The 576,716-nt window shown below is 44.0% G+C and overlaps 3 protein-coding genes and 3 long non-coding RNA genes across 10 annotated transcripts; 3 read left to right on the top strand and 3 right to left on the bottom strand.

Annotated features, from left to right (window-relative positions):
* Positions 1 to 72,057: 72,057 nt before the first annotated feature.
* ACSL4 (acyl-CoA synthetase long chain family member 4) lies at positions 72,058 to 160,652 on the top strand. 5 transcript variants are annotated; one of them, XM_077285147.1, is made up of 16 exons: positions 72,058 to 72,389; positions 119,657 to 119,691; positions 122,677 to 122,916; positions 125,147 to 125,324; positions 128,603 to 128,712; positions 128,790 to 128,925; positions 129,725 to 129,875; positions 130,423 to 130,546; positions 135,534 to 135,605; positions 136,869 to 137,008; positions 137,800 to 137,972; positions 138,391 to 138,465; positions 155,307 to 155,498; positions 155,591 to 155,705; positions 157,990 to 158,147; positions 160,219 to 160,652. In XM_077285147.1, the coding sequence occupies exons 3-16, from the start codon at positions 122,689 to 122,691 to the stop codon at positions 160,374 to 160,376; spliced, it is 2,010 nt and encodes a 669-aa protein (XP_077141262.1). In that variant the 5' UTR covers positions 72,058 to 72,389; positions 119,657 to 119,691; positions 122,677 to 122,688; the 3' UTR covers positions 160,377 to 160,652. The 5 variants fall into 5 exon arrangements, with proteins under 5 accessions (XP_077141262.1, XP_077141260.1, XP_077141263.1 ...); XM_077285145.1 differs by having other exon boundaries at positions 72,142 to 72,389; positions 122,392 to 122,916; XM_077285148.1 differs by having other exon boundaries at positions 72,254 to 72,389; positions 122,634 to 122,916.
* Positions 160,653 to 205,341: 44,689 nt separating this feature from the next.
* LOC143805626 (uncharacterized) lies at positions 205,342 to 212,160 on the top strand. The gene is made up of 2 exons (XR_013221292.1): positions 205,342 to 205,868; positions 211,099 to 212,160. It is a non-coding gene; the product is annotated as an uncharacterized LOC143805626 (long non-coding RNA).
* Positions 212,161 to 260,786: 48,626 nt separating this feature from the next.
* Positions 260,787 to 274,247, bottom strand: NXT2 (nuclear transport factor 2 like export factor 2). Its single transcript, XM_077285144.1, has 4 exons — positions 274,087 to 274,247; positions 271,793 to 271,879; positions 267,342 to 267,486; positions 260,787 to 261,284 (listed from the first exon to the last, which is right to left on the bottom strand). Exons 1-4 carry the CDS (start codon positions 274,096 to 274,098, stop codon positions 261,103 to 261,105), a joined length of 426 nt encoding a protein of 141 aa, XP_077141259.1. The 5' UTR covers positions 274,099 to 274,247; the 3' UTR covers positions 260,787 to 261,102.
* A 4,478-nt stretch (positions 274,248 to 278,725) lies between these two features.
* GUCY2F (guanylate cyclase 2F, retinal) lies at positions 278,726 to 461,475 on the top strand. Its single transcript, XM_077285143.1, has 19 exons — positions 278,726 to 278,904; positions 293,157 to 293,997; positions 304,664 to 304,965; positions 305,841 to 306,195; positions 332,836 to 332,920; positions 333,229 to 333,325; positions 335,934 to 336,077; positions 337,423 to 337,503; positions 337,588 to 337,764; positions 345,716 to 345,872; positions 350,534 to 350,683; positions 365,359 to 365,507; positions 366,974 to 367,137; positions 369,016 to 369,208; positions 373,983 to 374,157; positions 382,584 to 382,682; positions 382,939 to 383,033; positions 438,068 to 438,153; positions 460,896 to 461,475. Exons 2-19 carry the CDS (start codon positions 293,256 to 293,258, stop codon positions 461,005 to 461,007), a joined length of 3,363 nt encoding a protein of 1,120 aa, XP_077141258.1. The 5' UTR covers positions 278,726 to 278,904; positions 293,157 to 293,255; the 3' UTR covers positions 461,008 to 461,475.
* On the bottom strand, positions 383,076 to 388,389 carry LOC143805624 (uncharacterized). Its single transcript, XR_013221291.1, has 3 exons — positions 387,169 to 388,389; positions 385,948 to 386,037; positions 383,076 to 384,637 (listed from the first exon to the last, which is right to left on the bottom strand). It is a non-coding gene; the product is annotated as an uncharacterized LOC143805624 (long non-coding RNA).
* Positions 432,941 to 576,430, bottom strand: LOC143805623 (uncharacterized). The gene is made up of 4 exons (XR_013221290.1): positions 576,252 to 576,430; positions 576,120 to 576,169; positions 460,821 to 460,987; positions 432,941 to 433,689 (listed from the first exon to the last, which is right to left on the bottom strand). It is a non-coding gene; the product is annotated as an uncharacterized LOC143805623 (long non-coding RNA).
* Positions 576,431 to 576,716: the final 286 nt, after the last annotated feature.

Genomic DNA, 576,716 nt, shown 5'->3' with positions numbered 1-576,716 from the left:
CCGATCTATAGTGTAACACATTCTCTTGCTTTATTTCTTTATTTTATTACTATGCAGCTGTATTATATACCTGTAACATGGATCATTTCCAATGATGCTGCCTTTATCAATCCCACTAGTTATGTGACTAAACACATGACTGTCAGAAAGTCGGTAATATCAAGTTAGTTGCATAGTTTTACTAGTCCACAAGATTGATGATAAATGTTCCATTTGCTGAGACACTCATTGACCTAGAGAATGTGGAGCTCAAAGCCCTTTGTGCGAGAATGTGCAACCACCACTCCTATAGACAGTGGACACACACTATGGATTCATCCACACAGAGGATTTTGAGATGCTTATTCTTCTGATCGGCAAGATTCCTACTAGTCAGACCCCTAATGGTTAAAGATTTATCACTTATCCTGTGCATAGGTAATATAAGTTGTGTAATATATGCCTCTACTCTCATCATTTCCTGCCAGATCCACATCACCGTTTCCATGTGGCCACATTATCTGCCACTGACTATAATTTAAAATAAAGCAGACATAACAGGAGATATAGCAGCATGGCACTGTGCTAGTTGTGTGTCAGCTTTGCGCTAGTATTTCATGGGGGTTTCCAGTGAATTTATTTTTTTCCCTAAAATACGGTATTTCTTCAAGCTTTCACACTGTTCTGCACACTTTTATTCCTGAATAGTTAGAGTTTGTGTTAAATCTGACTTTACTTTTACCTATTATGTTGTCACTTATTACTCATGTCTGTGGGAGTGTGTGGAAAGACACTACAGGATAGAAACTGAGAGCAAGGATGAGGTCTCATCGCCACACGATTACAGATGGAAAAAAAAATTACCGATGGCCAAAGATTTCTGTGGTTCAGGACACAACATCAACAATACGAAAGTTGTCATATTAACCCCTTAGTGACAGAGCCAATTTGGTACTTAATGACCGAGCCAATTTTTACAATTCTGACCACTGTCATTTTATGAGGTTATAACTCTGGAACGCTTTAACAGATCCCGCTGATTCTGAGATTGTTTTTTCGTGACATATTATACTTCATGTTAGTGGTAACATTTCTTCAACATTACTTGCGATTATTTATGAAAAAAAAGGAAATATGGTGAAATTGTTTAAAATTTTGCAATTTTCAAACTTTGTATTTTTATGCCCTTAACCCCTTTACCCCCAAGGGTGGTTTGCACGTTAATGACCGGGCCAATTTTTACAATTGTGACCACTGTCCCTTTATGAGGTTATAACTCTGGAACGCTTCAACGGATCCTGGTGATTCTGACAATGTTTTCTCGTGACATATTGTACTTCATGATAGTAGTAAAATTTCTTTGATATTACCTGCGTTTATTTGTGAAAAAAATGGAAATTTGGAGAAAATGTTGAAAATTTCGCAATTTTCCAAATTTGAATTTTTATACAATTAAATCACAGAGATATGTCACACAAAATACTTAATAAGTAACATTTCCCACATGTGTACTTTACATTAGCATTACATTTTTTTTGTTAGGGAGTTATAAGGGTTAAAAATTGACCAGCAATTTCTTATTTTTACAACACCATTTTTTTTTAGGAACCCCATCTCATTTGAAGTCATTTTGAGGGGTCTATATGATAGAAAATACTCAAGTGTGACACCATTCTAAAAACTGCACCCCTCAAGGTGCACAAAACCACATTCAATAAGTTTATTAACCCTTCAGGTGTTTCACAGGAATTTTTGGAATGTTTAAATAAAAATTAACATTTAACTTTTTTACACAAAAAATTTACTTCAGCTCCAATTTGTTTTATTTTACCAAGGGTAACAGGAGAAAATGGACCACAAAAGTTGTTGTACAATTTGTCCTGAGTACGACGATACCCCATATGTGGGGGTAAACCACTGTTTGGGCGCATGGCAGAGCTCGGAAGCGAAGGAGCGCCATTTGACTTTTCAATGCAAAATTGACTGGAATTGAGATGGGACGCCATGTTGCGTTTGGAGGGCCCCTGATGTGCCTAAACATTGAAACCCCCCACAAGTGGCACCATTTTGGAAAGTAGACCCCCTAAGGAACTTATCTAGATGTGTGGTGAGCACTTTGACCCATTAAATGATTCACAGAAGTTTATAATGCAGAGCCGTAAAAAAAACAAACATTTTTTTTCACAAAAATGATCTTTTTGCCCCCAATTTTTTTATTTTCCCAAGGGTATGAGAAGAAATTGGACTGCAAAAGTTGTTGAACAATTTGTCCAGAGTACGCTGATACCCCATATGTGGGGGTAAACCACTGTTTGGGCGCAAGGGAGAGCTCGGAAGGGAAGGAGCGCCGTTAGACTTTTCAATGCAAAATTGACTGGAAATGAGATGGGACGCCATGTAGCGTTTGGAGAGCCCCTGATGTGCCTAAACATTGAAACCCCTACAAGTGACACCATTTTGGAAAGTAGACCCCCTAAGGAACTTATCTAGATGTGTGGTGAGCACTTTGACCCACCAAGTGCTTCACAGAAGTTTATAACGCAGAGCCATAAAAATAAAAAATCATATTTTTTCACAAAAATGATTTTTTTCGCCCCCAATTTTTTATTTTCCCAAGGGTAAGAGATGAAATTGGACCCCAAAAGTTGTTGTCCAATTTGTCCTGAATACGCTGATACCTCATATGTGGGGGTAAACCACTGTTTGGGCGCATGGCAGAGCTAGGAAGGGAAGGAGCGCCATTTGACTTTTCAATGCAAAATTGACTGGAATTGAGATGGGACGCCATGTTGCGTTTGGAGAGCCACTGAGGTGCCTAAACATTGAAACCCCCCACAAATGACACCATTTTGGAAAGTAGACCCCTTAAGGAACTTATCTAGATGTGTGGTGAGCACTTTGACCCACCAAATGCTTCACAGAAGTTTATAATGCAGAGCCATAAAAATAAAAAATCATATTTTTTCACAAGAATGGTTTTCGCCCCCAATTTTTTATTTTCGCAAGGGTAAGAGATGAAATTTGACCCCAAAAGTTGTTGTCCAATTTGTCCTGAATACGCTGATACCTCATTTGTGGGGGTAAACCACTGTTTGGGCGCATGGCAGAGCTAGGAAGGGAAGGAGCGCCATTTGACTTTTCAATCCAAAATTGACTGGAATTGAGATGGGACGCCATGTTGCATTTGGAGAGCCACTGTGGTGCCTGTAATAATTATATGGGATAACTCAGGAGACTCTTTGCGTGGAACAAGACAACTACAGGACACAGTCTTATAAGTGGTAAAGTCTGTATTATCACACGGTGATTCAAACAGGTGCAGAGAGAAATTCAAGTCCACAACACTTGGTGTAAATATTAAACGCAGCTTAGCAGTCTATAGGAAACTTCAGAGAAAAATGCAATCAAGCAGAAAGTCTATGAAGCACAGTTATTCTTGAGGATGCTTGACACGAATAAATCCTTGTCTTAGTCCAAACACAGATAGATAAGCTTATAAGGCAGTTCAAATCATATCTTAGCTCAACCAGGGAGGCCTGGTTAATAGTCTCAGGTTTTTGCAGAGCAGAAACAGCTTACATGTCCAGCAAATGCAGATGGAAGTAAACACGAGCAGCAGATGAAGGAGGATTACTGGAAACTGGTGTATGCAGCAGATGAAGGAGGATTACTGGAAACTGGTGTATGCAGCAGGAAATCAGAGCAGAGTAGCAGGATCACCACACAGGTTCACAGGAGCAGGTATATAGCCAGGGAGTAATCAGAGGTCAGGAGCTGGATGCAAGGCAGAATACTCTAGCACAGACTGAAGGCTGGGGTGGAGTTTTATAGCAGGAAGACACAGTGCACATGAGACCAAAGACGCCATCTTGGAAAAGGGCAGTAATGCACAAAAGGTAAAAAATGTTCAGAGTCCTGACAGTGCCTAAACATTGAAACCCCCCACAAGTGACACCATTTTGGAAAGTAGACCCCTTAAGGAACTTATCTAGATGTGTGGTGAGCACTTTGACCCACCAAGTGCTTCACAGAAGTTTCTAATGCAGAGCCGTAAAAATAAAAAATCATATTTTTTCACAAAAATAATGTTTTTGCCCCCAATTCTTTATTTTCCCAAGGGTAAGATAAGAAATTGGACCCCAAAAGTTGTTGTGCAATTTATCCTGAGTACGCTGATACCCCATATGTGGGGGTAAACCACTGTTTGGGCGCATGGCAGAGCTCGGAAGGGAAGGAGTGCCGTTTGACTTTTCAATGCAAAATTGACAGGAATTGAGATGGGACGCCATGTTGCGTTTGGAGAGCCACTGATGTGCCTAAACACTGAAAGCCCCTACAAGTGACCCCATATTGGAAACTAGACCCCGCAAGGAACTTATCTAGATGTGTTGTGAGAACTTTGACCCAACAAGTGTTTCACTACAGTTTATAACGCAGAGCCGTGAAAATATAAAATATATTTTTTTCCACGAAAATGATATTTTAGCCCCCAAATGTTTATTTTCCCAAGGGTAAGGAACTTATCCAGATGTGTGGTGAGCACTTTGACCCACCAAGTGCTTCACAGAAAATTCTAATGCAGAGCCGTAAAAATAAAAAATCATATTTTTTCACAAAAATGATGTTTTCGCCCCCAATTCTTTATTTTCCCAAGGGTAAGATAAGAAATTGGACCGCAAGAGTTGTTGTCGAATTTGTCCTGAGTACGCTGATACCCCTTATGTGGGGGGGAACCACTGTTTGGGCGTACAGGAGAGCTCGGAAGGGAAGGAGCGCCATTTGGAATGCAGACTTAGATGGAATGGTCTGCAGGCGTCACATTGCGTTTGCAGAACCCCTAATATACCTAAACCGTAGAAACACCCCACAAGTGACCCCATATTGGAAACTAGACACCCCAAGGAACTTATCTAGATGTGTTGTGAGAACTTTGAAACCCCAAGTGTTTTACTACAGTTTATAACGCAGAGCCGTGAAAATAAAAAATCCTTTTTTTTCCACATAAAATATTTTTTAGCCCCCAGTTTTGTATTTTTCCAAGGGTAACAGTGTAAATTGAACCCCAAAAGTTGTTGCCCAATTTGTCCTGAGTACACTTATACCCAATATGTGGGGGGGAACCACCGTTTGGGCGCATGGCAGAGCTCGGAAGGGAAGGAGCGCCATTTGGAATGCAGACTTAGATGGGTTGGTCTGCAGGCGTCACGTTGCATTTGCAGAGCCCCTGATTTAACTAAACAGTAGAAACCCCCCACAAGTGACCCCATATTGGAAAATAGACCCCCCAAAGAGCTTATCTAGATGTGTGGTGAGCACTATGAACCCCCAACTGCTTCACAGAAGTTTATAATGTAGAGCCATGAAAATAAAAAAAATCATATTTTTTCCACAAACAGGAGAAATTGGACCCCAAAATTTATTGTGCAATTTATGCTGAGTAGGCTGATACCCCATATGTGGGGGTAAACCACTGTTTGGGCGCACGGCAGAGCTCAGAAGGGAGGGAGCACCATTTGACTTTTTGAGTGCAAAATTGGCTGTGGCGTTTAGAGACCCCCTGATGTACCTAAACAGTGGAAACCCCCCAATTCTAACTCCAACCCTAACCCGAACACACCCCTAACCCTAATCCCAACCCGATCTATAATCCTAATCACAACCCTAAGAATAATCACAACCCTAACCCCAAAACAACCCTAATCCCAACCCTAACCATAACCCTAATCAAAACCCTAAATTCAACACACCCCTAATCCTAATCTCAACCCTAACCTCAAACATTACCCTAATCCTAATACACCCCTAACCCTAATCCCAACCCTAACCTTAACCATAATCCCAAACCTAAACCTAATCCCAAACGTAACCCTAATCCAAACCCTAACCCTAATCCCAACTCTAACCCTAACTTTAGCCGCAACCCTAGCCCTAACTTTAGCCCCAACCCTAGCCCTAACTTTAGCCCCAACCCTAACCCTAGCCCTAACTTTAGCCCCAACCCTAACCGTAGCCCTAACCCTAGCCCTAACCCTAAATTTAGCCCCAACCCTAACCCTAGCCCTAACTTTAGCCCCAACCCTAACCCTAGGCCTAACTTTAGCCCCAACACTAACCCTAGCCCTACGGCTACTTTCACACTTGCGTCGTGTGGCATCCGTCGCAAACCCTCATTTTGGACAAAAAATGGATCCTGCAAATGTGCCCGCAGGAAACGTTTTTTACCCATAGCCTTGTATTGCCGACGGATCGCGACTGATGGCCACACGTCGCGTCCGTCGTGCACTGGATCCGATGTGTTTTGGCGGACCGTCGTCACAAAAAAACGTTCAATGTAACTTTTTTTGTACTTCGCGTCTGTGACGTTCAGAAAGGATGAGAAGAGAGTGGACCCTCTGGGTCACGGTACTGACGCACCCACGAACGAGCGAACCCGGGAGTGCCAACCCCTATACAGGGATAGTTGGGAGCAGTCCCGAGGGGGTCAAATACCGCAACAGCTGGCACCTAGAGGGGCGGCTCAGGAAGAGACTGGAGAGGGAGGATGGGAGAGATTGAGGGAACAAACAAGCAGGACAGTATGGCAGAGGGAAACGGGAACACAGAACGGACTACAGGAGACAGGGCTAGGAGACGGTAGGAGAAGGAGGATAACACAGGGAAGTAGCTTGATAGCTTGTCTGGAGCGGACAAGAGTCAGAACCAGACAAGGCCTAAACTGCACACGAAAAGCACACAATAATCAGGTGCCTCCAATATGGAGGAGACGCCAGATATAACCAAGACAGTTACCTGATTGGAGGACCCAGGAGCAGGAAGGGCGCGAGAAGGGTTAAGAAGAGGGAGGAGTGCGCGCCCGCGACCTAAGGTGCATGTGCGGAGCAGACACAGGATGGAGGGAGGAAGAAGCACGAGCACCACACCGGAACCCCCGAGCAGCAGGAAGACGAACCGGGGGACCAGCGCGATGCCCAGAGCGGTGGGCAGAGATGCAGCGGGAGGACTCGACGGAGGAAGCAGCCGCAGCGACAGTGGAGGCCGGTATGACAGCGTCTGCCATTTCCGACCGTGCATGCGCGGCCGTAACTCTGTCCCCTCCTCCCCAGGACATAGACTGCACAGTGGATGCGTTGAAAAACTGCATCCGCTGCCCACGTTGTGCACAATTTTCACAACGTGCATCGGTACGTCAGGCGCAAGTGTGAAAGAAGCCTAACCCTAGCCCTAACCCTAACCCAAAATTTAGCCCCAACCCTAACCCTAAATTTAGCCCCAACCCTAACCCTAAATTTAGCCCCAACCCTAACCTTAAATTTAGCCCCAAACCTAACCCTAACCCTAAATTTAGCCCCAACCCTAACCTTAACCCTAAATTTAGCCCCAAACCTAACCCTAAATTTAGCCCCAACTCCTCTAGCTGCGCATGCGCCTGACATTTTCTTACCGGAGGAACACCGGTAAGTATAACAGGGTCCCAAAATCCCCCTATTTCTCTGTCCTCTGATGTGCGATCACATCAGAGGACAGATAATGACACACCGCTTTTTTTTTTTGCGGTCGCTGGTTAACAGTTAATAACCGGCGATCGCAAAACAGGGGTCAGTAAAAACCGACCCCGATCATGTTCTTTGGGGTCTCGGCTACCCCCGGCAGCCAAGACCCCAAAGATCTCCCGGGTGCCAGCCAGCGGGCGCACTGCGCATGCGCCAGCCATTTTTTGGCCGGAACAAGATGGTGGCGCCCATCGGGAGCCACGAGGAGCACCGGGGGAGACAGGTGAGAATCGGGGGGCGATCGGGGACTCCATTTCTCTGTCCTCTGATGTGCGATCACATCGGAGGACAGAGAAATTAAATGGGAAATCACGTTTTTTGGGGGTTTTTTGCGACCGCCGGTAAACGGTTAATTACCGGCGATCGCAACCCGGGGGTCGGTAAAAAAACCCTCAATCATGTTCTCTGGGGTTTCGGCTACCCCCGGTAACCAAGACCCCAGAGAAAGTCCGACTCTGGGGGGTGCTATTCACTTTTTCTTTTTTTTGTGGTTTAAGTACCCTTAACTGCAGCAGTTAAAACTCTTATCGGCGGTCGTTAAGGGGTTAAAAGGCAATTTTAAATCACAAAAACATCAAAAAGTCTGGGAATACAAACTTATTACAATCTCTGATTTCCTCTACACAGGGCTAAATCTGTCAGGAGGATTTATGACTCACTACAACATCTGAGGAATCTGCTCCAGAGACAGTGAGGACATCAGGCCTCTGATCTTAGGCTAGTTTCACATTTGCGGACAAGGGCTTTGCGGAGGGCTGTGTAGTTCCTCCGTTAAGCCCCACTGATTGCCGCGCCTCTTCCTTTAGCCCTACCTACGTCGGCTTGCGTCCTGCGTACCCTATCTTTAACATTGGGTACGCAGGCCATGCGGATGTATGCAGATGCCTCCGCATGCGTTGTTTTGTCGCAGTGTCGACCTGTGTCGAACGCAATATGTTGCATTTTGTTGTGGTCGGCGCAGCATCAAAATGACGCAAAGTCCTCGTCCGCAAATGTGAAACTAGCCTTATTTGGATATTGGAGCTATAAAACTTTCACACCACTAGCCTAATACAATTAATGATTCATTCTCTGAGCTCAGTTGGTTTGTCTATTTTAATGCCCATTTAATATGCCATGTCTGTTGTTTTGTTTTTTTTCTCCATTGTTTTTTTACCTATTTTTTTTTCCTTTATGCATACATTTGTGTTTCTTCCGAAAGTTTGTTACAGCATGAGGAAGGAACCTAAGAAATCTTGAAAACTTGCTTTGTAGCATCATTTATTTTAATTTTTGTTAGCTGTTAAAAGGTATCATAACAAGAAGATTATCTTGTTTTTGTCATTGAGAGCATTTGAAAGACACTACGAAATGGCACAATTCATTAAGTAATTAGCTACCGATATTGTTACTTGTCTCTCAATGAAGACAGAAAACGTATTTGGTTTGTTTCTGTAGAACCTGATATTGTCTGTAAGCTGAGTTGATGCTGAGATACACAGGTTGCCCTGTATTTGGATCTGCTCTGATATCAGTTACATACGCTGTATAAAGCAGATACATCTTCTTACTGTATCTTCATTCATTTTAGTTGGGCATGGAAAATAGAATATTCTGTTTAAAAGAACTATATCAATGACAACCCTATGGAGAACTAATTTGGAGTTCATGGTTCAAACCCAGAATCTAGGGGATGCTTGCCTGGTGACATTTTCACATGGTCCTTTACATTTTTCGTTATGTGCACAATACCCAAATCAGTCATCTAATCATCCAAATCCGTTCTAAATATGAACATTGGGGAAAATAAGTATTTGATAACTTTCCGATTTTGCAAGATTTCCCACCTACAAAGAATGGAGAGGTCTGTAATTTTTATGGTAGGTACACTTCAACTGTGAGAGACAGAATCTTAAAAAAAAAATCCAGAAAAGGACATTGCATAATTTTTCCATAATTAATGTGAAATAAGTATTTGATATAATAGAAAAACAGAACTTAATATTTGGTACAGAAACCTTTGTTTGCAATTACAGAGGTCAGACGTTTCCTGTAGTTCTTGACCAAGTTTGCACTGTAGCAGGGATTTTGTCCCACTCCTCCATACAGATCTTCTCCAGATCTTTCAGGTTTCGGGGTGGTCGCAGGGCAACAATGAGTTTCAGCTCCCACCAAAGATTTTCTATTGGGTTCAGGTCTGGAGACTCTCTAGGCCACTTCGGGACCTTGAGATGCTTCTTACAGAGCCACTCCTTAGTTGTACTGGCTGGGTGTTTCAGGTCATTGTCATGCTGGAAGTCTCAGTCATGACCTATCTTCTCCTGCTCTTACTGAGGGAAGGAGGTTGTTGGCCAAAATCTTGCGATACATGACCCCATCCATCCTCTCTTCAGTACAGTGCAGTTGTCCTATCCCTCTTTGCAGTAAAGCACCCCCAAAGTATGATGTTTCCCCCATCAGGATTCACGATTTAAACAGGGTTCTTGTGGTTGTACTCAACCTTCTTCCTCCAAACACAGACAATGGAGTTAATACCAAGAAGATCTATTTTGGTCTTACCTGACCACATGACCTTCTCCCATGCCTTCTCTGGATCATCCAGATGGTCATTAATGAACTTCAAATGAGACTGGACATGTGCTGGAGTGGGCAGAAGAATCTTGTGTGCCCTTCAGGATTTTAATCCAAGACGCTGCAGTGTGTTACTAATGGTAATGTTTGAGACTATGGTCCTAGCTCTCTTCAGGTCATTAACCATGTCTTCCTGTGTTCTGGGCAACTTGGCAATTTTTTTTTACATATCATATTCTGTATTAAAATGAGGACAGAAGCAGTTTGCTGAAGGGGAATGATGACACAGGGTCTGGTGGAACAGGTGATGAAAATACCTTAAGGAAATAAATAATGTATTGACTAAAGGTTTAGGAAAGGTTTACTGGGGTACGATAGTTTACAGAAACAAAAGATTCTCAGGAATGATGTGAATATGTAAACATGGATACATTTGCACATGTATTTAGTAAAAAAGAATAATGACTAGCAGCGGAAAAACAGCTTTTAGTGACAAATCAACATGACCATACTTATGAGACTACATGGATGCTGGCAATTCTTAAAAGGGCTTTCACGGACAGCTTTAATGCTAGTCACTCAGCTAAGCAGATCCTATGGAACGCTTTAGTATGTACCTTTTCAACCTTTTACAAGGATCTGTTAGTGCTCATTCACAGCTATCTCTCCTACCTCTACCATAGACATTCATGTATTGATCTGTTTTCTAAGGGGAGAGTGGTCAAACAAGTGGGTTGAGCATTAAAACTCAGACTGCCCAAACATTAGATGAGGTCCTGTAGAGATGAGAGGCGCCGATTCAGCCAATCACATCAACGTAGGCAGGTTCGTCCAACTTTAGTCAAATGTCTATGCATGTGTGGCATCCCAGGAGTCTGGTTGCCACAACATCATTGCCTTCCTCATGGAGGGGGGGTGATGTCATCCCAGGGAGTAAGGAGGGATCCCTTTAGCAGGTAACACAAACATACAACACCTTCCTGACTCCAGGTCAGAAGAGGGACCTCTAAACTCGGTTTCAGGGGAACTTTCCTATAAGTTCTGGTCTGGAGGCGGGGTTAGTCAGTGAAGTGTGAGATACTAAAGGGAGAGGAAGGATGTGAGGGAAGAGACTGGGAGCAGAGCTGTACCTGAGCTCTTCCCAGGTCTAAGCGCAAAAGAAAATGGACACTGGAGTCCGTGGTTGCATGGGTACTAAAGGCCCAGCAATTAGAACCGGAGGGCAGGAGATTGCAGGTCTCCTGGCCAATCTGTCACCTGGAGGCACCACAGTAAGTCAGGAGCCTGGGGGCTGCCAGTGAGAAGAGAGTGCCCATAAAAGGCTCATGCTGTCAACCATATGGGTTAGGAGTAACAGACACTGAGAGGAACTGGTGTAGCTTCAGGCAGCAAGGGACAGTGAATACAGCGCAGAAGGGAAGGCCTCCGAACACACCTGGCTAGGTGGATCCCAAGTTACTCCCAGGCCGGCCGGACCCCATCCACACCAGTAACCTGTGCCCCGGACTGCACCTGCAATTCACCAGAAAAAAGGTAAAGAAAACTGCAATCTTTGTGTCCTCCAATTATTTCCTGTACCCTCAGTCCTGCAACCCACCATCTATCATCCCTGTTGTGAATTCCGTTCTCGGGCTCCCTCCTGTGGTCATGAGTGGTATTGTGTGAGTTCTGTTCTTGGGCTCCCTCTGGTGGCCTTTAGTGCTTACTGCGGGTCTGTAGCTGGAATCCAGCTGCCTCATTTCTGCTAGTCTGGCCTCTATTTAACTCCACCTGGACCTTCACTTTTTGCCTGCTGTCGTTGTATTCAGTACTGGTTCTGTTCTCTCTGGACTTTCCTTGTTACCTGTCTCCTCCAGAGAAGCTAAGTCTTGCTAGTTTATGTTTGCTCATTATTTCCTTGAAAATGTTTCTCTGTATATGATGAGTTCTGTCCAGCTTGCTTATATGTAATATTTTCGCTTGCTGGAAGTTCTGGGGTGCAGAGTTGCGCCCCTCACATCGTGAGTCGGTGTGGGGGTTCTTGTAATTTCTGCGTGGATTATTCTTGATAGCATTTTATACTGACCGCACAGATCCCTTGCTGTCTTCTTACTATTTAGTGTTAGCGGGCCTCATTTGCTAAAAACCTGTTTTCATTTCTACGTTTGTGTTTTCCCCTTAACTCACCGTTATTATTTGTGGGGGGCTGTCTAAAAATTTTGGGGTATTTCTCTGAGGCAAGTGAGTCTTGCTTTCTCTCTAGGGGTAGCTAGTTTCTCAGGCTGTGACGAGGCGTCTAGGATTTTAGGTAACGCTCCACGGCTGCCTATAGTGTGTAATGATAGAATCAGGGTTGCGGTCAGTATAGCTCCCACATCCCCAGAGCTTGTCCTAAGGATTTCTGTTACTTAGCAGGTCAGTTTGCGATCCTTGCCACCAGGATCATAACAGTACAGCAGGCCCAAAAAGAGTTAATGCATTGCAAAAGAGGGATAAGAGAGATCCTGAGTTCATTTTTTTTTTCCTCTGCAGTGTGGCTAGCCTCTCTCCTCCCCTTAATCTCTGGGTGGTTCAGAATTCAGCTGCAGACATGGACATTCAGAGTCTGTCCTCTAGTCTGGATCATCTCACTGCAAGGGTACAAGGTATCCAGGATTATGTAGTTCACAGTCCTATGTCAGAGCCTAAAATACCAATTCCTGAGTTATTCTCTGGAGATAGATCTAGGTTTTTGAATTTCAAAAATAATTGTAAATTATTCCTTTCTCTGAGACCTCGTTCCTCTGGTGACCCTGTTCAGCAGGTTAAAATTATTATTTCTTTGTTACGTGGTGACCCTCAAGATTGGGCATTCTCTCTGCCGCCAGGAGATCCTGCATTACTAAATGTGGATGCGTTTTTTCTGGCGCTTGGATTGCTTTATGAGGAACCTAATCTAATAGACCAGGCAGAAAAGGTTTTGCTGGCTCTCTCTCAGGGTCTGGATGAAGCAGAGGTTTACTGTCAGAAGTTTAGGAAATGGTCTGTGCTCACTCAGTGGAATGAGTGTGCCCTGGCAGCAATTTTCAGAAAAGGTCTTTCTGAAGCCGTTAAGGATGTTATGGTGGGGTTTCCCACGCCTGCGGGTCTGAATGAGTCTATGTCGTTGGCCATTCAGATTGATCGGCGTTTGCGGGAGCGCAAACCTGTGCACCATCTGGCGGTATTTTCTGAGCAGAAGCCTGAGTCTATGCAATGTGACAGGATTCTGACCAGAATTGAACGGCAGAATCACAGACGTCAGAATGGGTTGTGCTTTTACTGTGGTGATTCAACTCATGTTATCTCTGATTGTTCTAAGCGCACAAATAGGTTCGCTAGATCTGTCACCATTGGTACTGTACAGCCCAAATTCATTTTGTCTGTTACTTTGATTTGCTCCCTGTCATCCTACTCAGTTATGGCTTTTGTGGATTCAGGTGCTGCCCTGAACTTGATGGATTTGTCATTTGCCAGGCGCTGTGGTTTTATCTTGGAACCTTTGCAATTTCCTATTCCACTAAAGGGAATTGATGCTACGCCATTGGCCAAGAATAAGCCTCAGTACTGGACTCAGGTGACTATGTGCATGACTCCTGCACATCAGGAGGTGATTCGTTTTCTTGTGTTACATAATTTGCATGACGTTGTCGTGTTGGGTCTGCCATGGCTGCAGGCTCATAATCCAGTCCTGGATTGGAAAGCAATGTCTGTGTCAAGTTGGGGTTGCCAGGGGATTCATGGCGATGCTCCTTTGGTGTCAATTGCTGCTTCTACTCCTTCTGAAGTCCCTGAATTTCTGTCGGACTACCAGGATGTATTTGATGAGCCCAAATCCAGTGCCCTACCTCCTCATAGGGAGGATCGTGGTATATCTCGATTTTTCCAAAGCGTTTGATACCGTGCAGCACAAGAGGTTGGTACACAAAATGAGAATGCTTGGTCTGGGGGAAAATGTGTGTAAATGGGTTAGTAACTGGCTTAGTGATAGAAAGCAGAGGGTGGTTATAAATGGTATAGTCTCTAACTGGGTCGCTGTGACCAGTGGGGTACCGCAGGGGTCGGTATTGGGACCTGTTCTCTTCAACATATTCATTAATGATCTGGTAGAAGGTTTACACAGTAAAATATTGATATTTGCAGATGATACAAAACTATGTAAAGCAGTTAATACAAGAGAAGATAGTATTCTGCTACAGATGGATCTGGATAAGTTGGAAACTTGGGCCGAGAGGTGGCAGATGAGGTTTAACAATGATAAATGTAAGGTTATACACATGGGAAGAAGGAATCAATATCACCATTACACACTGAACGGGAAACCACTGGGTAAATCTGACAGGGAGAAGGACTTGGGGATCCTAGTTAATGATAAGCTTACCTGGAGCAGCCAGTGCCAGGCAGCAGCTGCCAAGGCAAACAGGATCATGGGGTGCATTAAAAGAGGTCTGGATACACATGATGAGAGCATTATACTGCCTCTGTACAAATCCCTAGTTAGACCGCACATGGAGTACTGTGTCCAGTTTTGGGCACCGGTGCTCAGGAAGGATATAATGGAACTAGAGAGAGTACAAAGGAGGGCAACAAAGTTAATAAAGGGGATGGGAGAACTACAATACCCAGATAGATTAGCGAAATTAGGATTATTTAGTCTAGAAAAAAGACGACTGAGGGGCGATCTAATAACCATGTATAAGTATATAAGGGGACAATACAAATATCTCGCTGAGGATCTGTTTATACCAAGGAAGGTGACGGGCACAAGGGGGCATTCTTTGCGTCTGGAGGAGAGAAGGTTTTTCCACCAACATAGAAGAGGATTCTTTACTGTTAGGGCAGTGAGAATCTGGAATTGCTTGCCTGAGGAGGTGGTGATGGCGAACTCAGTCGAGGGGTTCAAGAGAGGCCTGGATGTCTTCCTGGAGCAGAACAATATTGTATCATACAATTATTAGGTTCTGTAGAAGGATGTAGATCTGGGGATTTATTATGATGGAATATAGGAATATAGGCTGAACTGGATGGACAAATGTCTTTTTTCGGCCTTACTAAATATGTTACTATGTTACTATGTGATTGTGCTATAAATTTGATTCCTGGTAGTAAGTTCCCTAAGGGACGACTTTTCAATTTATCTGTACCAGAACATACCGCTATGCGGAGTTATATAAAGGAGTCTCTGGAGAAGGGGCATATTCGCCCGTCCTCGTTCCCTTTGGGTGCAGGGTTCTTTTTTGTGGCCAAGAAGGATGGTTCTCTGAGACCTTGTATAGATTATCGCCTTCTAAATAACATCACGGTCAAATTTCAGTATCCTTTGCCATTGCTGTCTGATCTGTTTGCTCGGATTAAGGGGGCTAGTTGGTTCACAAAGATAGATCTTCGAGGAGCGTATAATCTTGTGCGTATAAAACAGGGCGATGAATGGAAAACGGCATTTAATACGCCCGAAGGCCATTTTGAGTACTTGGTGATGCCTTTTGGGCTCTCTAATGCACCTTCCGTGTTTCAGTCCTTTATGCACGACATCTTCCGAGAGTATCTGGATAGATTTATGATTGTGTACCTGGATGATATTTTGGTATTTTCTGACGATTGGGAATCCCATGTGAAGCAGGTCAGGATGGTATTTCAGGTCCAGCGTTCCAATGCCTTATTTGTGAAGGGCTCTAAATGTCTCTTCGGAGTCCAGAAGGTTTCCTTTTTGGGCTTTATTTTTTCTCCTTCCACTATTGAGATGGATCCAGTTAAGGTCCAGGCTACTTATGACTGGACTCAACCTACATCAGTGAAGAGTCTTCAGAAGTTCTTGGGCTTTGCTAATTTTTACCGTCGCTGCATCACTAATTTCTCTAGTGTGGTTAAGCCTTTGACGGATTTGACCAAGAAGGGTTCTGATGTGAACAATTGGTCTCCTGCGGCCGTGGAGGCCTTTCAGGAGCTGAAACGTCGGTTTTCTTCGGCTCCTGTCTTGCGTCAGCCGGATGTCTCTCTCCCTTTCCAGTTCGAGGTTGATGCCTCTGAGATAGTAGCAGGGGCTGTCTTGTCGCAGAAAAACTCTGATGGCTCTATGATGAGGCCATGTGCTTTCTTTTCAAGAAAGTTTTCGCCTGCCGAGCGGAATTATGATGTTGGTAATCGGGAGTTGTTGGCAATGAAGTGGGCATTTGAGGAGTGGCGACATTGGCTTGAGGGAGCCAAACATCGTGTGGTGGTCTTGACGGATCACAAGAATTTGACTTATCTCGAGTCTGCCAAGCGGTTGAATCCTAGACAGGCTCGATGGTCGCTGTTTTTCTCCCGTTTCAATTTCGTGGTTTCATACCTTCCGGGTTCAAAGAACGTGAAGGCTGATGCCCTTTCTAGGAGTTTTGTGCCTGACTCTCCGGGAGTTTCTGAACCGGCTGGTATCCTCAGAGAGGGGGTGATTCTGTCGGCCATCTCCCCTGATTTGCGGCGGGTGCTGCAGGAATTTCAGGCCAATAAACCTGACCGTTGTCCACCGGAGAGACTGTTTGTCCCGGATAGATGGACCAGTAGAGTTATTTCCGAGGTTCATTCTTCGGTGTTGGCGGGTCACCCTGGAATTTTTGGTACCAGGGATTTGGTGGCTAGGTCCTTTGGGTGGACGTCCTTGTCGCGGGATGTGCGTTCCTTTGTGCAGTCCTGTGGGATTTGTGCTCGGGCCAAGCCTTGCTGTTCTCGTGCCAGTGGTTTGCTTTTGCCTTTGCCTGTCCCAAAGAGGCCTTGGACGCATATTTCCATGGATTTTATTTCGGATCTTCCAGTCTCTCAGAGGATGTCTGTCATCTGGGTGGTTTGTGATCGTTTTTCTAAAATGCTCCATTTGGTGCCCTTGCCTAAGCTGCCTTCCTCCTCCGATTTGGTGCCGCTGTTTTTTCAGAATGTGGTTCGTTTGCATGGGATTCCGGAGAACATTGTGTCTGACAGAGGATCCCAGTTTGTGTCCAGATTTTGGCGGTCCTTTTGTGCTAAGATGGGCATTGATTTGTCGTTTTCGTTGGCCTTCCATCCTCAGACGAATGGCCAAACTGAACGAACTAATCAGACCTTGGAAACTTATCTGAGATGTTTTGTTTCGGCTGATCAGGATAATTAGGTGTCCTTTTTGCCATTGGCTGAGTTCGCCCTCAATAATCGGGCTAGTTCTGCTACTTTGGTTTCACCTTTTTTTTGCAATTCTGGTTTTCATCCTCGTTTTTCCTCAGGTCAGGTTGAGCCTTCGGACTGTCCTGGGGTGGATTCTGTGGTGGATAGGTTGCAACAGATTTGGAACCACGTAGTGGACAATTTGACGTTGTCACAAGAGAAGGCTCAGCGCTTTGCTAACTGCCGTCGCTGTGTGGGTCCCCGACTTCGTGTGGGGGATTTGGTATGGCTGTCTTCTCGTTTCGTTCCTATGAAGGTTTCCTCTCCTAAGTTCAAGCCTCGTTTCATCGGTCCTTATAAGATTTTAGAAATCCTTAACCCTGTGTCATTTCGTTTGGACCTCCCAGCATCGTTTGCCATTCATAATGTGTTCCATAGGTCATTATTGCGGAGGTATGTGGTGCCTGTGGTTCCTTCTGTTGATCCTCCTGCTCCGGTGTTGGTTGAGGGAGAATTGGAGTATGTGGTGGAGAAGATCTTGGATTCTCGTATTTCGAGACGGAAGCTTCAGTACTTGGTTAAGTGGAAGGGCTATGGTCAGGAGGATAATTCCTGGGTTGTCGCCTCTGATGTCCATGCGGCTGATTTGGTTCGTGCCTTTCATCTGGCTCGTCCGGATCGGCCTGGGGGCTCTGGTGAGGGTTCGGTGACCCCTCCTCGAGGGGGGGTACTGTTGTGAATTCCGTTCTCGGGCTCCCTCCTGTGGTCATGAGTGGTATTGTGTGAGTTCTGTTCTTGGGCTCCCTCTGGTGGCCTTTAGTGCTTACTGCGGGTCTGTAGCTGGAATCCAGCTGCCTCGTTTCTGCTAGTCTGGCCTCTATTTAACTCCACCTGGACCTTCACTTTTTGCCTGCTGTCGTTGTATTCAGTACTGGTTCTGTTCTCTCTGGACTTTCCTTGTTACCTGTCTCCTCCAGAGAAGCTAAGTCTTGCTAGTTTATGTTTGCTCATTATTTCCTTGAAAATGTTTCTCTGTATATGATGAGTTCTGTCCAGCTTGCTTATATGTAATATTTTCGCTTGCTGGAAGTTCTGGGGTGCAGAGTTGCGCCCCTCACATCGTGAGTCGGTGTGGGGGTTCTTGTAATTTCTGCGTGGATTATTCTTGATAGCATTTTATACTGACCGCACAGATCCCTTGCTGTCTTCTTACTATTTAGTGTTAGCGGGCCTCATTTGCTAAAAACCTGTTTTCATTTCTACGTTTGTGTTTTCCCCTTAACTCACCGTTATTATTTGTGGGGGGCTGTCTAAAAACTTTGGGGTATTTCTCTGAGGCAAGTGAGTCTTGCTTTCTCTCTAGGGGTAGCTAGTTTCTCAGGCTGTGACGAGGCGTCTAGGATTTTAGGTAACGCTCCACGGCTGCCTATAGTGTGTATTGATAGAATCAGGGTTGCGGTCAGTATAGCTCCCACATCCCCAGAGCTTGTCCTAAGGATTTCTGTTACTTAGCAGGTCAGTTTGCGATCCTTGCCACCAGGATCATAACACATCCCTTACCAACTGTACTGTGTGTGTCTGTGTGTGTGTGCTCCACCTGTTGGGATCAGAACCATCCTCGCTGCGTTACCATCTGCCCCAGCGGTCCCTTTAAGCAGCGTCGGCCATCCTGGCCAAACACCACAGGTGGCGTCACGAATTATCCCCCATAGACTTTATTTTCCACTTCCCTCCATCATTTTTGTTGCATGCCTAGGGACACGGACCAGGTCACCGCTTCCGTGACCACCCCTTTAAATACCGCCGGACCCAGCCCAGTACCCCATGGCCATAGCGGGCATCGCACATGCCTCAAATCTGATGATCAAACAAAAGAATATTAGTTCATTTGTGCAACTTATGCAGATGCACAGGGTCCCAAGAGGTAAGGGGGCCACTACCATGTCAAAAGCAGGTGGAATTGTGCATCATGATGAGATATTGGACTGCAAATGACCCATCCAGGGTGTCAGCCTGTGGGTATAAGCAATGTAGCACCAGAGTCAGAATAAAACTCCTACTATATAACTGATGACAACAGGTGGACACTGGGAAGTTCAAATATGCCCCCTGCACCCTCCCTAGCCACCTAACAAGCATTGCAAAAAGATATCTTTGCTAAAAATTGTTTAAGGATCCCTTAGCAGGCTGTCATATATTTGTATGACACAGTCTCTGATGTATGATTGCTACGAGACCTGTGTAGGTGGAAATTAGATAAATGCATATTGTGCGTAATATATTTCATTTAACATTGATTTACGGCTAAATCCTGCTAAATTTAGTATGCAACCTATGATTTAATGTTAAGAGACTACACATTTTCTTCACAGTGAAAGTCAGACTTTTCAATTAATAGAACTTTTCCTGTGAAAACCTAATGGAATAACATTTTTGTTTACAGACTCTGAACGTGCAGTAAAATAAAATAATTCCCACAACCGCATACAAGACTTCTCCCCTGCTTCCCCCCTACTCTGGAACTCTCTACCCCAACACATCAGACTTTCACCTACCACGGAAACCTTCAAAAGGAACCTAAAGACCCAGCTCTTCCGACAAGGCTACAACCTGCAGTGATCCTTAGTCTGTGGAACCGCCACACAACCAGCTCTACCCTCTCCTAGTGTATCCTCACCCATCCCCTGTAGACTGTGAGCTCTCGGGGGCAGGGTCCTCTCTCCTTCTGTACTTGTGTGTGTCTTGTATTGCTCCTGCTTATTATACTTGTCTATATTTGCCCCATGGAATAAATGGCACTATAAAAATGAATAATAATAATAATAATAATTACACAAAATAGTAATGATAACAGCATTTTATTGCGCTTATATGGTGGACACATTAATTGGAGTCAATGCAGCATTTTATCAATGCTGTTCATCGTGCAAGTATATTTATTTATTTCGCTCACTCATATAGCACCATTTATTTCCACAGTGTTTTAACAACATCAACATCACTGTACCTACCGGGGCTCACAATCTACATTCCCTATCAGAATGTCTTTGGAACGTGAGAGGAAACAGGAGTACCCGAAGGAATCCCATGCAAATATGGAAAGAATATATAAATTCCTTGGTGTCTTTTGAACCCAAGACTGCAAAGCAACAGTGATAACCACTGAGTCACCATTCTGCTCTTGAAGGGGGTTTCCCCATGAAAAAAGTTTGTTTTAATCAATAGATCTTTGAACCATGGGCGGACATACCGCCTGTTCAACTGGTGCAGCTGCACCGGGGCCCGGAGGCTCTGGGGAGCCCCTGCAGGGCGGCTAATAACAAAAGTAATCTGGCCAGCTTATCCCACCCCGAGGCTCTGGGGGGCCCTGGCCAGATTGCCCTCATGTGCAGTGGGCAGGGAGCAATCCCTGCAGCTCTGCTGCCTGCAAGAGAAAATGGCAGTGGAGCGGAGCTGCAGGGATCCGTTCTGCTTCCTGCCTGCGCTCCCTGTCTCAGACAGCAGTGTGGCTGAATGACATCATCATTCAGCACCGCGGCTGTGCGACACGGGAAGCTGTCAGCGATGGTGCGACTTCAGGATACTGTCCGCAGAGGTGAGGTGTGTGTGTATGCAGAGAGGCAAATGGTGCTGTGTGTGTTTGTGTGTGTAGGTGGAGGAGAGGGCAATGATGGGGGTGATGGGGCAGAAGGCAATGATTGGGTGGATGGAGAGGGCAATGATGGGGGTGATGGGGCAGAAGGCAATGAGTGGGTTGATGGAGAGGGCAATGATAGGGGTGGTGGGGGAGAAAGCAATGGTGGGGTGGTGGAAAGGACAATAATGGGGGTGGTGGGGGAGGGGGAAAGGATGGAGGTTGTGAATAGGCAATAATGCTGGTGTTGGGGGAGGAGGAAATGATGGAGATGGTGAAATGGGCAATGATGGGGGTGGTGGGGGAAAAGACAATGATGGTGGTTGTGGAAAGGACAATGATGGGGATGGTGGGGAGGAGGAAATAATGGAGGTTGTAGAATGAGTAATGATGGCGTGGTGGGGGAGAAGACAATGATGATGATGACAGTGGAAAGGACAATGATGGGGTGGTGGGGGAGGAGGAAATGACGGAGGTGGTGGAATGGTGTTGTGAAATTGGATTCTGGGCTCCCCCGGTGGCCACTTGTGGAATTGTACTTGTGTGCATCATCCCCTCTGTTCACCTGCTCCTATCAGGATGTGGGAGTCGCTATATAACCTTGCTCCTCTGTCAGTTTCATGCCGGTCAACAATGTAATCAGAAGCCTTTCTGTGCATGTTCCTGCTACTAGACAACTCCCAGCTAAGTTGGACTTTTGTCCTTGTGTGTTTTTGCATTTTGTTCCTGTTCACAGCTGCTGTTTCGTTACTGTGTCTGGAAAGCTCTTGTGAGCGGAAATTGCCACTCTGGTGTTATGAGTTAATGCTAGAGTCTTAAAGTAATTTCTGGATGGTGTTTTGATAGGGTTTTCTGCTGACCATGAAAGTGCCCTTTCTGTCTTCTTGCTATCTAGTAAGCGGACCTCGATTTTTGCTAAACCTATTTTCATACTACGTTTGTCATTTCATCTAAAATCACCGCCAATATATGTGGGGGCCTCTGTCTGCCTTTTGGGAAAATTTCTCTAGAGGTGAGCCAGGACTGTCTTTTCCTCTGCTAGGATTAGGTAGTTCTCCGGCTGGCGCTGGGCATCTAGGGATAAAAAAACGTAGGCATGCTACCCGGCCACTTCTAGTTGTGCGGCAGGTTTAGTTCATGGTCAGTATAGTTTCCATCTTCCAAGAGCTAGTTCTCATATATGCTGGGCTATGTTCTCTCGCCATTGAGAATCATGACAGTTTGACCGGCCCAAAAAAAAGGGTTAAATTACTGGCTGAGAAAGGAGAGAAAAAAGAAGTCTGCTACAATTTTTTTTTTTTTTTTTTTTTTTCCTCTAGTTCTGAGTGTGCTCTTAATTGAATCACTTGCTAGTCTGCCTATACTGCAGCCTTCCTCTCTTTCTCTCCTTCTTATCCTTGAATGGCTCTGTGTTCACCTGTTTCAAATGGATCTTCAGAGTGTAGCTACAGGTTTGAATAATCTCGCCACAAAGGTACAAAATTTGCAAGATTTTGTTGTTCATGCACCTATGTCTGAGCCTAGAATTCCTTTGCCTGAATTCTTCTCGGGGAATAGATCTCACTTTCAAAATTTTAAAAATAATTGCAAATTGTTTTTGTCCCTGAAGTCTCGCTCTGCCGGAGACCCTGCACAGCAGGTCAGGATTGTAATTTCCTTGCTCCGGGGCGACCCTCAAGACTGGGCTTTTGCATTGGCACCAGGGGATCCTGCGTTGCTCAATGTGGATGCGTTTTTTCTGGCCTTGGGGTTGCTTTATGAGGAACCTCATTTAGAGCTTCAGGCGGAAAAAGCCTTGATGTCCTTGTCTCAGGGGCAAGATGAAGCTGAAATATACTGCCAAAAATTCCGCAAATGGTCTGTGCTTACTCAGTGGAATGAGTGCGCCCTGGCGGCGATTTTCAGAGAAGGTCTCTCTGATGCCATTAAGGATGTTATGGTGGGGTTCCCTGTGCCTGCGAGTCTGAATGAGTCCATGACGATGGCTATTCAGATCGATAGGCGTCTGCGGGAGCGCAAACCTGTGCACCATTTGGCGGTGTCTACTGAGAAAACGCCAGAAAATATGCAATGTGATAGAATTCTGTCCAGAAGCGAGCGGCAGAATTTTAGACGAAAAAATGGGTTGTGCTTCTATTGTGGTGATTCAACTCATGTTATATCAGCATGCTTTAAGCGTACTAAGAAGCCTGACAAGTCTGTTTCAATTAGCACTTTACAGTCTAAGTTTATTCTATCTGTGACCCTGATTTGTTCTTTGTCATCTATTACCGCGGACGCCTATGTCGACTCTGGCGCTGCTTTGAGTCTTATGGATTGGTCCTTTGCCAAACGCTATGGGTATGATTTGGAGCCATTGGAGGCTCCGATACCTCTGAAAGGGATTGACTCCACCCCATTGGCTAGTAATAAACCACAATACTGGACACAAGTGACTATGCGTGTTAATCCGGATCACCAGGAGGTTATTCGCTTTCTGGTGCTGTATAATCTACATGATGTTTTGGTGCTGGGATTGCCATGGCTGCAATCTCATAACCCAGTCCTCGACTGGAGAGCTATGTCTGTGTTAAGCTGGGGATGTAAAGGAACTCATGGGGACGTACCTTTGGTTTCCATTTCATCATCTATTCCCTCTGAGATTCCTGAATTCTTGTCTGACTTTCGTGACGTTTTTGAAGAACCCAAGGTTGGTTCACTACCTCCGCACCGGGAGTGCGATTGTGCCATAGACTTGATCCCGGGTAGTAAATACCCTAAGGGTCGTTTATTTAATCTGTCTGTGCCTGAACACGCGGCTATGCGAGAATATATAAAGGAGTCCTTGGAAAAGGGACATATTCGTCCTTCGTCATCTCCCTTAGGAGCCGGTTTTTTCTTTGTGTCTAAGAAAGACGGCTCTTTGAGGCCGTGTATTGATTATCGACTTTTGAATAAAATCACGGTTAAATATCAATATCCGTTACCACTGCTTACTGATTTGTTTGCTCGTATAAAGGGGGCCAAGTGGTTCTCTAAGATTGATCTCCGTGGGGCGTATAATTTGGTGCGAATCAAGCAGGGGGATGAGTGGAAAACCGCATTTAATACGCCCGAGGGCCATTTTGAGTATTTGGTGATGCCTTTTGGTCTTTCAAATGCCCCTTCAGTCTTCCAGTCCTTTATGCATGACATTTTCCGTGATTATTTGGACAAATTTATGATTGTGTATCTGGATGATATTCTGATTTTTTCGGATGACTGGGACTCTCATGTCCAGCAGGTCAGGAGGGTTTTTCAGGTTTTGCGGTCTAATTCCTTGTGTGTGAAGGGTTCTAAGTGTGTTTTTGGGGTTCAAAAGATTTCCTTCTTGGGATACATTTTTTCCCCCTCTTCCATCGAGATGGATCCTGTCAAGGTTCAGGCTATTGGTGATTGGACGCAACCCTCTTCTCTTAAGAGTCTTCAGAAATTTTTGGGCTTTGCTAACTTTTATCGTCGATTTATTGCTGGTTTTTCTGATGTTGTAAAACCATTGACTGATTTGACTAAGAAGGGTGCTGATGTTGCTGATTGGTCCCCTGATGCTGTGGAGGCCTTTCGGGAGCTCAAGCGCCGCTTTTCTTCCGCCCCAGTGTTGCGTCAGCCTGATGTTGCTCTTCCTTTTCAGGTTGAGGTCGACGCTTCTGAAATCGGAGATGGGGCGGTGTTGTCGCAGAGAAGTTCCGACTGCTCCGTGATGAGACCTTGTGCTTTTTTTTCCCGTAAATTTTCGCCCGCCGAGCGGAATTATGATATTGGGAATCGGGAGCTTTTGGCCATGAAGTGGGCTTTTGAGGAGTGGCGTCACTGGCTTGAGGGGGCCAGACATCAGGTGGTGGTATTGACTGACCACAAAAATTTAATTTACCTTGAGTCTGCCAGGCGCCTGAATCCTAGACAGGCGCGCTGGTCGTTGTTTTTCTCTCGGTTTAATTTTGTGGTGTCTTACCTACCGGGTTCTAAGAATGTTAAGGCGGATGCCCTTTCTAGGAGTTTTGAGCCTGACTCCCCTGGTAATTCTGAGCCCACAGGTATCCTTAAAGATGGAGTGATATTGTCTGCCGTTTCTCCAGACCTGCGGCGGGCCTTGCAGGAGTTTCAGGCGGATAGACCTGATCGTTGCCCACCTGGTAGACTGTTTGTTCCTGATGATTGGACCAGTAGAGTCATCTCTGAGGTTCATTCTTCTGCGTTGGCAGGTCATCCTGGAATCTTTGGTACCAGGGATTTGGTGGCAAGGTCCTTCTGGTGGCCTTCCCTGTCACGAGATGTGCGAGGCTTTGTGCAGTCTTGTGACGTTTGTGCTCGGGCCAAGCCTTGTTGTTCTCCGGCTAGTGGATTGTTGTTGCCCTTGCCTATCCCGAAGAGGCCTTGGACGCACATCTCGATGGATTTTATTTCGGATCTGCCTGTTTCTCATAAGATGTCTGTCATCTGGGTGGTGTGTGACCGTTTCTCTAAGATGGTCCATCTGGTTCCCTTGCCTAAGTTGCCTTCTTCTTCCGAGTTGGTTCCTCTGTTTTTTCAAAATGTTGTTCGTTTGCATGGTATTCCGGAGAATATCGTTTCTGACAGAGGGACCCAATTCGTGTCTAGATTTTGGCGGGCATTCTGTGCTAGGATGGGCATAGATTTGTCTTTTTCGTCTGCTTTCCATCCTCAGACTAATGGCCAGACCGAGCGGACTAATCAGACCTTGGAGACATATTTGAGGTGTTTTGTGTCTGCGGATCAGGATGATTGGGTTGCTTTTTTGCCTTTGGCGGAGTTCGCCCTCAATAATCGGGCCAGCTCTGCCACCTTGGTGTCCCCGTTTTTCTGTAATTCGGGGTTTCATCCTCGATTTTCCTCCGGTCAAGTGGAATCTTCGGATTGTCCTGGAGTGGATGCTGTGGTGGAGAGGTTGCATCAGATTTGGGGGCAGGTGGTGGACAATTTGAAGTTGTCCCAGGAGAAGACTCAGCTTTTTGCCAACCGCCGTCGTCGTGTTGGTCCTCGGCTTTGTGTTGGGGACTTGGTGTGGTTGTCTTCTCGTTTTGTCCCTATGAGGGTTTCTTCTCCTAAGTTTAAGCCTCGGTTCATCGGCCCGTACAAGATATTGGAGATTCTTAACCCTGTGTCCTTCCGTTTGGACCTCCCTGCATCCTTTTCGATTCATAATGTTTTTCATCGGTCATTGTTGCGCAGGTATGAGGTACCGGCTGTGCCTTCCGTTGAGCCTCCTGCTCCGGTGTTGGTTGAGGGTGAGTTGGAGTACGTTGTGGAAAAGATCTTGGACTCTCGTGTTTCCAGACGGAAACTCCAGTATCTGGTCAAATGGAAGGGATACGGTCAGGAGGATAATTCTTGGGTCACTGCCTCTGATGTTCATGCCTCCGATCTTGTCCGTGCCTTTCATAGGGCTCATCCTGATCGCCCTGGTGGTTCTGGTGAGGGTTCGGTGCTCCCTCCTTGAGGGGGGGGTACTGTTGTGAAATTGGATTCTGGGCTCCCCCGGTGGCCACTTGTGGAATTGTACTTGTGTGCATCATCCCCTCTGTTCACCTGCTCCTATCAGGATGTGGGAGTCGCTATATAACCTTGCTCCTCTGTCAGTTTCATGCCGGTCAACAATGTAATCAGAAGCCTTTCTGTGCATGTTCCTGCTACTAGACAACTCCCAGCTAAGTTGGACTTTTGTCCTTGTGTGTTTTTGCATTTTGTTCCTGTTCACAGCTGCTGTTTCGTTACTGTGTCTGGAAAGCTCTTGTGATCGGAAATTGCCACTCTGGTGTTATGAGTTAATGCTAGAGTCTTAAAGTAATTTCTGGATGGTGTTTTGATAGGGTTTTCTGCTGACCATGAAAGTGCCCTTTCTGTCTTCTTGCTATCTAGTAAGCGGACCTCGATTTTTGCTAAACCTATTTTCATACTACGTTTGTCATTTCATCTAAAATCACCGCCAATATATGTGGGGGCCTCTGTCTGCCTTTTGGGAAAATTTCTCTAGAGGTGAGCCAGGACTGTCTTTTCCTCTGCTAGGATTAGGTAGTTCTCCGGCTGGCGCTGGGCATCTAGGGATAAAAAAACGTAGGCATGCTACCCGGCCACTTCTAGTTGTGCGGCAGGTTTAGTTCATGGTCAGTATAGTTTCCATCTTCCAAGAGCTAGTTCTCATATATGCTGGGCTATGTTCTCTCGCCATTGAGAATCATGACAGAATGGGTAATGATGGGGTGGTGGGGGAGAAGGCAATGATGGTGGCAGTGGAAAGGACAATGATGGAGTGGTGGGGAGGAGGCAATAATGGAGGTGGTGGAATGGGCAATAATGGGGTGGTGGGGAGAAAGCAATGATGGAGGTGGTGAAAAGGGCAATCATGGGGTGGAGGAGAGGGCAATAATGGGATGCGGGGGAGGAGGATAGTGATGAGTGTGGGGGATTGGGATGGGAGGAAGGGGGATTTATAATTAATTTAGGAACAGGGGAGGTGGAGGAAGACGTTATTATTGATTATTATGTCTAACACAGTCCCTTAGTATAAAGTGTAGTCACTTATTATGTATAGAACCAGAAACACATGGGCCACTTGCACATTGAACAAGTCTGTAGGAACCTGTTCACACCACCAGAATACTTAAAGACACAAAAGAGCACAGTGAGGTCAAAAATACTCTGTTGTAAAAAAAAAAAAAAAATCACAGTAATCAGCAAGTGCTAGTCAAAAGATGTAAAGAAAACAGGGTATTTAGTTGATACGTTTTTTTGCAAAAAAATGTATACTAAGCTGCTCCACCAAATCGTCAAGGTATACCCTTATAGAGCAGTCCTAACTAATGTATAGAATCCCTATCTGATGTATTAAAAACCTGATCATCTGTATAATACCTGTATAAGCAGGGTTCAGAGAAGGACTATCCATGTGGACATGCAGGATGGAGCAGTTAAATGCAAATGACCCACAGAGGAGTGGTGGACTCCCCAGTCTTGTAGAAACAAGAGAAGAATTATAGAACCAGAAACACATGGGCCACTTGCACATTGAACAAGTCTGTAGGAACCTGTTCACACCACCAGAATACTTAAAGACACAAAAGAGCACAGTGAGGTCAAAAATACTCTGTTGTAAAAAAAAAAAAAATCACAGTAATCAGCAAGTGCTAGTCAAAAGATGTAAAGAAAACAGGGTATTTAGTTGATACGTTTTTTTGCAAAAAAAATGTATACTAAGCTGCTCCACCAAATCGTCAAGGTATACCCTTATAGAGCAGTCCTAACTAATGTATAGAATCCCTATCTGATGTATTAAAAACCTGATCATCTGTATAATACCTGTATAAGCAGGGTTCAGAGAAGGACTATCCATGTGGACATGCAGGATGGAGCAGTTAAATGCAAATGACCCACAGAGGAGTGGTGGACTCCCCAGTCTTGTAGAAACAAGAGAAGAATTATAGAACCAGAAACACATGGGCCACTTGCACATTGAACAAGTCTGTAGGAACCTGTTCACACCACCAGAATACTTAAAGACACAAAAGAGCACAGTGAGGTCAAAAATACTCTGTTGTTAAAAAAAAAAAAAAAAAAAATCACAGTAATCAGCAAGTGCTAGTCAAAAGATGTAAAGAAAACAGGGTATTTAGTTGATACGTTTTTTTGCAAAAAAATGTATACTAAGCTGCTCCACCAAATCGTCAAGGTATACCCTTATAGAGCAGTCCTAACTAATGTATAGAATCCCTATCTGATGTATTAAAAACCTGATCATCTGTATAATACCTGTATAAGCAGGGTTCAGAGGACTATCCATGTGGACATGCAGGATGGAGCAGTTAAATGCAAATGACCCACAGAGGAGTGGTGGACTCCCCAGTCTTGTAGAAACAAGAGAAGAATTATAGAACCAGAAACACATGGGCCACTTGCACATTGAACAAGTCTGTAGGAACCTGTTCACACCACCAGAATACTTAAAGACACAAAAGAGCACAGTGAGGTCAAAAATACTCTGTTGTAAAAAAAAAAATCACAGTAATCAGCAAGTGCTAGTCAAAAGATGTAAAGAAAACAGGGTATTTAGTTGATACGTTTTTTTGCAAAAAAATGTATACTAAGCTGCTCCACCAAATCGTCAAGGTATACCCTTATAGAGCAGTCCTAACTAATGTATAGAATCCCTATCTGATGTATTAAAAACCTGATCATCTGTATAATACCTGTATAAGCAGGGTTCAGAGAAGGACTATCCATGTGGACATGCAGGATGGAGCAGTTAAATGCAAATGACCCACAGAGGAGTGGTGGACTCCCCAGTCTTGTAGAAACAAGAGAAGAATTATAGAACCAGAAACACATGGGCCACTTGCACATTGAACAAGTCTGTAGGAACCTGTTCACACCACCAGAATACTTAAAGACACAAAAGAGCACAGTGAGGTCAAAAATACTCTGTTGTAAAAAAAAAAAAAAAAAAAATCACAGTAATCAGCAAGTGCTAGTCAAAAGATGTAAAGAAAACAGGGTATTTAGTTGATACGTTTTTTTGCAAAAAAATGTATACTAAGCTGCTCCACCAAATCGTCAAGGTATACCCTTATAGAGCAGTCCTAACTAATGTATAGAATCCCTATCTGATGTATTAAAAACCTGATCATCTGTATAATACCTGTATAAGCAGGGTTCAGAGAAGGACTATCCATGTGGACATGCAGGATGGAGCAGTTAAATGCAAATGACCCACAGAGGAGTGGTGGACTCCCCAGTCTTGTAGAAACAAGAGAAGAATTATAGAACCAGAAACACATGGGCCACTTGCACATTGAACAAGTCTGTAGGAACCTGTTCACACCACCAGAATACTTAAAGACACAAAAGAGCACAGTGAGGTCAAAAATACTCTGTTGTAAAAAAAAAAAAAAAAAAAAAAATCACAGTAATCAGCAAGTGCTAGTCAAAAGATGTAAAGAAAACAGGGTATTTAGTTGATACGTTTTTTTGCAAAAAAATGTATACTAAGCTGCTCCACCAAATCGTCAAGGTATACCCTTATAGAGCAGTCCAAACTAATGTATAGAATCCCTATCTGATGTATTAAAAACCTGATCATCTGTATAATACCTGTATAAGCAGGGTTCAGAGAAGGACTATCCATGTGGACATGCAGGATGGAGCAGTTAAATGCAAATGACCCACAGAGGAGTGGTGGACTCCCCAGTCTTGTAGAAACAAGAGAAGAATTATAGAACCAGAAACACATGGGCCACTTGCACATTGAACAAGTCTGTAGGAACCTGTTCACACCACCAGAATACTTAAAGACACAAAAGAGCACAGTGAGGTCAAAAATACTCTGTTGTAAAAAAAAAAATCACAGTAATCAGCAAGTGCTAGTCAAAAGATGTAAAGAAAACAGGGTATTTAGTTGATACGTTTTTTTGCAAAAAAATGTATACTAAGCTGCTCCACCAAATCGTCAAGGTATACCCTTATAGACTACAAGACTGGGGAGTCCACCACTCCTCTGTGGGTCATTTGCATTTAACTGCTCCATCCTGCATGTCCACATGGATAGTCCTTCTCTGAACCCTGCTTATACAGGTATTATACAGATGATCAGGTTTTTAATACATCAGATAGGGATTCTATACATTAGTTTGGACTGCTCTATAAGGGTATACCTTGACGATTTGGTGGAGCAGCTTAGTATACATTTTTTTGCAAAAAAACGTATCAACTAAATACCCTGTTTTCTTTACATCTTTTGACTAGCACTTGCTGATTACTGTGATTTTTTTTTTTTTTTTTTTTTTTTTTTTACAACAGAGTATTTTTGACCTCACTGTGCTCTTTTGTGTCTTTAAGTATTCTGGTGGTGTGAACAGGTTCCTACAGACTTGTTCAATGTGCAAGTGGCCCATGTGTTTCTGGTTCTATAATTCTTCTCTTGTTTCTACAAGACTGGGGAGTCCACCACTCCTCTGTGGGTCATTTGCATTTAACTGCTCCATCCTGCATGTCCACATGGATAGTCCTTCTCTGAACCCTGCTTATACAGGTATTATACAGATGATCAGGTTTTTAATACATCAGATAGGGATTCTATACATTAGTTAGGACTGCTCTATAAGGGTATACCTTGACGATTTGGTGGAGCAGCTTAGTATACATTTTTTTGCAAAAAAACGTATCAACTAAATACCCTGTTTTCTTTACATCTTTTGACTAGCACTTGCTGATTACTGTGATTTTTTTTTTTTTTACAACAGAGTATTTTTGACCTCACTGTGCTCTTTTGTGTCTTTAAGTATTCTGGTGGTGTGAACAGGTTCCTACAGACTTGTTCAATGTGCAAGTGGCCCATGTGTTTCTGGTTCTATAATTCTTCTCTTGTTTCTACAAGACTGGGGAGTCCACCACTCCTCTGTGGGTCATTTGCATTTAACTGCTCCATCCTGCATGTCCACATGGATAGTCCTTCTCTGAACCCTGCTTATACAGGTATTATACAGATGATCAGGTTTTTAATACATCAGATAGGGATTCTATACATTAGTTAGGACTGCTCTATAAGGGTATACCTTGACGATTTGGTGGAGCAGCTTAGTATACATTTTTTTGCAAAAAAACGTATCAACTAAATACCCTGTTTTCTTTACATCTTTTGACTAGCACTTGCTGATTACTGTGATTTTTTTTTTTTTTTTTTTACAACAGAGTATTTTTGACCTCACTGTGCTCTTTTGTGTCTTTAAGTATTCTGGTGGTGTGAACAGGTTCCTACAGACTTGTTCAATGTGCAAGTGGCCCATGTGTTTCTGGTTCTATAATTCTTCTCTTGTTTCTACAAGACTGGGGAGTCCACCACTCCTCTGTGGGTCATTTGCATTTAACTGCTCCATCCTGCATGTCCACATGGATAGTCCTTCTCTGAACCCTGCTTATACAGGTATTATACAGATGATCAGATTTTTAATACATCAGATAGGGATTCTATACATTAGTTAGGACTGCTCTATAAGGGTATACCTTGACGATTTGGTGGAGTGTCATGAATCCCCAATGGCTAGGGATAGCACAGGACAAGCAAAGTACAAAGAGATAACGGACGAGCTCTAGGGTGATGGAACCTGGGCTGACCGCTGCCCTACGCCTGACAAACGCAACTAGAGATAGCCAGGGAGCGTGCCTACGTTGGTTCTAGACGCCACGCACCAGCCTAAGAGCTAACTAGTACTGCAGAGAAAATAAAGACCTCACTTGCCTCCAGAGGAATGAACCCCAAAAGATATAGTTGCCCCCTCACATGTATTGACGGTGAAATGAGAGGAAGGCACACACATAGAGATGATATATATAGTTTTAGCAAATTGAGGCCCGCTGTAAACTAGAAAGCAGAACGATACAAAAGGGGACTGAGCGGTCAGCAAAAAACCCTAATCAAAAAAACCATCCTGAGATTACAAGAACCCATGTGCCAACTCATGGCACATGGGGAGAACCTCAGTCCACTAGAGCTACCAGCTAGCATAGAGACATAATAAGCAAGCTGGACAAAAAACCAAACAACTGAAAATCAGCACTTAGCTTATCCTGAAAGATCTGGGAGCAGGTAGGCAGGAACCAAACAGAGCACATCTGAATACATTGATAGCCGGCAAGGGAATGACAGAAAGGCCAGGTAAAATAGGAAACACCCAGCCTCTGATGGACAGGTGGAAACCAAAGGCCGCAACCCACCAAAGTCACCCAGTACCAGCAGTAACCACCAGAGGGAGCCCACAAACAGAATCCACAACAGTACCCCCCCCTTGAGGAGGGGTCACCGAACCCTCACGAGAACCCCCAGGGCGATCAGGGTGAGCTCTATGGAAGGCGCGGACCAAATCAGTCGCATGAACATCGGAGGCGACCACCCAGGAATTATCCTCCTGACCATAACCCTTCCACTTAACCAAATACTGGAGTTTGCGTCTGGAAACACGAGAATCCAAGATCTTCTCAACAACATACTCCAACTCTCCCTCCACCAGCACCGGAGCAGGAGGCTCAACCGAAGGAACAACGGGCACCTCATACCTCCGCAACAATGACCGATGGAACACATTATGAATAGCAAACGATGCTGGGAGATCCAAACGAAAAGATACAGGGTTAAGAATCTCCGAGATCCTATAAGGACCGATGAACCGAGGCTTGAACTTAGGAGAAGAGACCTTCATAGGGACAAAACGAGAAGACAACCACACCAAATCCCCAACAAGAAGTCGGGGACCCACGCGGCGACGGCGATTAGCAAACTGCTGAGTCTTCTCCTGAGATAACTTCAAATTGTCCACCACCTGATTCCAAATCTGATGTAGCCTGTCCACCACCACGTCCACTCCAGGACAATCCGAAGACTCCACCTGACCAGAGGAAAAACGAGGATGAAACCCCGAATTACAAAAAAAAGGAGAGACCAACGTGGCAGAACTAGCCCAATTATTAAGAGCAAATTCGGCCAGTGGCAAAAAAGCAACCCAGTCATCTTGATCAGCAGAAACAAAACACCTCAAATAAGTTTCCAAGGTCTGATTAGTTCGCTCCGTCTGGCCATTCGTCTGAGGATGGAATGCAGACGAGAAAGACAAATCAATGCCCATCTTGGCACAAAACGTCCGCCAAAATCTAGACACAAACTGGGATCCCCTGTCAGAAACGATATTCTCCGGAATCCCATGCAAACGGACCACGTTCTGAAAAAACAAAGGGACCAACTCAGAGGAGGAGGGCAACTTAGGCAAAGGCACCAAATGAACCATCTTAGAAAAGCGGTCACACACAACCCAGATAACGGACATTTTCTGTGAAACCGGAAGATCAGAAATAAAATCCATGGAAATGTGCGTCCAAGGCCTCTTCGGGATGGGCAAGGATAACAACAACCCACTGGCCCGAGAACAGCAAGGCTTAGCTCGAGCACACACTTCACAAGACTGCACAAAGGTACGCACATCCCTAGACAAGGAAGGCCACCAAAAAGACCTGGCCACCAAGTCTCTAGTACCAAATATTCCAGGATGACCAGCCAACACAGAAGAATGGACCTCGGAGATGACTCTACTGGTCCAATCATCCGGAACAAACAGTCTTTCTGGTGGACAACGATCCGGTTTATCCACCTGAAACTCCTGCAATGCACGTCGCAAGTCTGGGGATACGGCGGACAATATTACCCCATCCCTAAGGATACCAGTAGGCCCAGAGTCTCCAGGAGAGTCAGGCACAAAACTCCTGGAAAGAGCATCTGCCTTCACATTCTTTGAACCTGGCAGGTATGAAACCACGAAATTGAAACGAGAAAAAAACAACGACCAACGAGCCTGTCTAGGATTCAAACGCCTGGCAGACTCAAGGTAAATGAGATTCTTGTGATCATTCAAGACCACCACACGATGTTTAGCACCCTCAAGCCAATGACGCCACTCCTCAAATGCCCACTTCATGGCCAAAAGCTCCCGATTATCCACATCATAATTGCGCTCGGCGGGCGAGAATTTTCTAGAGAAGAATGCACATGGCTTCATCACCGAGCCATTAGAACTTCTCTGTGACAAAACCGCCCCCGCTCCAATCTCGGAAGCATCAACCTCAACCTGAAAAGGAAGTGAAACATCTGGTTGACACAACACAGGAGCAGAAGAAAACCGGCGCTTAAGTTCCTGAAAGGCCTCCACGGCCGCAGGAGACCAATCAGCAACATCAGCACCCTTTTTAGTCAAATCAGTCAAAGGTTTGACAATACTGGAAAAATTAGCAATGAACCGACGATAAAAATTAGCAAACCCCAAGAACTTCTGAAGGCTCTTAACAGATGTAGGTTGTGTCCAGTCACAAATAGCCTGAACCTTGACGGGATCCATCTCAATAGTAGAAGGAGAAAAAATGTACCCCAAAAAAGAAATCTTCTGGACTCCGAAGAGACACTTTGAGCCCTTCACAAACAGAGAATTGGCCCGCAGAACCTGAAACACCTTCCTGACCTGTAGAACATGAGACTCCCAGTCATCAGAAAACACCAAAATATCATCCAAATACACAATCATAAACTTATCCAGATATTCACGGAAAATATTGTGCATAAAGGACTGAAAGACTGACGGAGCATTGGAGAGTCCAAAAGGCATTACCAAATACTCAAAATGGCCCTCAGGCGTATTAAATGCGGTTTTCCACTCATCACCCTGTCTTATCCGCACCAGATTATACGCACCGCGAAGATCTATCTTAGTGAACCACCTAGCCCCCTTAATGCGAGCAAACAAATCAGTGAATAATGGCAATGGATACTGATATTTGACTGTAATCTTATTCAGAAGGCGATAATCTATACAAGGCCTCAGGGAACCATCTTTTTTTGCCACGAAAAAAAAACCTGCTCTCAGAGGGGACGAAGATGGACGAATATGTCCCTTTTCCAAGGACTCCTTAATATAATTCCGCATAGCAGTATGCTCTGGCAGTGACAGATTAAATAAACGACCCTTAGGGAACTTACTGCCAGGAATCAATTCTATAGCACAGTCACACTCTCTATGAGGAGGGAGCGAATTGAGCTTAGGCTCCTCAAAAACATCCCTATAGTCAGACAAAAACGCAGGGATCTCAGAAGGAGTAGATGAAGCGATTGAAATCGGAGGTGCATCATCATGAACCCCCTGACATCCCCAGCTTAACACAGACATTGTTTTCCAGTCCAGGACAGGATTATGAGTTTGTAACCATGGCAGACCAAGCACTAGTACATCATGTAAATTATACAGTACAAGGAAGCGAATCACCTCCTGATGAACGGGAGTCATGCGCATGGTCACCTGTGTCCAATACTGCGGTTTATTCATAGCCAATGGTGTAGAGTCAATTCCCTTCAGAGGAATAGGAACTTCCAGAGGCTCCAGACTAAAACTGCAGCGTTTAGCAAATGACCAATCCATAAGACTCAGGGCAGCGCCCGAATCCACATAGGCATCGACGGAAATGGAAGATAGTGAAAAAATCAGAGTCACAGACAAAATGAACTTAGGCTGCAGAGTACCAATGGCAAAAGATTTATCAACCCTTTTTGTGCGTTTAGAGCATGCTGATATAACATGAGCTGAATCCCCACAATAAAAACACAATCCATTTTTCCGCCTATAATTTTGCCGTTCACTTCTGGACTGAATTCTATCACATTGCATAGTCTCAGGTGCCTGTTCAGAAGACACCGCCAACTGGTGCACGGGTTTGCGCTCCCGTAAACGCCGATCAATCTGAATGGCCATAGCCATAGACTCATTCAGACCTGTAGGCGTAGGGAACCCCACCATAATATCCTTAACCCCTTCCTGACATCTGACGTACTATCCCGTCGAGGTGGGGTGGGCCCGTATGACCGCCGACGGGATAGTACGTCATGCGCGATCGGCCGCGCTCTCGGGGGGAGCGCGGCCGATCGCGGCCGGGTGTCAGCTGCCTATCGTAGCTGACATCCGGCACTATGTGCCAGGAGCGGTCACGGACCGCCCCCGGCACATTAACCCCCGGCACACTGCGATCAAACATGATCGCAGTGTACCGGCGGTATAGGGAAGCATCGCGCAGGGAGGGGGCTCCCTGCGGGCTTCCCTGAGACCCCCGGAGCAACGCGATGTGATCGCGTTGCTGCGAGGGTCTCCTACCTCCTTCCTGGCTGCAGGTCCCGGATCCAAGATGGCCGCGGCATCCGGGTCCTGCAGGGAAGGAGGTGGCTTACCGAGTGTCTGCTCAGTGCAGACACTTGGTAAGCCTGCAGCCCTGCACAGCAGATCGCAGATCTGGCAGAGTGCTGTGCACACTGCCAGATCAATGATCTGTGATGTCCCCCCCTGGGACAAAGTAAAAAAGTAAAAAAAAAATTTTTCCACATGTGTAAAAAAAAAAAAAAAAAAATCCTAAATAAATAATAAAAAAAATATATATATTATTCCCATAAATACATTTCTTTATCTAAATAAAAAAAACAAAACAATAAAAGTACACATATTTAGTATCGCCGCGTCCGTAACGACCCAACCTATAAAACAGCCCCACTAGTTAACCCCTTCAGTAAACACCGTAAGAAAAAAAAAAAAAACGAGGCAAAAAACAACGCTTTATTACCATACTGCCGAACAAAAAGTGGAATAACACGCGATCAAAAAGACTGATATAAATATCCATGGTACCGCTGAAAACGTCATCTTGTCCCGCAAAAAACAAGCTGCCAAACAGCATCATCAGCAAAAAAATAAAAAAGTTATAGTCCTGAGAATAAAGCGATACCAAAATAATTATTTTTTCTATAAAATAGTTTTTATCGTATAAAAGCGCCAAAACATAAAAAAATGATATAAATGAGATATCGCTGTAATCGTACTGACCCGAAGAATAAAACTGCTTTATCAATTTTACCAAACGCGGAACGGTATAAACGCCTCTCCCAAAAGAAATTCATGAATAGCTGGTTTTTAGTCATTCTGCCTCACAAAAATCGGAATAAAAAGCGATCAAAAATGGTCACGTGTCCGAAAATGTTACCAATAAAAACGTCAACTCGTCCCGCAAAAAACAAGACCTCACATGACTCTGTGGAGCAAAATGTGGAAAAATTATAGGTCTCAAAATGTGGAGACGCAAAAACTTTTTTGCTATAAAAAGCGTCGCTGGTTTCACACTTGCGTTTTTGTCTGCAGCGTTTTTTGCACACAAAAACGCATGCGTTTTTTCCCTATATTTAACATTGAAAACGCATGCGGTTTTTTTGTACGCGTTTGGTCGCGTTTTCAAACGCATGCGGTTTTTTTCTGCATGCGTTCATTTTCAGAAATACAACCTGTAGTATTTTCTTGCGTTTTTAAGCACATGCGTTTGTTTGCGTTAAAAACGCATGCATTTTTATCGAAAAAAAACAGAAAACACACTGAAAAGCCACCCACCACCAAGGTGATAAAGGGATCCAAACCCTAACCCTAACTCTACCCCTAACCTCACCCCTAACCGTTTAATGAACATTTTCTGACAGTCATAGTGCCACGTATTTCAGTGCCACGTATTTCAGTGCCATGTATTTCAGTGCCACGTATCACGTATTTCAGTGCCACGTGTTTCAGTGCCACGTATTTCAGTGCCACGTATCACGTATTTCAGTGCCACGTATCACGTATTTCAGTGCCACATATTTTAGTACCACGTATTTCAGTTGCACGTATTTCAGTGCCACGTATTTCAGTGCCACGTATTTCAGTGCCACGTATTTCAGTGCCACGTATCACGTATTTCAGTGCCATGTGTTTCAGTGCCACGTATTTAAGTGCCACGTATCACATATTTCAGTGCCACGTATTTAAGTGCCACGTATTTCAGTGCCACGTATTTCAGTACCACGTATTTCAGTGCCACGTATTTCAGTGCCACGTATTTCAGTGCCACGTATCACGTATTTCAGTGCCACGTGTTTCAGTGCCACGTATTTAAGTGCCACGTATCACGTATTTCAGTGCCACGTATTTCAGTGCCACGTATTTCAGTGCCACGTATTTCAGTGCCATGTATTTCAGTCACGTTTAGGGTTAGGGGTAGGGGTAGGGTTAGGGTTAGGGCTAGGGTTGGAGGTAAAGTTAGGGTTGGGGCTAAAGTTAGGGTTGGGGCTAAAGTTAGGGTTAGGGTTTGGATTACATTTACGTTTGGATTAGGGTTGGGATTAGAATTATGGGTGTGTCAGGGCTAGGGGCGTGGTTAGGGTTACCGTTGGGATTAGGGTTAGGGGTGTGTTTGGGTTAGGGTCTCAGGTAGAATTGGGGAGTTTCCACTGTCCAGGCACATCAGGGGCTCTCCAAGCGCGACATGGCGTCCAATCTCAATTCCAGCCAATTCTGCGTTGAAAAAGTAAAACAGTGCTCCTTCCCTTCCGAGCTCTCCCGTGCGCCCAAAAAGGGGTTTACCCCAACATGTGTGTTATCAGCGTACTCGGGACAAATTGAACAACAACTTCTGGGGTCCAAGTTCTCTTGTTATCCTTAGGAAAATAAAAATTTGGGGGGCTAAAAATCATTTTTGTGGGAAAAAAAAGATGTTTTATTTTCACGGCTCTGCGTTATAAACTGTAGTGAAACACTTGGGGGTTCAAAGTTCTCACAACACATCTAGATAAGTTCCTTGGGAGGTCTAGTTTCCAATATGGGGTCACTTGTGGGGGGTTTGTACTGTTTGGGTACATCAGGGGCTCTGCAAATGCAACGTGACGCCTGCAGACCAATCCATTTAAGGCTGCATTCCAAATGGCGCTCCTTTCCTTCCGAGCTCTGTCATGCACCCAAACAGTGGTTCCCCCCCACATATGGGGTATCAGCGTACTCAGGACAAATTGGAAAACAAATTTTGGGGTCCAATTTATTCTGTTACCCTTGTAAAAATACAAAGCTGGGGGCTAAAAAATCATTTTTGAGAGAAAAAAAAAATTATTTTCACGGCTCTGCGTTATAATCTGTAGTGAAACACTTGGGGGTTCAAAGCTCTCAAAACACATCTAGATAAGTTCCTTAGGGGGTCTACTTTCCAAAATGGTGTCACTTGTAGGGAGTTTCAATGTTTAGGCACATCAGGGGCTCTCCAAACGCAACATGGCGTCCCATCTCAATTCCAGTCAATTTTGCATTGAAAAGTCAAATGGCGCTCCTTCCCTTCCAAGCTCTGCCATGCGCCCAAACAATGGTTTACACCCACATATGGGGTATCATCGTACTCAGGACAAATTGCACAACATTTTTTGGGGTCCAATTTCTTCTCTTACCCTTGGGAAAATAAAAAATTGGGGGCAAAAAGATCATTTTTGTGAAAAAATATGATTTTTTATTTTTACGGCTCTGCATTATAAACTTCTGTGAAGCACTTGGTGGGTCAAAGTGCTCACCACACATCTAGATAAGTTCCTTAGGGGGTCTACTTTCCAAAATGGTGTCACTTGTAGGGAGTTTCAATGTTTAGGCACATCAGGGGCTCTCCAAACGCAACATGGCGTCCCATTTCAATTCCAGTCAATTTTGCATTGAAAAGTCAAATGGCGCTCCTTCCCTTCCAAGCTCTGCCATGCGCCCAAACAATGGTTTACACCCACATATGGGGTATCATCGTACTCAGGACAAATTGCACAACATTTTTTGGGGTCCAATTTCTTCTCTTACCCTTGGGAAAATAAAAAATTGGGGGCAAAAAGATCATTTTTGTGAAAAAATATGATTTTTTATTTTTACGGCTCTGCATTATAAACTTCTGTGAAGCACTTGGTGGGTCAAAGTGCTCACCACACATCTAGATAAGTTCCTTAGGGGGTCTACTTTCCAAAATGGTGTCACTTGTAGGGAGTTTCAATGTTTAGGCACATCAGGGGCTCTCCAAACGCAACATGGCGTCCCATTTCAATTCCAGTCAATTTTGCATTGAAAAGTCAAATGGCGCTCCTTCCCTTCCAAGCTCTGCCATGCGCCCAAACAATGGTTTACACCCACATATGGGGTATCATCGTACTCAGGACAAATTGCACAACATTTTTTGGGGTCCAATTTCTTCTCTTACCCTTGGGAAAATAAAAAATTGGGGGCAAAAATATCAATTTTGTGAAAAAATATGATTTTTTATTTTTACGGCTCTGCATTATAAACTTCTGTGAAGCACTTGGTGGGTCAAAGTGCTCACCACACATCTAGATAAGTTCCTTAGGGGGTCTACTTTCCAAAATGGTGTCACTTGTAGGGAGTTTCAATGTTTAGGCACATCAGGGGCTCTCCAAACGCAACATGGCGTCCCATTTCAATTCCAGTCAATTTTGCATTGAAAAGTCAAATGGCGCTCCTTCCCTTCCAAGCTCTGCCATGCGCCCAAACAATGGTTTACACCCACATATGGGGTATCATCGTACTCAGGACAAATTGCACAACATTTTTTGGGGTCCAATTTCTTCTCTTACCCTTGGGAAAATAAAAAATTGGGGGCAAAAAGATCATTTTTGTGAAAAAATATGATTTTTTATTTTTACGGCTCTGCATTATAAACTTCTGTGAAGCACTTGGTGGGTCAAAGTGCTCACCACACATCAAGATAAGTTCCTTAGGGGGTCTACTTTCCAAAATGGTGTCACTTGTAGGGGGTTTCAGTGTTTAGGCACATCAGGGGCTCTCCAAACGCAGCATGGCGTCCCATCTCAATTCCAGTCAATTTTGCATTGAAAAGTCAAATGGCGCTCCTTTCCTTCCGAGCTCTGCCATACGCCCAAACAGTGGTTTACCCCCACATATGGGGTATCAGCGTACTCAGGACAAATTGTACAACAACCTTTGGGGTCCATTTTCTCCTGTTACCCTTGGTAAAATAAAACAAATTGGAGCTGAAATAAATTTTGTGTGAAAAAAAGTTAAATGTTCATTTTTATTTAAACATTCCAAAAATTCCTGTGAAACACCTGAAGGGTTAATAAACTTCTTGAATGTGGTTTTGAGCACCTTGAGGGGTGCAGTTTTTAGAATGGTGTCACGCTTGAGTATTTTCTATCATATAAACCCCTCAAAATGACTTCAAATGAGATGTGGTCCCTAAAACAAAATGGTGTTGTAAAAATGAGAAATTGCTGGTCAACTTTTAACCCTTATAACTCCGTCACAAAAAAAAATTTTGGTTCCAAAATTGTACTGATGTAAAGTAGACATGTGGGAAATGTTACTTATTAAGTATTTTGCGTGACATATGTCTGTGATTTAAGGGCATAAAAATTCAAAGTTGGAAAATTGCAAAATTTTCAAAATTTTCGCCAAATTTCCATTTTTTTCACAAATAAACGCAAGTTATATCGAATAAATTTTACCACTAACATGAAGTACAATATGTCACGAGAAAACAATGTCAGAATCGCCAAGATCCGTCAAAGCGTTCCAGAGTTATAGCCTCATAAAGGGACAGTGGTCAGAATTGTAAAAATTGGCCCGGTCATTAACGTGCAAACCACCCTTGGGGGTGAAGGGGTTAATGGCCTCAGAAAGACCATTTCTGAAGTTTGCAGCCAGGGCGCACTCATTCCACTGAGTAAGCACCGACCATTTCCGAAATTTTTGACAATATATTTCCGCTTCATCATGCCCCTGAGAGAGGGCTAATAAAGCCTTTTCAGCCTGAATCTCTAGGTTAGGTTCCTCATAGAGCAATCCCAATGCCAGAAAAAACGCATCCACACTGAGCAACGCAGGATCCCCTGGTGCCAATGCAAATGCCCAATTCTGAGGGTCGCCCCGCAGGAAAGATATTACAATCTTGACCTGTTGAGCAGGGTCTCCAGAGGAGCGAGATTTTAAAGAAAGAAACAATTTACAATTGTTCCTGAAATTCAGGAAGGTAGATCTATCTCCAGAAAAGAACTCTGGAATAGGAATTCTAGGCTCAGACATGGGAGTGTGAACAACAAAATCCTGTATGTTTTGAACTTTTGCCGCGAGATTACTCAGGCTGGAAGCCAAACTCTGGACATCCATGTTAAACAGCAAAGATCAGAGCCATTCAAGGGTTAAGAGGAGGTAAGAAGCAGCTAGACAGCAATTAAGGGCTAGGCAGCAAAACTCTGAAGGGAAAAAAAAAAAAAAATTTCCCTTAAACACTTCTATTTCTCCTGCTTCAGCCCAAACAATTAACACTTTGTGGGCCGGCTATACTGTCATGAATCCCCAATGGCTAGGGATAGCACAGGACAAGCAAAGTACAAAGAGATAACGGACGAGCTCTAGGGTGATGGAACCTGGGCTGACCGCTGCCCTACGCCTGACAAACGCAACTAGAGATAGCCAGGGAGCGTGCCTACGTTGGTTCTAGACGCCACGCACCAGCCTAAGAGCTAACTAGTACTGCAGAGAAAATAAAGACCTCACTTGCCTCCAGAGGAATGAACCCCAAAAGATATAGTTGCCCCCTCACATGTATTGACGGTGAAATGAGAGGAAGGCACACACATAGAGATGATATATATAGTTTTAGCAAATTGAGGCCCGCTGTAAACTAGAAAGCAGAACGATACAAAAGGGGACTGAGCGGTCAGCAAAAAACCCTAATCAAAAAAACCATCCTGAGATTACAAGAACCCATGTGCCAACTCATGGCACATGGGGAGAACCTCAGTCCACTAGAGCTACCAGCTAGCATAGAGACATAATAAGCAAGCTGGACAAAAAACCAAACAACTGAAAATCAGCACTTAGCTTATCCTGAAAGATCTAGGAGCAGGTAGGCAGGAACCAAACAGAGCACATCTGAATACATTGATAGCCGGCAAGGGAATGACAGAAAGGCCAGGTAAAATAGGAAACACCCAGCCTCTGATGGACAGGTGGAAACCAAAGGCCGCAACCCACCAAAGTCACCCAGTACCAGCAGTAACCACCAGAGGGAGCCCACAAACAGAATCCACAACAGTGGAGCAGCTTAGTATACATTTTTTTGCAAAAAAACGTATCAACTAAATACCCTGTTTTCTTTACATCTTTTGACTAGCACTTGCTGATTACTGTGATTTTTTTTTTTTTTTACAACAGAGTATTTTTGACCTCACTGTGCTCTTTTGTGTCTTTAAGTATTCTGGTGGTGTGAACAGGTTCCTACAGACTTGTTCAATGTGCAAGTGGCCCATGTGTTTCTGGTTCTATAATTCTTCTCTTGTTTCTACAAGACTGGGGAGTCCACCACTCCTCTGTGGGTCATTTGCATTTAACTGCTCCATCCTGCATGTCCACATGGATAGTCCTTCTCTGAACCCTGCTTATACAGGTATTATACAGATGATCAGGTTTTTAATACATCAGATAGGGATTCTATACATTAGTTAGGACTGCTCTATAAGGGTATACCTTGACGATTTGGTGGAGCAGCTTAGTATACATTTTTTTGCAAAAAAACGTATCAACTAAATACCCTGTTTTCTTTACATCTTTTGACTAGCACTTGCTGATTACTGTGATTTTTTTTTTTTTACAACAGAGTATTTTTGACCTCACTGTGCTCTTTTGTGTCTTTAAGTATTCTGGTGGTGTGAACAGGTTCCTACAGACTTGTTCAATGTGCAAGTGGCCCATGTGTTTCTGGTTCTATAATTCTTCTCTTGTTTCTACAAGACTGGGGAGTCCACCACTCCTCTGTGGGTCATTTGCATTTAACTGCTCCATCCTGCATGTCCACATGGATAGTCCTTCTCTGAACCCTGCTTATACAGGTATTATACAGATGATCAGGTTTTTAATACATCAGATAGGGATTCTATACATTAGTTAGGACTGCTCTATAAGGGTATACCTTGACGATTTGGTGGAGCAGCTTAGTATACATTTTTTTGCAAAAAAACGTATCAACTAAATACCCTGTTTTCTTTACATCTTTTGACTAGCACTTGCTGATTACTGTGATTTTTTTTTTTTTTACAACAGAGTATTTTTGACCTCACTGTGCTCTTTTGTGCCTTTACTTATTATGTATAGCCCAGTCCCATAGTATATAGTGTACTCACTTATGTACAGCACAGTCCCTTAGTGTATAGTGTACTCACTTATTATGTATAACACCATCTTTAGCAAGTAATGGTAAACTGACTGAACAGAGAACTAGTCTGAACTGCTGCATAACCAAAAACAACTTACATAGCAAATAGATAAATGGCTGCACTCAATTGTACTAAAGCAAATTAATATGTGATACATGAAATGTGAATTGCATAACGGCTTGTGAAATCTATGAAAAAACACATGAGATGCTTAGGACAAAATTTGGCCAAACATTTTCTAACATCATCCTTAGTTACAGTTTACTCTTTTGTTATGTATAACACCGTCCCTTATTATTTAACATCCTCTCAAGTTATATAAGATGTCCTCCCTTATATTATAGCTTCCTCTGCTGTCATTTGCAGTGCTGTCTCTTACATAGTGTATTCTTCTTATTTTTGTTATTCACAGTGCCCTCTTTTATTACATAGTCCTCTCTCTTGTTAGATATAAAATGACTACTGATGGAGGAGCTGGTGACCAGACTACCAGTCCATCAGCTCCTGCTTTAGAAAAGAAGCTTTCCCATGTTCCATCAGCCATCATTGCATTATACAGCTAATAAGACAGGACGGTATGTAATAAAAAACAGGGCTCTATAAAATCCAATATGTAAGGGACAGGGCTGTACATAACAAGAGAGGGCACTGTATAATAAGGGACGGCAATATACATAATAAAGGAGACTATGAATTAACACATGTGGAATTATATACTTAACAAAAAAGTGTGAAACAACTGAAAATATGTCTTATATTCTAGGTTCTTCAAAGTAGCCACCTTTTGCTTTGATGACTGCTTTGCACACTCTTGGCATTCTCTTGATGAGCTTCAAGAGGTAGTCACCGGAAATGGTCTTTCAACCATCTTGAAGGAGTTCCCAGAGATGCTTAGCACTTATTGTCCCTTTTGCCTTTACTCTGCGGTCCAGCTCACCTCAAATCATCATGCAGTGCGCAGGCGCAGGGAAAGGTCAGAGAGGCCCAGCGGCTGCGCACTGCAGTACTTTGCTCTGCCCTCAACAGGGCAGACAAAGTATGCCTGCACCGGAGCCGCAGCTTGAATACAAGAAGAGGACGTCATCGTAAGAAGATGGGAGGCCCCGACCGCGAAGCCCAACGGACCAGAACCGAACCAGGACCGCCCCTGGGTGAGTATAATCTAACCTATTTTTCTCATCTTTCAGGATATATCGGGGGCTTATCTACAGCAATACAGAATGCTGTAGATAAGCCCCTGATGCTGGTGGGCTTAGCTCACCTTCGATTTTCGGGGTGGCAGGTTCCCTTTAATAACCTCACTGATAGCATATGTGGAGACACGGGGGTCCGCTAGGCAAAACCGCATGGACCAGGAGTCATCCAACCAAACGCCCGCTCTTTCTTTACTGTCAGCGTAATACTGCTCAGACAACCCAGGGTCAGGGTAAAACAGTGTGGCAATACTTCATTGAACCACAAAAATAGGCAAACAGAACAGTACCAACACAATACCCCAAATGGTGCACATTACAGAGTCTCACCCTTCCGTTGACTCACCGGGATAAGAGCAGCTCTGACTTCAGAGCTTCCAGGGCTGACGACCCCACCTGTCTGACGGACAGAGTGGAGGTAGCAGCAATTTTAGAAAGCTGACAGTCCATTGAGGTACAAAATCAAGTGATGGTCACAATCTGGCTTCTCCCAACATCTCTATTAAGCCAGGTGACCGGTTGATCCGATTCCTGGCTTTCCCAAACGTATCCATGGGGCTCAGGTGACCGGTGAGTCCAAATCCTGACTACCCCAAATATATCCATAGTTTAGTGATGGTCAATGGAGCAGATATGTATTCTTTCAGCTACGGCCATGGTCCCCTAAGCTGACATCCTGTACAATGTCAAATGTGTGTCCCTCGTGATGGAGCAATGATGTCTTGGCTGCTGTCTTGTAAAGAATCTCAGGTTCTTTGGATCTCTGGATGTCTGGATGTATATCTTGTTTCAGAGGCACATTCCTCTTTTTATAGTTCACAAATGTTGTCCTTCAAGCCAGCATCCAGAGGTCAAGAGGAAGATGTGATGAGGTTAACTCGCATTGTTTGACTATTTAATCAATTTGCATAGTTTTTATTCCTCTGTTTCTCAAGTCAACAAGCTGGCTGGCCTGGACAATGTTTAATCAACATATCAGCAAACATTATTGTTCAATTTCCCTGCGTCTATGTCATCCAGGAAAACAGCAAAATATATTACAACAACTGTCAACTTAAAAGTCAATATTACAGGCTTAGACAAACAAACATCTGTGTTTTCTTGACCAACCAAAGAACAAATGTATAAATTCAAAAGTCAACATATAGATAACAGTCTATTTCTCCTGGCTTACAGAAAATAGAGTCTGGTTAATTAAGATAAAATGCTGTGTCGTCACAGTATCCAAGGCTTGTACGTTAAGGAACATGTGGCACTCATACTCAATACTGAATAAATCCAGATGTTTTAAAAAAAATGTAATCAATTTTTTCAGCATTCACATATCAGAAACATGTCGATTGATCCAGTGATTTTCATATTTCCATGATTTTTCCTTCTTGCTGTTGCAATTTCAGTGCTAAGGAGTTTAAAAACTTCCAGTGGGACTTGTAAAATTGCATATAGTTTAATATGCATGAATAATTCTAAAACCACACATGCTGCTTTTCATGCTATTTTGATGAGTGTATCCAATATGTTGTATTACCATATTGATGATATATTAATGGTTGTCCATCTCATGGTCAGCCCCTTTGTTTCCAATAATCTAAATTTACATATATTTCACATAACTTCCATATCTCATTGTTTTCGGTTCAGTTCAGCTTTATACAAATGTGAAAATACTTTTTTCCACATTACGCACATCACTAGGGTTTTACCTATCCAACTATTCAAATAGGACATTGGAATTGTATACTCTACTTTCTATATGGCTCCTAGTTACTGGCTTATCTCATACCGACAAAGGCTAAATCATAAAGAAATGTTAGGAATCCTCATCCTTTCATCTGCCTGTTGGAATAGGTTTGCATAATACAAAACAACTTATATCCACTGGAAGAACTGACAAAGCCTAAAGTAAGTGAAGTACACGTGTGTGCAGCTAACATTTGGCAATAAGATGAAAACGTAATTCATGTATAGGTCTTCTTACAGCAGAATTGTGTTTAAGAAGGAATATGTTCTGTGTCCTAATAAAAAAATCTAATGAAATAAAATCATTTCCTGTTTGTTGCTATAAAATATCTGTAACAACCCTGCCGGCATCACTGCATGGCCTTCCATTCCCCACCTGCCTGTTACATCAACTCACTCACCCAGTGCCATGCTGTGAGATCTGTCTGCTGCCGGCTCCATGCCATGTGCTCCATGGCCGCTTACTCTGTGTACACTTCCTGGCTGTGTGCATAGGGGGGGCGGCGCCAGCTACTCCGGATTCTTATTGAGACTGTGTGCACCTCCCTAAGGTGTCCCTGGCCAATAGCCTAGAGGCCTCTGATACTTAAGGCATCCTCACCCATTGGAGGATGCCTGAGCAAACTATTTCCCTCAGTTAGCATTTGCTACTGAGCTGCCAGGTCGTGTCTGTCGCTGAGGGCTGCAATTTGCAGGCCTTCATCTGTGATCTGTTTGTGTATCCGTGTCTGTTCCTGTCTGAACTCTGGTCTATGTCCGTTCCTGCTCCTTCTTTGTCATTTGTCATTTCCAACTCTGCTGTGTGTATCTCCGCCTTATCTTTCTGCTTTGTTCACCAGTCTGTGGCTCTGCATCTCTCTGCTCTATTCACCACTACACTGTGGTTCTGTGCTTCTCTGCTTTGCTCACCACTACCTGTGGTTTCCTTCCTTCTGTCTCTTGGCATTGCTTTCTGCGGTTCTGGTTCTTGGCATTGCTTCCTGCAGTTCTGGCTCTTGGCTCCGCCTCCAGCGTCTCCACTCTTGGCTCCGCCTCCAGCATCTCCGCTCTTGGCTCCGCCTCCCCCGTCTCTGCTCTTGGGTTCGCCTCCAGCGTATCCGCACCTGGCTCCGCCTCCAGCATCTCCACTATTGGCTCCGCCTCCAGCGTCTCCGCTCTTGGCTCCACATCCAGCATCTCCGCTCTTGGCTCCGCCTCCAGCATCTCTGTAAAGGTAGACAGACAGTATATGTACAGGAGTCTAAAGGTACCTTCACACTAAGCGACGCTGCAGCGATACAGACAACGATGCCGATCGCTGCAGCGTCGCTGTTTAGTCGCTGTGTGGTCGCTGGAGAGCTGTCACACAGACAGCTCTCCAGCGACCAACGATGCCGAAGTCCCCTGGTAACCAGGGTAAACATCGGGTTACTAAGCGTAGGGCCGCGCTTAGTAACCCGATGTTTACCCTGGTTACCATTGTGAATGTAAAAAAAAAAAAACACATACTCACATTCCGGTGCCCGGCGTCCGCTTCCCTGCACTCCTCCTGCATCCTGTGTCAGCGCCGAACATCTCCGGCATCTCCCACAGAGCAGAGCGGTGACGTCACCGCTCTGCTTTACGGCCGGCACTTACACAGGATGCAGGAGGAGTGCAGGGAAGCGGACGCCGGGCACCGGAATGTGAGTATGTGTGTTTTTTTTTTTACATTCACAATGGTAACCAGGGTAAACATCGGGTTACTAAGCGCGGCCCTGCGCTTAGTAACCCGATGTTTACCCTGGTTACCAGTGAAGACATCGCTGGATCGGTGTCACACACACCGATCCAGCGATGTCTACGGGAGATCCAGCGACGAAATAAAGTTCTGGACTTTCAGCAACGACCAGCGATCTCACAGCGGGATCCAGATCGCTGCAGCGTGTCAAACACAACGATATCGCTAGCCAGGACGCTGCAACGTCACGGATCGCTAGCGATATCGTTTAGTGTGAAGGTACCTTTATTTGTATTTCAGGGTGTAGGGGTCCCAGACACGTGTAGTCATAGAGGATATGCTGTGTACATAGTCATGGTAATGGAGTCCCCATACTGCTGAAGAAATAGTGGTGTGCTGGGATATCAGGTATAAGTCCCTGTCTGTCTACCTTTACACTATGTAATATTGATATCTTATCATAATGACAGGTTATGCTTTAAAGGGATCGTTTGCTCACCCTCTACTACTGCCACTCTTATGTATGTGTATCAAAGGATCAGAGGTAAACAATGTGCATTTTACCTGTCATTACTTACTTGATTTACCTGTCCTACCTTATTGCTAAATATTTGCTTTCGCTGCTCCCGATCGCAAGTCCTTCATCACCCCAGGTTGCCTTTTTTACTTTTGTTCTTTTGTTTTTTTGTTGTAAATAATTTTGTCTTCCTTCTCTGGTGTTTGTTAATTCTTCGGTTATTGTTACTGTTGCTTTTAATTTTTAATTTTTCTTGTGGTTCAGTTAAAAATGTCTATAATGTTGCTATATGGCAAACAGTTATTTATACTGTCTTTTTGCTTTCCTAGTAACCCCATGAATAAGACCCGGGAGGGTCGAAACGTTGGGTTCTATCTACAAATATCGATGTGGCAACTTTTTTGTTCTTCTGAATAAACTTGGCATATACCCTTTTGCATCATACCAGTATTGAGTGTGCGGTAATTTTCTCCTTATGATTGACTAGACCACACGGTCTGTTTTACCAGCTCCTCCTTGTCCCTGACCTGAGTGCACACCATTATCCCTACATTCATACAGTTTTAAACAGCTATTTATTAATCTATGTAGTCTCACACAGACTATGTGTTTCAGGTACTAATTCATTTCCTCAAATAAAAGAGGCCATTTCTGAACAATAATAGTATGGCATGGAAATTACCCATCACCCACACCATACTATTATGGCGCTGTTCTGGGAGGGAAAGCAAATCTTAACCTTGAGTTGACGACTTCTTATATGCTGAAAAATCTTCGACGCTTTTTGGTTGACCTTGGAATTAATTACTTTCTGGACTTTAGGATTGCTCATCTTTTCATATCTATCACGGTGTTGCAATACTGCAGAGCTAAAAGGAAATTTAACCCCTTCACCCCCAAGGGTGGTTTGCACGTTAATGACCAGGCCAATTTTTACAATTCTGACCACTGTCCCTTTATGAGGTTATAACTCTGGAACTCTTCAACGGATCTTGGCGATTCTGACACGGTTTTCTCGTGAGATATTGTACTTCATGTTAGTGGTAAAATTTATTCGATATAACTTGCGTTTATTTGTGAAAAAAATGGAAATTTGGCGAAAATTTTGAAAAGTTCGCAATTTTCCAACTTTGAATTTTTATGCCCTTAAATCACAGAGATATGTCACGCAAAATACTTAATAAGTAACATTCCCCACATGTCTACTTTACATCAGCACAATTTTGGAACCAAAATTTTTTTTTGTTAGGGAGTTATAAGGTTTAAAAGTTGACCAGAAATTTCTCATTTTTACAACACCATTTTTTTTTAGGGACCACATCTCATTTGAAGTCATTTTGAGGGGTCTATATGATAGAAAATAACCAAGTGTGACACCATTCTAAAAACTGCACCCCTCAAGGTGCTCAAAACCACATTCAAGAAGTTTATTAACCCTTCAGGTGTTTCACAGGAATTTTTGGAATGTTTAAATAAAAATGAACATTTAACTTTTTTTCACACAAAATTTATTTCAGCTCCAATTTGTTTTATTTTACCAAGGGTAACAGGAGAAAATGGACCCCAAAGGTTGTTGTACAATTTGTCCTGAGTACGCTGATACTCAATATGTGGGGGTAAACCACTGTTTGGGTGCATGGCAGAGCTCGGAAGGAAAGGAGCGCCATACTTTTCAATGCAAAATTGACTGGAATTGAGATGGGACGCCATGTTGCGTTTGGAGAGCCACTGATGTGCCTAAACATTGAAACCCCCCACAAGTGACACCATTTTGGAAAGTAGACCCCCTAAGGAACTTATCTAGATGTGTGGTGAGCACTTTGACCCACCAAGTGCTTCACAGAAGTTTATAACGCAGAGCCGTAAAAATAAAAAATCATATTTTTTCACAAAAATGATCTTTTCGCCCCCAATTTTTTATTTTCACAAGGGTAACAGGATAAATTGGACCCTAAAAGTTGTTGTACAATTTGTCCTGAGTACGCTGATACCCCACATGTGGATGTAAACCATTGTTTGGGCGCATGGCAGAGCTCGGAAGGGAAGGAGCGCCATTTGACTTTTCAATGCAAAATTGACTGGAATTGAGATGGGACGCCATGTTGGGTTTGGAAAGCCCCTCATGTGCCTAAACATTGAAACCCCCCACAAGTGACACCATTTTGGAAAGTAGACCCCTTAAGGAACTTATCTAGATGTTTGGTGAGCACTTTGACCCAACAAGTGCTTCACAGAAGTTTATAATGCAGAGCCGTAAAAATAAAAAATCATATTTTTTCACAAAAGTGATCTTTTTGCCCCCAATTTTTTATTTTCCCAAGGGTAAGAGAAGAAATTAGAGCACAAAAGTTGTTGTGCAATTTGTCCTGAGTACGACGATACCCCATATGTGGGGGTAAACCACTGTTTGGGCGCATAGCAGAGCTCGGAAGGGAAGGAGCGCCATTTTACTTTTCAATGCAAAATTGACTGGAATTGAGATGGGATGCCATGTTGGGTTTGGAGAGCCCCTCATGTGCCTAAACATTGAAACCCCCCACAAGTGACACCATTTTGGAAAGCAGACCCCTTAAGGAACTTATCTAGATGTGTGGTGAGCACTTTGACCCAACAAGTGCTTCACAGAAGTTTATAATGCAGAGCCGTAAAAATAAAAAATTATATTTTTTCACAAAAGTGATATTTTTGCCCCCAATTTTTTATTTTTCCAAGGGTAAGAGAAGAAATTAGACCGCAAAAGTTGTTGTGCAATTTGTCCTGAGTACGACGATACCCCATATGTGAGGGTGAACCACTGTTTGGGTGCATGGCAGAGCTCGGAAGGGAAGGAGCACCATTTGGAATGCAGACTTAGGCTACGTTCACATTTGCGTTGTGCGCCGCAGCGTCAGCGCCGCAGCGCACAACGCAAACAAAAACGCGGCAAAACGCATGCTAAAACGCTGCGTTTTGCGCCGCATGCGTCCTTTTTGGCCGAAAGTTGGACGCAAAAAAAATGCAACTTGAAGCGTTTCTTGTGTCCAACGCTTGCGGCCATGCGGCGCAAAACGCAGCACAATGCATGTCCATGCGCCCCCATGTTAAATATAGGGGCGCATGACGCATGCGGCGCCGCTGCGGCGCCCGACGCTGCGGCGCTGACCGCAAATGTGAACGTAGCCTTAGATGGATTGGTCTGCAGGTGTCACGTTGCATTTGCAGAGCCCCTGATGTACCCAAACAGTACAAACCCCCCACAAGTGACCCCATATTGGAAACTAGACCTCCCAAGGAACTTATCTAGATGTGTTGTGAGAACTTTGAACCCCCAAGTGTTTCACTACAGTTTATAACGCAGAGCCGTGAAAATAAATTCTTTTTTTTTTTCACAAAAATGATTTTTTAGCCCCCAGTTTTGTATTTTCACAAGGGTAACAGGACAAATTGGACACCAAAAGTTGTTGTCCAATTTGTCCTGAGTACGCTGATACCCCATATGTGAGGGGGAACCACTGTTTGGGCGCATGGCAGAGCTCGGAAGGGAAGGAGCGCCATTTGGAATGCAGACTTAGATGGATTGGTCTGCAGGCATCACGTTGCATTTGCAGAGCCCCTGATGTACCCAAACAGTACAAACCCCCCACAAGTGACCCCATATTGGAAACTAGACCTCCCAAGGAACTTATCTAGATGTGTTGTGAGAACTTTGAACCCCCAAGTGTTTCACTACAGTTTATAACGCAGAGCCGTGAAAATAAATTCTTTTTTTTTTTCACAAAAATGATTTTTTAGCCCCCAGTTTTGTATTTTCACAAGGGTAACAGGACAAATTGGACACCAAAAGTTGTTGTCCAATTTGTCCTGAGTACGCTGATACCCCATATGTGAGGGGGAACCACTGTTTGGGCGCATGGCAGAGCTCGGAAGGGAAGGAGCGCCATTTGGAATGCAGACTTAGATGGATTGGTCTGCAGGCATCACGTTGCATTTGCAGAGCCCCTGATGTACCCAAACAGTACAAACCCCCCACAAGTGACCCCATATTGGAAATTAGATCTCCCAAGGAACTTATCTAGATGTGTTGTGAGAACTTTGAACCCCCAAGTGTTTCACTACAGTTTACAACGCAGAGCCGTGAAAATAAAAAATCCTTTTATTTCCCACAAAAATGATTTTTAGCCCCCCAAATTTTTATTTTCCCAAGGATAACAAGAGAACTTCGACCCCGAGTTGTTGTCCAATTTGTCCCGAGTACTCTGATACCCCATATGTTGGGGTAAACCCCTGTTTGGGCGCACGGGAGAGCTCGGAAGGGAAGGAGCACTGTTTTACTTTTTCAACGCAGAATTGGCTGGAATTGAGATCGGACGCCATGTCGCGTTTGGAGAGCCCCTGATGTGCCTAAACAGTGGAAACCCCCCAATTCTACCTGAAACCCTAATCCAAACACACCCCTAACCCTAATCCCAATGGTAACCCTAACCACACCCCTAACCCTGACACACCCCTAACTCTAATCCCAACCCTAATCCCAACCGTAAATGTAATACAAACCCTAACCCTAACTTTAGCCCCAACCCTAACCCTAACTTTAGCCACAACCCTAACCCTAACTTTAGCCCCAACCCTAGCCCCAACCCTAGCCCTAACCCTAGCCCTAACCCTAGCCCTAACCCTAGCCCTAACCCTAGCTCTAACCCTAGCCCTAACCCTAGCCCTAACCCTAACCCTAGCCCTAACCCTAGCCCTAGCCCTAACCCTAACCCTAACCCTAGCCCTAATGTTAAAATGGAAATAAATACATTTTTTAAATTTTTTTATTTTTCGCTAACTAAGGGGGTGATGAAGGGGGGTTTGATTTACTTTTATAGCGGGTTTTTTAGCGGATTTTTATGATTGGCAGCCGTCACACACTGAAAGACGCTTTTTATTGCAAAAAATATTTTTTGCGTTAACACATTTTGAGACCTATAATTTTTCCATATTTTGGTCCACAGAGTCATGTGAGGTCTTGTTTTTTGCGGGACGAGTTAACGTTTTTATTGGTAACATTTTCGGACACGTGACAGTTTTTGATCACTTTTTATTTCGATTTTTGTGAGGCAGAATGACCAAAAACCAGCTATTCATGAATTTCTTTTGGGGGAGGCGTTTATACCGTTCCACGTTTGGTAAAATTGATAAAGCAGTTTTATTCTTCGGGTCAGTACGATTACAGCGATATCTCATTTATATTTTTTTATGTTTTGGCGCTTTTATACGATATAAACTATTTTATAGAAAAAATAATTATTTTGGCATCACTTTATTCTGAGGACTATAACTTTTTTATTTTTTTGCTTATGATGCTGTATGGCAGCTCTTTTTTTGTGGGACAAGATGACGTTTTCAGCGGTACCATGGTTATTTATATCCGTCTTTTTGATCGCGTGTTATTCCACTTTTTGTTCGGCGGTATGATAATAAAGCGTTGTTTTTTGGCTCGTTTTTTTTTTTTTTCTTACGGTGTTCACTGAAGGGGTTAACTAGTGGGACAGTTTTATAGGTTGGGTCATTACGGACGCGGCGATACTAAATATGTGTACTTTTATTGTTTTTTTTTTGTTTTTTTAGATAAAGAAATGTATTTATGGGAATAATATATATATATTTTTTCTTTATTTAGGAATTTTTTTAAAAAATTTTTTACACTTGTGGAAATTTTTTTTTTTAACTTTTTTACTTTGTCCCAGGGGGGACATCACAGATCACCCATCTGACAGTTTGCACAGCACTCTGTCAGATGGGCGATCTTACTTTCATCGGAGCAGGCTGCTTCGGACCCTGACCCGGAAGTACTCCCTGCAGGACCCGGGTGCAGCCCCGCGGCCATTTTGGATCCGGGGCCTGCAGGGAGAAGACGCTCGGTACAAGGTGAGTACATCACCTTGTACCGATCATCTCAGGGAAGCCCGCAGGGAGCCCCCTCCCTGCGCGATGCTTCCCTGTACCACCGGTACACCGCGATCATGTTTGATCGCGGTGTGCCGGGGGTTAATGTGCCGGGGGCGGTCCGTGACCGCTCCTGGCACATAGTGCCGGATGTCAGCTGCGATAGGCAGCTGACACCCGGCCGCGATCGGCCACGCTCCCCCGTGAGCGCGGCCGATCGCATTTGACGTACTATCCCGTCGGTGGTCATACGGGCCCACCCCACCTCGACGGGATAGTACGTCAGATGTCAGAAAGGGGTTAAAAATTCAATAAAAATGCACCGCTATATCAATAACTTATCTTACTACAGAAATAACATTACCAAGTGATCTATTTTAGAATTTTAAAGTGTTTGGAGAGATAGCTTAAGGCTTTTTTATTCTTTAAAATTTTCCCAATCCAAAATTAGCCAGTATTTTTTAGCTTTTTATGCCTTTTTTTTGTACATTTCTTGCTCCCTGCATATTGCGTTGTGAATGAGGCCTAAGTGAAGACATAGAAAATAATTTCACAAGGCTTGTATTCATGAGTGACAAAATTTACACTAGATTGCTGTTAAGAATTTGTAAGCTGGTTCATTTCCCCATCTATTTCATTATTCAATGCAACTCAGGTATCAGATAAAAGAGAAAAGGGTGATATATTACTACCAACACAGTGTAGTGTCTTATATTATTTGCATATAAGAAAACACAATGCAAATATAACATTTGCTTTTTTTTGCTTTGTTCTAACAATACCCATAAATGAAGTCATAATGCTAAATATTTAGCACTTTATTTCCTCTTACCCACTTAGGCTAAGTTCAAATTTGCATATGTGTCCGCAGCGTATCGTGTGCATGTGCAGACGCATGCAAAAACGCATGTGTACGCAGCGTTTTTTATCCGCATGCTCTTACGCATGCAAACTGCGATTGCATGCGTTTGTATGCGTTTTTGCATGCGTTTGTGTTGTTTATGCGCATGTGTATGTTATTTCCCAATGGGCGTGGCTTATGGGCTTTATATATATAGAGACACTGCACAGCTGAAATCCGCTTCTTTGGATGCTGCTACAAGATGGATAGCGTGGAGAGCTTCAATCTGGATCTGGATTTATCTTTGAAATTGGCTTTAGCTTTCGCTGTGGCTTGTGAGGAAGAAAGGAGAAGAGAAAGATGGAGAAGACGTCGTCGTCGCTTTTGGCAACACCCCATTGTTGAACTCCGACAGAGCCGTGGAGCCTACCACGCATTGTACACAGAGCTCGTGCAAACCCGGCTAAGTTTTTTTGACTACACCAGGATGTCGGAACAGAGCTTCGATGACTTGCTGCAACGTGTCCAAGGATCCATCGGCAGGCAGGACACCCAACTACGTAGAGCAATTCCTGCTGAGGAATGTCTGTTGGTGACCCTGTGGTACGTAATTTTGAACAACAAACACCTGTCGTTACTATTATTGTTAGAAAAGCCATGTACTGATTTAGTTGTTCCTTTGTTCCGCAGATTCCTGGCTACCGGAGAGACCTTAAGATCTCTACATTTTCAGTTTAGGATTGGACTGTCCACCCTTTCTGTGATTGTTGGAGACACCTGCCGTGCATTGTGTGACGTTCTGCATGCAGAATTCCTCCCCCAGCCCACAGCTGAACTGTGGCTGCAAAATAACCCAAAAAAGAGGGAAGTACAAGACCAAAAGTAAAACTAAACAAAGTTTATTCATAATTAGTAAAATCAATAATCATTAATATAAGTAGGGGAATTGAACAAGGCAGAGTGAACTCCAAACAATCCACAAAAAGTAATAACAACACCCACATTGAAGATCATAGGGACCAGTAGGTATCCAATGAGTACATATGTCCAGTGGTGTGGGTGTATGTAGATACAAAAGCAGGCTGGGGGATTGAAATGATTCAACTTCTGAAAGTGACAGTATACAAACTAAAGTGCAAGTGCATAATGAGTAAACATGTCCAAATATCAAAGTCTAAAAGTAAATGCCCCATAAATACTGAGCATGACCAGTGTCATATTGCAAGTGCCAAGTGCTAAATGAACGGCAACATCATGTAGTTTTTACCTGCAGTGTTAGGATTGTAGGGAGAGAGACTTTGTCTTTGCCTCTTTTTTTCCTGGTGCTGCGTTGGTGTACTAGAAGTGTGGGCTGCTACACTCGGCTTGATGGTGGAACAGGACGGCTGGGCTGCTGCACTAGACTGCATGGTGGTGGATGTGGATGGCTGGGCTGCTGCACTCGGCTGCATGGTGAAGATGGGCATTCTTGGAAATGTAATATCAAGCAGTGGTGGTGGTAGAGTCCCTTGGCGAGTCGGTGATGGCGGATTCTGCCACAGCTGCTGTCCTGGAGCTTGTTGACCTGTAGGGAAAGAACTTTGTGCCTGCTGCTATCGAGACCGCTGCATGGCCTCAGTATAAGCATCCTAACAGGCCTTCATCACAAACAGCTGGAGATCAGGACTAAGGTTTTCCGTCACGTCCCATTCTATAGTGGAAAAATAATGTTGTGCCGGTCTATTAAGGTCGCCTTCCAGGCGGTCAAGGCATTTGTAGACTTCCTAGAACAGTGTTTTCACATGAGTGAACCCACTCTCCATTCTATCCACAACTGCCTTCATCCCAGCCTGGAAGACCGAGCTTAAGTGAATAAACTCTGCCGCTGGCGAGCAGACCCAAGAAAAGTAGTGGCAGAGGGCTGGGAGAGGGGAAAACCAGAAGGACTGGCTTCCTGTTCCCCAGCCTGTGAAGCCTGCCTGGCTGCTGCATCGCTGGTGGATGATTGGGATGGTGCCGGTTCATTGACTGGTCGATGAGGGGCCACTACAACAGAGGATGTTCCAGGTTCTACAGTGCTGCTCCAGGTTTTGTGTGGAAATGAAATAAAAAAAGATTATTACAAAAAAGAAAAAAAAAATATTGAAAGACAACACAAAAGATACGTTCGCTGAGCAACTGCTGGTTTCAGAAAAGAAAGCTGGTTATGATACTTGTATTTTATGAATTTTCGAGCTTCACCACTTCAAACCCGAATCTCCTCTCTCATGTCCTTATTGAAGCGATCCTTCATCGAACGCCAACAAACTTTTACTCTCTTCTTTGTGAAGGGGGAAGAAAATAAAATTGTTAAAAGACAGCAAAATTTACAGAAAAACAGATGCGGCCAAAATTGCAATACTTACCAAAATCCTTTCTGACTTTTACTGTTGCATGGTCCCAATCATCCAGCAGTGATCTGGCCACTTCTTCCTAGAGTCATCAGATCAAGACTGAGTTGGGATGATTCTGATCACGAGGGTCTCACAACGCTGCTCGCTCTTGCACAAGTTGAATAAGGACATCATTATCGATATCACGTTGTCCTTCCTCACTTTGTGGAACCTATAACTGAATTACAAAAAAAGAATTTGTAAGTAAAGCTGAAAACAAATTCAATTACAACTCTGATAAACGCTACTTACACCCCATCTTTCTTCCTCAGCAACTTGAGGCCGATGACCCTGGGAAGAATCATTTGCAGTAGACTGCTCCTGCTCTTCTGCAGTGTCAGGTACCTGTAAAGAAAATACATGATTTAACACGTCTAGTATTGACAGTCAATACATACCAATCAGTAAATCAAATGTGATTACATAATCTGTGTCATTGCCACTTTCGAACCTTCAGTGGAGGACATGTTGTAAGAGCAGGCAGCAGTCAAGTGAAACACTAGAGATAAAAAAATACAAATGTAACTTGGTAAAAGCCAAACACAATGTAGCACAAAAAAAAAAAAAATGGACACCACTACTTACATTTCACGCAGTAGTCTAAGCACATAGCAGGCAGGCACCACACAACAGGAACCGCAGCACAGCACCAGGACAGACTGAAGAACAGCACCAGGATAGAAGCACCGGGACCAAGACAGCAGCACAGGGACCAAGACAGCAGCACCTAATCTACAAGGAATAGAAAAAAATCTGTACAAAGTACAGAGTGCAAAGACAGAAAAACATTTTCAAAGCTTCTATACTTAGGCCGGTTTCACACGTCAGTGGCTCCGGTACGTGAGGTGACAGTTTCCTCACATACCGGAGACACTGACACACGTAGACCCATAAAAATCAATGCACCTGTTCAGATGTCATTGATTTTTTGCGAACCGTGTCTCCGTGTGCCAAACACGGAGACATGTCAGTGTTCGTGGGAGCGCACGTATTACACGGACCCAATAGAGTCAATGGGTCCGTGTAAAACACGGACCACACATGGACCTTCTCCGTCTGGGGTCCGTGTGCGTGCAGGAGACAGCGCTACAGTAAGCGCTGTCCCCCCCACATGGTGCTGAAGCCGCGATTCATATGTTCCCTGCAGCAGCGTTTGCTGCAGAGAAAATATGAATAATAGTGTTTAAAATAAAGATCTATGTGTCCGCCGCCCCCCCACCCCCTGTGCGCCCCCCCCGCTGTCCTGAAAATACTCACCCGCTCCCACGTTGGCTGTCACTCCTTCCTCTCTGCCCCGCGCCTCCTACTGTATGCGGTCACGTGGGGCCGCTCATTTACAATCATGAATAGTCGGCTCCGCCCCTATGGGAGGTGGAGCCACATATTCATGACTGTAAATGATCGGACCCATGTGACCGCATACACTAGAAGCCGCGGCCAGACCAGGAAGCAGCGAGGGAGGCGGGTAAGTATTTTCAGAACAGCGGGGGGTGCGCACAGGGGGTGGGAGGGCGGCGGACACATAGATCTTTATTTTAAACACTGTTATTCATATTTCTTCTGCAGCAAACGCTGCTGCAGGGAACATATGAATCGCGGCTTCAGCACGATGCAGGGTACCACACGCGTGGGTACCACACGCTCCGTGTGGTACCCACTCGCCATACGGGCGGCACACGTGTGCCGCACGTATGGCCTACGTGAGTTCCCAGGCACACGGACACGGATAACTCCGGTACCGATTTATTCCGGTACCGGAATTATCTGGACGTGTGGGACAGCCCTTACATAGACGGCAGCACTGGGAGCAAGACAGCAGCACTGGGATCAAGACAGCAGTACTAGGACCAAGACAGCAGCACTGGGACCAAGACAGCAGCACCAGGACCAGGACAGCAGCACCTAATCTACAAGGAATGGAAAAAAAAATCTGTACAAAGTACAGAGTGCAAAGACAGAAAGACATTTTCAAGGGTTCTATACTTACATAGACGGCAGTACTAGGACCAAAACAGGAGCATCGGGACCAAAACAGGAGCATCAGGACCAAAACAGCAGCAGCAGGATGGCAGCAACAAACAGTCTAGAAGCAACAGAAAAAAACAAGTACAGAGTACAAAATGCAGTGAGAGACAGACAGACATTTTCAAAGCTTCTATACTTACATCCAGAGTATTTTGCCTTCATCTAATGTCCTGTGCCCGCATCCAGAGTATTTTGCCTTCATCCAATGTCCTGTGCCCGCATCCAGAGTCTTCTGCCTTCATCCAATGTCCTGTGCCCGCATCCAGAGTCTTCTGCCTTCATCCAATGTCCTGTGGCCGCATCAAGAGTCTTGAGAGTAATGGACTACCTGTCTCCACTCCCCCTTTTATACATCAGTGTTTTTTCAGGTGGTAAGATAGTTTCCTGGACATGATTAGTGTGAAGTACGCATTGTGTTTCGAACTCATGCAAAAACATGTCCCGGCGTACACAATATTAAAGATATATACGCATGCGGATTGATGCGGATCGTACGCTGCGCACACAGACACAAATGTGAACCCAGCCTTAGTGTAATTGATGTGTATGTTTTACCCTACCTATACAAAAACTAATAATCTGCTAATTACCACAATACTGAATGATTAGGAGTTACAACCTTTTTTTTAGCAATTGGTTAGGGCCTTATCCAGGATCCAAATGGGGCTGAAAAGCAGTCCTGGGACACAAACTCCCCCAGCCCACATGCAAAATTACATGCCCTATAATGCAGAAAACTAGTGGTACCCAAAACTCAGCAAATTGTCATCTCTTTTATCACCTTCTTTTCTAAAATATGTAAACTACAGAAAAATAACAGTGGATGATCTAAATACTTAATATCACAGTCAAAGACAATCTCATGCAGTTACAAAGACAACAAACCCTGGTATACACCCACTTGGTCTATGGAAGTATTAAGCTTTCTGATACGATGAATAGAAATACAGTAAGTGTAAAAAAAAAAAATAATACAAAATCAAAAAGCCCAGCTACTTCAGAGCACCTATCATAATTTTCCACTTGACAGCCCCATTAGGACTCAAGCAGCAAAGGTCATCCATCAACTACTTCTCGACCAGAGCAGGGATTATCAATTAACATGTAATCTGGCCTCTTGGCTGGGCACTCACCAGCTCACTCAGACCCAATGGTTGAAAATTGCAGACTTCTTGTGGGAGCTAGCTCAGTTCCAGCTAACTGATAGTTGAATGGCGACTGCAGGGAAAGTAGCCAAAGCAAGCAAAATGTTCTGATGCTAGCACCGGCCAACCTCCACCTACTGTACACCACCATGGCGTCCAGTATGTAACACTGCATCTAAGTCTATGCCTGTTTTAAAAAAAACTGAATTGACCAGCGGCCATGAATATATGGGGCCAGCGATGCACTATTTAATAGAGCAGTGCGGCCTACCAAGAATCTGGTTGTTCGGGCAGATGGCCACGCCAGGCCTCGTCTCAAAATTCAGACTCTCAAAGATTATTATTATTATTATTATTTATTGTTATAGCGCCATTTATTCCATGGCGCTTTACAAGTGAGGAGGGGTATACATAATAAAAACAAGTACAATAATCTTGAACAATACAAGTCATAACTGGTACAGGAGGAGTGAGGACCCTGCCCGCGAGGGCTCACAATCTACAAGGGATGGGTGAGAATACAGTAGGTGAGGATAGAGCTGATCGTGCAGCGGTTGGTTGATCGGTGGTTACTGCAGGTTGTAGGCTTGTCGGAAGAGGTGGGTCTTCAGATTCTTTTTGAAGGTTTCGATGGTGGGCGAGAGTCTGATGTGTTGTGGTAGAGGGTTCCAGAGTAGGGGTGATACGCGAGAGAAATCTTGTATACGATTGTGGGAAGAGGAGATAAGAGGGGAATAGAGAAGGAGATCTTGTGAGGATCGGAGGTTGCGTGTAGGAAAGTACCGGGAGATGAGGTCACAGATGTAAGGAGGAGATCATGCTTAATGACGTTTTCACAAGGCTATAATATAAAAGCATTTCAGCAACCATTTTATGGCAGCAACACCTGTCGAATTTTTACTGAAGAGAACTTGGAACCTAAAGTGATCTAAGTCCAGTTCACCAGAACTGTTGGACAACTGGGTACAGTCATATTACATTTTTTTGAAAACTGTGGCTTTAGCTGAGCAAAATGGCAGATGTTTGCTATAATAAGAACAGAAAACAAAGCTGCATTAAGGGTATGTGCACACGATGCAGATTTAGTGCAGAATTGGTGCAGAACTGCAGCAGATTTTTCTGCTACAGAAACGCTGCAGAACTGCACTGTGATTTACAGTACAATGTAAATCAATGTGAAAAAAAAAAGCTGTGCACATGGTGCAGAAAAATCTGCGCAGAAATGCTGCAGATTTCAAAGAAGTGCATGCCACTTCTTTTGTGCGTTTCTGCAGCGTTTCTGCATCCCTCCATTAATAGAAATCTGCAGTGGTAAAATCTGCACAAAAAGTACACAAAAAACGCATAAAAAACGCACAAAAAACGCACTAAAACGCATAAAAAAACGCATAAAAAACGCACCTGCGGATTCTGCCAGGAGATGCAGATTTAGTGCAGAAAATTCTGCACCACATTTCCTACGTGTGCACATAGCCTTAGTCTGCACGACTATCATAAACGAGCGTTTCCAGGTTTCATGATTGTTGTGCAATGTAAATAGGCTGAGTGAGAAAAACGCTCATTCGATAGGTGGAATGATCTTTTGGTTTGACCAAAAGATCATCATTCTCAGCAGCGCATCCCAGTTTGAGCTGCCGAGAACAATGGCAGCCTGTGCGCACTGAACGTGCCATTGCAGTTCATTCAGAGCGCAATTTAAGTGTGCTCGACTTCTATAGACAGGCTTTTAAAGACTGCCATTTGGTAAATATTTACAGAAACTACACAAAATTGACTAATGTAAATGCACCTATGCAAATAAAAATGTTTTGAGCAATAATAATCAATATCTTGCTATTCACTTGCAACAATGTTATGTCTAAAGAAAATAACAAATATTTTAAAGGGTCCTAGACACCTTTTTTTCTAAAAAATAAAGGATCAAAGCATCTCAAAGACGGCCCACATTGTAAGCACCATGTGAGATCTGGTAAGTAGTAATGATTTGCAGGGGGATGGGATGGCCAGAGAATAGCTGTCCCTTCCAAGTTACAGATGGTATTAAGCCAACTCATGTGTTTTTTTCTTTTTGTGACCAGAACAAAGGAGTAAAGGACAAAAAAGAATGACATATGGGATGACTAAGGCTCATAGTGTCACAGCACAGAATAGTCTCTAATGTTGAAGCTGTTTATTGTATTTGCTTTCATCAAGAAATTGCAGACTAAACACAACCTACATTAAATGCGTATGAACAGGCAGAACAATGTAATGATCGGACACAATAATCACACATTTTATTCTTTATTTATCTGGCCAGTGACAGGGAAAAAAATAATTACCAATATAATTGTCACTACTGATAAAAGAAATTGTCTAAGACCAATATTTTATTACGCTGTTCACCACCAACATCTTCCATTCCAGCAACTAGGGACCAGGGAATAGTCTACAAGACTGGGCTGTCACTTCTGCTCAGGTACTTATGCATTTATTTAGGTACTTTCAGTTTTCCTGAGCTCTTTGCTCTATAACCTCTGCTAAATATCCACATTAGAGGGGCTTGTGCACAGAGCCATATTACAGCTCCATTTCATACAAAGCCATAATAGGGCTTCCATTAAGGTACATGAGCAATGCAATTCTCTGTTCCTTAGCTTATGGAGGGAGCTCAGAGGGGAGCTCTCTGAGGTAGCTTATAGAGGGGGCTGAGTGGGGGCTCTCTGCTGTAGCTTATAGAGGGGGCTGAGTGGGGGGGCTCTCTGATGTAGCTTAGAGGAAACTGTGCAGGGTGCTCTCTGCTGTAGCTTATACATGGGGCTTTCTGCTGTAGTTTATAAATAGGGGCTGAGTGGGGGCTCTATGCTGTAGCTTACACTCCCTTACAGAAGTTATGTCGCTTATCCATGTTATGTAAATAAAAGCTTATAACCTGACGTTAAATTCATCCATTGGTATATGACTCTAATTACACCACAACTTCATTCACCAATCTTATGCAACATATATTTGTATTTTAAGTTAATTATTTGCTTGAATCTCACATTACTTTCTGTGGGCGACAAAACTTTTGTCTTGCCAAAATCTGACCATTCTGTGTCCATTAACTGATCAATATTTCTGCATTGATGCCAATTTATTTTCTTAACCTAAACCACATTTCGGAGGGTTTCAGCTTTCAAAAGAATAATTTACACAATCAATGGATGAATTTAACGTCAGGTTATAAGCTTTTATTTACATAACATGGATAAGCGACATAACTCCTGTCAGGGAGTGTATAGAGGGGGTTGAGTTGGGGTCTCTATGTTGTAGCTTATCAAAGGAGCTGAGTGGTGGCCCTCTGCTGTTGCTTATAGAGGGGGCTGAGTGGGGGCTTTATGCTGTAGGTTATAGAGGGGGCTGAGTGGGGGTCTCTATGCTGTAGCTTATCAAGGGAGCTGAGTGGAGGGCTCCCTGAGGTAGCTTATAGAGGGGGCTGAGCAGAGGGACTCTCTGCTGTAGCTTATAGAGGGAGCTAAGTGGGGGGCTCTCTACTGTAGCATATAGAGGGAGCAGAGTGGTGGGCTCTCTGCTGTAGCTTATAGAGGGAGCTGAGTGGGGGACTCTCTGCTGTAGCTTATAGAGGGGGTGATCATGGGGTTTTCTACTATATTTTATAGAGGGAGCTGAGTGGTGGCCCTCTGCTGTAGCTTATAGAGGGGGCTGAGTGGAGGGCTCCCTGAGGTAGCTTATAGAGGGGGCTGAACAGAGGGGCTCTCTGCTGTAGATTATAGAGGGAGCTGAATGGGGGACTCTCTGCTGCAGCTTATAGAGGGGGTGATCATGGGGCTTTCTACTACATTTTATAGCGGGAGGTGAGTGGGCATACCTCCCAACCGTCCCGATTTCAGCGGGACAGTCCCGCTTTGGCACCGGGGTCCCGCTGTCCCGCTTCGGGCATTTAAAATCCCGATTTTGCGGCCGCCGGTGAAGCCCCGCCCACTTCCGGGACGTAGAGAGAGCCCGTGGCTGTTTTTTTGTTTTTTTTTTATAAAAGCTGCCTCCTGACCGCCCGCGAGCCCCCCCCGCCCCCGCCCCCGCCCCCGCCCCCTGTGCGGCGCTGCCACGCTGAAGGAGAGAGCCTGCAGCAATCAAGAAGAAAGGTCAGCGATTCACTACCTCTGGCTGTGTGTGCACGGAGCTCCGGCTTCTGCTCTTAGCTGCTATCCCGGCAGAGAAGGAGAGACGGGGGAGGTGCCGGGATAGTGCAGAGCTGTGAGCAGGAGACTGAAGACTTCAGCAGAGAGCTGCACATGGACATCAGCCGCCCCTGCATCACAGAGGAGATTGTGTGTGTGTGATGGCTGCGTGTGTGTGTGTGTGTGATGGCTGGGTGTGTGTGTGTGATGGCTGTGTGTGTGTGATGGCTGTGTGTGTGTGATGGCTGTGTGTGTGTGATGGCTGTGTGTGTGTGTGATGGCTGTGTGTGTGGTGGCTGTGTGTGTGATGGCTGCGTGTGTGATGGCTGCGTGTGTGATGGCTGCGTGTGTGATGGCTGCGTGTGTGATGGCTGCGTGTGTGATGGCTGCGTGTGTGATGGCTGCGTGTGTGTGTGTGTGATGGCTGCGTGTGTGTGGGTGTGATGGCTGCGTGTGTGATGGCTGCGTGTGTGTGTGATGGCTGCGTGTGTGTGTGTGATGGCTGCGTGTGTGTGTGTGTGTGATGGCTGCGTGTGTGTGGGTGTGATGGCTGCGTGTGTGGGTGTGATGGCTGCGTGTGTGGGTGTGATGGCTGCGTGTGTGGGTGTGATGGCTGCGTGTGTGGGTGTGATGGCTGCGTGTGTGTGTGATGGCTGCGTGTGTGTGTGTGTGTGATGGCTGCGTGTGTGTGTGTGTGTGATGGCTGCGTGTGTGTGATGGCTGTGTGTGTGTGTGTGATGTCTGCGTGTGTGTGTGTGATGTCTGCATGTGTGTGTGTGATGTCTGCGTGTGTGTGTGTGATGTCTGCATGTGTGTGTGTGATGTCTGCATGTGTGTGTGTGATGTCTGCATGTGTGTGTGTGATGGCTGCGTGTGTGTGATGGCTGCGTGTGTGTGATGGCTGCGTGTGTGTGTGTGTGATGGCTGCGTGTGTGATGGCTGCGTGTGTGATGGCTGCGTGTGTGTGTGATGGCTGCGTGTGTGTGTGTGATGGCTGCGTGTGTGTGTGTGTGATGGCTGCGTGTGTGTGTGTGTGATGGCTGCGTGTGTGGGTGTGATGGCTGCGTGTGTGGGTGTGATGGCTGCGTGTGTGGGTGTGATGGCTGCGTGTGTGTGTGATGGCTGCGTGTGTGTGTGTGTGTGTGATGGCTGCGTGTGTGTGTGATGGCTGCGTGTGTGTGATGGCTGTGTGTGTGTGTGATGTCTGCGTGTGTGTGTGTGATGTCTGCGTGTGTGTGTGTGATGTCTGCGTGTGTGTGTGATGGCTGCGTGTGTGTGATGGCTGCGTGTGTGTGTGTCATGGCTGCGTGTGTGTGTGATGGCTGCGTGTGTGTGTGATGGCTGCGTGTGTGTGATGGCTGCGTGTGTGTGTGATGGCTGCGTGTGTGTGTGATGGCTGCGTGTGTGTGTGTGTGATGGCTGCGTGTGTGTGTGTGTGATGGCTGCGTGTGTGTGTGTGATGGCTGCGTGTGTGTGTGATGGCTGCGTGTGTGTGTGATGCATTTGTGTCAAAGCTGCATGTGTTTGTGAGCTGCGTGCGTGTGTGAGCTGCGTGCCTGTATGTCATTATACAGTATGGAGCATTATGTCCGGTCATTATACAGTATGGAGAATCATGTGCGGTCATTAGACAGTATGGAGCATTATGTGCAGTCATTAGACAGTATGGAGCATCATGTGTGGCCATTATACAGTATGGAGCATCATGTGTGGCCATTATACAGTATGGAGCATCATGTGCGGTCATTATACAGTATGGAGCATCATGTGCGGCCATTATACAGTATGGAGCATCATGTGCGGCCATTATACAGTATGGAGCATCATGTGCGGTCATTATACAGTATGGAGCATCATGTGCGGTCATTATACAGTATGGAGCATCATGTGCGGTCATTATACAGTATGGAGCATCATGTGCGGTCATTATACAGTATGGAGCATCATGTGCGGCCATTATACAGTATGGAGCATCATGTGCGGTCATTATACAGTATGGAGCATCATGTGCGGCCATTATACAGTATGGAGCATCATGTGCGGCCATTATACAGTATGGAGCATCATGTGCGGCCATTATACAGTATGGAGCATCATGTGCGGTCATTATACAGTATGGAGCATCATGTGCGGTCATTAGACAGTATGGAGCATCATGTGCGGCCATTATACAGTATGGAGCATCATGTGCGGCCATTATACAGTATGGAGCATCATGTGTGGCCATTATACAGTATGGAGCATCATGTGTGGCCATTATACAGTATGGAGCATCATGTGCGGTCATTATACAGTATGGAGCATCATGTGCGGACATTAGACAGTATGGAGCATCATGTGCGGCCATTATACAGTATGGAGCATCATGTGCGGCCATTATACAGTATGGAGCATCATGTGTGGCCATTATACAGTATGGAGCATCATGTGCGGTCATTATACAGTATGGAGCATCATGTGCGGTCATTAGACAGTATGGAGCATCATGTGCGGCCATTATACAGTATGGAGCGTCATGTGCGGCCATTATACAGTATGGGGCATCATGTGTGGTCATTATACAGTATGGAGCATCATGTGCGGCCATTATACAGTATGGAGCATCATGTGCGGTCATTATACAGTATGGAGAACTGTGTGTGGCCATTATACAGTATGGAGCATCATGTGTGGTCATTATACAGTATGGGGCATCATGTGTGGTCATTATACAGTATGGAGCACTGTGTGGCCATATTTTTTTGTCTATAATTATTGTATATGAAACAGTGTGATCAGCAGTGCTAAATGGGTGTGGTTGGGATGTGGATATGGGTGTGACTAATTATGAATGGGTGTGGTCAGAGGCGTGGCCTAAAATTTGCCGCGGCGCGCAAAGCGCGCCGCAAACTTTGTCCCTCTTTCCCATCTTCAAAAGTTGGGAGGTATGTGAGTGGGGGCTCTCTGCTGTAGCTTATAGAGGGGGTGATCATGGGGCTTTCTACTATATTTTATAGAGGGAGCTGAGTGGTGGCCCTCTGCTGTAGCTTATAGAGGGGGCTGAGTGAGGGCTCTATGCTGTAGGTTATAGAGGGGGCTGATTGGGGATCTTTATGCTGTAGCTTATCGAGGGAGCTGAGTGGAGGACTCTATGCTGTAGCTTATCAAGGGAGCTAAGTGGGGGGCTCCCTGAGGTAGCTTATAAAGGGGGCTAAGCTGGGAGGCTCTCTGCTGTAGCTTACAGAGGGGGCTGAGCGGGGGGCTCTCTGCTGTAGCTTATAGAGGGAGCTGAGGGGGGGACTCTCTGCTGTAGCTTATAGAGGGGGTGATCATGGGGCTTTCTACAATATTTTATAGAGGGAGCTAAGTGGTGGCCCTCTGCTGTAGCTTATAGAGGGGGCTGAGTGAGGGCTGTATGCTGTAGGTTATAGAGGGGGCTGAGTGGGGATCTTTATGCTGTAGCTTATCGAGGGAGCTGAGTGGAGGGCTCCCTGAGGTAGCTTATAGAGGGGGCTGAACCAGAGGAGCTCTCTGCTGTAGATTATAGAGGGAGCTGAGTGGGGGGCTCTCTACTGTAGCTTATAGAGGGAGCAGAGCGGGGGGCTATCTGCTGTAGCTTATAGAGGGAGCAGAGTGGTGGGCTCTCTGCTGTAGCTTATAGAGGGAGCTGAGTGGGGGACTCTCTGCTGTAGCTTATAGAGGGAGTGATCATGGGGCTTTCTACTATATTTTATAGAGGGAGCTGAATGGGGGCTCTCTGCTGTAGCTTATAGACGGAGCTGAGCGGGGGGGCTATCTGCTGTAGCTTATAGAGGGAACAGAGTGGTGGGCTCTCTGCTGTAGCTTATAGAGGGAGCTGAGTGGGGTACTCTCTGCTGTAGCTTATAGAGGGGGTGATCATGGGGCTTTCTACTATATTTTATAGAGGGAGCTGAGTGATGGCCCTCTGCTGTAGCTTATAGAGGGGGCTGAGCGGGAGGCTCTCTGCTGTTGCTTATAGAGGGGGCTGAGTGGGGGCTGTATGCTGTAGGTTATAGAGGGGGCTGAGTGGGGGTCTCTATGCTGTAGCTTATCGAGGGAGCTGAGTGGGGGGCTCCCTGAGGTAGCTTATAGAGGGGGCTAAGCTGGGGGGCTCTCTGCTGTAGCTTACAGAGGGGGCTGAGCGGGGGCCTCTCTGCTGTAGCTTATAGAGGGAACACAAAAAGACCTTTAGGACAGTATAAATGTGAGTACCGGTGACCGTGGGCCTATATATCCCGGCCACCACAGGCATTAGCCCTGGAACCACTCCACATATGTTTTTTGACAAAAAGAAGAAAAATCGGAGTGAAAAAAATCCACCAAAGTATAATAAAATCCAAAAAAGAGTTTATTAATATAAACAATTACATGTATGGCACCGTAAAATTATATATAACACCATAAAAACAAAGGACATCAGTTATTTTGAAGCAAAACTCAGATGTAGCACCACATGCAGACCGACCGGACACCCAGGCAAGAAAACTAAAAATAACAATAAAGTGCTCGTGCAATAATTGAAATTCTTAAAGGTGATTACCAAAGATGGCCAAGAGAGTTAGCACCAAGTCCAAAAGTGACTATTAGTGCCATAATTACTAACAGTAACCTCCCATGGTGCACATCATAATATGAAACAAAGTGATTATTTCTTACCCATGGTTTGTCTGGTCGGTCGCACGTGTACCCCTACGCGCGTTTCGCTTGGGCTTCGTCAGGGGGGGCTGTCAGCCCCCCCTGACGAAGCCCAAGCGAAACGCGCGTAGGGGTACACGTGCGACCGACCAGACAAACCATGGGTAAGAAATAATCACTTTGTTTCATATTATGATGTGCACCATGGGAGGTTACTGTTAGTAATTATGGCACTAATAGTCACTTTTGGACTTGGTGCTAACTCTCTTGGCCATCTTTGGTAATCACCTTTAAGAATTTCAATTATTGCACGAGCACTTTATTGTTATTTTTAGTTTTCTTGCCTGGGTGTCCGGTCGGTCTGCATGTGGTGCTACATCTGAGTTTTGCTTCAAAATAACTGATGTCCTTTGTTTTTATGGTGTTATATATAATTTTACGGTGCCATACATGTAATTGTTTATATTAATAAACTCTTTTTTGGATTTTATTATACTTTGGTGGATTTTTTTCACTCCGATTTTTCTTCTTTTTGTCAAAAAGCTTATAGAGGGAGCTGAGTGGGGGACTCTCTGCTGTAGCATATAGAGGGAGCTGAGTGGGGGACTCTCTGCTGTAGCTTATAGAGAGGGTGATCATGGGGCTTCCTACTATATTTTATAGAGGCTGAGCGGGGGTCTATATGCTGTAGCTTACAGAGGGAGCTGAGAGGGGAGCTCTCTGCTGTAGCTTATGGGGGTGATCATGGGGCTTTCTACTACATTTTATAGAGGGGACTGAGTGGGGAGAGGGAGCTCTGACACAGCTTAAAAAGGTGGCTGAGGTGGGGACTGTTTGTCCTGTTCATAAAGGGGGATGGGCAGGAGGATGTCTTCTCTAGCTAATAGATGGGGCTCTGTACCATGTTTTATAGAGGGGGCTGAGTGTGTGAGTGTGTGTGTGTGTGTGTGTGGGGGGGGGGGTCTCAGCTCCAGATTGTTGGGGGGCTCTGCTCTAGATTGTAGAATGTATCTGCCCTAAACTGTAGGGCGGCTGCCTCCGTGCCATCCATATCCCGGATACATAGGGACCTTCCATTACATGGAATACAACCACACTCGGTGATCAGACCCAGCCACATCTATGTGCTCGCTGTGTATAGCTCAGTAAGGGCAGCCTGTTCCCATGTGGTACCATTCTCTTTCCTTCTCAGTGAGTTGTATGAATCATCCACAGCCTCAGGACTCATTCATTTTCCATCCCATTACCAGCAGTGTGACCAGTTCGTTTTATTATGATGCAGCCGTTCTATATTCAGCATAATTAACCAGAACAGGAAATGGCTTTTATTTTAGGGAGTGATGGAGCCGTACACACGAGCCCAGCCCCTCATACCCCCTCTCTGTGTGCGCAACACGTCAGGTGACACTGCGACTGCGCCGACTGGGTTCCCCCTCAGTTGATGAAAGATGGAAAAGGAAAAGGGCGGGTGATCGATGGGAGGCGCTGATTGGCTGCCCCCTATCGAATCAGATGACGTGACCGGCGGGTTTCCGGAGAGTGAGGTTATTGTCGGTCATTTACCTGAGGAGGAGGCGGCGGCTGCAGAGATACTGAGGCTGCAGAGATTCTGAGTGGCCGCCTGGAAGAACAAGTGTGCTGCTGCTCCCAGGGCCGTTATCAGCTCCATCACCGGCAGCTCTGCAACGGTGAGTGATGTGCCTGCTCCATCCAGACGTACCCGGCATGTGGGCTCTCCGGGCTTCAGGCGGATACATAGTGCTGCATGGTGTCAGGAACCAGGCGGAGTAATGGAGGGGGTAGGCTGTGGGCTCACTAACAGGAAAGTGCAGGTGGGCAGTTATGGGCAGGGGCGGTGTGACAGTGATGGAACCATGCAGACTCCACATGGGGCAGTCCCTACCTCCCCCATTCACGAGACTGTGTCCCTCTTCCTGTCCCTCTCCTTCCCCCTTTACGAGGCTGTCCCTCTCCTCGCCCCCCCCCCTTTACGAGGCTGTCCCTCTCCTTCCCCCCCCCCCCTTACGAGGCTGTCCCTCTCCTTCCCCCCCCCTTACGAGGCTGTCCCTCTCTCCCCCCCCCTTACGAGGCTGTCCCTCTCTCCCCCCCCCTTACGAGGCTGTCCCTCTCCCCCCCCCCTTACGAGGCTGTCCCTCTCTCTCCCCCCCCCTTACGAGGCTGTCCCTCTCTCCCCCCCCCCTTACGAGGCTGTCCCTCTCCCCCCCCCCTTACGAGGCTGTCCCTCCCCCCCCTTACGAGGCTGTCCCTCCCCCCCCCTTACGAGGCTGTCCCTCCCCCCCCCCTTTGCGAGGCTGTCCCTCTCTTTCCCCCCTCCTTTACGAGGCTGTCCCTCTCCTTCCCCCCCCCCCTTTATGAGGCTGTCCCTCTCCTTCCCCCCCCCTTTACGAGGCTGTCCCTCTCCTCCCCCCCTTACGAGGCTGTCCCTCTCCTCCCCCCCCTTTACGAGGCTGTCCCTCTCCTCCCCCCCCTTTACGAGGCTGTCCCTCTCCTCCCCCCCTTTACGAGGCTGTCCCTCTCCTCCCCCCCCCTTTACGAGGCTGTCCCTCTCCTCCCCCCCCCTTTACGAGGCTGTCCCTCTCCTCCCCCCCCTTTACGAGGCTGTCCCTCTCCTCCCCCCCCTTTACGAGGCTGTCCCTCTCCTCCCCCCCCTTTACGAGGCTGTCCCTCTCCCCCCCCCCCTTTACGAGGCTGTCCCTCTCCTCCCCCCCCTTTACGAGGCTGTCCCTCTCCTCCCCCCCCCCCTTTACGAGGCTGTCCCTCTCCTCCCCCCCCCTTTACGAGGCTGTCCCTCTCCTCCCCCCCCTTTACGAGGCTGTCCCTCTCCTCCCCCCCCTTTACGAGGCTGTCCCTCTCCTCCCCCCCCTTTACGAGGCTGTCCCTCTCCTTCCCCCCCCCCCCCTTTGAGGCTGTCCCTCTCCTTCCCCCCCCCCCTTTGAGGCTGTCCCTCTCCTTCCCCCCCCCCCTTTGAGGCTGTCCCTCTCCTTCCCCCCCCCCCCCCCTTTGAGGCTGTCCCTCTCCTTCCCCCCCCCCCCCTTTGAGGCTGTCCCTCTCCCCCCCCCCTTTACGAGGCTGTCCCTCTCCCCCCCCCCCTTTACGAGGCTGTCCCTCTCCCCCCCCCTTTGCGAGGCTGTCCCTCTCCTCCCCCCCCACCTTTACGAGGCTGTCCCCCTCCTCCTCCCCCCCCCCTTTACGAGGCTGTCCTTCTCCTTCCTCCCCCCCCTTTATGAGGCTGTACTTAATGACTTGTGACCATGTAATCAACGGAGCTATGTAAGGGGCCTCTTTGTGCTATTTCCACCCAGAACTTTCCCACTTTCCCCTGTAATGAACAGTTGGGCTTCTACATAATTTTACGACTCACAATTCAATGTTTTAATTATTAGGAAAATGCTTTTAACTAACAAACACAAAGCTTTAATTTTAGGTAATGATGTCTGTGTATTCAGCCGTGAGTTCTCATACTGGAGCAGAGCTGGCTTATTTCGGAGTCATCAGGCATGCTGTCTAATGGCGGACTGTAGTCCTTGTAGACTACAAGCGGCTGTGAACAGCAGATCAATAGGGCAACAATAGGAATACTGTCTGACGTCCCCGAACTCCTGACCGAGTCTTGTTGGTGCATTCCCATGGACAAGGAAGGAAAGTCGCCATGCACATAGTCAGCCAGCAGTAGCTTAATCGTTTATTAGCGCAATATTTAATTATCGCTCACTGGCATAGAATACTGAAAACAGTGTACATGGGAAGCTTTCAGTCAGTGTTGTGGGTGGAGTTATACACAGCTCAGCATTCTGAGTACTGCTACATCTACAGCAGGGAAATCGGGGATTCTATCAAAACGGCACATCACTGGAATTGGGGACTCGGACTCTGCCCCTACATCATGCTCCTATCAGGTTTACATAGCAAAAACCTCCTGCCAGATTACCTTTAAAATTGTGAATATTTTTGTCCATGTTTATCTTGACAAATACTACCCATAAAAGCAATATAAATACAACCAGGCATTTATTGTTATATTTTTTTTAAAATGTAATCATTTATGCATATATACAGCACCATCATTTTGCTCAGCGTTTTCAGATTAACCTTTCCTGCCCGCAGCAACCAATCATAGTTTAGATTTCATTTTACACATCACACTGGTGAAATGAAAGCTGTGCTGTGATTGGTTGATGTTAAGAGAGCAGACATGGGGGGGAGGGGGGAATATATCAGAGACACATAAAGAACTCTTCAGTGGAGGATTATACGCCTACACACGGGTGGTGAGGACTGTAAAGAACTACATTTGATACAACTATTAAATATTATGATATAGTAAGTACTCCTGCCCCTCCTGCAGATGTCTCTATTCTGAATGTGCGATGGTGCCAAACGATGACCAGTATGCCGCACGTAGCAGCAGTGGGACAGTCGGAAGGCAAGTGACTCATTCTGTTCTTGGTGACTAACTCCTGACTACAAATGAATGAGCTGTAAGCGGAGCCCCTACACCATCATCACTATTTCATGCAGTGCAGGTTGCCATTGAGATCCCAGATGGCGCTTTTATCAGGTACCTTCCTCCCGGATGGGTGCCTGTAGGATACATCCTCTGGAAGGAGCTAATGATGAGATTCTGATGTGCAAGAGCAGTGAGAACTGATCACTCGTTCTGGCACTGGTTTTCCTGGAAGTTCCTATTGGTGCGGCTGAAATGTGTATTATCTGGAATCTCCCGTTACTGATCTGATCTCACTAATTTGTGGTCTGACATGGAGGATCTCTACCCCTAGGCAGGATGTGAGCTTTGCAGGCTGTGCTTATGTGAATACGCAACATCACTGGTCATGGCTGATGAATTGGCTATTGTGTAGTCTACATTTTACATTTTCCCTTTGTGTAGCTCCTAGTGGTTTCGGTGGAAAGGTGACCATGCTTGCATCTATCTTGGAAACCTGATGTGAGATGACTCCCTCGGTCATTAAAGGGGTTAGCACTTTACAAGCATGAAAGATGTGCAGATCCAGTCTCTTGTAGCATATCTTAGGGGAAAAAGTTTTTTTTGCATTCTCATTATGAGATGTGTTTTTGGCAATCAATGCACTTGCCCCCATTAGACCTGAGCAATGTTATGTTGGGTCCTAAGTGTCACTGCAGTCCTGTCCCTATAGCATTGGTGTGTTCTTGACCCCAGATTTTACGACTTTAGTAAATGGTGCAGACGAAACAATTTTTGCCTGCCAAATGTGTAATTCTTGTGGGGGACGCCATGTTTCCTAGCATAGTGCATGCCTACTAAAGAATAGGCTGCCGTTGCTCGCTGGCCCTATTTTAAACAGGAAGGTGGAAAACTGTAGCAAATGGCTTGTATGAGTGTAACCACGATTTCTTCTAAACCAATGTCACCTAAACTGTGTGCTGATCAGGAAGTGTTGCCTAAAACTGCAATAAAGTGACATTCCTATGTATGTGTCCACGTGTCTATTACACAGTGATGTAAAATCACAGCTTAGCATTTACAATATAAACTTTGGTTATACTGGGTAACAAGGATTTTGCACAGTTGGTAGAGGGCAGCTGGTGGGTATAGAAAATCCTGAACGTGTCACCTGATATGCCTGGAAGTCACATTTCAGCAGCTGCTGTGGGGGCTGCACTATTCTGCATGTCCGTCCTCCCAGCACGGTCCAGTCCTTCAGCAGAAGGATGTGACGGACGCAGATCACATATGTTGTTAGCATGCGTGGTGGGCTGGCCCGTGGCCCCTGCAAGACCGACTGGGCTGAGTGTTTTCAGCTCTTACTATTGCTATACATTCAGGCATTTATCTCCAGGCAAGCGCGCAATAAAGTGTTTACAATATTAATATATGCTGCTATCGCCATTTAAAGCATTCCACAAATCCCATTTTTACATAACTTTGTGCATAAAGTGGTGCAAGAAATTTTGTCTTTGGCCTGTAGGGTGCAGGAATACTTCACTTTACAAATGTTTTATTTTTTGGCCATATGTCACACATTGCAGATCTGCTATCTACATACAACCTGAAATCATGTTATTCATTACCCCAGTCCTGTATGCTTGCTATAAAAGTATATGGTTTGTCCACCTTAAATACATATGGAGAAATTGACTTTATAGCGGTTTCCTAGCAAACATTTATCAACTAGGATCTTTGATCAAGCAGCTCAAGGAAATTATTTCCCTTTGACAACCATGTATAATGGAGCTATACAGTCCCAATGAGTTTTTTTTTTTCTTTTTCTCCAGTGATGGCAGATGGTCATGTTAATGAAAACAGTAAGTGCAGGTACATATCCACAGCATCTACTATATAATTGTCTAAGGGTCCTGTCGGTCCTGTCGATCCTGTCGGTCCTTCTCAGATATTCATTGGTCGCGGCCTCTGTCTGTCATGGAATCCAAGTCGCTGACTGGTCTCGCCAGCTGCCTGTCATGGCTGCCGTGACCAATCAGCGACGGCCACAGTCCGATTAGTCCCTCCCCTACTCCCCTGCAGTCAGTGCCCGGCTCCCGCTCCATACTCACCCCGCAGTCACGGCTCACAGAGGGTTAATGCCAGCGGTAACGGACCGCGTTATGCCGCGGGTAACTCACTCCGTTACCGCCGCTATTAACCCTGTGTGACCAAGTTTTTACTATTGATGCTGCCTATGCAGCCTCAATAGTAAAAACATCTAATGTTAAAAATAATTTAAAAAAAAAATTATTATATACTCTCCTTCCGCCACCTTTCCCGCTCCTCGCGACGCTCCGGTGACCGGTCCATGCAAGCGGCAGGTTCCGGTGCTAAGGATGGTATGCGACAAGGACCTGCCATGACATCACGGTCATGTGACCGCAACGTCATCACACCCTGGGACCGGAAGCTGCCGCCTGCACCGCACACAGGCGACAGAACTACAAGGGGCCCTCGGAAGGTGAGTATATGTTTATTTTTTAACCTGTGACATACTTTGCTGGCCAATATACTATGTGGCTGGGCAATATACTCCGTGGCTCTGTGCTGTATACTCCGTGGCTCTGTGCTGTATACTCCGTGGCTCTGTGCTGTATACTCCGTGGCTCTGTGCTGTATACTCCGTGGCTCTGTGCTGTATACTCCGTGGCTCTGTGCTGTATACTCCGTGGCTCTGTGCTGTATACTCCGTGGCTCTGTGCTGTATACTCCGTGGCTCTGTGCTGTATACTCCGTGGCTCTGTGCTGTATACTCCGTGGCTCTGTGCTGTATACTCCGTGGCTCTGTGCTGTATACTCCGTGGCTCTGTGCTGTATACTCCGTGGCTCTGTGCTGTATACTCCGTGGCTCTGTGCTGTATACTCCGTGGCTCTGTGCTGTATACTCCGTGGCTCTGTGCTGTATACTCCGTGGCTCTGTGCTGTATACTCCGTGGCTCTGTGCTGTATACTCCGTGGCTCTGTGCTGTATACTCCGTGGCTCTGTGCTGTATACTCCGTGGCTCTGTGCTGTATACTCCGTGGACATGCATGTTCTAGAATACCCGATGCGTTAGAATCGGGCCACCATCTAGTATGCCATAAAGGTCTGTCTGCCAGATAGGAGTCCCACCTCTGTGGAGTATGAGGGTTCCTCAACCCACCAGGCTGCAGAAGAATGGAGATGTGGCTGCTTATGTCACTCTTATGGGACTAATGGAAACAGTTGAGACAGTGTGTGGCATAATTAGTTTTCTATTACTTCTAGAGAAAGGACCACATTAGATATGTGAAAATGATAATGTCCCCCTAATGATCCCTTTATCCAGCCAGCTTTAGAGCAGCGCTAGCAAGCTCGCTCTTTATCTAGGCAAGCGGCTACCTCTGAAATGGCTGGTAATCTTGGCAATCGGCTATAAACTTTAGCCCATGAGGCTATACGGTTACTCCTCCTAGAAGGCTCTATGATGGATAATTATTTATTCCGGTTTCCCTTCAGCGCCCAGAGAATATTTGCAGAATATATTTCCAGCCGGACATTCATAACCCTTACAGTATTTTGGCTCCCGGCCGTCGCCGTTCCTGGGAATGCTAATCAGATTTTGCAATTGCATAATTTTCCGTTAAAACCTATTTTTCTGTCTACTTTTCCATTAGACCCTTGCGAATACTTCCTGTAACTGCGTGTGTTTTGTACAGAGGAGCCTTCCTCCTAGTGGTAGGCACAATCAAATGGCTTATAAAATTGAGCAATACACATTAATGTAGATCATCCCTACTTTATACAGCCAGGAGGTATGGTAAGTGGTTAGTAGTGGTGGTTGTTTGTGGAGGAGCGCCTGCTGGTGTGCTCGTGTGCCTGTGGTGTACAAAACTCTGAAGCTTTTCCAGCTCGCCATGCTTAGGAGTGTATAATCACTGTGACACTAAAACACATCTGTTACTTGTTACGTTCAAGAAGGAAACCGGGAGTATTGACTACAAGTTTGCATAATGCCAAACTTGGCCTTACCTTGTTCTTATTAATTTATGCAATGTTCACACGTTGCTTTTTTATTTCTGCATCCAAAACTTGATTTATTTTTTTAGGCGAAACCAAATCTGGAAATGATCGGCGGCCTTTTTCCTGAAGGGGCTTCACCGTCGTTTTTGCTGTGAAGTATAGCGAGCAGGCATCTTCGGAAATCCACCTGAAGAATGAATGTTATTTTAATCGCTTCATGGTTTCTGAATCCTGAAGTGGTTAATAAGTGACATAACACAACATTGTGCACATGTTCTGTGCATTATAATCATTTTATGGGAAACGTTTGCTATGGATTTTGTCATGTGACATGACAGTCACGGGACCCCTGGCGCCAAGTACGGCTGTATTGTACATGGTGGAATATAATAATAATCTTTATTTTTATATAGCACTAACATATTCCGCAGCGCTTTACAGGTTGCACACATTATCGTCGCTGTCCCCGATGGGGCTCACAATCTAAATTCCCTATCAGTATGTCTCTGGAATGTGGGAGGAAACCGGAGAGCCCGGAGGAAACCCACGCATCTCGGAGAGAACATACAAACTCCTTGCAGATGTTGTCCTTAGTGGGGCTTGAACCCAGGACTCCAGCGCTGCAAGGCTGCAGTGCTAACCACTGAGCCACCGTGCTGCCCATATAGTGATTAAGAAGGCATCGTCAGAGTAGTGGATAACCCATATAAGGCAGAATGTGAGTGAGCATATTGTGATGGCAGGGATTGTAACATACTGCTTTTCTCCTGACCGATGTTCTAAGCTGATACAGCCCTATCGAAGATCTGCTTTTATTTGGTCATAAATCTGCCTAAAACATTGTTCAGTATAGGAGACATGGGGGTTACACACACCAGTCAGAACGAGCTTGCTGACCAATTTTACCTATTGCCAAAAATGCCCCCCTCTACACCCCAACGCAGGGGTGCACGACCTGGTTCTTGGATGGCTGAGGGGCACAGGAGGCCTGCAATGCCGTTCTGCTTGGCCCCTAGCCATCTGACTCCTTTGTATCTCTCAAACTGCGGGTATACCTGCGCTCCTCTGGGCTCCTGTTTACCGGTGTGCTAAATAAGAGGACCCTCTTTGTCTACAATAGTGGCAATTCCAGAAATGGAGCTGTAGATCATGGCCATGTGCACACGTTCAGTATTTTTCGCGTTTTTTTCGCGTTTTTTTGCTATAAAAACGCGAAAAAAAACGCTAACATATGCCTCCCATTATTTTCAGTGTATTCCGCATTTTTTGTGCAAATGTAGCCTAGGGTATGTGCACACGTCCGGATTTCTTGCAGAAATTTCCTGAAGAAAACCGGAAATTTTCTGCAAGAAATCCGCATTTTTTTTTTTTTTTCGTTTTTTTTCGTGTTTTTTTAGCATTCTGCAAGCGTAATTAGCTTGCAGAATGCTAAAGTTTTCCAAGCGATCTGTAGCATCGCTTGGAAAACTGACTGACAGGTTGGTCACACTTGTCAAACATAGCGTTTGACAAGTGTGACCAACTTTTTACTATAGATGCTGCTTTTGCAGCATCTATAGTAAAAGATAGAATGTTTAAAAATAATAAAAAAAATAAAATGCTTATACTCACCCGCAGACAGCTGATCTCCTCACCGGCGTCCGTTCCGTATAGATGGTGTGTGCGCGCAGGACCTTCCATGACGTTGCGGTCACGTGAGCGGTCACATGACCGCTCACGACCAATCACAAGACAGTGACGTCATCACAGGTCCTTCACCGCACACCAGCTACAGGAACCGAAGCGGCAGCATGCACCTGAGAGGCGGGAAGACATCGAAGGTGAGTATAGGACTATTTTTTATTTTAATTCTTATTTTTTGACCAGTTATATGGTGCCCAGTCCGTGGAGGAGAGTCTCCTCTCCTCCACCCTGGGTACCAACCGCACATAATCTGCTTACTTCCCGCATGGTGTGCACAGCCCCGTGCGGGAAGTAAGCAGATCAATGGACTCCTAGGTGTGCGGAATCCCCTGCAATTCCGCATTTTAATGAACATGTTGCTTTTTTTTCCGCGATGCGATTTTTTTCGCGGAAAATAATACAATGGATCAGAATATGCTTTTAAACTGTGCTTGGCCCTTGGAGTGGTACAATTGCAAAATTTGGCATCTTTGATGTAAAGTGTAACTATAATTTTATGTGAGTTTTCAGAATAATCTTTGTGTGTAAATGAGTTACTATTTCTGTTACTTGACTTGTGTTCTTCTGTTACCCCTTTTCGCAATAAAAGCCTCACCAGTTTTGTGCTTTTTTTTTTTTTTTTTTCTCCATCCAATTTCTCTCCCTTCTCTCTCCATAGACTTTTATAGGCATTGCAGGCAGGTTTGTTTGACAGATTTAGTGTATGCACATGTCATATTCTAGTGGATTCCACCTGTAATCCACCTGAAAAAAGCTACCAATAACATGAACATAATGCACCGCAATGTCAAAAAGATGCTGCTGTGCTCTTGTTGTCTTGTGTCATGTCTGATAACCACTTCAGGGATTGGAACCTTCAAAAGTATAGAGGTAAAGATGCCAGAAGTGGCTTCACCTGGGAAAACTCAGCAGGTGCATCGTGTCAGTCTAATTCAGACACTGCTAGCACATCCTAGCGTTCTGCCATCAGTGTCCTAATGGAGGAACCGCTAGTCTCCAGAGTAGACTGATCTTTTTGCTGATACTATAATGTGCTTCGCCGTTGGTACTTTCCCCTTCCCTGTAGTATTCATTTGTCAGCTGCACATAACCATTGTACTAAACTTTTATCCGTTCTGTCTGGCCATTCTGTGAGTTGCTATAAGGGTATTAGCCGGGTGCAGCTGCTCCAGTGGTTGACTCTGTGTCCTGAGGCATCACGCCATGGGTTACTACCAGACATTTCAGGGCAGACAAATGATTGCTCTACTTCTTCTTTTTGTCACCCTGACCCCAGCATAGTGCACTCTTGCCAGACAGATTGGTAAGTTAGGAAAGGGGCTAGGTTAGTAGCCATGTAAATCTGATGTCTGCCTAGTGCTTTGGGTCCGCATTCCTGAACAGATGCTGTTTGCCAAATTGCATCAGTATTTGCAGTTGATAAGCGCAATCCACTGAGAAAATGATTTGCTTTGTAAACATCTGATATACTTTAGGCAGCTGTCAATAGGCTGCAGACAGACACCTTTCAGTGCTGGCATATCTCCTATGGTGGGAATGAAGGATTGATGGCTGGATTTCATCTGATGTTTGGGTTTTTCCCTTTTCGGCTTTTTAAAAGCCATCACTTATGACGGTTAGAATCTGAAAATGACTAAAGGTACCTTCACACGAAGCGACGCTGCAGCGATAGCGACAACGATGCCGATCGCTGCAGCGTCGCTGTTTGATCGCTGGAGAGCTGTCATACAGACCGCTCTCCAGCGACCAACGATGCCGAGGCCCCTGGGTAACCAGGGTAAACATCGGGTTGCTAAGCGCAGGGCCGCGCTTAGTAACCCGATATTTACCCTGGTTACCAGCGTAAAAGTAAAAAAAACAAACAGTACATGCTCACCTGCGCGTCCCCCAGCCTCTGCTTCCTGACACTGACTGAGCTCCGGCCTTAACAGCACAGCGGTGACGTCACCGCTCTGCTTTCACTTTCACTTTAGGGCCGGCGCTCAGTCAGTGTCAGGAAGCAGAGGCTGGGGGACGCGCAGGTGAGTATGTACTGTTTGTTTTTTTTTACTTTTACGCTGGTAACCAGGGTAAACATCGGGTTACTAAGCGCGGCCCTGCGCTTGGTAACCCGATGTTTACCCTGGTTACCAGTGTAAAACATCGCTGGTATCGTTGCTTTTGCTTTCAAACACAACGATACACAGCGATCGGACGACCAAATAAAGTTCTGGACTTTATTCATTGACCAGCGACATCACAGCAGGATCCTGATCGCTGCTGCGTGTCAAACGAAACGATATCGCTAGCGAGGACGCTGCAACGTCACGGATCGCTAGCGATGTCGTTTCGTGTGAAGGTACCTTTAGTTGTAATGAAAATGGTCAGCTTTTTTTCCCCAGTGCTGTCATTACAAGTGCAGCGCTGCAGACTGTGCTGGCCTTGCTGGCAGAAAGCAATGGAAAGATACCAAGATGAATTAACAAATCATCTCTTAAGACCTAGAGGTTTTCATGTAAAACTTAAATAATCACCCCCCCCCCTCCAAAAACAAACCAATACTCTTCTTCCTGGGATGTAGGTCCTATCTGATGGATTACCAAAAAGCTGCAGTCGATGCTGCAGATTGGCTGCACAGTTCTCTGCCAGGAGACGCATGTGTGTCAAAGGGGCGTTACCACTGTGAGACATGTAGGTCAGGAGAGCAGACTCAGTCATTACATGTCTCTCACTGGTAACATCACCTATCATTTACAATAATCTATGAAAGCAGATTCTTAGGGAAATCTGTGTCCGGCCCATAGATCTTAACTACTCATTTACATAGTCCGGAGTAAAAAAAATCGACATTTATTCGGACTCCCATGACAGCACTACGAGAGAGGGGATCCGCCCTTCAGGAACAGGAAACCTACAGATACAAAAGGGCGGCACCTCTCCCATGCATCAGTTGGTTTCCTGTTCCTGGAGGGACAGATGCCTACAGACATCCTAAAGGACTCAGGCTGGCTGGCTGAATCAGGTAGCGGGGGGTCTCCTACCTCAGCCGGTGCGGGAGTCCCTGGAGACGCCACGGTGGTCCTGGCAGGACTGCACGTCAGTGGCGTGTTGCAGCAGGGAGCAGAGTCCGGAGGATTCCTGATCTCCTTTTTGCGCCGGTAAGTATAGCCGCTCCTTCGGTCCATGCGGGGTGGTGAGGTACCGGTGGCAGGAGGTGTACGCCGTCCGGGGCGCTGCTGCATGTTTTTTCCAGCGTCCTGCACCGCTCTGTGTGTGGAGCGTTTCCGGGTGCGGTGACGTCAGGGGCGGAGTCAGCAGACGCTTCTGGGTCGCCAGGTGACTGCGCATGCGCAGTCTATCCAAGATGGCGGCGCCCATCGATCCTGGACGCCGGATTCCTCACAAACCCCGCTGACCTCCCAGCTGTAGCCTGAAACAGCAGGGACCAATGAGAGTGACGCCAGGCAGCCTGCTGACCAGAATTCAGGGGGATTTAAGAAGGTGTTGGATTTAGAGCCCTGCTTTTGGCCACATCTTCATCATTGAGAGTGATGGTGAGCAGCAGCCTCAGCTGCTGGATGACGTGCGACAGAAGCCCATGGAGAAGGAGCATGTCAGAAGTGACCAGTCCAGCTGTAAGAGCTCATCCAAGCAGGGATCGAGAGCATCGACTGGGAAAGAACCCCCCTCGTGTTCCGGGGAAGAAAAGTTCAAAGACGAAACATAAGGAGTGCGCCCTATGTGGAATCCCTTTACCAGATTCTTATCCCAAAAAATTATGTGCCCCCTGTATACAGCAGACGGTGAGGTCTACAGGATTGGAAGGGGTTAAGTGACATCAGGTCAGATAGAAGGTATCACCCTTATTGTCCTCCTCTAGGTAGCGGAAGAATCTGTGAGTACGGCTAATTTTAAAGGAGATGATCCTTATGGAAGTAAGGGAATCCCTGCGGTCTCTATCCCAGGCGGGAAGTTCAAAACATAAAGCTCCCTTGATCTCTGATTCTTCAGAGGAAGAAAGAGAAGAAGGTTCCTATTGCTCTATTCCCTCTTCCTCGTCATCAGAAGAGGACTCAGGCCGATTTTGTCTACCTCTGGACCGGGTTGATAAATTAGTTAAATCGGTCAGGGGTACGATGGGCCTGGAAGAGCCTAAAACGCAACTTTCCAGACAGGAAATGATGTTCAGCGGATTAGACCATAAAAGACGTAGATCTTTTCCAGTGATTGATAAAATTCAGGATTTGATTCTACGGGAGTGGAAGAAAAAGGAGAAGAAAGGTTCCTTGCCACCAGCATTAAAGCGCAGGTATCCCTTTGAGGATGCAACCGTTGATACCTGGGACAAGGCCCCTAAGTTAGATGCTGCGGTGGCAAAGGCATCAAAGAAAGCTCATTGCCATTTGAGGACATGGGAACCCTTAAAGATCCTCTTGATAGGAAGGCAGACACCTTCCTTAAAGGTACCTAGGAAATGGCGGCCGGATCTTTAAGACCGGCAGTGGCCGCAACATGTACAGCCAGATCGTTAATAGTCTGGCTGGATCAGTTGGAGTCACAACTTAAGGAAGGCGCGTCCAGGAATGCGCTCCCGGTAATTCAAGATGCTGCGGCCTTCCTGTCGGACGCTTCAGTCGATTCGGTCAGAATGGCGGCCAGAGCAGCAGGACTTTCCAACGCAGCTCGTAGAGCCTTATGGTTGAAGTGTTGGTCTGGAGACATTCAATCAAGATCCAAGCTTTGCGCTATCCCATGCAAGGGGGAATATCTCTTCGGGCCAACACTGGATGAGTTGCTTGAGAAAGCAGGGGATGACAACAAAAAGTTCCCTAATTTGTCAACATCATCTTACCGTCGCCCTTTCAACAGAAGGAGATTTGGTCGTGGAAGAAAACGAGTGTCCTCACCCTCTAGAGATAATTTTAGATGGGAGGATAGGCGCAGGAGAGGTACGGGCTACATGTTTCGCCGTTCCTCAAAAGAACGTAAAAAACCAGACAAATGACTAGCAATCCCTGTGGGAGGGAGATTGGCAGCCTTCTCTTCCGCATGGTCTGACATCACAAATGGTGACTGGGTCCGAGGCATTATATCAGAGGGTCTGAGACTGGAGTTTAATCACTGGCCTCGTGATAAGTTTAAACTAACCCCCTTACGTTTGTCCACCGTTGAACAGACAGCTTTGGAAGCAGAGGTCATGAATTTATGCCTTAAAAAAAAGTGCTGATTGAAATCCCAGAGTCAGAAAGAGGAAGAGGGTTCTACTCTCCTCTATTTCTGATTCAAAAACTGGATAAATCATTTAGAACTATCATTAATCTTAAGTCCCTTAACCCCTTCCCGACCTGTGACACAGCGTATGCGTCATGAAAGTCGGTGCCAATCCGACCTGTGACGCATATGCTGTGTCACAGAATGATCGCGTCCCTGCAGATCGGGTGAAGGGGTTAACTCCCATTTTACCCGATCTGCAGGGACAGGGGGAGTGGTACTTCAGCCCAGGGGGGGTGGCTTCACCCCCCCCCCCCCCCGTGGCTACGATCGCTCTGATTGGCTGTTGAAAGTGAAACTGCCAATCAGAGCGATTTGTAATATTTCACCTATGAAAATGGTGAAATATTACAATCCAGCCATGGCCGATGCTGCAATAGCATCTGCCATGGCTGGAGACCCCGATCTGCCCCCACCCCACCCCACCGATCACCTCCCCAGTCATCCTTTTTTCCCCCGATCTCCGTTCCGCTCCCCTCCTCCCTCCTGTCGGCTCCCCCGGTCATCCTGTCCGCTCCCCAGGTCCTCCGATCCCCCCCCCCCCCCCCCCCCGTGTTCCAATCCCACCCCCCCATACATACCTAGCTCCGATGTCCCTCCCGGTGTCCGGCCGTCTTCTTCATGGGTGCCGCCATCTTGGAAAATGGGCGCATGCGCAGTGCGCCCGCCGAATCTGCCAGCCGGCAGATTCGTTCCTGCACATTTTGATCGCTGTGATAAGTTCTATCACAGCGATCAAAATAAAAAAATAGTAAATAAATCCCCCCCCCCCCTTTATCACCCCCATAATAAAATATAGAAAATATAATTATTTTTATTGTTTTTCCATTAGGGTTAGGGGTAGGGTTAGGGTTAGGGGTAGGGTTGCACTTAGGGTTGCACTTAGGGCTAGGGTTGCACTTAGGGCTAGGGTTGCACTTAGGGCTAGGGTTGCACTTAGGGCTAGGGTTGCACTTAGGGCTAGGGTTGCACTTAGGGTTGCACTTAGGGCTAGGGTTGCACTTAGGGTTGCACTTAGAGTTGCACTTAGGGTTGCACTTAGGGTTGCACTTAGGGTTGCACTTAGGGCTAGGGTTGCACTTAAGGTTGCACTTAGGGTTGCACTTAGGGCTAGGGTTGCACTTAGGGCTGCACTTAGGGTTGCACTTAGGGCTAGGGTTGCACTTAGGGCTAGGGTTGCACTTAGGGCTAGGGTTGCACTTAGGGCTAGGGTTGCACTTAGGGCTAGGGTTAGGGTTGGAATTAGGGTTAGAATTAGGCTATGTGCACACGGTGCGGATTTGGCTGCGGATCCGCAGCGGATTGGTCGCTGCGGATTCGTATCAGTTTTCCATCACGTTTACAGTACCACGTAAACCTATGGAAAACCAAATCCGCTGTGCCCATGGTGCGGAAAATACAGCGCGGAAACGCTGCGTTGTATTTTCTGCAGCATGTCAATTCTTTGTGCAATTCCGCAGCGGTTTACACCTGCTCCATAATAGGAATCCGCAGGTGAAATCCACACAAAAAACACTGGAAATCCGCGGTAAATCAGCAGGTAAAGCGCAGTGCGTTTTACCTGCAGATTTTTCAAAAACTGCGGAAAAATCCACACAAATCCGCAACGTGAGCACATAGCCTTAGGGTTGGAATTAGGGGTAAGACTAGGGTTAGGGGTGTGTTGGGGTTAGGGTTGTGGTTAGGGTTGGGATTAGAGTTAAGGGTGTGTTGGGGTTAGTGTTGGAGTTAGAATTGAGGGGTTTCCACTTTTTAGGCACATCAGGGGGTCTCCAAACGCGACACGGCGCCACCATTGATTCCAGCCAATCTTGCGTTGAAAAAGTAAAATGGTGCTCTCTCCCTTCCCAGCCCCGACGTGTGCCCAAACAGTGGTTTACCCCAACATATGGGGTACCAGCGTACTCAGGAGAAACTGATCAACAACTTTTGGGGTCCAATTTCTCCTGTAACCCTTGGGAAAATAAAAAATTGCGGGCTAAAAAATTATTTTTGAGGAAAGAAAAATGATTTTTTATTCACGGCTCTGCGTTATAAACTTCTGTGAAGCACTTGGGGGTTCAAAGTGCTCACCACACATCTAGATAAGTTCCCTTGGGGGTTTAGTTTCCAAAATGGGGTCACTTGTGGGGGGTTTCTACTGTTTAGGCACATCAGGGGCTCTGCAAACGCAACGTGACGCCCGCAGAGCATTCCATCAAAGTCTGCATTTCAAAACGTCACTACTTCCCTTCCGAACCCCGACGTGTGCCCAAACAGTGGTTTACCCCCACATATGGGGTATCAGCGTACTCAGGAGAAACTGGACAACAACTTTTGGGGTCAAATTTCTCCTGTTACCCTTGGGAAAATAAAAAAATCAGGACTAAAAAAATTTTTTTTGAGGAAAGAAAACGTAATTATTATTTTCACGGCTCTGCGTTATAAACTTCTGTGAAGCACTTGTTGGTTTAAAGTGCTCACTATGCATCTAGATAAGTTCCTTGGGGGGTCTAGTTTCCAAAATGGGGTCACTTGTGGGGGAGCTCCAATGTTTAGGCACACAGGGGCTCTCCAAACGCGACATGGTGTCCGCTAACGATTGGAGCTAATTTTCCATTCAAAAAGTCAAATGGAGCGCCTTGCCATGCGCCCAAACAGTGGTTTACCCCCACATATGAGGTATCGGCGTACTCAGGAGAAATTGCCCAACAAATTTTAGGATCCATTTTATCCTGTCGCCCATGTGAAAATTAAAAAATTGAGGCTAAAAGAATTTTTTTGTGAAAAAAAAGTACTTTTTCATTTTTACGGATCAATTTGTGAAGCACCTGGGGGTTTAAAGTACTCACTATGCATCTAGATAAGTTCCTTGGGGCGTCTAGTTTCCAAAATGGGGTCACTTGTGGGGGAGCTCCAATGTTTAGGCACACGGGGGCTCTCCAAACGCGACATGGTGTCCGCTAACGATTGGAGCCAATTTTTCATTCAAAAAGTCAAATGGCGCTCCTTCCCTTCCGAGTTCTGCCGTGCGCCCAAACAGTGGTTTACCCCCACATATATGAGGTATCAGCGTACTCAGAACAAATTGGACAACAACTTTCGTGGTCCAGTTTCTCCTTTTACCCTTGGGAAAATAAAAAAATTGTTGCTAAAAGATCATTTTTGTGACTAAAAAGTTAAATGTTCATTTTTTCCTTCCATGTTGCTTCTGCTGCTGTGAAACACCTGAAGGGTTAATAAACTTCTTGAATGTGGTTTTGAGCACCTTGAGGGGTGCAGTTTTTAGAATGGTGTCACTTTTGGGTATTTTCAGCCATATAGAACCCTCAAAATGACTTCAAATGTGAGGTGGTCCCTAAAAAAAAATGGTTTTGTAAATTTTGTTGTAAAAATGAGAAATCACTGGTCAAATTTTAACCCTTATAACTTCCTAGCAAAAAAAATGTTGTTTCCAAAATTGTGCTGATGTAAAGTAGACATGTGGGAAATGTTATTTATTAACTATTTTGTGTCACATAACTCTCTGGTTTAACAGAATAAAAATTCAAAATGTGAAAATTGCAAAATTTTCAAAATTTTCGCCAAATTTCCATTTTTTTCACAAATAAACTCAGAAATTATCGACCTAAATTTACCACTAACATGAAGCCCAATATGTCACGAAAAAACAGTCTCAGAATCGCTAGGATCCGTTGAAGCGTTCCCGAGTTATTACATCATAAAGGGACACTGGTCAGAATTGCAAAAAACGGCAAGGTCATTAAGGCCAAAATAGGCTGGGTCATGAAGGGGTTAATGAGTACCTGGTTAATAAAACCTTTAAAATGGAGTCAATCAGTTCAACAATAAAGATGTTGTTCAAACACTGCTTCATGGTGGTAGTTGTAGACTTAAAGGATGCATACTATCATATACCTATCCATGAGAACTTCCAGAGATTCCTAAGAGTAGCGGTGTCTATGGGAGGAATTGTTCGCCATTTTCAATTTAGAGCTCTTCCCTTCGGCCTTTCAGCAGCACCTAGGGTGTTTACTAAAGTAGTCGCTGAGGTCATGGCGCACTTACGAGAATTCAATATCCTCATTATTCCTTATCTGGATGATTTCCTTATAGTGGGAAATTCAGCAGACCATTGCCTTTCACAAGTGAAGACAGCTACGTCCAAACTAGATCATCTGGGCTGGATTATAAATTATGAAAAATCCCGATTACAGCCCCTAAAAGTTCAGAGATTCCTAGGGCTATTATTAAATTCAGAGACCCAACAATGCTGTCTTCCACCTGATAAATTACTCCATATTCAACAACAGGTGTTAAAGGTGATTAATAAACCGTCCAGGACCCTTAGACAGGCTGTCACTGTTAGGATCCCTAATTTCGTGTATTCCCGCCGTCCGTTGGGCCCAATTCCATACCAGACCTTTACAGGTTGAGGTACTGGATAATGATAGAGCCTTACAAGGGTCCTTGCAGGGTCAGGTGACATTAAGTCCAGCAGTTCTTACATCCCTTAGATGGTGGCTGAAAGAAGACAAACTGTCAACAGGTGTTCCCTGGGTAACAGACGCCAGCCCTACGGGGTGGGGGGCACACATGGGTGACATTGTAGTTCAGGGTCTATGGGACCCCCAAACATCAGCCTCTTCTAATCAGAGAGAGTTAATGGCAATTGAATTTTCAGTTAAGGAACTCCTCGTATATCTACAGGGTCACCATGTCAAGATCCACTCCGACAACCAGGTGGCGGTAGCCTACATAAATCACCAGGGTGGAACACACTCCGAATCTCTGATGGAAGTAGCGGACCGCCTGCTCCAGACAGCAGAGAGCCATTTACTATCTTTAACTGCACTGCATATAAGAGGGAAAGAAAATATAAAAGCAGACTTTCTAAGCCGCAACACTTTAAAACAAGGGGAATGGTCTCTGAACAGAGACATCTTCGATCAGATTGTCCGCAAGTGGGGTCATCCAGAGGTGGACTTATTTGCCACCAGGGACAACAAAAAATCAAGGAAGTTCTGTTCCCTAAATCCCAGGGAGAATCCGTTGGCTGTGGATGCCTTCCTGATCAGATGGGATTTCTGATTGGCTTATGCGTTTCCCCCCCCCGCTGTGCCTATTGCCTCTTGTGGTCAGAAAGATAAGAGAGGATCGGGCAAGAGTCATACTGATCGCCCCATTCTGGCCCAGAAGGGTTTGGTTTGCCTGGCTCAGAACCATGTCGGTGGAAGACCCCCTGGGTACTTCCGGACATTCCGGATTTACTCCATCAAGGTCCGATCAGCCATCCACAAGTGAAGGGGCTCCATTTGACGGCATGAAGTTTGAGAGGTCGTTGTTAAAAAAAAAAAGAGGTTTTTCCCAAAATTTAATTGATACCCTTATGAAGAGTAGAAAACAAATAACAACAAGAATCTACTCTAGAACCTGGAGGAAGTTCCTGGCCTCTTCAGATTTTAATATTGAAGAAGGAATACCAATTAACCAGATTTTAGAATTCCTGCAGAAGGGGTTAGAGCTACAAGTCTCAGCCCTAGGGGCCCTGTTTTCTTGTAACATTACTAATAACTATTGGGTATCAAGGTTTATTAAAGCATCGAGTAGAGCTAGACCTATACACAAGAACAGGTCGGTGCCTTGGGATCTCAACCTAGTCCTTTCAGCCTTGACTAGGGAACCGTTTGAGCCCTTACATTTAACCTCAGTTAAATTATTGTCCCTCAAAACAGCATTTTTAGTTGCAATAACATCTGCTCGTAGGGTAGGGGACATACAGGCGCTCTCTAGACTCTCCCCTTATACAGAGTTTCTACAGGACAGCGTAGTCCTCAAACCGGACCCAGCCTATTTGCCAAAAGTGGCCTCACATTTTCACAGATCACAGGAGATAGTGTTACCGTCATTTCTCCCTAATCCTTCTAATACGAAGGAAGAACTACTCCATACACTAGATGTTAGGAGATGCCTGTTACAGTATATCGCAGTCACTGACGCTTGGAAGAGAGATAATGCGTTATTTTTATCCTTCCAAGGTCCTAGAAAAGGGCTTAGAGTATCGAAATACACACTAGCGAATTGGATTAGGGAGGCTATCTCTCTGGCTTATACTGCAGGTGGAGGTCCGGCTCCGCAGAATCTGAGGGCGCATTCCACCCGGGCCATGGCTACATCCTGGGCGGAAAGATCTGGAGTATCAATCGACCAGATATGTAAGGCAGCTACGTGGTCGTCCCCTTCCACCTTTTTCAAGCGCTATCGGTTGGACTTTGGGTTCTCCTCTGATCTCACCTTCGGGTTAAGGGTGCTACAAGCTATAGTCCCTCCCTAAGGTAGTTTTACATCTCTGTAATTCTCTCGTAGTGCTGTCATGGGAGCCTGAATAAAGCATTAAGCTATTTACTGGTAGCGGCATTTTTCGGAGGCCCATGACAGCACCCTTAGTTCCCTCCCTATTCACGTGGGGGTTGCACTTCCTATAATGTATATAATGAGATATATAGATCTCACGTGTGGTATCTAGTTATAATGCAATGGATTAATTTTGTATATAGACTGTATATAATTAATATTTGTGTGCTACTAACCGCGGTAGTCCTCTCAGGCTCTAATATACAACTGATGCATAGGGAGAGGTACCGCCCTTTTGTATCTGTAGGTTTCCTGTTCCTGAAGGGCGGATCCCCTCTCTCGTAGTGCTGTCATGGGCCTCCGAAAAATGCCGCTACCCGTAAGTAGCTTAATGCTTTTTCTTAATAAGACATCAGCTGGTAGATATCAAGGTACCACTTTATTAATCTTCCTATGTCGTACATGCCCATATAGATGGCTTACGAGGCTTGATCCTACTGACAGATTCCCTTTAGCAAGTAGTGGACATCTCTGGGCTCACTCACACCAGCATATTACTGGGACGAGTGCATCCTGATAAGAAAAGGGATTGTACTCAGACCAATGTTATTCAATGAGGCAGTACAGATCTGCGTATATTTTCTCAGCTGTATTAAAGTGAGGAAAAAAAAAAAAAAAAACCTGCATGCTGCGTTTTCACTCCAGAATCAGATGGGTATGAGAAAAATCGATGCCATAGGAACCATTAGTATGGCATCTGATTTTTACGGATACATTGCAATTCTGTGATCCTGTAAATGATTTAAAAAAAAAAAAAAAGACAGTGCACGGATAGCAAGTGAGGAAAAAAATAGTCCCACTTTTCTGGATGAAAATCGGCCTGATTATTTACTTTATTTATTTATTTTAATACACTCATGATCCCAGCCTGGGAATAACAATTGGAACATGGGGCACTTGGTAGAAGTCACATCACGCTTTGTGCTCAGGCCGTTGTGTGACTACCTAGTAGCTGATGTGGCTGCAATCCGTAAATCTCAGATGGATCTAGTTGCAATCCAAATACCCATCTTGCAAACAATCTTCAAGTACTAAAGGTTATAATTCCTGCGTTTCAAAGAAGCGTTTGGTAAGAGCAGCTGGCGTACTACACATTCCTTGTGATGTAATTTTTTTTTTTTTTTTTTCACAGAACTTTTTATATAATTAAAGCATAAAAAGATGGATGCTTAATATAACAAGTGTAATGAAGTGAATCCAGGAGGGCAGCGATATATTCTCATCTGATCAGTTTATAAACATTCCTATTACAGCTCGCAGTACATTTGATAGTGAGCGTGGTGTGAGCTCTGGCCATCTTCCCAGAGAAAAAGCAGCTGTCATTGGAATTCTCTTTTAATGTGCAGCCCATGTCTAAAATAGATACCCAGCAAACAATGCATCAGGAGGTGGAGGGGCCGCCAGCGTCCTAGGGCTGTAAAATTACATAAGGACCCTGAGGGTTACTTTAGATTGACAGTCCGTAAAGTTTTTCAAACAATTGCATTATTTTTCGTTAGGTACGCTAAAGGCATACTTATTAATATGCAGACTAAGCCCAGCTTAACGTTACTTTTGTACCTTTTTTTTTTTTTTTTGCAATCTTTCATCTTTATCTGCACCTCTGTACATCCAGCTTCACATGGCTGAATGAGGAGTCCTATTCTTACACAGCTAAAACTACATTTCCCAGTAAATTCTGTTATATTGATCCTAATGTGTACTTTATAAGATCAAATTGGTATTTTGGATAATATCCCCTTTAATCTGTGGCAGTCAGAAGCATAAATTACTTTGGGCCAGTAGTTTTAGTTGGCAGCGTCCTATCTGTGTACACTTTTAACTGGTTTCTAATCATTGTAGAGCAGATTGCACTTATTGTCACACATTGAAATTTCCATCGCTACGACGTTACGATTCGTGACGTTCTAGCGATATCGTTACGATATCGCTGTGTCTGACACGCTACTGCGATCAGACACCCTGCTGAGAATCGTACGTCGTAGCAGATCGTTTGGAACTTTCTTTCGTCGCTTGATCACCCGCTGACATCGCTGGATCGTTGTGTGTGACAGCGATCCAGCGATGTCTTCGCTTGTAACCAGGGTAAACATCGGGTAACTAAGCGCAGGGCCGCGCTTAGTAACCCGATGTTTACCCTGGTTACAAGCGTAAACGTAAAAAAACAAACCGTACATGCTCACCCGTCGGTGTCCTTCAGGTCCCTTGCCGTCTGCTTCCTGCTCTGAGTGCCGGCCGGAAAGTGACAGCAGATCACAGCGGTGCTGCGATCTGCTCTCACTGTACGGCTGCACTCAGAGCAGGAAGCAGACGGCAAGGGACCTGAAGGACACCGACGGGTGAGTATGTACAGTTTGTTTTTTTTTACATTTACGCTGGTAACCAGGGTAAACATCGGGTTACTAAGCGCGGCCCTGCGCTTAGTTACCCGATGTTTACCCTGGTTACCTGGGGACTTCGGCATCGCTCCAGCGCCGTGATTGCAACGTGTGACCGCAGTCTACGACGCTGGAGCGATGATTATACGACGCTGCGACGTCACGAATCGTGCCGTCGCAGCGATGAAAATTTCAATGTGTGACGGTACCCTTAGTGACACTGGATTTTCGCTCCGTTTCCATTTTCTAGTCGATGTTCATATTTTATAGACTCTCGGACCTCTAAAGTGACATTGTATTGAATGACTTTTTGCAAGAGTCATCTACACAAGTATAACTTGATAATTTTTCGGTAATGCATGTTAAGGGCTTGTCCAGGATTACGATATTGATGATCTAATTAATCAATATCAGATTGTTGGGGTCCAACACCACCATCAATCCACTATTAATCCACAGCCGTCAAAAGTTCAGTATGCAAAATCTGAACATTACAGCTTCATACATTGTGTATTTCAGACCTGGTAACAGCTCAGGGGTGGAAGAATCTCTGATATTGATGACTGATCCTTAGTGCAAAAGTCCGAGACAGCCCATTTTGTGCTTTTACAGAATTACTTGTCATCAAGGGTGCCCCTTTATTAGCCAAAATGGAGAGTGAATTCTGTTCAAAAGAGCCTGTTGCATCCATGTATTATATTGTCATATTTTTTTTTTCAGTGGCCTAATTTGGATTTTTAGCTAAGAGAAGCCATTTGCAAAGCTATAGGCGGACTGCCAGGCAATCATTTAATGAAGCACTATCATGAAAGTTTATTATTTGCTAAACCAGTGTGTTGTAGAGAAAAAATTTAAATCCATAAAGGCCTCTCCAGAGATGGGACATATCACCCTCACATGGAACATTTGGGATTAATTATTACTGGTAAAGTGAGAGAGCGAGATGCCCCTGCAACCTCCATTTTAAGTGGGGCCTCCTACAGTGACCAGTTAATTACAAACGGAGATCTGCTTCGAGAACCAGACACCTAGCCTAGAAATCGTATAGCTCAGAGGCGAAGAAGTACCCTTCCGAGGCAAAAGCTTCCTTTGTTCAAAGCACGGATGGCAGACTTTCCTCCTGAGCCAGTGATCAGTGATGAATATTGGGTTTTGCATCATTTCAATATTTGTGAGATATATTTTCAGCGTTGTAGCAAAGCTGCGAATATAACGCATTCACTTGCCTCACCGTAATTAAGGCTGTTCTAACCCCTCCACCTTAATATAGGTCCGATGGAGGATGCTATCCATGCCATGTTTCATTTCTATAGAAAGGTAAAATTGCAGTAGGAAACATCACCACAATATCTACTACCTGAGACATTCAAGGGTGAAGATATCCGTAAAGTTGGGGATCTCATAAACTTCTAAAAGAACTAGCACATTCCACAACCAGCCCCTCTTCCCTGTTTCTGGGTGAAATCGCTATCTAATAAAAATGAGCGTTTGGGTTTCTGTCATTGTTAATTTTCTGGGTGCATTAGTAAAAAAAAAAAAAAAAAAAACGGTTCTGGCATTACACAGTATGATTAATAGGCGTCCACTGATCTTTTTTTTGCCTTGTGATTTTCTGTGAAATTCATATAAGGATTGTTTGTATGTGATTAAAAAGAAAATGTGATGGCCTCAATGTGCAGAGTAAAAAATAAGCCACCACTATTAATGTAAGGGTATGTGCACACGATGCAGAAAATGCTGCGGTTCCGCAGCTGCGAGTCCGCAGCAGTTTCCCATGAGTTTACATTACAATGTAAACCTATGGGAAACAAAAAACGCTGTGCACATGCTGCGGAAAAAATCGCGCTGAAACGCAGCAGTTTACATTCCGCAGCATGTCACTTCTTTCTGCGGATTCCGCAGCAGTTTTACAGTTGCTCTAATAGAAAACCGCAGTTGTAAAACCGCAGTGAAATCCGCAGTAAATCCGCGATAAATCTGCAGCGAAAACGCAGCATTTTTACCCTGCGGGTTTATCAAATCCGCTGCGGAAAAATCCACAGTGGACCATTCTACGTGTGCACATAGCCTAATAGTTTGTATGTTCTATTGGTCTTATATCAACGTACCTTTTATAATCTGCCATAACATTTATTTAGATTTTGATATTAAGAATACATTTAGACAAGGGGGCAGACATGGCTTCCCTCTTTGTTCTTCCTCCTCCTTTTAGGAGTTTCCTTTCCCCATGGGATATCTGGCGCCTCCTGCTGGATGATGGGAGACTCCCTGGCATTGTGCAGTGCTGACATACTATGTATGCTAGTGCTGCGGGGAAGATCACATGCATCCTGTCTGCCAGCTCCACAAAGGTTACTGCAGGTCATTGAGCATGGAAGCGGATGACTGATTATGCCCGAGATATCTCACTTGTATAAAAGAGAAAGTCCAAGATTTTTGGAAAACATCTGAACGCTGCTCTACAGCCAGTGTCACCGCCATCACAACTAATATTTGTCTGTGTGCCCTGTGCTCTTAAGCCCCCGTCACACTAAGCGAGGTCGCTAGCGAGATCGCTGCTGAGTCACAAGTTTTGTGACGCAACAGCGACCTCAGTAGCGATCTCGCTATGTGTGACACGTAGCAGCGACCCGGCCCCTGCTGCGAGATCGCTGGTCGTGTCGGAATGGCCTGGACCTTTTTTTGATCGTTGAGGTCCCGCTGACATCGCTGAATCGGTGTGTGTGACACGGATTCAGCGATGTTTTCACTGGTAACCAGGGTAAACATCGGGTTACTAAGCGCAGGGCCGCGCTTAGTAACCCGATGTTTACCCTGGTTACCATCGTAAATGTAAAAAAAACAAAACACTACATACTCACATTCCGGTGTCCGTCAGGTCCCTTGCCGTCTGCTTCCCGCACTGACTGCCGGCCGTAAAGTGAAACCACAGCACAGCGGTGACGTCACCGCTCTGCTGTTAGGGCCGGCGCTCAGTCAGTGCAGGAAGCGGACGCCGGGGGACGCAAAGGTGAGTATGTAATGTTTGGTTTTTTTACATTTTACACTGGTAACCAGGGTAAACATCGGGTTACTAAGCGCGGCCCTGCGCTTAGCAACCCGATGTTTACCCGGGGACCTCGGCATCGTTGGTCGCTGGAAAGCTGTCTGTGTGACAGCTCCCCAGCGACCACACAGCGACTAAACAGCGACGCTGCAGCGATCGGCATCGTTGTCTGTATCGCTGCAGCGTCGCTAAGTGTGACGGGGCCTTTACTAGAATTAGCATGACTTTCTGAATCTGTGCACTTAAAGGGATTATCAAACACTATGTTTTACCAACAGTAGATAGTGGTAATAATGCAATCTTCAGGCTGTATATAGCAACACCAATCTATTCAGACTCCAGACAAGATGCCCTGTGCCCCTATATAGGTTTTCATAGACTGGTGCCACACTGCTCTATAGACTCCTTCTAGCTGTAACCTGGAAACTTGCAGAACCTGTTTCCTCAAGTGGCACAAGAAAAGCGGCTCAACCGGTCGTCACCAAGTCCTCCCCACAGCAGAAGCTGACAGCCATCTCCACCCTGACTGCCTCGAGCAACTGTTCTGCCACCCATGCCAGCAACATCTGTCCGGAGGCCTAACCCAGAAAGAAAGGGTGGGTTTCCATTTTTAAGTTATCCTGCTTGGCCAACATATAATATGCATACAGAATAGAGTTGAGCAAAAAGGACCCTGATACAGCAGCCTCATCGGTACTTTTTGAGTTCTGGATCAGCGCACTCAAACATCCAACTCCCTTTGACCTCCCCGGCACTGCTTTCTATTAGTAGGGCCCCACATCGTCATTGTGTTACAACATGACGTGCATGGCCTACTATAATCAGAAGGGCCTGGGATGCCAGGTGAGAAGTTTGCAATGCTGTGTTCTTGTGGCTGCGAAATATCAACATGGCGGCTGAACCTTTTTGCTCAACACTAGTGCAGATACCTGGTCAGAACAAAACTTGGCACATAAAAGGTGTACCAGAACCAAATGCCAAACCCAATACCGACATACTGTACCAGAACTTTGAGAGGGAGATAGCAGGTACAGGGAGGTGCCATATGATGAAAGGGACAGTGAGTCTCCACCCTTTTAATTTTGAACAAAAAAAGGCAAAAGTGGCAACAGATATTCAAATTGAGTGCCCCTCATGCCACCTATACTTCATAGGCACTATGATTTTAAAGGGTACAAGTGTGCCCCCCACCCCAAACAATACAATATACCAAGCCTATATAAAGTGCATTATGGAAAGTAAAATTAATTGTATAATATTTGTGGAAGACCAAAATAAAGCCCAAAAAGCAAGAGCTGCAAACAATACCTGGCTCCTGCAGATTGCATTTCACATGCGTATCACTGCTGACAAATGCAGCTTTGTCAGGGGTGCACTCGGCAGCTGTAGCTCAGGCTGGCGGCATAAGTGGCTGTCCTGCCATTGTCTGACTTGGATCAATGTTGCGAAGTAGCTTTTATTAATAGGATGAAACTATGTAATCACCCTGTACTGCACTGTAGTATTGATATTGCAATAACTATCTTCGCAGAGCTGTAATGCCATCCTTGCCTCTAGAGTATCAGGCAGACAGTGTCTTTTTTTTTTTTTATTATTATTATTATTATTATTATTATTTTCTATCACAATTTGTCTATTTAGTTTTACAAATTTCATAGCAGTTAGCATATTAATCCAAAATTCGTGTCAATGAGGCCAATACGAAAGGTTACTCTAGTTTGTGGTGTGTTGATCTGGTGAGCTATGACCCATTACCTCCTTTTCATCCCACTGCCCTGACTAGTAAACTGATTGTGAAACGACCAGCTATGACAAATACACGGTGCTCTCCTCCACAGCGAAGAAAATGCTGCCTCAAGAGTCTGGCAATCCTTGGGGGGAGGTAGTGGGGTCCAGCACTCAGTCTTATCTCTACCTATTTTTGTAAAACGTAACTTAATTGGGCTACTATCCTTCGGTTTCATTGGCGAGGGGCACAGTATGACTTTGTAGGGGTAAGTGGCATAAAGTGATTGGGCATTACACATCTGAGTGTGGTAGTTACTGCATCTATTAGACCACGGTGCAGCCCACAAATGTTCTTAACGTGCTTTTATAATGGTATAAGTGATGCAGCTATTTCACAGATCGTGGACAAAATCATATCCGTTCTTTTACTTTCCAGTGGTTTTGTGCTTTCACACTTCCTGTTCATATTGAAGCAAAAACTTTTCATAATCAAGGACTTCTCTAATTATATTACTTGGCTCTGTTGACTCAATGATTAAAGTAATAACCGTGGACACCAAAGGATAGCTGGCACTCATTAGGAATAGGTGCTCTATGAAAAGGGTTTCTTGAGCAAAAGGTCTGGTTTACTGGAAAGGGGATGCAATACTGCACCAAAACAAAGTGCCAAAGAGCATTTACTACAAGCTATGAGCACTAAATAATTACAACCACATTGGCCTGACTCGGGTACTGCAAACCTCCTTAACCCCTTAACGACCTTTGACGCATACGCTGCGTCATGAAAGTCGGTGCCAAAACGACCTATGACGCAGCGTATGCGTCATGGAATGATCGCGCTCCTGCAGATCGGGTGAAAGGGTTAACTCCATTTTCACCCGATCTGCAGAGACAGGGGGAGTGGTACTTCAGCCCAGGGGGGGTGGCTTCACCCCCCCGTGGCTACGATCGCTCTGATTGGCAGTTTCACTTTCAACAGCCAATCAGCGATTTGTAATATTTCACCTAAAAAACAGGTGAAATATTACAATCCAGCCATGGCCGATGCTGCAATATCATCGGCCATGGCTGGAAAACCTGAAGTGACCACCCCCCACCCCACCGATCGCCCCCCCAGTGCTCCGGTGCGTGGTCCGGTCCCCTCCGTCCTGTGCTCCGCTGCCCCGTGCTCCTGCCCGCTCCCCCGTCCTGCTGTCCGCTCCCCCCGTCCTCCGATCACCCCCCCTGTGCTCAGATCCACCCCCCCCCACCACCCCTTCATACTTACCGATCCTCCCGGTGTCCGGCCGTCTCCTCGCTGGGCGCCGCCATCTTCCAAAATGGCGGGCGCATGCTCAGTACGCCCGCCGGCCGGCAGATTCCTTACAGGTACATTTTGATCGCTGTGGTAGGTTCTACCACAGCGATCAAAATAAAAAAAATAATAAATAAACCCCCCCTTTATCACCCCCATAGATGGGGACAATAATAAAATAAAGAAAATATATATATTTTTTTTTTCCACTAGGGTTAGGGTTAGAACTAGGGTTAGGGTTAGAACTAGGGTTAGGGTTACGGGTAGGGTTAGGGTTATGGCATGTGCGGATTTGGCAGCGGATCGGCCGCGGATCCGCAGCGGATCGGCCGCGGATCCGCAGCGGATTGGCCGCTGCGAATTCGTAGCAGTTTTCCATCAGGTTTACAGTACCGTGTACACCTATGGAAAACCAAATCCGCTGTGCCCATAATGCGGAAAATTCCGTGCAGAAACGCTGCGTTGTATTTTCCACAGCATGTCAATTCTTTGTGCGGATTCCGCAGCGTTTTACACCTGTTCCTCAATAGGAATCCGCAGGTGAAATCCGCACAAAAAAACACTGGAAATCTGCTGTAAATCCGCAGGTAAAACGCAGTGCCTTTTACTTGCAGATTTTTCAAAAGTCGTGCGGAAAAATCTCACACGAATCCGCTACGTGGGCACATACCCTTAGGGTTAGGGTTGGAATTAGGGTTACGGGTGTGTTGGGGTTAGGGTTGTGGTTAGGGGTGTGTTGGGGTTAGGGTTGGGATTAGGGTTATGGCTACAGTTGGGATTAGGGTTAGGGGTGTGTTGGGGTTAGGGTTGGGATTAGGGTTAGGGGTGTGTTGGGGTTAGTGTTGGAGTTAGAATTGAGGGGTTTCCACTGTTTAGGCACATCAGGGGTCTCCAAACGCAACATGGCGCCACCATTGATTCCAGCCAATCTTGCATTCAAAAAGTCAAATGGTGCTCCCTCCCTTCCAAGCCCCGACGTGTGCCCAAACAGTGGTTTACCCCCACATTTGGGGTACCAGCGTACTCAGGAGAAACTGGACAACAACTTTTGGGGTCCAATTTCTCCTGTTACCCTTGCAAAAATAAAAAATTCTGGGCTAAAAAAATATTTTTGAGGAAAGGAAACACATTTATTATTTTCACGGCTCTGCGTTATAAACTTCTGTGAAGCACTTGGGGGTTCAAAGTGCTCACCACACATCTAGATAAGTTCCTTGGGGGGTCTAGTTTCCAAAATGGAGTCACTTGTGGGGAGTTCCTACTGTTTAGGCACATCAGGGGCTCTGCAAATGCAACGTGACGCCCGCAGAGCATTCCATCAAAGTCTGCATTCCAAAACGTCACTACTTCCCTTCCGAGCCCCGGCATGTGCCCAAACAGTGGTTTACCCCCACATATGGGGTATCAGCGTACTCAGGAGAAACTGGACAACAACTTTTGGGGTCCAATTTCTCCTGTTACCCTTGCAAAAATAAAAAATTCTGGGCTAAAAAAATATTTTTGAGGAAAGGAAACACATTTATTATTTTCACGGCTCTGCGTTATAAACTTCTGCGAAGCACTTGGGGGTTCAAAGTGCTCATCAGTCACCACACATCTAGATTAGTTCCTTGGGAGGTCTAGTTTCCAAAATGGGGTCACTTGTTAGGGAGCTCCAATGTTTAGGCACACAGGGGCTCTCCAAACGTGACATGGTGTCCGCTAATGATTGGAGCTAATTTTCCATTCAAAAAGCCAAATGGCGTGCCTTCCCTTCCGAGCCCTGCCGTGTGCCCAAACAGTGGTTTACCCCCACATATGGGGTATCATCGTACTCAGGACAAACTGGACAACAACATTTGGGGTCCAATTTCTCCTATTACCCTTGGAAAATTAAAAAATCCTGGGCTAAAAATCATTTTTGAGGAAAGAAAAATTATTTTTTATTTTCACGGCTCTGCGTTATAAACTTCTGTGAAGCATCTGGGGGTTATAAGTGCTCACTATGCATCTAGATAAGTTCCTTGGGGGGGTCTAGTTTCCAAAATGGGGTCACGTGTAGGGGAGCTCCAATGTTTAGGCACACAGGGGCTCTCCAAACGCGACATGGTGTTCGCTAACGATTGGAGCTAATTTTCCATTCAAAAAGTCAAATGGCACGCCTCCCCTTCCGAGCCTTGCCGTGCACCCAAACAGTGGTTTACCCCCACATATGAGGTATCAACATACTCAGCAAAAATTGCCCAGCAAATTTTAGGATCCATTTTATCCTGTTGCCCATGTGAAAATGAAAAAATTGAGGCTAAAAGAAATTTTGTGTGAAAAAAAAGTACTTTTTAATTTTTACGGATCAATTTGTGAAGCACCTGAGAGTTTAAAGTGCTCACTATGCTTCTAGATAAGTTCCTTGGGGGGTCTACTTTCCAAAATGGGGTCACTTGTGGGAGCGCTCCAATGTTTAGGCACACGGGGGCTCTCCAAACGTGACATGGTCTCTGCTAGCGATGGAGATCATTTTTCATTCAAAAAGTCAAATGGCGCTCCTTCCCTTCCGAGCCTTACCATGTGCCCAAACAGTGGTTTACCCCCACATGTGAGGTATCGACGTACTCAGGAGAAATTGTCCAACAAATTTTAGGATCCATTTTATCCTGTTGCCCATGTGAAAATGAAAAAATTGAGGCTAAAATAATTTTTTTGTGAAAAAAAAGTACTGTTTCATTTTTACGGATCAATTTGTGAAGCACCTGGGGGTTTAAAGTGCTCACTATGCTTCTAGATAAGTTCCTTGGGGGGTCTAGTTTCCAAAATGGGGTCACTTGTGGGGGAGCTCCAATGTTTAGGCACACGGGGGCTCTCCAAACGCGACATGGTGTCCGCTAAAGATTGGAGCCAATTTTTCATTCAAAAAGTCAAATGGCGCTCCTTTCCTTCCAAGCCCTGCCGTATGCCCAAACAGTGGTTTACCCCCACATATGAGGTATCAGCGTACTCAGGACAAATTGGACAACATCGTTCGTGGTCCAGTTTTTCCTTTTACCCTTGGGAAAATAAAAAAATTGTTGCTAAAATATCATTTTTGTGACTAAAAAGTTAAATGTTCATTTTTTCCTTCCATGTTGCTTCTGCTGCTGTGAAACACCTGAAGGGTTAATAAACTTCTTGAATGTGGTTTTGAGCACCTTGAGGGGTGCAGTTTTTAGAATGGTGTCACTTTGGGGTATTTTCAGCCATATAGAACCCTCAAACTGACTTCAAATGTGAGGTGGTCCCTAAAAAAAATGGTTTTGTAAATTTTGTTGTAAAAATGAGAAATCACTGGTCAAATTTTAACCCTTATAACTTCCTAGCAAAAAAAAAATTTGTTTCCAAAATTGTGCTGATGTAAAGTAGACATGTGAGAAATGTTATTTATTAACTGTTTTGTGTCACATACCTCTCTGGTTTAACAGAATAAAAATTAAAAATGTGAAAATTGCGAAATTTTCAAAATTTTCGCCAAATTTCCGTTTTTTTCACAAATAAACTCAGAAATTATCGACCTAAATTTACCACTATCATGAAGCCCAATATGTCACGAAAAAACAATCTCAGAATCGCTAGGAGCCGTTGAAGCGTTCCTGAGTTATTACCTCATAAAGGGACACTGGTCAGAATTGCAAAAAACGGCAAGGTCATTAAGGCCAAAATAGGCTGGGTCATGAAGGGGTTAAGAGATGGTTTGAGGGTTGAGACAATTAGCCAAACGTTATTGCTTAACTTGGCGAATGCTGATGGCTCAATGAAAGTGGCTAGAGGAAATTCTCATCTGATAATGTTGGGGGTATTTTTTATTTTTTTCCTCAAGACTTTCTAGCTCTAAAGTGACTGACTCCATCCTAATCTCCTTAGCTTTGAATGAGCATGGATGTAGTGCTGCAGCCACTTCTAATGCAAATATGTAGACGACGGTATTGGTAGTTATGAAGGAGTACATTCAAGTGTTTTCTACTCTGAAGAAATAGTCTTCTTTTTATATTTCTAAATAAAACTTATTAAAGCCTGTGAGCTCAGATGTTCACATTGCACAAAGTTATAGATCAGTGAAAGTTCCCAATGTATACTTTGATCAGAGGCCGGGATGCCATACAGTAATGAGATCCATTTAACAAATATGTTACTTTTTTGGTTACTGTAAATCTTGAAGGCCAAAAAGACATTCTTTCTGTCTAAAAACCCCGGTCAAGGCATTTATGCTGTAGGTCAGAGCTTTGCCAACGCACATGCTAAGTTATGAAATAACAGAGTTTGAAAAAGTATTCACCTTTCAAGAATGTAGCAGGCTTGAGTTTCTATTTTTCCATTCCTTAAATGCTTAGGTGCCCTGGCCAATAAATATTTAGATTTTTTTTAATATTCTCTATTTGTATTTATTTACTTTAATACCCTTACTATGAAACTGCCTACCCAAGTGCAATCAGAGTGCGTAACTAATGTTAAGAAGTTAAACAGAAGAATAAGGCAAAGGATAAAAAAACAAAACCTGACTTAAAGTATGTGCGCACTTTGCGGAATGGTGTGCGGATTTTTGCACACTGATTTTGGTAAATCCGCACTGCAGAATTACCACGGATTTACTGTGGTTTTTGTGCGGATTCCACCTGCGGTTTTACAAAGAATTGACATGCTGCGGAATAAACAATACAGCGTTTCCGCGTGTTTTTTTTCTGCAGCATGTGCACTGCGGATTTTGTTTTCCATAGGTTTACATGGTACTGTAAACTCATGGAAAACTGCTGCGAAACCGCAGCAAAATCCGCAGCGTGTACACATACCCTTAGGGTACCGTCACACAGTACCATTTACATCGCTACGACGGCACGATTCGTGACGTCGCAGCGTCGTATGATTATCGCTCCAGCGTCGTAGACTGCAGTCACACGTTGCAATCACGGCGCTGGAGCGATGCTGAAGTCCCCGGGTAACCAGGGTAAACATCGGGTTACTAAGCGCAGGGCCGCGCTTAGTAACCCGATGTTTACCCTGGTTACCAGCGTAAACGTAAAAAAAAAAAAAAAAAACGTACATACTCACCATCTGATGTCCGTCAGGTCCCTAGCCGTCTGCTTCCTGCTCTGACTGAGATCCGGCCGTACAGTGAGGGCAGAGCGCAGCGGCGACGTCACCGCTGTGATCTGCTCTCACTTTCCGGCCGGCAGACAGTAAGAGCGGAAAGCAGACGGCAAGGGACCTGACGGGCATCAGATGGTGAGTATGTACGTTTTTTTTTTTTTTACTTTTACGCTGGTAACCACGGTAAACATCGGGTTACTAAGCGCGGCCCTGCGCTTAGTAACCAGATGTTTACCCTGGTTACCAGCGAACGCATCGCTGGATCGCTGTCACACACATTGATCCAGCGATGACAGCGGGAGATCCAGCGACGAAAGAAAGTTTCAAACGATGTGCTACGACGTACGATTCTCAGCTGGGTGCCTGATCGCAGTAGCGTGTCAGACACTGCGAGATCGTAACGATATCGCTACAACGTCACGAATCGTGCCGTCGTAGCGATAAAAATGCCACTGTGTGACGGTACCCTTAAACTACTAATGAGATTGGTGACACTCCAGTTCCCAAACATTGTGGACTTTGTGAGCCACATTCTTTTCTAAGTAATAGTCAATATCACTTTAGGTGACAGACCTTTAATTGCTAAGCGGTTACCTTGGGTTCCTTTGTGGACTATTCTATGCCTTGCTCTTGGAGTGATCTCTATTGGTCGATCACCCATACACAATCTGACTGTAAATTGATGGAATTCCACCAATTTGGAGCCGGTTTTGTCACTTTGCCGCTTGATGACCATCAATCCTTTTTTTTTTTTTTTTTGTTTGAGGTTTTTCTAAATCTCCTTTTGTTCGTGTCATGATATACTTCCACAGATGTGTGGTGAAGATCAGATTTTGATTGCTCCTTGTTCTTTAAATATAACAAGTTGCCTGCTCACTTGATTGTCATCCCATTCACTCTAATTTTGCTTTCCAATTTTCTGTTCAAATTACGTGATCCTTTTAAGATTATCACTCAGACTTGTGATATGAACATGTTCCTCACTAAAAAGACAAAAATCTAATATTTTTGACTTATTCGTTTGCCTTGATTTTTTTTATTTGTATTTAAGTCTTGTAAAATTCTGACTCTACTTTCGGTCATATTTACATAGAAATATGGAAAATTTTTACATGTTCATGAACTTTCTAGTATCACTGTATATAAAATAAAAGGGGCATTTATCATCTGAACTGGCACTGTTTGTGGCTCAGGATATAGTATTTTATTTAAGCATTCTGGCAGTCACATTGAAGCCACTGGATATAGTCATGCCTCATTTTGCCGTGCATCAGCGTATGGATAGTGGTTTATGGAAAAGTGAATTACTTTTGGTTTACTTTCAGAATTGGAGGCATATGCCACCCTAAGCAGGCATTTTTTCCTCTATATAAAAAAAAAAAAAAGCCATTCATGCCCTCCATAATTAATCTTCAATGTAATTTTAAGGATCATTGTGGCAAAAGGTATTATAAATCTACTGCCTTAACCTGCGTGGCGTTTATCTGTGGTTATGAAAAACTTTCTTGAGTTGGTTGTGGCAGACTCCTCTACCAGCTATGCATGTAAAGACCACCCAAGAGTATTGCCAGCATACACAAGCATCATACTGCCATGATTCAGTAAATGGTTGATTATCTTTAGGACATCTTGTCCATTCCAGCATAGAGAGTCTGTGATTAAACTGTACAGAACAAGTTGTAATGTTTGGATTCTAGTTGGCATCGGGAGTTCTTTTTTTCCTTTTCTTTTCTTTTTTTTTTTTTTGCGGCATGCCTTGGCACAGACATTCGTTATGCTGACACATACCGGCCTGATGATAGCCATAAGGATGCTCTTTAGGCTTCTCCTGGGTGAACACAGCATTATGGATGCTTTGTGGTAAAACATGGGTATAGCTATATTGGATGTGTTGCTAATAGAGCTTCGAGGGATGGCTGGGAAATAGTGGAGGTGAAAGGATGCTGCTAAATGTCACTGTTTCCTTTCCCCTGTGCTGCTCACTCCTGCTCCGCTGCTTGCTGTTACTTGTCCTTGTCTCACAAGTTCATCTCCTCTCTTGTTCCTGCACTGTGTCCCTCCTCTTTCTCTCCAATCCTTCTTCCTGCTTCTTCCCTTTCTTCTGCATAGCCATACTTCTTCAGGTGACTAGCGTCTCCACAAGAGACATGCTGTGGTCATGATAGACACGCTGCACGTTTTTTTTTTTAATAAAATTAGCCGGATTGTGCCTGAAACAAAAAAACATGATGTGTGAAAGTATCCTTAATGGCATTAAATAGAACCCATATGGACCCTACCCTATAAGTGGGTGGGCTGCAGTGAATACATTTTGATTGTTGGTGATATCTGCTGTGAAGCGGCCTGCATGCATACACTACTGTAGAGGGGTTCACAGTACTGTAGACTGTGTGCCTAGGTTTCTCAAGACCCTAGACCTGGAGTCCCCAACCTGTGGCTCATAGCGGACTGCCTGCTTGGTGTTTCATCACCAGGTCTAGCAGGTGGTGGTCTCCAGGTGGGTGACTTTTCTGAGTAGCCATTCAGTTGGGGAGGGTAATGGTAGGATGATAATGCCAGTAAGCGGGGTGCATGGAGCTAGATGCTGGGCAAGTTGGGATCCCTTGGATGTAAGTATACAGGCACAAGGTCTGTGTGTGATCTCTGAACTACATTTTGCTCTTAGGGTAAGAAAGTTTGGGACCCACTGAGGGGGTTACAGCCCATGATTGTGCCTCTCTATTGTTAGCAGTTCCTCATATTCAGCACTAGATATAAAAACCTGTGTATTGGCCCCTGACAACAGCCCCCGCCCCCCCCGAAGAAATTTAGAGCGAAACGCGCGTTGGGGTCTTCCCTGTCCACATCTGCCTCAGGTTGGTTCTTATTCTCCTATTATTGGTTACTCCCTATAGGTGGTGTACCCTTTGTCATCCAGCATGGGACTTCCTCACACCTAATCATAGGTGTCATACATTGAGGGTATACACTGTGTTTGGCTAGTGCATTCTAAATGTTGTTCTAATAATGGAACGTCTTATGGCACTTGCCAATGGTACTTATATGTATATTGACATTAAGGCTACTTTCACACTAGCGTTAACTGCATTCCGTCACAATGCGTCGTTTTGCCGAAAAAACGCATCCTGCAAAAGTGTTTGCAGGATGCGTTTTTTCGCCATTGATTAACATGAAGCGACGCATTGTGAAGGATTGCCACACGTCGGATGCGTCGTGCGATGAATGCGTCGTGCAGTGGCGGACTGTCGGGAGCAAAAAACGCTACATGTAACGTTTTTTGCTCACGACGGTCCGCTTTTTCCGACCGCGCATGCGCGGCCGGAACTCCGCCCCCACTTCCCCGCACCTCACAATGGGGCAGCGGATGCGCTGGAAAAATGCATCCGCTGCCCCCGTTGTGCGGTGGGGACAACGCTAGCGTCGGGGACCTCGGCCCGGCGACGGGCCGAGCCCGACGCTAGTGTGAAAGTAGCCTAAGTTAAAAATTGCACAATGCACCCTGCACATTATTATATTTATCTTTGCCTATACACTCTGATATAATTTGATTACCCTGTGGAGTTTCAGCTATTCGTATTCACACACATGTATCTCACTTATATTACAGTGGTGGATATATGCATGCAATAATCCCTCTGACTATGGTATTTTTGATGTGCTCTCATTGCATACAGCTGTGTATATTACACATATATATTTCAATTAGTACGGGCTGTTTTGTGTATCTATCTTATTCAGTCCTTCCTTGGCATGTATGTGGTACTTGTGTGTCGTCCTCCATTTTAATTGCTGTGTCATTATATTTATCTAAATGACTTTGTTGTTTTTAAACGGAAATTACCTGTTCAGAATAAAGATTGTAATTTTTTATTTTTTTTAAATTCAGCTGTAGTGTCATTCTCTCTTGGTTATTCTATTCTGAAAGGAAGCGGTGATGGATATCTTGTCTTGTGAAGAGGTAACAGTGCTCTGTAGACAGTCCTGCTATTGGGAGAATAGCCTGAGCGTCTCAGAACACTTGTACATATTTTGTAACCGGTCATCCTTGTTCTCTTCTGCCGCTGACGTCACTGTGATGGAGTAAAGCCCTGTTTATCAGTGAGTCACTTCCTTCACTTCTTTCCCGTTATTGGCCTTTCACTTAGTAGGGGTAGTGTTTCTTTAAAGATTTTCCCTGAAGTCATTCACTTGTGGGCGGCCCTCCATTCCTTATAAGTATCTTCATTGCAGAGTCTGCTCACTTTCAGGCTCCGACATCACATACCAGGCAGTGTAAGTAGACGTTCTCTACGGTCCTTATGTATAGCTCTATGGGATTCATGTTTGCTTCTCTTTGGTTATGGCATTACTTTTCCATGGAGCAGAGTGGGGATGTGTTCTGGATGGTCAGGGATACAATGAGAAGGACTTTACTGTGTAACCTTGTTTTGTAACTTTTTGGCAACAAAGTTTTGGCTGTGATGGATCATCCTGAGATTGAGCCCTATATATCTGCTGCCCCTCCTGTAAGTGGTCACCAGTGGCCCATATTGTCTCCCTTGTGAGCTGGTCAGTGGGGAGTCCTCAGCGCGCACATCTGGCGAACACCGGCAGCCCGTGTCTCTGCGGCGGCCCATGTGTCTCTTCAGATTCTGTCCTGCTCGTCTCCTCATAGAAGTAGGAGGGGGAACACCTACTGTAATTGCTATAGTAAGAGGTGGCGTATGGCTTTCCTGTCTAATGATCCACAAGCTCCATGCCTGCTTGGGCTTGCTGATGGTTGTAGTACAACAGATTACAACATACAGGTTCAGTTATAAGAATCCGGTTTGGACATAGTAAAGTCATTTTTAGAACCGGTCTGTCTTAGTGTAATTTTGGTGATGTCTGAAAATCCTAAATTATTTGGAAAGTATTAAAACAACCTGTCACCAAGTTAAGTGTGCAGGTTTTGCCATTCTTTTCATTCCTGCTGCTCCCCTGAGGTTTTTTTTTTTTCCTCCAAATCTACCATATGTTTCCAGAGATGAGGACCTTTTTATTTAGTGATATAATTTGCCGTGGCGTGTTCAAGAGGACAAGGCTTTAGACTGCTTTGCATTATTACCCTAGGAGCATCACCCCGTCCATAAAAATTAGGGACTTTTTTTAATTGGTATGATCTCTGGAACCTGTATAATAAATATATACAAAAAAAACACACACCCTGAATACTAATGAGGGAGCAAGAGAGCAATGGGAATAAAATCACCACAACTGCCCACTTTTAATAAGAATAATAAGAATAATAACCTTTATTTTTATATAGCGCTAACATATTCCGCAGCGCTTTACAGTTTGCGCACATTATCATCGCTGTCCCCGTTGGGGCTCACAATCTAAATTGCCTATCAGTATGTCTTTGGAATGTGGGAGGAAACCGGAGAACCCGGAGGAAACCCACACAAACACTGGGAGAACATGCAAGCTCCTTTGACTTGGTGACGGATCATCTTTAAGAGTGGGATCAATGTGGTGATACACCATAGTCTGTGTTTAGGGTGTAACAATCTTGCATACACATGAAGAAAAGAAAAATAAAAGAAAAAATAAATATATATATATATATATATATATAATATACATACTCGGTTTGCTTCTGTTCTGCATTGCACCATCACAGATTGTCCAGCGCGGATGTTTTTTTTTTGTGGTAAAATGCTGTACACAATGACAATAACTGGTCAGGCCGTAATGTTATAGCCAACAGACCAGAACAATAGGCTTAATAAGCGCAGGTGTGAACAAGTTTTACTTCCATAAAAGCACAAACATAATGTGCAATGTTATCCGATTAGTCGGCCAGAGACGCCTTGGGTATGGACAGAATGGCATGTTTCTGCATCCAGTATCTGTTCTGAGGGCTGGAGACATTGGGCATGTGCCTGCTGGCAATCACAGTATGTACCGTATTTGCAGCACTGCTGTAAAGCGAGTACAGGACTGCTCGTCTCCTGCCATGTGTGCTAGGTCACGGTGGCATGATTATTTTATTAGTACATATCGTAGCCTTACCCTTTTGAATAGGGATCAGATAAAATGTTCATTGTGTGCTAAAAATACCTTTTGTAAATGTATGATGCTGACTGGAAGAGCCAGCATTGTTATTACAGCTCCACTCATGCATCATGGCGTGAATGATTGTGTTAGAACAGGAAGCAATTCCCACAACTTATATTTTTTTTTCTCCACTGACCTATAGACATAGACTTAGGGCCCCTTCACACTGTGCAATCAAAGTCTGAACGAGCGTTCGATTTGTGACGTTTATCCGTCCTCGTTCCGAGGTTGCAAAGTGTGACATGGCGTTACGATTTGCGACGCAGCCCAGCATCGTACGATGTGAAAGAAAGAGCAGAACTTTCTTTCGTCGTAAATGTCTCGCTGTGGCGGTCGAAATCGTAGTATGTGACGGCGGTCATACGAGCTCGTAATGCGACTACGTGGGTTGGGCTTCCGCATACCTGTCTCCTGATTGGGCGTGACGTTTTAGCACGCCCATGCTGGTAATACGTCACGCTCTGAGTCGTAGGACTATGGCGGTGTGAAGGGTAGCGTACGATTGCGACGCGTGACGTTCACATCGCAACTACGTCAGAAAAAGCGTTAACATCGTAGAGTGTGACCGCTGGCTACGAGCTCGTACTGCGATGTCGAATATGACGCAAATGCGTCGTAATCGTAGCAGAATCGACCAGTGTGAAGGGGCCCTTACATTGCTGATCTTGATCCAATTAAGATCAAACATGTCTCTGCAATTTTAAGTGGACTACTCCGTGAAAAATCTGATTTGTGAGCAACCCCATAGACTGTCATAGATATGAGTGCGGTCTGTGAAAAAACTGATCATACTAGTGTGTGAATGAGCTCTTTAAGGTACCTTCACACTAAACGATATCGCTAGCGATCCGTGACGTTGCAGCGTCCTGGATAGCGATATCGTTTAGTTTGACACGCAGCAGCGATCAGGATCCTGCTGTGATATCGCTGGTCGTTGAACAAAGTTCAGAACTTTATTTGGTCATCAGACCGGCGTGTATCGTCGTGTTTGACACCAAAAGCAACGATACCAGCGATGTTTTACACTGGTAACCAGGGTAAACATCGGGTTACTAAGCGCAGGGCCGCGCTTAGTAACCCGATGTTTACCCTGGTTACCAGCGTAAAATGTAAAAAAAACAAACAGTACATGCTCACCTTCGCGTCCCCCGGCGTCCGCTTCCCACACTGACTGAGCGCCGTAAAGTGAAAGTGAAAGTACAGCACAGCGGTGACGTCACCGCTCTGCTGTTAGGGCCGGCGCTCAGTCAGTGCAGGAAGCGGACGCCGGGGGACGTGAATGTAAGTATGTACTGTTTGTTTTTTTTACATTTTACGCTGGTAACCAGGGTAAACATCAGGTTACTAAGCGCGGCCCTGCGCTTAGTAACCCGATGTTTACCCTGGTTACCCAGGGACCTCGGCATCGTTGGTCGCTGGAGAGCGGTCTGTGTGACAGCTCTCCAGCGATCAAACAGCGACGCTGCAGCGATCGGCATCGTTGTCGCTATCGCTGCAGCGTCGCTTAATGTGAAGGTACCTTTAGACAACAAACTTGAGTCATTTAACCTCCTTTTTAAAGGGGGTTTTCCCACAAACAATCTTAATTTTAATCAACCTTTTAATCAATAGATCTTTGAATAACAATTTCCACAATTGGATGTTTTTTTGTTTGTTTCTTTTTAAATAATGTTCTTGTGCTGAGAATCTTATAAATGTCCCCTACTGTGTGCTGTGTGTAATGGCTGTGTCTGACCGTACAGGGATATGGTCTGAACATCCCTCCTCTGTCCAAGAGCTGTGGTAGCAAAACAGTATACAGACAGGACAGCAGGGGATCGCAGACGATTCTTTGTGGGGCAAAGCTTTTCCCTGCCTGTTTTTAAGCAATATTTTGTCTCACAGAATCTTTTGTGATCCCCTGCTGTCCTGTCTGTATAATCTTTTGCTTCCTCCCCTGCTGGGATCAGACCATGTTCCTGCATGGTCAGACGCAACCATTACACAGTCAGGGGCACATTTATTAGATTCTCAGCACAAGAATTATTATTTTACTTTTTTAATTTGCGACCTTTACCATGTGAATGTAAATGTTGATATACTTTCTTAGGCCTTTTACGGTAACTGAGATGCTAAAGATGTATATTTTTCCCAGCCTGTGTCTGGAGGTCACATGAGGGTTAACGTAACAGGCACGGGGGCTTTTAGATTGCCCCTAGCTGTCACTGAAACCCATTGACTTCCCGCAATGATGGGGAGTTGGAGGATCACGGACGGACAATATCCGATTTACATAGGACGATGTGCTACCGAAAACTATGATTGTTAAACTTTCCTAAATATTGTCTTGACGCTCACCTGATCGAGTGTTTTGATCATTTGTTGGGTACTTGCTGGCTGGTAGTGTCATTTGTATAGCTCAGTGCACTGGTAGAAAAAAAATCTTTGAGAACACCTGACAGTGCGCTCGTCTCTCCACCTCTCCTCTGTATTAGGCTGCCGTCACACTGTCAGTATTTTACATCAGTATTTGTAAGCCAAAACCAGGAGTGGGTGATAAATGCAGAAGTGGTGCATACAGTCATGGCCAAAAGTATTGACACCCCTGCAATTCTGTCAGATAATACTCAGTTTCTTCCTGAAAATGATTGCAAACACAAATTCTTTGGTATTATCTTCATTTAATTTGTCTTAAATGAAAAAACACACAAAGAATTGTCCTAAAGCCAAATTGGATATAATTCCACACCAAACATAAAATAGGGGGTGGACAAAAGTATTGGCACTGTTCGAAAAATCATGTGATGCTTCTCTATATTTGTGTAATTAACAGCACCTGTAACTTACCTGTGGCACCTAACAGGTGTTGGCAATAACTAAATCACACTTGCAGCCAGTTGACATGGATTAAAGTTGACTCAACCTCTGTCCTGTGCCCTTGTGTGTACCACATTGAGCATGGAGAAAAGAAAGAAGACCAAAGAACTGTCTGAGGACTTGAGAAACCAAATTGTGAGGAAGCATGAGCAATCTCAAGGCTACAAGTCCATCTCCAAAGACCTGAATGTTCCTGTGTCTACCGTGCGCAGTGTCATCAAGAAGTTTAAAGCCCATGGCACTGTGGCTAACCTCCCCTAGCTGTGGACGGAAAAGAAAAATTGACAAGTGATTTCAACGCAAGATTGTGCGGATGTTGGATAAAGAACCTCGACTAACATCCAAACAAGTTCAAGCTGCCCTGCAGTCCGAGGGTACAACAGTGTCAACCCGTACTATCCGTCGGTGTCTGAATGAAAAGGGACTGTATGGTAGGAGACCCAGGAAGACCCCACTTCTTACCCCGAGACATAAAAAAGTCAGGCTGGAGTTTGCCAAAACTTACCTGAAAAAGCCTAAAACGTTTTGGAAGAATGTTCTCTGGTCAGATGAGACAAAAGTAGAGCTTTTTGGGCAAAGGCATCAACATAGAGTTTGCAGGAGAAAAAAAGAGGCATTCAAAGAAAAGAACACGGTCCCTACAGTCAAACATGGCGAAGGTTCCCTGATGTTTTGGGGTTGCTTTGCTGCCTCTGGCACTGGACTGCTTGACCGTGTGCATGGCATTGTGAAGTCTGAAGACTACCAACAATTTTTGCAGCATAATGTAGGGCCCAGTGTGAGAAAGCTGGGTCTCCCTCAGAGGTCATGGGTCTTCCAGCAGGACAATGACCCAAAACACACTTCAAAAAGCACTAGAAAATGGTTTGAGAGAAAGCACTGGAGACTTCTAAGGTGGCCAGCAATGAGTCCAGACCTGAATCCCATAGAACACCTGTGGAGGGATCTAAAAATGTCAGTTTGGAGAAGGCACCCTTCAAATATCAGGGACCTGGAGCAGTTTGCCAAAGAAGAATGGTCTAAAATTCCAGCAGAGCATTGTAAGAAACTCATTGATGGTTACCGGAAGTGGTCGGTCGCAGCTATTTTGGCTAAAGGTTGTGCAACCAAGTATTAGGCTGAGGGTGCCAATACTTTTGTCTGGCCCATTTTTGGAGTTTTGTGTGAAATGATCAATGTTTTGCTTCATTCTCTTTTGTGTTTTTTCATTTAAGACAAATTAAATGATGATAATACCGAAGAATTTGTGTTTGCAATCATTTTCAGGAACAAACTGTGTATTATCTGACAGAATTGCAGGGGTGTCAATACTTTTGTCCATGACTGTATGTTTCTATTATACTTTTTCTCTAATTGTTCCACTCCTGGTTTTGGCTTACAAATACTGATGTAAAATACTGACCAAATACTGCTAGTGTGATGGCAGCCTTAGCGATAGCAGGAGGAAGGAGGAGGTGTTTTAGGGCGGGATCACACATACGCGAGATACGGCCGAGTCTCGCAGGTGAAAACCCAGCTCTGGCGCCGGCACTCCGAAGCGGAGCGTGCAGCTCCATGTATTGCTGTGCGGCTGCACGCTCCGCTCCGGAGTACCGGCGCCAGAGCTGGGTTTTCACCTGCGAGACTCGGCCGTATCTCGTGTATGTGTGATCCCGGCCTTATACAGATCTGCAGCACGGAGAGCCAACTACATTCTTGGGAAGGACTGAGAAAACTGGCTGTAGGTAAAGGAATTGTGTGCAGGATAGAAGTTGTGCTGATGTATAAGCTAACGAACCCAAAACTTGGATCTAGTTGCAAATTTCATATCAAGGGACCTAAAAATGAAGGGATGAAGAGTGCGTGCTGAAACTTAAAGCAAATTTATCAACTAAACGTAACCAGTAACCTATATAAATATAATCCTTTTTTTTTTTTTCCATGTCAAATATTTCCATGGATTCTAAAGAGCCCTCACAATTGATCTTGAGGAGCGCACTGTTCCTCTGCCTAACAACTTTCTGCCTGGGGGTGAATGATTGTCTGTTTGGACTGGCGGCATTGTCATACTGCTGACCCAAAATGTGCATTCCCTTGTTGCTAGCTCTATAGCAAATAACTTGCAACCGCACGCTCCCAGACTAGCCCCCTGATAGACTGCAGGATGGCCAATAAGCCAGGCAGTAGGCGGTACACGGTACAGTTTAAATCCCTTTGAAAATGAGAATGGAGAGGATTTTTGAGCAGTAAATTGCAAAGTTGCTTGTTTTATAAACTCTTTGCAGTTTCACTCAGAGAAAACCCTAACGGGGTTTTCACTTTCAGAAAAGGGGACCCCAATTGCTGAGAGATACTAAACTGTACGAGCCGCTGAGCTTGGTGATGGCAGCAAATACTCATTTTTCCGGCAGATAAATGTTCCAAGTTATTCATTCTACAAAAATACTTGACTGACTTTGAGGTGGTACGTGGCACAGGGATGCTATGGTTTTTGGTGCTTCTAAAGGTCCATCCCCCAGACTTGCACACAGCGTCTTTTATTCCAAGTGTTCCTTTAAACTCCACATTCTCAGCTCCATCCTTGTAAGAATGAAATTTCTCCTCTAAACAGTTTGGTCTGGCTGATTTGGCTTTGGTCCATATGTCCCAAGGTTAATTGTTTAAAAATTGTCTACTCAGTCGTGTGCCGAATGTCTGCGCTCAGGAGATACTTGACCTCTTGCCTCAGTTTTCATGGCCGCCGTTTGCCTCAAATTGAACCCAGCCTTGATTCTTATCAGATGCCATTGATCTGTCTCTGCTTGTCCTTCATCTTGTGCTCACCAAATGTTCCTGTCCCCATTATGTGATTATGTGGATAGATTTATTTTGGTACTTTAAAGCACCACTCCAGCGTCTTATTATTTTATAGCAGTGCTGGAGTGGCACCACTAAAGTGACTTCCCTGCCCCTAGTATTATACTCACCAGCCGCCATCTTAACCTGGTCTTGGCACTGCATCGGTCGATCTCCAGTAGATTGTGACCTGCTGGATCGCTCCAGTGTTTGCTAGATGATCCAGAAGTTGCATCTCTGTGCAAGTCTGAGAGCAGAACGAGGCCCTCATAGACTTACACTGAGAGCTTGTGACGCTTACGTCTGACTGCCGGACAGTCAGGAGCTGCGGTCACACAATGGCACCTTTGGATTGGAGCTATACTGGGAATAGTAGAAGCCTGCGGGTGGGGAGTATAATATTAGGTGCAAGGAGCTTGTGTCCCTCCAGCACTGAAATTCTTTAAAAAAAATAAATAAGTAAATGCTTGAGTGGTGCTCAAGTACCAGATCTTCAGAGTAGTCTGTATGTATGGTGACCTGATTGTGTAGGAGCAGAGGCGGACATGTACCATTGGTGAAACCGGTGCAGCCACCCAGGGGCTCTGAAACGTAAGGGGCCCATTTCCACCTTCAGAACAGGTGGCCTGATGCATTACGATGACCTATTGGACATATAGTGCTCTTTCACAGGGGCCTCTTCTGTCTGTGTCCACCAGTGTGTAGGAATAGTGTCATTCAGGTTGAGTAGAGGAGTACAAAGCCTTTTACTGTTTCCTCTCTGGGAAATGTCTGTTGTCTTATCTGATGGAAGATGATCTAGGGTCATTCCGTGGTAACTTGCGTTACATTCACAACCCAAAAACTGGCTACAGATTGTTCTCTGAAGGCAGGCACAAAATGGAGTGAATGTACATTGTACATTAAACTATTCTCAATAGATTTCAACAGTTTGATTTTTTTCAACAATAAAAATTCAATACAAAATAGTGTTATTGGTAATTTGCGTTGCAAAAAAGGAAAGGCAATTGTCCTTCATGAGTCTGCCAAATTTTCTGTTCTGGTAAACAGGGGAGAAGCACTATTTTTATTGTGTTTAAACACCATAGTCCCAGAAACTTTAAAAAATGTATTTTAACCTCTCAAGTTAAAAGCAACAGTTTTTATTACAAGAAATATAGATAACTTGCGTTACCGCACAGTATAGTAACTTACTTTACTAAGCTGATGGTAACTTACGTTACAGTATGTTACCATCCATTGTATTAAATTTATTGTAAAGTAAGTTACCATCATCTTTGTAAGGTAAGATACTATAGTGTGTTATAACATAAGCTACCATGGAATGACCCTCTATCTGTTACCATTAGAACATTTTCTGCTATAGTCGTCCTCTGAACAAACATTTTAGGGTTCAAGTATAAAGTGTTTAATGCAGGTTTGTTTTTATGATGGCGGCATCTGTCACCTGATTACCGATGGCAGCTCGTACAGCAGGTTAGCCCTCTGTATGTGTGCACTGGTACCTGCATAAACCATTCCTATGTGGTAATACTGTGCTTCATTTGTGGCTTCACCCTCACATCTTGAGAACTATTGTAACATACCTGCGCTATTGTATTGACTCTCTGGTTATTAGGGCAGTAAGCGGAGATTGCACATCATGTGAGATGCTACTGACCTGTCCATGCCCCATAGCGAAGGGTTACTGTCACCTGATAGTAGTTCACCTTTCGATATGCGGTGTTTGTAGAGCCTTGTCAGGACTGTTTGACCTGGTAGTGTAAATATTGCTATGTCAACCATTTTATATTCCTCCTAGTTAATATTGAACCAAATATTTGCAATGTGTCTATAAATGTCTGAAACTTGATTTTTTTCTTTTTTTTTCTTGAAGATTGCAGAAAATACCTATCCAGATCAGACCCCTCTGTAAGTACGCCTCGCTCCTTTTTGTTTGCATGTTTTGGCCATTGTTCTATGTTATTATAGAAGACGCCAGGTTACTTAGCTGTGGTATACTCATGTCGTTATGGGGATGGTTCCTTTCTTGAGTAAATCCCTTTAAAATGTCAAGCAAGTGAAATCTACCATGCTTTGTAGTTCTGAGTGACGCATCAGGATTTTCCTGTTTTTGCCATTAAGGGTTCCCATAAAATGGGAGCGTGTATTTGTGCTCCTTTCATGTATCCATAAAACACGCCTGCTGGGTAAACTGTTCACAGTGGCAGCTGCTGTTCAGATAGATGCATGTGCCGGGCATTGCCGGTGGGGTAGGATCAGTGAGTTCCCTGCCCGCCTCTTCCGCTCCTGATATCCTGCCAGGCACCTGCTCGCTCCTCTCCTTAAAAGCGAACGCTATAAAATCTATTTTGGAGGCTAAATAGAAAGTGTCTGGACTTTTATGCTGTTGGGGTAGTTAATGCTTTCCTCTGGGTGAAAGCAGTGGTTAGTAAAGTCTACTTTCAGCTCTTCAATATAAGAGTAGAAATAAAGCTCCACACTTGCCATATCTTTACAAGTATAGTAAGGCAGGTTACCATTTATTACTTGTCCCACTTTGTAGCACTTTATAGTTGTGTATAGATGGTGAATCCAATAAACCTGGTTTAGAAGGCAATTATGGCACTTGTGGGGAAGAACTTCGGGGTTTCTGTATTAATTGGGCACTACACATAGAATTAAAACCTAATGGCGAAATGTGATCACTATAGACAATTGGCTTATTTATAAGGGGGTTTGTATAAAGGAACCATAACTGCAGATAAAGAACGCAATCCAGGACATTCTGTGCCAAACACTGTTTACGATATTATCGCTTGCCGTGATTTTTGCAGAATGATTTTTTTTTTTTTGTGGTCTGACGTGACCCCCGTGAACACATAAGTATGCCTCACAATAATATAATGTATACAATGCATTTATTTTGACTGTGCCTAATAGATCAGATTTTGATCTACCACCTCCTCTGATAATGACCTGCTTTTAGGCTTGTTAGATGACATACGCTACAGCTTTGTTGCACATTGGGGCTGTGTGCTTGTGTGTTTCTTACTTAATTTTTGTGTTCTAAATTCTGGTTAAATTGGAACCACTTTCCTATATGCCTCTGTCCTCTATCTGGTGTGATCTCCCTGTTGGCACATAAGGAAAAGGCTGGGTATAGCCCCACTGTCTGTGGCATAAAGCTTCTACTAATCCACTGTCTGTCCATGGGGCTCCTCTCACACTGGGGGGTTTGTTCTTTCTTGTGCGCACAGTACACTTCACACCGTTGTGCTGGAAAACATTGTGTTTTGTTCATTTTCAGTGTGGGTAGTAATGTCTTATCTATTTCTGTACTGGATAACAAACATAACCAGGACTGTGTTCTCTGCCTCATTTACTAAATGCTCAGTCTAATTCTTAATATCTAGTATAAAAAAAATGTCAGCAGTCTTACACCAGTTTAAAAACTTAGAAGACCTGGAGAAACCCAATAAATTTTACATAATTTCTGGCAAAAAGTCAGAAATATGCTCTAGTCCAGGGATATGATGAACAGCAGCCAGTAGAAATACTTGGTGTCACTTTAAGAGCTGAGCTGCAGTACATAAGAGCAGTCACTACATAGTGCGCCGGGGCTCTGTTCCGCGCCGGGGCTCTGTAAAATGTACTTTTTGAGGCTGCAGGAGCTGGAAACAACCGCTTTTTTGGGTGCCCAGGTATCAAGCTGATATCTATTATCTATTCTAAGGAAATGTTGTCAATAATGTAGTCCTGGACATCCCCTTTAAGTAATTTTTTTTAAATTTATTTATTTAATTTATTTTTAGAAGATATTTACGGTAAACCATTTTAGAAGCTCTAGACATGGCTTTTAGTGTTTGGTCCCCCTTATAAAGTAATACTGGGTCTGACAACTGGTTCCTAGTTTCTTTTGTTTTGCTTTTTCAGCTTGGTCCAATCTCGCAGACAGTAAATCTATGTTGTGATACTTGGTGCCACGCTATTCACGTGCACATCTATCGAAAGAGGCAGAACTTGTTTATATGACGTGGGGTGGAAATACATCTGCCGTCCTGTTTAGGATTAGCGCACATGCCAGAACACCCATTAACTCCTTCTTTCCCTGGTGGGAGAACACATACGGCTCGGTAATCGTGTCGCTCGTACGCTGTGCATAAAAGCGGCTGGTATAGATAATATCCTTAGAATCTTTAAGGAGAAAAAGCATAAGAAGCTCGAGCATAAAGTTCTGAAAGCCGTGAGATGTGAAAAAGCTGTTGAATTTACCACGGGATGACTACATTCCTGTGCGCACAGTCATGGCACCAGAGGGGTTAAGCACTTTTTCCCAATTTCGACACATGTTTTGCAAAAAGAATAAATATTTAGCTTCCTGAATACTAACCTTTTTTGCTCAGATGTATCTCATCGTACATTTCTGCTTGCGTCCTTTTTGCCCTCTCCACATGAGACTGAGCAACATGTTGGAGGCTTTAGACCAGGCGATGCCCTCTCCCTGACTGACAGCCTGGTTATGTTGGCATCCTTCACGGTTAATGTTTAATGGGCAGAGAGGTTTCACTTACAGTGTGACTAACGTATCCTCTCTCTCTCTTCTTTTCTGCTTTCTGGCTGGCTGCACAGATCTCACAAGTCTTGGCTTCCAAAGACTAACAAACAGTAGTATTGCTGCAGAGTGATAAGTAATGCTTGTGATCTAGCGCTGCCTTGGGTAAACAATCACCGCCGCTGCTTTATAAATTTGCCTTAAGAACCCAAAGAATATTGGAGGCGAGCTGAGATATTAATATCGACGACATGAAGCTTAAAGCAGAAGTGTGCACTCTTGTATTGCTGCCTGTCTACCTTTTAATGTTTGTGTACAGCACTCTTACGTTTTTACCGTGGTATTTTCTCACCAATGCTAAGAAGAGAAAGGCTATGGCTAAAAGGATAAAAGCAAAGCCTGTGTCGGAGAAAATCGGAAGCCCCTACCGGGCCCTTACCCACTTTGATTCCCTGGCCACCATAGACATTCCAGGAGCTGACACTTTGGACAAACTGTTTCAACACGCAGTGGCAAAATTTGCCCAGAAAGATTGTCTCGGTACAAGGGAGATCCTGAGCGAGGAAAATGAGAAGCAACCAAACGGCAAAGTTTTTAAGAAGGTAAGAGTTCCTAATGCGTCTGCCTTTAATGGGTTTAGTGCTGTTCCTGGCTGCAGTGAACAAAGATGGGTCCAATTCATGATAAACCAGCAGATTTTGGGATTAAACGTTGGCTCACTTTAGACTAATTAGCTAATCGGGTCACTAGTAATCTCTAAACTCTCTAGTCATTACTAGACTCCACATGATACATGAGTTGCAGCGGATTTTCAGTGCAGATTTGTCATGAAAAATCTGCACAAGTATGTAAATGCGGATTCTTACTCCATATTCATTCATGGGTGAACGTACTGCATGAGCATCCAGTTCAGCTACATAGAGGCCCTTGGATGAGGAGAGCACGAGTCTGAAGCTGAGTATTTGTCTCACATCAATCGCAGTCCGCATCCTGCGTAAGGACACTACTGTGTTACTAATCATTTTGTATAGACCCTCCCATCTAAATTTATCTGACCACGTTGGACGCCCCCCTTTCGTTTCAAATAATCTCTGGAGGCAGGTTCTCTGGGAGATCTATGTCCGGCCCATAGATCTTAATAGCTTATTTACATATCAAGAAAAAATTGGATTTCTCTGGAATAATAAATCAGATTGCAAATATTAAGGTATCACTTTATTCAGCTTCCTATGCCCTACATGTCAATTTAGATGCCTTAGAAGGGGTGATCCTAGTGACCATTTCCCTTTTACAGGCAGAAACATTAACAGTGAGCAACAAGTGTTCAACATGCCATATGTACCCCATTAAAAAAAAAACATCATTTCGGCACACAGAAAACAAGCCGTTGCACAGCTCCATCAATAAAGTAAAGCCATGGAACTCTGAGACTGACACCTGCCAAATTTATTTTCAAACATCAGATTTTTTTTTTTTTTTTTTTCACAACTAAAATAAAATATATGTATAATTTTAATGTTACTCTAATCATATTGACCTGAAGAATTGTTTTGCCAGGTCACATTTGAATGCCGTCAAACCAAAATTAAAAAAAGTCATGGTTGCATTTTTATTCAACATTATTTTTTAAAAAGTCATGTTTTTCAGTACATTTAATGGTGTGATTCAGAATGGTTTGGGACATTTATACATCTGTAAGGTTTATGAAAATAGATATGGGCTATATCGGAGGACAAGTGTGCAGCATTTGTGTTCTTAGTCCTGCAGATTTTGTCATTTTCTTTGTAACCTCTTCTGCTCCACTCACACTTGTGTTGTAAAGTTTTTGTCAGTGGTTTTGGTAATTTTAATAGCAAAAAAGGTGAAAAAGGTGCAGGGAACCTCAAATTCCATTCTGTTAACTGGAATCCTAGCGGTCATGGCATCCCAAATGTGAAGAGAGATGGAGCACCAAATAGATGGAGCACCAAAATTCTACATGTTTTGTTAGAGAACCACACTGCTTTTCTAAATCTCCTGTGATGCAGATCTTACAAAGAACAAAAGAAAAAGCAAAGGTCATATAACATGGGGATCACCAGACAGCAGGAATTTGTGCAAAAAGCACAGCTTTATTGAGGTATAACACAGGAAAACAACATTAAAAACATCTACAAACATTTAGAAAACTAGTGCCCAAAATGGGGTACATGCCTGAGAGCAAATACAAGGGGAAATGAAAGATACATTGATCAGTAGGTGTGCAAAAGGTCCTCAGAATCCTATATGGACAGCATACTGAGTGTTTTCATTGTTTGAATACCATCTATGACTGCTATCCTTAAGGCCCTATTATAGGCCTATTTTTAGACCATCTAGAGCTGCTATTTTGCATGTATTTATATTTATCACAGTATTCCTATATAGGTTTTTTTCTTTTTATGTGTGTGTTTTCACACTATGTATGTTGACAAATATGCTGTCCATATAGGATTAACAAATATGCTGTCCATATAGGATTCTGAGGACCTTTTGCACACCTACTGGTGTATCTTTCATTTCCCCTTGTATTTGCTCTCAGGCATGTACCCCATTTTGGGCACTAGTTTTCTAAATGTTTGTAGATGTTTTTAATGTTGTTTTCCTGTGTTATACCTCAATAAAGCTGTGCTTTTTGCACAAATTCCTGCTGTCTGGTGATCCCCATGTTATATGACCTTTGCTTTTTCTTTTGTTCTTTGTATTTCCATATTCTTAGGTCAGGGTTGGATCCCATTGCTAAATATTCCGTGGTGCCCCCATACCTTTATATTTCAGTGATGCAGATCTTGTAATTACCTTCTGTTCTATCAGTTAATCTTAGGAGAATACAAGTGGTTAAATTATGAAGAAGTTAACACCAGAGTGAACCATCTTGGAAGTGGTCTGGCTGCGCTGGACCTGAAACCGAGGAGCACGGTTGCCATTTTCTGCGAGACCAGGGCGGAGTGGATGATCACTGCACAAGCATGCTTCAAGTACAACTTTCCTTGTAAGTAATCAGCACTAATTAAGTTTACAGATGAGATATCACATTAGTGATGGCTGGGACTGATTCTGAGCCCTTCACTTTTATAGCAGCTATTTTATCGCACCTGGTTTAGTAATAGTCTGGCCAAGTGCGCACAGCCTATTCTGTACACAGCGGAAAGTCAATGGATAGTGGCTGTGGACGATATAGGGCGCATTTACATTGTCTGATTTATAGGAGCACTCGTTTCTTGTATATCTGGCCATGTAAACAGGTTGTCGATCACGTGCTGGATGCGCAAAAATGCTTGTTCATCGGGTGAATTGAGTTTTAAATTTGCTTGAAGAAATCACCATTCTCCGCAGCGATACATTGTCCTGTTTACACAGGATCAGTGCTGCCAAGAACGATTAGTAATAAAGGAATAGTGAGCAATTTGGTTTACTTGCATTTTTTTTTTTTTTTCATTACGTTTAGTTTTGTTTGTTTTAAAAAAAAAAAAAAAAAAAAAAATGCGTTTTTATTGCTATTTTTTTTTTGTTTGTTTAAAATCTTTTGGAAACTTCCTGTTCTCTGAGCTTTGATACGCTGATAGTCCTGTTAGGAGTTCATAAGAGCCACTAGTTAAAAATGCGTATGCAGTTTTTTTTTGCTGTTTATATACGTATTTTCCATTTAAGTCTATGGTGCCCCCTCCTCACCCATTCACTAGGTTATGTCCTTCAGGATTTCTGGTACAAGTCCACAGAGTAACCTGATCTAGTATGGCTTGTGTGGTGCCAAACGGAGTGCTGCTTGTGTCTCCTATATCCGAGAGGATCTGGCAGTCCCTACTCGCCTTGTTGTCAGCAGATTTAGATGACATTATATCACCTGCTGTAACGTGGATGGTCAGCCCTGTTACTTCAGACATGTCTGATTTAAAGGGAACTTGTCACTTTGCACATGCAGTCCGATCTGTGCACAATGTAGAGAGGAAGCTGAGCACAATGATGTATAGGATTGTTAGAAAAGAATAGAATTGTATTTTAATCATCAAAATCCTTGCTGTGCATGCATGAGTCCAGTGGGCAGTCCTACTAGTGACTGACAGCTATCTGCAGGCCCTCATAGAGGGAGGACTGTCAGTCACTAGTAGGACCGCCCACCGGACTCCTATGCATAGAAACCCCTAGGATTTCGGTGAATAAAAGGCGAGATATACTGAAACTTTTCCCATAGAATATGAATCAATCTGCTCAGCTCCTCCTGCTCTACAACATCCTGCCCAGACCAGGGGACATTTTTCACATGACAGGTTCCCTTTTTCAGGCTTGCAATCACATTAGTTCAGTCATCAAAAACCTGTTGATGAGGTGAGCTCTGAACATCTGCTGTGTATGGGGGCCTCCGAACCATCCCCCCATATCACTGGAAAGAGTTCTCCTGGTATTCAAGGCATCACTATGTGGCAGCAGCTTCCTCCCTTCTTTCAAGTGAAACATCTTATTTTTCAGCCTGACATTTTGTTGCTCTTATTTTCCTGGAAACTGAGAATTGATGCATTTAACATTGTATGTCCTGGTCCGTGTTACCAAGTGTGGGCTTAATACATTCCCAGGAGATCTTAGGAAAAAATGTTCTAATAGTTATATTATGGTGAATGAAGAATTTGCTAAAACGGATGTGTCTGGAGCGGTGACAGATCTTCTAGAACCGCAGCTCGATAAAGCTTAGAGAGGAGTCTAAAAATACAGCAATGAAAGGTCATGTAATCCCCGCGATCCAGATCCTAACATCACCATACTGCCGTGTGATTACAGGTCTGATACGCGGCCCCACGTGCTCACGACGAGGTTACATTACTTGGTAAAGCTGCTTTCTGAGAGATAACGTGCCAAGCCTTGGGGCTTTGTCGCCTGTGGCTGACATAACTTCTCAATTTTCTCCTGCAAAATCCATACATTCTTTGCTTCTTACTCATAATTCTGCAATGTAGATGACACTGTCCATTTTCAATTCCTGTTTTAGTGTTTCCTACTACAATATTTTGATCTGATATGCTCTTCATGGGGTGTCCCTCTGCTTAGAACCTAGTATCTTGCTAAAATGCAATCTGATTGGTATGATGTGACCTCTGGGATTTGCTGCTGATCCTGGGAGTGAGGCCAAGGTCCATTTAAGTGCCCAATAGCGGTAATACCAACCCTTGGTACTGGTGACTAGCGCTCCACACAGTGGATGACTGCGGGCAGCATATTGCATGATAAGCCCACGTAGATGTAGAAATAATGGCATTCAATCTGTACCCATATCCTGTGATATGTACATTGGTTGAACCCAGCAATTTCGTCAGGGCTGGTCGACCATTTATTGGGGGTCTCCCTCAACTGCAGAAAACCAAGGGGAATGGTGACCAGACATGTTGGTTTAAACTGTCTGATCCTTTTGATCTCTAGAAGATTAGCTGCCGCCGGAGGTGTATAGCAGTGGCTTACTCTACTTCTCCTATGGCGTACATGGGCATACTAGGCTAGTCTTAATAATTTTGATAAAAATGTCATACAGCCTCGATACATGACTACGTAAAGAAGTCATCAAGTGCTTTGTGACCTATGACTTTTTACTGACCCGTAGTAAGGTAGACTCTACAGGGATATAAAGCTGTTGGTATTACCAAGGTTTTTGTAAACTACCTCAGTGTTTCCCTAAAAGGGAGAAAATTAAAGGCAATGCATAAAATTCATAGTTTAGTTTAAACACCTTTCATATGCTCTGCTGGGGTGTCCTGTAGAGAATCCTCATCTCTTGGCTAGGGGAGTGCAGAAACAAATGTGCACCATGCAGAGCTCTTCTGCCCATTAAACTTGACAATGTGTCAGTCTCCAAAGCCTATGAGCACAGGGCCCTGCTGGGGCTCTCTGGAGAAAACCCCTCTAGATGCCTCCATCAGCTCCTTGCTGTAGGACCCGCTCCTGACACCTGAAGAGAACAGCTGACTGTCAGGGGAAGTTGTGGTTACTCGTCACTTCTCCTGCAGCGGCGTCTGTAGTATAATGAAGTATTTTAAGAAGGCCGTTCAGATAAATATGTCCATGTAATATAGGGAATGACTGAAGGGCACCAGGACAGGAGACGCTTATTCATGGAGGAGTGCTAAGTAGGGGACCTTCCTTGTTAATGTCCATGTCCTAATGGGAAATATTTCCAGAAATTGTCTGAGACGCCCCTGTAACCTATGTGTATGCTTTGCTCCACAGTGTGCAGTGGCGTTGCAGATTGATGTAGAATAAGGTGTTAATTTCTCGCTCTTTGTGCAGTGGTCACTTTGTACGCTACACTTGGAGAAGACGCTGTTGCCTTTGGGCTGAACGAGTCTGGAGCTACTCACCTCATCACCAGCTCTGAGCTCCTAGAAACCAAGCTGAAGGTTTGTTACTGAGCCACTAAGTGTCTGGTATTAACAAGTCCTAAACTGGTATTTATATTGTATTTCTTTGCATTCAGTGTGTGTTGTCACAAGTCAGCAACATCAAGCACATTATCTATGTTGGGAAGAGCATCAGCAAGTCCGAATATCCCACAAATATAGACATACATAACATAGAAGAGGTGGAGGAGCTGGGAGCCAAGCAGGAGAACTGTAAGTGTGGCTACATTGCCGGCTATTGAGAAACTCCCAACCCTGTGATCCTTAGTAGTGGCTTGTACGCGGGTACAGAATTTATCGTCCGGCCTGTGTAGTGGCTTTCTGCAGATCACTACTCTCCTGCTCATTGTAAATGATGGAGGATTAGTTTGGACCTACTGATGAGAGCCGGAATGCAGCATCCATCAAGCTGCAGTCACAAAGCCATCAACATTGCAGGCGCTCGGGGCCAATGCCAGACTCAATCCGATGTGGATTGAGTGAAAGACTTTACTCAGGAATCAAGAGTACACCTTTTGTGTTACTTACTGAGAGCACCTACTGTGCTTGCATCAGTACTTTTTTTTTTTTTTTTTATATATATATACATATACAGATAACTGGAGACCCAAATTAAGAGATTGTATTACCGCATTGTGTAATAACACAAGAGTTTTCAGCCCTTGTGCAGGATGCAATTCTTTCCCAACCCAATCATTCCCTTTAATATTGGGTGTGGTGGGATTGGGTAACCTCACACCTCCTTAGTGTTCAGCAGTAAGGTAGCTGCTGCAATTAGGGCCTGGCATGTGTACCCGCCGTGTAACCTGGGTGCAGGAGATTTGTTGGTGTAAGAAGGAGTGTTCTGGGACACACTGGTAATCCGCATGTTACTTTCCTCTCGTGTCTCCTTACTGTTCCTAGAAGTGATGGGGAAAACAAATCACGGCGTCCATTATAGAGTTGTGCATGTCTTATACAGCAGCTAAGTTCTAGATGTCTGAACAGTGTCTTTGTCCCTTTTACGTTCTAGTGAGCAACCCATCCAGCCGACCGTTACCCAAAGACCTGGCGGTGGTGATGTATACCAGCGGTTCAACTGGCAGACCAAAAGGTGTGATGATGGTACACAGCAATTTAATAGCTGGCATGTCTGGACAGTGTGAACGGATACCAGGACTTGGGTACGTTTTCATACTTTGATGCGTAATATGTGGTTAAATATTTCATTAGAAGTTATTTAAGTCTGTCCCATTGAGGGTCTGTTAATTTGAATGGGTATTCTAGGTTGAATATTCAGAAAAAGTAGTGTTTTATGTAGTGGCCTGATACATAATTGACTATCGGGGTCGCATTCCACAGGGTCTGTAATATGATGCAACAAGTTTTGGTGCTTTTGTTTTCTTGGCATCTAATTCGGTTCAGGATGTCTTGCTGTATTTAATATGTGAATACAATAAACCTACTTATACTAAACGATAAACCTTTAATACAAAAGGGCCAGTGCCGTTCCTCCTGGTATGAATATATTGGAGTGAGTGTTACCATTCCACTTGTACATCTCCAGAGCCTGACAGAGTGTGTAGCGATGCTGCCCTTTGATGGGGCATATGCTGACACCCAGCTGTCTACGTATACATTCCTGGTAGACATTAAAAAGTTAGCACAATGCTGTTTTTTGTTGGTATGCTTTTAATATTCCAGAGACATGTAGTATTTTATGTTTTGCAGACCCAAAGATACCTATATAGGCTACTTGCCATTAGCACATGTGCTAGAGATGACGGCAGAGATATCGTGCGTTACCTATGGATGTAGAATAGGTTACTCCTCTCCATTAACACTATCTGACCAGGTAAGGGTATATAAAAAAGAGTGGCTGCAAAGTTTCTCTATCTGTACGTTCAGCTGGATTCTTGCCTTCTTAGTGCTGCATTTCATAATTAGTTTATATGTTATCGTAGGGATGACGTAGTATTAAATGCACAGACTTTCTTGGCTGTAAGAATCCTCACATGCTTGGTTTGATCAAGTGGTGTAAAATTTTATTATGCGGGAAAAAAATAAGCCCCTGAAAGTGTACATAGTAGAAAAAAAAACAAAAAACAAAAGCCTTAGTGCTCATGCAGATGAGCGTATTTTTGGTTTGTGTGACGTGATATAACATCGGATCACACTTGGACCTATGTTAGTCTATGGGGCTGTGCACATTTCAGATTTGTGGTTTTTTGTTTTTCCCGTCAGTCACACCACCACAATGGAGAAGATGGAGACTTTTTTTTTTTCCTCCATCTTCTCGTCACCTGAGAGAATCTGAGCACACTCTGATCAAACACTGATCAGAGTGTGATTAGCATGATCGGACCGATTCTCTTGAATGAGAGACTCTACAGACTTTGCTCCGGCCCTCAGTGTTATCTGGAGGTCCGTACCTAGCGGTGACACCTGGCTGGGTATCTGCAGGGAGTTTGAGGTGGTCAGAGAAATCTGCCTGCTCATGTTCTGTTGTATATTAATGCAGAATGTCAGTATATGTTATAGGAACAGCCCCTATAATGTGAGGAGCCTGAAGTCTGTCACCATTAAAGGGTTAATAGGAACCCAATGTATCACAGCGATTCTTCTCTCTCCTGCCCTTGGACAGGATGGCAGCAGCTATTACATGAATTTATTTATTTATTTTTTTCTCTTTTTATGCCATCAATTGTTTTTGTTTCTCGTGATCCTAATATCCTTTCACGCTTGCTTTAGTGTGTTGCGTAGGATAACGTTGACAAGTTTCCTGAACTAAACATTTAATGTGCGTAGGATTAGGCTACTTTCACACACAGCATATTTGCTGCGTATTTTTACGCGCGCGTATTTTGCTGCTGCTTTACCTGCGTTTTTTTACGCAGGCAAAAAACGCAGCTGCTTTCACACACAGCGTTTTTTGCTGCGTTTTTTGCAGCTGCGTTTTTTTCAGCATTGTGTACTGAAAATAAAGTTTGTTTGAAAAAAAAAAAAAAGGGGAAAAAAAAAAGAGTCATTGAGGTCATTTCCTGTCTTTATGACTCAGAATACAATACACACTGGAGTTAACATCATGTCGATTCTGCCAGCTGCAATGGCCTTGAGCCAAAGACGCCTCAGCAAGCGGAACAGACATCAGCTGGGGTTTACTAACCCCACTGTCACTAACCCCAGGTTACTAGGGCAGGCGTCAGTCAGACGCCCCCCCTCGTAACCCTGTACGGTAAGGGTATGTTCACACGATCCTGATTTCAATCCTTTTTTTTCAGGACAAAAACCGCAGCTCTTGGCAGAAAACGCAGGTGCGTTTTTGGTGCGTTTTTGATGCGGTTTTTAGTGCGGTTTTTTATGCAGTTTTCTCTGCAGATTGTCTGTGTTTGACACAAATAAAGCTTTAACTGCAGTGGGGGAAAAAAAAAGAAATGATGTCATTTCCTTGTCCAACCCTTTTCTTCTTCCATCCTCCATTTTGGGACTAAACACCAAAATGAGTGGACGTGTTTTGAATGACAGCGCTCCGCAGAGTGCTGAGCGTAGGCCAGATCACAGCCCGCGGATCCAGCTCTATCCAGCTATTTAAGTCTACGTTCACATTTGCGGTCTGCGCCGCAGCGTCGGGCGCCGCATGCGTCATGCGCCCCTATATTTAACATGGGGGCGCATGGACATGCGTCGCACTTGCGTTTTGCGCCGGCCGCATGCGTCACTGCAGCGCACGCATCCGGGCGCAGAGGACGCAGCAAGTTGCATTTTTGCTGCGTCCAAAATCAATCAAAAAAAGGACGCATGCGGCGCACAACGCAAATGTGAACATAGCCTAAGTGCCACGTATTTAAGTGCCACGTATTTCAGTGCCACGTATTTCAGTGCCACGTGCCACGTATTTCAGTGCCACGTGCCACGTATTTCAGTGCCACGTATTTCAGTGCCACGTGCCACGTATTTAAGTGCCACGTGCCACGTATTTAAGTGCCACGTATCACGTATTTCAGTGCCACGTATTTCAGTGCCACGTATCAAAGTGCCACGTGCCACGTATCAAAGTGCCACGTGCCACGTATCAAAGTGCCACGTATCAAAGTGCCACGTATCTAAGTGCCACGTGCCACGTATCAAAGTGCCACGTATCAAAGTGCCACGTATTTAAGTGACACGTGCCACGTATCAAAGTGCCACGTGCCACATATTTCAGTGCCACGTGCCACGTATCAAAGTGCCACGTATCAAAGTGACTGAGCGCCGGCCCTAAAGTGAAAGTGAAAGCAGAGCGGTGACGTCACCGCTGTGCTGTTAAGGCCGGAGCTCAGTCAGTGTCAGGAAGCAGAGGCTGGGGGACGCGCAGGTGAGCATGTACTGTTTGTTTTTTTTACTTTTACGCTGGTAACCAGGGTAAACATCGGGTTACTAAGCGCGGCCCTGCGCTTAGCAACCCGATGTTTACCCTGGTTACCCGGGGGCCTCGGCATCCTTGGTCGCTGGAGAGCGGTCTGTGTGACAGCTCTCCAGCGATCAAACAGCGACGCTGCAGCGATCGGCATCGTTGTCGCTATCGCTGCAGCGTCGCTACACACACACACACACACACACACTCACACTCACACTCCATGCTGCTTCACTGGGGGGCGGGGGCTTCCCTCTTCCTGTCCGACGTCACGTCCGGTCCTGGGTGTCAACCCCTCCGTACAAAGACGCCGACACCCAGGACAAAGGCGCTGTGTGTGCACGTTAATATGGGGCCCTAGGGGGATACGCAGACACGCCGCTGCGTAAAGAATTGACATGTCAATTCTTTTTACGCCGGCGTGTTTGCAGACAAAAGCGCCGCGTTTTTTTGCGGTGTGTCTGAACGGCAAAGTGAATTTCTCATTCACTTTGCCGGCAGACGAAAATGACATTGCGCATTTTTGAAAAGCGCCCGCAAAATAGCGCTCAAAAATGCGCTATGTCTGAAAGTAGCCTAACGTTGACAAGTTTCCTGAACTAAACATTTAATGTTCTGCCTGTAGTGAAGCGGATTATTGTTCTCATACATTGACCTAGAGTTGGCCATCCGTCCCCGCTTCGAGGCACAATGCCAGATTTACCCAGTGTAAAACCTTTACTCATTGACTAGCATGTTGAATAAAAGGCTTTGTGTCTTGCGCGTAATGCGGCTACACTACAATTAGCTGTGAGAGTTAAGCATGAAGAATACGACCGGCTTTGCCAGCCGAGGAGGACGTAAATAATTGAAAACGATAATCTTGCTCCGGGGTGCTTATCCGAGTGACATGCAGAACATGGCCGGAGATTCCTGAGGGGCTCGCCGATACTACTGTGAAATGTGGGCGCTACTGCTAGCGAGCGGCTTGTTTATTGTATGTTTTTGTTAAGCAGATTTCTGAGCCTAAAAAAAGTAATCTTATGTGATAACAATAAGAAACAAACCTATATTCACCCTTTATATCCCCAGTGGTAACTTTGCTCCAGCAATTGTCATACTGACACTTGACTTATGAAGCCAATCACTGACCGCACCTATGGTGTCAAAGACCATCTAAGTAATAAGCAGTTAATAGCATGGGATTAAAAAGTTTGTCCATTTTGGACAATGTGTGTTTTCCAGAAGATTCTCCAATAATGAGCTGATCACCAAGTAGTCGGCTTTTGGAAGCTGCTGTAATCTGCAGGGTAATGCATTAGTGTGATCAACTTTCCTAACCCACCAGTACAGGGGAAGTCAGGCATTACACCCTTAAAGGGAACTGGTCATTTGATTCATGCTGCGCAAACAACGGGCAGCAGGAGTCTGATCCTGACTACATGAATTCACCCAATTACCGTATATATTTTGCTCCATGTTTCAGGGAAAATATATACTTTAAAATGGCCCCTGACCGGCTCTTCCCAACGCCGCTGTCAAAGCAGTGCTGGGAGAAACCGTCCGTGGACCGTAGCTGGAAGCCTATAACCAGAGCAATGTGGTTGTTTTTGGAGCAAAAATTAGGTATGTATTATACAAAAAGAGAAAGTGGGGGTAAAAAAAGACAAAATTCTACATTAATAAATATAAATCCTTTTGAAGCTGCATCAAAACCAGCACGTGTATGGGCATCCCAGACTGAGAATAAATGTGCCTTGTAGCGGGAGGAGGAGCTGGTCTGATGGCCCGCAATGTGTCCGCTAACCTCTGCCACCAAAGTGTTTAAGCCTCATATCTCAGCCTATAAAAAGTATATGGCAGCAACAAGGCATCCAACTGGCGTCCGCACACGAGAAATGTCATCTAACCGTACAGCTGTACATTAGCACTTGCTAATGGACCACTAGAAAATGTTAGCGGGTGTATAATAGGGTGAATCCCGTGCTGAATTGCACTGGTGACGGCACCAGCCACATCCTCCTTATTCCCCCTGAATTGGCTGAGACTTGTTCAGGAATTCTTACAGAATCAAAATTCCAGAAATGTTATTACTGCGAATAGCTGACAAATATCTCATCCTACGTCTACAGATGACCGAGAAATGAGATGGTAATATGATATGTAAACGCCATGCTGAAGGAGCTGTGCGGCTTTACTTTCTATCATCTATACAGTGAAATCTTGTTTGCTGAAAATTGTGGTCAGTGTCTGGCTCTAACGTCAAAGCCGTCCCATTTGGCCAATCCAGATGTGGTTAGGGATCTGCTCTCTCTATTTGCAGATGTATGCCAGTGTAGCTTTAAAAGTCAGGAGTGTATTGGGGAGCTCCCGAAATACCCTGGTGTGGATCACAAATTAGATGAATGGCTTTGCACTGTGTAAATATTTTTATAAACTACTGCTCATGTCTTGTTTTTTGTCTTTACAGTCTAGTAAAATTAAGAAGGGAAGTAAAGGTGACTGCAGTGTGCTGAGACCCACGCTGATGGCGGCTGTGCCTGTAAGTATTGCTTTGTATGTGCAAGTTGTAGAGTCTGGCGTACGAAGCTGAATTCTGTACAGATTTCAATTGTCTTCACGTCCAGAGCTGCATTCACAATTCTGCCAGTTGTCATTTAAGTTTAAGAAATGCATGAAGCTCTGAAGTCCTGGACTGTGCGTTCCTCATGCTGCTATAGAAGATGATTTCTACCTCTGCAGCATCGGAAGCGCAGTGGCTCTGAAACTTGCTGGAATATGGAACGGATAGTGCACACCAGCGATCTCCGCCAGCTTCAGAGCATTGCTTACAAGCTCAATAAGAGTTTGTATGCACTACACTTGTTTGACCACTACTCCTGGCTGCAGCAGTGGTCAGTAACCTAGGCAACCAGTTGCAAACAAACAAAAAAGTAATTATCAAGAGAAGTTTGTGACGTTCAAACAAAAAAAAAATAATAATAGAGAGTAAGTTCTTGTTAAAATTAATATTACTATTACGGTATATAAATTTTAAAGGGTTAACCCCTATCCAAAGAATTAAAGCATAAATACGGTGTCCAATCAATAGAACCCCAGTGATCCTAACTCAACCGCTCTGCCCAGTCTTGAATTAGTTGGCGGTGCACATGCTCCGTTCATTTTCTATGGGACTATTTTCAGCAGTCCCATAGACTGTGAATGGAGCAGCTGTCCATCGTGCACCTCCAAATTACAGTAATCACCACTGAGCAGAGCTCTGTTCTCAGGATCCACTGTTTTATCCCCATAGATAAGCAAGTTGTCCACTTTTGATAGGCAAAAACTTCTTAGGTGTTTTTAGAATGTAAGAAATTCTCTGTTTAAACATCTTCAGCGATAAAAAAACATCATGGGAATCCCTCATAGAGCTGACGCGTTTCGGACCCAGTTAAAACAGTCCTCCCTCAAAGATGTTTGAAGATGTTTAAATAAAATAATTTTTTACTGAAAAAGGATTCCTGTGCCGGAGGTCTTCTGTTTCTATTTGCACACGTGGTAGTCAGCCACTGATCTCCAGGCATGGATGGCCTCTGGTATATTTTGGTGAGCAAAGTTTTCTTTTCCCTTTTCCCCTTTATGTTTTTGGAATGACCAGCTTGATATTTTTTTTGCCATATTTCTGCCACAGAGCTTGGAAAATACATTGTTAAATATCTTAGGCAACATTCAAGTGTGAGTCTGTCTTCTAGACACTGATTTCACACTAGAATCCCCCAGCAATGCCTTCCTCTAGGAATAAGAACTAGTCTAATCTATCTTACAGGAAATCATGGATCGCATCTACAAAAATGTCATGAGCAAAGTGCAAGAAATGAACGTTATCCAGAGAACCCTGTTCAAGCTGGGCTATGACTACAAGCTGGAGCAAATAAAGAAGGGATACGATGCTCCCCTATGTAATGTGTAAGTAATGCCAGAGGCGAAGGATGCAGTAATAAGTCTATGTTCACATGCAGCATTTTTTATACATGAGTGAAAAAAAAAAACTCTTAAACACTTTTTTCAGCATTTTTGATAATACAGCTAACTATTACTCTTGTACTGTACACTAAGCACACATGTAATCCATGCCTAAAAAAAAAAATGCAGCGTTTTTAGTTATTTCATGACTTTTTTTTCTTTTACCAAGAGAAGGTTTTAACATGCAGAAAAAAAGCGCTGCATGTGAACATAGTGTAATGCTGTTGCTGTTACATTGTAACAATATTGTCAGCTCTCTTATGGCTACATAACATGTGGCGGAGTACCATCTGCAGACCTGGTTTACTACCCTGATAGGAGCTATTGATTGGTGATGAGCGAATGTGCTGGGATAGGGTGTTATTGGCGCATGCTCAGGAGCTAATGGGGTCTTTGTCATGCTAAGAAAATACGTTTGAGTTACCGTGGCTGTTTGACAGGCGCAATATGTACGGATTACCTAACAGACAATCCCTACATGTGTTGCGGCTGTCAAATACACGCCGAAGACAGCAGCCGAGCATGCTCAGATAACACCTTATCCCAGCACATTCACTCATCACTACTATTTCTGTTTCTCAGTACTCCTTTGCACAAGCGTTTTCTCCAGCCATTAATTTTAGATGTGGCTATTAGTCATAGTCTAATTGTACAGTAATACTGCATGTGCCTGGAGATTTGCGTACTGTCTTGTAAGTCCCCATTCATTGCCTGTTCTCTTTTCTCCCTTACAGAGTGCTCTTCAAAAAAGTGAAGGCTTTATTAGGAGGCAACGTCCGTATGATGCTGTGCGGCGGGGCGCCTCTATCTCCACAGACCCAGAGGTTTATGAATATTTGTTTCTGCTGTCCAGTTGGTCAAGGTTATGGCCTAACAGAGACCTGTGGGGCTGGTACCATTACTGAAGGTAGGCATTCGTACTGGGCTTACAGTAAATGACTGGTGTGAGGAGTAACCACTTCCTAGATGTAAAAATATAACACCCTAGTGTGTCACTTCCTGTGGTTAGAAATACATTGCCGGCGGTGGAGAATATAAAGTGTGCATGATTCTGCCACATCATGAGCGGATTTATAGAGCCGTTGCCATGGTTTAGGGTGTATGTTTTTACACTAATTAGTCATATTCCCTGGTTAGCATGACAATGTTTATGGAGCTGTAATCTCATCACTTAGTATATATATCTTGCATGTCTGATTAATACATGAATGCATTGCTGGCTTTGAGCCGTAGTCTGCTCTGTTGCTTGCTTGTATTGGTGTATATGGTGCTGCTTGCTTATCTGAGTCCGTAATACACCTTACACTGTTTTTGTTTTTTCTTAGTGTCAGACTACAGCACCGGTAGAGTGGGCGCTCCTCTTACCTGCTGCGAAATTAAACTCCGTGACTGGTTGGAAGGTAAGTAAATAAGTCTGAACATGGCTGCCACAAGCGGGTGAGATACAGAGCACTTGTTATTGATGGAACCGTAAGGTGTGTTACAGCGTTAATACTACTCATACACTGAACAGTCTGCTGTGAGCGCCCTTTCATGGCATGTCCTCCTTTACCACTGTCCATTTAGGGACTTTGGCTCTCTGTCTTGTCAGAGCTTCACCGTATAAATTCCTTACCAGTAAGCAAAACACGGATCCATTACAAATGAAAGAAAAACGCATGGCTAATCAGCAGATCTGTTTTCTGTTGACTTCAATGTCACAAAAAAAACTGCTGGTTCCATTTTTTTTTTTTTTTAATTTAAAAACAGACTGAAAAGTTGTCTGAACAACTTTTTTGCCAACCGATTGTTGCTAGATCCGTTCTAACTGATCACTCCTGGACATGTGAACATAGCCTAAGGGTCTGTTCACACTGCGTCTGTGGCCCACAATGGGCGTGCGCTAGCAATGTGCTGTCATTGAGTGACGGACCCTGGGACGCGGGCTGCAGCATTTCCGGGTCCGTCACTGCTAGCGAGCTGACATACCGGCACATGCGTTCACAGCAGCCCGTTAACGCATGTGTTGAACGGGCTGCTGTTAACGCAATGTGCACCTAGCCTAAGAGTGCCGCCTCTAGAAGTCTCTGGCGACGGCTTAACTTAGGTTCAACAAAAAAGATTGGGAAACCGAAATCTGACATGCTGAATCCTTAACTCGACCATTTTTTCAATGTCCCCTTGATGTAATGGACTGTCGGCTAAACATGTTTGATTTCTCTGATCGCCCATGACGGCACCACGGAGAGAGGGGATCCGCCCACCAAGGACAGGAAACCTACGGATAAAAAGGCGGTACCACTCTCCCGCATCAGTTGGTTTCCTGTCCTTGATGGGAGACCTATGGACTTACCAGATCGACGTGGGAATTCCGGGGCCATCTAGTCCGGTTCAGGCAGCTGGGGTCCCTCTGCCTCGGCTAAGGTGGTGACCCGAAGCGCCACCGCGAAGGGCTAGTGGGCCTCTAGGGTGTGCGGGGGAGGTGACAAGGAGTTCGCGGTCACCTCCCCAGGTAAGATGCAGCAGGCAACATCCAGGGGGGTCCCTCTGTGGTTGCGGGAGGTGCGGCGCGGCCCTCCCCAAAAAACATGCGTCAGTCTGCACACTGCACCGCCATTAGGCGTGCAGAGCCGCGCGGTAGGGACTGCATAGGACCGGGGGCGCCGGTCAGCAGCGCCATATCTGCACTCCCGGCGCCATCTTGCAATTTCGGCGCATGCCCGGGATTAGGCTGGTCTCGCGAGGCGCCGACGACACTTCTGCGCAGGCGCCGCCGAAGCCCGACTGCGCAGGCGCCGGCGTTCGGCGCTCCTCGCCATCACCTGGCCGCTACTGCGCAGGCGCGAAAAAAAAAAAAAAAAGCGGCGCGAAGGCTTTAAATAAGGAAAGTTACTTCCTCCCAGCGGCTCTGCAATAATCGGCAGGAGCCTCAAAAGAAGTGTCAAAGCAGTGACCGCGGACCAGCAGCAATATGAGCGCCCCGGCATCTCCCTTGCCAGAATCACCTCCACCTATAGCATCGCCACAGCAGCAGCAGCAGCAAAAAAGGCGACAGCAGCGCCAGGACACCAGCAAAGAACGCCAGAGGTCCCAACACAGTAAGGGGTCCAGTACGGCGTCGGGGAAAAAGCCAGAGGCGGAGAATCCCCAACCGGGGAGGAAGAGCGTAGGCAAAACAAAGCATAAAATTTGTGCCATCTGTAAAGAAGATCTTCCACCTGCCTGGGAGAAGACGCTGTGTAACGCTTGCATACAGCAGACAGTATCTGAAAGTCTGCCAGGGTTTGCAACCGACTTAAAAAACCTGATTAAGGAGCAAGTGGAAGACACCCTTAGATCCCTAAAAAAGGGGAAAAAACGGAGAAAGACCAGGGATAGGTCTCCGTCTCCGGTCTCAAAATCTGACGGCGACAGTGCGGGTTCAGTATCCTCCGACTCCTCCTCCTCCTCCTCCTCATCTGCATCATCCAATTCTTCCTCGGGGGGGCACAACTGTTTCCCACTAGAGGACACCGATGGCCTCATAAAGGCGGTGAGAAGTACTATGGGGTTAGTAGACTCCCACCCCAAAAAATCGGTACAGGACATCATGTTCGGGGGCCTAGAACAAAAAAAGAGGAGAGTTTTTCCACTTAATGATGCAATTGCGGCTTTAATCAAAAAAGAATGGAAAAAGCCCATGAAAAAGTCTCTCTTAACTCCCAAAAGGACATACCCTTTTGAGGATGAATCCTGCTCCTTTTGGGAAAAAGCCCCCAAATTAGATGTGGCTATAGCCAAAGCATCAAAAAAATTCGCGCTCCCGTTTGAAGACATGGGGGTACTAAAAGACCCTATGGACAAGAAGGCGGACGCCTTCCTCAAAGGCTCTTGGGAGGCAGCAGGGGGGGGCTTAAAACCTGCAGTAGCAGCGGCGTGTACATCTCGCTCCCTAATGATTTGGCTAAACCAACTAGAGGGTCAATTAAAAGGGAAGACTTCCCGAGACTCAATACTGAATACTTTACCAGTAATGAGGGGAGCCGCGGCTTTCCTGGCTGACGCCTCGGCCGACTCAATCAGACTAGCCGCTAGGTCAGCAGCACTGGCTAATGCGGCCAGGCGCGCCCTCTGGCTTAAGAACTGGCCAGGCGACCTCCAAACTAAGACAAGACTGTGTACCATCCCCTGTGAAGGAGAATTCTTGTTTGGTTCCACTTTAGATGACATTTTAGAAAAAGCTGGGGACAAGAAAAAGTCCTTTCCTCCCTTGGGCCTCCCCTCTTACCGGAAGCCCTTTCGGAGCAAGAGGTTTTTCCGAAAGAACCCGGGGAGAGGCCAGGGGAAATGGGAGGATAAGAGGAACAAAAACAAGGGGTTTATCTTTAATAAAAACCCCAATGATAACAAGAAACCTCCGCAATGAAGGTTCGCCCCAGGTGGGAGGGAGGCTGTCTCGCTTTCTCCCAGCCTGGAAAAAGATTACCTTCAGTCAATGGATACTGAACATTATAGAATCAGGACTGAGGTTAACATTCAAGAGATACCCTCGTCCCTCTTTTACGATGACATCTACAAGGTCTTCGGCAGAAGAGCAGCTGGCACTAGAAAGAGAAGTCATCGGGTTAGTAGAAAAGAGAGTTCTCCTGGAGGTCCCCCCTCAAGAAAGAGGACAAGGATACTATTCCCCTCTATTTCTGAGAAGAAAACCAGACGGGTCTTTCAGAACCATCATAAATCTGAAAAGTCTAAACAACTACTTAGAGGTTCAGGCATTCAAAATGGAAACGATAAAGTCATCTATCAAAATGCTGTTTCCTCAATGCTTCATGGTGGTTCTAGACCTAAAGGACGCATATTATCACGTCCCAATACACAAGGATCACCAAAGATTCCTCAGGATGGCGGTTCACATCAGAGGAGTCCTAAGCCACTTCCAGTTCTCAGCTCTGCCTTTTGGTCTAGCCATAGCCCCGAGGATTTTCACAAAACTGATTGCGGAGGTAATGGCCCACCTCAGAGAAGAAAATACCTTAATCGTACCATATCTGGACGATTTTCTGGTAATAGGCTCCTCCCCGCAGCACTGCGAGCATCAACTGGCAATTGTGATTCATTCCCTAAAAGAACTAGACTGGCTAATAAACATAGAAAAATCCAGACTAATACCTTCTCAAGTTCAGGAGTACCTAGGTCTCACCCTAGACTCCATAAAAATGGAATGTCGGCTACCGGAGAACAAAATACAAAAACTAAAAAGTTTGGTATCGAGGGTTCAATCTCTCCCCTCCATAACACTCCGTCAGGGTATGTCCCTCCTAGGCTCCATGACCTCTTGCATCCCCGCAGTCCAGTGGGCCCAATTACATTCGAGAGACCTCCAATGGCAGATATTGTCAGAACAAACCCGTCTAGGAGAGCATTTAGACGGGCGGTTAATTCTATCTCCTCGTACCAGCCACTCTCTGACATGGTGGAAATCGCAGGAAAATCTTTCCCAGGGGGTCCCGTGGGTAATTCAGATCTCAAAAGTCCTAACTACGGACGCAAGCCCCTCAGGGTGGGGAGCTCATCTAGATGATCTGGTAGCCCAGGGCACCTGGTCTCCGTCCCTAGCAGACAAATCCTCCAATATGAAGGAACTTCTGGCAGTCAATTTTGCCCTTCAGAAATTCTTGAAAGTCCTTCACTCTCATCATGTAAGAGTGATGTCGGACAACCGGGTGGTAGTATCTTACCTCAATCACCAGGGGGGCACCCGTTCCAAAAGTCTAATGGAAGTGACCAACTCAATCCTGCAAATAGCCGAGAGCAACCTCCTATCCATAACAAGTCTACACATAAAAGGGGAAGACAACTACAAAGCCTAAAACAGGGAGAATGGGAACTAAATCAGGCAATATTTACCCAGATCACAGAGAAATGGGGGGTTCCCAAAATAGATCTCTTTGCGAGTCACCTAAACAAAAAAGTAACCTCCTTTTGCTCCCTATCTCCCCTGGGGAACCCAGTAGTTGTGGACGCTTTCCTGATGTCTTGGAGCCATCATCTGCTCTATGCCTTTCCTCCTCTCATTCTGATTCCAGCAGTGCTGAGGAAGATTCGGGAGGACGGGGCGCTGGTTATCTTAATTGCCCCGTTCTGGCCGAAGAGACCTTGGTTCTCATGGATGAGGAAGATGTCAATGTCCGACCCCTGGGTATTACCAGACCTTCAGGATCTATTGTCGCAGGGCCCAGTCTGTCATCCAAGGGTCAAGAACTTGCACTTGACAGCTTGGCTCTTGAAAGGAAGCTGCTAAAAGACAGGGGGTTCTCCCCAGGGCTAATCTCAACCTTATTACAAAGTAGGAAGCCAGTTACAACGAAACAATATGGCAAGATATGGAAAAAGTTTCTGTCTTCATCAGGTGAAAAAATAGGGAAAGAAATTCCCCTTAATTCCATATTAGAATTCCTACAAAATGGGTTGGAGATGGGGCTGGCCACTAGTACCCTGAAAGTTCACGTGGCAGCATTGGGGGCCCTATTCAATTTTGATTTAGCTTCAAATAGGTGGGTCGCTAGATTCGTAAAAGCAGCAGGAAGATCAAGGCCTCTTCCGATAAAAATCGTTCCTCAATGGGACTTAAACTTAGTCCTTAAAGCCCTGACCAGTCCACCATTCGAACCATTACACGAAGTTTCAATAAAAAACCTATCTCTCAAAACCGCTCTGTTAGTCGCCCTCACTTCTGCCCGTAGGGTCAGCGACTTACAGGCTCTTTCGGCTAACCCTCCTTACACACAATTTCTAGAGGATGGGGTCATTTTAAAAACAGACCCAGCATATCTCCCGAAAGTGGCATCAAAGTTCCACAGGTCTCAAGAGATTTCTCTCCCTTCCTTCTGTCCCAACCCTGTAAACAAGAAGGAACAAACATTACATACACTAGATGTACGAAGATGTCTCTTACGCTACCTAGAAGTCACTAAGGAGAGTAGGGAGGATGCTTCTGTTTGTGTGTTTCCAGGGTCCCCGGAAGGGGAAAAAAGCATCGAAAGCCACCATAGCAAGATGGATTACGGATGCCATCAGTCTTTCATACTCAGCAAGTGGGATGTCCGTTCCCGGGGAGGTTAAGGCTCACTCAACAAGGGCAGTGGCATCTTCCTGGGCGGAGAAGGCCGGAGTTCCTATAGACCAGATATGTAGAGCTGCTACCTGGTCCTCACCATCTACATTCTATAGGCACTATAGATTGGACCTAAACTCCTCTTCGGACCTTACCTTCGGTAAAAGGGTTCTGGAAGCGGTGGTCCCTCCCTGAATGTACTATCTATGCAATTCTCTCCGTGGTGCCGTCATGGGCGATCAGAGAAAAATATAGTTCTTACCGATAACGGTATTTCTCTGAGCCCATGACGGCACCCGTACATTCCCTCCCTTCACTTATGGGTGCTCACATTAAATAGTGCCATAATTTATTCATAATTTATTCATAGTTTATTCATAGTTTTAAAGTCACGCGGTATCTCGTTATGCTAAACAGTTAAAGCTAACAAATGTTTTAGTAGTCTCCCATCATTTTCTATGTAAAACAACTGATGCGGGAGAGTGGTACCGCCTTTTTATCCGTAGGTTTCCTGTCCTTGGTGGGCGGATCCCCTCTCTCCGTGGTGCCGTCATGGGCTCAGAGAAATACCGTTATCGGTAAGAACTATATTTTTTGCGAGGTTCAGTAATTGATATCTGTGTGTAGGCTCCTTCAGATGTGTCTGATGAAGGATGAGACTTTGTGCTCTCTTAAGTCTGACCTTGCAGTACTACTGTTTGTATCATTGTCTTTATGGTATATAATTACAGAAAACCTGTTTTAAAGTTGGATGCACATACCAGAAATTAAATAATATCAGTGGTGTCCTCTAAAGCATTAGGCCCACATTGATCAATAGGAAAAGGTGATCAATATCTGATTGGAGGACGTTCGACACCAGGCACCCCACTATTCAGCTGTTATCTGCTCTGAGCAGTCGGATGTATGACACAGAAAATCGACTGTCACACTGCTTAGAGGTTGGTGGGGTCTGATAGTGCTGACATATCCTAGAGAGGCCATCAATATCCTAGCAATGGGCTCATACTTTTTAATAATGTTTTTACAATGCTACTTTTGGAGCGAATTAATCTAGAAAACAGAGAAATATATGGTGTACATATGGACTGTGGATTTTCCCCTACACTCTTGACCGCACCGTACAGAGAGTATCCGCCCCCAGGAACAGGAATTCTACAGATTAAAAAGGCGGAACCTCTCCATGCCTCAGTGTGGTTTCCTGCTCCTGTGGGAGGAGACCTACAGCCATGTGGGGTGAAGTTAGAAGATACCTGCAGAAATTTGTTCAGGAGTTGCAGGAGGCGTCCCAGGATATGCAGCGATGGTCCCCTTGTCCATTTGGCATTTGCTGTCCTCACTTGTATTTGCAGGAATGGGGAAGGGATGCAACTCTGCTGCCGGCGAGTCACTTCTGCGTTTGGAAGTGATGTAGCACACTGGTGCATGTGTGGTCAAGGGAGAACGGCGCTTACAGAGCAGAGGAGTTCACTGGGGGCACATGCACACTGACGACTTCCTGGGAATGACTGGATGTGACTTGACACGCTGAGGACTATGTGCTCTGCAGATACCGGCCACTTCTGAGTTCGGAAAAGTGAGACCAGCATATAGCTGCTTGGACTTAGAGGGATGATCCTATCTCCAATTGGAATAGCGCTGAAACTCCAGCCTTTTCCCTTTTGTACCCTCGGATATAAAAGGGATGCAGTGACTCCTTCCGGTGGGTAGTGGATTCATAACCACTGAAGTGGCAGTATTGACGATCCAGGAATGCCCCACAGTGATGCCATAAACTATCCAAAACCTCTTTGCACGTTTCTTGGCAAGGCATAGGTTGGGGTCAGTACTAATATTGTATTATATATACTGATTATTATATACCCTAGAATAATTACAAGAGTAAAAACAGTGAATGTGCCTTATGTAAAGTAAGGCTGTCCAACTATACGAAGAGGCTCTGTCGCTTATGCATTAAGAAAACAGTAGCCAAATAGTCTCTATCCTTGTTCCAGGATATTAAATTATTGATCAAGGGAGAAGTTGAAAATACCATTAAGAAATGGATGCGTCAGATTAACGCTCCCTCTTCAAGTAAACACCCCGTCCCTGTTGAAACAAGTTCTGAGGATGAATTAGGAGATTCCAATGAATTAACTGCTGATTATTATTCAGTCGTCCTCTGATGAATATGGGCATCCAAGCGGGAAGAATAAAGATACAGGAAAATTTCTTAGTCATCAGACCTACCATGGGAGTAGAATTTCCTAAAGAACCCTTGTCTTTGCTTCTTTAATGCACTTAATATTGAGTCTTGGATTGACATCTGGTATTCCCGGTACCAAAGAAGTTACTTGCCTTCATTAGAAAAGAGTGGGGAAAAAACGGTTTACAAAGTCTATCTCGAGCATACCGTACTTAAGAGGAAGTGCCCATCTGAGGAAGATTTGGGAGAAATCTCCAAAAATTTGTGATTGTAGCTAAGATCTCAAACGTGGCGCTCCCTTTTGATGACCTAGGTTCCTTTTTAAAGAACCTTTTTAGATAAAAATTCTGAGCCTTTTCTTAGGGAGCATGGGAAGCATCAACTGGTTATTTTAAGGCTAGGTTCACATTGCGTTAGGGCAATCCGTTTAGCGCATAGCGCTAGCGGATTGCTCTAACGCAATATATCTATAGGGATCGCGTTTGCCGATCCCGCTAGCGCAGATCCCCGATCTGCGCTGACGAGGAACGGGCCTCGGGCACACCTCGGATGCTGCAAGCAGCGTCCGAGGTCTGTCAGAAAATAACGGCACATCACTAGCGCGTGCCGAAAATGGCATGCGCTAGCGATGCGTTGGCAACCCGTTAGCACATTGCTGTCAATGGGTGCGCTAACGCACCCGTTACATGGCGTTAATTGCGACAATTTCGCCATGTAACGGAGTCCGCTAGCGGACACCCATTAACGCAATGTGAACCTAGCCTTAGCCCAGTATTTTAGCTACTTATACAGGTAAATCCCTAATTAAGTAGTTGCAGGAATTAGATTCCCAGATAAGAAATAGATTTTCAAGAGATCATCTTTTGGAAGCCCTACCTACGATTTCAGAAGGCTACAGATTTCTTGACAGACGCATCTGCAGATGGTATTAAGTTGGCTGCCTGCTCCTCTGCCCATCCTAACTCTGCCCATAAAGTTCTTTGGCTTAAAAACGGGTCAACGGATTTTCAGTCTAAGATGAAACTTCGTGCTATACCCATTCAAGGGTATATCTCTTATCTCTTCAGCTCTGCCTTAGATGACATTTTTGAGCAGATAGGAAAAAGAATTTCCCTACTTCTTTCCAAGATCAAAAAAAAAAAATCGGGGCTATAGGGGAGACCAGAGAATTAAGAGCGGGAGAGGGTTTTTGTTCATTAAACTGAACTAGAATAAAGGATGACCTATGAAACTGACGCCAGGGTTCGGGTGGGAGGAAGGCTAAAGCTAAGTACTAGAATCAGAAATCAGAACCGGGTTTTACATCAATCTGTTCCTGGTAATCATACCAGATGGTTCCCTACAGAACGATCATCAATCTAAGAACTTTAACCCCTTTACTACCTATGACGTAAAGGTATGTCATACCTGTATGTCGTGTATCCTCCTTTCATGTAGGCTCCTGCTCTGAGCCTGCATCTTTTACGGCATATGATCGGGGCACATGACAGCTGATTAAATCACCTAACAGCCGAGAGTGGAATCATGATGGCAGCAACATGATCGCGCAGGAAGTGCGTCACAAACTCCGCCCATCGGTGCCCTTGTCACACGATTGCGGGACGCCGATAAATTTGCACACCAATCAGAGGTCTGCAGAAGACCCCTGTTCTTGTCATTGCTGATCTGCTATGTGCAGCGCAAGTGATCAGAATATCGCAGCTTCAAGTCTACTATGGAGACTATTGAAGCAAGTAAAGAAAAAGTTCTTACAAATATATTAAAATTAAAAATGTAAGTCCCCACTCAAAATAAAACAATAAAAATACAAAATACACATTTGGTATTGCTGCGTTCAGAAATGTCTGATCTATCAAAATATAAAAATAATAAAGCTGATCAGTAAACTGCATAATGAGAGAAAAAAATCAAAACTCCAGAATTATCTTTTTTTTTTTTTTTTTTTTTTTTTTTTTTTTTTTTTTTGGTCACCGCAACATTGTGAGTGGCCTGCCCGGGCCATGGGGTGCTCAGCACCGGGTGTGGTACTTAAAGGGACGTGTCACGGTGGCGACCCGGTCCATGGCCCTGGGTGCCCATGTTAAAGGGAAGGTCTTTAAAGGGGTTTTTGTAAAAAAAAAAAAAAAGTTTGACGCCACCTGTGGTATTCGGTCAGAGGTGACCAACGCTGCTTAAAAGGGTCCTCTGGGGTGATGTTATGGCAGCCAGATGGTATAACTTTCCACAGGCAAAGTAGGTCCCCAGGGCTCCCGGTGAATAGATGGAAGATGGTGAGTGGTGCAGTAAAGAACGAAGGACGCAGTTGTGCAGTCTTTTAACCTGGTTTACTGATGGTAGCAGGTAGCCACAGTCCAGGGCACCAGATCACAGGTACAGGCAGGGTCCGCCGGCTTGGAAGCGAGTTTAGAGTTCAGCTTTATCAGGTGGAGTTAAAAGCCTTCCTTCTAGCGCTGTGTTATAGTCCCTTACTGCCTATAGATTTGTAGCAAGGTCCTCTGTTATCTCTGTCCTTTGTTGATCTGGGACACAAATCCATATGACAGGTGATTTGAGCCTTTTCACAGGGTCTCTATCATGACCCGGCTCTGTGTCACTGTGTTTCCTGGGTGTTAGGGCGAACAGGTGATATATAATCCAGCTGTGCTGCTGGTTTCTGCTATGTCTTAGTCCCACAAGCCTCGGTCTTCCGGCTACCGGTGTCTGCGCTCAATCAGGGATGTAGCCCAGTCCCAGCTATTCTCCCCTGTTGTCACACTCCTATGCTTTGCTCTCCGGCATGTTAGCTAAAGCTGCTCTTCCTTCTGTATCTCGCTATCTAGGAGCTACAGCACCTCAGGCTGTATGGCCCCTCACCCGTCCTTCTTCCTCAGACTGCTCCAGTCTGCTGTCCAGCACCAACTGTCTAAATCTTCCCAACTGCCTTGCAACTAACTCCTCCCGACCAAAGAGAGCAGCTCCCCTGATTTTGGGTGTAGAGCTCTCCCTTCTGGCCTGAAGTCAGAATGCTGTTGTATGTGCTAATTACCTGTTAAAAGCAATCCTCCATCGCTTCCAAGCGTGACATCACTCTCCCCATGAGGAAAGCAAAGCGACTGTGACAACCAGGACCCTGGGGCAATCACAATTGCCATAACAGTCAATCAAAAGATCGTATCTACGCCAAAATTATCTATAAGTTGTTTTTTTTTTTGTTTTTTTTTTCCACACCACTTAAAGAACCTATACATGTTTGGTATATACAAATTCGTAATGACCAATGAGAACCATAATGGCAGGTCAATTCAGTTTTGGCATTTAGTAAATGATTTAAAAAAAAATAAAAATAAATAAAATTGTGGAATTGTACTTTTTTTTTTTTTTTTTATTAACCTCCTCAGTTTTACCGCACTTCAATTTTTCCCCCCCATTTTCCAGTACACTAGATGGTAAAATCAATGGTGGTTTTCAAAATCAAAAGTACAACTTGTCCTGCAAAAAGCAAGCCCTCGCATGGCTATATTGACTGAAAAATAAAAAAAAATATGCCTCTGGGAATAAAGGAACAAAAACTGAAAATCCCAAAGTCGTGAAGGGGTTAAATTCCCATTTTAAAAACTACAAAATTCAAAATGGAAACCCTGAAATCCAATATAAGGCTATGATACCTGTGGTGTTTTGTGGCGGTGATAGACCTGAAGGACTCGTATTGTCACGTCCCAACACATCCAGACCATCAAAAATTCCTCAAAGTAGCCGTGAAGGTCGGAGACTATTTACTTCATCTACAATACCAGTGGAGATTGAAAGAAAAACTGTATGAAGGCAGTCAACCATGACCTTTCTATCTTGTCAGTGCTGGGTTAAATAGTGAACAAAAACAAGTCAAAGTTGAGATCTCTACAGGTTGAGACTTTATTCTAGGGATCTGTCTGGATTCAACCAGTCGGCAGTGTTTTTCTACTGCAGGAAAAGATCTTAATGATCAGACACAAAATCCTGGAAGTGAATCGGGAGATTTCAATAAGGGAGCAATATCCCTATTAGACCGGAGTCACATTAGTGTATCACATCCGATGCGCTAATGACCTGCTCTACTGCGAGTGTCAGTGATCTTTGCTCCGATCCTCTCGCAGCACAGCAGAAGAGACTGAGAAATTAATTTCTCCATTGCCGGCGTCCTTGGGCATTGCACTGCACTAGGGTGATATCCAAGTGCAGCGCGATGTTAGACTTATATGGGTGCGTGCAATCCAAATTTGGCATGCAATCGCAGTATGCTGCGTTTTTTTCCTGTCCAATCATGATCTGATCTGAGCAGGGAAAAAAACGCCATGGAGAACAGAAGCATAAGGATTAAATTGGTATGAATACAATTGGATTTTTAATCTCATTTAATCACAAGTGGGGGAGTGAGCCCTTATTAACGACCACAATTCCAGCAGTACAGCGGGCCCAAATTCATACAAGACACCTTCAAGAAGATACTGGCAATACAGGCAGAGATGGCGGATCTAGACCAGAAAATCCACTTATCTGTGGAATTTCGAGACTCCCTGATGTGGTAGTTGAACAAAAAATTATCCAGAGAGGAGTTCTGTGTGCATCGAGAATCAGTGGTAATTTCCACTGACGATGCAAGTCGAGAATGGTGGGGAACCCACCTAGACTGTCACACTTTTTTTTCAGGGTCTATTGGCCATCACAATACAAGAAAATTCATCACATCTAAAGGAATTAACAGTAGCAAAAAAAGCTTTACAGGTTTCGGCAAAGTGGATTTCGGGGAGAAATGTGGTGGTCATGTCCAACAGGACGATGGTTGGCTACATAAGTAGTCATGGGGGGGGGGGGGGGGGGGGGGAAGGGGCAGGATCACCATATCAGGTCCACTTATGGGCAAAATGATGAATTTTTTTCTTCTCGCTTTACTCGCTACCTAAAAGGGAGAACATTTCATAGCAGACTAATCAGTCATGTACTTGGCCAGGGGGAACGGTCTTTGAATCGGAAGCTATTCATCTTGATCTGTGCTTTTTCTGGCTCCCAGAAATACTTATTCACTACATGGGAGAATCGACAAGTGGATTTTTCTCTCCCCACCTCCCCCCCCAGAATCCAAGGGAATCCTCAAATGGGATGGATTTCTTCTTGCCTACACATTTCCTCACTTTACTCTAATTCTAATGGTGTGGAGAATGATACAGGACTGATTGCCTGCTTCTGGCCCAAAAGGGCTTGAGTCGCGTGGCTGAGGATTATGTCTGCCTCAGATATTGCCCAGTCTTTGCCCTCAAGGGCCAGTACTCTACTCCCAATTTTCATCTCATGACTTGGAACTTGAGAGGAGATTATCAGCCAGGGGGTTCTCATGGTAGACAGTTTCCCTCTACTTTTAAGTAGGAAAAAAGTTCCATCCTTAAAATATGCCAAATTATGGGATAAATTCTTAGAATCTTCTGGCCAGAGTCTAGCAATGCAACAGCAGGTTTCCCTTACAGTGGTATTGGTGTCTTCAAAATGGTTGAGTGGCCTGTCTACAAGTACATTGAAGATTCAGTTTACTGCTTTAGGAGCTCTGTTTGATCAAAGAATCGCTGACCACCCATAGGTACGTAGATTTATTAAAGCTTCCTCTGCGTCCAGACCAGTGAGGACCCCTGGAGTAGCTCCCTGAGGCTTAAATCTAGTTTTTAATGCCTTTATGCAGGAGCCCTTTTAGACAATTTCATCTGTCGCTATTCGAGTACTTGTCCTGAAAACAGTCCTTTTGGTGGCCCTAACCTCAGTTAGGCAGGTGGGTGAGTTACAGGCCATTTCGGTTAATCCATCCTTCACAACTTTCCTGGAATACAGGGTGATCAAAAAACATGATCCAGCTTTTCTCCCAAAAGTAGTGTACTGTCTTCATAGGTCCCAGGAAATAGTTCTACCGTCCTTCTGTGAGAATACTACATTTCAGGGCAAGTTAGTTTTTTTCTTTGGAGGTCAGGAGGTGTCTGCTTAAATACCTTGAGGCCATGAGCTCCTGGGGGAAGTCCTCTTTTGGAAGAAAGGTGCTTTCTGCGGCGGTCTCCCCCTAAGGATTTCTGCTATTTTAGTCTCTCCATACAGTGTTGCCAGGGTGTAGGAAAAATAATTACCGGTAGTTGAATTTTCCAGAGCCATGACAGCACCTTGCTTATGCCCTCCCTTATTTTTCCTGTTGATGTCTTCATTCCAAATAATTTTTTTTTTTTTTTTTTTCGGTGTCCCCAACTACCTCTTACGCTTTGTAAACAGGTTGAGGCATATGGAGAAGTTCCTCCTATTTATTCTGTAGGTTTCCTGTTCCTGGGGGGCAGATAGTCTCTCTCATATGGTGCTGTCATGGTTCAGGAAGATCCAATTACCGGGAAGTAATTGTAATCTTTCTGGCATCCGCCATTAAAGGAAAGCTTATAAAACAATATGGGTTTTCACCGGTCTGATCCTATCTGTACCCCAGATATGTAACGCATCATCTCACCCCATATGTGCTTGGTTATCAGAGACTTGACGCTGATGTCTGATAGCAGCTTAACACATTTCTGAATCTAAACTACGCCTCCCATGATCCTTTGTAGCAGTGAGCAGTTGCTGAGCCGGTTTTAAGGGACAATGCGGCTTGTAGGGATTAGGACACTTGTGTATGTAAACTAGGTGAATGGCAGGATTAGCGTGTCTCACATCTGTTTTACCCGAGTGCATTTGTGGCATGGGGCTGGCTGTGTGGGTGCAGGTTAAGTCAGTGTCAGGTTCTTGCCTGTGACGGCTGGCTGTGCTGGGTAATGCAGCTCACACTGGTTCCAGCATTGGGTAATGCTCCGCTCATGCAAGGTAATGTGTACAAAATACATCCATTGTGTGCAAGCTCTATTCTTTCTCCATCAGATTACTGATACTGCTCCCTGGGCAAGGTGGATCTAATGGCTTCATTCAGCTCACACAGTGGAAGTGTTTATAGCCATACTCAGAATGGGGCTTTTGTATGACGACCTGATTTCAGGCTGGCTTTAGCCCTTAGTGTTTCTGAAATGACAGGAGTGGAGGAATGCATCTGCATTTTGGTGTTCTTCCTCATACAATGCTAATGAGGAAATGCCCCTGCTCACTCCCTGGTTTACCTGAGATGTGAAAGTTTATTAGAAGCTCCTAGGAGAGTAGACAAACCGGTATTTCTTCGATGTGACAGCCTTTTGCAGTCTCTGCAGTTTTTACATCCGCTTATGTGTAATTAAAGGGTACTTGTAATTTTCCAGAATAAGCAGTCTTGTATGAAGATAAGGAGTTATACGATTTGACTTATTTTATGACTTGGTCTCTGCTTTTTTTTTTCACCATTTTTTTTTCCGTCTGCAGACTCAATTTTTCATTTTCTGTTTGAGTTAGCAGATAGCTTTCAAACCCTATGATATCTACTATATGTTGCACATACAGACATGAGCAATCGCTGCTCTCCTGTGTCTATGCTGCATGTGTTTATAAGCAGCAGCATGGAGGACATAATACTGCTGTACTAAGCATGGTAGCTGTGAATCCAACACTTACTAGAAAGCACCTGCAAAGCTTGTGCCTTTTTTTTTTCTTTCACTCTCCTTCTCCCTATCCATAGACTTCAGTAGATGGCATAGTCTTCTTCAGAACGCTGGCCAGTCTTTAATGCTTTCAACAAGACAGATTCTATCTGTTTTTCATAGTGGTGAATTCAGGAGGCAGAAAGGAGGCAAAAAAGTGATTAATAGAGAAAAAAAGCAGATTTCCTGTATACAAAGCTTCTAATATTTGCCTGTACTTTTTCCTTTATGCAACATTTGGTGAAACAGTGACCATATAATGACCTTTGTGTGTATGCTTTAGAGAGATAATCATTATCAGGAGGCTGTAAAAATGTTTGTATAATTGGAGGCACTCACTAATAACATGATGAAATCGGGAGGAAGTATTTTAGCATTTCCTCTTATGTCTGTAGGAGTGGTATATGACTACATGGAAATCAGACCTCTAAGTAAATTCTGACAAGTGTCTTTGGGAGCAAAGATTTCAGGGCCCCAAGCACCATGTCCTAATACAGCAAGTGAGACCCTGCTGATCATACTGCTGCAAAGGATCGGCACTGTTCTACAGACACCTGATCAGATCTACCGTCAGTGCTTCGTGTTAGTTTGGCAATGATACATGGTTGTCCTGGTCGCTGAAGATGTCTTAATAGAATATATCCTTTTAGTTACGAGATGAAACCTACTTTTGGCCTATGACTGGTTCACATAATCAGGTTTTAGCTCCATGTTACATTCTTCATGTCTATATCCTAAAAGAATGAAATCCTATTCTTTTTACACTTCTTGAATGTATTCACATTTTTGGCAATAAGACAATAAATGTGGAAGGTAATATAAATGTTAGCTCATCCATACCAGACATTGAGTTGATATCTTAAATGGGGCTTTTTTTAGTCATGACAATTTAACTGCAGATATAGGATGAAAACTTTGCCTCCTTTACTGGAACTGCGGCTACTGGGAGAAAATGAATTTTATATTCTCCCTGCAGCTGCTCTCTTCATATAATCATTGCAAGTTATACAGTGAGTGCAGCTGTATTAATAATTTCCCTGCACTTTGACAACCTATGCGACCACCACTGAGCGCACATGCTGTATTGCTGGCTGTCAGTCAATGTTTTGGGGAGTAATTACAGCAGTGCTCCCAGTGTATGGAGTGGTGACTGTAACCGTTTCCTGCACTGCGCAATAACTGGAAGCAAGCAGCTACTGGGAGACTAGAAGTTCATTTTCTCCCTGCAGCTGCTCTTCTAATAGGGCAGCCTGGCAGCATAGTAGTGCTATTTACCTGCAGACTAACGTATATATGCAGGTAAATGGAATTGATGTGCATGATGGGTTCCCTTTTATAGTTTAGCCTTTAGCCATTTTATAAAAGATTTAAAAGTTTAAGGTTAACAATAGTCTTGATTTATTCTTTTTTCAGGAGGCTATACAAATGAGGACCAGCCTCACCCAAGGGGAGAGATTGTAATCGGAGGACAAAACGTTTCAATGGGTTACTTCAAAAATGATGAAAAAAGTTTAGAAGATTTCTATGTAGACGATAATGGGCAGAGGTGGTTCTGCACTGGGGACATTGGGGAGTTCCACCCCGACGGATGCTTGCAAATAATTGGTAAGTCACACTTCTAGCGCCATTACAAACCTGGGACAGATTTATTCTTTGTCCAAAACTAAAGCCATCCTTTGGTGTTTTCTCTTTTACAGATAGGAAGAAGGATTTGGTAAAATTGCAGGCTGGAGAGTATGTGTCATTGGGAAAAGTGGAAGCTGCTTTAAAAAACTGTCCTCTCATTGACAACATCTGTGCCTATGCCAACAGGTACTGGTCACAAAAGCCCCGAGCTTAGCAGTTGCAAAATGATTGCTGTATTTATGATCATGCAGGGTAATGAAGGAGCGATAAATCGAAGTATAGTTTTGCAGAAATTTGTTTTATGACCAGTTATTGCAATCATGATAAAACTGCAGCAAAAACTGCGCTTTACAGCATGAGGTTTTGCCACCGTGCAAGTGTCAAACCATTACAGCCCATCACAGGCATTGTGACTGCACCTTTATGGTTAATGCAAAGCTGTCTGCATTGTGGGCCACATTGTTTTATGCCGGGGTTACTGCAAACTAGTGATTGGAACGTGCTTAAATAAGGTGTTATCTGAGCATGCTCATTATTCGAGAACTCCGAAGTTACTCGGGAAGCACATATGTTCGAGTCCCTGCGACTGAAGGTCTCACGGCTTTTAACGCTATGTATGCTGCAGAATGGTGTGTGGATTTATCGTGGTTTTTCCACTGATTCCACCTGCGGTTTTACATCTGCGGATTCCTATTGTGGAGCAGGTGTAAACCGCTGCGGAATCCGCACAAAGAATTGACATGCTGCAGAAAATAAACTGCGTTTCCGCTCATTTTTTTTTTTTTTTCTGCAGCATGTGCACTGTGGATTTTGTTTTCCATAGGTTTACATGGTACTGTACACCTCATGGAAAACTGCTGCGGATCCGCAGCAAAATCCGCAGCGTGTTCACATACCCCTAGACAGCCGCAACACATGCAGGGATTGGCTAACAAACAGGCAATCTCTGCATGTGTTGCTGCTGTCTATCAGCCGCGAGACATGCAGACGTGGGGACTCGAACAGATTTTTCGAGCACACCAAAGACACTCTATTAGCACACCATCATGCTCAGATAACACCTTTTCCCAGCATGTTCGCTCATCACTTTTGCAAATCCAAACCATTAGTTTAGAGGGTTATCAAAAATATTTAAATTCTCAAACAGCAGAAAATGTAATGAAGAAAAATTTGAAATAACATTTTAAATTCTTGCATCGCTCTGGTCTCCTTCGATCTGCATACTTGTCTGGCAGTGATAATGTCATCCATGCACATGACATCTACAACTGCGGTCATGTGCACATGGATGCAATGTCATCACTACAACGAAGTGGACATAGCCTGGCAGAGACCACCCGGCTGTGACAATGAACGGACATCAGAATAGAGATTTGTTGGTTTTTTAAATTATTTTTTTAGCATTTTATTTTTATTTTTTGTATTTATTGTAGTTAAGGAACTTAGAAACTTCAGACAATTCATTAAACTCCACACTTTATGGAGCGGATTGTTTGCATAGCGCTAGTGTTTGTAAAGAAGGTTCCAACATGTCATATTGCAACATCATCTTCAGCATCGCGGTGTTTTTATAGTAGAGGTTGAAAAAAGACAAAGTCCATCTAGTTCAACCCATACCTTGCATACAGAGGAAGACAAAAATCCCATGAGGCAAATGCTAATTGCCCCATATTGAAGGGGGAAAACTATTCTAAAAACTCCCTGGATCAACGTCTGCTTGAGGAGTCTTGTATTTTATAACCAGAAATATTTTCAGAAAGACCACCTTCCTTTCATAGATTTGTACACTAATCATTGTAGATTTTTTATTTTTTTTGTTCACAAATAAGCCCAAGTCTTTTCAGTGAGTTTTTAGTACACTAGTGTGTATTTTATTTTCTTTGCATGTGCATGACCTTAAATTTGTTAATCTTCAGTTTCCATTTCTCTGCCCAAGCCTCTAGCTTCCTTCAATCCCTTTGTAATACTAAATTACCTTCCCCTGTGTACATTACTTTGCTTAGTTTAGTATCCTATGCAAATATTGAAAGTATACTCTGTATGCCCTCTGCTAGATCGTTAATAAATATTAGAAGGCCCAATACTGACCCTCTGTGGTTCCCTGCAGTTTTCCTTTTCCACATGGTCTGCTGTTATAATTGAAGCCAGGATTGCATGCTATGAATGTCAAAATCCATCTTCCTTTTCCACCACATATTTTTGTGCCACACTTTTTTCATTTTTTTTTTGTTTACTTAAAAGGAAAGTGATGATAAAAGCATTTCAAATTAAATTCAATAATTTCTTCACTATGGCCAATTGCAGTGAATATTCATGATCATTTGTGTATATCCCATTAGGTAGCAGATATTACAATCCAGCTTTATGAAGTACATTCATGGTTTTGGGTTTTTCTCCCATCAAATTCTCCGTGTTCTCATGGTTCATCTGTGCCCTTGGAGACAGTCTCTAATCTTCCTTCTTTTTTCAGTCTCCAGTCTTACGTGATCAGCTTTGTCGTTCCTAATCAGAAGAAGCTGACCAGTTTAGCACTACAGCATGGGATTGAAGGAGCATGGGAGGAAATCTGTAACAATCCCACAATGGAGGCAGAGGTATTAAAGGAGATTAAGGAGGTAGCATCCTCAAGTAAGTGATATCTTGTTTTTTCTGTCTTGTAATATCTTTAGCTGGTTATGTTCTGCCCTAGGCATTGCACCATTCTGTAACTATACCGTTTCACAGCCATGATAACATGATATTTGGCCCCCACTACTGTACCTATCACTGTAAGCCCCTTACTAACCGCTGCAGCCAGAGATGGTTACCAGTAGGATTACAATCGGAGCCTAACTAAACGTGCTGCATATAATAGAGCCATTCGTTTCACATCCACTTGCTCTGTCTGTATGGTGAGCTTGGGGCGTTAGGATGGCTTGGTTGAGAATAAAATATTTTGAAAGGCCCTAAATATGTACAATTTGCCAAGTAGTCCAGCTCAATTAATTTTTTATTTTGTCCTCTTCCCCCCCCCCCCCCCCATACCATCTACTTGTCAAGACATGCCCCAGAAAAGTGCTGTACACATTAACTCCAATAATTCATCAAACAATTAATCAGAATTTACACCACAAAGTAGAGTATAATACGACAGAAATGGTCCTCCTGTTGTGCACATCTGCTGATAGATGCAGCGCATTCATTAAGAGTGCCTTCACATTGCATGGTATGTCCTCATCGGGGCATACGTTCAAAATGCTCTGCAAAACGGGGTCCGGACACATGTGCTGATGGAGCCATAGGCTGTGATGGTGACTGTAGAATGAACGTGCCCTCTGCATGCACTTTTTTGGGGAGTGTACACCTACAGGAGGCAGACCCCTAGACGTAGGGGACTTCATCTGAGTGTCTGCCTTCTGGAGGTGTACGCTCCCAAAAAAGTGCACGTTCTCTCTTCTGTCACCATTAGTCTATAGCACCGTGAGGGCATTTGTCCTGACCCCGTTTTACAGGGCATATAGGATGTATGCCCTGACTGGGACACAGCACAATGTGAAAGCACCCGAAAAGGCTCACAGCATCTTACTCCAGCACAGCCTTTCAATACCGACATGCTAAACACTAAGCTTGATGGGTTTAAGTCCTAATGGTCCATACATTGTGCAGAAGACTTATACATTTGAATATCTCTAGGCCTGTATGCATTGCCATATTTTTGGTTTATTTTTTATTTTTTCTCCATTGTATAGGAAGTCTTGTAGCTTTCCTCTGCAAAGGGACATACAACTTTTTTCTTTACAATGGGTTAATAGCTTACAAATGTTTGTCTATAAAGTGGCATATGTCCATTTATATCTGGGAAATATCTGTGATGTATTCCTCAGAAGTAGTCAAATAACAAGATGGGAACGCATTAACAGGCTCTGCTGCCATCTAGTGGTAAAGCTTCAAGTAGTCGTTTAAAGGAATTTTCAAGTACAGCAGTGGAATGTGTAAGATTCCGTCTTACACCAGTTTAGTGTGTATGTATACACACACACACTTACGTGTGTATGTGTGTGTGTATATCTCTATATATATATATCTCTATATATATCTCTCTATATATATCTCTATATATATCTCTATATATATCTCTATATATATCTCTATCTCTATATATATATATATATATATATATATATATATATATATATATATATATATATCTATAACACCGGGCAAAAAAGTGCCTTATTTTTATGGACTGTCGTGTAATTTCTAGACATTTGGCAACCCTGCCCCCCCACCTCCTGAATTCCTGTTTGGCGGGCACTCCTACATAAGTGACAGCACTGCTGGTCTGAACAGTGCGCCCTCCTGTTGCTATATGATGAGATTTTCCCACTTTCTGCCACATTGGACGTGGATTACAGCTGGGGATGTGGCCTGGATTAGGAGCCAACCGCACACATGCAAAATACAGATAAACGCAAGATAATAGAAACATCCAGTAAATTGCAAAATGGCTTATTTTTACGCTGACTATCAGTTAGTAGGTGGGAATAACCATTTAATGAGGCCCCTTCCTATCATTGCAATATGGAAAGCTTCCTTTGAACGGTCAGCCTTATTCCTCTTGACATGACGTAACGTCTTCCATTATAAAGTTTATTGCCTTTTAAGCTGAAGCAGATTAGTTTCTCATATCGGTCCTGTTCTTTTTGTCTTGTTTGCGCAGTGAAATTGGAACGATTTGAAATTCCCATTAAAGTACGGCTCAGCCCGGACCCCTGGACTCCGGAAACGGGTCTCGTTACAGATGCCTTCAAGCTGAAAAGAAAAGAACTAAAGAACCACTATTTAAACGACATTGAGCGTATGTACGGAGGGAAGTAGGACCATAGTTACATTTGGACTTATCCTTTGGATTGCTGTATTTTTAATTTTATTTTTTTTTTTTGTCCTTGACCGACTAAAGACGCCTTTCTACAGACTGGACAATGGTTGTATCTTTGGAATATATTATGGCTATGCATGTTTGTGCAGTTACAATTGAAGAAAATGTCATTTATATATATTTTTTTTTCCTTTAGTTGCACACAAATATAAAAAAAAAAACAAAAAAAAAACACTGACTCACATGAATCTAGAAAGGATATTTATTAGAACAAAGGGTGTACATACATATACAGCACCACCTTTACATTGCGAGTTTATAACTTATATACAAGGCATCCTCCTTTTTGTATTTCTAGAAAGAATTACTGTATCTAGTGTAGGTAGTTAGTGTAGTCTTTAATATATGTTCCTCTTCTGTTTAGACATTAAGTGGAAACCCTGAAAATAAGGTATAATACATAAGTAATGACAAAATAGACTCACTGCTCCAAACACACCACATGATATCTCGTGTTAGCAAGACGCCTTTAGGCTATGTGCACACATCCTGGATTTTTTGCGGGTTTTTTTTCCGTCTGTTTTCTGCTGCAAAAAAACACTTTGAAAACGCTTACAGTAAGCATCCCATCAATTTTAATGCATTCTGCAATTTTTGTGCCCATGTTGCTTTTTTTTTTTTTCCTCGAAAAAAACGCAGCATGTTAGTGTTAATTTTGCTGATTTGCAGCTATATTAATGCATTGGGAACCTCCGGAAAAATCCTCAAAAAATACACACCAAAAAATAGCAAAAAAACACGAGCGAATTTCCTGCGAAAGTAGTCCGGATTTGCTCAGGAAAATTCTGCAAACTTTCCTGAACATGTGCACATAGCCTTAATGGAGGGAGGAAAAATCCTTTATTCACTGTAATCCAGACCATTAAAATAGAAGTTGCCCCTTCTGCTGTATTCGAAGAACGGGTCGGAACAAGACTGACAACGATATTGTAATCTAGGTGGTTTGTCTAAACGATTTGCCAGAAAAATGTCCCGTGGTTACCATTTAGCACTCCGCTTCTACCTCACTGCAGACGACTATGTATTACGCCACGTTCACATGTTCAGTATTTTATATCGGTATTTGTAAGCCAAAACCAGGAGTGGGTGATACAGAAGTGGTGACGTGTTTCTATTATACTTTTCCTCTGATTTTAGCTTGCAAATACTGATGTAAAATACTGACCGAATACTGAACGTGTGTATGTGTGAATGTAGCCTTAAAGTTGCAGTGAGTAATGGCACCAGTCTGTGGACTTTTCTGATTCAGTCCCAAATGTGCAAAACCAGCAATTAATCAGTCTGAACATATATACGGTATTTTGGCTGTAACTTGCATAGTCTTGTGCTTGTATAACAGATTGACTTGTTTTGTGCAAAAAAAAAACAAAACGCTTGTTACAAAACACCTTTGGACGAGCAGTTTATATCGGAGATTCCAGGTACCTTAATCTCTAACATTTTGGCATAGTTGCAATCAAAAACAAATATAAAATTGCAATATAGTGTACAATTGAAAAGAAAAAGCATTTTTTTTTTCTTAGCGCTCTCCTAAAGACACACGCTGCAATCTTTAATGAGCAAATAACCAGTTAATTGTTAGACCCAAAGCACAATGAACTTGTAGGAGATATATATATATATATATATATATATATATATATATATATATATATATATATATATATATATATATATATATATATATATATATATATATATATATTCTATAATATACACACACTTCCATGTGCAGTTTATTGTAGACCTCTACATATCAGGGCTGCCCTGTTACTTTATATCATGTACTTCAATCCATCTGACCAGGGAAGATTACTAGAATAAAACCAAAATATCCCAGAGATAGGAGTGTAAAGTGACTGACTGCTTACGGGTGTTGCGCAAAAAAATAAAATTTGAATCACTAGAATGTTGCTTTTCTTTTCTGTATATAGACTGGAAACGCGACGTGTATTGTGCATAGAGATAATCCACGGTTATTAGGGGCTGCTGCACTGCTGGCTGTAGGCCAACAATTCTCCCTAGGATTACTCTCTGGATTTTATTTTTACACTGTTTCCTATGTACAACTTTGGTTACCATCTGTATTTTGTGGTTTACATACAAAATATATATTGTAAGCAGGGCTGGGCTAGCTGAGAACTGCAATCCCCAGCATACTCTGTCAGTGACTGGGAAGGTCACAGCTAGACTTGTTCTGCAAAAACACAAAGTGACAACTCTTGATTCAATGTACCTTGCACTTTTTCTTACAATGAATTGTCAGTGGTAGTGAATTGCTTTGTACAGTTGTCAGCTAGCCGCAGAACACGGACCTTTTTTTAAGATCTTAAACTATTTATTAGGAAGTCTATTTTAAAGCTTATTTAATCTGCTGTGTATATGACGACCACAAGTTAGTCTTGTATTGTCACTGTATGAAAATATGGGGTTGTAAAAACTTTTTTTGTATACATAAATTTTTGGGAAATTTGCATATGTTTGCTGTCTTCTATAGCCAGTATCTTAGCTGGAATATTTTTGGCTGGATTTCATTTTAAAGGCATGGGCAACTTTGTGACAATTTTTGGGGTGTTGAAGACGTATTTGTAAAATCCCAGAACCCGATTCACAGATGAATAGCCTTGGAAGTGGTTGATCTTGTTATAAAATCTACCAGCAGTCCTACAGTAGATACTATGAAGTCTGGTGACCATTTATACAGGGATTGTGAACAAAATCAATTAGTCTGTTATAAAGTGTAAAAAATCTACAGACATACCTTTTTTCTTTACTAGCGAATATTTAGTTGTGCCACTAAAACTAGTCTTAAAATTGACCACCAAGCTGCCTTTTCCATTCTGTGGTCACGGATGATGGATTGGTCACAAGGATCACGGGGAGCCAAAGCAATCGGTCTCTGAGATTTCTCATGGTTTTAGCTGAATCAACATGAGAAGACAGTGACGTGGCATGTAGGACGGGCGGCACTTGGAGAAAATGACCACTTCCATGGGACGTAGGGAACTTGCGCTTTGCCTGAAAAACAGCCATACAATATTCTGATGATGAGGAAACTGTATTTGATCACTGCCACAAAAGGGACCACTTTAATCTGTAGGCTTGTATGGTTGTGTACTTTTTTTGGAACATATCAATATAGTTGTCTTTTACTATGTGTTAATTTATTGCTGTCACTTTCCAGCTTCAGATGGTTTTTGTAGAACAGCAGTGAGCCGGTCATTAATGCATATATATAAGGTTTGGATATATTTGTTGGTTGCGTGTTCTTTTTTGACAGATCTATATATATGTACTTTTTTTGTTTTTGTATGAACTAATTTATAAGAGAAATGAGTGTCTTCATTGTATAGCCTGTATTCTATTCTGTCTCAGGATTATTACCTCCATTGAGGACAGGCAAGATCATAAGGTTTTAAAGCAAAGATGAATAAAGTGTTACCTTTTGGTTACAAAGTGTAAATGTGTGTTGTCTTTGAATTATCTTGTGCTGATTGTTACTGTGAAGATGCCCATAAGCTTTTGACAGCTCTGAGCAGATCTAAAGCGATCTCTCCTGACTCGCCCATACATGTGAGTTCTCGGCTTATATGAACATTCATGTGTTTTCAAAGGATTAGCAATTAATCAGTATCTGTCAGAGGGGCACTTTTTTTTTTCTTTTTTTTTTTTTTTTCTAAAAGGCAATTTTCAAAACTTCAGGAACCCCCTCCCCACCAGCCAAACCCCCACCCAAAAACAAACAAACTTTGTGCTGGTTTTTGGAGCAGATATGTTTTAAAGGCTCAAAAGACCCTTCACATGTACATAACACAGAGACTGGATCACCAACTGTTCATATGTTCCTAGCCACATTAAGCTGGGAGAGATGGTCACTGGTCTCATAATAAGGGGCTTTTAAGTTGCTTTTGCTTTGAAGGTTGTAATTCCTTGTGTGTCACCTTTTAAAAAGTAATAATTTCTCTTGACTGACACTTTAACAAGTAACCTCCTCTGAGGATACCCCCTGCTGATGCAGTTGAGTGACATTTGCTTGAGCCGCAAGCCACGTATATCCTGGTATTCCTGTAATACCGTCACAACAAGTAATCTGGAAACTTTCAACTAGAACTAACTGAAAGGATAACGATGCATTCAAGATGTTCATTTCCTGAAATCGAAGCGTGCACTACACTAGAAAGCAGCTGGACGCGCACACTGGTTACTTTGTAATCATTTTTTTACAGCATTCAGTAATGCTGTGGATAAACCCCCAATGTAACCTGAAAGATAAGAAAAACAAGTTAAGGCCCCGTCTCACATAGCGAGATCGCTAGCGAGATCGCTGCTGAGTCACAAGTTTTGTGACGCAACAGCGACCTCAGTAGCGATCTCGCTATGTGTGACACGTACCAGCGACCAGGCCCCTGCTGCGAGATCGCTGGTCGTGTCGGAATGGCCTGGACCTTTTTTTGGTTGTTGAGGTCCTGCTGACATCGCTGAATCGGTGTGTGTGACACCGATCCAGCGATGTCTTCACTGGTAACCAGGGTAAACATCGGGTTACTAAGCGCAGGGCCGCACTTAGTAACCCGATGTTTACCCTGGTTACCAGCGTAAAAGTAAAAAAAAAAAAAACAGTACATACTTACATTCCGGTGTCTGTCCCCCGGCGTTCTGCTTCTCTGCACTGTGTAAGCACAGCGGCCGGAAAGCAGAGCGGTGACGTTTTCGGGCTACAAGTGGTATTGTGGGATCCACTGTATCTATAGCATGGCCTACAATGATAACGTCCTCATTGTGCTGCAGACATTGCTCTAACTATTATAAAAAGGAACAGCTATATAATAGTGTTTGGTTACACTTAAATCTGTGTATGATTCTTTAAAATGTGTATAAGACAAATTTTTATTTACGTCTTTATATTTCACTTCTGAAGTCAGGCACACTGTTATGTTAGTAAGTGGGCACTTCAGAATTTGCATCCACTCAGGCAGAGCCGGTTTTAGACAGTTGTCCATAAATGCTAACCTATTGCAGAACAATCTAACATTTAGGATGCAGTTACATGTGCGGAGTTCAGACAGTTAAAGGGGTTGTCGACTACTCGAACAACCCCTTCGCATACCCCATGCTTGGCCCTGATTAAAAGAAGAAAACTTAATTTAACTCCCATGCTTTCGCCATACCAGTGGTGTCGGCACTTTCATCCCTGGGGTTCTTGTGCGGTTATCACTTGTCACGTTTTCGCTTCTCAGCATGTGACTTGGGGTTGTACCTGCAAGGGTTAATCTCTCTCCTCTTAGGCTACTTTCACACTAGCGTCGTACGACGCACGACGAATTGCGTCGTTGCGACGTACTGACGCAAGCAGTGAAAGCGCCGCACAACGGGGGCAGCGGATGCTGTTTTTCAACGCATCCGCTGCCCCATTGTGATGTGCGGGGAGGCGGGGGCAGAGTTCTGGCCGCGCATGCGCGGTCGGAAAAGACGGTCTCAACACACCAAAAAAGTTACATGCAATGTTTTTTGGTGGCGACGGACCGACGCAACCGTCGCACGACGGTTGCGACGTGTGGCACTGCGTCGCTAATGCAAGACTATGGAGAAAAAAACGCATCCTGCAAGCACTTTTGCAGGATGCGTTTTTTCTACAAAACGACGCATAGCGACGTGCAGTGCACGACGCTAGTGTGAAAGTAGCCTTAGTCCAGCATTCAACCTCTGCCCTATGCTGCAATGGGAGCATAATTCACACCCCGTCAGTCCACACACCCCGTTCATACACGTTGCCGCCACTCACCGAACACACAGGCGATGAGTCCCTGAAATATCACTACTACTATGTGCCAATCACCAGGAGCACACACTCTAAGGGTACCGTCACACAGTGCAATTTTGATCGCTACAACGGCACGATTCGTGACGTTCCAGCGATGCATTTACGATATCGCTGTGTATGACACGCTACTGCGATCCGGATCCCCGCTGAGAATCGTACGTCGTAGCAGATCGTTTGAAACTTTCTTTCGTCGTCTAGTGTCCCGCTGTGGCGGCATGATTGCATTGTGTGACACAGGTTGTATACGATGTGCGCACAGTAACCAATGGCTTCTACATCGCAAATACGTCATGAAATTATCGCTCCAGCGCTGTGTATTGCAACGTGTGACCGCAGTATACGACGCTGGAGCGATACTTATACGACGCTGCAACGTCACGAATCGTGCCGTCGTAGCGATGAAAATGGCACTGTGTGACGGTACCCTTAGGCTATGGATTATTTAGAGCATACAAGGTTCAGACTTATTAAAGTTTTAAGCGTTAATATAAAAGGTACAGTACTTACAATAAAAAGGATATAGAAATGGAAATAAAGTGACATACAAATATGCAAAAACAGTGATAAAATAAAGGGAAAAAACTTACAGAAATATCTAACTTTGCCGTTTGGTACTCTGTCCCTGAGGGAGGGAGAAATATGGAATGGCTCACATCAGCTTTTCAGGCTGCCCCAACATGTGAACATCTTTCTTTGGGTGTAGGCCTAATTTATAGTTAGCTTGGAGGTCAGGCTTCTAGACCAGCCTCTCAGGTTAATATTCCAATCTTTGGTTTGTGACTGGATCCTGGCTATTTACCAATCAAAACATTATTTTCTTTTGAACACTTTGTGTAATCTTTCTTGGCGTAAATATACAGTGTCTCTGCAATTGGCTTGTCTGTTCAAAGGAGTCAGAAGGTGTGAAGTTTCTCGGCAAGGCCCCCTGGGGTGACTGGAGCCAGGATACTGCTTTTTTTCAGGATAACATATACTGTGACCCCTGTGAGACCTGCTGCCCAGAACAGATGTTAATTCTGCTGGTCATACACCCATACATATATATTTCACTAAATCACCCACGACCCCGTCTCAATCGGTGCTGAAAACATTTACCGCACATCCTGCATTATACTACTGTACCCAATATATTATATATTTTTGGAGTCTGAGTCAGTCCATTTTATATAGACTTTGACTTCACAGCCCTGGTGATGACAACCGCGCAAGAGCACCGGTAACGCGAGTGCCGACACCCCTGGAACGGCGATCGCACAGGAGGTGAGTATAGGTATTTAGATCTAGAAAAGGGGTGTTGTCCTTGTAGTGGACAACCCCTTTAAATGAGTGTGTTCAACAATATTGATATCGTATGGTGCTTGTTTACACAGGTTGACGAAGAATGACAGGCATAGAACGATCATTAGTAGATGAATCTGTCACCATACAGTATCATGTTTTCAGCAGCTCATCTGCCATTTACACCGGGTGATGTGTTGCTGAGTACAATGATTTTTGTTCCGCCATAAACTGTCCACTCACATGATAAATTAGCATTTTCCTCATTTCTTGGGTATTGCTGACCTGTTTAGTCTGTGCAGACGGGATTTATAAATGGATGCTACAACCACGGCATGTTACACACTTATGTAAATGCATGCTCTCTGACTTGCTCATTCATGTATACGGAGCATAGACCTATACAGCTCTGGCAAAAATTAAGAGACCACTGCAAAATGTTCGGTTTGTCTGATTTTTCTCTTTATAGGTATATTTTTGAGTATAGAATAAAAGAACAATTTACATTTTAAACTACTAACAACATGTCTCCGAAGTTCCAAGCAATACATTTTGTTTATTTTGTGAAAATGAGAAATGGTCAAAATAACAAAAAAAAATGCATTGCTTGCAGACCTCAAATAATGCTAAGAAAACAAGTTCATAATCATTTAGAAACAACAATACTAATGTTTTAACTCAGGAAGAGTTCAGAAATCATTATTTTGCGGACTAACCATGATTTTTAATCACAGCTTTCATGCATCTTGGCATGCTTTCCACCAGTCTTTCACACTGCTTTTGGGTGGCCTTATGCCACTACTGGTACAAAAATTTAAGCAGTTCTTTATTTGGCTTGTGACTATCCATATTCCTCTTGATTACATTCCATAGGTTTTCAGTGGGGTTCAGGTCTGGAGATTGGGCTGGCCATGACAGGGATTTGATGTGGTCCTTCATCCACAGCTTGATTGACCTAGCTGTGTGGCATGGCGCATTGTCCTGTGGAAAAAACAGTCCTCAGAGTTGGGGAACATTTGCCTGAGCAGAAGGAATCGACTGTTTTTCCAGGATAACCTTGTATGTGGCTTGATTCATACGTCCTTCGCAAAGAACAACCTGCCCAATTCCAGCCTTGCTGAAGCATCCCCAGATTATCACCGATCCTCCACCAAATTTCACAGTGGGTTTAAGACACTGTGGCTTGTACACCTCTCCAGGGCTGTCTAACCATTAGACGACTAGTTGTTGGGCAAAGGTGAAAATTAGACTCATCAGAGAAGATTACCTTACTGCAGTCCTCTATGGGCAAATCCTTATGGTCTTTGGCAAACTTCAGCCTGGCTCTCCTTTTGCTTCTCATTGAAGCAATGTGAAAAACAGTTGATTCCTTCTGCTCAGGCAATGTTACCCAACTCTGAGGACCGGTTTTTCCAGCAGGACTATGATGTGCTGTGCCACACAGCTAGGTCAATCAAGGTGTGGATGAAGGACCACCACATCAAATTCCTGTCATGGCCAGCCCAATCTCTAGACCTGAACCCCATCGAAAACCTCTGGAATGTAATCAAGAGGAAGATGGATAGTCACAAGCCATCAAACAAAGAAGAACTGCTTTGTACCAGGAGTGGCATAAGGTCACCCAAAAGCAGTGTGAAAGACTAGTGGAAAGCATGCCACGACTCATGAAAGCTGTGATTAAGAATCATGGTTATTCCACAAAATATTGATTTCTGAACTCTTCCGGAGTTAAAACATTACTATTGTTTCTAAATGATTGAGCTTGTTTTTTTTTTTGTTTTTTTTGCCAGTGACGGAGACGTTGGCAGTAGTAGATAGAATAAAAGAACAATTTACATTTTACTCAAAAATATACCTATAAAGAGAAAAATCAGACAAACTGAAAATTTTGCAGTGGTCTCTTTAATTTTTGCCAGAGATGGATGGATGTTTGTCTGTCGAGTAGCTTCGTACAGACACTTCCGACTCACACAGAGTACAGGACCTGTGTTGACATCACAATCATGTGACCATAAGATCACCAAACAAAGGTCCTGAAGCTGTCTCCACAAAGGGATCAAAATTGGACCTGTATTGTAAAATAATTTTATAGCCTGGAGCATCACTTCACATTAATTAACCTGCTGTGTGCAGAAAGACTTATTCATGTTGCAGTTATGGAAATGCTGACAGTCTTTACTTTTATCATAAGGCTCAGAAACACAATTATGTAACGAATGTGTACTGTATGGATCAATAATCCAGACTCCCTAGCATGCTCTAGGTCCATGCTGCCTTCTCCTATGTGCCTCCAGTTTTATGATTGTGAATTTTTGATTCATGTATTGTCTTTTCAACATAATCACCCAGTTTAAAAGGTCCTTTTCCCAGAGAGCAATATCTGGCAGTTCTCTTAACTGTCTGAAGCGGGATATTTTAACATGTTTATATAGTCCCCAAAAGAAAAAAAATGATTGAAGGTGCTGGTTGATTTAACACCTTAACTGCCGCAGTTAACAGGCGTATCAGTGGTCATTACTTATTACTCAGCGCCACTTTTTAACAGTGCTGAGAAATAAGGTTACAGCGTCACCCAGTATTAGAAAATCTCCAGGATCTTGGCTACCAGAGGTAGCGGAGACCCTTGAAAACATGATCAGGGTCGGTTTTTACGGTCCCGTCACGTGATCGCCGTTATTTACCAAATAACAGCAATCACAAAAAAGTCAGATTTATAATCCATTCTCTCTCCTCTTATATGATCTAACAGATCAGAGAAGAGAGAAATGGTGGTCCCCTGAGCCCCCCCTGCTACCTCCACCATCCTCCGACTCCGTCCCCCGGCCCTCCGCTTCATCTTCCTGGGAAAAAAATGGGCGCAGTGCCGCCACTGAGATCTGCTGGCCGATACCCGGCAACAATAGGAAATTTTACTTATTGGTTACTTTTGATCACTATCCTATCACAATGATATAAAAAAACCATAGTAAATCAAATCCCCCTTTGTCACCACCTTAGTTAGATAAAAAATTATAAAACAAAATTTTTATTTTTTTCCCATTCTTTGTAGTTAAGGTTGTGGTTTAGGGTTAAGATGAAGGTAAAGGCTGGAGTTAGAATTGAGTGTTTTTCATAAGGGTTAAAAAAAAAAAAAAAAAAAGACTACTAGTGTTATTATTATTATAATACATTTTTATAGCGCCATTTATTCCATGGCGCTATACATGTGAATACGGAGCGATGTAGACAAATACATTAAACATGAGCAAAAAACAAGACACACAGGTACATAAGGAGGGAGGACCCTGCCTGCGAGGGCTTGCAGTCTGCAGGGGATGGGTGAGGATACACTAGGAGAGGGTAGAGCTGGTTGTGCAGCGGTTCAGTAGGTTGAGGATCACTGCAGGCTGTAGGCTTGTCGGAAGAGGTGAGTCTTCAGGTTCTTTTTGAAGGTTTCTATGGTAGGCGAGAGTCTGATGTGTTGGGGTAGAGCGTTCCAGAGTATGGGGAAAGCACGGGAGAAGTCTTGGATGCGGTTGTGGAAAGAAGAGATGAGAGGGGAGTAGAGAAGGAGGTCTTGAGAGGATCGGAGGTTGCGTGTAGGTAGGTACTGGGAGACCATGTCACAGATGTATGGAGGAGATAGGTAGTGGATGGCTTTGTATGTCATTGTGAGGGTTTTGAACTGGAGTCTCTGGGCGACAGAAAGCCAGTGAAGAGCTGGGCATAGGGGAGAGGCTGGGGAATAGTGGGGAGACCGGTAGATTAGTCGGGCAGCAGACTGTAGGATTGATTGGGGTGGTGCCAGAATGCTAGAGGGGAGTCCAGAGAGTAGGAGGTTGCAGTAGTCAAGGTGGGAAATAAGGGCATGCACTAGTGTTTTTGCGGTGTCTGGGTCAAGGAATGCGTGGATCCGGGAAATATTTTTGAGTTTGAGGCGGCAGGAGGAGGCAAGGGCTTGGATATGTGGCTTGAAAGAGAGGGCAGAGTCGAGGATCACCTCGAGGCACCAGGCGTGTGGGACTGGGAAAAGTGAGCAGCTATTGACATTGATAGATAGGTCTAGCGGAGGGGTAGAGTGAGATGGGGGAAAGATGATGAATTCTGTTTCGTCCATGTTCAGTTTTAGAAAATGAGCAGAAAAGAAGGCTGAAATAGCAGACAGACATTGTGGGATTTTGGTAAGTAAGGAGGTCAGGTCCGGATAGGTAGGTCTGCGTGTCATCGGCGTAGAGATGGTACTGCATACCGTGGGATTCTATGAGCTGTCCAAGGCTGAAGGTGTAGATGGAGAAGAGTAGGGGTCCTAGAACAGAGCCTTGAAGAACACCAACTGACAAGGGGCGAAGTGAGGAGGTGGTACGGGGGAGGGAGACGCTGAATGTTCGATCTGTTAGATATGAGATCCAGGATAGGGCGAAGTCTGTGATGCCGAGAGATGAGAGGATATGTAGCAGAAGAGAGTGGTCCACAGTGTCGAAGGCAGAAGACAGGTCCAGGAGGAGGACAGAGTAGTGTCACTTGCTCTTGGCGGTTAGGTCATTGGTCACTTTAGTTAGGGCAGTTTCAGTTGAATGATGGGGTTGGAAGCCAGATTGTAATCGATCAAAGAGGGAGCAGGAGGAGAGGTGGGAGGACAGTTCAAGATGGACGTGTTGCTCCAGTAATTTGGAGGCATAAGGGAGAAGGGATATTGGGCGATATCTAGACCCAGGATGGGTGTGATCTTGGCATGCTTGAAGGATGAGGGGAAGACACCTGTTGTGAGTGAGAGGTTGAAGAGGTGCGTTAGGGTTGGGATGAAGACCGTGGAAAGGTTAGGGATGAGGTGGGATGGGAGCGGGTCGAGTGTGCAGGTGTTGAGGTGTGATCTTGACAGGAGGGTGGAGAGCTGATCTTCTGTCATGGTGGAGAAGCTGGTTTTGGAGGAGCAGGGTTGAGCAGCTAAGAGAGGCATTGGGTGCTGTTGGCCAAAGCTTTCTCTGATCGTATTGATCTTCTGTTTAAAGAAAGAGAGGGGAGGGAGGGGGTGCAGGGGGACGGAGTAGAGAATTGAAAGTGTTGAAAAGCTGTTTAGGGTTGTGAGACAGGGAGGATATGAGAGATGAGAAGTAAGTTTGTTTTGCGGCAGTGAGCATGGCTGGGACTGCTTGTATGCAGTGAAGTGGTCGGTGGAGTGGAATCGCTTCCATCTCCGCTCAGCGATCCTGGAAGCCCGTCTCAGTTCTTTGGTCAGGCTTGTCAGCCGGGGCTGCCTGTTGATTGTATGAGTTTTGCAATGCGTGAGCGGGGTGGCCAAGTGTAGTGTTGCTGTTATTGTGGTGTTATAAAAAGTGGCAGCAGCATCTGTCTCATGGAAGGAAGTTATGTCTGTAAAGGGAGAAGGGACTCAGATAGTGATTGTAAATTGAGATTTCTGCAAGGGTGAGTGAGTTTGTGGAGTGGGGGTTGCACACTAGGAGAGGAGAGAGAAGAGAATGTCAGTAGGTTGTGGTCAGACAGGGGGAGGGGTGTGTTAATGAGATTAGTAAGGGAGCAGAGGAGGGTGAAGATGAGGTCCAGCGTGTGGCCATCTTTGTGAGTTGTCTCAGAGGACCATTGAGTGAGACCAAAGCAGACAGTCAGTGCTAAAAGTTTAGAGGCAGCTGAGGTGGAAGTGTCAATGGGGGATATTGATAGTGTTGAGCCCAAGTGCTCGCTACTCAAGTTCGCATCGTGTGCTCGCCTATGCATGAAGTATCTCGTATCCCCAACACTAATGGTGACATATGACCTAATGTTATCAAATTCTGTGTAGTACCTGTGGGTTCAAAATGCTCACTATACCCCTGGAAAAAAATCCTTGAGTGTGGTTTCCAAAATGGGGTCACTTGTGGGGGGGGGTTTCTACTGTTTAGGCACATCGGGGGCTCTCCAAACACGACATGGCGTCTGCTTTTGATTTCAACCAATTTTACATTCAAAAAGTCAAATGGCGCTCCTTCCCTTCCGAGTCCTGCCATGTGCCCAAATAGTGGATTTCCCCCACTTATGAGGTACCCGTCTACTCAGGAGAAAATGGACCCCAAAATTTGTTGTCCAATTTCTATTACCCTTGTGAAAATAAAAAAAAAAGTTTGGGTCTAAAAAGTTATGTTAATCTTTTCCTTTCACATTGCTTCAGTTCTCAGAGTTAATACACTTCTTGAATGTGGTTTTGAGCACCTGGGAGGGGAGAGGGATGCAGTTTTTAGAATGGTGTCACACTTGAGTATTTTCTGTCACTAAGTTACTTCAAATGTGACGACGTACCTAAAAAAAAAAAAAAAAAAAAAAAAAATAGTTTTGTGAATTTTTGTTGGGAAAATTAGAAATTGCTGATCTACTTTTGACCCTTATAGCTTCCTAACAAAAAAAAAATTCCAAAATTTTCTAAATGTTTGCCAAAATTAAATTTAAAAAAAAAACAAAAAAACGCAAGTCATATCGAAGAAAATTTACCACTAACATGAAGTACAATATTACACAAAAAAGGCAATCTCAGAATCAGTGGGATCCATTGAAGCTTGCCAGAGTTATTACATCATAAAGGGACACTGGTCAGAATTGTAAAATTTGGCCTGGTCAATAAAGTCAAAATTGGTCCCTAATGGGTTAAAGTTTTGGGATTGGACACAGACAGAAGAGGCTCTTATGCAAGAACAGTATATGGGCCCTTTGCAGTCCAATAGCACATCAAAATGCACAATTCCGCCTGCGCTGGAGGTAGAAGTGGCCCCTGTACCTCTTGGGCCCCTGTGCGGTTGGACAGGTTGCACCAATGGTATGTCAACCCCTGAGTTTAACACTGAAATACTGTAAAAGGTATTTTTCTTGCCTGGTGTCAGGTACAACTGCCATGTGCTGACAGTTGAGATGGTGACAGCAGCTGGTGTAATAGCTCATTTACACCCTGGTGGGTTGTGAAGTCAAGAAAACCACTACAAAATAAAGGCCAGTGCAGACTGGGTGCCTAGGGCTGAAGATTTAAGGGAGTCTACCACGGTAACATTTTGGTTACAAGTAAATGGCACAGTCAGAGATGGGTCTTCCTTCTGTTACAAGCATTGTTCAGCTGCAGTATAAAGAATGGATAAGAATATACTATATTGTTTATTACATCACGGATGGTCTCTCATAACATACAGTAGAAAAGCACGTACTTCACTACACATGTGCCTGTAGACTCATGGGGTAACTGGCAAACATAAAGGTTACTCTTGATATTAGATTCCTCACCTTAGTAAAGTGCACAATATAATAAATATATTAGGAAACTGCAAGTTCTGCAACAGAGTTTTAATTCCTATATATTTTAGTTTTCTTATTAGAGAGGACCTCCTCTAGGGCAATGTTTATGTTCCTAAGCCAATTACTATAATTGACTTCCATCCTTTGGCTAAAGGTACCTTCACATTAAACGACGCTGCAGCAATATCGACAACGATGCCGATCGCTGCAGCGTCGCTGTGTGGTCGCTGGAGAGCTGTCACACAGACAGCTCTCCAGCGACCAACTATGCCGAAGTCCCCGGGTAACCAGGGTAAACATCGGGTTACTAAGTGCAGGGCCGCGCTTAGTAACCCGATGTTTACCCTTGTTACCAGTGTACATGTAAAAAAAAAAAAAAAACACTACATACATTCCGGTGTCTGTCACACGTCCCCCGGCGTCTGCTTCCTGCACTGACTGTGAGTGCCAGCCGTAAGGCACAGCACAGCGGTGACGTCACCGCTGTGCTCTGCTTTTACTTTACGGCCGGCACTCAGTCAGTGCGGGAAGCGGACGGCAGGGGACGTGTGACAGACACCGGAATGTGAGTATGTACTGTTTGTTTGTTTTTTTTACATTTACAATGGTAACCAGGGTAAACATCGGGTTACTAAGCGCGGCCCTGCGCTTAGTAACCCGATATTTACCCTGGTTACCATTGTAAAACATTGCTGGCATCGTTGCTTTTGCTGTCAAACACGACGATACACGCTGATCTGACGACCAAATAAAGTTCTGAACTTTCAGCAACGACCAGCGATATCACAGCAGGATCCAGATCGCTGCTGCGTGTCAAACACAACGATGTACCTTCACACTAAACGACTTTGCAACGATAATGATAGCGATCCGTGACGTTGCAGCGTCCTGGATAGCGATATCGTTGTGTTTGACACGCAGCAGCGATCTGGATCCTGCTGTGATATCGCTGGTCGTTGCTGAAAGTTCAGAACTTTATTTGGTCGTCAGATCGGTGTGTATCGTTGTGTTTGACAGCAAAAGCAACGATGCCAGCAATGTTTTACAATGGTAACCAGGGTAAATATCGGGTTACTAAGCGCAGGGCCGCGCTTAGTAACCCGATATTTACCCTGGTTACCATTGTAAAAGTAAAAAAAACAAACAGTACATACTCACCCTCTGATGTCTGTCACCCGTCCCCCGCCGTCCGCTTCCCGCACTGACTGTGAGTGCCGGCCGTAAAGTAAAAGCAGAGCACAGCGGTGACGTCACCGCTGTGCTGTGCCTTACGGCCGGCACTCAGTCAGTGCAGGAAGCAGACGCCGGGGGACGTTACGGACACCGGAATGTAAGTATGTACTGTTTTTTTTTTTTTTTACATTTACACTGGTAACCAGGGTAAACATCGGGTTACTAAGCGCAGCCCTGCGCTTAGTAACCCGATGTTTACCCTGGTTACCAGGGGACTTCGCATAGTTGGTCGCTGGAGAGCTGTCTGTGTGACAGCTCTCCAGCGACCACACAGCGACGCTGCAGCGATCGGCATCGTTGTCGATATCGCTGCAGCGTCGCTTAGTGTGAAGGTACCTTTAGGCTACTTTCACACATCCGTCAGCACAGGGCCATTGTGATGAGCGGGGAGAAGGTGGCGGAGTTCCGGCCGCGCATGCGCGGTCGGAAATGGCGGATCCGACGGACAAAAAAAGTTACATTGAACTTTTTTTGTCACGACGGACCGCTAAAACACGACGCATCCGTCGCACGACGGATGCCACCTGTGGCCATCCGTCGCAATCTGTCGTCCATTAAAGTTTATGGCAAAAAACGGATCCTGCGGGCACATTTGCAGGATCCGTTTTTTTTGCCATAACGACGGATTGCGACGGAGGCAAAAAGACGGAAGTGTGAATGTAGCCTAATAGCAGTGGTGAAAAAAATACACTGGCCAGATAGGAGCAGATTTACTAAATGTGCGGTATTTCATGGTTAGTCTCCAATTCACCAAATGTAGCATAGCGGCTCATGCAGGATGTGAATCTGGTGCATTATTACACACTGTTGTCTAACTTTAGAGATTGTCAAGGACTTGTGCATTGCTGGCAGCTGGTGCTCCCACTGATTAGTTGTTTGCAGCTCCCATTGTGGCCACATGTACACAATGTACAGAGCAGGGACAGCGATACCGCATGTGCAGCGGGATCAACTGCATAGGGGCCCATGGGGGAGGGTGGCATCCATTTCTCCCAGTATAGACCTCCTCTTACTCAGTACATTTGGGGGGCCTCCCATCATCTGCAAGGAGTTTGTATGTTCTCCCCGTGTTTGCGTGGGTTTCCTCCGGGTTCTCCGGTTTCCTCCCACATTCCAAAGACATACTGATAGGGAATTTAGATTGTGAGCCCCATCGGGGACAGTGATGATAATATGTGCAAACTGTGAAGCGCTGCGGAATGTTAGCGCTATATGAAAATAAAGATTATTATTATTATCTGTGCTCAGTGGATGTATTTATATATGCTTATTTGTTTTCTATGTTAAGTTTGTCCCATCCCATGACCTCTAGCATGGCAGGCAGAGAAACTAGCAGTGAGCCACAGGCTACATTTCTAAGAGTAGGAACCTTTCCTCTGCCTAAAGATCTCTCACTATAAGGCCGGCGTCACACTAGCGAGTTTTACGGACATATGAGAGGTGCAGAAAATACAGATTGCATACGGTACAATGATTCTCTATGGCCCAGCTCCTATCTGCCGTATTTCACTGATCCGTATTACACTGTCTTGTACGGCCGTAGAAAATCGCAGCATGCTGCGTTTGTCACTGTATTGCGCAAAAAAATTGCCAATGACAGTCTATGGGGGCGAGAAAAATACGGATTACACACGGACCATGCGTGTGACTTGCGAGAAATACGCACCAGTGTTATAGAGAAAAGCCGGCAATTCAGTGCAGTGTACAGTAAAATCACACTGACAGAATAGAATAGGTAGAATAAATGTCTACACACAGAATAGGTATATGTCAGTGAGACACACATATATATATATATATATATATATATATATATATATATATATATATATATATATATATATATATATATATATATAATTATAATTTCATACAGCGCTAGATATCCTAAAAGCTGGTAATTCAATTGCCGGCTTTTGCTATCTTCTTCCCAAACATGATATGAGACATGGTTTACATACAGTAAACCATCTCCTATCCCTTTTTTTTTTTTGCATATTCCACACTACTAATGTTAGTAGTGTGTATGTGCAAAATTTGGGCTCTCTAGCTATTAAATTAAAGGGTTAAATCGCAGAAAAAATTGGCATGGGCTCCCACGCAATTTTCTCCGCCAGAGTGGTAAAGCCAGTGACTGAGGGCAGATATTAATAGCCTAGAGAGGGTCCATGGTTATTGGCCCCCCCTGGCTAAAAACATCTGCCCCCAGCCACCCCAGAAAAGGCACATCTGGAAGATGCGCCTATTCTGGCACTTAGCCTCTCTCTTCCCACTCCCGTGTATCGGTGGGATATTGTGAAGGGACAAATTAAGAAAGATTCTCCATTTTGTGCTTTTCGACTCCATTTTGCTGTTCTAAGATAAATTTTGTTCTCTTCTCTTCCCACTCCTGTGTAGTGGTGGGATATGGGGTAATGAAGGGTTAATGTCACCTTGCTATTGTAAGGTGACATTAAGCCAGATTAATAATTAAGCCAGATTAATAATGGAGAGGTGTCAATTATGACACCTCTCCATTATTAATCCAATAGTACGAAATGGTTAATAAAACACACCTTATTACAAAGTACTTTAATGAAATAAAGACACAGGGTGTTTTAATATTTTATTAGACTCTTAATCCACCTGAAGACCCTCGTTCAGTAAAAAAGGAAAAATAAAAACATGGTCATACAGCTCATGGCTGTAAACCCCCGGGGAATGAATGGAAAGCAGGGGAATGTCCTGTAGTTACCTTGGGTCGCGGTGATGCGCCCTCTGCTGGATGTCCTCATATGAACTCGAGCCTTGGGAATTTTTCGTTTTAAGTTTTTTTTGGTCGCCGCGACATTGCATTAAAATGCAATAACGGGCGATCAAAAGAACGTATCTGCACCAAAACAGTATCAATAAAAACGCCAGCTCGGCACGCAAAAAATAAGCCCTCACCCGACCCCAGATCACGAAAATTGGAGACACTACGGGTATCGGAAAATGGCACAATTTGTTTTTTTGTTTTGCTTTTTAGCAAACTTTGGAATTTTTTTTACCACTTAGATAAAAGAGAACCTAGACATGTTTGGTGTCTATGAACTCATAATTACCTAGAGAATCATAATGGCAGGTCAGTTTTAGCATTTAGTGAACCTAGCAAAAAAGCCAAACAAAAAACAAGTGTGAGATTGCACTTTTTTTGCAATTTCATCGCACTTGGAATTTTTTTTCACATTTTCTGTTACATGGCATGGTAAAACCAATGGAATCGTCCAAAAGTACAACTCGTCCCGCAAAAAATAAGCTCTCACATGGCCATATTGAAGGAAAAATAAAAAAGTTATGGCTCTGGGAAGGAGGGGAGCGAAAAACGAAAACGAAAAAAGCTCTGGGGGTGAAGGGGTTAAAGATGATTTCAGGGAATTGGGCTGCAAGCTTAAAGCAAGGACCTCCAAGGTGGTATTTTCCAAAATACTGCCTGTACCACGTGCCATGCCAGAGAGGCAACGGGAGATTAGGGAGGTTAATAAGTGGCTCAAGAATTCATGTAGGAAGGAGGGGTTTGGGTTCCTGGAGAACTGGGCCGACTTCTCAGTTGGCTACAGGTTCTACGCTAGGGACGGGCTGCACCTCAATGGGGAAGGTGCAGCTGAGTTGGGTGAGAAAATGGATAGAAGGTTGGAGGAGTGTTTAAACTAGGGATTGGGGGGAGGGTATTCATTATATAGGAGGGGAATATAGTGCAGATAGTGACCTGGGCACAAATAAAGAAGTTTGGGGTGGCGGTGGCATGGGGGGTGGGGTTAGAACAGTTAATAATTTAAGAAAGAATAGAGGCACAGAGAGATACATAAAATGTATTTATTGAGCAAAGTCTGAGATCCAGAATAGAGCGGCACCAGGTAAGAAATCTTCACAGGTTATGCGATAGGAAAGCATATAAAACACGAAACTGGACCAGTAGCAGTAAATGCATATAGGGAGGTGCTCAGTGCTTGTGAACGAGGGTAGAATTTTCAAAATGTAGCAAAAATGTAACAGATGCGGCACTCACCCAAGAAATGCTGAGATCAATGTCCTTTATTCGCTGTGTGCAGCTTTAGACATACATGGAGAGGCGGCAGGTAAATGTGAGGGGTGCGGGGAGACAGGAGCGGACGACGGCCGTTTCGCGCAAATGCGCTTCCACGGGTCCAGGTGCAAAATTACGTATGTCATTTCCTTTTAAAGGGGGTAGACAGTATTGTGAAAAGAAACGTGTACAAAAATACAATATTTACGAATAACTATACACATTACATTTTGCAAAAGAAATGAGTACGAGATAATCTTATTTATACAAATTTTACAGAAAAATGGCCATATCAAGTTTGTCATTAAGTCCTATTGGACCTTGCGCATTAGTCTTTAGTATCCACCTCGCTTCGTGTTGGAGAAGTATTTTATTTCTATTACCATCCTGGGGTGGGGGTTTAATTGCCTCCAACCCCGCAAGTCGTAACACGTCAGGGTTTGCGTTGTTTTTCTTGTACATGTTTAATGAAGCGTAATCCTTTCCCTGAGGAAATTGATCTATAGTGCTCCCTGAATCTTGTTGCTAAAGGGCGGATTGTTTTACCGATATAGTGAAATAGACATGGACCAAAAATTACATAAACAACATATTTAGTTTTACACAAAATAAAATCATGGACTGTATGTGTTATTGGACCTAGGCGTATGGGGTTGTTTGTTAGATGGAAATGACACCAATTACAGTTACCACATTTATGGTTTCCCCGAGGTTGGAATTTTTCTAACCAATTGCGATTTTCTGGTGAAAGCCGGTTATGGACTAGAAGATCCCCCAGATTTTTTGTGCGTTTACATGCAAATTGGGGTTGAGTTAAAGCAATTTTTGATAGGTCCCTGTCACTCTGTAAAACGTGCCAACTTTTCCTAATGGCAGCGTATATTTCGTTGTCCATTTGGCTATGCGTGAACGCAAAAGTAAATCGCTGTTGTTTATGTTTTGATTCTGGTCGTCTTTCTTTTTTGCGGTTGTTAAGAAGGTCTCTTTGTGAGAGTTGAGATACCCTAGATTCTGCTTCTGCTAACACATCTGGAGGATAGTTTCTATTTAGAAAGCTGGTTTTAAGTTCCGAAATTTGTTCTTTAAAAATTTGCTCGTTATTATTTATTTTTCTAAAACGCACCATCTGACTATAAGGGATGCTTTTTCTCGTGCGATAGGGATGTGCGCTGTTGAAATGCAATAAATTATTTGTTGCCGTGGGTTTTTTATGCACTTTTGTGACGAGCCTACCATCAGATATATCTATTTTTACATCCAGAAACTCTAGTTGGTTCTCACCAAAACATGATGTAAATTGCATATTATCCTCGTTTATGTCATTCAAATGGAGAACAAAATTATCAAAATCACTTTTTGAGCCATCCCAGATAATAAAAATATCATCCGCAAATCTTAAATATAATTTCATATGTTTCAGAAATGGATTTGTGGTCGACGTGATGTACTTTTCTTCGAAAGCGGCTAGAAACAAATTGGCGAAAACACACGCGACGGGCGTGTACCCATCGCGGTACCCGTGCATTGTAAAAACCATTTGTCAATAAATTTGAAAGCATTATGTGACAATACGAATTCTAGGCTTTCCAATATAAATGAAACTAAATCCAGATCTTTTTCTGTGTTCAGGAGAATTTTTCGTATCGCGTCTATGCCTTTTGTCTGTGGAATTCGTGTATATAGATTGACAATGTCTATGGAGGCCAGCGCAAAATTCGATTGCCAATCGATGGTTTTCAAAGCCAATAGAAAATCGCCAGAATCTTTGACGAACGAAGGAATCTTTTGTAAAAGAGGTTTTAATAGCCAGTCCAAAAATTGGGATAGTGGTTCCGTTATGGAGTCATTCCCCGAAATTATGGGGCGTCCTGGGGGTTGTGTGGCATTTTTATGAATCTTAGGAATACTATACCAATGTGGTGTTATAGGGAATTCGGGTAGGAGTTTTTCTGCTCTGCTTTTCGATAGAGTACCTTTTACTACATATTTATTTAGTAAAGATCGCAATTTTTCTTTAAATTTTACAGTGGGATTGTTATCTAAAGGTGTATATGTTGCTCTATCATTAAGCTGTGAGAGGGCTTCGGTAATGTAATAATTTTTATCTAATAAGACAAGATTACCCCCCTTATCTGCCCTTCTTCTAATAACATCTTTCCACTGTTGCATCTCTCGAAGAGCCCTCTCCTCATTATACGTTTTTTTGCTAGGTTTTCGGTATAAAATTGCCTCCACATCTTTCAATACTAAATCGTGAAATAAATCTATCGAGTTCCCAGGGGAGATTTGTGGCATAAAATTAGAGCGGATTCCTCCTTTAAACAGTTCCACTGACAATTTAGCAGGATTATTTATACTAGATGGATTTACACAAGTGCTATCTTCACTTAAATTTGCTAAAAGCCATGTGTCCTCTATATCACTAATATCAGATGGTGGAAATGCCATAAAACCAAGATTTCCTATCGACACCGGGCTTTCTGTTGTTGGGATATGTGTCCCTGTATTTATATTTTTGCTATTAGCAAAATGTTTGTGTAAGTGAATTTTTCTCACGCTCTTGTAAAGATCTATTTTAAAGTCAGTTAGATTGAACTCCTCTGGTAGACAGAAGTTCAATCCAAATGACAAAACCTTTTTTTTGATCTGCCGATAATACTTTATTTGATAAATTTATAATCTGAAGTTGGCCATCAACTGTTTTCACTTCCTCCACTAAACTTGCTTGCGTTTCTTTTGTGCTCTTGTGCTTTCGACCCCCTCGTCGGATTTTCTTCCTAAAGGGATTTGCATAGTTTGAGAGGTGGTTGCGGTATTAATATCTTCCACCTGTTCTTCTAATCCACTAGAGTCTGAATCAGTGATCCAGCCATCTTTCTGCGGTTTTCTCTTATTGAAGCTCTTAGATGGCCGATTTTTTTGAAAAAATCTCCTGTTGTTCTTATTCCAGGTGAAGATTTGTTCCTATTCAAAGTCATTTTTGTCTCTTAGAAATTTCTTTTTTCTTTTGTTTTGTGTCCAACTGAATTACGATTTGCGCGAAACGGCCGTCGTCCGCTCCTGTCTCCCCGCACCCCTCACATTCACCTGCCACCTCTCCATGTATGTCAAAAGCTGCACACAGCGAATAAAGGACATTGATCTCAGCATTTCTTGGGTGAGTGCCGCATCTGTTACATTTTTGCTATATTATAAAATGTATTTATACTAATGCCAGAAGCCTTGCCAACATAATGGACAAATTAGAATTAATTTTGTTGGAGCATAATTATGACATGGTGGGGATATCTGAGACATGGCTGGATGAGAGCCATGACTGGGCTGTTAACCCCTTCATGACCCAGCCTATTTTGGCCTTAATGACCTTGCCGTTTTTTGCAATTCTGACCAGTGTCCCTTTATGAGGTAATAACTCAGGAACGCTTCAACGGATCCTAGCGATTCTGAGATTGTTTTTTCGTGACATTTTGGGCTTCATGTTAGTGGTAAATTTAGGTCGATAATTTCTGAGTTTATTTGTGAAAAAAATGGAAATTTAGCGAAAATTTTGAAAATTTTGCAATTTTCACATTTTTAATTTTTATTCTGTTACACCAGAGTTATGTGACACAAAATAGTTAATAAATAACATTTCCCACATGTCTACTTTACATCAGCACATTTTTGGAAACATTTTTTTTTTGCTAGGAAGTTATAAGGGTTAAAATTTGACCAGTGATTTTTCATTTTTACAACAAAATTTACAAAACCATTTTTTTTAGGGACCACCTCACATTTGAAGTCAGTTTGAGGGTTCTATATGGCTGAAAATACCCAAAAGTGACACCATTCTAAAAACTGCACCCCTCAAGGTGCTCAAAACCACATTCAAGAAGTTTATTAACCCTTCAGGTGTTTCACAGCAGCAGAAGCAACATGGAAGGAATAAATTAACATTTAACTTTTTAGTCACAAAAATGATCTTTTCGCAACAATTTTTTTATTTTCCCAAGGGTAAAAGGAAAAACTGGACCACGAACGTTGTTGTCCAATTTGTCCTGAGTACACCGATACCTCACATGTGGGGGTAAACCTCTGTTTGGGCGCACGGCAGGGCTCGGAAGGGAAGGAGCGCCATTTGACTTTTTGAATGAAAAATTGGCTCCAATCTTTAGCGGACACCATGTCGCGTTTGGAGAGCCCCCGTGTGCCTAAACATTGGAGCACCCCCACAAGTGACCCCATTTTGGAAACTAGACCCCCCAAGGAACTTATCTAGATGCATAGTGAGCACTTTAAACCCCAGGTGCTTCACAAATTAATCCGTAAAAATGAAAAAGTACTTTTTTTTCACACAAAATTTATTTTAGCCTCAATTTTTTCATTTTCACATGGGCAACAGGATAAAATGGATCCTAAAATTTGTTGGGCAATTTCTTCTGAGTTTGCCGATACCTCATATGTTGGGGTAAACCACTGTTTGGGTGCACGGCAAGGCTCGGAAGGGAAGGCGCGCCATTTGACTTTTTGAATGGAAAATTAGCTCCAATCGTTAGCGGACACCATGTCGCGTTTGGAGAGCCCCTGTGTGCCTAAACATTGGAGCTCCCCTACAAGTGACCCCATTTTGGAAACTAGACCCCCCAAGGAACTTATCTGGATGCATAGTGAGCACTTAAAACCCCCAGGTGCGTCACAGAAGTTTATAACGCAGAGCCATGAAAATAAAAAATTATTTTTCTTTCCTCAAAAATGATCTTTTCGCAACAATTTTTTTATTTTCCCAAGGGTAATAGGAGAAATTGGACCCCAAGTGTTGTTGTCCAGTTTGTCCTGAGTACGCTGATACCCCATATGTGGGGGTAAACCACTGTTTGGGCGCACGGCAGGGCTCGGAAGGGAAGGCACGCCATTTGGCTTTTTGAATGGAAAATTAGCTTCAATCATTAGCGGACACCATGTCGCGTTTGGAGAGCCCCTGTGTGCCTAAACATTGGAGCTCCCGCACAAGTGACCCCATTTTGGAAACTAGACCTCCCAAGGAACTAATCTAGATTCATAGTGAGCACTTTGAACCCCCAAATGCTTCACAAAAGTTTATAACGCAGAGCCATGAAAATAAAAAATAATTTTTCTTTTCTCAAAAATGATTTTTTAGCCCACAATTTTTTTATTTTCCCAAGGGTAACAGGAGAAATTGGACCCCAAAAGTTGTTGTCCAGTTTCTCCTGAGTACGCTGATACCCCACATGTGGGGGTAAACCACTGTTTTGGCACACGTCGGGGTTTGGAAGGGAAGTAGTGACGTTTTGAAATGCAGACTTTGATGGAATGCTCTGCGGGCGTCACGTTGCGTTTGCAGAGCCCCTGGTGTGCCTAAACAGTAGGAACTCCCCACAAGTGACCCCACTTTGGAAACTAGACCCCCAAGGAACTTATCTAGATGTGTGGTGAGCACTTTGAACCCCCAAGTGCTTCACAGAAGTTTATAACGCAGAGCCGTGAAAATAATAAATGTGTTTTCTTTCCTCAAAAATATTTTTTTAGCCCAGAATTTTTTAATTTTCCCAAGGGTAACAGGATAAATTTGACCACAAAAGTTGTTGTCCAGTTTCTCCTGAGTACGCTGATACCCCATATGTGGGGGTAAATCACTGCTTGGGCACATGCCGGGGCTCGGAAGGGAAGTAGTGACGATTTAGAATGCAGACTTTGATGGAATGGTCTGCGGGCATCATGTTACGTTTGCAGAGCCCCTGATGTGCCTAAACAGTAGAAACCCCCCACAAGTGACCCCATTTTGGAAACTAGACCCCCCAAGGAACTTATCTAGATGTTTGGTGAGCACGTTCAACCCCCAAGTGCTTTACAGAAGTTTACAACGCAGAGCCGTGAAAATAAAAAATAATTGTTCTTTCCTCAAAAATTATGTTTTAGCAAGTAATTTTTTATTTTTGCAAGGGTAATAGGAGAAATTGGACCCCAACAGTTGTTGCCCAGTTTGTCCTGAGTACGCTGGTACCCCATATGTGGGGGTAAACCACTGTTTGGGCGCACGTCGGGGCTTGGAAGGGAGGGAGCACCATTTGACTTTTTGAAAGCAAGATTGGCTGGAATCAATGGTGGTGCCATGTTGCGTTTGGAGACCCCTGATGTGCCCAAACAGTGGAAACCCCTCAATTCTAACTTCAACACTAACCCCAACACACCCCTAACCCTAATCCCCTGTAGCCCTAACCCTAATCACAACCCTAACCCCAACACACCCGTAACCCTAATCCCAACCCTAACCCTAATCTCAACCCTAACCCTAATCCCAACCCTAACCACAACTGTAACCCCAACACACTCCTAACCCTATCCGTAACCCTAACCGCAAGCCTAATCTTAACCCTATTTCCAACCCTAGCCCTAATTCCAACCCTAACTCTAATTCCAACCCTAACCCTAAGGCTATGTGCCCACGTTGCGGATTCGTGAGATTTTTCCGCACGATTTTTGAAAAATCTGCAGGTAAAAGGCACTGCGTTTTACCTGCAGATTTACAGCGGATTTCCAGTGTTTTTTTGTGCGAATTTCACCTGCGGATTCCTATTGAGGAACCGGTGTAAAACGCTGCAGAAACCGCACAAAGAATTGACATGCTGCGGAAAATACAACGCAGCGTTTCCGCACTGAATTTTCCGCACCATGGGCACAGCGGATTTGGTTTTGCATAGGTGTACATGGTACTGTAAACCTGATGGAAAACTGCTACGAATTCGCAGCAGCCAATCCGCTGCGGATCCGCAGCCAATCCGCTGCGGATCCGCGGCCAATCCGCTGCGGATCCGCGGCCAATCCGCTGCGGATCCGCGGCCAATCCGCTGCGGATCCGCAGCCAAATCCGCACTGTGTGCACATGCCCTAACCCTAACCCTACCCCTAACCCTAACCCTACCCCTAACCCTATTTCTAACCCTAGTTCTAACCCTAACCCTAGTGGAAAAAGAAAAAAAATATATTTTCTTTTTTTTTATTATTGTCCCTACCTATGGGGGTGATAAAGGAGGGGGGTCATTTACTATTTTTTTTATTTTGATCACTGTGAGGTTTTATCACAGTGATCAAAATGTACATGGAACGAATCTGCCGGCTGGCAGATTCGGCGGGCGCACTGCGCATGCGCCTGCCATCTTGGAAGATGGCGGCGCCCAGCGAGGAGACGTACGGCCACAGGGAGGATCGGTAAGTATGAAGGGGTGGTGGGGGGGTGGATCGGAGCACGGGGGGGGGGGTGATCGGAGCACGGGGGGGTGGATCCGAGCAAGGAGGGAGCGGACAGGAGGACGGGGGAGCGGGCAGGCGGACGGAGGGGACCGGACCACATAACGGAGGACTGGGGGGGCAATCGGTGGCGGTGGGGGGGGGCAGATCAGGTTTTCCAGCCATGGCCGATGATATTGCAGCATCGGCCATGGCTGGATTGTAATATTTCACCGTTTTTTTGGGTGAAATATTACAAATCGCTCTGATTGGCAGTTTCACTTTCAACAGCCAATCAGAGCGATCGTAGCCACGAGGGGGTGAAGCCACCCCCCCTGGGCTGAAGCACCACTCCCCCTGTCCCTGCAGATCGGGTGAAATTGGAGTTAACCCTTTCACCCGATCTGCAGGGACGCGATCATTCCATGACGCATACGCTGCGTCACAGGTCGGATTGGCACCGACTTTCATGACGCAGCGTATGCGTCAAAGGTCGGGAAGGGGTTAAAGGGAACCTGTCACCCCCCCCCCAGGCGTTTGTAACTAAAAGAGCCACCTTGTGCAGCAGTAATGCTGCATTCTGACAAGGTGGCTCTTTTAGTTCGGGTCCCTAGCACTGCTGAAAGAATCGCTTTTGAAATTTGCCCCTCATACCATGAAATCGCCATGGGGGTAGGTCTTTCCCCCCTAATCCAGACGCCTCACAGCCATCAATCATGGCCTCTGCGCGCCGGGCGCCGCCTCCTCTTCCTTCATTAGCGTCCCCAGCGCCTGCGCTGTAAGTTCGAAGGGCAGCGCAACTGCGCATGCCCGAAAAAAAAATAACTGCGCCGGGGACGCTAATGAAGGAAGAGGAGGCGGCGCCCAGCGCGCAGAGGCCACCTTGTCAGAGTGCAGCATTACTGCTGCACAAGGTGGTTCTTTTAGTTACAAACGCCGGGGGGGGGGGGGTGACAGGTTCCCTTTAACTTACAGGCTATAGTCTGTTCAGAAATGACCGAACAGATAAGCGAGGGGGAGGTGTGTGTCTATATGTAAAATCATCCATAAAATCCATCCTGCGTGATAATATAGGTGAATCTAATGAAAATGTAGAGTCCCTGTGGGTGGAGATAAGGGGAGGAGGAAAAAATAATAAATTACTGATAGGGGTTTGTTATAAATCTCCAAAAATAATGGAAGCAATGGAGAATATCCTCGTAAAGCAAATAGATGAAGCTGCGACTCAAGGAGAAGTCATTATTATGGGGGACTTCAACTACCCTGAAATAGATTGGGGAACAGAAACCTGCAGTTGCAGCAAAGGTAATCGGTTTTTGACAACTTTGAGAGACAATTACCTTTCACAACTGGTTCAGGACCCAACAAGAAGGGGGGCACTGCTAGACCTAATATTAACAAACAGGACAGACCGAATAGCAAATATAAGGGTTGGGGGTCACTTGGGGAATAGTGATCAAAAGTAATAAGTTTTCATGTATCCTTTAATAAGATGTGTAGTAGAGGAGTTACAAGGACACTAAACTTCAGGAGGGCAAATTTCCAACGGATGACAGATGATCTTGCTGCAATGAACTATATCCTGAGACATAAAAGTACACAAAGAAAATGGGAGATGTTTATTAGCATCCTGAATAGGACCTGTGCACAGTATATACCATATGGGAATAGACATACTAGAAATAGGAGGAAACCAATATGGCTAAATAGAGCTGTAAGGGGTGCAATAAGTGACAAAAAGAAAGCATTTAGAGAATTAAAGGAAGTAGGTAGTGATGAGGCATTAAATAAATACAGAAAATTAAATAAATTCTGTAAAAAGCAAATCAAGGCAGCTAAGATTGAGACAGAGAGACTCATTGCCGGAGAGAGTAAAAATAATCCCAAAATATTCTTTAACTACATAAATAGTAAGAAACTAAAAAATGAAAGTGTTGGCCCCCTTAAAAATAGTCTGGGTGAAGCGGTGGATGAGGATGAGGAAAAAGCCAATATGCTAAATTACTTTTTTTCATCCGTATTTACACAAGAAAATCCCATGGCAGACAATGTAATCAGTGATAACAAAAATTCCCCATTAAATGTCACCTGCTTAACCCAGCAGGAAGTACGGCGGCGTCTAAAAATCACTAAAATTGACAAATCTCCGGGCCCGGATGGGATACACCCCCGAGTACTGCAGGAATTAAGTACAGTCATTGGTAAACCATTATTTTTAATCTTTAAAGACTCCATAATAACAGGGTTTGTATCACAGGACTGGCGTATAGCAAATGTGGTGCCAATATTCAAAAAGGGGACAAAAACTGAACTTGGAAATTATAGGCCAGTAAGCTTAACCTCTACTGTGGGTAAAATCCTGGAGGGCATTCTAAGGGATGCTATACTGGAGTATCTGAAGAGGAATAACCTCTTGACCCAATATCAGCATGGGTTTACTAGGGACCGTTCCTGTCAGACTAATCTGATCAGTTTCCATGAAGAGATAAGTTCCGGACTGGACCAAGGGAACCCAGTGGACGTAGTGTATATGGACTTTTCAAAAGCTTTTGATACGGTGCCACACAAAAGGTTGTTACATAAAATGAGAACAATGGGGATAGGGGAAAATATGTGTAAGTGGCTTAACCCCTTCACCCCCTAGGGTGGTTTGCACGTTATGGACCGGGCCAATTTTTACAATTCTGACCACTGTCCCTTTATGAGGTTATAACTCTGGAACGCTTCAACGGATCTTGGCGATTCTGACATTGTTTTCTCGTGACATATTGTACTTCATGATAGTGGTAAAATTTCTTCGATATAACTTGCGTTTATTTGTGAAAAAAATGAATATTTGGTGAAAATTTAGAAAATTTCGCAATTTTCCAACTTTTAATTTTTATGCCCTTAAATCACAGACATATGTCACGCAAAATGCTTAATAAGTAACATTTCCCACATGTCTACTTTACATCAGCACAATTTTGAAACCAAAATTTTTTTTTGTGACGGAGTTATAAGGGTTAAAAGTTGACCAGCAATTTCTCATTTTTACAACACCATTTTTTTTTAGGGACCACATCTCATTTGAAGTCATTTTGAGGGGTCTATATGATAGAAAATACCCAAGTGTGACACCATTCTAAAAACTTCACCCCTCAAGGTACTCAAAACCACTTTCAAGAAGTTTATTAACCCTTCAGGTGTTTCACAGGAATTTTTGGAATGTTTAAATAAAAATGAACATTTAACTTTTTTTCACACAAAATTTATTTCAGCTCCAATTTGTTTTATTTTACCAAGGGTAACAGGAGAAAATAGACCCCAAAATTTGTTGTACAATTTGTCCTGAGTACGCTGATACCCCATATGTGGGGGTAAACCACTGTTTGGGCGCATGGCAGAGCTCGGAAGGAAAGGAGCGCCATTTGACTTTTCAATGCAAAATTGACTGGAATTGAGATGGGACGCCATGTTGCATTTGGAGAGCCCCTGATGTGCCTAAACATTGAAACCCCCCACAATTGACACCATTTTGGAAAGTAGACCCCCTAAGGATCTTATCTAGATGTGTGGTGAGCACTTTGACCCAACAAGTGCTTCACAGAAGTTTATAATGCAGAGCCGTAAAAATAAAAAATCATATTTTTTCACAAAAATGATCTTTTCGCCCCCAATTTTGTATTTTCCCAAGGGTAAGAGAAGAAATTGGACCCCAAAAATTGTTGTGCAATTTGTCCTGAGTACGCTGATACCCCATATGTGGGTGTAAACCATTGTTTGGGCGCAGGGCAGAGCTCGGAAGGGAAGGAGCGCCATTTGACTTTTCAATGCAAAATTGACTGGAATTGAGATGGGACGCCATGTTGCGTTTGGAGAGCCCCTGATGTGCCTAAACATTGAAACCCCCCACAAGTGACACCATTTTGGAAAGTAGACCCCTTAAGGAACTTATCTAGATGTGTGTTGAGCACTTTGACCCAACAAGTGCTTCATAGAAGTTTATAATGCAGAGCCATAAAAATAAAAAATCATATTTTTTCACAAAAATGATCTTTTCGCCCCATTTTTTTATTTCCCCAAGGGTAAGAGAAGAAATTAGACCACAAAAGTTGTTGTGCAATTTGTCCTGAGTACGACGATATCCCATATGTGGGGGTAAACCACTGTTTGGGCGCATAGCAGAGCTCGGAAGGGAAGGAGCGCTATTTTACTTTTCAATGCAAAATTGACTGGAATTAAGATGGGATGCCATGTTGCGTTTGGAGAGCCCCTGATGTGCCTAAACATTAAAAACCCCCACAAATGACACCATTTTGGAAAGTAGACCCCCTAAGGAACTTATCTAGATGTGTTTTGAGAGCTTTGAACCCCCAAGTGTTTCATTACAGTTTATAACGCAGAGCCGTGAAAATAAAAATTCTTTTTTTTTTTCACAAAAATGATTTTTTTAGCCCCCAGTTTTGTATTTTCACAAGGGTATCAGGATAAATTGGACACCAAAAGTTGTTGTCCAATTTGTCCTGAGTACGCTGATACCCCATATGTGGGGGGGAACCACTGTTTGGGCGCATGACAGAGCTCGGAAGGGAAGGAGCGCCATTTGGAATGCAGACTTAAATGGATTGGTCTGCAGGCGTCACGTTGCATTTGCAGAGCCCCTGATGTACCCAAACAGTACAAACCCCCCACAAGTGACCCCATATCGGAAACTAGACCCCCCAAGGAACTTATCTAGATGTGTTGTGAGAACTTTGAACCCCCAAGTGTTTCACTACAGTTTACAACGCAGAGCCGTGAAAATAAAAAATATTTTTTTTCCCACAAAACTTATTTTTTGGCCCCCAGTTTTTTATTTTCCCAAGGGTAAGAGAAGAAATTGGACCCCAAAAGTTGTTGTACAATTTGTCCTGAGTATGCTGATACCCCATATGTGGGGGTAAACCCCTGTTTGGGCACACGGGAGAGCTCTGAAGGGAAGGAGCACTGTTTTCCTTTTTCAACGCAGAATTGGCTGGAATTCAGATCGGATGCCATGTCCCGTTTGCAGAGCCCCTGATGTGCCTGAACAGTGGAAACCCCCCAATTATAACTGAAACCCTAATCCAAACACACCCCTTACCCTAATCCCAACAGTAACCCTAAGCAATCCTCTAACCCAGACACACCCAACCCTATTCCCAACCGTAAATGTAATCCAAACCCTAACCCTATCTTTAGCCCCAACCCTAACTGTAGCCCCAACCCTAGCCCCAACCCTAGCAATAACCCTAGCCCTATCACTAGCCCTAACACTAGCCGTAACCCTAACCCTAGCCCTAACCCTAGCCCCAACCCTAGCCCCAACCCTAGCCCCAACCCTAGCCCCAACCCTAGCCCCAACCCTAGCCCTAACCCGAACCCTAGCCCTAACCCTAGCCCCAACCCTAGCCCTAACCCTAGCCCTAACCCTTGCCCTAACCCTAACCCTAACTCTAGTCCTAACTCTAGCCCTAACCCTAACCCTAATGGGAAAATGGAAATAAATACATTTTTTAATTTTTTTTATTTTTCCCTAACTAAGGGGGTGATGAAGGGGGGTTTGATTTACTTTTATAGCGGGTTTTTTAGCGGATTTTTATGATTCGCAGCCGTCATGCACTGAAAGACGCTTTTCATTGCAAAAAATATTTTTTGCGTTACCACATTTTGAGAGCTGTAATTTTTCCATATTTGAGTCCACAGAGTCATGTGAGATCTTGTCTTTTGCGGGACGAGTTGACATTTTTATTGGTAACATTTTCGGACACGTGACATTTTTTGATCGCTTTTTATTCCGATTTTTGTGAGGCAGAGTGATCAAAAACCAGCTATTCATGAATTTCTTTTGGGGGAGGCGTTTATACCGTTCCGCGTTTGGTAAAATTGATAAAGCAGTTTTATTCTTCGGGTCAGTACGATTACAACGATATCTCACTTATATCTTTTTTTTATGTTTTGGCGCTTTTATACGATAAAAACTATTTTATAGAAAAAATAATTATTTTGGTATCGCTTTATTCTCAGGCCTATAACTTTTTTATTTTTTTGCTGATGATGATGTATTGTGGCTCGTTTCTTGCGGGACAAGATGACGTTTTCAGCGGTACCATGGTTATTTATATACGTATTTTTGATCGCGTGTTATTCCACTTTTTGTTCGGCGGTATGATAATAAAGCGTTGTTTTTTGCCTCGTTTTTTTTTTTTTTTTTCTTACGGTGTTTACTGAAGGGGTTAACTAGTGGGGCAGTTTTACAGGTTGGGTCGTTACGGACGCGGCGATACTAAATATGTGTACTTTTATTGTTTTTTTTATTTTATTTAGCTAAAGAAATGTATTTATGGGAATAATATTTTCTTTTTTTTTTCTTTATTTAGGATATATTTATTTATTTTTTTTACACACGTAAAATTTTTTTACTTTTTTACTTTGTGCCAGGGGGGGACATTACAGATCATTGATCTGACAGTGTGCACAGCACTCTGTCAGATCGACGATCTGCTGTGCAGGGCTGCAGGCTTACCAGCGCCTGCTCTGAGCAGGCACTCGGTAAGCCACCTCCCTCCCTGCAGGACCCGGATGCCGCGGCCATCTTGGATCCGGGACCTGCGGCGAGGAGGGAGGTAGGAGACCCTCGGAGCAACGCGATCACATCGCGTTGCTCCGGGGGTCTCAGGGAAGCCCGCAGGGAGCCCCCTCCCTGCGCGATGCTTCCCTATACCGCCGGCACACCGCGATCATGTTTGATCGCGGTGTACCGGGGGTTAATGTGCCGGGGGCGGTCCGTGATCGCTCTTGGCACATAGTGCCGGATGTCAGCTGCGATATGCAGCTGACACCCGGCCGCGATCGGCCGCGCTCCCCCCGTGAGTGCGGCCGATCGCGTATGACGTACTATCCCGTCGGTGGTCATACGGGCCCACCCCACCTCGACGGGATAGTACGTCAGATGTCAGAAAGGGGTTAATAAGTAACATTTGCCACATGTCTACTTTACATCAGCACAATTTTGGAACCAAAATTTTTTTTTGTTAGGGAGTTATAAGGGTTAAAAGTTGACCAGCAATTTCTCATTTTTACAACACCATTTTTTTTTAGGGACCACATCTCATTTGAAGTCATTTTGAGGGGTCTATATGATAGAAAATACCCAAGTGTGACACCATTCTAAAAACTGCACCCCTCAAGGTGCTCAAAACCACATTCAAGAAGTTTATTAACTTTTTTTCACACAAAATTGACTTCAGCTCCAATTTGTTTTATTTTACCAAGGGTAACAGGAGAAAATGGACCCCAAAAGTTGTTGTACAATTTGTCCTGAGTACACTGATACCCCATATGTGGGGGTAAACCACTGTTTGGGCGCATGGGAGAGCTCGGAAGGGAAGGAGTGCCGTTTGACTTTTCAATGCAAAATTGACAGGAATTGAGGTGGGACGCCATGTTGCGTTTGGAGAGCCACTGATGTGCCTAAACATTGAAACCCCCCACAAGTGACACCATTTTGGAAAGTAGACCCCCTAAGGAACTTATCTAGAGGTGTAGTGAACACTTTGACCCACCAAGTGCTTCACAGAAGTTTATAATGCAGAGCCGTAAAAATAAAACGAACATTTTTTCCCACAAAAATTATTTTTTAGCCCTCAGTTTTGTATTTTCCCGAGGGTAACAGGAGAAATTGGACCCCAAAAGTTGTTGTCCAATTTGTCTTGAGTACGCTGATACCCCATATGTGGGGGGGAACCACTGTTTGGGCGCATGGGAGGGCTCGGAAGGGATGGAGCGCCATTTTGAATGCAGACTTAGATGGAATGGTCTGCAGGTGTCACATTGCATTTGCAGAGCCGCTAATGTACCTAAACAGTAAAAAAAACCACAAGTGACACCATTTTGGAAAGTAGACCCCCTAAGCAACTCATCTAGATGTATTGTGAGAGTTTTGAACCCTCAAGTGTTTCACTACAGTTTATAACGCATAGCCGTGAAAATAAAAAAAATAAAAAATTTCCCCAAAAAATTATTTTTTAGCCCAGGGTAACAGGAGAAATTGGACCCCAAAAGTTGTTGTCCAATTTGTCTTGAGTATGCTGATACCCAATATGTGGGGGGGAACCACCGTTTGGGCGCATGGGAGGGCTCGGAAGGGAAGGAGAGCCATTTGGAATGCAGACTAAGGGCTTGTTCACACTGTCCTTTTTTTGCTGCGGATTTTTCAGCTGCGGATTTGTAAAACCCGCAGTGCAAGACGGCGGTGGTTTTCCCTGCGGTTTTTTGTGCGGTTTCTACTGCGGATTCCACTGCGGGTTTCCAACTGCACTTTCCTATTGGTGCAGGTGGAAAACCGCTGCGGATTCCGCAGAAAGAATTGACATGCTACTTCTTTTTTTCCGCAGAAAATCAGCGCGGATTTTCAAGCGGAAAAACGCAAAGTGGGCACAGCGGTTTTTGTTTTCCATAGGGTAACATTGTACTGTACCCTGCATGGAAAACTGCTGCGGATCCGCAGCTGCAAATCCGCTGCGGATCCGCAGCAAAAATCGCAAAGTGTGAACATAGCCTTAGATGGAATGGTCTGCAGGCGTCACATTGCGTTTGCAGAGGCCCTAATGAACCTAAACAGTAGAAACCCCCCACAAGTGACACCATTTTGGAAAGTAGACCCCCTAAGGAACTCATCTAGATGTGTTGTGAGAGCTTTGAACCCCCAATTGTTTCACTACAGTTTATAACGCAGAGCCGTGCAAATAAAAAAAAAAATTTTTTCCACAAAAATTATTTTTTAGCCCCAATGTGTTCCGAGTACGCTGATACCCCATATGTGGGGGTAAACCACTGTTTGGGCGCACGGGAGAGCTCGGAAGGGAAGGAGCACTGTTTTACTTTTTCAACGCAGAATTGGCTGGAATTGAGATCGGACGCCATGTCGCGTTTGGAGAGCCCCTGATGTGCCTAAACAGTGGAAACCCCCCAATTATAACTGAAACCCTAATCCAAACACACCCCTAACCCTAATCCCAGCCTTATTCCCAACCGTAAATGTAATCCAAACCCTAACCCTAACTTTAGCCCCAACCCTAACCCTAACTTTAGCCCCAACCCTAACTGTAGCCTTAACCCTAACCCTAGCCCCAACCGTAACCCTAGCCCCAACCGTAACCCTAGCCCTAGCCCCAACCCTAACCCTAGCCCCAACCCTAACCCTAGCCCCAACCCTAACCCTAGCCCCAACCCTAGCCCTAACCCCAACCCTAACCCTAGCCCTAACCCTAGCCCTAGCGGTAAAATGGAAATAAATACATTTTTATTTTTTTTTTATTTTTCCCTAACTAAGGGGGTGATGAAGGGGGGTTTGATTTACTTTTATAGCGGGTTTTTTAGCGGATTTTTTATGATTGGCAGCCGTCACACACTGAAAGAAGCTTTTTATTGCAAAAAATATTTTTTGCGTTACCACATTTTGAGAGCTATAATTTTTCCATATTTGAGTCCACAGAGTCACGGGAGGTCTTGTATTTTGCGGAACGAGTTGACGTTTTTATTGGTAACATGCTCGGGCACGGGAGATTTTTTGATCGCTTTTTATTCCGATTTTTGTGAGGCAGAATGACCAAAAACCAGCTATTCATGAATTTCTTTTGGGGGAGGCGTTTATACCGTTCCGCGTTTGGTAAAATTGATAAAGCAGTTTTATTCTTCGGGTCAGTATGATTACAGCGATACCTCATTTCTATCATTTTTTTTATGTTTTGGCGCTTTTATACGATAAAAACTATTTTATAGAAAAAATAATTATTTTGGCATCGCTTTATTCTGAGGACTATAACTTTTTTATTTTTTCGCTGATGATGCTATTTGGCGGCTCGTTTTTTGCGGGACAAGATGACGTTTTCAGCGGTACCATGGTTATTTATATCCGTCTTTTTGATCGCGTGTTATTCCACTTTTTGTTTGGCGGTATGAGAATAAAGCGTTGTTTTTTGCCTCGTTTTTTTTTTTATTTTTACGGTGTTCACTGAAGGGGTTAACTAGTGATATAGTTTTATAGGTGGGGTCGTTACGGACGCGGCGATACTAAATATGTGTACTTTTATTGTTTGATTTTTTTTATTTAGATATAGAAATGCATTTATGGGAATAATATATATTTTTTTTCTTTATTTAGGATTTTTTTTTTTTACACATGTGGGAATTTTTTTTTTTTACTTTTTTACTTTGTCCCGGGGGGGACATCACAGATTGTTGATCTGACAGTGTGCACAGCACTCTGTCAGATCACCGATCTCACTTACAGCCGTGCAGGCTTACCAGCACCTGCACGGCACCCGGAAGTAATCCCTGCAGGACCCGGATGCAGCCCCGCGGCCATTTTGGATCCGGGGCCTGCAGGGATAGGAGGTAAGAGACCCTCGCAGCAACGCGATCACATCGTGTTGCTCCGGGGGTCTCAGGGAAGCACGCAGGCAGCCCCCTCCCTGCGCGATGCTTCCCTGTACCTCCGGCACACCACGATCATGTTTGATCACAGTGTGCCGGGGGTTAATGTCCGTGACCACTCCTGGCACATAGTGCCGGTTGTCAGCTGCGATAGGCAGCTGACACCTGGCCGCGATCGGCCGCGCTCCCCCCGTGAGCGCGGCCGATCCTGCTGGACGTACTATTCCATCCTTGGGAATTAGGGCCCACCCCACATGGACGGAATAGTACGTCCAATGGCAGAAAGGGGTTAAAGGTACCGTCACACTCAACGAGAACGACAACGATCCGTGACATTGCAGCGTCCTGGATAGCGATCTCGTTGTGTTTGACACGCAGCAGCGGTCTGGATCCTGCTGTGATATCGTTGGTCGGAGCTAGAAGGCCAGCACCTTATTTCGTCGCTGATCACCCGCTGTCATCGCTGGATCGGTGTGTGTGACACCGATCCAGCGATGTGTTCACTTGTAACCAGGGTAAACATCGGGTTACTAAGCGCAGGGCCGCGCTTAGTAACCCGATATTTACCCTGGTTATCATTGTAAAAGTAAAAAAAAAACACTACATACTCCCCTTCTGATGTCTGTCACGTCCCCCGGCGTCCACGCGCTGCTGCAGGGAGCTTTCCCTGCACTGACTGTGTGAGAGCCGGCCGGCGGTAAAGCAGAGCACAGCGGTGACGTCACCGCTGTTACTGCCGGCGCCGCTGACACATTCAGTGCAGGGAAAGCTCCCTGCTTTTACTTTTACAATGGTAACCAGGGTAAATATCGGGTTACTAAGTGCGGCCCTGCACTTAGTAACCCGATGTTTACCCTGGTTACCCGGGTGCTGCAGGGGACTTCGGCATCGTTGAAGACAGTTTCAACGATGCCGAAGTCTTTCCCCTGATCGTTGGTCGCTGGAGAGAGCTGTCTGTGTGACAGCTCCCCAGCGACCACAGAACGACTTACCAACGATCCCGATCGCTGGTCGTGATCGTTGGTAAGTCGCTTAGTGTAACGGTACCTTAAGAGCTCAGGGATAGGAAACAAAGGTTGGTTTTTAAAGGAGCACACTCAGACTGGGTCGCGGTTAACAGTGGGGTACCACAGGGGTCAGTATTGGGCCCTCTTTTTTTTAACATATTTATTAATGACCTTGTAGGGGGGCATACAGAGCAGAATTTCAATATTTGCAGCTTATACTAAATTCTGCAGGGTAATCAATACAGAGGAGGACAATTTTATATTACAGGATGATGTATGTAAACTAGAAGCTTGGCTGATAAATGGCAAATGAGCTTTAATGGGGATAAATGTAAGGTCATGCGCTTGGGCAGAAGAAATAAGATGTATAACTATGTGCTTAATTGTAAAACACTGGGTAAAACCTTCAATGAAAAAGACCTGGGTGTATGGGTGGATACAAACTCACATTTAGTGGCCAGTGTCAGGCAGCTGCTGCAAAGGCAAATAAAATGGGATGCATTAAAAGAGGCATAGATGCTCATGACGAGAACAAAATTTTACCTCTATACAAGTCACTAGTTCGATCACACTTAGAATACTGTGTACAGTTCCAGTCTCCGGTGTATAAGAAAGACATAGCTGAACTAGAGCGGGTGCAGAGAAGAGCGACCAAGGTTATTAGAGGACTGGGGGGTCTGCAATACCAAGACAGGTTATTACACTTTGGGTTATTTAGTTTGGAAAAAGGAAGGCTAAGGGGTGATCTTATTTTAATGTATAAATATATGAGGGGACAGTACAAAGACCTTTCTGATGATCTTTTTAATCATAAACCTGAGATAGGAACAAGGGGGCATCCTCTACGTCTGGAGGAAAGAAGGTTTAAGCATAATAACAGACGCGGATTCTTTACTGTAAGAGCAGTGAGACTATGGAACTCCCTGCCGTATGATGTTGCAATGAGTGATTCATTACTAAAATTTAAGAGGGGACTGGATACCTTTCTTGAAAAGTATAATGTTACAGGTTATATACAGGTCCTTCTCAAAAAATTAGCATATAGTGTTAAATTTCATTATTTACCATAATGTAATGATTACAATTAAACTTTCATATATTATAGATTCATTATCCACCAACTGAAATTTGTCAGGTCTTTTATTGTTTTAATACTGATGATTTTGGCATACAACTCCTGATAACCCAAAAAACCTGTCTCAATAAATTAGCATATCAAGAAAAGGTTCTCTAAACGACCTATTACCCTAATCTTCTGAATCAACTAATTAACTCTAAACACATGCAAAAGATACCTGAGGCTTTTAAAAACTCCCTGCCTGGTTCATTACTCAAAACCCCCATCATGGGTAAGACTAGCGACCTGACAGATGTCAAGAAGGCCATCATTGACACCCTCAAGCAAGAGGGTAAGACCCAGAAAGAAATTTCTCAACAAATAGGCTGTTCCCAGAGTGCTGTATCAAGGCACCTCAATGGTAAGTCTGTTGGAAGGAAACAATGTGGCAGAAAACGCTGTACAACGAGAAGAGGTGACCGGACCCTGAGGAAGATTGTGGAGAAGGACCGATTCCAGACCTTGGGGAACCTGAGGAAGCAGTGGACTGAGTCTGGTGTGGAAACATCCAGAGCCACCGTGCACAGGCGTGTGCAGGAAATGGGCTACAGGTGCCGCATTCCCCAGGTAAAGCCACTTTTTTTCTACAGAGAAGCAGCACTGGACTGTTGCTAAGTGGTCCCAAGTACTTTTTTCTGATGAAAGCAAATTTTGCATGTCATTCGGAAATCAAGGTGCCAGAGTCTGGAGGAAGACTGGGGAGAAGGAAATGCCAAAATGCCTGAAGTCCAGTGTCAAGTACCCACAGTCAGTGATGGTGTGGGGTGCCATGTCAGCTGCTGGTGTTGGTCCACTGTGTTTCATCAAGGGCAGGGTCAATGCAGCTAGCTATCAGGAGATTTTGGAGCACTTCATGCTTCCATCGGCTGAAATGCTTTATGGAGATGAAGATTTCATTTTTCAGCACGACCTGGCACCTGCTCACAGTGCCAAAACCACTGGTAAATGGTTTACTGACCATGGTATTACTGTGCTCAATTGGCCTGCCAACTCTCCTGACCTGAACCCCATAGAGAATCTGTGGGATATTGTGAAGAGAAAGTTGAGAGACGCAAGACCCAACACTCTGGATGAGCTTAAGGCCGCTATTGAAGCATCCTGGGCCTCCATAACATCTCAGCAGTGTCACAGGCTGATTGCCTCCATGCCACGCCGCATTGAAGCAGTCATTTCTGCCAAAGGATTCCCGACCAAGTATTGAGTGCATAACTGAACATTATTATTTGATGGTTTTTTTGTTTGTTATTAAAAAACACTTTTATTTGATTGGCCGGGTGAAATATGCTAATTTATTGAGACAGGTTTTTTGGGTTACCAGGAGTTGTATGCCAAAATCATCAGTATTAAAACAATAAAAGACCTGACAAATTTCAGTTGGTGGATAATGAATCTATAATATATGAAAGTTTAATTGTAATCATTACATTATGGTAAATAATGAAATTTAACACTATATGCTAATTTTTTGAGAAGGACCTGTATACTAGATTCCTTGATAGGGCGTTGATCCAGGGAACTAGTCTGATTGCCGTATGTGGAGTCGGGATGGAATTTTTTTCCCCAAAGTGGAGCTTACTCTTTGCCACATGGGTTTTTTTTTTGCCTTCCTCTGGATCAACATGTTAGGGCATGTTAGGTTAGGCTATGGGTTGAACTAGATAGAAAAAAGGAAAAAATTCAGCTCACCCTTATGATGGTATTCTCACAGCCTATGAGAATTTTGATCTGAGCACGGAAACGTCTCTGCTTGACGCCAGGTACTTGTGCATGAAAATGAAGGTATCCAGCTCAGGAAATAAAATCAAAAGTCTTTATTTGGACAAATTTAAAAAGTAAGCTGCTTGACAAACCAGTGCATACAGGGGGAAGGAATGTCTTGAATAACTGGACGCGTTTCGAACACGTGTAGTGTTCTTAGTCCTCAGTTTTACCAGAACTAGATGGACTTAGTCTTCCTTGAACCTTAATAACTATGTTACCAGGACCACTATCTGTCCAGGAATATGGCACCAGAACCACTATCAGTACAGGAATACGGCACCAGAACCACCATCAATTTTGTTGCAAACTGTATTTGTTGCAGAAAGGATGTAAAAACCATCAGCCGGATCCCTTTATCTATAATAGAGTCTTTTGTTTCCATTAGGTTATCCGCCAAATGCTGGACATCTAAAAACAAAACTGCCCCCATTATAGTTGAGCTATATTAGTTTCCATGACCGTCCTTGGATCTGACACTTAAAATATAGGACGTCAGGGATGTCGCTGTTTTTCCCTTGAATTGTGTAACTGGTCCACAAATAATGACTCTACCTTTTTTGAAAACGCACTCTCTGTTGAGCCTCACCCCTAAAACCACCGCATTTTTTACTTTTGCTGATATTTTTGTGAGATCGAGGTAACAATTGTGGTGGAAGTGGTCGTCTGAGCAGGAGGAGGGTTGCGTTAGGGGACTTGTTACCTTAGACTCTGACCTATTTGTTTACTTGGGTGCCAAAATACCTTGCCCTGGCCCTGCTTGACAGGAAACCGATCTATCTAGGTTCAGCCATGTCTAGTGGTGCTCTATGCTGGGAACTACATCTGTATCCCCCCAAAAAACAGATTCTGATGGAAATCCCCTCAGAGCCATCTATATATATGAGGCATCGTGATTACTCGTTAATCCCGCCCCCTGCACAGTAGCTCCACCCCCCACCACATCACCCCACACAATCCCGCCCCCCACCCCATTACCACACACAATCCCGCCCCACCACCACATCACCACACACAATCCCGCCCCACCACCACATCACCACACATAATCCCACCCCTGCACTACATTACCACACATAATTCCGCCCCCCCACCACATTACCACACATAATCCCGCCCCCCACCACATTACCACACACAATCCCGCCCACCACATCACCACACATAATCCTGCCCCCCACCACACATAATCCCGCCCCCCACCACATCACCACACACAATCCCGCCCCACCACATTACCACACACACAATCCCAACCCCCACCACATTACCACACATAATCCCGCCCCCCCACCACATCACCCCACACAAACCCGCCCCCCACCCCATTACCACACACAATCCCGCCCCCCACCCCATTACCACACACAATCCCGCCCCCCACCCCATTACCACACACAATCCCGCCCCACCACCACATCACCACACATAATCCCACCCCCGCACTACATTACCACACATAATCCCGCCCCCCACCACATTACCACACATAATCCCGCCCCCCACCACATTACCACACACAATCCCGCCCACCACATCACCACACATAATCCCGCCCCCCACCACATCACCACACATAATCCCGCCCCCCACCACATCACCACACACAATCCCGCCCCACATTACCACACACACAATCCCAACCCCCACATTACCACACATAATCCCGCCCCCCCACACATTACCACACACAATCCCGCCCCCCCACATTACCACACACAATCCCGCCCCCCCACCACATTACCACACACAATCCCGCCCCCCCACCACACATAATCCCGCCCCCCACATCACCACACATAATCCCGCCCCCCCAACACATCACCAAACATAATCCCGCCCCCCATCCCATTACCACACATAATCCCGCCCCCCACCACATTACCACACAATCCCGCCCCCCCACCACATCACCACACATAATCCCGCCCCCCACATCACCACACATAATCCCGCCCCCCACATCACCACACATAATCCCACCCCCCCAACACATCACCACACATAATCCCGCCCCCCACACATCACCACACATAATCCCGCCCCCCCCACATCACCACACATAATCTTACCCCCCACCACATTACCACAGAATACCGCCCCCCCACCACATTACCACACATAATCCAGCCCCCCACCCCATTACCACGCATAATCCCGCCCCCACCACATCACCACACATAATCCCTCCCCCCACCACATTACCACACATAATCCCGCCCCCCACCGCATTACCACACATAATCCTGCCCCCACCGCATTACCACACATAATCCCGCCCCCACCGCATCACCACACAAATTCACCACACATAATCGCGCCCCCACCACATCACCACACCACCACACATAATCCCGCTCCCCCACCACACATAATCCCGCTCCCCCACCACACATAATCCCATCCCCCACCACATTACCACAGATAATCCCGCCTCCCCACCACATTACCACAAATAATCCCGCCCCCACCACATTACCACATATAATCCCGCCACGCCTCATCACCACACATAATTCCGCCCCCTCACCACATTACCACAGATATTCCCGCCCCACATTACCACACATAATCCCACCCCCATCACATTACCACACATAATCCCACCCCCCCACATTACCACACGAGGCTCCGTCCCCACACATTACCACACGAGGCTCCGTCCCCCCACATTACCACACGAGGCTCCGTCCCCCCACATTACGTATTAGTATTATTCAGATTTTTAATGATTATTATTGTTACTAGATGGTGGCCCGATTCTAACGTATCGGGTATTCTAGAATATGCATGCCCACGTAGTATATTGGCCAGCCACGTAGTATATTGGCCAGCCACGTAGTATATTGCCCAGCCACGTAGTATATTGCCCAGCCACGTAGTATATTGCCCAGCCACGTAGTATATTGCCCAGCCACGTAGTATATTGCCCAGTCACGTAGTATACAGCACAGAGCCACGTAGTATACTGCTCAGTCACGTAGTATATTGGCCAGTCACGTAGTATGCACCATATCCCTGTTAAAAAAAAAAAAAAAAAAAAAAGAATTAAAATAAAAAATAGTTACATACTCACCTTCTGGAGCCTCCGGATCGAAGCGTCCGGTTACCGATGCTCCTAGCGCGCTCTGGTCTGAAGATTGCATTGTGGTCTCGCGAGATGATGACGTAGCGGTCTCGTGAGACCGCACGTCATCATCTCGCGAGACCGCACTGCATGCAGCGGTCACCGGGGCGTCGCGAGGAGCATCGGTAACCGGCTGCTTCGATCCGGGGGGCCATCGGAGGGTGAGTATGTAACTATTTTTACGGAGTACGGAGCGGGTGCTGTGACCGGAGGGGAGTACGGAGCGGGCGCTGTGACCGGAGGGGAGTACGGAGCGGGCACTGACTGCGGGGAGGAAGGAGCGGCCATTTTCTTCTGGACTGTGCCCGTCGCTGATTGATCAAGGCTGTTTTGCCATGACCAATCAGCGACTTGGATTTCCATGACTGACAGAGGCCGCGACCAATGAATATCCGTGACAGACAGAAAGACGGAAGGGACCCTTAGACAATTATATAGATTACCTTAATTTTAAGTTAATTTACCACCTGCATAAGCGCTATTGAATGTTGTCATTACTTTAGCTTAATCACCAGCAGCGTTAGATAGCAATGAGCGTGCCGAGCGTTAGCTGGCTGGAAACAGATAGTTTATTATATGGCCAGCGCGGTCGCTTTGGGCTCCATCCCGGCCATGTCCATGTTTTTATTTTAGATGTGCATAAAAGTGTAGGCTACCAAGTATTTGTGTGTGGCTTAAAAAGATGGACACTGCCGTGATGGAGCCCAGATGTACCTGTGAACCAAGCCTTAAAAGCTCTGCTAGGTTTTTTTGTTTGTTGTTACAAGTAAGGTGTTTTGTTTTTCTCCTGTCAGAAGCATGGAGATTTCATAGGCAGCCTCGTGGTCAAAGACTCCCGCCAAAATAGATGAGGGGGTAGATGACTGTAGGACCCGTATGTGCTACGTCTGTACTGGGAGGTCAGTACATGAGTAGCACAGGCTGCAGCCCGCCTCCATCACTGAGGAGGACACGTGACCCACACAAGCCCCTGCACGGCCGCCCCAGTGTGAGAGCGGGGTCTGCAGGCAGCGCTGCTGGAGGGGACTTGTCACTAGAAGGGACGTGTGTGCGGCACCGGACATGTGTGCACTTGTGCATCCCACCTACTTACAGGAGCATGTGCAGCGTGGGGCAGAGCAGTGACTGGACCACAGGTAGGGGCCGTATATCTCTGTGCCTATAACAAATGCTGAGTCTCGGGGTAACCTGAGGTGTCTTCTGGGTAGAGCTGCTGATGGCAGCAGCCTGTAGTGTGACAGTGTGGTCAGAGTGCGGGCTGCTGCTGTGTCCCTGCAGTCCGCCTAGTGCTGCACGACACAGGACAGGATGTGGAGGAGCAAAAAAAAAGTACATGGTAACTTTCCCAGATCGCTCACATTGATGCGGAAGGTTTTTTGTTCTACCAAGTGTGAATGGGAGAGACTTGTGGAGACTACAAGCCGACATGGCGACCACCGGCCACTATGGAGGAAGGTTGGCACTTACCATGGCGAGCTGCCCTTTATGCTGAGCCCAGCGCACAGAAGTGCTAGCCTGGACCGGCTGGTTGTGGCCATGGGGACAGCAGGGTGAAATGCGCTGGAGCTTCTGCTCATAACTTCAGCAGTAAATCTGCAAACAATTACCCTGAAAATCTGCCAGATGAGTCCGCACCACATGTGCACAGCTTGTTGCTAGCTGCTACAGATTTTCTTGCAGATTTCACAAAAAAAACAAAACCAAAATAAACTCCACACCTCAAAACCATTTGTATCCGAGTGTGATCTGCTGTCTTTGCATTATATTGGAGCTAATATGCTGAATGCCCAGTGAATCGGGACCAGTGCAGGAGAACTCATGATGGTCATACAGATGCCCAGAGGACAATGGCCACAGAATCTGGCTGAGGTTCCATCAGATCTCATCCATTCGCCTGCCATCATAGTACAGTCTGCAGAAATATCCACAGCATCTCATTCAGACACTCTATTTTTCATGCTCTGTTATGTTTCCAGATCAATCACACACCTATTTTACCTATGGATTGCTCACATGTCTGTAATTTATTTGGGGATAGTGCAAAAAAAAGAAGAAGAAATTTTTGATTGTGCAGTGGACGTCTACAAGCCCATGAAAACATTTGACATCACACCGATGGCTTCCTAATTCTGTCCGTTCTTCACAAATCCATGTTGTGGTCCAAGGAAAAAACTGACAGCACTTGGTCCAATGTTATCTAATGACGCTGTTCAGATAACTGTCCTATTACATGGATCCAGTGTCCACCTGAAGAAAATGTCTGCATGCACTAGACTTCTATCGTTTGGCTGAGGCTCGCCTACCCAGGTCTGTGAATCTGATCCCATACAGATATAGCATCTGAGTCTTACAGATATACATTGCCATTATTAACATAGGAGACCTATTTTGCTCTTGTAAATTTTATTCACTTGCTGATTTGAGTTGGTTGGAATCCTTTTGCAGCAGTGGTGTGTGGCCAGGAGCATGGGAGTGAGGTTCTCCTCCTCCCTGCTGACGTCAGTGGCTCTTCTATTGATTAGCTGGAATGGTGCTACGTCACTTGTGCGTCACGCCACAACGATGACACCATGCCAGACCTGTTAATCATAAGAAGAGCCGCGGACGATGACAGATAAGAGACAGTACTCGCTCTCCTTCTCCTGGACCAGATTTTATGAAGTAGATTTTTAATCTGTTTTATCTTTTGGCCTTATTGGTGAAACGAACTGGAAGAACATATTCTCAACTATTTTTTTTTTTTAGATGTTTTACTGCTGATATTTACCCCCCTCCAGACCAAGGGCTCAGGGATTGAGGCACTGGATTATAATAGACTGTGAACGGTGCTACAATTCATAGGGGCGCTGGTGTGGACACATGCCCCCCATTGAGCCCTCAGCGGGGCAGGTTTTGGCTGCCGTACTTATCTGTACATCTCGCATCCTGCACTCGGCCATGCGGATAGTTTTATTGCATCCTGGAGCTCCGGATTCATCTGGTTCTTATAATAGTTCTCTGCACGTTACTATACCCCACTGTACTGGGGACACGTCTCTATAACACAGGCAGTGGCTGTGTGTTCATCTAGTGTGTAATCCACCAGCAGGGTAAGTATTGTATACAGGATTTCTGGTGTTTATCCATGACCGTGTTAGTATTCCTTTATTTATTACATTGGAACCTGTAATTTTTGCTAGTATGTATTTTTGTAGTACTGCACAGTATATATTCTGCTTTGAGCCTGTTTGGGGGTGGGGAGGAGGGTGGGGGTAGGAGTTGTTCCTTTACGTCTGGGTAGCTGTACGGACATGCTATGTGTCTGCATTGTGCGTGTTTATTGGACTAAGTGTAGGAAAATTCTACAGATCTGCTCTTACAAGAAAGACGTCTCTATAACCTAAATGTGAGTAGAATCCATGAACATTTTTTCACACTACTGAAAAGATACATTTGCCTGCTGTATTGCTGATGTAGACTATGGAACAGCACCAAAAAGTACGGTATTTCTTTGACCTATTTTCTGTGAATAGCCAATCCACATTTATTTTAGTCTTCCCTCAAGACTTCCACGGCTCACACTACTTTATAAGTGCATGTCAGCTGATATAGACCGTTCATATACACCTATTCCCTTTGACGAGGGTGGGTGGGGGGGGGGGTTGTTTACCCCTTTAAAACCATTAGGTGATGAAAATAAGATTTTCCTGCCATCAGAACCCAAGTGATTTCTCAAGGTATTAACATTTTTTTTATCAAGGGAGCAATGAATTTGGCGTGATGATGTAATTATCCAAAGATGAAAGCTATAATTATGTACAACATCTTGCTGTTGCGCCCAGTAATTAATAGGGTGGTTCAGGATATACCGGTACTTTTTTTTTTTTTTTTTTTTTTTTTTTTATGTAAAGGGAGGAAATTCTTTACAATAAGAAAACAAACATTACTCATCTGTTTAAACCCCCCCTTGCTCTGGTGGTCACAGACAGTCTCTAACTTTACCTGCAGCTGATTACTTTGTCTGCCCAAGTTTCTATTGGGACGCAAGGCTGCTAAGGCCAGTGATTGGCTGCAGTGGTCAAGATAGTAAGCGATGAGCTGCATACACAGGTGTTTCTCACTAAATTAGAATACCATCAAAAAGTTAGTTTATTTTAATTCTTCAATGCAAAAAAAGTGAAACTCGTATATAGAGTCATTACAAACAGAGTGATCTATTTCAAGTGTTTATTTCTGTTAATGTTGATGATTATGGCTTACAGCCAGTGAAAACCCAAAAGTCATTATCTCAGTAAATTAGAATAATTAACAAAATCACCTGCAAAGACTTCCTAAGCATTTAAAAAGGTCCCTTAGTCTGTTTCTGTAGGCTCCACAATCATGGGGAAGACTGCTGACTTGACAATGTCCAGAAGGCAGGAATTGACACACTCCACATGGAGGGTAGGCCACAAAAGGTAATTTATTAAAGAAGCTGGCTGTTCAGAGCACTCAAGTATCCAAGCATATTAATGGAAAGTTAAGTGGATGGAAAAAGTGTGGTAGAAAAAGGTGCACAAGCAACCAGGATAACCACAGCCTTGAAAGGATTGTTTAGGGTTTTGCTTATACTGCAGTGGAGAAAACTGAATCCATGGTCTCTACCTTTTATAGATTGTGATTGAATGAAAAGGAACCTCCGTCCTCCTGATACTTTCGGATTTCATTTTTGCACTCCCACCTATTACATATTAATTTTGTGATGTATTTGTCTAATGGGGTTGGTTCAATCTGACAATGTGGCCCCTTTTTTCTATAGTGAATTATAAATTAAAGGGAATCTGTCTAGGTTTTTGCCATCTAATCTGAGAGCAGCATAATGTAGGGCCTGAGACCCTGATTCCAGTCTTGTTACTTACTGGGCTGCTTACTGTAGTTTTGATAAAATTGTTTTTTTTCAGCAGGAGATTATCACTATAGGACTAGTAAACATACTGCCATGTAATTCTCCATATTCATGAGCTCTGTATAACTCCACATCCACAACGGATTTGCAGCTTTGTATGTACACTGTGCATAGGCAAGAAAGCATCCACTCAGTGGTGTGGGTGAGGTTATACAGACCTCAGCATTTGAGCACTGATAGATCTTCAGCAGAGAAAACAATTTAACCTAAATGACAGAAGCTGAGTAAGTGATATATCTCTGGAATCATGGTCTCTGCCCCTACATTATGGTGCTCACAGGTGGAGTAGCAAAAATCTGCTGACAGACTCTTTTTAAATGAATGGTTTCTAAAATTTTAAATGGTCATTTACAAAGCAACATTCCTACACTAGAGCTTGTTGACCAAAACCAAAATCTGCAGTGCACATGCTGCGGAAAATTCCGCTCAGAAACGCAGCGGTTTATTTTCCGCAGCATGTCAATTCTTTGTACGGATTCCACAGCATTTTACACCTATTCCATAATAGGAATCCGCAGGTGTAAAAACGTAGGCAAAAACTGCACAAAATCCGCAGTAAATCTGCAATGGAATCCGTAACGTGTGCACATACCCTAACACTCTGAAGCTTAGGGTACTGTCACACAGTGCCATTTTGATCGCTACGACGGCACGATCCGTGACGTCGCAGCGATCGTATGATTATCGCTCCAGCGTCGTAGACTGCGGTCACACGTTGCAATCACGGCGCTGGAGCGATGCCGAAGTCCCCAGGTAACCAGGGTAAACATCGGGTTACTAAGCGCAGGGCCGCGCTTAGTAACCCGATGTTTACCCTGGTTACCAGCGTAAACGTAAAAAAAACAAACCGTACATACTCACATTCCGGTGTCTGTCCCCCGGCGTTCTGCTTCTCTGCACTGTGTAAGCAGCAGAGCCGGAAAGCACAGCGGTGACGTCAGACGTCACCGCTGTGCTCGCTTTCTGGCTGGCCGGCGCTCACAGTGCAGAGAAGCTGAGACGCCGGAGGACAGACACCGGAATGTGAGTATGTACGGTTTGTTTTTTTTTACTTTTACGCTGGTAACCAGGGTAAACATCGGGTTACTAAGCGCGGCCCTGCGCTTAGTTACCCGATGTTTACCCTGGTTACAAGCGAACACATCGCTGGATCGCTGTCACACACAACGATCCAGCGATGTCAGCGGGAGATCAAGCGACGAAAGAAAGTTCCATACGATCTGCTACGACGTACGATTCTCAGCAGGATCCCTGATCGCTGCTGCGTGTCAGACACTGCGATATCGTATGGATATCGCTGGAACGTCACGGATCGTACCGTCGTAGCGATCAAAGTGTGACTGTGTGACAGTACCCTTACAGTATGGCGATAGAAACACATTACTTACACCAGTGCTGTAGTCTATTTTATGCAATGACAGATCTGTATCTTTTGTCCACAGGTGTCATTGTGTGAAGAGAAGGAAAGCATCATCTCCTCCCATGTAACGGATTACCAGCACTCTGAAGCTTTTGTGGATTTTCTGAATTTAACATTTGCTTTACAAAAACTTCGACCATGAATCTTAACTGTACGGATCCATCACGGCTCAAGAAGCTCCTGACCCAAATGATGCAGGAGCTGGAGCGGATCAATGGCACCAGCACTCGAGCAAGTAACGACAGCGATGTCGCCTTCTTGTATATCCTACTCATAATGATATTTTATGGCTTCTTGGCTGGGGGACTTATTTTTGCTTACACCAGATCAAGAAAGCAAGAATCTAAAAACGACCCATACCATCTATATATAGAGCGAGAATGGGGACGAAATGCCAAGAACGTAGCTCCCACGGATGAGATCCACCACAGGGACAGTATAGAAAGTGAACATTTGCTGTAAAAGATGTGTATTTGGAGAATAAGACACATTTAACTATTTGGGAGCCACACATCTGCTCATAATAAACCTTTGTCAGTATCCATTGCTGTATTACGTCCTTCAGGATGTAACATTTCCTCGCTCTCGTATGTTACACCCGGGCGACGCCATTAGTTCCTGTGACTAATACGTGGTCATTATTTACCATCTCTTTCTGTTATCTAGTGCCAGAGTCTGGCATGGTCTTTGGAGGAATTTGACACCAGATTGGTGGTCTTATGTTACTTCAGTCAATGGCGGTCTTACATGACCAGTAGTACCTTCATCAGTAATGTAGGAAGCAAGCAGATCTGTTCGTAGTGATCTGTTTCTATAAAGATTGATCTGCTTTCCTTGGAAATTAAGTATTTCCTATTCCTCAATGACTTTCTTGATGCTTGTGGTATTTCACACGACAGCTGAATGCTGAAGGTTTAGTTTTACAGTAAAGCAAACACTATCTTCTGCTCCTGGAGCTGCCGATTTCCTTTCAACAGACGGGCCTATCATTTTGTTTTTCAGTTCAGCTTAAAATGTAAAAGCTGAGTTCTAGATGATGTCATGAAGATGGGTGTACCTTAGTTTACCCTAAAAAAAAATAAAATAGATAAATATAATGGTGCAATTCTTGTCAGAGTCTGTTGGGAACTGTTCACAAAGCATCTGAATCAGTTGTGAACACCACCTTTTGCATTTGGCCTACGTAAAGGAAAAGTTTTTGAGAGCTTCAATCAGCAAATTGGAGATGCTGGTAAAAGTTGGACTTGTCTAATCTGATTTTGATCTGGAGGAAAAGCCATCAATATCAAAGTTCTAAAAGCCCCTTTAATTCCACTACACCTAAAGACTCAATTGTAGCATCAGTTAACCCTGGTTTCTCACCCCCCCTTCCCTTTCATAATTCAGGGATATTTACATTGGCCAGTAACTGGGGAAACAAGTGGTCATGAGAACGCTGACTTCCCAGTTATCTGCCTGTCTGAACAAGACAGCCATGCAATGAAGGAGCAGATGCTCGTTCCTTGTATTCAATTATTTTTAGAGAATATATGTGCACAGTCCCGAGAACTGATATTGAAACACGCCAATATAAAAAATAGTGAGCACCGACCATCTGAAAAACTATATAATGAACTCTATTTGATATGATGCATAGACTACACAAATATAAACCACAAGAAGTCATGTATAGGTAACGTGATCTGCTGCCATCTTCATGTCTTGGGCCAGGGATAGTGCCACATCCAATGTTGACTATGGGCAACATGGAGCCTTGAAATAAAGATCACTGGGGTGGTAACAATTTTACCAGTATAAAGGGAAAAATGTATAGCATGGTAAATTTGACCAGAAAGTGGGGAACCTTTTTTTAACTATAAAGTTGTTGTTTTTTTTCCGCTCCCAAGACCCCCTACTGAGCGATGGTTTCTAACAAATATAAAAACACTACAGTGTAACAACTGATCATATCTCAGCTTCCTGGACACTCAGGAATGTGATATGGAAAGAATAGAAAAAAAAATGTTTACATGGTTAGCATTAGTTTTCTTGCGAGTTTTTAGTTCTGTGTCGTCTTGGTTTCCGTAATTGTATAATTAGAAATAGGGGCATCTATGATAAGAGCCGCGATCAGGCTAGGATGCAGTGCGCACAAGCAACATCCAGATAACCGTAAACTGCTCATATTGTCCATTGGACTGGATCCTCTTATGTGATATGTAATGTTCATATTATCCATTACATCTTATTTTTCTGAACTTGCAACCTTTTTACTATGTAAATAAACTTTTAAAAAAATGTGGTTTGTTTTCCTTTACAGGATGTTAAACATATTTATAGTGTTGGAAATTAGCAAAATGTGAATATTCTTCAGTTTAATCCACTGTTTCTCTTTTTAATTGTATGTAATGAAAATCCCCAAAACACCCAAGTTTTAATTTTATCCTATATTTGAACATTGAAGAGGTTTTCCAGTGTTTAGTTAACCCTCTTTCATTTGTCCTAACTCTTCCTAATTCAGGAAAAAAAAGAAGGGAGTGGATATTTTCCAGGTGCTGCGATGGAGGAGACCAGCTTATTCACAAAATGAGACATTTAATGGCATTACGCATTTCAGGGACGGTCCGTCGTCGTCATCAGGCGCATACCTCACTCTTCTTAAGTAACACTTTTCTAATACACTTTTATTATCTGCCTGCTCCTGTAAGCTCATCTCTCTGTGTGTCATACTCTGTTTTGATTCTGGCTCTGCTACTTCCGTTCTGCGGACTGGAATCAGACAAACAGATCAGGGCACGTCTCTGGTGATGGAGGGGCTGTGTCTTGATGTGTGACAGCAGTCTGAGCACGCATACTCATATCAGACTTCACTCTCCTCTCTGCCTGAATGCTGCTTTGAAGTGCTGTCCGTTAAGCTGACAAGCCCTGCAACGTGCTGCTTATTATTACAAAGTGTATCACAAGGCTTGTCAGCTGAAGGCACAGCACTTCGAAGCATCAGTCAGTCGGCACCACTTATGACCAAGCTCACATCAAGCTTCACTCTCTTCTGCCTGAATGTTGCTTTGAAATGCTGTCCCTTCAGCTGACAAGCCCTGTGATTTAGTCTCTTAGGCCGGCGTCACACTGGCGTATTGCATCCGATGCGAGATCATCGGATGCGATATGCTAATGACACTCGGCTCCTGCTCACAGCAGAGCAGGAGCCGAGTGTCATGCGTCTGTGCTCCGATTCTCTCGCACAGGGAGGATCGGAGCACAGCTGCGGAGGAGGCAGAGAAATGAATTTCTCCATCTCCTCCATTGCTGGGGTCCGCTTATAACGCACATCACTTGGATGATATCCAAGTGATGTGCGCTGTCTCACTCGCACCCATAGGCTTATATGGGTGCGAGTGAGCCGAGAGTTTTCCTCGGTCCGAGACAATCGCAGCATGCTGCGATTGTCTCGGACCGAGGAAAACGGCCGACAAAAAGTCGGCTGGTAGGAGCTGCCCCATAGCTGAACATTGGTCCGAGTGCAATACGATTCTTTATCGCATTGTACTCGGCCTTTTTAAAACGCCAGTGTGACGCCGGCCTAATGATCACATCGCAGGGCTTGTCGCTGAACGGATGGACAGCACTTCAAAGCAGCATTCAGGCAGAGAGGAGAGTGAAGTCTGATCTGAGCATGCCTGCTCAGACTGCTTTCACACATAATAATAATAATAATTTTATTTATATAGCGCCAACATATTCCGCAGCGCTTTACAACTTATAGAGGGGACTTGCACAGACAATAGACATTACAGCATAACAGAAATCACAGTTCAAAACAGATACCAGGAGGAATGAGGGCCCTGCTCGCAAGCTTACAAAGTATGAGGAAAAAGGGGAGACACGAGAGGTGGATGGTAACAATTGCTTTAGTTATTTGTACCAGCCATAGTGTAAGGCTCGGGTGTTCATGTAAAGCTGCATGAACCAGTTGACAGCCTAAGTATGTAGCAGTACAGACACAGAGGGCTATTAACTGCATAAAGTGTATGAGAACATGATGCGAGGAACCTGGTTATGTTTTTTATTTTTTTTTATTTTTTTTTTTATTAGGCCACACAGGGATAGTTAGGTTAATGCGTTGAGGCAGTAGGCCAGTCTTAACAAATGCGTTTTTAGGGCACGCTTAAAACTGTGGGGATTGGGGATTAATCGTATTAACCTAGGTAGTGCATTCCAAAGAATCGGCGCAGCACTTGTAAAGTCTTGGAGACGGGAATGGGAGGTTCTGATTATTGAGGATGCTAACCTGACCTAACACATCAAGACATAGCACATCCCCGACCAGGGACGTGCCCTGCTCTGTTCGTCTTGATTCCTGTCCCTAGATTGTAAGTGGCAGAGTCCAAAACAGAAGGATATATGACCCACAGACCTGAGCTTGCAAAAGCAAGACTTGTAAGAAAAGTGTTAGGAAGCATTAGGACAAATAAAGGGGGGGGGAATTAGTTGCAGAAAGTACGTAATAGGTTGCTTCTCCCTCTTTGATGCAGGCTGCGGAGCTGAGCCCGCATCTTTTCAGGCACATGACAGCTGATCTGATCAACTCACATGTGCCCATAACAGTGATCACAATCAACCCGTGACTGTTAACATATTAAATGCCACTGTCAGTCTCTGATATTGACATTTAACATGCTCGTGCCGGAAGCACGTCACAAACCCCGCCCATCGATGCCCTTATCCCATGATTGCAGGGTGTGACTTAGGTGCCATTACAACGGGGAGTGTGCAGAAAACCCCCCTGCTTGTCATTGCCAAACTGCTATGAGCGCCGCCCTGTGTCCAGCTTTCATAGCAATCAGCCCTGCTGTGTATAAGGGTATGTTTCTATGTGGAGTAATACATCAGGATTTGCTGCGGATTGGATGCTGTGTATATCCGCAGAGTCCAGATGTTGCAGCATAGTGGAGGGGAGTTTATGAAATCCTGTCTCCACTATGTGCGCACGGCCGCATCCAGCAGCCCTGTGTTTACGCACATGCAGCGCGTCTTTCTAGACCGCAGCATGTCTATTTATCTTGCAGAGATGCTCAGTTTCCGCAAGATAAATGCCACAGTCCTATGTATAGAATGCCGTGATTCTGCATGTGTTCAATGAGCACAGGCGGAATCACCGCACGTACAAAGGGGGGCGAATCTTTGGGCGGAGCGGGGTATCCACTGCGTCCAAAGTGCTACGTTTCCTGACCGTGGAAACACCCTTACACAAGCGAGATCAGATCACAGCTTTAAGTTTCCTAGGGAGACTATTGAAGCCAGGGCTGTGGAGTAGGTAAGCCAAACCTCCGACTCAGACTCCTCAATTTCCCCGACTCTGACCCCACAGCACTGCCTCACTACTGAGCATGTACATAAAGTGCAGCACAGATTCATCTCTACTAAAAGCAGAGATCCTTAGATCAGGAACAGAACAGACATCTATAGGACATTTTTATAACTTTCCCAAATTATGAAAAAATTTACAGCACATCCTGCATCGTACTACTGTACCCAATTTATTATATATTTTAGGAGCCGGAGTAGGTCCATTTTATACTGACACTGACTCCACGATTCTGACTCCACAGCTTTGATTGAAGCAAGTGGGAAAAAAATTGTAATAAAAATAAAACAAAATGAAAAATACACTTACGGTATTTGGTATAGCTGCGTTCAGAATCGCCCGATCTATCAAGAATTAATTTGATCAGTAAATGACGTAATGAGAAAAAAAATCAAAAAGCTAGAATTTCGTTGTTTTTGGTAGCCGCAACATTGCAATAACAGGCGATCAAAATATTGTATCTACACCAAAACGCTAATCAATATAAACGTCAGCTCGGTGCCCAAAACACAAGCCCTCACCCAGCCCCAGATCCTGGAAAATGGAGATGCTACAGATGTTGAAAAATGGCTGTTTTTTTTTTTTGTTTTTTTTTTTTTTTACAAACTTTGGATTTCTTTTCACCACGGAATAAAAAATAATCTATACATTTATGTATGGTATCTGCAAACGCTTAATGACCTGAAGAATCATTATAGCAGGTCAGTTTTAGCCTTTAGTGAACATGGTAAGAAAAATGTAAAAATATTGTGGAATTGAGCTTTTTTTATGCAATTTCACTACTCATGGAATTTTTCCCTGTACACTATATGGTAAAACCAATGGTGTTCTTCAAAAGAACAATTCGTTGTGCAAAAAACAAGTCCTCACAAGGCCGTATTGATGGAAAAATAAGAATTCTATGGCTCTGGGAAAAAGGCAAGCAAAAATTCAAAAACTGAAGGGGTTAGAATGATTAAGTGAAGCAAATGTAGGAGATTATTGTGAATTTAGCTTCTCTCATTGAGTCTGCCAATCGTACAATCTCCTGTGGAGTTGATGAAAACTATTGTGTTTATATTGAATTCTCCTGTTGTGTCTCTGCAGGAAAAACAAAGCATATAGGACATACAGAAACTGCAGCCAGCCATGGAGCCCCATTGATTACACAAGCATTACGTGCCCCCTTATGACTCGCACCTGGACATTGATTTTCACTAGGACTTCACAATAAAGGGTTATCCCACTCTTCTTTTAGAAGAGATAATTATATTATCACAGAGAAACTAAAACTAAAACCTTTTTTCAAAGCTGATCTCAATCACAGCTATTTGAGAGAGATCTTTTTGGTTTGTTGAACGTTTTTTTTTTCTATTCACAGTGTAAAATAATTGATATCCAGGGACACTAATGTGCAGACGTATGTCAGGTATTGTCATCTGCTCACTGCGGTATCATACAGAACAAACCAGATACTCTGTTAGCGAACATAATACCAAAACCAGGCAACATACTCGATACTGAGAGGAATAGGGTAACACTAAGTAGTGCCCAACAACCCCTCACCATAGAAAACCAACTCCATAAAAGCGATATGAAAATGGGAGAAACTCAGGAGTATAAGGATAAGAAATACTTTATTGTTACATATACATAATAGTTACTTAGTACCAAAAGACAAACATGATAAAAACGATGGCGATGGGGGGGGTGCAGGCCGTTGCCCATGTGTTGTGCTGGCTAAGATATATAGATGACGTCCTTTTCTTGTGGGCGGGGACGGCGCGGCAGCTCGAGGATTTTATGAGGCAGCTTGATGTTAATGATTTTAACATTAGGCTGACATACAGCTTTGATTTGCAGCGTATCGACTTTCTGGACGTCACGTTGGAAATAGACAATACTCGTCGCATCCAGACTGATGTGTTCAGAAAGTCGACATCTGTTAATGCGTTGTTGCATGCAGATTCTGCACATAATTCTTCCACCATTGGGGCTGTCCCGGTCGGACAGTTCCTTAGAATGAGGCGGATCTGTTCCACAGAGGATAGCTTTTTTGCACGGGCGGCTGACTTGGAGGGACGTTTTAGGGATCGAGGATATAGCCAAAGAAGTATCAGGAGGGGCTTTGAGAGGGCCAGGCGCACACCTCGTAGAGACCTCCTATATGCTGATGGCAGCAAAAATGGAAGAAAGATGAAAAATGACAAAGTTAGATTTATAACAACTTATAACCACGAATGGTTTAATATGAGAGAGATTTTAAAAAAACATTGGCCAGTCTTAAAGACCGAACCCGCTCTCGCACAGGTGTTGGGTGACTTCCCATTGATGACCGCAAAAAGATCCCCAAACCTAAGCAATTTGCTCACCCGTAGCCACTATACGGCACCTAACATCAATCCTTTCAGTACCAGGGGCCCGACCTTGGGCTGTTTTCAGTGTGGACATTGCCTCGCGTGTGAAAACATCATACGGGCCACAACATTTAAATCCTCTGATGGGAGTAGAGAGTTTTCCATTAGACAGCGTATCACGTGTGGTACATCTAACGTGGTATATTATGCCGTGTGTGGATGCTCTCTGATCTACATCGGATTAACTTCTAGGGAATTGCGGATACGTGTCCGTGAACACGTCAGAGATATACAGGCGGCTAGAACTGTAGTGGATGCCTCTGACCTGAAGACTATCCCTCGCCATTTCAAACTGTTTCACAATTGTGATGCGAGGACTCTTCAGGTCAGAGGCATCGAGAGCATCCACCTCGGACTTAGAGGTGGCAATTATAAAAAGGTCCTGGCCCAGCGCGAGGCTGGTTGGATCGTTCGAGTGGACACAATGACGCCCAAAGGACTAAATGAGTCCCTAAGCTTCTCCTCCTTTCTGTGAAGTCCCTAGTTTATAGCATCCTGCGGTATTATACTGAGGGGCCCCGTGACACATATCCAGTATGTATTATGTATTATGGTACACTCTATTATGCCTCTCCCTAACATTTTGCGCCCTCTTCACCATCTTTCCCCTTGGGTGGGTATCCATGTGGGACCCTAGTGGGTTTTTATGTGTTTTTAATCCAATCACTTATGTGTGTTTTTTTGTCTGATTACAAATTCTAGTTTTAACCCATTGACGCCTGAGCGTTCCTTGCATCATCTTGTATTCACATCACCGCTGGCCGCAGCTGAATTTCTTCTATCATACTGCAGCTCTTACTACCATATAATGAAATGGATCAGCAACTTCTACTGCTTTTACAACGAAATGGACTTGATTCTCCAGCCCCTTATGATGCTGTTTTTTGTTGCTATGTATAGTTTTCTTTCTTGGTAGGCACGTACTTTCAATTATTGCAGGTTTTTTCTATTTATGCCATTATTACCAAAGACTGTTTATGGTTTTCATCTTATGATAATGGCACTCCTGCTCTTTTGGAGATTCTAACGAGTGTGCAGTTTTTAAAAGCTTTCTATTATGTATTCACTTACCGATCATACGCTGGAGTGCGCGTGCGCCGCTTTCCCCCCCCGCCCCCTGCCGTGGTGGCGTCTGCTGTGCCTCGCGCGTGCGCTCTGGATCTCCTGTCCTGGGCGCGCCTGTGATGCCTGACGCCTTCTGCGGCATGGGGCGCGGTGTGCGGTGTGCGCACGCGCCGACTCACCCAGCATCACTGGTCGTTCTTTCACATGTGACTCATCACATGATTCTCTGTTGGCCTCATTTAAAGATGGCGCGAACGCTCAGGGGTATCTCCCCTTGATAAAGCAACTAGATATCGCGGGCGAAACGCGCGTCGGGGACCGTACCTAGGGATCCACCCTGGTGTGCATCATCTTGGGATTCAGCAGCGGTAAGAGTAACCTTGTTCATCATTATTTTTGTGCCAGGCCGGCCAACGTATGTATGTGCCATTACAGCAGAGGTCTCTTACTTACACTGTTTGCATGCTGACCCCATAGATGTGGCACACCTGATGATCCTTATCCACTCTTATCACCATCCTGGTTTTTATTATGTTTGTCTTTTGGTACTAAGTAACTATTATGTATATGTAACAATAAAGTATTTCTTATCCTTATACTCCTGAGTTTCTCCCATTTTCATATCTGTTAGCGAACAGTATTTCGGCCAGTTCCACCTGGCTGCCCTTTTTCTTTTACAGCCTGTCCTATTCGTGGATTTTATGTCCTCACCCCCACCCCACACCTATTTATATTTATTACTCTACTTTTCAACTATTTTTGCGTGCCCCAGTGCATCTAAATAAAAAATAGGAAACAACTTTTGCAAAAGGATGTTTTTATATTTTACTTTCCTGTGTCTGTCACGTTATCCAGACTTTGGAAAGCTTAATGTTTGCATCCATACTCATCTCATCTACATTCGTACTCCATCCTCTACTACCGATGCCGAATTCGGAAAAACATATGTAAAATCGTCTGTTATGTTCAACCGTATTGTCCTTTAATATTCTTGCTTCTTACATCCATATGATATCTGTTTTATACACCAACAATTAAAATGAAAAACTGTATTTTTCTCCATTTTTTTAACGCACCCATTGAGTGTAATAATATTTTTAACACAGGGATCAAGTGATCTACACTGTTGACTTACGCTGATCAGTGTGGTGTCTGTATGTTATCTGTTTTGTATATGGAGACCACACGGATATATTAAATAATCATCTGAACAAGCCCTTAATACAATTTGTTAGATGACATAAATTAGAATTATCTGGAGAGAAAGGAAAAAAATTGATATGGAGGTGGGTTTTTCAGTTTAACTTTTTTATTCATAATTTGTGATTTTTATATATAAAAAAAAAAAAGCCAAGAAAATTAAATGAACAAAAAGGTATTGTGAATGGGATGGGGTCTTAAAGCAGTGAAGAGAAACTCCTGCAATAAAAGTTTTCAACTAAGCTGAGAATTACAACCACATGTGTGTTTCATACAGAATTTCCCTCCCCCCAACAGCACTGTCCGGCACCCTGCCTCATGGGCTCTGCTTTTGTTGGTGCATTTCCTCCCCCCCTCAGTTTTCTCTAAATTACATTATATGAGCTTTGTCAGTTATAAGGCATTTTAAAACGTTTTATATTCATATTGCTAAAGAGTAGTCAAATCACATTCAGTGCTATTTTGGGCTGCATCATTACATTAGTCCCTGCACGCCAGGCGATTTTCTATTTTTATTTTTTCATTTTTTTTCACCTCTTCTTCCAAGAACTATACAAGTTCAGACAGGTGCAATTAAAACAGGTAATAAGTGCAAAGTAGGGAGGCTTCTTAACGAAAAACTAACAGGTTTGCAAGAGCCAGAATTCTTGCTGGTTGGTAGGTGATCAAATAATTATTTCATACAATAAAATGCAATTTAATTATGTAAAACTCGTACAATGTGATTTCTGTTTCTCACAGTTGAAGTGTACCTATGATAAAAATTACAGACCTCTATTCGTTATAGGCAGGAAAACTTGCAAAATCGGCAGTGTATCAAATACTTATTTTCCCCACTGTAAGTGTACACTGAAGGCCATCACAGGATATTTGATACCATAGTAATCTGCATGTGTGGATTATTCATTATAGACCTTATTGGTTGAAACTGTAAGCAGAGACTATATCTGCATCAGTGCAATGTCATACATTTACTATTAAGGCCTCTTTCACACTTCTGTTTTTTACAATCAGTCACAATCCATCTAAATGTTGAAAAGACAGATCCTGTGCAGATTGTAAAAAACATGCACTGGATCCGTTTTTTTTACGGATCCAAGCGATCTGTAGCATTGCTTGGAAAACTGATTGACAGGTTGGTCACACTTATCAAACAGTGTTTGACAAGTGTGACCAACTTTTTACTATTGATGCTGCCTATGCAGCATCAATAGTAAAAAGATATAATGTTAAAAATAATAAAAAATCTTGATATTCTCACCTTCTGGCTTCTCCCGCAGCCTTCCCGATGCTCCCGTTCCTAGTAATGCCTTGCGAAATGACCCGATGACGTAGCGGTCTCGCGTAGGTAGCATCAATAGTAAAAAGAGAGAGAGAGCGAAAGAGAATTTCCCTGACTGGAAATTCTTCCACGCATTCTCAGTTTCAAAAGACTGAACCCGTCGGTGGATTCCTTCTTTTGACAGTCAGTGACGGATCCTGCGTCCATAGGCTTCCGTCGCTGAGCGATTTTCCGACGTGCACAAAAAAAGTTCCTCTGCATTGTCTCCACCCGACGGACAGCGATTTTACGACGGATCCAGTGCACGACGGATGAAATGGAAGGCAATCCATCGCTAATACAAAAAAAAAAACATTTTGGATCTGTTTTTTTCACAAAACGACGCATTGTGACGGAAAAAGAAAGATGGACGTGTGAAAGAGGCCTAATGGCCCAGAAAGTGTGTGTGGCTTCTATAGTTCCAGAAACCCAGAGTGACATAACTTGTATATGTTACATTGTATAGGGTACAGAGTGTTATTATTAAGGCAAAATAAAAAGTGAAGACTTAGGCCGGCTATAGTAAGACTCCAATTAGGCGATGTTCACATGTCCTGTAATCATCTGTTAGAACGGCAGCAATCCGGTGATTAAAGTTGTGCAAACACAACTTTTTTGTCCGCCTAAAAAAAAACTGATTTCAACTACATCCATTTTTTTTTTTTTTAAATTGAAGCACGTGCCCAATTTTTTTTCTACCACTAAAATAATTTAAAAACTGGACATGTTTGGTATCTACGTAATTGTACTGATGAACAGAATCATACTGCAAGGTCATTTTTACCACAAAACGTACACTGTATAAACAATTCCCAAAAAACAATGTCAGAAGTGCATTTTTTTTCTCCACAATTTTTCCTCACTTGGAATGTTTTTCCTGGTTTCCAGTACACTATGTGATAAAATGAATGGTGTCATTCAAAAGTACAACTCATCCCGCAAAGAGAAAGCCCTCATGTCTACATAGACAGAAAAATAATAAAGTTATGGCTCTGGGAATAAAGGAAAGGAAAAAAAAATGAAAAGGAAAAAACTGAAATTGGCCATATGGTGAAGAGGTTTAGAATATAAAAAGCATCTGATGATGTCCATGTCCTATAATTCTTGAACACTACTTATAAACGAGTTTATTTTACTTATATAGCGCAATCATATTCCGCACGCTTTACAGAAGTTATCACTGTCCACATTGGGGATCGCAATCTACATTCCCTATCAGTAACTTTTTGGACTGTAGGTGGAAACTCGCAAAGATACGGGGAGAACATACCCAAGTGCTGCAAAGAGTCACCATGCTGCCCACAAGTTGAGTAGCTGTGTAAGGCTACGTTCACATTTGCGGCCAGCGCCGCAGCGTCGGGCGCCGCAGCGGCGCCGCATGCGTCATGCGCCCCTATATTTAACATGGGGGCGCATGGACATGCGGCGCACTTGCGTTTTGCGCCGCATGCGTCGCTGCGGCGCCCGCGTCGGGTCGCAGAGGACGCAGCAAGTTGCATTTTTGCTGCGTCCAAATTCAATGAAAAAAACGACGCATGCGGCGCAAAACGCAGCGTTGTGCATGCGTTTTGCTGCGTTTTTGTTTGCGTTGTGCGCTGCGGCGCCGACGCTGCGGCGCACAACGCAAATGTGAACGTAGCCTAAATTCCTTTTTTCCTTTCCTAATTTTTAGGGTGCAGACAGATGTCCATATAACTTGTGCGAGGATCGCATCATAAATCTCATACTGGACGTCTGGTCTCCTAACCTAAACATGACAGCTGCATAGAAATACATCACGCGTCATGCTCAGGAGAGGTGTCGGGCTAGTCCGTGCAGTGCTATGTGATCATCGCACGAGTTATACGGCCGTCTGTCTGTGCCTTTAGAGTCTGACTGTTGTATTTCACATGTGTTCATATTCTGGAGCAGGAGTGGACACAAACAGAAGACCCCTGGGCAAGAAGAGTTTTTTTGGCCCTTTGCAGTCCAATAATCGATCATAATGCACCATTCGTGACAGAAGCAGCTTGCTGTCTTGGAGGAAGAAGTGGACCTCCTTAGCTTTTGGGTCTCTGTGCGGCTGAACAGGTTGGACCAATGCTGTGTCTGTGCCTTTTCTCCAGCATTCAAAGCTGAAATCTTCCAGTGTTCCTTGATTTCTCAATGCCTTCTTTTTTTTTCCAGTGGGGCAAGACTACACATTCTTGATACTCAGGATCCTTTTAGTACATTTCTTCAAGCCAACCTTTTTTATAAATCGGCCTATAAATAAACGGACTGCTGTAAATGTAATAAAAAGTGCATTCCTCGAACCCAAACATCCACATAGAGTTGAAAATACATAAAAAAGAAAAGAGATACATTGACAACTATTGTTTGTATCAATACAAGTGTGAAAAATATTTGCCGAGCAGTTTCCTCCACACGTGACCTTGATTCTCAGCAAACATCCTGCAGTAATTTATTACCATTATACAATGTTGAAAACAAAGGAGCACTGTAATATTATCAGTGTGAACAAACCCAGTTACTATACACTGGTCAGCTACGACATGAAAACAGCTGAGCGGTGAAGTAAATGCGTTTTATTATCTCATTACAATGGCACCGGCCTGGGGGTCGGATATGCTAGACAAGTGAACATTCTGTTCTTCAAGTTGATGTTTTGAAAGCAAGAAAAATGAGCAGATGTAAGAAGTGGCCAAATCGTGATGGCTAAATCAAATTTCCGAAAAAAGCAAGGTTTTCTTAGATGTTTCTGTTATGCTGTAAGGGTTAGCACCTACTGAAAGTGGATTAAATTGGTAACAAGGCCATTGTCATTAGCTCCCAAAACTAGGAGCAAGATTAGGAAATCATGTTTTTCTTTATATTATATGAATTGGGAGAAGAGACCACTACTTTTGGAAGCAGGTAAGACCCCGGAGCCAATGTGATGTTCCCCGTAATTTTTGTTCCTGGTATTTATTTGAATGTTATATTTACGGACATACCTAAATTCCTCAATTTTAATATGTTGCCCAGGGACACACTGTCTATAGAGCATAATTATTGGTCCTGTTGAAGGAGTTTCAGACATTTCCTGTAGGCATTGGGGGAATATAGACAGAAGAGAGCACATGTGCAAGAAGGATGTGGACCCCAGCAACCTATTTGTCATGAGCAATTTTATAATCTACCCACAGAAAAAATATATCCATCACTCCAACTCGGAAACACAACAACTCCCAAACAACTACCGTAATCACAATAGGACGATTCATCAGTTCAGTAAAGTTCATCATTAATGTCGGGGATCTGAGGGCAATGTGAATAGTAAATGTTCGTGCCTGGTGCTCATTTCCACCTATTGAAGAAAAAGTATTTATACGCCACGAGATAATAAATAAAATACACCTTTTACAAACTTGCTATCATGGCCATGAGTCATTATACTTTCAAGCCAGAAGCCTGATATACAAAGACAAATACCGGTAAGATAATATTACGTTCAGTCCATTGTTACTGCTGTGACATGTATTTAACACATGCGATTTTTCATGCTAGCAGTGAAGTCATCAGATTTCAGTCTTAAGGCTAGGTTCACATTGCATTAATGGCAATGCGCTGACGGCATCCGTTACATAGCGGCACTAACGCTATGTAACGGATGCGTTAGAGCACCCATTAACTGCCATGTAGCGCATCGCTAACGCATGTCATAATCGGCATTGCTTTAGCGATGTGCCATCATTCTGTGACGGTCGTTCGGACGCGGTCTGCAGCGTTTTCGGGTCTGTCACCGCTAGCACAGATGGAGGATCTCCGCTAGCGCGATCGCATAACACGATCTTTAAAAGGCACTTGCGTTGAACGGACTGCACTAACGCAATATGAACCTGGCCAATTTGCCACTCAAAACAAAAATGTTCCACTTTTGACCAATCAGATTGGGAAGCACTTTAAAGGGGTTACCTACTACTTTATTTATGGCCTAAGACTGAGACAAAATGAACATAAGCCCTGCTATAAGTAAAAGCAAAACTGCATTTGAATAACATAAGGAACTTCGTAAACACTGTCTTTGATTTTTTTTTTAAAAAAGCAAAAGCCCTTGCAAAGCGGCAAGGTGAACCCAAATTGTGATGGTAACCTCTAGTATTAGAACCTTACCATGCCGTCATAGTGACACTAGTGTGAATTAGGGCAGAGAAGCACCGGGTCCCGAATATGGACACACAGAAAATGGAAAACTATATAAATGCAATGTCTAGCATATAAATAAATAGGGTATGTCTTAAACACCCATTATTAATCAAAATGGGGCGGTATACAACAGATGCATACATTATTATAGAACATCTGCTAGATACTCTTTATAAAGTCATGACCGAATCATGTTAACCCTCTAAAAAAAGAAAACTGAGAAGTGATGCTCCCATAGTGCAGTATGTTTATGATGTTTAGGGATATAAACACCGTCTATAGGATCCCTGTTCACCTAAAATGGACAACTCTACTTTTGGCAAGTAGAAAATCAAGTATTGAGGCAGCACTTCAACAAACTGGAGAGGCACCTGGACTCTCCAAGATCTAAATCTAACAAAAGGCAAAAGGTGAAGAAAATGGTGCAAGGGGTTCTTCTGTAGTATGTAAATTTTTATGGGACTGTAAATAAAAATTGACGTGCTATAGAAGAACCCTATGACGCTATTGTCTTCATCTTCATTTTTTCCTTGTACCATATTTTGGGATACAGAATCTTATTAAGTTCAATGTTCATTGTTGCCATATCACAAGAACGTCTTTTAAATCGTGACTAATACATTACACTTTTGAGAATGCAGTATTGGAATAAAATTAAGATTTAGGACTTCTAAAAAATGTTTATAAATTAGATTTTCTATAAATTAAAATAATGGCTGTTAAATGGAAGCTATCGGGTCATGTAGCCAGAACCATGGGGAGCATGATTCACAGCCTGGCTGAATGATTGCAGCCAGATTCCATATATAATTCTCTGGAATGCTCTGGCTGGAGACGAGTAAATCGGTCACAGTGATCGAACCCCGAGCAGTTACTCATATTGTAACGGATTTATACCACCAATATCTCTACTGAAACAACCCCTTTAAGAGGATTTTGTAGCTGCCTTGGTATAGAGTGCATCTATTGTCATACTGTCTAACAACATACATGCCAGACTTTTATTAGGAGCCTGTCTCTTCTATACACTATGCAGAATTCCTTAGCTGATTATGCAGTTTAATTTTGCTGACATTTTTCCTGGTTTATTGCTTGAAACCTCCAGTCCCTTGTTTACTTTCGGGTTGTTTCATATTGCAGTTCACATTCTGATGAATGGGGATAAGCTCCAACACCAGACTCGTGGGTAAAAGTGGCACAATTTCTGGTATTGAAAATCAGTATGTGTTTTTCTTATCTTAGAAAACTCTTAATTGCAATAATAATGATACATTGAGCCGAATGTTGTGTTCAGACTAAACCTCATTGATCAGTTTCACTTATCTCGGATTTAGGAGAGAGCTGACAAACAAGTCATATTGGTTAAGACACTGGCTGATCCTTCAGAATCTAACATTCACAACCCATTGTTCATGACAATTGTGTAATCTGGGTGCCTCGAGCAACTGAACGTTGTGTCCAAAAACATTGCAATGTGCATGAAATTGTTTGAGAGCAAAATAATTCTCGTTCATCTTTCAAAAATTGTGTAATATATAATTAGAGATTGGACCAGCAAAAAGGAGGAGAGGAAATCCAGGTCCTAAATGGGTACAGCTCTGAGATTGGTAGATCATGTTCCGATGCAATTGTTCAGAAACAGTTTCAATATTGAAATGAGAACATACCGGTATACGTGTCACATCGTTCATCATTATTATTGCAAATGTTACTATTTATATAAAAGTGTGAAGTTATCAAACATTTTATCCCAAATTCCTTTACATTTTCTTTGTACAGTATCAGTATAAATGTTTGTACAATACTTTATGAATTTATATATTCAAAATAATTATATATTCAAAACATTGAACTCATAACTACACTTCAGCTTGTCTGTCTGTGTGACCACAGTGCAGGATGTTCAATGTTACGATGTAGTAGTGATCGCTGTTCAACCATTTCATTCCCGATACTCGTCCTGCACAAACACTTGTTTGACATTGTTTGCTTGTCGTGAGTTAAAATTGCATTTCTCTCTGGTCTATATGTGGTCAAATAGAATATTTCTTTATATGATATGGCAAATATGATATTACTAACTAGAGATTAGGTCAATTCCTGGACAATTGAGTTCAAGTCAAATTTCTTGAAAATGCAAATTCAAACATTTTGAGAATCGATTACCAGTTCACAAAAAAAAACTTGCCTCTCACCGTTTCCTACACTGCTGAAGCATCAGAGAGTGGGCTAACATAATTTTGCATTGCTGTGTGAACTTCCCTATAATACACTGCAGCTATGACATGTTATGTATTATCATAACTTGTTCAATGGTGGCCAGTACCGGGGCCATCACAGATCAGTGGTTCCCAGTGGAACACAGTTTGTATGGCAGAGTAATTTTCCATATCCAGAGTTATTGGGTAAGTCTCTCTCCTGTAGTGTAAGCTCTTATGGTCAGCAGTGTCCTCTCTCCTGTAGTGTAAGCTCTTATGGTCAGCAGGGTCCTCTCTTGTAGAGTGTGTCTTATGGGCAGTCGGGTCTTCTCTCCTGTAGAGTGTAAGCTCTTATGGGCAGTCGGGTCCTCTCTCCTGTAGAGTGTGAGCTCTTATGGTCAGCAGGGTCCTCTCTCCTGTAGAGTGTAAGCTCTTATGGTCACCGGGGTCTTCTCTACTGTAGAGTGTAAGCTCTTATGGTCAGCGGGGTCCTCTCTCCTGTAGAGTGTAAGCTCTTATGGTCACCGGGGTCTTCTCTCCTGTAGAGTGTAAGCTTTTATGGTCAGCTTTATGGTCAGCGGGGTCTTCTCTCCTGTAGAGTGTAAGCTCTTATGGTCAGCGGGGTCTTCTCTCCTGTAGAGTGTAAGCTCTTATGGTCAGCGGGGTCTTCTCTCCTGTAGAGTGTAAGCAATTATGGTCAGTCTTGTCCTCTCTCCTGTAGAGTGTAAGCTCTTATGGTCAGTGGTCTTCTTTCTTTCCCGCCTGCACAATGTAAGCTCTTATGGTCAGCGGGGTCTCTCTCCTCTCACCCATGTGTATTTTAAGAGCAATTTCAAGCTTTTCAGTATTGAAATTCACATGAAACTATGCTCCGCAAATCAAATTTTTTTGGAAAATTTGGCAAAGTAAACGACCTTGAACTTCAAAAATTGACACGTTTGTACCACTAACGTCTCTGAGCACTAGCTAGCTCATTATAATTTTCTGTATAATTGAAAAACTACAGATTTAATTCATTACATTGAGAGCTGTACACCTTCATAGCTTTCAGACATGTTGCTGCTTTTCACTAAGAAGCAATAGTGCATGAAAAATTACCAACGTTTCATTTTTTCCAGTATTTTACAAAGTACCCACAGTGTTTTCTTTAGAGACGATCTTTCTGGCAGAGTAATGAGCCTGCATTTTCCTTTTGTGGTTTCTTCTATTTGTGGATATTTAATGACATTTTGACTAAACCTATTCTTGTGTTTCAGAAGAATGCAGAAGCACATCAGCACAGGAAATGGGCAAACCTACATCCATGGTAACGTCCCGAAAGAAGGAAGCCTGGAGATATGTATGAACATGTCAAAGAGCAATCTCCTTTTTTTTATTTTTGGTAACACATGCCATAGCCTTCTGCATACAAGCAGTCTGCTCATCTATTACCATATGTTTGGAATACATCTATACTGGCTAAAATATTATGGAATAATATAATATAATGGAATTACGGAATACCACAAACTTAAATGTTGCATTGACATCAACTAATATTTGCATAAACATCACTTAAAGGGGTTGTCTGGCCTTGGCATACTAGTCTGCAGTCACTGTCAGAATCCTCCGGTGCCTATATCAAGCAGTCATGTGACCACAAGTATGTGATTTGCATAGTTTCAGCCACATTCCGATTAGAGGTGTCCGACCTCGCTCAATTCACTTGTATTGAGTGAGGCCACGCACGTCTAGTGATCGCATGTAAACGAACCACATACTTGCAGTCACGCGCCTGCTTTTAGTGTCGGAGAATCCTGACAGTGCGCAGTGTTCGTGCTGTGAGAATTCACTAGTGTGCAGTCACATACAGTGTCTGCAGACGTGTACCCCAAGGCCAGACAACCCACTTTAAAAGTGTGGTCTGGAACACAAATTAATTTTCATTGATGCTGGTTTACAATAATCGTGCAGTGTAAATGGACCTTAATGTGCTGGACATGTGACCTCACACTTTACATAGGCAGGCGACTCCATGATTACGTCTCCAGTTCTGATGATATGCAGTCAGTAGCGTGTTATCCCATTTTCAATTCTGTATTAGTCATATTTTGTAACTACATGGTTGCTGCTGGGAATTGTAATAACCCCTGGCTGTACTTAAGAGTCCATCTATAAAGAAGAAAAGAAAGCATAGAAGTCAGACCAGGTGTTAGAAACTTTTTTTTATGTAACAGCCATGAATGCTGGAGGCTAAAAAGCAATAGAGAGCAGCTGTATTCAGCAGCATGTAAAGAATAATGGAAGTATAAAGCTGTACGTCAACACTGTAAATCCTGTTACATAAAGCTGTGGAATAATGCTGAAACTCACAGCAGAAAAGTAACTGGTATCTGCAGCAGAGAAAACCATGTATTGTTCATAATTAATAACATATATTCACTATGGGGGCAGACTCAGATATACCGTAGCTGAAAAAGTGACGGAGGTCATCCACCTTCTAACTACACCAGGTAATATATATACTATTATAATCACTTTTATATACACTTTTTTTTATGGACCTACATGTGCGGGTACACTCATACGTCACGCTTTTCACATGAAAAAACGCATTTTACTGTACCAGAGGAATGAATTATATTTCCAAAGTTTCATGCACGCACTGCTTATTTTTCTTTATCTTTCATGAAGCAGATTTCTATCTGTGGCATGTCAATTCTTTTAGCATTTTTGCAGCCTTTTGCATCAATTCTAATGTATGGAAAAAACGTCTGCTCTGCTCTCAGCTCATTGTCCCCAGCCAGCTTTGTGGTTCAAGCAACGACTCCTAAGGCTATGTGCACACGATGCGGATTTACTGCGGATCCGCAGCGTTTTTTTCAGAGCAGAAACGCTGCAGATCCGCAAAGTGATTTACAGTACACTGTACATCAATAGGAGAAAAAAAAATGCTGTGCTAATGGTGTGGAAAATTCCGCATGGAAAACGCTGTGGATCAAAGAAGTAGCATGTCACTTCTTTTGACATGCTACTTCTTCAGATGCATCAGCACTAAATAGTCTAAATTGGTGAAGTGAGAGAAATATAGGCATAAATTAAATCTATGGGATCAAATCATTAAAAATTGTCATGTGCATATATGTACTGTATGTGCATATGTATTCACCCCTTTTGCTATGAAGCCCCTAAAAATTTATGATGCAAATAATTACCTTCATACGTCACATGCTTAGTGAAAGGAAGTCCACCTGTGTACAATCCATGTGTCACATAGTCTGTCAGTATATACACATTTTTCTGAAAGGCCACAGAGGCTGCAACACCATTAATCAAGAGGCACCACTGACCAAACAACCCCATGAAGACCAAGGAGATCTCCAAGAAAGCCAGGGATAAAGTTGTTAAGAAATACAAGTCAGGGTTGGGTTACAAAAAAAAATAAAAAAATCCCAATCTGTGATGATCCCCCGAAGCACCATCAAATCCATTATAATCAAATGGAAAGAAAATTGTACCACAACAAACATGCAAAGAGAGGGCTGCCCACCAAAACTCTCAGCCCGGGCAAGGAGGGCATTAATCAGAGGCAGCACAGAGACCAAAAGGTAACCCTAAAGGAGATGCAGAGTTCTCAAGCAGAGACTAGAGTATCTGCCTATACGACCACAATAAGCCATACACTCGATAGAGGTGGCCTTTATGGTAGAGTGGGCAGAAAAAAAGCATTTACTTACACACAAAAATTGTAAGGCTTGTTTTGAGTTAGTCAAAAGACATGCAGGAGCCTCCCCAAATGAATGGAGGAAGGTACTGTGGTCAGAGGAGGCCAAAATTGAACACAATCCCTACAGTGAAACATGGTGGTAACTTCATGCTGTGGGGATGTTTTTCATCAGCAGCGACAAGGAAAATGGTCTGAGTTGAGAAGATGGATGGTACAAAACACAGGGATATTCTTGAGCATAACCTGTTTCAGTCTGTCAGCGGTTTGAGACTGGGATGGAGGTTCACCTTCCAACATGGTAATGACCCAAAGCATACTGCTAAAGCAACACTCGAGTGGCTTAAGGGGAAACATTTAAATATTTTTGAGTGGCCTAGTCAAAGCCCGGAGCTTAATCTATTTGAGAATCTGAGGTCAGACTTGAAGATTGCTATTCACCAGAGGAAACCATCTAACTTGAATGAGCTGGAGCAGTTTTTCCTTGAGGTATGTGCAATAGCAAATGAGTGATATATAAAAATTAACTTTAAAGGGAAACTGTCAGCAGGATTGTGCACAGTAATCTACACACAGTGTCAGGTCGGCGCCGTTATACTGATTAAAATGTTACCTTGGTTGATGAAATCCGTCTTGTGGTTGTTCTTTAATCTTTATTTTCAGTTTTGTGTTAATGAGATTCTCGTGCCCTAAGGCGGGGCTGGGGTATGTGACGCTCTGATTATATACTCGTAATGCAGACTGCTGACAGGTCACTGATCCCTCACTGACCTGCCCCCTAGTTTGTCAACAGTCTGCATTACGAATGGATAATCAGTGCACCACATACACCAGCCCCACCTTAGGGCACGAGAATCTCTAACACAAAACTGAAAATAAAGATTAAAGAACAACCACAAAACGGATTTCATCAACCAAGGTATCATTTTATCCAGTAACGGCGCCGACCTGACACTGTGTGTAGGTTACTGTGCACAATCCTGCTGACAGATTCCCTTTAATGTTTTCTTTAAAATATTCTTGAGATAAACATGGAATGGAGCCCTTTTGGGCTTAAATTGCTAAACACTGCAGAAACAAACCATACAACCACTTAGACAGAGTTTTTGAGGTTAGTGGCGTTGCTTCCCTTAACGGGTATCATTACAGGCCACCTCTTTAACTATACACTCCTGTCAGTGGTGTGTTGATGGTATAGGGCTCAGCTGTAAAGGCAATCTATGCCTTGCTGTACCAACAACACTATGACAATTATGTCTTCCCTTGTCAGATGGTGAGTTATGAATACATATTAAAATCGGAACACTCTCACCATGTCTGCGACTTCTAGGGGTTGTATAATCCAGTCCGACAGCTACCCCTGGTGTGGGTCCAATGCTCAGCCTGTCCGGTCCAGGATAAGACATCAGTGCGCTGCCCTTGCAAGTGGTTGTATGGTTTGTTTCTCCACTGTTTTTAAAACTTTAAGCCCAAAAGGGCTCCATTATTTGTTGGTCTCAAGAATATTTGAAATAAATACATTAAAAGTTAATTTTTATATTTCACTCGTTTGCTATCGCACAATTTATAAATCAGTGTTTTTTTTTTTGCTATATACTCTTACTACTGCTTGCCTTGAGGTATGAGCAAAAATCCCAGTGGCAAGATGTGGAACGCTCATAGAGACTGCTATCTAAAGCGACTGACAACCATAATTGCCGCAAAAGGAGGCTCTACAAAGTACTGACTTTAGGGGGTAAATAGTTATGCACACTGAAGTTTTCAGTTAGTTTCCCCTATTTGTTACTTGCTTCACAATAAAAATTAAACCAAATGTTCACAGTTGTAGGCATGTTCTTTACATGTACTGATGCAAAGCCTAAAAAACAGTGAAATTCCAGGTTGTGAGGTAGCAAAACATGGGCAATGCCAAGGTGGTGAATACCTTCGCAAGCCACTGAGCTTTTTTCATATCTTTTTGATGTTTATTATACTCACTTATAGAGTGCCATTAATTCTACACCGCTTTACAGATATTGTCATATCTGTATTCTATTCTTCTGCTGCAAATACTGGTGTGTTAGTGCCAGCAAAGTAAATGAGATTCCTGACGTCTCATACACACGTTGCTTATTTTTCTTTGCAGATTTGCAGCAGATTACAATCTGCAGCATGGCAATTCTTTCTTTCACCCATTCTAATAAGTGGGGAAAAATCTGCAACAAAAACATTTTTTGCATTTTTCCTGCCAATACATGCACATACTCAGTAATTTCAGGAGAACGTGCAGCAGAATGTCTGTGTCTCCACGTAGCTCCTCCCTCTTCCATAGCACCAACTGTCATCTATCAACTCAGTAATCTGAAAATCTGTCTTCAAAGAACACATATTTTACCTGTTAATTAAAGGGAACCTGTCACCAGGTTTGGCCAATATAAGATACGGCCCCCGCCTTTCAGAGGTTATCTACAGCCTTCTATAATGCTGTATATAAGCCCCCAATCTGACCTGAAAGATAAGAAAAATAAGCTGTATTATACTCACCCGGGGGGCGGTTCAGTCCGATGGGTGTCACAGGTCCGGCGCCTCCCATCTTCTTGCGAAGGCTGCCCTCCTGTTGATTCATCGCTCCCCGGCATCGTGCTCCTGCCCAGGCGTACTTATCTGCCCTGAGGGCAGAGCAAAGTACTGCAGTGCGCAGGTGCCTGGAAAGGTCAGAAAGGCCCAGCACCTGCGCATGATGCCGGGGAGCCTGTGAAGCAAGCAGGAGCGCGGAATCGCAAGCAGATTGGAGGCGCCGGACTCTTGACACCCATCGGACCAGACCACCCCGCCTTTCCCCCGATTAGTATAATAAAACGTATTTTTCTTATCTTTCAGGCGGGGGCTTATCTACAACATTATAGAATGCTGTAGATAAGCCCTGAAAGGCGGTGGCTGCATCTTATATCGACCAAACCAGCTGACAGGTTCCATTTAAGTGTGAACGAAATACCGGAGGAGAAAGAAGCAGATTTCTTTGATAAGATGAATTACAAAGTTTCTTATTTTCGTGCCTAATTTTGATTTCATAAATCAGTACTAAAACAATGGCCTTCTTGAAAATGTTTTTGTATGTCAGAATCGTATCAGTGTATATTTTCGGCAGCTGTTGTGCAACACTTACACAATTCAAAGAGACGCACATATAGTGTTGCTGATTCATCATTGGTCCACCCTTCGAGGAAATGATCTCAGTGGGAAACATTTATCCACCATAAAAATAACAGACTGGATTCTGGAGTAATTACATAACTGAATAATTATTCTCTTTATTGCAGATGCTAATGGAATGGCACAAATTAGTCAAAAGTATAGAGAAGTATCAACAAAAATAAATGTACACACATTTGCTGAAATTTTTTGTGGAGATATAAGATATGAACTAGTTTAGTTATCCTTAAGCTTGTAATATACCATCTTCAGTGATTTAAAGGGAATTTGTCAGCAGAATTTCACCCCCCCAAAAAAAAACAAACAAACAATTTATATGTACATGTAGCTCTTTCAAAGAAAAGTCAAGCAATACCTTTACATGACGGTCTATTGCTCCGTTACTGAGAATTCAGCGATTGAGCAGATAAGCAAATAAGGCTAAAGAGCCATGATACTGTAGATCTGAAGCCTCTGTCACTCAAGCTCTATTCCCCACCTAGCTCCACCGCCGCCTCCTCTTGCTTGACTGGCAATTGCTTTGTCAAAAGTCACAAAATCTAGAGGCTGTTGTTCACTCAAGCAGGAGGAGGAGCCATTGTGGGAGGGATAGAACTGGAGTGACGGAGGCTACAGATCTACCATAGCTCTTCAGCTTGATTTGCATGTAAATTTAAACACTGATTTCTCAGTAACAGAGGAACGGACTGGTCGTGTAAAGTTATTGCTGGACTAGTATTTGAAAGAGCTACATGCGCATACAAATAGTCTTGGGGGGGGTGAAATTCTGCTAACAAATTGCCTTTGATCGCTTAAGCTGACCATACACTTAAAATGAATGCCATCCAAATCTGGTTTTCGTGTTCTGACCAACGATCTACTAGAGGTGTCTATCAGCAATTCACTCCACTCACCCCATTCACAATATAGGAATGCTCAGCTGAACTGAGCGTGCATGTATGTTGATTAGTAAAAATGATTGGAGTCAACAAAACAAACACTATGGCAAACTTTAGAGCAGATGTAGGTTCAAGTTGATAAAACCTCTACAGGTACAATGCCCTATGTGCAGCCAAGGTCTTAAACTTTGAGAACATTGTGTACTGATTTCAGTGAACAAACATGGAGCACGACTTTCTAATTCTCAGAAATGAAATTTAGACAAAACAGCAGAATTCCAAGCATTCAAGTCAACTCATACGTCATTGTGTAATACACCGTACCAGATCCACTCCCGAAACACGGGAAATAAATCTAAACATTTAGAACAAAGTTTTCTGTACAATGGAAGATAGTCTTTAAACGTGGGCAACTCATTTTTGTCTTAGCCCCCCTACTGGGGGTATTACATAGAAGGTCTGTGCCCACCAGAATGCGATGTCAGGACACTACTTGATGTTGAACAGATAAGGCAATTGGAAAGCAGATGTCTTGATCAGACATTCATTAGTCTATTACCCAATACAGGTGCGGTTTATGCAACCTGCATTCTGTGAATGGCCAGAGCCTTGGGGCTGTCCCTAGTCACATCTACACAGACAAACTACTATCTTCTTTCCGAGAGACCCACTTCCTTTTATTAGGATTTTCAAGATCTTTAAACTTACTCATAAGTATGGGTTATCAATATTAGATCGGTGGGGCAGATCCAGCAATCAGTTTTGGCTCTCATAGACTTGCACTGAGCGCTTTGTCATGTAACCTCTAAGGTCTGGCCATTCAGAAGCTGCACAAGATGGGATCGGAGCGGCACTAGAAAAAGCGTGAAGACGGTGGTGAGTAAGGAGGGACCTTAGGTTTAAAAACGCTGAAAACAAAATGCTGGAGTGGAGTTTATGATCACATTATCTAAATGTTAGGGATGAGACAGTAATTTCTCATAATTGAGAAAAATGTAATGTATGCAAAGAAAAAGCTAAAATGTAATGCAAAACTACCAAAGGAGCAAACCCTCGTAGCATATGCTGTGCTTTGAAACATTTTTTCATAATCACCTCTCTCTTTGCAGTGGAAACGGAAGTCTGCCCCAGAGAGTGCAGAATATTCTCAGTATTTGGGAACTTGCACATGGTGGGACACAGGCTGAGTGGTTAGCATTGTTCCTTTTGAGCGCTTTGGTCTTTGGCTCAAATCCGACCAAGGACAACATCTGCAAGGAATTTGTATGTTTCGGTGGGTTTCCTCTGGATACTCCATTTCCCTCCCACACTCCAAAGATATACGGATAATTGATTTAGACTGTGAGCCCCAATGGGGACGGGTATGATGATGTGCTGTGGAATTAATGGTGCTATATAAGTGAGTAAAATAAATAAATGACTCTTACAAACCCTGACATAATTGCAGCATGTTCCTTTAGAGTCTAAGAACATTTCAGCGTGTCGAGAATATCTCCATAAATGGAGCTTGGACAATAGTGCACAGAAGAATGTAAGAAAAATACTTTTTATCCATAGTGACCAAATAGAATCGCAAAGACTGATTTGGACAACAGCTCCTGTTTGAGATGGGTGATAACTTTGATATATTTGTCACGCGCACGAGTGCACCACTGCATACATACAGCTGTATGAAGACCGACTGTACATCCCTTTACAGTTCTCCGTATAGGAATTGTAAGGCTCACTTAATTTACCTTTATGGACTGTACGTCTGACTCAACTTTAACCCCATAGGCGAATGCATACACGTCACTATTAAATGTACAGTCAATAATAAAACACGTCACTTCGTAGTTCACACTTAGGGTGCACAGAGAAAGGATACCAATCCTAGCAATAGTTTGAAGAAAAATCTGGCACTCACATTCAGCCACAAAAAATATATTTTTTACTCTTCGCCACGACAGCACCCCACTGGAGAGAGGGATCCGCCCCGCAGGAACAGGAAACCTATTGAGAAATAAAAGGGGGCGGTCCGCCTCTCCTCCTCAGTTTAGGTTTCCTGTTCCTGCGGGAACGACAGGACTTCTTCATGGGAAACATACCTGCGCGGTGTCCGTGAGAACGGCAGGGGCTGCGGCTCAGAAGCAGCGTCGGGGGAGTTCCGTTAGACGGCTCCCTCCTCGTCTGAAGGAGCACGCAGACGGCCGGGTCCGGGGAGGGCCGCCCGGCATCATCTGCGACGGCGGTGCGGTGAAGGTAGGAGGACGACTGCACTCCTAAGTGCGGTCCGACGTGAATCCCGGGCCGCACATGCGCCGACCGCCGCAGTACAGGCTACCCCGGAAGTGAATGATGGACTTCCGGGGCGCCTAGGCCGGATCTAAGGCGGGGGAGCCGGCGCCGATCTGCGCATGTGCAAAAAAAAAAAAAAAGAAGAAGTTTGGGCGCACTATTTAAATCGCTCACTAACAGCAAACCAGTGATGCAGAGATGTCATCCCCAGGTGCCATGGACCCCACAGCTGGAGATCCAGTACCCACCGCCAAAGATCACGCCAGAGGATCCTCGGAAACCGCTCGTAAAAGTGACGGTTCCAGAACAGGATCTCGGCCTTCTGATCCGGTATTATTTGCTTCACTGGGTGAGTTGTGAACTCTGCCTATTAAGCTGACGCTGTCTCCCTATTTCTCTCTTTTTCTCTCTACTTATTACGCTTAGGGCAAAAAACGACAAAAAACGAAGCACAAGGAATGTGCCTTGTGTAGCCAGCCCCTTCCTGACTCATACCCCAAAAAACTTTGCAAGGACTGTTTTAAGGAAACAACACAGGGAGCAGCAGTGTCCATTACGGATTTACGGGCCATTATTAGAGAGGAACTTAAAAATATGACCCAGGACAATCCGCATAGTACTAAGTCCAAAACACCGACAATTGGGTCAGACTCCGACAGTGACCAACCTGTACTGTCAGACGCCTCCCTGTCATCATGTTCAGCATCATCATCCTCATCAGAGATCGAGGGACGCTCATGTTTTCCCTTAGACAGTGTGGACAACTTGGTAAAATCAATTCGAAATACCATGGGGTGTGAGGAAACTAAGGGTGCGCAAACCGCGCAGGACATAATGTTCGCGGGTTTGGCAGACAGAAAGAGGAGATGTTTTCCAGTCATACCAGCAGTGAAAACATTAATTAAAAGAGAGTGGGAGAAGCAGGATCAGAGAAGCTTTCTACCCTCAGCATCAAAACGAAAATATCCGTTTAGTGACGAGGAGCTTCTTACATGGACCAAAGTCCCTAAGGTCGACGCAGCTGTAGCCTCTACCTCTAAGCAATCCACTTTACCTGTGGAGGATGCGGGACTACTGGTCGATCCTTTGGATCGTAAGGCCGAGTCATCCCTTAAACGGTCTTGGGAAGCGGCTACAGGAATATTCAAGCCTGCAGTGGCCAGCACTTGCGCTGCCCGGTCAATGATCATCTGGATTGATCAATTAGACCAGCAAATTGAAAATAAAAGCTCGAGAGAAAAACTACGAGCAGACATCCCTTTAATACGAGGAGCAGCGGCCTTTATGGCAGATGCCTCCGCCGACTCACTCCGTTTAGCAGAAAGATCTGCGGGCCTTGTGAATAACGCAAGAAGAGCTCTATGGATGAAAAGTTGGAAAGGTGACGCGCAATCTAAATCCAAAATATGCGCGATCCCATGTGAGGGTGAGTACCTCTTTGGTAAAACCTTAGACGAGATACTCAAAAAGGCAAAGGACAGGAAGAAAGCTTTTCCTGAATCCTCTATTCCCTTTTACAGGAGAGCCTTTAAGAGGAGGCCGTTTGGCAAAAGGAGGCAAACGGATAGGTCTACAACATGGACAACTAAGGGTACCGTCACACAGTGCAATTTTGATCGCTACGACGGCACGATCCGTGACGTCGCAGCGATCTTATGATTATCGCTCCAGCGTCGTAGACTGCGGTCACACGTTGCAATCACGGCGCTGGAGCGATGCCGAAGTCCCCGGGTAACCAGGGTAAACATCGGGTAACTAAGCGCAGGGCTGCGCTTAGTAACCCGATGTTTACCGTGGTTACCAGCGTAAAAGTAAAAAAAAACAAACCGTACATGCTCACCATCTGATGTCCGTCCGGTCCCTTGCCGTCCGCTTCCTGCTCTGACAGATCCGGCCGTACAGTGAGAGCAGAGTGCAGCGGTGACGTCACCGCTGTGATCTGCTCTCACTTTCCGGCCGGCAGACAGTCAGAGCGGGAAGCGGACGGCAAGGGACCGGACGGACATCAGATGGTGAGCATGTACGGTTTGTTTTTTTTTACGTTTACGCTGGTAACCACGGTAAACATCGGGTTACTAAGCGCGGCCCTGCGCTTAGTTACCCGATGTTTACCCTGGTTACCAGCGAACGCATCGCTGGATCGCTGTCACACACAACGATCCAGCGATGTCAGCGGGTGATCAAGCGACGAAAGAAAGTTCCAAACGATCTGCTACGACGTACGATTCTCAGCAGGATCCCTGATCGCTGCTGCGTGTCAGACACTGCGATATCGTAATGATATCGCTAGAACGTCACGAATCGTACCGTCGTAGCGATCAAAATTGCACTGTGTGACGGTACCCTAAGGACGACAAGCAGAGAGGTACAATGTTTAGAAGACCCAACCCCCCAAAAGACAACAAATACTGAGGATATACCAGTTGGGGGCAGACTGAAGTTTTTCACCACTCAATGGGAGAAAATAACATCTAGCTCGTGGGTTTTAAATATCATCCGAGATGGAATTAAACTAAAATTCTCTCGTGTTCCCCACGAGTCTTATATTATAACATCTCTCAGCTCGCCTATACAGTAACAGGCTCTAGAGCTTGAAATTCAAACCCTAATATCAAAACAGGTCCTAGTCCAAGTGCCGGTGGGACAGGAGGGTAGGGGATTCTACTCTCCCCTATTCCTAATTTCTAAGCCCGACGGTTCTTTCAGGACAATCATAAACCTTAAAAAACTCAATTCATTCATTGAAAACTATACATTTAAAATGGAATCCATTAGGTCCACCATAAAGCTCCTCTTCCCAAACTGTATGATGGGGGGCATTGATCTAAAGGATGCTTACTATCATCTCCCCATTCATGACAGATACCAAAAATTCCTCAGAGTGGCGGTAAAAATAAACAACGAGGTTCGTCACTTCCAGTATGCGGCCTTACCCTTCGGCCTCTCAACAGCGCCGAGGATCTTCACCAAGATAATGCTAGAGGTGATGGCATACCTACGCCAGAAGGAGACTTTGATTGTGCCCTATCTGGATGACTTTTTGGTAATAGGAAATTCAGTTACTCAATGTACTGATCGTTTAGCTCACGCAATTTCCTCTCTACAGGACCTGGGCTGGATAATCAATACTGACAAATCCAGACTCACTCCGCTTTCCCGTCAGGCGTTCTTGGGGTTCCAGTTAGACTCCATATCTCAAAAGTGTCTTCTGCCGCAGGTAAAGATTCTACTGATCAGACACAAAGTCCTAGCCGCAATAAATAATCCACGTATATCCCTAAGACAAGCTATGTCGTTATTAGGGTCTCTTATCTCTTGTATACCAGCAGTGAGATGGGCTCAACACCATACTCGAACACTACAACATCAAATTTTACAAGAGGATAGACGGTTATTTGGGCACCTAAATGCAAAAATAACCTTATCTCAGGGGGTTTTAACTTCCTTAGAGTGGTGGCTAGACTCAAACCATTTGATGAGTGGGGTTCCATGGGTAATAACGCCATCTCATACCATAACCACTGACGCCAGTCCTCATGGATGGGGCGCTCATATGGGGAATGATTATTGCCAGGGGTCATGGAGCATGGAGGAAAGCTGCAGCTCCTCTAACTTTAAAGAACTGAATGCTGTAAAATACGCCTTATACCATTTCCTCCCACAGCTTCGGGGGAAAGACGTCAGAGTCCTGTCCGACAACACCACCACGGTGGCGTATCTAAACCGGCAAGGAGGTACGCGATCAGAGACTCTGATGTCTTCTGCTACAGAAATCTTAAATCTAGCAGAAAGTCACCTAACATCCCTTACTGCGCTGCACATAAGAGGAGCAAACAATCAGCAGGTGGACTTTTTAAGCCGACACACCCTGAGACAAGGAGAGTGGTGCCTAAACCAGCAAATATTTCTGGACATAATATCTCTTTGGGGCCGTCCTCAGATAGATCTCTTCGCCACAAGAAAAAACAGAAAAGTCCGGAGATTTGCTTCCCTATCTCCAGCGGATTGTCCGGACATTCTGGACGCTCTCCAAGCCCCTTGGCAGTTCAGTCTGGCGTACGCGTTTCCTCCGATCATATTGCTACCTCAAGTTATACGCAAAATCAGAGAAGGGGCGAGAATTGTACTGATAGCTCCATTCTGGCCCAAGAGACCATGGTTCTCATGGCTACAGACCATGTCGGTCTCAGATCCTTGGGTCCTCCCCTCAACGCCCAACCTTCTCTTCCAGGGTCCGTTTTTCCACCCTCAGGTGGACAATCTCCACCTGACGGCCTGGAACTTGAGAGGCAGATGCTAAGATCGAGAGGATTCTCGGGGGGTTTAATTGATACGCTTCTCCATAGTAGAAAACCCTCCACCACAAAAATCTATACGAGAATATGGAAAAAAAAATTTCAATTCCATACATCTACCAACACATCAGAGATTCCGATACATTCTATCCTGGAATTTCTTCAAAAAGGGAGAGAACTAGGTCTAACTGTAAACACCTTAAAGGTTCATGTTTCAGCACTAGGAGCCCTCTATGGCCATAACATCGCGGGGGATAGATGGGTATCCAGATTTATTACGGCCTGCGAAAGAATAAATCCAGTTAATATACCTAGAATTCCACCCTGGGATTTAAATTTGGTTTTACAAGCTCTAACAGACTCCCCATTCGAGCCAATAGACTCAATACCTATTAAATGTCTATCACTAAAATCGGCCCTCTTGGTAGCACTGACTTCAGCTAGGAGAATCAGTGACATCCAAGCACTCTCTATAGATCCACCTTTTTTGTTAACCTTTCAGGATAAGTTAATTCTTAAACCAGACCCTTCCTACCTTCCCAAAGTAGCAAAAAAATTCCATATGTCACAAGAAATAATCTTGCCCACTTTCTTCAGTAATCCATCTACTCCTGAAGAACAGAGATATCACACTCTAGACGTTAAAAGAGTAGTGTTAAAATACATTGAAAAGACCAGCTGCTGGCGACAGAGTAGGGCTCTGTTTATTTCCTTCCAGGGTCACAAGAAGGGTCATGGAGTAACAAAAAGCACCTTATCCCGGTGGATCAGAGAGTCTATCAGACTGGCTTATTCCGCGAGGAAAGAAAACCCTCCGGAAGGCATAACAGCACACTCTACCAGAGCGATGGCATCCTCCTGGGCAGAGAGGGGAGACGTCCCGATTGAAACTATATGTAAGGCGGCAACTTGGTCAAATCCTTCTACATTCTATAACCACTATAGGCTAGACCTATCATCAACTTCTGACCTAGACTTTGGCAGGACTGTCCTCAGCACGGTGGTCCCCTCCCTAGGTGATGGTCTCTGAAAGATCTCCAGTGGGGTGCTGTCGTGGCGAAGAGTAAAAAGCCGGATTACTCACCAGTAATGCTCTTTTAGTGAGTCCACGACAGCACCCTCTTACATCCCTCCCTAGATTAATATAATACATATTATTTGAGTAAAATCCTTTTAATCATAAGCAAATAAGTTTAAAGAATAAAATAAATGATATTTGCCTAAGGGTACTGTCACACAGTGCAATTTTGATCGCTACGACGGCACGATCCGTGACGTCGCAGCGTCGTATGATTATCACTCCAGCGTCGTAGACTGCGGTCACACTTTGCACAGGAGCGATGCCGAAGTCCCCGGGTAACCAGGGTAAACATCGGGTTACTAAGCGCAGGGCCGCGCTTAGTAACCCGATGTTTACCCTGGTTACCAGCGTAAACGTAAAAAAAACAAACAGTACATACTTACATTCCGGTGTCTGTCCCCCGGCGTTCTGCTTCTCTCCACTGTGTAAGCACCATAGCCGGAAAGCAGAGCCGTGACGTCACCGCGTCACCGCTGTGCTTGCTTTCCGGCCGGCAGGCACTCACAGTGCAGAGAAGCTGAGACGCCGGAGGACAGACACCGGAATGTAAGTATGTACTGTTTGTTTTTTTTACGTTTACGCTGGTAACCAGGGTAAACATCGGGTTACTAAGCGCGGCCCTGCGCTTAGTTACCCGATGTTTACCCTGGTTACAAGCGAACACATCGCTGGATCGGTGTCACACACAACGATCCAGCAATGTCAGCGGGAGATCCAGCGACGAAAGAAAGTTCCAAACGATCTGCTACGACGTACGATTCTCAGCAGGGTCCCTGATCGCTGCTGCGTGTCAGACACTGCGATATCGTAACGATATCGCTAGAACGTCACGAATCGTACCGTCGTAGCGATGAAAATGGCACTGTGTGACAGTACCCTAACACTGGCGGTCCTCCGGGTACTCTGAAATCAAAACTGAGGAGGAGAGGCAGACCGCCCCCTTTTATTTCTCAATAGGTTTCCTGTTCCTGCGGGGCGGATCCCTCTCTCCAGTGGGGTGCTGTTGTGGACTCACTAAAAGAGCATTACCGGTGAGTAATCCGGCTTATTTGAATATAATAGTCCAAAAGGTTATATTCATGTAACGTTTGTCTTCTCTTAAGGTACCTTCACACGAAGCGACGCTGCAGCGATAGCGACAACTATGCCGATCGCTGCAGCGTCGCTGTTTGATCGCTGGAGAGCTGTCACACAGACCGCTCTCCAGCGACCAACGATGCCGAGGTCCCCGGGTAACCAGGGTAAACATCGGGTTGCTAAGCGCAGGGCCGCGCTTAGTAACCCGATGTTTACCCTGGTTACCAGCGTAAAAGTAAAAAAAACAAACAGTACATGCTCACCTGCGCGTCCCCCAGCGTCTGCTTCCTGACACTGACGTCACCGCTGTGCTTTCACTTTCACTTTAGGGCCGGCGCTCAGTAAGTGTCAGGAAGCAGACGCTGGGGGACGCGCAGGTGAGTATGTACTGTTTGGTTTTTTTTACTTTTACGCTGGTAACCAGGGTAAACATCGGGTTACTAAGCGCGGCCCTGCGCTCGGTAACCCGATGTTTACCCTGGTTACCAGTGTAAAACATCGCTGGTATCGTTGCTTTTGCTTTCAAACACAACGATACACAGCGATCGGACGACCAAATAAAGATCTGGACTTTATTCAGCGACCAGCGACATCACAGCAGGATCCTGATCGCTGCTGCGTGTCAAACTAAACGATATCGCTAGCGAGGACGCTGCAACGTCACGGATCGCTAGCGATGTCGTTTCGTGTGAAGGTACCTTTAGACCTTCTTCAGATTAGAGTACAATTAACAAAATAAAGAATAGCACATAATCAGTTGTAATACATCACTGATATACAAAAATTAAACAACAAACAGACAATAAACAAATACAGTGAAATATAATGAGCTGGTCACGACCCATGGATAAACAGAGTTACAAGTCAAACTCCATGACCTTGAATGGTAATCAAGGGTATGGAATACCTATTTCTTCATATTAATAATATGAGAATCATCAAAACAATTCTTGAACTTCAGTTATAGACTGATACAATAATACGTATATATAATCCATATATGTCAGTTTTGAAATCATTTAAGTTAGTGATGTAATGAAGTCTGGAGAGGTATGGAAATATCATGGCTCAAATCTAATCCACCTATAATAGTGGTATCCACAAGAAAAAATGGCAAATAACAATGCTTACCAATATATAAACCTTTATATAAACCTTTAGTGGAACCCCGGATGGTATGGTATTTACATATTTGCTATCGCTTCACAGCACTTTTGAAAGGGCATTTATTGAAAGGGTATTTACCACGAGAGAGGGGATCCGCCCATTAGGAATAGGAAACCTACAGATACAAAAGGGCGGCACCTCTCCCACGTTTCAGTTGGTTTCCTGTTCCTAAAGAGACAGGATCCTACAGAAATATTCAAAGATCCCAGGCCGGCCGGCCAACTCAGGTAGCGGGGGGGGTCTCCTACCTCGGCCGCTGTAGAGATCCTGGAGACGTCACGGTGGTCCTGGCAGGGCTGCACGGCGGTGACGTTCACAGCAGGGAGCAGTCACTGGCGGTGTTCTGTCTCCAGGCCAGCGCGAGGTAAGTATTTCCCCCTGGTTGTTGCGCCTCCCGGGGTGTATGGCTGGTGCTGCGGGCTGTGTGTTGTGCGGCGACATTGTGGTGGCGCCGTCCGGTACACCGTTGGCTAGCCGGGCATCCCACGCTGCTCTCAGCACCGACAGGTAGCGCTGCGGGCAGGGGTGACGTCTGGGGGCGGAGCTGGTGTCTGCTTCTGGGTCTCGGGGTTCCGCGCATGCGCGGTGTCTCCAAAATGGCGGTGCCCACCGGGATTTGCATGCCGCTCACTCACAGGCCCTCCAGCCGATCTCCTGAACCTGGGGGGGCAGACAGCCATTCAGGGGGAGCGCTTGGCGAGTCTGCTCACCGGAGGGGTATTTAAACGAGCTCCAGATCTGGTCCCTTGCTTCTGGCCTCAATTCCGTGAGGTATGGAGAGTGATCGTGAGCAGCAGCCTCAGCTGCTGGAAGAGGCATCTCAGAAGCCTAAAGGGAAGGAGCATGACAGGAGGAGTGATGAGTCTGGTCGCAAAAGCTCCTCCAGACAAGGATCAGGAGCATCAGCCAGGAAGAATCCCCCTCATATTCCGGTATCTTTCTTTTTGGGCAACCACTGGTAAGTGATCTACGAAAATGTTCACTCAGTGACGTGATTCCCCTCATATTCTTTATTTTAGGGGAAGAAATGCATCGGTAAGGCTAAACATAAAGAATGTGCCATCTGCGGAGTTCCCTTATCCGATTCGTGCCTTAAAAAACTGTGTGCCCCCTGTATCCAGCAGAGGGTGAGGTCTCAAGGAAGGGGAAAGGGTGGAGGGCATTAGATCTTCATAGACTAGATTGCCTTACTTGCCCCCTCAGGTAGCGGAGGAATCCTTTAGTGTGGCAGCAAGCCTGAAAGAGATGGTCAGGGCGGAAGTTAAACAGTCCAATAAGTCCCTGTCTCAAGCAGGAAGCTCTAAATTCAAAGCTCCTCTGGTCTCTGATTCTTCGGCGGATGAGGATAGAGATGAAGGTTCCTGCGATTCGGCTTCATCATGCTCCTCTTCAGATGAAGACACTGCCCACTTTTGTCTACCCCTTGAAAGGATAGATAAATTAGTTAAAGCGGTCAGAGGGACTATGGGCATAACAGAACCCAAACCTCAGCTATCCAGAGAAGAGCTGTTTAGTGGATTGGAGCAAAAAAAGCGTAGAGCTTTTCCGCTAAACGAAAAGATTCAGGAGCTTATTAATAGAGAATGGAAGAAACCTGAGAAAAAAGGTTCCTTGCCACCAGCACAGAAACGCAGATATCCCTTTGATGACCCGGCAGTCAGCAGTTGGGATAAGGCCCCTAAATTAGATGCGGCAGTAGCCAAAGTGGCAAAGCGAGCTTCTCTTCCCTTTGAGGATATGGGAACCCTTAGGGACCCCCTTGACAGGAAGGCCGACACCTTTCTTAAAGGTACCTGGGAAATGGCAGCTGGTTCCTTAAGACCTGCGGTAGCATCAACTTGTACAGCCAGGTCAATGATGGTTTGGCTGGACCAACTAGAATCCCAGTTAAAGGAGGGGGCCTCTAAAGACTCTATTTTAACTGCTCTACCGGTGATTCAGGAGGCTGTTGCCTTATCAGACGCTTCTATTGACTCAGTTAAGATGGCGTCTAGAGCGGCAGGACTCTCTAATGCGGCTAGAAGAGCCTTGTGGTTAAAATGCTGGCCGGGAGATATACAGATGAGGTCAAAACTCTGCGCCATTCCTTGCAAGGGAGAATATTTGTTTGGTCCGGCCTTGGATGAGCTCCTAGAAAAGGCCGGAGATGACAAAAAGAAGTTCCCTAATTTATCCATGTCCTACCGTCATCCCTTCAAAAAGAAGAGATTTGGCCGGGGAAGGAAGCATGCATTTTCACCCGTTAGAGATCGGTCTAGATGGGAAGATAAGCGTAGAAGAGGTACAGGATTTATGTTCCGTCATTCCTCGAGGGAGAGAAAGAAGCCAAACCAATGACTAGCAATTCCGGTGGGGGGGGGGGGGGAGATTGTTACACTTCTTTTCAGCGTGGTCAAAGATCACAAATAGTGTTTGGGTGCAGAACACTATATCTCAGAGACTCAAACTTGAGTTTAGTCGTACCCCAAGGGATAATTTTAAATTGACTCCCTTACGCTCTTCTCCCCTTGAACAGTCGGCTTTAGAAGAAGAGATGACAGCTCTTTGTTCAAAAAATGTCTTAATAGAAGTTCCAGAATCTGAAAGAGGAAAGGGATTTTACTCTCCCCTGTTCCTTATTAAGAAGCCTGACAAAACATATAGGACCATCATAAACCTTAGATACCTTAATAATTTTCTGGTCAAACATACCTTTAAAATGGAGTCTATCAATTCAACAATAAAGATGCAGATTTAAAACTGCTTCATGGTAGTAGTGGATTTAAAAGATGCATATTATCATGTACCCATCCCTGCAGATTTCCAACAATTCCTAAGGGTAGCGGTTTTAAGGGGGGGCGTAGTTCGCCATTTTCAGTATAGTGCACTTCCCTTCAGTCTATCTTCTGCCCCTAGGGTATTTACAAAGATAATCGCTGAGGTTATGGCACATTTACGGGAATTCAATATTCTTATTGTCCCCTACCTAGATGATTTGCTCATAGCGGGGAATTCAATGGATCATTGCTTGACACAACTGGAAGTAGCTAGAAGTTGGAACACCTAGGTTGGATAATAAATTAAGAAAAATCTCGGTTACAGCCCCTAAAAGTTCAAAAGTTTTTAGGGTTGTTGTTAGATTCAGCTACACATCAGCGTCACCTTCCTATTGAGATGTCAGATCAAATTCAGTGACAGGTATTAAAAGCAATTAATACACCCTCCATGACTCTTCGACAAGCTATGTCCTTGTTAGGGTCCCTCACATTATGTATTCCAGCTGTCACACTAGATCCCTACAGAAAGATGTCTTGATAGATGACAACGCCTTGGGAGGGGCCTCACGTGAAAGGATAACTTTGAGGTCGTTAACCCTTAGGTGGTGGTTAAAGATAATTTATCGGCAGGCGTTCCCTGGGTAACACATAACTCAGGTGATAACCACAGATGCTAGCCTCTCAGGGTGGGGGGCCCACGAGTGACATTGTGGTTCAGGGACAAAGGGACCCCCAGCACAACATCTTCATCCAATCAGAGGGAGTTAATGGTGATCGAGTTAGCAGTTAAAAAACTCAAAATAAATAAGGACACCGCGCTAACTAGATATGAACACAATAAAATAAAAGAAGGTGGTGAACATAGGACTGGAATAATAAATAGGAGTTGGCAAACGATGGGCGCAACCTGATTGGGAATAGTCGTGATCAATAGCAGAAATATCAACAGTGGCACAATGAGGGTGTCACACAGAGTAATTAAATGCTCATATATAAGCGTACACAAGACCAGCACAATGCCTCCTATTGCCGCAATCTGTCAATAAGACAGAAGTCTCAGAGTGAATATGAATGTGTGGCGGATATATGAATGAATAAAATTAACAGACCGCACACTTACTGGTAATGATGTAGTTGCGGCGGAGGTGCTGGCGCTGTGTTAAGCTGGATCGAAGCAGGATCACCAGCAGTCCGGACATCCAGGAGTAGGCGGACCAAGAGACAGCGTGGGGCGGCAGAGACACCTGTTGGTATGGGGAGCGTCCTCCCTAGTCGGTGCCCGACTGCCACGCGCCTGGAACGCCGCTGGCCAGCGCACGTGGGCCGGAAGAGAACCGCTACAGAGCGGTAAAAAAGGGGGCGGCCTAATCTGGGTGACGTCACCTAGATAGTGAAGGAAGGAGCAGAGGACGGGTGACCTATTATTTCAGGTGTCAACTGTCTGACATCAAATTTATCGCGTTACGTTGACACACACCTTCAGAAGTGTATGTCTATCATCACGGCCTACCTTAAAGATACCAGCCATGTACTCCAATTATTGGAAATGATACGCTGGGAGAGTGGTTTCATCTTAGGGTCACTCGACATTAAATCACTCTATACAGTGATTAGTCACTCAAAAGGATGCGAAGCGGCAGAATATTACCTGAATAAACTGGATACGTATAAGGACACCCAGATTAGATTTATCATTGAGAGTATTTTGTTTATTTTGGAACACAACTATTTTATTTATGACGGCCAGTTCTACCTTCAAACATGGGGAACGGCCATGGGTACCCGCTTCGCTCCCAGTTACGCGAATCTATATGTAGCGAGATGGGAGGAGCTACACATTAAACTCACCAATAGCCCCAACGTTGGGTTGGTAATGTGGAAACGTTTCATAGATGACGTGCTGTTCATCTGGAATGGCCCCCAACATGATTTGGATGCATTTATTGCTACACTTAATGTTAATGACTTCGGGCTGGAATTTACGGCTACCACCAGTAAAACAGAAATCAATTTCTTAGATCTGAGTATTTTTATTGAAGGTAACCAGGTGCTAACCAAATGCCATCGTAAAGCGGTAGACTCTAATGGTTTTATTGACATCAGCAGCTGCCACCTCCCTATCTGGTTGACCAATATTCCTAAAGGTCAATTTACTCGACTAAGACGGAACTGTACTAGAATACAGGACTATGAAACTGAGGCTGAGTACCTGGCGGGGAAATTACTGGAAAAAGGTTACCCTAAGGATCTAATTGAGGCAGCCAACAAAGAGGTACATGAAACACCTAGAGACCCTCTTATACATAAAACTGGGAACACACCTACTCTTGGGGGCATCACAGAACAAATCTATCAGCTACCCCTTATTACGCAGTACCATCACGGGTATAGACAATTTACTAAGATCATACGTAAACATTGGCCAACCCTCCAATTAGATAAAGTCATAGGTGAACTATTACCCCAACACCCTAGGTTCCTTTTCAGGAAATCACAAACAATCGGAAATATTATAGCTCAGACTACTAGAAAAGGTGCCACTAAAAGAACAAACATAAAAAATCCGGGCTTTACACCTTGTGGCACCTGTTCCTGCTGCGTACGCACAAATTTTAGGAAAATTAAACAACTCAAAGTCTACAACTCAGAAGGCACTCGGGAATTTCCAATTAAGGATAGCCTATCATGCTGGTCATCAGGGGTGATCTATTTAATTAAATGCCCCTGCGATAAAATTTACGTGGGCCGTACTAAACATAGACTTATGGACCGGCTCAAGGAACACTTTAACAACATAGAAAAGGGCTTTGTAGGCCATCCCCTGTCGAGACATTTCAAAGAACATCATGGGCGGTCAACAAGAGGATTGACTTTTTGCGGCATTCAGGGGGTGCATAGGAATTGGAGAGGAGGCGACTATATCAAATTAATGTCACGCACTGAGTCCAGGTGGATTTTTATGCTTGATAGTTTAGCCCCTAGAGGCTTGAATCATGAGGTTGAGCTATATGCTTTTAGTTAAGTGTCTGGCTTTTAATATTCCCTAGTAGTCCCCAGCCCCCCCCTCTTTATTATTTTGTATTTTTTTATTTATTCATTATATTTCGCCCTCCCCTCTTTGGTGCCCTTCCTCCGCCTCAGTTCATGCTTAGTGGGTCCCCCCCCCCTAGGTCTATATGGGCCGCATCTTTTATGCATCTTTTTATATAATACTTGTTTGCATATATTTGCTTTTATTGTTTTCGCATATTTTTAATCAAGTCCCCGTTTTCTATACGTTTTTAACTTAACTTAATAAAGATCCTTTTAGTTTAGGGCATATTTTGCCCACTTTCTGCACAGTGCACTATTATATATATATATATATTTTTCCCATCAACATTCATGTATTATGCAAGCAGCATTGTAGTTTTCCAAATGGAGGTGCGTTTTGTGCGCTTTTTTCTGCACCAGCGGCTATATAAGGAGCAAGAGACTGCCGGGACCTTTAGCCCTGACGAAGAAGGTCCGGAGACCTTTGAAACGCGTAGGCATTTTTGGTCCTGTGCGGCACCCGTCCTCTGCTCCTTCCTTCACTATCTAGGTGACGTCACACAGATTAGGCCACCCCCTTTTTTACCGCTCTGTAGCGGTTCTCTTCTGGCCCACGTGCGCTGGCCAGCGGCGTTCCAGGCGCGCGGCAGTCGGGCACCGACTAGGGAGGACGCTCCCCATACCAACAGGTGTCTCTGCCGCCCCATGCTGTCTCTTGGTCCGCCTACTCCTGGATGTCCGGACTGCTGGTGATCCTGCTTCGATCCAGCTTAACACAGCGCCAGCACCTCCACCGCAACTACATCATTACCAGTAAGTGTGCGGTCTGTTAATTTTATTCATTCATATATCCGCCACACATTCATATCCCCTCTGAGACTTCTGTCTTATTGACAGATTGCGGCAATAGGAGGCATTGTGCTGGTCTTGTGTACGCTTATATATGAGCATTTAATTACTCTGTGTGACACCCTCATTGTGCCACTGTTGATATTTCTGCTATTTACCACGACTATTCCCAATCAGGTTGCGCCCATCGTTTGCCAACTCCTATTTATTATTCCAGTCCTATGTTCACCTTCTTTTATTTTATTATGTTCATATCTAGTTAGCGCGGTGTCCTTATTTATTTTGAATTCTCTTTTTACCCATTGACAGATTGAGCACAGTAGCTGTCTAGGCACCTGCAGCTCTCTAGTGTATCTCTCTGGGAGCGCCGGTGTGTTTTTTTTTCCTTTTCAGTTAAAAAACTCCTCATATATCTGCAGGGACACCACGTCAGGATCCTCTCGGACAACCAGGTGGCGGTGGCTTATGTATATCATCAAGGTGGAACACGTTCCGAGGCTCTCATGCAGGTGGCAGATCGCCTGTTCCAAAGAGCAGAGACAAATTTTCAATCTTTGACTGCTCTTCACATCAAAGGGAAAGAAAATGTAAAAGCAGACTTTCTCAGCCGCAATACGCTAAGGCTGTGTGCACACGTAGCATATTTTTCGCGTTTTTTTCGCGGTTTTTCGCTATAAAACCGCGAAAAAAACGCTACCATTAAGCATCCTATGTAATAGAATGCATTCCGCATTTTTTGTGCACATGCTGCATTTTTTTCCTGAGCGGAATCGCATTCCAGAAAAAAACGCAGCATGTTCATTAAAATTGCGGAATCGCGGCAATTCTGCACACATAGGAGTGCATTGATCTGCTTACTTCCTGCACGGGGTTGTGCCCACCATGCGGGAAGTAAGCAGATCAAGTGCGGTTGGTACCCAGGGTGGAGGAGAGGAGACTCTCCTCCACGGACTGGGCACCGTATAATTGGTAAAAAAAAAATAAAAGAATTAAAATAAAAAATAGCGATATACTCACCTTCGATGTCCCCCGCAGTCTTCCCGCCTCTCCGCTGCACGCTGCCGCCTCGGTTCCTATAGCTGTTGGGCGGTGAAGGACCTGCGATGACGTCACGGTCTTGTGATTGGTCGCGAGACCGCATGTGACCGGTCACGTGACCAATCACAAGACCGTGACGTCATCGCAGGTCCTTCACCGCCCAGCAGCTATAGGAACGGACGCCGCTGAGGTCTGCAGGTGAGTATAACCATGTTTTTTTATTTTTTTTATTATTTTTAACATTCTATCTTTTACTATAGATGCGGCATAGGCTGCATCTATAGTAAAAAGTTGGTCACACTTGTCAAACACTATGTTTGACAAGTGTGACCAACCTGTCAGTCAGTTTTCCAAGCGATGCTACAGATCGCTTAGCAAACTCTAGCATTCTGCAAGCTAATTATGCTTGCAAAACGCTAGTTTTCTGCGGGTATATGCATGCTAATTCTGCATGCGATATACCCGCGGCAGGAGGCGCAGAATTGCCGCGGAAATTTCCACGGCAATTCTGCAACATGTGAACTTAGCCTAAAACAAGGAGAATGGTCTCTAAATGGCGACATTTTCAATCAAATTGTCCGCAGATGGGGTCAACCGGTGGTGGACCTCTTTGCCACCAGAGATAACAAAAAAGTAAAAAGATTTTGTCTCCGAATCCCAGAGAGAATCCTCTGGCTGTGGATGCATTCCTGATAAAATGGGATTTTCCTTTGACTTACGCTTTCCCACCATTGAACCCGTTACCTCTAGTGGTGAGGAAAATCAGGGAAGATCAAGCGAAAGTCATTCTAATTGCCCCATTCTGGCTCAGGAGAACCTGGTTCGCGTGGCTCAGGACAATGTCGGTAGACGATCCCTGGGTACTCCCAGATATTCCAAACTTGCTTTTCCAGGGACCGATCTGCCATCCACAAGTGATGGGACTCCATTTAACGGTTTGGAGTTTGAGTGGTCATTGTTAAAGGACAGAGGCTTCTCCCCAAATTTGGTAGATACTCTTCTAAAGAGTAGGAAACAGATAATAACAAAAATCTATTCTAGAACCTGGAGAAAGTTCCTGGCCTTTTCAGATTTCAACATCAAAGAAGGAGTGCCGATACGCCAGATCTTAGAATTTCTGCAGAAGGGGTTAGAATTAAATCTTTCCACAAGTACACTGAGAGTACAGGTCTCAGCCCTGGGTGCCCTGTTCTCTTGTAATATTGCCAATAACTATTGGGTGTCGAGTTCATTAAGGCAGTCGGTAGAGCTAGAACTTTGCATAAAAACAAGACGATACCATGGGAACTAAATCTAGTCCTTTCATCTTTGACGAGTGACCCCTTTGAACCCTTACAAAAAGCCTCAATCGAGATGTTGTCCCTTAAAACAGCTTTCCTGGTAGCTATAACATCGGCTCTCAGAATAGGAGACATCCAGGCACTTTCCAGACTTCCCCCCCCCCCCCCCCCTTATACAGAATTCTTACAGGATCGAGTGGTCCTCAAGCCGGACCCAGCTTACTTGCCAAAAGTAGCGTCCCATTTCCACAGGTCGCAGGAGATAGTTCTGCCATCTTTTATCCCTAATCCTTCTAACCTTAGAGAAAAAGAACTCCATACATTAGATTATAGAAGATGCCTTTTACATTATATCTCCGTCACTAATGCTTGGAAGAAGGATAATGCGCTATTTTTATCCTTCCAAGGTCCTAGGAAAGGGTTTAGACTTTAGAGTTTCAAAATACAATCTAGCCAAATGGATTAGGGAGGACTGTACCGACCAATAATCGGCTGCATGTGCTTAATAACTCAAGACTGTCCCTTCATCAGTCCTCCTGGGCTCAGATTAAACTTGGTTACAGATAGTGATGAGCGAGTATGCTCGTTACTCGAGTTTCTCAGAGCATGCTCGGGTGGTCTCCGAATATTTGTTAGTGCTCAGAGATTTAGTTGTTTATGTCCACGCAGCTGCATGATTTGCAGCTGCTAGACAGCTTGAATACATGTGGGAATTGCCTGTTTGCAATTCATGCAGCTGCTTCAACAAACTAAATCTCCGAGCACAACAAAATACTCGGAGACCACCCGAGCATGCTCAAAGAAACTCGAATAATGAGCATACTCGCTCATCACTAGTTACAGACCATCTTACCATACTACAAGGAAACCTGTAGGACAGAGACCCTGGACTGCTGGAAGATCAAACCAATAATAGTTAGTACATGGATAATGGACAGAGCATTGGGATGCATGTACATTACTCATCGAGAAGATCACGTCTATTCCAAATCCTTAGATGTCTAGGCCTCAAGAAAGGGCTGGAAACTATTGAAACTAAGGAAATACGCAGTCTGGCAGGTAATATCCTCTCACATTACCAATGTCAAGCTTCTCATTAGAACCGCTGATAGGGAAGCGTGGATCATCACTCCTGTTTTACTGATGTTATACACAGGGAGTCTGGACTCCGGAATTGATGAAAGTAAGTGGGGAAAGGGGTGGGGGTTGCTGGTAAAAATCCTTTGACAAGAGATTATTTGAAACTGCCTCTATACAAGTCATTAGTGCAGACATTATATATGTGTAATTTATTTATTCATTTTTACGGCCAGGACAGGCTATCCAACCTGAGCTAAGCCAATCTTCTCAGTGATATTTATACACCCAGACTGCCATGGTGCCAGGAACCCTACTCTATAGCTAGGGGAAAGTTGGTTTCTTCTCATCACAGACGGTGATTATCCACTGTGAGGCAGTGGGACTATGGATTCTCAACTGTAAGAGTCCTGGATACAGATTCTTTATCTTAGGATCCCTGACTGCTGTAAGAGCAGCTAGTATGGGATCCTCTGCCACATGATGCAGTGCTGCTGATTCGCGACAAGGTACAAAGAGGGCCATGATGCTATCCCTGGTAAACATAATACAACAGACTTATGGATGAGAATCTCTCTACCGGATGTTGATCAAGGAAACTAGTCCAATTGCCATGTGGGTCGGGAAGGATTCTTTCTTTCCACCTCGTGGGATTTCCTTCTCCCAGAACAGTAGTACATCTTTTTATAGGATGAACCCAAAAGACATATGTCTCCCTTCAAAGCTAACTATGAAAGAGACTTGCCTTTAGCACTCAAGGGCAATAGCTCACTTGAGAGTTATGTTCCAAACAGAAGACATACTAAATTACTAGGCCAATCCGAGTACAGCTGTTCCCTTGGCCAAACCCGGTTGCAAAGAATGAAGCAACCGAAATTGGATCTGATTCCAGAAATACGAGGACTCTATAACCGGAGTTGAGGCCAGAGACAAAATGTGAAGTGGTAGGCCGACGATTCACGGTGCGGCCATGCTGCTGGAGCAACGAAGCATAAGGCAGGTCTAAGCCAGAGTCAAAAAGGCACAAAGCCACAACGCCAGAGGTACTATGAAGCACAGAGATACCACAATGCACTATGAAGCACAGAGGCACCCAAGCACTATGATGCACAGAGGCACTATGATGCAAAATGATGCACAGGGAGGCACTATGATGGAAAATGATGCACAGAGGCACTATGAAGCAATATGATGTACAGAGGCACCATGAGGCACAGCTAGACTATGGCCAAACAAGGTGCCAAACAAGAGACCAGGCACAGTTACATCCAAGAGAGCAATCTATCAGAATTCAGGATAAACCTCCACTCTAAATAGTACATCTCAATTGTCAGACAGGCCCCATCCAAAAGAGCTAATTAATGAGCCACAAGAACAGTGGAGCACTTGTTTATTAAACAAAAAATGGAAAACAGGCTTCACAAAAGTTACTCTGAAGCCCAATCATAAGGCCCTGTGCAGACATGACATGCAACTACCTGAAGTCAAATCATAAGATGTAGCCTAGATATATGGCTTTACTGTAGCCTAGAGGTCCAAGGCCTAGCTGCATATATGTGAAATAAAAGCTCAGCACATGAGGCTCTAGGCCCAGCTTCGGCACAAAGGCATGCGACTAGCATCAGCCCGGAGGCCTAGGCCATCAACACAACATTCCACCGAGCACTTACCTATGCTGGCTCCACACCCGCTAGAAAAACAAGGGGAGCTGGTAATGCCAAGAGCCCACCATGGAGGAAAGCGGCGTCATATCAGGAATGCTGCATTACTGCCGCTGATGCACAGGCTGGCTGTTGGCTGAGGGACCTCTCTGAGAGGTGTCGGCCATGAACCACTCGACAGGGGGAAGGAAAGGCAGAGACCCCCCAATCCCCGAGTCCGTACTGGTACAGCAACTGATGGCTGAGGGACCAACATTCAGAGAGGTGTTGGCCACGGACTGCTTGACAGGGGGAAGGGAAGGCCGAGATCCACGAGTCTTTACAACATCCACAGGCCATCTTCACTCTAGGAGCAACCTCTCATACAACCATCCCCTGTAGGGACAGGAAAAACACTGGAGGGGCCTTTTAACCTCTCTGTGGTCCTGTCCCGCTATAGGTCAAGGAAGGACAACCTCCATGGTGCTGTCCGGAGGGACCTAATGGAAAACTATTGACGGAGAATTACTGTATGTAAAAGCTCAGGTTAAAATCGCATTGCATACGGATTGCATTTGCATGTCATTCGGACGCTAAGTGATAAAAATCGCATTGTACTTGCATGAAAATTGCATGACATTCGTCCGACTTCTCAGGAACAACATCGGACCGATATTTTTTTATTATTATTTTTTTAACGGTGATTGGTATGAGCCATTAGCGTATAGAATCGGATGTGATACTCTAATGACACTCAGCTCAAACTCTGCTGCGAGCATGAGCCAAGTGTTAGTGCTCTGATCCTGTTGCATGAAAAAAAAAATAAAAAAATAGCAGCACATGTGCGGAGGAGACGGAAAAAGTAATCTCTCCATCTCCTCCATTGCCAGCATCCACGGTAATTGCACTGCACTGGGATGACACCCGAGTTCAGTCTGATGTTTCACACGCACCCGTAGACTTGTACGGGTGCGTGCGATCCAATTCTCAGATGTAATTGCAGCATGCTGGGATTGTGTTTCATGCTGAATCCGCAAGAGAAAATAATTGCAGATGAGCTGCCTCATAGAGTAACACTGGTCCGAGTGCTATTGCAAAGTTTTATCGCACAGCATTCGGTCGTGTTTGGCCGGAGTCACACAAGCATGTAAGTCACTAACACACTGATCACACAGGGCCTCAAAGAGATTTGTCTGCATGTGCTGCCTTCTTACACTTTATTACGTTATGTTAGCATGTTAAACATTTGCTGCAGACATTTCTCTATCAAAAACATGTGTCGGCAGCAAAAACGCTGCATAAAGAACTGTGGATGCATTTTTTTAATGAGATTTCCCCATTCATTGGAATGGCTGAAAAAGGCTGTAAAAATGGTGGAAAAAGTGGGCATATGCTAGAGAACTGAAATGGATTAAAATTTGCAAGGAAACAATAAGCAGCGCAGAAATCTCATTCACTTTTCTAAGACAGTAAAATACTGTGCTTTCAGCAAAAACGCAACATGTAAACATATCCATACTGTCCAAAGTCCTGCTTAACCTCTCCAAACATTACCAAAAAGTAAATTCTTCATTCACATCAATCATGGCATTTATTTTTACTGTCAATTTATAGGGCTAAACTATGCAGAAAAAAAATACTAATGCCCAACTAAAAAGCATCTGCCAGAAATTGACTTTTTTAATTTTTTTTAATCAGTGTAGATAATGTCAGCCTGTGTCAAGAGTCCCAAAACGGAGACAGGGCTTGAAAGCAGTTTCCTACACGATCACAAGAAAGGGTAACTGGAAAGCCCAGATCACATGTAGCGGGCAGGGCTGTGGAGTTGGTAAGCCAAACCTCCGACTCCTCAATTTCCCTGACTCCCGACTGACTCCACAGCACTGATCACTACTGAGCATGTACATAAAGTGCAGCACAGATTAATCTCACCTTTGACTCCACAGCACTGGTCACTACTGAGCATGTACATAAAGTGCAGCACAGATTCATCTCACCTATGATTCCACAGCACTGGTTACTACTGAGCATGTACATAAAGTGCAGCACAGATTCATCTCACCTATGACTCCACAGCGCTGCCTCACTACTGAGCGTGTACATATAGTGCAGCACAGATTCATCTCACCTATGACCCCACAGCACTGGTCACTACTGAGCATGTACATAAAGTGCAGCACTGATTCATCTTACCTAAAAGCAGAGATCCTCAGATCAGGAACAGAACAGACATTTAGAGGACATTTCATAACTTTCCCAATTATTATGAATGATTTAAAGCACATCCTGCATTGTACTACTGAACTCAATTTATTATATATTTTAGGAGTCCGTCCATTTTATACTGACTCCAACTCCACCAAAATGGACACGGACTCCACAGCCCTGGTAGCAGGCATCTAAAAACTGCATTATCATGTGCTAGTAAATTGAATGTTAATGATTGGTTTGCAGGTATACAGCGATTACCCCAGAAAAGAGAAATAATTTGCATATTGGCGTGGTTTTTAGCCACTTAACACCTCCGGGACCAAGTGTCAGGTCACTCAAACTAGTGGATGAGGTGCTTTTACCAAGAATGGATTTCTATATACTTGATTTTCCTGTTTTTCGTAGGATAGGACACAATTTGAAACAAATTGATAAACTATATTAATAAAGACAAGAAAGCCAAAGTTCTACAAAAAAAGTCTTGTCTAGTATCTTAATAGCTGTGTTTCTGAACATGTAACCATTACATCAGTAAGAAATATACGCTGTGTTACAAAATGTCATGTTTCGGTCATAGATAAGGGAAACATGAAATATTCACACCATATACAAACAGCAATGAGGAAAAAAAACGACAATTGTCAAATTGTTGTCGTATAAAAAAAAATAAAAAAAATTGCAAAGAAGCTACAGTCTTCAAGTTTTTAAGTCAGCTCTACCGAATTCAGAAATCCCCCCTCATATTAGTCTCTTCTTTCACCATGTATCCAGGCCAGGTAGTCTAGGAGTTCGCCCAATCCTGGAAACGGAAGCAGTCGCTTGCGATCTTCCACACGCTGTTTGATGGTGTGGTGTGCAGCGTCAAGAGGAAAATTTGGTTAAAGTAGTGATGTTTATTTCCTTCAAATTTGACAGATCCATGTGCAACCACCAGCACCGTCTTCTGTCCTTGAGTAGCCATGTCTTTAAAAGAAAGAAAAAAGAAATATGTACATTTACTACAGTTTTTACAAAAAAAACAACTATCTCAGGCTGGATCTGCTTGGCTGTGACTTAAATGGTCACAGCCAATTAGTGGACTAAATATCAAAATTGTAGTAACGGATTCACAGGGAATGGTGTTCTCCCCGTATGGTGTTCCCCAACTCCGGTCCTCAAGAGCCACCAAAAGGTCAGGTTTTCAGGATTTCCTTAGTATTACAAAGGTGATAATTGCATCACCTGGACAGGCAACAATTCAATCACCTGTGCAATACTAATAAAATCCTGAAAACATGACCTGTTGGTGCCTCTTGAGGACCGAAGTTGGGGAACACTGCCTTAAGAAAAAGTCCTAGACTGTGAAGATGCTTCCCTTCTGTCCTCGCTTGTGCCTGTTTTCAAGTGTAATCTGCCTCTAGGAACAAAGATGCCAAAAACAGACTGCACAGCCCCAAAGTGAGGGCAGGATGTTGTGCAAGAGGATTTCCCTTTCATTTAACAGCTTATTCATCGTTCCACTACTGTCCCTCTATGGCCATAACCTGGACTTTTCAGAGAAGGGATCCAGCTCAACTAATATTAAATGTTCAACTTTATTTGGAAAATTATACAAATATCTTTACACTCAAGAACTGTCCATCACTGAAAACACCAACACGTTTCTGATGCACACGGCACTTTTTTACTCACACACTATCAGTAAAGACGCCGTGTGCACCAGGAAGGCGTTGGGTGTTCACACTGATGGACTTTTTTTTAAGGATGTATCAATGTTTTTATACCCTACCAAAGAAATCAGTTAAAGCGAACCTAACGCATGAAGAAAAATAAAAAAAATTAAGCTGCAGATATGGGGTTAATCTGCAGGTTAATAATGTTTTGAACCTGCATGTCGCCTGCACTTAAAGCCTCTTTGCTGGGAGAAAATTAACTTTATTCCTCCAGGTAGTGTTCCGGTTTCAGATACGGCATGGGTTCAGTCACCACTCTCTGTATGGAGAGCGGCGGCTGTAACCGTGCCCTCTCTAATGCACTGACTGACAGCCAGCCCTAATGCTGACAGCATCCCCCCCCGCACTGACAGCAGCATTAGGGCTGGCTGTCAAACACTGCAAGGTGGGGGGGCAGTGTTACAGTCGCCAACTGTACACAAAGTAGTTGATGAAGCTGCACCAGCGCCACCCCGTGTCTGGAATCCTAAAGGGATGGATAAAGTTAATTTCCTCCTGGCAGAGGGGGTTAAGCTGAATCAAACTTTTATTAACATGTAGATTAACCCCATATCTGCAGGTTTTTCACGTGACAGGTTCACTTTAAAGTTGGATCTTACTCTAAAAATGCCATCCCAGGCAGTGATGCTGCTTTGAAAATAAAAAGACTTATGATGAGCTGGCTTTTTTTATGTAGACATAACCTGTGCTACCTACATTCTAATTATTTCTTTTTAACTGGCTATAATATCACGGTCCTTCCCGCTGTCAGCAAGCTCTGCTGCCTGATTATTAGGAACCTTCCAATGCTGTACATTTCCCCGTCCAGTTTTCTGATGCACGCAGTTGTAATAGAAGAACAGGAAATTCGAGCATCCACAAAAAAGGATGTGTAAAACTTAAATGTATTCCAAGTGCTTTAGTAAAAAAATGTGAGAAATTCCATAGTTCAGAAATAAATTTCCTACACGTTTCAAACTCCTGTTGGTCCTTAGTGATAGCACTAGAACAGTGTAATGTAAGGGCTTACACACGGTAGCTAATACAGGAGGGGACATGGAACAGCAGCCCCGATCTACATGAGTAAAATCAAATACGTTTCACAGCTAATAGGAGCCTGAACCAATCCCCTCCTCTTGGTGAATGATTACCTCTTTCTAAACCGCTAAGTGTGATGTGTCTCCTGCACAACATTCTAACAAATGGCTGCGTATTTCAGAAAGGGAAAGCTGGATTTTATTGGGATGAGCCACATTTCCGTACTGAGAGATTGTAATGCTCAGTTTATGGGTAGTGTAGCTAATATTCTGTAGCCGATAAAGGTGGCATTCATTTATACATAACATGAGTAGTATTACAGCCAGTACATTTTATTGTACAAGTTGTGTTAGTGATGAACGTAGTGGTTGTCACTTCCTGCATGAGCTATTTGAAAGGGTATTCTGAAGTTATCTATTGAGAGTCTCGAACAGTCTCCTTAATTTCTGGGAGGGCGGGCTCTCCTCCTGGAGTGACCGTTCTGGTGAGTAGCAGAGTTGTAGTATTAATAGAACTATAAAGCTCAGCACAAGTTTTACTGTAACACATTCAGCTGTCGATAGTGGCCGAGTTCCATGGAACCAGCTGTGCACTATGAAAGATAAAAGCTCTCATTGCAGGAGAATGACAGCAGATAGAAAAAATGAACTCAATTGCAAACCTGCTTATTTTCATGCTGTCTAATTAAACAATTTAATAACTTGAGAATACTCCTTTAAGCTCTTAAAATTACACTGTTGTTATAAGCCTTGTAAAGGTTTAAAACGTGTAGGCCATGTGCTTCTGAACTAAGGAATTTTTATACCTTTTTTTTTTTTTTTTTTACATAAACAGACAGGGTTGTAAAGGATGTGGATCAAGCAGAGGACACAACCCAAACTATTTGTGTGGTATTGTGCTGGCACACCGCTTAAGCAAAGTAACCGGATACTGAAAGAGGGGGTATGGCTGGTAACTATCCAGTAGGTAAGAGGCATGAAAGGGGTTGCCAAGTAGTGGACAACTCCTACATAATCAATACAAGATCCCAATCAACATAAAAACAGTAGATACTTGCCTCCCACAGCAGTGCCATTCCAGCATTGTTGGTGCCGCTGTTTACGAAGAGTGTTGTGTCACGTGTCAGCTGCAGGTCATCAATATCCTGTCAATGCGGACGTCCGCTCTGACGAACTAGTAAAGGCTGCAGCCGACGAGCAGCAACTCATTGGCTGCAGCTGGTACGTGACACAAGAAGTCCCATCACTAGGAACATTGGATGCAGGAGGTATCTACTGTATTTACTTTAACCCCTTTACTGCCCCAAGCTTGTTTTCATCTTCATGACTAGGCCAAATTCTACAATTCTGACCAGAGTCACTTCATGAGGTAATAACTCTGGAACACTTCAACGTATCCACTGATTCGGAGACTGTTTTTTCATGGCATATTGTACTTCATGATAGTGGTAAAATTTGTTCAATGTGACTATTTGTGAATAAATTGGAAATTTGGTGAAAATGTTGCAATTTGCAAACTTAGTTTTTATGACCTTACAACAGAGTTGTCACACAAAATTGTTCAGAAATACCATTTGTCTACTTTACATCAGCACAATTTTTGAAACATAATTTTGTTAGGAAGTTATAATGGTTAAAAAGTTGACCAGCCAGTTCTCGTTTTTCCAACAAAATATTTTTTTTTAGGGACCACATCACATTTGAGGTGACTCAGGCATCTATATAACAGAAAATACCCCAAAGTGACACCATTCTAAAAACTGCACCCCTCAAGGTGCTCAAAACCACATTCAAGGACTTTATTAACCCTTCAGGTGCTTCACAGGAACTTAAGCTAGGTGACAAGGGTAACAGGAAAAAAAACATTTATTGTGCAATTTCTCCTGAATATGCCATATGTGACTTTTATGCACATCTAAAAGGGCAGACACCACTGCTGGATCATAGGCCAGACGGCATCCACAGTGCCTCCATCTGCCTCATTATAGGGAATCTTCCACTGAGGGTTCCAATTGAATCACATATTTCAGAGATCTACATGGAAACCCCGATGTAAGCGCTCAGCGTAGAGCGCAGGATAAATGTGACCTGAGCCTTACTGCGATCTATGGGAGGCAGAATGAACAAATCAACAGCATGTGAAGAACTGAATCTATTTAATTATTTGCTACGCCGTTTCTCGTGCGGTATAAGTGATTAGACGACTTTATTCTTCGGGTCAGTGCGATTTCAGATTTATATAGGTTTTTATGTTTGGATGCTGTCACACACTAAAAGATGCTTTTTAGTGCAAAAAGTTTTTGCATCATATTTTGAGAGCTATAATTTTTCCATATTTCTGCCAACAGAGTCATGTGAGGGCTTTTTTTTCGGGACGAGTTGACGTTTTTATTGGTACCCTTTTCAGGCAAATTACATTTTTAATCGCTTTGTATTCCGATTTTTGTTAGGCATAATGATCAAAAGTCAGCAATTCCGAAATTGTGTTTTTTTGGGGTTTTCTTATGCAATTCCGAATGTGGTAAAATTGGTAAAGCAGCTTTATTCTTCGAGTCAGTAGGATTACAGCGTCACCACATTCATATATTTTTTTAATGTTTTGGCGCATTTACACAATAAAAACTATTTTATAGAAAAAATTATTATTGCATTGCTTTTTCCTGAGAGCTATAGCCGTTTGATTTTTCCACTGATGGAGCTGTATAATGGCTTGTTTTTTTTTTTTGCGGGACAAGGTGACATTTTCAGCTATATCATTTTTATTTACATTAGTCTTTTTTATAGCGTTTTATTCCGCTTTTTGTTCGATGGTATGATGAAAAAGCATCTTTTTTTGCCCCTTTTTTTTTCCACGGTGTTCACTGAAGGGGTTAACTAGTGTGATAGTTTTATGGGGCAGATCATTATGGACGAGGTGATACCAAACGTGTACTTTTTTTAAAATTAATTTTTATATAGAAATACAAATTTTGTGATTTAAAAAAAAAAAAAAAAAGTTAATTTTTTTTTTTTTTAAACCTTTTCACCATCTTGTGCCTGATCGCTGTTATAAACCATTGCCACGCAGAAGCATTACCATGGTTTGTAACTCAGTTCTGCACTGATACAAGCATCTTAGAACTTGCTCTGCACATGGTCCAAGAGGCTTGCCATAGTCCGGTGACCCGGATGTCGCCATGATGACCTCAGGTCACATATGAACGATCGGGCCTCCGCGATGATGTCGCGGATCGGAAGGGAGAGGGAGTTCCCTCCCTCTCCCTGCCTTCTAAATGCTACATACAGACCGGGCATCAGCCACTAACTGTATGGGCTGTGGGGTTCTGCTCCATATGTTACTTACAGCAAGTCATTGCTAGAACAGATAACTGATTGATGAGGGTGCCAACCTAACTCAATGTATAGCTTATTAACTGGATACAGACAAGCCCTTTAAACAATTCTTTGTGCAAGCTACTTTAATGATCACCATTAATTTTACATTTATTGATGCTGCAATACCAAATATGTTCACTTTTAAAAAAATGTTAAACTGGGCGATTCAGATTTTTATAAAACTTTTTTTTTTTTAAATTCTCAGAGACATGAACCTACGATCGTCTTATAATTTAAACTACCGTGTATATGGCATATACCATAGTATTGCAGTAAATATAGTATAAATCACCATCTCCTATGAGATGTCACAGAAGTACCAAAATGGCATTAACTGGGGCCTCCAGCAAGTCCCTAGCTGCCATGAGAACCCATTAACAAGCTGCGATCTTTGTTACGCAGGTGGGTTGGATGAGGCAGCAAATCCCAATATCATACATCTTAAATTCCTGCTTTCAGGGACTGAAAAGAAAATACACTGATTGCGGCATTGCTCCGATCGCTGCTATTCCAGGAGGCTGAGCTCTTCAGCGTGCTCCATTCACCCAATGTGTCACTTACATGTACACCGCACCTTGGGAAACGGGTTAATATGGGCTCAAATTTGCAATTCTGTAAAAAATTAGATTACATGTAGGGTAGGGGTAAGTTTGTATTGAATGTGGTTTTAATTTGAGGGGCTGCAAAAATCCTGCCACTTGTAAATAGACTAGGAATCTATTCGGTCACTGCGCCATTCCTGACTCCAGGCTTGTGGCGATCACTATTGTACCACTTTCATCACTTCATTTTCATGAATCAACTGTTACAGATCGTGTGCGCCCTCTAGTGGGCAAACTACTCCACTGCACAATGGCACTTTGAATTCTGTCCTAGTATTGCGCAGTCTAATTATATTAAAGTTGAAGCCTTCTCACCGTGGACTGGCTGACAATCAAACATAGTCACTGAAAATTCGCTCGACGGTAACATATCGAAAAACTCAATAAGGGCATTCTGTCCAGAAATTGGATTGCCATTCCAAACCAAAGTTGCGGTGTCCATATACAGTTTTGTAAGTTGCTACAAGAAAAAAAAAAATTATTAAAACTTCATTCAATGTATCCCATATAATTTCTGAACATATACATAGAAAAGATGTAAAAACACCTTCTGCACAAGTTATTTTCAATAATTTGAGAATAGATAGATATAGAGAGAGATATAGATAGATAGATAGATAGATAGATAGATAGATAGATATAGATATATACAGATATATACATACGTACATATACATACATGCACACATATACATACATATACCATATTTTTCGGATTATAAGATGCTCTTTTTTTCCCCAAAATTTTTGGGGAAAATGGGGGTGCGTCTTATAATGCGGATATACCTTTCCGACACCATTGCTGCAGGCTGGGATGAGGGGGTGTCCGGCGGTGCTGTGGGGTGCCTGGCGGTGCTGTAGGTGTCTCCAGCGCTGCTGCAGCTGACTCCGATGCTGCGGGGGGCTATGCCGACATTTTGTGAAAAGCCAGAGCCCCCCGCAGTTCCATGGTTTCCTGTGCGGTGGACCGCCGGACACCCGAAGCGGCGCCACGCACATCGGAACACCCCCTCGTCTCAACCTGCGGCCTGCAGCATCACCCCACTCCTGCCTCCTCCAGCAGAGACCCCGCTTCACCGCAGCCATCTCCCCCGGTAAGCAATAAGATGCATGGATTATAAGAAGCACCACTATTTTATAAAAGAAAAAAGAAAAAAGTTTTTCCTATTTTTCTCCTCAAAATTTGAGGGGGCGTCTTATAATCCGAAAAATACAGTATTTGGCTAAATATCATGCAAATGGGATTCATTCAAATACTACACGATTTGCTTCTGCAGCTTCTATGCGTCACTGTACATAGCTGGCTGCACAATAAGTTACCAGAGAGTCCATCACTGAGATCGTTCTGACTGCAGAGGGTATAAGAGGTTTAATAGAGCTTTATCTTTCTACTTTTTCTATTCTGATTTAAATTATGACCATAATAAGCTTAGCTAAACTTTCATGTGGTCATAAATAAAGTTACAGGAAATCAGAAGGTAGATAACAATGACAAAGTCTGCCATCAGAAGACAGCTCACTAAATGACTCACTGTTGACTCATTCTGCAGTCTGCTAAGTACAGTGCAACCAACAACACCGATGCATTAATAACAGGACAGCCACAAAGACACATGGAAAAGCCACTCAAGCATTTCAGACCTCATCTTGGGTCATTAGTCACAACTATGACCAAAACCCTTAATTTGGTTGGAAACACTTTGGCATTTGCATGTGGATACAATAAAGTTCTGGTTTTATTAAGATTGCCCTGTTGGATTTTTCTGGCCCCAAACCAAAAGTTACGTGATATAATTTTGGCTCATGTGCTGTCTGTTCGCACAGAACACTGATGTTGCAGAGTTGTTGGGTGGGAGGCGTCAGGGACAGGGTTAGCTCCAAACTTACGGCATGTGGCTCACTCACCTACATGTCCACAATGCAGTGGGCAGAAAGACGCAGTCGCAACAGTACTAGACTAATGCGGCTATGGAACTGTAACCTACAGGCAGAGATGGTTTATCACCGTCTGTGCCTTCTCCATAGCAAGTGCTGTGCACACAGTATTAGGAAGAGCTGTGCAGCCAGGAAGCTGCAGTTCACCGGAACTTGGGCTAATTTACCTGCCCCAGTTATAAGGGAACGAGGAAAATAAAAATATTTCAATATTTAAATGCCCCCACAGATCTTTTATAACTTCGTGTGGGAACAATGAGTAAAATATCTACTATATAATTGTCTAAGGGTCACTTCCGTCTTTCTGTCTGTCTGTCCTTCTGTCTGTCACGGATATTCATTGGTCGCGGCCTCTGTCTGTCATGGAATCCAAGTCGCTGATTGGTCGTGGCAAAACAGCCACGACCAATCAGTGACGGGCACAGTCCGGCGGAAAAATGGCCGCTCCTTCCTCCCCGCAGTCAGTGCCCCCTCCGTACTCCCCTCCAGTCTGCCCTCACACAGGGTTAATGGCAGCGGTAACGGACCGTGTTATGCCGCGGTGTAATGCACTCCATTACCGCTGCTATTAACCTTGTGTGACCAACTTTTTACTATTGATGCTGCCTATGCAGCATGAATAGTAAAATGATCTAATGTTAAAAATAATAAAAAATCGTTATATACTCACCGTCCGTCGGCCCCCAGATCGACAACAGGCCTTTCCTGCTCGCGACGCTCCGGTAACCGGTCCATGCTGCGATCTCGCGAGATGATGACATAGCGGTCTCGCGAGACCGCTACGTCATCATCTCGCGACACCGCAATGCACTCTTTGAGACCGGAGCGCACAAGCAGCGTCGGTAACCGCTTCGCTTGGATCCGGGGGCTCGGAAGGCGAGTATATAACAATTTTTTATTTTATTTCTTTCTTTTTTTTTAACAGGGATATGATGCCCACATTGCTATATACTACGTGGGCTGTGCAATATACTACGTGGGCTGTGCAATATACTACGTGGCTGGGCAATATACTACGTGACTATACAACGTGGGCTGCGCAATGTACTGCGTGGGCAGCGCAATGTACTGCGTGGGCAGCGCAATGTACTGCGTGGGCAGCGCAATATGCTACGTGGGCTGTGCTATACACTACTATACATATTCTAGAATACCCGATGCGTTAGAATCGGGCCACCATCTAGTAATTTATATATTTATATTACATTTAACAGGTAAAAAAAAGGCCACTATCAATCCAAATCCATGTGTCCACTATATAAAAATATTTGTTACAAAATGGGGAATTTTTAATGTATTTTAGGAATTCTTTGTGATCATAACTTTTTTAACGGGAAAAACTGACCCTTATTTTTCCACCAATATCTATAAAAATAAGAGAAAATGACATGCAGATGAAGCCCTATGTATCACAAAAAAAAAAGACAAAAACTATTTAAATACCCACTGGTGGGTCTCCCGGGTCTATCCTCGTGGTAACTATGCCTATATACTGTTGTTCACACTTGTGCTTAAGTATATACTTCTAAATATGTTCTTTTGTTATTCATAGCAGCCCATTTTGTATGTTTTTTTGAGCCTAATATGTGCAGCAATATCTAATGTATTTAATGCACAGTAGCATTTATTGCATCATTTGCACATTAGCACTTTCATTGCATTTGATTACATGTTTCATACGTAGCTTTTTGAGCCCAATATGTGCAGCAATATTCAATGTACTAATGCACATTAAACATTATTCAGTAGCATTTATTGCACTATTTGCACATTAGCACTTTATTACATTTGATTACATGCTCCATACGTAGCTCCATTATATGATTGATATATATATATATATATATATATATATATATATATATATATATATATATATATATATATATATATATATATATATATAAATAATTCTAGGCTGTATATTACTTTTGAATCCTTGGGTATATACGTGTACTGAGGCTATGCCCGTGTGTGTCCCACCATTGTTTCTGCACTGGTGGCCCTTATCATGATTTTATGTCTGTGTATGTTTGTCTTCAATAAACATTTGTATACTTTTCTATAATTTTTTGGTCTCCGAGTGAAGGTTTTTCTCTTTTGGTTTTGTTATAGTACATCCTTCATGACCCCGTAAGGGATATTATTTGGTGTTTTAGTTATTCAATGATTACATTGATAGTCGATCCAGTGCAGTTACTCGTTTGCAACAATGAAGTCCGATCTACCCATGTGACTGACGTAGTCGATCTCTGGCCTCAACACTGTACAAGACCACTGAGGTCAGTGATTGACTGCAGCTGTCACGTGGGCCGACAGTAAGCAACTGTCAGACATCTCTGGAGACGACTTATCTCCAGGAAGAACAGAGGGATCCTTTTTATATCCTCGATATGGGCAGAAGGAGCCCCTAATCCATATCGGATGACTGGTCCGTCCGTATGTGTATGGCGGTGCTCAGCAGTCCTTATTATAATGTGCATGACCGCCTTAAGGCCATGGTCACACTATCAGTCTTTGGTCAGGATTTCACATCAGTATTTATAAGCCAAAACCAGGAGTGGGGGATAAATACAGAAGTGGTGACGTGTTTCTATGATACTTTTCCTGGGATTGTCCCCTCCTGGTTTTGGCTTACAAATACTGATGGAAAATACTGGATGTGTCCGAAGTTAAAGTATCGAGCACCATTTTGGAACTAGTTTTGAGGTCCTGTACACAATCTGTGACTAATTCCGTCTCTTTACAGAATCTGACAGCTCTAATTTGCTGCCATCTGCCACGATCAGTTCTGTTTCACTAGAAAAGCAGAAGATAAACATCCAGCTTACCCTTCTCCTCTTGTCAATGGTTTCATAATACAGACTTACAAACTCCTCCGCAGCCCTACATGCAAGGTCCACATCAGTCCGGAAGTCCTGAAGAACAATGGTAGAAATATATATTATTATGCCATGTACAGCTAGGACGAAGTACTAGACAGACGTGCAATGCAATCCAACAGGGCCGCGCAAGCAGCTGTCAGATCGTATGTCCCAGACTCCTCAATCTGTGCAGTAACCAGTCATAGAAATATCTGCAAATGTTAAAAGCAAAGCAGTTTAATATTCACCTATATGATAGTTCATTCCATATTGAGGATCATACCAAATCCACAAAAGCTGAAAGCTTGGACACGGGTGCACACAACATAACTGTCACATCCAGCAGACTAACAGATCAGATAACATTGGTGGACTCCCCATAGAAGGGCAAACAGAGCTTATTACCTTTTTTTGCCTTCTGAAGCTGAGCCAGAGTTCATCTATACAAATTATTAAGCACCATCAGTGCTCCACTCACTAAGTGATCCCCTATGTGTATGGAGGAGTTGGTGCGTCGTAGGAAGCCCAGTGAGCTTTGCAGCCAGGACGCTGAATTCTCCCTGTGACTTGGGCTAACATACCAGCCCCAGTTACAGGAAAAATCAGAAATAAAAAGGCTGTATTACCCTAAAATTCCCCACAAAGGTCTTTTTTGAAGACCTTACGGAGTATGGTGGGAGGGCAGTGTGTGAAGTAAATGAAAAAAATTAAATAAAAAAAATTCAAGAAAATAAAATTAAAACATAACTTAAAATAAACAAATAAGAGCCACTGCCCGTCTGAACCACCGTTCAGTATATAAAAATATTATACAATCTAAAATATTTTATAGTGGTCCTTAGAAGTAATACAAAAATCTAAACAAAAGGTGACACGTAGACATGTGTTTCCTATAAATGTGTATTTCTTTATATCCCCCCTCCAAGACGAGAAGGAAAAAAAAAGGATATAAAAACAAGATGAAAATTAGGCCCCATGTGTCACAAAAAAAAAAAAAAAAGTCAAAAATTAAACTGGATCAGTATACAACGTGGCTAAAACCAACATGACCTCTGCTGCACCCCACCTGAGCTCCGACACTATGCTACGAAGAACCTGCAGCTTCTGTATTTGTGATGATCTCGTTTTCATACAAAAAAAACCCTAACTCCACAAACACATCGTTTACACCGCGCAGTGAAGGTTGTAAAACTAAAAGTGAAACAAACCCAAATATTAAATAAAAAACCCTTCATATTGGCTACATTGGTATGCTATGATAGAAAATAATCAGATATTAGCTGATCGGTGGGGGCGCGAGGTGTGGAATCTCCACCGATCTTATATTCATGGTCATCAGTAGAAAAGTACTGGACGGCCTTTTGTTTAGATTGTATATGCCGTGAATGGAAACTGTCAGCGCAGCTTTGTCTGATCAGTGATGTGTGCGGGTTACACGGGGCTCAGCATTCAGAGCACTGCTAGGTCTGCAGCAGAGAAAACAGGGATTTTAGCAAAACTGCAGCTATCAGCTCCGTAAGTGACACCTGGCAGGAATCAGGGTCTCTGTCTGCACATCAGATTACATAGCAAATACCTGATGACAGCAGACAGATTTGCAGGACTCAGGTCCACATCTGGGGCAGCGAATCCTGGCCACGAATCTCTTACCTTCCGGCGTCCCCAGCGTGGCATGTGACTTCTGGAGCAACGTGACACAGATGATGCTGCGCCAGCCCCGGTAATCAGAGTCCCAGAGGGGACGCCACAAGGTAAGAGATTGGCAGGCCTGGCGGCCAGGTATCACTGCCCGGAGTCTTGATTCTCTATGTGACAGATTTACACTAAGACCGGCCATGTAATTGGACATTGTGATATCATCCACACACGTGGGGGTCTGACACAGGAGACCCCGCTGATCAGCAGGATAATGAGCCTGTGGCACCGAGGTCCAGGCTTGGAAGACATGCTGCCATCCCCGTCACACAACTCCTGTGCATACAGCACCTATGCAGGCCTATGTGTTTCCATGGTTACAGGCACTCCTGGGGTCTCCTACATGCTCCCTATTTGTAGCCATTCACTGGAATCCACGGTAGAGATCACACTGCTGTGCTGTGGGGGGAGGGGACGCACAAGGGAACTAGCACGAGCTGGCTGATATCAGAAAACAATGGAACAGACGGCATTTATCTGGCTAGTACACCACCTTCTGCGGTGCAACGGGCAGAAGCTGGGCTGTGCGCCCGCCATACACACGGCGCGGGCACAGCTGTACTCACGTTAGAGGCCATGGCCGCAGTCCCCGCGCACTGCCGGTACAGAGCAGATCTCTGCCGCTACAACCTCCGACCACACTGGTTCCGGTACACTACACGGGATACTCAGTCCCCCGGAAGCGGAGACTACTGAGCCACTGTGCTTCCGCTGACGTGAGAATCTCACAGTGTCCTCTAGGAGGCGCTCACGAGCTATGAATGCACAGTGATTGTCTATCAGTAACAGTCGGAGTCGGCACATTGGGCCCTGCACCTGCGCGGTAGCGTCTGTGAGGGGCTCTTCGGGAATACTTGTATGCTCCTATGTTTGTTGTTTTGGTCTTATTTTTTTTTACTTAATCTTTATTTGTTTTTGTTTTTCTAGTAGGGAATTGAGTCGTTACTGGCAGGATGTAGTATTACTGCACAGCCTGACAGAGGCGCTCTTCTGCCCATATCAGGGCTCGCATGAGTAGTGTTAGATATACTCCACTAATAATGCGACTCTGCCTTCAAGAATAGTGACAACGTGCTGCCAAATATTGTCACTTCCACCATTAGCCCCTTCATGACCAGGCAGGTAGCATTTTTCCTCACTGAGTTGCAAGAGCAATCAAGTTGTTTTTTACATTATCAAAGTTCTTAGAGTATTTATCTTACAATATAATGTAAAATGGTAGAAAATTCCCCGACACTGGATCATCATCCGATCCCTCCACGTGTAGTGTGGGGTCTGTCGCTCTCTACCTGTCCTCCATGTGTAGTGCGGGATCTGTCGCTCTCTACCTGTCCTCCATGTGTAGTGTGGGGTCTGTCGCTCTCTACCTGTCCTCCATGTGTAGTGTGGGGTCTGTCGCTCTCTACCTGTCCCCCATGTGTAGTGTGGGGTCTGTCACTCTCTACCTTCCTTCCATGTGTAGTGTGGGGTCTGTCACTCTCTACCTCCCTTCCATGTGTAGTGCGGGGTCTGTCACTCTCTACCTGTCCTCCACGTGTAGTGTGGGGTCTGTCGCTCTCTACCTGTCCTCCATGTGTAGTGTGGGGTCTGTCGCTCTCTACCTGTCCTCCACGTGTAGTGTGGGGTCTGTCGCTCTCTACCTGTCCTCCATGTGTAGTGTGGGGTCTGTCACTCTCTACCTGTCCTCCACATGTAGTGTTGGGCCTGTCACTCTCTACCTTCCTTCCATGTGTAGTGTGGGGTCTGTCACTCTCTACCTGCCCTCCATGTGTAGTGTGGGGTCTGTCGCTCTCTACCTGTCCTCCATGTGTAGTGTGGGGTCTGTCGCTCTCTACCTGTCCTCCATGTGTAGTGTGGGGTCTGTCGCTCTCTACCTGTCCTCCATGTGTAGTGTGGGGTCTGTCACTCTCTACCTTCCTTCCATGTGTAGTGTGGGGTCTGTCACTCTCTACCTCCCTTCCATGTGTAGTGCGGGGTCTGTCACTCTCTACCTGTCCTCCACGTGTAGTGTGGGGTCTGTCGTTCTCTACCTGTCCTCCATGTGTAGTGTGGGGTCTGTCGCTCTCTACCTGTCCTCCACGTGTAGTGTGGGGTCTGTCGCTCTCTACCTGTCCTCCATGTGTAGTGTGGGGTCTGTCACTCTCTACCTGTCCTCCACATGTAGTGTTGGGTCTGTCACTCTCTACCTGTCCTCCATGTGTAGTGCGGGGATCTGTCACTCTCTACCTGTCCTCCATGTGTAGTGCGGGGATCTGTCACTCTCTACCTGTCCTCCATGTGTAGTGTGGTGTCTGTCACTCTCTACCTGTCCTCCACGTGTAGTGTGGGGTCTGTCACTCTCTACCTTCCTTCCATGTGTAGTGTGGGGTCTGTCACTCTCTACCTGTCCTCCATGTGTAGTGCGGGGATCTGTCACTCTCTACCTGTCCTCCATGTGTAGTGTGGGGTCTGTCACTCTCTACCTTCCTTCCATGTGTGGTGTGGGGTCTGTCACTCTCTACCTGTCCTCCATGTGTAGTGTGGGGTCTGTCACTCTCTACCTGTCCTCCATGTGTAGTGCGGGGATCTGTCACTCTCTACCTGTCCTCCATGTGTAGTGTGGGGTCTGTCACTCTCTACCTGTCCTCCCTGTGTAGTGTGGGGTCTGGCACTCATGTAGTGTGGTGTCTGTCACTCTCTACCTGTCCTCCATGTGTAGTGTGGGGTCTGTCACTCTCTACCTGTCCTCCCTGTGTAGTGTGGGGTCTGGCACTCATGTAGTGTGGTGTCTGTCACTCTCTACCTGTCCTCCCTGTGTAGTGTGGGGTCTGTCACTCTCTACCTGTCCTCCATGTGTAGTGTGGGATCTGTCACTCTCTACCTGTCCTCCATGTGTAGTGTGGGGTCTGTCACTCTCTACCTTCCTTCCATGTGTAGTGTGGGGTCTGTCACTCTCTACCTGTCCTCCATGTGTAGTGTGGGGTCTGTCACTCTCTACCTGTCCTCCATGTGTAGTGCGGGGATCTGTCACTCTCTACCTGTCCTCCATGTGTAGTGTGGGGTCTGTCACTCTCTACCTGTCCTCCCTGTGTAGTGTGGGGTCTGGCACTCATGTAGTGTGGTGTCTGTCACTCTCTACCTGTCCTCCATGTGTAGTGTGGGGTCTGTCACTCTCTACCTGTCCTCCCTGTGTAGTGTGGGGTCTGGCACTCATGTAGTGTGGTGTCTGTCACTCTCTACCTGTCCTCCCTGTGTAGTGTGGGGTCTGTCACTCTCTACCTGTCCTCCATGTGTAGTGTGGGGTCTGTCACTCTCTACCTGTCCTCCACGTGTAGTGTGGGGTCTGTCACTCTCTACCTGTCCTCCATGTGTAGTGTGGGGTCTGTCACTACCTTTCCTCCATGTGTAGTGTGAGGTCTGTCACTCTCTACCTGTCCTCCATGTGTAGTGTGGGGTCTGTCACTACCTTTCCTCCATGTGTAGTGTGGGGTCTGTCACTCTCTACCTGTCCTCCATGTGTAGTGCGGGGATCTGTCACTCTCTACCTGTCCTCCATGTGTAGTGTGGGGTCTGTCACTCTCTACCTGTCCTCCCTGTGTAGTGTGGGGTCTGGCACTCATGTAGTGTGGTGTCTGTCACTCTCTACCTGTCCTCCATGTGTAGTGTGGGGTCTGTCACTCTCTACCTGTCCTCCCTGTGTAGTGTGGGGTCTGGCACTCATGTAGTGTGGTGTCTGTCACTCTCTACCTGTCCTCCCTGTGTAGTGTGGGGTCTGTCACTCTCTACCTGTCCTCCATGTGTAGTGTGGGGTCTGTCACTCTCTACCTGTCCTCCACGTGTAGTGTGGGGTCTGTCACTCTCTACCTGTCCTCCATGTGTAGTGTGGGGTCTGTCACTACCTTTCCTCCATGTGTAGTGTGAGGTCTGTCACTCTCTACCTGTCCTCCATGTGTAGTGTGGGGGTCTGTCACTCGCTCCCTGTCCTCCATGTGTAGTGTGGGGTCTGTCACTCTCCCTGTCCTCCATGTGTAGTGTGGGGTCTGTCACTCTCCACCTGCCCTCCATGTGTAGTGTGGGGTCTGTCACTCTCTACCTGTCCTCCGTGTGTAGTGTGGGGTCTGTCACTCTCTACCTGTCCTCCATGTGTAGTGTGGGGTCTGTCACTCTCTACCTGTCCTCCATGTGTAGTGTGGGGATCTGTCACTCTCTACCTGTCCTCCGTGTGTAGTGTGGGGTCTGTCACTCTACCTGTCCTCCATGTGTAGTGCGGGGATCTGTCACTCTCTACCTGTCCTCCGTGTGTAGTGTGGGGTCTGTCACTCTCTACCTTCCTTCCATGTGTAGTGTGGGGTCTGTCACTCTCTACCTGCCCTCCATGTGTAGTGTGGGGTCTGTCGCTCTCTACCTGTCCTCCATGTGTAGTGTGGGGTCTGTCGCTCTCTACCTGTCCTCCATGTGTAGTGTGGGGTCTGTCACTCTCTACCTGTCCTTCGTGTGTAGTGTGGGGTCTGTCGCTCTCTACCTGTCCTCCATGTGTAGTGTGGGGTCTGTCGCTCTCTACCTGTCCTCCATGTGTAGTGTGGGGTCTGTCACTCTCTACCTTCCTTCCATGTGTAGTGTGGGGTCTGTCACTCTCTACCTCCCTTCCATGTGTAGTGCGGGGTCTGTCACTCTCTCCCTGCCCTCCATGTGTAGTGCGGGGATCTGTCACTCTCTACCTGTCCTCCGTGTGTAGTGTGGGGTCTGTCACTCTACCTGTCCTCCATGTGTAGTGTGGGGTCTGTCACTCTACCTGTCCTCCATGTGTAGTGTGGGGTCTGTCACTCCCTACCTGTCCCCCATGTGTAGTGTGGGGTCTGTCACTCTCTACCTGTCCCCCATGTGTAGTGTGGGGTCTGTCACTCTCTACCTGTCCTCCACGTGTAATGTGGGGTCTGTCACTCTGCCTGTCCTGTGTGTAGTATAAAATCAACAGTTTCCACAAATGGTCCATTGTAAGAAAGCCATATTCACAAGTGCACAGCTTTTTCCATTGCAGGTCATATATAGGTCCTTAGGTAACACTGATGGGAGTAGATCAGTTTAAAGGATTTAAGGCGTCATTACAACGTAAATCTTAATCCGTGCCTTTGGTCAATATGCTGAATACAGATTTGGAAGGTTTATCACACACCTCAGTTATATTAACCAAATGACATTACTTCTCTGTGAATGCCTGGAAGCCTTTGGACAACTTGCAGAAAATGTGAGGGGCATATGAATACCACCTTCCTGCATACAGTAAAATTGAAAAGTATCATGGGGGTAAGGCCTTTCATAGTTTCCAAGACAAACTCACATAACTTGTAATGGTTGCATTGCAAATTCTGAGGCTGGCAAATATTAAGCAACCGGGACACACAAAGGTAAGTGGGTATTTTATTGTCATGTTATATTCCTCTATATATTCTTAAATTAATGTTCATTTGCATAAATAAAGACTAATTATTACGGTTATTGTTTGTTCCAGGATGCACATGTTACCAATAAGAAAAATATTGCTCAACATTTGTTTGGAATGACTGTAACACGTGGTGTGCCTGGTTTGCTGCAATCTTATCATTTAGTAGTAAGCACACATTTAGATGCTACAACTTATATTTTGTTAGGACCCTTGAAATACTAAACTTAACCCCTTTCCTTGGAAATCAGTGTTGATCTTCCCGACAGAGCCCCATTTTTTAAATCTGATGTCTCACTTTATGTGATAACATTGGAATGCTTCTTCAAATCCCAGTGATGCTGATACTGTTTTTTCTTTCATTACACTTTGTATTTCATTACAGTGGTAAATTTAGGTCATTTTTTTTGCAGACCTATCCAATTTTGAAGTCACTTTGAGGGACCTACATGTCTGAAAACTCCCAAAAGTGATATTTTAAACCTGCACCGAAGTATAAAGGAAATTTGATGGAAAGTGGAATAAAAAAAAATGAAAAATTATATTCCTTCAACTAAAATGTTGCTTTAGCCTCACTTTTTTCATGTTAACAATTTGTAATGAGAGCAAATTCACCCCAAAATTAGTTACGGTACACAATTTCTAGTGAAAAAAGGGATACCTCACATGTGGTCGGAATCTATTGTTTTGGGCACATGGCGGGGCACAGAATGGAAGACGCGTTATTTGACTTTTGGAACACAAATTGCACTGAAATGGATTGCGAATGCCGTGTTACATTTGCAGAGCCTTGAGGATCCATTTTGGAAACTACTCCCATCAAGTAATTCATCTAGGGACGTAGTGACCATCTTGGACCCACATGTGCTGTACCAAAGTTTATATCAATGGCATGTAAAAATTAAAAATTCCATTTTTATGCGCTGAAATGTTGCTCCCCCCTATTTTTTTATTTTTGCAAGGGGAAATAGGATAAAAGTATAAAAAATAAAAATAAAACAAGCTAGTTCAATATATATATATATATATATATATATATATATATATATATATAAAATCTTGCATGAAACAATAGTACCTACATGAGCCTCTGTGTAGATTTTTAGCTGTCCCATACATTATATTTTGAGGTTGCATTTCCCTTTTAATCCTAAGATGCCTGCACTGGCGGCAATGTGATGATAGGCGTTGCTGAACATTATAAAATCTCCTACATTTGGAAAGTGCGTAGTGTCAGCTCTGCGCCATGGGCTCTGAGAGCATTCCTCCGGCACAACATCATTGTGCTGAGTCTGGAGAAAGTGACCATGTTCTGCCTTTGAAATCGCACCACAGGGTCCCAGTAGTGTTTCTCCATTAACAAAGTGAGAGACAGGAATCTTCAGCATTGCCTGGGTGATCAAGAGGTGACGTGAAATAAAAAGAATCATTAGATATAGATCTTTTACTGTGGGTTGGTTAGGATTAATAAAACATGAAGCGCAGATATCACAAACTATCAGTCAACCCCTTTGTTGTGCTCACGTCCCTAGTAGCAGCGCCAGGCTATGCCACACATGAGGATGGGCATAACCCTTATCTAATAAAGTCTTTGAATCGTTGATGCTTCTTGTTCATGAATATTATTTAACTTCTCCTTTTTTTTCATTTTTCTTACCTACTGCATTTGAAGAAAGCTGTTGCCCAAAGCTTCCTCTTAGCAATACAAATCATTTATTCAGCTCCTTGCAATGATAAATCAGTAAATAATGTCGCCCTAAATGCTGGTTCCTTATTATTTTTTCTCGCTATTATCCAAAGTGACAGAGCACAACTAAAGATGAGAACATACAATGGGATTAGGCATGATTAGATCTGACGGTTCATGATAGCCTCAGCTTTCACAGCAAGGGGAACTAAAATAGACAATGCAAAGCATCCCGGGTAGTGTCTCCCCGTCCTCCCTCCTGAATGGAAAAAATTGCAAAACTTTGTCCTTGTTTTTACTGTTTTTCTCTGCTTACATCAATGTCCAATTGAATATTATTAATAGACAGCAGTCACAGCCTTGAAGAGCACTCGCTTCTTCTTGTGTTTTGATGGCCTATGACTCATATGACATCAGTGAAACAATATGTCACATGAGATCAAGAGAAAACACCAAGGCTCAAAAACAGAAAATAATATGGTGTTTTTCAACCTAAAAGAGGACCTGTGACTTGCTACACAAAACTGAGTTAAATGCTTTGTAAAAGTACATGAGCTCACCCGATTCTGCTCCTCTTTTCCATTTTGCGCTGCGTCACTCCATTGCAGAGATATTCACACTTTTTTCTTGTGGAGTGCAGTATGTGAAATCTCTGTTTGTGTTTCAACTGTGTGCTTCTCCAGAGTCTTCTCTGGGGGGGTGCGCTTTCACCCCTACCAATCAGACGCTGCCCAGTCCAGCTTCCTATCTGTGATTGCAATAAAAGAAGCTACTGTTCAGTAGCCAACTCAATGAAGCTCACCCATCGCAGATTAAATTAAAATTTAACATTTATTCAATACCATATAAAAAATCCAAGTAACCACTCAAATATTAGAACACGAACAGTAACCCCAAGTCAGAGGGTAACATCCACCCACAGTATGGCACATACAAAGAGATCAATAGATATAAATAATATCAATATCAACATCAACGGGCAAGGTAAAATAATCCCTTATAGCAGACAAAGACCCCCTCTTTAATCATAATATAATTATATAAGTATGCATGACCTGAAGCCCTTAATCACAACCCTGGCGCCCCCGGAAGAAGCAGTGGGTGAAACGCACGTCGGGGCGCCGGAGGAGGACATCCACTAGACGGGCACTGACTGGGTAAGGTGCTGGGTACAGTACTTTGCAGGACAGACCTTTTCCAGACTATTACCTGGGCTTTTACACTGGGTCTCATCAGTTCATGGGTTTGAGATGCTGTTTGATGCTTGTTACACCTTTTTATGATGGGTACCATACGGTTCTGATTAAGGGCTTCAGGTCATGCATACTTATATAATTATATTATATGATAAAAGAGGGGGTCTTTGCTATAAGGGATTATTTTACCTTGCCCGTTGATATTGATATTATTTATATCTATTGATCTCTGTGTATGTGCCATATTGTAGGTGGATGTTCCCCTCTGACTTGGGGTTACTGTTCGTGTTCTAATATTTGAGTGGTTACTTGGATTTTTTATATGGTATTGAATAAATGTTAAATTTTAATTTAATCTGCGATTGGTGAGCTTCATTGAGTTGGCTACTGAACAGTAGTTTCTTTTGTTGCATATGTCTATAGAAGTACCAATATTTGTACATTGTGGGACGCCTTGGTGATTCATCTATCTGTGATTGGCAGTATGTGGCCGGGATGAATGAAGCGCACACCCTAGAGAAGACTCTGAAGAAACACCCACTTGAACTACAAGCAGACATTTCACTAACCGTGCTCCAAAAGCAACAAATATGAATATCTGTGCAATGGGGCAATGCAGCATAAAATGGAAAAAATAAGCAGCAGAATAAGGAGAGCTTAGGGACTTTTACAAAGCATTTAGGGTATCTGCACATGGCATCTATTTCAGACAGAAATTGCCTGAAATCCTTCTGAAAACGTGCCGCAAAAGCGCCTCATATAATGAACATAGTGCACTGCAATGTCAAAATGACATTTTGCATATGTGCCATCTTTTTGTGTGGTCCAAATTGTATGGATGGGACTACATTTGAGGCTAAACTGCATCACTGTTGGACAAGAGAAGCGTAGTTTGTGGAAAAGAAAATGTTTTTTCAGTAATCCGGGTACCCATTTAAGAAAAATTTCTTTCATTTATGGTTTTCAGACTCGGATAAGTGCACTTTTGTAATTTTTTGTATGGGGCTAAGAACATACAGGCAGGTAATTGTTAACTGCCTGCTTGTTCTGCAGGCGCCGATTTCTGCTGGCACAGAGCCGAAATGGACTTCTCTTTCTGACAATTCTGGGGCTTAATTTGACCTCATGTCAACAGAGCAGCCCTTCCATATTCTAGGCTGCTTTGTTGAAGGGTCGTCACTGCCAACATCATGCTGATTGATAGCTGGCTACCTGCAATTAGGCAGTAAGGAGCCGCCTTCAATAAGCATGCATCTGCAGAGATGCCCCATCAACACAGCAGGAAGAGAAGAAGCTGCTCTGTCAACGGAAGCCGCAGAATCGCCTGCGACCACTCTGTGCCTGCAGATATCGGTGTTGGGCAGACTGCAAACTGCTTCTAAGCTATTAGCCCCATAAGAAAAAAAATACAGTATATTTCCAAAGTAATAAAAACTGTAATGCAATGCTGCTGTAAGCCCCTATTTACCATGCAGAGAGACAGAAACCAAAAGTTTTTATTTTATCTTCTGTCTGGATGGTATCTGTTTGCATATTGCTTACTATATACAGAGAGAAACATCAAAGAAATGAATCCCATGCAGTATGCTTTTTATGATGGACCCCCTATGGTGGATGCCTTGGCATCACTCTTGACAGTGGCCACTGCCTCTATGGTAGACAGATGCCTCCGCATCAATCCTGACTGTGGCCACTGTTGGGGACATACCCCCTGAGCATGTGTGCTAGACAGCAGACACAAGTGCAATCTGCACCTAGAATTAGTAGTATTTTTTTAGCCATATTCTAACTTTTTTGTTTAAGAAGTCAAAAAGCACCTTTTTGCATAAAAAAATGTAACACCACCTAGTTTTCTGGCATATATTAATTTGTACCTTTTACCATTGTGTTTGGTGACTATTGTTCAAGATAAAAAATGTAATTAACAATTCCATGATTTGTAATAGAAATTAAGACCACCCATTCATTTTCAATGACATTTTTTAACAATGTTATTTCAAACACAATTCACCCGAATAACTGATTGATGCTCATCCCTTAATGAGTTTATATGTAAACCGTTGCAATTAATTTGTTTTCTATGATGATTGGATGTTTTTAGGACGATCAGATTAAATACACTAAAAGCTTTGATTCTTGTGCTATGTATTCAATATCGTAAACCAAAAATGCATTAGAGCTTCAGTGACCCAGAGGCCTGAGGTTTCATGTTTGTGCACTGTACACATTTACATTTTAATGGAATAATTCTGACTTTAATGAATAGAATTCTAGTGTAGACCAATAAGTCATTGATGGAGAGTGACAGAAAGAGGTAAGACATGAAACAAGGGCCCACAGGCCTGGGAGAATTACCGCAGGTTACAGGCATTGAGGCATAATAGCTAATATTTAATCTGGTTGCTCATATTAGCAGGGCAGCAATAACATATTGAGAGTTTGTAAATTGTATAAAAATGGAGATGTGAAAACTTCTGTTCAGACAATCGTGTTAGTGAATCATTCAGGAGGGTAAATTTATGCTGCTTGGTTGGTGCTTGACATCCATTTATTTCACAGCAGACTCAGTAAATGGGATAATATTTTTTTTCAAAGCTGTATATTATGTCCCTTAGAATTTTTTGACTCACTTTATTACTGACTATAGTACCATGCACCTTATGTAGTTACATTGGGGACTTATTTTGCTGTGAATAATTTCAGCCACTGGACTTTATTTTAACTCCTTACGGATGTACTTTCAAGTTGTGAAATAAGTTATTTAACAAAGTCCTTGCAAAAACAAGCAACTTTGCAATTTAACCTCGTATAAAAATCCTCTGTGGGCCATATTTAGAATTTATGTTGCACTGTGGCTTAAATATGGCTTTAGTGCTCACTTTTAACATTAAGTAGTCAGGTATGGATACTGTTGTGTCAAAATGGTGTTCAGAACCATTGACTTTCTATTGAGCTCATGTACTACTTTGTGTGCACACTCAGGCAGAAGCTTCTAGCTTGCAAGCTCCAGAGCAGCTTTTTTTTAGCTATTGGTACGGGATTCTCTTTGACAATTGCAGTAGGTGTTAGGCTGGTTTCACATTTGCGTTTTTTGCCGCTGCATTTTAGCGCAAAAAAACGCCTGCGGTTTTTTTCCTATATTTAACATTAAAAACGCATGCGTTTTTTTTGTATGCGTTTTGCCGCGTTTGACAATGCATGCGTCGTTTCTATGCTTGCGTTTGGTTGCAGAAATGCAACATGTAATTTCTAGAGGTGTTTTTTTGCGGCAAAAAAACGTATTGCTGTCTATGTAAACGCATGCGTTTTAAAGCACATGCGTTTGGTTGCGTTTTAAACGCATGCGTTTCAATAGAAAAAAACAATACACACTGATAAGCCACCCCCCACCATCAAGGTGATAAAGGGATCCAAACCCTAACCCTAACCCTAGGGATCCTAACCCTAACCCTAGGGATCCTAACTAGGGTTGAGCGACTTTTCCTTTTTTGAGGTCGAGTCGGGTTTCGCGAAACCCGACTTTCGCAAAAGTCGAGTCGAGTGAAATCGGCCGATCTTCTTGAAAAGTCGGGGTCGGGGGATCGGCTGAAACACGAAACCCAATGCAAGTCATTGGCAAATCTATATATTTTTATATTTACTTCAGCGCGATATAGCAGAAAAGCTGGTAATTCAATTGCCGGCTTTTCATTTCTCCTGCCTAAACCCGACATGATATCAGACATGGTTTACATACAGTAAACCATGTCATATCCCCCTTTTTTTTGCATATTCCACACTACTAATGTTAGTAGTGTGTATGTGCAAAATTTCGGCGCTGTAGCTATTAAATTTAAGGGTTAAATCACGGAAAAAATTGGCGTGGGCTCCCGCGCAATTTTCTCCGCAAGAGTGGTAAAGCCAGTGACTGAGGGCAGATATAAATAGCCTGGAGAGGGTCCACGGTTATTGCCCCCCCCCCCTGGCTGCAAACATCTGCCCCCAGCCACCCCAGAAAAGGCACATCTGGAAGATGCGCCTATTCTGGCACTTGGCCACTCTCTTCCCACTCCCGTGTAGTGGTGAGATATGGGGTAATGAAGGGTTAATGTCACCTTGCTATTGTAAGGTGACATTAAGCCAGATTAATAATGGAGAGGCGTCAATTATGACACCTATCCATTATTAATCCAATTGTATGAAATGGTTAAAAAAAACACACAATATTGCAAAGTATTTTAATGAAATAAACACACAGGTTGTTGTAATATTTTATTGCTCTCTCAATCCACCTGAAGAGCCTCGTTCTGTAACAAATTAAAAATAATAAACCAACAATATACATACCTTCCGTAGATCTGTAACGTCCCACGATGTAAATCCATCTGAAGGGGTTAAAATTCTCCATTATTAATCTGGCTTAATGTCACCTTACAATAGCAAGGTGACATTAACCCTTCATTACCCCATATCCCACCGCTACACGGGAGTGGGAAGAGAGTGGCCAAGTGCCAGAATAGGCGCATCTTCCAGATGTGCCTTTTCTGGGGTGGCTGGGGGCAGATGTTTTTAGCCGGGGGGGGCCAATAACCGTGGACCCTCTTCAGGCTATTAATATCTGCCCTCAGTCACTGGCTTTACCACTCTGGCGGAGAAAATTGCGCTGGAGCCCACGCCAATTATTTCCGCTATTTAACCCTTAAATTTAATAGCTACAGCGCCAAAATTTTGCACATACACACTACTAACATTAGTAGTGTGGAATATGCAAAAAAAAGGGGGATATGACATGGTTTACTGTATGTAAACCATGTCTCATATCATGTCGGGTTTAGGCAGGAGAAATGAAAAGCTGGCAATTGAATTACCGGCTTTTCTGCAATATCGCGCTGAAGTAAATATAAATATATATATATATATATATATATATATATATATATATATATATATATATATATATATATATGTGTCTCAATGATATATATATATATATATATAAACACGAAACCCGACTGTGGAGCGAAGATCGCCGACCGCCGACCCGATCCCACAGTGAGATCGTGTCGGGTTTCACGAAACCCGACTTTGCCAAAAGTCGGCGACTTTTGAAATTGGCCGATCTGTTTCGCTCAACCCTAATCCTAACCCTAACTCTACCCCTAACCCTAGGGATCCTAACCCTAACCCCAACCCTAGCTATTTCTATTTATAGTGGGTTTTCTAGATGATGTTGATGATTGGCAGCTGTCACACACTTCTCAGCACGCGTTTCAAAAATGCAAACGCAGGAAAAAACGCATGTAAACGCATCAAAACGGCGCATTTTTTTTTACCGCATGAGAAAATGCATGCGTCTAAAAAACTCAGCGTTTGCACACGTTTACATGCGTTTTTTTCACCACCTGCGTTTGCGTTTTAAACGCAAATGTGAAACTAGCCTTATACAAGTATTACATGAGATTACAGGATCTTCATGTGACACTAGTCACTACTCACAGACTGTGAGGCAGAGAAGTCAGATGTTTCGTGGTCAATACCAAGAGAGCACATAGGACACAAAGGGAAAGACAAAAGAGTAAGTCGGGTCACAGTCCTGGGTTAAAAAACCAGGAGATAATGGATAAAAGCAAAAGGACAAGACAAAGGGTTAGGCAGAACAAGATCCAGGCAGAGGAAGATCAGAACTCAGAACAACAAAATCCGGCAAACACTCACCAGGAAGCACAAACTACGTTTGTCAGGGATCAAAGGCAAACAGCTTAGTTAAATAGCTTTGGCAGTCTCCAGAGCAGAGAACACATGGAAAGTCCCACACCTCCCAGTCCGAGATTGGACAGATGAGCAGTCAGAGCACCGACAGCTCAGCATACCCATCACAAGATTGGACAGCGGAGCTATCAATCAAAATACTTACAACTGAGCCATGACCAAGTACCCATAGTACAGCAAAACTCGCACTGAGTGGAGGAATTGTGACACTTTACAGATTACACAGCCCTCCAAAGCAGGATTCCCATTTTTCTGCTGTCTCCAAATCCAAGAGGATAATGTTCCTAACAAATTACAGGTGTAGTAATCCTTTACTTGTTAGACTACAGAACCAGAATCATCATCAGTACAAGAATACAGCATCAGAACAATCATCAGTACATAAATGTAGCACCAGAATAATTATTAATGCAGACATGCAGCACCAAACCATCATCTTACATGAATACAGCACAAGAACTACCATCAGTACATGAATACAGCACCAGAACCACCCTTAATATAGGAGTACAACACCAGTCCCACCATCAGTACATGAATACAGCACTAGTACCACAGTCATTACATTAGTACAGCACTAGAACCACGATTAGTACAGAAGTACAACACCAGAACCACCATTAGTACATGAATACTACACCTGACACATTGTCAGTAAATTAATACAGCACACATTATCAGTACATGAATAAAGCACAAGAACCATCATCAGTCTATGAATACAGCCCCAAGTTTAGTATAGTGATCAATTGCAATGTCATGTCAGCCCCAACATTTACAATCGTAACACATTAACCTGTAACTCCCAGTATGTCCTTAACAATTGTTGTTACCAGCCATCATCACACTGCAGACCATACAGGAGCCACAGTACTAACTAGATGCAGGCAGTAGCACTATCAAATATTAAGAATAACTTAACTTTTTGGAGATATTTTACATGTTTTATTCCTTTCATTCTGAGCAGATCGGATCTCAGGACCCAGACCCCAAAAGACCTCTTACAAGTACATCTCAGGAGATGGGCATGCAAAAAATCCTTTGACTTTCTACTTTATCCGTTCCCCGCTGTGTGTCCTCTCCAGACTCCTGAGCTGCACACTTCTAAGAGGTCTTTTGAACTATTAGTCTCAGGAACTGTACTCCCACCGATCTAATTAGAATCGGTGGTTTAAACATATATAAAAAAATCCCCAAAGTGTATTTACTTTGGTTATTTTTTTGTATGGGTCTAATAGGTTACTCGCAGATAGTTGCTAACTACCTGCCTGCTCTGCGCTACAAAATCTCTGCCAGCTCAGTTGATGACTCTACTGCTGACCTCATGCTGACCAACAGCTGGCTCCCCATTAGGCACCTGAAAGTCAGCTGAAAATCAGCATGTCATTGGCTTGATGCCCTGTCCACATAGCAGAGTGGAAGAGAAGCTTCTCTGTCGACAGGAGAATATCCTGCATTAGAGGTCCGTAATTGCTGTCAACTGTCAGAGATTGTTGCCCGGCAAAATAGTCAGGTAGTTAGTTTCTACATGCCTGTACGGTATTGGCCCCATATGAAAAAATGAACATAGTCCAGGATAAACCCTTTAAGGTGGATTTGCAATAGCCTATAATAGGTAACTGATATTGGCATATCTAATCAGTCTGCTAATCACCTGATGCATGAGCAAAACGTACACATGCCAGGTAAAATGATCTTTCTTAAATTTCATTTTTCTCACCAGCACATCTTCATGTGTTAACAGGACATATGCTGCCGAGAACAATGTCATCATTTTAACAGTCGTTCTATGACCATGAGAGTGTGGTTGGCATGTCTAAACAGGGTATAAAATAACGACTGATTTTGATTTGGCATCAGCAAGCATCCATGGAGAAGAGCATTCAGTGATCCACCCAGCTTCAGAAATCTGCAAGCAGGCAGTCTGTTAGCGCCATGTCCTCCTTCAGTGCCCCTGTGCATCACCCATGTGTTAGCAGAACATTAGGATATCCTGCTAGAGCTTACTATGGCTACGTTCACATTTGCGTTGTGCGCCGCAGCGTCGGCGCCGCAACGCACAACGCAAATAAAAACGCAGCAAAACGCATGCACAACGCTGCGTTTTGCGCCGCATGCGTCGTTTTTTTCATTGAATTTGGACGCAGCAAAAATGCAACTTGCTGCGTCCTCTGCGCACCGACGCGGGCGCCGCAGCGACGCATGCGGCGCAAAACGCAAGTGCGCCGCATGTCCATGCGCCCCCATGTTAAATATAGGGGCGCATGACGCATGCGGCGCCGCTGCGGCGCCCGACGCTGCGGCGAGGACCGCAAATGTGAACGTAGCCATATACTACTCATACAATTGTTCATTATCTTGGTCCGAAATGTAGCTGGCAGATATTAATACAACACATAAAATTGATAGATAACACAAAAAAATACTGTAAAATATCCCAAGGACAGTCAGGTAAGGTAATGACAGCTATGCAGATCTTTTTTCCATTCCATGAATATAGATGTAAAACAATGTCTAGGGCAGATAGTTGCTGAGGTGAAAATCTCTGCAGATGGTAAGACCAGATGTATTTATTCAAGAGCATCCTAGATTATTAACAAACTTCTGCTCGGAGCCCATTGGGGGCGCTCTTGTCATGCACTTTTTATTCATTCCTTTGCCTGCTATAACACATCTTGCAGAGATTGACATTGAATGTTTAACACTTTGATAAGACAATACACATTCTTATGTTTTCTAACAAATTAGACTTAATCTAAAAAGAAAACTAAGTAGCAAGGACAAAAGGCTTTACATTTATGTACTTACTAATACAAACAGAAGTGTAATCCCTCGACATGACACGAGTGCCTCGGCAGCTAGTGTTTGCGGATTTTGGCAGCGGTAACTTCATTCAAGCATTTGATTCAATTCTAGTTTTCTATTCACTGGGAGGTGTTTACTCACTTCTGTCAATTGAATGATGCTTGATTATATTATTTTCTACGCGGCCGTCTCCCCGGCCCAGAGCAGCGTTCCCGCTGTAGAATGGGGCCACTTGATCATCATGCATTTATTTCTTCAAGCTAAAGTTTCTTTCTTTCTTGTCCTACACAAATTCAGGTTTGTCAATAATTTCAACTCACACAAGTTTATCATTGAATCCAATTATGACCTGATATTTGCTCTTCTGCTGTTTCAATTTACAAACTGATACTGAATTTCTTTAAAGGGAACCTGTCACCAGAAAAATGTTATTAACCTGCAGATATGGGGTTAATCTTCAGGTTATAATAGCGTTATTATGCAGCCCGGCACCTGTACGAGTCAAATGCTGCCGGGAGAAAATTCTGGTTTCAGTTGCAGGGGCAGCGGCAGTGACTGTAACCGCACTCCCGACATTAGGGCTGGCTGTAAGTCAGGGCTGGGGGGCGCAGTTGCAGCCGCTGCTCTGTGTTATCTGAGTTCAGTCACTGCTGAGAGAACACAGAGCTGCGGCTGTAACCGCGACCCCGGCCATGACAGACACTACCTCTGCATTGGAGCTGGCTGTCAGTCAGGGCCGAGGGCGTGGTTTCAATCACGGGCGGTGCCAGTGCTGGTTTAGCCACCACTCTGAGAATAGAGAGCGGCAGCTGTAACTGTTCCCCCGGCATTAGGGCCGGCTGTCAGTCAGGGCCGGTGGCTGTATTCTCTGAGCGGAGGCTGAACCAGCATTGGCACCGCCCCTGTGATTGAAACCACGCCCTTGCCCTAACTGACAGCTGGCTCCAATGCAGAGGCAGTGTCAATAAGGGTTGCCCCTGTGAATGAAACCGAATGCTGGCACGGAGAATAATGTTCATTTTCTCCCCACCGCATTCGTCTGCCTTCAGCCACCAGGCAGCATAATAAGATTAACCCCATATCTGCAGAAGGTTAATAGCATTTTTTCTGGTATCAGGTTCCGTTTAAATAAATAGCAAAGCTGCACATTTGCTTATATTGGCTATCTATTACTTTTTTTACAATTTTAATCCCATATGTTGCCAAAAAGCTGAAGTCATATGAACAGTGTAAAGGTTTGTTTAGATACTGGTGCAGCTACTGAGTTTTACCTGGCAAAGATGCTTCAAGAAAACGTGTCTTGAGGCGTCTTCCCCACCGGCATATTTCACTCTATACTGTGAATTATAGAGAACAGGTGGTTTCCTGGCAGAAGGTGATCAAGGAATGAGAATGCCACTTTTAACAGCTTCAAGGTGTCCGAACCCTGAGGCAGATAAAGGAAGTGACATAAGACGAGTGCACAGAAATGTGTCCACTATGTACATTTTATGGGGTGCATTTACAGCACTTTTTCAGATGGATTACAGGAGGAATCTGCCTGAAAAAAATGTGTGCATATAGCCAGAGCCAACTCCATGTATTTTTGGGCATCGGTTGAAAGAGTCTCAGTGGGCCCCTTTAAGTATTATGGGCACCACATAATCCTCCATACAGTATTATGGGCACCACATAGTGCTCCATACAGTATTATGGGCACCACATAGTCCTTTATACAAAATTATGGACACCATAGTCCTCCATACAGTATTATGGGTACCACATAGAGCTCAGTACAGTATAATGAGCCCCATATATTACTCCATATAGTATAATGGTTCCCATATATTGCTCTATACAGTATAATGGACCGCATGTATTGCTCATTACATAAAGAATAAATAATCAAATACTCACCTCTCCCTGTTTCCCCGCTGCTCCGGTCTCCTCAGTCCTTCTGACCCTCTACAGTGCTCAGCACAGAGGGCGTGCTGTAGTGAAGTCATCGCTCCCTCTGTATTGAGATGTCACAGAGCTCAGAAAGAGAGGGGGAATGATGGGAAAGGAAGTGTCAGCTGACCTCTCCCTCTCCCATCATTGTTTTCAACTGTATCAGCATCCAAGATTCCAAAACAATTGAAAGCACAATGCGGAGGGCCTGGTGCCAATGCTGGTACCAGGTCCCCCGACTCACGGGCCCCACACGTCAAGTGTCGGGTCGGTGTCCCCGATGATAAGAGGGCAACACTGTTTGTCAAGGGCCGCACACTTGCCCGGGTGTGCCAGGTGCTGATGCCAGCCTTGCATATAGCCCTAAAATTTGTCTGTGTCACTATTAAAAAAAGAAAATTGCTTTTTTTGTCTGTGTGCATTCCTTTTTTTACGGACTCCTTAACTATGAATGGGGGAGACTTGTTGAGGGAGGGTATGCCCCAATTTTCTCTGCACAGACCAATAGTCTCTGTGTAAAACCACACTGGTGAATCTGCTCACTGTCTGTAATGGGTGAGTGTTCATTCTGAGTACTTGAAAAGCTCTCCCACATAAGCATTGTGTGAATAAACCAGTCCTGCTGCCAGAGGCAGACATGTCATGGGTGACCATACAACCTATGCAGCCGCACATGCAAAGGACTGAGCAATATAATGAGCTATTGGACTGCAAAGGGCCTGTATGCTATTACTTTATTACATTGATTGATGGTTAATGTATTGTTACAATATTTGCCAGTAGTATAACTAGTTTCTCTGATGAGACTGATGTCTTTTTTATATTTCTAATATTTGCTTTTTTTGTCGGCAGGTATACACTGAATATTCAGTCATGACCATTTTGTGACCTTTGTAAGGTGAAGGTGGAAGTGTCTCTTTATTGGCTAGATCGCATTCGTGCAGTAGTGCAATGCTACAAGAACCTTGTTTTTTTCGAAGCTTTGTATTAAAATGTGTCAGGTATCCAAAATGGACTGAAAGTGAATATCTTACATTTTCATCTTTTCCATCCAAGATTCTTCTCTGCTGGACAATTTTGGTTATTGTGTGCTTCCCACAGCTAGTGAACTCTTTTCCGTATAAAGTGGGTGTTGTCGGACCTTGGACTTGTGACCCATTGTTTTCCAAAGCCCTTCCACATGTCGCTGCCAAGTTAGCCATTGAACGCATCAACAAAGATGCTACTTTAGATCTCGGACTGTCTTTTACCTACGTGATACTTGACGAAGATTGCCAAACTTCAAAGGCTCTTTCAACTTTTCTTACATACTCTTTGGTTGCATCAGGGTTTATCGGCCCTTCCAATCCTGGATACTGTGACGCTGCTACTCTTTTAGGGAAAAACTGGAACAAGGCTGTATTTTCTTGGGCCTGCATTAACTATGAGCTGGACAATATTAAAAGTTACCCCACTTTTGCTAGGACGCTACCTTCTCCCACCAGAGTTCTTTTTAGTGTAATGAAGTATTTCCAGTGGGCACATATCGGGGTCATTTCATCCAGTGAAGACCTTTGGAAGGACACCGGCAGAAAAGTGGCAAGTGCTCTTCGCAGTAATGGATTGCCAGTGGGAATAGTTGTGGCTATGGGTGAGGATGATAGGAGTACTCGGCAAATTTTGGAGAAAGTACGAAAGATAGACAACCTACGCTGTAAGTTGTCACTTATTCATCTTTTTTTTTTTTTTTTTCATTTTTTGGGGGGGAAGTCCAGATGAAGAGTTTGTGGTTTAATTTGTGAGTTGAAAATCTTGGAACTTTGACTAATAATTGTGCTCAATAAGGATCATTAATGCCGAAGCTTTCACTTTGCTATAATTCAAATATTGATTTTAAAGAGAACCTGTCACTAGATAAAAAGTAGCCAGTTTTTGCTCTCATTTTATTCCCGTTGTGCCTCTGTGTATTCTAGGGGTTATTTTTGCTGATAATTTGCCATACGATTTAGAATTGGGCCTGTGCCTTTTTTATTTGGTGTAATTTTGGTTAGGATGCTCTGCATAATTACCGCAAGCATCGGTCCCTTGGTAAAGACCATAAAAAGGCCCATATCTTTTGAACCATATAGGAGATTTATAAAAAAACAAAAACCTGAATACCATACTTAGTGGAACAGCTGGAATAAAATAAGAGCAAAAACTGGCCACATTTGGCTTGGCGACGGTCTTGCTTAAGTTGTAACTACGATTTTACTGAATGTTGTGTATGGCTTCAGAAACAATTAAGAGTATGTTCACATGTGGCGTTTTTGCAGCATTTTTTTACGCAGCGTATTTGATGCATAAAATATGCAGCATTTTGCACTACCAGCATAATCAATGAGATTTCTAAAATCTCATGCTCACTCTGTTTTTTTTTCCCGAGTGCCAAAAACGTAACGTGTGACCATACGCTTATGATGAATACAAATGTAAATGCTACGGAATATCTAGCACTCCCCCACAGCATTCAAAGTATTTCCAAACATTTGCAAAAAAGTTATAAAATAGGGGAATGTTAAAAGGCTGATTTATTGCAAAAATCCATAATTAAATACCGGTATCTCATGATGACAATCACCCAGAAAAAAGGATAACATCGTGCTACATGGTCTAGCAAGATATCAATTTGACACCGCCAATCTCACAAGAAAATGCAGACAGAAGTGCAGGTTTCATAGTAAATTTATGTTGTTTTTTTTGTGACTATGGAATGAGTATTGGACTTATTTATTTATTTATTTAACCCCTTTATGACCTATGATAGTATAAGTACGTCATAGGCTGCCTCCCCCTCTTTGATGCGAGCCCTGGATCTGATCATTTGTCATATGTCTCTAAGGCTGCGGTCACACTAGCAGTATTTGGTCAGTATTTTACATCAGTATTTGTAAGCCAAAACCAGGAGCGAGTGATAAATGCAGAAGTGGTGCATATGTTTCTATTATACTTTTCCTCTAATTGTTCCACTCCTGGTTTTGGCTTACAAATACTGATGTAAAATACTGACCAAATACTGCTAGTGTGACGGCAGCCTAACAGCTGTGGGTGGAATCGCGAGCCACTGTTAACATACTAAATGCCGCTGTCAGTAGATGGCAGCCTCAAGCCTCCTAAGGCCAGTCTCACTCGTCCTCCTATGGGAGGTGGAGCTGCATATTCATCACTGTAATGAGCGGCACCACGTGACCGCTCATACAGGACAAGCTGTGGCGCTGAGAGGAAGCATTGAGGGAGCTGGGTGAGTATTTTATTTCCAGCGGGCGGGCGCACAGGGGGTGGGAGGGGGGAGGTGACAAGGAACTTGATTTTAAAGACAAAAATAATTAAAAAAATTGATTTTTCATTCCTTCTCTCCAGCGAACGCACGTGTGCCACACTGATGTGCCATGTGAGCACACGGACACGGATAACTCCGGTACCGATTTTTCCGGTACTGGAATTATCTGGATGTGTGAGACTGGCCTTATACGGCGAGTATATCCCAAACTCCATATTTTATATGGAAAAGTTGGGGGTCGTCTTATACGCCCTGTCATCTTATACACCAGAAAATGCAGGGTATGTTTTTTGGGGCTCCGCAACATTGCAATAAAATGCAATAACAGATGATAAAAATGGTATAGATAAAAACGTAAGCTCAACGCGCAAAAAATAAGCCTTCACCCAGTCCCAGATTCCAAAAAAAGATGACATAGCCCCATTTTTTTTAGCCAACTTTGGATTTTTTTCACCACTTCAGTAAGAAAAAAACCTATGCGTGTTTGGTATCTGCAAACTCATAATGACCTGGGGAATCATAATGGCAGGTCATTTTTTAGCATTTAGTGAACATGGCAAAAACATTTTTTTGCAATTTCACCATACTTGGAATTTTTCCCCTTTTTCCAGTACACAATATGGTAAAACCAATGGTGTCGTTCAAAAGTACAACTCGTCACGCAAAAGAAACAACCCCTTATGTGGTCATATTGATGGAAAAATAAAAAAAAAGTTGTGGCTTTGGGAAGAAGGGGAGCAAAAAATGTAAATGGAAAATTCCAAGATGGTGAAGGGGTTAACTAACTTTTATAGCACCATTAATTCCACAGCACTTTACAGACAATATTATTAGATTAGAGTGGTTGTCCACTACCTGGACAACCCTTTAAAAAAAAAAAAGCAGTCAACATTGCAATAAAACAAAACAGAAACATATATTCACTTCCTGCACCAGCACCACTCCAGATATGTTGGTGCTCACGTGATAGTTATATGTCATGTGAGTCCTGCAGTCAATCAGTGGCTGCTAATGAGCTGCTGTGCGCTCACTTCCCGTGGGCGAACCTCAGACATATGGAAGAAGTGAGTGCACCCTGCAGCCCAACAGCGGCCGATTATTAGCTGCATGTCACATACCAATATCATCACTCGATCGGCCCGGTGCAAAAATTCAGTGTGTGTTATTTTTCTTTTCCAAGGGGGGGCTACTTTATTTTAAAAGAGGCTGTCCAGATAGTGAGTGACCCCTTTAAAATAGATTCATGCCTATTAAATAAAAAAAAAATTGAATAGTCTATTAGGGTACCGTCACACAATGCCATTTTCATCGCTACGACGGCACGATCCGTGACGTCGCAGCGTCGTATGATTATCGCTCCAGCGTCGTAGACTGCGGTCACACTTTGCAATCACGGCGCTGGAGCGATGCCGAAGTCCCCGGGTAACCAGGGTAAACATCGGGTAACTAAGCGCAGGGCCGCGCTTAGTAACCCGATGTTTACCCTGGTTACCAGCGTAAACGTAAAAAAACCAAACAGTACATACTTACATTCCGGTGTCTGTCCCCCGGCGTTCTGCTTCTCTGCACTGTGTAAGCACCATAGCCGGAAAGCACAGCGGTGACGTCACCGCTGTGCTCGCTTTCCGGCCGGCAGGCGCTCACAGTGCAGAGAAGCTGAGACGCCGGAGGACAGACACCGGAATGTGAGTATGTACTGTTTGTTTTTTTTACGTTTACGCTGGTAACCAGGGTAAACATCGGGTTACTAAGCGCGGCCCTGCGCTTAGTTACCCGATGTTTACCCTGGTTACAAGCGAACACATCGCTGGATCGGTGTCACACACAACGATCCAGCGATGTCAGCGGGTGATCAAGCGACGAAAGAAAGTTCCAAACGATCTGCTACGACGTACGATTCTCAGCAGGGTCCCTGATCGCTGCTGCGTGTCAGGCACTGCGATATCGTAACGATATCGCTAGAACGTCACGGATCGTACCGTCGTAGCGATGAAAATGGCACTGTGTGACGGTACCCTTAGTCAAACTGTAGCTTCAGAAGCACGCGACAATCCTGCTTTGCTTTTGCATTCAGCCGGAGCTACATGCTGCAAGACTCATCTGAGACTTGATGTCACACGTTATCATTTTAATTTTTTTTCCTTAAATCAATACTACATGTTAAAAAAAACATCTTTGTGATAGATCTTATCATAGAAATCTGCTTCTTTCTTCTCCTGGACTGATCAATTATTCTCAAAATTCTCAATTCTCCTGTAAAATCTGTCTTCAGTGAATACAGGTTTCTCCCATTACTGAGATCGGAGATGACAGTTCTATGGAGAACTGTAACAGTAGTTTTAGGTGAACTTGAAGCAGAATGGGAGGTGGAACAGGGAATGGGAGGAGTATGCCGTGGCCGGAGCATATGATCTTCCCTCTCGGCGTCCTTCCACATACAGACCCGTGGAAGTGCAGTGAGAGCGCGAAACGGCCGTCGTCTTCACACTTCTCACAGGAGCTCCTTGTTTACTCTCCCGGCCATGATGTTTTAATGAACATTTAATAAAGCAAAGTCAAGCTTCAGATCAGTGAGTGCCCTCCTTCCTTTCTTATGCAATGCACTGAAGCAGAATGTGTGTCCGCCTCCAACTCCTCCTCTTTTCCCCCCTCTCCATAGAATCTTAAAAGCACCAACTGTCATCTCCTATTTCAGTAATGGGAACATTTTTTTCAAATATAAATTTCACCCATGAATTGAAAGTGAAAAATCAATCCAGGAGGAGAAAGAAGCAAATTATTTTAAAAGATATATTTCAAAGGTTTTTTTTTTCATGTGTACTTTTAATTTATAAATTAAAAATTAAGACGACAATAGCTATTTAAAAGGGGTATCCAAGACTATATTAATATTTACTGTGGGCCTAAGAATTAACAAGCAGGTACGTGCCTGTTCTGCCAGCACAGAGAAGTCACTGACTGCTCCTGACGCTATTCTGCGGCTTCCGCTGACATGATGTCGACAGAGAAGCAGCTTCTCTTCCGCTCTGCCCTGTTGATGAGGCGTGACTGCCAACATCATGCTGATGGGCACCTGGCTCTCTATAGCAGAACTGTAGGAAGCCGGCTGTCAATCAGCATGACGGTGGCAGTCACTACCCATCAACAGAGCAGCCCGGAAGAAGAAGAGCTGCTCTGTTAACATGGAGCAGCTGAATCACCTGCAGGAGCGGTTAGTGACTGCTCTGAGCCGGCTCCGGATAAAACAGGCAGGTAGTTGCTAACTAGTAAGTAACTACCTGCCTGTTAGTTTCTTCACTCATAGTAAAAAAAAAATAATTTAGCCCTGGATGAATACTTTAAGCAAAAAATGGAGACGACCGTGTTTTGCATAATGCATCTGAATATGGAAAACATGTTAATCATGATTTATAAAATCCATCCTGAGAAATGTATCGGATGAGATTACTTTTATATAGAAACAGAAAATCCAGCATCCAGAGAGTTTTCAATAAAAATATTCAGCTTTTCATTCCAGACAAGATAAAATCTACAAACAGAACCCGTGTGTCTTTATGGTGAACTTTTTTCTGTTGACCGTTTCATTTTCTTAATACAGTGAGAAACTAAAATATCTTGGTGAGACATCCATCTCCGTTCATTGTAATACATACTCCAAGAGAGACAGGAGAAGAGCAGTCAGGAATCAGACAGCGCCCGTCATTCTCATTCTGCTCATGCTCATCTTCTGGTCACAACAACTTGTTTAAATGGAAATAAGGCTGTTATCTAAATAAGCAGAATTGAGCATCGGTGATAACATTATCCGGCGTAAATAAGGATTAATTATTCAAATGTCTGTCTGCTGAAATCCTATTTGCCTATGTTCTTTTTGAAGAGTATGTGTGTGATACACTTTATGTAATGCAGACTCATAAAGTATCAGTATGGGGATTGTGTAAATATAAAGTATCAGTATGTACTTGCAATGGTATATTGCTGGAAGTGAAAAATTAAATATACAGTTATCTTTATGCCAGAAACACAATTAAATACCCAAATCCTATTTTAAAAAACAGGGCAAATGCATTAGTTTACTGTTTTTACTTGCATCACATCTTTTTCTCCTAACCGCGTCTCCCCCAAGTCTTTTTGTATGAGATAGGCCAACAGATAGAGAAGGGACACGGACAGCTATTATAGATACTGGCACTCCTCCATTCTTCTCCGTTGAATCTCACTTGTTAGCACTTTATTTTGGTGTATTCTTAGGCTATGTGCACACTCAGTTTTTTTTCAGAAGTTTTTGGAAAAGAAACCGGCTATGTAGACAAAACGTCTTTTTCCGATGGATTCCTTTGTGAAAACTTATCAAAAAAAGTTCAAACTAATGAAAAGAACATATCTATTTCCATGTACATTTTTCTGTTGATATGTTCAGGCTTTTGAATACCTTTGAACCACTTCAGGTTTCTAAAGACGTCAAGCGGTTAAGCGCAGTGACCTGATCATTCTTCTGGCTCTTCCTTCACAGAAGATGCTCTGTACTTTACAATGCTAGGCAATGGAAAGCTAAAAAAGTCGACCAAATGTTTTTTGGAGTGATTTTTAAATAGGAAAAAAAATGCGGTGGCTGTCAGAAAAACGTTCAGGAAACTACCGAAAAGCGACACAAAAGACACTTAAAAAAAATAACTCCAGAGTTTCAGAAATGTCGTCTGCTTTAAAAACCTATTGGGTTCACCTGAGTTTATAGACTTGTGCACATAGACACTGAGCAGAACCTCCAAGTTTTTGAGCAGTTTTGCATTTTTTTTAGGAGGATTTAAAGACTTTCCTCTCCAAAAACGCCACAAAAAACATAGCAACTTTCCACTCCAACAACTCAGCAAAAAGACACTGTGTGTAAATTCCAAGTGAACATGGCACATTTAAGATGCTGTGGTCGTTTTCCTGAAGCCTCGTTATCTGCTTCTTTTCAGTTGTTTTTCGAGGTTGCACCGCCCTTGGCATCTTTGCTCTATGCTTTTAAGTTTATGGAGCAGAATGAACATATGCACTGCAATGTTGTTTTTACATTGCTGTGAATTATATTGTTATTTTGCAGCAGTTTTGTGGCATTTTTTTCAGGCAGAATTCAGGCGGAATCCACCTGAAAAAGATGTTGGCTGCACATACCCTCAAAATAAACAAAAAAGACTGATCTATAGAAATAAATCGGATCACTTTTTCATTTCTGTTGCTGCCCTGAAAAAAAAGAAGTTGAATTGTAATTGATTGATGTGATAAAACTGACATAATTTGTTTTATGAACGATGCTGGATTACATGGATTCACACCATGGCTTCTCTGCTCTAATATTAGATGGTGCCCCTCACAAAGGAAGGAAATACAATTATAGATTTCTACAAATTGCCTGTTATATAGGCAGTAAATTAAATTTGCTTCAAATCAAAGAAAATGATGCCTTCATTTGTGTGACATAAACAGAGTGCACTTTGTTAAGGCGAACCCCTAAATATTGTTTCTGCTGCTTTGAATCTCCAAAATCTTTCTTACTTGAGTTGTATAGGACAGAGGTCTCAGAGGTTGTCTTGACTTGTGCCCAGGCTTGGACTGGCCCACAGGAGAACAGGAGAATCCTTCGGTGGGCCCCCATGCAGGAATTGGCTCTACACTCTACCTACATGACAAGTAGTTGGCTCAATACATTTGTTTCTGTCACGTCTTCAGTAAGGAAAGGGGCCTCAAACTGTCCCTGGAGCTGGGATCCTAAGTATCCCTGTCCCCTGGGGTACTCTTAAAGGCAGAGAGGCCTGAGTCTCCTACCTTACTATGCTCCTGTAAAATCCCTAATCTGTCCCCTACCCCACCTCATGAGGCAGAAATGAAAGGTAAACCAGACACAAAAACAAGACAGAGATAACAGACAACCTTTCTCATGCAAAAGCAATAACCAACAATAAGGAGGAGGATAGAGACAGGGAGGAATAACCTGAAAGGGAAAAGGGCCCAGGAGATATACACACACGTACAACAGCAAACTACAGAATACCACAACTCCAATCTTCAAACACTTAGCTTTAGCACACAACACAGTAAGATGAATCTCCAATAGCAATAACAAACTCCTCAGAACAGCATCTTATAAGAGCAAGGAAGCAGAGCTTTCACCGGCAGGACAGAGGGGGTCTGGCCAGGTTTTATAGGAAGAGATAATTACCAGCTCAGAAGCAGCTGAAATGGAGCTGCATGTGTCTGACCAGTATAGAAAGGGTTGTTAACCTCCTCAGGACCAAAAGAAACTAAGTTAAGTTAATATGGGATCCAAATACACAAGCTAAATGGAAGATCTGCGATTCACAATATGTAGTGATCTTCTACCGCTACATCTCCCAGGTTGGCATAACACACTCGTGACAGTATCACTATGTTCAGGCAAGGGTATCATATCAACATTCATTTAACAAACCATTTATTTTAATATTGAAAAATAGGTAAATTTGTAAATGAAGGTAATGTGATATTTGCATGTAGCTGAACAGTGGACCACCATAATCCATGTTACTGGTGGGCCCTTTGCACCTCAGTCCGGCACTGTTGTGCCCTCCAGACTATAACACCCTTCTCCCCTAATCATCTACTTTACAGAATGTCCATCTATGGTGTAGGTGAAAGTGTCAGCAGTGTAGTAGTGAGGTGCTTGTTGTGGACTAATATTTACACACTGTAGATGACAGAAAGACTGAGACAAGGAAGGAGCGAGAGAATGAAAGAGCGAAAGAGGGAGAGAGAGAGAATGAAAGAGGGAGAGAGACAGAATGAAGGTGGGAGAGAGAATGAAGGATTGAGAGAGGGAGAGAGAATTAAGGAGTCATAGAGGGAGAGAGAGTGAAGGAGTGATAGAGGGAGAGAGAGAATGAAAGGGAGAGAGAGAATGAAAGAGTGATAGAGGGATACAGAATGAAGGAGTGATAGAGGGAGAGAGATAGAATGAAGGAGTGAGAGAAGGAGAGAGAGAATGAAGGAGGGAGAGAGAGAGAATGAAGCCAACAACATCTAGAATGTAGTGTTCACTTCTGAAGACCTTGCTTAGAAAATGATATTGCCAGAATAAAGAACAGGTCCAAAAGATAAGAAACAGAAGTTGTGTGAGCGAAACTTATCAGGAGAAATTTATGAGGTTGGGGTCTGATTCCTTACTGCATTTTGCACTTATTTTTTTGTGTAGATTTTTCAATTTTTGACTAGGTCTGCATAGGTCATACATTTGTTACCATTAGTGATGAGCGAGTATACTTGTTGCTCTGGTTTTCCCAAGCACACTCGGAGTGGTCTCCGAGTATTTGTGACTGCTCGGAGATTTTAGTTTTCGTTGCCACAGCTGCATGATTTACGGCTGCTAGACAGCCTGAGTACATGTGTGGATTCCCTAGCAACCAGGCAACCCTCGCATGTACTCAGGCTGTCTAGCAGCCGTAAATCATGCAGCTGCGTGGACAAAAACTAAATCTCCGAGCACTTACAAATACTCGGAGACCACCCGAGCAACGAGTATACTCCCTTATCACTAGTTACCATCCACCTTTTGTGACTCCCCTTTTCCTCATAGTTTGTAAGCTTGCGAGCAGGGCCCTCATTCCTCTTGGTATCTGTGTTGATCTATGTGCTTATTGTTATGCTGTAATGTCTATTGTATGTACAAGTCCCCTATAAAATGTAAAGTGCTGCGGAATATGTCGGCGCTATAGAAATAAAATTATTATTATTAGGTCTACATAATAACATAAGTTATGTGACAATGAAATCACAGTAACGCTTAGCAACATCATATATAATTATTTCATTTGGTGTTTTCATTGCGACCTCCTGCAACTGCGACATAGATGTTTCCAAACGTGATGGATTTTTCTGTCGCTGATCACAAGTCACACGAGACACACTTGCCATAGTCTTCAAGTCACATGCGACTTTGACTTGCAAGCGACTTATCTGTGATTTGGCCATTTTTCCCAGTGAAATCAAAATTCAAAAATGTTTGCAGAACAGTAAGTCGCAGGCAAGTTGCACAGATGTTTTAGGTTGTGCAAATTGTCTGAAAATTGCTGTTGGGCGACTTTTCTATCTGTTTGTCTATTTTTTTCTCTGTTCAGCAATCAGCATTGTGGGCATGGTTTTTGTAAACTAGATTAATTATACAGTATATGACTTTTTAAAAAGTTTTTTTTATATGCCACAGATTTTTTTTGCAAATGTTAGTGCTCTTTGCGTTATTTTAACAGCTTGCACAACTTTGTGCTCTAAAAAAGCACAAATAAAGAAAAAAGCAAAGATAAAGAGCATTTTTATTTTGTGCAAAATTCATGAGTCCCCTGGTAGCTTTTTTAATGATTTTAATGATGAATTGGACCTTTAGGGCTCGCTCACACGAGCGTATAAATCGGACAAGTGCAACACAATAAAAAAAAGGGATTGCGCGCCGACCAATGATATTCAATGAGGCCATGCAGATCTGCTTATTTTTTTTCTCACGTGTATTTCGGGTGAGAAAAAAAATCGCAGCATAGTGTGATTTCACTCTGAAATCGGATAGGTATGAGAAAGAAAATCAGATGCCACCGAATAGCATCTGATTATTATGGATACATTACAATTGTGTAATATAGAAAACTGTAAAAGATTAATAACTGCTGACTAAAAAGGGATGAAAAGTGGAGCAATTTTTTTCTATACGCTCGGGTGATCCTAGTCTTAAGTTGTAAATACGCGAGGAAATAAGACAAATGGGGCCATTCTAGAAATCTAATACAAGATGGGCTCAGTATGAAATGCATTAGGGTAACGCTCAGAATCGATGTCAGAAAGTAATATTTTGCAGAAAGAATAGCAGATGCATGGAACTAGAATTTACTGGTGTAAGAATGAAGTTTTCTACGTAACTTGATGCCCTCATACATGCATATAGAAGCTTTCTGCATTGCTAGAAGTAAGATAGAGCAGGTTACTGTTGTTAGCTGTAATTCAGATAGGTAATACTATAATACAAGGTATAATATGTAGGCGACTTGTTTCTATATTGCAGTGATCATCATGTGCATGCATTCTGTACTCATTGGAGGACAACCACAAAGACAACTGCTGGAGATTGCACATGACATGAAAATGACAGATGGCTCCTATGTTTTCATACCTTATGACACTTTATACTACAGTTTACCTTACCATAAGATACCATATGAAATACTGAGACTAAGCTCCAAGCTCAGAGCTGCTTACGACGCCGTGCTCACAATCACGGTGGAGTCAGAGCAGAAAAACTTCTATCAAGCCTTCCAAGAAGCTGTCGATAGCGGTGAGGTTATTTCCAAAGCAAATCCCACAGAGGTAGGTACAACAAACCTAACGGGTTGTGACCATACATAAGAGCTATTATTAATTTAATGAATGTTTAGCCTGAGATTCTGAAGCGGTGGCATATCACTAGGGTATGCCATTATTTTATGTTTGGTGGGAGCCCAACCTCCGGTTCCCTTTCTGATGCTGAATATTTTGGTAGTAGCTCTAATTTAGCACTGTGTCCCCTTTTGTGTTTTTCTTGCGCCAAGCCGCACAGATGTGCAGATGAACACTGCCAGCCCCAATTAAATGGGACGTAAAGCAGCTCCCTGCACAAACGTTGGCCATGTTGCTGCTGTATATATATAGGGGAGCAAAGCTGTACATTCTGCAACTTCTTTATTCTCGGGGTCAGTGGAGGTCTCAATGTTTGATACCCCATGATAATATGCAATCACCATTGTCTCTCTATGATGCAGAACCACAGCGTTGTAACCAGTGGAGTAACTACCGTCCTGTTGGCTCTGGTACAAAATATGGTCTGCAGCATTCATTGCAGTGCATGGATCCAGTGGGTCTCTGCTCTACAACACATTTCGGCAAAATGCGCGGCCAAGGACGCACATCCAGGTGAAATTGGTGGCAGCGGACACCTCTCTCATATGGGCTTGTTTGTGGTCATACCCACTGCAACCACGATCGTTACACCCCTAGTTGTAACACACTCCTGTTTTTAAAAGCAGCCAGTCCTCGTATAGATACAGACTCCAGCAGAAAAGCTTTTGGCCAGAGATATGATAATGCTGCCATGCTCACTGTGTCTCATCAGAAAACTCCTTTAATTTTTATTTCTTTTAATGGATTTTGGAGAAAAAAAACTTTGGCCGAGCAAATGATATTTCTTGTCCTGTTTCCTTATTTAGGTGTCTCCATTATTTGGCACTATATACAATGCAATCTATTTTACTGCACAAGCAATGAATAACAGCAAGAGGTACCACAACTGGGTCTCTGGGTCGAGCTTAGTCAAGCATTCAAAGAACATGCAATTTTATGGGTTTAACCAGTGGATAAGGACAGATCTGGATGGCCATGGATTTACAGACTACGTTATTCTGGACACAGATGTAAAGACCTGTGAACTGTACCGTACATATGTTGTTGATATGGAAACAGATATGGTCAGATACATGGGAAGGCCGATTCACTTCCCAAATGGTGTCTCTCCAAAGTCAGACTCTTATTGCTGGTTTGCAAATGGAAAAATCTGCACGGGAGGTGAGTAAATAATCGCATGAAGTCACTGCAGACTTGTTCCCTAAAGCCGGACAACCCCTTTAACTTTTTACACGACTTTCATGACAATCTAACAATATTAGTAAACTGGAAGTTATTGAACAATTTGCAGAAAATTTGTATATTTTGCTACTGAACCTAACTTGTAATGGAAATTGAATCATTTTGCTTGCAACTAGATTGAAATGTACACTGGTAATGAGACTGTAAGGGTGCATTGTCCAATAATCATCATTATTACATCTATAAACAAAATAGGAAATAAATGTCTGCCTGAGCCACTGCTGGGGCCCTTACTGATGTCAAAAAGTGGCTCCTGAACCCTCTTTTCTTCTTACTGCACACCTTGAGTGAGAAGGAGTTTGCACACAGCTGCAGGCTAACATGGGCCCTGTTGTGAATTCTATTCTCGAGCTCCCTCCTGTGGTTATGAATGGTACTTCGGCGAGTTCTGTCCATGGACTCCCTCTGGTGGCTGAGTGGAGCTGCTGGTTCTGAGGTTCCTTCTCCAGCTGATCTCGTTTAGGCCTTGGCTGGCTGCTCTATTTAACTCCAGTCAGATCGTTACCTGATGCCAGCTGTCAATGTCCTAGTACTGGTTCAGTTTTCTTGGATCTTTCAGATGACCTGTCTACTTCAGCAAAAGCTAAGTCCCTGCTAGCTTATTTGTTACCATTGTGTTTTTGTCCAGCTTGCTATTATCATTTTGTCTTGTTAGCTGGAAGCTCTGGGATGCAGAGTGGCACCACCGCGCCGTGAGTCGGTGCGGTGCTCTCTTTTGCACACTCTGCGTGTTTTTTTGTTTTTTATGCTGACCGCAAAGATACCTTTTCTATCTTCAGTCTATTTAGTTAAGTCTGGCCTCGTTTGCTGAAACCTATTTCATTCCTGTGTTTGTGACTTCCATCTTAACTCACAGTCAATATATGTGGGGGGCTGCCTATTTCTTTGGGGAATTTCTCTGAGGCAAGGTAGGCTGTATTTTCTATCTTTAGGGGTAGTTAGCTTTTAGGCTGTGAAGAGGCGTCTAGGCAGAGTCAGGAACGCTCCACGGCTATTTCTAGTTGTTGTGATAGGATTAGGGGTTGCGGTCAGCAGAGCTCCTACTTCCCAGAGCTCATCCTGTATTACTAGTTTGCTCATCTGGTCATTTCTAGTGCTCCTAACCACCAGTTCAACCATAACAGTACAGCTGGCCAGAAAAGTGTTAATGCATCTCAATAGAGGGATAAGAGAAGTTCTGAGACCATTTTTTTTTTTCCTCTGCAGCGTGTTTTGTTTCTCTTTTCCCCTAAATCTCTGGGTGGTTCAGGACACAGGTGTAGATATGGACATTCAAGGTCTGTCCTCTTGTGTGGATCAACTCACTGTAAGGGTACAAGACATTCAAGATTATGTAGTTCAGAACCCGATGTTAGAACCCAGAATTCCAATTCCTGATTTGTTTTCTGGGGATAGATCTAAGTTCCTGAATTTCAAAAATAATTGTAGACTGTTTTTTGCTTTGAAACCCCGCTTCTCTGGTGACCCCATTCAGCAAGTAAAAATCATTATTTCTTTGCTGCGTGGCGACCCTCAAGACTGGGCATTTTCCCTTGCGCCAGGAGATCCTGCATTGCGTAATGTAGATGCGTTTTTTCTGGCGCTTGGATTGCTTTATGATGAACCAGATTCAGTGGATCAGGCAGAGAAAATTTTGCTGGCTTTGTGTCAGGGTCAGGATGAAGCGGAGGTATATTGTCAGAAGTTTAGAAAGTGGTCGGTGCTTACTCAGTGGAATGAATGTGCCCTGGCGGCAATTTTCAGAAAGGGTCTTTCTGAAGCCCTTAAGGATGTTATGTTGGGATTCCCCACGCCTGCTGGTCTGAATGAGTCTATGTCCTTGGCCATTCAGATCGATCGACGCTTACGTGAGCGCAAAAATGTGCACCATTTGGCGGTGTTTTCTGAGCGGAGGCCTGAGCCTATGCAGTGTGACAGGACCTTGACCAGAGCTGAACGGCAAGAGTACAGACGTCAGAATGGGCTGTGTTTCTACTGTGGTGACTCCACTCATGCTATCTCTGATTGTCCTAAGCGCACTAAACGGTGCGCCAGGTCTACCACCATTGGTACGGTACAGCCAAAATTTCTTTTGTCTGTTACTCTGATTTGCTCTTTGTCGTCCTATTCTGTTATGGCATTTGTGGATTCAGGCGCTGCTCTGAATTTGATGGACTTGGAGTTTGCCAGGCGCTGTGGTTTTTTCTTGGAGCCCTTACAGTATCCTATTCCATTGAGAGGAATTGATGCTACACCTTTGGCCAAGAATAAGCCTCAGTACTGGACTCAATTGACCATGTGCATGGCTCCTGCAGATCAGGAGGATATTCGCTTTTTGGTGTTGCATAATCTGCATGATGTGGTCGTTTTGGGTTTGCCATGGCTACAGGTCCATAATTCAGTATTGGATTGGAAATCTATGTCTGTATCCAGTTGGGGTTGTCAAGGGGTAGATGGGGATGTCCCATTGTTGTCTATTTCGTCTTCCCATCCTTCTGAAGTCCCTGAGTTCTTGTCAGATTACCGGGATGTATTTGATGAGCCCAAATCCAGTGCCCTACCTCCTCATAGGGATTGCGATTGTGCTATTAATTTGATTCCTGGTAGTAAGTTTCCGAAGGGCCGACTGTTCAATTTATCTGTGCCAGAACACGCTGCAATGCGGAGTTATATAAAGGAGTCCTTGGAGAAAGGGCATATTCACCCGTCGTCGTCACCGTTGGGAGCAGGGTTCTTTTTTGTGGCCAAGAAGGAAGGTTCTCTGAGACCTTGTATAGATTACCGCCTTCTCAATAAAATCACCGTCAAATTTCAGTACCCTTTGCCGCTACTGTCTGATTTGTTTGCTCGGATTAAGGGGGCTAGCTGGTTCACCAAGATAGATCTTCGAGGGGCGTATAATCTTGTGCGTATTAAACGGGGCGACGAATGGAAAACAGCATTTAATACGCCCGAGGGCCATTTTGAGTACTTGGTGATGCCATTCGGGCTTTCTAATGCTCCATCTGTGTTTCAGTCCTTTATGCATGACATCTTCCGAAAGTACCTGGATAGATTCATGATTGTATATTTGGATGATATTTTGGTCTTTTCGGACGATTGGGAGTCTCATGTGAAGCAGGTCAGAATGGTGTTCCAGGTCCTTCGTGCTAATTCCTTGTTTGTGAAGGGGTCTAAATGTCTCTTTGGAGTTCAGAAGGTTTCATTTTTGGGCTTCATTTTTTCCCCTTCTACTATCGAGATGGACCCTGTTAAATTTCAGGCCATTTATGATTGGACTCAGCCTACTTCTGTGAAGAGCCTTCAGAAATTCCTGGGCTTTGCTAATTTTTACCGTCGCTTCATCGCTAATTTTTCTAGTGTTGTTAAACCATTGACTGATTTAACCAAGAAAGGTGCAGATGTGGTCAATTGGTCCTCTGCGGCCGTTGAGGCTTTTCAGGAGCTGAAGCGTCGTTTTTCTTCTGCCCCTGTGTTGTGTCAGCCAGATGTTTCGCTCCCGTTTCAGGTCGAGGTGGATGCTTCTGAGATTGGAGCAGGGGCTGTTTTGTCTCAAAGAGGTTCTGATGGCTCTGTGATGAAACCATGTGCTTTCTTTTCTAGAAAGTTTTCACCTGCTGAGCGCAATTATGATGTGGGCAATCGAGAGTTGTTGGCTATGAAGTGGGCATTTGAGGAGTGGCGACATTGGCTTGAAGGAGCCAAGCATCGCGTGGTGGTCTTGACGGATCACAAGAATCTGACTTATCTCAAGTCTGCCAAGCGGTTGAATCCTAGACAGGCTCAATGGTCGCTGTTTTTCTCCCGCTTCAATTTTGTGGTTTCGTACCTTCCGGGTTCTAAGAATGTGAAGGCTTATGCCCTTTCAAGAAGTTTTGTGCCTGATTCTCCGGGAGTTCCTGAGCCGGCTGGTATTCTCAAAGAGGGGGTAATTTTGTCTGCCATCTCCCCTGATTTGCGGCGGGTGCTGCAGGAGTTTCAGGCTGATAGACCTGACCGTTGTCCAGCGGAGAAGCTGTTTGTCCCTGATAGATGGACTAGTAGAGTTATCTCTGAGGTTCATTGTTCGGTGTTGGCTGGTCATCCTGGAATCTTTGGTACCAGAGATTTGGTGGCTAGATCCTTTTGGTGGCCTTCCTTGTCATGAGATGTGCGTTCTTTTGTGCAGTCCTGTGGGATTTGTGCTCGGGCTAAGCCCTGCTGTTCTCGTGCCAGTGGGTTGCTTTTGCCCTTGCCGGTCCCGAAGAGGTCCTGGACGCATATTTCCATGGATTTTATTTCAGATCTCCCTGTCTCTCAGAGGATGTCAGTTATCTGGGTGGTTTGTGATCGCTTCTCTAAGATGGTCCATTTGGTACCTTTGCCTAAATTGCCTTCCTCCTCTGATTTGGTTCCATTGTTTTTCCAGCATGTGGTTCGTTTGCATGGCATTCCGGAGAACGTCGTGTCGGACAGAGGTTCCCAGTTTGTTTCAAGATTTTGGCGGTCCTTTTGTGCTAAGATGGGCATTGATTTGTCTTTTTCTTCAGCTTTCCATCCTCAGACAAATGGCCAAACCGAACGAACCAATCAGACTTTGGAAACATATCTGAGATGCTTTGTTTCTGCTGATCAGGATGATTGGGTGTCCTTCTTGCCTTTGGCTGAGTTCGCCCTTAATAATCGGGCCAGCTCGGCCACTTTGGTTTCGCCTTTTTTCTGTAATTCTGGTTTCCACCCTCGTTTTTCTTCAGGGCAGGTTGAGCCCTCAGACTGTCCTGGTGTGGATTCTGTGGTGGACAGGTTGCAGCAAATTTGGACTCACGTGGTGGACAATTTGACGTTGTCCCAGGAGAAGGCTCAACGTTTCGCTAACCGCCGTCGCTGTGTTGGTCCCTGACTTCGTGTTGGGGATTTGGTTTGGTTGTCGTCTCGTTATGTTCCTATGAAGGTTTCGTCTCCTAAGTTTAAGCCTTGTTTCATTGGTCCTTATAAGATTTCTGAAATTCTTAATCCTGTGTCATTTCGTTTGGACCTTCCAGCTTCTTTCGCCATCCATAATGTGTTCCATAGGTCGTTATTGCGGAGATATGTGGCTCCTATAGTTCCCTCCGTTGATACTCCTGCCCCGGTGTTGGTTGAGGGGGAGTTGGAGTATGTGGTGGAGAAGATTTGGGATTCTCGTGTTTCGAGACGGAAACTTCAGTACCTAGTCAAGTGGAAAGGTTATGGTCAGGAGGATAATTCCTGGGTGGTTGCCTCTGATGTTCATGCTGCCGATCTTGTTCGTGCCTTTCATTTGGCTCGTCCGGATCGGCCTGGAGGCTCTGGTGAGGGTTCGGTGACCCCTCCTCAAGGGCAGGGTACTGTTGTGAATTCTGTTCTCGAGCTCCCTCCTGTGGTTATGAATGGTACTTCGGCGAGTTCTGTCCATGGACTCCCTCTGGTGGCTGTGAGTGGAGCTGCTGGTTCTGAGGTTCCTTCTCCAGCTGATCTCGTTTAGGCCTTGGCTGGCTGCTCTATTTAACTCCAGTCAGATCGTTACCTGATGCCAGCTGTCAATGTCCTAGTACTGGTTCAGTTTTCTTGGATCTTTCAGATGACCTGTCTACTTCAGCAAAAGCTAAATCCCTGCTAGCTTATTTGTTACCATTGTGTTTTTGTCCAGCTTGCTTGTTGTGATTTTGGTTTCTGGGCTCCCCCGGTGGTTTCTGGTGGTACTGCACTTGTGTGCTTCATCTCCTCTGTTCACCTGTTTTCCATCTGGATGTGGGAGTTTTCTATTTAGCCTTGCTCCTCAGTCATTTCTATGCCGGCCAACAATGTTACCAGAAGCCTTTCTGTTGCATGTTCCTGCTCCTAGACAACTATCAGCTAAGTTGGACTTGTTGTCCTAGTTTGTTTTGCATTTTTGTTCCAGTTCTCTGTGATTGATTATTTCTGAGGCTGGAAGCTCTTGTGAGCTGAAATTGCCACTCTGGTGTCATGAGTTGATATTAGAGTCTTAAAGTAATTTCAGGATGGTATTTTGAAAGGGTTTTCAGCTGACCGTGAAGTTTCCTTTTCTGTCTTCCTACTATCTAGTAAGCGGACCTCAATTTGCTAAACCTATCTTCATACTTCGTATGTCAATTTCCTCTAAAATCACCGCCAATATATGTGGGGGCTACTGTCTGCCTTTTGGGGAAAATTTCTCTAGAGGTAAGCCAGGTCTGTATTTTCCTCTGCTAGGGTCAGTCAGTTCTCCGGCTGGCGCTGCGCGTCTAGGGATAAAACGTAGGCACGCTACCCGGCCACTGTTAGTTGTGCGGTAGGTTTAGCTCATGGTCAGCTCGAGTTCCCATCTTCCAAGAGCTAGTCCTTTTGTATGCTTAATTACGTTCTCTTGCCATTGAGAACCATGACAGTTTGGCCGGCCAAGAGTTAAAATAATTGGCAGAAGAAAGGAGAGAAAAGAAGTCTGCAGAGATTTTTTTTTTTTTTTTTTTCATGAGTTTGCTCATTAGTTGATTCACTAGCATCTCTGCTTACTGCAGCCTTCGTCTCTCTCTCCTTCTAATCCTTGAATGGTTCTGATTTCACCTGATTAATATGGATCCTCAGAGTTTAGCTACAGGTTTGAATAATCTCGCTATGAAGGTTCAAAGCATACAGGATTTCGTTATTCATGCTCCTACATCTGAACCTAGAATTCCTTTACCTGAATTTTTCTCTGGGGATAGATCTCGCTTCCAGAATTTCAAACATAATTGTAAATTATTTTTGTCTCTGAGATCTCGCTCCGCTGGACATCCTGCACAGCAGGTCAGGATTGTAATTTCCTTGCTTCGGGGCGACCCTCAGGATTGGGCATTTGCTTTGGCACCAGGGGATCCTGCGTTGATCAATGTGGATGCGTTTTTCCTGGCTTTGGGGTTGCTTTATGAGGAACCTCATTTAGAAATTCAGGCTGAAAAAGCCTTAATGGCCCTGTCTCAAGGGCAAGATGAGGCTGAAATATACTGCCAAAAATTTCGTAAGTGGTCTGTGCTTACTCAGTGGAATGAGTGCGCCCTGGCGGCGAAATTCAGAGAGGGTCTCTCTGATGCCATTAAAGATGTTATGGTGGGGTTCCCTGTGCCTACAGGTCTGAATGAGTCCATGACAATGGCTATTCAGATTGATCGGCGTTTGCGGGAGCGCAAACCTGTGCACCATTTGGCGGTGTCTACTGAGAAGACGCCAGAGATTATGCAATGTGATAGAATTCTGTCCAGAAGCGAACGACAGAATCTTAGGCGAAAAAATGGGTTATGCTTCTATTGTGGTGATTCAACTCATGTTATATCAGCATGCTCTAAACGTACTAAGAAGGTTGATAAGTCTGTTTCAATTGGCACTTTACAGTCTAAGTTTATTCTATCTGTGACCCTGATTTGCTCTTTATCGTCTATTACCGCGGACGCCTATGTCGACTCTGGCGCCGCTTTGAGTCTTATGGATTGGTCCTTTGCCAAACGCTGTGGGTTTGATTTAGAGCCTCTGGAAGTTCCTATACCTCTGAAGGGTATTGACTCCACGCCATTGGCTAGTAACAAACCACAATACTGGACACAAGTAACTATGCGTATTAATCCGGATCACCAGGAGATTATTCGCTTCCTTGTGTTGTATAATCTACATGATGTGTTGGTGCTTGGATTGCCATGGCTGCAATCTCATAACCCAGTCCTCGACTGGAAAGCAATGTCTGTGTTAAGCTGGGGATGTCAGGGGACTCATGGGGACGTACCTTTGGTTTCCATTTCGTCATCTATTCCCTCTGAGATTCCGGAATTTTTATCTGATTATCGTGACGTTTTTGAGGAGCCTAAACTTGGTTCACTACCTCCGCACAGAGATTGCGATTGTACTATAGATCTGATTCCGGGCAGTAAGTTTCCAAAGGGTCGTTTATTTAATCTATCTGTGCCTGAACATGCTGCTATGCGGGAATATATTAAGGAGTCCTTGGAAAAGGGACATATTCGTCCTTCGTCATCTCCCTTAGGAGCCGGTTTTTTCTTTGTAGCTAAAAAAGATGGCTCTTTGAGGCCGTGTATTGATTATCGGCTTTTGAATAAAATCACGGTTAAATATCAGTATCCTTTGCCACTGCTTACTGATTTGTTTGCTCGAATAAAGGGGGCCAAGTGGTTCTCTAAGATTGATCTTCGTGGGGCGTATAATTTGGTGCGAATTAAGCAGGGGGATGAGTGGAAAACCGCATTTAATACGCCTGAGGGCCATTTTGAGTACTTAGTAATGCCTTTTGGTCTTTCAAATGCCCCTTCAGTCTTTCAGTCCTTTATGCATGACATTTTCCGTGATTATTTGGATAAATTTTTGATTGTGTATCTTGATGATATTTTGATTTTTTCGGATGACTGGGACTCTCATGTCCAACAGGTCAGGAGGGTTTTTCAGGTTTTGCGCTCTAATTCCTTGTGTGTAAAGGGTTCTAAGTGCGTTTTTGGGGTTCAAAAGATTTCATTTTTGGGGTACATTTTTTCCCCCTCTTCCATTGAGATGGACCCTGTCAAGGTTCAGGCTATTTGTGATTGGACGCAACCCTCTTCTCTTAAGAGTCTTCAGAAGTTTTTGGGCTTTGCTAATTTTTATCGTCGATTTATAACTGGTTTTTCTGATGTTGCTAAACCGTTGACTGATTTGACTAAGAAGGGTGCTGATGTTGCTGATTGGTCCCCTGCTGCTGTGGAGGCCTTTCGGGAGCTTAAGCGCCGCTTTTCTTCCGCCCCTGTATTGCGTCAGCCTGATGTTACTCTTCCTTTTCAGGTTGAGGTTAACGCTTCAGAAATCGGAGCTGGGGCGGTTTTGTCGCAGAAAAGTTCCAACTGCTCCGTGATGAGACCTTGTGCGTTCTTTTCTCGTAAATTTTCGCCCGCTGAGCGAAATTATGATATTGGTAATCGGGAGCTCTTGGCTATGAAGTGGGCTTTTGAGGAGTGGCGTCATTGGCTTGAGGGGGCTAGACATCAGGTGGTGGTATTGACCGACCACAAGAATTTGATTTATCTTGAGTCTGCCAGGCGCCTGAATCCTAGACAGGCGCGCTGGTCGTTATTTTTCTCTCGGTTTAATTTTGTGGTTTCTTACCTACCAGGTTCTAAAAATGTGAAGGCGGATGCCCTTTCTAGGAGTTTTGAGCCTGATTCCCCTGGTAATTCTGAACCTACAGGTATCCTTAAGGATGGAGTGATATTATCTGCTGTTTCCCCAGACTTGCGACGGGTCTTGCAGGAGTTTCAGGCGAATAGACCTGATCGTTGCCCGCCTGGTAGAATGTTTGTTCCTGATGATTGGACCAATAGAGTCATCTTGGAGGTCCATTCTTCTGCGTTAGCAGGTCATCCTGGAATCTTTGGTACCAGGGATTTGGTGGCTAGGTCCTTCTGGTGGCCTTCCCTGTCGCGAGATGTGCGAGGTTTTGTGCAGTCTTGTGATGTTTGTGCTCGGGCCAAGCCTTGTTGTTCTCGGGCTAGTGGATTGTTGTTATCCTTGCCTATTCCGAAGAGGCCTTGGACTCACATCTCCATGGATTTTATTTCTGATCTCCCTGTTTCTCAGAAGATGTCTGTCATCTGGGTGGTGTGTGACCGTTTCTCTAAGATGGTCCATTTGGTTCCCTTGCCCAAATTGCCTTCCTCATCCGAGCTGGTTCCTCTGTTTTTTCAAAATGTGGTGCGCTTGCATGGTATTCCGGAGAATATCGTTTCTGACAGGGGAACCCAATTCGTGTCTAGATTTTGGCGAGCGTTCTGTGCTAGGATGGGCATTGATTTGTCTTTTTCGTCTGCTTTCCATCCTCAGACTAATGGCCAGACCGAGCGAACTAATCAGACCTTGGAGACTTATTTGAGGTGTTTTGTGTCTGCGGATCAGGATGATTGGGTTGCCTTTTTGCCCTTGGCGGAGTTTGCCCTCAATAATCGGGCTAGTTCTGCCACCTTGGTTTCTCCTTTCTTCTGTAATTCGGGGTTTCATCCTCGTTTCTCTTCCGGTCAGGTGGAGTCTTCGGATTGTCCTGGAGTGGATGCTGTGGTGGAGAGGTTGCATCAGATTTGGGGGCATGTGGTGGACAATTTGAAGTTGTCCCAGGAGAAGACTCAGCATTTTGCCAACCGCCGTCGTCGTGTTGGTCCTCGTCTTTGTGTTGGGGACTTGGTGTGGTTATCTCCTCGTTTTGTCCCTATGAAGGTTTCTTCTCCTAAGTTTAAGCCTCGGTTCATCGGCCCGTACAAGATATTGGAGATTCTTAACCCTGTGTCCTTTCGTTTGGACCTCCCTGCATCTTTTTCTATTCATAATGTCTTCCATCGGTCATTGTTGCGCAGGTATGAGGTACCGGTTGTGCCTTCCGTGGAGCCTCCTGCTCCGGTGTTGGTTGAGGGTGAGTTGGAGTACGTTGTCGAGAAGATCTTGGACTCCCGTGTTTCCAGACGGAGACTTCAGTATCTGGTCAAGTGGAAGGGCTACGGTCAGGAGGATAACTCTTGGGTGACAGCCTCTGATGTTCATGCCTCCGATTTGGTCCGTGCCTTTCATAGGGCTCATCCTGCTCGCCCTGGTGGTTCTGGTGAGGGTTCGGTGCCCCCTCCTTGAGGGGGGGGTACTGTTGTGATTTTGGTTTCTGGGCTCCCCCGGTGGTTTCTGGTGGTACTGCACTTGTGTGCTTCATCTCCTCTGTTCACCTGTTTTCCATCTGGATGTGGGAGTTTTCTATTTAGCCTTGCTCCTCAGTCATTTCTATGCCGGCCAACAATGTTACCAGAAGCCTTTCTGTTGCATGTTCCTGCTCCTAGACAACTATCAGCTAAGTTGGACTTGTTGTCCTAGTTTGCTTTGCATTTTTGTTCCAGTTCTCTGTGATTGATTATTTCTGAGGCTGGAAGCTCTTGTGAGCTGAAATTGCCACTCTGGTGTCATGAGTTGATATTAGAGTCTTAAAGTAATTTCAGGATGGTATTTTGAAAGGGTTTTCAGCTGACCGTGAAGTTTCCTTTTCTGTCTTCCTACTATCTAGTAAGCGGACCTCAATTTGCTAAACCTATCTTCATACTTCGTATGTCAATTTCCTCTAAAATCACCGCCAATATATGTGGGGGCTACTGTCTGCCTTTTGGGGAAAATTTCTCTAGAGGTAAGCCAGGTCTGTATTTTCCTCTGCTAGGGTCAGTCAGTTCTCCGGCTGGCGCTGGACGTCTAGGGATAAAACGTAGGCACGCTACCCGGCCACTGTTAGTTGTGCGGTAGGTTTAGCTCATGGTCAGCTCGAGTTCCCATCTTCCAAGAGCTAGTCCTTTTGTATGCTTAATTACGTTCTCTTGCCATTGAGAACCATGACACTTGCTATTATCATTTTGTCTTGTTAGCTGGAAGCTCTGGGATGCAGAGTGGCACCACCGCGCCGTGAGTCGGTGCGGTGCTCTCTTTTGCACACTCTGCGTGGTTTTTTGTTAGTTTTTTATGCTGACCGCAAAGATACCTTTTCTATCTTCAGTCTATTTAGTTAAGTCTGGCCTCGTTTGCTGAAACCTATTTCATTCCTGTGTTTGTGACTTCCATCGTAACTCACAGTCAATATATGTGGGGGGCTGCCTATTTCTTTGGGGAATTTCTCTGAGGCAAGGTAGGCTGTATTTTCTATCTTTAGGGGTAGTTAGCTCTTAGGCTGTGAAGAGGCATCTAGGCAGAGTCAGGAACGCTCCACGGCTATTTCTAGTTGTTCTGATAGGATTAGGGGTTGCGGTCAGCAGAGCTCCCACTTCCCAGAGCTCGTCCTGTATTACTAGTTTGCTCATCTGGTCATTTCTAGTGCTCCTAACCACCAGTTCAACCATAACAGGGCCCTGTCAAGGCAAGTTATCTTTCACCAAGACAGACAGATTTTCATGCATATATGTGGAAAGTGTCTGTTTCCATGACACTTGTGGGATCATCTTTCCTATGGCTTGGATTTGTGTTTTGGTCATGCACATGATTACAGTTTATTCAAACTCTGAGTTGTACGTTGCCTTAACATGGCACTTATAGTAGTCTATGAATACCTATGTGCGCATGGAATCAAAGGCATACAAAAGCTTCTCTTGTCGGATTTCTACAAAGTTCCAAGGAAAAAAATTGTGGCACGCTTAATTGTATACCTGTGTAATACGGTATCATAGCTAGATTAACACATGGACCGCCCGAGGCTATTAACACATTCTTCTGTGTATAAAGGAGGCTTTAGCCCAAGAATGCTCAAGTCGGCCAAGTTGGGTACTTGCCATTGAGGCAGTCCATTCACCTATTATGGAGCCTCTAAGGAAAAAGGCATATTCATCACTCATTTTAATGGTTGAGAAACTTTGCAGAATCTCTATCCACATGATCTATTCATTAGCAAAGAAACACAGGTTTAGGAATGATTCAAGTGATCCTGGAAATGAGATTGGGGAAAGTGATAATTTAGCCCACACAGAGCCCTGATCTCAACATCATCTAGTCTGTGTGGGATTACATGAAGAAACAGAAAAATTGGCACATGCTTAGATGTACAGATATGTGGTTAGTCTTCAAGATGTTCGGAACAACCTCCCTGCCAAGTTCCTTCGAAAACTGTGTACAAGTGTACCTAGAAGAATTGATGCCTTTTTGAAGGCAAATGGTGCATGCAGATACCTAATTTGTACTTGTTTTTGTGATTAATATATACTACATTATACTTATGTTACAGTGGCATGTAAAAGTTTGGGGACCTCTGGTCAAAATTACTGTTATTGTGAACAGTTAAGCAAGTTGAAGAAGAAATAATCTCTAAAAGGGCTACAGTTAAAGATGACACATTTCTTTTGTATTTTAATAAAATACATTTTCATCATTTACATTTTAAAAATAACAAAAAAAGAAAAAATGGTTCCATGCAAAAGTTTGGGCACCCTTGGAGATTTTTGTGCTCAGAAAACTTTGATCAAGGTTTCAGACCTTAATTAGTCTGTTAGGGTTATGGCTTGTCCACTATCATCGTTAGGAAATGCCATATGATGCAAATTTCCCAGCTTTATGAAAACCTGGCCTCCTCTAACCTGGTGCCAAAAAACAGCAGCTATGGGTTCTTCTAAACAGCTGCCTAACACTCTGAAAATGATTGAGGCCCACAAACCAGGAGAAGCTATAAGAAGGTAGAAAAGCATTTACAACTTGCCCTTTCCTCAGTTTGAAATGTAATTAAGTAATGGCAGTTAGTAGGAACAGTGGAGGTCAAGATAAGGTCTGAAAGACCAAGCAAAATTTCAGTTACAGCTTCTCGCAGGATTGCCAGACCCTTCAGAAAGATTTAGCAGAGTCTGGAGCTGTGGCACATTGTTCTTGCACAAATACGGCCTTCATGGAAGAGTCATCTAAAGAAAACCTCTGCTGTGTCCTCACCATAAAATTCAGAGTCAGAAGTATGTATAAGAACATCTATATAAGCCCAATGCATTTTGGAAACAAGTCATGTTGACCCATGAGGTTAAAATAGGACTTTTTGACCACAATGATCAAAGTTATGTGTGGAGAAAAAAAGGCACAGAATTTCAGGTAAATCATTCTTTGCTTTGGGGTTGTGTTGTAGCCAATGGTACTGGGAACATTTTGTGGGTAGATGGAAGAATGGGTTCAATGAATTTTCATCAAATTCTTGATGCAAACATAACACCATCTGTTAAAAATCTGAAGTCGAAAAGAGGATGGCTTCTACAAATAGATAATGATCTTAAACACACATCAAAATCCACAACAGACTACCTCAAAAAGCGCAAGCTGAAGGTTTTACATTGGTCCTCACAGTCCCCTGATCTAAACAGCATTGAAAATCTGTGGCTAGACCTCAAAATAGCAGTGCATGTAAGATGACCCAGGAATCTCACAGAACTGGAAGAAATCTCCAAGGAAGAATTAATGAAAATCTCTCAAACAAGAATTTAAAGACTCTTTGCTGGCTACAAAAAGCGTTTACAAGCTGTGAAACTTTCAAAAGGTGTGCTACTAGATACTAAGCATGCAGGGTGCCCAAACTTTTGCATCGGTCCATTTTCCTTTTTGTAATTTCTAAAATGTGAAAGATGAAAAAAATGTTTTATCATAAAATATAAAACCAATGTGTCATTTTTAACTTTAGGCCTTTTAGAGCTCATTTCATCTTCAATTTACTTAACTGTTCACAATAACAGTAATTTTGACCAGGGGCGCCCAAACTTTTATATGCCAATGTTTGTAGTAGAGCATATACACACATATATAAATCTTCATCTATATATATGCATATACCGGTATATCATTATATACAACTATATACACTAACCGGCCACTTTATTAGGTACACCTGTCCAACTTCTTGTTAACACTTAATTTCTAATCAGCCAATCACATGGCGGCAACTCAGTGCATTTAGGCATGTAGACATGGTCAAGACAATCTCCTGCAGTTCAAACCGAGCATCAGTATGAGGAAGAAAGGTGATTTGAGTGCCTTTGAACGTGGCATGGTTGTTGGTGCCAGAAGGGCTGGTCTGAGTATTTCAGAAACTGCTGATCTACTGGGATTTTCACGCACAACCATCTCTAGGGTTTACAGAGAATGGTCCGAAAAAGAAAAAAAATCCAGTGAGCGGCAGTTCTGTGGGCGGAAATGCCTTGTTGATGCCAGAGGTCAGAGGAGAATGGGCAGACTGGTTCGAGCTGATAGAAAGGCAACAGTGACTCAAATCGCCACCCGTTACAACCAAGGTAGGCCTAAGAGCATCTCTGAACGCACAGTGCGTCGAACTTTGAGGCAGATGGGCTACAGCAGCAGAAGACCACACCGGGTACCACTCCTTTCAGCTAAGAACAGGAAACTGAGGCTACAATTTGTACAAGCTCATCGAAATTGGACAGTAGAAGATTGGAAAAACGTTGCTTGGTCTGATGAGTCTCGATTTCTACTGCGACATTCGGATGGTAGGGTCAGAATTTGGCATAAACAACATGAAAGCATGGATCCATCCTGCCTTGTATGGAGCATCTTTGGGATGTGCAGCCGACAAATCTGCGGCAACTGTGTGATGCCATCATGTCAATATGGACCAAAATCTCTGAGGAATGCTTTCAGCACCTTGTTGAATCTATGCCACGAAGAATTGAGGCAGTTCTGAAGGCAAAAGGGGGTCCAACCCGTTACTAGCATGGTGTACCTAATAAAGTGGCCGGTGAGTGTATATCTGTGTATATATGTAGAAGGAGGTATTTTCGTTTTTGCGTTTTCATTTGTTGCTCCCCTTCTTCCCAGAGCCATAACTTTTTTATGTCTCCGTCAATATGGCCATGTAAGGGCTTGTTTTTTTGCTTTTGAACGGCACCATTGGTTTTAACATAACATGTACTGGAAAACAGGAAATAAATTCCAAGTGCGGTGAAATTGCAAAAAAAGTGCAATCCCACAGTTGTCTTTTGTTTTGCTTTTTTACTATGTTCACTAAATGCTAAAACTGACCTGCCATTATGATTCTCCAGGGCATTACTAGTTCATAGACACCAAACATGTCTAGGTTCTTTTTTTTTTATCTAAGTGGTGAAAAAAAAATTCCAAACTTTGTTTAACCCCTTCCCGACATTTGACGTACTATCCCGTCGAGGTGGGGTGGGCCCGTATGACCGCCGACGGGATAGTACGTCATCATCGATCAGCGGCGCTCACGGGGGGAGCGCGGCCGATCGCGGCCGGGTGTCAGCTGCATATCGCAGCTGACATCCGGCACTATGTGCCAGGAGCGGTCACGGACCGCCCCCGGCACATTAACCCCCGGCACACCGCGATCAAACATGATCGCAGTGTACCGGCGGTATAGGGAAGCATCGCGCAGGGAGGGGGCTCCCTGCGGGCTTCCCTGAGACCCCCGGAGCAACGCGATGTGATCGCGTTGCTGCGAGGGTCTCCTACCTCCTTCCTGGCTGCAGGTCCCGGATCCAAGATGGCCGCGGCATCCGGGTCCTGCAGGGAAGGAGGTGGCTTACCGAGTGTCTGCTCAGAGCAGACACTTGGAAAGCCTGCAGCCCTGCACAGCAGATCGTCGATCTGGCAGAGTGCTGTGCACACTGCCAGATCAATGATCTGTGATGTCCCCCCCTGGGACAAAGTAAAAAAGTAAAAAAAAAATTTTTCCACATGTGTAAAAAAAAAAAAAAAAATTCCTAAATAAATAATAATAAAAAAAAATATATTATTCCCATAAATACATTTCTTTATCTAAATAAAAAAAACAAAACAATAAAAGTACACATATTTAGTATCGCCGCGTCCGTAACGACCCAACCTATAAAACTGCCCCACTAGTTAACCCCTTCAGTAAACACCGTAAGAAAAAAAAAAAAAAAACGAGGCAAAAAACAACGCTTTATTACCATACCGCCGAACAAAAAGTGGAATAACACACGATCAAAAAGACTGATATAAATAACCATGGTACCGCTGAAAACGTCATCTTGTCCCGCAAAAAACAAGCCGCCATACAGCATCATCAGCAAAAAAATAAAAAAGTTATAGTCCTGAGAATAAAGCGATACCAAAATAATTATTTTTTCTATATTTTAGTTTTTATCGTATAAAAGCGCCAAAACATAAAAAAATGATATAAATGAGATATCGCTGTAATCGTACTGACCCGACGAATAAAACTGCTTTATCAATTTTACCAAACGCGGAACGGTATAAACGCCTCTCCCAAAAGAAATTCATGAATAGCAGGTTTTTGGTCATTCTGCCTCACAAAAATCGGAATAAAAAGCGATCAAAAATGGTCACGTGTCCGAAAATGTTACCAATAAAAACGTCAACTCGTCCCGCAAAAAACAAGACCTCACATGACTCTGTGGAGCAAAATGTGGAAAAATTATAGGTCTCAAAATGTGGAGACGCAAAAACTTTTTTGCTATAAAAAGCGTCGCTGGTTTCACACTTGCGTTTTTGTCTGCAGCGTTTTTTGCACAAAAAAACACATGCGTTTTTTCCCTATATTTGACATTGAAAACGCATGCGTTTTTTTGTACGCGTTTGGTCGCGTTTTCAAACGCATGCGGTTTTTTTCTGCATGCGTTCATTTTCAGAAATACAACCTGCAGTATTTTCTTGCGTTTTTAAGCACATGCGTTTGTTTGCGTTAAAAACGCATGCATTTTTATCGAAAAAAAACAGAAAACACACTGAAAAGCCACCCACCACCATCAAGGTGATAAAGGGATCCAAACCCTAACCCTACCCCTAAACTCATCCCTAACCGTTTAATGAACATTTTCTGACAGTCATAGTGCCACGTATTTCAGTGCCACGTATTTCAGTGCCACGTATTTCAGTGCCACGTATTTCAGTGCCACGTATCACGTATTTCAGTGCCACGTGTTTCAGTGCCACGTATTTCAGTGCCACGTATCACGTATTTCAGTGCCACATATTTTAGTACCACGTATTTCAGTGCCACGTATTTCAGTGCCACGTATTTCAGTGCCACGTGTTTCAGTGCCACGTATTTAAGTGCCACGTATCACATATTTCAGTGCCACGTATTTAAGTGCCACGTATTTCAGTGCCACGTATTTCAGTGCCACGTATTTCAGTGCCACGTATTTCAGTGCCACGTATTTCAGTGCCACGTATTTAAGTGCCACGTATTTAGGTGCCACGTATTTCAGTGCCACGTATTTCAGTGCCACGTATTTCAGTGCCACGTATTTCAGTGCCACGTATCACGTATTTTAGTGCCACGTGTTTCAGTGCCACGTATTTAAGTGCCACGTATCACGTATTTCAGTGCCACGTATTTCAGTGCCACGTATTTCAGTGCCACGTATTTCAGTGCCACGTATTTCAGTGCCACGTATTTCAGTGCCACGTATCACGTATTTCAGTGCCACGTGTTTCAGTGCCACGTATTTCAGTGCCACGTATCACGTATTTCAGTGCCACATATTTTAGTACCACGTATTTCAGTGCCACGTATTTCAGTGCCACGTATTTCAGTGCCACGTGTTTCAGTGCCACGTATTTAAGTGCCACGTATCACATATTTCAGTGCCACGTATTTAAGTGCCACGTATTTCAGTGCCACGTATTTCAGTGCCACGTATTTCAGTGCCACGTATTTCAGTGCCACGTATTTAAGTGCCACGTATTTAGGTGCCACGTATTTCAGTGCCACGTATTTCAGTGCCACGTATTTCAGTGCCACGTATTTCAGTGCCACGTATCACGTATTTTAGTGCCACGTGTTTCAGTGCCACGTATTTAAGTGCCACGAATCACGTATTTCAGTGCCACGTATTTCAGTGCCACGTATTTCAGTGCCACGTATTTCAGTGCCACGTATTTCAGTGCCACGTATCACGTATTTCAGTGCCACGTGTTTCAGTGCCACGTATTTCAGTGCCACGTATCACGTATTTCAGTGCCACATATTTTAGTACCACGTATTTCAGTGCCACGTATTTCAGTGCCACGTATTTCAGTGCCACGTGTTTCAGTGCCACGTATTTAAGTGCCACGTATCACATATTTCAGTGCCACGTATTTAAGTGCCACGTATTTCAGTGCCACGTATTTCAGTGCCACGTATTTCAGTGCCACGTATTTCAGTGCCACGTATTTCAGTGCCACGTATTTAAGTGCCACGTATTTAGGTGCCACGTATTTCAGTGCCACGTATTTCAGTGCCACGTATTTCAGTGCCACGTATCACGTATTTTAGTGCCACGTGTTTCAGTGCCACGTATTTAAGTGCCACGTATCACGTATTTCAGTGCCACGTATTTCAGTGCCACGTATTTCAGTGCCACGTATTTCAGTGCCACGTATTTCAGTGCCACGTATTTCAGTGCCACGTATTTTAGTGACACGTATTTCAGTCACGTTTAGGGTTAGGGGTAGGGTTAGGGTTAGGGTTGCAGGTAAAGTTAGGGTTAGGGTTTGGATTACATTTACGTTTGGATTAGGGTTGGGATTAGAATTATGGGTGTGTCAGGGCTAGGGGTGTGGTTAGGGTTACCGTTGGGATTAGGGTTAGGGGTGTGTTTGGGTTAGGGTTTCAGGTAGAATTGGGGAGTTTCCACTGTCCAGGCACATCAGGGGCTCTCCAAGCGCGACATGGCGTCCAATCTCAATTCCAGCCAATTCTGCGTTGAAAAAGTAAAACAGTGCTCCTTCCCTTCCGAGCTCTCCCGTGCGCCCAAAAAGGGGTTTACCCCAACATATGTGTTATCAGCGTACTCGGGACAAATTGAACAACAACTTCTGGGGTCCAAGTTCTCTTGTTATCCTTAGGAAAATAAAAATTTGGGGGGCTAAAAATCATTTTTGTGGGAAAAAAAGATGTTTTATTTTCACGGCTCTGCGTTATAGACTGTAGTGAAACACTTGGGGGTTCAAAGTTCTCACAACACATCTAGATAAGTTCCTTGGGAGGTCTAGTTTCCAATATGGGGTCACTTGTGGGGGGTTTGTACTGTTTGGGTACATCAGGGGCTCTGCAAATGCAACGTGACGCCTGCAGACCAATCCATTTAAGGCTGCATTCCAAATGGCGCTCCTTCCCTTCCGAGCTCTGTCATGCACCCAAACAGTGGTTCCCCCCCACATATGGGGTATCAGCGTACTCAGGACAAATTGGACAACAACTTTTGGGGTCTAATTTATCCTGTTACCCTTGTAAAAATACAAAACTGGGGGCTAAAAAATCATTTTTGTGAAAAAAAAAAAAGAATTTTTATTTTCACGGCTTTGCGCTATAAACTTTAGTGAAACACTTGGGGGTTCAAAGTTCTCAAAACACATCTAGATAAGTTCCTTGGGAGGTCTAGTTTCCAATATGGGGTCACTTGTGGGGGGTTTGTACTGTTTGGGTACATCAGGGGCTCTGCAAATGCAACGTGACGGCTGCTGACCAATCCATTTAAGTCTGCATTCCAAATGGCGCTCCTTCCCTTCCGAGCTCTGTCATGCGCCCAAACAGTGGTTCCCCCCCACATATGGGGTATCAGCGTACTCAGGACAAATTGGAAAACAAATTTTGGGGTCCAATTTATTCTGTTACCCTTGTAAAAATACAAAGCTGGGTGCTAAAAAAATCATTTTTGAGAAAAAAAATAAAAATTATTTTCACGGCTCTGCGTTATAATCTGTAGTGAAACACTTGGGGGTTCAAAGCTCTCAAAACACATCTAGATAAGATCCTTAGGGGGTCTACTTTCCAAAATGGTGTCACTTGTAGGGAGTTTCAATGTTTAGGCACATCAGGGGCTCTCCAAACGCAACATGGCGTCCCATCTCAATTCCAGTCAATTTTGCATTGAAAAGTCAAATGGCGCTCCTTCCCTTCCAAGCTCTGCCATGCGCCCAAACAATGGTTTACACCCACATATGGGGTATCATCGTACTCAGGACAAATTGCACAACATTTTTTGGGGTCCAATTTCTTCTCTTACCCTTGGGAAAATAAAAAATTGGGGGCGAAAAGATCATTTTTGTGAAAAAATATGATTTTTTATTTTTACGGCTCTGCATTATAAACTTCTGTGAAGCACTTGGTGGGTCAAAGTGCTCACCACACATCAAGATAAGTTCCTTAGGGGGTCTACTTTCCAAAATGGTGTCACTTGTAGGGGGTTTCAGTGTTTAGGCACATCAGGGGCTCTCCAAACGCAACATGGCGTCCCATCTCAATTCCAGTCAATTTTGCATTGAAAAGTCAAATGGCGCTCCTTCCCTTCCAAGCTCTGCCATGCGCCCAAACAATGGTTTACACCCACATATGGGGTATCATCGTACTCAGGACAAATTGCACAACATTTTTGGGGGTCCAATTTCTTCTCTTACCCTTGGGAAAATAAAAAATTGGGGGCGAAAAGATCATTTTTGTGAAAAAATATGATTTTTTATTTTTACGGCTCTGCATTATAAACTTCTGTGAAGCACTTGGTGGGTCAAAGTGCTCACCACACATCAAGATAAGTTCCTTAGGGGGTCTACTTTCCAAAATGGTGTCACTTTTAGGGGGTTTCAGTGTTTAGGCACATCAGGGGCTCTCCAAACGCAACATGGCGTCCCATCTCAATTCCAGTCAATTTTGCATTGAAAAGTCAAATGGCGCTCCTTCCCTTCCAAGCTCTGCCATGCGCCCAAACAATGGTTTACACCCACATATGGGGTATCATCGTACTCAGGACAAATTGCACAACATTTTTTGGGGTCCAATTTCTTCTCTTACCCTTGGGAAAATAAAAAATTGGGGGCGAAAAGATCATTTTTGTGAAAAAATATGATTTTTTATTTTTACGGCTCTGCATTATAAACTTCTGTGAAGCACTTGGTGGGTCAAAGTGCTCACCACACATCAAGATAAGTTCCTTAGGGGGTCTACTTTCCAAAATGGTGTCACTTGTAGGGGGTTTCAGTGTTTAGGCACATCAGGGGCTCTCCAAACGCAACATGGCGTCCCATCTCAATTCCAGTCAATTTTGCATTGAAAAGTCAAATGGCGCTCCTTTCCTTCCGAGCTCTGCCATACGCCCAAACAGTGGTTTACCCCCACATATGGGGTATCAGCGTACTCAGGACAAATTGTACAACAACTTTGGGGGTCCATTTTCTCCTGTTACCCTTGGTAAAATAAAACAAATTGGAGCTGAAATAAATTTTGTGTGAAAAAAAGTTAAATGTTCATTTTTATTTAAACATTCCAAAAATTCCTGTGAAACACCTGAAGGGTTAATAAACTTCTTGAATGTGGTTTTGAGCACCTTGAGGGGTGCAGTTTTTAGAATGGTGTCACACTTGAGTATTTTCTATCATATAGACCCGTCAAAATGACTTCAAATGAGATGTGGTCCCTAAAAAAAAATGGTGTTGTAAAAATGAGAAATTGCTGGTCAACTTTTAACCCTTATAACTCCGTCACAAAAAAAAATTTTGGTTCCAAAATTGTACTGATGTAAAGTAGACATGTGGGAAATGTTACTTATTAAGTATTTTGCGTGACATATGTCTGTGATTTAAGGGCATAAAAATTCAAAGTTGGAAAATTGCAAAATTTTCAAAATTTTCGCCAAATTTCCATTTTTTTCACAAATAAACGCAAGTTATATCGAATAAATTTTACCACTAACATGAAGTACAATATGTCACGAGAAAACAATGTCAGAATCGCCAAGATCCGTCAAAGCGTTCCAGAGTTATAGCCTCATAAAGGGACAGTGGTCAGAATTGTAAAAATTGGCCCGGTCATTAACGTGCAAACCACCCTTGGGGGTGAAGGGGTTAAAAAAAAAAAATGGTGCCATTTTCCGATACCTATAGCGTCTCTATTTTTCGTGATCCGGGATCAGGTGAGGGCTCAGTTTTTGCGCGCCGAGCTGACGTTTTTAATTATACCATTTTGGTGCATATACATTCTTTTGATCACCAGTTATTGCATTTTATTGCAATGTCATGGCGACCAAAAAAAATTTAATTCTGGCTTTTTGATTGTTTTTCTTGCCATTCAGTTTAGCGATCAGATAAATCCTTTTTTTATTGATAGATTGGGCGATTCTGAATGCGGCGATACCAAATATGTGTATACTTGATTTTTTTTTTATTGTTTTATTTTGAATGAGGCGAAAGGGGGGTGATCTGAACTTTTATATTATTTTTTTATATATTTTTTAAAACATTTTTTTTAACTTTTTGCATGCTTCAATAGTCTCCATGAGAGACTAGAAGCTGCCATAACCCAATCAGCACTGCTACATACAGGCAATGATCAGATCGCCTGTATGTAGCAGAATTACTCATTATGAGCGCCGACCACTGGGCAGCGCTTATAGCAATCTGGCAGTAACAACCATAGAGGTCTTTAGGAGACCTCTTTTTGTCATGCCAACCCATCGGTGACCTGCTGTCATGTGACGGGGGTCACCGATGGACAAATTTCCGGCGTGATTGCCGGAAGCGCTGTTTAAAACAACTGACATGTGCCAGGAAAGATGTTGGCTTAGAGCTGGAGCCCACATCAAAGGGAGGGTATCCAACATCGGCGTACTATTATGCCCGATGTCGGAAAGGGGTTCATCACAAAAGCAAACTACAAATTAGGTATCCACATGAACATATTAAACTGAAAGAATAATTCAGTGGGTTATTTCATTAATAATGGGATCAGTAAAAAAAAAAAGAAGCAACACCAGAAATTGCTTATTTTTGTATTTGCAGCATAAAAAAAATTATTTACATTACATGGTAATTTATATGTACAGCAAACCAGTGGCCTAAAATAGTACAATTTTTCCTGCATAAATTAAGGCTTTAAATATCCACGTAAGTAAAAACATATACAAGTTATGTTTGCTGAAAAATGGAGCGGCAAAAATGGAAAAAATTGTCTCGTTATTAAAGAAGTTGTCCACTAGTTGGACAACTTCTTCTCATAACCCTTGCTTGGCCCCATAAAATAATAAAGCTTATACTCTCCTCCCACGTCGTTCCTGCGGTGTCGGCACTCTGACTCCCGAGACTCCCGTTTCATTGTTGTGACATGGGACTCCGGCGCCCAATCAGTGCTGGTGTCACTGTCCACGCCTCCTGTCAAATTAAGCAGGAAGAGGAAGTCAGGACTTCCTCTTCATGTTCGATTTGTTCCGAAGGTGGGGACAGTGATGCCAGCGCTGATTGGGCGCCAGCATCACATGTCACAACAACGACACGGGAATTGATATTTTGTTGTTACCATTTAAACAGTTTTGCTGCAATTAAAACTGGAACCCAGTAAATAAATTGTCCCCTTTCAGAAAACTTTTTTACATAGGCTGTGATAGCTATAAATACAAACTGGGTATTGTTTCCCCTCCCGAGGTTCAGCTTTCCTTTGCTCCCTAGACTCTGTTCTTTGTCTGCAGCACTGAAGTCACTATGGGCGCTGCAGCCCATCAGTTAACTCATTGGCTCTGTTCTGAGAGCTGCAGACAAACATCAGAGACCAGGCAGAAGTGGAGCACCGGTGCTGGACCCGCAGACTGTAAGTTATACTCTGTTTTTGAATAGCTACTGCAGCTCAATGAAAGAAAGTATTCTGAAAGGGTACAACCCCTTTAATTTGGTGATGATGCATTTTTTACATACTGCCTAGCATGTGAATACATATAGCAGTGGTATACCTATGCTTTTACTTTATTTTTTTATGATCAGCAAATTCAGTAGCATCTAATTGCTGTAGATGAATTTTAAGTATTAAAAAACTTACACTAATGTTATAATTTACCTAATATTAGAAATTAGTTACTTCTGCTAATCTCTGGAGTCTTTACATGTGGGTGTCATGCAGTTAATATTTCCTAGAGTCTATGATTTTCTTGTATTATCCATTTCTCACCTGAATCGTGCAATCATTGGAGAATACGAGAGTAATGGATCAGGCTGACGCATGCTATCATTTAACTGATTTCCGAAGAAGGGGGTTGATTGAATGTGTATTCACATCCACATTCATTTTCCTGTCAATCTTCCTGCTGGTGTGTAATATAACTGCATATCCACCGAGGAATATATCACATTGTATACAGCGTGTTAGATCTACTGTCTCACATGAATGTATCAAGAAGAGCCAAACTGGGGCTGAAATTGATCCCAGGCAATTTGTAAAGCACAAATGTCCATGCCACGCTCTCCCACACCTGCTTTCCTGGATTTGGCTAACGCTTGAGAAAATAAAAAAAAATACTGTAAATTAAATGTAATTCCTAAACACATACTATGCCTCTTTTTCTCCCTGATTAATAGGCCATACTGAGGAGTCCTGTTACAGAGACAAAATGTTAGATGACACAACCAATATAGTGCGCTACTTATGATCAGGTCCAAGCAGTGGAGTTTAGAAGCTGCACAACGTAGAAGGAGAAGCAGGAGAGTTAGTTACTGGTGTTCTATATAACTTTTCAGTACTGGTCAAAAGTTTGGACACCAGTTTGTGCAATGGTTTTCCCTGTTCTTATTGGAATGTGCACATTGTAGATTCAGACTGAAGGCAGCAAAGCTACCCAGCTATACATATGGAAGCAAGAAAAGAAACATGTGTGAAACAAACCAGAATATGTGCTTAACCTTAAATTTCTCAAAGTCTCCCCCAGGTTTGTCTTTCCCAGCTGATCTCCTGCCAGCACGGATATATTAGGCTGCTCCTCCTCCTGTTCCCTGCCTGATCTTCTTCGGAGGTTGGTCTGAGGTTAGAACAGGCAGCACGGGTTCACAAAAAAAGACCGGGGTCAGGAGTGGAAAGGTCAGACAAACCGTGTAAACGAGTTGGGTCAGTAACAGGAGAGACAAGAGTAAAAACACAAGGATGACCACTGGAGATGAACAGTAACAGGAACCTAAGTTAAGGCAGAGAACAGGATGAGGAGCAGAACAGCAAATGCAGTGAGTATCACAGCACTGGAGACAAGTGCGAATTACCGCCGGCCATGTCAGTAATCTGTGGCTGCTGGACAGGAGCCCCAAGAACCGCCTCTTACTTCACGTCATCCCAGGCTCCTCGCTGAGACATAATGCACATGTGATGTTGCATCAGGCTGGCTGGTCAAAAAAGAGCAGCAGATGTAGTGAGGTGAGAGGCGGTTCTCAGAGCTCCTGTCCAGTGGTCACAGATTACTGATGGGACCAATGGACCGGGAGATGTGATTTAACTTGCATCAACTTTACCATTAATACTAATAATACCCCATACAGGAGAAAAATAACACCTCCATTGACTACTACTATATACTAATCATAACGAAATACCACTGTACCAACTGACACTAGTTGACTGTCACTCTGTAGACCTTACATGTATATACAATACAGATAAATCCAGTGACTTGCATTTTATTTCTCCAATACTTCTTTAATTCACGAGTCATCTCTGCAGATTGTAATGCACGAACACATTTGGCTGATCACTTTTCCAGCACCCTACAAACCACATAAATGCCATAACCATCCCTAGTACCATAACCATCTGCTGTATGCACTGGGTCTTAAAGGGGTTGTCGACTACTAGGACAACCTATTCTCGAAATGAATGTTTGGTGTCAATAAAATGAAAGCACTTATACTCACCTCCCATACCAGAGCCGTTCCAGCGGTGTCCGCACTCGCGTTCCCGGGGCTCTTGTGTGGTTGTTATGACGTGAGCCCGGCATTCAATCAGCGCTGTCGTAACCGTCCTCATCTTCTGACATATTTAACATCACAGGAAACCAGGGCTGCGGTTGCTCTCTGACTTCCACTTGATGTTCGATTTGTCCCAAGGTCGGGACAGTGACGCCTGCACTGATTGTGGCCGACACCACAGGAACAGTACTGACATGGGAGGTTACTATAAGTGTTTTTATTCTATTGGTGCCAAATATTCACATCGAGAAGGGTTGGCCTTGTAGTGGACAACCCCTTTAAGAAAATAAAATTCTGTTAAAACATTTAGAAACTTATAAAAATAAAACTTTTGGGATACTCTTCTGAATATTTCAATATAATTAATCGATATTTTAAACTTTCATTTATTCTCAGGTATCGATCCTGCCTTTGCAATAATGGTGTTTCTTTGCATAACTGTTGCCATCATCTCCATAAATGGACTTGCTTATGTAATAAGGTATTTTATCGGAGGTTTTCTGATATAAAGCTATTTTCATTGCATTTCATGTTATAATCTTTTCTAAATAATAAATAGCCAGATAAAACAAATGATAAGAATAAGTAATCTTATGTATGGAAATTGCAACATTAAACATTGGTATGTGACTTGACTGGTAAAAAAAAAAAAAAAAAAAAATCACATTTTCAATATTGCATTGTGATTAAAAAATAATGTGAATATAATTGTGATTTTTTTTAATTATTTTCATTATCTAACTCCTGCCTATATTGTAATCCAGATACCTGCATGTATTTATTTTTTAGGCGTCGAATTAATACAACTAAATTGGTTAGAGGACCAAACAAAATTCTTTTGACTTTGGATGATGTCACTTTTATTAATCCACAAATCAGCATTAAGGTACGTAAAATGTTCTATCAGAGTCCAAAAATCTTTACACATTCAAGAAGAAATTTAATTTAGTTTAGTTAGAAATGATTTATCTGTAATGGCTCATAGCTGAGTTAGCGCTCGTGCAGACGTTCGCTCCGTGCAAATCAGTCCGATCTCGGACTGCAATGCCAGGACTAGCCGCTTCTTGCAATGTAAGGGCTAGGACTAGCGGTCATGCTTCGGTTGGGTGACTCGCGGCCAGTCTGTGCATTGCATTTGTACAGATGTCTGGATGAGTTCTTATCAAAATGATTTGATGTGGTCACCCAGTCATTTAAGACAGACTGGAAAAGGCTATCTATGACCACTTCTGACAATAAAAGAAAGATATTTTATCCTATGCTAGATGATTTACCTTGAGTTAACAAAACACAGAGGGGAGGGGAGTTTAGGGAGAAGGACATTTTCATTAGCTTTATGCCCTCAAAAATGATGCACAAAAGTAGCAGATTTTAGTGCAAGCTTCCTTTGTACATAAGATTTCCATCTGTGAATTGTGAGGTCTCCTAAGGCTTTATACATTTATTAAAATTTATGCCAGGAATTGGAGTAAAGTATAGCACATGCTTTTCTGGCACATTGACAGGCAAAGATGCTTAGGCCTCCTAATTAATTTGTTTTGTTTAATTCCAGCATATAGGACGCCAATCTTAGTAAATTCTATCTATCAAGATAAGGGAGCATAGTAAGAGTATAGCTTACTATGATACACACTATGGCCAGTCCTTTGATGGAGGAGAATGTGCTTTATTATGGTAACATCCATCTAAACATGCTTCTATTACCTCTGCCTTTGTCAGGTGAAACTGCACCAATGCTGTGAATGCCACTGGGCAATGGTAACATGTTTCAGTTTAACTTCCGAATAGCTGGGACTTTTTGTTCTTCCTTCACTTCATTTGTATTGTAGGAAAGGGCTGTTTATAAGTGTAATAAGCTATCGGCTGTGAGCTATGGTCACTGTTCCTCCCTATTTAAGACCCCAGCAGTCAGTCTCTGGTTGCCAGTTATAGGTCATACTTACTCTGGTTCACTCCTGCTTCATTGCTCAGACTCAACCTATTTATTCCCGTTCTTGACCTCGGTCTTGACCTCGGCTTGTCCGACCATCTCTCAAATTTGTTCCTGACCATGACCTTATGGTTCTAACCCAGTATTCTGAATATTGTCACCAGTCTGCTCCAATGGCCAGCAGCCACACCGTGGATGTAACCAGGGGAGTTGGTGTAAGTCCAGATTCCTATATAGGGGATTAAAGGGTAAAGGCCAGCATCTGCTAGATGGAGTGGCTTGCACAAAGCCTGTCTTTGGAAGCCCTATTAAGAGCTACCAGCTTTTTCACTGACAGTGCACCATAACAATTATTACCTGGTACATAAAATAAAGAAAAAATTACAATCAGAAAATAAAAGCTTATTGGAAAGAAAGAATATGTTCAATATCTGGTTCTAATTAGTACTAATTCAGATACCTTTGAATAAAAAGTATAACACCTTATTAATATGTTTGCCACAGTTCGGTCATGTCATTGATACCGACTTGAAAATACCCAATCATGGCACATGTTATAAGAAGAGTTTTTCAGCTCTGTATTTGGACCTTGGCATGCCATTAGATTCATATCAGCTTCAGTTTGTATAATCATTTACATATGGCACAAAGGGCCCAATTCCTCATTTGAATTTTTTTTATTTAGGTCTCTTTTCTTTCTTGACTTGTGTTTTTGCTGTTTTTTCTTGCACTAAATTTCATAAATTTTTCACAAATTAAAAATGTTTTTTTCTGCCTTAATAGTTTTTTTTAAGATACGCTATAGTGAAAGAGTGGGCTAAAAGTTAACCTTTATTATAAAAGGAACACACAAACATATATAAAAAAAACACACAAAGAGACCCGTTTAGTTATCCAGTGTCATTACACAATCCTATTTAACAGTTTTCCAACTTTTTAGAGCTATCTAATTCCATTTTAATTTTTCCACTGTTTTTGTTAGTGTCATACACTAGACAGTCTAAACTTTTATATATATTTTGCAAAAAAATTGAGATCCTTATTCCTTCTTGTGTTTGCGCTTGCTTTTTGTCAAATTTTTGTGTGTGTTTTTCTCCTGTTTTTCATTTACCCATAATTTTTTTTTCATTTGCACCTTTTTTTAAGTTTTTTTTGTTCACCCGTTTGTTTTTTTTACCATTGTAGGTGGTGGTATAGATTTTCAAATATTTTTTGCTGGTTCCTCAATTGCGACTCTTCACAATTTTTGCAAAATTTGGAGTAAATGTACTCCCTAAATGTACTCCCCATTTGATTTTCTGCTAGTTTTTTGTGCACGTTTGCGACGTGCTACTTCTGCTACAAACAGATCAGAGACAATAATATAAACCAATTTGACTTTGTGCCAAATTCATGAAACATGCAACATTTCAAATAATTTGGCGTAAAAAATCAATAATTGTCACAAAAAAAGAAAAATACCTTAATAAATGTGAGTGATGAATCAGAGCCTGAATGATTATATTATTTGTATTCTTTTTAGTGTCATTTAATTATAATATGAGCAATATACTTTTTTTTTAAGAGAATGAGCAATGATGGCAGTCGCACCAGTGACAGTGGACATGTTATCTCAGATATCAGAAGTATGAGGTCACCAATGAGATCTGCATCTGCTAAAAGTCTCACTCCAGCTACCTTAGAAAACTCCAATGTTGCAGTTTATGAGGTGCGTTACATTTCCTAATAACCAGTGCTGGATTGGAACTAAAAAGCAGGTCTAGCACAAAAATCCCAACAGCCCACGTATAATAATATATCAAGGAAAAATAGCAGTGTGCAATGCAAGGTTCAGTGAATATTGCTTTATTTACCAAACCCATAAACATATTATCCAGGGCTTTTTTGATTTGCTGATAGACTAACAGATGTAGAATATATCAAACACCAAATTAAAGGACGAGGAAGGAGGATAGTTGCTCACCAGAATATGCTAGAGACCGTCCATGCCTGGAATTCAGTGGCTGACTACCACGTATAAGCACATGTAGAAACAAAGGATTTTTCCGGCACAGGAGTCCTTTTCTTAAAAAATAATTTTCTTTATTCAGCCATCTTCATCAGTAAAAACAGTACATACGGGGGGACCCCCAACGCCTGACGCGTTTCGGACCCGTTAAAAACGGTCCTTTCTCAAAACTTTACACATAATCCTAACAGTTTTGAACAAAATAAATACTTCTGTTACTTTACAAGCAGATACAACATCAGCAGAGCACCGTACTTGGTCACTCACCATCTTCTTATTAGCAAAGGGGTAAGAGGTTTTCCAAAAATAGAAGTTCCTGCATAATCTTGTCTGTGTCCCAGTTACAAGTGAAAAAAAATGTATTTGCAGCTTTGGGACTATAAAGGAAATCCACACATAGTGCAGTATAGTTTCTTTACTCCAAATACACATAGAAACATACATAGCTGTTTTCTCAATACATTAATGTGGCCCTCTGTATTCAGCCTGATGTTGTGTTTTTCTTCCTTTCGAGTTTATCGTTTCAGGAAATAGTTTTGCGTGAATTGTCCCTTTAAGTTACTAAAAATGGGAAGAGCTATATCCTTCTGAACTTCCATATCCTTCAAAACTGTACAGAAATAAGCGAGTCTGTATCTTGATGGTTAAAAAATAACCATTGGTTTAATTCTTATTTCATAAATTAGTAGTACTTGTGAAAATAACAACCTTTGTAAATATCTTCTGAGAAAAAGTGCTTTTTTTCTCCTCTTGGATTGATCTTTCATGGTCAATTTGTGGGTAAAATTTGGAAAATCTGCATTCAAGTTAAGACAGGGAACACATTGCACTCTGTAAAGCCTATGCAGAACATAGCCTTCGTGTGTTCACAATACTTGTACATTTGAGAAAGAGCATTTGATGCAGAAACAAATTACTTAAAATGATTTTGGATATATTATTTTTTTCCTCAAAAATTCTGAGATTCAATATATTGTTCAAAATGACAATTTCAAAAGTAAATGTATTGTAATCTATAAATTGATTTGTTTTTGTATTTTCTAAGGGTGATTGGGTGTGGATGAAAAAATTCCCTTCTGGAGATTTTGGAGACATTAAGCCTGGAACCAGTGATACTTTTGAAATGGTATGATAAATCATTGCAGCTGAGCTTTTCTGTGCCTGTTATATTGTATGTTAATTGTACTATTTGGTTTATTCCTATGGACAGATGAAGGATATGCGTCATGAAAATGTCAACCCATTCCTAGGTTTCTTCCATGACTGTGGGGTTTTCGCTATCGTCACAGAGTTTTGTTCCAGGGGCAGCTTAGAGGACCTTCTCCGAAAAGAGGACGTTAAACTGGACTGGATGTTTAAATCCTCTCTTCTTCTAGATCTGATCAAGGTGAGCAAAGCATCATGATAAATTTGCCAGAGATTTTGTAGGTTCAAAAGAGATAACAAATTTAAGGCTTTACTTTTTTTGTAATGCTAAATAGTATGCTGCCACCTGTTTTGTTATTCCTGATACAAGTGTATCTTTTACAAGTGCACCGCATTGTTAGATTACACAAAGTCGAGGCCAAAGGTTTTGAGACTGACACAAATTTTTTTTTTTTACAAAGTTTGCTTCATCAGAGCTTTTTGATCTTTTAGGCAGATATTTGTATGATTACTAAAGTACAACCATAAGCATGTTATAAGTTTTTTAACTTTTTTTTTTAGAAAAAAATGTACTCAAAAACTCAATATTTACGGTATTGGCCCTTATTTTTGAAGACTTCTGCAATTCATCCTGGCATGCTGGATGTCAGTTTCTGGGCCTAAATTCTGACTAATGGCAACTCATTCCTGTCCAATTAATGCTTGGAGTTTGTAAACATTTCTGGTTTGTTTGTCTACCTGCTTTTTGGTGATTGACCACAGGTTTTCAATGGGATTGAGATCTGGGGAGTTTCCTGACCATAGACCCGAAAGTTCAAGGTTCTGTTCACCGAGCCACTTGTTTATCACTTTTTCCTTGTGACATGTTGCTTCATCATCGTTGGGAGAAGTTGCTCTTGGAGGATGTTTAGATCCCATTCTTTCTGCTAGTCTTCTGCAGTCGAATCCCAGTATTTTCAACAGACTGACATTCTGATGGAAGTACATGGATTGGACTGCAGAGGACTGTGGTAAAGTTATTTTTTCTGATGAAGCCACCTTCAGACTGTTTGAGACATTTCGAAGAGTGATTGTCTGGAGATGGAAAAATAAGTGCTACCATAAGTCTGGTGTTATGCCAACAGTAAAGTGTCCTGAGACCATTTATGTGTGGGGTTGATTTTTCATCCAAGGGAGTAGGATCACTCACAATTTTACCTAAGAGCAAGGCCATGAATAAAGAATGGGGTCTAAACATCCTTCAAGAGCAAGTTCTCCCAACCTTCTGGGATCAATTTGGTGATGAACAATGCTTTTTACCCTTCGCCATGACAGCACCCACTGGAGAGATAGGGATCCACCCCAAGGAACAGGAAACCTACAGAGACATAAAAGGGGGCGGTCCCCCTCTCCTCCTCAGTTTAGGTTTCCTGTTCCCAGGGGACAGGATCTCTGAAGACTACAGAAGATCTTACCTGGGCTAGGAGCATCCGCCTGTGCGGTTTCTGCGGGAACGGCAGGGGATGCAGTCCAGATGCAGCGTCGGGGGAGATTCCGTTAGACGGCTCCCCCCTCGTCTGGCCGGCATGTGGGATGGCTGAGTCCGGGGGAGACGCCGCCGATTCCACAAGAGCAACGCTGCAGAGGTGCGGCCTTGAAGAGGCTCCAGACGCGGACCACCAGGTAAAGGGTCCGGGATCTGCGGCACAGCTGCAGCAGCAGCCGGTACACCGCTCCATAGCGCAGGCCGGGATAATGGCGGCCGCACATGCGTGGAGTGGTGTAAGAATCCCCAGAATGACCCGGAGGTAGAGGAGCACTTCCGGGTCACTCACACAGCGGTGGGGGAAAGCGCGGTTTCGCGCATGCGCAGTACACCGCTGTGAAAGAAAAAAAAAAAAAAAGTTTACTGACCGGATCTTGGCCTATAAAAAGGGGGAAGTTGCAAACGCACAGGCGATGCAACATGTCATCCCCAGGCAAGACTGTGGACCCAGCAGGTGAGCCAGCCAGCAGAAGGTCCTCAGATGCCAGCCACAGGAGTGAGACCAAGGATTCAAGATCCAGAAAGTCGCAGCCTCCTATTTCGGTACCGTACAGCTTCACTGGGTGAGTGTAATTTCCCCTCTGCCTATAAAGCTGACACCCTTTTCCACAAATGTCTTCTTCTCCCAGGCCAAAAAGAGACAGAAATCTAAGCACAAGCAATGTGCGTTATGTGACGAGCCTCTCCCAGATTCCCACCCCAAAAAACTCTGCAATCAGTGTATGGCGGAAACAATGCAGAGCCCATCTATGTCGGTCACAGATATACGGGCCATAATTAGAGAGGAATTACAGGCCATCTCACAAGCCAGTACCCCCCCTAAAAAATCCGGGAAAGAAAAGGCTATATCCAGCTCTGAGTCCGAGGAGGAAGGCGTTATCCACTCAGACTCCTCGCAGGCGTCATCCTCTTCCTCAACACATTCCGACATTGAGGGTCGAGCTTGTTTTCCCCTTGATGGGGTGGACAACCTAGTAAAGTCCATCAGGAATACTATAGGTTGTGAGGATACAAAAGACGACCAAACTGCACAAGACATCATGTTTGCAGGGTTGGCGGAGAGGAAGAGAAGAGCATTCCCAGTAATTCCTGCGGTTAAGGCACTGATAAAGAGGGAGTGGGAGAAACAGGACCAGAGAGGTTTTCTCCCGTCAGCCTCCAAAAGGAAGTACCCCTTTAATGATGAGGAGTTAATTTCATGGACTAAAATCCCTAAGGTGGACGCTGCAGTCGCCTCCACCTCAAAACAGTCAGCTCTACCAGTCGAGGATGCGGGCCTACTTTCTGATCCTCTAGATCGGAAGGCAGAATCGTCACTGAAACGATCATGGGAGGCTTCCACGGGCATATTTAAGCCATCAATTGCCAGCACGTGCACAGCTAGATCCATGCTTGTTTGGATTGATCAGCTGGATCAACAGATCGAACAGGGGGTCTCCAGACAAAAATTGCGGGATGCGATACCACTAATTAGAGGTGCAGCAGCATTCATGGCCGATGCTTCAGCTGACTCTCTTCGCCTTGCAGCAAGATCAGCCGGTCTAATTAATAATGCCAGACGTGCGTTATGGATGAAGAGCTGGAAGGGGGATACGCAGTCAAAGGCTAAGATCTGCGCTATTCCGTGTGAGGGTGAGTTTTTGTTTGGGAAAGCATTAGACGAGATCCTCAAAAAAGCAAAAGAGAGGAAAAAAGCCTTCCCTGACCCCTCAATTCCTTTCTATAGGAAGACCTTTAGGAAGAGGCCATTCGGGAAAAGAACACAAAATGAAAGATCGTCACGATGGGCCACAAGAGAGGGAAAACAGGGTGGCACTATGTTCAAAGGCCCCCCCTTCCGTAGAGACAATAAATTCTGAAACACCAGACACCCCAGTAGGGGGTAGGTTAAAATTTTTCTTTCCCCAATGGCGAAAAATCACGTCAAGTTCCTGGGTGCTAAATATTATTAAGGAAGGAATGAAAATAGAATTCCTCCAAATTCCCCATGATTCCTTTATTTTAACAACTCTTTCCTCACCAGTGCAACAGAAGGCCCTTGAACTGGAAATTAGAAGCCTTATAGTTAAAAATGTTTTAGTTAGGGTGCCAAAGGGACAAGAGGGTAAAGGGTTCTACTCTCCGTTATTTTTAATCCCTAAACCCGATGGTTCATTTCGAACAATTATAAATCTTAAAAAACTCAATACGTTTATTAAAAATTATACGTTTAAAATGGAGTCTATTAGATCGGCCATTAAACTCCTTTTCCCAAATTGTAGAATGGGCGGCATTGATTTAAAAGATGCCTACTACCATCTCCCTATCCATAGTAGGTATCAAAAATACTTAAGAGTGGCAGTAACTCTTGAGGGGGAGATTCATCATTTCCAGTATACAGCCATGCCCTTCGGTCTCTCCACGGCACCCAGGATCTTCACGAAGGTAATGTTAGAAGTAATGGCCTACCTTCGCCAGAGAGACACATTAATCATTCCCTACTTAGATGATTTTTTAGTTGTAGGAAATTCGTCCCTTCAATGTGCGGAACGATTAGCTGACACTGTCTCGTCCTTAGAAAGCCTGGGCTGGATCGTCAACTATAAAAAATCCAGACTCATCCCACTTTCTCTTCAGACATTTTTGGGGTTTAATCTAGATTCCATAAAACAAAAATGTCTACTTCCCCAAGAAAAAATATCTCTTATAGAGGGTAAAGTAGTGGCGGCCATTCACAAACCTCAAATGTCCCTGAGAGCAGGAATGTCCTTGCTAGGATCCCTCTCCTCCTGTACTCCAGCCGTTCAGTGGGCACAACTTCATACCCGAACATTACAACATCAGATACTTCGGGAACAGAGAAAATTTCTGGGGCACCTTGAATCGAAAATAACTTTATCCGAGAATGTCTTATCCTCCTTAGAATGGTGGCTAGATAAAGACAACCTAGCGGGGGGTGTCCCTTGGGTAATATCACCATCCCACACGATAACTACGGACGCTAGCCCCCACGGGTGGGGCGCACACATGGGAGATAGATTCTGCCAGGGAACCTGGGATAAGAATGAGGATTTATATTCATCAAACCTGAAAGAATTGAATGCGGTAAACTATGCACTGCGTCAATTTCTCCCACAGCTACGAGGAAGCCACGTCAGAATCTGTTCAGACAACACTACGACAGTGGCGTATTTAAACAAACAAGGCGGCACAAGATCAGACGCTCTAATGTCTTCCGCAAACAGTACCTTAATCCTGGCCGAAAAGCATCTGTTGTCCCTCTCGGCAGTCCACATCAAAGGAGAGGACAATCAACAAGCGGACTTTCTAAGTCGACACACTCTTCATCAAGGAGAATGGTGTCTCAATCCTCACATTTTTCACAAGATAACATTGTTATGGGGCAAACCCCAAATAGACCTGTTCGCTACAAAACAAAACAAACAAGTCCAGAAATTCGCATCTCGGTCCCGTGCAGATCACCCGGACATTCTAGATGCCCTCCAAACACCATGGCAATTCAAGCTAGCATATGCTTTCCCTCCGATAATTCTGCTTCCACAAGTAATACGGAAAATCAGGGAAGAGCAGGCCAGGATAATACTGATAGCGCCATTCTGGCCCAAGAGACCATGGTTCTCGTGCCTGCGGTCAATGTCGGTGACGGATCCTTGGGTCCTTCCCTCAATCCCAAACCTTCTCTCTCAGGGACCTTTCTTCCACCCTCAGGTGGACAGCCTCCACCTGACGGCCTGGAATTTGAAAGGCAGATATTAAATTCCAGGGGGTTTTCAAAAGGCCTAATTGATACACTCCTGCTTAGCAGGAAACCATCTACAACAAAAATTTACACCAAAGTATGGAAGAAGTTTCTTCAGTTCCATACTAGTTCAAACCCCTCTGAAGTCTCAATAAAATCTATACTAGAATTTCTACAGAAAGGGAAAGAGTTAGGTCTGTCAGTTAACACACTAAAGGTCCAGGTGTCCGCTCTCGGTGCCCTCTATGGCCATAATATTGCTGGTAATAAATGGGTATCCCGCTTCATCACGGCCTGTGAACGAGTTACTCCTGTCCACATACCTAGGGTAGCTCCTTGGGATCTAAATCTAGTCTTAGACTCTCTAACAGAATCTCCGTTTGAGCCTATAGACACAGCATCTTTGAAACACTTGTCGTTAAAAACAGCCTTCTTAGTAGCCTTAACATCGGCTAGAAGAGTCAGCGACATTCAGGCCTTGTCGATAGATCAACCTTACCTTCTCACATTTCATGACAGACTAATCTTAAAACCGGACCCCTTATACCTTCCTAAGGTAGCAGGGAAGTTCCACAGGTCACAAGAGATACATCTTCCTACCTTCTTTAAAGACCCCTCTACTCCTGAAGAACAAAAATTTCATACTCTAGACGTCAGGAGAGTAGTTTTGCAATATATTGAAAAAACTAGTAGTTGGAGGCAGAGTAGGGCTCTGTTCATATCCTTCCAGGGCAAAAAGAAAGGATATGGAGTCACAAGAGCAACATTATCCAGGTGGATAAGAGACGCTATCCGGTTGGCTTATTCCATGAAAAATGAAGAACCTCCGGAGGGTATCAAAGCACATTCCACCAGAGCCATGGCTTCTTCCTGGGCCGAAAAAGGGAACGTGCCAATCGAGGATATATGTAAGGCTGCAACTTGGTTGGCTCCTTCCACTTTCTATAATCACTACAGGCTTGACCTGTCTTCCGACTCTGACCTACACTTTGGCAGGACTATCCTCAGCACGGTGGTCCCCCCCTAGGTGTTGGTCTCTGGAAATCTCTCCAGTGGGTGCTGTCATGGCGAAGGGTAAATAGCCGGATTACTTACGGTAATGCTCTTTTAATGAGTCCATGACAGCACCCAGTCACATCCCTCCCTAATAAAAGCCAATGTAATTACTTCTATGAAGTTTATATTCTGATGATGCATTATGGTTGACTAATACTGGCGGTCCTCCGGGTACTCTGAAATTAAACTGAGGAGGAGAGGGGGACCGCCCCCTTTTATGTCTCTGTAGGTTTCCTGTTCCTTGGGGCGGATCCCTATCTCTCCAGTGGGTGCTGTCATGGACTCATTAAAAGAGCATTACCGTAAGTAATCCGGCTATTTTTTCAGCATGATGGAGACCAAGTCACAAGTTAAAAGTAATAACTAAGTGGCTCAGTGAACAAAACATTGAAATTTTGGATCCGGTGCCAGGAAACTTCCCAGATCTCAATCCCCCTGAGAACCTGTAGTGAATATTCAAAAACTTGGTGGACAAACAAAACCGACAAACAAAACAATTACCCTACCTGCAACATTGATCCACCACCATGCTTGACAGTTGAGATGAGGAGTTTGTACAAATGTGCTTCATTTGTTGTGTGTCAGTGTGGTGCAGGACATAATGGCTAAACATCTCCACTTTATTGTCATCTGTTCAAATGACATTGTTCTAGAAGTCTTGTGGTTTGTTCAGATGAAACTTTACAAGCTTTAGCCATGCTGCTATGTTCTGTTTAGAAAGAAGGTGCAACCATCCAAACAAACCATATTTGTTCAGTCTTTTTCTCATTTAAATTTAACATTCATGATCTTGATATCTGAAGCCTTTAGAGTCTGAGCTGTAGTTCTTAGGTTTTTGTGAAGTTTATCTGAGTTTTGCACGGTCTTTCCATGAGGTGAATTTGCTGGGATGTCCACTCCTGGGATAATTGTTAACTCTATGGATTTTTTTTTCCAGTCATAAATACTCTCTCACACTGAAGAATGGGCTCCAAATTGTTTGGAACAATTAATCAAGGGCAATTGATTATGATCACCTAGCTGTTACTTTTCCTTTTAATTTCTATGGAAGCATTAAGGGTTTAGTTAAATTTTCATATGCAGCATCTGCATTTTGGCCAGTTTTTCTTACATATAAAGTAAGTAAAAATTGAGAGCCTGCAGTTGATCTTCAGTTCAGTAAATAACTAATTTTAGGAACTTCATAGCTAAATTAATAGTACAAGCAAGGATAGTACATTTTGTAATATATTATTGGTGTAAAAAAAGCTTCTTTCCCCAATTATCAGCCACGTCTCTCTTGTGCTAATAATTTGCTTTCAAAAAGTGCTCAAATCTATCTTCAGTTCTGTCTTCAGTGAGAGATACAATTATCTCTAGAAGTGTATGGAGGTGTGCAAATGCAAAAAAAAACACAAGGAGAAGCTGTTTGTGACTAGATCACACATGAAGTGCAGGATACAGGTCTTATAATGGTCAGAAATAGTGTCATTCCTCATATACACCTATCACTGCTTATTCTGGAAAGTTACCTGAATGTGCAGTTACACTTTAGGGCTGCATTCACATATCCGTATGTTGTGGTCTGTGAGTTGCCGGCCACAGGTTTCCTGACCTGAACTTAACAGCTTCATAGGCATTTCCGAGGCTGTCGAGCTTTGGTTAGACCGGCATTGCAGACTGTTCTCGGACAAGAATATGTGAGGTTACGTAATGCTGATACCTCATACATATACAAAAGGCACATTTATAATAAAAGAGATATAACAGATAGTCAGTTTTGGGAAACTGTTTTCCTTTAAATTTGTTTCTCTAATGTTAATGGTGGTAAGTACTTAATATGTTGCATTTAGTAAACAAATCAATATATTTGCATTCATATGTTCTACCCAGGGCATGAAATATTTGCACCACAGAAAATTTGTTCATGGTCGACTCAAGTCAAGAAACTGCGTTGTAGATGGACGTTTTGTTTTAAAAGTGACTGACTATGGTTATAATGAGGTTTTGCAAGCTCAAAGGATCGCTCATGAAGAACCCTCCGCACTTGGTAAATATAACAATTATACAAAAAAATAATTTTCGTATAGTACCCTGAGGATAGGGAATATAAAAGGGACAGCACCGTGCAGGATCTAAGCGCAATATTAAAAATATCACATACAAAAGTGCAAAGCTGATGCACTCACCAAACTGAGATTGAAGGAACAGCGTATTGGCCCTGGGGGAGTGTCCCAAACCAAGGTCCTAGTTGCTCGGTCTGCTGCATGGCTCCTGGTCAACGGTGCAATCCTCAGTCTGCAGGTGAAAAGTAAAAAGAAACAGAAATCCAGTCTGGTGCCGGCGCTCCCGAAAATTGTAACATGTGATAGATCGGCTTATTTTTTTTTTTTAAATTTATTCTGAAATGTACCAAGTAAAAACAACGTGTTTCAGCTTAAAAAAGCCTTCATCAGGTAAAATAAACATCCTTATTGAAACAATAACCATGTCTTTATAAACCCTTTTTACAAATGGAAAGGGAAGGGTGTTTGTTACTAGCACCAATACTTCACTTAATTTGCATACTCCTCTTAATTGGTTTAACTATTTAGCACAGGTGGATAAAAGATATAATTCACTAAGAGGAAAAAGGTACTTAGATGTAAAAGTGATCCACGTATCTTAAAAAGTTATGTTCTAGTGAAAGGTAATAATGCATTATAACGCCTAAGGGGGAAAATGCACATTTTGTCCTACAGGAACGTACCTGTGGTTCAAATTTACCATCAATCCCTTCAGTACCACCAGATAATGATCCATAAAGCCTAAGAAAATAAAAACACAAAAAACCCTAAAAAAAACAAACAAAACCCCCCCCCCCAAAAAAACAAAAAAACAACAACAACAAAAAATTATAATAAACCTAATCGCTATGTCAATAGGTATAGCATCTCTAAACTTTCTCGATCACATCGTTCAAACCATTCGGGTGCAGGGTTTGTAACTGAAATATCCAAAAAGATTCCTTTGTTTAATATTTCATTGCGATTCAGCACTCGAGAAGGTATCATTTCTACTGGTGTAACTGTTATTTGGAATTTTTTGTTGTGCTTTAATAACATTTGCCGCGATGAGCTATGTTGAAGGAAACCGATTTTAGTATTATGACGGTGTCCATTCACTCTTGCTCAGACTGTGTTGTGCAGCCAACAAATTGGAGGCCGCAACACGCGATTACGTAAACAACATAGTCACTGTCGCAAGACAGATGTTTCTTAATCTCAAAGACCTCACCCGTACTATATGAAGTGATCGAGCAAGCCCCATGGTGTAAGATGTTGCATGTATAGCAATTCCTCGATCCACATTTGTAGACGCCCGGAGATGAATTTTTAGAGACAGCTTTTGAAAACCCATAAGTGAAATCTGTGGGTTTTTTTAGGTTGCTGGGCGCTATTAAATTTCTTATGGTGCAACCTCTCTTAAAGGTAATACCAGGTTTTTTCGGTAACAAATTATTTAAGATGGGGTCTTCAAATAAGGCCGGTTTCACACGTCCTGATATTTCCAGTACCGGAAAAAACGGTACCGGAGATATCCGTGTCCATGTGTCCGTTTGTCACATCGGTGGCATCCGTGTGCTATCCGTGTGTACCATCTGTGTGCTGTCCGTGTACGTGTATTGAAACAATTTGTTTCAGTTTTAACCCTATGACTTTAAAAAAGCACACGGACAGCACATGGACGGCATCTTTGTGCGGTACGTGTTTACACGGACCCTTTGACTTGTATGGGTCCGTGTAATCCGAGCAGCTGCACAATAACAGACATGTCTGCGTGTCTTGCACACGGACACACGGTCCGTGAAAGCACGCTGACATCTGCATAGACCCATTCATTTGAATGGGTTTACATGTGTCAGTGTCTCCGGTACGTGAGAAAACTATCACTACATGTACCAGAGGCACTGACGTGTGAAACCAGCCTAAAAGGTGCCAAAATTTTTCAAGGATGTCTCTTATTTTATCATTACCATTATTAAACTGAGTCACAAAATTAAAACTTCAGGGATTTGTTATTATCGTTTGGTTCTTTCTTGAAAGACCACAAGATTCAGCCCTTCCATTGTTCAGATTACTCATAATCCCATTTTCTAGGGAAAAAAACTCTTTTCTGGTTATTCTGTTGTAGGCAATCAGCCTGAGTTTTTATCAGATTCTTTGCATATGCACCTTTCACTCATTTTTTGGGATATTTTTTCTCAAGAAATCTAGCCTTGAGAATGTTTCATTGTTCCACATAGTCAGCCTCACTACTGCAATTCTTTCGAATGCACAGTAATTGGCTATGTGGAATATTTTTCTTTCATTTGCAATAGTGTGCACTACGGAAATCCAAAAAAAGTTACTATCTACTTTTTTGAAAAAGGTTTTTGTCACTATGCGTCTGTCTTTGTGGATTACTTCAAGATCTAGAAAAGTGATTTTATTTGTATCTAAATTTGCAGTAAAAGTAATCCTCCATTCATTCATGTTTAGTTTTTTAATTAATTCCCATGCTTGTTCTATGAACCCCTTCCACAGGATCACCAGATCATCTATATAGCGTTTATAAAGCAGAATTTTTTCTTTAAAAAAAGGCTTGGATAGTGTAGATAGGGACTCGAATCGCCCCATGAAGAGATTAGTGAAACTTGGGGCGACCCGCGTCTCCATCGCAGTCCCAAGCCTCTATAGATATAGTAGATCCTGAAAAGAAAAAAATTATGTTTTACAATAAATTCCAAACCTTTTAGTAAAAACTCCCTCTGTGAGGATGGTATTCATTTGTTTTCTTGGAGATAAAAATCCACAGCTGCCCAGTGTATGTTCAATGTTGGAATATAGACCTACTACATCAACTGTAATAAAAAGATAACCCTCTTGCCATACTATATCTTTACATTCCTGGATGAACTGTGCGGAGTCCCGAAGATAAGAGGGTAAACCCAAAACAATTTCTTGTAAAAACATGTCAATAAAGTGTGATAAATGTGATGTCAAGGATCCAATCTCTGAAATTATCGGGCGCCCCGGAGGATTTTTTTTGTCCTTGTGGACTTTCGGGAGGTGGTAATAAAATAGAAGCAAAAAGAGGGGAGAAGCCAGCACTGCTGAAGGTCAAAACGCAATATCTAAAGTGCACATGCACATAATAAATTCTGACTGTATTTCAAATATGAGATATTTAGCAAATAATTGATCAATTCTTTGAGCTACCCCGCCACTTCACGGCAATCTCATAATGGGGCAGTCCTAACTCTACGTTTTTTATTTACATTGTGCCATTACGGCCTCCTAAATGTATAGAGAGTGAGAAAAAAAAAAAAAAAAAGGACAGACCACATTAAATAACATTACATGACAAACTGTACCTGGAGCATTGACAGAATCACTCCCTTAGTGCCAGGAAGGCGAGCGCGGATAGAGGCCGATCAGGTCCTGTGCGGACATATCAGATCTGGCCTCCACACTGCCAAACCAACACCAAAGTTAAAGGATGAAACTGGCTGAGGCACAGCTGCCTAATTAACTAGAGCCTGAGGCAGGGCAGGGCTGCTGTGTGTGTGTGCAGTGGCATGCAGTGGCGGGGTAGCTCAAAGAATTGATCAATTATTTACTAAATATCTCATATTTGAAATACAGTCAGAATTTATTATGTGGATGTGCACTTTAGATATTGCGTTTTGGCCTTCAGCAGTGCTGGCTTCTCTCCTCTTTTTGCTTGTGGTAATAAAATGCTACATTTGGATTATTGTTGGTAAGAAATCTATGTTCTTTTTTATTTAAAAAATAAAGGGATATTCCTTTTTTATAGGCGTCATCTACAGTATAAGGGTGTGATAGTCTAATGAGAATTGAGTGGAAGGATCGGTACTTAGTATCTCATAATATTTTGCATCAGACAAGATACGGAATGCTTCGATTAAATAATCTTACCTGTTCTGGATCACAACCCCGCCCCCCTTGTCTGCTTCTCTAATCACCAAATTTGAGTTTTTCTTCAGTGATTCCAAAGCCTTTTTCTCTGCATGTGTGATGTTCCACCAATATGTCTTCCTATTAGCTTGACATTTATTTTTTCGGTAAATATTGAAACAATTGATGTTCCTAAATTCTTCTGCAACGAATGCAAAGAATGTGTCAATGTGGTTCCCTCAATGATGAATGTGATTAAACACAGAAGTTGGTACTACATCATTATGGACAAATGGAGCATTATAAAAAATATTGAAAAAGTGCTAAAAGAATTGACAGGCTGCAGATTTAAAAAACGTTGCAGTTTTCTAATTCAGTCAGAAAAACACTAATCGTGTGCATGAGATTTCTTGAACCTCGTAGCCTTTGCTGGAACTGTAAAAAGACAGCTTTTAATTTGCTTAAGAAAATTCTGAAAAGAACACTGCAAAAACACAAAGTGTGAACACAGCCTAAGGGTATGCATACTTTAAAACATAACACTTTTATTATTTTCTATATTAATGGGGATGGTTTAATGAATTTGGTATCCTGGGATACATCATAATTGAATTTGGGTCATATAAAAAATAATAGTTCGTTGTCTGTTTATTTTAGAAAATGTCCCACACTTCATATTCTGTCTGCAGAGTGTCAGTTATGAGCACAGCTGTACATACATAGCAATTTGTTTGACTTCTGACATATTTTGCATATGGCCATACTCTTACAGAGTTACTGTGGACAGCCCCGGAGCTGCTGAGAGACCCGCATGCAGCATTACATGGCACTTTCACTGGAGATGTTTATAGCTTTTCCATAATCATGCAAGAAGTCGTGGTGCGAGGACCCCCATTCTGTACTTTGGAACAAACTCCTGAAGGTAAGGTTTAGAATAACGTGATGGTGATTACTGTGTATCATGTAACGTTTTAAAGTTTCATATAGTCGGTGATTGGTTCATTTTTTATATTGTACATCTTGCACCTCTCACATACTCCATTTCTAATGATCACTAAGAAAGCTACTGAAATATACTGCAATCCATGTGACATAAATATATAATAATATAATGTAATATAAACCTCCCCAAATGTCTCCTTATTTGCATAATGGGAACAAAATGTATAAAATAGACACATCACAATACAACATGTAATACACATTATCTGCAGCTTGTGTGCCATATGTAGCTGTACAGCATGCATATTATGTACACTTTCTGCAGCACACATACACAAAATACACATACACCTAAACACACAGCTCAGCTACAATGCACACAGCTCAGCTAAAATGCTCACAGCTCACCTACAAAGCACACAGCTCAGCTGCAACGCACACAGCCCAGCTACAACGCACACAGCTCAGCTACAACACACTCAGCTCAGCTACAACACACTCAACACAGCTACAACACACACAGCTCAGCTACAACACACACAGCTCAGCTACAACACACAGCTCAGCTACAACACACACAGCTCAGCTACAACACACAGCTTAGCTACAACACATAGCTCAGCTACAACACACACAGCTCAGATACAACATACACAGCTCAGCAAGATTGTTTCTTGCTAAAAAGTGCATCTCAAAGTCAAATATATACATTACTCATGTCCTCCCTTAGACATCTCTTCTCAAGACTAAATGAATGTAATAATTTTAATATTTTCTCTTAACTAAGATCCTCCCTGACCCTTATCAGCTTTGTGGATTTCCTCTGTACTTTTTCTTAAAGGGAACCTGTCACCATGTTTTTGGAAGATGGGATAAAAATAGCGTTAAATAGGGGCAGAGGTGGGCGTTACATTAGTGTGTTTGTTATGCGTTTATTACCCACCTAAGTTGCCGAAATACCTTTGCAAAGTCTCCGTTTTCGCCTGTCAATCAGGCTGGTCTGGTCAGATGGGCGTTGTCTTCCCCCAGATTTTGCGTAGTTTTCCGTTGGTGGCGTAGTGGTGTGCGCATGCCCAAGGTCCCGAATCCTCTGCCAGGGGATTTCAAAGAGCGCGGTGTCCGTTATTGCATTGGTGATCGGTGGGCGCGGCCATCTTCCTTTGGCCGCGCGTGCGCAGAAGCGGCGCTCTGCTGGCCGCGGCATCAGGAAAATGGCCGCGGGATGCTGCGCGTGCGCAGATGGATATCGCGGCGGCCATGTTCCTGAAGCCGCGGCCAGCAGAGCGCCGCGGCAAGCAGAGCACCGCTTCTGCGCACGCGCGGCCAAAGGAAGATGGCCGCGCCCACCGATCACCAATGCAATAACGGACACCGCGCTCTTTGAAATCCCCTGGCAGAGGATTCGGGACCTTGGGCATGCGCACACCACTACGCCACCAACGGAAAACTACGCAAAATCTGGGGGAAGACAACGCCCATCTGACCAGACCAGCCTGATTGACAGGCGAAAACGGAGACTTTGCAAAGGTATTTCGGCAACTTAGGTGGGTAATAAACGCATAACAAACACACTAATGTAACACCCACCTCTGCCCCTATTTAACGCTATTTTTATCCCATCTTCCAAAAACGTGGTGACAGGTTCCCTTTAATCCAAGACATCTTTCCTATGAAATGGTGCAGAGAATTGAACAGTATGCTCCAGATGAGGCCACAATAACACGGTGTATAGTGGCCAGGGCCGGACTGGGACTAAAATTCAGCCCTGGCATTTGAAGTTACACAGGCCCACTTGTCACATGGTGACTGTATAATATCTTTGTACACTTGTAGGCAGGGCCGGTTTTAGGCAAAGTGGGGCCCTAGGCAAAGTTTAAAATGGGTCTCCAAATGCTAACATATTGCACATCACACAGAAGCCTTTCTGTTGTATTTACGTGCGCTGAGTTCAGGCCGCTAAACGAGTTTGATCGACAATACTGAAGTTGTTCAACGCTTGTTTCCTGGCCTCTTTCCACCAGCTGAGGAATAATGATGAGACAGAACGATCACTAATAGATCACTAACAGATCACCATACAGTATCATGTTTTCAGCAGCACATCTACAGTTTACACTGGCAATGTGCTGCTGACAACAAGGCTTTTTGTTCCAGCAAAAACAATCCGAATATGCAGCATTTTACTTGTTTAGTAAAATACACCCCATAGTCCTCCATATATTATAATGTGCTCCATAGTCCTCCATATAGTATAATACACTCCATATAGTCCTCCATATATTAAAATACACTGCTCAGTCCTCCACATAGTATAATACACTCCTCATAGTCCTCCATATAGCATAATACAATCCTCATAGTCCTCCATATAGCATAATACAATCCTCATAGTGCTCCATATAGTATAATGCACCGCCACAGTCATCCATGTAGTACAATTCACTTCCCATAGTATAATGCACCCCATAGTTCTTCATATAGTATAACGTATTCCCCATAGTCCTCGATACAGTATAATGCAGCCCACATATAGTATAATGCAGCCACCCCAGAGTATAATGCAGCCACCCCAGAGTATAATGCAGCCACCCCAGAGTATAATGCAGCCACCCCAGAGTATAATGCAGCCACCCCACAGAGTATAATGCAGCCACCCCAGAGTATGTAACCCCCATAGAATATAATACAGCCCACCTCCCCATAATATATAATGTAGCCCCCCATAGAATATAATGCAGCCCCCCATAGTATATAACGCAGCCTCCCCCATAGAATATAATATACCCCCACAATAGTATATAACACAGCCACATAGTACATAACATGGCCTCCCCCATAGAATATAATATACTCCCCATAGTATATAGCAAAGCCCGCATATTATATAGCACAAACCGCATAGTATACAGCACAGCCTGCATACTATAGCACAGCTCGCGTAGTAGATAACACAGCCCACACAGCAGTATTCAGCACAGACCACACAGTAGTATACAGCACAGACCACACAGTAGTATACAGCACAGCCCACGTAGAAGTATACAGCACAGTCCACACAGTAGTATACAGCACAGCCCACAGAGTAATATATACAGCACAGCCCACAAAGTAATATATACAGCACAGCCCACAAAGTAATATATACAGCACAGCCCACAGAGAACTATATACAGCACAGCCCACAGAGAACTATATACAGCACAGCCCACAGAGAACTATATAAAGCACAGCCCAGAGTACTATATACAGCACAGCCCAGAGTACTATATAAAGCACAGCCCAGAGAGTACTATATACAGCACAGCCCAGAGAGTACTATATACAGCACAGCCCACAGAGTACTATATACAGCACAGCCCACAGAGTACTATACACAGCACAGCCCACAGAGTACTATACACAGCACAGCCCACAGAGTACTATATACAGCACAGCCCACAGAGTACTATATACAGCACAGCCCACAGAGTACTATATACAGCACAGCCCACAGAGAACTATATACAGCACACAGTAGTATACAGCACAGAGCACAGCCCACAGAGAACTATATACAGCCCACAGTAGTATACAGCACAGAGCACAGCCCACAGAGAACTATATACAGCCCACAGTAGTATACAGCACAGAGCACAGCCCACAGAGAACTATATACAGCACAGAGCACAGCCCACAGAGAACTATATACAGCCCACAGTAGCATACAGCACAGAGCACAGCCCACATATAACTATATACAGCCCACAGTAGTATACAGCACAGAGCACAGCCCACAGAGTACTATATACAGCCCACAGTAGTATACAGCACAGAGCACAGCCCACAGAGTACTATATACAGCCCACAGTAGTATACAGCACAGAGCACAGCCCAGAGAACTATATATAGCACACAGTAGTATACAGCACAGAGCACAGCCCACAGAGTACTATATATAGCACAGAGCACACAGTAGTATACAGCACAGAGCACAGCCCACAGAGAGCTATATACAGCCCACAGTAGTATACAGCACAGAGCACAGCCCACAGAGAGCTATATACAGCCCACAGCAGTATACAGCACAGAGCACAGCCCACAGAGTACTATATACAGCCCACAGTAGTATACAGCACAGAGCACAGCCCACAGAGTACTATATACAGCCCACAGTAGTATACAGCACAGAGCACAGCCCACAGAGTACTATATACAGCCCACAGTAGTATACAGCACAGAGCACAGCCCACAGAGTACTATATACAGCCCACAGTAGTATACAGCACAGAGCACAGCCCACAGAGTACTATATACAGCCCACAGTAGTATACAGCACAGAGCACAGCCCAGAGAACTATATATAGCACACAGTAGTATACAGCACAGAGCACAGCCCAGAGTACTATATATAGCACAGAGCACACAGCAGTATACAGCACAGAGCACAGCCCACAGAGAGCTATATACAGCCCACAGTAGTATACAGCACAGAGCACAGCCCACAGAGAGCTATATACAGCCCACAGTAGTATACAGCACAGAGCACAGCCCACAGAGAGCTATATACAGCCCACAGCAGTATACAGCACAGAGCACAGCCCACAGAGTACTATATACAGCCCACAGTAGTATACAGCACAGAGCACAGCCCACAGAGAACTATATACAGCCCACAGCAGTATACAGCACAGAGCACAGCCCACAGAGAACTATATACAGCCCACAGCAGTATACAGCACAGAGCACAGCCCACAGAGAACTATATACAGCCCACATCTCTTCTCTTCCTCCCCTCCCCTCCTCCGAGAATGGCCCCACAGTCCAGAAAAAAAAAAAAACTCTCCTCACCTCTCCTCGTGCCCAGCGTTGCTTCCTGGTTCCTGCTCCTGTCTCAGCAGCTGCAGTCTGCCCGGGACACAGCAGGTGTGCGATGATATGACATCATCGCGCACCCGCAGTGTCAGAGGCAGAGCGGGGAATGATGGGAGAGGAGCGTCTGTAGACGCTCTCTCCTCCATCATTGCATTCAACTGTACCGGCGTCTATACGCCGGTATAGTTGAATGCGACGGCGGGGGCGGCGGATTGAGCGGCCCACCACTGGCACCGGCCCTTCTGGCATTTGCCAGAAGTGCCCTATGGCCAGTCCGGCCCTGATAGTGGCAGTGTTACGTCCCTGTCCCCCAAGTTTCTACCTTTTTCCATTCATAATAATGTCATGCTGGCCATAGAAGCCGCTGATTGACATTGCATCCTGTTATTTAGTCTGTGATCTACGAGTACACCCAGATCCTTCTCTACAAGTGACTCTCCTAGATTTACTCTCCTAGATTTACTCTCCTTATTATTTATGGTGCCCACAGGTCATTAGTACTCAGATGCATAACTTTACATTTATGGACATCGAGTCACATCGGCAAAGCAGATGCCAAGTAAACTTGGGACTTCTAGACATCAGCACCAGCACACATTATACTTCACAGCTTGGTGTCATCTGCAAAAAAAGAAACAACACTATTAATCCCATATACTATATCTTTAGGCTCAGCACTGAACCTTGTTGTACACCACTTACAACGGGAGACCACCCAGAGTAGCAGTCCTTCACCACATATCTCTGGGTGCTGTCTTTCGATCCAATTACAGACTTACTTTCTAAGGCCATGGACCTTAATTTACTTTTTAGGCATCTATGTGGGATGCTGTTAAATGCCTTTGGAAAATCTCCAAACACTCTGGATTAGGGTTGAGCGACCTTTAGTTTTTTTGGGTCGAGTCGGGTTTTGTGAAACCCGACTGTCTTAAAAGTCGAGTCGAGTGAAATCGGCCGACCACCGTGAAAAGTCGGGTTTCGGCCGAAACACGAAACCCAATGAAGGAATTTATTTTATTTATTTTTATTTTTTTTTCCTCTTCTCTCTCTCTCTCTCTCTCTCTCTCTCTCTCTCTCCCCTCCGTCCCAGCACAGAAAATTTCATATTGCACATTCCAAATCCCTACTGCGCACAAGCGATAACATGACGATAGGCGTTCACTCCCCTAAGACCTATGTCATCACTCTGCCCACGCTCATTCATTGGCTGAAAAAATGGCGCTAAACGCGTCATACGAAACGCGACTTTAGCGCCAAGATCGCGTACCGCATGGCCGACCACGCACAGGGATCGGGTCGGGTTTCATGAGACGCCGACTTTGCCAAAAGTCGGCGACTTATGAAAATGCACGACCTGTTTCGCTCAACCCTACTCTGGATTGTTGTTCATGCTGGTCTTTATGAGGGGAATACTGGAGTCAGACGCTCCTGATTTACGAAGCGGCATTTGGTACTTCATGTATCAGGATCATGGAACGAGCATTGCAGAACTCTGTGTGCTCCTTCCTACAAGTCCTACTCCAGTCCCTAGTGAAGTAAGATTTGCGGCTTAGCGAACACTGCTGCTCGTCATGAATTTGACAAGTGTTGGTCGTCACGCGCCAGCGCTGAGAAACTTGTGCGAGAATGCCAAAAAATTTGAGCCTAAATTATGCAACTTTTCAAATCTTTTACCACAGAATTCTAGTGTGAAAGCTTTCATGCATTGGGTCACAAATCCACAGCTGTCCTTCTGCTTTTACTATCTTTGTCATAAAAAACAAATCACTTTGGTTTGATAACTTCTGTCATTAGTAAAACCGTGCTGGCTATTACTTTTTATAGTATTATAGTCCTTTAGAAGTAACTGATTGGCAGCTTTCTATGTACACTGTGCATAGGCAGAAAGATGCCAATCAGTGGTGAGGTTAACTGATTGGCAACTTTCATAGACATGCCAATCAGTGGTAGGGGCAGGGATATCCAGAGCTCATGAATATGGAGGACTACATGGCAGCAGGTTTTCTAGTCCTCTAGTTTCATCAAAACTACAGCAAGCAGCCCAGTAAGTGATACATCACTGGACTTAGAGTTTTTCTACATTATGCTGCTCTCAGATTAGATGGCAAAAACCTGGTGACAAATTCCCTTAATGAAATTGTAGATTTACATGAATTGGTTCTTATCTAAACACTCAATATATTTATAAGCAGGGGCGTAACTATAGCGGTCGCAGCTGCGACCGGGCCCGGACTGCTTAGGGGCCCGTCCGTCCAGCAATAGTGAAGGAGAAGGACCCAACCATTACAGCAGGGAGGCGTCACCGCAGGTCCTCCAGTTACATGGGGGAAGATGGATTTAATGCGGTCACGTGATTCAACCTTGTGACTGGAGAGAGGCATGTCCACAGGTCCTTCAGCCACACCAAAGGGAAAGACTGGTCGAAGGGAGCTGGTGCTGCTTGAGTGAGTGGCTGAGTGCCTAAACCTAAAAAACTGCAATCTGTTGCTGAGTCCTCCTCCTCCTGCTGCCGAAGGGTCCCTTAAGCCTCAGATCTGCATTTGTCCTCCTGTCATTAGCAGCCGCTCGTGTGACCTGTCTGCCCTGTTCTCAAGTCTCCCCTGTCCCCTTTCTCACTGTGTGTTCCCCATCTACCCTGTCCTCATAATCCATGTGCCCCCTTCTTCCTTGCTCCCAAAGCTCCCCCCGTTTTCTCTGTCCCTTTGCAGCTCTGTCTCCCCGTGTGTCCCTATCTACTCTGCCCTAGGAGTCCCCTTATTTCCTTTTGTGCCTGTCTCCCTTGCCCCCTTGTGCCCTTCTCCCCTTCCTCCTAGTCCCCATGTGTCCCCTTGTGCCTGTCGCCCTTGTCCCCTTGTGCTTGTGTCCCTTGTCCTTTTGTGTCCCCTTGTGCTTGTCTCCCTTGCCCGCTAGCTCCCTTGTGTCAGTCACCCTTGCCCACTAGTCCCCTTGTGTCAGTCTCACTTGCACACTAGTCCCCGTGTGTCACCTTGTCAGTCTCCCTTGCCCACTAGTCCCTGTGTTCCCTTGTGTCAGTCTCCCTTGTCCCCTTGTGTCAGTCTGCCTTGCCCACTAGTCCCCTTGTGTCCCCTTGTGTCAATCTCCCTTTCCCACTAGTCCTTGTGTGTCCCCTTGTCAGTCTCCCTAGCCCACTGGTCCCCCTGTGTCCCCTTGTGTCAGTCTCCCTTGTCCCCTTGTGTCAGTCTCCCTTGCCCACTAGTCCCATTGTGTCAATCTCCCTGGCCCACTAGTCCCCATGTGTCCCCTTGTCAGTCTCCCTGGCCTACTGGTCCCCCTGTGTTCCCTTGTGTCAGTCTCCCTTGTCCCCTTGTGTCAGTCTCCCTTGCCCACTAGTCCCCTTGTGCCCTTCTCCCGCCTCATAGCCCGCATGTGTCCCCTTGTGCCTGTCTTCCTTGCTCCCTAGCCCCCCTGTGTCACCATGGTGCCTGTCTCCCCTAGCCCCCTTGTGTCCTTCTCCCCTGCCCCATAGTCACCATTTGCCCGTGTCTTTCTCACTGCACCTGTATGGAGGGGCTGCATTATACTATGAGGGGGGCTGCATTATATTCTATGGGGGTTGAGTGAGTGGCTGAGTGCCTAAACCTAAAAAGCTGCAATCTGTTGCTGCGTCCTCCTCATCCTGCTGCCAAAGGGTCCATTAAGCCTCAGATCTGCATTTGTCCTCCTGTCATTAGCAGCCGCTCGTGTGACCTGTCTGCCCTGTTCTCAAGTCTCCCCTGTCCCCTTTCTCACCGTGTGTTCCCCATCTACCCTGTCCTCATAATCCATGTGCCCCCTTCTTCCTTGCTCCCAAGGCTCCCCCCGTTTTCCCCTGTCCCTTTGCAGCTCCGTCTCCCCATGTGTCCCTATCTACTCTGCCCTAGGAGTCCCCTTATTTCCTCTTGTGCCTGTCTCCCTTGCCCCCTTGTGCCCTTCTCCCCTTCCTCCTAGTCCCCATGTGCCTGTCGCCCTTGTCCCCTTGTGCTTGTGTCCCTTGTCCTTTTGTGTCCCCTTGTGCTTGTCTCCCTTGCCCGCTAGCTCCCTTGTGTCAGTCACCCTTGCCCACTAGTCCCCTTGTGTCAGTCTCACTTGCACACTAGTCCCCGTGTGTCACCTTGTGTCAGTCTCCCTTGCCCACTAGTCCCTGTGTTCCCTTGTGTCAGTCTCCCTTGTCCCCTTGTGTCAGTCTGCCTTGCCCACTAGTCCCCTTGTGTCCCCTTGTGTCAATCTCCCTTTCCCACTAGTCCTCGTTTGTCCCCTTGTCAGTCTCCCTTGCCCATTGGTCCCTGTGTGTCCCTTTGTGCCTGTCTTCCTTGCCTGCTAGCTCCTTTGTGTCAGTCTCCCTTGCCCACTAGTCCCCTTGTGTCAGTCTCCCTTGTCCCCTTGTCAGTCTCCCTTGCCCACTAGTCCCCTTGTGTCCCCTTGTGTCAATCTCCCTTGCCCACTAGTCCCCGTGTGTCCCCTTGTCAGTCTCCCTAGCCCACTGGTCCCCCTGTGTCCCCTTGTGTCAGTCTCCCTTGTCCCCTTGTGTCAGTCTCCCTTGCCCACTAGTCCCTGTGTCTCCTCTATTCAGTCTCCCTGGCCCACTAGTCCCCATGTGTCCCCTTGTCAGTCTCCCTGGCCTACTGGTCCCCGTGTCCCCTTGTGTCAGTCTCCCTTGTCCCCTTGTGTCAGTCTCCCTTGCCCACTAGTCCCCTTGTGCCCTTCTCCCGCCTCATAGCCCACATGTGTTCCCTTGTGCCTGTCTTCCTTGCTCCCTAGCCCCCTGTGTCACCATTGTGCCTGTCTCCCCTAGCCCCCTTGTGTCCTTCTCCCCTGCCCCATAGTCACCATTTGCCCGTGTCTTTCTCACTGCACCTGTATGGAGGGGCTGCATTATACTATGAGGGGGACTGCATTATATTCCATGGGGGTTACATTATATTGTATGGTGGAGCTGCATTATACTTTTGTGGGGTGGCTGCATTATACTCTGTGGGGTGGCTGCATTATACTATATGTGGGCTGCATTATACTGTGGGGAATACATTATACTATATGAAGAACTATGGGGTGCATTATACTATGAGAAGTGAATTATATAAACATAACCAGAAAGCACAAATATGTATTGTAGCTGAGGGCGAAATGCCCTCCCTAGACACCCCAAAGGTGTCAAATATACTGAATAGCTCCAAAAGCATAAGACCACCAAAGAACAGAGCAAAGAAATTCCAAATCTCATAATTAAAAAATACAAAATGTATTTAAATAATACAAAAACAGCAATACATCTAAAAGTTCTTAAATATATCTCTGCTGTAGGCAGTATATATTAATACAGAGGTATCATAGGGAAAAACATATCAGTACACCGGGTTATTTGTGGGCAATCCAATAATAACAGTCAGGGGAACAGCCCACAATTCACCCGGGGCCGCCGGGTGAATTGTGGGCTGTTCCCCTGACTGTTATTATGGGTAAGTGCATATTATTATTTGTCACATAGCAGACTATGGGCCCGCTTATATGGGGATATTGAGACGTGTATATACTCACAGGACCAACTAGTCTTCTGCTTTAGACATGCACATATATTTGCTGCTTATCCCAGGGATGAATTGAATTGGATTGCCCACAAATAACCCGGTGTACTGATATGTTTTGTATTATTTAAATAAATTTTGTATTTTTTAATTATGAGATATGAGAAGTGAATTGTACGACATGGATGATGATGGCGATGCATTATACTATATGGAGCACTATGAGGAGTGTATTATACTATATAGAGGACTGAGCAGTGTATTTTAATATATGGAGGACTATGAGGAGTGTATAATACTATATGGAGGACTGAGGAGTGTATACTATATGGAGGACTATGAGGGGTGCATTATACTATATAGAGCACTATGAGCAGTGTATTATACTATATGGAGGACTGAGCAGTGTATTACACTATATGGAGCACTATGAGGAGTGTATTTTAATATATGGAGGACTATGAGGAGTGTATTATACTATTGTACTATATGGAGGACTATGGAGAGTGTATTATACTACATGGATGACTATGGAGAGTGTATTATACTATATGGATGACTATGAACTGTGCAGTATATAATATAGAGGACCATGGGGGTGCATTATATTATAAGGAGTACTATGGGGGTGCATTATAATTCTTATATGGATCTCCATGACTTCTATGTAAGCCCCTGATGAGTATTATGGTTTATTTTCTTTTATAAATTACATACAAATGGCAGTACGGGGGACAGATATATATCAGGATGGGGCACCGGATAGTTACGCCACTGAGATCACACTATACAACTTTGCAATAAAGCTATAGTGTGCGAAATGAATAGGGAAAATCTGAATTTGGGTGGAAAATATTTTTGCATGGTTGGGGGGGGGGGGGCATTTGAAGTTTTGAATTTGAAAGTTCGCATCGGGGCCCATAACTTTCTAGTTACGCCACTGTTTATAAGCTTATTGTTATGTATTTTATGCCGTTTGTTTTTGTTTTGTCTATGTTCATATTAGTTTTTACACATACTTACTAATATACACTCACTGGCCACTTTATTAGGTACACCTGTCCAACTTCTTGTTAACACTTAATTTCTAATCAGCCAATCACATGGCGGCAACTCAGTGCATTTAGGCATGTAGACATGGTCAAGACAATCTCCTGCAGTTCAAACCGAGCATCAGTATGGGGAAGAAAGGTGATTTGAGTGCCTTTGAACGTGGCATGGTTGTTGGTGCCAGAAGGGCTGGTCTGAGTATTTCGAAAACTGCTGATCTACTGGGATTTTCACGCACAACCATCTCTAGGGTTTACAGAGAATGGTCCGAAAAAGAAAAAAAATCCAGTGAGCGGCAGTTCTGTGGGCAGAAATGCCTTGTTGATGCCAGAGGTCAGAGGAGAATGGGCAGACTGGTTCGAGCTGATAGAAAGGCAACAGTGACTCAAATCGCCACCCGTTACAACCAAGGTAGGCCTAAGAGCATCTCTGAACGCACAGTGCGTCGAACTTTGAGGCAGATGGGCTACAGCAGCAGAAGACCACACCGGGTACCACTCCTTTCAGCTAAGAACAGGAAACTGAGGCTACAATTTGTACAAGCTCATCGAAATTGGACAGTAGAAGATTGGAAAAACGTTGCTTGGTCTGATGAGTCTCGATTTCTGCTGCGACATTCGGATGGTAGGGTCAGAATTTGGCGTAAACAACATGAAAGCATGGATCCATCCTGCCTTGTATGGAGCATCTTTGGGATGTGCAGCCGACAAATCTGCGGCAACTGTGTGATGCCATCATGTCAATATGGACCAAAATCTCTGAGGAATGCTTCCAGCACCTTGTTGAATCTATGTCACGAAGAATTGAGGCAGTTCTGAAGGCAAAAGGGGGTCCAACCCGTTACTAGCATGGTGTACCTAATAAAGTGGCCGGTGAGTGTATTTACACAAATTTGACACTTTTCTGTTTTCACGTTATTCATATACTGCTGGTACATTTGGCACTTAGGAAAAAGGACAATTAAGTTTTTTGTCTTTTGAAATTTTTGGATGTTCTCCAGGGACCTATGTGTACATGTATTTTTGAACAATACTTGCTCCTTCCCCCGTTTTCCATTTTTTGATTATAACAAAATAATTTTGTATTTTTTAGCTGGGGGCACTGATGTTTACCCTTTCTTTACCTTATTGACTACCAATAATAAAAATAATATATGTGAAACATCAAGCCCTTATAAGCTTATTAAGCGTTTGTGTGTATTGGCAATTTGTCTGAATGTTGTACTGATACAATTTCTTTTTTCATAATAATATTTCCTCTATGGTCAAAACCATTCTGTTGATTCCAATAAGCATTATATTCTAGCTGCATTAGCTCAGATATACCAGCATTATAGGTAAATGTTTGTGCCCTCTGACGTTTTAGGACACATAACTTTGGATTTGATATACTATTCTCATTGTGATTTTTTTGTCCTTTTCACATGCACCCTTGTTCTACGTCTTGGTTGTGCATGAACCATGAGATTATGCCATTTTTCTTTTTGTATATATATTTTTGGGCACATTCCGTTGAAGTAGGAATATGCCCTTTAACATTTGGTCGTAGTGAAATATCCTTTGATAACTGTGTGGGACATTGTCTAAAATTTACTTGTATTATGACAATTGTTACCATATTTTGGTATATTTCCCTATTAATGTCTAGATATGTTATTGATACCAATATAAATGACACATTAGACCTAATCTTAGGACCACTCACACGTCATTTTTTGTGAGTTGATTGCATGTCCTTTTGATATTTTTATCTTTACTATAATATATCTAGGCTGATATTTATAGTTTTTATGCCTTTAAATTTCTACGCTAATAATTAATTAAGCTTTTTACTTAATGTAGATAACAATCACCGTGCCTGCTTATTGTCAGATGTGACTATTGATGTTCCTGCGCTGATTACGCATTGCCCCTGCGCAGTACTCGTTCACCATACTTAGTACTCACTTCCAATTTGAACTATACGTTCCACTTTGGATCCATTTTACCTCTGGTGCGTGTGTGCACTACTGAGTGTGGATACTGCCATTAAATGATTGTATAAGTACTAGATATTTTACTTAATCACAGATTGAATCATTTTCGCCGTCTAGCATATCTTTTTAAAAATTTTTGGGAAGTTATTGGACAGTTACTCCTGGGCAATGCCATGCGTTCCACGGCGGTGTCTTTATAGTACTTCCGGTGCACACATGTTATATTAGAATTAACAACGTTAAATGAACAAATAAATGAGCACCGCCCTCCCTGGCTGGAACAAATTCAGGTAATTATGTTGCATATAAATATATAATTAAACAGACCCCACTCAGATACACCTTCACCCCTGATGAAACCTGAGTGGCGAAACGCTTGGGGTTCCTCCTTCCTAGTCTGTATACCTTTACTGGTCACCATTTAGCCTTAATATCTTTAGACTTTTTCTGTGTGCATTTTCTTTATCAGACACGAGATTTCTCTTCTGCTTGATATAGTACTCTTTGTGCCAGTAATATATTCTTTACTATGTCAATTTATGGGATTATTATCTATTCATAAGTGTTGGTTATTATGCTAATTTTTATATGCCTCACTATATGGTTGTATAGGTTACATTTATATATGTGATCTGTGCATTCTATTATATTTGGAAGTTGACTTTTTTTTGTTCTTCTTGAGAGAGATTTTTCTACTTACCGTAATTGAATAGCATGAATGCCTCTTCTTGCAGAGGTTATTAAGGTTTATTCTCTTTCCTAGAAGCATGCTGATTTACTGTGCTATCTTGCACACTGTATTATCAGGCTATTATTAATTATGGTTACCTAGTTAACACCTTGCAAACTATAGGATTTGACCTAGTACTATAGTACGGTTCACATTTTTTTGTGCTTTTCAATAGTTTTTAATGATTTTTGTATATTTATATATCTTTTTGATGATCTTTGGCTATACATACTGAATCTTGACTTTTGTACTTTTTCCAGTATGTGACAGGCAGATCCCATTGTTATATATATTTTTGGGGTGCCTTCTTGGTTCTCTAATTACCTAAACATCCACGACATAATATCCCATTTCCTGGCCAGCTATACCTCCCTAACTAAAAACATCTTTACCCAGGAGTGAAACTTGGAGCAATCTCCTGAACGTCCCTGAAACTACACTGTGAAAGGGGGTTCTCCGATGAGATGATTCATTGTGGATTGCTTTTATCTAACATATTAAAAATGCCAATTCCATCTGCATTTCAGAAATCATCCCCATGATTAAGAAGCCTCCTCCTTTGTGCCGCCCTGTGGTGTCTCCTGACCATGCACCTATGGAGTGCATTATGCTCATGAAGCAGTGCTGGAATGAAGTGCAGGACAGACGTCCTACTTTCGATGAAATATTTGATCAAGTGAGCAGTCTATTTCTTAGTAAACATTCCTGCAATAACTTGAGTCATAAGAAAAACGTGCATAATTATAATTTACAAAATCATCAAAAATAATTTTTGCTTTTTGTGATCATGTTAAATATTACATTTCTAGTAGTAACTAACTGTATAATATAATACATTGAGTTGAAGAGATCCGATCACTAGTTTGACCCCTTAAATGCTGTGGTAAATATAAAGCGCCCCCTGTGACGCAATCAATCCTCAAAATGTGATGGTGTTGTCCGGCAGAAGGGCCTTCTTCACTGTGTGTCATGTTAGGGTACTTTCACACTAGCGTTTTTTGCAATACGTCGCAATGCGTCGTTTTGGTGAAAAAACGCATCCTGCAAAAGTACTTGCAGGATGCGTTTTTTCACCATTGACTAACATTAGCGATGCATTTGCGACGCATTGTCACACGTCGCAACCGTCTTGCGACGGTTGCGCCATGTTGTGGCGGACCGTCGGCTGCAAAAAACGTTACATGTAACGTTTTTTGCTGCCGACGGACCGCTATTTCCGACCGCGCATGCGCGGCCGGAACGCCGCCCGCACCTCACAATGGGGCGGCGGATGCGCTGGAAAAATGCATCCGCTGCCCCCGTTGTGTGGCGTATACAACGCTAGCGTCGGTACGTCGGCCCGACGCTCTGCGACGGACCGAGTACGACGCTAGTGTGAAAGTAGCCTTAGTGCTCCTATGAAAACTTCCCAAAAGGGCAGGGCAAGATGTATCTTTTAATGGCATTGCTTAATTTACACTATTATTTACCGTACTTTACTAAAAATGATTAATTGAAGACATAAATTCTGAGCTGAAATTAAAAAAAGAGAACAGTTCAACTTGTTTTAGGGATAAAACCCATCCACTTGACATTTTATGTTATAAATAAAAAATGTTAATATATTCGTTTGTTCTAAAACATGTCAGAATAGACCAGGGGCACAACTATAGGTTAACTCCTATTGGTAATTAATGTAATTCTGATGGTGTGAAGGAATCAGTTTGTGAACTGTTAACTTATTTTTACTTGCATTTTTTAAGTTACATTATTATGTATTTTATCACAACACAAATTATTTATTGATAAACATTTGTTTTCATGTTTTTTTCTGGATAAAAAACTGACAAGTGCTAGTATGAATTTAGCCTGCAGCAACTGTACAGCGACTGGACCTCACCAAACAGATCTCCAGCTTCCATATTGCATGTAAAATTAGAATCCAGGTTTTAGGAACATGCAGGTTTTGAGCCCATAGTCTATAAAGCCCATCCACTTAACGTTGTATGTAATACTCGTAGATAAACATTGTATATACATTATTTCTTCCTAAAACATGTAAAAAAAGACCGGGTTATATTCCTACAATTATGTGATTCTGATAATGTGAAGGAATCAGTTTGTGAACTGAAAACTTGTTATTTTAATCTCTTTAATGTGCAGTTTAAAAATATCAATAAAGGGAAGAAAACAAACATCATTGATTCCATGTTGCGCATGCTGGAACAATACTCCAGCAACCTTGAGGACTTAATACGGGAAAGGACAGAGGAACTAGAGATAGAAAAACAGAAAACAGAAAAGCTCTTAACACAAATGTTACCTCTGTGAGTATCTATACATGGCTTATCACTATGCAGACTTTCTGAATGGCTTTAGCCCATGAAAGCTAATGTATACGTGTGGAAAACTGACATTGACTATAAATAACTTGTTTTTATATTCAATTTTTTTCTGTAGGTTCAAGTAGCTGCATTGTGTACTAAGATGACTAGCACTGTTTGCTTCACTTTTGCAGATTGTCGTAGCTTGTACAAAACTGGCAGCAAAAAAAAAATGTTATGATAGCAAAGTGATTCCCAAAACTTTCCTCCAGTCTTGAGGATTTTCTTAATAACATACAGCCCAAAAAACAAAAAAAAACAACAAAACAAAAGCCATCTACAATGGGCAACATGGTAAAACTATCAAGTGGAGGACTAGACAGTCAGTGCCATAGCGCAGACACAGGCAGGAGAGAGCTGGCTTCACAGAGAACGGACAGGGGACTGCTAGTCAGATGTGTGGTCAGCAGACAGATGCTTGGCAAAAGGTTTGCCAAGCATTGAACAGATTTTATCCTGATAATGTGCAGATTTTGAGTCACTTTCAGAAACAGGAAAATCCCCTCTTTCTGTTTTTATAGCAATGATCTAAAAGCATGGCTATTTAACTGTCATCCCATTGTTTCATGCTAACAATACGCCTGTCAGCCCCCAGGCATATAGCTACCAGTGTTTGCCGGTCTGAACTAGGGTTCACGTGGTTCACTTTCCGCACTGTTGGTCGCCATAGTCTTGGTTGTTATCATCATCAATTTCACAATGTCAGCTTTGCCTTCTGCCTGTGTCTGGGACAACTCATTGTTGCCCTCCAAATCCACTGGCTGGTTTTAATTCTCCTTCATCTTCTCCAAACCCCACTGCATGTAACATTGACCATGAGGATCCCCAACAGCGCTAGGATGGTCATGAACATATAGATGTTGCTGTTCTTCCTCCATCTCGTGTTGCGTGCTTGTGTTTTAATAAAAATGAGGAGGATGACATCGTTAATGAGACAATAACAAAGTTAGTAGTCTCTTTGACGGCCTTTCATAAACATAAGGCGGTCACAATGTTCTGTGCATTGTCACCTAACACAATGCCAAACCAGAGTGCTGACACTGCAGGAACGATCCCATACACTGTATGGATTTGTTCGCCAATGTTAATAAGCTGTAAAACTGCTTGGCAGCACTTTAACTGGCAAAAACAAAAAGATTAATGGTGTGGAGTGGATGCAACATTGTGCCTTGTTGTTAATGATGGAGTCATGTTCATTAGGCAGGATTTGGAGGAGGTGGATAACTGCTGCCTGGTAGTTAAACCAAACCTAGCATTCAACCATGGAGGCTTCACTAACTGTCCTGGTTGCACTGGTAGTTCGCTACTGCTCAAAACCTTCACCCAGTGGGACTTGAAAAACATACACTGTCCCACTGGTGGACCCAAACAGCAGAGGGCCCCTGTGCGTGCACAATGTATGTGCACTTTCCAGTCCAAAAGTTCTACAATTGTAGGTGGAAAAGAGCACCCTTATCTCCTGGGCCCTTGTGTAGCTGCACAGGTTGCACCAATGATATGTTCGCCACTGTCCGTGTCCATGTTCGCTGCTTCATGTGTCTCCATGTCCCTCAACTTTTCTTCCATGCTGTCCCTGCACATGCTAGGATATCAGTCACTGCAGGATGCGGAATATTCCGCTGGCTTCAGTCAGTCAAAAGGATATTTAAGCTGTCTTTTTAAACACATACATTTAGTGTTTACGGATAATACTCCCTTTAATTATGACTTACCTGTCATGCTAGTCTTAGTAGTCACGGTCAGGTTGTTATCGTTTGTGCACACATTATGATTACGTCTTTGTGTGCTGATTGTATACTCTATTATCTGCTTTATTCTCAGATCTGTTGCAGAAGCACTAAAAATGGGCTGCACAGTGGAGCCAGAGGAGTTTGATGAGGTTACGTTATACTTCAGTGATATAGTGGGTTTTACCACGATATCAGCAATGAGTGAGCCTATTGAGGTGGTCGACCTTCTTAATGACCTCTATACATTGTTTGATGCTGTGATAGGAAATCATGATGTTTATAAGGTGAGGCATAAGGAATGTTCCTCAATATTTAAAAAAAAAATAACAAAAAATGATTTTAACCCATATGCTTAGAATAGTTTTCAATGGCAAGTACAGATCAGAGTCAAGCAAACATATTTCTTACACTATGTGACCACAATATTTCGGTTAATAAAGACTACAGGGAAAAAACACAATAATCTGGCTAGGAGCATGTTGTCAACAAAAACAACATGATCCTCCTTAATGTCAAGAAGAAGATGTAAGAATACACTTCGACAAATACTAAACCTACAAATGTCCAACAGACTGAAGTACTGTATTCAAATAATATTCAAAATTATGTTTTATTGATATAAAAAAATATAAAAATATTCAGAAATATGAAACAATATTTGCCGAGGGTTACTGAAGAGGAATCCAGAAACACCGCTTCCCCCTGTCGAAGTTGCACCATGAAAGAATGGGGAAGTATATAACAATAATGGTACATACAGTAAATATCAAAGTTACATAAGATAAATGATCATACAGTCAAAAAAAAAAAAAAAAAAAGAATCCTTAATGCAATATGAACCATAATGACATTATCTGGAAAAAATCAGAGTATGCCTGGGACAAAGTGCAGGTGCAGAGTCCAAGGGGAGGCCCCAATACGCGTTTCTCAGTCTCCCATGACAGCACCACGGAGAGAGGGGATCCGCCCCTTCAGGGACAGGAAACCTACAGATAAAAGGGCGGCACCTCTCCCTCGCATCAGTTGGTTTCCTGTCCCTGACGGGGAACCTTCAGTGCGGTACCTGCACGAAGTGTCATCTGATGAAAATACCGGAATCCAGGGCTGTCTTGTCGAGATCCGGCAGCGGGGAGGGTGAGTGGAGGGGAAGCGCAGCCACCGCTCTGGAGAGGCGTCTCGGGTTCCCGGGGGGCACGCGCGTGTGAGCATCGGCAGCGTGCGCTCCGGAAGGTGTACAAAGATGGCCGACGCCCCGGAAGTAGTAGCGAGAGCTTCCGAGTTCCTGGGGCTCCCGCATGTGCAGTGAAGCGCTCCTCTTTTGATGCGGCACAGGAAGAGGGGCGGTTCCGGAAGAGAGCACTGATTGCGCGGTAGGTTTAAAAAAGAAGGAGAAAGTGTAGACATCCTTGCTGCACTCAGTTCCCCGTGAACAATGGAGGACAGCGATAACCAGCAAGACCCAGAGTAGCAGTCGCCTAGGCAGCAGTGTCACCACAAACAACAATCGGATGTTTTAAAGGACAAAGACAAGCGAGGAAGCCAGTCCAGTAGCCATTCCACACAGCGCAGCAGATCTGCTGTAGTGAGCAAATCGCCATCCATGGATCTTCCTCCACAAGACCCTATTCCCCCTCCAGAACCTCCAGAACCTGTACCTGCGCTTACATCTAAATGGTGAGTGACTGTCGAGAACGTTCACCATTGTAATAAGGTTCCTTCTCTTCCCTTACTACGGAAAGAAGAGATCGGGGAAAATGAAAAACAGGTGCTGTCCCACCTGTAATAAGGCTTTACCAGAGTCCTGGAGTAAAAAGCTCTGTAATTCCTGTATAAAACAACTGGTATGTGAGGAAACCCCAGATTTTGCCTCTGAACTAAGATCTGTAATCAGATCAGCAGTCCAGAGTGCCTTTACATCCCTTAGTAAAGAGGAGAAAATAAAAAGAAAGGAGACTACAGTATACTCGCGGTCTGACCCCTCTACTTCTGGAGACACAGACTCAGATAGATCAGACTCCTCCTTATCTTCCTCGGGTGAAGAAACTGGGGATGCCACTGCTATCCATTGGATGAAGTAGATACCTTAGTGAAAGCAGTAAGATCTACTATGGGGGTAGCAGATCCTCGTCCTGATAGAACTGCTCAGGATATAATGTTTGGGGGACTGGGACAAAAAAAAACGGAGAGTATTTCCCTTAAACCCGAATGTCCAAACCCTAATAAAAAAGGAATGAGAAAAACCAGACAGAAAAAAACTCCTCAGTACCTTCTCTCAAAAGGAAATATCCTTTCGAAGAGGAAGCATCCACATCGTGGGACAAAGCCCCTAAACTTGATGTTGCTGTAGCCAAGGCCTCAAAAAAATTTGCCCTCCCCTTTGAGGACATGGGTACACTTAAAGACCCATTGGATAAAAAGGCTGACACCTTTCTTAAGGGGGCTTGGGAATCAGCAGGGGTAACCCGAGACCAGCTATAGCAGCAACATGTACCTCCAGATCCCTAATGGTATGGGTGGACCAGTTGCAAAAACAGCTAAAGGATCGCATACCCAGAAACAAAATCTTAGAATCCATTCCTTTAGTAAGAGCTGCAGCGGCTTTCCTAGCAGACTCATCAGCAGATTCTGTCCCCTTAACATCTAAATCCGCAGCCCTCTCAAATGCAGCGAGGAGAACCCTATGGCTTAATAGCTGGCCAGGGGATCTACAAACAAAACTTAAACTATATTCCATTCCCTGCGAGGGCAAATTCTTGTTTGGAGAAACTCTGGATGACATACTCCAAAAAGCGGGGAATAAGAAGAAGGGATTCCCGAACCTGGGACCGACACCATTTAAACAGTCCTTTCGGAGCAGGAAATTTTTCTACAGAAAACCCCCTGAGAGCAAAATAGATGGGATGAAGGGAGAACAGAGGATCCTTCCCTCCTTTTTCCCAGATCCTAAAAATAGGAAAGAGCAGAAATTCCACACCCTAGATGTTAAAAGATGTTTGGTTCAGTACCTGGAATCTACCCAGAGGTGTAGGAAGGAAGGATCTCTCTTTGTCTGCTTCCAGGGACCCAGGAAGGGATTCAAAGCATCCAAGGGTACCCTGGTGAGGTGGATAAGGGATGCGATAGCCTTGGCCTATTCATCCACATGGAATGCCATTCCGGATGGCTTAAAAGCTAATTCCACAAGGGCCATAGCAACCTCATGGGCTGAGAAGTCAGAGGTATCGATAGAACAAATCTGTAATGCGGCCACTTGGTCGTCGCCTTCAACCTTCTTTAAACACTATCGATTAAATCTAGCCTGTGTCTGACTGGACCTTCGGGAGAAGGGTCCTTCAGGCAGTGGTCCCTCCCTAAGCTTCCAATCTCTGTAATTCTCTCCGTGGTGCTGTCCTGGGAGACTGAGAAAAGTGTAGTTACTCACCGATAACGGTGTTTCTCAGAGCCCATGACAGCACCCGCTTATTTCCTCCCGTCATGTGTGTGATGAGCACCTTTCTATTTTGAGTTGTGTGTGTTTCACATAAACATGGTGTATATCCTATTAAACAAATATAATGTCCATACAATTTCTTGTTGTCATTAACCTGGAGGTCCTCCGATGCTCTGTAAACCAACTGATGCGAGGGAGAGGTACCGCCCCTTTTATCTGTAGGTTTCCTGTCCCTGAAGGGCGGATCCCCTCTCTCCGTGGTACTGTCATGGGCTCTGAGATACACTGCTATCGGTGAGTAACTACACTTTTCGTGCGTGCTTTCTCAAGGGGAGTTTTGATACATCTCTTCTTGTCTGTGCAAAAGCTACAGCACTAAAAGTGGTGTAGAAGCATTACGATTTTAGATACATTATTATAGACATTTCCTTTCTTATAATTTTTCCAAGCTTCACATATCCAGAGGTGCATGATGCAAAGTTTTAAATATACATGAAAAAAAGTCTAACTTTAATGGATGTCTCCACAGATGATATCTGTTAAAAAAATAAAAAAAATTAAAAGATACATATGTTTAATGTAAATAAGAGTTGATTGGAATCAATTTGAACATCCCAATCCATCCACCATGATTGTGGTCTGTACGTAAATGACAAAAGACTGACTGTCAGTGCCAAGCAGAAAACAGGTGAGTACAGGTGCAAACTAAGAGTAGCCATCTCCATATATAACCAGCAAATAAAGTTGCACTCTGTAGCACTATAGCATGAATCTATCTAATGTGAGTCATCTCCTAGGCTGAAGCCTACATTTATGTACACATGAATTGGCCAGTTTGTGCGCCACCGGGCAGCACGGTGGCTCAGTAGTTATTACTGCAGCCTTGCAGCACTGGGGTTCTGGGTTCACATCCCACCAAGGACAATATCTGCAGTAAGTTTGTATGTTATGTATGTTATTAAGTATTCCCAATTTTTCCTATTTTCTATATATTTCTTGTTTTCATGCTATAGCGCTACAGAGTGCTACTTTATTTGTTGATGACAGTGGTCTATGATTGCTAAACGGAGCCCTTAGAACGGCCTCTTACCTGGTGGCATCCGTGGCTCTTATTTTGATTAGCTGATCTGGTACGACAACATGGTTGATGCTGTCAGGAAGATTCAGCTTACTCGTTCTTATCCAGTGGCTACCAACCACTATTGTGGCGGATGTACTTGGATGTGTGAATCAATTTGCACCAACTCTAATGCATATGTTTTATTTTTTACTGAATGGAGCAGTGTCGCTCACAATGTCAGGTCTTGGCCCCATATACGTACACATAGAAAAAAACTGCAGCACACACATTAGGACAGCGAAGGCTATAAAACCGTTACTCAAGAAACATAAATTTTAAGCCAAGACCTGACAAAGAGCCACCTTCAGGGTTGAAACGCGCCAAATGTTGGTGAATAAAGCTTTTATAGCTTTCACTGCCCAGGTTGACGTGCTACAGTTCTCTGCTATATCTAAACTATAGAACTACTGCAGAAAAGTAGAAGGTGGGCACATCTGGACCTTTATTCCATGACTGACTAATTTAGTACTAGTCTTAAGGACTCTTCTCTATGTTTTTCTGCTAACAGGTAGAAACTATAGGAGATGCCTATATGGTCGCATCAGGGCTTCCCAAAAGAAACGGAAATAGGCATGCAACAGAAATTGCTAACATGTCCCTGGATATCCTTAGTTCTGTAGGATCTTTTAAAATGAGTCACATGCCTGATGTCCCCGTTAGGATACGGATAGGCCTGCATTCTGGTAATATTATCTACATCCATACTGTATGTGTCTATCACTTTAGTGAAATGTAAAGTATATACAGTATTATTACCTCTAATTCTTACGTGACCTAATATTTCTTAGAATCATATTTCATGTAGTTGATATACATATTTCTATTTATTATTGTAAAAAGTATAACATTAACCAGTGTAACCTAAAACTACAAAACACTAGTAAATACCTTATCTTCTTATGTGATGTTGTTGAAAATTATATTCAGTCTTTTCTTAGTTATTTTTTTGTAGCATGCCAAACAATAAAGCCACAATTGCAGCTTCAACAGGGTTTATTACAAAGGTTATTAGGGCACATAAATGGAAATTCCATGATGGATCCTCTGGTCTGGTATTGCCATGTAACTAAGCAGATTTGCCATTCAAGTGTTTGAGAAAATGGAAGGTCAACCGCAAAAGTAATGGAGCTGGATTGGGAATAAAGTAGTGAAGTAAAACCTCATATGCATGAGCAGCGTTGTACAGAAACACACTACAACACCCATAGACAACTATTGGGTCCTTCTATATCTCCATAAGCCTCTGATTTCATATATATACAAAATATCAAATGGAGTCCAAAAGAAAAAAAATCATGGCATGCTTCATTATGGACATGGCAACTATTTTTCACCCCGTAATCCATGGACAATTAGCACTCCATGAGTCTCATCCACCAGTCCAGTATTGAAACCATTAGCCCCATTTGCTGTTTGACCCATCATTTTTTTCAGCATTTTGGTAAAATCTGGCCTAAAATTTAAAAAATAAAAAGTTATAAATTGTTATAATTTTTTTTTAGCATTTTATTTTTTGTTATATACCGTAAATATTTTATTACCCTAGCCCTGATAGTAGTCCCAGTAGTAGTAATTTTACACCTGGAATGAATGGCCCCATCCCATGCTTCACTTCTTCATCGTAGCGCTACATAAAGCCCAATAGGGACACAAGGTGTCTACAGCTCCACAGTCTCCATGCACACAGCTCTTGTATTGAGATGTGACAGATGTAAGACAGGACATACCACTTGGCAAAGGAAGATAACTCAAAGAATCATACTTCTACAGTGCCTTGGAAAAGTATTCATATCCTGTAAACTTTTTCATGTTACACCCCAAAACTTAAAAGTATTTGATTGGGATTTTATGTTATACCAACACGAAGTAGCTAGTATTTGTAAAATGTAAAAGAAACGATCCATGGTTTTCGAAATATTTTCGAAATATAAATCTGATTATTCTGAGGTGCATTTGTATTCAGCCCTCCTGAGTCAATACTTTGTAATACCACCTTTGCTGCAATTACTGCTGCAAGTCTTTTGGAGTATATCCTTTCCAGCTTTGCACATCTAGAGGTCACTGTTATGATCCAGTGACCTTGGAGCCGCATTAAACTTTCTCTGGAGTCGGTGGAACCTGTACTGACCGCAATCCTGAACTAACACCGCAACTAGAAGTAGCTGTGGGGTGTGCCTAACACGAACCTAGACACCTCGACACAGCCGGAGGACTAAATACCCCTATAGAGGGAAATAGGAATGCTACCTTGCCTCAGAGCAGACCCCCAAAGGATAGGCAGCCCCCCACGAATAATGACTGTGAGTAGGAGAAGAATAGACACACGCAGGTAGAAACAGGATTTAGCAAAAGAGGCCACTCTAGCTAAATAGGAAAGGATAGGACAGATTACTAGGCGGGCAGTATTAAAACCCTTCCAAAAATATCCACAGCAGATAATACAAAAAGTTCCACAATCTAACTAAAGACATGGAATGTATATCTGCCACTCCAGAGAATCCAACAAGACTGAGAAAATACTGACACAATCGAAGCTGGACAAGAAAACACAAAGAATAGCACTGAATTGTGAAGCACACTGCATGTGTGCCACAGGAAAAAAAACCCAGACACTTATCTTTGCTGATTTGGCAGAAAGGCAGGAGGAACCAGGCAGAGGTCCATAACCTCCCAAGAACAATTGACAACTGGCAAGGACAAATGAATCCTGCACGCCTAAATACCCCAGTCAGAACTGCAATCAGCAGATACACCAGACCAGGGCTGCAACTCAGGGGCAACTGCATTACCACCTACAACCACCGGAGGGAGCCCAAAAGCAGAATTCACAACAGTACCCCCCCTTGAGGAGGGGTCACCGAACCCTCACCAGCGCCCCCCGGCCGATCAGGACGAGCCAGATAAAAGGCACGGACCAAATCAGCAGCATGGACATCAGAAGCAAAAACCCAAGAATTATCCTCCTGGCCATAACCCTTCCATTTGACAAGGTACTGAAGCCTCCGCCTCGAAAAACGAGAATCTAAAATCTTCTCAACCACATACTCCAACTCCCCATCAACCAAAACAGGGGCCGGAGGATCAACAGAGGGAACAACGGGCACCACATATTTCCGCAATAAAGATCTATGGAAGACATTATGGATAGCAAAAGAGGCCGGAAGCGCCAATCGAAAAGACACCGGATTAATAATCTCAGAAATCCTATAAGAACCAATAAACCGAGGCTTAAACTTAGGGGAAGAGACCTTCATAGGAACATGACGGGAAGACAACCAAACCAAATCCCCAACCCGAAGCCGGGAACCAACACACCGACGACGGTTAGCAAAACGTTGAGCCTCCTCTTGAGACAACACCAAATTGTCCACCACATGAGCCCAAATCTGCTGCAACCTGTCAACCACAGAATCCACACCAGGACAGTCGGAAGGCTCAACCTGCCCAGAAGAAAAACGAGGATGAAAACCAAAATTACAAAAAAAGCGAAACCAAAGTAGCCGAACTAGCCCGATTATTAAGGGCAAACTCGGCCAATGGCAAAAAGGCCACCCAATCATCCTGATCGGCAGACACAAAGCATCTCAAATAAGTCTCCAAAGTCTGATTAGTTCGCTCGGGCTGGCCATTTGTCTGAGGATGAAATACAGAAGAAAAAGACAAATCAATGCCCAGCCTAGCACAAAAGGCCCGCCAAAACCTAGAAACAAACTGGGAACCTCTGTCGGACACAATATTCTCCGGAATACCATGCAAATGAACCACATGCTGAAAAAACAACGGAACCAACTCTGAAGAGGAAGGCAATTTAGGCAAAGGCACCAAATGAACCATCTTAGAAAACCGGTCACAAACAACCCAGATAACCGACATCCTCTGGGAAACCGGAAGATCAGAAATAAAATCCATAGAAATATGCGTCCAGGGCCTCTCAGGGACCGGCAATGGCAAAAGTAACCCACTAGCGCGAGAACAACAAGGCTTGGCCCGCGCACAAGTCCCACAGGACTGTACAAAAGAACGCACATCACGTGACAACGAAGGCCACCAAAAGGACCTACCAACCAAATCTCTGGTACCAAAAATACCAGGATGACCAGCCAACACAGAACAGTGAACCTCAGAAATCTACTAGTCCATCTGTCAGGAACAAACAATTTCCCCACAGGACAGCGGTCAGGTCTATCAGCCTGAAATTCCTGAAGAACCCGCCATAAATCAGGGGAAATGGCAGAAAGGACCACCCCTTCTTTCAGAAACCACGAAATCAAAACGGGAAAAAAACAAGGACCATCGAGCCTGTCTAGGACTCAGCCGTTTGGCAGACTCTAGGTAAATCAAATTCTTATGATCGGTCAGGACCACAATACGGTGCTTAGCTCCCTCAAGCCAATGTCGCCACTCAAACGCCCACTTCATAGCCAACAACTCCCGATTGCCGACATCATAATTGCGTTCAGCAGGCGAAAACTTGCGGGAGAAGAAGGCACACGGTTTCATCAAAGAACCAACAGAATTCCTCTGAAACAAAACGGCCCCTGCCCCAATCTCAGAAGCGTCAACCTCAACCTGAAACGGAAGAGAAACATCAGGTTGGGTCAACACCGGAGCAGAAGTAAATCGGCGTTTAAGCTCCTGAAAGGCAGAGACAGCCGCAGAGGACCAATTCGCCACATCAGCGCCTTTTTTCGTCAAATCAGTCAAGGGTTTAACCACGCTGGAGAAGTTAGCAATGAAACGGCGATAAAAATTTGCAAAACCCAAAAATTTCTGAAGGCTCTTCACGGATGTAGGTTGAATCCAATCATGAATGGCCTGAACCTTAACAGGATCCATCTCCATAGATGAGGGAGAAAAAATAAAGCCCAAAAAAGAAACCTTCTGCACCGCAAAGAGACACTTAGACCCCTTCACAAACAAAGCATTGTCACGAAGGATCTGAAATACCATCCTGACCTGTTCCACATGAGACTTCCAATCATCGGAAAAAATCAAAATATCGTCCAAATATACAATCAAGAATTTATCAATATAAGTCCGGAAGATATCATGCATGAAGAATTGAAAAACAGATGGAGCGTTAGTGAGCCCGAATGGCATCACAAGGTATTCAAAATGGCCTTCGGGCATATTAAACGCAGTTTTCCATTCATCACCCTGCTTAATACGAACAAGATTATATGCCCCCCGAAGGTCAATCTTAGTAAACCAACTAGCCCCCTTAATCCTAGCAAACAAATCGGAAAGCAAAGGTAAAGGGTATTGAAACTTGACCGTGATCTTATTCAAGAGGCGATAATCAATACAAGGTCTCAAGGAGCCATCCTTCTTAGCAACGAAGAAAAAACCTGCTCCCAAAGGTGAAGAAGGTGGCCGAATATGCCCTTTCTCCAAAGACTCCTTAACATAACTCCGCATGGCGGTATGTTCAGGCACAGACAGGTTGAAAAGTCGGCCCTTAGGAAACTTACTGCCTGGAATCAAGTCTATCGCACAATCACAGTCCCTGTGCGGTGGAAGGGAACTGGACTTGGGCTCATCGAATACATCCTGAAAATCAGACAAAAACCCTGGAATTTCAGAAGAGGAAGAAGAGGAGATTGACATCAAAGGAACATCATTATGAACCCCCTGACAACCCCAACTAGTCACAGACATAGATTTCCAATCCAACACAGGATTATGTACCTGCAACCACGGAAAACCCAGCACGATAACATCATGCAAATTATGCAACACCAGAAATCGACAATCTTCCTGATGGGCTGGTGCCATGTGCATGGTCACCTGTGTCCAAAACTGGGGCTTATTTTTAGCCAAAGGTGTAGCATCAATCCCTCTTAAAGGGATAGGGTTCTGCAAAGGCTGCAAGGGAAAACCACAACGCCTGGCAAACTCAAAATCCATTAAGTTCAAGGCGGCGCCTGAATCCACAAACGCCGTGACAGAAAATGAAGACAATGAGCAGATCAAGGATACCGATAACAGAAATTTAGGTTGTACAGTACTGATAGTAAATGAACTAGCGATCCTTTTTGTCCGCTTAGGGCAGACTGAAATGACATGAGAAGTGTCGCCACAATAATAACACAACCTATTCTGACGTCTGAATCCTTGTCGTTCCGTTCTAGACAAAATCCTATCACACTGCATTGGCTCAGGACCTTGCTCTAAGGACGACACCACAGCGCGCACAGTTTGACGCTCCCGCAAGCGCCGATCAATCTGAATGGCCAGAGACATAGAATCACTCAGACCGGAAGGCGTGGGAAACTCCACCATAACATCTTTAACGGATTCAGAAAGACCCTTTCTGAAAATTGCCGCCAAAGCATCATCATTCCATTTAGTCAACACAAACCATTTTCTAAATTTCTGACAATACAATTCTGCCGCCTCTTGACCCTGAGACAGGGCCAACAAGGTTTTCTCCACTTGATCCACAGAATTCGGTTCATCATATAATAATCCTAAAGCCTGAAAAAAGGAATCTTCATTAAGCAAGGCAGGATTCCCAGATTCCAGGGAAAATGCCCAATCCTGAGGATCGCCACGCAGCAGGGAGATGACAATTTTAACCTGCTGAATAGAATCACCGGAGGATCGCGGTCTCAGCGCAAAAAATAGTTTACAATTGTTTTTAAAACCCCAAAATTTGGACCTATCACCAAAAAACAAATCAGGGGTAGGAATCTTCGGCTCTAAAGCAGGAGTCTGAACAATATAATCAGAAATACCCTGTACCCTAGCAGCAAGCTGATCTACACGGGAAGCTAATTCCTGAACATCCATGCTGGCACAAGACTCCTCAGCCACCCATAGATAAAGAGGGAAAAAAAGACAAAACAGACTGCAGAGAAAAAAATGGCTCAACACCTTTCTTCCCTTCTTCCGAGATGCATTTAACTCATTATTGGCCAGTTGTACTGTTATGATCCAGTGACCTTGGAGCCGCATGAAACTTTCTCTGGAGTCGGTGGAACCTGTACTGACCGCAATCCTGAACTAACACCGCAACTAGAAGTAGCCGTGGGGTGTGCCTAACACGAACCTAGACACCTCGACACAGCCGGAGGACTAAATACCCCTATAGAGGGAAATAGGAATGCTACCTTGCCTCAGAGCAGACCCCCAAAGGATAGGCAGCCCCCCACGAATAATGACTGTGAGTAGGAGAAGAATAGACACACGCAGGTAGAAACAGGATTTAGCAAAAGAGGCCACTCTAGCTAAATAGGAAAGGATAGGACAGATTACTAGGCGGTCAGTATTAAAACCCTTCCAAAAATATCCACAGCAGATAATACAAAAAGTTCCACAATCTAACTAAAGACATGGAATGTATATCTGCCACTCCAGAGAATCCAACAAGACTGAGAAAATACTGACACAATCGAAGCTGAACAAGAAAACACAAAGAATAGCACTGAATTGTGAAGCACACTGCATGTGTGCCACAGGAAAAAAAACCCAGACACTTATCTTTGCTGATTTGGCAGAAAGGCAGGAGGAACCAGGCAGAGGTCCATAACCTCCCAAGAACAATTGACAACTGGCAAGGACAAATGAATCCTGCACGCCTAAATACCCCAGTCAGAACTGCAATCAGCAGATACACCTGACCAGGGCTGCAACTCAGGGGCAACTGCATTACCACCTACAACCACCGGAGGGAGCCCAAAAGCAGAATTCACAACAGGTCACATTTTTGACCATTCTTCTTTGCAAACTCGCTCTAGCTCAGTGAGATTGGATGGAGACGTCTGTGAACTGCAATTTTCAAGTCTCACCACAAATTCCCAATGGGATTTCGGTCTGGACTGTGACTGGACAATTCACACACATGAATATGCTTTAATCTAAACCATACATTGTAGCTCTGGCAGGATGTTTATTGTCGTTGTCCTGCTGGAAGATGAACCTGCACCCAAGTCTCAAGTCTTGTGTCTCTATCAGATTTTCCTCCCGGATTGCCCTGTATTTAGCTCCATCCATCTATCAACTCTGACCAGCTCCCTGTCCTTGATGAAGAAAAACATTCCCACATCATGATGCTGCCACCACTACATTTGACGGTGGGGATGGTGTTTTCAGGGTGATGTGCAGTGTTAGTTTTCTGCCACACACAGCGTTTTGCATTTAGCCCTAGAAGTTTACTTTGGTCTGATCTGACCAGAGCACTATCTTCCACATGCTAGCTGTGTCCTCCACATGGCTTTTTGCAAACTGGAAATGGGACTTATTATTGCTTGCTTTCAAAAATTGCTTTTTTCTTGCCATTCTTCAATAAAGGCCAGATTTGTGGAGTATATGACTAAAAGTTATCCTGTGGACAGATTCTTCCACCTAAGCTGTGGATCTCTGCAGTTCCGCCAGAGTGACCATGGGCCTCTTGCCTGCTTCTCTTGTTAGTGCTCTCCTTGCTTGAGATGTCAGCTTAGGTGGATGGCCATGTGTTTGTAGGTTTGCAGTTATGCCATACTCCTTACATTTTTGGATGATGGATTGAACAGTGCTCTGTGAGATGATCAGAGCTTGGGCTATTTTTTTGCAACCTAGCCCTGCTTTACACTTCTCCACAACTTTATCCCTGACCTGTCTGGTGTGTTCTTTGTTTGTGATGCTGTTTGATCCCTATTGTTCTCAAACAAACCTCTGAGGCCTTCAAAGAAAAGTTGTAGTTATGCGGAGAATAAAATACACACAGGTGGACTCAATTTATTAAATATGTGACTTCTAGAGGCAATTGATCACTCTGGAATTTAGTTAGCAGTATCAGACTACAGGGGTCTGAATACAAATGCACATCACCCTTTGATTTATATATTTTAAATAATTAGAAAGCCGTGTATCATCTTCTTTATACTTCACAAATACTTACAACTTGGTGTTGGTATATCGCATAATTCCCCAACAAAATGCATTTAAGCTTGTGGGTGTAACGTGAAAAAATATGGAAAAGTTCATGGGGTATGAGTACTGTTTCAAGGCATTGTGCATCGTTATATGATGATAAATGCACAATCAAATAAAACTATATTTTTTGCAAAATATAATTTTGAGTTACCTATAATTTATTAAGGAGAAATTATTATTTTTTTTTTTATAGGGCCTGTAGTTGCGGGTGTCGTGGGCCTAACAATGCCAAGGTACTGTCTCTTTGGAGACACAGTAAATACTGCCTCCCGCATGGAATCAACAGGGTTACGTGAGTAAAGGAACACTGATGATAAAAAATCATGATTGGTAAAAAATAAAACCATCATGTGAAGCTAGCAGAAATTGGAATTGGAGGAACAAAAAGAATGACTAGATTTTCATATATTGCTTTGCATATCTGTTTGCCTTTAAGTCAAATAAAGAGATCAATAAAATTGCGATCAAATGCTGATTTATGCTAACAGGAAACAGATATATTTTCCTTTTATTTTCTCCAATGGGTTAATGTTTATATTTCTTTACAGCCTATCGGATCCATGTCAACCAAAGTACTGTGAAAACCCTCAGATTGTTAAATGAGGGCTATATTCTGGAACTGAGAGGAAGGACAGAGCTGAAGGTAAGTGGTGTGTTTATCTGGATCATACACAAGGTTCTCCGTTAGACGTCACAGAAGTTATTTGTTCCAGTTACAAGTTAAGGTCAGTTCTAGAGAAATTTCTAGGAATTAACCAGCTAAAATTCTTGACATAACTGTGAAGACTGGACACCCACATCACTGTGCATTACCTGAACAAACTAGGAATTGTTTTAGGAAAAGTTCCCCTGTGATCATCACAATATCTGAGTGTCCGTACAATGAAATCTGCAAGTAAACAAATAATCACCCGTTCGTTTAGTCAGCTCAAAATGCTTCCGAAAAGTTGTTCCAAAGTAACATGTTCTAACAGTAAAATTATTTCACAGGAGTACACGTGGATATGGTCGGACAGGGGTGGCAGAGGCAAACCAACTCCAGGACCCCACTTTTCAGCTGTATGCAAATGTGACATTATCCTTAATCACAAATTTATATAACGATGAACTGTGTAGATTGTTAAATGAATAAGATACCGCCTTTGTCTGTACATAGTGATTCAAGTATATTGTGTCAAGGACTGCTCATATAAGAGGGTGATGGCTCACACTTGCACAGGGGCCCACCGGAGGATTCTCCTGTTGTCCTGTGGGACAGTCCAAGCCTGCGTGGAGAGAGGCTCATGGTCTTATCGTCAGTTGTGGTATAATCCAAATTTGTAATGGGTTTAAATGTCACTGATATCAACTGAAAATGTGTTGCATTTTATTTCCTGCAAAATTTTAGGCATTAAAGGGGGTGCTCCCTCTCAGAATCCCTGAGAGACATATACCTGATGCTCCTATTCCGGTAGACTCGAGCTGCAGTTGTATATCATGAACAATCAGTGTCGGACTGGGGTGCCAAGGGTCCAGCAGTAACATTGACTTTTCACCTGCATACAAATATTACACTTCCCTCAATCACAAATTTACCTATATCTCTATATAATAATAAACTGAGTAGTTTGGTTAGTGAATGATGAGATGCTGCTTTTTTTTTCTGTACAGAGTGAATCAAGTGAATTATGCCAAGTACTGCCCATATAGTAATATTGGAGGCCCACTGGGGAATTCCCCTGTTACCCTATGGGCCAGTCCGAGCCTGTAAACAACCATTCTTTTAAAGGGAATGAGTCATCAGAAAATGAGCTTATGCTAAAATAAGTTTTTTTGCGTAACATGCCTTTTTAAATTTTTGGTAATGTTTTTCTTCATATCTTGATCTATATTAAAAAAAAAAATCACACTGGCCATTGGAGCTATTTTAGACTTATACTTCCTGTCCTTTCCAGAAGAGTATTTAGCAGGTTGATTATTATCAGAGACAGGGTTACAATGCCAGGTAACACCTCCATATGCTGCTGATCTTCAGCCACTGATGTTTCTTCATTAGTGACAGTTTTCTTGCTTCCACATTTTGGCAAATCCAACACTAAACCAGTTTCACGAAATTTGTCAAGCAGTTTTCTAACTGTAGCATGGGAGATGGGTGGTCTTGGGTGCCTTGCATTGACATCTGCTGCAATGACTCGGGTACTGCGTTCACCAGACATCAACAAATTTCTATCCGCTCCTCACGTGTTAACCTCTGCAACATGTCAATGGCTGTAAACAAAGAGAAAATTGTAAATAACTCATAAAAGTTACGTTAAAACCAAGCTCACCATTGTTTTTCTTGTGAAATTCTCAATAATTTTGATGTCACATGACCCTCTTCCCATTGAAAAAATAAAGTTGGATCCAAAATGGCTGACTTCAAAATGGCCACCATGGCACCACCCATCTCAAAAAGTTTTCCCCCTCCCATATAATAATGTGCCACAAACAGAAAGTTGATATCACCAACCATTCCCATTTTATTTACAGTGCCTACAAGCAGGCGTGAACCTAGCCTCTCTGCTGCCTGAGGCGAACTGCAAAATGGCGCCCCTCCCCTTCCCCGTCGTAAAATCGGTACAAATAAATCTGGTTTACTCTTTACTAGCCTAACCTGACGCACATGTACAATACATACACTTTTAAATAGGAATATATTTAGGAAATAGGAAAGATTTTTTAAGCCTCCACAACGACAAGGCAGACTCTTTTGGCCCTGCTCTACTCTACTCTAACTTATTAAACATTTGTTAAAATATCCAATACAATTTAGGTAGATTTTTATTTTTCAATTTTTAAAATGATCAATAATATCAAATATAGGGGACAAATACCATTGCACCATGACTAAACCATATATTACCACCACATAGTGACCTATAATACCACACACAAAGGAACAAATACCACCACACCATGTCCAGACAACATATTAACACCACATAGAGACCTATAAAACCACATACAAGGAACAAATACCACCACACCATGTCCAGACACCATATTACCACCTCAGTGACAGAATAATACCACATACAAGGAACAAATAACGCCACACCATAGCCGGACAACATATTACCACCACATAGTGACTGAATACTACAATACTGATCATTAACAAAAAAAAACAACACAATTCTAATATCACCTTAAGTGCTATTATACACAGGAGATCTGTACTTAGTATGCACTGTCTGTGTACAGGTAATACAGTGATCACCCATGACATTATACACAGGAGCTCTGTCTATAGCGTCAGTGTACAGGTAATACAGTGATCACCAGTGACATTATACACAGGAGCTCTGTATATAGTGTCAGTGTACAGGGAAAATAGTGATCACTGGTGACATTATACACAGGAGCTCTGTATACAATGTCAGTGTGCAGGTAATACAGTGATCACCGGTGACATTATACACAGGAGCTCTGTATATAATGTATAGGTAATACAGTGTTAACCGGTGACATTATACACCGGACCGCTGTATATAGTATGCAGTGTATAGTGTGCGTGTACATGTAATACACTAACTCACCAGTGACATCTCTAGGTGAAGTCCTTCATCTTCGCTTTTAATCTTCAACCAGCACAGACCGCCATCACGTCTTCCAGCTAGGGCTCATCTCTGCAGGAAATAACAAAGTTCTCTAAAGCACCACTTCCAGAACACATTACTTAATTTTATCCCAAAGTCTAAACTACACCAGATGAAGATGTTGCTCGGCACATTAACAGGACCGCCTCCCCTATTTAAAACAGTATCCTCAAAAAAATAAAATAAATACATCACTGCAGTAATAATATCCCTTAATTAGCATATAAATCAGGAATTGCACAATCCACAAAATAGATTATCTGTGTAGAAAGGTGCATATTAAAACTTATCCTTTATTAGGTAAAATTGTAAAAAGCCAAATTAGTCAAACAAAAACAAAGGGGTACCACAGTGAAGGAGGTGCCCTATAACCAACGAACAGAAAAAGGGGGGGGGGGGGGTTAAAAAGGTACTACTGGCCTCTCAGATTCTCAATATTAATCTGACCTGATAGCAAAATGACTATAGCTGTTATAGGGAAAGAAAGAACAGAGAGAAAGAAAGGAGAAAGTAAGAACAGAGAGAGAAAGAAAGAGGGGAAAGAAAGAGAGAAAGGAAGAACAGAGAGAAAGAAAGAGGGGAAAGAAAAACAACAGAGAGCGAAAGAAAGAACAGAGAGATAGAGAGAAAGAGGGGAAAGAAAGAAAGAGGGGAAAGAAAGAACAGAGAGAGAAAGAAAGAGAGAGAAAGAAAGAGGGGGAAGAAAGAAAGAACAGAGAGAAAGAAAGGGTAAAGAAAGAAAGAAAGAGGGGAAAGAGAACAGAGAGAAAGAAAGAGGGGGAAGAAAGGAAGAACAGAGAGAGAAAGGAAGAACAGAGAGAAAGGAAGACCAGAGAGAGAAAGGAAGAACAGAGAGAGAAAGGAAGAACAGAGAGATAGAAATAGGGGAAAGAAAAAGAATAGAGAGATAACGAAAGAACAGAGAGAAAGAACAGAGAGATAAAGAAAGAGGGGAAAGAAAGAACAGAGAGAGAAAGAAAAAAAGAAAATAGAGAGCAAGAACAGAGAGCGAAAAAAGAAAGAAAGGAGAGAGAAAGGCGAGAAAAAGAAAAAAAGAACACAGAGAGAAAGAAAGAACAGAGAGAGAAAGAAAGAAACAGAGAGAGAAAGAAAGATTTTATAAAGATACTACAGCAGCTTGGCTCCCATTGTAATGCCCACCTGAGCCTCCCGATGCAGGACATATCATGATCCGCTCACATGGCCGGCATCCCCGATTCCAAGGCGATCCCGCTGTCGGAGGACACGGTGATGGATCTGAATCATTCCCTGAAGTGCCTCCATGGTTGCGTCACAATCTCCTCCCGAAATTACCTCATTTCCTGTCAGCTTCCAGCACGTCACGTGCGAGTTTTAAAGTGCTCCTCGGGGCTCCGCCGTGTATTCCTGTGTCCTCGGGAAAAGTGAGCTCCCAGCCGGGACAGCGGGGCAGACTCTCAAAATCGGGACTGTCCCGCTGGATCCAGGACGGTTGGGAGGTATGAAATTTGCTCCTCACCATTCACTGACTTCGTACACGCATGGCTCCGCACACCTCATACATGCACGTTTTCGCTTTGTATGCCTTGTACACACACAGCTCCGCTCCATACACCTCGCGCACACACACGGCTCCACTCAGTGCACATGCGGCTCTGCTCCGTACACCTTGTACACACGCGGCCATGCTACGTACACACATGGCTCCACTCCGTAAACCTTATACACATGCGGCTCTGCTCCATGCACCTTGTACTTAAGCGGCTCTGCGCTGTACACACAAGGCTCTGCTCCGCTCTGTACACACATGGCTCAGCTCTGTACACTTCGTACACACAGGGCTCCATTTCGCACACCCTTTACAGATCCGGCTCCGCTCCGTAGACCAAGTACACACACGGCTCCGCTCCATACACCTTGTACACACACGGCTCCCCTCCGAACACCAAATACTTATGCGGCTCCGTGCCATACACCCCATAGACACACGGCTCTGCTCCGCTCCGTACACATACATGGCTCAGCTCCATACACTTCGTACACCCCGTACACATGTGGCTCCGCTCCGTACACACACGGCTCCGCTCCATACATCCTGTACACACGCGGCTCCGTTCCATACACCCTGTACACACGCGGCTCCGCTCCATACACCCTGTACACACGCGGCTCCGCTCCACACACTCCATACACACGCGGCTTTGCTCCGTAAGCCCCGCACACATGTGGCTCCGCTCTGCACGCCTCGTACACATGCGGCTCCGCTCCACACGCCTCGTAGACACGCGTCTCAGCTCTGTACGCCTCGTACACACGCCTCGCACACACGCGTCTCAGCTCCGTACGCCTCGTACACACGCCTCGCACACACACGTCTCAGCTCCGTACGCCTCGTACACACGCCTCGCACACACACGTCTCAGCTCCGTACGCCTCGCACACACACGGCTCAGCTCCGTACGCCTCGTACACACGCCTCGCACACACACGTCTCAGCTCCGTACGCCTCGCACACACACGGCTCAGCTCCGTACACCTCGCACAAACACGGCTCAGCTCCGTACACCTCGCACACACACGGCTCAGCTCCGTACACCTCGTATACACGCTGCTCCGCACACCTCGTACACACGCTGCTCCGCTCAGTACACCTCGTACACACACTGCTCTGCTCCGTACACCTCGTACACACGCGGCTTCGCTCCATACACCTCATACACACGGCTCCACTCCGTACACCTCGTACACACACGGCTCCGCTCCGTACACCTCGCACACACACGGCTCCGCTACATCCACACTGTAAACCCCTCCTGACCCCACACATAAACTTCCACTCATACTGTACCAAAACATCCAGCACAGCAGAGTCCTGCACACTGAGGCTCCGGATCATGTGCCCCCTGACTCCGCCCCTCCTGTGACCTCATCACAGGTCCTGTGTGCACAGAAACCAGAACAGCCTTCTTTGAGCAGCCCAAGCAGATGCAGGAGAGGAGCAGCTTCAGGACCTGTGATGATGTCACGATCACGTGACCGGTCAGAAGCGGGGAGGGCTGGAAGGAAGGATTCAGGAAGCAAATTCAGTAACCATAGCAGCAGAATCTGCCGCCCTCTCTCTCCATTGAAGGCAGTGCCGCTTGAGGCAAAGAACTCAAGTTGCCACATGGTAGCTGCGCCCCTGCCTACAAGTAGTATTCAACCCCCTGCAGATTTAGCAGGTTTACACATTTGGAATTAACTTGGCATTGTGACATTTGGACTGTAGATCAGCCTGGAAGTGTGAAATGCACTGCAGCAAAAAAGAATGTTATTTCTTTGTTTATTTTTTTTTTAAATTGGGAAAAGTCTTTTCAGAGGGTCATTTATTATTCAACCCCTCAACCCACCAGAATTCTGTTTGGTTCCCCTATAGTATTAAGAAGTAGTTCAGGCACAAAGAACAATGAGCTTCACATGTTTGGATTAATTATCTCTTTTTCCAGCCTTTTCTGACTATTTAAGACCCTCCCCAAACTTGTGAACAGCACTCATACATGGTCAACATGGGAAAGACAAAGGAGCATTCCAAGGCCATCAGAGACAAGATCGTGGAGGGTCACAAGGCTGGCAAGGGGTACAAAACCCTTTCCAAGGAGTTGGGCCTACCTGTCTCCACTGTTGGGAGCATCATCCGGAAGTGGAAGGCTTATGGAACTACTGTTAGCCTTCCACGGCCTGGACAGCCTTTGAAAGTTTCCTCCCGTGCCGAGGCCAGGCTTGTCCGAAGAGTCAAGGCTAACCCAAGGACAACAAGGAAGGAGCTCCGGGAAGATCTCATGGCAGTGGGGACATTGGTTTCAGTCAATACCATAAGTAACGTACTCCACCGCAATGGTCTCCGTTCCAGACGAGCCCGTAAGGTACCTTTACTTTCAAAGCGTCATGTCAAGGCTCGTCTACAGTTTGCTCATGATCACTTGGAGGACTCTGAGACTGACTGGTTCAAGGTTCTCTGGTCTGATGAGACCAAGATCGAGATCTTTGGTGCCAACCACACACATGACTTTTGGAGACTGGATGGCACTGCATATGACCCCAAGAATACCATCCCTACAGTCAAGCATGGTGGTGGCAGCATCATGCTGTGGGGCTGTTTCTCAGCCAAGGGGCCTGGCCATCTGGTCCGCATCCATGGGAAGATGGATAGCACGGCCTACCTGGAGATTTTGGCCAAGAACCTCCGCTCCTCCATCAAGGATCTTAAGATGGGTCGTCATTTCATCTTCCAACAAGACAACAACCCAAAGCACACAGCCAAGAAAACCAAGGCCTGGTTCAAGAGGCAAAAAATCAAGGTGTTGCAGTGGCCTAGTCAGTCTCCTGACCTTAACCCAATTGAAAACTTGTGGAAGGAGCTCAAGATTAAAGTCCACATGAGACACCCAAAGAACCTAGATAACTTGGAGAAGATCTGCATGGAGGAGTGGGCCAAGATAACTCCAGAGACCTGTGCCGGCCTGATCAGGTCTTATAAAAGACGATTATTAGCTGTAATTGCAAACAAAGGTTATTCCACAAAATATTAAACCTAGGGGTTGAATAATAATTGACCCACACTTTTATGTTTAAAATATATAAAAATTTAACTGAGCAACAAAACTTTTTGGTTTGTAAGATTTATGCATCTGTTAATAAATCCTGCTCTTGTTTGAAGTTTGAAGGCTCTAACTTATTTGCATCTTATTAAACCTGCTAAATCTGCAGGGGGTTGAATACTACTTGTAGGCATTGTAAGTGTATCCATATAAATGGCCCACCCTGTACATTTTTGTACTATGGTCAGGTTATTTTTGTATTTAGCTGAATAGTGAGCCCCTAGAATAAATGTTAAAAGTGGGCCCTTGGCACCCCAGTCCAACTTGCTACATATGTGTACATTTGTTGAATAAAGTGAACTCAGGAGTTGAGGCTGCTGAAGGCACCCGAGAGTGTAGCCCCTCTTACACTTTAGATGGCTGTTGGCCAAACAACTGTTTGGCTGGCAACTATCTCACCTAACTATCCCTTACATCGCAGCGCATACTCTTCCAAACCACTGCCAGACTTCTCTGCTGATGGCTTATCTTTGGAGAACAAAAGGATCTGTAGACTGAAATTGGTCATGCCAGATCCTTAGCTCCCTGACAATCATCTGTCAGGGGCTTCAATATACTGTATATTAGACTGTCCGCCGAGCCGATCGATCTTGTTAGATTCGGCTGAAATTAGTCTAATATGTATGGGAGATAAACTGCTGTGATCTGAGCTACTGTATCTCTGATTGCAACAGTTTAACTTCCTAGATGCCACAGTCAATCATGACAGCAGCATGTAGGAGTTCAGGAAATGTGGCTGGTCTTCATAGGGGTCCTGTAATTATACGAAAGACTGCTATACCACAATGTTGTAGTTGATTGTACAGGGGATCAAGTAATCACAGGTTCGGGTCCCATAAAACTAATAAAAACATTTCAAAAACATAAAAAGTATTTAAAAAATGAAAGTTTAAATCACTTCTGTTATGCTGTCATCAAATAAGACATAAAAAAAAAAAAAAAAAATCACCATACTTTATAGTTAATAATTGTGTGAAATAATAAAATACAGCAATATTTAGCCAATATGGTGAACACGGAAATGTAAAGCAAATGAAAATGGCAAAATTGTTGTTTTTTGATCGCATTACAAACAAATTCATAAAAAAAGAAGTCAGTAAATCATATGGACCCAAGAAATGGTGCCAATAAAAATCATAGCTCACCTTGCAAAAAAGTTCTCTTAAAACTCTGCCAACCAGACAACTGAAGCCATAAAAAAATAACTGAAGTATCACAGTAACTATGCTGACCCAGAACAAAGCTACTAGGTCATTTTTACTGCAAAGTAAACAATATAAGAACAAAAACAAAAATATAATTGAGGAACTAGCTGAAGATCCCGGCGTTGCCCGGGCATAGTAACTAATTGTGGTTAGCTATAGCAAATTATAATGATTATCCGACATCCTATAGTCCCGTGCCCATATACCCATCATACAAAACCTCCATCCCATAGTCCCGTGCCCATATACCCATCATACACATCCTCTTTCCCATAGTCCCGTGCCATATGCCCATCATACACATCCTCTTTCCCATAGTCCCGTGCCATATGCCCATCAAACATATCCTCCATCCCATAGTCCCATACCCATCATATGCATCCTCCATCCCATAGTCCCGTGACCATATTCCCATCACACATCCTCCATCCCATAGTCCCGTGACCATATTCCCATCATACATATCCTCCATCCGACAGTCCTGTGCCCATATACCCATCACAAATCCTCCATCCCATAGTCCCGTGACTATATTCCCATCATACATATCCTCCATCCCATAGTTCCGTGCCCATATACCCATTATGACATCATCTTCGCCATGGCAACCATTCTGAAATCTTTGTCACCATGTCAACCATTATGACATAACCATCAGCATTGCAACCTATTATGACATCATTGTTGCCATGGCAACCATTATGACATCATCTTCACCATGGCAACCTTTATGACATCAACATCGCAATGGCAACCATTATGACATCGTTGATACACATATATTAACATCATCGTCACAATGGCAACCATTATGACATAACCGTCACCATTGCAACCTATTATGACATGATCGTCGCCATGGCAACCATTATGACATAACCGACACCATTGCAACCTATTATGACATCATCGCGCCATGGCAACCATTATGACATCATCTTCGCCATGGCAACCTTAATGACATCATCGTCGCCATGGCAACCATTATGACATCGCCGATACACACATATTGACATCGTCACCATGGCGACCATTATGACATAACCGTCACCATTGCAACCTATTATGACATCATTGTCACCATGGTAACCATTGATATCATTTTCACCATGGCAACATTTATGACTTCATCGTCGCCGTGGCAACCACTATGACATCGTTGATACACATATTGACATCATCGTCACCATGGCAACCATTATGATATCATCTTCACCATGCCAACCTTTATGACATCATCGTCGCCATGGCAACCATTATGACATAACTGACATCATTGCAATCTAACAGGACATCATTGTCGCCATGGCAACCATTATGACATAACCGTTGCAATGGTGACGGTTATGTCATAATGATTGCCATTGCAATGAAGATGTCATAATAGGTTGACATGGCAACCATTATGACATAACCGTCACTATTGCAAACTAGAAGAGCCCGGCGTTACCCGGGCGTAGTAACTAACTGTGGTTAGTTATAATAAATTATAATAATTATCCTCCATCCCATAGTCCTGTGCCCATATACCATCATACATATCCTCCATCTCATAGTCCCATGCCCATATACCCATCATACAAATCCTCCATCCCATAGTCCCATGCCCATATACCCATCATACACATCCTCCTGCCATCATCACCATGGCAACCATTATGACATAATCTTCACCATGGCAACCTTTATGACTTCATCGTCGCCATGGCAACCATTATGACATCGTTGATACACATATTGACATCATCGTCACCATGGCAACCATTATGACATAACCGACATCATTGCAACCTATTATGACATCATCGTCGCCATGGCAACCATTATGACATGCCGTCACCAATGAAACCTATTATGACATCATTGTCACCATGGCAACCATTATGACTTCATCTTCACCATGGTAACTTTTATGACTTCATCGTCGCCATGGCAACCATTATGACATGCCCGTCACCATTGCAACCTATTATGACATCTTTGTCACCATGGCAACCATTATGACATCATCTTCACCATGGCAACCTTTATGACTTCATCGTCACCATAGCAACCATTATGACATCATTGATACACATATTGACATCATCGTCACCATGGCAACCATTATGACATCATCTTCACCGTGGCAACCTTTATGACATCATCGTCGCCATGTCAACCATTATGACATAACCGACATTATTGCAACCTATTATGACATCATTGCTGCCATGGCAACCATTATGACATAACCGTCACCATTGCAAACTAGAAGAGCCCGGCGTTGCCCGGGCGTAGTAACTAACTGTGGTTAGTTATATTAAATTATGATTATCCTCCATCCCATGGTCCCGTGCCCTTATAACCATCATACATATCCTCCATCCCATAGTCCCATGCCCATATACCCATTATGACATCATCTTCACCATGGCAACCATTCTGACATCTTAGTCACCATGGCAACCATTTATGACATCGTCACCATGGCAACTATTATGACATAACCATCACCATTGCAACCTATTATGACATCATCGTCGCCATGGCAACCATTATGACATAACCGTCACCATTACAACCTGTTATGACATCATCGCGCCATGGCAACCATTATGACATCATCTTCGCCATGGAAACCTTTATTACATCACCGTCGCTATGGCAATCATTATGACATTACCGTCACCATTGCAACCTATTATGACATCATCATCGCCATGTCAACCATTATGACATCATCTTCAACATGGCAACCTTTATGACATCATCGTCGCCATGGCAACCTTTATGACATAACCAACACCATTGCAACCTATTATGACATCATCGTAGCCATGGCAACCATTAAGACATAACCGTCACCATTGCAACCTATTATGTCATCATCATCGCCATGGCAACCATTATGAAATCATCTTCAACATAGAAACCTTTATGACATCACCGTTGCCATGGCAACCTTTATGACATAACCGACACCATTGCAACATATTATGACATCATTGTCGCCATAGCAATCATTATGACATAACCGTCACCATTGCAACCTATTAAGACATCATCGCGCCATGGCAACCATTATGACATCATCTTCGCCATGGCAACCTTTATGACATCATCATCACCATGGCAACCATTATGACATAACCGACATCATTGCAACATACTATGACATCATTGTCGCCATAGCAACCATTATGACATCATCTTCACCATGGCGACCTTTATGACTTCATCGTCGCCATGGCAACCATTATGACATCGTTGATACACATATTGACATCATCGTCACCATGGCAACCATTATGACATAACCAACATCATTGCAACCTATTATGACATCATCTTCACCATTGCAACCTTTATGACTTCATTGTCGCCATGGCAACCATTATGACATGACCGTCACCATTGCAACCTATTATGACATCATTGTCACCATGGTAACCATTATGACATCATTTTCACCATGGCAAGCTTTATGACTTCATCGTCGCCATGGCAACCATTATGACATCGTTGATACACATATAGACATCATCGTCAACATGGCAACCATTATGACATCATCTTCACCGTGGCAACTTTTATGACATCATCGTCGCCATGGCAACCATTATGACACAATCGACATCATTGCAACCTATTATGACATCATCATCGCCATGGCAACCATTATGACATGACCGTCACCATTGCAACCTATTATGACATCATTGTCATCATGGCAATAATTATGACATTATCTTCACCATGGCAACCTTCATCGTCGCCATGGCAACCATTATGACATGACCGTCACCATTGCAACCTATTATGACATCATTGTCAGCATGGCAACCATTATGACATCATCTTCACCATGGCAACCTTTATGACTTCATTGTCGCCATGGCAACCATATGACATCGTTGATACACATATTGACATCATCGTCACCATGGCAACCATCATGACATCATCTTCACCATGGCAACCTTTATGACATCATCGTCGCCATGGCAACCATTATAACATAACCGACATCATTGCAACCTATTATGACATCATTGTTGCCATGGAAACCATTATGACATAACCGTCACCATTGCAACCTAGAAGAGCCCAGCGTTGCCCGGGCGTAGTAACTAACTGTGGTTAGTTATAATAAATTATAATGATTATCCTCCATCCCATAGTCTTTTGCCCATATACCATCATACATATCTTCCATCTCATAGTCCCGTGCCTATATACCCATCGTACTTAACCTCCATCCCATAGTCCCGTGCCCATATACCCATCATACAAATCCTCCATCCCATAGTCCCATGCCCATATATCCATCATACACATCCTCCTGCCATCATCGCCATGGCAACCATTATGACATCATCTTCAACATAGAAACCTTTATGACATCACCATTGCCATGGCAACCATTCTGACATAACTGTCACCATTGCAACCTAGAAGAGCTCGGCATTGCCCGGGCGTAGTAACTAACTGTGGTTAGTTATAATAAATTATAATAATTATCCTCCATCCCATAGTCCTGTGCCCATATACCATAATGCATATCCTCCATCTCATAGTCCCGTGCCTATATACCCATCGTACATAACCTCCATCCCGTAGTCCCGTACCCATATACTCATCATACACATCCTCCATCCCATAGTCCCATTCCCATATACCCATCATACACATCCTCCATCCCATAGTCCCATGCCCATATACCCATCATACACATCCTCCATCCCATAGTCTTGTGCCCATATACCCATCATACATATCCTCCATCCCATAGTCCCGTGCCCATATACCCATTATGACATCATCTTCGCCATGGCAACCATTCTGACATCTTTGTCACCATGGCAACCTATTATGACATCGTCACCATGGCAACCATTATGACATAACCGTCACCATTGCAACCTATTATGACATCATCGTCACCATGGCAACCATTATGACATAACCGTCACCATTGCAACCTATTATGACATCATCATCGCTATGGCAACCATTATGACATCATCTTTAACATGGCAACCTTTATGACATCGTCGCCATTGCAACCTTTATGACATAACTGACACCTTTGCAACCTATTATGACATCATCGTCGCCATGGCAACCATTATTACATAACCGTCACCATTGCAACCTATTATGACATAATTTTCGCCATGGCATCCTTTATGACATCACCGTCGCCATGGCAACCATTATGACATCATTGTCGCCATGGTAAGCTAATATGACATCATCGTCACCATGCCAACCATTATGACATAACCGATATCATTGCAACCTATTTTGACATCATCCTCGCCATTGCAACCATTATAACATCATCTTCACCATGTCAACCTTTGATATCATCGTCGCCATGACAACCATTATGACATTGTCAATGGCAACCATTATGACATCATCTTCAACATGGCAATATTCTACATATATAATTGTCTAAGGTCCACTTCCGTCCGTCTGTCTGTCTGTAACGGAAATCCCGCATCGCTGATTGGTCGCGCCGGCTGGGTGCGACCATTTAGCAACAGGCACAGTCCGGCCGCGAATTGGCCCCTCCCTACTCCCTTCCAGTCAGTGCCCCCTCCATACTCCCCTCCAGTCTGCGCCCACATAGCGTTTTAGCAGTCCGTTAAATGGACTGCTTTACACCGCAGCATAACACGGTGTTACGCAGTCCGTTAACACTGCCATTAACCCTGTGTGACCAACTTTTTACTATTGATGCTGCCTATGCGAGATGATGACGTACATCATCACGGGTTATTGCCGCAATGCATTACTGGGAACGGAGCATCGCAAGGAGCATCGCTGAAGGCCCGGGCTGGATCCGGAGGCCACCGGAATGTGTTATATACTACGTGGGCTGTTACATACTGCGTGGGCTGTGTTATATACTGCATGGGCTGTGTTATATACTACGTTGCTGTGCTCTACACTACGTGGGCTGTGCTATATACTACGTGGGCTGTGCTATATACTATGTGGCTGTGCAATATACTACGTGGCTGTGCAATATACTACGTGGCTGTGCAAAATACTACGTGGCTGTGTTATATACTACGTGGGTTGTGTTATATACTGGATGGGCTGTGCTATATACTACTTGGGCTGTGCTATATTCTACTTGGGCTGTGTTATATTCTGCGTGGGCTGTGTTATATACTGTGTGGGCTGTGTTATATAATGTGTGGGCTGTGCTGTAGATTACATGGGCTATGCTATATACTACGTGGCTCTGCAATATACTATGTGGCTGTGCTATATACTGTTATGGTTTCCAATGGCAAGGAAACATCAGAAGCATAGAATAAACGGACAAGCTCTCGGGTGATGGAAACTAGAGCTGACCGCGATGCTAAACCTACACACCACACTAGAAGTAGCCAGGGGGCATTCCTGCGTTGTCTCTAGATGCCGCGCGCCAGCCGGAGAACTAACTACCCCTGGTAGAAGAAAACACAGTCCTGGCTTGCCTCCAGAGAATGTCCCCACAGGAGATAGCAGCCCCCCACATATAATAACGGTGAGAGCAGATGAAAAGACACACGTAGTATGAAAGCAGATTTAGCACAGAGAGGCCCGCTAACTAAATAGCAGAAAGATACAACAGAGGACTTCGCGGTCAGCTGCAAAACCCTTCAAAACACCATCCTGAAATTACCTTAACTCATGTGACAACTCATGCCACTGGAGTGGTAATTTCAGCCCAACAAGAGCTTCCAGCTGCAGAGATTCACATAAGTGCAAACTGGACAAAACATACAAAAATAGACTTAAGGACTAAAGTGTCCAACTTAGCTGAGCAGAAAACTGGGAGCAGGAACATGCAACAGAATCACTCTGGATACATTGATGGCCAGCATTAGAATGACTGAGGAGCAAGGTTAAATAGGAACTCCCACATCCTGATAGGAACAGGTGAACTGAGAAGGCAAAGCTTGCAGGACACCAGTACCACAAGAGACCACCGGGGGAGCCCACGAACCGAATCACAACAGTACCCCCCCCCTTAAGGAGGGGGCACCGAACCCTCACAAGAACCACCAGGGCGATCTGGATGAGCCCTATGAAAGGCACGGACCAAATCAGAAGCATGAACATCAGAAGCTGTAACCCAAGAATTATCCTCTTGACCGTAGCCCTTCCATTTCACCAGATATTGAAGTCTCCGTCTGGAAACACGGGAGTCCAAGATTTTCTCCACCACGTACTCCAATTCACCCTCAACCAGCACAGGAGCAGGAGGCTCAACAGAAGGCACAAGTGGTACCTCATACCTCCGCAATAATGACCGATGGAAGACATTATGGATAGCAAAGGATGCTGGGAGGTCCAAACGAAAAGACACAGGGTTAAGAATTTCCAAAATCTTATAAGGACCGATGAACCGAGGCTTAAACTTAGGAGAAGAGACCCTCATAGGGACAAAACGGGAGGACAACCACACCAAGTCCCCAACACGAAGACGAGGACCAACACGACGATGGCGATTAGCAAAACGTTGAGTCTTCTCCTGGGACAACTCCAAATTGTCCACCACCTGCCCCCAAATACGATGCAACCTATCCACCATGGTATCCACTCCAGGACAATCCGAAGACTCCACCTGACCAGATGAAAAACGAGGATGGAACCCTGAATTGCAAAAGAAAGGGGAGACCAAAGTGGCAGAACTGGCCCGATTATTAAGGGCAAACTCAGCCAACGGCAAAAAGGAGACCCAGTCATCCTGATCAGCAGACACGAAACACCTCAAATAAGTCTCCAAGGTCTGATTAGTACGTTCCGTCTGGCCATTTGTCTGGGGATGAAATGCAGACGAAAAAGACAAATCAATGCCCATCCTGGCACAAAACGCCCGCCAAAATCTGGACACAAACTGGGATCCCCTGTCGGAAACGATATTCTCCGGAATACCATGCAGCCGAACCACATTCTGAAAAAACAGGGGCACCAACTCAGATGAGGAAGGCAGCTTGGGCAAGGGCACCAAATGAACCATCTTAGAAAAGCGGTCACACACCACCCAAATGACGGACATCTTCTGAGAAACAGGGAGATCAGAAATAAAATCCATAGAGATGTGTGTCCAAGGCCTCTTAGGAACAGGCAAGGGCAACAACAACCCACTAGCCCGAGAACAACAAGGCTTGGCCCGAGCACAAACATCGCAAGACTGCACAAAAGTACGCACGTCCCGAGACAGGGAAGGCCACCAGAAGGACCTAGCCACCAAATCTCTGGTAGCAAAAATTCCCGGATGACCTGCCAACGCAGAAGAATGAACCTCCGAGATGACTCTATTGGTCCACTCATCCGGCACAAACAATCTACCAGGCGGACAACGATCAGGCCGATCCGCCTGAAACTCTTGTAAAGCACGTCGCAGGTCTGGGAAGACAGCAGACAATATCACACCATCCTTAAGTATACCCGTAGGTTTAGAATCACCAGGGGAATCAGGTTCAAAACTCCTAGAAAGGGCATCCGCCTTCACATTCTTAGTACCTGGCAGATACGAAACCACAAAATTAAACCGGGAGAAAAACAACGACCAGCGCGCCTGTCTAGGATTCAGACGTCTGGCCGACTCAAGATAAATCAAATTTTTGTGATCAGTCAAGACCACCACCTGATGTTTAGCACCCTCAAGCCAATGACGCCACTCCTCGAATGCCCACTTCATCGCCAAAAGCTCCCGATTACCGACGTCATAATTTCGCTCGGCGGGCGAAAATTTTCGAGAAAAGAACGCACAAGGTCTCATCACTGAACAATCTGAACTTTTCTGCGACAAAACCGCCCCCGCTCCGATCTCGGAAGCATCAACTTCCACCTGAAAAGGAAGAGAAACATCAGGCTGGCACAACACCGGAGCAGAAGAAAAACGGCGCTTAAGCTCCCGAAAGGCCTCCACAGCAGCAGGAGACCAATCTGCAACATCAGCACCCTTTTTAGTCAAATCAGTCAAAGGCCTGACAACGCTAGAAAAACCAGTTATGAATCGACGATAAAAGTTAGCAAAGCCCAAAAATTTCTGAAGGCCCTTAAGAGAAGTAGGTTGCGTCCAGTCACAAATAGCCCGAACCTTCACAGGATCCATCTCAATAGAAGAGGGGGAAAAAATGTACCCCAAAAAAGAAATCTTCTGAACCCCAAAAACACACTTTGAACCTTTAACAAACAGAGAATTGGTCCGCAAAACCTGAAAAACCCTCCTAACTTGTTGAACATGAGATTCCCAGTCATCCGAAAAAATCAAGATATCGTCCAAATACACAATCATAAATTTATCCAGATATTCACGGAAAATATTGTGCATAAAAGACTGAAAGACCGAAGGGGCATTTGACAGACCAAAAGGCATCACCAAATACTCAAAATGGCCCTCGGGCGTATTAAATGCGGTTTTCCACTCATCCCCCTGCTTAATTCGCACCAAATTATACGCACCGCGAAGATCAATCTTAGAGAACCACTTCGCCCCCTCAATGCGAGCAAATAAATCTGTCAGCAATGGCAAAGGATACTGATACTTGACTGTGATCTTATTCAAGAGTCTATAATCAATACAAGGTCTCAAAGAACCATCGCTTTTAGCTACGAAAAAGAACCCCGCTCCAAGAGGAGACGAAGAAGGACGAATATGTCCCTTTTCCAAGGACTCCCTAATATACTCTCGCATGGCAGCATGTTCAGGTACAGACAGATTAAATAGACGACCCTTAGGAAATTTACTGCCAGGGATCAAATCTATGGCGCAATCGCAATCTCTGTGAGGAGGAAGAGAATTAAGAGTAGATTCCTCAAAAACCTCACGATAATCAGACAAAAACTCAGGAATTTCAGAGGGAATAGATGAAGCAATGGAGACCAAAGATGTGTCCCCATGATTTCCCTGACATCCCCAGCTTAGTACAGACATTGTTTTCCAGTCAAGGACTGGGTTATGAGTTTGCAACCATGGCAATCCCAGCACCAGCACATCATGTAGATTATACAGTACAAGGAAGCGAATCACCTCTTGATGGTCTGGAGTCATACGCATAGTCACTTGTGTCCAGTATTGTGGTTTATTACTAGCCAATGGTGTAGAATCAATACCCTTTAAAGGTATAGGAACTTCCAGAGGCTCTAGATCAAACCCACAGCGCCTGGCAAAGGACCAATCCATAAGACTCAAAGCGGCGCCAGAATCCACATACGCCTCCGCAACAATAGAAGATAACGAACAAATTAGAGTTACAGACAAAATAAACTTGGACTGCAAAGTGCCAATAGCAGAGGATTTATCAACTTTCTTTGTACGTTTAGAGCATGCTGATATAACATGAGTAGAATTTCCACAATAGAAGCACAATTGATTTTTGCGCCTATAAATCTGTCGTTCGCTTCTGGACAGAAAGCTATCACATTGCATACTCTGTGGTGCCTCTTCAGAAGACACCGCCAACTGGTGCACAGGTTTGCGTTCCCGTAAACGCCGATCAATCTGAATTGCCATTGTCATGGACTCATTCAGACCAGTAGGCGCAGGAAACCCCACCATGACGTCTTTTACAGCATCAGAGAGACCTTCTCTGAAAATTGCCGCCAGAGCGCACTCATTCCACTGAGTAAGCACAGACCATTTTCGAAATTTTTGGCAATATATTTCGGCTTCATCTTGCCCCTGAGAGAGGGCTATTAGGGCTTTCTCAGCCTGAATCTCCAAATTTGGTTCCTCATAAAGCAACCCCAAAGCCAGAAAAAACGCATCCACATTGAGCAACGCAGGATCCCCTGGTGCCAATGAAAATGCCCAATTTTGGGGGTCACCCCGCAGTAAAGAAATAACAATTTTTACTTGCTGGGCAGGATCTCCAGCAGAATGAGATCTCAGCGAAAGAAACAATTTACAATTGTATTTAAAATTTAGAAAACAAGATCGATCTCCAGAAAAAAACTCCGGTATAGGAATTTTAGGTTCAGACCGAGGAGCATGTAACAAAAAATCTTGTATATTCTGAACTTTAGAGGCAAGATTATTCAAATTGGTAGCCAGACTCTGGGGATCCATATTTCAACAGATAAAGTCTGAGCCATTCAGGGGTTAAGAGGAGAGGAAAACAGGAGACTGCAATTAGAGCTGGAGTGCAACTTCAGAGGAAGGAAAAAAAAAAAAAAAGGTTTCACACAGTTCCTTTTCTCTCCTGCTTCAGCCTATAGATTAAACATTTTGGCTGGCCATACTGTTATGGTTTCCAATGGCAAGGAAACATCAGAAGCATAGAATAAACGGACAAGCTCTCGGGTGATGGAAACTAGAGCTGACCGCGATGCTAAACCTACACACCACACTAGAAGTAGCCAGGGGGCATTCCTGCGTTGTCTCTAGATGCCGCGCGCCAGCCGGAGAACTAACTACCCCTGGTAGAAGAAAACACAGTCCTGGCTTGCCTCCAGAGAATGTCCCCACAGGAGATAGCAGCCCCCCACATATAATAACGGTGAGAGCAGATGAAAAGACACACGTAGTATGAAAGCAGATTTAGCACAGAGAGGCCCGCTAACTAAATAGCAGAAAGATACAACAGAGGACTTCGCGGTCAGCTGCAAAACCCTTCAAAACACCATCCTGAAATTACCTTAACTCATGTGACAACTCATGCCACTGGAGTGGTAATTTCAGCCCAACAAGAGCTTCCAGCTGCAGAGATTCACATAAGTGCAAACTGGACAAAACATACAAAAATAGACTTAAGGACTAAAGTGTCCAACTTAGCTGAGCAGAAAACTGGGAGCAGGAACATGCAACAGAATCACTCTGGATACAGAGATGATGGCCAGCATTAGAATGACTGAGGAGCAAGGTTAAATAGGAACTCCCACATCCTGATAGGAACAGGTGAACTGAGAAGGCAAAGCTTGCAGGACACCAGTACCACAAGAGACCACCGGGGGAGCCCACGAACCGAATCACAACAATATACTACGTGGCTGTGTTATATACTACATAGCTATGCTATATACTACGTGCCTGTGCTATATACTACGTGGCTGTGCAATATACTACGTGGCTGTGCTATATACTACATGGCTGTGTTATATACTGCGTGGGCTGTGCTATATACTACGTGCCTGCGCTATATACTACGTGGCTGCTATATACTACGTGGCTGCTATATACTATGAGCGTGTGCTATATACTACGTGGCTGTGTTGTATACTACGTAGCTGTGCTATATACTTACGTGCCTGTGTTATATACTACGTGGCTGTGCTATATACTACGTGGCTGTGCTATATACTGCGTGGGCTGTGTTATATGCTACGTGGGCTGTGAGACTCTTTTGCCCGGGGCCCTCAAAAACCTGCAGCTTGCCCTGGCTTCACTGATTGGTTGCGGCCGGCCGCGAACAATCAGCGACAGGCGCAGTCCGGCCGCGAATTGGCATGGGATTTGAACCACGCTTCGCTAATTGGTTGCGCCCGGCCGGCCGAATCCTGTGTATTCATTGCATTATTCTGAAATCTTCATAAATAAACTACATACATATTCTAGAATACCTGATGCAATAGAATCGGGCCACCATCTAGTTATGACATAACAGACACTATTGCAAACTATTATGACATCGTCGCCATGGCAACCGTTATGACATAACCGTCACCATTGCAACCTATTATGACATCAACACGCCATGGCAACCATTATGACATCATTGTCGCCATGGCAACTTAATATGACATCGTCGTCGTCATGGCAACCATTATGACATAACCGACATCATTGTGCAGCGCCCCAGAGTCCTGGTCGTTGCAGTACTGTGGTTCCGCCGCTAAGGGGAGCCATGGTACGTCTGATGGCACTGAAGGAGTTCATCTGGACAGGTATCACAGACACCAATACATTTCACAGCCGGGCCACCAGGGGGAGCTAAGGGTCCTATTCACTAGGCCACTCCCCACCATTGTGGGTAAACTGGGGGTCAGGCAGGAAGTTAGATCAGAAAGCTGACTGGGTTGGAACCAGGCAACACCTTGTGGCAGAGGGTGTTGCGGGAGAAGATTCGGTAGGGTCCCTGTCAGGGGTGGGATCCTGACAGAGGCTTGGCAACTTGAGCGAACGTAACGGGACCGTGCCTGCTCAGTATAGCGGCGGTACCCAAGAAGGGACTGGAAGCGAGATAGATTGTGCTGAGTGAGAAACGAGATCAAAGCAACAAGGAGAATACCAGTAGGAGTCGTGCTGTAAGACCGAGGCAACATCCTACTGAGGCGCACAACCGGCGGCCGGAACGCCGAGGGGGTATTACAATATTCAGCTTCAAGCAATACTCTAAACCAACGGCAGGACAATCAGTCTAAGGCGGGCTGTCTCAACTAAATCACCTATGCAGTCTTGGGGGGCAACTTGTGGAGAGGGGCGACTCTAGGGTCCCGGAAGAGCTCCAAGCCTACCCGTCATACGGGTGCCGTTCCAACCGTAACATCAGGGAGGGACGGAGGATTAGCAGAACATCATCTAATCGAGTTGTGAGGGAACTTAAGAAACGGACACAACAGTTGTGGGGACTTTCCGTAAGCACAGCAGGGAAGGACCACAACACATAGCGCTAGGAGGTAGGCGCAGATTTCCACTTGTTAAGATAACTCTGGAGGTGCCATTGGACCGTCCGGACTTGCGCAGCCTGGTTATCCGGACTCCGGACTGAGGGCCCAGAGATCTTCAGTAAAGAGGTAAAGAGACTGCAACCTGGTGTCCTCGTTATTTACTACAATCTACACTGCACCGCAACATCACCGTCTACATCTATCACTGTACGCCCCTCAGCAGGGTCACGGACCGGGCCTAGCCACCGTGACAACCCCAGAGCAGAGACTCAGAGGCCCGGTACCGGGTACCCCTTGGCCCTGTGGCAGTGGGGGCGCTACAACTTGGCGTCACGAACAGGATCTACTTAAGCCTGAGGAATCGGGTCATGTGTGCCTTGGAACTGTGATTAATTGTGCTTGGACTGTGCTTTATTGAGAGGATTGTGTATTGCCATTTGCCGCCAGAAGTTCCCGCCAAAAACCGCCGCCATTGCTACACCAAAGAAGAAGGAGGGCGTGCCATGGGAGGAGACTACCAAAGTGGCGCCAGAAGCGGCGACCGCCCCCTGTGCCTCTTGCTGCAAAGCGAAGACCTGCCTCAAAGCAGGGAACCACCCCTTGATTTGCAACGGCGGGAAGCGGGTGACGGAGAAGCTCGACCCCAGAGAAATGGCGGAGCCAGGTGCATGCATTGCCACCGACTATCCGACAGCGATGATGAACAGCAAGTGCCTGAAAGAGGAAGGAGCAATCCCGACTTACCCTCAACCACCGCAGCGGGAGAATCTGAACTCCTCGGAGCCGGCGACAGGGGAGCTGAACCCACCTATCCCGACATCGGAGCCAGCCAAGGAGGAGCCATGGGGAGCGGAGTCGCATCCGGAGGCCGCAGAGGAAGAGCCGCGGTCCGGGTTGCAGCCGATTCCAGTGTCCTCGTCAACGGACCGGATCGACATCGGTGGAATCACATTGGGCGCAGGTATGGAACACGCCCCTGCTCCCCCGCTCGATCCCGCTCCCGTGACCGGCCCCCACCCCAGTAAAAGCCGTCTCCTCTCGGCAGAGCTAGTGGTGTTACCCCGCGACGCAATGGGGAAGCTGGTACCACCGCTGCCGACCAGGATGGGAGAACCCATAGATGTGGGCCCAGACGGGGTGATTCTCCAGTGGGACACCCCCCGGATTGGGCCAGATGGAGCTCGGGAGGAAGGGTTCACCCTTGCTGTGCTTACCTGGGAACAATACAAACAGTGCTTGATCCTACACTGGAAAAGGCAAAAAGAGGCAGAGCTGATTGACCCACCGAGAGTACAACAATCACCTCGTGCATGTGGTAATAAGGACGTGGTAAAGCGGGGAACTGTATTGGCCTTCCACCCGAAGAGGGGATGGGGCTCCATACAGGAACCGGGGCTACCAACTGACGTCTTCGTTACTAGTTGCAACGTTAAGGCTCCCTGCTGCAGCCGAGATGGTGATCCATTGCAAAAGGGGGATCAGGTGACTTACACCCGTCATCGGAATGCATACGGGTGGTATGCCCGGAATGTTCGCCGCTGTGAACTTGGGAGAGTGTCATCTGTTACTTCAACCATGATGGAACCAGACGTGACAGATCTTACCAGTATTGCCACCGTACGTCTCATTGCAGCGACTGAGCTGGCGGCTAGAGTCCGCCTTCAGGTTCAGGCATCGGGTGGTCTGACTGCACCCGGGAAATTCACCAGCGACGCTGGTGTGGCATCAGCCGTTGATCAAGGATTGAAGCCTGCACAGTCGGGAGGTGTCCACTTCCGACTGATGTGATCTACTCGGAGAATAAACCTCGATACCATGAGAGTGTAAATAGTTAACTGTTTGTTTGTTTCCTGATTGCTGCTAAACCCGTCTAGGGTTAACTCTTAAAGGGATCCCTTTGTTGACCCGGGATCCCTATTGTTTTGTTTGCTTTTTCTAAGTTTTGCACAAGTTTTCAGAACTGCCGCAATCATGAACAGTGCATGATACAAACTCTTTGTAAATAGTTTGCACCTTCTTAAAGGTGCTCCCTACTGGTTTTACTTAAAGAAGGACTCTTCGTGAAGATACCGCACCGGAGCCTTTGCTGAGTATGGACTGGTAGCTTGAGAAGATATGCTACCTCAAAGAGACTTGGTCACCTCTTAAAGGGTGATATTGCTTTAAGACAGATAGTAATAATGTCTTGACAGAAGAAAATGATGATGATGTTTTACATGAAAAAGTTATGTGTATTTAACAAGTTAATTGTGAAAAATGTTTAATAATGTTGACAGAAACAGGAGGACAGACAGTGAACCCGTACGGGGTTAGTTAGTGAGTCCTCTTAGGAGCCATAAAGAGATGGCTCATTGATCCTAAACTGAAAGCAATGTTATGCTCTATACTGTGTATAGTAGTTGAAAAGGCAGTAGGCCCGGGCTGAAAGGGGCGGTCCTGTAAAGAAGGGAGAGGCAGAAGGTCTGGTGCCGTTAGGACAGGCGGTCCTGCAGATTTAAAGAGGGAGAATGAAAAGTTAAAAAAAAAAAAAGCCTTATAATGTGATTATAAGAAGGTCTTTAGTGGATTCAGAGTGTACGTCCTTAAAGGCAATGTTAAATTATTGTTCGAGCATTTGTACCAAGTAGAATACCCGGTTGGGTAAGAAAAGTTACTTATAGCATGTTGCTATGATATCTAACCATGTTTGTAACGTTCAAGTGTCCTCACCTCCCATAAAGGGAAGCTCTGTTCAAGTATACTTATTGGGTTTTTTTTGGCACTCAACAAAATTGTATGTCTTTTTGCTAACCTGTATTGTTGTTTTCTTCCCAGTCCCGGAGTACTGGATTTAACCGGGGGGGAGTGCAGCGCCCCAGAGTCCTGGTCGTTGCAGTACTGTGGTTCCGCCGCTAAGGGGAGCCATGGTACGTCTGATGGCACTGAAGGAGTTCATCTGGACAGGTATCACAGACACCAATACATTTCACAGCCGGGCCACCAGGGGGAGCTAAGGGTTCTATTCACTAGGCCACTCCCCACCATTGTGGGTAAACTGGGGGTCAGGCAGGAAGTTAGATCAGAAAGCTGACTGGGTTGGAACCAGGCAACACCTTGTGGCAGAGGCTGTTGCGGGAGAAGATTCGGTAGGGTCCCTGTCAGGGGTGGGATCCTGACAGAGGCTTGGCAACTTGAGCGAACGTAACGGGACCGTGCTTGCTCAGTATAGCGGCGGTACCCAAGAAGGGACTGGAAGCGAGATAGATTGTGCTGAGTGAGAAACGAGATCAAAGCAACAAGGAGAATACCAGTAGGAGTCGTGCTGTAAGACCGAGGCAACATCCTACTGAGGCGCACAACCGGCGGCCGGAACGCCGAGGGGGTATTACAATATTCAGCTTCAAGCAATACTCTAAACCAACGGCAGGACAGTCAGTCTAAGGTGGGCTGTCTCAACTAAATCACCTATGCAGTCTTGGGGGGCAACTTGTGGAGAGGGGCGACTCTAGGGTCCCGGAAGAGCTCCGAGCCTACCCGTCATACGGGTGCCGTTCCAACCGTAACATCAGGGAGGGACTGGAGGATTAGCAGAACATCATCTAATCGAGTTGTGAGGGAACTTAAGAAACGGACACAACAGTTGTGGGGACTTTCCGTAAGCACAGCAGGGAAGGACCACAACACATAGCGCTAGGAGGTAGGCGCAGATTTCCACTTGTTAAGAGAACTCTGGAGGTGCCATTGGACCGGCCGGACTTGCGCAGCCTGGTTATCCGGACTCCGGACTGAGGGCCAAGAGATCTTCAGTAAAGAGGTAAAGAGACTGCAACCTGGTGTCCTCGTTATTTACTACAATCTACACTGCACCGCAACATCACCGTCTACATCTATCACTGTACGCCCCTCAGCAGGGTCACGGACCGGGCCTAGCCACCATGACAACCCCAGAGCAGAGACTCAGAGGCCCGGTACCGGGTACCCCTCGGCCCTGCGGCAGTGGGGGCGCTACAACTGCAACCTATTATGACATCATTGTCGCCATGGCAACCATTATGACATAACCGTCACCATTGCAACCTAGAAGATCCCGGCATTGCCCGGGTGTAGTAACTAACTGTGGTTAGTTATAATAAATTATAATGATTATCCTCCATCCCATAGTCTTGTGCCCATATACCATCATACATATCCCCCATCTCATAGTCCCGTGCTTATATACCCATGGTAATTAACCTCCATCCCATAGTCCCGTGCCCATATACCCATCATACAAATCCTCCATCCCATAGTCCCATGCCCATATACCCATCATACACATCCTCCATCCCATAGTCCCGTGCCCATATACTCATCATACATATCCTCCATCCCATAGTCCTGTGCCCATATACCCATTATGACATTGCAGCGCCCCAGAGTCCTGGTCGTAGCAGTATTGTCGCTCTTCCACCAGGGGGAGTGATGGTACATCTGATGGCACTAAAGGAGTTCACCTGACCAGGTATCACAGTCACACACTACACTTCACACTCCAACCACCAGGGGGAGCAAAGGGTTCTATGTATTAGGCCACTCCTCACACTCGGATAAAACTGGGGGTTGGATAGGAAGTTAGAGGAGAACGCTACTGGGTAAGACCCAGGAAAGACCTGTCAGGCAGACAGGGGGAGAAGGAGGAACATCTGAGCTGCAGACAGAGGTCCCTGTCAGGGGTGGGATCCTGGCAGAGACTGAGCGAGAGATAGAACGTTACGGAGCTGTGCCTGCACCTCATTGCGGCAGCATCCTAAGAAAGGACAAGAAGCGGAGTATATTGTGGAGAAGTGAAAAACGAGATCACAGCACAAGGAGATAATACCGGGAGGAGTTCTGCCTTAAGATCGGCAACATCCTTCTGAGGCGCGTAGCCGGCGGCCGGAACACTGAGGGAATAATAGGCTCTACGCATTACTTCAAACAACGGCAGGACAGTTAATTCCAAGGTGGCTGCCCAACCTTTAACCTAATGAAGACAACGGAGGCAAATTGTGGGAGAGGGGCATCTCTAGGGTCCCTATAAAATAGCTCCAGGCCTACCCCGTCATACGGGTCGTCCTATCCATATCATCTGGGGGACGTAGAGAGAGAATATCAGAAACATACACGACAGTTGTGAGGACTATCCCGTGGTGCTCAGCAGGGAGGTACTACAACACACAGGCGCAAGTAGGAAGGCTACTGATTTCCACCTGCAAAGGGAACTCTGGATGTGTCTTCGGACCGGCCGGATTCAGCCAGCCCTGTTAGCAGTGCTCTGGATTGTGGATGCCGAAGCCTTCAGTAAAGAGACTGCAACCTTGTGTCCTTGTCATTTACTGCGACCTACACCATCACCTACATCTTTAATTGGGCACCCCTTAGCAGGGCCACGGACCAGGTATTTACTGCGACCTAAACCATCATCATCTACCTTACTGGAAAGCCCTGGGGACATACTTCACCTGTGGGCAGGTATACCATCTAGCTGCCATTCCATCATCCCAGTGGACCCCTAGCAGCGTCGGTCATCCTGACTGAATACCACAGGTGGCGTCACGAACACCGTACAAACAACTAATTACACCTTTAATTGGGCGCCCCTTAGCAGGGCCACGGACCAGGTCGGGCCACCTTGACATCCCCAGAACCGAGACAGAAGGGACCCGGTACCGAGTACCCCGCGGCCCTGCGCCTGGGGGCGATCCAACATCATCTTCACTTAGGCAACCATTCTGACATCTTTTACACCATTGCAACCTATTATGACATCATTGTCGCTGTAGCAATCATTATGACATAACCGTCACCATTGCAACCTATTATGATATCATCGCGCCATGGCAAACATTATGACATCATCTTCGCCATAGTAACCTTTATGACATCATCGTCGCCATGGCAACCATTATGACATCGCCGATACACACATGGGCAAAAAAAGCATGTTAGAAATGTCACATAAATATCTATGGCGACTCTTACTACAGATGATAATATAAAAGGAGAACCGAGAGTCAAAACTGGCCAATAAAGGTTTCACAAAAACTTGTATTTATTGAAAAAAGATCGGTCACATAAACATCAGTGTACCATACAATAATAAATAATTGGTAAAAAACACATAGCGACTATATCCATGTATACATCAAAATGATCCAGGTACAAAAACAAAACTGGAGTAAGTATAATGAACACTGCTTTAAATCATGCGTGCGAAAGTAATGCCATCCACACATAGGGTCAGCTATTTAGGGCATGTGGTGATTAGACCAAATGGTATACTTCATGTTAGCAATATTCTAAGAATCACCACATGTCCCCAATATACCGGTAATAGCATATAGATCAAAAATAGACAAGTGAATTACCCATGTGTGTAAGAAAGTCCTGTCTGAGTCCTGGATTCCGTACCCCTATACACACATATTGACATCATCGTCACCAAGGCAACCATTATGACATAACCGACATCATTGCAACCTATAAGAGCCCGGCGTTGCCCGGGCGTAGTAACTAACTGTGGTTAGTTATAATAAATTATAATAATAATCCTCCATCCCATTATGACATCATCTTCGCCTAGGCAACCATTCTGACCTCTTTTTCACCATGGCAACCTATTATGATATCGTCATCATGGCAACCATTATGACACAATCGGCATCATTGCAACCTATTATGACATCATCGCGCCATGGCAAACATTTTGACATCATCTTCGCCATAGCAACCTTTATGACACCATTGTCGCAATGGCAACCATTATGACGTCATCTTCACCATGGCAACCTTTATGACATCATCATCGCCATGGCAACCATTATGACATAACCGACATCATTGCAACCTTTTATGACATCATTGTCGCCATGGCAACCATTATGACATAACCGTCACCATTGCAACCTAGAAGAGCCCGGCGTTGCCCGGGCGTAGTAATTAACTGTGGTTAGTTATAATAAATTATAATAATTATCCTCCATCCCATAGTCCTGTGCCTATATACCATCATACATATCCTCCATCTCATAGTCCCATGCCTACATACCCATCGTACATAACCTCCATCCCGTAGTCCCGTACCCATATACCCATCATACACATCCTCCATCCCATAGTCCCATGCCCATATACGCATCATACACATCCTCCATCCCATAGTACCCATCATACATATCCTCCATCTCATAGTCCCGTGCCCATATACCCATTATGACATCATCTTCGCCATGGCAACCATTCTGACAGCTTTGTCACCATGGCAACCTATTATGACATCGTCACCATGGCAACCCTTATGACATAACAGTCACCATTGCAACCTATTATGACATCATCGCTCCATGGCAACTATTATGACATCATCTTCGCCATGGCAACCTTTGTGACATCACTGTTGCTATGGCAATCATTATGACATAACCGTCACCATTGCAACCTCTTGTGACATCGTCATCGCAATGGCAACCATTATGACATCATCGTCGCCATGGCAACCTTCATGACATCATCATCGCCATGGCAACCTTTATGACATAACCGACACCATTGCAACCTATTATGACATCATCGTCGCCATGGCAACGATTATGACATAACCGTCACCATTGCGACCTATTATGACATCATTTTCGCCATGGCAACCTTTATGACATCACGTCACCATGGCAACCATTATGGCATCATTGTCGCCATGGCAACCTAATATGACATCATTGTCGTCATGGCAACCATTATGACATAACCGTCACCATTGCAACTGTCAGGACTCTGAACATTTTTTATTACCTTTTGTGCATTACTGCCCTTTTCCAAGATGGCATCTTTGGTCTCATGTGCACTGTGTCTTCCTGCTATAAAACTCCACCCCAGCCTTCAGTTTGTGCTAGAGTATTCTGCCTTGCATCCAGCTCCTGATCTCTGGTGACTCCCTGGCTATATACCTGCTCCTGTGAACCTGTGTGGATATCCTGCTACTCAGCTCTGAGTTCCTGCTGCATACACCAGTTCCAGTAATCCTCCTTCATCTGCTGCTCGTGTTTACTTCCATCTGCATTTGCTGGACATGTAAGCTGTTTCTGCTCTGCAAGAACCTGAGACTATCACCCAGAGCTAAGATATTATTTGAACTGCCTTATAAGCATATCTATCTGTGTTTTGGACTAAGCAAGGACTTATTCGTGTCAAGTATCCTCAAGAGTAATTGTGCTTCATAGACTTTCTGCGTGATTGCATTTTCCTCTGAAGTCTCCTATAGACTGCTAAGCTGCATTTAATATTTACTCCAAGTGTTGTGGACTTGAGTTTCTCTCTGCACCTGTTTGAATCACCGTGTGATAATATAGACTTTACCACTTATAAAACTGTGTCCTGTAGTTGTCTTGTTCCACGCAAAGAGTCTCCTGAGTTATCCCCTATAATTATTACAGGATACTCTAGCCTAAAAAAAAAGGAGACTGCTGGAACAATGACTGCAGAAAGCAGACTAGAACAGGTGTTTTCCATAATTAGATCACTGCAGAAAGATGTGGAAGGTCTGCAAAAGAAGTTTGGAAGCTTTTAACACAATCAACAAGTGTTTGGACAGACTTTGCAGGACTTAAGCACCCGCATGGCAGCCCAGGAAAACAAACTTGCTGGCATAGAGTCCCAGTATGGACCGGCTTTTCAGGACATAAGCACGCAAATAGCTGCACAAGCAATTTTTCCCTCTGGGCAACCACTACCAGCTAGCCCACCTAACTTGCCCCCATTCAGATTTAATGGTGATCACGACAAATTTCGTGGCTTTGTGAATCAATGTATGCTATATTTTGATGTGCATGCTGACCGTTTTCCTAATGATAGATCCAAAGTATTGTGTGTAATAATGCTGCTGACCGCACGAGCGCTCGCCTGGGCGAATCCAATGATTGAGTCTCGTGACCCACGGTTAAATAACTTGGATGATTTCTTGGCCGCTATGGCATTAATGTTTGATGACCCTAATCGCCATGCAACCGCTGAATCCGCTTTATTGTCTTTACGCCAGGCTAAACGTTCTGTTATTGAGTATGCTACTGAATTCAGGAGATTAGCGGTAGATACCAATTGGGACAGTTATGCACAATTGCCTATTTTTAAAAGGGGACTGTCTAGTATTGTAAAAGATGAACTAGCTCGCTCTGAGTCACCACAAGAGCCAGAGACATTTATACAGCATTGTGTGCACATTGACATTCGCCCTACTGAGCGTAGGCAGGAGATGTTTGCTGCATATAACCGTATTTCTAACTTTTCCCTTCCTTCCAAAGAGCCTGCAGGTAAAACATCTCGGGAGGTGGAGGAGGTGCCCATGCAAATTGATTCCGTTCAGAGGCGCGAGATCAATGAGCGCCAGGAGCATCGCCTTCGTGAAAGTCTATGTTTCTACTGCGGCCAGTCTGACCACTTCTTGATCAATTGTTCTAAGTGTCCTAGACGGCCTAACAAGGTGCTAGCAGCAGTAGGGGAGTATGACAACTGTGATGATGAATCTGACATCTCTGAATGTAGCCTGCCTTTAAACGCTGTATTCCATTCACTTTCTATGACTTCACCCCCCAAGGAGCTGAAGGAAAAGAACTCTCACTGTTCTCTCCCTATTAAGATCCTGTGTTCAGGACAGTGGATTTCCAGTGCAGCTATGATTGACTCTGGTGCAGGTGGCAATTTCATGGATATCGCATTTGCCAAGGAACATGGTATTGAAATTCAGCAAAGAGCCTCTCCAATTACCATGGAAACAGTGGATGGGTCACCTTTAATCTCTGGGCCTGTGGATCAGGAGACCATACCCCTTGAAATTTTGTTGGAGCCTAATCATCAGGAGCAACTTTCTTTCTTGCTAATTTCTTCTCCTCATTTTCCTGTGATTTTAGGTATTCCTTGGTTGCGTTCTCAGAACCCAATTATCAACTGGGAGACCAAGGAGATTATCTTTCCAACAAGGAGCAACTCAGCGTTAACAGAAGCTGTCCCTGAGTCCACGGCTACGCAACCACATGTACAGGTATTTTCTTTACCTCCAGCATATAAAGAGTTCTCTGACATCTGTGACAAGAAGAATGCAGATCAGCTTCCTCCACACAGGCATTATGACTGTCCCATTGAGCTGCTTCCTGGGGCAGCTATTGCTTTTGGTAGCGTATACCCTTTGGCGGCACCTGAGCTTCAAGCCTTAAAGGAGTATATTGATGAAAATCTGGCCTAAGGCTTCATACGTCCTTCTTCCTCACCAGCAGGGGCACCTATCTTTTTTGTAAAGAAGAAGAATGGGATCCTGAGACCCTGTGTTGACTATCGGGAACTCAACAAGGTAACCGTACGAAACCGTTACCCTTTGCCTCTGATTCCCAAATTACTGGAAAGAGTCCGCCATGCTAAGGTGTTCTCTAAACTGCATCTTCATGGGGCTTATAATTTGGTACGTATTCGTCCAGGGGATGAGTGGAAGACAGCATTCAGATGCCGGTATGGACACTTTGAATCTATTGTGATGCCCTTCAGGCTTTGTAACGCCCCTGCAACGTTTCAACACCTTGCTAATGACATTTTCAGAGATTTGTTGGACCAGTTTGTAGTGATCTATTTGGACGATATACTAATCTTTTCTGACTCTCTACAGGAACATGAAGAACATGTCAAAACTGTTTTAAGACGTCTGAAAGAGAACCATCTGTATATTAAGCCGGAGAAATGCGAGTTCCATCGTTCTGAGATACAGTTCTTAGGTTATATCATCTCTCCCCAGGGGCTGAACATGGAATCTGGTAAGATTCAGGCTATCCTTGACTGGCCGGTACCCAAGAACGTTAAGGAGGTCCAACGCTTTATTGGTTTTGCAAATTTCTACAGACGCTTCATTCGAAATTTTTCTGATATTGTCCGTCCCATTACTTCCTTGACAAAGAAGGAAAAGCCCTTTAAGTGGTCATCACAGGCTCAAGAAGCTTTTGATCGGCTTAAGATCTGTTTCACATCAGCACCGTTGTTGATACACCCAAATCCAACACTTTCTTTCATTGTGGAGGTGGACGCTTCTGATAATGCTTTGGGGGCTATTCTCTCCCAAAGAACTGGAGAGAAGGGTCTGCTACATCCTTGTGCTTTCTTTTCCCGTAGACTAACCTCAGCAGAGAAGAATTACGACGTGGGAGACAAGGAATTGCTGGCTATTGCGGCTTTCAAAGAATGGAGGCATCATCTGCAAGGAGCTGCACAACAGATTATAGTGCTAACTGACCATCGCAATTTAGAGTTCCTTAGATCCGCTAGATGTCTTTCTCCTCGTCAGGCTCATTGGAACTTATTTTTAAATCAATTTAACTTTGTTATCTCGTACCGCCCAGGTTCTCGTAATGGGAAGGCTGATGCTTTATCCCGAATCCATGCTGCGGATTCCGTACCTGGAGCCCTGTCCTGACCATTCTATCTGATGCCAATTTCATCGGAGTTATCCATGATCAGGACTTGTGGAAGGAGTGCAGGGAGGCCTATGACGGTGATGTATTTCTGGCCAACCCATCTGTGGATATTAATCTTGTCTTTAAGGGTGGCATGTGGTTCAGAGATTGACGTATCTTCGTCCCTGAGGTCGTCCGTCTGCAGATCCTCAAGTTGGTACATGACTCCAAGTTGGCTGGTCACAGGGGGGTACAGAAGACACAAGAGTTCCTGAGCCGATTCTTCTGGTGGCCAACTTGCCTGAAGGATACCAAGGACTATGTTCTCTCTTGCGAGGTATGTGCTCGTTACAAGACTCCTCATGTGACACCTACGGGTCTTCTACAACCATTACCTGTTCCATCCCGCCCTTGGGGGTCTATATCAGTGGACTTTATTGTGGAGCTGCCTACATCGGGGGGCATGAATACAATCATGGTGGTAGTTGATCGCCTGACTAAAGCTGCTCATTTTGTTCCGTGCACCGGCCTCCCCTCAGCTAAAGATACAGTGAACTTGGTTATACAGAATGTCTTTCGGGTGCATGGAGTGCCGGATGAGATCATCTCTGACCGTGGAGTGAGGTTCACTTCAAGATTCTGGAAGGGGTTTTGCTCTGCACTCAATATTAATGTCTGTCTCTCTTCCGCTTACCATCCCCAGACAAATGGTCAGACTGAGCGTACCAACCAGACGCTGGAACAATATCTAAGATGCTATGTCAGCCATCTCCTGGATGATTGGTTGGAGTTGCTGCCGTTAGTAGAATTTTCATATAACAATTCTCAGAGCGCCTCCACTAAATTTACACCTTTCTTTGCCAATCTGGGTTATCATCCGTGTATCTTACCTAGGTCTCCAATTAATTCTCCGGTTCCGGCAGTGGAGGAAAGGCTGACTGCGATGACGCAAAATCTGGAATTTCTGAAGGAATCCCTGCTCAAGAACGTTATAAGAGATCGGCTGATAGATTCCGTAAACCTGCACCCATGTTCAAGGTAGGAGATTCCGTGTGGTTAGCAACTAAGAATCTGAAGTTAAATGTTCCTTCACAAAAACTTGGACAGAAATTCATTGGCCCTTTCAAGATCAACGGTATTGTGAGCTCTGTGGCCTGCCGGCTAAAGCTGCCTAGGACTATGAAGGTACACCCAGTTTTTCATGTATCTTTACTAAAGTCTGTATCTCCTAATACCTTCCAGGGACGTGTTGTGCCACCTCCGCAGCCTGTGGTGATTGATGGGCAAGAACAATTTGTGGTGGAGGAAATTGTTGATTCCAGGATTCGCAGGAATCTGCTCCCATATCTGATAAGATGGCAGGGATATCCCCCTGAGGAAGACTCTTGGGAACCTGTGGAAAACATCAATGCCCAACAGAAGATTTCTCGTTTTCATCAGAGATTCCCTGAGAAACCAGGTCCAGGATCGTCCTCAGGCCGCTTCTAAGGAGGGAGTAATGTCAGGACTCTGAACATTTTTTATTACCTTTTGTGCATTACTGCCCTTTTCCAAGATGGCATCTTTGGTCTCATGTGCACTGTGTCTTCCTGCTATAAAACTCCACCCCAACCTTCAGTTTGTGCTAGAGTATTCTGCCTTGCATCCAGCTCCTGACCTCTGATGACTCCCTGGCTTTGCACCCGCTCCTGCACCTGCTCCTGTGAACCTCTGTGGATATCCTGCTATTCAGCTCTGAGTTCCTGCTGCATACACCAGTTCCAGTAATCCTCCTTCATCTGCTGCTCGTGTTTACTTCCATCTGCATTTGCTGGACATGTAAGCTGTTTCTGCTCTGCAAGAACCTGAGACTATCACCCAGGCCTCCCTGGTTGAGCTAAGATATTATTTGAACTGCCTTATAAGCATATCTATCTGTGTTTTGGACTAAGCAAGGACTTATTCGTGTCAAGTATCCTCAAGAATAATTGTGCTTCATAGACTTTCTGCGTGATTGCATTTTCCTCTGAAGTTTCCTATAGACTGCTAAGCTGCATTTAATATTTACTCCAAGTGTTGTGGACTTGAGTTTCTCTCTGCACCTGTTTGAATCACCGTGTGATAATATAGACTTTACCACTTATAAAACTGTGTCCTGTAGTTGTCTTGTTCCACGCAGAGTCTCCTGAGTTATCCCCTATAATTATTACAGCAACCTATTAGACATCATTGTTGCCATGGCAACCATTATGACATCATCTTCACCATGGCAACCTTTATGACATCATCGTCGCCATGGCAACCATTATGACATAACCGACATCATTGCAACCTATTATGACATCATTGTCGCCATGGCAACCATTATGACATAACCGTCACCATTGCAACCTAGAAGAGCCTGGCATTGCCCGGGCGTAGTAACTAACTGTGGTTAGTTATAATAAATTATAATAATTATCCTCCATCCCATAGTCTTGTGCCCATATACCATCATACATATCCTCCATCTCATAGTCCCGTGCCTATATTCCCATCGTACTTAACCTCCATTCCATAGTCCTGTGCCCATATACCCATCATACATATCCTCCATCCCATAGTCCCATGCCCATATACCCATCATATACATCCTCCATCCCATAGTCCCATGCCCATATATCCATCATACATATCCTCCATCCCATAGTCCCGTTCCCATATACCCATTATGACATCATCTTCGCCTAGGCAACCATTCTGACATCTTTTTCACCATGGCAACCTATTATGACATCGTCACCATGGCAACCATTATGACATAACCGTCACCATTGCAACCTATTATGTCATCATCATCGCCATGGCAACCATTATGACATCATCTTCAACATAGAAACCTTTGACATCACCATTGCCATGGCAACCTTTATGACATAACCGACACCATTGCAACTTATTATGACATCATTGTCACCATAGCAATCATTAGGACATAACCGTCCCCATTGCAACCTATTATGACATCATCGCGCCATGGCAACCATTATGATATCATCTTTGCCATGGCAACCATTATGACATAACCAACATCATTGCAACCTATTATGACATCATTTTCGCCATGGCAACCATTATGACATCATCTTCACCATGTCAACCTTTATGACTTCATCGTCACCATGGCAACCATTATGACATCGTTGATACACATATTTACATCATCGTCACCATGGCAACCATTATGACATAACCGACATCATTGCAACCTATTAGTACATCATCGTCGCCATGGCAACCATTATGACATGACCGTCACCATTGCAAAATATTTTGACATCATTGTCACCATGGCAACCATTATGACATCATCTTCACCATGGCAACCTTTATGACTTCATCGTCGCCATGGCAACCATTATGACATCGACACACATTTTTACATCTTCGTCACCATGGCAACCATTATAACATAACCGTCACCATTGCAACCTAGTAGAGCCCGGCGTTGCCCAGGTGTAGTAACTAACTGTGTTTAGGTATAATAAATTATAATGATTATCCTCCATCCCATAGTCCTGTGCCTATATACCATCATACATATCCTCCATCACATAGTCCCGTGTCTATATATCCATCATACACATCCTCCATCCCATAGTCCCATACCCATATTCCCTTCATGCATATCCTCCATCCCATAGTCCTGTGCCCATATACCCATCACACATCCTCCATCCCATAGTCCCGTGCACATTTTCCCATCATCCATATCCTCCATCCCATAGTCCCATGCCCATATTTCCATCACACATCCTCCATCCCATAGTTCCGTGCCCATATACCCATTATGACATAATCTTCGCCATGGTAACCATTCTGATATCATTGTCACCATGGCAACCTATTATGACATCGTTGTTACCATGGCAACCATTATGACATCATCTTCACCATGGCAACCTTTATGACATCATCGTCGCCATGGCAACATTTATTACATCATCGTCGCCATGGCAACCTTTATGACATCATCGTCGCCATGGCAACTATTATGACATAACCTACATCATTGCAACCTATTATGACATCATTGTCGCCATGGCAACAATTATGACATCATCTTCACCATGGCAACCTTTATGACATCGTCGCTATGGCAACCATTATGACATCGACATACATATTGACATCATCATCATCATCACCATGGCGACCATTATGACATAACCGACACCATTGCAAAGTATTATGACATCATCGTCACCATGGCAACCATTATAACATAACTGTCACCATTGCAACCTAGTAGAGCCCGGCATTGCCCGGGCGTAGTAACTAACTGTGGTTAGTTATAAATTATAATGATTATCCTCCATCCCATAGACCTGTGCCTATATACCATCATATGAACATAAGGATGAATGACCTTGGGGAGATCAAAACATCCAACACCGCGGAGACACCATCACGTGTTTCTCAACGCAGTGATCCAGAACACTGCCCCCATCCCTTATGGGAAATATGCTAATGCATGTAGAAAAGCCGCGGAGACACCATCACGTGTTTCTCAACGCAAGCAATGAATAGCCAGGGCTTTCACCGGGAAGGAACAACCACGGGAAGGGCAGCATCCAATAAAGGAAAACCACCTATGCCAAAACATGGTATCCATCCACAGACAGCTGTTTTGGGGTATTTGCCCCTCATCAATGTGGAGTAGGAAACTGGCTATTAGGAGCAGTGCCTAGTGAAAAGGCTATGAACATAAGGATGAATGACCTTGGGGAGATCAAAACATCCAGCACCGCGGAGACACCATCACGTGTTTCTCAACGCAGTGATCCAGAACACTGCCCCCATCCCTTATGGGAAATATGCAAATGCATGTAGAAAAGCCGCGGAGGCACCATCACGTGTTTCTCAGTGCCAGCAATGAATAGCCAGGTCTTTCACCGGGAAGGAACAACCATGGGAAGGGCAGCATCCAATAAAGGAAAACCACCTATGCCAAAACATGGTATCCATCCACATTCTACATGCGTCCGTGTGAATGTGACCCCTGTAGCCATTCATGCCTGATGCCAGTGCTTGGCTGCAGCGGCCATGTGCAAGCTTGGCATGTCATCACTGCAGAACCAGCAAACACAGACCATCGGGACCACAGAAATAACGACTTTGGAGTAGCGGCGGATTATAAAAGTGAGTTACCAGTAATTTTTTTTTCTTTTGCATTTGCTGCTGCTAAAAAACTTTAAGACATCCTTGTTGCCATGGCAACCTAATATGACATCATTGTCGTCATGGCAACCATTATGACATAACCGACATCATTGCAACCTATTATGACATCATTGTAGCCATGGCAACCATTATGACATCATCTTCACCATGGCAACCTTTATGACATGATCGTCGCCATGGCAACCATTATGACATAACCGACATCATTGCAACCTATTATGACATCATTGTAGCCATGGCAAGCATTATGACATAACCGACATCATTGCAACCTATTATGACATCATCGTCGCCATGGCAACCATTATGACATAACCGACATCATTGCAACCTATTATGACATCATTGTCGCCATGGCAACCATTATGACATAACCGTCACCATTGCAACCTAGAAGAGCCTGGCATTGCCCGGGCGTGGTAACTAATTGTGGTTAGTTATAATAAATTATAATAATTATCCTCCATCCCATAGTCTTGTGCCCATATACCATCATACATATCCTCCATCTCATAGTCCCGTGCCTATATTCCCATCGTACTTAACCTCCATTCCATAGTCCTGTGCCCATATACCCATCATACATATCCTCCATCCCATAGTCCCATGCCCATATACCCATCATACACATCCTCCATCCCATAGTCCCATGCCCATATACCCATCATACATATCCTCCATCCCATAGTCCCGTTCCCATATACCCATTATGACATCATCTTCGCCTAGGCAACCATTCTGACATCTTTTTCACCATGGCAACCTATTATGACATCGTCACCATGGCAACCATTATGACATAACCGTCACCATTGCAACCTATTATGTCATCATCATCGCCATGGCAACCATTATGACATCATCTTCAACATAGAAACCTTTGATATCACCGTTGCCATGGCAACCTTTATGACATAACCGACACCATTGCAACTTATTATGACATCATTGTCACCATAGCAATCATTATGACATAACCGTCCCCATTGCAACCTATTATGACATCATCGCGCCATGGCAACCATTATGATATCATCTTCGCCATGGCAACCATTATGACATAACCAACATCATTGCAACCTATTATGACATCATTTTCGCCATGGCAACCATTATGACATCATCTTCACCATGGCAACCTTTATGACTTCATCGTCGCCATGGCAACCATTATGACATCGTTGATACACATATTTACATCATCGTCACCATGGCAACCATTATGACATAACCGACATCATTGCAACCTATTAGTACATCATCGTCGCCATGGCAACCATTATGACATGACCGTCACCATTGCAAAATATTTTGACATCATTGTCACCATGGCAACCATTATGACATCATCTTCACCATGGCAACCTTTATGACTTCATCGTCGCCATGGCAACCATTATGACATCACCTTCACCATGGCAACCTTTATGACACCATCGTTGCCATGGCAAACATTATGACATCGACACACATTTTTACATCTTCGTCACCATGGCAACCATTATAACATAACCGTCACCATTGCAACCTAGTAGAGCCCGGCGTTGCCCAGGTGTAGTAACTAACTGTGTTTAGGTATAATAAATTATAATGATTATCCTCCATCCCATAGTCTTGTGCCCATATACCATCATACATATCCTCCATCACATAGTCCCGTGTCTATATATCCATCATACACATCCTCCATCCCATAGTCCCATACCCATATTCCCTTCATGCATATCCTCCATCCCATAGTCCTGTGCCCATATACCCATCACACATCCTCCATCCCATAGTCCCGTGCACATTTTCCCATCATCCATATCCTCCATCCCATAGTCCCATGCCCATATTTCCATCACACATCCTCCATCCCATAGTTCCGTGCCCATATACCCATTATGACATAATCTTCGCCATGGTAACCATTCTGATATCATTGTCACCATGGCAACCTATCATGACATCATTGTTACCATGGCAACCATTATGACATCATCTTCACCATGGCAACCTTTATGACATCATCGTCGCCATGGCAACCTTTATTACATCATCGTCGCCATGGCAACCTTTATTACATCATCGTCGCCATGGCAACCTTTATTACATCATCGTCGCCATGGCAACCGTTATGACATCATCGTCGCCATGGCAACTATTATGACATAACCTACATCCTTGCAACCTATTATGACATCATTGTCGCCATGGCAACAATTATGACATCGTCGCCATTATGACATAACCTACATCATTGCAACCTATTATGACATAATTGTCGCCATGGCAACAATTATGACATCATCTTCACCATGGCAACCTTTATGACATCGTCGCTATGGCAACCATTATGACATCGACATACATATTGACATCATCATCATCATCACCATGGCGACCATTATGACATAACCGACACCATTGCAAAGTATTATGACATCATCGTCACTTTGGCAACCATTATAACATAACTGTCACCATTGCAACCTAGTAGAGCCCGGCATTGCCCGGGCGTAGTAACTAACTGTGGTTAGTTATAAATTATAATGATTATCCTCCATCCCATAGACCTGTGCCTATATACCATCATATGAACATAAGTATGAATGACCTTGGGGAGATCAAAACATCCAACACCGCGGAGACACCATCACGTGTTTCTCAACGCAGTGATCCAGAACACTGCCCCCATCCCTTATGGGAAATATGCAAATGCATGTAGAAAAGCCGCAGAGACACCATCACGTGTTTCTCAACACAAGCAATGAATAGCCAGGTCTTTCACCGGGAAGGAATAACCACGGGAAGGGCAGCATCCAATAAAGGAAAACCACCTATGCCAAAACATGGTATCCATCCACAGACAGCTGTTTCGGGGTATTTGCCCCTCATCAGTGTGGAGTAGGAAACTGGCTATTAGGAGCAGTGCCTAGTGAAAAGGCTATGAACATAAGGATGAATGACCTTGGGGAGATCAAAACATCCAGCACCGCGGAGACACCATCACGTGTTTCTCAACGCAGTGATCCAGAACACTGCCCCCATCCCTTATGGGAAATATGCAAATGCATGTAGAAAAGCCGCGGAGACACCATCACGTGTTTCTCAGCGCAAGCAATGAATAGCCAGGTCTTTCACCGGGAAGGAACAACCACGGGAAGGGCAGCATCCAATAAAGGAAAACCACCTATGCCAAAACATGGTATCCATCCACAGACAGCTGTTTCGGGGTATTTGCCCCTCATCAGTGTGGAGTAGGAAACTGGCTATTAGGAGCAGTGCCTAGTGAAAAGGCTATGAACATAAGGATGAATGACCTTGGGGAGATCAAAACATCCAACACTGCGGAGACACCATCATGTGTATCTCAACGCAGTGACCCAGAACACTGCCCCCATCCCTTATGGGAAATATGCAAATGCATGTAGAAAAGCCACGGAGACACCATCACGTGTTTGTCAGCGCAAGCAATGAATAGCCAGGTCTTTCACCGGGAAGGAACAACCACGGGAAGGGCAGCATCCAATAAAGGAAAACCACCTATGCCAAAACATGGTATCTATCCACATTCTAAATGCGTCCGTGTGAATGTGACCCCTGTAGCCATTCATGCCTGATGCCAGTGCTTGGCTGCAGCGGCCATGTGCAAGCTTGGCATGTCATCACTGCAGAACCAGCAAACACAGACCATCGGGACCACAGAAATAACGACTTTGGAGTAGCGGCGGATTATAAAAGTGAGTTACCGGTAATTTTTTTTTCTTTTGCATTTGCTGCTGCTAAAAAACTTTAAGACATCCTTGTTGCCATGGCAACCTAATATGACATCATTGTCGTCATGGCAACCATTATGACATCATCTTCACCATGGCAACCTTTATGACATCATCGTCGCCATGGCAACCATTATGACATAACCGACATCATTGCAACCTATTATGACATCATTGTAGCCATGGCAACCATTATGACATAACCGTCACCATTGCAACCTAGAAGAGCCTGGCATTGCCCGGGCATAGTAACTAACTGTGGTTAGTTATAATAAATTATAATAATTATCCTCCATCCCATAGTCCCGTGCCCATATACCATCATACATATCCTCCATCTCATAGTCCCGTGCCTATATTCCCATCATACTTAACCTCCATCCCATAGTCCCGTGCCCATATACCCATCATACAAATCCTCCATCCCATAGTCCCATGCCCATATACCCATCATACACATCCTCCATCCCATAGTCCCGTGCCTATATACCCATTATGCATATCCTCCATCCCATAGTCCCATGCCCATATACCCATTATGACATCATCATCGCCTAGGCAACCATTCTGACATCTTTTTCACCATGGCAACCTATTATGACATCGTCACCATGGCAACCATTATGACATAACCGTCACCATTGCAACCTATTATGTCATCATCATTGCCATGGCAACCATTATGACATCATCTTCAACATAGAAACCTTTTTTACATCACCGTTGTCATGGCAACCTTTATGACATAACCGACACCATTGCAAACTATTATGACATCATTGTCGCCATAGCAATCATTATGACATAACCGTCCCCATTGCAACCTATTATGACATCATCGCGCCATGGCAACCATTATGACATCATCTTTGCCATGGTAACCTTTATGACATCATCGTTGCCATGTCAACCATTATGACGTCGCCGATACACACATATTGACATCATCGTCACCATGGCAACCATTTTGACATAACCGACATCATTGCAACCTATTATGACATCATTTTCGCCATGGCAACCATTATGACATCATCTTCACCATGGCAACCTATATGACTTCATCATCGCCATGGCAACCATTATGACATCGTTGATACACATATTTACATCATCGTCACCATGGCAACCATTATGACATAACATCATTGCAACCTATTATTACATCATTGTCACCATGGCAACCATTATGACATCATCTTCACCATGGCAACCTTTATGACTTCATCGTCGCCATGGCAACCATTATGACATGACCGTCACCATTGCAACCTACTATGACATCATTGTCACCATGGCAACCATTATGACATCATCTTCACCATGGCAACCTTTATGACTTCATCGTCGCCATGGCAACCATTATGACATAACCGTCATAATTGCAACCTATTATGTCATCATTGTCGCCATGGCAACAATTATGACATCATCTTCACCATGGCAACCTTTATGACATAATCGTCGCCATGGCAACCATTATGACATCGACACACATTTTGACATCATCGTCACCATGGCAACCATTATAACATAACCGTCACCATTGCAACCTAGTAGAGCCCGGCGTTGCCCAGGTGTAGTAACTAACTGTGGTTAGTTATAATAAATTATAATGATTATCCTCCATCCTATAGTCCTGTGCCTATCTACCATCATACATATCCTCCATCGCATAGTCCCATACCCATATTCCCTTCATGCATATTCTCCATCCCATAGTCCCATGCCCATATTTCCATGACACATCCTCCATCCCATATATCCGTGCCCATATACCCATTATGACATCATCTTCGCCATGGTAACCATTCTGACATCATTGTCACCATGGCAACCTATTATGACATCATTGTTACCATGGCAACCATTATGACATCATCTTCACCATGGCAACCTTTACGACATCATCATCGCCATGGCAACCATTATGACATCATCATCGCCATGGCAACCTTTATGACATCATTGTCGCCATGGCAACCATTTTGACATCGTCGATACACATATTGACATCATCGTCACCATGGCAACCATTATGACATAACCTACATCATTGCAACCTATTATGACATCGTCGCCATGGCAACCATTATGACATCGACACACATATTGACATCATCATCACCACGGCAACAATTATGACATCATCTTCACCATGGCAACCTTTATGACATCGTCGCCATGGCAACCATTATGACATCGACACACATATTGACATCATCATCACCATGGCGACCATTATGACATAACCGACACCATTGCAATGTATTATGACATCATCGTCACCATGGCAACCATTATAACATAACTGTCACCATTGAAACCTAGTAGAGCCCGGCGTTGCCCGGGCGTAGTAACTAACTGTGGTTAGTTATAATAAATTATAATGTTTATCCTCTATCCCATAGACCTGTGCCTATATACCATGATACACATCCTCCATCCCATAGTCCCATGCCCATATTCCCATTATGACATCATCTTCGCCATGATAACCATTCTGATATCATTGTCACCATGGCAACCTATTATGACATCATTGTTACCATGGCAACCTATGACATCATCGTCACCATGGCAACCATTATGACATAACCGTCACCATTGCAACCTATTATGATATCATAGTCGCCATGGCAACCATTATGACATCATTTTCGCCATGGCAAGCTTTATGACATCATTGTCGCCATGGCAACCATTATGACATCATCGTCGAGACACACATACATACACACACTCGTTTTTATATATATATATATATATATATAGATTGCTGTTTTTTTCAGTTTCACACCACCTGGATTTTTTCCTCATTTTTCAGTACATTTTATTGTAAAATAAATGTAATTAAAAATGACAACTCGTCTTTCAAAAAACAAGATCTCATGTGAAAAATAAAGCTATGGCTTTTGGAACATTTGAAGGAAAAATGAAAATTGCTGCATTTTCCTATTCTTCAAGGCCTTGTCCACTGTATAGGCATGAATTGGGACAGCACATGAGGCACTCGGACAAGAATGGAAATTATTATTGTATTTATCTATTAATTGTATTTAGAAATTAGTAAATTGACCATAAAACTTCATCAAGACATAAGTGTGAATATCTGTCTCTGTTATAAACCAATTTGCTGGTCATTTTTTGTGAGGCACAATTGTTTCTTAGTATTTTTATAGTATTAGTAATCTCAGTTTTCTGTAAGATTATAGTCTCTCTGTTGTATACAGATTGCTTCATACTTAGGAGAATATCTGCTGTTTATTTGTATCTTGTTCAGAAAAATACACTTGTCTCTTCATAAGTGTAACACAAAGTTCGACATATAAAGCCAAGAACAGCTGCCTCCCAAACATAGAGCACATAATAATAAATGTACTGTACAAACATCTCGTGTACTGTTATTTTCTGCAGAGGACTTTACATTATTGCATAAGAGGTTTTTGTCTACAGTATTCATTCCCTCCTACTAATTTTAGTGTCGCTGATTTCAAGTGCATTGTTTTTCTGCATATGTTATGTGTAGTTTGCATATTCCATATGCATATGATAATTTTAATCTAACTTTGGTTTATACGTGGTTAATTAGGAATTAGTAATTCAAGATCTGAACCCAAAGGGTGTGATTTTTTTCCCCAAAATTATTGTGAAAATTATGGCAAAATAAAGCAATGAAATCAACATGTGTGAATACACCCCAATTATTAGGACTTTAACAACGTTAGCTGTGTGAACTTTAATGAGTTATTCCCAATCTCTGCCTTTCATGGCCAAGATGGAAATAACTACATCAAGCTCTTGACACCAGAGAGAGAGCTATGATAGCAGCTGCGCTATGCTCTTTGCGTAACTTCATAGAAATTAATAGAAATAAATGAGAGTCATGGAAGCAGATTAGTGAACTACATTATTCCCCCAGTTGTAGAGTTACACTAATAAAGTAACGCAGATGAGATTGACTAATTAATAACCCAACCTCTCGTGGCCAGGATTTAGAAGCAGGTATTCCCATTTCAGGCAAGAAAGCCGTTGGCTGGGGACACTTTAAGACCACCATGTGCGCTGTCCCTTTAAGGAGGATGAAGCGCGCGTGCCTTAAGCACAGTGCCCAGGGGATCTGCGAGCCATGCGCACACCCGGGGCATCAACTGAAGAAGGAGGAAGTGCGGGACGGGGATCTGCGGTGGTCAGTCGGCGTCCCTGCTGTGGGATGGGAGAATCGTGACACACAGACAAAAGATGCCTGGACCCGCCTCTGTTTTGTCTTGGGAACAAAGATTTGGCTGTCTTCAAAGTATGTTCATCTCAAGCTACCCTCGTATAAATTGGGTCCTCACTTCATTCCCCTGTTCAAGGTTCTCAAACCAATTAATCCTGTAGCCTACATGCTCAAACTCTTGGCATCTTTACGGATTTTTGTGGATTGGAAAGGGTTTAGTCCTAAGAAGAGGTCATGGGAGCCCAGAGAGAACATCCATGCTCCTCTCCTCATGGAGAAGTTTCTTGCGGGTTTGAAGAAGATAGGGCGTAAAGGAGGAGGGTCTAACGCAATAAAAACACCTCCCTTTGGGCTGACGGTCCTGCTGAAACGCATAGCCAGCATCACCTGGTCAATCTGCATGGACTCAGAGGCAGGTGTCAAAGGTGAGGTCTGCAGCTTGATCGTCCTTTGAAAGGTAGGAGCCAAGCGCAAAACTCTTCTTTCATGGGTCACCTTCTTTTAGTGCTTCTGAAACCTGATGTAGATTTGGTTAGCTAGGGATACCAGGTCATCCAGTAAGATGGGAATAACACAACCAGCCAATTCATCCTTACTTATTCTGGAAAGACCTTCCCAAAAGGCGGCCACCAGCACCTCATTTTTCCAGGAGAGTTTGGCGGACAGGGACAGGAAGCGAACAGTGTACTGACACACTGTGAGGTTACCTTGCTGCAACCTGAGAAGGTAGGAGGCTGTGGAGGAAACATGGCCAGGTTCATCAAAAATCTTGCGGAAGTCTTCTAACAAAGTCTGAAGGTTGGAGTCAAGAGGATCCCTTTTGCTTCTTTAGGGGATTGAGCCAAGCCAGAGCCTCGCTAGTGAGATGGGACATGATGAAAGCCATCAGTTCCCTTCAGATCGAGCCAAAGTGCAGCGTGCATTGATTGATGAACCCCTAACATAGGGTAGGGTCACCACCATAACGTGGAGGAGCTGCCAGAAAGGCTCCGGAACCAGCAGTATATTTGGTGGGCTGATGGGTCATGGCCGAGTTTGCTTTAGCTTGGGGAGTTGCGAATACAACCACAGATGTCAATGTATCCAGGTGGGAGGTCACTGTTCGCAGGTAGGAGAAGATTAGATCTTGCTGGTCTTTTTGGCAGGAAACGTCCTAGTACAGGTATGAGTCAGAGAAAGCTTGAGAGCCAGCAGATTCCATGGCCTGAGCAAACTGTAACGAGGGAATCACTGCACCATGATCCGAAGAGAGCCTGGAGGGGTGTGTCTAAGGGAACGCCTGACTTTTCACTAGAGCATCTGATGATGGGGTTAGATTTAGCTCCAGATGGACACCAGGTACTATTCCAGGACAGACCTCGGATGCACGGCAACTGATCCCCAAAGGGGCAGGAAGATGGAACGGCTAAGACTAGATGGCCAAGACTTGGGAAGTATAATCAGGCACGACAGGAATACTGGGAGACACGGCAGGTGTAGACAGGTCTGGCTGGTATACAGACTGTCACAGCTGGTATACATACTGTCACGGTTCATGTACAGGCAGGCAGGTGCTGGCGGGCACGGCTGATTTTCAGGCAGGCAGGTGCTGACGGACATGGCTGATGTACATGGAGGCTGGGGCACGGCAGATATAGAGGCAGGCAGGTGGTGGCGGGCATAGCTGATATACAGTCAGGCAGATGCTGGCAGACATGGCTGATGTATATGCAGGCTGGTGAAGTCGGACGCGGCTGATATACAGGCAGGCTGGTGCAAGCGAGCATGACTGATATACAGGCAAGCAAGTGTTGCCCGCATGGCTGATGTACATGGAGGCTGGGGCATGGCTGATATACAGACAGACAGGTGCTGACGGACACGGCTAATATACCGGCAGTCAGGCATGGCTGATATATATAGGCAGGCTGGTGCAGATGAGCACGGCTGATATACAGGCAGGCTGGTACTGGTGGGCACGGCTAGAATAGAGGGACAAAAGGCAAGTACAGGCAGACAGGTACAGGACAGGTAAACTGACTGGTGGATACTATGGACCTGACAATTAGCAAGCATATAGAAAACTGACTTTACATGTTGTTGAGGCACCTCCATTCAGGTGGAGGTGCCTTAAATAATAAGTGTCTCCCAGCCATAGGCTGGGGACACGTTAGGATTGTGCGTGCTGTCCTATTAAGATGGAATGAGTACACGCACACTAAGCACAGTGCCCAGGAATCTGTGAGCTATGCTCAAACCCCAGGCAACAGCAGAAGGAGGTGCGGGACGTTGGTCATAGCGGCGAGTGAGAGTGTCCCTGCCGGGTTAGATAAGAGGAGAAGAGTGCAGAGACGCTGGCATTACATAATGTCCTCCATGCTGCTGCATCTATCTGTGTCTTTTACAGAGTAAGATGTGAAAGAATCATTTTCTCTCCATAGGAAACATCATTGCTGCTAGCCTTCATAGACTATGATCTCATTCAGACATCCGTTTTACTCATGTACGAGAAAAAACAACTGAGTTTTTGAGTTTTAACAGAGTGTGGTCCAAGTGTCATTTGTTTTTATCATACGTGGATAAGTTAAAAAAAAAAAGTTTCTCCACCTTTTCGTTTCAGATGTCATCCAAGTGCAGTCTGATTTTTCATGAACCCATTGACTTAAATTATCAATTTTTCAGTGGACTGAGAGAAACACGAAAAATAATGGACATGTGAATGGCCCCATAGATTGACACGAGCACAAGTATTATCCGTGTAAAACACAAATAGCATTCATAAGTAAAGATCGGATGTCTGAATGAGCACTAACTTAGAGATAACTGAAAAATGAAAACATAGCGCATAAAAGGGAATAATTGTAGAATATGTGCAGGAGGCAAGTCATATAATGGCTAGAAGCAAAATTTATTTATTTTACTTGCTTATTTAGCGCCATTAATTCCATAGCGCTTTACAGACATTACCATCACCACTGTCCCCATTTAAGGTTACCCAAAATGTAAGGTATGCTTTAACACTGAGGCCCTTTTTTGTGTTAGACAGGCCAGAGGTGACAGTTCTTGATTGCACAGATTTCTGAATGGAAAACTGAGCAGCTGCTCGCTGTCTTCCAAGTAAAATTCATAATCAAATGGTCTATGGTAAGCTGTGGTATTTCTGCATACACATTTAAAAGGGTATGAGGAAGAAGCTCTTTAATATTTCAGAAATTTCTGCAGATGGGGTTCGCTGCTGCTGTGTATTACCTTAAAGGGATTGCCTAAGTGCAGACATTTATGGAATAGTGCAAAGTTATGCCATTGATGTATAATCAGTGTGGGCATGGGCGCACAAAGAAATCATGAGGCCCCATGGCAAAATTCCGAAAAAATATATGGCACCTGTCATATGTCTTTGTGATTCCTTTACAGGAAAAACAGTACTGGTGATCTGTGGTACGTGTCCGTGTGCCATCCGTATGTACATATGTGACATCCGTTTGCTGTCCATGTATCACATCCGTGTGCCGTCCGTGCGGCACATACCGGCGCTTGGGAAAAGCAGTACAGTTAGCGCTGATCTCAGGCGCTGGCTGCTGAAGGCAGCTCTGATCACGGTCGCTTGCTATCTCTGAGAACAGCACGAACTGGCAGCAATGATGGAAGTTGTGTTCAGCACCCGCTGTGTACATTCTGTGTAAAATAAAGAAATAGTAAAATTAGTTTGGGCTCCCATGTAATTTTCATAACCAGCAGAGGGAAAGGCCAAGGCTGGGGGCTGATGTTAATAATCTGGGAAAAGGGACAATAACCCAGAAGGTTCCGAGCCCATTAATAACAGCTCTCAGCAGTTTGCTTTTCCTTTGCTGGTGAATTTAATTGGACCCCAGAAAAAAAATGACGTTGGGTCCTCCTATAAATTCAAACCGGTAAAGGCTAAACAGACAGCTGTGGGTTGATATTAATAGCCTAGGAAGGGTACAGAGATATAGCTCTCCCAGGCTGCCAAGATCAGCCCTCAGCCGTCACCAAAAATGGTGCATCCTTAGGGTATGTGCACACGCTGCGGATTTTGCTGCGGATCCGCAGCATTTCTGCAGCTGCGGATCCGCAGCAGTTTCCCATGAGTTTTACAGTACAATGTAAACCTATGGGAAACAAAATCCGCAGTGCACATGCTGCGGAAAAAAACGCGCGGGAACGCCGCGGTTTATTTTCCGCAGCATGTCAATTCTTTTTGCGGATTCCGCTGCGGGTTTCCACCTGGGCCAATAGAAATCTGCAGGTGAAAACCCGCAGAGGAAACCGCAAAAGAAACCGCGATAAATCCGCAGTGAAAACCGCAGCGGTTTTTCACTGTGGATTTAGCAAATCCGCTGCGGAAAATTCCGCATTGGAATCCGCAACGTGTGCACTTAGTCTTAAGATGCACCAAATCTGGCACTCAACCTCACCCTTCCCACTTGCCCTGGTGCTGTGGCAAGTGGGGTAATATTTATGTGGTTGATGTCAAGCCAAGGTGTTCGTAATGGAGAGCCATCTATAAAACTCCCCCCATTACTAACCCATGTTGGAAGTTTTTAAACCAGCACACAGCAAGAATAAAATCCTTTATTTCTAATAAATACTTTTTTATGGTACATGTCAGTAGTGGGCGTGTTGGCCGGCTGAGAAGATCTTGGCATGTATCGCCAGCCCCTTCTGCTGCGTGGTGATGCGGCGCGCCACTAGTGATGTTGATAGTGCCGTTCATCTTGTAATCTCCTTGTACGCATCTAAGGGTGTTCACATCACTGTGTGATTTTGGCGCTGCCCACTGATTAGTACCAATATAAAACATTATCGGGTAGATTTAAAACGGTGTATATCGGCACTCCTGTCTTGTATCAGACTAGATTGAAATAAAATACATTATTGGTGTGTCCAAATTGTATGTAAATAGAGATGAGTATGATAGTCCACAGATGTGTCTTGTATGACTATAAGACTATGGCTACATTTCCACTGGCGAGGAAAACGGACGAGTGCAATCCGATAAAAAATCGGATTGCACTCGGACCAATGTTATTCAATAGGTGTCTTTTCATTTGCGATTTTTTTCTCGGCCGAAATCGGACTGAGAAAAAAATCGCAGCTTGCTGCGATTTGCTGCGAGTCTCGGACGAGACTCGCCAATGCAAGTCAATGGGTGCGAGAAAAAAATCGCACAGCACTCGCACCATGCGAGTTCTGTCCGATTTTTACGCACCGGTGTCCTTTGAAAAGCCGGTAATTCAGCGCGGTGTACAGTAAAATCACACTGACAGGTTAGAATAGAGTAGATATATGCACATAGAATGTGTGTATATACATATATATATGTCAGTGAGACACCTATATATGTATATTTATATTTAATGCAGCGCTAGATAGCATAAAAGCCGCTAATTCAATTGCCGGCTTTGCATTTCTCCTGCACAAACCCGACATGATATGAGACATGATTACATACAGTAAACCATCTCATATCCTCTTTTTTTTGCATATTCCACACTACTAATGTTAGTAGTGTGTATGTGCAAAATTTGGCCGCTGTAGCTGCTCAAATAAAGGGTTAAATGGCGGAAAAAATTGGCGTGGGCTCCCGCGCAATTTTCTCCGCCAGAATGGTAAAGCCAGTGACTGAGGGCAGATATTAATAGCCAGGAGAGGGTCCATGGTTATTGGCCCCCCCGTGGCTAAAAACATCTGCCCCCAGCCACCCCAGAAAAGGCACATCTGGAAGATGCGCCTATTCTGGCACTTGGCCACTCTCTTCCCACTCCCTGTAGCGGTGGGATATGGGGTAATGAAGGGTTAATGCCACCTTGCTATTGGAAGGTGACATTAAGCCAGATTAATAACGGAGAGGCGTCAATTATGACACCTATCCATTATTAATCCAATTGTTGGAAAGGGTTAAAAAACACACACACACATGATTTAAAAGTAGTTTAATGCAATAAACACAGCGGTTGTTGTAATAATTTATTGTTCTCTCAATCCATTAGGAAACCCTCGCTTTGAAAAATAATAAACGCACAAGATACATACCTTCTGGTGAACCGTCTCGTCCCACGAAGTAATCCATCTGAAGGGGTTAACTAATATTACAGGCAGAGCTGCGATAAACCACTCGCTCGTGCCTGTAATCCCCGGGTGCTGAAAGGAAAGCTGGATCTGTACTTACATTGAGTCGCGGTGAGGCGCCCTCTGGTGGATGTTCTCATGAACTGCAGCCTGGGAACTTTTTCCCACGCTCCAGGTCATATGAGGACATCCACCAGGGGGCGCATCACCGCGACTGAAGGAAATGTAGGTCAATGACCTACATTTCATTCATTCGCCGGGGATTACAGGCACGGAGCACAGCTGCATTTGCAGGGCTCCTGCCTGTAATATTAGTTAACCCCTTCAGATGGATTACTTCGTGGGACGAGACGGTTCACCAGAAGGTATGTATCTTGTGTGTTTATTATTTTTCCAAGCGAGGGTGTTCCTAATGGATTGAGAGAACAATAAATTATTACAACAACCGCTGTGTTTATTTCATTAAAATACTTTTAAATCATGTGTGTGTGTGTTTTTTAACCCTTTCCAACAATTGGATTAATAATGGATAGGTGTCATAATTGACGCCTCTCCATTATTAATCTGGCTTAATGTCACCTTCCAATAGCAAGGTGGCATTAACCCTTCATTACCCCATATCCCACCGCTACAGGGAGTGGGAAGAGAGTGGCCAAGTGCCAGAATAGGCGCATCTTCCAGATGTGCCTTTTCTGGGGTGGCTGGGGGCAGATGTTTTTAGCCACGGGGGGGCCAATAACCATGGACCCTCTCCTGGCTATTAATATCTGTCCTCAGTCACTGGCTTTACCATTCTGGCGGAGAAAATTGCGCGGGAGCCCACGCCAATTTTTTCCGCCATTTAACCCTTTATTTGAGCAGCTACAGCGGCCAAATTTTGCACATACACACTACTAACATTAGTAGTGAGGAATATGCAAAAAAAAAGGGGGATATGAGATGGTTTACTGTATGTAATCATGTCTCATATCCTGTCGGGTTTGTGAAGGAGAGAGCAAAAGCCGGCAATTGAATTAGCGGCTTTTATGCTATCTAGCGCTGCATTAAATATAAATATACATATATAGGTGTCTCACTGACATGTATATATGTATATATACCCATTCTATGTGCATATATCTACTCTATTCTAACCTGTCAGTGTGATTTTACTGTACACGGCGCTGATTTGCCGGCTTTTCAAAGGACACTGGTGCGTAAAAATCGGACAGCAATACGGATGTCATACTGATGTCATACGGATGATGCGATTAAAAATCGCATTGCACTCGCATTGCACTTGCATGACAATCGCATACGTTACATCCGTTTTTTCGGTCCAGATTACGGACCGATTTGTCTCTCGGCAGTGGAAATGTACCCTTAGTGTAATAAACCGACAAATCTTTCTATAAATTAAATAGATATTTGTTATTTTCCTTTTCAACTTACACTGTATCTGTATTTTTATGTTACACATAGTTTGATAAAGACCCATGTTTTATGAGTCAAAAGGTTATTTTTTGGATTGCCTTGTAAATAAAAGACAAAAAGCATTTCTCTTGAATCCTTGAGTGCTGAGTATTCTGTTTTATTATAGATCAACGATTTGTCATCAGTGTGAAAGTAGAAAAGCATGATTACATTCACTAATCAAAAAACTCATGACATCTGAAGCAGAAAGTAAATGATAAAGTTACCATGTAAAAAAAAAGTTAAAGGTGTTGGTTGTCCACTACAATTTTGTATGAAGCGTTAATGCTTGGGATTAAAGATGATCATCAATTAATAAATATAACCTATGATCCACAAATATCCTTGTCCTCTGTTACTGTGCATTCACAATCACTGGATAATTCCAGGTTTTTGTTTACTTTTTTATTTCAGCAAACTCAATTGGGGGCTTTTATTTAACCCAACTTTGGTACATTGGGGGTCCTTAAAAGCCATCTGTTAATAATGTCCTTTCTCTCTTTTGGATAAGGGTAAAGGTGTTGAAGAGACATACTGGCTGGTTGGAAAAGAAGGTTTTAGAAAACCATTACCTGTCCCACCAGTGATCAAGTCAGGGTAAGCGGAGACACCATGCGGTCCAGGTGCAGGATATCCTCTTGCTGTCTACCTGACTGTATTTCTATTTTTTTTTCCGTCACTATTTTGATATCGTTCACAGGCAAGTGGGTCATGGTTTTCTGCAGGATGAGATAACCGCTTTCAAAAGAAGAAAAGCTGAAAAGCAACTTGCAAGGAAGAATATCTGAGGTAATGTTATGCATGAAAATGTATAACATTACATGCCATACGTGTCACCACTTCTCTTGCATTCTATTAGCAACCTCTCTCCTAATGACAAAGCAATAATCAGGAGGTTCTCTGTGCACCACCATTAATGTGGCCGTACTCTAAAGCTGACCATACATTCATGATTTCATAGAGATATTCACTGGATAACATCTTAACGACTGGTAAATGAAGGTCATCAGATTGTGAAAATGACAAATCACCCATCAATCTCTGACATGATTCTGTTGATGGGATGTAGATCTGTTAGATGGTAAAAATAACGATCAATCCCTGAAACAAAAAATCCATCACGCCATTATTAAACAGGTCTATTAAACGGAGGAGGCTGGTGTACTTACTTTCAAGATCTATGACAGAATGACTGTATAAACATTTTTTTTTTTAATTTTGAATCCAACACATGGATTCATTATCTAGCTACTCTCAGGGCTGTGGAGCCAATAAGCCAAACCGCAGACTCCAACTCCTAAATTTTGCTGACTTACGACTCCGACTTCACAGCACTGCCTCACTACTGAGCATGTACATAAAGTGTGGCACAGATTCATCTCAAGTCCGACAACACAGCACTGGTCAATACTGAGCATGTACATAAAGTACAGCACAGATTAATCTCAACTATGACTCCACAGCATTGGTCACTACTGAGCATGTACAGTACATACATTGCAGCACGGATTCAACTCACCTATGACTCCACAGCACTGGTCACTACTGAGCATGTACATAAAGTACAGCACAGATTAATCTCAACTATAACTCCACAGCACTGGTCACTACTGAGCATGTACATAAAGTACAGCACAGATTCATCTCACCCGACTCCACAGCACTGGTCACTACTGAGCATGTGCATAAAGTGCAGCACAGATTCATCTCAACTATGACTCCACAGCACTGGTCACTACTGAGCATGTACATAAAGTGCAGCACAGATTCATCTTCACTATGACTTCACAGCACTGGTCACTACTGAGCATGTACATAAAGTGCAGCACAGATTCTTCTCACCTGACTCCATAGCACTGGTCACTACTAAGCATATACATAAAGTGCAGCACAGATTCATCTCAACTATGACTCCACAGCATTGCCACACTACTGATCATGTACAAAAAGTGCAGTACAGATTCATCTCACCCTGACTACAGAGCACTGCCTCACTACTGAGCATGTGCATAAAGTGCAGCACAGATTCATCTCAACTATGACTCCACAGCACTGCCCTTTCTGAGCATGTACATAAAGTGCAGCACAGATTCATCTCAACTATGACTCTACAGCACTGGTCACTACTGAGCATGTACCTAAAGTGCAGCACAGATTCATCTTAACTACGACTCCACAGTACTACCTCACTACTGAGCATGTACATAAAGTGCAGCACAGATTCATCTCAACTATGACTCCACAGCACTGCCTCACTACTGAGCATGTACATAAAGTACAGCACAGATTCATCTCACTATGACTCTACAGCACTGGTCACTACTGAGCATGTACATAAAGTGTAGCACAGATTCATCTCAACTACGACTCCACAGCACTGATCACTACCGAGCATGTACATAAAGTGCAGCACAGATTCATCTCAACTATGACTCCACAGCACTGGTCACTACTGAGCATGTACATAAAGTGCAGCACAGATTCATCTTCACTATGACTTCACAGCACTGGTCACTACTGAGCATGTACATAAAGTGCAGCACAGATTCTTCTCACCTGACTCCACAGCACTGGTCACTACTGAGCATATACATAAAGTGCAGCACAGATTCATCTCAACTGTAGGTACCTTCACACTAAACGATATCGCTAGCGATCCGTGACGTTGCAGCATCCTGGCTAGCGATATCGTTTAGTTTGACACGCAGCAGCGATCAGGATCCTGCTGTGATATCGCTGGTCATTGAACAAAGTTCAGAACTTTATTTGGTCGTCAGACCGGCGTGTATCGTCGTGTTTGACACCAAAAGCAACGATACCAGCGATGTTTTACACTGGTAACCAGGGTAAACATAGGGTTACTAAGCGCAGGGCCACGCTTAGTAACCCGATGTTTACCCTGGTTACCAGTGTAAAATGTAAAAAAAACAAACAGTACATACTCACCTTCGCATCCCCCGGCGTCCGCTTCCCACACTGACTGAGCGCCGTAAAGTGAAAGTGAAAGTACAGCACAGCGGTGACGTCACCGCTCTGCTGTTATGGCCGGCGCTCAGTCAGTGCAGGAAGCGGACGCCGGGGGACGCGAATGTAAGTATGTAGTGTTTGTTTTTTTTACATTTTACACTGGTAACCAGGGTAAACATCGGGTTACTAAGCGCGGCCCTGCGCTTAGCAACCCGATGTTTACCCTGGTTACCCGGGGGCCTCGGCATCGTTGGTCGCTGGAGAGATGTCTGTGTGACAGCTCTCCAGCGATCAAACAGCGACGCTGCAGCGATCGGCATCGTTGTCGCTATCGCTGCAGCGTCGCTTAATGTGAAGGTACCTTATGACTCCACATCACTGGTCACTATTGAGCATGTACATAAAGTGCAGCACAGATTCATCTCAACTATGACTCCACAGCACTGCCTCACTACTGAGCATGTACATAAAGTGCAGCACAGATTCATCTCAATTATGACTCCACGGCACTGCCTCACTACTGAGCATGTACATAAAGTGCAACACAGATTCATCTCAACTATGACTCCACAGCACTGGTCACTACTGAGCATGTACATAAAGTGCAGCACAGATTCATCTTCACTATGACTTCACAGCACTGGTCACTACTGAGCATGTACATAAAGTGCAGCACAGATTCTTCTCACCTGACTCCACAGCACTGGTCACTACTGAGTATATACATAAAGTGCAGCACAGATTCATCTCAACTTTGACTCCACAGCACTGCCTCACTACTGAGCATGTACATAAAGTGCAGCACAGATTCATCTCAATTATGACTACACGGCACTGCCTCACTACTGAGCATGTACATAAAGTGCAACACAGATTCATCTCAATTATGACTCCACGGCACTGCCTCACTACTGAGCATGTACATAAAGTGCAGCACAGATTCATCTCAATTATGACTCCACGGCACTGCCTCACTACTGAGCATGTACATAAAGTGCAACACAGATTCATCTCAACTATGACTCCACAGCACTGGTCACTACTGAGCATGTACATAAAGTGCAGCACAGATTCATCTTCACTATGACTTCACAGCACTGGTCACTACTGAGCATGTACATAAAGTGCAGCACAGATTCTTCTCACCTGACTCCACAGCACTGGTCACTACTGAGTATATACATAAAGTGCAGCACAGATTCATCTCAACTTTGACTCCACAGCACTGCCTCACTACTGAGCATGTACATAAAGTGCAGCACAGATTCATCTCAATTATGACTACACGGCACTGCCTCACTACTGAGCATGTACATAAAGTGCAACACAGATTCATCTTAACTATGACTCCACATCACTGGTCACTATTGAGCATGTACATAAAGTGCAGCACAGATTCATCTCAACTATGACTCCACGGCACTGCCTCACTACTAAGCATGTACATAAAGTGCAGCACAGATTCATCTCAACTATGACTCTACAGCACTGGTCACTACTGAGCATGTACATAAAGTGCAGCACAGATTCATCTCAACTATGTCTCCACGGCACTGTCTCACTACTAAGCATGTACATAAAGTGCAGCACAGATTCATCTCAACTATGACTCTACAGCACTGGTCACTACTGAGCATGTACATAAAGTGCAGCACAGATTCCTCTCACCCGACTACACAGCCCTGCCTCATTACTGAGCATGTACATAAAGTGCAGCACAGATTCATCTTAACTATGACTCCACAGCACTGCCTCACTACTGGGCATGTACATAAAGTGCAGCACAGATTCCTCTCACCCGACTACACAGCCCTGCCTCATTACTGAGCATGTACATAAAGTGCAGCACAAATTCATCTCAACTATGACTCCACACCACTGCCTCACTACTGAGCATGTACATAAAGTGCAGCACAGATTCCTCTCACCCGACTACACAGCCCTGCCTCATTACTGAGCATGTACATAAAGTGCAGCACAGATTCATCTTAACTACGACTCCACAGCACTGCCTCACTACTGGGCATGTACATAAAGTGCAGCACAGATTCATCTCAACTATGACTCTACAGCACTGGTCAGTACTGAGCATGTACATAAAGTGCAGCACAGATTCATCTTATCTACGACTTCACAGCACTGATCACTACTGAGCATGTACATAAAGTGCAGCACAAATTCATCTTTACTATGACTTCACAGCACTGGTCACTACTGAGCATGTACATAAAGTGCAGCACATATTCTACTCACCTGACTCCACAGCACTGGTCACTACTGAGCATGTTCATAAAGTGCAGCACAGATTCATCTCAACTATGATTCCTCAGCACTAGTCACTACTGAGCATGTACATAAAGTGCAGCACAAATTCATCTCAACTATGACTCCACACCACTGCCTCACTACTGAGCATGTACATAAAGTGCAGCACAGATTCCTCTCACCCGACTACACAGCCCTGCCTCATTACTGAGCATGTACATAAAGTGCAACACAGATTCATCTTAACTACGACTCCACAGCACTGCCTCACTACTGAGCATGTACATAAAGTGCAGCACAGATTCATCTCAACTATGACTCCTCAGCACTGCCTCACTACTGAGCATGTACATAAAGTGCAGCACAGATTCATCTCCATTATGACCCCACAGAACAACCATAGAGGAGCAAGAGCACCAAAAGAGCCAAATTTATATAAAAGTAACAATTTTATTAACTCAAAAATGACATAACAATAATAAAAAAGTAGAGATAACAGGGAGATGACAAAAGACTCATCAAAAAAGGTGGCAAGGCAGTACCCAACAGGCAATCATTAGTAAGTTCTCAATAAATAGTCAGCTCAAAAAGTGCCAGTGCATTGTGCAAAGAGTTCATAGGAATACATATATATATATATATATATATATATATATATATATATATATATATATATACATACACCAGATGTAAAGGATGTAAAAAGCACTATAAAACCTCATCACAAGTGTCAAAACATGACATACAAATAACAATGGAGCATGACCAGTAGAAGTAGTAACAATTGGATTACCTGAGAGACCACGATGCCACCCACCCCAAAGCATGTTTCGGGCACGTAGGGTCTCCTACTTATAAAATTATACTTAAATGTGCTTTAATACAGGGGTTACCAATAACATTTGTTTTCCCCTGTCAATAGAGAGTACTAGTAGTTTTCAATAAAAACTCAGCACATGTTAACTAGTGAAGATAGTATTGCTGCCTCCTAATAGGTGGTGTTGCCTGCTAGTAGGTGGTGCTGCCGGCTACTAGTGTCACGGGAAACCTAGGTGTCACGGGAAACTTAGGTAGGCAAGAGCTAATAACCCGGGCCCCTGCGATTTCCCTCAACTCTGGGAAACTCTGACTGACCCTTCTCCCAGAGTTTACACTGATGGTGTGCATGTCTGGGCCTCCATCCTCACCCTATCTCCTGTTACAACCTCAGGCTGAAACCACTACCCACCTCCCAGTGAAGAGACCACTAACCAATACCCACAGTTAGCACAGACAAGGATAACGGAAAATATACACCACGCCGCAGTCACTCAGGAATACACAATAAGTGCACAGGGCTGTTGTGAATTTGGATTCTGGGCTCCCCCGGTGGCTACTGGTGGAATTGAACTGGTGTCTTCATCTTCTCTGTTCACCTGTTCCCATCAAGATGTGGGAGCCGCTATATAACCTTGCTGCTCTGTTAGTTGCTTGCCGGTCAACAATGTTATCAGAAGCCTCTCTGTGCTTGTTCCTGCTCCTAGACAACTACTAGATAAGTTGGACTCTTGTCCATGTTTGTTTTTGCATTTTTGTTCCAGTTCACAGCTGAAGTTTCGTTACTGTGTCTGGAAAGCTCTTGTGAACAGGAATTGCCACTCTGGTGTTATGAGTTAATGCCAGAGTTTTAAAGTAATTTCTGGATGGTGTTTTTGATAGGCTTTTTAGCTGACCATGAAAGTGTCCTTTCTGTCTTCTGCTATGTAGTAAGTGGACCTCAAATTTGCTAAACCTATTTTCATACTACGTTTGTTATTTCATCTCAACTCACCGCCAATACATGTGGGGGGCCTCTGTCTCCTTTCGGGGTATTTCTCTAGAGGTGAGCTAGGACTAATATTTTCCTCTGCTAGTTTTATTTAGTCCTCCGGCTGGTGCTGGGCATCTAGAATCAACGTAGGCATGCTACCCGGCCACTGCTAGTTGTGCGTTAGGTTTAGTTCATGGTCAGCTCAGTTCCCATCTTCCAAGAGCTAGTTCCTATATATGCTTATGCTATGTTCTCTTGCCATTGAGATCATGACAGTTTGACCGGACCTTCAAAGTGTTAATTGTTTGGGCTGAAGCAGGAGAAAAAGAAGTGTTGAAGGGAAATTTTTTTTTTTTTTTTTTCTCCCCTCAGAGTTTTGCTGCCTAGCCCTTAATTGCTGTCTAGCTGCTTCTTACCTCCTCTTAACCCTTGAATGGCTCTGTGTCCACCTGTTTGTAATGGATCTTCAGAGTGTAACTGCAGGTTTGAAAAATCTCGCCACGAAGGTACAAAATTTGCAAGATTTTGTTTGTCATGCACCTGTATCTGAGCCGAGAATTCCTTTGCCGGAATTTTTCTCGGGGAATAGATCCGGGTTTCAGAATTTTCGAAATAATTGCAAATTATTTTTGTCCCTGTGCCTGCGGGTCTGAATGAGTCCATGACAATGGCTATTCAGATCGATAGGCGTTTGCGGGAGCGCAAACCAGTGCACCATCTGGCGGTGTCCACTGAGAAGTCGCCAGAGAGTATGCAGTGTGATAGAATTCTGTCCCGAAGCGAGCGGCAGAATTTTAGACGGAAAAATGGGTTGTGTTTCTATTGTGGTGATTCTACTCATGTTATATCAGCATGCTCTAAGCGCACTAAAAAGCTTGGTAAATCTGTTTCCATTTGCACCTTACCGTCTAAATTTATTCTATCTGTGACCCTGATTTGCTCTTTGTCATCTATTATCACGGACGCCTATGTCGACTCTGGCGCCGCTTTGAGTCTTATGGATTGGTCCTTTGCCAAACGCTGTGGGTATGATTTAGAGCCTTTGGAGACTCCTATTCCTCTGAAGGGGATTGACTCCACCCCATTGGCTAATAATAAACCACAATACTGGACACAAGTAACTATGCGTATTAATCCGGATCACCAGGAGATTATTCGCTTTCTGGTGCTGTATAATCTACATGATGATTTGGTACTAGGATTGCCTTGGCTGCAATCTCACAACCCAGTCCTCGACTGGAGAGCTATGTCTGTGTTGAGCTGGGGATGTAAGGGGGCTCATGGGGATGTACCTGTGGTTTCCATTTCATCATCCATTCCCTCTGAAATTCCTGAGTTCCTGTCTGACTATCGTGACGTCTTTGAAGAATCCAAGCTTGGTTCGTTACCTCCGCACCGAGAGTGCGATTGTGCCATAGATTTAATCCCGGGTAGTAAATACCCAAAGGGTCGTTTATTTAATCTGTCTGTGCCTGAACATGCTGCTATGCGAGAATATATAAAGGAGTCCTTGGAAAAGGGACATATTCGTCCATCGTCATCTCCCTTAGGAGCCGGTTTTTTCTTTGTGTCAAAAAAAAGACGGCTCTTTGAGACCATGTATTGATTATCGGCTTTTGAATAAAATCACTGTTAAATATCAATACCCATTGCCGTTGCTGACTGATTTGTTTGCTCGCATAAAGGGGGCCAAGTGGTTCTCTAAGATTGACCTTCGTGGGGCGTATAATTTGGTGCGAATCAGGCAGGGGGATGAGTGGAAAACCGCATTTAATACGCCCGAGGGCCACTTTGAGTATTTGGTGATGCCTTTTGGTCTTTCTAATGCTCCGTCAGTTTTCCAGTCCTTTATGCATGATATTTTTCGCGATTATTTGGATAAATTTATGATTGTGTATCTGGATGATATTCTGATTTTTTCGGATGACTGGGACTCTCATGTCCAGCAAGTCAGGAGGGTTTTTCAGGTTTTGCGGTCTAATTCTTTGTGTGTGAAGGGTTCTAAGTGTGTTTTTGGGGTACAGAGGATTTCCTTTTTGGGATATATTTTTTCCCCCTCTTCCATTGAAATGGATCCTGTCAAGGTTCAAGCTATTTGTGATTGGACGCAGCCCTCTTCTCTTAAGAGTCTTCAGAAATTTTTGGGCTTTGCTAACTTTTATCGTCGATTTATTGCTGGTTTTTCGGATATTGCTAAACCATTGACCGATTTGACTAAGAAGGGTGCTGATGTTGCTGATTGGTCCCCTGATGCTGTGGAGGCCTTTCGGGAGCTTAAGCGCCGTTTTTCCTCTGCCCCTGTGTTGCGTCAGCCTGATGTTGCTCTACCTTTTCAGGTTGAGGTCGACGCTTCTGAGATCGGAGCTGGGGCAGTGTTGTCGCAGAAAAGTTCTGACTGCTCCGTGATGAGGCCTTGTGCCTTCTTTTCCCGTAAATTTTCGCCCGCTGAGCGGAATTATGATGTTGGGAATCGGGAGCTTTTGGCCATGAAGTGGGCTTTTGAGGAGTGGCGCCATTGGCTTGAGGGGGCCAGACATCAGGTGGTGGTATTGACTGACCACAAAAATTTGATTTATCTTGAGACCGCCAGGTGCCTGAATCCTAGACAGGCGCGCTGGTCATTATTTTTCTCTCGGTTTAATTTTGTGGTGTCGTACCTACCGGGTTCTAAGAATGTTAAGGCGGATGCCCTTTCTAGGAGTTTTGAGCCTGACTCGCCTGGTAACTCTGAGCCCACAGGTATCCTTAAGGATGGAGTGGTATTGTCAGCCGTTTCTCCAGACCTGCGGCGGGCCTTGCAGGAGTTTCAGGCGGATAGACCTGATCGTTGCCCACCTGATAAACTGTTTGTTCCTGATGATTGGACCAGTAGAGTCATCTCTGAGGTTCATTCTTCTGCGTTGGCAGGTCATCCTGGCATTTTTGGTACCAGGGATTTGGTGGCAAGGTCCTTCTGGTGGCCTTCCCTGTCACGAGATGTGCGAGGCTTTGTGCAGTCTTGTGACGTTTGTGCTCGGGCCAAGCCTTGTTGTTCTCGGGCTAGTGGATTATTGTTGCCCTTGCCTATTCCTAAGAGGCCTTGGACGCACATCTCGATGGATTTTATTTCAGATCTGCCTGTTTCTCAGAAGATGTCTGTCATCTGGGTGGTGTGTGACCGTTTTTCTAAGATGGTCCATTTGGTTCCTCTGCCCAAGTTACCTTCTTCTTCCGAGTTGGTTCCTCTGTTTTTTCAAAATGTTGTTCGTTTGCATGGTATTCCTGAGAATATCGTTTCTGACAGAGGGACCCAATTCGTGTCTAGATTTTGGCGGGCATTCTGTGCTAGGATGGGCATAGATTTATCTTTTTCGTCCGCTTTCCATCCTCAGACGAATGGCCAGACCGAGCGGATTAATCAGACCCTGGAGACATATCTGAGGTGTTTTGTGTCTGCTGACCAGGATGATTGGGTTGCTTTTTTGCCATTGGCGGAGTTCGCTCTCAATAATCGGGCCAGCTCTGCCACTTTGGTGTCCCCGTTTTTCTGTAATTCGGGGTTTCATCCTCGATTTTCCTCTGGTCAGGTGGAATCTTCGGATTGTCCTGGAGTGGATGCTGTGGTGGAGAGATTGCATCAGATCTGGGGGCAGGTGGTGGACAATTTGAGGTTGTCCCAGGAGAAGACTCAGCTTTTTGCCAACCGCCACCGTCGTGTTGGTCCTCGGCTTTCTGTTGGGGATTTGGTGTGGTTGTCTTCTCGTTTTGTCCCTATGAGGGTCTCTTCTCCTAAGTTTAAGCCTCGGTTTATCGGCCCGTATAAGATATTGGAGATTCTTAACCCTGTTTCCTTCCGTTTGGACCTCCCTGCATCCTTTTCTATTCATAACGTTTTTCATCGGTCATTATTGCGCAGGTATGAGGTACCGGTTGTGCCTTCCGTTGAGCCTCCTGCTCCGGTGTTGGTTGAGGGTGAGTTGGAGTACGTTGTGGAGAAGGTCTTGGACTCTCGTGTTTCCAGACGGAGACTCCAGTATCTGGTCAAGTGGAAGGGATACGGCCAGGAGGATAATTCTTGGGTGAATGCATCTGATGTTCATGCCTCCGATCTGGTTCGTGCCTTTCATAGGGCCCATCCTGATCGCCCTGGTGGTTCTGGTGAGGGTTCGGTGCCCCCTCCTTGAGGGGGGGGTACTGTTGTGAATTTGGATTCTGGGCTCCCCCGGTGGCTACTGGTGGAATTGAACTGGTGTCTTCATCTTCTCTGTTCACCTGTTCCCATCAAGATGTGGGAGTCGCTATATAACCTTGCTGCTCTGTTAGTTGCTTGCCGGTCAACAATGTTATCAGAAGCCTCTCTGTGCTTGTTCCTGCTCCTAGACAACTACTAGATAAGTTGGACTCTTGTCCATGTTTGTTTTTGCATTTTTGTTCCAGTTCACAGCTGAAGTTTCGTTACTGTGTCTGGAAAGCTCTTGTGAACAGGAATTGCCACTCTGGTGTTATGAGTTAATGCCAGAGTTTTAAAGTAATTTCTGGATGGTGTTTTTGATAGGCTTTTTAGCTGACCATGAAAGTGTCCTTTCTGTCTTCTGCTATGTAGTAAGTGGACCTCAAATTTGCTAAACCTATTTTCATACTACGTTTGTTATTTCATCTCAACTCACCGCCAATACATGTGGGGGGCCTCTGTCTCCTTTCGGGGTATTTCTCTAGAGGTGAGCTAGGACTAATATTTTCCTCTGCTAGTTTTATTTAGTCCTCCGGCTGGTGCTGGGCATCTAGAATCAACGTAGGCATGCTACCCGGCCACTGCTAGTTGTGCGTTAGGTTTAGTTCATGGTCAGCTCAGTTCCCATCTTCCAAGAGCTAGTTCCTATATATGCTTATGCTATGTTCTCTTGCCATTGAGATCATGACACAGGGCAAAACAAATACAAATATAGGAAGGAGGAAAATATGACAAAGGGAAATATACACCACCAGATACGATACTCCTTTTCTTAGACCACCACTCCAGACCGAGATAACCAAGCACAAGACAGAAGCTATAATCGGCGACGCCCAATGTTCAGAAGAACAATTTAAAGGCAGTGGGCATGACCCAGCTTCCAATCCGAGCACCAGCTAAATTAACCCCGGACCAGCTAGATAAAATCTAGCCGACGCCACTGAGCGCATAGTGGACAAAAGCGGAATTACCACTGTCTGTCGAACGCCCTAGTATGAACAGCGTCCGACATGACAGTACCCCGCCTTCTACGAGGGACCCCAGGGCCCTCACGACTTATAGGACCCGGCTTGTCCGGATGACGGCGGTGAAACATACTGACCAGCCGATCCGCATGAATGTCCGAGGCTGGTACCCAAGACCTCTCCTCCGGCCCATAACCACGCCAGTGTACCAAGTATTGTAAGGTGCGGCGCACTACACGAGAGTCAACCACCTTGGAGACTTCAAATTCCAAATTACCATCCACCAAGACTGGAGAAGGCATCGGTGTCGCATCCACAAGACCCACCATCTTTTTTAGCAACGATCTGTGGAACACGTTGTGTATCTTTTACACCGTAGGAAGCTCCAATCGGTAAGCTACTGGGTTAATGACAGTGGTGACCTTAAATGGACCAATAAACCTAGGACCCAATTTAAGGGATGCTATTTTGAGTCTTATGTTTTTTGTGGATAACCACACCCAGTCATCCACACTCAGGTCCGGACCTGGCACACGCCTTCTGTCGGCCACACGTTTGTACCTAGCACCCACGCTCAATAAGCGCTGTTTAACTCTCCTCCAGACTGATGACAGTTGTGCTCCTAACTGGTCTTCCTCCGAGACGCCGGAAGAGCCCCCCTGACTCAAAGTACAAAATTGAGGATGTAGCCCGTAAACACAAAAAACGGAGACTCCCCAGAAGACTCCTGGCGGTAATTATTGATGGCAAACTCAGCCAAACGAAGGAACGTCGACCACTCCTCCTAGTTATCAGAAACAAAGCAGCATAAGTACTGCTCCAAATTTTGGTTCATGACCATTCGACTGAGGATGAAACGCTGAAGAATGAGACAACTTGATCCCCAGCCGTGAGCAAAACGCTTTGCAAAATTTTGCCACAAACTGAGTACCTCTATCGGAAACGATGTCAGACGGAACCCCATGAAGTCTGACCACCTTCTGCACAAATACCTGAGCCAGAGTCTTAGTGTTAGGCAACGAAGGCAAAGACACAAAGTGCAACATTTTTGAGAACCGATCAACAATCACCAAAATGACCGTGTACCCAGCTGAGGAGGGCAAGTCAGTGATAAAATCCATGGAGATCTCCGTCCATGGCTTACTAGGTACCTCAAGAGGAAGTAGTGTGCCAGCAGGATGGGAGCGGGGCGTCTTAGCCCTAGCGCACGTGGTGCAAGCTGACACGTATGAGACCACGTCCTGTCAGATTTTGGGCCACCAAAACCGACGTGACACCAACTCCAAAGTACCCCTGACCCCTGGGTGGCCAGCCAGGACAGCATCATGATGCTCCGCCAATACCTTTAAGCGGAGATGAAGCGGTACAAACAATTTGTTGATGGGAAGCTCTGGTGGTCCCTCCTCCTGAGCCTCGGCAATCTCAGCCTCAACCTCGGTTGTGAGAGCCGAAACCACAACACCCTTTTGGAGGATGGGTACCGGATCTTCCCGAGGTTCCCCCCCGGAAAACACCTGGACAGAGAATCCGCCTTTGTTGTTACTTACAGACCTGGGTCTAAAAACACTAAGTTGAACCGCGTGAAAAACAATGCCCAGCGAGCCTGCCTGGGAGATAGACGCTTGGCAGACTCCAAATAAAGCAAATTCTTATGGTCGGTAATTACAGTAACCTGATGAACCGACCCCTCCAAGAAGTGTCGCCATTCCTCAAAGGCCAACTTGATTGCCAACAACTCCCTGTTGCCGATATCGTAGTTACGTTCGGCAGACGACAGTTTCTTGGAGAAATAGGCGCAAGGACGCAAATCGCTCAAGGATGAGCCTTGTGACACCACCGCCCCCACACCAACCTCAGACGCATCGACTTCCACAACAAAAGGTTTCGATACGTCTGGCTGCACAAGAATGGGGTCCGAAACAAAACTGTTCTTAAGAAACTCAAATGCGCGCACAGCGGCCTCAGGCCAAACGGAGAAATTGGTACCCTTTTTAGTCATGTCTGTTAGCGGTTTAGCAATGATAGAAAAATCCTTGATAAACTTCCTATAGTAGTTTGAAAACCCAAGGAACCGCTGAAGTGCTTTTAGGTTATCAGGCCGTTCCCAATGCAACACCGCTTGCACCTTAGCGGCGTCCATTTTAAACCCAGAAGCAGACACAATATAACCCAAGAAAGGCAACTCCTGAACCGAAAATACACATTTCTCAAGTTTTGCATAGAGCTTATTCTCTCTGAGAAGCTGTAACACCTGCTTGACATGATCTAAATGAGTATCACGGTCGCTTGAATATATGAGAATGTCATCCAGGTATACAATAACGAATTTCCCCAAAACATGTGAGAACACATCATTTATAACATGTTGGAACACTGCTGGTGCGTTTGTCAACCCAAATGGCATCACCAAATTTTCAAAATGACCCTCAGGGGTATTAAAAGCCGTCTTCCACTCATCACCTTGATGGACTATTATGAGGTTATACGCCCCCCTGAGGTCAAGCTTGGTAAACCACTTAGCACCTGCCACCTGGTTGAACAAATCTGGTATCAGTGGCATAGGGTATGGATCACGAACCGTAATCTGGTTTAACTCCCTGAAATCCAGACACGGGCGTAGTCCGCCATCTTTCTTCTTAACGAAGAAGAATCCCGCTGCCACAGGCGAAGATGAAGGCCTTTGCTCAAACTGTCAGCAATGTAATCCTTTAACGCTTGTCTCTCCGGACCGGAGATGTTAAACATCCTTGCTTTAAGCAATTTGGCCCCTGGTTTAAACCTGATAGTACAGTCATAGGAGCGATGTGGTGGCAACTCTGAACAACCCTTCTCAGAGAACACAGCCGCAAAATCCAGAAGTGATTCAGGAACGCTTGAAGTCACAGCAGACACACATGTGGCCAGGCAATTCTCCTGGCAGAATTCGCTCCACTGAATTATGTCCTGAGTTTTCCAATCAATAACCGGGTTGTGCATAGACAACCATGGGAAACCCAAAACCACCTGTGCAGGAAGATTCCTGAGCACCTTACATGTAACCTGCTTGGAATGTAGAACCCCAATGTGGAGTTTCACCTCAGCCACAAACTCAGTAATCTCCCCCTGTGAGAGAGGAGCTGCATTGATGGTGACCACGCGGATAGGATGAGGCAGTTTTTCGATCCTAAAACCTGCTGTGCGCGCAAACTCCTCATCAATGAGATTTGTGGCAGAACCGCTATCCACAAAAACAGTGATTGGCAGCTCTCTGCCAGCGATGATAACTTTGGCAGGGAGCATGCATTGAGAAACCACCATGGAGGATATGCATAAGCTCAGATTGGTCTCCTCCACACCCTCTGAGCTTAGAAGTTTTCCGCCGTTGCGTTTTTCTTAGACAGCAGAGGACAAATGTTAACAAAATGACCAGTTTTACCACAGTAAAAACAGGCTCCCTGCTTCTTGAGCAAAGGGGCTTGACGCTTAACATGTGACACCCCTGCGATTTGCATAGGCTCCGTGGGCTCACCTGCAGCAACCTCACGTGAACCTACACCTTCTCCCATAGGCGGCGTCTCATGCTCCCCCTGACGCAAACGGCGATCAATGCGGACAACAAGACTCATAGCGGAATCTAGAGAAGCAGGAGTCTCGCACATCAGGAGGGCTTTTTTAACCCTTCCAGAAACCCCATGAATAAACTGACTCTGCAGCGCGGGATCATTCCACTCTGTGTGTCGACCGCCCAGCGGCGAAATTCAGAACAGTAATCCTCTGCAACACGCTCCCCCTGTCAAATAGCGCGTATCTTAGATTCTGCTAGAGCCATTCTGTCAGGATCATCGTAAATGTGTCCAAGAGCAGAAAAAAAACTCTCCACTGAGATAAATGCAGCAGAATCAGAAGGCAAAGAAAACGCCCATGCTTGAGGATCCCCGTTTAGTAAAGACAACACTAGACCCACACGCTGAGCCTCATTACCTGAGGAGATCGGGCGCATACGAAAATAAAGTTTGCAAGCTTCACGAAAAGTAACAAATTTACTGTGTTCCCCAGCAAACCTTTCAGGCAAAGGAAACTTAGGCTCAGCAACTCTACCTGCTGCTCCAGCTTGCACATTAGATACAGCTAGTCCCTGTTGCTGCACTGCCCCCCTCAACTCAGTGACCTGTAGGGACAGTGCCTCCAACTGGCGGGTTATGGAAGTCATGGGATCCATGAAATTCAAATAATGTAGGCCGATTATAATGTCACGGGAAACCTAGGTGTCACGGGAAACTTAGGTAGGCAAGAGCTAATAACCCGGGCCCCTGCGATTTCCCTCAACTCTGGGAAACCCTGACTGACCCTTCTCCCAGAGTTTACACTGATGGTGTGCATGTCTGGGCCTCCATCCTCACCCTATCTCCTGTTACAACCTCAGGCTGAAACCACTACCCACCTCCCAGTGAAGAGACCACTAACCAATACCCACAGTTAGCACAGACAAGGATAACAGAAAATATACACAACGCCGCAGTCACTCAGGAATACACAATAAGTGCACAGGGCAAAACAAATACAAATATAGGAAGGAGGAAAATATGACAAAGGGAAATATACATCACCAGATACGATACTCCTTTTCCTAGACCACCACTCCAGACCGAGATAACCAAGCACAAGACAGAAGCTATAATCGGCGACGCCCAATGTTCAGAAGAACAATTTAAAGGCAGTGGGCGTGACCCACCTTCCAATCCGAGCACCAGCTAAATTAACCCGGACCAGCTAGATAAAATCTAGCCGACGCCACTGAGCGCATAGTGGACAAAAGCGGAATTACCGCTGTCTGTCGAATGCCCTAGTATGAACAGCGTCCGACATGACAACTAGGTGGTGCTGCCTCCTAATAGATGGTGCTGCCTGCTAGTAGGTGGTGCTGCCGGCTACTAGGTGGTGCTGCCTGCTAATAGGTGGTGCTGCTTGCTAGTAGGTGATGTTGCAGGCTACTAGGTGGTTCTGTCTCCTAATAGGTGGTGCTCTCTGCTAGTAGGTGGTGCTGCCGGCTAGTAGGTGATGCTGCCGGCTAGTAAGTGGTGCTGCCTGCTAGTAGGTGGTGCTGCCTGCTAGTAGGTGGTGCTGCCGGCTAGTAGGTGGTGCTGCCGGCTAATAGGTGGTGCTGCCTGCTAGTAGGTGGTGCTGCCTGCTAGTAGGTGGTGCTGCCGGCTAGTAGGTGGTGCTGCCGGCTAGTAGGTGGTGCTGCCTGCTAGTAGGTGCTGGTGTTGCCGGCTAGTAGGTGGTGCTGCCTGCTAGTAGGTGGTGTTGCCTGCTAGTAGGTGCTGGTGTTGCCGGCTAGTAGGTGGTGCTGCCTCCTAATAGGTGGCGCTGCCTGCTAGTAGGTGGTGCTACCTGCTAGTAGGTGGTGCTGCTGACTAGATGCTGGTGCTGCCGGCTAGTAGTTGGTGCTGCTGGCTAGTAGTTGGTGCTGCCTGCTAGTAGGTGGTGCTGCCGGCTAGTAGGTGGTGCTGTTTGTTAATAGATGGTGCTGCTGGCTAGAAGGTGGTGCTGCCTGCTAATAGGTGGTGCTGCCTGCTAATAGGTGGTGCTTCCTGCTAGTAGGTTGTGCTGCCGGCTAGTAGTTGGTGCTGCCTGCTAGTAGGTGGTGCTGTTTGTTAATAGATGATGCTGCTGGCTAGAAGGTGGTGCTGCCTGCTAGTAGGTGGTACTGCCTGCTAATAGGTGGTCCTGCCTGCTAATAGGTGGCGCTGCCTGGTAATAGGTGGTGCTACCTGCTAGTAGGTTGTGCTGCAGGCTAGTAGGTGGTGCTGCCTGCTAGTAGGTGGTGCTGCCGGCTAGTAGTTGGTGTTTCCTGCTAGTAGGTGGTGCTGCCGGCTAGTAGGTGGTGCTGTTTGTTACTAGATGATGCTACTGGCTAGAAGGTAGTGCTGCCTGCTAATAGATGGTGCTGCCTGCTAATAGGTGGTGCTGTCTGCTAGTAGGTGGTGCTGCCAGCTAGTAGGTGGTGCTGCCTGCTAGTAGGTGGTGTTGCCTGCTAGTAGGTGATGGTGTTGCCGGCTAGTAGGTGGTGCTGCCAGCTAGTAGGTGGTGCTGCCTGCTAATAGGTGGTGCTGCCTACTAATAGGTGGTGCTGCCTGCTAGTAGGTGGTGCTGCCTGCTAGCAGGTGGTGTTGCCTGCTAGTAGGTTGTGGTGTTGCCTGCTAGTAGGTGGTGCTGCCTCCTAAAAGGTAGTGCTGCCTGCTAGTAGGTGGTGTGGCTGGCTAGTAGGTGGTGCTGCTGGCTAGTAGGTGGTGCTGCCGGCTTGTAGGTAGTGCTGCTGTACCTGTGCATATGTCAGCAAGAGAGACAGGAGGGAAATGCACACACTGCGTAGCCCTGGGACACTCATATAAGGTTGGCCATTACCCACTATTATGCTTTGCTTAAATTGCGCCATCATACTCTACTGCTCTTTACAAACATAAACATCACTGTCACCATTGGGGCTCACAATCCAGATTCCCTATCAGTATGTCTTTGGAGTGTGGGAGGAAACCAGAGAACCTGGAGTAAACCCACACAAACATAAGGAGAACATACAAACTCCTTGCAAATGTTGTCCTGGATGTGATGTGAACCCAGAATCCCAGTTCTTCAATACTACAGTGCTAATAATAATCTTTATTTTTTATATATATCGATAACATATCCCGTAGTGCTTTACCGTTTACACACGTTATCATCACTGTCCCCGATGGGGCTCACAATCTAGAATCCCTATCAGTATATCTATGGAATGTGGGAGGAAATGAGAGCCCAGAGGAAATCCACACAAACACGGGGAGAACATACAAACTCCTTGCAGATGTTGTCCTTGGTGGGATTTGAACCCAGGACCCCAGCGCTGCAAGGCTGCAGTGCTAACATCTGAGCCACCTTGCTGCCCATGAGATTAATGGAGGTACCCACTGAGCCACCGTGCTGCCCATGGGATTAGTGGAGGTACGCACTGAGTACTGTGTTGCTGCTCTGCTCCGTAACCTTGCCCAACAATTTAAAATAAATAAATAACGCAACTATCACTAGTCATCGCCACTGACCTGTTGTGATTATTAGAAAAACTGTCAGAAATCCTATTTATTGTAACCTTTGTTGGGTCATGGACAAAGTGGCAGATCTAGTCACCAGCTGCTTTAATTTTTGTACAAAAAAACAGTAAGTCTCAAATCAATTTAGATTATAATTCGTTGCCATTTAGGAAATGTTATCTATTATATTGGAAGCCTTTTCATGGGAGTCCAAATAGAATTGGCACCAAATTCCTTCTTTAAATAAATATGTAATATTATTGCAGTTCTCTTGGGATATACAGTATACATACTTCCGATTTCCTTCATAACAGGCAAGTCACAGCAGTAATAGCTCTCAAAGTATTTGATGTTTCCTACTAAATGGCATTACTTCTGCTGTATAATGAACTAACTGAGAAATTCATATTACTTTATGGTGTTGTTTTTTTTTTCCTAAACAAGGAACAAGCCAGCAGTCTATAGAAAAAAAATATAATCTACATTTCTACAGTAAATTAGCTTTTTTCTAATTCGAATGGTAGTGCACCAAAAGAAACATTTTTATTACAGTGCAGAGCTACAATACATAAACTAATAAGATACAGGATAGGCATCGGCGCATTGTATCCCGCTGTAACAATCTGTGTCCCAGATGTAAGACTAAACCCCCCTGGGATGCTTCTAACTGAACTTACAGTAACATAGTTACATATATGATTCTAAAAGTTACATTCAAGCAAACTAGGAGTCATCGTTTTACATCTGGGATATAAAGAGTTAAACACAGGTACAAAACGCCTTGTAAATGATGCCTCAGGATGGGTTTTTGTTTTACAGTTTGAGGTCAAACCAAAATGAAAGTTTGGCTAATAACAGGAGAAATTATACTCTTTTTGGATCGGTTCCTGGTTGTGACATATGAGAACAAGCACAAAAAAGATTTTAGGTTTTCAAATTCCAATTTACATGATTATTTTTAGTAATGATATATACCGCAAGTGGGAGGTTACTCATATTTGGGGAAGTAATAGAAAAGGTTTTTTTTTGTTTATTTGGTTTGCTGGAAGCTGGATACAATTTGTTGTCACATAGTTCAATATTTTGTCCCTTCTTGGCAGATACATTGTACTTGTAAGTCCATGTATTGTTCATCCAGATAGTTATAGAGGACACCAGGTCAAAAGAGGCCAGTTCGTTCTCTTGTTTTATTCCCTCTGCTCCCCAGAGTATTCTATTTTTTTATGTTGTTATTTTTTACTAAATTAGCCATATAGTTTTAACAATATGAGCCTTTTTATATAGTGCATTTTTTCTGGTCTTTATCAAGAGAGTGTGGCTCATGGGATTCTCTGGGTGGTGTCTTCACGCTGCTCCGCATCATTATACTGTGAGTAATGTCCTCTTGTAAAGTCTATGAAAAGCAGCACTAAATAAAAAGGCCCATAGCTCTAAAACTGTACGGTGGATTAAAAAAAAAAAATACTTAGGGGAGTAGTGGGAACAACAAGAGAGCAAAATCTGACCAAAGGTGGATGAAACACTTGTAGAAATGGCTGCTGGAATGATATTCTCTTCACAGTCAAACAATATATAAATGCTTGGGGTAAATTAAACTAATCTCACAGACAAAATCCCCAAACCGTAATTACCAGATTGTCATAAAATTTAACCTTTATTTTTAATATTAAAAACATGTATGTGCACTTGACAAAACCATCACCAATAGATGCAAGCGTACTACAGGAAAGGCTGGAACAGTGTCAAGCCCTACACTCTCTAGGTGCCCCCTACCTGCCTGCGGAGGTTGGCACCCTATTGTCCTACGCCGTGGCGCCCCCGCTCCTCGTCGACTTTCCCTGCTACCCCTATCACACCCTACCAGGGTAGGGGAAGGAGAACCCACATATACACAATGTATGAATGTAAACAACTTGGGTGGACATCAATATGTCAGTAAAGGTATCTAGCTAGAACTAGAGTTCTCGACTAACTTGGTACTCTGTGTCCCTTTACTCCATAATACCTCTAGCTAGAGAAAACAAAAAAATTGGCAGATAGGGATGCTTTATCAGAGATAGCTTTATACCTATGTGATTTTGGTCCGTTTGCTCCTGTACAATAGGGTCTCAAAATGCCATTGTGCTACATGGATAGGGGATCGGCCCGGTGGTGCAGATATCTGAATTGCTGACATGCCGAATATGTATACAAGCTAAGTAACCCTTTATTATTTGGATGTACTCCTGATGAAACTCTTGGAATTAGAAGGGGAGAAACGCGTTGAGTCTAAAGGGATATGATTTTTCTGCATAATAGTCTAAAGGGATTTTTTGTATAAAACATAATGTGGTTTAGTGTTTTGGTTTGTAGTGGGGTCACAGATTAATTAGGCCATTGGCTGATGAATTAACATATGGTCGATTTAAGGCATTTAATGTAAATTGTAACACTGCAGTTTGATATCAAAGTTGGTATGGGTTATGTGTGACACAATGGCATTTTGAGACCCTATTGTACAGGAGCAAATGGACCCAAATCATTTAGGTATAAGGGTATGTGCACACGTCCGGATTTCTTGCAGAAATTTCCTGAAGAAAACCGGAAATTTTCTGCATGAAATCCGCAATTTTTTTTTTGCGGATTTTTTTGCGTTTTTTTCGCGTTTTTTTAGCATTCTGCAAGCGTAATTAGCTTGCAGAATGCTAAAGTTTTCCAAGCGATCTGTAGCATCGCTTGGAAAACTGACTGACAGGTTGGTCACACTTGTCAAACATAGCGTTTGACAAGTGTGACCATCTTTTTACTATAGATGCTGCCTATGCAGCATCTATAGTAAAAGATAGAATGTTTAAAAATAATAAAAAAAATGGTTATACTCACCTGCAGGCGTCCGTTCCTATAGATGCCGGTGTGGTTCAGGACCTTCCATGATGTCGCGGTCATGTGAGCGGTCACATGACCGGTCTCGACCAATCACAAGACCGTGACGTCATCGCAGGTCCTTCACCGCACACCAGCTATAGAAACCGAAGCGGCAGCATGTAGCGGAGAGGCGGGAAGACATCGAAGGTGAGTATAGGACTATTTTTTATTTTAATTCTTTTTTTTTTACCAATTATATGGTGCCCAGTCCGTGGAGGAGAGTCTCCTCTCCTCCACCCTGGGTACCAACCGCACATAATCTGCTTACTTCCCGCATGGTGTGCACAGCCCCGTGCGGGAAGTAAGCAGATCAATGCACTCCTAGGTGTGCGGAATCCCCTGCAATTCCGCATTTTAATGAACATGTTGCTTTTTTTTCCGTGATGTGATTTTTTCGCGGAAAAAAAGGCTACATTTGCACAAAAAATGCGGAATACACTGAAAATAATGGGAGGCATATGTTAGCGTTTTTTTTGCGTTTTTATCACGTTTTTATAGCGAAAAAACGCAAAAAAAACGCGAAAAATACTGAACGTGTGCACATGGCCTTAAGCTATCTCTGATAAAGCATCCCTATCTGCCAATTTTTTTGTTTTCTCTAGCTAGAGGTATTATGGAGTAAAGGGACACAGAGTACCAAGTTAGTCGAGAACTCTAGTTCTAGCTAGATACCTTTACTGACATATTGATGTCCCCCCAAGTTGTTTACATTCATACATTATGTATATGTGGGTTCTCCTTCCCCTACCCTGGTAGGGTGTGATAGGGGTAGCAGGGAAAGTCGACGAGGAGCGGGGGCGCCATGGCGTAGGACAATAGGGTGCCAACCTCCGCAGGCAGGTAGGGGGCACCTAGAGAGTGTAGGGCTTGACACTGTTCCAGCCTTTCCTGTAGTACGCTTGCATCTATTGGTGATGGTTTTGTCAAGTGCACATACATGTTTTTAATATTAAAAATAAAGGTTAAATTTTATGACAATCTGGTAATTAAGGTTTGGGGATTTTGTCTGTGAGATTGGAATGATATTCTCTTGATGTGATAAAATTGAAGGTTTTTATTATCACTACGCGTTTCAATGCTGAACCGACGTCCTTTTCAGGTGAAAAAAAACAACATACCTAACAGTGAGACATTGCAAAAGTCTAAAATGTGTGCCAAGATTAGTTCTGATTTTCTTTGTGGTGTATTTGTAGGGATGAGGCAGCCTTCCGAGATCTAAAGCGACTCCTGAAGACAGCTGTGAGAAAAATATCCCAGGTCCGACACATTACATCTCTCATGACACCTGAAACAGAAAGTGGATAAATGAATCTACAGATGGTGACCTTAATCTTATGGATTAAATCAAGTCTGCATCAGTTCAGAAGGACACCTTTTCGGAGGTCATTCTTAACAGGATTTACATATTACACCAGATAAACCATCTACACATGGATTATTACTATGCAAAAGACAAAATCCATGAATTTTCCCAATCATCAGTCTCTGATCTATGCAAAGTTTTTATAACAGGGATTGTTTTGGCGAGTACAGGATGTTTTGTTGTGTTAAATTTGCCCATGCATCTTGCACAGGACTGTTATGCTGTGAAATACACGTCAGTCTACCATAAGCTCAATATTTAAAAGATCTCTAGCATGTACATGGTTTTCATATTTCATGTGATTATTTTTATGTATATTTATGTTTGTCTTTACTACATCCTAGAATCATTACAAATAAAGAGAAAGTATAATTTCTAGGTAATAAAAGATAACATGTTATGATTTTTGGTAATTCATGTTACTCTTCTGGTTATGGAGCCAAGAATATCAAAATTATACATTCAGTACTTTAAGGCTAAGTTCACATTTGCATATGTGTCCGCAGCATTTCGTCTGCATGCGCAAACGCATGCAAAAACGCATGCAAATGCATGTGAATGCAGCGTTTTTTATCCTCATGCTCTTACGCATGACATAAAAAATGCTGCGATTGCATGCGTTTGTATATGTTTTTCATGCATTTGCGTTGTTTATGCGCATGCGTACGATATTTCCCAGTGGGCGTGGCTTATGGGTTTTTTATATATAGAGACACTGCACAGCAGAAATTCACTCTTTTGGATGCTGCTGCTGTAAGATGGAGAGTGTGGAGAACTTCAATATGAATCTGGATTTATCTTTGAAATTGGCTTTTGCTTTTGCTCTGGCTTGTGAGGAAGAAAGGAGAAGAGAAAGACGGAGAAGACGTCGTCGTTGCTTTCGGCAACACCCTATTGTTGAACTCAGACAGAGTCGTGGAGCTTACCACTCATTGTGCACAGATCTTCGTGAAAACCCGGCAAAGTTTTTGGACTCCACCAGGATGTCGCAACACAGCTTCGATGATTTTCTGCAACGTGTCCGAGGATACATCAGCAGGCAGGACACCCAACTACATACCGCAATTCCTGCTGAGGAACGTCTGTCGATGACCATAAGGTATGTAATTTTGAACAACCAACACCAGTCGTTACTATTATTGTTAGAAAGGCCATGTACTGATTTATTTGTTCCTTTGTCTGTTCCACAGATTCCTGGCTACCAGCAGCATCTTTGTCGCTGGCAGCTTTCTCTCTGAAACAGCCTGAATGATGACATCAACCAGCTGTGTTGCTGTATTAGACAGGAAGCACCGGGCAAGAAGCAGGACTGATCCCTTCAGCTCTCCTCTGCTGCCATTTTCTCCCATAGGCAGCGGAGCTGCAGGCATTGCTCCCTGCCCACCACCCATGAGGGCAATCTGGCCAGGGGCCCCCCCGCAGCCTCGGGGCTGGATAAACAGGTCAGATTGCCCTTAGTGTTAGGGTACCGTCACACAGTACAATTTACATCGCTACGACGGCACGATCCGTGACGTCGCAGCGATCGTATGATTATCGCTCCAGCGTCGTAGACTGCGGTCACACTGTGCAATCACGGCGCTGGAGCGATGCCGAAGTCCCCGTGTAACCAGGATAAACATCGGGTAACTAAGCGCAGGGCCGCGCTTAGTAACCCGATGTTTACCGTGGTTACCAGCGTAAAAGTTAAAAAAAACAAACCGTACATACTCACTATCTGATGGCCGTCAGGTCCCTTGCCGTCTGCTTTCCTCTCTGACTGTCTGCCGGCCGGAAAGTGAGAGCAGATCACAGCGGTGACGTCGCCGCTGTGATCTGCTCTCACTGTACGGCCGGATTCAGTCAGAGCAGGAAGCAGACGGCAAGGGACCTGACGGGCATCAGATGGTGAGTATGTACGGTTTGTTTTTTTTTACTTTTACGCTGGTAACCACGGTAAACATCGGGTTACTAAGCGCGGCCCTGCGCTTAGTTACCCGATGTTTACCCTGGTTACCAGCGAACACATCGCTGGATCGCTGTCACACACAACGATCCAGCGATGTCAGCGGGTGATCAAGCGACGAAAGGAAGTTTGAAACGATGTGCTACGACGTACGATTCTCAGCAGGGTGCCTGATCGCAGTAGCGTGTCAGACACTGCGAGATCGTAACGATATCGCTACAACGTCACGAATCGTGCCGTCGTAGCGATAAAAATGCCACTGTGTGATGGTACCCTTAGCTGCCTACAGGGGCCCCCCTACATCTCAGGTGCAGCCACACTGATTTTACATGTGGTATGTTAGCAGCAGCCTGGGGGCGTGGGGAAGAGCGAATATTTATTTCTCTTTAGCAGCACGGACAGGTTTCTGCTTCCTGCCTCCTGCTGCTCTGCTGGCACCGGGTGGGGACCCCTGACTCAGGGGCCTCATAGCAGCTGCATGGTGTGCCGCTGTTAGTGACACGCCACTGGCTGGGGGTCCCTGGAGCAGTGGGGTCCCTAGGCAGCTGCCGGCCCTGTATGCCAGCAGGTGTCAGTGCCTGGGCCCATCATCTTCTGTAGGCCACTCTGACCCTGTGTTTGACCATGTGATGGGCTGCATGGGGGTGTGGGATGCCAGCTGGTTCCCAGTCCTTCCTGCACGTTACTTGATGTGGCCCCCTTTTAGAAGTGAAAAGCAAGTATGACAAAGAGGGCACATGGTCTTACGCATGCCTTTACCCCTTTGATCGGTCACTCTTTTTTTGCTTCTGGAATGGTCTTTATCCCTCTCCCCTTAGTGTTTGCATCTAAGACTCTCCAAACCTATGAAGGATCATAACTTTGCAACGGAAGGTCATAGGGCGGCAGTTTTGGTATTTTATATGATAGTTCCTTATTCATAGTGTATATACAGATACAAGCAAATAAGAAAATTAGTGCACTAATGAGAACATGTCCTGGGAGGATTAGTCCCTTTTGGTATAGGATGTTTTTTTATTTACCTGGGTGGGGCTTTAGAGCTCCTCAAGTACTCCGCCCTATTTGATCCTTTGGAAGTTGAATGTATAAAAAGAGAGTGTCTGATTTTTTCATATTATTTATTTTTTAATGACCTGAAGAAGACTCCAGGGTGTAGGAGTCGAAACGTGTTGTCCTGTAATTTTTTATTACCTCAATAAAGCAGATATTGATATATAACATCTATGAGAATCTCCATACGGGAGCGCTGGCTATATACTGGGATTTTCCTTGCTATTACTTTACCACGGATGTCTGAGGGCCTTTTCCGTGTGCCCAGTCGGCCGAGCTGCAGACCGTACCCCTTGAATTCCTGTCGGATCCCCTTTCAATGCTTCATTTTCCCCTTTGAATAGGTGAGTGCAATTATACAAATGTGCAATTTACACCTAGTTTATACTTCACTTAGATCGTGCGCGGCGTTGTTCCCATTTTTTCCCTATCCTCAGGGTTGTATGGATTCTTGTAGATTGTGAGCCCTCGCGGGCAGGGTCCTCTCTCCTCCTGTACCAGTTGTGACTTGTATTGTTCAAGATTATTGTACCTGTTTTTATTATGTATACCCCTCCTCACATGTAAAGCGCCATGGAATAAATGGCGCTATAATAATAAATAATAATAATACACTAGCCATTTTGCGTAACTCCTCACCCTGGGGTGCTAGAACATATCGAGACTCTGTAAGGCATCAGGCCCGTTCCAGAGATCTCGAAAATGTAACCGGTGTGTGGCTAGGATGTACAATAACTCCATATTCTCCTTAAATCTTAAATCTCCTTATGACATTCCTAACTGTATGGGGAAAGCAATTACACAGCATGGGCTCCACAGGGGGTCATCCTGTATGAGCTTGGACACTAGCTGGTGTGGCTGGAACACCTGCTGAGCCAGGTGTCATCTAAGGCTTCTTTCACACTTGCGTCGTGTGACGTATGTTGCAATCCGTGATTTTGGGAAAAAAATGGATCCTGCAAAAGTGCCCGCAGGATGCGTTTTTTTTCCCATAGACTTGTATTGCCGACGGATCATGCGTCGCGTCCGTCGTGCACTGGATGCGTCGTGTTTTGGCGGACCGTCGGCACGAAAAAACGTTCAAGGGAACTTTTTTTGTACGTCGCGTCCGTCATTTTCTACCGCGCATGTGCTGCTGGAACTCCGCCCCCTCCTCCCCGGACTTTAGAATGGGCAGCGGATACGTTGAAAAACTGCATCAGCTGCCCACGTCGTGCAGAATTTTCACAATGTGCGTCGGTACGTCGGCCCGACGCTTAGCGACGGAGCCGTACTGATGCAAGTGTGAAAGAAGCCTTACAGCTACATACACTGAAGGTGGATTGTACCTCTCCCTGGCTTAGGTCTCCATACCTTATCTCATGCACTTGCACTTTATAATTTGATTACATAGATTCCTTGCAGCAGATTTTCATGGCAATTTATATTTGGAGGTATTTTATATTGGTGATCAATAGATACCTGTTGAGAATAAATCCTGATTTGTGATAGGAACATTACAAAGAAAACATTTGAAGCCACAATCACAAAATTTGATGCAATCTCCTACCATTGAATGATTCTTTAGAATTAACATACTTTGATCTTATCATCTACCCACTAATATATGCCATAAGTGAAATACCAGCAGCTAAGCCCACTCTCGAGAAGGTTAAATGTTAGCTCTTGGCACTCCTACAATGTTCATGTTTGGTGCAAGGTTTTATAAAAGGATATATTACACAGTTTTTTGAACAATTGTGCCACTCAAATGTTTTTCTTCAGTTATGGATATAGGAATTCCGTTTCCCTGATAATAGCAATGTTTAGTAGTCAATTTTTAGTTCTCAAAGAAATGGTAATGCCGGAATTTCCCTCCCACCCAGTTGTGTGTGAAGGAATCTCTCCACAAATATTCTTCAGTCATGTCGTGAAGATTATTTTCTCTCCCACCTCATCCTGTATGAAAGAATGTGTATCACTGCATTCTTTTGAATCAAATTTACAGTCTCTCCATTGTGCCAGCCATGAGTTTGATTGCACAGTGGTTTAATACATGATTAAGCAATACATGTCATTTTATGAGATATATTCTAAAAATGTTTTGTTTGTTTTTTGTTCTCCCAAATTTAAGATGTCGCTTACAGATATATGTATCTTAGCAGTCCTTATAAAACTGTTTAAATCAGTATAAATATTTTCTATTTTTTTTTGCTTTGCCATAAATTTATTTATGAATATATATGGTGTTATGCTCTTTCATCTTATGACACTAACTTGTACACCTGTAATAAGTCTGTGTCGTCAAAGAATGTAATTACCTATTGTTTATAGTAACATTTTATGGTAGACATAATTTTTTATATTCTGTATATATTTTTTCATATAAATGAGTTTAATTAAATATTGCTAAAATGTTGAAATTTTCACCTTGATCACTAGGTCCAATACTAGGCTGAAACGTACCATTTATACTCGAGTATAAGCCGAGTTTTTCAGCACATTTTTTTGTGCTGAAAACACCTCCCTCAGCTTAGCCTCACCGACCTGGATCCTGTCGGGTTCTTCATATATCAGACCTAAACTGTCAGAAAAAGCATCAACAGAATAGCGTTCTGGGGTTTGTGGGGACAAAGAAAATGCCCAGGTCTGAGGACCTCTTCACAGTAGGGGCATGATTATTTCCACACGCTGAAACTCCTCCCCTGACAACCAGGGGCACAGGGTAAAAAATAACATATGGCTCTCCCTGAATACCCTAAACTGGTCTTTCGCTCCAGAAAATATATCAACGGGGGCCATTACAGGTTTAGGAGAGACCAACTGTACATCAGAGGGTACTAACGTCACAGCCACTGCCGACCGTGGTGGGCTATAACGGATCTTCATCAAATTAATATCTGACCCTGCTACTGAAATTGTGAAAACTACAGGCTACGGCTTTCCTTAGTCAGATCCTAAGTCATCTGCGTCCAATTCGCCACCTGGTCACAAAGTGTGTGAACATATTCATATTGTTTTAAAAATATATCTACAGTGGGTATGGAAAGTATTCAGACCCGTTAAAATTTTTCACTCTTTGTTTCATTGCAGCCATTTGGTAAATTCTAAAAAAGTTAACTTTTTTTCTCATTAATGTGCACTCTGCACACCATCTTGACTGAAAAAAAACCCAGAAATGTTTTACAAATTTATTAAAAAAGAAAAATTGAAATATCACATGGTCATAAGTATTCAGACCATTTTGAGCTAATACGGCCATGAGTCTTCTTGCGAATGATGCAACAAGCTTTTCACATCTGGGTTTGGGGATCCTCTGCCATTCTTCCTTGGAGATCCTCCTCGGTTCCGTCAGGTTGGATGGTGAACGTTGGTGGACTCCATTTTCAGGTCTCTCCAGAGATGCTCAATTGGGTTTAGATCAGGGCTCTGGATGGGCCAGTCAAGAATGGTCACAGTTGTTCTGAAACCACTCCTCCATTATTTTAGCTGTGTTCTTAGGGTCATTGTCTTGTTGGAAGGTGAACCTTTGGCCAAGTCTGAGGTCCAGAGCACTCTGGAAGAGATTTTCATCTAGGATATCTCTGTACTTGGCCGCATTCATCTTTCCTTCACTGGCAACCAATCGTTCTGTCCCTGCAGCTGAAAAACACCCCCATAGAATCATGCTGCAACCATCATGTTTCACTGTTGGGATTGTATTGGGCAGGTGATGAGCTGTGCCTGGTTTTCTCCACACATACCATTTAGAATTATCACCAAAATGTCTATCTTGGTCTCATCAGACCAGAGAATCTTATTTCTTATAGACTGGGAGTCCTTCATGTGTTTTTTAGCAAACTCTATGCAGGCTTTCATATGTCTGCTAAGGAGAGGCTTCTGTCGGGCCACTCTGCCATAAAGGCCTGACTGGTGGAGGGCTGCAGTGATAGTTGACTTTGTAGAACTTTCTCCCATCTCCCTACTGCATCTCTGGAGCTCAGCCACAGGGATATTGGGGTTCTTCTTTACCTCTCTCACCAAGGCTCTTCTCCCACGATTGCTCAGGTCTAGGAAGACTTCTGGTGGTCCCAAACTTCTTCCATTTAAGGATTATGGAGGGCATTGTGCACTTAGGAACCTTGAGTTCTTCAGAAATTCTTTTGTAACCTTGGCCAGATCTGTGCCACAATTCTGTCTCTGAGCTCCTTGGCCAGTTCCTTTGACCTCATGATTCTCATTTGGTCTGACATGCACTGTGAGCTGTGAGGTCTTATATAGACAGGTGTGTGCCTTTCCAAATCAAGTCCTATCAGTTTAATTAAACACAGCTGGATGAATGAAGGAGTAGAACATCTCAAGGAGGATCACAAGGAAATGGACAGCATGTGACTTAAATATGAGTGTCTGAGCTAAGGGTCTGAATACTTACGACCATGTGATATTTCAGTTTTCTTTTTTGATAAATTTGCAAAAATTTCTAGATTTCTTTTTTTCAGTCAAGATAGGGTGCAGAGTGTACATTAATGTGAAAAAAATGAACTTTTTTGAATTTACTAAAAGGCTGCAATGAAGCAAAGAGTGAAAAATGTAAAGGGGTCTGAATACTTTCCGTACCCGCTGTACACTGCACAATACCACTCATCCTGTCATATACAATGCACAGTACTACTCCTCCTGTCCTGTATATATATATATATATATATATATATATATATATATATATATATATTGTAAGAGTCATGTCGGTCTGGTAGTCGGGGGCAGGTATATCTCGCCCAGGTATTTGTCCTATGTGAATTAGGCCGCTCAGTATCTTCAGGATACCGAGGGGTTAATAAGTGCAGGAATAAAGGCTGACCAGCTGGAGGTTTCAGGTGTCAGCCTGGGGCACACAGAATGCCTGTCTGTGTGAGACAAATGTGAGTAGGAGCTGTGCTCATGACCTGTGTTATGTTTGCTGGGTGGGAGTAGCCCCCCCAGTTGTTAGATAGGAACGTGTTTGTTTAGTAAGTGCCGGACAGGCAAGGATTTTATTTTTATGCTTTGTTTTCTGTATTTGCTTTCACTTTAATAAACCTGACCTGAGGTCAGCCTACGTGGAAACCTGCTGTCGCCTCAGAGTTTAATGCACAAACCACGTGACCTTTGACCCCAGCAAAGGCGATCCCGGAGTGTTTTGGTACATTGTGGTGGAGAACGCGGGCACTCCGTGGCACAGGCGACAGTATGGAAGACGTGGTGAAAGCCCTAGTACAGTCCGCTGCCGTACAGCAGGAAGCTAACCGCTTGATGGCCGCACAGCTGAAGGAGTTGGTGGACGTGACGACTGCAGACCGCCAGCTTCTCCAACAGGTGGCGCAGCGCTTGGTGAGCATGCCTGAGGCTAACCCGGAAGCAGAGTCCAGGAGAATCCATGTGAGTCGGTACTGGCAAAAGCTGACCGCAGAAGATGACGTCGAGGCGTACCTGACAACGCTTGAGCGGACAGCGTTGAGAGAGAAGTGGCCGAAGGAACGATGGGCCGATCTAATTGCTCCGTTTCTCTCCGGTGAGGCCCAAGAAGCTTACCATGACTTGGACCCGGAAGTCGCTCAGGACTTTGAGAGGCTGAAAGCTGAGGTCCTGGCCCGGCTGGGTGTGACGACGGCTGTCCGTGCACAGAGGGTACATCAGTGGACCTATCAGCCAGATAAACCGCCGCGATCGCAGATGTTCGACCTGATCTACTTGGTAAAGAAATGGCTGCAACCCGAGGTACTGACAACTCCGGAGATAATCCAGCGGATCGTTCTGGACAAGTACCTGAGAGTACTACCACCGGCGCTAAAAAAGTGGGTGAGCCAAGGAAATCCCGCGACAGTGGATCAATTGGTGGACTTGGTGGAGCGTTATTCCGTGGCGGAAGGACTTCCTGATGATACCGCTACTACCCGAACTGTACCTCCTCCTCGTGGAACCGGTAAGACTGTTCCAGGGACTGCGGGGGAAGGAAAATTGCCAAAAACTGTGGGGGAGGAACACGGGACTGCTCGCACCCCGAGATCAAGGGTGTCGGACTCTGGTTTCAATAGGGGGCCTGTTAGGTGTTTCCGTTGCCATGAGAAGGGCCATGTTTCTGCGAACTGTCCTGTTACCACTGAACCCATGCAGTGCGACGTTACGGACTCTAAGAAACGCATGTCTTTGGTTACACGGCTAGTAAGTGTGATTGCGGGTCAAAATGATACAGCGAAACACCTGCGTGAATTGTCTGTAGATGGGAAAAATGTTGTGGCATTGCTAGACTCTGGAAGTGTGGTGACTCTGGTGAAAGCCAGTCTGGTGGCACTTCCATCTGGTCCGTCTGATAAATTTTCTGTAACGTGTGTGCATGGTGACACCTGCTCATATCCTACAGCGGTCATATGTATCTCCACTCCCTATGGGTCTGTGCAACACAAGGTGGGACTCGTTCCCGCATTGTTACATGATATAATCCTGGGCAGGGATTTTCCTCATTTCTGGCAGTTGTGGGAGAATCAGTTGCTCCTTCACGGTAGCTGTAACCGTGAATCTTCCCCCATGCCATCTGGAGGTCCCGAGTTCCTAGACGAGACCCCACAGGAAGATGTTGCTGGGGAGGTTATTGAATCTAACCTTCAGTTCCCCTTCTCAGTTATGGCGGGGGAAACTGAGGAAACTGAGGAAACTCAGCGAGAGGCGGAGGCAGACAGCCATCCAGCACCCTGCCTTCCCGATTTGGGAGTTCAGTTGGATGACTTCCACAGCGAACAAATGAAAGATCCTACCCTGACTCAGGCTAGGAAAAATGTAAAAGTGATAGATAGCGTACCCGTAGAACCTGACACTAGGCTAGCGTACCTGTACATGGTTCTTGGGAATGGTTTACTCTACCAGGTAGAGAAAAAAGGGGAAGACACTGTGCAACAGTTAGTGGTACCCAAACCTTATCGGCGGAAGGTACTGGACCTGGCCCACGGACATATAATGGGGGGACATCTGGGGGTACAAAAAACCACAGAAAGGATATTGCATTGTTTTGTGTGGCCCGGAATACACAATGATGTGCGTAACTATTGTGAGTCCTGTCCAGAGTGCCAAATCTCGGCACCTAAACCTCGGTTCTGTAGCCCTTTGGTACCCCTCCCTATTATTGGGGTCCCGTTTGAGAGAATTGGGATGGATTTGGTTGGGCCCCTTCCCCGGTCCGCACGTGGGCATCAACATATCCTCGTCATCATGGACTATGCCACTCGTTATCCCGAAGCCATCCCTTTGCGTAACACTGCTACCAAAACGGGTGGGAATTCCAAAACAGATACTCACCGACCAGGGGACTCCCTTTATGTCAAGGGTGATGAAGGAGCTCTGCAGGCTCTTACAAATAGACCAGTTGCGTACGTCTGTCTATCACCCTCAAACAGATGGCCTGGTTGAGCGGTTCAATAAAACCTTAAAACAGATGCTCCGGAAGGCGATAGACAAAGATGGGAAGAACTGGGATTACTTGTTACCCTATTTGCTGTTTGCCATTAGGGAAGTTCCCCAGTCTTCCACAGGATTCTCGCCTTTCGAGCTATTATATGCCCGTCGTCCCCGTGGACTGTTGGACGTCGCAAAAGAAACCTGGGAAGGTCAAGTCACTCCCTTTAAAACGGTGATAGACCATGTAACGCAAATGCAGGACCGGATTGCTGCTGTCATGCCCCTTGTTAGGGAACATATGTTACAGGCCCAGGGAGCCCAGAGGCAAAGTTATGATAGAGGCGCCAAGGTCCGTACGTTTGCACCCGGGGATAGGGTGTTGGTCCTAATCCCTACGGTGGATAGTAAATTTCTGGCAAAATGGCAGGGCCCCTTTGAGGTCCTGGAACGAGTTGGAGAAGTGAACTATAAAGTGCACCAGCCTGGTAAGAGAAAACCAGAGCAGATTTATCATGTGAATCTGATAAAGCCCTGGAAAGACCGCGCTGCCCTAACAGCGGATCTGCCCCGTCCAGTTTGCTCACCTACCATACCGGAGGTGCAGATTGCCAAGACTCTCTCTGAACGACAAAAATCTGAGGTTAAGCAGTTTTTGTTACAGAACCAACAGTTTTTCTCGGAAAAACCTGGCCAGACTAGGCTAGTGAAACATGAGATTGTCACAGAGCCTGGTGTCACAGTTCATGTGAAGCCGTACCGGATTCCGGAAGCACGCTGTGAAGCCGTCTCCCGGGAGGTGAAGGCCATGTTGGACTTAGGAGTCATTGAAGAGTCGCACAGCGCCTGGTCCAGTCCAATCATGTTGATACCTAAGCCGGATGGCTCTATACGGTTTTGCAATGACTTTCGGAAACTGAATGCGGTTTCTAAATTTGATGCCTACCCTATGCCCCGGGTCGATGAGTTGATCGATCGGCTGGGTAAAGCCCGATATATTACGACCCTGGATCTAACAAAGGGGTACTGGCAGATCCCTCTGGCCGAGGCGGCCAGAGAGAAGACGGCATTTGCTACACCGGAAGGACTGTTCCAGTATATCTACATGCCGTTTGGACTTCACGGAGCCCCAGCAACGTTCCAGAGATTGATGGATCGAGTCTTGAGGCCCCACAGGCAGTACGCCTCTGCCTACCTAGACGACATCATAATTTACAGCGTGGACTGGGAAGCTCACCTCCGGAAGGTACAGGCGGTGATTGATGACCTGAGAGACGCAGGCTTAACGGCGAATCCTAAGAAATGTCACATCGGCCTTGAAGAAGCCCGATACTTGGGCTACGTGATTGGCAGAGGAGTGGTTAAACCCCAGATCGACAAAATACAGGCAATTCAGGGCTGGCCGCAACCAGTGAACAAGAAACAAGTTCAAGCTTTCCTGGGCATTGCCGGCTATTATCGCCGGTTCATACCCAACTTTGCGGCCATGGCTACCCCCTTGACGGATCTTACCAAAGGGAGGGATTCCGTCATGGTAAAATGGACCTCAGCGGCTGAAGAGGCCTTCCACAGTCTGAAACGGGCTTTGTGCTCTCAGCCCGTACTAGTGACTCCTGATTTCAGCAGCGAGTTTGTGGTGCAAACGGATGCTTCTGATACTGGTATCGGAGCTGTACTTTCCCAGGTAAGGGACGGAGTCGAACACCCGGTCCTCTACCTCAGTCGGAAACTGAATGTACATGAGCAGAGGTATGCCGTGATTGAAAAAGAGTGCCTAGCCATCAAATGGGCTCTCGACTCCCTCAAATATTACCTGGCAGGTAGGAAGTTTAGGCTGGTCACGGACCATGCCCCTCTCAAGTGGATGCATCTCCACAAGGACCGTAATAGTCGGGTAACCCGGTGGTTCCTTGCTCTGCAGGCTTACTTGTTCACGGTGGAGCACCGCCCCGGGGTGCAGATGGGGAACGCTGATGCCCTGTCCCGAGTACACTGTTTCGAGAGTATTCTTGCTCGACCTGAGTGGTCTGAGCAGGGGGGGAGGATATGTAAGAGTCATGTCGGTCTGGTAGTCGGGGGCAGGTATATCTCGCCCAGGTATTTGTCCTATGTGAATTAGGCCGCTCAGTATCTTCAGGATACCGAGGGGTTAATAAGTGCAGGAATAAAGGCTGACCAGCTGGAGGTTTCAGGTGTCAGCCTGGGGCACACAGAATGCCTGTCTGTGTGAGACAAATGTGAGTAGGAGCTGTGCTCATGACCTGTGTTATGTTTGCTGGGTGGGAGTAGCCCCCCCAGTTGTTAGATAGGAACGTGTTTGTTTAGTAAGTGCCGGACAGGCAAGGATTTTATTTTTATGCTTTGTCTTCTGTATTTGCTTTCACTTTAATAAACCTGACCTGAGGTCAGCCTACGTGGAAACCTGCTGTCGCCTCAGAGTTTAATGCACAAACCACGTGACCTTTGACCCCAGCAAAGGCGATCCCGGAGTGTTTTGTTACAATATATATATATATACACTGCAAAGCACCATTCCTCCTTGCCTGTATATATACAATGCACATTACTTTTCCTCCTGTCCTGTTTATATACACTGCACAGTACCACTCCTTCTGTCCTGTATATATACACTGCACAGTACTACTCCTCCTGTCCTGTGTATATACATTGCACAGTACCATTTGTCCTGTCATATATGCATTGCATAGTATCACTCCTCCTGTCCTGAATATACAGTGGAGAATAAAATTATTAAGTAAGCCACGTACTGTGCAAGTTCTCCCACTTAAAAAGACGAGAGAGGCCTGTAACTGGCATCATAGGTAGACCACAACTATGAGAGGCAAAATTGAGAAAGCAAATCCAGAAAACCACCTTATCTGATTTGGCAAGATTTATTTTTCAAATTATGGTGAAAAATAAGTATTTGGTCATTAACACACGTTCATCTCAATATTTTGTTATAGATCCATTGTTGGCAATGACAGAGGTCAAACGTTTTCTGTAAGTCTCCACAAGGTTGGCACACACTGTTGGTGGTATATTGGCCCATTCCTCCATGAAGATCTCCTCTAGAGCAGTGATGTTTTGGGCTTGTCTCTGGGCAACACGGACTTTCAACTCCCTCCATAGGTATTCTGTGGGGTTGAGATCTGGAGACTGGCTAGGCCACTCCAGGACCTTCATATGCTTCTTATGAAGCCACTCCTTCATTGCCCTGGCAGCGTGCTTGGGATCATTATCATGCTGAAAGACCCATCCAAGTTTCATCTTCATCTTGCTGATGGAAGGAGGTTTGCACTCAAAATCTCACGAAAAATGCCCCATTCATTCTTTCATGTACACGGATCAGTCATCCTGGTCCCTTTGCAGAGAAACAGCTCCAAAGCATGATGTTGCCACCCCCATGCTTCACAGTAGGTATGGTGTTCTTTGGATGCAACGCAGCATGGTGGGTGGGGTTTGTGTGACAGGGCTACTTTTTTTGTCTCAGTCCGGCCCTGCTGTGTCTGCACCCATTCCATCTGCCTTGCTTCGTATACTATATCCACACCCATCCCCCAATCCCCATATAGTGTCAGCAGCCATCCCCCCTCGCTCCCCATATTGAGTCCACACTCATCTTGCTTCACCCCTTATACTGTGCCTGCACGCATCCCACCTCACTTGCTCCCAATACTGTCCTACCCCCAATATTCCCACCTCCCTTGCTTCTAAAACAGTGTCTGCAACCAACTCCCCTCGATCCTCATAGTGTGTCTTCACCCCTTCCCCCTTGCTCCCCATACTCTGTCTGCACACCCCTCGCTCCCCATACTGTGCCTGCAACCATTCTCCCCTCTTGCTCCCAATACTGTATCTGCACGTATCCTCTTTCTCGCTGCCAATACTGTGTCTGCACCCATCACTTGCAAGAAAGGTGAGGATCCATCTTCAGTCCATAAAATCCATAAAGTTTTATTGTTTGTTTTAAAGCATGGGAAGCACAACTGCATAGACCGCAGCATAGGTGTGAGTTGGGGATAATGAATGTCAGGGGAAAAACATAAAGTGTATGAAGTAGTGCTTGCAATGTTTTAAATGAAATGATAGAACTATGGATTTGGACTGAAGCTGGCTATTCACCTTTCTTCCAAGTATAATTGCTTTTTCAAAACTCTGCACCCATCATCCCTCACTCCCAATTCTTTGTCCACAACCCTCCTCCTACCTCCCTCCCTATACTGTGTCTACTCCCATCCCCACTTCCTCGCTCGCAATGCAGTGTTGGCATCTGTTACGGGGTCCTTCTCCGATACCACACAATCAACAGAGCGAGGGAAGTGCGAACAATCCCAAGACCTTTATTATAGGCAAAACTGAAAGGTCCATAAACAATCCACCACACTGAGGATACAATAGTCCAGAACACGAATGCAGTTCAGTAACAGGATAAAATGTCCAAGGAGATGAGAGTCCAATAATCCAGCAGAGGATAAAAAATCCATACACTTCCCTTTCTCTCTGATGTGCTGTGTTCACACCATCCTCACCACACAGGAACTGACTTCCCAGCTCTTGTCCTCCCCAGCCCCCTCCTTATGTCCAGGGGTAGTCAGACAGGTTGAGGTGGTGTCAGGCCTCCCAGACCTAACAAAGGTGCATCGGGGATTAAGGCACTACAGGGGGTCATCAAGAGGCATAGATACAGTCAGGCTGCAGACAGTAAGTGAGCTAACTCAATTATCAGCCTCTTGGAAGGTAATTGAGGCTCTAGACAATATGGGGAATACACGGAATGATACATGGCAACAACAGAACACTATGAAAATCAGTAAAATATAAATATACACAAAATTATACCCACATAACATATCACAGCATCCAACCCCCTCACTCCCCATACTGTGACTTCACCCATTCACTCTTTTTTTCTCTCAATACGGTGTCTTCACCCATTTCCTCTCACTCTCTATACTGTGTCTGCACAGATTATCCCGGAAAAGAAAAAAGAAAAAAAGACACTGCTGCAATATGCACACCACCCAATAATATATATAAAAAGACACAACACTTTATTGGCATAATAGTAAAAACAATTAAAACCACTACGCCACTATGGACGACCTGGATACGTGATATAAATACATATACATACAATTATGCAGCCTGTCAATATGCCAGTGGAATGAAAATTATATAAGATGATCCCAGATAGTACTAACCTGCCTAGCGGCTCATGGGGTGTTTACAGGGCATGGTAGCTCCCTAAACCCAAAAAGAGGGGAAGATAGGCTAAATAGCCACAAAGCTACCTAATTTGGGATCTGTTACTCCCGCAGGTCTGAATGAGGAGCTGTTATTCACCGGATTCCTTGGTTAAGCCATTTATACATGGATCATCTGCTGCTCCCCCTGTGGATTTGGAATATTGATGGACAATACGTAGGATTTTGGATGAACGTTGAGTACGCATTATGGATGGGGACTTCAATTGGTACCTCACTCAACTGGAGGACGGATTTGAGTCGGGACTATCCATGGATCCTCTAATATTGGTTTCATGTCGAATATAGGTTTTGGTTCCCTATGGCATTACATTACTTGCAGGATACTGCCTTGGAATTTGCTCGTGATTGGCTCATGGGGATAGTGTGAGTAGCTGATTCTTTGGCTCATGGGGGCAGGCATGGTATACGGGGTCTTGGTACTTCGCATGCTTCCCGGATTATGGGACTGGGTCCTATGGGGTCGCTCTGGGTCTTGAATGGTATTTATGTAGGTGGGTTGGGCCCTAATTATCTAGTGTTTTAGATTGACTATGTCTCGGTCCTTATAAAAGGACACACCACCGTTCTTTGTCGAGGGGATGTTTATATTTATATTTACATACAGTATATCCATTGTCTTTAAGTGTGGGCCAGTTTACTGGCTTTTCCTAAAAAATCCCTGGATGGATCTCCTTCACACATATTACATGACTGTTCGGGAAGGAGATGGGAGTGCTGGTTATTCTGTACACATATGTTATGCTATTATCTATTTATAATATTATATATAATAAAGGTTGAATTGTTTGTCTATGACTGCATATGGCCCTCTGTCTTGGCGGAGCATGAGTGGTTGCTTGTTGGAATTCCCGGGGATATGTGCGAGCCTTTGGTTGATGTATGTGTATATATCGTGTGGTTTGTCTATATGCATACACCTTGTGCATTTTCTTGGTCTTTTTGCCATACTTTACTAATCCCACAGTGCTTGGATGTGTGCATGTGTATGTGGAGGCATGTGTGTCCATTGTATGTGCGTGGAGGCGTACGTATATATCTGTATGCCACACTTTGTGCTCTTCATCATACCTATTGCTATACCATTCCTTACGGCCTCCAACAAATATAAGTCCCCTCTACCTCTGTTCACATAGGCCTTGTAATATTTCTAGGCCGTGTTATTATCTTTGCACTCTTGATACGGGCCCCTTGACTGCGCTTGCGCGGGATTCGCGTCCCGCGCGTGCGCAGTTGAGTGGACATGTGACCCAGGTGCGGACGCGCACGGGTCAATGATAGTCCTCTGGTCCAGTCGCGGATGCGTGCTGGCCAGTGGGTGCCCGTCTTGTTTCCCCCGCTCATCTTGGCCGCTCATATCTCTGCCCAGTTTTTCACGCATGCACAGTTCTATTAGGGGCTGTGCGCCGCTGGGCTCATTGCGAACGCCCGCTTTGTTGTGCGGTCACTCATCTTCCGGCATGGGCTCATGCTTTTTACATGCCCTGCCCTCAAGACCTTCTGGGCACGTCATTTCCGGATCCAGGGCGGCATAACACTCCCGCACTTACGGCGGTATATGACTACACACCGGTAGGCTATTAAAGCACTTATTATGCATGAATATATTCACTTGTGCATTGGCTGTCTGCATACTTCCCCTGACGAAGCCTCATTCGGGAGGCGATACGCGTGGGGTTAGGATCCACTAGGCTTCCTGGATACCCTAGTCTGTCTTTCTACAGGCCGGTTTGTATTATACCACTGCCTTTTAGCGTCTAATATCTCATATGTACATTTTTTGCTTGGGGACTCTTTTGCTACCATTACATGGGTAGCTTTGTGGCTATTTAGCCTATCTTCCCCTCTTTTTGGGTTTAGGGAGCTACCATGCCCTGTAGACACCCCATGAGCCGCTAGGCAGGTTAGTACTATCTGGGATCATCTTATATAATTTTCATTCCACTGGCATATTGACAGGCTGCATAATTGTATGTATATGTATTTATATCACGTATCCAGGTCGTCCATAGTGGCGTAGTGGTTTTAATTGTTTTTACTATTATGCCAATAAAGTGTTGTGTCTTGTTATATATATTATTGGGTGGTGTGCATATTGTAGCAGTGTCTTTTTTTCTTTTTTCTTTACCTTGTCTATTATTCTGCTGCTTGCACCCCCTGTTTGGATATATTGCTCATGGCTGTGCGCCGGTTCCTTTGAATTTACTGCACAGATTATCCCCTCGCCCCCTATACTGTGTCTGCACCCATCCTCCCTCGATCCCAATACTGTTATGACCTGGTGGTTACGGAGAAGCACTGATATGACCTGGTGGGTAAAATGAAACATGGGACAAGCTCTGAGGAGGTGGTAACTTTACTGACCGCAAACCCTACTCCTAACACCAACACTAGAAATAGCCGTGGGACGTTCCTAACTCTCCCTAGACGCCTCGTCACGGCCTAAGAACTAACTACCCCTTAAGATGGAAACAGAAAACTATCTTGCCTCAGAGAAATTCCCAAAAGGAAAGATAGCCCCCCCCCACATATATTGACTGTGAGTGGAGAGGGAAAAGACATACACAGAAATGAAAACAGATTTTAGCAACGGAGGTCAATTTCTAATCTAGATAGACAGAAATAGGAAAGGATACTGTGCGGTCAGTATTAAAAACTAAAAATCCACGCAGAGGTTACAAAATGATCTCCACACCGACTCACGGTGTGGAGGGGCAAATCTGCTTCCCCAGAGCTTCCAGCTAGCCTGAATATATCATAATGACAAGCTGGACAAAAAGAAACACAACATGAGCTGAGCAATAAAGTCCAAAGCAGATGGACTAACAAAGAACTAGCAAGAACTTATCTTTTGCTGAAATGGACAGGCCATGAGAAATATCCAAGGAGAAAACTGAATCCACCCTGAGACATTGACAGCTGGCATGGACTACAGACCAGAGCCAAGTTACATAGCAAGGCCAGTGGAGCCGATTAGTGAAAGCAGCTGCTGCAGAACCTCAAGGAGCAGCAGTTCCACTCGAAACCACCAGAGGGAACCCAAGGGCAGAACTCACAAAAGTACCATTCATAACCACAGGAGGGAGCCCAAGAACGGAATTCACAACAGTACCCCCCCCTTGAGGAGGGGTCACCGAACCCTCACCAGAGCCCCCAGGCTGATCAGGATGAGCCAAATGAAAAGCACGAACCAAATCGGCAGCATGGACATCGGAGGCAAAAACCCAAGAATTATCCTCCTGGCCATAACCCTTCCACTTAACCAGATACTGAAGCTTCCGCCTCGAAAGAAGAGAATCCAAAATCTTCTCCACCACATACTCCAACTCCCCCTCAACCAACACCGGAGCAGGAGGGTCAACGGAAGGGACCATGGGCACCACATATCTCCGCAACAAAGATCTATGGAACACATTATGAATGGAAAAAGAAGCTGGAAGGGCCAAACGAAAAGACACAGGATTGATAATTTCAGAAATCTTATAAGGACCAATAAAGCGAGGCTTGAACTTAGGGGAAGAAACCTTCATAGAAACATGACGAGAAGAAAACCAGTCCAAATCCCCAACACGAAGCCGGGGACCAACGCACCGACGACGGTTAGCAAAATGCTGAGCCTTTTCCTGAGACAACGTTAAATTGTCCACCACATGAGTCCAAATCTGCTGCAACCAGTCCACCACAGAATCCACACCAGGACAGTCCGAAGGCTCAACCTGCCCCGAAGAAAAACGAGGATGAAAACCGAAGTTACAAAAAAAAGGCGAAACCAAGGTAGCCGAACTTGCCCGATTATTAAGGGCAAACTCGGCCAACGGCAAGAAGGTCACCCAATCATCCTGATAAGCAGACACAAAGCATCTCAAATAGGTTTCCAAGGTCTGATTGGTTCGCTCCGTTTGGCCATTTGTCTGAGGATGAAATGCTGACGAAAAAGACAAATCAATGCCCATTCTAGCACAAAAGGACCGCCAAAACCTAGAAACGAACTGGGAACCTCTGTCAGACACAATATTCTCCGGAATGCCATGCAAACGAACCACATGCTGAAAGAACAATGGAACCAAATCAGAGGAGGAAGGCAACTTAGGCAAAGGTACCGAATGGACCATCTTAGAAAACCGGTCACAAACCACCCAGATAACAGACATCTTCTGAGAAACAGGCAGATCAGAAATAAAATCCATGGAAATATGCGTCCAAGGCCTCCCAGGGACCGGCAAAGGCAAAAGCAACCCACTAGCACGGGAACAGCAGGGCTTGGCCCGGGCACAGGTCCCACAGGACTGCACGAAAGAACGCACATCCCGTGACAAGGAAGGCCACCGAAAGGACCTGGCAACCAAATCTCTGGTACCAAAAATCCCAGGATGACCAGCCAATACAGAACAATGAATCTCAGAAATTACCTTATTAGTCCATCTATCAGGAACAAACAGTTTCCCCACTGGACAGCGGTCAGGTTTATCAGCCTGAAACTCCTGAAGCACCCGCCACAAATCAGGGGAGATGGCAGAAAGAATCACCCCCTCCTTGAGAATACCAGCCGGCTCAAGTACTCCCGGAAAATCAGGCAAAAAACTCCTAGAAAGGGCATCAGCCTTCACATTCTTAGATCCCGGAAGATACGAGACCACAAAATCAAAACGGGAGAAAAACAGAGACCATCGAGCTTGTCTAGGATTCAACCACTTGGCAGACTCGAGGTAAATCAGATTCTTATGGTCGGTCAAGACCACAACGCGATGCTTAGCTCCCTCAAGCCAATGTCGCCACTCCTCAAATGCCCACTTCATAGCCAATAATTCCCGATTGCCGACATCATAATTACGCTCAGCAGGCGAAAACTTTCTGGAGAAGAAAGCACACGGTTTCATCAAAGAGCCATCAGAACTTCTCTGAGACAAAACGGCCCCTGCCCCAATCTCAGAAGCGTCAACCTCAACCTGAAAAGGGAGAGAAACATCTGGCTGACGCAGTACAGGGGCAGAAGTAAAGCGACGTTTAAGCTCCTGAAAGGCCTCCACAGCCGCAGAGGACCAATTGACCACATCAGCACCTTTCTTCGTTAAATCGGTCAGAGGTTTAACCACACTAGAAAAATTAGCAATGAAGCGGCGATAAAAATTAGCAAAGCCCAAAAATTTCTGAAGGCTCTTCACAGATGTGGGTTGAGTCCAATCATGAATGGCCTGGACCTTAACAGGGTCCATTTCAATAGCCGAGGGAGAAAAAATGAAACCCAAAAAAGAAACCTTCTGAACTCCAAAAAGACACTTAGACCCCTTCACAAACAATGCATTAGCACGAAGGATCTGAAATACCATCCTGACCTGCTTCACATGAGACTCCCAATCATCGGAAAAAAACAAAATATCATCCAAATATACAATCATGAACTTATCCAGATAATCCCGGAAAATATCATGCATAAAGGACTGAAACACAGATGGAGCATTAGAGAGCCCGAAAGGCATCACAAGATATTCAAAATGGCCTTTGGGCGTATTAAATGCTGTTTTCCATTCATCGCCCTGTTTAATACGAACAAGATTATACGCCCCTCGAAGGTCGATCTTGGTAAACCAGCTAGCCCCCTTAATCCGAGCAAACAAATCAGAAAGCAAAGGTAAAGGGTACTGGAATTTGACCGTGATCTTATTGAGAAGGCGATAATCTATACAGGGCCTCAAGGAGCCATTCTTCTTGGCAACAAAAAAGAACCCCGCTCCCAACGGTGACGAAGACGGGCGAATATGCCCCTTCTCTAAGGACTCCTTTACATAACTCCGCATAGCGGCATGCTCTGGCACAGACAGATTGAAGAGTCGACCCTTAGGGAACTTACAGCCTGGAATCAAGTTAATAGCACAATCACAGTCCCTATGAGGAGGTAGGGAACTGGACTTGGGCTCATCAAATATATCCTGGAAATCCGACAAAAACTCAGGAACTTGAGAAGAGGGGGAAGAGGAAATTGACATCAAAGGAATATCACAATGCATCCCTTGGCAACCCCAACTAGTCAGACATAGATTTCCAATCCAGCACCGGATTATGTAGCTGCAACCATGGAAAACCCAGCACAACAACATCATGCAAATTATGCAACACCAAAAAACGAATATTTTCCTGATGTGCTGGAGCCATGTACATGGTCAACTGTGTCCAGTACTGAGGTTTATTCTTGGCCAATGGTGTAGCATCTATCCCCCTCAAGGGAATAGGACTCTGCAAAGGCTCCAAGGAAAAACCACAGCGCTTGGCAAATTCTAAGTCCATTAAGTTCAGGGCAGCGCCAGAATCCACAAATGCCATTACAGAAAAGGACGACAATGAGCAAATCAGGGTAACAGACAAGAGAAATTTAGGCTGTACAGTACTAATGGTAACAGACCTAGCGAACCTCTTAGTACGCTTCGGGCAATCAGAAATAGCATGAGTAGAGTCACCACAGTAAAAACACAGCCCATTCTGACGTCTGAATTCCTGCCGTTCTGCTCTAGTCAAAATCCTATCACATTGCATAGGCTCAGGACTCATCCCAGAGGACACCGCCATATGGTGCACAACCTTACGCTCGCGCAGGCGCCGATCAATCTGAATGGCCAGAGACATTGATTCGTTCAAACCAGCAGGTATGGGGAACCCCACCATAACATCTTTAAGGGCTTCAGAAAGACCCTTTCTGAAAATAGCTGCTAGGGCATCCCCATTCCATTTTGTGAGCACAGACCACTTTCTAAATTTCTGGCAGTATACTTCTGCTGCTTCCTGACCCTGACACAGAGCCAGCAAGATTTTTTCTGCCTGATCCACAGAATTAGGTTCGTCATACAGCAGTCCGAGTGCTTGAAAAAATGCGTCTACATTGAGCAATGCAGGATTCCCTGGCTCTAGGGAGAATGCCCAGTCCTGCGGGTCTCCACGCAGCAGAGAAATGACAATCTTCACCTGCTGAATGGGGTCACCAGAGGAACGGGGTCTCAAAGCAAAAAACAATCTGCAGTTATTTTTAAAGTTCAGAAACTTAGATCTATCCCCAGAAAACAAATCAGGAATAAGAATTCTAGGCTCTAGAACCGGAGTCTGAACAACATAATCTTGGATACTCTGTACCCTTGCAGCGAGCTGATCAACATGCGAGAACAGACCCTGAACCTCCATATCAGCACCAAAATCCGGAACCACCCAAAGATTAAGGGGAAAAAAAAGACAAAACAAGCTGCAAAGGAAAAAAAAATGGCTCAGAACTTTCTTTTCCCTCTTTTGAGATGCATTCAACACATTGTAGGCCAACTGTACTGTTATGACCTTGTGGTTACGGAGAAGCACTGATATGACCTGGTGGGTAAAACGAAACATGGGACAAGCTCTGAGGAGGTGGTAACTTTACTGACCGCAAACCCTACTCCTAACACCAACACTAGAAATAGCCGTGGGACATTCCTAACTCTCCCTAGACGCCTCGTCACGGCCTAAGAACTAACTACCCCTTAAGATGGAAACAGAAAACTATCTTGCCTCAGAGAAATTTCCAAAAGGAAAGATAGCCCCCCACATATATTGACTGTGAGTGGAGAGGGAAAAGACATACACAGAAATGAAAACAGATTTTAGCAAAGGAGGCCAATTTCTAATCTAGATAGACAGAAATAGGAAAGGATACTGTGCGGTCAGTATTAAAAACTAAAAATCCACGCAGAGTTTACAAAATGATCTCCACACCGACTCACGGTGTGGAGGGGCAAATCTGCTTCCCCAGAGCTTCCAGCTAGCCTGAATATATCATAATGACAAGCTGGACAAAAAGAAACACGACATGAGCTGAGCAATAAAGTCCAAAGCAGATGGACTAACAAAGAACTAGCAAGAACTTATCTTTTGCTGAAATGGACAGGCCATGAGAAATATCCAAGGAGAAAACTGAATCCACCCTGAGACATTGACAGCTGGCATGGACTACAGACCAGAGCCAAGTTACATAGCAAGGCCAGTGGAGCCGATTAGTGAAAGCAGCTGCTGCAGAACCTCAAGGAGCAGCAGTTCCACTCGAAACCACCAGAGGGAGCCCAAGGGCAGAACTCACAAAAGTACCATTCATAACCACAGGAGGGAGCCCAAGAACGGAATTCACAACACAATACTTTGTCGACACCCATCCACCCTCCTTCGCCCCTATACTTTCTGAACTCATCCCCCCTAACTCACTTCCCATACTGCATCTGCATCCATCCCTCCCTCGCTTTCCATACTGCATCTGCACCTATCCTCCCTTTTTTATTTCCCATACTGCATTGGCACCCATCCAACATCCGCTCCCCATACTGTGTCCGCACCCATTTCTTTGCCCACTCCCAATACTTTGTCCTCAATCCCTCCCCTCCCTATTACAAAAACCTTCAGTGACTTCAGCTCCACTGGAGCACTTACCACCAACAATGTATTCCCCCCTGTGGTGTTGGCAAGAGATGTCAGCAGCGTGATCAGCTGATCTGATCACGCTGCTGATGTCACCATGCCCCGGAAGTGCTGGAGGTCAGGGCTTCAGTTGTAATCGCATATGAAAGACATGAGTGCAATTGATTGCTCTTAGCAGGCGCGCTGCACCTTCTCAGAGCTGGCTTGAAGCTTGACAGCCAACTTGGAGAACTGCTGACTCCCACTATGGGGTGGTAAAATGCATCTGCAGGGAAGACACCTGGGACTGCTGCATAAGGCAAACAAATAAAGTTGCACTCTGTAGCGCTATAGCATGTAAACATGAAATAAATGAAATTTGAATTGCATTATTTCTCTAGATAATAAGAAAAAAACTGAGACGCTTACCACATAATTTTGCAAAAAATTTGTTTACATGCTGTAGTACTACAGAGTGCAACTTTATTTGTTTGTTATTTACAGAGATGGCTACTCTTAGTTCGCACCTGTACACAACAGTTTTTCTGTTTGGAAGTGACAGTCTTTTATTATTTATAAGTTGGCTTTCTGACCGAGCACTCCACTCACCAGCCTGTGGCGGTTTTAATTGCAGCAGGGACCTACCTACCCACCGATATATGCAGCCTTCAGCCTAAGAGAGGATTCACATTAGATTGGTTCCCAACAAGCAGAGATCGTCTTGTTATTGGCTGCTGAGCACGCATGAATTGGCCAAATTATGTGCTAAGCATCTCCATTTTTTTCTTATTATCTAGCGCAATAATGTAATTCAAATGTCATATATTCCATGCTTACATGCTATAGCACTACAGAGTGCAACTTTATTTGTTTGTTTTGTATAGAGTTGGCAACTCTTAGCACCTATGCACACCAGTTTTTCTGTTTGGAAGTGACAGTCAGTCTTTTGTTATTAACTGTATAAGGCAGACTGACGGCATCCCCTAGAGCAAATGCACCCCGTTTTCACCCATAGATTCTCCCCTGCCCACTCCATGATGTTTCCACCTCCAAACTTCACTGCTGGTATGGTGGTTTTGGGGTAATATGCATGGTGTATATTATAGCATCCAAAGAGTTCAATTATTGTCTCATCTGACCAGACTATATTCTCCTAGTATATCACAGGTTTGTCTGGTACCGTCTCACAGTGGCACTTTGGTCGCTACGACGGCACGATCCGTGACGCTCCAGCGTCGCTCCAATATCGCTCCAGCGTCGTAGACAGCGGTCACACTTTGCAATGCAAGACGCTGGAGCGATAATTTCATGACGTATTTGCGATGTAAAAGCCGTTGGTTACTGTGCGCACATCGTATACAACCTTTGTCACACGATGCAATCATGCCGCCACGGCGGGACACTAGACGACGAAAGAAAGTTTCAAACGATCTGCTACGACGTACGATTCTCAGCGGGGTCCCTGATCGCAGTAGCGTGTCAGACACAGCGATATCGTATGGATATCGCTGGAACGTCACGGATTGTGCCGTCGTAGCGACCAAAGTGCCACTGTGAGACAGTACCCTAAGTGTTATTAAGCAAACTTTAAACATGCTTGAACATGCTTTTAATTCACAGATTGGAGTCTTGTGGGGTAAGCGTGTCATGCGTCTGGGTTCAAACTCTTGAGCCGGTGATTTGTGATCGGCTTCTCTATTTGTTGAGCCACAACAGTTACACCTTTTCTCTGGCTGTTTATTGTCTGTTATCTTTGCTTTAATCTTTTTAGGCTAACAGGTATTTTCATTTGTCTGCCCAATCACCTTTCGGGTACAGCTATATATACTTTCCCCCTGCAGGTATTTCCTGCTCGTGATATTCTCATTTGGGTATCCAGCCAAAGTTGTTTATGCCAGTCAGTGAAAGACCAGCTAGAATTTATCTCTCTGCTGATTATTCTTTTCACCCTGAACCTATCTTCTGTTTCTTGTTTAGGAAGAAGGTGGCATACTCTCTAACAGTATGTACCTTATCTTTTCATTTTGTATTTCATGGTTTGTTTTAACTCACTCTGGGATCTCTTTCTATCACAGCACTTCCTCCCTTCTGTAGGTAAATCGCACACTAGTCTGCCCTCTGGTTCCTTAAGAGGAATGTGAAATGCTTAATGACCTTTCAGGCAGCATAGGTCTGAGCTGCCATCGTTTAGTCTGATGTTTGGGCTATTCCAGCCCACGTAGGAACCAATAGGGACTGCAGGGTCAGGATCTCTAGTCGGTACAGTAACCAGCTAGGACAGTTGCAGTTTTCTAGTGTTTTACCTATTTTCATGTGTGAGTTGCTACACGATCTTAACAAGTGTGCATACAGGTCATGAAGATTGAGTGGATTACTTCTAGTTTTCTTTTAAATTGTACCTGCTTATTCCAGGTTTTTCTGTTGTTCTCAGGTGGTACTTGGCTCTTGGACAATTCTGATAATTCTTTTCAGTCTTCTGTATGAAATCTTGCGGGGAGCACCTGATCGTGGCTGGTTTATGGTGAAATCATGTTCTTTCCACTTCTGAATTATGGCCACAACAGTGCTCACTGGAACCTTCAGTAGTTTATGTTTGCAACAATAATGTTATGAAGGTCTTGAGACAGCTCACTGGTTTTACCCATCATGGGAATTTTTCTTGTGTGGCACCTTGGTAATGAGACACCTTTTTTATAGGCAATCAGATGAACTAGCTAATATATTTTTTCACTAAGTGGCAGTATTGCTTTCTAACTACTGATAGACTAAATGATAGTCTTTTTGGCTATGCTCTGTCATTTCCTGCGAAAGAGGGCTACCTGGTGGACAATTGAAATAATTGATAAAGTCCATCAACAAGAAAAAAGAGAAATAGTGAGGAACATTGCTATCTCCATATACAGTGCCTTGTGGAAGTATTCGGCTCCCTGGAACTTTTCAACCATTTCCCACATATCATTCTTAAAACATAAAGATACCAAATGTAAATTTTTGGCGAAGAGTCAACAAGTGGAACACAATTGTGAAGTTGAACAAAATTTATTTTACATTTTTGTGGAAATTCAAAAACGGGGCGTGCAATATTATCCAGTCCCTTTTAACTTAATACTTTGTTACGCCACCTTTTGCTGCGATTACAGCTGCAAGTCGCTTGGGATATGTCTCTATCAGTTTTGTACATGGAGAGACTGAAATTCTTGCCCATTCTTCCTTGGCAAACAGTTCATCATCATTTACTGTCCTCCATCCCCCAGTCTCAATACATCATCATTTGCTCATCCTCGCCCTCAATTAATTCATTATCATTTGCGTTCCCCACCTTCAATTCATCATTTGCTCTCCCTTACCAGCAAATCATCATTATTTGCTCTCCCCCTTCACCCTCAATTCATTATTATTTGCTGTACTCCACCCTCAATTCATCATTATTTGCTTCCTCCATCTTCAAGTCATCATTTGCTGTTGCTGTCCCCCCTCAATTCATTTTTTGCTGTCCCCCATGCTCTACCCTCAATTGATTTGCTATCCCTCACCACCAATTCATCATTATTTTTGCTCCTCCTCAATACATCATCATTCACTGCCCCCACCCCCATTCATCATCATTTGCTCCCCAAGCCCATTTAATTCATTTTATTTCAAAAAAAGTTTTCCTATCTTCCGATCCACTTCTAGTGTCCTTCTGGTGAATGGCACGCATATATGGTGATGCATATGTGATGAAGTCATCGCGTACGCTCCGTCACCAACACATCACAGAGGAGCCGGAGGGAGTCCCTTAGAGCTGCCCGGCTGCTCCAAGGAAGGCTCCCTGCACCCGTGACGTGAGCACTACGTTATTATACTCTGGGGCCCAATGAGCAGAAGCACAAGATGGGGAAGTAATGCCCTGATGTTGGCCAATGCTCCAATACAACAGTAAGGGCAGTAATGTGCTGATGGTGGCACTGTTTATGGACACCTCTATATGCAAGGGATGGGTACAATTAAAGATGTCAATCATTTTCCAGAACCATGGGAAGCAGACTAGAAGCATGAGGCTAGGACCTTTACTGTAGACCATCAGGGGACCTGGCCATATGTGCGATATTGTTACAAGTTTCTTTTCTATAATGTATTTAATTAAGCAATCAAGAAGTGAAAACAAACTAGCATGTTAAAATAATATAAAATGAATTGTTCTCCACCACATACTCATGTCACAAATATGCAGCATGATCCATACAGCACCATTCTCCTGACTAGGTACTGAGCTTGATTCACAGACAAAAAGATTCTTGATATAATAAGGAATTGAATAATAACAAAGTGAATGTTTGCAATATATGAAAGCAAGCAGATATGTCAGAGAAAATATATAAAATTATCTATTCTAAGTAACAACCTAGAGGGTGTCTGTCTGACAATTTAGAGATTTAGTGTATACCTGTAATATCAATAAGCTTTCATTTATCTCTTACTAATGTAACACAATCATATTTTTCTTTCAGCAGAATTCTTTTTATAGGGGTTTTCTCATCTTCCTTAATGGATACAGTTACAAATTGCTTATAAAAACAATCAACTTAGCACTTTACTGCTTATCCCTGAAACAGGGAGATTTTTCATTCTATTGTGTACAGCTCATTGCCTAGGTTACCAACCACCTCTGTAGATACAGAGTTGCCGGTTGCCTAGGCAAGGAGCATGCTCCACTTACAAGTTCTATGCTGTGGAGCCAGCAAGTATCACCGTAAAGCTGGTCAAATTGCTGGATGTGGCCATCTTCATTGTCCCTATACCACAGTCTGTCAACCATCAGGAGTGCACCACTCCAGAGCAAAATGGAAGCCAAAAGAAAGGCGAGCGGTGCGCTCCTAAAGAAAGAAAACAAGGTAAACCCTTTAGGGCTAGCCTGTCATTAGATTTATCCCTACTAAACTAAGATCAGCATCATATAGTACACTTAAAGACCTAAATCAAGCTGTGCAGGATTTTAGGGCCAAACAGGGTGATGTTGCCAACAATCAATCAGCATAAGTGCACTACAGTATATGTCACTATGTTTAATTTAATAGGGGAAAAGTGGATGAAAGACCCCCCTTTTAAACAGTAAGTGATATTTTCTCTAGCACGTACTTTACTAGTAATTGTGATTACATAGGAACTGCCCATATTCTACTGTCACAGTCCCTTTTATAACAGCCAAGATAAGAAAACCTCTAACACCTGCCATTTAACTCCTTGTCATTTATAAAACGAGACACAGAGAGAAGGACCCCTCTTTAATAGTGCCATGGGTAACTACTGTAACTGATCAGTGGCCTTATGTGGGCAAACATCCCGTACTCCATTGAAGGACCCTAGCACTGCTTGGCGAAATTACCAGTTAGTAGGTGGAGGGGGTGAAAATCATAATTTTAAACTCCCTAATGAATTAAAAACCATTTTAAAATGTACACGAGTCTTGAGGTAAACAAAGGACACCCTATTTGAATTACAAGCGCTTCTCACTAAATTTGAATATCATCAAAAAGTGAATTTATTTCAGTTCTTCAATACAAAAAGTGAAACTCATGTATTATGTAGAATCATTACAAACAGAGTGATGTATTTCAAGTGTTTATTTGTGTTAATGGTGATGATTATGGCTTGCAGCCAGTGAAAACCCAACAGCAGGGGTGGATTAAGGGTAGCTAGGGCGCCAGGCTGTTCAGACACTGTGGGCCCCCCCGGTCATGTGACGGGGGTCATGTGACGGGGGTCATGTGATACCTGAACCAGATTATTCCAGAAAAATGGCCGGGCCCTACTCTAATGTAACCTATTAAATATTTGTTAAAATATGCAATACAATTTAGGTATATTTTGATTTATTTTTCAATTTTTAAAATGACCAATATCACATACAAGGAACAAATACCACCGCACCATGACCAGACCACAAATTACAACCACAGTGATCGAATAATATCCCATACAAGGAACAAATACCACCGCACCATGTCAAGACCACATATTACCACCACATAGTGACCAAATAGCACATACAAGGGACAAATACCGCAACACCATTTCCAGACCACATATTACCACCACATAGTGACTGAATACTACAATACTGATCAGTAATAAAAAAAAACACAATACTATCACCATAAGTGCCAGTATTCACAGGAGATCTGTACTTAGTATGCAGTGTCTGTGTAGAGGTAATACAGAGATCACTGGTGGTATTATACACAGGAGCTCTGTATATAATGTATAGGTAATACAGTGATCACTGGTGACATTGTACACAGGACCTCTGTATATAGTATACAGTGTAAGGTGTCAGTGTATAGGTAACACTGACTCACCAGTGACGTCTCTAGGTGAAGTCCTTCATCTTTCATCCAGCACAGACCACCATCATTTCTTCCAGCCAGGACTCGTTTCTGCAGGAAATAACACAGTTATCTCGAGCTCCGCTTGCAGAACACATTACTTAATTTTTCACAACTTCTACATTACACCACATGAAGAAAAAAAGGCGACAGTATCACTCTGCACAGTAACAGGACTGCCCCCCCATTTAAAACAGTATACTCAAAAATTAAAAATAAATACATCACTGCAGTAATAATATCCCTTAATTAGCCCCTATGGTAATAATATTCCCAATCCTTGCCCCGTGTATCTCATTCCTGGCTCCTGCAATATGTTCTCGCATCCTGCACTCATGAGTATCTGTAGCGCCCCCACTGCCGCAGGGCCGAGGGGTACCCGGTACCGGGCCTCTGAGTCTCTGCTCTGGGGTTGTCACGGTGGCTAGACCCGGTCCGTGACCCTGCTGAGGGGCGTACAGTAATAGATGTGGGTAGATGATGGTGGTGGTGCTGTAGTGGTGCGGTGCAGTAAATAACGAGGACACCAGGTTGCAGTCTCTTTACCTCTTTACTGAAGATCTCTGGGTCCTCAGTCCGGAATCCGGATAACCAGGCTGCGCAAGTCCGGCCGGTCCAATGGCACCTCCAGAGTTCTCTTAACAGGTGGAAATCTGCGCCTTCCTGCTAGCGCTATGTGTTGTGGTCCTTCCCTGCTGTGCTTACGGAAAGTCCCCACAACTGTTGTGTCCGTTTCTTAAGTTCCCTCACAACTCGATTAGATGATGTTCTGCTAATCCTCCGTCCCTCCCTGATGTTACGGTTAGGACGGCACCCGTATGACGGGTAGGCTCGGAGCTCTTCCGGGACCCTAGAGTCGCCCCTCTCCACAAGTTGCCCCCCAAGACTGCATAGGTGATTTAGGTGAGACAGCCCGCCTTAGACTGACTGTCCTGCCGTTGGTTTAGAGTATTGCTTGAAGCTGAATATTGTAATACTCCCTCGGCGTTCCGGCCGCCGGTTGTGCGCCTCAGTAGGATGTTGCCTCGGTCTTACAGCACGACTCCTACTGGTATTCTCCTTGTTGCTTTGATCTCGTTTCTCACTCAGCACAATCTATCTCGCTTCCAATCCCTCCTTGGGTACCGCCGCTATACTGAGCAGGCACGGTCCCGTTACGTTCGCTCAAGTTGCCAAGCCTCTGTCAGGATCCCACCCCTGACAGGGACCCTACCGAATCTTCTCCCACAACACCCTCTGCCACAAGGTGTTGCCTGGTTCCAACCCAGTCAGCTTTCTAATCTAACTTCCCGCCTGACCCCCAGTTTACCCACAATGGTGGGGAGTGGCTTAATGAATAGAACCCTTAGCTCCCCCTGGTGGCCCGGCTGTGAAATGTATTGGTGTCTGTGATACCTGTCCAGATGAACTCCTTCAGTGCCATCAGACGTACTATAGCTCCCCTTAGTGGCGGAACCACAGTACTGCAACGACCAGGACTCTGGGGCGCTGCATATCCATTCTACCCCATATGATTTCCCCATCCTGTCCCATCTATCTCCATCCTGCCCCATGTCTTTCATTCTACCCCGTGTCTCCAATCATGCCCCGTATCTACATTCTGCCCATGCCTCCAGTCCCGCCCCCAGTGTGTCCAGCAATCTGCTCCAGTGTGTCCAGCATATTACCCCCAGTGTGTCCAGCAATCTGCCCCAGTATGTCCAGCATATTGCCCCAGTGTGTCCAGCATTGCCCCCAGACAGTGTGTCCAGCAATCTGCCCAGCAATCTGCCCCAGTGTGTCCAGCATATTACCCCCAGTGTGTCCAGCATATTACCCCCAGGTTGTCCAGCAATCTGCCCCAGTGTGTCCAGCATATTACCCCCAGTGTGTCCAGCAATCTGCCCCAGTATGTCCAGCATATTGCCCCAGTGTGTCCAGCATTGCCCCCAGACAGTGTGTCCAGCAATCTGCCCAGCAATCTGCCCCAGTGTGTCCAGCATATTACCCCCAGTGTGTCCAGCATATTACCCCCAGGTGGTCCAGCAATCTGCCCCAGTGTGTCCAGCATATTACCCCAGAGTGTCCAGCATTGCCCCCAGACAGTGTGTCCAGCAATCTGCCCCAGTGTGTCCAGCAATCTGCCCCAGTGTGTCCAGCATATTACCCCCAGACCCCAGTGTGTCCAGCATATTACCACCAGTGTGTCCAGCAATCTGCCCCAATGTCTCCAGCATTTCCCCAGTGTCTCCAGCATTGCCACCAGTGTCTCCAGCATTGCCCCAGCCCCAGTGTCTCCAGAATTGCCCCCAGTGTCTCCAGCACTGCCCTTAGTGTCTCCAGCACTGCCCCCAGTGTCTCCAGCACTGCCCCCAGTGTCTCCAGCATTGCCCCAGCCCCATTGTCTCCAGCATTGCCCCCAGTGTGTCCAGCATTGCCCCAGCCCCAGTAGCTCCAGCATTGCCCCCAGTGTCTCCAGCATTGCCCCCAGTGTGTCCAGCATTGCCCCCAGTGTGTCCAGCATTGCCCCAGCCCCAGTAGCTCCAACATTGCCTCCAGTGTGTCCAGCATTGCCCCAGTGTCTCCAGCATTGCCCCAGTGTCTCCAGCATTGCCCTCAGTGTGTCCAGCATTGCCCCAGCCCCAGTAGCTCCAGCATTGCCCCCAGTGTCTCCAGCATTGCCCCCAGTGTGTCCAGCATTGCCCCAGTGTCTCCAGCATTGCCCCAGTGTCTCCAGCATTGCCCCCAGTGTGTCCAGCATTGCCCCAGCCCCAGTAGCTCCAGCATTGCCCCCAGAGTCTCCAGCATTGCCCCCAGTGTGTCCAGCATTGCCCCAGTGTCTCCAGCATTGCCCCAGTGTCTCCAGCATTGCCCCCAGTGTGTCCAGCATTGCCCCAGCCCCAGTAGCTCCAGCATTGCCCCCAGTGTCTCCAGCATTGCCCCCAGTGTGTCCAGCATTGCCCCAGTGTCTCCAGAATTGCCCCCAGTGTCTCCACTCTCCAGCATTGCCCCAGCATCTCCAGCATTGCCCCCAGTGTCTCCAGCATTGCCCCCAGTGTCTCCAGCATTGCCCCCAGTGTGTCCAGCATTGCCCCAGCCCCAGTAGCTCCAGCATTGCCCCCAGTGTCTCCAGCATTGCCCCCAGTGTGTCCAGCATTGCCCCAGTGTCTCCAGCATTGCCCCAGTGTCTCCAGCATTGCCCCCAGTGTGTCCAGCATTGCCCCAGCCCCAGTAGCTCCAGCATTGCCCCCAGAGTCTCCAGCATTGCCCCCAGTGTGTCCAGCATTGCCCCAGTGTCTCCAGCATTGCCCCAGTGTCTCCAGCATTGCCCCCAGTGTGTCCAGCATTGCCCCAGCCCCAGTAGCTCCAGCATTGCCCCCAGTGTCTCCAGCATTGCCCCCAGTGTGTCCAGCATTGCCCCAGTGTCTCCAGAATTGCCCCCAGTGTCTCCACTCTCCAGCATTGCCCCAGCATCTCCAGCATTGCCCCCAGTGTCTCCAGCATTGCCCCCAGTGTCTCCAGCATTGCCCCCAGTGTGTCCAGCATTGCCCCAGCCCCAGTAGCTCCAGCATTGCCTCCAGTGTGTCCAGCATTGCCCCAGTGTCTCCAGCATTGCCCCAGTGTCTCCAGCATTGCCCCCAGTGTGTCCAGCATTGCCCCAGCCCCAGTAGCTCCAGCATTGCCCCCAGTGTCTCCAGCATTGCCCCCAGTGTGTCCAGCATTGCCCCAGTGTCTCCAGCATTGCCCCAGTGTCTCCAGCATTGCCCCCAGTGTGTCCAGCATTGCCCCAGCCCCAGTAGCTCCAGCATTGCCCCCAGTGTCTCCAGCATTGCCCCCAGTGTGTCCAGCATTGCCCCAGTGTCTCCAGCATTGCCCCAGTGTCTCCAGCATTGCCCCCAGTGTGTCCAGCATTGCCCCAGCCCCAGTAGCTCCAGCATTGCCCCCAGTGTCTCCAGCATTGCCCCCAGTGTGTCCAGCATTGCCCCAGTGTCTCCAGAATTGCCCCCAGTGTCTCCACTCTCCAGCATTGCCCCAGCATCTCCAGCATTGCCCCCAGTGTCTCCAGCATTGCCCCCAGTGTCTCCAGCATTGCCCCCAGTGTGTCCAGCATTGCCCCAGCCCCAGTAGCTCAGCATTGCCCCCAGTATCTCCAGCATTGCCCCCAGTATTTCCAGCATTGCCCCCAGTGTGTCCAGCATTGCCCCAGTGTCTCCAGCATTGCCCCAGTGTCTCCAGCATTGCCCCCAGTGTGTACAGCATTGCCCCAGTGTCTCCAGCATTGCCCCAGTGTCTCCAGCATTGCCCCCAGTGTGTCCAGCATTGCCCCAGCCCCAGTAGCTCCAGCATTGCCCCCAGTGTCTCCAGCATTGCCCCCAGTGTGTCCAGCATTGCCCCCAGTGTCTCCAGCATTGCCCCCAGTGTCTCCAGCATTGCCCCAGTAGCTCCAGCATTGCCCCAGTGGCTCCAGCATTGCCCCCAGTGTCTCCAGCATTGCCCCCAGTGTGTCCAGCATTGCCCCAGCCCCAGTAGCCCCAGCATTGCCCCCAGTGTCTCCAGCATTGCCCCCAGTGTGTCCAGCATCGCCCCCAGTGTCAAGTCCAGCATTGCCCCCAGTGTCTCACTCTCCAGTCTCCAGGATTGCCCCAGTGTGTCCAGCAAATAGCAATCATCTGCCCCAGACCCAGTGTGTCAATGACTGTCCAGCATATTGCCGTAATGCCGTTACTTAGGTTAGCAAAAAAAACCAAAAACCGAGTTCTCCTCACCTGACCAGCTCTCCAGGCGGTGAGCTCCCTTCAGCAGCGTACACTCGCCGGCGTCTGACAGACGCCAGCAACGTGTGCACTGCGCCTGCGGCCGACTTCAGCTGCTAGCCTCCAATTGGCTGGCGGCTGTTGTTGTTAACTATTGACGTGCGGGCCCGCGCCCGCACATCAATAGGAAGCCGCCACAGCGCCACCCGGTAGGGGCCCGGTGAGCAGATGAGATGGGGCCCGATGCGGGCCCCCTCTCTCTGCCCACCGGCCGGGTCTGGGCAGTGGGGCACGTATGATATGATCATCATATACATACGCCAGTACAGTAGTCAGGGGGCCTGAATGATGGCGGCGGCCGTGGGCAATCTGTGCGGTAGTAGCCCAGGGCCCCCCAACACTACTGGGCCCTGGGCTACCGCCCAGATTGACTCTCTGATAATCCGCCCCTGCCCAACAGTCATTATCTCAGTAAATTAGAATAATTAACAAAAAAACCTGCAAAGGCTTCCTAAGTGTTTAAAAAGGTCCCTTAGTCTGTTTCAGTAGGCTCCAGTCCACAATCATGGCGAAGACTGCTGACTTGACAGATGTCCAGAAGGCAGTCATTGACACTCCACAAGGATGGTAAAAAGCAAAAGATCGCAAAAGGTCATTGCTAAAGAAGCTGGCTGTTCACAGAGTGCTGTATCCAAGCATATTAATGGAAAGTTGAGTGGAAGGAAAAAGTGTGGTAGAAAAAGGTGCACAAGCAACCGGGATAACCGCAGCCTTGAAAGGATTGTTAAGAAAAGGACATTCAAAAATTTGAGGAAGATTTACAAGGAGTGGACTGCTGCTGGAGTCATTGCTTCAAGAGCCACCACACACAGACGTATCCAGGACATGGGCTACAAGTATTGCATTCCTTGTGTCAAGACACTCATGACCAATAGACAACCCCAGAAGCGTCTTACCTCGGCCAAGGAGAAAAAGAACTGGACTGTTGCTCCGTGGTCCAAGGTGTTTTCAGATGAAAGTAAATTTTTGCATTTCATTTGGGAATCAAGGTCCCAGAGTGTGCAGGAAGAGAGGAGAGGCACACCAAGCTGTTTGAGGTCTAGTGTGAAGTTTCCACAATCAGTGATGGTTAGGGGAGCCATGTCATCTGCTGGTATAGGTCCACTGTATTTCATCAAGACCAAAGTCAGCGCAGCAATCTACCAGGAAATTTAAGACCACTTCATGCTTCCCTCTGCCGACAAGCTTTTTGGAGATGGAAATTTCATTCTCCAGTAGGACTTGGCACCTGTCCACTTTGACAAAAGTACCAATATCAGGTTTAAAAACAACAGTATCACTGTGCTTGATTGGCCAGCAAACTCACCTGACCTTAACCCCATAGAGAATCCATGGGGTATTGTCAAGAGGAAGATGACAGACACCAGACCCAACAATGCAGATGAGCTGAAGGCTGCTATCAAAGCAACCTGGGCTTCCATAACACCTCAGCAGTGCCACAGGCTGATCTCCTCCATGTCACGCCGCATTGATGCAGTATTTGATGCAAAACGAGCCCCAACCAAGTATTGAGTGCATTTACTGAACATACATTTCAGTAGGCCAACATTTCGGATTTTAAAATAATTTTTCAAGCTGGTGTTATAGAGTATATTAATTTACTGAGATAATTAATTTTGGTTTTCATTGGCAGTAAGCCATAATCATCAACATTAACAGAAATAAACACTTGAAATAGATCACTCTGTTTGTAATGACTCTATATGAGTTTCACTTTTTGAATTGAAGAACTGAAATAAATTAACTTTTTGAAAATTATTCTAATTTAGTGAGAAGCACTTGTATATGGCCATGACCTGGCAACGACAACTGCCATAATCACAAAAAGATTTTTAAGTTTGAATCGTAAAGTTTTATGCTGTCTGAGCATTCAGTAAGCTTTGAATTAAAGTGCATTTGTCAGTAGAAGTATTTTAAACAAATATGCAATGTACACAGATAGCTATGGTGTCTCCAGGGTTATACACAGCTCAACAACTGAGGGTTTGTGCTCCTGGCGGTCTATAATCTGTGTCGTGATGGCCAATATTTCTGTCACGATCTTTCTTCCTAATCTCCAGTTACACACACAAAGTTCCCCAAATAAACAGTTGGAGATGGGCCTCTGAACACAGGGCTGATAACGAATCCCAAATCTGCACACATCAGAAAGGGTAATGTGACGAATAATGATTTGCACAGTCGCTGCCCCTTTAAGTAGTGTAGTGCTGCAGTGTTCACACAGTGCAACAAATATTCAGAGACCCAAGAAAGTTCAACATAAGGCTGCTTTCACACTAGCGTCGGTACGGGGCCGTCGCGCTGTGTCGGGCCGACATACCGATGCATACTGTGAAAAAAATGCCCGATGTTGGCAGCGGAAGCAGTCTTAAGACGCTTCTGCTGTTTCATTGTAAGGTCCGGGGAGGAGGGGGCGGAGTTTCGGCCGCGCATGCGCGGTCGAAAATTGCGGACTAGACGTACAAAAAAACCGTTACATGTAATTTTTTTTGTGGTGGCGGTGCACCAAAACACGACGCAACCGTCGCACGACAGTTGCGACAAGTGGCAATACGCCGCAATGCGTCGGTAATGTTATTCTATGGGGAAAAAATGCATCCTGCAGACAACTTTGCAGGATGCGTTTTTTCTCCTAAACGACGCATTGCGACCTGCAGCCAAAAACGCTAGTGTGAAAGTAGCCTTAAACGTCTTTATTCCTGAAAACTGAAAAAACAAGGTAAGCAATATGTTCCGGTTCACAGCCTAGTCATGCAAACAGTCCATGTCCAAACCGTTGCCGTGGGTAACTGCTCCATCACATACCTCTTGGGTGCATCAGCAGCTTTTTTGTCCCTGGCTCGGTGTTTAACCTCACACAGACCTGTCCTGCATAGAGCTCCTGCTCTGCAGCTTGCAAACAAAACACTGACACACCCAAACCAACACTGAGAGTTTAAATGGGAATCGTGGACCACAGGAGTGCACAGGGGTAGCAATTTTCCTGTAGTGAGCAAGTAATGCAACTGGTGCTGTATTGCAGGGTAGTCTGTAACCATGGAAATGAGAAGTGTATACTGCAATAGAAAGATGAATCAAACCAACAAAGGAGGCAATGTGGACAATCACAATATACTAATGTAAAGTCACTAAACAAAAGGAGAATCAGCCATTTAGATCTCTTTTCTATTATGCTGTTTGCCATATGGAATATAATTTTTTTTCAGCTGGGCTTGCAGGGGCCGACGTTTTACCCACAGTAGGGCAGAGTCTCGTAAGAAGCCCTTGGTGGCTGTATTACACTCTATCAGGCTAACCACCTGGTCTAGGTTACCCAGGTCCCCTTGCTCCACCTAACACTGTATGGCTGCTGACAGAGTTTGCACAAATCGGTCAACTACTACCCTCTCTACTATTTAATAATAACAAAATCAGGCAACATATTAGATACACATGGAGAGGGGAAGAGGCGACAAGCACTAAATAGTGCAAAGAGACCCCCCACCGAGAAGAAAAACCAACTCCATAGCAGTCAATGAAAAAAGGAGAAAACTGGGAGCATACGGATATTTAAGTAATAAAAAAGGCTTTATTAAATAGTATATAATTAACAAGCTTAGTAGCAAAATACAAAAAACACAAAGCATACATGAATATATACACTATACAAGGATGTTTTTAAAAGAGAAGTGGGTAACCCCCGGTGTGCGCTTGCCAGGAAACCATTAAACATGGCTATATTATGTAAAGGCAACTGCTACAGACACCTATGTCGCTATAATAGCAATACACATGCCATGTGGCGTGTGGTAGAAAATTGAAGAACTGGAAGAGCAGCGCTTACCCGTAGAAGGCACCAAGCAGAGCACACCGGTTGGGGTCCACACAACGCGACCCCCGACGCGCGTTTCGCCCGCAAACAGACGGCTTTTTCAAGGGGAGGTAGCAGTGAGAACATCCGATGTCCTTAAGTAGCATCGGTGGAAATACATGTGACCAAACACCTGGTACGTATCAACAAGTGGTTGCGGGTTAACCGGCGCATGCGCGTGCAGTAAGCCGAGCCCGGCGTCACAGTCCGCGTCACGCAAGGCGGGCGCGCCCGGGGATAACCCAGAGCGCACGCGCCAGGCACCTAAGACGCGCTGGGACACCGGGCAGGGCGAAACGCGCAGCGCAGGCGCACTGCCGCACACCAGATGGGTGTCGGCCCATACTTGCGGGATAGACGGGCGCATGCGCGCAACACAAGCCGGGCCACGCGTCACAGCTCGCGTCATGCATCGCGGGGGCGCCCAGGGGGTGAACCCAGGGCGCACGCGCAAGGCAGTAAGAGACGCCGCTGGGACAAATGGCAGGGCGAAGTGTGCAGCGCATGCGCACCACCGCAGTAGGCCTGCCCTGATAGAACATATGCCTGCTACTTACACTTAGGCCGGCGTCACACTCGGCGTAAGACAATACGGTCCGTTTTTTACGTCCGTACTACGGCCGTAATACGGAGAAATGTTCCCAAAATAGTGATCCGTAGTCAGGGTGTGTCAGCGTATTTTGCGCATGGCATCCTCGGTATGTAATCCGTATGGCATCCGTACTGCGAGATTTTCGCGCAGGCTTGCAAAACCGACATCTAATGGATTTATGTGCTCAAATGTTCGGGAAAACATGTATACAGTATATATATATATATATATATATATGTCATTGAGACACATATATATATATTCTGTATTTAGATTTCATTCAGCGCGATATCTGTGAACAGCCGGTAATTCAATTACCGGCTTTTCATTTCTCCTGCACAAACCCGACAGGATATGAGACATGGTTTTCATACAGTAAACCATCTCATATCCCCTTTTTTTTTGCATATTCCACACTACTAATGTTAGTAGTGTGTATGTGCAAAATTTCAGCGCTGTAGCTGCTGAAATAAAGGGTTAAATGGCGGAAAAAATTGACGTGGGCTCCCGCGCAATTTTCTCCGCCAGAATGGTAAAGCCAGTGACTGAGGGCAGATATTAATAGCCAGGAGAGGGTCCATGGTTATTGGCCCCCCCTGGCTACAAACATCTGCCCCCAGCCACCCCAGAAAAGGCACATCTGGAAGATGCGCCTATTCTGGCACTTGGCCACTCTCTTCCCACTCCCTGTAGCGGTGGGATATGGGGTAATGAAGGGTTAATGCCACCTTGCTATTGGAAGGTGACATTAAGCCAGATTAATAATGGAGAGGCGTCAATTATGACACCTATCCATTATTAATCCAATTGTTGGAAAGGGTTAAAAAACACACACACACATGATTTAAAAGTATTTTAATAAAATAAACACAGCGGTTGTTGTAATAATTTATTGTTCTCTCAATCCATCAGGAACACCCTCGCTTGGAAAAATAATAAACGCACAAGATACATACCTTCTGGTGAACCGTCTCGTCCCACGAAGTAATCCATCTGAAGGGGTTAACTAATATTACAGGCAGGAGCCCTGCTAATGCAGCTGTGCTCCGTGCCTGTAATCCCCGGGTGCTGAAAGGAAAGCAGTGATCTGTACTTACATTGAGTCGCGGTGAGGCGCCCTCTGGTGGATGTTCTCATGAACTGCAGCCTGGGAACTTTTTCCCACGCTCCAGGTCATATGAGGACATCCACCAGGGGGCGCATCACCGCGACTGAAGGAAATGTAGGTCAATGACCTACATTTCATTCATTCGCCGGGGATTACAGGCACGGAGCACCGCTGCATTTAGCAGGGCTCCTGCCTGTAATATTAGTTAACCCCTTCAGATGGATTACATCGTGGGACGAGACGGTTCACCAGAAGGTATGTATCTTGTGCGTTTATTATTTTTCCAAGCGAGGGTGTTCCTGATGGATTGAGAGAACAATAAATTATTACAACAACCGCTGTGTTTATTTCATTAAAATACTTTTAAATCATGTGTGTGTGTGTTTTTTAACCCTTTCCAACAATTGGATTAATAATGGATAGGTGTCATAATTGACGCCTCTCCATTATTAATCTGGCTTAATGTCACCCTTCAATAGCAAGGTGGCATTAACCCTTCATTACCCCATATCCCACCGCTACAGGGAGTGGGAAGAGAGTGGCCAAGTGCCAGAATAGGCGCATCTTCCAGATGTGCCTTTTCTGGGGTGGCTGGGGGCAGATGTTTTTAGCCACGGGGGGGCCAATAACCATGGACCCTCTCCTGGCTATTAATATCTGCCCTCAGTCACTGGCTTTACCATTCTGGCGGAGAAAATTGCGCGGGAGCCCACGCCAATTTTTTCCTCCATTTAACCCTTTATTTCAGCAGCTACAGCGCTGAAATTTTGCACATACACACTACTAACATTAGTAGTGTGGAATATGCAAAAAAAAAGGGGATATGAGATGGTTTACTGTATGTAAACCATGTCTCATATCCTGTCGGGTTTGTGCAGGAGAAATGAAAAGCCGGCAATTGAATTACCGACTTTTCACTAACACCGCTGCGTATTTCTCGCAAGTCACACTGCAGGTCCGTGTGGAATCCGTATTTTTCTCGCCCCCATAGACTTTCATTAGCGATTTTTTTGCGCAATACGCTGACAAACGCAGCATGCTGCGATTTTGTACGGCCGTAGAAAGCCGTATAATACTGAACCGTAATATACGGCTAATAGGAGCAGCCCCATTGAGAATAATTGTGCCGTATGTAATGCGAGTTTTACGGACGTAGTTTCTGCGCTCTTACGTCCGTAAAACTCGCCAGTGTGACGCCGGCCTTAGGAGTTAAGGTGAGAAAAGGCGAGCAGAACAATTGTATTTTCAACCGCTAAGACGTACCATAAAATATATATCATAAATGTAAAAGGCGAGCAAAACAATGTTAGATTTTCAATCGCTAGAACGTACCATAAAATATATAGTGTACCCTAATGAAGGAAAAAGCAGCAATCAACATATATACTGTATCTACAGTGAGCCCAATATACAAGATAATAAATCCAAACAGTAGGACATAGATTGCAGATGGTAAGCTAGTCCATCAAGGGTTGATTGTGGCAGAGATGTAGTCATTGTCAGCGGTAAATTCAACTCGGGCAGGGAAAAGTTGTGCCAAATAAGGACGTCAGTGCTTCAGACATCATGATGTGACTAGAAAGTATATAAAGAAAAAAACATGCTTAAAATAAAAACAAACACAGATAAAAAGAGAGACCTCAAATGGGTATCCACTCACAGGGGGAGATGTTAGATATAGAGGGCAGAAAGATGGACAGGAGCAAAAAACATAATATAACTAAAATACAAGAGGATTTTTATGTATATAAGAACGATAAGATTGTTCATAAGGAAAATAGAGCAACCAGGGAGGAACACCTGCCAGGTGCTAAATAGCATCACAGTGATATATCCATACGAAAAAAGAATTTATTTAGAGAAAGGGGGAGAAACTCAGGTATTCATTAAGTCCCTTTGGTACCATGGAATCTACACGGACGATCCAGCCCGCTTCACGCTGGGCAAGAACCTTTTTATAGTTGCCGCCTCGTACCCCAAGGTGGATACTCTCAATGCCTCTGACCTGAAGAGTCCCAGCGTCACAATCATGGAACATTTTAAAATGACGTGGAATTGTCTTCAGGTCAGAGGCATCTTCTATGGTTTTGGCAGCACATATGTCCCTGACATGTTCAAGGACACGTACGCGCAGCTCCCTGGATGTCAACCCAATGTAAATTAGGGAGCAACCACATGTGGCATAATATACAACATTAGATGTGCCACATGTGATGCGCTGTCTGATGGAGAATTCTTTTGTACCATCCGAAGATTTAAAGGTGGTAGCCCGTATAATATTATCACATGCCATGCAATGTGTTGTGGGCTCTGTTTTCGGGCTCCCTCTTGTGGTCACGGGTGGTATTGTGTGGGTTTTGTTTTTGGGCTCCCCCTGGTGGCTTTGTTTGTTATCCTGCTGATCTGTGGCTGGATCAGCTGCCTCCTTATGCACTAGGGAGTTTCCTATTTGGCTCTGCTTCACCTCCACTTGTTGCTGGCTGTCGATGTATTCAGTGCTATTCTGATCTCCCCTGATTATCTTCGTTTTCAGTCTCTTCTGGAGAAGCTAAGTTTCTGTTTGATTATTTTTTGCTCATCAGTCTGCAATATGATTTCAGTGTATGATGAGTTTAGTCCAGCTTGCTAATATGTGAGTTCTTGCTGCTGGTAAGCTCTGGGGTACGGAGTTGCTTCCCCCGCACCGTTAGTTGGTGCGGGGGCTCGAGCAATCTCTGCGTGGATATTTTGCTTAGGGTTTTCTATTGACCGCACAGCTCCCTTCCTATTTTCTGCTATCTAGTGTTAGCGTGCCTCATTTGCTAAATCTATTTCATCTCTGCGTTTCTGCTTTCCCCTTAACTCACCGTTAATATTTGTGGGGGGCTTTTCTATATCTTTGGGGTCATTTCTCTGAGGCAAGTAAGGACTTTACTTTCCCTCTAGGAATAGGTAGTTTCTCAGGCCGTGAAGAGACGTCTAGGATTTCCAGGTAACGTTCCACGGCTGCCTATAGTTGTTTGCGGATAGGATCAGGTTGCGGTCAATCCAGATACCACTTCCCCAGAGCTGGTCGTCGGTTTAGTTACTTAGCTAGTCAAACTTGCGATCCTTGCCACTAGGATCATAAAAGTACAGCCGGCCCATAAAGTGTTAATTGCATGGCAGAAGCAGGAGAAGAGAAGCCACATCTTGGTGTGGCTCTGAGTTCAGCTGCTGACATGGATATCCAGAGTTTGGCCTCCAGTGTAGATCATCTTGCTGCAAGGGTACAAAGTATTAAGGATTTTGTTGTTCACAGTCCTATGTCAGAGCCTAGAATACCTATTCCGGAGTTGTTTTCTGGAGATAGATCTAGGTTCCTGAATTTTAAGAACAATTGCAAATTGTTTCTTTCTTTGAAACCTCGTTCCTCTGGTGATTCCGTTCAGCAAGTTAAGATTATGATTTCTTTCTTGCGCGGCGACCCTCAAGATTGGGCCTTTGCATTGGCGCCAGGGGATCCTGCATTGCTCAGTGTGGATGCGTTTTTTCTGGCCCTTGGATTCCTCTATGAGGATCCTAATCTTGAGAACCAGGCTGAAAAAGCTTTGTTGGCCCTCTCTCAGGGGCAAGATGAAGCAGAGGTGTATTGCCAGAAATTTCGGAAATGGTCGGTGCTTACTCAATGGAATGAGTGTGCCCTGGCTGCAAATTTCAGAAAGGGTCTTTCTGAAGCCATTAAGAATGTCATGGTGGGGTTCCCTACGCCTGCAGGTCTGAATGAGTCAATGACTCTGGCCATTCAGATTGATCGGCGTTTGCGGGAGCGCAAACCTGCGCACCATTTGGCGGTGTCTTCTGAACGGACACCTGAGTCTATGCAATGTGATAGAATTCTGACCAGAAGTGAACGGCAAAATTATAGACGGCAAAATGGGTTGTGCTTTTACTGTGGTGACTCAGCTCATGTTATCTCAGCATGCTCTAAGCGCACAAAAAAGATTGATAAATCTGTCACCATCGGTACTTTACAGCCTAAGTTCATTTTGTCTGTTACCCTGATCTGTTCCCTGTCATCTTACCCGGTTATGGCTTTTGTAGATTCAGGTGCTGCCCTGAGCCTGATGGATTTGTCATTTGCCCGGCGCTGTGGTTTTGTTTTGGAGCCTTTAAAATTCCCTATTCCACTAAGGGGTATTGATGCTACACCATTGGCTATGAATAGACCTCAGTACTGGACGCAAGTGACCATGTGCATGACTCCTGTTCATCAGGAGGTGATTCGCTTTCTTGTTCTGTATAATTTGCATGATGTTGTCATGTTGGGTCTGCCATGGTTGCAGACTCATAATCCTCCACGCTCCTGTGGTGTCAATTGCTTCATCCACTCCTTCTGAGGTCCCTGCGTTTTTGTCGGACTACCAGGATGTATTTGATGAGCCCAAACTCAGTTCTCTACCTCCTCATAGGGATTGTGATTGTGCTATAAATTTGATTCCTGGTAGTAAGTTTCCTAAGGGATGACTTTTCAATTTGTCAGTGCCGGAGCATGCTGCTATGCGGAGTTATATAAAGGAGTCTTTGGAGAAAGGACTTATTTGCCCCTCCTCCTCCCCTCTGGGTGCGGGATTCTTTTTTTGTGGCTAAGAAGGATGGTTCCCTGAGACCTTGTATTGATTATCGCCTTCTAAATAAAATCACGGTCAAATTTCAGTATCCTTTGCCATTGTTATCTGATCTGTTTGCTCGCTTTAGGGGGTCTAGTTGGTTCACCAAGATAGATCTTCGTGGTGCGTATAACCTTGTGCGTATTAAGCAGGGTGATGAATGGAAAACTGCATTTAATACGCCCGAAGGCCATTTCGAGTACTTGGTGATGCCTTTTGGACTTTCTAACGCTCCTTCTGTCTTTCAGTCCTTCATGCACGACATCTTCCGCGAGTATCTGGATAAATTTATGATTGTGTATCTGGATGATATTCTGTTTTTTTTCTGATGATTGGGAGTCCCATGTTAAGCAGGTCAGGATGGTGTTTCAGGTCCTGCGTGCCAATGCTTTATTTGTGAAGGGCTCAAAATGTCTTTTTGGAGTCCAGAAAGTTTCTTTTTTGGGTTTCATTTTTTCCCTTTCTACTATTGAGATGGACCCAGTCAAGGTTCAGGCTATTCATGACTGGACTCAGCCTACATCTGTTAAGAGTCTTCAGAAGTTCTTGGGTTTTGCTAATTTTTACCGTCGCTTCATCGCTAATTTTTCTGGTGTTGTTAAGCCTTTGACGGATTTGACCAAGAAGGGTTCTGATGTTACTAATTGGTCTCCTGCGGCTGTGGAGGCCTTTCGGGAGCTGAAGCGCCGGTTTTCCTCGGCTCCGGTCTTATGTCAGCCAGATGTCTCACTTCCTTTCCAGGTCAAGGTTGATGCTTCTGAGATTGGAGCGGGGGCTGTTTTGTCACAGAGAAGCTCTGATGGCTCTGTGATGAAGCCATGTGCTTTCTTTTCAAGAAAGTTTTCGCCTGCCGAGCGAAATTATGATGTTGGTAATCGGGAGTTGTTGGCTATGAAGTGGGCATTTGAGGAGTGGCGACATTGGCTCGAGGGAGCTAAGCATCGTGTGGTGGTCTTGACTGATCACAAAAATCTGATTTATCTCGAGTCGGCCAAGCGGCTGAATCCTAGACAGGCTCGTTGGTCGTTGTTTTTCTCTCGTTTTGATTTCGTGGTCTCGTACCTGCCTGGTTCGAAGAATGTGAAGGCTGATGCTCTTTCTAGGAGTTTTGTGCCTGACTCTCCTGGAGATTCTGAGCCAGCTGGTATCCTCAGAGAAGGGGTGATTTTGTCTGCCATCTCCCCAGATTTGCGACGAGTGCTGCAGGAGTTTCAGGCGGATAGACCTGACCGTTGTCCACCGGAGAGACTGTTTGTCCCAGATAGATGGACCAACAGAGTTATTTCCGAGGTTCATTCTTCGGTGTTGGCAGGCCATCCTGGAATATTTGGTACCAGAGATTTGGTGGCCAGGTCCTTTTGGTGGCCTTCCTTGTCGCGGGATGTGCGTTCCTTTGTGCAGTCTTGTGGAATTTGTGCTCGGGCTAAGCCTTGCTGTTCTCGTGCCAGTGGTTTGCTGTTACCTTTGCCTGTCCCGAAGAGGCCTTGAACGCACATTTCCATGGATTTTATTTCAGATCTCCCTGTCTCTCAGAGAATGTCTGTCATCTGGGTGGTGTGTGATCGTTTTTCTAAGATGGTCCATTTGGTGCCCTTGCCTAAGTTGCCTTCCTCCTCCGAGTTGGTTCCGCTGTTTTTTCAAAATGTGGTTCGTTTGCACGGGATCCCTGAGAATATTGTTTCCGACAGAGGATCCCAGTTTGTGTCTAGATTTTGGCGGACCTTTTGTGCTAAAATGGGCATTGATTTGTCTTTTTCGTCGGCCTTCCATCCTCAGACGAATGGCCAGACCGAGCGAACTAATCAGACCTTGGAAACCTATTTAAGATGTTTTGTTTCTGCTGATCAGGACGACTGGGTGGCTTTTTTGCCATTGGCCGAATTTGCCCTTAATAATCGGGCTAGTTCTGCTACTTTGGTTTCGCCTTTTTTTTGTAATTCGGGGTTTCATCCTCGTTTTTCCTCGGGTCAGGTGGAGCCTTCTGACTGTCCTGGAGTGGATCTTGTGGTGGATAGGTTGCATCAGATTTGGGATCATGTGGTGGACAATTTGAAGCTGTCACAAGAGAAGGCTCAGCGCTTTGCCAACCGCCGTCACTGTGTGGGTCCCCGACTTCGCGTTGGGGACTTGGTGTGGTTGTCTTCTCGCTTTGTTCCTATGAAGGTCTCCTCTCCCAAGTTCAAGCCTCGGTTTATCGGTCCTTATAAGATTTTGGAAGTCCTTAACCCTGTGTCATTTCGTTTGGACCTCCCGGCATCGTTTGCTATTCATAATGTGTTCCATCGCTCGTTGTTGCGGAGGTATGTGGTGCCTGTGGTTCCTTCGGTTGAGCCTCCTGCCCCTGTGCTGGTTGAGGGAGAATTGGAATACGTGGTGGAGAAGATCTTGGATTCTCGTATTTCTAGACGGAGGCTTCAGTATTTGGTTAAGTGGAAGGGCTATGGTCAGGAGGATAATTCCTGGGTTGTCGCCTCTGATGTTCATGCGGCTGATTTGGTTCGTGCCTTCCATGTGGCTCACCCTGATCGCCCTGGGGTTTTTTGATGAGGGTTCGGTGACCCTTCCTCAAGGGGGGGTACTGTTGTGGGCTCTGTTTTCGGGCTCCCTCTTGTGGTCACGGGTGGTATTGTGTGGGTTTTGTTTTTGGGCTCCCCCTGGTGGCTTTGTTTGTTATCCTGCTGATCTGTGGCTGGATCAGCTGCCTCGTTATGCACTAGGGAGTTTCCTATTTGGCTCTGCTTCACCTCCACTTGTTGCCGGCTGTCGAAGTATTCAGTGCTATTCTGATCTCCCCTGATTATCTTCGTTTTCAGTCTCTTCTGGAGAAGCTAAGTTTCTGTTTGATTATTTTTTGCTCATCAGTCTGCAATATGATTTCAGTGTATGATGAGTTTAGTCCAGCTTGCTAATATGTGAGTTCTTGCTGCTGGTAAGCTCTGGGGTACGGAGTTGCTTCGGCTCGAGCAATCTCTGCGTGGATATTTTGCTTAGGGTTTTCTATTGACCGCACAGCTCCCTTCCTATTTTCTGCTATCTAGTGTTAGCGGGCCTCATTTGCTAAATCTATTTCATCTCTGCGTTTGTGCTTTCCCCTTAACTCACCGTTAATATTTGTGGGGGGCTTTTCTATATCTTTGGGGTCATTTCTCTGAGGCAAGTAAGGACTTTACTTTCCCTCTAGGAATAGGTAGTTTCTCAGGCCGTGAAGAGACGTCTAGGATTTCCAGGTAACATTCCACGGCTGCCTATAGTTGTTTGCGGATAGGATCAGGTTGCGGTCAATCCAGATACCACTTCCCCAGAGCTGGTCGTCGGTTTAGTTACTTAGCTAGTCAAACTTGCGATCCTTGCCACTAGGATCATAACAGCAATGGCCACATTAATAAGAGCCAAGTAAAGGGCCCCTGGTGCTAAAAGGGTTGGTAATAGATGGGACATAATAGCTACGGACGAGGAGGCTGCTCAAGTTGGGGGATCTCTTAGCCGTCATCGATGGAAATTTCCCCAAAGCTTGAGCTAATGAGGGTTCAGTCATCAAGACTGGCCAGTGCTTTTTCAATATATCCCTCATATTGGACCATTCGTGATTGTAGGTCGTGATGAACCTAACCTTCTCTCCATCTATCCTCCTCCTCCGATCATTATTACCAGAATGTAAAAGATCCCTGCGGGGTGTCCTCCTCGCTCTATCAAAGCCCCGCCTAATACTTCTACGACTGTATCCACGATCTCTAAAGCGCCCCTCAAGGTCAAACGCCTGTGCAAAGAATTTTTCATCAGTAGAGCAAATCCGCCTCACCCTTAGGAACTGTCCAACCGGGACGGCCCCAATGGTGGTGGGATTGTGAGCGGAGTCAGCATGCAGTAAAGCATTAACAGCTGTAGACTTTCTGAAGACGTCAGTCTGGTCCCGACGTGTGCTGTCGACCTCCAGTCTGATATCCAGAAAGTCAATATGCTCCGAATCACAATTATATGTCAACTTAATGTTAAGCAAGTTGTCATTCAGTTGGCCCATGAAATCCCCGAGCTGCTGCGCCGTCCCCTCCCACAAGAAAAGGACATCGTCTATATATCTTAGCCAGCACAGCACACGGTCCACGCCCCGCACCCCCCCGTCGCCAAAAATCTGTCTCTCCCATGAGCCAAGGAAAAGATTGGCGTACAAGGGGGCACAGGCCGCGCCCATGGCTGTGCCACGTCTTTGCAGAAAAAAACCTGTCCTTGAATGTAAAGAAATTGTGGGTAAGGACGAAGTGCAGCAGCTCGAGGATTAACTCACACATGAAGCCGCCCAGCCGCCCAGCATATGGATATTTATTACTTAAATATCCGTATGCTCCCAGTTTGCTCCTTTTTTCATTTCCTCTCTACTATTTAGACTGAGTTCAAGGTCTCAGGCTGGAGCCACTTTTTGACTAACTGCAACAACTTGTACTCTTCAGACATAGCAGGTCAGGTCTCCACAAAAGACCACTGGTACACACGTTGTGCCTGTATATAAGTATTAACCCTCAGGCAGGCAAGGATCTCACCTTTGAGTTTCCCATAATCCTGGGCATCCTTGAGAGTGAGCTCAAAGTAGGCTTTCTAGACATCTCCCATCAGGAATGAGGCCACTACTCCAGCCCACTGGAAAGTTGGCAGGCTGAGATGGCGAGGAAGGCCTCCATGTCATCCTCTGGATTCATCTTCCTCAGTGCTGACCACTCAGTGCAGGTTGTTTGTCTGCTGCTTCTGCGGCTGCTGCAGTTGGTGCTGCTCTTACTGTTGCTGCTGAAACTGCAACAGCTGCTGTTTTTGCTGTTGGTACTGCTCTTGCTGTTGGTGTTGACTGAGCACGAACTGCTTTAATGGCTCTTCCATTCTATCGACCGGATTAAGGTGTAGTGTTGCGGGCTTAATTACTAACATGCAACGTGTTTTGGGGTATGCCTCAGTTCACACTGCCTGCATTCTCCACCATATGTAGTGCGGCGGTGTTCACATTTCCCTATTGCACTCTGCTTGTCACAACACAGCTGTCGGGTGACCCAAGACCAGGGGCTCCTTCCCTGTCCCTAACACTAGGGAGCTCCCTAGCTCACCCTGCTCCCCGGGATACTTCAGATGGCAAAGATGTCAGGGCCTCCACCCTTGCCTTATCTCCTGAGTTAGCCCTCCATCTGTGCTCTTCCCCATCCAGGGAAGAGGGGGCGCTACTGTGTAACGTAGAACACCAACCCGACAAAAAACACAACACAAACAAGAGTTAACAGAAAACTCCAGGCATGCAAAATATTCACTCACATATAACAAAGGAATGTACCAGGTAGGGAAATAAACCAAAACAGAGAAGAATAGGAAGTTACCAGACATACAAACCAAACAACAGTCACAGATAACTCCTCCAATTCTCCTTCTCATATGACCTCCTCTCCCACTGTTAGCCATGCAGCAAATGCTTTCTCTGACAAGGATTTGTAACAAGATTATAAAGGGCAAGGGAGTGGCTAACTGAGCTCAGCTGTGAACACTGGGATTTTCAACATGGCCGATTAACCCCTGTTCTGGCAGAAGAAATAAACACATGTACAATGAAGGATAACTGCTTCTTCTCAGCGCCGGAGTGGGAGTAATCAGACGCTGCGGTCTTCTGGCTCCACACTATCGTGGTAGCCCTGTGATGCTGCCTTGTTTTACGGACTCCTCTCCCATGTAACTTTTTTCAGCTGCAGAGGTTGGCTGACTGCTGCCAGGGGAGCTTGTTCCAGTTCTTTCCAGACACTTCTGCATAACAAGCAGAGCTGAGTTATGTAAACAAGCCCCTGAGGGAAAAGATTCACCCTTTGAATGCTGCATGTCTGCAAGTCTCACAATATGTTACAACATACAGTTTACACAGAAATCATAGCATTTGCAGGAAACACATTATGCATCTGGTATCCAATGGCGATGGCCACTTGGCAGAAAACAACCAATAATATGCCTTACAGAGCCATACCACCGGATCCAATCAGGGACATTTCTGGTACAAATGGCAGGGCTAGTTGTGTTGAGTGAGATGTTTTGCAGCATAAAATCTCTGGGTATTTTCTTTTAAGGCTGTGTGCACACGATGCGGAATTTTTCCGCGCAGAAACGCTGCAGTTCTGCAAAGTGATTTACAGTACAGTGTAAATCAATAGAAAAAAAATGCTGTGCTAATGGTGCGGAAAAATCCGCATGAAAACCGCTGTGGATCAAAAGAAGTAGCATGCTACTTCTTTTGTGCAGACCTGCAGCTTTTCTGACCCCTTCTGTGATGGTGTGATATGTTATGTGGGTATCATTTTTGTGTATATTTCTATTTTACTTATTTTCATGGTGTTCCCTTGTAGGATGAGTGGTTATTTGCCATCTGATATTCTCCCCACAGTTCTGTATTGTTATCTCTCCACAGGGTCAGTGAATAATGTTGTTTGCTAATGACATGTTGACCTAGCTTGTTGAAACAATGAGCCCCTGCAACCCACCCCCTAACCTGTGAATGAGGAGGGAGGTGAGACACAGTTCAGTTTGTTTGGAACTATGAAGTGAACACAGCACGTCAGAGAGAGAAAGAAGGGAATATGGACTGTTATCCTCTGTGCTGGATTGTTGGACTTTTATCCTGTAACTAAACTGTATTTGTGTTCTGGAATATTTTTATCCTTTGTGTGGTGGACCGTATATGCGTATATGGACCTTTCGTACTTTTGCCTAAATAAATGTCTTGGAATTGTTCACTCTTCACTGGCTCTGTCGATTGTGTGATACCGGAGAAGGAACCTGTGACAACTGGTGGCAAGCAGCGGAATCAACAGAGCATAACCTAATGGAGAACCACACAGAGAGTGAGTACAGAAATTGGACTGTATCCAGTTTACAGGAGAAAGCCAGAGACTTGGGCCTGAACTAACAGGGACTGACTAAAGAGGCCTTAATTGATCTACTGGTGGGTGCTAGCCAGACCACCTACTCCAATATGTCTGAAGGACGAGCACTGGAGACGAGGACCCCGACCCCCACCCCAAAAATCCAGTGGGTGGTGTGGTACGAAGAAGAGATGGTGGTTCTGGGCCCAGGCGTCTCTCAGGAGTACAAGGAGGAGGCTGCCCACCGGGCACAGCGGAGACAAGAAGCAATGGAGCTTGAAAGAGGGAGTAACGCAATGTGGAATGTAAACCCAACGATCCGGGAGCCTGTACGGATCACCTGGACAGACTTTAAGCCATTTGATGAGGCTTCCGGAGATGTGGAGGGGTTCTTCAAGGACTTTGAGCAGCAGTGTGCTGTGATGGAGGTGCCCCACTCTGGCTGGATGCGTTTGTTAGTGGGACTCCTGAACGGTAGCCTGGCGGAGGCTTATCGAACAATTGACTCACAGCAGAATCGGGATTATAACATTGTAAAGCAGACTATCCTGGATTACCATGCTATCACCCCAGACTCATATAGGGCCAAGTTCCGAGACCTCCCATGCACTTCGGGGGGATCGTTTAGGATATATGCACATAGATGTCCCAGGCATGTCGGAGATGGCTGGAAGCAGAAAATGCCTTTACTGTGGAAGATGTTATACAGGTGTTCCTTATAGAACAATTTCTTGCCAAGTGCCCCGCAGAGGTATGGGAATGGGTCCGGGAGCGCACGCCGTGCACCGTGGATAGAGCTGCAGCCCTGGCCGATGAAGCCCTTACTATCCGACTGCAATGGAGGAGGCTTCTGGACAATGAACCACGGCCTTCTCCCGCGTCCCGTCCCCCTCCGATTATATCTGCCCCTCCACCCAGCCGCAGGCCGATGACAATCACAGCTCACAATCCTGGGCCCCAACAGTTCCGACCACGACCTGGGGGTATCACAGAGAGGAGATGTTATGGGTGTGGGCAACCTGGACATTTGCAGTCTGGCTGTCCCTCAAGGATTCGGAGGGAGCCCCACGCAGCCCCACCTCGTCAAGTGCATCTTGTGCACTCCATCCCGCCTGAGGAAGAGCTACCACCACCCCCACCAGAGTGGACCACTGACCACAGCACCATAGATACCCCTCCTGGAGTATACGGACTCCAGCCTTTGTCCATCAGAAATACACAGCAACGGCATTGCCACCTGCAGGATGTCTTAATTGATGCATACAAAGTGTCGGGATTTAGAGACACGGGGGCATTCCTGACTATCGCTAACCCCCAAGTGGTTCGACCCGAGGCAATTCACCAGGGCCCGGGAATTCCCATTGTCCTGGTGGGGGGTATCCGCAAATATATACAGAGAGGTTTGTGTTATGATCCCTAGTGGCTGAGGATCACAAATAGATCAGCAAGTGATTAAACGAAGGACGAGCTCTAGGGAGATGGTAACTGGACTGATCGCAAATCTGAACCTATCCAAAACAACTAGAGGTAGCCGGTGAACGTGCCTAAAAAATTCCTAGACATCTCGAGCCAGCCTGAGGAACTAGCTACCCCTAAAGAGAAAGAAAGACCTCGCTTGCCTCCAGAGAAATAATCCCCAAAGATATAGAAGCCCCCAACAAATATTAACGGTGAAGTAAGAAGAAGGCACATACATAGGGATGAAATCAGATTCAGCAAAAGAGGCCCACTAGTACTAGAAAGCAGAAAATAGAGCAGGGGTCTATGCGATCAATAAAAAACCCTTATAAAATATCCATCCTGAGATTTCAAGAACCCACACACCAACTAACGGTGTGTGGGGAGAAACTCAGCCCACTAGAGCAACCAGCAAGCGAGGGAATTACATTTTAGCAAGCTCGAACAGAAAACATGATAAACACTGCTGATCAAAAAATGAGCAAACAAAACTTAGCTTATCCTGGATGGACTGGGAGCAAGGTAGTCAGAAGGAATCTGAGTAGCACTGATTACATCGACAGCTGGCAACAAGTGGAAGTAAAACAGAGCTATATAGGAACCTCCCAGAGGATAACGAACCAGCTGATAGCCAGAGACCAGCAGGATAACAGGCAAAGCCACCAGGGGGAGCCCAAAGCAAAAGTCACACCATACCACCAGTGACCACAAGAAGGAGCCTGAACACAGAGTTCACAACAGTACCCCCCCCTTGAGGAGGGGTCACCGAACCCTCATGAAAACCACCAGGGCGATCAGGATGAGCCACATGGAAGGCACGAACCAAATCGACTGCATGAACATCAGAGGCGACAACCCAAGAATTATCCTCCTGACCATAGCCCTTCCATTTAACCAAATACTGGAGCCTCCGTCTAGAAATACGAGAATCCAAGATCTTCTCCACCACGTATTCCAATTCTCCCTCAACCAGCACCGGGGCAGGAGGCTCAACCGGAGGAACCACAGGCACCACATACCTCCGCAACAACGAGCGATGGAACACATTATGAATAGCAAATGATGCTGGGAGGTCCAGACGAAATGACACAGGGCCAAGGACTTCCAGAATCTTATAAGGACCAATAAACCGAGGCTTGAACTTAGGAGAGGAGACCTTCATAGGAACGAAGCGAGAAGACAACCACACCAAGTCCCCAACGCAAAGTCGGGGACCCACACAGCGACGGCGGTTGGCAAAGAGCTGAGCCTTCTCTTGAGACAGCTTCAAATTGTCCACCACATGATTCCAAATCTGATACAACCTATCAACCACAACATCCACTCCAGGACAGTCAGAAGGCTCCACCTGACCCGAGGAAAAACGAGGATGAAACCTCGAATTACAAAAGAAAGGAGAAACCAAAGTAGCAGAACTAGCCCGATTATTAAGGGCAAACTCGGCCAACGGCAAAAAAGTAACCCAGTTGTCCTGATCAGCAGAAACAAAACATCTTAAATAAGTCTCCAAGGTCTGATTAGTTCGCTCGGTTTGGCCATTCGTCTGAGGATGGAAGGCCGACGAAAAAGACAAATCAATGCCCAATTTAGCACAAAAGGTCCGCCAAAATCTAGACACAAACTGGGATCCTCTGTCAGAAACAATGTTCTCAGGAATCCCGTGCAAACGAACCACATTTTGAAAAAACAGTGGAACCAACTCGGAGGAGGAAGGCAACTTAGGCAAGGGCACCAAATGGACCATCTTAGAAAAAACGATCACACACCACCCAGATGACAGACATTCTCTGAGAGACAGGGAGATCTGAAATAAAATCCATGGAAATGTGCGTCCAAGGCCTCTTCGGGACAGGCAAAGGTAACAGCAAACCACTGGCTCGAGAACAGCAAGGCTTAGCCCGAGCACAAATTCCACAAGACTGCACAAAGGAACGCACATCCCACGATAAGGAAGGCCACCAAAAAGACCTGACCACCAAGTCTCTGGTACCAAATATTCCAGGATGGCCCGCCAACACCAAAGAATGAACCTCGGAGATGACTCTGTTGGTCCATCTATCCGGGACAAACAGTCTCTCCGGTGGACAGCGATCAGGTCTATCCGCCTGAAACTCTTGCAGCACACGTCGCAAATCTGGGGAGATGGCAGACAAAATCACCCCTTCTCTAAGAATACCAGCCAGCTCTGAATCTCCAGGAGAGTCAGGCACAAAACTCCTAGAAAGAGCATCAGCCTTCACATTCTTCGAACCAGGCAGGTACGAAACCACAAAATCAAAATGAGAGAAAAACAACGACCAACGAGCCTGTCTGGGATTCAGCCGCTTGGCCGACTCGAGATAAATCAAATTCTTGTGATCAGTCAAGACCACCACACGATGCTTAGCTCCCTCGAGCCAATGTCGCCACTCCTCAAATGCCCACTTCATAGCCAACAACTCCCGATTACCGACATCATAATTTCGCTCGGCAGGCGAAAACTTTCTTGAAAGAAAGCACATGGCTTCATAACAGAGTCATCGGAGCTTCTCTGCGACAAAACAGCCCCCGCTCCAATCTCGGAAGCATCAACCTCCACCTGGAAGGGAAGTGAGACATCTGGCTGACATAAGACCGGAGCCGAAGAAAACCGGCGCTTCAGCTCCCGAAAGGCCTCCACAGCCGCAGAGGACCAATTAGTCACATCAGAACCTTTCTTGGTCAAATCCGTCAAAGGCTTAACAACACCAGAAAAATTAGCTATGAAGCGACGGTAAAAATTAGCAAAACCCAAGAACTTCTGAAGACTCTTAACCGATGTAGGCTGCGTCCAGTCATGAATAGCCTGAACCTTGACTGGGTCCATCTCAATAGTAGAAGGAGAAAAAATGAAACCCAAAAAAGAAATCTTCTGGACTCCAAAAAGACATTTTGAGCCCTTCACAAATAAAGCATTGTCACGCAGGACCTGAAAGACCATCCTGACCTGCTTAACATGAGACTCCCAATCATCCGAAAAAAACAGAATATCATCCAGATACACAATCATAAACTTATCCAGATATTCACGGAAGATGTCGTGCATAAAGGACTGAAAGACTGAAGGAGCATTAGAAAGTCCAAAAGGCATCACCAGGTACTCAAAATGGCCTTCAGGCGTATTGCAGTTTTCCATTCATCACCCTGTTTTATACGCACAAGGTTATACGCACCACGAAGATCTATCTTGGTGAACCAACTAGACCCCCTAATGCGAGCAAACAAATCAGTTAACAATGGCAAAGGATACTGAAATTTGACCGTGATTTTATTCAAAAGGCGATAATCAATACAAGGTCTCAGGGAACCATCCTTCTTAGCCACAAAAAAGAATCCCGCACCAAGAGGGGAAGAGGACGGGCGAATATGTCCCTTCTCCAAAGACTCCTTTATATAACTCCGCATGGCAGCATGCTCCGGCACAGATAAATTGAATAGTCGTCCCTTAGGAAACTTACTACCAGGAATCAAATTTATAGCACAATCACAGTCCCTATGAGGAGGTAGAGAATTGAGTTTGGGCTCCTCAAATACATCCTGGTAGTCTGACAAAAACGTAGGGACTTCAGAAGGAGTGGACGAAGCAATTGACACCACAGGAGCGTCACCATGAATTCCCTGACAACCCCAACTTGACACAGACATAGCTTTCCAATCCAGGACTGGGTTATGAGTCTGCAACCATGGTAGACCCAACACGACAACATCATGCAAATTATGCAATACAAGAAAGCGAATCACCTCCTGATGAACAGGAGTCATGCACATGGTCACTTGTGTCCAGTACTGAGGTCTATTCGTAGCCAATGGCGTAGAGTCAATTCCCCTTAGTGGAATAGGGAATTTTAAAGGCTCCAAATCAAAACCACAGAGCCTGGCAAATGACCAATCCATCAGACTCAGGGCAGCACCTGAATCTACAAAGGCATTAACCGGGTAAGATGACAGGGAACAAATCAGGGTAACAGACAAAATGAACTTAGGCTGTAAATTACCAATGGTGACAGATTTATCAACATTTTTTTTGCGCTTAGAGCATGCTGAGATAACATGAGCTGAGTCACCACAGTAAAAGCACAACCCATTTTGCCATCTATAATTTTGCCGTTCACTTCTGGTCAGAATTCTGTCACATTGCATAGATTCAGGTGTCTGTTCAGAAGACACCGCCAAATGGTGCACAGGTTTGCGCTCCCGCAACCGCCGATCAATCTGAATGGCCAGAGTCATTGACTCATTCAGACCTGCAGGCGTAGGGAACCCCACCATGACATTCTTAATGGCTTCAGAAAGACCTTCTCTGAAATTTGCAGCCAGGGCACACTCATTCCACTGAGTAAGCACCGACCATTTCCGAAATTTCTGGCAGTACACCTCTGCTTCATCTTGCCCCTGCGAGAGGGCCAATAACGCTTTTTCAGCCTGGTTCTCAAGATTAGGTTCCTCATAGAGCAATCCAAGGGCCAGAAAAAACGCATCCACACTGAGCAATGCAGGATCACCTGGCACCAATGCGAAGGCCCAATCTTGAGGGTCACCACGCAAAAAGGAAATAATAATCCTAACTTGCTGAACGGCATCACCAGAGGAATGAGGTTTCAAAGAAAGAAATAACTTACAATTGTTCTTAAAATTTAGGAACCTAGATCTATCTCCAGAAAACAACTCCGGAATAAGTATCCTAGGCTCAGACATAGGACTGTGAACAACAAAATCCTGAATACTCTGAACTCTAGCAGCAAGATGATCCAGACTGGAAGCCAAGCTCTGGACATCCATGTCAGCAGCTGAACTCAGAGCCACACCAAGATTAAGAGGAGGAGAGAAGCTAGCACAGCAGCTAGACACACGGCAACAACAAGAAAAAAAAAAAATTTCTCAAGGCTTCTTTTCTCCTGCTTCTGCCATGCAATCAATTAACACTTTGTGGGCCGGCTGTACTGTTATGATCACTAGTGGCTGAGGATCACAAATAGATCAGCAAGTGATTAAACTAAGGACGAGCTCTAGGGAGATGGTAACTGGACTGATCGCAAATCTGAACCTATCCAAAACAACTAGAGGTAGCCGGTGAACGTGCCTAAAAAATTCCTAGACATCTCGAGCCAGCCTGAGGAACTAGCTACCCCTAAAGAGAAAGAAAGACCTCGCTTGCCTCCAGAGAAATAATCCCCAAAGATATAGAAGCCCCCAACAAATATTAACGGTGAAGTAAGAAGAAGGCACATACATAGGGATGAAATCAGATTCAGCAAAAGAGGCCCACTAGTACTAGAAAGCAGAAAATAGAGCAGGGGTCTATGCGTTCAATAAAAAACCATTACAAAATATCCATCCTGAGATTTCAAGAACCCACACACCAACTAACGGTGTGTGGGGAGAAACTCAGCCCACTAGAGCAACCAGCAAGCGAGGGAATTACATTTTAGCAAGCTGGAACAGAAAACATGATAAACACTGCTGATCAAAAAATGAGCAAACAAAACTTAGCTTATCCTGGATGGACTGGGAGCAAGGTAGTCAGAAGGAATCTGAGTAGCACTGATTACATCGACAGCCGGCAACAAGTGGAAGTAAAACAGAGCTATAAAGGAACCTCCCAGAGGATAACGAACCAGCTGATAGCCAGAGACCAGCAGGATAACAGGCAAAGCCACCAGGGGGAGACCAAAGCAAAAGTCACACCATACCACCAGTGACCACAAGAGGGAGCCTGAACACAGAGTTCACAACAGGTTTGGTACGTTTGGATTTTGGTTCTGGAGAAAAACTGTGTTGGATTGGAGTTATGGGAGGACTTCCTGCAGATATCCTCCTTGGAAATGACATTGGGGAGTTGCAAAGTCATTTTGTGGGAGCAGAAGGTCCGTGGGCCTCTCCTTATGAAAGAACAATCGGAGGGAGATATCGCAGATACCGTAACGCCCATCATTCCCTATGTTCTAGAGTTCAGAGACTGTCTCGCCAAGCTAGCTACCTTGGCTAAAGAACATCAGCGAATAACCCAGTCCAGTCAAAAAGCCTGGTATGACCATAAAGCCAGGACCCGGGAATTTATGGACAAGCGCTCATGATTATGGCAACCCCTGCCACTGTACAAGGAACAATAAACAGTGGAGCAAAGTGGACTAAAGTGAGCAGGCCAGAGGTCTGTGTAGACCTAACGGCGTGCTCACTTATTATGAGGGGGGAGAGGTTGTGATGGTGTGATATGTTATGTGGGTATCATTTTTGTGTATATTTCTATTTTACTTATTTTCATGGTGTTCCCTTGTAGGATGAGTGGTTATTTGCTGTTATGATCCTAGTGGCAAGGATCGCAGGACGGACTAGCTAAGTAACTGAACAGACGACTAGCTCTGGGGAGGTGGTAACTAGATTGACCGCAACCTGATCCTATCCGCAAACAACTATAAGTAGCCGTGGAACGTTACCTGAAAATCCTAGACGTCTCTTCACGGCCTGAGAAACTGACTATTCCTGGAGGGAAAGAAAGTCCTCTCTTGCCTCAGTGGAATGACCCCAAAGATATAGAATAGCCCCCCACAAATATTAACGGTGAGTTAAGGGGAAATGTTATGATCCTTAGTGGTTGAGGATCACAAAATACTCCAGCTAAGTAACAAAACATAGGACAAGCTCTAGAGAGGTGGCAAACTGGACTGACGGCAAATCTGAACCTATCCAACACACTAAAGGTAGCCGGTGAACGTGTCTAAAATCCTAGACGTCTCGAGCCAGCCTGAGGAACTAACTACCCCTAGAGAGAAAGAAAGACCTCACTTGCCTCCAGAGAAATAATCCCCAAAGATATAGAAGCCCCCAACAAATAATAACGGTGAGGTAAGAGGAAGGCACATACACAGGGGTGAAAGCAGATTCAGCAAATGAGGCCCACTAATACTAGATAGCAGAAAATAGAAAAGGGGTCTGTGCGGTCAGTAAAAAACCCTTACAAAATATCCACACTGAGATTTCAAGAACCCTCGCACCAACTAACGGTGTGGGGGGAGAAACTCAGTCCCCTAGAGCAACCAGCAAGCGAGGAAATCACATTTTAGCAAGCTGGACAAGAAACATGATGAATGCTGATAATCAAAAAAATAAACAAACAAAAACTTAGCTTGTCTTGGAGAGACTGGGAGCAAGGTAGTCACAAGGAATCTGAAGAGCACTGAATACATTGAGAGCAGGCAAGGAACTGAGTATCCAGGTGAGCTAAATAGGAAACCAACCAAGGATAACGAACCAGCTGATGCTGCCAACCTGCAGAAAGACAACACTACACAGTTCCGCTTGTGACCACTAGAGGGAGCCCAAAAATAGAGTTCACAACAGTACCCCCCCCTTGAGGAGGGGTCACCGAACCCTCAAGACCCCCAGGGCGATCAGGATGAGCCACGTGGAAGGCATGAACCAAATCGGCCGCATGAACATCAGTGGCGACAACCCAGGAATTATCCTCCTGACCATAGCCCTTCCACTTAACCAAATACTGAAGCCTCCGTCTAGAGATACGAGAATCCAAAATCTTCTCCACCACGTACTCCAGTTCGCCCTCGACCAGCACCGGAGCAGGAGGCTCAACAGAAGGAACCACAGGTACCACATACCTCCGCAACAAAGACCTATGGAACACATTATGAATGGCAAACGATGCTGGGAGATCCAAACGAAAAGACACCGGGTTAAGGATTTCCAAGATCTTATAAGGACCGATGAAGCGAGGCTTGAATTTAGGAGAGGAGACCTTCATAGGAACATACCGAGAAGACAGCCACACCAAATCCCCAACACGAAGTCGGGGACCCACACCGCGGCGGCGGTTGGCAAAGCGCTGAGCCTTCTCCTGTGACAACCTCAAATTGTCCACCACATGGTTCCAAATCTGCTGCAACCTATCCACCACAGAATCCACCCCAGGACAGTCAGAAGGCTCAACCTGACCCGAGGAAAAACGAGGATGGAAACCAGAATTGCAGAAAAAAGGCGAAACCAAAGTAGCAGAACTAGCTCGATTATTAAGGGCAAACTCGGCCAATGGCAAAAAAGTCACCCAATCATCCTGATCAGCAGAAACAAAACATCTCAAATAAGTTTCCAACGTCTGATTAGTTCGCTCGGTTTGGCCATTAGTCTGAGGATGGAAGGCCGACGAAAAAGACAAATCAATGCCCATCTTAGCACAAAAAGTCTGCCAAAACCTGGACACAAATTGGGATCCTCTATCAGACACAATATTTTCAGGAATGCCGTGCAAGCGAACCACATTCTGAAAAAATAGAGGAACCAAATCGGAGGAAGAAGGCATCTTAGGCAAGGGCACCAAATGGACCATCTTGGAAAAACGATCACACACCACCCAGATGACAGACATTTTATGAGATACTGGAAGATCCGAAATAAAATCCATGGAAATGTGCGTCCAAGGCCTTTTCGGAATAGGCAAAGGCAAAAGCAAACCGCTGGCACGAGAACAGCAAGGCTTAGCCCGAGCACAAATCCCACAAGACTGCACAATGGAATGCACATCCCGCGACAAGGAAGGCCACCAGAAGGACCTAGCCACCAAATCTCTGGTACCAAAAATCCCAGGATGACCCGCCAACACCGAAGAATGAACCTCGGAAATAACTCTGCTGGTCCATCTCTCCGGGACAAACAGTCTCTCTGGTGGACAACGGTCAGGTCTATCCGCCTGAAATTTCTGCAGCACTCGTCGCAAATCTGGGGAAATGGCAGACAAAATCACTCCCTCTCTGAGAATACCAGCCGGCTCAGAAACTCCCGGAGAGTCAGGCACAAAACTCCTAGAAAGTGCATCAGCTTTCACGTTCTTCGAACCAGGCAGGTATGAGACCACGAAGTTGAAACGGGAGAAAAACAACGACCAACGAGCCTGTCTAGGATTCAGGCGCTTGGCAGATTCAAGGTAAATCAGATTTTTGTGATCAGTCAAGACCACCACGCGATGTTTAGCTCCTTCGAGCCAATGTCGCCACTCCTCAAATGCCCACTTCATAGCCAACAACTCCCGATTACCAACATCATAATTCCGCTCGGCAGGCGAAAACTTTCTTGAAAAGAAAGCACATGGCTTCATCACAGAGCCATCAGAGCTTCTCTGCGACAAAACAGCCCCTGCTCCAATCTCAGAAGCATCAACCTCGACCTGGAAGGGGAGAGAGACATCTGGCTGACATAAGACTGGAGCTGAAGAAAACCGGTGCTTCAGCTCCCGAAAGGCCTCCACGGCCGCAGGAGACCAATTAGTAAAATCAGAACCCTTCTTGGTCAAATCCGTCAAAGGTTTAACCACGCTAGAAAAATTAGCGATGAAACGACGGTAAAAATTAGCAAAACCCAAGAACTTCTGAAGACTCTTAACAGACGTGGGCTGAGTCCAGTCATAAATAGCCTGGACCTTGACTGGGTCCATCTCCACAGTAGAAGGAGAAAAAATAAAACCCAAAAAGGAGACCTTCTGTACTCCGAAGAGGCATTTTGAGCCCTTCACAAATAAAGCATTAGCACGCAGGACCTGAAACACCATCCTGACCTGCTTCACATGGGACTCCCAATCATCAGAAAAGACCAAAATGTCATCCAGATAAACAATCATAAATTTATCCAGATATTCTCGGAAGATGTCATGCATGAAGGACTGAAACACAGAAGGAGCATTAGAGAGTCCAAAAGGCATCACCAAGTACTCAAAATAGCCTTCAGGCGTATTAAATGCTGTTTTCCATTCATCTCCCTGCTTAATGCGCACAAGGTTATACGCACCACGGAGATCTATCTTGGTGAACCAACTGGCACCCTTAATCCGAGCAAACAAATCAGACAATAGTGGTAAAGGATACTGAAATTTGACTGTGATTTTATTCAGAAGATGATAATCTATACAAGGTCTCAAAGAACCGTCCTTCTTGGCCACAAAAAAAAATCCTGCACCAAGAGGGGAAGAGGATGGGCGAATATGTCCCTTCTCCAAAGACTCCTTTATATAACTCCGCATCGCGGCATGCTCTGGTATAGACAGATTAAAACGTCGTCCCTTAGGGAATTTACTACCAGGAATTAAATTTATAGCACAGTCACAATCCCTATGAGGGGGCAGGGCACTGGACCTGGGCTCATCAAATACATCCTGGTAGTCAGACAAAAACTCAGGGACCTCAGTAGGAGTGGAAGAAGCAATAGACACCAACGGAGCATCGCCATTAATTCGCTGACAACCCCAACTTGACACAGACATAGCTTTCCAATCTAAAACTGGATTATGAGCCTGCAGCCATGGCAGACCCAAAACGACAACATCATGCAAATTATGCAGAACAAGAAAGCGAATCACCTCCTGATGTACGGGAGTCATGCACATGGTCATTTGCGTCCAATACTGAGGCTTATTCTCAGCCAATGGCGTAGCATCAATTCCCCTCAGAGGAATGGGAAATTCCAAAGGCTCCAGGACAAAACCACAGCGCCTGGCAAACGACAAATCCATCAGATTCAGGGCAGCACCCGAATCCACAAAAGCCATAACCGGGTAGGACGACAAAGAACAAATCAAAGTAACAGAAAAAATAAATTTAGGCTGCATAGTACCAATGGTGACAGGTTTAGCGATTTTTTTTAAGCGTTTAGAGCATGCTGAGATAACATGAGTAGAATCACCACAGTAAAAGCACAACCCATTTTGACGTCTATGACTTTGTCGCTCAATTCTGGTCAGAGTTCGGTCACATTGCATAGACTCAGGTCTCTGTTCGGAAAATACAGCCAAAGGATGAGCAGATTTGCGCTCCCGCAAACGCCGATCAACCTGAATCACTCAGACTTGTAGGGGTGGGAAACCCCACCATAACATTCTTAACGGCCTCAGAAAGACCTTCTCTGAAATTTGCAGCCAGGGCACACTCATTCCATTGAGTAAGCACCGACCATTTCCGAAATTTTTGACAATACACCTCTGCTTCATCCTGACCTTGAGAGATAGCCAGCAACGCTTTTTCTGCCTGATTCTCAAGATTAGGCTCCTCATAAAGCAGTCCAAGAGCCAGAAAAAATGCATCTACATTAAGCACTGCAGGATCTCCTGGCGCCAGAGAGAAAGCCCAATCTTGAGGGTCGCAACGTAACAAGGAGATAACAATTTTAACTTGCTGAGCGGAATCACCAGAGGAACGAGGTCTCAGAGATAGAAATAACTTACAATTATTCTTAAAATTTAGAAACCTAGATCTATCTCCAGAAAACAACTCAGGGACGGGTATTTTTGGTTCAGACATAGGGCTATGAATAACAAAATCCTGAATACTTTGCACCCGTGCAGCAAGATGATCCACACTAGAAGCCAGAGTCTGAACATTCATGTCTGCAGCTGAGCTCAAAACCACCCAGAGTTCAAGGGGATGAAAGAAGCTAAACAGACTGCAGCAAAGGAAAAGCGGGAGGAAAAAAAAAAATGTACTCAGGTCTTCTTTTTATCCCACTTCTGCGATGCATTAAACACTTTTTGGCCTGCTCTACTGTTATGATCCTTAGTGGTTGAGGATCACAAAATACTCCAGCTAAGTAACAAAACATAGGACAAGCTCTAGAGAGGTGGCAAACTGGACTGACCGCAAATCTGAACCTATCCAACACACTAAAGGTAGCCGGTGAACGTGTCTAAAATCCTAGACGTCTCGAGCCAGCCTGAGGAACTAACTACCCCTAGAGAGAAAGAAAGACCTCACTTGCCTCCAGAGAAATAATCCCCAAAGATATAGAAACCCCCAACAAATAATAACGGTGAGGTAAGAGGAAGGCACATACACAGGGGTGAAAGCAGATTCAGCAAATGAGGCCCACTAATACTAGATAGCAGAAAATAGAAAAGGGGTCTGTGCGGTCAGTAAAAAACCCTTACAAAATATCCACACTGAGATTTCAAGAATCCCCGCACCAACTAACGGTGTGGGGGGAGAAACTCAGTCCCCTAGAGCAACCAGCAAGCAAGGAAATCACATTTTAGCAAGCTGGACAAGAAACATGATGAATGCTGATAATCAAAAAAATAAACAAACAAAAACTTAGCTTGTCTTGGAGAGACTGGGAGCAAGGTAGTCACAAGGAATCTGAAGAGCACTGAATACATTGAGAGCAGGCAAGGAACTGAGTATCCAGGTGAGCTAAATAGGAAACCAACCAAGGATAACGAACCAGCTGATGCTGCCAACCTGCAGAAAGACAACACTACACAGTCCCGCTTGTGACCACTAGAGGGAGCCCAAAAATAGAGTTCACAACAGGGAAAGCACAAACACAGAGATGACATCAGATTTAGCAAATGAGGCCCGCTAATACTAGATAGCAGAAAATAGGAAGGAAACTGTGCGGTCAATAAAAAACCCTATTCAAAATATCCACGCAGAGATTGCTCGAGCCCCCGCACCAACTAACGGTGCGGGGGAAGCAACTCCGTACCCCAGAGCTTACCAGCAACAAGAAATCACATATTAGCAAGCTGGACTAGACTCATCTTACACAGAAATCATATTGCAGGCAGATGAGCAAAAAATATTCAAACAGAACTTAGCTTATCCTGAAGAGGCAGAAAACGAGATAATCAGGAGTAATCAGAATAGCACTGAATACATTGACAGCCGGCAACAAGTGGAAGTGAAGCAGAGCTAAATAGGAACCTCCCTGGTGAATAACGAGGCAGCTGATCCAGCCAGACCCGCAGGATAATAAACCAAACCACCAGGGGGAGCCAAAAAACCAAAGTCACACAATACCATCTGTGACCACAAGAGGGAGCCTGAAAACGGAGTTCACCACAGTACCCCCCCCTTGAGGAGGGGTCACCGAACCCTCATCAAAACCCCCAGGGCGATCAGGGTGAGCCACATGGAAGGCACGAACCAAATCGGCCGCATGAACATCAGAGGCGACAACCCAGGAATTATCCTCCTGACCATAGCCTTTCCACTTAACCAAATACTGAAGCCTCCGTCTAGAAATACGAGAATCCAAGATCTTCTCCACCACGTATTCCAATTCTCCCTCAACCAGCACAGGGGCAGGAGGCTCAACCGAAGGAACCACAGGCACCACATACCTCCGCAACAACGACCGATGGAACACATTATGAATAGCAAACGATGCCGGGAGGTCCAAACGAAATGACACAGGGTTAAGGACTTCCAAAATCTTATAAGGACCGATAAACCGAGGCTTAAACTTAGGAGAGGAGACCTTCATAGGAACAAAGCGAGAAGACAACCACACCAAGTCCCCAACGCAAAGTCGGGGACCCACACAGCGACGGCGGTTGGCAAAGCGCTGAGCCTTCTCCTGCGACAGCTTCAAATTGTCCACCACATGATTCCAAATCTGATGCAACCTATCCACCACAACATCCACTCCAGGACAGTCAGAAGGCTCCACCTGACTCGAGGAAAAACGAGGATGAAACCCTGAATTACAAAAAAAAGGCGAAACCAAAGTAGCAGAACTAGCCCGATTATTAAGGGCAAACTCGGCCAATGGCAAAAAAGTCACCCAGTTGTCCTGATCAGCAGAAACAAAACATCTTAAATAGGTTTCCAAAGTCTGATTAGTGTACTCGGTTTGGCCATTCGTCTGAGGATGGAAGGCCGACGAAAAAGACAAATTAATGCCCATCTTAGCACAAAAGGTCCGCCAAAATCTAGACACAAACTGGGATCCTCTGTCGGAAACAATATTTTCAGGGATCCCGTGCAAACGAACCACATTTTGAAAAAACAGAGGAACCAACTCGGAGGAGGAAGGCAACTTAGGCAAGGGCACCAAATGGACCATCTTAGAAAAACGATCACACACCACCCAAATGACAGACATTCTCTGAGAGACAGGGAGATCTGAAATAAAATCCATGGAAATGTGCGTCCAAGGCCTCTTCGGGACAGGCAAAGGTAACAACAAGCCACTGGCACGAGAACAGCAAGGCTTAGCCCGAGCACAAATTCCACAAGACTGCACAAAGGAACGCACATCCCGCGACAAGGAAGGCCACCAGAAGGACCTAGCCACCAAATCTCTGGTACCAAAAATCCTAGGATTGCCTGCCAACACCGAAGAATGAACCTCGGAAATAACTCTGCTGGTCCATCTCTCCGGGACAAACAGTCTCTCCGGTGGACAACGGTCAGGTCTATCCGCCTGAAACTCCTGCAGCACTCGTCGCAAATCTGGGGAGATGGCAGACAAAATCACCCCTTCTCTGAGGATACCAGCTGACTCTGAATCACCAGGAGAGTCAGGCACAAAACTCCTAGAAAGAGCATCAGCCTTCACATTCTTCGAACCAGGCAGGTATGAGACCACGAAATCAAAACGAGAGAAAAGCAACGACCAACGAGCCTGTCTAGGATTCAGCCGCTTGGCCGACTCGAGAAAAATCAAATTCTTGTGATCAGTCAAGACCACCACACGATGCTTAGCTCCCTCGAGCCAATGTCGCCACTCCTCAAATGCCCACTTCATAGCCAACAACTCCCGATTACCAACATCATAATTCCGCTCGGCAGGCGAAAACTTTCTTGAAAAGAAAGCACATGGCTTCATCACAGAGCCATCAGAGCTTCTCTGCAACAAAACAGCCCCCACTCCAATCTCAGAAGCATCAACCTCGACCTGGAAAGGAAGGGAGACGTCTGGCTGACATAAGACCGGAGCCGAAGAAAACCGGCGCTTCAGCTCCCGAAAGGCCTCCACAGCCGCAGGAGACCAATTAGTAACATCAGAACCCTTCTTGGTCAAATCCGTCAATGGCTTAACAACACCAGAAAAATTAGCGATGAAGCGACGGTAAAAATTAGCAAAACCCAAGAACTTCTGAAGACTCTTAACAGATGTAGGCTGAGTCCAGTCATGAATAGCCTGAACCTTGACTGGGTCCATCTCAATAGCAGAAGGAGAAAAAATGAAACCCAAAAAAGAAACCTTCTGGACTCCAAAAAGACATTTTGAGCCCTTCACAAATAAAGCATTGGCACGCAGGACCTGAAACACCATCCTGACCTGCTTAACATGGGACTCCCAATCATCTGAAAAAAACAGAATATCATCCAGATACACAATCATAAATTTATCCAGATATTCACGGAAGATGTTGTGCATAAAGGACTGAAAGACAGAAGGAGCGTTAGAAAGTCCAAAATGAATCACCAAGTACTCAAAATGGCCTTCGGGCGTATTAAATGCAGTTTTCCATTCATCACCCTGCTTAATACGCACAAGGTTATACGCACCACGAAGATCTATCTTGGTGAACCAACTAGACCCCCTAATGTGAGCAAACAGATCAGATAACAATGGCAAAGGATACTGAAATTTGACCGTGATTTTGTTTAGAAGGCGATAATCAATACAAGGTCTCAGGGAACCATCCTTCTTAGCCACAAAAAAGAACCCCGCACCAAGAGGGGAGGAGGAGGGGCGAATAAGTCCTTTCTCCAAAGACTCCTTTATATAACTCCGCATAGCAGCATGCTCCGGCACTGACAAATTGAAAAGTCGTCCCTTAGGAAACTTACTACCAGGAATCAAATTTATAGCACAATCACAATCCCTATGAGGAGGTAGAGAACTGAGTTTGGGCTCATCAAATACATCCTGGTAATCCGACAAAAACGCAGGGACCTCAGAAGGAGTGGATGAAGCAATTGACACCACAGGAGCGTCGCCATGAATTCCCTGACAACCCCAACTTGACACAGACATTGTTTTCCAATCCAGGACTGGATTATGAGTCTGCAACCATGGCAGGCCCAACACGACAACATCATGCAAATTATGCAATACAAGAAAGCGTATCACCTCCTGATGAACAGGAGTCATGCACATGGTCACTTGTGTCCAGTACTGAGGTTTATTCGTAGCCAATGGTGTAGCATCAATTCCCCTTAGTGGAATAGGGAATTTTAAAGGCTCCAAAACAAAACCACAGCGCCTGGCAAATGACAAATCCATCAGACTCAGGGCAGCACCTGAATCCACAAAAGCCATAACCGGGTAAGATGACAGGGAACAAATCAGGGTAACAGACAAAATAAACTTAGGCTGTAAAGTACCGATGGTGACAGATTTATCAATCTTTCTTGTGCGCTTAGAGCATGCTGAGATAACATGAGCTGAGTCACCACAGTAAAAGCACAACCCATTTTGCCGTCTATAATTTTGCCGTTCACTTCTGGTCAGAATTCTATCACATTGCATAGACTCAGGTGTCTGTTCAGAAGACACCGCCAAATGGTGCACAGGTTTGCGCTCCCGCAACCGCCAATCAATCTGAATGGCCAGAATCATTGACTCATTCAGACCTGCAGGCGTAGGGAACCCCACCATGACATTCTTAACCCCTTCACCCCCGGAGCTTTTTCCGTTTTTCCATTTTCGTTTTTCGCTACCCTCCTTCCCAGAGCCATAACTTTTTTATTTTTCCGTCAATTTGGCCATGTGAGGGCTTATTTTTTGCGGGACGAGTTGTACTTTTGAACGACATCATTGGTTTTAGCATGTCGTGTACTAGAAAACGGGAAAAAAATTCCAAGTGCAGTGAAATTGCAAAAAAAGTGCAATCCCACACTTGTTTTTTGCTTGCCTATTTTGCTAGGTTCACTAAATGCTAAAACTGACCTGCCATTATGATTCTCCAGGTCACTACGAGTTTATAGACACCTAACATGACTAGGTTATTTTTCACCTAAGTGGTGAAAAAAAATTCCAAACTTTGCAAAAAACAAAACAAAACAAAATTGCGCCATTTTCCGATACTCGTAGCGTCTCCATTTTTCGTGATCTGGGGTCAGGTGAGGGCTTATTTTTTGCGTGCCGAGCTGGCGTTTTTAATGATAGCATTTTGGTGTAGATACGTTCTTTTGATCGCCCGCTATTGCATTTTAATGCAATGTCGTGGCGACCAAAAAAACGTAAATCTGGCGTTTCTAATTTTTTTCTCATTACGCCATATAGCGATCAGGTTAATGCTTTTTTTTTATTGATAGATCGGGCGATTCTGAACGCGGCGATACCAAATATGTGTAGGTTGGTTTTTTTTTTTATTGATTTATTTTGATTGGGGCGAAAGGGGGGTGATTTAAACTTTTATATTTTTTTTATTTTTTTCACATTTTTAAAAACTTTTTTTTTTTACTTTTGCCATGCTTCTATAGCCTCCATGGGAGGCTAGAAGCAGGCACAGCCCGATCGGCTCTGCTATGCAGCAGTGATCATAAGATCGCTGCTACACAGCAGATTTGCAGGTGTGCTGTGAGCGCCGACCACAGGGTGGCGCTCACAGCCACCGGCAATCAGTAACCATAGAGGTCTCAAGGACCTCTATGGTTACCTTCCTGACACATCGCCGACCCCCGATCATGTGACGGGGGTCGGCGATGCGCTCATATCCGGCCGCACGGCCGGATGCGGTAGTTAAATGCCGCTGTCTGAGTTTGACAGCGGCATTTAACTAGTTCACCCGCCGCTATTGCGCGCACATGTCAGCTGTAAAAAACAGCTGACATGTCGCGACTTTGATGTGCGCTCACCGCCGGAGCGCACATCAAAGCGGGGGTCCCGACATGTGACGTACTATACCGTCACATGTCGGGAAGGGGTTAATGGCTTCAGAAAGACCTTTTCTGAAATTTGCAGCCAGGGCACACTCATTCCATTGAGTAAGCACCGACCATTTCCGAAATTTCTGGCAGTACACCTCTGCATCATCTTGCCCCTGAGAGAGGGCCAACAATGCTTTTTCAGCCTGGTTCTCAAGATTAGGTTCCTCATAGAGCAATCCAAGGGCCAGAAAAAACGCATCCACACTGAGCAATGCAGGATCCCCTGGAGCCAATGCGAAAGCCCAATCTTGAGGATCGCCACGCAAGAAAGAAATAATAATCTTAACTTGCTCAACAGAATCCCCAGAGGAACGAGGTTTCAAAGAAAGAAACAATTTGCAATTGTTCTTAAAATTCAGGAACCTAGATCTATCTCCAGAAAACAACTCCGGAATAGGTATTCTAGGCTCTGACATAGGACTGTGCACAACAAAATCCTGAATACTTTGTACCCTTGCAGCAAGATGATCTACACTGGAGGCTAAACTCTGGATACCCATATCAGCAGCTGAACTCAGAGCCACACCAAGATTAAGAGGAGGAGAGAAGCCAGACACACAGCATCTAGACACACGGCAGCAAAAAAAAAAAATTCTCCAAGCTTCTTTTCTCCTGCTTCTGCCATGCAATTAACACTTTACTGGCCGGCTGTACTGTTATGATCCTAGTGGCAAGGATCGCAGGACGGACTAGCTAAGTAACTGAACAGACGACTAGCTCTGGGGAGGTGGTAACTAGATTGACCGCAACCTGATCCTATCCGCAAACAACTATAAGTAGCCATGGAACGTTACCTGAAAATCCTAGACGTCTCTTCACGGCCTGAGAAACTGACTATTCCTGGAGGGAAAGAAAGTCCTCTCTTGCCTCAGTGGAATGACCCCAAAGATATAGAATAGCCCCCCACAAATATTAACGGTGAGTTAAGGGGAAAGCACAAACACAGAGATGAAATCAGATTTAGCAAATGAGGCCCGCTAATACTAGATAGCAGAAAATAGGAAGGAAACTGTGCGGTCAATAAAAAACCCTATTCAAAATATCCACGCAGAGATTGCTCGAGCCCCCGCACCAACTAACGGTGCGGGGGAAGTAACTCCGTACCCCAGAGCTTACCAGCAACAAGAAATCACATATTAGCAAGCTGGACTAGACTCATCTTACACAGAAATCATATTGCAGGCAGATGAGCAAAAAATATTCAAACAGAACTTAGCTTATCCTGAAGAGGCAGAAAACGAGATAATCAGGAGTAATCAGAATAGCACTGAATACATTGACAGCCGGCAACAAGTGGAAGTGAAGCAGAGCTAAATAGGAACCTCCCTGGTGAATAACGAGGCAGCTGATCCAGCCAGACCCGCAGGATAATAAACCAAACCACCAGGAGGAGCCAAAAAACCAAAGTCACACAATACCATCTGTGACCACAAGAGGGAGCCTGAAAACGGAGTTCACAACAATTTGCCATCTGATATTCTCCCCACAGTTCTGTATTGTTATCTCTGCACAGGGTCAGTGAATAATGTTGCTTGCTAATATGCTAATGACATGTTGACCTAGCTTGTTGAAACAATGAGCACCTGCGACCCACCCCCTAACTTGTGAATGAGGAGGGAGGTGAGACACAGTTCTGTTTGTTTGGAACTATGAAGTGAACACAGCACGTCAGAGAGAGAAAGAAGGGAATATGGACTGTTATCCTCTGTGCTGGATTGTTGGACTTTTATCCTGTAACTAAACTGTATTTGTGTTCTGTGACTCCTTCCATTATAGAAATCCGCAGGGGTAAAAAAAAGCAGAAAATCCGCACAAAATCTGCATCAATTCCGCAACAAAACCGCACAAAATCTGCATAAAATCCGCAGCAAATCTGCACCTGCGTATTCTGCCAGGAGATGTCGATTTTGTGCTGAAAATTCTGCACCCCAATTCGCCACGTGTGCACATAGACTAAGAGTTAGGCCGGCGTCACACTAGGCGTATGAAAATACGGTCCGTTTTTTACGGCCGTAATACGCAGTAATTGTCCCAAAACACTGTTCCGTATTCAATGCGAGGATGTGATTTTTACGCACAAATTTATCCGTGTGTCATCCGTATGGCATCCGTATGGCTTCCGTACGGCGTTTTTTTCACGCAGGCTTGCAAAATGGACATATCATGGATCCATTGGCTCAAATATTCTTAAAAACATATATACAGTCTATATATATATATATATATATATATATATATATATATATATATATATCAGTGAGACACATATATATTTATATGTAATTCAGCACTAGATAGCAGAAAAGCCGGTAATTCAATTGCCGGCTTTTGCTATCTCCTTCACAAACTCGACAGGATATGAGACATGGTTTACATACAGTAAACCATCTCATATCCCTTCTTTTATTACTAGTGTTGAGCATTCCGATACCGCAAGTATCGGGTATCGGCCGATACTTGCGGTATCGGAATTCCGATACCGAGATCCGATACTTTTGTGGTATCGGGAATCGGTATCGGGATTAATATCAATGTGTAAAAGAAAGAATTAAAATAAAAAATAGGGATATACTCACCTCTCCGGCGGCCCCTGGACTTTATCGCCGTAACCGGGAGCCGTTGTACCTAAGAATGCGCGCTTGAAGGGCCTTAGATGACGTCACGGCGCTCTGATTGGTCCGTAGCGGTCGCGTGACCACTACGCGACCAATCACAAAGCCGTGACGGTCACCTAAGGTCTTTCAAGCGCTTGAAGGACCTTAGGTGACATCACGGCTTTGTGATTGGTCGCGTAGCTGTCACGCGACCGCTATGCGACCAATCAGAAGCTGCGGACGTCTTCTAAGGTATTTCAAGCGCTTGAAAGACCTTAGGTGACGTCACTGCTTTGTGATTGGTCGCGTAGCGGTCACGCGACCGCTACGGACCAATCAGAGCGCCGTGACGTCATCTAAGGCCCTTCAAGCGCGCATTCTTAGGTACAACGGCTCCCGGTTACGGCGGTAAAGTCCAGGGCGCGTCAGAGGGTGAGTATATCCCTATTTTTTATTTTAATTCTTTCTTTTACACATTGATATGGATCCCAGGGCCTGAAGGAGAGTTTCCTCTCCTTCAGACCCTGGGAACCATACAGGATACCGTCCGATACTTGGTGTCCCATTGACTTGTATTGGTATCGGGTATCGGTATCGGATTAGATCCAATACTTTGCCGTTATCGGCCGATACTTTCCGATACCGATACTTTCAATTATCGGACGGTATCGCTCAACACTATTTATTACATATTCCTCTTTACTAGTGTAACAAGAGTCTCTGTGTAAAATTTGAGGTCTCTAGCTATTAAATTAAAGGGTTAAATCCCGGAAAAAATTGGCATGGGCTCCCGCTCAATTTTCTACGCCAGAGTGGGAAAGCCAGTGACTGAGGGCAGATATTAATAGCCTAGAGAGGGACCATGGTTATAGGACCCCCCCCCCTGGCTAAAAACATCTGCCCCCAGCCACCCCAGAAAAGGCACATCTGTAAGATGCGCCTATTCTGGCACTTAGCCTCTCTCTTCCCACTCCCGTGTAGCGGTGGGATATGGGGTAATGAAGGGTTAATGTCACCTTGCTATTATAAGGTGACATTAAGCCAGGTTAATAATGGAGAGGCATCAATTATGACACCTATCCATTATTAATTCAATAGTACAAAATGGTTAATAAAACACACACACATTATTAAAAAGTATTTTAATGAAATAAAGACACATGGTGTTTTAATATTTTATTAAACTTAATCCACCTGAAGACCCTTGTCACCTGAAATAAAGTTAAACAAAACAAACAACAATATTCCATACCGTCTGTCGTTCATTCTTGTCCCATGCTGTAAATCCATCTGAAAGGGTTAAATCATTTTACACACAGGAGCTCTGCTAATGCAGCTGTGCTCCTGTCTGTAAAACTTTGTGAATGAATGGAATGCAGGGGAATGTCCTGTAGTTACCTCGAGTCGCGGTGATGCGACCTCTGCTGGATGAACTCTTATGAACTCGAGCCCTGGAACTTTTCAGAATATTTTCCCTGGCTCGAGTTCATATGAGTTCATCCAGCAGAGGGCGCATCACTGCGACTCGAGGTAACTATGGTCCTATAACCATGGTCCCTCTCTAGGCTATTAATATCTGCCCTCAGTCACTGGCTTTCCCACTCTGGTGGAGAAAATTGCGCGGGGGCCCCGCCAATTTTTACCGGGATTTAACCCTTTAATTTAATAGCTAGAGACCCCAAATTTTACACAGAGACACTTGTTACATTAGTAAAGAGGAATATGTAATAAAAGAAGGGATATGAGATGGTTTACTGTGTGTAAACCATGTCTCATATCCTGTCGGGTTTGTGAAGGAGAGAGCAAAAGCCGGCAATTGAATTACCAGCTTTTCTGCTATCTATATGAAATATAAATATATATATATATATATATATATATATATATATATATACAGTATATGTGTCTCACTGACATATATATATATATATATATATATATATATATATATACTTATTCTATGTGTACACAGTTATTCTACCTATTATATTATATTCTGTCAGTGTGATTTTACTGTACACTGCACTGAATTACCGGCTTTTCTATAGCACACCGGTGCGTAATTCTCGCAAGTCACACACATGGTCCGTGTGTAATCCGTAATTTTCTCGCCCCCATAGACTTTCATTGGCGGATTTTTTGCGCAATACGCTGACAAACGCAGCATGCTGCGATTTTCTACGGCCGTACAAGACCGTATAATACGGATCAGTACAATACGGCAGATAGGAGCTGGGCCATAGAGAATCATTGTACCGTATGCAATCCATATTTTCTGCACCTCTCATACGTCCGTAAAACTCGCTAGTGTGACGCTGGCCTAAGTCAGATCTCGCAGTAATAATAATCTAGAGACCATAAGAAGTGAGATGATATATGTCTGTTGTAATGAGAGAGATGTTTCCATAGAAGGAGAAGGCTTAAAATTTACATCACAAAGAGAAGCCTTTTCCACTAGATAATGCAGAAATACAGATCACTGTTGATCTCACTATCAAAACATGCTGGTTGTGAAATATCTGTTATGGTAACACTACTATGTTTCTTCCTCCTCCACTGCTTCACATAGAGTACAGCTCTGTAGTAAATAAAGCTCAGGGAGTGGGGGAGGTTGGCTGCTACTTAAAATTCCGACCACCGGCAAAGCACATCTGTGTTAATTTCCCATCACCACCTGCATAAACGGGGAACCCCAGGGCAAGAAGACATATTATTCATTTAAAAGAAAACTTTACTTATTTTTGTTAGTGATACTGTTAACTATGGTTTAGTATAGGAAATAACTGCTCAAGGGATTTTCCGTCTCTGCAAATAAATCTTAGCAGATTCATTGTTTGGGAATTCCTGGTAAAAGACTAAGTGTATCATTCTTTATAAAAGGCTCCTAAACCACTAATTATAATCCCATGGAACTGCAGTATGGCTTCTATTGAGGTCCAAAGTAACTATACAGCCCCCCATTTCATACAGAAACATACAGAGGTTATTTCTGCTGGATTTTGATTCTGTCAGATTAGAAATTGAGGTACGCTCCATCAGACTCCATTTGTAGAGACGCTTTCTCACTAGGACTTGAACATGACATCCATTAGTTCCTATGTTCTTGTGCCCATTTGAAAAGAATGACCCTAGAGATGAGCAGATCAGGCAAAATTCAAATTCACCTGTTTGCGCTGATTTTATGGGGAAATTTGATTCCCAGAAAAGTTATTCTTCTAGAATGTAATGGCCCTTATTATGATGGGGTCTTGCCAGATCCCAGAGAATAATGAACGTAACATGCAAAAAAATAAAAAAAATGTATACTCACCTCATTATGTGTGCTGATGTGTTGGGGGGCGGGATTGTGTGGTGATGTGTTGGGCGGGATTATGTGTGGTGATGTGTTGAAGGGGTGGGATTATGTGTGGTGATGTGGTGGGGGGCGGGATTATGTGTGGTGATGTGGTGGGGGCAGGATTTGTGGGGGGCGGGATTGTGTGTGGTTATGTGCGGATTGTGTGTGGTAATGTGGTGGGGGCGGGATTGTGTGTGGTAATGGGGTGGGGGGCGGGATTATGTGTAATAATGTGGTGGGGTGGCGGGAATGTGTGGGAGGTGGGATTATGTGTGGTAATGGGGTGGGGGGGTGGGATTATGTGTGGTGATGTGTTGTGGGGCGGGATTGTGTGGTGATGTGTTGGGGGCGGGATTATGTGTGGTGATGTGTTGAAGGGGTGGGATTATGTGTGGTGATGTGGTGGGGGGCGGGATTATGTGTGGTGATGTGGTGGGGGCAGGATTTGTGGGGGGCGGGATTGTGTGTGGTTATGTGCAGATTGTGTGTGGTAATGTGGTGGGGGCGGGATTGTGTGTGGTAATGGGGTGGGGGGCAGGATTATGTGTGGTGATGTGGTGGGGTGGAGCTACTGTGCAGGGGGATTAGCGAGTAATCACGATGCATCTTATATATATAGATATTTTACAAATTATATGTCCATGATTTTTTTGTAAGTCGTTGAGAAAAAAATAAAAAGTCAAGTTGGCAAGCATGCTTCCTGCCTAGAGGGGTAGATAGGGGTTCAGCTCAGGGGTGGGGGAAACATTTGAGTGGGTCCCTAACCAATAATCCAGTATATTGCACTCCCATAGTCCTTCATACAGTATACTGCACTCCCATAGTCCTTCATACAGTATACTGCACTCCAATAGTCCCCTATGAAGTATACTGGAATCCCATAGTCCTCCATTCAGTATACTGCATTTCTCATAGTCCTCTATACATTAAAAAGCACTCCCCATTGCCCTCCATAAAATATACTGCACTCATCATAGTCCTCCATATAGTTTACTGCACTCTGCATAGTCCTGCATACAGTAAACTTCACCACATAGTCCTCCATATAGTATAATGCACTCCACACAGTCCTCCATATAGTAAAATGAATCGCATAGTCCTCTATACAGTATAATCTTCTCCCCATAGTCCTCCATACAGTATACTGCACACCCCATAGTCCTCAATACAGTATAATGCTCTTCCCATAATTCTCCATACAGTATAATGCTCTCCCCATAGTCCTCCATATAGTGTAATAGCCTCACCATAGTCCTCCATACAGCATACTGCACTCCCTATAGTCCCCCATAACAGTATACTGCACTCACCATAGTCTCCTGTACAGTATACTGCACTCTCAACTATTCATAACAATTGTCCATTTTCTGACACATTTCTGACCAATATTCTATGACAAAGTGCTTCAACGAGAATCGCATCAGAGAATGGACATGGTTTTAATTTTTATTGAGATCCTAATTTTTTTAGCAGATGGAATAAAGAGTGTGATTTTTCCATTGTTACTCTGCGGATCCTCTTTTTTTCTTTTTATTGACTACCAGTGGTCAACGGTTTTAGATCCACACAAACCTAATGAGCGCAACATATTACACAGAGGCTTTTTCCACTTACTGTTTCTGTTGCACTCCCCATAGTCCTCCTTAAAGGACTATGGGGACGAGTGTATAGCATGCGATGAGAGATGCTAATGACCCTCGGCTCCAGCTCTGCTGCGAGCATGATCCGAGTGTCCGTGCTTGTGATTGGATCCTCTGGCATGAGAGAACCGCAGCACAGGTGCGGAGGAGATGGAGAAAGTAATTTCTCCATCTCCTACATTGCCGGTGTGCGCAGGAATCACACTGCACTGGGGTGATATCTGAATGCAGTGCGATGTTTCACACGCACCCATAGACTTGTATGGATGCATGTAGTCCAATTCTCGGATGCAATAGCGGCATGCTGCAATTATTTTTGCATCCCGAATTGGCATGAGAAAATAATCGCAGATGTGAGCTGCCCCATAGTATAACACTGGGTCAAGTGCAATCCAATTTTTTATCGGATTGCACTTGTCTGATTTCTAAAGAGTGAATTACTAAGTACAATTACTACAGTTGTCTGACTGGTTTTCATTTGATCATTATATGATAACAATGCATTTATTCTCCTAAAATGAGCTCCTTAATATGTTCAGTGTTCATATCTGACTTTAAGATTATTTGTTATATTATAGTGTTTTTATACATTGGATAGTGGTAAAACCGCCTCCACTGTTTGTACTGGACACTCCCTGAAACCTATCTTTATATATAACAAATAAACTAGAAAGTTGCTTAACAAAAAAAATCACGGACAAACAATATTTTTCACAGACACATTAGAAAACCATAATAAACCATTATAATAGTAAGTGATATAAGTCTACGGCACATAATTCTGATATGCAGACATCAGGTGCATTCAGTGAAAGCTGTAAAATGATGATAACTACCATCAAAATAATCTGTAGAAGTTTCTTCAGCTTCCCAAAAAAAAAAATCTCGGACGCATTACATTTTTTTTTTTACAGACAAGGAATAAAAGTGCCCTGTTTTTTCCCAGACTGTCCTGGAATTTCTTGACGGTTGGCAACCCTGAATGGTTACAAGAATGCAGAGGGTTGCTTTTTTTTTGTAAGGGTCAGTTGTTTTGTAAGACTTGATAGAAAAAGCGCTGTAAAGCAAATACTGCCCAACAGGTGGCGCAAAAGCTGCAGATACTGTACTCTGCCTTCATTTACTAACCTCCATGACTTTCCTTTCTGGCTTCATTGATTTTATTTCATAGATGAGCCTGACATAAACTATCACACATTTTTTTCCTGAGGTCAAACATCTCTGTAATGATTGCTCAACTCGGTAGAGTAAAGGTTAAAAGAACAGGATCAGTAAAATCTATTTACCTTTCTGACACAAACAGCAAAAGTACAACATAAAATTAACAGCACACAAAATACACTGGCTCTATGGAAAACAAGCTAGGACTTTCTTGGAATTCAATTTATTTTTAGAGTTGTACCCATAGTATTGTTTCAATGCGAGGGTACTTGTACACAACGGGTTTTTTTTAGGCAGATTCCACCTTGGAAACTGCCTGAAAAAATCTATCAGAAAATGCTCAAAATAAAAAACATCTGCATTTCTATGTAAAAATCACTTGCTGTTCACATGTTCAGGCTTTTAACCCCATCAGGTTTTGAAAATTGCCAAGTGATTACAAGATGTGACTTGTCCGTTCTAGCGTTTTTCGATCAGATGATGCTTTGTACTTTACAAAACAAGTCAATGGGCAAGCTTAAAAGATGCCCAGAGGACGACCGGTTGTTTTGGAGCAATTTGCTATTGTTTTTTCATAAAAGAAAACTAGCGGTTTCTTCAATAAACTGGAAAAAAAATGGTCGAAAAATGACAGTCGGACAAACACTGGAATTTCCGCCGACATACTCGTAGCTGCGTGATGTCTTGTGTTTTGCATGAGTTCTATTTTTGAATGACACCATCTTGCTTACCATATGAAGTACTGGAAAATGGGAAGCAAAGACAGAGTATAATGAATAAAAGTGCAAATGCTCAATTGTGTTTTGGGTTTTGCTTTTATGATGTTCAGTGCGCAGTTTAAATTTCCCATCAGTATGATTCTCCTGGCCAGTACGATTTCAGCGATACCAACTTGCATATTCCAAGACTTGTAACATTTTTTGATCGATGGATTTAAGTGATGGTTTGTTTTCTGTGAGGCGAGCTTATGTCTATATTTATATCATTTTGGGGTGGGTACAAAATTTTGATTTTTTTCATATTGCATTCTTTTCAGAATTGTAATGATCCAACAAACGCAAATCTGGCGTTTCGATTTGTTCTCTCTTTCTTTACAGTAGTTACCGATCAGGTCAATTAATTTAGCATTTTAATGGATCAGATTTTTATGGACATGGCAATGCCAACAACGTTTTATATATATTATAAATATATATTATATATATATATATATATATATATATATATATATATATATATATATATATATACTGTATATATACAATACAGACCAAAAGTTTGGACACATCTTCTCATTTAAAGATTTTTCTGTATTTTCATGAATATGAAAATTATACATTCACACTGAAGGCATCAAAACTATGAATTAACACATGTGGAATTATATACTTAACAAAAAAGTGTGAAACAACTGAAAATATGTCTTATATTCTAGGTTCTTCAAAGTAGCCACCTTTTGCTTTGATGACTGCTTTGCACACTCTTGGCATTCTCTTGATGAGCTTCAAGAGGTAGTCACCGGGAATGGTCTTCCAACAATCTTGAAGGAGTTCCCAGAGATGCTTAGCACTTGTTGGCCCTTTTGCCTTCACTCTGCAGTCCAGCTCACCCCAAACCATCTCGATTGGGTTCAGGTCTGGTGACTGTGGAGGCCAGGTCATCTGGCGTAGCACCCCATCACTCTCCTTCTTGGTCAAATAGCCCTTCCACAGCCTGGAGGTGTGTTTAGGATCATTGTCCTGTTGAAAAATAAATGATGGTCCAACTAAACGCAAACTGGATGGAATAGCATGCCGCTGCAAGATGCTGTGGTAGCCATGCTGGTTCAGTATGCCTTCAATTTTGAATAAATCCCCAACAGTGTCACCAGCAAAGCACCCCCACACCATCACACCTCCTCCTCCATGCTTCACGGTGGGAACCAGGCATGTAGAGACCATCCGTTCACCTTTTCTGCGACGCACAAAGACACGTGGTTGGAACCAAAGATCTAAAATTTGGACTCATCAGACCAAAGCACAGAATTCCACTGGTCTAATGTCCATTCCTTGTGTTCTTTAGCCCAAACAAGTCTCTTTTGCTTGTTGCCTGTTCAGTGGTTTCTTACCAGCTATTTTACCATGAAGGCCTGCTGCACAAAGTCTCCTCTTAACAGTTGTTGTAGAGATGTGTCTGCTGCTAGAACTCTGTGTGGCATTGACCTGGTCTCTAATCTGAGCTGCTGTTAACCTGCGATTTCAGAGGCTGGTGACTCGGATAAACTTATCCTCAGAAGCAGAGGTGACTCTTGGTCTTCCTTTCCTTGGACGGTCGTCATGTGAGCCAGTTTCTTTGTAGCGCTTGATGGTTTTTGCAACTGCACTTGGGGACACTTTCAAAGTTTTCCCAATTTTTCGGACTTACTGATCTTCATTTCTTAAAGTAATGATGGCTGTTGTGTATCCGCTTTTTGGGCTCCCCTGGTGGTTGCTGGTGGTATTGGTGACTTGTTTGCACTTTGCTGCTTCTGTTCACCTGCTTCCATCAGCGTTTGGGAGTTTCCTATTTAGCCTTGCTCTCCAGTCATTTCCTTGCCGGTCATCATTGTAACCAGAGCCTTCGGTTGCATGTTCCTGCTACTAGTCTGCTGATCAGCTAAGTGGACTTTGTCCTTTTATTTTGTATCTTTTGTCCAGTTTGCAGTTTTTGTAATTCTCTGTAGCTGGAAGCTCTTGCGGGCTGAAATTGCCACTCCTGTGTCATGAGTTGACACAGGAGTCTTAAAGTAATTTCAGGATGGTTTTTGAAAGGGTTTTCAGTTGACCGTGAAGTCCTCTTTTGTATCTTTCTGCTATCTAGTAAGTGGACCTCTCTTTGCTAAATCTACTTTCATACTGTGTATGTCTTTTCCTCTTAATTCACCGTTATTACATGTGGGGGGCTGCTATCATCTTTTGGGGTATTTCCCTAGAGGTAAGTCAGGTCTGTTTCTTCCTCTACCAGGCGTAGTTAGTCCTCCGGCTGGCGCATGGCATATAGGAAGCCGTAGGTATGCTCCCTGGCTACTATTAGTTGTGTGGTAGATTTAGCTCACGGTCAACTCGAGTTTCCATCACCCGAGAGCTCGTTCGTTATTTATATGTTTCTTACGTTCCCTTGCCATTGGGAACCATGACAGTATGACCGGCCCGAGTTAAAACTTATTGGCAGAAGAAAGGAGAGAAAAAAGAAGTCTGTAAAATTTATTTTTTTTTTTCTTCTTTTTCCCTATGCTTGCTCCATAGTTGGATCAGTTGTATTTCAGCTCTAATTACTGCCTTTGCCTTTCTCTCCTTATAATCCTTGAATGGCTCTGAGCTCACCTGTTTAAAGATGGATCCTCAGAGTTTGGCTGCAGGTTTAAATAATCTTGCTACGAAGGTTCAAAATTTACAAGATTTTGTTATGCATACTCCTATTTCTGAACCTAAAATCCCTACATCAGAGGTGATAGATCTCGGTTTCTGAATTTCAAATATAATTGTAAACTGTTCCTTTCTCTCAGACCTCACTCCTCAGGAGATCCTGTCCAGCAGGTTAAGATTGTAATTTCTTTGCTGCGAGGTGACCCTCAAAATTGGGCATTTTCATTGGCACCAGGGGATCCTGCGTTGCTCAATGTGGATGCGTTTTTCCTGGCTTTAGGGTTGCTTTATGAGGAACCTAATTTGGAGATTCAAGCTGAAAAAGCTTTGATAGCCCTATCTCAAGGGCAAGATGAAGCTGAGATATACTGCCAAAAATTTCGTAAATGGTCTGTGCTTACTCAGTGGAATGAGTGCGCCTTAGCGGCAAATTTCAGAGAGGGCCTTTCTGATGCCGTTAAAGATGTTATGGTCGGGTTCCCTGCGCCTACAGGTCTGAATGAGTCCATGACATTGGCAATTCAGATTGATCGGCGTTTGCGGGAGCGCAAACCCGTGCACCATTTGGCGGTATCTTCTGAAGAGACGCCAGAGAAAATGCAATGTGACAGAATTATGTCCAGAAGCGAGCGGCAGAATTATAGGCGTAAAAATGGGTTATGCTTCTATTGTGGTGATTCTGCTCATGTTATATCGGCATGCTCTAAACGTACTAGGAAGGTTGACAAGTCTATTTCAATTGGCACTTTACAGTCCAAATTTATTTTGTCTGTAACCTTGATTTGTTCATTATCAGTTATTACCGTGGATGCCTATGTGGACTCTGGCGCCGCTCTGAGTCTTATGGACTGGTCCTTTGCCAGGCGCTGTGGGTTTGATTTAGAGCCTCTGGAAGTCCCTATACCTCTGAAGGGTATTGATTCTACACCTTTGGCTTGTAATAAACCACAGTTCTGGACACAAGTGACTATGCGTATGACTCCAGACCATCAGGAGGTGATTCGCTTCCTTGTGTTGTACAATTTACATGATGTTTTGGTGCTTGGATTACCATGGTTACAGTCTCATAACCCAGTCCTTGACTGGAAAGCTATGTCTGTGTTAAGCTGGGGATGTCGGGGGGCTCATGGGGACACTCCTTTGGTGTCCATTTCGTCATCTATTCCATCTGAGATTCCGGCATTTTTGTCTGATTATCGTGATATTTTTGAAGAGCCTAAAATTGGTTCACTCCCTCCTCACAGGGATTGTGATTGCGCCATAGATCTGATTCCTGGCAGTAAATTTCCAAAGGGTCGTTTGTTTAACCTATCTGTACCTGAACATGCTGCTATGCGCGAGTATATTAAGGAGTCCCTGGAAAAGGGACATATTCGTCCTTCTTCATCACCTTTAGGAGCCGGTTTTTTCTTTGTCTCTAAAAAGGATGGCTCTCTGAGGCCTTGTATTGATTATCGACTCCTGAATAAAATTACAGTCAAATATCAGTATCCGTTGCCTTTGCTGACTGATTTGTTTGCTCGCATAAGGGGGGCTAAGTGGTTCTCTAAGATTGATCTTCGTGGGGCGTATAATTTGGTGCGAATTAAGCAGGGGGATGAGTGGAAAACCGCATTTAATACGCCTGAGGGCCATTTTGAGTATTTGGTAATGCCTTTCGGCCTTTCTAATGCACCTTCTGTCTTTCAGTCGTTAATGCATGATATTTTCCGTGAATATTTGGATAAATTTATGATAGTGTACTTGGATGATATTTAGATTTTTTCTGATGACTGGGAGTCTCATGTTCAGCAGGTCAGGAGGGTTTTTCAGGTTTTGCGGGAGAATTCTTTGTGTGTAAAGGGTTCAAAGTGTGTTTTTGGGGTTCAAAAAATTTCCTTTTTGGGGTACATTTTTTCCCCTTCTTCTATTGAGATGGACCCTGTCAAGGTTCGGGCTATTTACGACTGGACGCAGCCTACTTCTCTGAAGAGTCTCCAGAAATTCTTGGGCTTTGCTAATTTTTATCGTCGATTTATAGCTGGTTTTTCTGGCGTTGCTAAACCTCTGACGGATTTGACTAAAAAGGGTGCTGATGTTGCTAATTGGTCCCCTGCTGGAGGCCTTTCGGAGCTTAAGCGCCGCTTTTTGTCTGCACCTGTGTTGCGCCAGCCTGATGTTTCTCTTCCCTTTCAGGTTGAGGTCGATGCTTCCGAGATCGGAGCGGGGGCGGTTTTGTCGCAGAAAAGTTCCGACTGCTCAGTGATGAGACCTTGTGCGTTCTTTTCGCGAAAATTTTCGGCCGCCGAGCGAAACTATGATGTTGGTAATCGGGAGCTTTTGGCCATGAAGTGGGCATTTGAGGAGTGGCGTCATTGGCTTGAGGGTGCCAAACATCAGGTGGTAGTTTTGACTGATCACAAGAATTTAATTTATTTGGAGTCTGCCAGGCGCCTGAATCCTAGACAGGCACGTTGGTCGTTGTTCTTTTCCCGGTTTAATTTTGTGGTCTCGTACTTACCGGGTTCTAGGAATGTGAAGGCAGATGCTCTTTCTAGGAGTTTTGAGCCTGACTCTCCTGGGAATTCTGAACCTGCTGGTGTCCTTAAGGATGGAGTGGTTTTGTCTGCTGTCTCTCCAGATTTGCGACGTGCTTTGCAAGAATTTCAGGCGGATAGACCTGATCGTTGTCCGTCTGGTAGACTGTTTGTTCCTGACGAGTGGACCACTAGAGTCATCTCGGAAGTTCATTCTTCTACTCTGGCAGGTCATCCGGGAATTTTTGGCACCAGAGATTTGGTGGCTAGATCCTTCTGGTGGCCTTCCCTGTCTCGAGATGTGCGTGTTTTTGTGCAGTCTTGCGATGTGTGTGCTCGGGCCAAGCCTTGTTGTTCTAGGGCTAGTGGGTTGTTGTTGCCCTTGCCTATTCCGAAGAGGCCTTGGACGCACATCTCTATGGACTTTATCTCGGACCTCCCTGTTTCTCAGAAGATGTCTGTCATCTGGGTGGTGTGTGACCGTTTTTCTAAAATGGTTCATTTGGTGCCATTGCCTAAGTTGCCTTCCTCATCTGAGTTGGTCCCTCTGTTTTTTCAAAATGTGGTTCGCTTGCATGGTATTCCGGAAAACATCGTTTCTGACAGGGGTACCCAGTTCGTGTCTAGATTTTGGCGGGCAGTCTGTGCCAGGTTGGGCATTGATTTGTCTTTTTCGTCTGCATTCCATCCTCAAACCAATGGCCAGACGGAACGAACTAATCAAACTTTGGAGACTTATTTGAGGTGTTTTGTGTCTGCGGATCAGGATGATTGGGTTGCCTTTCTGCCGTTGGCGGAGTTTGCTCTTAATAATCGGGCTAGTTCTGCCACTTTGGTTTCTCCTTTCTTTTGCAATTCAGGGTTTCATCCGCGTTTTTCATCTGGTCAGGTTGAATCTTCGGATTGTCCTGGAGTGGATGCGGTAGTGGATCGGTTGCATCAGATTTGGGGACAAGTGGTGGATAATTTGGAATTGTCCCAGGAGAGGACTCAGCAGTTTGCTAACCGCCGTCGTCGTGTTGGCCCCCACCTTCGTGTTGGGGACTTGGTGTGGTTGTCTTCCCGTTTTGTCCCTATGAGGGTTTCTTCTCCTAAATTTAAGCCTCGGTTCATCGGTCCTTATAGGATTTTGGAGATTCTTAACCCTGTCTCCTTTCGTTTGGACCTCCCGGCATCTTTCGCTATCCATAATGTGTTCCATCGGTCGCTGTTGCGGAGATATGAGGTACCGGTGGTTCCTTCTACTGAACCTCCTGCTCCTGTGCTGGTGGAGGGTGAATTGGAGTACGTGGTAGAAAAGATCTTGGACTCCCGTATTTCCAGACGGAGACTTCAATATCTGGGTAAATGGAAGGGCTATGGTCAGGAAGATAATTCTTGGGTAACTGCCTCTGATGTTCATGCCTCGGATTTGGTTCGTGCCTTTCATAGGGCTCATCCAGATCGCCCTGGCGGTTCTTGTGAGGGTTCGGTGCCCCCTCCTTAAGGGGAGGGTACTGTTGTGTATCCGCTTTTTGGGCTCCCCTGGTGGTTGCTGGTGGTATTGGTGACGTGTTTGCACTTTGCTGCTTCTGTTCACCTGCTTCCATCAGCGTTTGGGAGTTTCCTATTTAGCCTTGCTCTCCAGTCATTTCCTTGCCGGTCATCATTGTAACCAGAGCCTTCGGTTGCATGTTCCTGCTACTAGTCTGCTGATCAGCTAAGTGGACTTTGTCCTTTTGTTTTGTATCTTTTGTCCAGTTTGCAGTTTTTGTAATTCTCTGTAGCTGGAAGCTCTTGCGGGCTGAAATTGCCACTCCTGTGTCATGAGTTGACACAGGAGTCTTAAAGTAATTTCAGGATGGTTTTTGAAAGGGTTTTCAGTTGACCGTGAAGTCCTCTTTTGTATCTTTCTGCTATCTAGTAAGTGGACCTCTCTTTGCTAAATCTACTTTCATACTGTGTATGTCTTTTCCTCTTAATTCACCGTTATTACATGTGGGGGGCTGCTATCATCTTTTGGGGTATTTCCCTAGAGGTAAGTCAGGTCTGTTTCTTCCTCTACCAGGCGTAGTTAGTCCTCCGGCTGGCGCGTGGCATATAGGAAGCCGTAGGTATGCTCCCTGGCTACTATTAGTTGTGTGGTAGATTTAGCTCACGGTCAACTCGAGTTTCCATCACCCGAGAGCTCGTTCGTTATTTATATGTTTCTTACGTTCCCTTGCCATTGGGAACCATGACAGATGGCCACTCGTTTTTCTTTACTTAGCTGCTTTTTTCTTGCCATAATACAAATTCTAACAGTCTATTCAGTAGGACTATCAGCTGTGTATCCACCAGACTTCTGCACAACACAACTGATGGTCCCAACACCATTTATAAGGCAAGAAATCCCACTTATTAACCCCTTCCCGCTGTGGCCCTTTTTCGTTTTTCTGTTTTCATTTTTCGCTCCCCTCCTTCCCAGAGCCATAACTTTTTCATTTTTCTGTCAATATGGTCATGTGAGGGCTTATTTTTTGCAGGACGAGTTGTACTTGTGAACGACACCATTGGTTTTACCATGTCTTGTACTAGAAAACGGGAAAAAATTCAAAGTGTGGTGAAATTGCAAAAAAAGTGCAATCCCACACTTGTTTTTTGTTTGGCTTTTTTGCTAGCTTCAATTAATGCTAAAACTGACCTGATATTATGATTCTCCAAGTCATTACGAGTTCATAGCCACCTAACATGTCTAGGTTATTTTTTATCTAAGTGGTGAAAAAAAAATTCAAAACTTTGCTACAAAAAAAAAAAAAGCGCCATTTTCCGATACCCGTAGCATCTCCATTTTTCGTGATCTGGGGTCGGGTGAGGGCTTATTTTTTGCATGCCGAGCTGGCATTTTTAATGATACCATTATGGTGCAGATACGTTCTTTTGATCGCCCGTTATTGCCTTTTAATGCAATGTCACGGTGACAAAAAAATGTATTTCTGGCGTTTCGAATGTTTTTCTCACTATGCTGTTTAGCGATCAGGTTAATGTTTTTTTATTGATAGATCAGGCGATTCTGAACGCGGCTATACCAAATATGTGTAGGTTTGATTTTTTTTTATTGTTTTATGTTGGATGGGGCGAAAGGGGGGTGATTTAAACTTTTATATTTTTTTTATATATTTAAAAACATTTTTTTTTTACTTTTGCCATGCTTCAATAGCCTCCATGGGAGGCTAGAAGCTGGCACCACTCGATCGGCTCAGCTACATAGCAGCGATCATCAGATCGCTGCTATGTAGCTGAATTGCAGGCTTGCTATGAGCGCCGACCACAGGGTGGCGCTCACAACAGGCCTGCATCAGTAACCATAGAGGTCTCAAGGACCTCTATGGTTACCATCCTGATGCATCGCTGACCCCGATCATGTGACGGGGGTCGGCAATGCGCTCATTTCCGTCCGCAAGCGGTATTTAAATGCCGCTGTCAGCGTTTGACAGCGGCATTTAACAGGTTAATAGTGGTGGGTGAATGGCGATTTCACCTGCACATATTGCGTGCACATGTCAGCTGTACAAAACAGCTGACATGTCGCGACTTTGATATGGGCTCACCGCTGGAGCCCACATCAAAGGGGGAGACACGACATGCGCAGTACTAGTACGGTGCATGTCGTAAAGGGGTTAAACCTGACGGGCACACCTGTGAAGTGAAAACCATTTCTGGTGACTACCTCTTGAAGCTCATCAAGAGAATGCCAAGAGTGTGCAAAGCAGTCATCAAAGCAAAAGGTGGCTACATTGAAGAACCTAGAATATAAACATAATTTCAGTTGTTTCACACTTTTTTTGTTAAGTACTGTATATACTCGAGTATCAGCCGGCCTGAGTATAAGCCGACCCCCTAATTTTGCCACAAAAACTGGGAAAACTTAATGACTCGAGTATTAGCCCAGGGTGGAAAATGCAGCAGCTAACTGTAAATTTCAAAAATAAAAATAGGTACCAATAAAAGTAAAATTAATTGAGATATCAGTCGGTTAAGTGTTTTTGAATATCCATATTAAATCAGGAGCCCCATATAATGCTCCATACAGTTCATGATGGCCCCATAAGATTTTTCATATTAAAATATGCCCCATATAATGCTGCACAAAGGTTAATAATGGCCCCATAAGATGCTCCATAGACACATTTGCCCCATACAGTACTGCATAAAGGTTAATAAGGGTCCCATAAGATGCTCCATAGAGACATTTGCCCAATATAATGCTGCACAAACGTTGACTATGGCCCCATAAGATGCTCCATAAAAATATTTGCCCCATATAATGCTCCACAAATGGTGATTATGCCCCCATAAGATGCTCCATAGACACATTTGCCCCATATGCTGTTGCTGCGATAAAAAAAAAAAAAAGACATACTCACCTCTCGTCGCTCAGTCCCCCGGCACTTGCAATATTCAGCTGTCCGCATTCCAGCGCCGCTGTGTCTTCCGCGTCCTCTGCACTAATGTTCAGGCAGAGGGCGCACACTAACCACGTCATCACGCCCTCTGACCTGAGCGTCACTGCAGAGGACACGGAAGACGGAGCAGCACCCGGAACGAGGAAAGGTGAATATCGCGCAGTGCAGCCCCTTCCCATTATACTCACCTGCTCCTGGCGCACTCCCTGCATCTCCAGTCTCCGGGCGCTGACAGCTTCTTCCAGCATTGAGCGGTCACTGTTTCCGCTCATTACAGTAATGAATATGTGGCTCCACCCCTATGGGAGTGGAGTCGGGTCCATATTCATTACTGTAATGAGCGGTACCACTTGACCGCTCAACGCTGGAAGAAGCTGTCAGCGCCCGGAGACCGGAGATGCAGGGACCGCGCCAGGAGCAGGTGAGTATGTCACAGCCGCCGCTCCCCCTCCCCCGCTGACCCCCCCAGGGACAATGACTCGAGTATAAGCCGAGAGGGGCACTTTCAGTCTAAAAAAAGGGCTGAAAATCTCGGCTTATACTCGAGTATATATGGTATATAATTCCACATGTGTTAATTAATAGTTTTGATGTCTTATATATCTTATATATATACACTGTATGGCCACCGCCTTTCAGGGCTTATTATCAGCATTCTTTAATGCTGTATATAAGCCCCTGATCCGACCTGTAAGAGAAGAAAAAATAACTTTTATTATACTCGCCTGCGGGGCGGTCTGGTCCGATGGGCGTCACTCTTCTTGGTCCGGCACCTCCCATCTTCTGATCTTCATCCTCCTGCTTGCTACATATGGATGACGCATCCCTGCGTCATCCACACAGGCTCCCCAGAATTGCGCTCCTGCACAGGCGTACTTATCTGCCCTGTTGAGGGCAGAGCAAAGTACTGCAGTGCGCAAGCACCGGGAAAGGTCAGAGAGGCCCGGCGCCTGCGCACTGAAGTACTTTGCTCTGCCCTCAATAGGGCAGATAAGCACGCCTGTGCAGCAGCGCGATTCAGGGGAGCCTGTGTGGATGACGCAGGGAAGCGTCATCCACATGAAGCAAGCAGGAGGACGGGGATCGTAAGAAGATGGGAGGCATCGGACCGGACCGCTCCACAGGTGAGTATACTAAAAATTATTTTTCTTCTCTTACAGGTCGGTTCGGGGGCTTATATACAGACATTATAGAATGCAGTATATCAGTCCTGAAAGGGGGTGGCCGTAACTTGTATCAGCCAATCTTGGTGACAGGTTCACTTTAATTACATTTTGAACTGAGGAAAGGGTAACATGAAAACACTTTTATATCTCCTTATAGCCTTCTACTGCTTTGTGAGCCTCCACCATTTTCATTTTCAGAGTGCTAGGCAGCTGCTTAGAAGAACACATGGCTGCAGTTTTTTGACACAAGGTTAGAGGAGGCTGGATTTTTATAAAGCTGGGAAATTTGCATCTCCTGGCCTTTCCTAAAGATGATAGTGAACAAGCCATAATCCTAAGAGGCTAATTACGGTCTGAAGCCTTGGTCAAAGTTATCTGAGCAAACAGATCTCAAAGAGTGCCCCAACTTTTGCATTGACCCATTTTCCTATTTGCAATTTTTAAAATGTAAAAAATAACAATATATTTTTTCGGCATAAAATACAAAGGAAATGTGTCATCTTTAACTTTAGGCCATCTTCAATTTGCTTAACTGTTTACAATACCAGTCGTTTTGACCAGTGGTGCCCAAACGTTTACATGCCACTGTATGTTTATCTTATACAAAGGAAAAAAGGAGTGATTCAAATGCTTATTTTTTATTTTTTTTTAATATTAAAAAATCTTTTTTTTTTTAAAGAGTCATTTTCATTTTTATTTCTTAAATTGATAATACACATGGAAATATGCAACTTTGTAATATATCTTATCAGAGAAATCTGCTTCTTTCTCTGCCAGGATTGATCAGTCATTATCAAAATTCTCAATTCTATGGATAAAATCTGTAGTCAGTGAAGACAGACTATCCCATTACTGAGATAAGTGATGGCAGATACAAACTTAATGCTGAACGGAGAGCACTGCATTAATGTGAACATAGCCGAAAGTGTCCAGTTTCAGTCTTCATCAAAAATTGAAGCATTTTTGGACGAGATAATTGGTGCATCTCAATCCCACCTCAGCAGCCTTGGTTGGTATTGGTCTTCTCCAGGGCAGGAGTGCAAACGATATGATCTGAAGATCATATTGTCAGGTTGTGCCACATCCAAGACTTGCAATACAACTGAAAATGGTTGTCTCCTCTACGACATTCCTGAATAGAACCTTAGCCGATTTTTAAGAAGAGGGGCTCATACTTCCTTTTTGAGTACTCAAGAAAAGACAAAACATCCACACCTGTATCTCATTGTAGTGTATGTTACTTCATGGAAATAGTTGAGCAAGGATGGCCATCTCTCCACCTATTCTTCTCCCTTCTGTAGTGTTCAAGCAAGGTCTGGGTCACATCATGCCATTGCGGGCCTCATGCATGCACCCTTGACGTAGAGTTTCCAGCAATAGTTATGATGCGTAAACAAGGCTTGGTACTTTTACTCATCTTCATTAGTTTAATAACCTGCACCCAAACCTCGGGAACCGTTTCCTGGGAATGTCTGCACTCAGCGTAAGATGTGCGGGTGCGGCTCTGTTTACACAGAATTTGAAAGGGCCTGAAGCTGACGTGGAGCGTAATTAAGGGCCCATTAGAGGATTTCTCTAAGTTGTTTACAGACACTGACAACAGTTTCCAATTGAAAGCGTTTCATTACACCGACGACGTATCATTTGTTTTCCTGAGCTGTTGTTCTTTTGTCAGTGGGCGTTCTCTTGCACACCTCAATGAAAATACAGCATATGCTTCCCGCTTGGCTTCTAATTACCTCCACAAATGTGACTGAGGCTTTATGAAGCAAAACAGGTTTGAATCTAACATCGCTCATTGTGTTTAATCACCTAAATGTTTGAACATTTGCAATTGCCAGTCATTACAAGATGTCAGGGTAATTTTATTTGAAATAATTAATAATGAATGGCGCAATGTATGAAAATAAATTAAAAAGTTCTCCAACTAACTACTTTTATTAAATGTTAATCAGGCAAGCTTGGGGTGTGACAAGTTTCCATGGACCCCATAACAAAATTTCGATGGAAGCCTTATTGCATTAGGTCACAAAATGTTGATGATTACTTTAATCTCCCCTCTTTCGAGAGCTCATTGACTAGATCATAGTGTATGGGTGCCCGTTTAATGCCCAGTTCCGCAACAATTGTATGTTGACAGAACATTCATTAGTATGAGCGTTCCATCCCCATACATCCAGCATATTGCTGCTAGCACATTCCCTGCTTTCACCGAGTGATGTGCTTCCAATAATAATGAATTACTGGCCCAGATGAAATCTCCAATCAGCCCGGATGAATGGTCCAATCGGCCAACGGACCAGATTTTTTGTTCGTTCTTTGGCTGATCACTGCCATGTTTACACAGGCTAGATCTTTAGCTAGTGTACCTATGAACACTCCTCTGCCAATTAACGACGTGTAAAATGATGCACACCAACCTGCTTAGCTATTGAACCCAATAACAACTTCTACAATGCCGGTTATGCCCATGCAGACTTGTCATAAGAATCACGTCAAAGTTGGAGCATTTATGCTTAAATTAGATCCATCACCAAATTTCACAAAACATACTGTAGAGCCTACATTTTTTTTATAATTTAAATTAAAGGCTGTGAAAGTTTCATCAGATATAATAATGTAGACCATTAAAGATTCATTCAGATGTACATGTAACACGATCCATTCACACATACATATGAGGTTGTCAAGTTCAGTTCAGGATCATGTTCCATGGACATCTGAATGAGGCTTTATACTGTGGATTCTGGTGGCAGATACACTTTACTAATTAAGGATTCTGGCACACATGGGATAAGATTGTTTTCTGGTCTAAAATGAGAAGTCTGAAGTCACTTGTAACTGCAGACTTGTGATTCCTCCCAGTGCATGCACTGTACGGTGCGAGGATTTGCCATTGTCGGGCCCGGGATATGTATAATCCTGGGCAGAACCCGTCTATTGGGTGTGGCTTTTCTCAATTCAGGTGTATTGAGCGAGGCCAAGCCTACTAGACAGGTTCATTTGGGAGAATGCATATCACATACTTGACCTCCGGGTCCCGAGGCAGAGAACGGCCAATCTTCACAGTGCATGCATTCGGAGGACTCACAAGTCTGCAGTTACACAGAGTGACTGCACTGGGAGGATTCACAAGTCTGCAGTTACACAGAGTGACTGCAAATGTTTCATTTTTAACCATACAACCACACACACGGGTGGTATGCGGCCGATCGGGGCCGGGTGTCAGCTGATTCTCACAGCTGACACCCGGCACTAAGTGCAAGGAGCAGTCATGGACCGCTCCTGTCCCTTTAATCCCTGCGTGCTTCTCTCAGAACAACGCGATGTGATCACGTTGTCCTGAGGTTCTCCTTTCCAACCCCGGCTCCAAGATGGCCACGGGGGCCTTTCCAGGTACTGCAGGCAAGCCTCCTTCACTGCCTGTCACATTGCTAATCTGTTATAGTGCAGTGCAAAGTGTCAGATCATCAATCTGGCTTTATATAGTGATGTCCCATCCTGGGACAATGTAAAAAAATATATATTAGCACGTGTAAAAATACTTTTTTACAAATTTCTAAATAAAGAAAGAACATTTTTTTTTCTAATAAATACATTTCTTTATGTAAATAAAAAAAACAATAAAAGTACACATATTTAGTATCGCAGCGTCCTCAACAACCTACTAGTTAACTCCTTTAGTGAACTCCATAAAAAAACACAAAAAACAACGCTTTATCATCATACCGCCGAACAAAAAGTGGAATAACACGCGATCAAAAAGGCAGATATAATTAAACATGGTGCCGCTGAAAATGTAATCTTATCCCACAAAAAACTAGCTGCAATACAATGTTGTCAGTGAAAAAATAAAAAAGTTATAGCTCTCAGAATAAAGCGATGCAAAAATAATTATTTTTTATATAAAATAGTTTTTATTGTATAAAAGCGCCAAAAATAAAAAAAATTATATAAATGAGGTATCGATGTAATTGTACTAAAGAATAAAACTGCTTTATCAATTTTACCACATGCGGAACGGTATAAACGCCCCGCTCCAAAAGAAATTCATGAGGTGCTGGTTTTTGTTCATTCTGCCTCCCAAAAATCGTAATACAAAGCGATTGTCAGGACTCTGAACATTTTTATTACCTTTTTTTTTGGTGGGGGTATGATTTAAATGTCCGGCGTCCCTCTACCCCGACACGCCCCCTGAGGAAGTGTTACGAAACGCGCGTCGGGGTACAGGAACGGTGACACGGACATCATACCCTATGTAAGTGACTACTCTTTTTTTGCCCGCTTTCCTTCAAATGCAGTGTGCATTGTAACATATATAAGGAAGTAATAAGCATTGTTTGATATACATGCTGGATGGCAGTAATACAAATGCAAGCTTGTTACAGAGGCACCCTTTGTGTGCAATAGCTATTAGCATATGGGCATATTTATGTTAGGCTGCCATCTTTGAGGAGACATATGTTTCTCTATTAAAGGCAGTGGTGGTTAATATATATATATATATCGTGAGTTGGCTTACATAGGAGTTTTAAATTGATGTTATGTGTATATAACCGCTCCATCTCACATTTGGAGGTTATTACTGTTAAAATTATGAATTAATATATAGTATAATTAATAAACATTATAATATTGAATTATTGGAATTGTGTCTTTTCAGTCTTTATTGCATTTTATATGGCAATTTTAGACTTATTTTGGATTTGAGTGCAGTCTTTACACAATTTAACAATAGGGCCTTTTTCTTCAGGTGATTAAATTGTACATTTTCTGTTTATGACAGATGGTCCGGTAATTATTCCAAATTATGGATATGAAGGCCAGAGAAACAGCCTGGCTAACAAAAGCATCTAATATTTTTAAAGTAAATTCCTCTGGTGTTTGGAATGACACCACGATTGCCCATAAGGACTGGATTAAACAGTATAAAAATATGCTGTTACGAAAAACCAAGTTGTGGTGGACAAAAGTGTCACTTCAAAATTACTGTGAACGTAAGATTATCCCTAGGGGACTAAGAATACAACTATTTCCCACTTTTGATTTGGAAAATGAGTTATTGACAAAAAGATGGATTGAAGCAGCGGACGTGTGTGCTTTCACTTTCATTCAAATTATCATAGAACACAATGAGATATGTCTCAAAAAACTTGATGAGGAAATTAACACCATAATGTCTAATATTCAAAAAGAAATGCAAGTAGAAACTTTGGATCTTTATCTGAGGGACATTGAAAAGGATTTAGAGAAATGTGAGGCCAATATTAGTGATGGGAAGAAAAGGAAATTTACCCGTGATGTCTCTGATTATGAAATGAACAAAGTATATAGATGGCAAAACCCAAGTAAAACAGGGAAAAATGTGTCCACCAGGAGTGAATCCATACACTCTCTAACATCTTCGGTGGAAAGTCGAGGATCACATAGTGACATGGAAGGGTCTTCCGCCTCAGGTCCGGTAACACGGTATGGGAATAAGAAAAAGACCTACCAGCAGTCTAAACATCTTAGGAAAGAACGTAATTTTGAACAAGATAGAAGTAAGGTAATCAACCTATCCTCTCATGTCCTTACTTCTACACAATTGGAGGTCTTAGAAAAGGGTCTAACTTTCTCTCCTTCGAATTCTATAGATCCGTTTTTAGCGGTCAAAGATATCCATTTACTTGCACGAAAAATTATTTTGAAAAAACTACACTATAAAAATGCGTCTGAAACCTCATGTGAAACTATGGAAGAACAAGAAGCCTTAGAGGCTTTAGAATCACTGGTAAGTGAGAATGAGAGTGTGGCAGAACGAAAAGGCTTTCCCTTGAAATTGTGTGGCAAACCTAAAAAATTTCCGTCACTAAACCTATGTCCAGCGGTGGACTTTTTTACTAAAGTGGTATCGGCAGATATTGAAAAATTAGCTGAGCAGAAGAATAAAAATTCTAATCTTACAAGAGAACAACAAAAGGCTTTAAAGGAAATGCAAACATGGTCTGATGTGGTCTTTAAGGCCGCTGACAAAGGGGGAAATCTAGTTATATGGCCTACGGTACTTTATGAGGAACAAGCTGATAAATTACTCAACGACATATCCTGTTACCGTAGATTACCATCAAACCCCCTTTCAGCTTATCAGTCAGAGTTAATCCAAATTCTTGATGATGCCTATGTTAAAGGTATTATTCCAAAACAATTGTTGGAATCTGTTCAAAAGTTGGTACCGAAACTTCCCACGTTCTATTTGATCCCTAAAGTTCATAAGAATTTGGAAAATCCCCCGGGACGACCTATTGTAGCCGGCAATGAGGGTCTATGTGAAATTATATGCAATACCCTAGAATATTTTCTCAAGCCACTGGTGACCAGCCTGCCTTCGTATATCAGGGACACCACATCTGCCTTGCAAAGACTAGACAATTTATGTCTGACCGAAGAAATGGTAATGGTCACGGCAGATGTGGAGTCCCTGTATACTTCAATTAGACATAGTGATGGCCTGGCGGCCACAGAGTGGTTTTTGAGAACGAGTAATCTGGAATCTGATCTTGTTGATCTGTTGTTGGTCCTGTTGAAATTTATTCTTACCCATAATTGTTTTATTTTTAACAAGCGGGTTTATTTGCAGAAACAGGGGACCGCCATGGGTGCTTCCTGTGCCCCGTCCTATGCTAATTTATTTTTGGGGGCATGGGAAAGAGATATTTTCATCAGCAATCCCATCCACGGCATCGACAATGTGCATCATTGGATGCGTTACATTGACGATGTGTGGTTTGTGTGGGAGGGGCCTATATGTCAATTGGAAGCACTCATGGCGGTCTTGAATAACAACGATCTCAATATCAGATTAACTTTTAAAACTGGCCGCAACTTGGATTTTTTGGATTTGCAGATTAACGCGTCGGTAAATGGCAATATATCCACTGAAGTGTTTAGAAAGGCGACTGCGACAAACACCTTGTTGCATGCCACATCTTCCCATCCATCGTCGGTAATTAGAGGAATACCAATGGGACAATTTCTGAGAGTTAAACGCATATGCTCGGATGAGCATTCTTTTGAGAGACAAGCAAAAGAATTAAATATGCGATTCAAAAACAGGGGATATAGCCATGCTAGCATCAAAAAGGGTTACCACAACGCAAAACATAAATCAAGAAACGAATTGCTGTATAAAAATAACTATAACAATGAAAATAGTGATGAAGTATCTTTGTGTCCACGTCTTATTGCAACTTATAACAACAAATGGCCTGAGTTTTGCCAAATAGTCCGTAGACATTGGCAAATTTTATTAACAGATCCCATTCTCAAAAAATGTCTGCCTCCCTCACCCCTTATTACGGCTAGGAGATCTAAAAATTTAAAAGATATGTTAGTCCATAGCCATTATGAACCTATGAAAAAAGAAACTTGGTTGGACACCATAGGTTTTTATCCATGTGGGCACTGTAAAGCGTGTGATAACATGGTCAAAAGTAAGACCTTTGTGGATGCAAGAGGCGACAGGACATATACAATTAGGCATCTTATTTCCTGTGCCACAAAAGGTGTGGTTTACTGCGCTCAGTGCCCTTGTGGCAAAATTTATATTGGATTGACCACCAGAGAATTGCGTATTCGCACTAGGGAACACGTTAGGGACATTGATAAGAGTAAAAATGTGGAGGACCCGTCCCTATTAAAAACTATACCCAGACATTTTCATAAGTATCATTGTAGTGACTCCAGTTTATTGAAAGTTAAAGGCATTGATGTAGTCAAATTGGGGTCTAGAGGGGGCAACATGGCCAAAAGTTTAGCAAAGCTTGAAAGTAAGTGGATCTACAGACTTGGGAGTATAGCCCCCATAGGACTTAATGAGAATTTTGGTTTTTCAGCATTCTTAGAATAGTCCTTAGAGAGACGTCGTGGTTAGTGTATTGTTTTTTAGGGGTATTGGGATGTTTTTTATTGGATTTTAATTGATTTTAACTGTTATTGTTTTCATATTATAGATTTCTACTGATGTGATATACTTGTGGACTATATATTATTATCCTTTTCCATCTGGGATCTACACAGAAAATATGGCATCATTATGAGAAGAATAATTGAAGATACAAAAATAATAAAAATAATAATAATATTGCACTTTTTAGGGCACATTGTATAATTATTTATAGATTACATTGAATTTATAGGTATTTTTTTCACTTTTATGGATATAAGTTCTGTTTTGGGAATTTAATTTTAGATTGGATAGTAACAATTTATATTTATCACTTGTTCATGTTATAAATATATTAGCACTAATTGATTGGCAGTACAATTTTTTGTATTGCCGATTAGAACTGATGGTGTACAAAGAATTAATTTGTAAATATATGAATTATAATGGATTTTTCTTGTAGTATATGAATGTGGAATTATATTTATTTACACTTGATGCACTTTACTTATTTATGTTTATTTATTTATTGTATTGTAAATTATTGTGTCTTCAACTAGGTATTTTTAATGGGGTTTTTTTATTATATAGTGATGAATAGTCATAGATGTTGTATTATGATGTGTTTATTTATAATATGTTAAAATTATTAATTGCTATAGGGTAATACATGTTATTTAATTATAATTGCCACCTTTTCTATAATGCCGTGCTTATGTTTTTGATCCTGGAATGTGCGCTGCTGCGTCTGTTTCTCCTCGCACAGACTTCTTTGTTTCCGGCATACAGAACCTGCCGACATGCTGAGCGCTCATCATTGAGCGCCTGCCTGTTTGCGGTTCATAGTCCGGAACCAGTGAAGTCATTTCCTGTGCGCGGTGAACGGCATCAGCGCCGGCGGTATTCCGGAATCATGCAGCTGTTCGGCTCATTTATTATGGATTATTTGATTGGTGGGGGTATGATTTAAATGTCCGGCGTCCCTCTACCCCGACACGCCCCCTGAGGAAGTGTTACGAAACGCGCGTCGGGGTACAGGAACGGTGACACGGACATCATACCCTATGTAAGTGACTACTCTTTTTTTGCCCGCTTTCCTTCAAATGCAGTGTGCATTGTAACATATATAAGGAAGTAATAAGCATTGTTTGATATACATGCTGGATGGCAGTAATACAAATGCAAGCTTGTTACAGAGGCACCCTTTGTGTGCAATAGCTATTAGCATATGGGCATATTTATGTTAGGCTGCCATCTTTGAGGAGACATATGTTTCTCTATTAAAGGCAGTGGTGGTTAATATATATATATATATATCGTGAGTTGGCTTACATAGGAGTTTTAAATTGATGTTATGTGTATATAACCGCTCCATCTCACATTTGGAGGTTATTACTGTTAAAATTATGAATTAATATATAGTATAATTAATAAACATTATAATATTGAATTATTGGAATTGTGTCTTTTCAGTCTTTATTGCATTTTATATGGCAATTTTAGACTTATTTTGGATTTGAGTGCAGTCTTTACACAATTTAACAATAGGGCCTTTTTCTTCAGGTGATTAAATTGTACATTTTCTGTTTATGACAGATGGTCCGGTAATTATTCCAAATTATGGATATGAAGGCCAGAGAAACAGCCTGGCTAACAAAAGCATCTAATATTTTTAAAGTAAATTCCTCTGGTGTTTGGAATGACACCACGATTGCCCATAAGGACTGGATTAAACAGTATAAAAATATGCTGTTACGAAAAATCAAGTTGTGGTGGACAAAAGTGTCACTTCAAAATTACTGTGAACGTAAGATTATCCCTAGGGGACTAAGAATACAACTATTTCCCACTTTTGATTTGGAAAATGAGTTATTGACAAAAAGATGGATTGAAGCAGCGGACGTGTGTGCTTTCACTTTCATTCAAATTATCATAGAACACAATGAGATATGTCTCAAAAAACTTGATGAGGAAATTAACACCATAATGTCTAATATTCAAAAAGAAATGCAAGTAGAAACTTTGGATCTTTATCTGAGGGACATTGAAAAGGATTTAGAGAAATGTGAGGCCAATATTAGTGATGGGAAGAAAAGGAAATTTACCCGTGATGTCTCTGATTATGAAATGAACAAAGTATATAGATGGCAAAACCCAAGTAAAACAGGGAAAAATGTGTCCACCAGGAGTGAATCCATACACTCTCTAACATCTTCGGTGGAAAGTCGAGGATCACATAGTGACATGGAAGGGTCTTCCGCCTCAGGTCCGGTAACACGGTATGGGAATAAGAAAAAGACCTACCAGCAGTCTAAACATCTTAGGAAAGAACGTAATTTTGAACAAGATAGAAGTAAGGTAATCAACCTATCCTCTCATGTCCTTACTTCTACACAATTGGAGGTCTTAGAAAAGGGTCTAACTTTCTCTCCTTCGAATTCTATAGATCCGTTTTTAGCGGTCAAAGATATCCATTTACTTGCACGAAAAATTATTTTGAAAAAACTACACTATAAAAATGCGTCTGAAACCTCATGTGAAACTATGGAAGAACAAGAAGCCTTAGAGGCTTTAGAATCACTGGTAAGTGAGAATGAGAGTGTGGCAGAACGAAAAGGCTTTCCCTTGAAATTGTGTGGCAAACCTAAAAAATTTCCGTCACTAAACCTATGTCCAGCGGTGGACTTTTTTACTAAAGTGGTATCGGCAGATATTGAAAAATTAGCTGAGCAGAAGAATAAAAATTCTAATCTTACAAGAGAACAACAAAAGGCTTTAAAGGAAATGCAAACATGGTCTGATGTGGTCTTTAAGGCCGCTGACAAAGGGGGAAATCTAGTTATATGGCCTACGGTACTTTATGAGGAACAAGCTGATAAATTACTCAACGACATATCCTGTTACCGTAGATTACCATCAAACCCCCTTTCAGCTTATCAGTCAGAGTTAATCCAAATTCTTGATGATGCCTATGTTAAAGGTATTATTCCAAAACAATTGTTGGAATCTGTTCAAAAGTTGGTACCGAAACTTCCCACGTTCTATTTGATCCCTAAAGTTCATAAGAATTTGGAAAATCCCCCGGGACGACCTATTGTAGCCGGCAATGAGGGTCTATGTGAAATTATATGCAATACCCTAGAATATTTTCTCAAGCCACTGGTGACCAGCCTGCCTTCGTATATCAGGGACACCACATCTGCCTTGCAAAGACTAGACAATTTATGTCTGACCGAAGAAATGGTAATGGTCACGGCAGATGTGGAGTCCCTGTATACTTCAATTAGACATAGTGATGGCCTGGCGGCCACAGAGTGGTTTTTGAGAACGAGTAATCTGGAATCTGATCTTGTTGATCTGTTGTTGGTCCTGTTGAAATTTATTCTTACCCATAATTGTTTTATTTTTAACAAGCGGGTTTATTTGCAGAAACAGGGGACCGCCATGGGTGCTTCCTGTGCCCCGTCCTATGCTAATTTATTTTTGGGGGCTTGGGAAAGAGATATTTTCATCAGCAATCCCATCCACGGCATCGACAATGTGCATCATTGGATGCGTTACATTGACGATGTGTGGTTTGTGTGGGAGGGGCCTATATGTCAATTGGAAGCACTCATGGCGGTCTTGAATAACAACGATCTCAATATCAGATTAACTTTTAAAACTGGCCGCAACTTGGATTTTTTGGATTTGCAGATTAACGCGTCGGTAAATGGCAATATATCCACTGAAGTGTTTAGAAAGGCGACTGCGACAAACACCTTGTTGCATGCCACATCTTCCCATCCATCGTCGGTAATTAGAGGAATACCAATGGGACAATTTCTGAGAGTTAAACGCATATGCTCGGATGAGCATTCTTTTGAGAGACAAGCAAAAGAATTAAATATGCGATTCAAAAACAGGGGATATAGCCATGCTAGCATCAAAAAGGGTTACCACAACGCAAAACATAAATCAAGAAACGAATTGCTGTATAAAAATAACTATAACAATGAAAATAGTGATGAAGTATCTTTGTGTCCACGTCTTATTGCAACTTATAACAACAAATGGCCTGAGTTTTGCCAAATAGTCCGTAGACATTGGCAAATTTTATTAACAGATCCCATTCTCAAAAAATGTCTGCCTCCCTCACCCCTTATTACGGCTAGGAGATCTAAAAATTTAAAAGATATGTTAGTCCATAGCCATTATGAACCTATGAAAAAAGAAACTTGGTTGGACACCATAGGTTTTTATCCATGTGGGCACTGTAAAGCGTGTGATAACATGGTCAAAAGTAAGACCTTTGTGGATGCAAGAGGCGACAGGACATATACAATTAGGCATCTTATTTCCTGTGCCACAAAAGGTGTGGTTTACTGCGCTCAGTGCCCTTGTGGCAAAATTTATATTGGATTGACCACCAGAGAATTGCGTATTCGCACTAGGGAACACGTTAGGGACATTGATAAGAGTAAAAATGTGGAGGACCCGTCCCTATTAAAAACTATACCCAGACATTTTCATAAGTATCATTGTAGTGACTCCAGTTTATTGAAAGTTAAAGGCATTGATGTAGTCAAATTGGGGTCTAGAGGGGGCAACATGGCCAAAAGTTTAGCAAAGCTTGAAAGTAAGTGGATCTACAGACTTGGGAGTATAGCCCCCATAGGACTTAATGAGAATTTTGGTTTTTCAGCATTCTTAGAATAGTCCTTAGAGAGACGTCGTGGTTAGTGTATTGTTTTTTAGGGGTATTGGGATGTTTTTTATTGGATTTTAATTGATTTTAACTGTTATTGTTTTCATATTATAGATTTCTACTGATGTGATATACTTGTGGACTATATATTATTATCCTTTTCCATCTGGGATCTACACAGAAAATATGGCATCATTATGAGAAGAATAATTGAAGATACAAAAATAATAAAAATAATAATAATATTGCACTTTTTAGGGCACATTGTATAATTATTTATAGATTACATTGAATTTATAGGTATTTTTTTCACTTTTATGGATATAAGTTCTGTTTTGGGAATTTAATTTTAGATTGGATAGTAACAATTTATATTTATCACTTGTTCATGTTATAAATATATTAGCACTAATTGATTGGCAGTACAATTTTTTGTATTGCCGATTAGAACTGATGGTGTACAAAGAATTAATTTGTAAATATATGAATTATAATGGATTTTTCTTGTAGTATATGAATGTGGAATTATATTTATTTACACTTGATGCACTTTACTTATTTATGTTTATTTATTTATTGTATTGTAAATTATTGTGTCTTCAACTAGGTATTTTTAATGGGGTTTTTTTATTATATAGTGATGAATAGTCATAGATGTTGTATTATGATGTGTTTATTTATAATATGTTAAAATTATTAATTGCTATAGGGTAATACATGTTATTTAATTATAATTGCCACCTTTTCTATAATGCCGTGCTTATGTTTTTGATCCTGGAATGTGCGCTGCTGCGTCTGTTTCTCCTCGCACAGACTTCTTTGTTTCCGGCATACAGAACCTGCCGACATGCTGAGCGCTCATCATTGAGCGCCTGCCTGTTTGCGGTTCATAGTCCGGAACCAGTGAAGTCATTTCCTGTGCGCGGTGAACGGCATCAGCGCCGGCGGTATTCCGGAATCATGCAGCTGTTCGGCTCATTTATTATGGATTATTTGATTGGTGGGGGTATGATTTAAATGTCCGGCGTCCCTCTACCCCGACACGCCCCCTGAGGAAGTGTTACGAAACGCGCGTCGGGGTACAGGAACGGTGACACGGACATCATACCCTATGTAAGTGACTACTCTTTTTTTGCCCGCTTTCCTTCAAATGCAGTGTGCATTGTAACATATATAAGGAAGTAATAAGCATTGTTTGATATACATGCTGGATGGCAGTAATACAAATGCAAGCTTGTTACAGAGGCACCCTTTGTGTGCAATAGCTATTAGCATATGGGCATATTTATGTTAGGCTGCCATCTTTGAGGAGACATATGTTTCTCTATTAAAGGCAGTGGTGGTTAATATATATATATATATATCGTGAGTTGGCTTACATAGGAGTTTTAAATTGATGTTATGTGTATATAACCGCTCCATCTCACATTTGGAGGTTATTACTGTTAAAATTATGAATTAATATATAGTATAATTAATAAACATTATAATATTGAATTATTGGAATTGTGTCTTTTCAGTCTTTATTGCATTTTATATGGCAATTTTAGACTTATTTTGGATTTGAGTGCAGTCTTTACACAATTTAACAATAGGGCCTTTTTCTTCAGGTGATTAAATTTTACTTTTTTTTGTGCATTACTGCCCTTTTCCAAGATGGCATCTTTGGTCTCATGTGCACTGTGTCTTCCTGCTATAAAACTCCACCCCAGCCTTCAGTCTGTGCTAGAGTATTCTGCCTTGCATCCAGCTCCTGACTCTGGTGACTCCCTGGCTATATACCTGCTCCTGTGAACCTGTGTGGTGATCCTGCTACTTTGCTCTGAGTTCCTGCTGCATACACCATTTTCCAGTAATCCTCCTTCATCTGCTGCTCGTGTTTACTTCCATCTGCATTTGCTGGACATGTAAGCTGTTGCTGCTCTGCTTAAACCTGAGATTATCACCAAGGCCTTCCTGGTTGAGATAAGACATTGCTTGAACTGCCTTATAAGCATATCTATCTGTGTTTGGACTCAAACAAGGACTTATTCATGTCAAGTATCCTCAAGAATAACTGTGCTTCATAGACTTTCTGTGTGATTGCATTTTCCTCTGAAGTTCCCTATAGACTGCTAAGCTGCGTTTAATATTTACACCAAGTGTTGTGGACTTGAGTTTCTCTCTGCACCTGTTTGAATCACTGTGTGATAATATAGACTTTACCACTTATAAGACTGTGTCCTGTAGTTGTCTTGTTCCACGCAAAGAGTCTCCTGAGTTATCCCCTATAATTATTACAGCGATCAAAAAATGTCATGTGCCAGAAAATGGTGCCAATAAAAACGACAACTCGTCCAGCAAAAAACAAGATCTCACATGACTCTGCAGGCCAAAATATGGAAAAATTATAGCTCTCAAAATGTGGTAATGCAAAAACTATTTTTTTGCAATAAAAAGCGTCTTTTGGCATGTGACACCTGCCAAATATAAAAACCCGCTATAAATAGTAAATCAAACTCCCCTTTATCACCCCCTTTGTTAGGGAAAAATAATAAAATAAAAAAATGTATTTATTTCCATTTTCCCATTAGAGTTAGGGTTAGGGCTAAAGTTAGGTTTAGGGTTGGGGCTAAAGCTAGGGTTGGGGCTACAGTTAGGGTTAGGGTTGAGGCTAAAGTTGGGGTTAAAGTTTGGATTAGGGTTAGGGTTAGGATTACGTTTACGGTTGGGATTAGGGTTAGGGGTGTGTTGGGGTTAGGGATGGAGTTAGAATTGGGGGGTTTCCACTGTTTAGGCAAATCAGAGGCTCTCCAAACGCGGCATGGCATCCACTCTAAATTCCAGCCAATTCTGTGTTGAAGAAGTCAAACGGTGCTCCTCCCCTTCCAAGCCCATACTGTGGTTTACCCCCACATATGGGATATCAGCGTACTCAGGACAAATTGGACAACTTTTGGGGTCCAATTTCTCCTGTTACTCTTGTGAAAATACAAAATTGGGGGCTAAAAAATCATTTTTTGTGGGAAAAAAATTATTTTTGATTTTTACGGCTCTGCTTTATAAACTTTAGTGAAACACTTGGGGGTTTAAATTTCTCACAACACATCTAGATAAGTTCCTTGGGGGGTCTAGTTTCCAAAATGACATCTCTTGTGGGGGGTTTCTACTGTTTAAGCACATCAGTGGCTCTGCAAACGCAACATGACGCCCACAGACCATTCCATCAAAGTCTGCATTCCAAAACGTCACTACTTCCCTTCCGAGCCCCGACGTGTGCCCAAACAGTATTTTTCTCCAACATATGGTGTATTAACGTACTCAGGACAAATTGGACAACAACTTTTGGGGTCCAATTTCTCCTGTTACCCTTGTGAAAATACAAAATTGGAGCTAAAAAATCATTTTTGTGGAAAAAAATATTATTTTTTATTTTCACGGCTCTGCGTTATAAACTTTAGCGAAACACTTGGGGGTTCAAAGTTCTCACAACACCTCTAGATAAGATTCTTGGGGTGTCTAGTTTCCAATATGGGGTCACTTGTGGGGGTTTCTACTGTTTAGGTACATCAGGGGCTCTGCAAATGCAACGTGACGCCCACAGACCTAAAGTCTGCATTCCAAAACGGCGCTCCTTCCCTTCCGAGCTCTGCATGCGCCCAGACAGTGGTTCCCAGCCACATATAAGGTATCAGCGTACTCAGAACAAATTGCACAACAACTTTTGGGGTCCAATTTCTCTGGATTCCCTTGGGAAAAAGTGCGGGCTAAAAATCTTTTTTGTGGAAAAAAAATGATTTTTTATTTTCACGGCTCTACATTATAAACTTTAGTGAAACAATTGGGGGTTCAAAGTGCTCACCACACATCTAGATAAGTTCCTAGTGTGGTCTAGTTTCCAAAATGGGGTCAATTGTGGGGGGTTTCCACTGTTTTGGCACATCAGGGGCTCTCCAAACGTGACATGGCGTCTCATCTCAATTCCAGCCAATTCTGCATTGAAAAAGCCAAATGGTGCTCCTTCCTTTCCAAGCTCTGCCATGCGCCCAAACAGTGGTTTAATCCCACATATGGGGTATCAGCATACTCAGAACAAATTGCACAACAACTTTTGGTGTCCAATTTCTTCTGTTACCCTTGGGAAAATATAAAATTGGGGCCGCAAAGATAATTTTTGTGAAAAAAATATGATTTTTAATTCTTACGGCTCTACATTATAAACTTCTGTGAAACACTTGGGGTTCAAAGTGCTCACCACACATCTAGATAAGTTCCTTAGGGGGTCTACTTTCCAAAATGGTGTCAGTTGTGGGGGGTTTCCAGTGTTTAGGCACGTCAGGGGCTCTCCAAACACGACATGTCATCCGATCTCAATTCCAGCCAATTTTGCATTGAAAAGTCAAACGACGCTCCTTCCCTTCCGAGAGCTCTGCCATGCCCCCAAACAGTGGTTTACACCCACATATGGGGTATCAGCATATTCAGGATAAATTGCACAACAACTTTTGTTGTCCAATTTCTCCTGTTACCCTTGGTAAAATAAAACAAATTGGATCTGAAGTAAATTTTTTGTGAAAAAAAGTTAAATGTTCATTTTTTTTTAAACATTCCAAAAATTCCCGTGAAGCACCTGAAGGGTTAATAAACTTCTTGAATGTGGTTTTGAGCACCTTGAGGGGTGCAGTTTTTAGAATGGTGTCACACTTGGGTATTTTCTATCATATAGACCCCTCAAAGTTTCTTCAAATGTGATGTAGTCCCTAAAAAAAAAAATGATGTTGTAAAAATGAGAAATCGCTGGTCAACTTTTAACCCTTATAACTCCCTAACAAAAAAAAGTTCCAAAATTGTACTGATGTAAAGAAATGTGGGATATGTTACTTATTAAGTATTTTGTGTGACATATCTGTGTGATTTAAGGGCATGAAAATTCAAAGTTGGAAAATTGCGAAATTTTCGCCAAATTTCCATTTTTTTCACAAAAAACGCAAGTCATATCAAAGGAATTTTACCACTATCATGAAGTACAATATGTCACGAGAAAAACATGTAAAAATCATTGGGATCCGTTGTAGAGTTCCAGAGTTATAACCTCATAAAGGACAGTAAAACTTGGCCCGGTCATTAACATGCAAACCACCCTTGGGGGTAAAGGGGTTAACCCATGAACACTGTATAGAAGTGTGATGTTTCAGTCTTAGTGACCTTCATCAGACATAAACATGTACAAAAAAGGAATCAAAACATGAATAATAAGCAATGAGGCAGCAAAAGAGTACACATGACTATCGTCACTGGGAGAAACGTGTCGGATTCCTTAATTAGTGGATTTAAGGGGATAGGATCCTATCCATGCACCTACAAATCTTAGGAGGGCTGCATTAATTACGTAGGCAGATACACTTTAGCTACATCAGTAACAAAAGAGGTTATGTGAGATTATGAAAAATAGGTAGCCAATTTTTCTAGAAACAGCCCCACTCTTGTCTATGGGCGGTTTATGAAATTGCATCTCAGCCTACTTTGAGTAAACAGAGCTAATCAGTAATTCTACACAAGTGCACGGACATGAGCGGTGCTGTTCACGGGAAAAAATCTGCCTTCATTTCTAAACTGATAACCTCATTTAGTTACTTAAAGGGGTTGTCCATTACTGGATATCTCCTTCCTAACAGCTAAAGAGCACCACAAAAAATCTAAAAAATATATACTTCCCTCCTAGACCGATGCAAATCTTCCGATGTCGCCTCTGTGTCAACCTGCAGTCACATATCTTTATGGCCACTGATCAGTTGCAACTTTCACTATTTCATCATCGCATGAGGGAGGTAAGTATATGTTTTTTATTTCATGTGGAATACTTTAGATGTTAAGAAGGGTCTTTTCAGTACTGGACAACCTCTTTAAATCAATTTTGTTAGAAGCAATTATATGTAGCATGATGGTGAGTATGACGGATTTGGGCATCCCTACTAACAGTGACAACTCAGGAAGATGATCACTGAAGGTCTGACTAATACAGTTTTCTTCTGGTCTTGAGAAAGGCTATGGCAAAACATAGCCAAGCTTGGATGCTTTTCTTTGTAAAACAAAAAGCCCTTTTTGCCATCTTACCACATAGGCCAGACACATGTAGAAAATGGGAGATTGTTGTCACATCCAGTAGACAACTAGTACTTGTCAGAAATTCCTGCAGCACCTTTAATGTTGCTGTAGGCCTCCACACAGCCTCCCAGACCAATTTTCTTCTTGTCCTTTCAAGAATTTTTGAGTGATGTCCAGTTCTAAGTAATATCATTTCTGATTCTTCTTGGTATTTTTTTTACCTGACACAAACCTGGCATTTAACAGGGGTGTGTAGATTTTTAATATCCTCTGTGCATATATAAACATATATAGTTTAGACTTCCCTACCATTCTGTTCAATGACGATAGTTCTTTGTCCATCCTCTGGAAGAGAACAGTCAAGTGAGGGTTGGTTTAGACTTCCACAGTACTCCTCATGCCTCTGCTGCGACCATCTTGCAGAGGAGTTCAGAGTAATGATCTCAGAAAATGGGGCGGTAGTCAACAAAACAGAGGAAATTGGGTAGTGACTATATTTTAGAAATGTATAGTCAGTGTCACATTTAATATGGGGGGGTGCTTTAAATATTCCCATGGCTGTTCTGAATGTTGCCTCTGAAACAATGATGCAAGAGTTGAGAAGATATAATATTGATCTTGCAAAAAAAAAACTCTGTAGCTTGATGGGAATAATTTCCACCACGAACATCCTTGACACGATGTTCAGATTGTTTTTAAACATTATTTAATTCAAACATATTAACTTGCCAAACACTCTGGGAACATGTTAATGATGAGCACTTAGCTGGGAGTGGATCGTCAGATCAGCCTCTGCGCATTACATCTGGTTTTCTAGATAACACTTCAATTAGATGGATGCCATTAATAAGTTCATTTGATTTATGCTATTTTTATACTGTCACTAGTTTATGAAGCTGGTAAACTGCTCCTTATTCCCATAACACATTTCTCATATAGAACATTCATATTCAAGCAGAATTTTCTTTAGTTCATTCCATATTTGCCTTTTGCTCAGTGTCATTTATGAAGCTTATAGTTAGTCTCTTAACCTATTATATTACTTTTTTGGCACCTATAATTTTAACCTAGCCAGGAAATGAAGGCATTCTCAATAGAAATGGAAACAGTATGTTGTCCTGAGTGATGCACTCCACAATGCTAGGCTAAAACTTAAAAGGCAGGGAAGTAGCTATAATAGGTGCAGGGGTGGCAATCACACCCAGGCCCTGGAGCCTAGGGACCCCAAAACGTCCTTTGGTTCATTTGAAAAGACAATAACTATTAAATACTTGCAATAATTAGGGCCCCCAGTGAAGCTTTGCATTGGGGCCCACAAGATTCAGGTTACATCACTGTCAAAATGGTTATGTTGCTGTTTAGGAATCAACCATATTATGGCTCCATGCAACCTCCAGATTGACGCAATCATTGTCACCATACATGTTGCACTGATTAAAAGGGCTCATATTAATAAAATCATATGGTTGATTAAAAAAAGACAAATTGGAACTATTGGTAAGGAGCAGAGAGGTCTCATATGTAATGACTACAATGTGCAAACCCTTATTATTAAAATAAATACTTTATCAATCAATAATTAAAAAATGGACTAAGCACGTAATCAGACACACAAACGAATTGTAATACAGGTGTTTGGATGCAATGAACAGAGATCACGAAGCAGGAAACAGTCACGGACTGATATAATTCTTTAATTTTCAGTAGAAAGAATAGCAATAAGTTTAGAATAACAAAGAAAGTCTTTTTCACAAAAGGTGGTGCGCCCAGTCATGGGAGTCGTCACGTAAGTTCTCCGTAAAGCTCTGGCCCATGGTCACTGGGTTTTCCCACTAGGCAGCAAGTCTCTTCCTGAGGTAGTCTATCAAAGCCTGTTGAGCTTCCCAAGCACAAACTGACCTCCTCCCAACCTGAGACCCCCGATCTCAGCCAACAGCGGTACCGTGGATGAAAACTGTAAGTGACAGCCCTGTTCACTCGTTCTGTTTCTCTGCAATCACCAGTGGGCCTGTTGTGAATTCTGCTCTTGGGTTCCCTCCGGTGGTTGTTGATAGTAATGCAGTTGTCCCTGGGTTGCAATCCTGGGCAGGTGTCCCTGCTGATTGCAGCTCTGACTGGGATATTTAGATGTGCAGGATTCATTAGCACTTGCCAGTTGTCCATTGTTCTTGGAGGTTTTGCATCTCTGTCTGGTTCCTCCTGCCCTGCTGCCAATTCAGCAAAGATAAGTGTCTGGTTTTTGTTTCTACAGCACACATGCTGTGTGCTTTACAATTCAGTGCTATTCATGTTTTTTTCTTGTCCAGCTTAGACTGTGTTTGGATATTTTCAGTCAAGTTGGATTCTCAGGAGAAGCAGATATACATTCCATGTCTTTAGTTAGATGTGGAATTTTTGTATTATCTGCTGTGGATATTTTTGGGGTTTTAATACTGACCGCTTAGCATTCTGTCCTATCCTTTCCTATTTAGCTAGCGTGGCCTCTTTTGCTAAATCCTGATTTCTGCCTGCTTGTGTCTTTTCCTCTAATACTCACAGTCAATATTTGTGGGGGGCTGCCTATCCTTTGGGGTTCTGCTCTGAGGCAAGATAGAATTCCCATTTCCATCTATAGGGGTATTTAGTCCTCCGGCTGTGTCGAGGTGTCTAGGATGTGTTAGGTACACCCCACGGCTACTTCTAGTTGCGGTGTCAGTTTAGGGTTTGCGGTCAGTACAGGTTCCACCTACTCCTGAGAAAGTCCCATGCGGCTCCAAGGTCACCAGATCATAACATGGGCCTCACCTGTTGAAGTCACATCATAGATCTTCTCAGCTTGACCGTTGACGGAAGTCTCTTATGCTCTGGGCGGAGAGGACTAGGCCTCGGCTCTTGACAGGTGACGTCAGGCCTTGGAGGCTTGACCATAGCTGGGTGCAGATCCTGGCTCTGATCAGTGTAGGCGATACTTGGAGGTCTTCTGTGGAGAATCCGGACCCTGCAAGGTGTGTGGCGCAGGCCTTTCATGCTGGTCTCAGCGGGATCTCTGGAGAACGTGTGCTCTGCTCTCTTCCTTGGTGCCAAATCTCCTCATGGTTTGGTGCACAGGTCATTTATATGTCCTCCCTGGGGGTCATCTGATTCAGTCCAGCACACGAGGTCACTCCCCCTGCAAATCTTCCAGCACAATTTGGTTCTGCTTGATTTTGGCTGGCCAGTAAATAGTCTCTCCTCATTAATGGCACATCCTGCAAGAGTAGTGCAGAGATATCTCAGCTTCTTATTACAGAATAACACTAAAAACATATATAGATAATGTGGATCATCCTGAAAAAAAAAGCTCACTCACCCTATTGGATACCCATTTACTGAGACTCTTCCTATCAGTGGAGTTTGGCACCCTAGACAGAAGATAGCAGCGATCCAGCTCCTCAACGGCTGTCCCTTGAATACCCTAGTGAACTCTAATCTATATACAATTTTATTTTCACAATAAAAATAATCATAGATGACTGACACTATTGTGTGGCAGGAACAGATGTGCCCCAAAGTGTACCCAACACAATAATTTTTTTATGAAAATGTGTGTGGTATTCATCCAGGGGGTCACTACACAGTCTGGAAATTAGATTAAGTAATAAAGTATTTTATTTATTTTATTTAATAGTAGGGCATTGCTTTTGTTAGCCATTGATATTAGAAATTTCTCACGCTGCGAGCCGTGACATCAGTAAGGTTTTCGCAGTTCATTGGCTTTGAACTGCAATAAGCTTACTGACGTCAACGCTCGTCACTGCAGCTGGATTCACATGCTACTCTCAGCGTGTTCCGGCTGCCATGCTGAGTGGTCACATTACTGATGTCCCCGCTCAGCAATGCATCCGAATGTAGCAGAGTTGGGAATCGTCGTGGGACATGGGATGGATTTAATGTGGACCCCTTTGGATTATTTTATTTTTTAAAGGTAATACATGGGTGAAAGAGGGTTATTGTCAGGGAATGCTTTTTACAATTAAAGGACTTGAGTGTGTGTTTATTGCTTTTGACTACAAGGTTAGTAATGGGGGTGTCTGATAGACAATTCTCCATTACTAAGCCCTGGGCTTGATGTCAGTGGACATTACACATCCGACATCAACCCAAAAACCTAAATCTAATGGATATGCCATTTCTGGGGTGGCTCAGGGCTGGTGTTATTAGTCTGGGAGGGGGCCAATATCCTTTATATTTTTAATAGTAGATGAATCCATGAGGAAAAACAATTCTACCTTTCATTATTTCCAAAATACGTACAAGCATCTATATGTGAGATATATGACTCCCGTCACGTTTCACATCTGACCTACAAAGAGACCTGATTAGCCTTAATCTGCCCCTTTATGTACCACCTCAGGTACATATAGGAAATATTGAGAAGCTACACTGTAGAGTGATTTTTTTTTAGGACTAGGGAGGTTTCTAAAAATTTACAAATAGCTAACAGAAGGAGGGACTTACAAAGGAAAATACCATTTTATTAAGTCATACACTATATTCTAATGTTTATTTCATTTAAATGTACTTTAGATTTATGTAAAACTGAATAACAATAACATAATAATGATAATAATAACAATAACATAATAATAATACTTTCAGCAACACAATATATAATTAATGTAGAAAACGTGTGTTGCGTGAAACTCACTTGATTTATAGATTATTATGATTGTTACTTTTTATATTTTTATATTACACAAAAAAAAAGCATGAACAAGGAACAATACTTACCTTGTTCCACCATTTGTTTGCAGTAGTTTTGATGTCTTCTTTTGGGGGTCCTTTGAAGACAATCCATTTGTATTATTATGTCTGCAAACAAGTTTTACTAACCTCATATATTTGGAAGGAGATATAACCTACCATTAAAACCCCCTCAGGAGTACATGATAAGGACACAGCTTTGAGAAAACGGGTGAATGATAATTCTATTGTTGGTTTCACAAATGATGTTCTCTCTCCAATTCCCATTTGATTTTACATGAGAATGCCGTCATGGCTTAATAGTATCATTGAACACAGTGACAGTTCTGAGCAAACATTACCATGTGTTACCATAATGGGCTCTTCAGTTGCTAAGGTAATATAGGCAGCGGGTCCAAAGTCTCCACAAGTGCTCCTGATAAATGCAACTAATAAAGCTGTTGTTAGCATTTACAGTCATCATACCTGTGGCAGGATGTAAACACTTCACATGTTATCAAGGGTACAGCAACGAAGCACCACGGGCCTTGTTTTCTGATTTTGCTCTCCTGTAAAAGGGTACAGAGTTCGAGGCCATATGCTTTGGGAGGAAAGTACGTTGCGGAGATCGTGCATACACATTGT

The sequence above is a fragment of the Ranitomeya variabilis genome, chromosome 2 (genome assembly GCF_051348905.1).
Source record: "Ranitomeya variabilis isolate aRanVar5 chromosome 2, aRanVar5.hap1, whole genome shotgun sequence".
NCBI classification, from domain to species: domain Eukaryota; kingdom Metazoa; phylum Chordata; class Amphibia; order Anura; family Dendrobatidae; genus Ranitomeya; species Ranitomeya variabilis.
This window is presented reverse-complemented; position numbering and strand designations above follow the sequence as displayed.

Coding starts and splice junctions, on each gene's coding strand:
- ACSL4 (XM_077285145.1), top strand. CDS start 122,566: ATGAAGCTTAAAGCAGAAGTGTGCACTCTTGTATTGCTGCCTGTCTAC. Junction 129,876..130,422: donor GAACGGATACCAGGACTTGG/GTACGTTTTCAT, acceptor TATGTTTTGCAG/ACCCAAAGATACCTATATAG. Junction 135,606..136,868: donor CGCTGATGGCGGCTGTGCCT/GTAAGTATTGCT, acceptor TCTATCTTACAG/GAAATCATGGATCGCATCTA.
- NXT2 (XM_077285144.1), bottom strand. Junction 267,487..271,792: donor CCATTGACAAGAGGAGAAGG/GTAAGCTGGATG, acceptor TTTTTCTTGTAG/CAACTTACAAAACTGTATAT. Junction 261,285..267,341: donor TGATTGTCAGCCAGTCCACG/GTGAGAAGGCTT, acceptor TTTCTTTTAAAG/ACATGGCTACTCAAGGACAG.
- GUCY2F (XM_077285143.1), top strand. CDS start 293,256: ATGCTACAAGAACCTTGTTTTTTTCGAAGCTTTGTATTAAAATGTGTC. Junction 306,196..332,835: donor TGGAAAAATCTGCACGGGAG/GTGAGTAAATAA, acceptor ATTTATTCTCAG/GTATCGATCCTGCCTTTGCA. Junction 367,138..369,015: donor TTAACACAAATGTTACCTCT/GTGAGTATCTAT, acceptor CTTTATTCTCAG/ATCTGTTGCAGAAGCACTAA.